We start from the raw sequence: 527,031 nt of genomic DNA, 5'->3' as shown, positions 1-527,031 counted from the left end.
CCTAACCCTAACCCTAACCCTAACCCTAACCCTAACCCTAACCCTAACCCTAACCCTAACCCTAACCCTAACCCTAACCCTAACCCTAACCCTAACCCTAACCCTAACCCTAACCCTAACCCTAACCCTAACCCTAACCCTAACCCTAACCCTAACCCTAACCCTAACCCTAACCCTAACCCTAACCCTAACCCTAACCCTAACCCTAACCCTAACCCTAACCCTAACCCTAACCCTAACCCTAACCCTAACCCTAACCCTAACCCTAACCCTAACCCTAACCCTAACCCTAACCCTAACCCTAACCCTAACCCTAACCCTAACCCTAACCCTAACCCTAACCCTAACCCTAACCCTAACCCTAACCCTAACCCTAACCCTAACCCTAACCCTAACCCTAACCCTAACCCTAACCCTAACCCTAACCCTAACCCTAACCCTAACCCTAACCCTAACCCTAACCCTAACCCTAACCCTAACCCTAACCCTAACCCTAACCCTAACCCTAACCCTAACCCTAACCCTAACCCTAACCCTAACCCTAACCCTAACCCTAACCCTAACCCTAACCCTAACCCTAACCCTAACCCTAACCCTAACCCTAACCCTAACCCTAACCCTAACCCTAACCCTAACCCTAACCCTAACCCTAACCCTAACCCTAACCCTAACCCTAACCCCTAACCCTAACCCTAACCCTAACCCTAACCCTAACCCTAACCCTAACCCTAACCCTAACCCTAACCCTAACCCTAACCCTAACCCTAACCCCAACCCTAACCCTAACCCTAACCCTAACCCTAACCCTAACCCTAACCCTAACCCCTAACCCTAACCCTAACCCTAACCCTAACCCTAACCCTAACCCCTAACCCTAACCCTAACCCTAACCCTAACCCTAACCCTAACCCTAACCCTAACCCTAACCCCTAACCCTAACCCTAACCCTAACCCTAACCCTAACCCTAACCCTAACCCTAACCCTAACCCCTAACCCTAACCCTAACCCTAACCCTAACCCTAACCCTAACCCTAACCCTAACCCTAACCCTAACCCTAACCCTAACCCCTAACCCCTAACCCTAACCCTAACCCTAACCCTAACCCTAACCCCTAACCCTAACCCTAACCCTAACCCTAACCCTAACCCTAACCCCAACCCTAACCCTAACCCCAACCCTAACCCTAACCCTAAACCCTAACCCTAACCCTAACCCTAACCACACATACCAACATGATTTATTATTATTATATGTATATTTTTAGTCTTTTTGTATTTCAACTGAAAAAATCCATATATAATTGTACATGAAGTCAAGAAATAAAATCAGTGCAAATACAAATCCCTAAACTGAAGCGACTTAGCAGCAGCAGCAGAGAAGGAAATGGCACCACCTCCAACCCTAACCTCAGAAATCCCAGGGACAGAGGAGCTTGGTGGGCTACAGTCCAACAGCAGGGCATTTCTGAAGGGAGGAAACAGTCCCAGGAAAGCTGAGGCGCTCACTAAAAGCCCCAGAGCTTTTGATAGCACAGCCAGAACTGTGGCTGAGGATTCCCAGCTGCCAGGCCTCTTGATCCTGGCCTCTTTCACTAGATACATGTGTGGAAAACTAAAATCTAAAATACGCCCTGGTGGCTCCGTAGTAAAGAATCCACCTACCAGTGCTGGAGATGCAGGTGGGATCCCTGCTATGGGAAGATCCCACATGCTACGGAGCCCGTGTGCCACAACTGCCCAGCCTGTGCTCTAGATCCTGGAAGCCACAATGCCGAGCTCACATACTGCAACCACTGAAGCCTGTGAGCCTGTGCCCCACAAGAGGAGCCACTGCAGTGAGAAGCCCGCACACCACTAGTTATGGCCCACGCTCACCAAAACTAGAGAAAAGCCCACACACGAAGATGCAACTCAGCCAACAATAAATAAAATCATTTTCCTTAAAAATGCATATCTGACAAAGAATCTGTACTCGAATTGTCCAAGAACGCTAGAGCAAACAATCCCATTCATAATTGGTAATGATTGAAATAGACACCTGGCCACTGAGGGTATACTGATAGTAAACTATCATACAAAACATACTCAAGATACTGGTGGGATGCATGCAGAGCCCCCTTTAGAAGACAGTCTGACAGTTTTTTTCAGTAACCACATGGGACAAGCATTGAATTCTATACATGACAAGTGGTGGAAGCCAGGTATCTTACCATTGGAATGGGAAGTTACAGATAAACAAAAGGAAAGGTTACAATATCCATGTCATGGTGGATCAGGTTGGAGACGTCATCACAAATTACCTTTACCTGAATATGTTCAAAGGTAAACTGGAATACATGTATGCCATGTATTGTCAGCTGAGCATATTTAGTTCCTACATGTATGTTTTAAATATCATTCTCTAATAAAAGGGAACAGGAAATGTCCCTGAGGGCCCGGTGGTAAATGTCATGCAAGTGTATGTTCCTCGGTTCTTTGTCTCGTCACAACAAAGATTTGGAGCGACGGACGTTAAAGCCCTCGGCACATCACAGCTCTCGGGTCTTGGACAAACCGTGTTATAGCTCTTAGGCAAGTCAGTGTTGCAGCTCTATTTTATTTAGAAGATAGCAGGAGAATCCATCCTCGAAGCGTGAGGGCATGCCAATCCAAAGACTCAAAGAGAAGAGAGTGGAGAAGCACGCAGGGGAGGGAGAAAGAGAGAAAGAGCGTACACACGCGGGAGAGAAAGAGAGTGAGAAAGCACTTTGGCTCCTCCTTTTATACGTCTTTTTCCTCCACCTGGGCCTGCCCTATGCAAATTGGGCTTAGCCAGGAGTGCTGTTTGTTCTACCTGAAGTCTTCACTCTGGTCCTCAGACCTTCCTTTGACCTTCCTTTGTTCTATTTGTGTGAGCTTTTCCCTTCCTTATCTTTTAGCCACCGCCATTTTGGACTCCTTTTCCCTATTCTACCTACCTAACATTCCCCCCTCAAGAGATAGGAGGCCCAATTCTTTGGGAATACGGTCTTTCTGGCTACTTCCTGCTGAACCAGGACAGCGAGGGGTATTGGGCCTCCCCCTCTTGCTAGTCTCAAGCTTCAGAGTCCTTATAGCAGTGTCCATCTAAAGGTGTGTGATATTTTCCCTGGTCAGCTGTAGTTTTCTGTCTTTGTTGAACTGGCACTGCATGTTGTAGCTTGTTGACCTGGTGGCAGAGGCTTAGCCTCTATGGTCTCAAAATTGAAGACTACTGCATCCCCGGCTCTTCTTTTTCCATCCAAGACAAAGCTGCTTCCATCAGTGTACCAGATTTCCTCAGGATTGGTCAGGGGATCTTCTGACAATCCGTCTCGGGGTTTTGTCCAGTGGTCCAAGGTTTCTAGACAAGAGTGTAAGAGGAGAGAGCCCTCGGGGCTAGGCAGAAGGGTGGCTGGGTTAAGAACCTCACAAGGGGATATAGTGAGGCCTGGATTTTCCATCAGCGTTACTTGATAACTGAGGCGGCTTTGACCAGACATCCATAAATGGCCTCTCCCATTTAGGAGTTGTTCTACTTGGTGGCTGGTAAAAATAGTTAGTTTGCCCGAAAGGAGAGTTTTAAAGCATCTTCTATCATGATTGCAATAACTCCAAGATTTCGAAGGCAGATGGGCCAGTCTCGGGGCAGTTGGATGGAGCCTCTTTGATAAGTAAGCTACAGGCTGGAGCTCAGATCCCAACCTTTGAGTTAACACTCCCAAGGTTATTGCCTCTCTTTCATGGACATAAATTTGGAATGCTTTTTATGGGTCTGGCAACCTCAAGGCAGGTGCCTGAGTTAAGGCCTGTTTTAATGTAGCCTCTGCCTTCTTTTGAGGAGTTCCCCACATCAGTGGATTGAATCATCTCATCCCTTTAAGCTTTCATATAAGGGCTGGGCAATTAAACCATAGTTGGGTATCCAGATTCTACAATACCCAGTTAGCCCCAGGAAAGCTCGCAATTGTTTTTAAGTCATGGAGAAGGGCACCTGGAGGGTTCCTTGTACCCGATCAGAGGACAGCCTCCTGGACCCGTGTGTAATCTGAACTCCCAGGTAAGTGACCTTTGTCTTGACCAACTGTGCCTTAGCACAGGAGACTTTATATCCCCTTTCTGCCAAAAAGTTTAGAACCTGAATTGCATGTTGTTGGGCACTTTTCTTATCTGGAGAGCAGATTAGTAGGTCATCTACATATTGTAATATTTTCCCATTAGGTCCCAGGTCCAGATCTAGGAGATCCCGGCTAAGGGCCTGTCCAAACAGGTGGGGGCTATCTCTGAACCCCAGAAGCAATACTGTCCAAGTCATCTGTTTGTGTTTTTCTCCTGGGCCCTCCCACTCAAAGGCAAAAATATATTGGGATTCTTTAGCCAGTGGTATGCAAAAAAATGCATATTTGAGATTTAAGACTATAAACCACTTGGGATTTCTCCCAAGATTACATAGGGATTGGACACTATGGAATGGAGGGGGACTACAGCTTGATTTATGATCCAGAGATCTTGGACCATTCACCAGGTTCCGTCTTTTTTCTTTACTGAGAGGATTGGGGTGTTACATGGTGAACTGGTGGGGACCAGTAGCCCACACGCAAGGAATTTATTTATTAAAGGCTGTAGTCCCTCCCGAGCCTCTCTTTTGAGAGGATATTGTTTCCAGTTAGGAAACCGAGTGGGATCTGAGGACAATGATGACCGGTTCAGCCTGGTGGGCTTGTCCAGGAATCCCCTGGTCCCATACCTGGGGGTTAATTTTGTCTTCCCATAGTTTTTGGTCCCTCTCTATTGAAGGTGTAATGGGTTCTTCAGTAGTAACCAGGAGCTGTAGAGCTCTAGGGGCTGAAAAACTTCCCATCACAAGGGTGGTCCCCAGTTTAGTGAGTATATATCTTCCCAATAAGGGAGTAGGACACTGAGGGACCACCAGAAACTGGTGGGAAAATATTTGTCCATCCCAGCAACAAAGAAGTGCTCGGGTGAATCTTTTAGTAGTTGCTTTTCCTGTAGCACCCAAAATGGTACAGGTTTGGGAGGAGAAGGCTCTGGAGTAGGAGATCAAGACAGAGTAGGTAGCCCCTGTGTCAACCAAGAAATTCTTGGACCTACCTGCCACATCCAGTTGCACCCTTGGCTCCAGCCCCGTGATGGTTATCTGTGACAGGCGGGCTGCCTGGAGCGGGCCGCTTCAGTCCTCTTGAACAATCGTGAGGGTAGGCTTGGCGCTTGACCTTGAGGCTCTTGGGTCCTAAGGGCACAGTGCCGCCCAGTGTCCCAGTTGATGGTATTTGTGGCAAGCCGTTCTAGGAGACTTGTCACGGTTTGGACACTTTTTGGCCCAATGCCCTGCCTGTCTACAGATCAGGCATTTGTCTCATGCCTCGTCCTTCAAAGACTCGGGGTTTGCCATACGGCTTCTCTGGAGGGCGGCCAGCATCTCGGCATGCCTTGTCTCTTTCTTTCTCTCCTTCTCCTGGGCCTTGGCCTCCTTCTCCTGTTCTCCGTTACAAAAGGTATTGGTGGCTGTCTGGACCATCTCATCTAAAGAGGCAGCAGGGTCCTGCTGTTGTAGCTGTTGTAACTTAATTCTGATATCTGATGCACATTGGGGCAGGAATTTGTCCTTTAAAATCACCTGTGCCTCGTAAGAGTCTAAGTCCAGATTGGTAAATTTTTGGAGTGCCTCTTTTAGCCTTTCCAGAAAGGCAATGGGGTTCTCATTGGGCTCCTGAGTTATTGCTGAGACTGAGCACAGTCCCACAAGTTATAGGCTTTTTTGTTTTCATGAGTGGACTTCCTTAGAGGTGAGTCTTTCTAAAGTTTATCCTACCCAGAACTGTTGCAACCTGAGAGCCAGGCGTCCCCGGGTCAGGGTGCAGATCCCCAGGCAGGCTGAGGCGTGACAGCTTCCTAGAGATCGAATCCCCAGGAAGGTCGGGGCGTGACGGCCTCCCGAGAATTGGGTCCCTGGGCAGGTCGAGGCGTGACGACCTCCTGGAACCCCTGGGACTAGCGGATCCCCGAGCAGGTTGAGGCGTGACAACCTTTTGAGAACCAGATCCCTAGGCAGGTCAAGGCGTGATGACCTCCTGGGACCCCCAGACTGGAGTTGGGCATCCCCAAGATCTCCAGTGTGACCAGTACTAGGTAGGATTAGGAGGTCGGGTATTTATAGAGTATTTCCCTCCCAAGGCCAGCTATTTTCTGGTTGTCTCTCCAGAAGATTGTAGAGGCAACCTTGTGGGTCTGGATGGGGCTCAGGAAAAGAGCATGAAACAGGAGGGAAGGGGGCAGAGCACAACCTTTGAAAGAATGACAAAACACAAGGGTATAATGTAAACCAATTAAAATCAGTTGGGTCCAAGATGACAAGTCAAATTCAAGTAAACCTTAATCCCCAATCTATAAGCCAACAGACACACCCAGAGGTGGCAGGACAGCTCCAAGGCACAGTCAATAGAGGGAGGAGAGGGTGGTTCCCCAAAGGCTGGGATGCCCTCTACAATGGTTCACATCCTGAAGAGTGGCTTCTCTCTGGATCCTAACAAATCCACCTCTTATCGCTTTGTCTCTCAATGAATTTTTGCAATGAGACATCAGAGCCTGAGTTTCATTAGTTTTGGCTGGGCTTGGAGTCCCGGGAGAGAGCTGAAGGACAGGAGGAAAAACCAGTGGGAAAAACGTGCCAAGGAATCCCCTTCATAGCCCGCCGGAAAATTTGCTAAATATCTGACCGGTGCTCACAGTTTCATTGGTCTGATCCTTGGCACAGAGAAGAGAAAGGACAGAAGAACCCCCACCGGCTTGTGTAACAGCTACTGGGGCTCAGCAGATAGCACATTTGGGACATGCTGAGGAGTAGCCTCTCCAGAGTCCCTAATTGTGCCCCGTCCGCCCGCCTGTTCGCAGGAGGTTCAAGGAAACAATAAACGAGAGATTGTAAACGTCCCTCCAGCTCTAGGAGCAAGGACCCCTTACCTTAACTGGAGGTCTTCTGGAATCTGAGACTGGGCCACATGAGCTTTCTGCTGAGTTCATTTTTCACTGTCCTGGTTTCCAGCACTATGGGCCTTCCCCTGTGCTGGGTTTCTTCGCCTTCCGCTCCTAGCGCGGGAGCTTCGCTGAGTTGGGCTCCTGCTATGCTTGGCCTCTTCCGCGCGGAGGTTGTTTCAGCCAGGTTAAACCCGAGTCACAGCACTATAGGTGTCACATGAGTGTATGTTCCTCGGTTATTTGTCTCGTCACAACAAAGATTTGGAGCAACGGACATTAAAGCCCTCGGCACGTCACAGCTCTCGGGTCTTGGACAAACCGTGTTATAGCTCTTAGGCAAATCAGTGTTACAGCTCTATTTTATTTAGAAGATAGCAGAAGAATCCATCCTCGAAGCATGAGGGCATGCCAACCCAAAGACTTGAAGAGAAGAGAGTAGGGGAGCGTGCAGTGGGGCCAGGGGAGCATGAGAGAGAGAGAAAGAGCACAGGCACGCGGGAGAGAAAGAGCGAGAAAGCACTTTGGCTCCTCCTTTTACACGTTTTTTCCTCCACCTGGGCCTGCCCTATGCAAATTGGGCTTAGCCAGGAGTGCTGTTTGTTCTACCTGAGGTCTTCACTCTGGTCCTCGGACCTTCCTTTGACCTTCTTTTGTTCTATTTTCGCGGGCTTTTCCTTCCTTGTCTTTTAGCCACCGCCATTTTGGACTCCTTTTCCCTATTCTACCTACCTAACAGTAAAGAATCTGCCTACCAATGCAGGGAACCCAGGTTCAAGTTTGCATGCTCCAGAGCCCAAGTTCTGCAACCAGAGAAAGCACTGCAATGAGAAGCCATGGCACGGCAACTAGAGGGTAGCCTCTGCTCACTACAACTAGACAAACTAGCAATAAAGACCCAGCATAGTCAAAAATAATTTAATTCTTAAAAAAAAAAAAAAAAGGACAGTTCTTTGAAGAAATGACTGAGACTAGGGGTGAGACTGTAAATATATGAGCCAGGGCAATCTTAAATTATGAGAAAGTAAAGACAACTATCAAGCTGTCCAAACTGATAAAAATGAATGATTACACAGTTTTATCTGAATATACTAGCAAATAACAATCTGAAAAGGAATTTAAAAAAACAATTCCCTTTCAATAATGTCAACATGAATAAAATACTTTGCCATGGATGTAAAGAGGATGACAAGACTGGCACACTGGAAATTATACACGATTGCTGAAAAATACCCTAAATACATGTACAGATATTCCATTATGATGGAAAGACTTAAGTTGGCAATACCATGGAATGCATCTTCAATCTGAAATGAAGATTCAATATGAATTACAAAAGGCTGAAAGGTTGTTGCTAAACTACAAAAGATGCCAGGATTCTTGGCCTCCAGAGGAGAAGAGTTCAATCCAGGGCAAGTGACGAAGCTTAATCGCTCAGAGGTTTTGTGTTATAAAGTTTTATTAAACTATAAAAGAGATAGAGAAAGCTGCTGACATAGACATCAGAAGGGGGAAGAAAGAGTACCCCCTGCTAGTCTTTAGCCAGATGTTAAACAGCCACTAGCAGTCTGCTAGTTAAAGAAAAACACCTCAAAGGAACGTGGCGGGGAGGTTGGGTGGAAGAAGGACACTGGAGAGACGCCACCCGGCGCGGGGCAAGGGTGGCGCCCGGCCGGGGATGGAGGTGCGGAGGGGCGGGCGGGAAGGCGGAGGAGAACAGCCTTTCCCACCCGACCCCTACTCTGCACGCCGCCCCCCACCTTCTCGTGCTGCCCCTCATCCCCTACCACCGAAAAGGCCACTGGGCCCGACTGCCCGCCCGGGGCGCGCCGGCTTCCATACGTTTTTCCCTCCCTACCTTCCCATCCCGCGCCTTACGGTTGGACGAGAGGCTCACGAGCCAGGCGGGGCGGGGCGGGGCGGGGCGGGGGCCGCGGGGGCGGGGCTACCGCACCGCTCTCGGTGCCGACCACGTTGATGATCCTTCCGCAGGTTGGCCTACGGAAGCCTTGTCAGCTGATCTGTCTATAATTCAGGGATAAAGCTATGACTACAGAAAAGACAGATAACCTGACCTAGGATGGACATGATATTCTATAGAACCAGAGAAAATTGGTTAAAATAAAAAAATTTTTTTCTTGGAAACTGTAAAGCTGGTTCTTTTGCATATGCAATTAAAAACAATTAGCTTGTTTAAAAGGCCTGCCTAGGGCAAAGCTTGAAGTTAACCCTTTCCTTGAAAAACACTGCCCACTTTGCCTGAGACCTTCAGTTCAGTTCAGTTCAGTCTCTCAGTCATGTCCGACTCTTTGCGACCCCATGAATTGCAGCACGCCAGGCCTCCCTATCCATCACCAACTCCAGGAGTTCACTCAGACTCACGTCCATCGAGTCAGTGATGCCATCCAGCCATCTCATCCTCTGTTGTCCCTTTCTCCTCCTGCCCCCAATCCCTCCCAGCATCAGAGTCTTTTCCAATGAGTCAACTCTTCGCATGAGGTGGGCAAAGTACTGGAGTTTCAGCTTTAGCATCATTCCTTCCAAAGAAATCCCAGGGCTGATGTCCTTCAGAATGGACTGGTTGGATCTTGCAGTCCAAGGGACTCTCAAGAGTCTTCTCCAACACCTGAGACCTTAGCCTTCGGCAAATGAGAACTTCAAGCCCCACCCCCACCCCAAAAAGGAGGTCAAAGAGATATTTTAAATCTTAGGCGGAAAACTAGAAGATCTCTGTCTGTCTGTCTGTGTGGATTTATGTATGTCTCAGCGTGAGTCTTCTGTTTTTTGATAATATTGCTGAAGTTTTGAGTTCTTATTTAAATAATCTAAAGAAAAGGAAGCCCTTACAAATCAAACAATTCTAAATACAATAAAAAATTGACCTAAATGAATTTTAGATTCATGTGAACTGGGAAATAATCAATATTAAATATATAGTATTTTTTTCCTAATATAGGCATGTCTGAGAGTCATTAACATTAAGCATAAAATTTTCATAGTGCCTAGGTTTATTATAAGTTCAATATTGCTATATTGTTATATCTGTCACAAACTTGTCAACAAAAAAAAAACCTCTAAAAACAAACAAACTCCTAAAAAATGTAAATGCGATATGAGCTTTTAGATAAACTATTAAGAATAATTATACTTTAAAATATGTCTATAATAGTCTCGATTGAAGGCAGAGGAGAAGGGGACAATAGAGGATAGGATGGTTGGATGGCATCACTGACTCGATGGACATGAGTTTGAGCAAGGCCCTGGAGTTGGTGATGGACAGGGAAGCCTGGCATCCTGTGGTCCACAGGGTCGCAAAGAGTCAGACACGACTGAGCAACTGAACTGAACTGAACTTACAATAGTTTCTCCAGATTTTGTTTACCTGAATTTCTATCCTTGTGCTAAACTAAGTGACGACAGTGTATTGAATGGCTAGGTCATTTCCAAATAAATTAAGGTTCTGAAACATTCACTACTTGACAGGACCTTCCTCTTACACAGAAACTAAAGAGATTTTTGACTATCCTGAATAGTGTCTGGTGCCATCCTAAGATGTTCACTATAAGAAAGCAATTTTTTTTTCGATAGCATCACTGATGTGTATGTTCACCAACCTATAGAATGCCAATGTAAAAATCAGTTCTTGGTTGCTTAAGGAAAATGTATGTCTTGTTATTAAATAAGGTATGAGAAATGAAATCACATTTTATGAAGGAAAAAGTAGTTGTTCTGACTTACAGGTGGCAGTTTCAGGATGAGAGAAGCAAAGGAATGGGTACAGAAAGGGATAAGGAGGTTTTATGGAAACTAGACCCCCAGAAAAGAGTTTTGTGTCTGGTACAAGCTTTCTTGAGATGTTGAACTGCCTTTGCTAATGGGTTTTAAGTTTCTTTACCTCTTAAGTGATCTGTTCTAGGTTTACCTTTGAAATCTTTTGTTAACTTCGGCTAAGTGGAGAAGTTTTGTTTCACAGTAACTTATGTGATCCTATCTGACTGTTATAAACCCTTTTGATATTTATGAACAAACCTTCCTAAATAATTGACTTCTAACTAACTTTGGGATGCTTCAGAGGGCCCCTGAAACCTCCCAAAGAGAGATATTCAACAACTTGAGTTCATTTGGCATGTTAAACTACATGGGAAGTGTTGTCAGAAAGAGAGATGAATCTTCTCAAGTTATATTGTATGGTTGATGATACTAATATAGATATCTTAGAAATTATGTGACATTCATGAAAATCTGATATGTTCTGGTAAAATGCTGTCAGTTATAATTCTAGTTATCATATTCAAGTGTTTCAAGTTACAGCAGTGACCAGATTACTTTGTCAATTTCAATTTAATCAGGTTTTAAACATGCCTTCTATGGTTTCACACTGATGCCTTTGCAAAAATACTGCTCCTTCAAGATATATGGAAGAGACTTTTCTAAGCTTACCCATAAACAATTTTTTTGTTTGTTTGTTATCTGGTAAGCTTGTCAGACTGGAATTTAGTCTATTCTCTAGGCTAAGAGAACACAGTTTTCTTAGAATGAAGCTTTCGATCACAGATTATGAATTTCTTTACCTTTCAGTGCTTTATATTTGTTTTTATAATTTTTTTTTTACTTCGGTAAAGTAAATAAGCATTATTTAAGATTATGGTGCATATAGGATGGACCAAGCTTTCCCCACTCCTGCAAATTCCCTTAACCCCTCAGATTCCTCTGATAGGACCAAGGTCTCACTTCCCTCCAGAGGGACAATCCAAGCTTTTTATCAGCTGATCTGCCCCTGATATCAGAGTCAATTTGAGCATTATTTGGTCTATAATTTAGGCATGAAACTATGACTACATAAAGGAAAGATGACTTTTTGATGCAGGATGGCCATGATATTCCTTGGATTTCAGAGAAAATTGGTTAAAATGAAACTTTTTTTTTTCCCCCCTTGGAAACTGCAAAGCTGGTTTTTTTAGCATTTGCAATTGAAAACCTCTAGGTTGCAAGGTCAGTTTTCATTCCAGTCCCAAAAAAAGGCAATGACAAAGAATGTTCAAACTGCTTCACAGTTGCACTCATCTCACACACTAGTAAAGTAATGCTCAAAATTCTCCAAGCCAGGCTTCAACAATACATGAACCGTGAACTTCCAGATGTTCAAGCTGGACTTAGAAAAGGCAGAGGAACCACAGAACAAATTGCCGACATCCACTGGATCAAGGAAAAAGCAAGAGAGTTGCAGAGAAGCATCTATTTCTGCTTTATTGACTATGCCAAAGCCTTTGACTGTGTGGATCACAATAAAGTGGGGAAAATTATTAAAGAGACGGGAATATCACACCACCTGACCTGCCTCTTGAGAAATCTGTATGCAGGTTAGGAAGAAACAGTTAGAACTGGACATGGAACAACAGACTGGTTCCAAATAGGAAAAGGAATATGTCAAGGCTGTATATTGTCACCCTGCTTATTTAACTTATATGCAGAGTACATCGTGACAAATGCTGGGTTGGATGAAGCACAAGCTGGGATCAAGATTGCCAGGAGAAATATCAATAACCTCAGATTATATATATCAATAACCTGGAGATTAATTCTTCATCAGCTGTTTTGTATGCTCTTATGTTCTCCCATTCTGAAGGCCGCTTATCACCTTGCTTATAGTTTTCTTCATTGCGCAATAGCGTTTGAGTTTAATCAGGTCCTATTTCTATTTTTTCTTGTATTTCTATTATTTGAGACCTGGGTCATAGAGGATCTTGCTGTGACATATGTCAGAGGGTGTTCTGACTATGTTTTCTGCTAAGAGTTTCATAATTTCTGGTCTTACATTTAGAACTTTAATCCATTTTGAATTTATGTTTGTGTATGGTTAGAAAGTGTCCTAGTTTCATTCTTTCACAGGTGGCTGACCAGTTTTCCCAGCACCACTTGTTAAAGAGATTGCTATTCTCCATTGGGGACTGGAATGCAAAAGTAGGAAGTCAAGAAACACCTGGAGTAACAAGCAAATTTGTCCCTGGAATACGGAATAAAGCAGGGCAAAGACTAATAGAGTTTTGCCAAGAAAATGCACTGGTCATAACAAACACCCTCTTCCAACAACACAAGAGAAGACTCTACACATGGACATCACCAGATGGTCAACACCAAAATCAGATTGATTATATTCTTTGCAGCCAAAGATGGAGAACCTCTATACAGTCAGCAAAAACAAGACCAGGAACTGACTGTGGCTCAGACCATGAACTCCTTATTGCCAAATTCAGACTTAACTTGAAGAAAGTAGGGAAAACCACTAGACCATTCAGGTATGACCTAAATCAAATCCCTTATGATTATACAGTGGAAGTGAGAAATAGATTTAAGGGCCTAGATCTGATAGATAGAGTGCCTGATGAACTATGGAATGAGGTTCGTGACACTGTACAGGAGACAGGGATCAAGATCATCCCCACGGAAAAGAAATGCAAAAAAAGCAAAACGGTTGTCTGGGGAGGCCTTACAAATAGCTGTGAAAAGAAAAGAAGTGAAAAGCAAAGGAGAAAAGGAAAGATATAAACATCTGCATGCAGAATTCCAAAGAATAGCAAGAAGAGATAAGAAAGCCTTCCTCAGCGATCAGTGCAAAGAAATAGAGAAAACAACAGAATGGGAAAGACTAGGGATCTCTTCAAGAAAATCAGAGATACCAAAGGAACATTTCATGCAAAGATGAGCTCGATAAAAGACAGAAATTGTATGGACCTAACAGAAGCAGAAGATATTAAGAAGAGGTGGCAAGAATACACAGAAGAACCGTACAAAAAAGATCTTCATGACCTAGATAATCACAATGGTGTGATCACTTACCTAGAGCCACACATCCTGAAATGTGAAGTCAAGTGGGCCTTAGAAAGCATCACTACAAACAAAGCTAGTGGAGGTGATGGAATTCCAGTTGAACTATTCCAAATTCTGAAAGATGATGCTGTAAAGTGCTGCACTCAATATGCCAACAAATTTGGAACACTCAGCAGTGGCCACAGGACTGGAAAAGTTCAGTTTTCATTCCAAGCCCAAAGAAAGGCAATTCCAAAGAATGCTCAAACTACCACACAATTGCACTCATCTCACACGCTAGTAAAGTAATGCTCAAAATTCTCTAAGCCAGGCTTCAGCAATATGTGAACCGTGAACTTCCTGATGTTCAAGCTGGTTTTAGAAAAGGCAGAGGAACCAGAGATCAAATTGCCAACATCCACTGGATCATAGGAAAAGCAAGAGAGTTCCAGAAAAACATCTATTTCTGCTTTATTGACTATGCCAAAGCCTTTGACTGTGTGGATCACAATAAACTGTGGAAAATTCTGAAAGAGATGGGAATACCAGACCACCTGATCTGCCTCTTGAGAAATTTGTATGCAGGTCAGGAAGCAACAGTTAGAACTGGACATGGAACAACAGACTGGGTCCAAACAGGAAAAGGAGTTCGTCAAGGCTGTATATTGTCACCCTGCTCATTTAACTTATATGCAGAGTAAATCATGAGAAAAGCTGGACTGGAAGAAACACAAACTGGAATCAAGATTGCCAGGAGAAATATCAATAACCTCAGATATGCAGATGACACCACCCTTATGGCAGAAAGTGAAGAGGAACTCAAAAGCCTCTTGATGAAAGTGAAAGTGGAGAGTGAAAAAGTTGGCTTAAAGCTCAACATTCAGAAAACGAAGATGATGGCATCCGCTCCCACCACTTCATGGGAAATAGATGGGGAAACAGTGGAAACAGTGTCAGACTTTATTTTTCTGGGCTCCAAAATCACTACAGATGGTGACTGCAGCCATGAAATTAAAAGACGCTTACTCCTTGGAAGGAAAGTTATGACCAACCTAGGCAGCATATTCAAAAACAGAGACATTACTTTGCCAACAAATGTTCATCTAGTCAAGGCTATGGTTTTTCCTGTAGTCATGCATGGATGTGAGAGTTGGACTGTGAAGAAGGCTGAGCGCCAAAGAATTGATGCTTTTGAACTGTGGTGTTGGAGAAGACTCTTGAGAGTCCCTTGGACTGCAAGGACATCCAACCAGTCCATTCTGGAGGAGATCAGCCCTGGGATTTCTTTGGAAGGAATGATGCTAAAGCTGAAACTCCAGTACTTTGGCCATCTCATGCGAAGAGTTGACTCATTGGAAAAGACTCTGATGCTGGGAGGGATTGGGGGCATGAGGAGAAGGGGACGACAGAGGATGAGATGGCTGGATGGCATCTCTGACTCGATGGATGTGAGTCTCAGTGAACTCCGGGAGTTGGTGATGGACAGGGAGGCCTGGCGTGCTGCGATTCATGGGGTCACAAAGAGTCGGACACGACTGAGTGACTGATCTGATCTGATTGTATATTTTGCCCCCTTGTCAAAGATAAGGTGTCCATAGGTATATGGGTTTATCTCTGGGCTTTTTATTTTGTTCCATTGATCTATATTTCTGTCTTTGTGCAGTTACCATACTCTCTTGATGACTGTAGCTTTGTGATATAGTCTGAAGTCAGGCAGGTTGATTCCTCCAGTTCCATTTTTATTTCTCAAGATTACTTGGCTATTAGAGGGTTTTTGGCGTGTTTCCATATGAACTGTGAAATTTTTGTTCTAGATCTGTGAAAAATACCATTGGTAGCTTGATTGTGATTGCATTAAATCTATAGGTTGCTTTGTGTATTATACCGATTTTCCCTATATTGACAATTCTGATCAATGAACATGGTATGTTTCTCCATCTATTTGTGTCAATTTTTATTTGTTTTATCAGTGCTTTATAGTTTTCTATAGGTCTTTTGTTTCTATAGGTAAATTTATTCCTAAGTATTTTAACTTATTCCTAAGTATTTTATTCTTTTTGTTGCAACGGTGAATGGGATTGTTTCATTAATTTCTCTTTGCTTTCTCATTGTTAGTGTTTAGGAATACAAAGGATTTCTGTGGGTTTACTTTATACCTTGCAACTTTACTACATTCATTGATTAGCTGTAGTAATTTTCTGGAAGTCTCTTGCGGGTTTTCTACACAAGGATGTCATCATCTCTAAACAGTGAGAGTTTTACTTCTTCTTTTCCAAACTGGATTCATTTTATTTCTTTTTCTACTCTGATTCCCATGGCTAGGACTTCCAAAACTGTTGAATAGTAGTGTTGAGAGTGGGCACCTTTGTCTTACTCCTGACTTTAGAGGAAATGCTTTAAGTTTTTTGCCATTGAGGATAATGTTTGCTGTGGGTTTGTCATAGATGGCTTTTATTATGTTGAAGTATGTTCCTTTCATGCCTGTTTGCATCTACTGAGATAATCATATTGTTTTTATCTTTCAATGTAATCTAGTGTATTAAGTTAATATGGTGTATCACATTGATTGATTGGGAAATATTGAAGAATCCTGTGTCCTTGGGATAAAACCCACTTGGTCATGATGTATGATCTTCTTAATATGTTGTTGGATACTGTTTCCTAGAATTTTGTTGAGGATACTTGCATCTATGTTTATCACTGATATTGGCCTGTAGTTTTCTTTCTTGTGGCATCTTCATCTGGTTTTGGCTAAAGTGATAGTAACCTCATAGAATTAGTTTGGGAGTTTACCTTCCTCTGCAATTTTCTTGAAGAGTTTGAGTAGGATAGGTGTTGGCTCTTCTCTAAATTTTTCACAGAATTCACCTATTGAACCATCTTGTCCTGGGCTTTTGTTTGTTGAAAGATTTTTTTATTACAGTTTTGATTTCCATGCTTGTTCTGTTAAGCTTTTCTATTTTTTCCTGGTTCAGTTTTGGAACATTATACTTTTCTAAGAATTTGTCCATTTTTTCCAAGTTGTCCATTTTATTGGTATATATTTGCTGATAGTAGTGTCTAATGATCCTTTGTATTTCTGTGTTGTTTGTTGTGATTACTCCATTTTCATTTCTAGTTTTATTGTTTTGATTCTTCTCCCTTTTTTGTTGATGGATCTGGCTAACAGTTCATCTATTTTATTTATCTTCACCAAGAACCAGCTTTTAGTTTTGTTGACTTTTGCTATAGTCTCTTTCCTTTCCCTTTCAGATATTTCTGCTCTGATTTTTATGATTTCTTCCTTCTATTAACTTTGAGGTTCTTCTTTTTCTAGTTGCTTTAGGTGTAATGTTAGGTTATTTATAAGATGTTTCTCTTGTTTCTTGAGGTAGGCTTGTATTGGTATAAACTTTCCTTTTAGCACTGCTTTTATTGAATCCCATAGGTTTTGGTTTGTCGTGTTTTCATTTTTATTTGTTTCTATGCATATTTTGATTTCCTTTTTTATTTCTTCCATGATCTGTTGGTTATTCAGAAATGTGTTATTTAGCCTCTATATGTTTGCATTTTTAATAGTTTCCCCCTGCCTGTGGTTGACATCTAATCTTACTGCATTGTGATCAGAAAAGATGCTTGATTTCAATAATTTTTTTATTTGGTAAGGCTTGATTTATGATCCAGGATGTGATCTATCCTGGAGAATGTTCTGTGTTCACTTGAGAAAAAGGTGAAATTCATTGATTTAGGGTGAAATGCCCTATAAATATCAATTAGGTCAAACTGGTCCATTGTATAATCTCAAGCTTGTGTTTCCTTGTTAGTTTTCTGTTTCATTGATCTATCCATAGGTGTGAGTGGGGCATTCAAGTCCCCCACTATTGCTGTATTACTGTTAATTTCCCCTTTCATATTTATTAGCATTCGCTGTACATATTGAGGTGCTCCTATGTTGGGTGCACATATATTTATAATTATAATATCTTCTTGGATTGATTCTTTGATCATTATGTAGTGTCCTTCTTTGTCTCATTTCAAAGTCTTTATTTCAAAGTCTATTTTATCAGATATGAGAATTGTTCCTTCTGCTTTCTTTTGTTCTCCATTTGCATGGAGTACCATTTTCCAGCCCTTCACTTTCAGGTCTGTCCTTTGGTTTGAGGTGGGTATCTTGTAGACAGCATATATAGGGGGTTTGGTTCTGAATATATTTGGCCAGTTTTGTCTTTTGGTTGGGGCATTTAACCCATTTACCTTTAAGGTAATTATTGATAGGTATGATCCCATTACCATCTACCTTGTTGTTTTGGGTTCAATTTTTATAAACTTTTTCTGTGTGTCCTGTCTATAGAAGATCCTTTAGTATTTATTGAAGACTTGGTTTGGTGGTGCTGAGTTTTCTAGCTTTTGCTTGTCTCTTTCTCCTTCATATCTGAAAGAGATCCTTGCTGGGTAGAGTAATCTTGGTTGTAGGTTTTTATCTTTCATCACTTTAAGTATGTCTTGCCATCCCTTTCTGTCCTAAAGAGTTTATATTGAAAAATCAGCTGTTATCCTTATATTAATTTCCTTGTGTGTTATTTGCTGTTTTTCCTTGCTTTTTTTAATATTTGTTCTTTGTGTTTGATCTTCATTAGTGTGATTAATATGTGACTTGGGGAGTTTCACTTTGGGTTTATCCTGTTTGGGACTCTCTGATTTTCTTCGACTTGAGTGGCTCTTTCCTTCCTCATTTTAGGGAATTTTTTTTTACTATTATCTCCTTAAATATTTTCTCAGGCCCCTTCCTTTGGTATTCTTCTTCTGGGACACTTACAATTTGAATGCTCGGGCATTGAACATTGTCCCAGAGGTCTCTGAGGTTGTCCTCATTTCTTTGGATTCTTTTTTTGTTTCTTCCTCTATGTTTCATTTATTTCCACCATTCTATCTTCCACCTCACTTATCCTCTATTCAGCCTCAGTTTTTCTACTGTTGGCTACCTCCAGAGTACTTTTGATCTCAGTTATTGCATTATTCATTATTGATTGATTCTTCTTTACAAGACCTTCTAGAACTAACACCCTAAAAAGATGTCCTTTTCATTATAGGGAACTGGAATGCAAAAGTAGAAAGTCAAGAAACACCTGTAGTAACAGGCAAATTTGGCCTTGGAGTACAGAATGAAGCAGGGCAAAGGCTGGTAGAGTTCTGCCAAGAGAATACACTGGTCATAGCAAACACCCTCTTCCAACAACACAAGAGAAGACTCTACACAGGGTATCACCAGATGGTCGACACCACAATCAGATTGATTATATTCTTTGCAGCCAAAGATGGAAAAGCTCTATACAATCAGCAAAAACAAGACTAGGAGCTGACTGTGGCTCGAGTCATGAACTCCTTATTGCCAAATTCAGACTGAAATAGAAGAAAGTGGAGAAAACCACTAGACTATTCAGGTATGACCTAAATCAAATCCCTTATGACTATACAGTGGAAGTGAGAAATAGATTTAAGGAACTAGATCTGATGGACAGAGTGCCTGATGAACTATGGACAGAGGTTCATGACATTGTACAGGGGATAGGAATCAAGACCATCCCTAAGAAAAAGAAATGCAAAAAAGCAAAATGGCTGTCTGAGGAGACCTTACAAATAGCTGTAAAAAAAAAAGAAGAGAAGCAAAAAGCAAAGGAGAAATGGAAAGATATAAACATCTGCATGCAGAATTCCAAAGAATAGCAAGAAGAGATAAGAAAGCCTTCTTCAGTGATCAGTGCAAAGAAATAGAGAAAACAACAGAATGGGAAAGACTAGAGATCTCTTCAAGAAAATTAGAGATACCAAGAGAACATTTCATGCAAAGATGGGCTCAATAAGGGACAGAAATGGTATGGACATAACAGAAGCAGAAGATATTAAGAAGAGGTGGCAAGAATACACAGAAGAACTATACAAAAAAGATGTTCATGACCAAGATAATCATGATGGTGTGATCACTTACCTAGAGCTAGACATCCTTGAGTCAAGTGGGCCTTAGGAAGCATCACTACGAAAGCTAGTGGAGATGATGGAATTCCAGTTGAGCTATTTCAAATTCTGAAAGATGATGCTGTAAAGTGCTGCACTCAATACACCAACAAATTTGGAAAACTCAGCAGTGGCCACAGGACTGGAAAAGTTCAGTTTTCATTCCAATCCCAAAGAAAGGCAATACCAAAGAATGTTCAAACTACCATACAATTGCACTCATCTCACACGCTAGTAAAGTAATGCTCAAAATTCTCTAAGCCAGGCTTCAGCAATACGTGAACCGTGAACTTCCTGATGTTCAAGCTGGTTTTAGAAAAGGCAGAGGAACCAGAGATCAAATTGCCAACATCCGCTGGATCATAGAAAAAGAAAGAGAGTTCCAGAAAAACATCTATTTCTGCTTTATTGACTATGCCAAAGCCTTTGACTGTGTGGATCACAATAAACTGTGGAAGATTCTGAAAGAGATGGGAATACCAGACCACCTGACCTGCCTCTTGAGAAACCTGTATGCAGGTCAGAAAGCAACAGGTAAAACTGGGCATGGAGCAACAGACTGGTTCCAAATAGGAAAAGGAGTACGTCAAGGCTGTATATTGTCACCCTGCTTATTTAACTTCTATGCAGAGTACATCCTGAGAAACGCTGGGCTGGAAGAAGCACAAGCTGGAATCAAGATTGCCGAGAGAGATATCAATAACCTCAGATATGCAGATGACACCACCCTTATGGCAGAAAGTGCAGAGGAACTAAAAAGCCTCTTGATGAAAGTGAAAGAGGAGAGTGAAAAAGTTGGCTTAAAGCTCAACATTCAGAAAACGAAGATCATGGCATCTGGTCCCATGACCTCATGGGAAATAGATGGGGAAACAGTGGAAACAGTGTCAGACTTTATTTTTCTGGGCTCCAAAATCACTGCAGATGGTGATTGCAGCCATGAAATTAAAAGACATTTACTCCTTGGAAGGAAAGTTATGACCAACCTAGATAGCATATTCAAAAACAGAGACAGTACTTTGCCAACAAAGGTCCATTTAATCAAGACTACGGTTTTTCCAGTGGTCATGTGTGGATGTGAGAATTGGACTGTGAAGAATGTTGAGAGCCAAAGAACTGATGCTTTTGAACTGTGGTGTTGGAGAAGACTCTTGAGAGTCCCTTGGACTGCAAGGAGATCCAACCAGTCCATCCTAAAGCAAATCAGTCCTGGGTGTTCATGGGAAGGACTGATGCTGAAGCTGAAACTCCAATACTTTGGCCACCTGATGTGAAGAGTTGACTCATTGGAAAAGACCCTGATGCTGACAGGGATTGGGGACAGGAGGAGAAGGGGACGACAGAGGATGAGATGGCTGGATGGCATCACCGACTCAATGGACATGAGTTTGGGTAAACTCCAGGAGTTTGTGATGGACAAGGAGGCTTGGCATGCTGTGATTCATGGTGTCGCAAAGAGTCATACATGACTGAGTGACTGAACTGAAAGTATAAACCTAACTTATTGATTCAGATTTTTTTTTCTAACTTTGTTTTACTGTAGGAAATTTATTCCTACAAATTTATCTCTGAGAGCTGATTTTACTTTATAAATTTTAGTATTCTTAACCAAAATTTCAGGAATGAGAAGCTCACTAAAATAAAGGGGTGCTAATTTTTAGAGTTTCTTAGTGCCACAACCTGAGAAACACAGATTCAAGAAGCCCTTGAATTTTATTTCAAAGACTACAGAATGTGGGAAGTTTGTAAATGTAAAATACACAAAGCTACATAAGTTATTTGTCAACAATTAGGATTGGAGGTGGCAAGAAATAAAGTTGCTTATTAGGTAAGGATGTTGGGGTTCAAAATAATTCTGTAATTGTGAAATGGAGAAGATTTTGAAACTGCAAAGGTTGTCGATAGCAGCCTCTAGTAGTTTGTTTTTTTAATATCTGGTGGTGCATTTGAGTTTGATAAAGCTGAGAAAGTTCAAGTCTGACTAATGCAGGAACATATCTGAAACCACATCAACGGTGGCCTGATGGCTCCATTTTGGATGCATAAACACAACTTCTCCATCTTGATTTTTTAAATTGTTTTAGATATGTCTTGGGTATGGTATGCTTTGTTTTTGTTTTGTTTTGTTTTTTTTCATCTGTAATTTTTCTTTTTAATTCATTGTTTTGAGTGTTTTTAATTTGACATGCTTGTGAAATTTTGAATTTTCTTTGCTGTTGACATGTAGCTTCATTTATTTAGAGCTGGACAGATATTTTAGGGAATTTCAAACTTTAAATTTATTGGCACTTATTCATTGCCTAATATATGAGCTATCCTAGAAAATATTCTGTGTGCAATTGAGAATAGTGTATATTTAACTGTTGTGTAATGAAGTGCTTAATATGTGTTTGGTAGATCTTTTTTTTAACAGTGTTGTTCATTTTTCCTACTTCTTTACTTATCTTTTGTCTAGATTAGATATTCTATCCATTACTGAAACTACTGTATTGAATTCTCCAGTTATTATTATATTACTGTGTACTTCTTTTTTCAATTCTGTTTTATTTGTTTCTATAACATCAGTGTCTTTATTGATATTCTCTGTTTGGTAAGAGTTTGTTCTCATGATTTATTTATTGGAAAACACCTAGTGGTCAAATTAACAAGATGGCACCAGTCAGGCTCTCTCACTCCGCGCTTTCACACCCCTTTCCCCGTGTTCTGTAAACAATAATTTTACATGGTTAAATGATAGCTGGTATCACTTATAGCACTAAGCATGTGTGTCAGAAGGTACTTGCTTGATAAAGGGTTATTTTGTGCAGTATGACTGTATGAGTTTCACCATGAAAACCCTGGCCGCTGCTGCACTGGGGCTACATTGGAGCCACATCATGGTTATGTTATGACTATGTTATGGTTATGCTATGGATGCTGAGTGTTATGCCAGGAGAGAGGATGTGTTATGGCTGCCATGCAAGCCAGGAAAGAATAAACCTGTCTGCAGTTCCTATGGCTCCTTGAGTCTCCTTCCGGTATCTTAGCTCTCACCTTGCTTACACTGGGTTCAGCATCCACAGGAAAAGAATAGACAGGATACCACCCAGCCTGTAGGGGAGCCAGAGGCTCAACTGCATAGAGGAAGCCAGTGGCCACCAGATAGCATGTGGTACCATGCGGCTGTGATCCTCTTGGCCTGGGCTCCAGTGGCAGACTGGAAAGTTGTGGATGGTTCACCTGATAGCACTGAAAAGGTAGTGCAGGCAGTGAGTTCCTATTTGCTGAAAAAAGTGGCACAGACTGCTCTTGGCACTGTGGTGTGGATTTTCCTGACTGCCTTGAAGGTGAATATGAATAGTACCCTACACGATGCCATGCTGGTGTGAAATATGCAGAGATGCTTGCAAGAATGACAGCAATGTATATTGGCATTAAAGCAAGAAGTCCATGGCCCTAAAGAACCCAGCATTGTGACAGCACAGAGGAAAGTGATGGTGATGATGAACGTCATGAGACTAAGGATAATGATGATATACTTTATGAGACTGTGGGTCCCCCTTGGCACCAAGGCCTACTGTACAACAGAAAGTGAAGCATGAGCAGCCTAGGGTAGAGAGCAGGCATCCTCAAGGGGCCCTGGATGTGACTGAGTTCACAACATTGACCATATACTCAGGTGGAGTTGGTCAACTTGGGAAAGCAGTTTCAGCAAACGCTTGGGGAACCCTTGGCAACATGGCTCTTGTGACTGGGACACAGGCGTGAATGGTATCACTTGTTTGGGGATGAGATAGAATGGTTGGCATCTGTAACCACTTGCCCCTCATTTAGGCAAATGTTGCAAAATGCTAGGTGAGTAATGCAAGGGTTGCCTAACCAAACACACCCCTGATGGAATGGATTAACGCCGCCATCCACATCATGTGGGCGAATGCAGAAGAGCTCCCAGATACTGTGAATAAATGGCATACCTATTATGAGTTGACACAACTGGTGAGACAACTGGGCACGAAGCAGTCGATATTTAACACAATGTTAAATGTCCAGAGGCACGGATGACGAGTGTTTTACTGGTCGTATCCGAGATGCCGTTTTGAACAACGCCCCATCCACCACTTTTGGATCCCTGACTGCTATTCTTGCACCCTCTGCGGGGTGCCTCCTCCGTAAGGTGACCTGGATAGTGGCTAGCTCGGGAGAAACAGAGGGATGGCAGCAGGCAAAAGGGCTTAGAAGTGTGAAGAGTCCAAAGGAGGCCAGAGCTGATAAAGGCCCCATTGGGTGATAAGAATGCAAATGAAGTCTGATTTCCTGGCAGCTGGCAGAAGACAGCCTACTGCTCTTCTCCTAGAGCAATGGAGGCAACTGAGACCAGAACATCAGTTTACCAAGTTTGTGAAGCACCCACAGCCAGATATATGGGCGATTCAGTTAGAAGATTACATGGTGCCCAAGGATGTTCCTCTAGACGATGCTCTTTTCTGCTGTGAATAGAGCTCAGACCAAGGCACCCACCTGAAGAGTCCAATCAGGGATCATAGGCCCCATGTAGAACTTGCAATTCACTGATCACCAGCTAATGCACAGAGAGTAATGGTCTTGGTTTATATTGGTGCTGATTGCAGACTTGTTTATTGCAAATCAGAGTTGTTTCCCACTCCTAGTGCATACATTGTTGGCTATGGTTTCCAACTGGTTACGAATTGGGCTGTGTTCTATGATGTAGATTTAGACAGTGTCCTACGATGTAGATTTAGAGCAGGGTGCTATAAAGGCTGTGTCCTACAGTGTAGATTTAGTAGAACACTGTAATCTAAGAGCTGCATTCTGTGATGCACTACTAGCCTCTGATTCTTTTGCAGATTTAGAATAATATGAAAGCATTTGGAATCTTGCAGGTAGGCTGTCAATGCTACAGAAATCCCCTCCTTGAAGGGATAGGCCTGATACCTGTAGGGTGTTTTTTGTGTCCTTAATAAAAATCCTACAGGGGTGGAGTTAGCCTTGTGAAGGCTTTTCTGCAATTTCAAAAGGACACATGGTGGCTTGGTCTTACCCATGGAAAATAAAGGCACTCCATGTGTGGTGAGTGTCTTTTCTAGCCCCGTGAGGGTAAGGACTGCAACTGGAGTTTCAGGTGATGCCTGGTGTTGTGTTTTACTACGTATTGGAGATGTAAATGTTTGTTGTCTTAGCGACTGCTGTTGGAAGATGTAAATTCAAGGGCCAGTTTTACTTGCCAAGGGACTATCATGGAAGATAGATTGCACATAGATTGTGAGGCAAGAGATGCTGAAGGGGTGGATTGTGGGAAAATTAAGAAGATGGTGCCAGTCTGGCCCTCTTGCCCCACACTCTCATGCTCTCTCATCCATTGTTCTGTAAATAATGACTTTGCATTGTTATGTAATAGCTGAGATCACTATAGCACTGTGCATGAGTGTCATGAGGTAATCACCTGGTCATGGGCTACTTTATGTGGTATGTCACCGTGAAATCCCTGGCTGCTGCTGCTTCATGACTACATTGGAGTGACTTCATGGTTATGTTATATGAAGTTATATCATGGCTTTATTACAGCTATGTTATGTCTACATTATGGCTGTGGCTATGGCTGCTGCATCAGCCAGGACAGATATTGTGTTATGGCTGCCATGCCAGCCAGGAGAGAATAAACATGTCTGCAGTTCCTATGGCTCCTTATGTCATCTTCCAGGCTCTTAGCTCAAGCTTTGCCTATCTTGGGTTCAGCAAACAGTGCAAACAATGTGAACAGGATCAGCAATACACATTTTAGACTTTTTGAAAATTGAAGTATTGGTAATTTACAATATTATATTAGTTTCAGGTACACATCATAGTGACTCAGTATCCATTAACTATAATGGCTACAGTTTCCTAAGCTATAAAGTATATCCCTTTTTCTGATCTTTTTATATATAGTAGTTTGTATCTCTTACTCTCATATCACTATTTGTTCATTTCCTTTCCCCCTTTCATTTTGGCAACCATCGGTCTGTTTTATATATCTGGGAGTCAGTTTCATTTTGCTTCATTCACTCATGTCTGGGTTGTTTTTATTACACATATAAGTGTCATCATATAGTATTTGCCTTGGATTTATTTGACTAAGCATAATATTCTCTAAGTTCATCTACATTGCTCTACAGGAAACTTCTATTTCTTTTAATGATTCCATAATATTCCATATGTGTATAATATATTGAGATATATGTATTATATTTTCTTTATCCATTCATCTATTAATGTGCATTTGGATTGCTTCCATATCTTGGCTATTGTAAATCACTTTGCTATGAATATTTGGGTATAAGTATCTTTCTCAAATTAGTAGTTTGAGATTTTACAGAGGTATACACAGGTATGGAACTGTTAATTCATATGAGAATTCTATTTTTAATTTTTGAGGAATCTCTATGATCTTTCCATAGTGATAGTACCAGTTTTTATATCCATCATGAGTGCAAAAGGGACTTCCTTTCTCAATTTTCTCTTCAACATTGTTTATCACTAGACTTTCTGACAGATGTAAGATAATATCTCCTTTTGATTTGCATTTCTTTAATACTTAGCAATGTTAAAAGTAAGCTTTTAAAAATATGCCCACAGGCACTCAACCCATTGGTATATTTTCTTTGAAAAAATGTCTTTTCAGATCTTTCCCCATTTTTAATTTAGTAGTCTTTGTTAACTTATTGAATTTTTTATATTGATATGGTTGAGCTATTTACTTAGAATATTAACTTCTTGTTAGTCATGTGTGCGTGCTCAGTCACTCAGTTGTGTCTGACATTTTGCGACCACCTGGACTGTGGTCTGCCAAGCTTTTCTGTCTGTGGGATTTTTCTAGGGAAGAATACTGGAGTGGATTATCATTTCCTCCTCCAGGGGATTTTCCCAGACCAAGGATCAAACATGCATCTCCTGCACTGAAAGATAGATTCTTTACCAATCCTGTCATTTGCAAATATTCTTTCTTATTCTATAGGATGTCTTTTTGTTTTATCTGTGGTTTCCTTTGTTATGAAAAGGTTTTGAATTTAATTGTCTCATTTGTTTACTCTTGGGTTTTGTTTTGTTTTGTTTTGTTTTTTTGCCTTAGTAAATAGATTTAACTAATAGATTAATACTATAACTAATGTTAAAGATTGTTCTGCCTACTTTTTCTTCTAGGAGTCTTATAATTTCAGATCTTACAGAAAGGATTTTACTAGTTAGAGTTTGTTTTGTGTGTGGTGTAAGAATGTTCTAATCTCACTGTTTTACAAGGGGCTATCCAGTTTTCCTAGAACCATCACTGAACAGACTGCTTTTTTCTCTTTTCTGTTACTCTTAACTTTTTTATAATAGATTACTTCACTGTCAAGTCAAGTGAAGTTCTGTCACTTAGTCGTATCTGATTATTTGCGACCCCATGGACTGCTGCATGCTGGGCCTGCCTGTCCATCACCAACTCCCAGAGTTTACTCAAACTCATGTCCATTGAGTCAGTGATGTCATCCAACCATCTCATCCTCTGTCATCCCCATCTCCTTCCTCCTTCAATCTTCCCCACCATCAGGGTCTTTCCATATGAGTCAATTCTTCACATCAGGTGGTCAAAGTATTAGAGTTTCAGCATTAGTCCTTCCTATGAATATTCAGGACTGATTTCTTTAGGGTTGACTGAACTGAACGGAAACATTTATCAATTATTTTATCTTTAAAAAATTTCTTGGTCTTATGGATCTCTTCTATTATATTTTTTTCTCAACTTTATTTATTCCCTTTCAGATTTATTATTTTCTTCCTTCTAGGTTCCCCCCACCATAGAGTTGTTTTGCTAAATATTTTAGGTAACAGCGTATGTTGTTTTTGAGAGGTTTTTGGCTTCTTCAGGTATCTTTCTTCTTTAAATTTCTTTTGCTGCAGTCATTACAAAGATTTTGGAATGATGTGCTTTCATTCTCATCTGCTTTAATATATTTTTTATTTCCTCTTTATTTCCTCATTGACACATTGCTTTCTTTAGTGACATCTTCATTATCCAGGTATTTATTTTTTTCCCTACTTTTCTTTCTGTATTTGATGTCTGGTTTCATACCATTGCAGCTGGAAAACAATCCTTGATATAATTTCTATCTTATTAAATTTGTTGAGGCTTGTTTTGTGAACTAGAATTACATCTTGGAGAATATTTCATGTGCAGTTGAAAAGAAAGGGCATTCTACGAATTTGGAGGTAATGTCCTGTAGTTACTGTTTAAGTTCAAATGATCTAATATATCAGTTAAGATCACCTTTGCCTTATTGATTTTATGCCTGGAGGATCCGTCCATTAATTTTAGATGGGTATTAAAATTCATCTTTATTATTCTATTATTATTAATTTCTTCCCTCATGATCACTAGTATTTGCCTTATATATTTCAGTGCTCCTTATTGGATGCATATATATTAATAAGGGTTATATCCTACTTTTTATTTATCTTTTTATCATTATATAATGGTTATTTTTGTCTTTTGAGGTAGGCATTTTTTTAAGTCTATTTTTTTCTATCCCTGTTTTTGCAGTTTTCCTTTGCATTTGCTTGTAGGCAGGTGGTAGAGGGAAGCACACAGAGTCCATGTCTCTCTACAACTGTGACATTTACCAGATGCTGGTGGAGGACCAAAACACTCAAGCAGATGGAAGTAACCCTGAGAAATTACATAGGATGTAGAGGGGAGCAAGGGAGGAGAAGTTGAGTTGTGACAGGTCAGCATACCTGAGGGGTGGTTAAGGGGGGTTCTTACCTCGAAAGGATCACTGGTGACAGGAGGAATCTTTGAGGCTTTGGAGGGTAAGAGAGGAATGTGGCTAGCATTTCCCCTGCCCACTCAGCCGCAGGGAGCTTGTTGGTGTTCCAGGTCTGACTCTCTGCCCTCCGAGGCCCCCTTCACCAATGTGCCTTGGGAGCATGAGGTGGATGAAGGGAGGAAGAGGGGAGTTGATCAAGGCGTCAGACAACTCAACCTCCAAAAGAGAAACAACCTCCGATGAGCGAAGTGGGTGGCGGGTCCATTAGTAGAGGCCGTGGAAGGCAGGCCCCAAGCGGCAAACACCGTTTCTTTTAGTTGTGGTCCATTTGCTTGTCTGCAGCGAGGGACAGAAGGAAGGTTTCCACCTTCCACAGAGAAAGCTATACCTAGCGTACCAAGAATGTTTGACCACACCCCACTGCCCCAGGTTACAGGCGTGACAGGTCAGACTGTAGAAATCTTCACGTCAAGGGTGTATTAAAACAGGCAGACTCATCTTAAAGCACCCTGTCCTGTGAAGGTGGAGGGAGGGGAGGGAGGGGCAGAGGGACAAGGAGGAAGGGAAGGAGAAAGAGAGGGACAGGAACACACACAGTGTGTGGGGGTTGGGGAGGGGAGGCAGTGAGTGGTGTGTCTGTGGCATGCACAGGCTGTGTTGTGTCAGCGGCATGGGTGTGTGTGTGGGGGTGCGCCTGTGGGTGTGGGGAGGGGCAGAGACAGAGGCAAAGAGACACAGACAGGCAAAGGACAACGCTGTGTGTGTGTGTGTGTGTATGTGTGTGTGTGAGTGTGTGTGGTGTGGGTGTGCGCGGTGGGTGGTATGTGTGTGTGGCTATGCATGTGGTGTGTGGGCAGAGACAGAGACAGAGAGTCACAGCCAGGCAAAGGACAACGCAGTGTGTGTATGTGTGTGTGTGTGTGTGTGGTGTGTGTGCGGGTATGTGTGTAGTGTGGGCAGGGTGTGTGGTGTGTGTGGGCGGAGTGCGTATGGGCGGGGTGTGTGGGGGGGTGGGGGTCAGGTCGGGATGTGTGTGTGTGCGCTGTGTGCGGGCGGGATGTGTGTGCAGGTATGCGTGTGGTGTATAGGGTGTGCCTGTGGGTAGTGCGGGCAGAGACAAGCAGAGAGACGCAGCCAGGCAAAGGACGACGCAGTGTGTGTGTGTGTGTGTGTGTGTGTGTATGGTGGGGGAATGAGTGTGCGGTGTGCGTGCGGGTATGTGTGTGGTGTGGGCGGGGTGTGTGGTGTGTGCGGGAGGGTCGCGTCTGGGCTGGATGTGTGGGGGGGTCGGGTCGGGATGTGTGTGTTTGCACTGTGTGCAGGTATGCGTGTGGTGTGTAGGGTGTGCCTGTGGGTGGTGCGGGCAGAGACAAGCAAAGAGACGCAGCCAGGCAAAGGACGACGCAGTGTGTGTGTGGTACGCGCGTGGTGTGTGGGGTGTGTGGGTGTGCGAGGGGGGCGGGCTGAGACAGAGAGACACAGTCAGGCAAAGGATAATGTGCGCTGTGTGCGGGCGGGGTGTGTGTGCGGGATGGATATCCCGCATAATTTGCTTGTGTTTTCTGAGCTCATTCATCACCTCCGTGATCAAGACCACTCCCATGAAATGTGAGTCTGCCCGCCCTGACCTCAGCCACCAGCCAGCACTTGTCTTTGGGCAGGCAGACAGGGGAGTATTCTGAGTTGGCGGCAGGGTTGGGGGGGCGGGCCACGGGGGAGGGGGCGAGGGGCGTGACTTACTGTCACCAAGCCAGCCTTGATCCTTGCCCCTGAACCTGACTGGAGCAAGTGGATCCGCGTGATCTGTCGTGGCTTTGTTTGAAATCCTTGGCGGGAGAAGGAAGATTCCCCCATGCCAAGAGACAAGGCCAAAAAGAAGGAAGTCAACTCCCTTGGGTTCAAATAGCTGTTCTCCAAATCAGTCAAGTTTCCAAAACAAGATTTCCAATCCAAACCAAAAAGCCCAAGTGGCTACCCATCCCGCCCCGTTGACCTCTGGCCCAAGATGCCCCTCCCACACAGCCTCCTTCCACAGCCCCAGGGCATTCAAGAGTTCGCCGGCCCAGCAGGCTCTAACCGTGGTCCGCACCGCCCCCCGCCCCCCACGCCGCACCCTCCCCACCCCCCCCACCCCACGCAGGACCATCTAAAAAGGCGACCGACAGGCAGGTGGTGCCCGACAACCAACCCGCTGTCCAGAGAGCCGGCCGCAGCGTAGAAGTTCCGAGGGAGACCGACAGGGACTCGTTGCCAGACGGGGCCCATCCTAGGGCCCAGGTTCTCCGCTCAGTCACCGACTCGGTCAGGAGAACAGGACACACCAACACTTCTCGAGAACGTCCCTGGGCGAGGTACGACGGAAGGACGGGAGGGGAAGGGAAGAATTCTTGACACCCCACCCACAGGGCAGCGGAATGCACTCCCATCCAAGGGGTACCGCAGGCCAACGTCAGGCGGCGCGATCCCCCGCCCCGAGAAATAACTCGCCATCTTCCCGGTCCCTGTCACCGCCCTTTGGGCGTGCCAGGAGAAACCCCTTTTGTGACCCACCCCCCCGCCCCGACGACGGACTGCTCTTTCAGCAAGAACAACGTTCAACAATGGGACAAATAAACAGACCTTCATGTTAGAAATACGCATTCATATTGCAGCGATGAAACAAAAAGCAAAAGCACACGCTCCTCACACACATAACCTCAACCAACAAGCTCGACGCAACTGAAAAGAAAATGCAAACGTCAGAGAGCAGTTCGACCCTGACACTGACCCTGACCCTAACCCTAAACACTAACCCTAACCCTGACCCTAAACCCTGACCCTGACCCTGACCCTGACCCTGACCCTAACCTACCAATCACCAACTCCTGGAACTTACTCAAACTCATGTCCTTTGAGTCAATGATGCCATCCAACCATCTCATCCTCTGTAGTCCCCTTCTCCTCCTGCCTTCAATCTTTCCCAGCATCAAGGTCTTTCCAAATGAGTCAGTTCTTGGCATCAGGTAGCCAAAGTATTGGAATTGAAGCTTCAGCATCAGTCCTTCCAATGAATATTCAGTACTGATTTCCTTTAGGATTGACTGGTTGGATCTCCTTGCAGTCCAAGGGACTCTCAAGAGTCTTCTCCAACACCACACTTCAAAAGCATCAATTCTTCAATGCTCAGCTTTCTTTATAGTCCAACTCTCACATCCATACATGACTACTGGAAAAACCGAAGCTTTGACTAGAAGGACTTTTGTTGGCAAAGTAACGTCTCTGCTTTTTAATATGCTGTCTAGGTTGATCATAGCTTTTATTCCAAGGATCAAGTGTCTTTTATTTTAATGGCTGCAGTCACCATCTGCAGTGATTTCGGAGCCCAATAAAATAAAGTCTGTCACTGTTTCCATTGTTTCCCCATCTAATTGCCATGAAGTAATGGGACTGGATGCCATGATCTTAGGTTTTTTAATACTGAGTTTTAAGCCAGCTTTTTCACTCTCCTCTTTTACTTTCATCAAGAGGCTGTTTAGTTCTTCTTTGCTTTCTGCCATGAGAGTGGTGTCATCTGCATATCTGAGGTTATTGATATTTCTCCCGGCAATTTTGATTCCAGCTTGTGCTTCATCCAGCCCAGCATTTTGCATGATGTATCTATATATAAGTTAAATAAGCAGAGTGACATTATATAGCCTTGATGTACTCCATTCCCAATTTGGAACCAGTCCATTGTTTCATGTCCGATTCTAACTGCTGCTTCTTGACCTGCATACAGATTTCTCAGGAGGTAGGTCAGGTGGTCTGGTATTCCCATCTCTCGAAGAATTGTCCACAGTTTGTGTGATCCACGCAGTCAAATGCTTTGGGGTAATCAATAAAGCAAAAGTAGATGTTTATCTGCCACTCTCTTTTTCGATGATCCAACTGATGCTGGCAAATTCGAAAGCATTTTATATTAGGCTAAACTAAGGTATTATTCTTTCCCTCTCTGGACTCAAAAGGAACCAAGTGATCATGTTGTATCACACGAAAAGTGGACAAGAGGGATTTCCCTGGTGGTTCAGTAGTTAAGACTCCAAGCTCTCAGTGCAGGGGGCCCAAGTTTTATCCCTGGCCAGGGAATTAGAGCCCACATGCCAGGCCTAGAGTTTGCATGTAGCAGCTAAGATCTGGTATAGTCAAATAAATAAAAATAAATATTTTAAAAAATAAAAAGAAAGTGGGCAAAATCCCCACAATGAATATAGAATATCAACTGAAAAAAAGATCTGCTCTAGCCCAACATCAACATTACATGCACAGAAAACATTACTTGAGTTTCCTTTAGAAGGGATAGGTTTACTTTAAAGAGTATATGTTGGAAGCTGGAGTCAGGAGCATGTATACTAAAACTGGAACAATATACAGAAGATTAGCAAAGCCTCTGAGCAAGGATGACAGGCACATATGTGAGATGTTCCACATTTGTACAATCTGCAAAAGAACATATATATATATTTGGCGGCTCAGTCCACTTCAGTTGCTCAGTTGTATCTGACTCTCTGCAACCCCATGGACTGCAGCACGCCAGGCTTCCCTGTCCATCACCAACTCCTGGAACTTACTCAAACTCATGTCCATTGAGTCGGGGATGCCATCCAACCATCTCTTCTCCTGTCGTCCCCTTCTCTTCCCACCTTCAATCCTTTCCCAGCATCAGGGTCTTTTCCAATGAGTCAGTTCTTGGCAACAGGTAGCCAAAGTATTGGAATTTCAGCTTCAGTATCAGTCCTTCCAATGAATATTCAGGACTAATTTCCTTCAGGGTTGGCTGGTTTGAACTCTTTGCAGTCCAAGGGATTCTCAAGAGTCTTCTCCAACACCACACTTCAAAAACATCAATTCTTCAATGCTCAGCTTTCTTTATAGTCCAACTCTCACATCCATACATGACTACTACAGAAAACCATAGCTTTGACTAGAAGGACCTTTGTTGGCAAAGTAATGTCTCTGCTTTTTAATATGCTGTCTAGGTTGGTCATAGCTTTTCTTCCAAGGAGCAAGCGTCTTTTAATTTAATGGCTGCAGTCACCATCTGCAGTGATTCTGGAGCCCAAGAAAATAAAGTCTGTCATTGTGTGGCTCAGCTGGTAAAGAATCCGCCTGCAGTGCAGGAGACCTGGGTTTGATCCCTGGGTTGGGAAGATTCCCCTGGAGGAGGGCATGTCAAATCCACTCCAGTATTCTTGCCTGGAGAATCCCCATGGACAGAGGTGCCTAGCAGGTTACAGTCCATGGGGTTACAAAGAGACGGTCACAACTGAGCCACTAAGCACAGAAGCACACACACACACACACACGCGCACACACACACGCACACACATGCACACATATATATATGAAGTAAAGTGTTAGTCGTTTAGTTCTGTTTGACCCTGCGACCTCATGGACCGTAGCCTGCCAGGCTCCTCTGTCCATGAAATTCTCCAGACAAGAATATTGGAGTGAGTTGCCATCCTTCTTCAGTGCTCCAGTAGGAGAAATCAGAATCAGACACCTCCAGTCTAAGTGAGCCCCTCCTCCCCCGCCCTGGGATGTTCATTATCAGAGTGTTCCTCTCCCTTGTAAAGCACTTCTGATGGCCAGATTGTTTGTGAGCCATTCAGGTGCCATTGCTCTTCTGATCTTACCTTATCTAATGTGCACCCCAATAGATCCTTCTTTCAGGATAGAGGAAATATTTCCTATTTCTGTAAGTTTTATAACAACAAAACACAAAATACGCAGACAAATTCTAACAGAAACAGCACAAACAGATTCCAGCATCGATGCATACAAGACGAACCGATTCTCCGATAGGGTAAAAAAAAACATTAAATAATTCCAACTAGGCTACCAACCCCTACAAGAGCTGGCTCCCAGACCTAAGTTTAGGTCTACCTGTATTCCAGGGAACAGAAACAGAACAAAACAAAACCCAGATCCTCATTTCATCATGCATTACCACATATCGCCATTAGATGGCAGCAGTGTAAAAACAACCGTGTAATCCAGGCTGCGTTTTGTTTGTTTTTAAGGCAGAGCAGGGCTGCAAAATCCCATGGACGGAGGGGCCTGGAGGGCTGCAGTCCATGGGGTCGCTAGGAGTCGGACACGACTGAGCGACTTCACTTTATTTTTTCACTTTCATGCATTGGAGAAGGAAATGGCAACCTACTCCAGTGTTCTTGCCTGGAGAATCCCAGGGACAGGGGAACCTGGTGGACTGCCGTCTATGGGGTCGCACAGAGTCGGACACGACTGAAGTGACTTAGCAGCAGCAGCAGCAAGTTGAGAAGGCAATGGCACCCCACTCCAGTACTCTTGCCTGGAAAATCCCATGGGCGGAGGAGCCTGGTAGGCTGTAGTCCATGGGGTCGCTAAGAGTTGGACACGACTAAGAGACTTCACTTTCCTGCATTGGAGAAGGACATGGCAACCCACTCCAGTGTTCTTGCCTGGAGAATCCCAGGGACGGGGGGAGCCTGGTGGGCTGCCGTCTATGGGGTCGCACAGAATCGGACACGACTGAAGCGACTTAGCAGCAGCAGCAGCAGCAGGGCTGCCCTTGGGAAAGGAAGGCGGTTTACACAGTGGAAGATGAGTAAGTACTGTGAAAGAGCGTTTCAATAGCTTAAAGGTTCATTTCCCTCAATGGTTCCCTATCTGATGGCCACTTGGAGAAACTGCCTCTGGGTGTTCAGCAAGTGGGAATGAAGAACAATAGAACAATATCCCCTGAAGAACAGGACACTGTCTGTGCTCCTCCTTGCTGTATCACAAACCTATTAAAGTGATGTTCTGAGTTTACTCAGTCACTCAGTCGTGTCCAGCTCTTTTCGAACCCCTGGACTGTAGCCTGCCCAGCTCTTTAGTGCATGGGATTCTCCAGGCAAGAGTACTGGAGTGGGTTGCCATTACCTCCTCCAAGGGATCTTCTCCACCCAGGGATGGAACCCACGTCTCCTGTCTCTCCTGTATCGGCAGCAGATTCTTTACCACTGCACCCCCTGGGAAGCCCATAATTTAAGTGATATCAGAGGTATAAAAACATATTGCAGCAACTATGGTCTTGCAGGTCATCGTGCCTCTGATTTAAGATGAGGCAAGTATTTTAGGCAAGTCAAGGGTACAAAGTTTCACCTGAGCGACACTGAGCAGGACTTACATGCGCTCCCTTTGTGTGGCGCCAAGGGCTATGGCCAAGAGAAGAGAGACATTTTCAAAAGTATAACACTGAAACTAATAAAACTCAGGTCCCTTTAAAGAACTAAAACAGCCAGTGTAAGAAAAGAAAAACTGATTTATCTAAAAGAGCAAAATTGGTAACTGCAACTTCACTGAGCCGAGTCTTAGTGTTCAGCTCTAATCACAATCCTGAGGGAGAAAGGAGCATGCAGACTGAGCCTCTGCAGAAGCAAGGACACATCCCTGGCTGCAGAGACCCACGGTGTCTGTGGCCTTGGGTTGAGCTCTCCGGGCATTGGCTGTGCTGGGTGCTTGAATTATCACCTCACCTGATTCTGCCAAGGACACCATCTTATCACCCTCCTTCCACAGTAGAGGAAACCAAGGCTCACAAACCCAGGGCCCCACAGCTACTAAGGGGGGAGGTGGAGAAATGCCAGGTCCGAGACCAAGACTCTCTCCCCCACCAGAGCAGGGTGTGGCCGAGCAGGAGAGACAGCGCCACCCGCTGAGGGCTCTGCGCTCAGCCCAGGCACCTGTCCCTCTCCGCCAGTGCAGGCCCGTGCAGTTCAGTGGCAGGGAGAATCAAAAGAGTGGGAGCTGAGAAGACGTGGATCCTACCCTCCGCCAAACCCCCAAGTCCGCCGCTGCACTCTGCCTCCATCCGCGGTCGTGAGCAGCTTACATATGCGTTTACCAGGGAGGCAGCCTTTTCTGTGCTACAGCCTTGTCACTTGCAAAAAACTGCCTGCTGTTTGTTTGGGGGGTGCGTAGTTGTTTGACAATGTTGTGTTAGTTTCTGCCGTACAGCAACGTGAGTCAGCTGTAGGTACACATAGCCTCTTTCGGCCCTCCCTCTCACCCACTCCGCATCTCACCCATCTAAGTCACCACGGAGCACCAAGCTGAATCAGGAGAAAAATATCATATATTAACGCATATATGTGGAATCTGCTATTTGTTTTGTTTTGAGCATCACATGCCTGCTGCTGCTGCGTCGCTTCAGTCGTGTCCGACTCTGTGCGACCCCATAGACGGCAGCTCACCAGGCTCCCCCGTCCCTGGGAATCTCCAGGTAAGAACACTGGAGTGGGTTGCCATGTCCTTCTCCAATGCATGAAAGTGAAAAGTGAAAGTGAAGTCGCTCAGTCGTGTCCGACTCTAGCCACCCCATGCTCTGCAGCCTACCAGGGTCCTCCCTCCATGGGATTTTCTAGGCAAAAGTACTGGAGTGGGGTGCCATTGCCTTCTCCATCACATGCCTACTTCCATCGTAAAATTCCTCAAAGGTCTTCAATTAATGGTTTTGTCAGATATTGATGACTGGAATGGAGTCACCAGAACAGAGAGAATTTTTTTTATCCAGCTTTGTTGAGATTTCATTGACATATAACGTTGTGTAAATTTAAGGTGCATGCCTGTTGACTTAACACATTTGTATGAACCCCCACCTCCTTGGCAACCACAAGCCTGTTCTCTGTGTCTGTGAGTCTGTATGTTTTGTAAAAACGTCTATTTGTGTAAGAGATCTTATACTTCTTTCTGTCCTTAGAATATATCTCCCTGGGGATGTACAGTCTAAACATGTGTTTCAAAGTCCTTTGCTATAGTTCTTGAGATTTATATGCCAGAGAATTGATATAAAGTTAGGTTCATTTTTTTCAGTTTATTTTAAAGTTTTCCGACTTGTGTTTTGGTGTGCTTTTCTCTTTGCTTTTACTTAGGTGAAATATTTACATGATTCCAAAGTCAAAGAACAAATTGTTCCATAAAGAAATCTATATCCCTTTCATATCCTCTACTTCCTTGTTCCCTCCATCCCACTTTTTAATTAATTTTTGGTTTATCCAGCTACAGAAATTATACATAAGTGTGTATTTACTATGTCTTCTCCTTTCTTATCTAAACTACAACATTGTGCAAATTCCATGATGCATTTTGTTTTTGTTACTTCAAAATATGCCCCAGCCCACTATACGCTGGGGTGTAGAGGGCTTCCTGGTTCCCTTTCACAGATGCAAAATATGGCATTGCATGGCTACTCCAAGCTTCATTTGCCTCCCTTTGATAGACATCCAGGTCATGTCTAGCCTTTTGCTAGTTAGTTCTCTCCGTTTATCTTATTTTGCCCTTCCAAGAATCCAGTTGCTTTGCCTTCTGTGAGTATGCTCAATCTGTCAGTTTGTGTCCAACTCTTTGCGACCCCATGAACTAAATCCCACCAGGTTCCTCTGTCCATGGGATTTCCTAGGCAAGAATCCTCCTCCAGGGGATCTTCCCAACCCAGGGATCAAATCTGTGTCTCTGGTGTCTCCTGCACTGGCAGGTGGATTCTTTACCACTGTGCCACCTGAGAAGCCCCGTGCTTTGGCTTAGTCTTATTTTATAGAAGAGCAAACGATTGCTTAAGCAGTTAAGGATTTGACCAAAGTCACAAGAGTTAAGTGCAGAAGAGCAGACCAAGGATTCTCCTGCTTCATAATTTCTGCTCTTTGCTCAAATATATATAATTCAAACTGTGGTGTAAATAGCTATTAACACCTTTATTTTAGAGTTGAGGAGGGTGGAGAGGAGAAAACACGTGCTTTGCGGTAGATTGTGGAGGAAAATTTAGCCTTAAGTTCAAGGCTGGAATGTCAGGTCTCAGCCAGCCTGTGGGAGGAGTATCTAAGCTAACAGCTGGCCTTTCTGGCATTGTCCCCAGTCAAAGGAATGCCAGACATTCACAAGCAGGTGGGTCTATTTTTGGCAGAAGGACCTTCTCAGTGTGCCTGCTGGAATCACATCATGTCCCCTTCTATCACAGTGCACTTTGCTCTCCGGGTAAATCCACTCAAGACGCCCTTTAAAGGATATAAAACAATCCCTTCTCAACTCTTCCCTCACCCAGGACTGCTCCCTGCCTTTGTCTTCTTTCTTACTCTGCAGACCAGCGCCGGGGGGAGGCAAGGGGGGAAGCTCCATGTTCTAAACCACACAGAGCAAGCACAGCTCTGATAAGTAAACATCATTTTCCAGTCTTCTTATGGGAGAGATTAAGCTGATATTTACATGAAGCCTTCAGACTTTGACCAGAATCCTTCACTAATTTTCCCTTTTTCCACCACTCTTTTTTTTAGGGGCGGTGTCAGTTCTAAAGTAACATGAGTCCCTATCACTGTGTGATTTTAAAATGAGCATCTCAAGGAAGCACCTCATCTCAGAGTATGTTTAGCCCAATCTCGTCCACACGCTCCCCTCCAAAGTAACCATGTTTAGCATAAAGTATGGACCCCACTGTAAGATTGGAGGCCTAGCAGCTTTTCAGCTTCAAGACACAAATCGTGTTCACCGCACAGTCCTGACCAGGGCACAGCAGCCACCGCATTTTACAGAGCTTTTAAAAGGGGTTAAACAAAGGCGCTGTTAGTTCTCCTGGGTGGTCAGAACACGCCGTCCCCACGTCGTCTTGTTGACAAAGGCTGCACTGTGCCACTGCTGCACTTCTGAAACCAAAGGCACTGGACGAGCCTCACCACTGCCAGGCAGTGACTCGGCAGCCAGGGCTGACCGTGCGGATCTGATCTCCCCCTGGGTCTCACCAGCCTTCCGAGCTAGTCTAGCTCAGGACTCTCCCAGCTCAACTGGGTGGGCCTACTCAAGTAAAAACAGTGCCCCAGAACTCTGACTTCTGTCTTGTCAAGACCCAGACTTTGAGACATGACTCAATGCCTGAAAGTTCACCCACGCAGTGTACGTGAAATTACTTCCTGCAGTGTGCCAGGGACAGAGAAGAGAGTTGTGAGCAAGACACACACACTCCCTGCTGTCTGAGAAAAACGGGGAGAAATAGGGATACAGGAGCACAAATCTATGCTAGTGTTACAGTGTGGCCTTGAGTATGTTTTCAAGCTCTTTGTGCCCGTGTGTGTGTGCAGGCCTAGTGTGTCAGTTGCTAGTCACGTCCGACTCTTTGAGACCACTGTGGACTGAAGCCTGCCAGGCTCCTCTGTCCATGGGATTCTCCAGGCAAGAATACTAGAGTGGGTTGCCATGCCCTCCTCCAGGGGATCTTCCTGACCCAGGATTGAACTCGTGTCTCCTGCGTCTCCTGAATTTGCAGGTGGATTCTTTACCACTGAACCACCTGGGAAGCCCTTGCCTGTGTGTATTTACTTGTAAAGGAGGATGATACAAATAGCTACATCACACATTGTTATGAAGAGTAAAGCACCCAGTGTCAGGCACATGGTGGTGCTCCATATATGTTAGAATTAATTATTACGAGAATTTAAAATTAAAGCTTTCGCTCGGTCTTCTCCCTAAACTTCCTAATGTATATCTTTCTCTTCCAGGGTTTCATTTAATGAACCCAACAAGCCTGTAACATAGATGCTACCTGCCTTTGGAGAAGCTGAGGCCACAGAGACAAAAGGGCTTCTCCAACTCTTACGCCTCACATGAGCAGAGGTGGAACCCAAACTAACCCACATCAGTTCAGCCCTCAAAATTCCTTATGTTTTAACCCATACATGGTGCTGCCTCCTCTATAAGAGCCAAAACCAGGATGGAATACACAGAGGAGAGAGAGACTAACCCATGAGGAGGGATCTGGAGAAACTTGAGAAGGAAAACAGAGCGCGCCCTGCCTTGCTGACCCTCCCACGGCTCCCACTGCCTTGTTCAAACCTCTTACCAAAGCCAGAAATCCTCTTTCCCCTTCAGATCCCATATCTAAGTCACCAACAAGTCCTGTATGTTAGAGTCACAAACTTTATGCCAAAACGTCCTTTTTCTCTGTCTGTCTACTGCTACCACCCTAACCCAAGGTACCACCATCTCACATCTGTTTAGGGTTCCCTACTGACCCCTGCACCCCTTCTAGACAACCTAAAACCCATTCTCTGCATAGCAGCAAGAGTAAGCTTAAAATCCAAAGCAGATGCTGGCACTCTCCCACTTTACAGTCTTTTGATAATTATCATTTGTATTTAGAATTGGGCTTCCCAGGTGGAGCTAGAGGTAAAGAACCCGCCTGCCAATGCAGGAGACATGAGACATGGGTTTGCTCCCTGGGTTGGGAAGATCCACTGGAGGAGAAAATGGCAACCTACTCCAGTGTTTGTGCCTGGAGAATCCCATGGACAGAGGAGCTGGTAGACTACAGTCCACAGGATTGCAAAGAATTGGATATGACTGAATTGACTTAGCATATGTATTTAGAATTAAATCTAAATTCCTTTCCCTGATGCTAAGCATAAATATCTGGTGCCTGCTTAGCTTTCCCACCTCTTCTAGTCAGTGTCTTCTCTCCAGTCATTAGGCAGAAGCCATAAATACCACCTTTATTTTATCCAACAGGAAACATTCTTTATCCTGTCTCATGGCTTTGCACTTACTGTTTTCTCTGCCCAGGCTGCCATGGTCTTTTCTTCGTACTTCTTTCCTCTTATTGTTCTGATCTCAAATATCATCTCCTTAGAGAGATCTTCCCTAAACCTTCCATCTAAAATATGACCTCATTTCTGCCCCTCCCACCCCCACCATCATTTTCTGTTACTGCACACTATCTAACTCCTTTAAGACATGAATTACATGCTATACTTTTTGATTGCATATTTATTTATTGACTGGATCCCCCATTGAAATGTAAAGCTCCAAGGGGATGGGGATTGGGTCCATATTGCTCCATATCCTGGGTTTCAAGAAGACATCCATGATGTATTTATTAAAAGGATGGAGGGGAGGGAATAAAGGAAGGAATATCCAACTGAATTTTTTTCGGAAGTGTAATACTTGAGCAGGTAAATGTAGAAGGAAAGTAGGGAGGCAATTCACAGCAGAAGGAATAGCTTGAACACAAATCTCAAGTCAGATGAGTTCAAGATCTGTTTAAAGAAGAACAAGTGTATTAATGTGCCCAGAAAGCAGCTGTATAAGGAAACTAGAATCATCGGCCAGTTTACAAATACTTGTCAAATGCCTGTAATATCACAGATAGCCTGTGCTGGATGTTCCCATTACATACTGCTGCATAGCAGATTATCCTAAAACCTAGTGGCTTAAGCAATCACAATCATTTGTCTTCTTCATAGAACTGCAATTTGAGCCAAGCTCAGCAGGGGTGGCTTGTCTCTGATCCAGGGGACGCTGGCTTGGGAAACTCAACTAGGGGCTGGGAGGTCGATCTCCAGGACGGTCCACTCACATGGCTAGTGAGCACTGGCTGTCGTCTGGGTGCTCAGCTCCAGCTGTGGGCTGGGGCCCTCGCTTCCTCTCCCTGAGCCATTTCTACAGATAGCTTGAGTTTCCCCACAGCACAGTGACTGGATTCCAAGAACAAGTGTCTGAAGGAAAGAAGCAAACGTGCATGGTATTTTGATGACCTACCTTTAGAAGTAACAGGGCATCCTTTCAGCTCTATTGTTCAAGAGAGTCACGAAGTTCCATCCAGGCCCAAAGGGACGAGACAGGGAATCCAGCTCTGGAAGTGGTAAGGTTCTGGAAGAGTGCTTGAAACAGGAGCTGTCATTGCAGCCATCTTTGTGAAACACAATCTACTGCTCAGGGATACAGCAGCGCGCTTGGAGTTACAAAGCCTGCTCTCAGGAAGCTCAAATTATAATGAGGAAGACAAACCCATGTGGTGTTGTGATGTGTAACTTCAGTGGTGGAGAAAAAACAAAGTGTTAGGCTGAGAACAAATAATCTGTTGCTGCACTCAGAATTTAACACTTCGGGAAGGAGAGGGTGGGATGAACTGAGAGAGTAGTGTTGACATGTGCGCGCTGTGTGTGTGTGTGTGTGTGTGTGCATGTGTGCACTAAGTCACTTCAGTCACGGCCCACTCTGTGACCCCATGGACGGTAGCCTGCCAGGCTCCTCTGTCCATGGGGGTTTCCAGGAGAGAATACTGGAGTGGGTTGCTATGCCCTCCTCCAGGGGCTCTTCCCAACCCAGGGGTCGAACCCACGTGTCTTACGTCTCCTGCATTGGCAAGAGGGTTCTTTACCACTAGTGCCACCTGAGAAGCCCATGTATACCCTGCCAAGTGTAAAATAAATAGCTATTGGGAAGCTGCTATGAAACACCGGGAATCCAGCCCATCCATGGTTCTGTGATGGCCCAGAAGGGTTAGAGGGTGTGGAGGGGGAGGGACAAGAGGAAGAGATGCATGCACACTCAGGGCTGGTCTGTGTTATTCTTGGCAGAGACCAACACAGCACTGCCAAGCAATATCCTCCAATTTAAACAACAACAACAAAAAAAGAATTTAACAAATTAAAATGATAATCATTTGCTTTCTCAGAGTTTCAACAGGTTAGGAACTCAGGAGTGACTCGGGTGGTTCTGGTTCAGAATCTCACTTGAGGTTTCAGTCACGACATCAGCCTGGGCTCTAGTCACTGAAACTCTCCACTGAAGCTGGAGAATCTGCTTCCAAGACTGTTGCTGGCAGGAGGCCTCAGCTTTTTGCTGCGTGGGCCCCACCTTAGTGCTGCATGAGTGGTCTCACAAGATGAGAGCTGGCTTCTCCTAGAGTGGGGCAGCCAAGACAGAGGGCAAGGAGGAAACCACAACTCCTTCTATGACCTAGAGGCCTCACACCATCACTTCTATTACATTCTCTTCTTTGAGCCCATACTCAAGGCTAGAGAATTAAGCTCCACCTCTTCAAGGAGGAAGAATTTGTGAACATGTTTCACACCATCACAGACCTTATCTATCATAGAATGGAAAGAAATTTAGGAAGAAGTGATGACTGGGTCAGACTTATTTAGATTGATCAGTCTGCTGGTGACATACTGGACAGATTGAGAAAGGTAAGACTGAAGGCAGGCAGATGAGAAGAACCCTGAAATAGCCCAGAGAGATTAAAAACAACTCTAGGTGAGAGTAATTGGCAGAAGCAATTGAGGAGGAGATGGGTTTTTAAAAGACTAAGGAAGCAAAATTCTGTTAAGTGAGAAATAAAAGCATTCAAAAACTAAATGTCATATTTTAATTAGTTAATATGAGTGTCCGATTGGAATGATGGTTACCAGTCAAGATGGAAAATCCACGAGACAAAGCATATTGAGGAACAAGAGTCAATTCAACACTATATTTCGAGTTTAAGCTTCCAGTTTTAGTGAATGAAGAGTTGTATTTTTTTTCTTTGCCCCTGCAGTATTTATTTGTGCCTTATTTTGATAACAGCCTCCTTTTGGCAAGGTGATCATACCCTTACCTCCTCTGCTTGGACTGAGCTATCCCTAGTGATGCTGGTAAACGAGCTCTCCAAAATAAACAAACACAGCCCTAATCTGTGCTGTGACTACTCCCATCTTTTCCAATTTTATGGTCACAACAGTTTAACAACCAACTCAGAAAACTACTAGATTGTTATAGTCAACTGGCTGTAGCGTACTGGGACTATGTTTCTGGCTTAGCAATGAATCACGTGACCCAGATCTAAGCCAGTTATCACACTGCAAAACGCCTTCTCATCAGGTGATTAGTTCAGAACTGGACACTGCAGCCAATTGGAGTCAATGAGATGCAATGAGATTTTTGCTATGCATCCTGAGAAAACACTTCTATTTCCCCCGATACCTGTAACTAAGAGATAATGCAACTGCACTACTGCACCATGCAAAGCTGCAGAATGGAGCCAACTCTGTGCAAAACAGAGCTAGGGATGGAAAGAAAGTAAATCCAGATGACATTATTCAAGTCATGAATCCAGCTATAGCTAAAACTAATTCTATTCATAGACTTTCCAAGTAAGTGAGCCAAGAAATTCTATTTTCTTTTCTTTTCTTTCTTTTTTTCTTCTATAAGCAAGTTTTGTTCTGCCTTTCCTTTACATTCAGAGTTTCTCAGCTGACGTACTGTTGACATCCAGACCTTTGGTTATACAAATCTGAATCTCAGTAGACAAGCTCAGGATCAACAGAATTTAGTGAGTTTAATCCATGAGAAGGGACAAATTTACCAAGGGCAAGAACCATCTAGGTAATCATAATTTTCTTCAAATTCTATAGAATAAGAGATATGGGAGTGACTTCAGAGATTATCCAGTCAAACTCCTTCACTTAACAACTACAAAAACTGTGTCCGTAAAATGTTCAATACTTTGTCCATGGTTACTTGGCTCTTTAGTCTGTAGAACCAAGGCTAAAACCCTGATTTCCTATCTCAGATGTAGCCCTTTTACAAATCTGGCAAATTCTGAATTAGTAAGATCTGACTTAGTTCAGCAAGTATATGTTGTGTTTATATTATGAATCATGAAATGCGTCATATACCACTTTTCATTTTAATGGATAGCACTTTACTATTTCAAAGCACTGAAATAATCTAACCTTCTTGCCAACACTGTAAAGTAGGTAGGACAATTATTTTAAAGATAAGAAAATCTCAGCCTGGACTACTGGAATGACTTTTCCAAGGTCAAATAGCCAGTGAATACTAAAGCCAGTGATAGTAATAGAATCCAGGACACTTGATTCCTTCCTCCAATGCACTTCCATGTGCCTCTCATTCAACTTAAGGACATTCCATTGCAACTGGTTAAGGTATAAATTAGATAACACAGCTTCCTTGGATTTGGGATGGCTTCTCATAATCTTCATAAAAATACATTTGCGATGTTCATCCCGCACTAACTCTATAATTCTCCAGGCTTCTAGGACTCAGTCTGCTCAGTGATCAAGGCATCAGCACAGATGGTTACAAAGGAAATGCATCCGTTTCCAGGGCCACTGTAACAAATATTACTTAACAAATATGCAACAAATAAGCAAACTTGGCTTGCAGAAATGGAAATTCATTCTGTCACAATGAGTCCACAGTTAGGATCGTACTCCCTACGAGGACACCAGGGGAGAGTCCAGTCCGTGCCTCTTCCAGCTCCAGTGACTGCTGGCATTCTTGGCTATGGCCACACCGCACCAGTCTCTCCCCCCATCATACAGACTTCTCTTCATTGTGTCTCTCCTCTGTATGTCTCTTATAAGGATTCTTGGCATTGGATTTAGGGTCCACTCAGACAATCCGGAATGATCTTCTCATCTCAGTATCTTTTACCTTAATTACATCTACAAAGACCCTTTTTCCAAATAAGGTAACATGCCCAGGTTCTGAGGATTAAGACATGGATGTATTTGGGGGTGGGGGGGGGGCTACTATTCAGCCCACTATGGTAGGCAAAGGAAAAGGATTTTTATTTATTTATTTTAGGAGAAGAGTTATTTATCCAAAGGCCAGACACTTTACAAGTGGAATGAATCAAATATTTGCTTGTACCACCAGTGATGACAAAACACTCTTTTCTAAAGTGGCCTTCAACTCATTTTGAAGTAGATCCAAGTAGCCCATAACACAGTCTCTGAAATGATGCTCTGCCAACAGCTTTGTCGGCTCACTGTGGGCCATGGGCTAGAGGGTACAGCTGTGTCCAACAAGTAGTGACTGGCCTACATGCTTGAGCATGTGGCCTGTTTATGTGATACTGTCTGCCAGAGTTAGCTTCATGCCAAGAGGCAAACTTGAAAAGCCACTGTTGAAACAAGAGCTCCTGTTTATATCTGACCAGGATAACAAGCTCTCTGTATCATTCACTCTCTTGGAGAATCAGCCGCTAGCCGTCTGTGCCCCTCCCATCGCCCTTTAGTAAAGACTGACATGTCTGTTTCCAACTGCAGCGCTGTATCTGTGAAGCGTCATAAACTACAGAACTCACATATAAGTCACAGTCTTTCAGAGACTAGTAATAGCTCTGTGTCCTTATTCTTCCATGGGAAAGATTCCTTCTTGTCTGCACTCTCAGAAAGAGGGAAAAAAGTGAAACAACACCTACGGAGCCTGGTGGGTATGTTCAGTTCACCCCCAGATCCTCGCTCCATCCTTCTCACCCTGTTCCCAGGATCACGTCCTGTGACCTTAATGGACTCTCTTAGCAGTGGCGTCATTGCCCAGTCACCCAGCGGTCGCCAAGAACTGGCCCATCTCTGTGAAGTTCTTGGCGCCCCTCCGGTAGCTCCCTTGACACAACATTCTGCCTCCAGGCCCCAGGAAACTTGCTTTTACCCAAACCTTCAGCCCTGAAGCTGGTGTCCCCAGAGTATTGCGCTCTGTTTTTGAAGCTTAATTGATTTATGATGTTGTATTAGTTTCAGGTGTGCAGCTATGTGATTCAATTGTATACACATGTATAAAACTGAATATACATATATATTTGTTTTTCAGATTCTTTCCCATTATAGATTACTATGAGATATTGAATATAGTCCCCCATGCTATATAGTAGTCCATGCTGTTTATCTGTTTTGTATATAGAAGTATGTATCTATTAATGCCAAACTCCTAATTTATATCCCACCTTTTCCCCTTTGACAACCAAAAGTTTGTAGTTTGTTTTCTAAATGTGTGTCTTTTTCTGTTTTGTAAATACGTTGGTTTGTATCATTTTTTAGATTCCACATAAGAATAATAGCATATGATATTTGTTTTTCTTAGTATGATAATCTCTAGGTTCATCCATGTTGCTGCAAATGGCATTATTATACTCTTTTTAAAGCTGAGTAATAGTCCTTTGTGTGTGTATACACACACACACACACACACACACACACACACACACCACGTCTTCCTTATCCATTCATCGGCTAATGGACGTCTAGTCTGCTTTCGGGTCTTGGCTATTGTAAACAGAGTATTGCACCATCCCTCGTGATTTTCCTACACCTTGCCTATACATTTTTACAACAGTCCTGCTGCTGCACTTTCCTCAAATTTTCCTACTTTGAATGGGCCATCTGTTTCCTACAGGAACTCAGGCTGAGGAAACCCAACCCTTTCAAGGTTTTCTTCTAAACATCCCTATATTTCAGTGATTACAACAGTCCTACGGGGTAGGTACTCTTAATCCCATGTTATTGATGAGGAAACTGAAGCTTGTTGAGACAACATAACTTGTCCTTGGAGACAAGCTAACAAGTAAGGATTCAAACCCAGATGTGTCTAACTGCAAAGCCCGATTTTTAGCTATTTCTCCTCAACACTGAAGAAATGTCCTTTTTATTATTGAATTATAATTGATACATGATATTATATTAGTTTCAGGTGTACAACGTACTGATTTGATATTTCTACACATTACAAAATGATCATCATGGTAACTCTAGTTGCCATCTGTCACCATACAGGGTTATGAGAATATTATTGAGTGTATTCTCTATACTGTACAATACATCCCATGACTTATTTATTTTATAGCTGGAAGAAATGTCTTAAAAGGGTGCCTGGAGAAACAAGGAGTTTTAAGGCACAAAAATGCCAGAATGGCTTCAATGCTTCATTCAAAATTAAACTTTATAAAGTCATTCTGAGGCCCCATTTCTTTTTAGTATTGTATAAAGAAGAAAAAAAAAAAACCTACTTAGCAGTCATAATAATTAGAATGTAATTTACATTTTACTGTATTATCCTAAAAGAAGGCCAGGAGTAAATTACATTTACAATATAGAGTCAAACTTCTTAAAAGTCTCTTTCCTGCATTATTCTATGTATTTCAGATATAGCTACTCACAAAATCTTTTTCCAACCCACCCCCAAGCCCCCAAGATCTCTCCCAACAGGCTCTCTGCCTCCATCCTGTCTGTATTCTTTTATCCTTTCTGTATTTTCCCCTTTCTGCCAATAGCTCTGCCTTTTCCAATAAAAATCCCTCTTGTCTCTTCCAGGCTTTTCCAGATTTCCCTTTGGCTGCTTGTCCAGTTAACACAACTAAAGGGCTAGATTGATTTACCAGAACAATACAAGCATCTTCTGGGGAGAGGGAGAGTTATGTAAATATTTCAATAATATTTTGTTTTCTCTACAATAATAATTCTTTCTCTACAAATTATAGATTTACTCAGTTTACAAGGCAAAAGGATTTTGGTATCACATATAAAATCTACACTAAGGATGAAGTATAAACTATAAGTACCTGGAGCAAGAGAAATGAGAGAGCGTAAAGGGAATATTTAATTCACATCTTATTCATCCCCTCAACTTCCCAGTGGGATGCACAAAGTCCAGATATTTGTCTCAATTCAATTGTATGAAACTCCAAACATATTTTATTTGAGAAACAGCACTCTGACTACATTTTTTTATCCATCATCAGTTGTGTTTGCACTTAAAATTTTAATGATATTTATTTTTTGATAATGATATTTATTTCCCTATCAGTCAGTTACCATCTGTTCGTCTAAGTCTCATCTCTAACCAGGTAACCACATAGTCATCCTAACAGCACCCCTAAAACAACCTCTGAGCCTCCTAGAGAGTGGTTATAAAATCCACTACTTTTCAGTTTTCCTGTCACCTCAATTGATGAAAATTCAGGAAAAGATAAAGTCAAGATGATCTTTTTGCAGTAGGCAGTTTATTGCTTGTTTTGTTTTTTAAATAGCATTAATGGGTTGAAAGGAGTTCATCTGGAAGTATTTTCTTTGGCAAGACAAAATGAAAAAAAAAGTTGATTAGCTCTGGGACATAAAAGACAGACCCTCACAGGAACATTGGACAATAAACCAATTCACCCTGAATCTACCCTCAGTTCATAGGATGACAAGGATCTTCATTTTTCTGGCCCCAAGAAAGGCATCTACCAAAGCTGAGAAGTAGACCATTTGTTCTTTTTCTAGGGTCCTGCAGTGCAGGGAGTAGAGAAGGCTAGAATATTATCACTTGCTAAGCCCCGAGCCTCTTAAATAAGTTAATAGCTTACCCTTTGTTGTTGTTGTTTAGTTGTTAAGTCCTGTCCAATCCTTTGCAACCCCACAGACTGTAGCCCACCAGGCTCCTCTGTCCATGGAATTCTCCAGGCAAAAATAATGGTGTGGGTTGCCATTTCCTTCCCCAGGGATCTTCCCCACCCAGGGATAGAACCCACGTATCCTGCATTGACAGGTGGATTCTTTACCACTGAGCTACCTGGAAAGCCCTATTAACTTGCCCTGTCCTGTGCTGAGTCGCTTCGGTCATGTCCAACTTGTTGACACGCCATGGACTGTAGCCCTCCAGACTCCTCTGTCCATGGGATTCTCCAGGCAAGAATACTGGAGCGGGTTGCTGTGCCCTCCTCCAAGGGACCTTCCCAACCCAGGGATTGAATCTGCATCTCTTACATCTCCTGCAGTTGGGAGGTGGGTTCTTTACCACTAGCGTCACCTGGGAAGCCCAATAACTTATGCTGCTGCTGCTGCTAAGTCGCTTCACTCGTGTCCAACTCTGTGCAACACCATAGACGGCAGCCCACCAGCCTCCCCCATCCCTGGGATTCTCCAGGCAAGAACACTGGAGTGGGTTGCCATTTCCTTCTCCAATGCATGAAAGTGAAAAGTGAAAGTGAAGTCGCTCAGTTGTGTCCGACTCTTAGTGACCCCATGAATTGCAGTATGCCAGGCCTCGATGTCTATCACCAGCTCCCGGAGTTCACTCAAACTCACGTCCATTGAGTCCGTGATGCCATCCAGCCATCTCATCCTCTGTCGTCCCCTTCTCCTCCTATCCCCAATGCCTCCCAGCATCAGAGTATTTTGCAGTGAGTCAAGTCTTCACATAAGGTGGCCAAAGTACTGGAGTTTCAGCTTTAGCATCATTCTTTCCAAAGAACAACCAGGACCGATCTCCTTCAGAATGGACTGGTTGGATCTCCTTGCAGTCCAAGGCACTCTCAAGAGTCTTCTCCAACACCACAGTTCAAAAGCATCAATTCTTCGGTGCTCAGCTTTCTTCACAGTCCAACTGTCACATCCATACATGACCACTGGAAAAACCATAGCCTTGACTAGACGGACCTTTGTTGGCAAAGTAATGTCTCTGCTTTTCAATATGCTATCTAGGTTGGTCATAACTTTCCTTCCAAGGAGTAAGCGTCTTTTAATTTCATGGCTGCAGTCACCATCTGCAGTGATTTTGGAGCCCAAAAAACAAAGTCTGACACTGTTTCCACTGTTTCCCCATCTATTTCCCATGAAGCGATGGGATTGGGTGCCATGATCTTAGTTTTCTGAATGTTGAGCTTTAAGCCAACTTTTTCACTCTCCTCTTTCACTTTCATCAAGAGGCTTTTTAGTTCCTCTTCACTTTCTGCCATAAGGGTGGTGTCATCTGCATATCTGAGGTTATTGATATTTCTCCTGGCAATCTTGATTCCAGCTTGTGCTTCTTCCAGCCCGGTGTTTCTTATGCTGTACTCTGCATAGAAGTTAAATAAGCAGGGGGACAATATACACTCTTGAGGTATTCCTTTTCCTATTTGGAACCAGTCTGTTGTTCCATGTCCAGTTCTAACTGTTGCTTCCTGACTTGCATATAGGTTTTTCAAGAGGCAGGTCTGGTGGTCTGGTATTCCCATCTCTTTCAGAATTTTCCACAGTTTATTGTGATCCACACAGTCAAAGGCTTTGGCATAGTCAATAAAGCAGAAATAGATATTTTTCCAGAACTCTCTTGCTTTTTTGATGATCCAGAGGATGTTGGCAATCTGATTTCTGGTTCCTCTGCCTTTTCTATAACCAGCTTGTACATCTGGAGGTTAACGGTTCACATATTGCTGAAGCCTGCTTGGAGAATTTTGAGCATTACTTTACTAGAGTGTGAGATGAGTGCAATGGTGTGGTAGTTTGAGCATTCTTTGGCATTGCCTTTCTTTGGGATTAAAATGAAAACTGACCTTTTCCAGTCCTGTGGCCACTGCTGAGTTTTCCAAATTTGCTGGCATGTTGAGTGCAGCACTTTCACAGCATCATCTTTCAGGATTTGAAATAGCTCAACTGGAATTCCATGACCTCCACTAGCTTTGTTCATGGTGATGCTTTCTAAGGCCCACTTGACCTCACATTCCAGGATGTCTGGCTCTAGGTGAGTGATCACACCATCGTGATTATCTTGGTCGTGAAGATCTTTTTGTACAGTTCTTCTGTGTATTCTTGCCACCTCTTCTTAATATCTTCTGCTTCTGTTAGGTCCATACCATTTCTGTCCTTTATTGAGCCCATCTTTGCATGAAATCTTCCCTTGGTATCTCTAATTTTCTTGAAGAGATCTCTAGTCTTTCCCATTCTGTTGTTTTCCTCTACTTACCCTGTGAAGTGAAAAGTGAAGTGAAGTCGCTCAGTCATGTCCGACTCTTTGTGATCCCATGGACTGTAGTCTACCAGGCTTCTCTGTCCATGAGTTTTTCCAGGCAAGAGTACTGGAGCGGGTTGCCAGGGGATCTTCCTGACCCAGAGATCAAACCCAGGTCTCCTGCATTGCAGGCAGACACTTTACCCTCTGAGCCACCAGGGTAATCATACCAAAAGAAAAGAAAACACAGAGACTGAGAGTTGAGGAACACTGGTGTGTGTATCATCCAGCCCCTCCACCTCCACTGCCCTAGTTGTCATGTCTGTGGAACAAGAAACTTGTCAGTCTGTTGCTGAATCCCCAAACCCTCAGAGTACTGGGCACTTAAAAAGGAGCTCAATGAAAATATGCTGGGTAAATCAACAAATAAATGAGTTCTTTTTGACTTCAAAGGCCAGGGTTAGTCTACTCCACCTTACTTGTGGCTAGACAAGCAAAACTCAAATGGAAGTTGCTCTTACATTCTGAGATGTCTCCTCTGTGGTGTCGTGATACCAGGATTGAGTTTCTTTCTTTACAAACCCAACGTCTCCGTCCATATAAATTATCATTGAAAACTGCACAGTGTCTTCAGATCAGAAGTGAAAACCACAATTCTTATCTGCAAACCCAAAATATCCTTAATGGTGAGGGCCCCCCTAACTTCCACCTCATAGTTAATGGTGAGGGCCCCCTAACTTCCACCCTCACAGTTCATGGTGAGGGCCCCCTAATTTCTACCTTCATAATTAATAATGTGGGGCCCCCTAACTTCCACTTCATAGTTAATACTGAGGGCCCCCAAACTTCCACCTCACAGTTAATGGTGGTGCTGCTGCTGCTGCTGCTAAGTCACTTCAGTCATGTCCAACTCTGTGCGACCCCATAGACTGCAGCCCACCAGGCTCCTCCATCCCTGGGATTCTCCAGGCAAGAACACTGGAGTGGGTTGCCATTTCCTTCTCCAATGCATCAAAGTGAAAAGTGAAAGTGAAGTCGCTCAGTCGTGTCCAACTGTTAGCGACCCCACGGATTGCAGCCTACCAGGCTCCTCCGTCCATGGGATTTTCCAGGCAAGAGTGCTGGAGTTAATGGTGAGGGCCCCCTAACTTCCACCCTCATAGTTAATTTGGGAACAAACTGGAAACCAGAAAGAAGGCTTAGCACAAACAATTTCATTATAATGAAAATTCCCATGAACTCCTAATGCTGCCTTAGGTTTGCTTGGCTGTATTTGCAGCCAAAACCCTGTCAATCAACCACCTGTTCATCGTACACTACACCAAGAGTGGTTTGTCTGATTTTTGGGTTTTTATGTGTCATTGAATTGATGAATTGCTTTGGCATCAGGTAGCTGGCTTTTATCTTGGGAAATAGTCATCTTCTACTGGGAGAGCTATTCAGCTGTGTGGTAGTACTTTATCACCAGCTGCGCTTAAGTGGTGCTGTTTGCAATTTGATAAACGTGCACAGAGGCTCAGAGGTCCCCAAACACAAGTCTGATATGTAAACATAATCAAATTGCACTATTAACCAGGGAACTGAGTTGTGATTGTTCATCCTTCTCTGTCTTTTTCAACTCTCAGTAAATATCCTCATACCTCATTCTGCACAGGCAAAGGGAGGGACCTTTCTCAGCCTTAGGTGGCACTAGAATAAGTGTTAAATATTTTCCACCTGTTCTAAGCTGAATTTGTGATCGGAGAAAAACCACATCAAAACAATTTCATAAGAAACTGGAGCCCTTCCAAAGGCTTTTAAGCTCATTTCAAAATACTGAGCAGTACCCGAGGAATGCGTAGAATAGCTTATTCTTTCAGCTTTTCTCTACCAAAGACTTTGGAATCATAGAACTTCAGATTAAGAGGAAACAGAAGTGCCACACACACACACACACTCTCTTACACACACACACTCACACACACTCATCCCCTTTATAGACAAAGAAGTTAATTATTTAAAGCCTTGCCAACAATTATGCCTTTTCTCATTTGAATTATTACGAAACTGAAGCAGAAAAATGAAGTAACTTGCTATATGTCCTATATGTGGTAAGTGCCAAAACTGGAACCCAGTCCCATCTCTAGGATCCAACTAGCACACTGCACCGCTTTGTCTCTGTGATATTGCTGCCAGCCTGTGCTCGACGTCCTTTTTTGGTCATGAGCTCAGTCCACCCAAACCTCAGACGTCGCTATTTGAGTTGCCTGCTCTGTGTCAAAAGTTGCCTTTCTATAACTCCTAATTACTGAACCCAGATGTGGCCTGGGGCCATACAGAATAAGTGTAATCTCTCTTCCAAGTGACAGGCTTTTGAATATTTGAAGCTGGCGATCGTGTCACCTGGAGCTCTCTTTCTTGTGGGTAAATATTCCCAGACCCTTCAGCCATCCTTCATATAACATGGTTCACTCTCTTAATTGCTTTCTATTTTAGACATGTTCCTCTTCAACTGTCACCAAGAAGAGCAGAAATCTCACCATCCTCAATTTATTAGTGCAGCAAAAATAAAATTAAGATTTCTCCATGCTGTACCAATCCTGTGTTTTGAAACCTCCACTTTATGGGCACACATCTTTGTCTTAAAGTCACCCAACCCTCACACAGAGTGCCAAATCTCTAAGAATGCTCTCCTAAAAATACAAAGAAAAACTGATATGAAGTTAATCAGAGTACCCAATGGGACTCTGTATTATGACTCTTCCATTCAGTTCAGTTCAGTCACTCAGTCATGTCCGACTCTTTGCAACCCCATGGACTGCAGCACGCCAGGCCTCCCTGTCCATCACCAACTCCCGGAGCTTGCTCAAACTCATATTCTTCGAGTCAGTGATGCCATCCAACCATCTCATCCTCTGCCATCCCCTTCTCCTGCCTTCAGTCTTGCCCAGCATCAGGGTCTTTTCCAATGAGTCAGTTCTTCCCATCAGGTGGCCAAAGTATTGGAGCTTCAGCATCAGTCCTTCCAATGAATATTCAGGACTGATTTCCTTTAGGATGGACTGGTTGGATCTCCTTGCAGGCCAAGGGACTCTCAAGAGTCTTTTCCAACACCACAGCTCAAAAGTATCAGTTCTTTGGCACTCAGCTTTCTTTATAGTCCAACTCTCACATCCATACATGACTACTGGAAAAACCATAGCTTTGGTTACATGGACCTTTGTCAGCAAAGTAATGTCTCTGCTTTTTAATATGCTGTCTAGGTTGGTCATAGCTTTTCTTCTAAGTAGCAAGCATCTTTTAATTTCATGGCTACAGTCACCATCTGCAGTGATTTTGGAGCCCAAGAAAATAAAGTCTGAAATACAGTCTGTCACTGTTTCCATTGTTTCCCATCTATTTGCCATGAAGTGATGGGATTGGGTGCCATGATCTTAGTTTTCTGAATGTTGAGTTTTAAGCCAACTTTTTCACTCTCCTCTTTCACTTTCATGAAGAGATTTTTTAGTTCTTCTTTGCTTTCTGCCATAAGTGTGGTGTCATCTGCATATCTGAGGTTATTGCTATTTCTCCTGGAAATCTTGATTTCAGCTTGTGCTTCATCCAGTCCAGCATTTCACATAATGTATTCTGCATATAAGTTAAATAAGCAGGGTGACAATATACGGCCTTGACATATTCCTTTCTCAACTTGACTCCTAGTCCACTTAAATGTCATATCTGTCTCCTCAAAGCCTCATAGCCCAAGGATACCCTGTCTCCAAGTAGTTCATAAATTCTTAAGTGTCTGCCACAAACCCAGTTACCCTTCCAGCAAACTGGTCCCAAGCAACCTTCCTTGCAAGGTTGTCATTAATGTTAATAAGATATGGTCACTTGTCACCCTTGCCATTGCTGATAAGACTGTCCAGGGAGGGATGCTTGAATCAAGGGGCTGTACAGGGTCTGGCTTCCCTTAGCAACTATCATGAACTATAAAGGAAAAGGTGAGATTATTATCAAACGGTGCCAGAATAGCCTCACTATATGCTCTCCTTAGAAAACATGTCAGAAATGTATTCTCCAAGCTGAAATGTATGAGAAATATGTCTTAATTTATGAACTTTATTTGTATTGCAAGTTTACTTACTTGCAATTACTAGAGTTACTCCAGATTATTAGAGGTTTAATCTTAAGAAACTGAGGAGTCTCCTTCAGAGGGGGCCACCTCTAATTTGAGAGGACTTTATGGGCCCTACTCCTCCTGCCTCATTGGCGTGAGGGCATCTTATTTGGGTTGTTATTTAACCTCACAGGTGTCAGCTGAGCTGACTCCCTTTTGAGGTCTTCTTCCCTGTCTTCAATCATTGATCCATTCATGTTTGGAATATGTCATCCCCATTCACTTTAATTTTTTTAATTGAGGGTTAGTTGCTTTACAGTGTTATGTTGTTTCTGCTGTAGAACGAGGTGAATCAACTCCAAGTATACATATGCTCGTAACTACTTCTGTGACAAGCAAAAGATGCAGTCAGGAAAACCATAATGAAAGACCATACTAAACTATTGTTATGAAGAAACAGAAAATGTATACTGCTACAAAAGCATGTTGTGAGGGGTGAAAAGAGAATGGGGGGAGGTGTAATATAATCTAATCTAATGGGGGTGGTCAAAGCTTAAGAATAGATCTCTGGAAAAGTTCCTTTTGTCTGAGATCTGTAAGGTTACATAAGAGCTAACTAGTCACCAGGAAGAAAGACTAGCTTGTGCAAAGGCCCTGAGGCAGTATAATCACAACTTTGTGCGGACCTGAAAGAAGGCCAGGAGGCCTGGAGCAGAAAGAGTATCAGGGACACGGGTGAGCGACACCAGAAAGGGCAGCAGAAGTCACTGCTTGCTGGGCCTTCTAAACTGCATGAATAAATTTTACCAGCAATGGCCATCCCATCAGAAGAACCTCAAGTCCTGCATTTACATTATCTCAAGCATTAATCATGAGCGAACTAACAAGACTTCAACTCACAAGGTATAAAGTCTGATTGTTTCAACTTGGCTGAAGTAGTCCCTACTTACCCAGTTGGTAGGAGTGGATGGTCGTGAAGACCACATGGTCATCAGAACCCATCATCGTGAGGAGGAATAAGTGTTCTGATACAAATAAATCTATGCAACAGCCCACAGAAAGCTGCACTGACCAGCATCTCTGGTTACAAGATCCCCAGACATACCCAGGTTTACCTTGGGCAGTCAGTTTTACTGTAAAGATAAAATGGGACATTAAGAAAAACCTGGTGTTCATTCAGAAAACACTCGTTAGCTCTAGCAATCCACCAAACACAGGGAAAGCACCAGTCATTCCATCACATGGTCAGACTCTCAGTAGCACGCCTCCAGCTTGAATGCTCTGCCATCAAGGTTCCTTGGCAAGTCTCGGGCTCTGCTGCTTCTTCTGTTGTTGTGATGTAACTCTGTCTTAGGCTCCAGTTCCACAAGAGAGAGGATCTGACTGAGCCGATCAGTCGCCTTTACTATTAGGCTTCCCCATTGAGGGGTAGGCTTCCCACAGGTCACTTCTGGGGGGAAGGCTGACGAGAACTTCCCTTGCCCCATGCCCATCCCTCTGCAGGAAGCCCCCGACGGCACGGGGGCACTGCAGGTGCAGCACGAACCCTTCGTGAGGCCACTGCCTGCAACAAGGAGGCTGGAGCGCGCCACAGACAGGTTTGGTTTGATTTGCACAATTTTGGCTCACACAGGATTGTTTTTCATTTAATGCTGAACCAACATTTTTTAAAGATTTATTTATTTATTTAGGGCTCACAGGCTTCGGTAGTCATGGCTCACGGGCTCCAGGGCACAGGTTCAGTAGTTACAGTTCAGGGGCTTCCCGGCCTGGAGATCAAACCTATGTCTCCTGCATTGGCAGGCAAATTCTTTAGCAGGCAAATTCACTGAGCCACTAGGGAAGCCCACCTTATCACCTTAAGAAGTTTCTTTTTATCTCTTTCAGGTTACCACTCCTCTCAGGGTTTGCCCTAGTTCAGATATTTAGCCCTGGTTTTGTAGAGAGAAAAGCCGCTCAGTCCCACAGGTGGCTGTATGCTTTCAATGCGACTGCAGCTGCCGCTGTTGCAGAGTAAAGCCATCTGGCCTCCTTGGCTAATTCACCACTGAAGCATCCCACTGTGCTGCCACACGGCCCCAGCCACTAACCCTACGAGGCCAAGAAGGAGCCGGGCTCACTGCAGCTGCTGTGGTCTGCAAGCACCCAGCATGGGAACAGAAAGAACCTCTGTGAACCAGGAGAGGCCTCTCTCCCTGGGGGTGTATGTTGCTATGGGGAGCTCTGCCTGCTGGTCCCACCTCTTGGGTCAGGTTTCATTTAACTGACGTTTGGATTACCTGGTTTAGGTTGTGCGTGCGTGCTTAGTCACTCAGTCGAGTCCAACTGTTTGCAACCCATGGACTGTAGCTCACCGGGCTCCTCTGCCCATGGGATTCTCCAGGCAAGAATACTGGCCTGGGTTGCTGTTCTCTTCTCTAGAGAATCTTCCTGATCCAGAGATTGAACCTGGGTCTCTTAGATCTTCTGCATTGGAGGCTGATTCTTTACCATTTGAGCCACCAGGGAAGCCCATGTTTAGGTTGTAACTAATGTTTTGTCTCTCTCATCCTTGCTTTAATCAAGAATTGATTCACTCAACACTGATTCTCCTTTGTTTTCCCCTAACATAGAGAAGAGAAAGCTAAGTATTCCATTTTCCTAGCTGCATGCTAGCTAGCGATGGGAATGAGACACAGTTCTGACCAGTGACAGGTAAGCTGAGTGACACACACTCTCAGCCATGTTCCCAAAGCAGATCTCCCATTAAGCAAGGCCAAGTTGGAAAGTGCTTCCAACTCCGCAGCGGTCTGTGACAGAACCATTCTCTCTGCTTCCTTAGTCCCCCAGATCCCCGGAGGTAGAGAAAAACCCTCTCTCTCTCCTCTCAAGCCTGTCTCCTTCTATTGAATGAGCTTGTTTCATCCATGGGAATACCACACAAGTGAGTAAAGGGGACCAGATGCAGGGTGAATGCTGCTCTTCATCTTTTGACACTATTTGAAATTTTAGCATGTATATATATTATTTTCCTGTTTTAAAAAATTACCATCAATGAGACTTCCCTGGTGGTCCAGTGGTGAAGATTCTGTGCTTCCAGTGCAAGGGATGCGGGTTCAATCCCTGGTTGGGAAACTAAGATCACACATGCTGCACAGCCTGGCAAAACAAACAAAAACAAACAAAGAAGATTCTATCATTAGTGTCTGAGGTTTTCTTTACTAAGTTATCAGACACAAGCAGCAGAGAGTGTAAAGGGACATGTATAGCTGCCCCGAGCACTTTGTGTCTGAAACAAGCACTACAGGGTTAGGGAAGCAGGCAGAAATCTAGATTCTGTGTTCAGTGAGCACAGCGCTTTACTGAGCCACAGACTTGAGGCTGTGAGCTGCCTGGGTTTAGCCCACTCTAATCCCACTTTGGACACACTGCCTGGTGTGTTTTGGGCCTTCAACCTGGGCAAAAGGCAATATCTGTGACCCATTTTTGAGTCACTACAGATTATTGGCTGATGCTGAAGAACATCTCTTCTGTTTTTAAAAAGTGGATTAACGTGGAATTTGCTGTCTCTGCTATGATCCCTTAAAAGGGCCACGATGACAGAGCCAAGCAAGGCCACCTGAGATGGAGGCTCATCTTGCTGTGTGTGCAGCTGGCAGTCCTCCCCACGTGGCTCCCCCATACCACCCCCGCTACGGCCGCAAGTGTGTCATCCTGGGGGTCCAGCCAAAGAACTTCGGGACATGCCTTTCATCTGTACAGCCAAGGCCAATGCCGCACAGAATTTATTTCAGCTGTCTCCCAGCTCAGTTCTCACTTCTACAGAGAGAAGATCCTGCTAATGGAGACCTTTGGTTTCAATGTCAGTATGAGATTGTGCTGAAATAGGAGACTTTTTAATGTATGAATAGAAAGAAACTTTAATTCATCAATCAGCAACTTTTATTTTCTTTAAACGTTTGCTGAGTATCTGGCATTGGGGCAATACACGAGTGTAGTGATGAATAACAGGTCCCAGAGTCAGAGAGATTTGGGTCTGAGTACTGTCAGATATTTAAGGTTGAACCGCACAATATTTCTACAAATTCTTTTTCACACATTTGCTTTACCTGCTTACATTTTCTGTCCATTTTACCCTGTCTATTGGCTATAGCTTTATTTACAGCTTATGTTTTTTTCTCCTTCCATTTCAGAATGTGGTTCTTCTCAAGCTTCTAATACAACTCTTTCAGTTTCTCACTCATGATCTGACTTCATTCAGTCTTTAAAGTCACTGCAAATGTCGGTGTATGTCTTGTGATACACGCTTTGACACCCTCCATCACTGATAGTCTGGATGCTCCAAGGCAGCGTTCTTGGTAAAGAGGCACTTAGCTTCTTGGTCTGAGTTGATCTGGGAGTTTTTGACTGGCTGAGGCATTGTGGAGCTTCCCTGCTGGAGTTCACTGCCTCTGTTTCAGGCTCTGGTTGTTATTTTTTGGGTTCCACACTTGACTACATTGTCCTTTCTTCGCTCTCAGTTCTTGAGTAACTTTTAGCCGCTCATTGCTGGTGGAGAATATGCTGGATTCTGCCTCTTCCTCCACGCAGTCCATCATTCCGAAATGTAACTCAGGGCAAGGAGTAGGCACATCCTCTCTCAGCATAGCAAAATCAAACAAAATGGGTCTATTTTATTCTAATAGGAAGAAAGGACTTCCCAGGGGGCTCAATGGTAAAGAATCCCGCCAATGCAGGAGACACGGGTTCAATCCCTGGGTTGTGAAGATACCCTGGAGAAGGAAATGGCAACCTACTCCAGTATTCTTGCCTGGAAAATTCCATGGACAGGGGAGCCTGGTGGGCTATAGTCCATGGGGTTGCGAAAGAGTTGGATGCAACTTACGACTAAAAGAACAACAATAAGAAGAAAACTAATCTCTCAAGAAGGATGATAAAAGCTGTTTTGGTGAATGAAGCTTTTCACTTGCCCAGTAATCTGAATATCCACTGTGTGATATTGTTGGGGACTAGGGTTTCCTACCCCCTGGCCCCACTGTCCTTGTGATATGACTCTAGTTCTCAGGATGGAGGGAGATCTGGCACCTTCAGCCGTCACGCCTGCTTCCCAGTCAGGAAGAAGGTAGGAGGGCCACTGGTCTTCTGCCTAATGGAAGCCCTTCCCATCGGATTAAGCTGGCATTTCATTGGTCAGAACTGTATTGCATCACAGTTCTAGTCGCTAGCTAAATTGCAGCTAGGAAAACTGAATGCTTAGCTTTTTTGTCTCTGTGTTAGAGCAAAGCAAAGGAGAATCAGTGTTGAGTGAACCAATTCTTGATTAAGGCAAGGATAGGAAACAGAAGACATGAGTTATTCAATGAGTTATTCATTTATATTATTTTTATTTCCACAATAGGATGAGAAACTAAGGTTCAGGGAAGTTGCAACAATTACGCCAAATATAGTGGTAAGGAGTCAAGCCCCAGTCATTCCAACCCCAGTGTTTTGTTCTTAAAGGACTCTCCTTGCTTTAGACAAAAATCTAGAGTTTCTTGTTAGGCACCTTAGGCCAGGGCGATGTCCTCCGTTACAATGTGAAGAAGTAGCAGTTACGTCGGCAGTTGGCAAGATGCCTCTTTCATGGCTCTAGGACACAATGGGATTGACCATTGACTATTATTGACCAATAATTAGCTGATTACTCAAGGTAGAGGCTTGCAAACTGTACTAGGCATCGAAGCTCCTAATCTCTTGGCATAATAGGCAGAAATATGTCTATTTTGTGGTCAAAGATTAGGTTGCCAACTTGATTTAAGTACCAGTGATTTTCTTCAATGGGCTTACCTGGTGGCTCAGTGGTGAAGTGTCTGCCTGCCAACACAGGAGACCTGGATTGAATCCCTGGGTCAGAAATCCAGCTCTTGTAATGGTTTAAATAGATGATCTAATATACCTTCTACAGTCATTATCTTTTAAGCTGTAAGCAGAAGGATGTTTAAACCATTTCCTCAAAAAGTGAAAAGCAAAAAGATATTGTTCTTGAGGCTTCTGCCAAAAGCTGATTGACAAGGCATATGAACTATGATTGCTAAGAGATTAGTGATAGGCAGGATTAGAAGGATTTGAGTGGGCTTCTTGATTCTGTAAACTGTGAATAAAGTGGGGCCCAAAGAGTATGTGGAACAGAATTTTAGATTAAAAGTAAACCACAAGCGAGACTTCTGCAGTGGTCCAGAGGTTCAGAATCTGCCTGCAACACAGGGACACAGGTTCAATCCCTGATCTGGGAAGTAAGACTCCACATGCCATCGGGCGACTAACCCCACATCTCACAGCTACTGAAGCCCACACCACAGAGCCTGTGCTTCACAGGAGAAAGCCCACATGCAGCAAATAAGACCCAGCACAGCCAAAATTTAAAAAAAAATAAAATAAATAAACCACAAGGGCAAGAGTTTTCATGTCATTCAGGGGACAGGGCCTTCTGCTTACTCCAAGGCCTGGTTATTTAAATGGAAGAATCATCTTCACTGTGTGTTGCCTAATGGTGAGGACTGGGCTTCTTAAAATATAGAGACATATCAAGATAACATTTACCTTCAGAAGGCTCTGCACCACCACACAAAGGTGAGCCATGAACGCAAGCATAGTACTCACATCCTGGAAAACAGAAACTAAACTATGGTCCACAGAAAGATGTGCCTCTGTAATGCTCATTACGTAAGTGACAGAATCAGAATCAGCTTTGGAAATTGGTCCATGGTAAATGACTCACTCAGGCATTCCACAAACCCTCACTGATCACCTACTGAGCTAATTGCTGTGGCCCTATCTGGAAAATCTGATCACAGGCAAAGCGAGACAGAGGCTGCTTTAGCCTGTGTTCAGTTAAACCAGGCACCATCTCACTATTAACAGCTACTTTGTAACCAAACCTGTTTCATCACCCTTTTCAAGAACAAGGGGGAAATGAGCCCACAATGACTAAGAGCATGAAAAACTAATTCTCACTAGGACTTTGGGAGGTTTTGAAGTCTTAACAGGCAAGAATTTTTTGTTAAATAATCAAACAATTAAGAGATTTCTGAGAACCACACAGGGCTTATCCCAAAGTAAGCAAAAAGCTATTAGTCACCTACTGGGTAAGTCAATTGTTTATTCAATATGGTCCTTAAAGTAACCAAACACATATAAATTGAACTTTTGGAGATATTCATGGTCCGGGGGCATGAGCTGATGACCAACTCCACTTAACACTTTCCTGAACTGAGCTGTTGAAATAGCACCAAATTCATGACTTCATGTACCCTAGCCCTCATCAAAATAGCAAATTCTGTATTATATTTAATCTCCTGCACTATAATGTTCTCTAAAGGCTGGGAATGTTCCTTATTCATTTCTGTACACTCAGCAGCTAACACAAATCTTGGCATATAGAGATTCTCAATTCATTATTTAATATATGAATATATAAGCTCATTTTTTCTCTCAAAGGTAAAATTCACAATTGGTTGGGAAATGACTTTTGTCAGAAGTATAAAAATAACTAGACTTAAATCATTTTAATTAAAATAAAAGAGGTGGATGAATAATTTTATTTGAGACTGTTTGTTACATTCTTCTTTGAGCAAAAACAGCAACAAAATCTCTCCATGTATTTACATGAAAAGGAGAAGCCATGTCTCATTCTCAGTTCATGCTGCCAAAACAGAGCACCATTACTACAGAACACCGTTACTACAGAGCACCATTACTACAGAGTACCGTTACTGAGCAGCTTATTCTCAATTCATGCTGCCAAAGCAGAGTACCAATACTGACCAGCTTAAATAGCAAATGTTTGCTTCTCACAGTTCAGGAAGCTGGAAAGACCAAGATCAAGGTACCAGCAGATGAGATGTCAGGTGAAGACATTCTTCTTGATTTGTAGACAGATATCTTCCTCTTTTATCCTCACATGGTAGAAAACTGAGAGTAGATGCAAGCTCTCTCATGTCTCTTCTTACAAGGGCGCTACTCCCACACATGAGGCTCCATCCTTATGATCTAATTACCTTCCAAAGTTCCCACTTCCTAATACCATCATTTTGGGGGTTAAGATTTCAACATGTGAATTTTGTGGACACAAACATTCAGTTCATAACAAAGTTTTCTAAGGTGATGTCTTAAGTGGTGTCTTTGTTCCCAAGAACCCTAGGCATAATTTGCAACTCACACAGCATGGGAACAAGTCCACACAACCTCGTTCCATCATTTCACTGCTTACTTCTTAGATTTTTCTGCAGGTTCACAGCAAGCCATGCAGGCAATCTCAGTAGCTAATAATTTGGTATTTCAGACAAATGTTCAATAGCTACTTATTTGGGTAGGAAGAAACAGATTTTTCTCTAAATAAAATTTATACTGAAATAGATTCAGTTACTAATTCAAATTCACTTACCAAAGCAGTGCAATAATTTGGCATAACCTTTTATTCCCTATGCAGTTCTTGTTTCTCTTGCATTTTCTTGTGATATTTCAGAAACAAGTCACCTTCTTGGGAGGCATATTAATGTGTGCAAAATTTAGATAATAAAACAAGTTCTGGGACACAGCACTGTATCGTGCATTGTTCATTTTTAGAATTTCAGCAGACTTTCAGCTATGCCTTGCCATGTGAGTCACAACACTCAACACAGACAGGTGGGTGATAACAAGGCGGACCTTTCTCTTTGGGACTTGAGGACGCTCTCCATTTTGGCAGGAGCTAAACTAATTAAGCCTCTCAAGTTATATGTGGTAAAAACTAGAGACGGCATAATTCTGATTCGTTTTAGGGACACTTTACCCTCCCTGACCCTCCGCCTCTGACTGCGCACTAGGGTGCTGCACTTGAGGCTGTGTAGTCAAGAGAGCTGAAAACGTTCAAGTAACTGGAAAGAGAAGGAAACTGTATCAACCTAATAAAGTGCATCTATGAGAAATCTTCATCAGCCATACTTCATGTTAAAACTTTATGCCTCAAATCAGTAACAAGATAAGTAATAAATATTTTACTGGAAGTTTGAGCCAGGACAATTGTTCAGGGATGGGGAGAAGAAGGAAGAAAGCAAGCAAGGAGAGAGGAAAGAAAGAAATAAAAGGATATACAAATAGAATAAGAAGTAGTAAAACTATCTCTAGAGGACGTGATATTATATAGAGAAAAACCTAAAGAATTCACAAATAAAATATTAGGACTAGTAAACTGGTTCAGGAAAGTTTCAGGGCACAATATCAACATACAAAAATCAGTTTTATTTCTACATAGTTGAAAGTGAAAAACTCAAAACTGAATTTAAGAAAACAACTATAGGGACTTTCCTGATGGTCTAGTAGTTAAGACTCTATCTGCTAATGCAGGGGGCATGGCTTCAATCTCTTGTCTGGGAAGATCCCTCATGCCATGGGGCAACGGAGCCCAAGCATCACAATTACTAAGCCCTCGTCCTCTAGGGCTATGTGCCACAGCTGCTGAGCCCACACGCTGCAGCTACTGGGCCCACACACGTAAGGCCTGTGCCCGCAACAAGAGAAGCCACTTCAGTGAGCAGCCCTTATTCTGCAACAAAGAGCAGCCCCTGCTCACTGCAGCTCGAGAAAGCCCCATACAGCAATGAAGACTCAGCATAGCTATAAATAAATAAATAAAAATTTTAAAAAGAACTCTTACAACTCAACAAGAAGACAAATAACCTAATTAAAACTTGGACAAAGAAACTGAATGGACATTTCTTCAAAGTAGTTCTGCAATTGGCCAAGAAGCGCATGAAAAGCAGCTCAATATCATTATCATTAGGGAAATACAAATAAAAACAGTAATAATATGCACTTCACACCCACTAGAATTTAAAAACAAAATAGGAAACAAAAAGTATTCGTGAGAAATTGTAACTCTCATACATTTTCAAAGGGTTGTAAAATATTGAAGTCACTGTGAAGAACAGTGTGGCAGTTCCTCAGAAAGTAAAACAGGATTACTATACAATACAGCAATGTCATTCCTAGGTATATACTCAAGAGAACTGAAAGCATACATTCAAACAAAAACTTGCATATGAATTTTCATGGCATCATCTTTCATAACAGCCAAAAAAGTGAATCAGCCCAAATGTTAATCAACTGATGTATAAGCAAAATGTGGTATATCCAATCAGTGGAATATTATTCATCCATATAAAGAATGACGTACTAATATATGCTACAACAAAGAACCTTGAAAATACTATGCCAAGAGAAGGAAACCAGAAATAAAATCTACCTACAAAATGATTCCATTTATTTGAAATGTCCAGAATAGTCAAATCTATGGAGACCGAAAGCAGGCTAGTGGTTACCAGGAGCTGAGGGTCAGAGGGAATGCAGAGTTATTGCTGAGTGGATACAGGGTTTCTGTGCGGTTGATGAAAAACGTTCTAAAATTGAAAGTGATGATGATTATACAACATTGTGAAAGTCCTAAAAGTCACTGGATGGTAAAAGTGGTAAATTTTATGTTATGTGAATTTAAACTCTATTATTTTTTTAAAAGCTGACAAATACCACACATGTGACAAAAATCTCAAAAATAACACACTATACCTCTATTATACTCTTTTCCTGTATTTTTGTCTGTATACTTTTTGTATCATTATCTCTTCACGTGATGATAATTTTATAGTATTATTTTGTATGGAGAGAAGCAATGCAAATAAAATTTAAATAAAATTACATTGCTTTGAGCTGCATAATTATTTAGTCAAATTATCTTTATCCTATGCATGAATACAATAATTTACAGACATATGTAGTGCCTATAACTAATGATACTGTATTGGGTGCTTAAAATAAGATGGTACAGAAAAACTCGAACAAATTTTTTGGCCAACCAATAAAAAGATGTTGAATAGCTCACAGACTTGATTGAACAGTAGATAACCAGGTTTGCATCTTGAAAGCAAAGAACAATGCCCAAATTTATGCCACAGAACTTTCCTAGAGAGGAAATCACTGTTGCTGCCAGTGAGCTCTGCCCAATGTCATGTGCAGACACCACTGACCTTGACATCAGAACACCCTGCAGTTCCGCTCCCTCTGCTGTTTGGGGTTAGTCTTACTTTTACCACTGCTGCCCCCAAAAATCTTCCTTGTGGTGCCCATTCCTTCCAGTAACTCCAAGTCTGCAGAGTACCCATATGATGAGAGAAGAGTGAATTGGTGCTCACCCCGTCATAGCTGCGTTAGAGGTCAGGGAAGCTATCATCCAGCACCTTTTTGAGTCTCCTGAATGAAAAATTCTTCACACATAAGATAGACTTCTCAAGTTGGGCAGACCAAAAGGATGACAATATCCATCAGACATATCAAGTCAACTGATCTGTGATAATACATGTGAAGGGCTTAGCAAGTAGCTGGCTATAATTATAAAACACCTGCTGTTTGCCTCTCAAAAAGCTAAGGACTGTGTTGGATCCAAGGAAGTCAGGGTTCCTGAGCTCCAAGAAATGACAATACACCCCTAAAGTGGTCCCAGATTTGGGGCCTTCCCACAGGGTCTTCCCACGAGGCAATCTGTTTAGCATTGTCCTGTGTCCAGGGAGAGCAAACTCTGCCTTTTGGTTTCAGAAGACCTCTTTACTGTTATTGGAAAGAACATTTTGGTCAGAGATAAATAATGTTTTCACTTTCCTTTTTTGGAAAGCTATTTAGAGAAGGGAGAAGAGAGGGAGCAAGGGTTTCTGGAGATGTGATGGATGACAAAAGGCATTGCTCCATGCCGCAATGGCCCAGAAAGGGCTGCAGTCACACACGTAAAGCTCGTCATTGCTGATGGAGTTGGGTCTGGCATCCAGAGAAGAACGTGCCCTTGGAGCTGTGCTTCCCTCTGTGGACAAATTGACATTGAGGGAACCTTTGTCATAAATAATGCCTGCCACTCAAGAGAACATTTAGCCCATTGCTGCAGAGGGAAGACAAAAGAGACATTGAAGTTTCACAAACTGGGAACTCTCCTTAGGAAGACAAACAAAGGCACATCAGGCCCCAGTACCACAGTGACAGATAAAAGATTAAAGAGGGAGCTCTGAGCTGCTGGGACTTAAGATGACTGTCCTAGGTACACACGTGTCAAATGTCCAGGTACAAAATGAAAAATTCAGTTCCTGTTCCCAAAAGCTACAGTCCACTGCTTTGTGTTATATATTTTTTAAATAGACAAAAAGTAAAATAAAAAATAAAACATGAATTCAGAGTCACAGTACATTCTACCAAGAATTCTATCCCTGGAAGACTGTCAAAAAGTACTTTGGTGAAGGGCTCATGTTATGTGAATTAACAAATAAGTGAATGAATGAAGGATTCTTGTTGTTCAGTTGCTAATTCATGTCTGACACTTTGCGACCCCACGGACCGCAGCATTCCAGGTTTCCCTGTCCTTCACTATCTCCTGGAGCTTGCTCAAACTCATGTCCATTGAGTCAGTGATGCCATCCAATCATCTCATGCTCTGTTGCCCCCTTCTCCTCTTGCTCTCAATCTTTCCAAATAGAGGATAAATAAATATTAATACAAGGCTTAACTACCAGCTTCCTTGAACCTCTTTGCCTGCCGCTCATCTCCAAGAATCTTTCAGAGAGTTCATTTTAAAATCTTCCAAAAGAAGTCGTCGACAACCAGTGGTCTAACACTCTTCAAACACAACTATTCAGTTTTGACAGTAAATCTCATGAGGCTGAAAAGTACTATAGAGTGTTCTTTCACAAAACCTTCTCTAAAAGGAGTCCAGCTTATTGAAAGCTTCAGTCAGATGATCTGCGCCAATCCTCTCAGCATCCCCGTTGCACACCTCCTCCCTTCCCGCGCTCCGTGTGCTCTGACCACATTGGCCTTCCTTCCATTCACTGAACCGAGTGAGCGCCTGCCTGTCTGCCTGGGCTGAGCTCTGGCCCCACACCTCTCAGCCCCTTACCAGTGAGAAGACCATCTGGCCCCATCCAAGTGTCAGCACCACAGGCAAAACCCCTATGACTACTCCATGGACAGCAGACCTGCCCCTCAGCTCAGCCCCTTGTCTTCAGAGCACTTCTGGTCACTCGTACTGAAGGGCTCAGGGCATGACACCCTAACACAGGCTGCTTCTGCACATAAAGTATTCTGAGGTGAAGGAGATCAGATCCAACAGATGCCAGAGAGCTCTTTATCTCCCCCTTAAGTGCCTAAAACAAAGCATAAATTTCCTCTTTTGTAAAGGAAATTTGCATTTATAAACAAATATTCTGTTGGTAAAGGCATCTGTATTAGGAGAAAAGCTACACCCAGAGACACCTTTTTTTGGTTTTACCCTAGAGACTCTTAACTGCAAAACAAGGCAGCCTTTAACTTACCAGATGTTTCCTTTGCTCCCCTAATTCACTCCCCCAACCAAGTGTCACAACCCTATTCCTTTCCATTATTCCAGATACTACACAAGTCTCAACTTGACCCCTCTTGACTCTCATATTTTTATGAAACTCTCCTGTGTATGTATGGAATTAAAATTAATTTTTTCTCCTGTTAATCTGTCTTATGCCAATTTAATTCTTAGACCAGGTACAGAACCTAGAAGCAGAGAAGGAAATTTTTTTCTCCTTTATGGCATCCTTATTTGTATATGTTCCTTCTGTTTCTTTTTTCTCACTATAATTCAAGCACCATGACAGCTGATGTCAGGTCTGCCTAACTCCTTATTTCTTTTCCTTAGGGCTAGCAGAGTAGTTATCATGTGGTTTGAGATAAGCAAATGTTGAATAAACAAATGAATGTATTCCCCATTCCTCTCATTACAAGTTTAGGAAAATGAGAAAACCAAAGAAAACAAGTTCTTATTGAGAGATACATTCAAAACAAAAATTTTCAGCATACGCCTTGTGGGCAGCAAATATTCAACCTAAGTATTACTTCTTTTACATTTATAACCAAATACTAAATGGAACTAGCTCGTTCAATAAAAAATATCTTGAAAGGCCATAAGGGAACTAGCATTTATCTCTCCCTATTATAGGATCTATGTCAATTCTTGCAGTTCTTCCAATAACTCAGGGATAGGCATAATTAGGAAAACAAATCATAGCACTTCTTCGCCTTTCCTCATGTGCAGATGTGAGACCTGAAAGTAACAATATGAAGTAGCACCTGCAGATCTCATACTTCAGGGAAACTGGGATTGACACAGATTGCAACAGTCAAAAGCAGCTTCAAAGAAGACGTGGGGCTCACATTGAGTCTTGAAGACTGGGGAATACTCAGAAGGTAGAGAAGAAACGGATGCTCAGTCCATGAAGACAGCAGAGCTGGAACAAAGTATAAGTAAATGGTACAGGAGTCAGCCCTGGATGAGGGCACAGCAACCCACTCCAGTGTTCTTGCCTGGAGACTCCCAGGGACAGAGGAGCCTGGTGGCCTGCAGTCCATAGGATCGCACAGAGGCAAACGGGACCGAAGCGACTTAGCATGCAGCACTCACAGGAGTCAGCACAAAGCACTGAGAAAAGACGAATCATGGAGAAATTGAAATGGCGGGTGGACCATGACAGGGAGAAGTTAGAAAGATGAATTTTGTCTGCATTCTAGAGTTTTTCAGTTCAGGGCTGAGGAGACCAGATTTTATGCTCCACACAAGAACAAACCACAAGAAGTCTGGTTATGATGAAAATTGCATTAAAAACATGTAATTTGTTTGTGAACAGGTGAACTGAAAACATAGCAAGTCTCCCCACCCAGCACGTCCCATGGTTAGCTACTTAAAAACCTTGACCTTCCCCATTTGACGGAAGCGTGCTTTCCTTTTCATCTCGGGTCCTAGTCCTCGCTGTTGTGAATGCAAATAAATCTGTTTGCATTATTTCAAAAAAGAGAAGCTGGGAAAACTTGGCAGACAAATAAGTACCAGGAATGCAATATACAGCGTGGTGATTATAGTTGCTGTGTGGTATATTTGAAAGTTGTTGAGAAAATAAACCCTTAAGTTTCTTATCACAAGGATAAGTTCTGTTTTGCTTTTTTTTGTAACTGTATGAGAGATGAACATTAACTAAACTTTATGTGAGGATCAGTTTGCAGTGTATGTATAAGTCATCATGAGGTACACCTTACACTTAGATCTGTATGCCAATTACATCTCAATAAAATGGATAGAAATACTAAGTCTTCCAACCCAGAAAAAAGAGAAGCTGGAAAAGGGGAGGCTTCTTTAAAACCTAAGTCATGTCCAACTTTTGCAACCCCAAGGACTGTAGCCCTCCAGGCTCCTCTATCCATGGGATTTCCCAGGTGTCTCCTGCACTGCAGGCAAATTCTTTACTGCTGAGCCAGTTCAGTTCAGTTCAGTCGCTCAGTCGTGTCCGACTCTCTGCGACCCCATGAATCGCAGCACACCAGGCCTCCCTGTCCATCACCAACTCCCGGAGCCCACCCAAACTCACATCCATTGAGTCAGTGATGCCATCCAGCCATCTCATCCTCTGTCGTCCCCTTCTCCTCCTGCCCCCAATCCTCCCAGGATCAGAGTCTTTTCCAATGAGTCAACTCTTCGCATGAGGTAGCCAGAGTACTGGAGTTTCAGCTTTAGCATCATTCCTTCCAAAGAAATCCCAGGGCTGATCTCCTTCAGAATGGACTGCTTGGATCTCCTTGCAGTCCAAGGGACTCTCAAGAGTCTTCTCCAACACCACAGTTCAAAAGCATCAATTCTTCGGCGCTCAGCCTTCTTCACAGTCCAACTCTCACATCCATACATGACCACAGGAAAAACCATAGCCTTGACTAGATGGACCTTTGTTGGCAAAGTAATGTCTCTGCTTTTGAATATGCTATCTAGGTTGGTCATAACTTTCCTTCCAAGGAGTAAGCGTATTAGAAATTAAGAAATTAAATGGCTGCAGTCACCATCTGCAGTGATTTTGGAGCCCAAAAAATAAAGTCAGAGGGAAGCCCAATAATGTTCATATCTATGTATTTGGCAGAAGTGAAACAAAAATGTTTAACTGTATCAGTCAGGGTCCATTCAGAAATACTACAAGTGTTTTAAATAGGAGGAATTTAATACAGAGAATTGGCTACATGGATGGTATGAGAACTGAGCTGTAAAAGAGGGGACAGTGAGACAAACCAGGAGTGCATACCATCAGGAAGCTGTTACCACCTCCAAGGCTGATGCAAAAATGCGAAGAAGGGTCTTACTGGAGTCAAGGTCTGGGGCCTCTTAGAAGCTGGAGACAAAGACAGCCTGCCAGGATGTAGAGGCTGTTTGTCAGAACCTGGAGTCATGCAGCAGCCCTAGCCTGTCCTGGAGATGCTGCCGATGGAGAGAGAACGCAGAGAATATCAGGGCCTCTCCTTCCTTCAGGCGCTCACTAGTGGTCTCTTTGGTGGAACCTAGACAGAAGGCAACTGGCAAGGTATTTTGAAAAATAGTTTCCTGAACATCAAAGTTGACAAGGATGTAGGGAATGCACCAGCTAGTTGGAACTGGGATTCTAGGACTAACAAGCTATTGATATAGAGGCATCCAGTCATATGCTTCAATCATTCTCTGAACAGAAAAGAGAAACTAGGAGAAAAGGTTTACAAAGAAGAGCATCATTTTGCAGATGATGGAGTTAAAGATCAGAAATGTGAAGTTATCTAGCTAATGTGATTCAGCTTTTTATTGAATTAATTCTAGGTTGAAATTGAAGATTTCTTCCAGGCAGTTTTGGGTTTCCCTAGTAGCTCAGCTGGCAAAGAATCCGCCTGCAATGCAGGAGACCCGGGTTCAATTCCTGGGTCAGGAAGATCCACTGGAGAAGGGATAGGCTACCCACTCCAGTATTCTTGCCTGGAGAATTCCATGGACTGTATAGTCCATGAGGTCACAAAGAGTCAAACACAACAGCAACTTTCACTTCAGGTAGTACAGTGTTTTTTCCATTACACACAATTGTTCAAATTTTGTACACATTCCTCACACTGTAAGATTAAAAAAAAAAATACGAAAAACAAAACAAAACTGTAGGAGCAAATAGACAATCTTCAACAGAAAAGAGAATTTATCAGACTTGTCGTTCATTCAGAAAAAGTTTTTAACTTTTTGTTTTATATTAGAGCAGGTTGATTAACAATACTGTGACAATTTCAAGCAGCAAAGTGATTATACATGTATCCACTCTTTTTCAAATTCTTTTCCCATTTAGGTTGCACAAAATACTGAACTGAGTTCCCTGTGTCATTGTGGGTTTTTATAATTTTTAAATTTATTTATTTTTAATTTGAGGAGAATTGCTTTACATTATTGTGATTTCTGCCACATATCAACATGAATCAGTCTTAGGTATACACATGTCCCCTTCCACATGTCCCACATCCCACCCCATCCCATCCCTCTAGGTTGTCACAGAGCACCAGATTCGGGCTCCCTGCGACATGCAGCAGATTTCTACGCCGTCTAACCGTACATGTGGCAGTGCACGTGTTTCAAGGCTGTGCTCTCAGTCCCTCCCTCCCACCCTTTCCCGCACTGTGTTCACGAGTCTCTTCTCCATGTCTGCATCTCCACTGCCGCCCTGCAGATAGGCTCATCAGAACCATCTTTCTATATTCCATTAACTGTGTTAATATACGGTGTCTGATTTTCTCTTTCTGACTTCACTCTGTATAATAGGCTCCAGGTTAATTCACCTTATTAGAACTGAGTCAAATTTTATGCAACAAGTCTTAATAGAAATTCTCCTTTATCCATATTTTTGAATGCATAATTCTGTCATGTGCAGAGAAAATGGTGGCTTCTATGAACACCAAGGTTCAAACTGTGCACTAAATGCTTGCAAAAATAATTACCACGTGAGTGAAATGCATCGTGACGGATGTCTTTCCAACTTGGCTTCAGATATTTCTTCAAAAAAAAGTCTATTTCCTGCTGTGTCTTTATGTAATTATATACAGCATGATTAGATGGAAAAAAAGATTCCCTAAATACCATGTACAACTAGAATGAAGTTCTAATCAATTCACTGATTTTAAATTGTTTCAAAATATTTCCTGAGTACTAAAATGGCCATGCTTAACTTTTCTTATTTTAGTAGAAATTAAATTCTATTTTTCTTGACCAATACATTTCTGCTCAAGATACAATACTAAGATGCTTAAAATCCTGATCAGAAAATACAAATTAAAGTGAGATATTACCTTTTGCCTATCAGGTTGGTAATGACTAAGAATGAAAGTATCTAGTTTAGCAAACGTGTGGGGAAGGCAGAAATCTTATATTTTTCCAGAGGACGTCTAATCACTACACTCTTTTTTTTTTTTTCAGTGTAGAATTTGTATTTCATATCTTTTTCACAGAAAGTTTACAACAGCTTTACAAACAGATGGAACTTGATTCTATCTTGAGTTTGCACAACAGTATCATTCATTTTTCTAAAAAATTAATTTATTTATTTTAATTGGAGTCTAATCACCTTATAATACTGTAGTGGTTTTTGCCATACATTGACATGAATCAGCCATGGGTGTACCTGAACCCCCCTCTCACCTCCCTCCCCATCCCATCCCTCAGGGTCATCCCAGTGCACCAGCTTTGAGTGCCTGATTTCATGCCTTGAACCTGGACTAGTGATTTATTTCACATATGGTAATATACATGTTTCAGTGCTATTCTGTCAAATCATTCCACCCCATGTCTTCTCCCACAGAGTCCAAAAGTCTGTTCCTTATATCTGTGTCTCTTTTACTGTCTTGCATATAGGGTCATCGTTACCATCATTCTAAATTCCATATATATGCATTAATATACTATATAAGTGTTTTTCTTTCTGACTTATTTCGCTCTGTATAATAGGCTCCAGTTTCATCCACCTCATTAGAACTGATTCAAATGCATTCTTTTTAACAGCTGAGTAACACTTTAGGGCAAGTGTAGGCACTATAATTGTTTTGCAGCTCAATTTGGCCATATGCATTTAAAGCCATGGGCTTCCCTTGTGGCTCAGCTGGTAAAGAATCTGCCTGTGATGTGGGAGACCTGAGTTCGATCCCTGGGTTGGGAAGATCCATTGGAGGGAAAGGCTACCCACTCCAGTATTCTGGCCTGGAAAATTCCATGGACTGTATAGTCCATGGGGTTGCAAAGAGTTGGGCATGACTGAGCAACTTTCACTTCACTATTTAGAGCCATTAAGAAATATTTATTCCCTGTGACTTCCCTGGTGGCCCAGTGGTTAAGACTTCACCTTCCAATTCAGGGGGTATAAGTACAATCCCTGGTCAGGAGGATGTCTGATTTTCTCTTTCTGACTTCACTCTGTAATAAACTCTAGGTTCATTCACCTTATTAGAATGAAACTTGGATTTTATATCCCACATTTTTATATAGATCCCACATGGCTTGTGGCCAAAAAACAGAACATAAAACAGAGGCAATACTGTAACAAATTCAATAAAGACTTTAAAAAATAGTTCACATAAAAAAAATCTTAAAGAATTTCTCCATCTTTTTTTTTTTTTTGATGTTCTTTCTCAAGCCTTTATCAAGCATAGTAGAAAAGTTTTTGTATACATATATAAATAATATTTGCCTTTTAGTTAGGCAAGCCTAACTAAAACATTTATGACATTTTGAAAAAAAATTATGAAGAAATATTTATGCCCTTTAATCCACTAATTCCAATTTTAGTAATTTGCCATAACAAAAATATCGAGCAAATGCAAGAATGTTCATCACAATATTATGTATGGTGGGGGCAAAAGGGGTACAACTAAATATCAAACAAAGAACAGTGTAGTTAAATAAATCAGTGATGGCATATATGATACAATATTTTCTGATCTCAATGACCAAAAATAAAACACTGGCAAATAAACTTAGGTGTATTGGTATGATAAAATACTTAGGGTGCCATTTTATGAAAGGTAGAAAGATACTACAGTAGTGTATTCTAATTCTCACAGCTTTGTACAATGTACGTAGCTGTGTACACACGTGCACACACAGTAATGGAGAACGCAAGAACTTTAGGGGTATAGGCGCCAGCGATATTTTGGGGGCCTGGCTCTTCCTGGAGATAATTCTACTTCAAAATGTTGCCATCAAGGTTCAATTACAAGTACTTGACCAGTTTCCCCGGTGGTTCAGATGGTAAGGAATCTGCCTGTCATGCAGGAGATGTGAGTTCGAACTCTGGGTTGGGAAGATCCCCTGGAGGAGGGAAAGGCTACCCACTGCAGTGTTCTTGCCAGAGGAGCCTGCAGGCTGTAGTCCATGGGGTGGCAAAGAGTCAGACATGACTGAGCAACTTTCACTTTTATATATATATATATATATAAAATACATATATATATTGACATATATAAAAAGTATATTTAATTTATTTTTATATTTTATTGTATATTATAGGGCTTCCCTGGTGGTTTAGTGGTAGAAAGTCTGCCTGCCAATGCAGGACACGAGGGTTCGATTCTTGGGTTGGGAAGATCCCGTGGAGAAGAAAATGGCAACCCACTCCAGTATTCTTGCCTAGGCAATCCCATGGACAGAGGAGCTGGCAGGCTACAGTCCACGGGATCTCAAAGAGTTGGAAAAAATGTTGCCCTCAAGATTGAATTATAAACATATATATATAATTGATATATGCAAAATAAAAGATATATTTTGTTTATTTTTATGTTTATTATATATTCATATATTGTATATAAACATAATACTATATAACTCTTGTACTACCTATATATATGCATATACATACATATGTAAAATATATACACACAATCTCCCTATCAGAGGGCCTGGGAAATAGTAGAATTCAAAGAATACCAGTTACCTTCTTGCCTTTATAATGTTTTCCATATGAAGCACCACCCCACACTATTCCATATCTAACGTGATTTGGCTCCAAGAATGCAATCAGAGATAGAAAAGTACCTTGGGAAGGGAAATAAATCAGGCAGAAAATGAATAAACTTCTAGAACTCTTTACAGGGTCTGCATATGTCCTATAAAGCCAAAGCTTGACGCTTATTCCAATTTTCAAATGATAGCAGGATGACAGGGCTTCATCACCCACTTAAGTTAAGGGCTAACTTACTGATGAACATAGACTGAGGATAGCTCTTCTTCAGAAAGGGGTCTCTTACTGCCTTTTAAAAGCATGAATCAGACCCTGGAAAGGCTCCGGTCCATTACTCTAAAATAACCACATAAAGGAACTTATAGCCACATGCCCAGGCCTAATGGATTCTGCCCCGTAAAGAGGCATAATTTTGAACGCTCCTTCTAAATGCCTGTTGAGTTTCCATGGGAACAAATGTCTGGAGGTCAACTCTATTCATCTTGAGGTTGGGGAGCTATATGAATGGGTAAGAGACAAAATCTGTCCCCTTTGGGAGCTGATTGGGTCTAATGATGGGCATATATTTAGCCATAACAGAGGAATGAAAGGGCTTGATGTGATATGGGATTTTTAAGGCCAGAGCCATGAACACTTCACAGAAGTGTGACATAATTTTTAGCTCCTCCAAAGGGCCCCCTGGCAAGCTGTTCCCTGACCACCTTTAGTCTGCTTTCCCTTTTGTTCAAAGAAAGATAGATGGTATCTCTTTAGGCTACTGAAAATAAAGAGAAAACATGCTCTCAGACCCCATCATTTAATCTGATTTAATGGAAATGAAAGCCAAATGGAACATCTGACATACATTATATTACAATAAGTATCTATGCAAATAAACATTTACAATGTATTATTAAACAAAAATAAAGCTTTTCTGCAGTGTGTGTATATAATATTCTAAAATAAATACATATTAACTAAAGTATAAGTTCTAATTCTTTTGCTTCCTGAGTAACTTAGATTAAATCACTTAATTTCTCTGTAGCTAAATATCGTCATCCTTAAAACAGTGGGGAAAATATAGTAACCACACAGGGCATTTTCATGAGAATGAAAGGTGAAAATTCACATAAAGCATTTAGCATAACCTTTAATATTCAGTAAATACCAGTACAGGTGAGCTTTGAAATATGCATATAACTGCTATATATTATTATCTTGCAAACATGGGCAAAAAATACATTAAGGAGGTAGATCAGATTTTAAAAAAGAATTATTTGGTGGATAAGAAAGTAAAGAGAAAAACGTAACCAAGAAGTCAAAAGCTACACCAGAAAAACAATAGGTACAATATGACATTTATGAATTGTAAAATTATGTCTATATATATTTTTAAAGCATACTTTCAATAAAAATGTCTTATTTTTAAGTTTATCTTCTTTATACATGCATATTTTAAAATATTTTCTACAATGAAAATGTTGCCTAAAATAAGAAAACATAATTTGAAACTATATATTTCACCTCCACAAATATAAAGAGCCCTGATGTATCCATTTTGTATTCAATGATTCTGAAATTTTATTCTCTTAAAACCTATTCTAACCATTGATTCCATCTTGTTGTTGTAGGTGATTTCCTTTGATCTGAGGGCACTAAAATGCTCCCATAATTTAGCCCTTATTTCTGCTTGAAACATTCAAGAGCTTAAATTCAAAAAGAACCTCAAATGCATCTATGTGTTCAACCATAGTGAAAGAGGTATGGTGGTGGTGGTTTAGTCTCTAAGTCATGTCCGACTCTTAAGACCCCATGGACTATAGCCCACCAGGCTCCTCTGCCCATGGGATTCTCCAGCAAGAATATAGGAGTGGGTTGCCATTTCCTTCTCCAGGGGCTCTTTCCAACCTAAGAATCGAACCCAAGTCTCCTACATTGCAGGCAGATTCTTTACCAACTGAGCTATTAGGGAAGACCTAAGAGGTATGATATTATTGAAAACAGTAGCCAAGAAAATTAACAAATGAAGAACAGCTTTGTATTTAAGCAGTGTAAACTCAGACTCAGTGGTAGATATCTCCCAAAGCTAATTTATGTACTTAAATAAGAGAAACCAATCTGTTATAATCTGCACAATTGCACTCATCTCACACACTAGCAATGTTCAAAACTCTCCAAGCCAGGCTTCAACAGCATGTGGACTGTGAACTTCCAGATGTTCAAGCTGGATTTAGAAAACACAGAGGAACCAGAGATCAAATTGTCAACATCCATTGGATCATTGAAAATGCAAGAGAGTTCCAGAAAACATCTACTTCTGCTTTATTGACTATGCCAAAGGCTTTGTGTGGATCACAACAAACTGTGGAAAATTCTTAAGGATATGGATATACCACACCACCTTACCTGCCTCCTGAGAAATCAGTTTGCATGTCAAGAAGCAACAGTTAGAACTGGACATGGAACAACAGACTGGTTCCAAACTGGGAAAGGAGTACATCAAGGCTGTATATTGTCACCCTGCTTATTTAACTTCTATGCAGAGTACATCATGCGAAATGCTGGGCTGGATGAAGCACAAATTGGAATCAAGATTGCCAGGAGAAATATCAATAACCTCAGAAATGCAGATGACACCACCCTTATGGCAGAAAGTGAAGAAGAACTAAAGAGCCTCTTGATGAAAGTGAAAGAGGAGAGTGAAAAAGTTGGCTTGAAACTCAATATTCAGAAAACTAAGATCATGGCATCCAGTCCCATCACTTCATGGCAAATAGATGGGGAAACAGTGGAAACAGTGACAGACTTAATTTCAGAATTTATTTTCTTGGGCTCCAAAATCACTGCAGATGGTGACTGCAGCCATGAAATTAAAAGATGCTTTGGCTATTTGAGGGTTTTTTTGTACTTCCATACAAATTGTGAAATTATTTGTTCTAGCTCTGTGAAAAATACTGTTGGTAGCTTGATAGGGATTGCATTGAGTCTATAGATTGTTTTGGGTACTGTATTCATTTTCACTATATTGATTCTTCCGATCCATGAACATGGTATATTTCTCCATCTATTAGTGTCCTCTTTGATTTCTTTCACCAGTGTTTTATAGTTTTCTATATATAGGTCTTTAGTTTCTTTAGGTAGATATATTCCTAAGTATTTTATTCTTTTTGTTGCAATGGTGAATGGAATTGTTTCCTTAATTTCTTTTTCTATTTTCTCATTATTAGTGTATAGGAATGCAAGGGATTTCTGTGTGTTGATTTTATATCCTGCAACTTTACTATATTCATTGATTAGCTCTAGTAATTTTCTGGTGGAGTCTTTAGGGTTTTCTATGTAGAGGATATGCCATCTGCAAACAGTGAGAGTTTTACTTCTTCCTTTCCAGTTTGGATTCCTTTTATTTCTTTTTCTGCTCTGATTTCTGTGGCCAAAACTTCCAAAACTATGTTGAATAGTAGTGGTGAAAGTGGGCACCCTTGTCTTGTTCCTGACTTTAGAGGAAATGCTTTCAATTTTTCACCATTGAGGATAATGTTTGCTGTGGGTTTGTCAAAAAACCTCAAATAACCAAAGCAATCTTGAGAAAGAAGAATGGAACTGGAGGAATCCAAATGCCTGACTTCAGGCTCTACTACAAAGCCACAGTCATCAAGACAGTATGGTACTGGCACAAAGACAGAAATATAGATCAATGGAACAAAATAGAAAGCCCAGAGATAAATCCACACACCTATGGATACCTTATCTTTGACAAAGGAGGCAAGAATATACAATGGAGAAAAGACAATCTCTTTAACAAGGGGTGCTGGGAAAACTGGTCAACCACTTGTAAAAGAATGAAACTAGAACACTTTCTAATACCATACACACACACACAAAAAAAATGCAAAATGGATTAAAGATCTAAATGTAAGACCAGAAACTATAAAACTCTTGGAGGAGAACATAGGCAAAACACTCTCTGACATAAATCACAGCAGGATCCTCTATGACCCAGAATATTGGAAATAAAAGCAAATATAAACAAATGGGACCTAATTAAAAGCTTCTGCACAGCAAAGGAAACTATAAGCAAGGTGAAAAGGCAGCCTTCACAATGGGAGAAAATAATAGCAAATGAAGCAACTGAAAAAGAACTAATCTCAAAAATATACAAGCAACTCCTGCAGCTCAATTCCAGAAAAATAAATGACCCAATCAAAAAATGGGCCAAAGAACTAAACAGACATTTCTGAACAGACATTTCTCCAAAGAAGACATACAGATGGCTAACAAACACATGAAAAGATGCTCAACATCACTCATCAGAGAACTGCAAATCAAAACCACAATGAGGTACCATTTCACGCCAGTCAGAATGGCTGCTATCCAAAAGTCTACAAGCAATAAATGCTGGAGAGGGTGTGGATGAAAGGGAACCCTCTTACACTGTTGGTGGGAATGCAAACTAGTACAGCCACTATGGAGAACAGTGTGAAGATTCCTTAAAAAACTGGAAATAGAACTGCCTTATGACCCAGCAATCCCACTGCTGGGCATACACACCAAGGAAACCAGAACTGAAAGAGACACTTGTACCCCAGTGTTCATCGCAGCACTGTTTATAATGGCCAGGACATGGAAGCAACCTAGATGTCCATCATCAGATGAATGGATAAGAAAGCTGTGGTACATATACACAATGGAGTATTATTCAGCCATTAAAAAGAATACATTTGAATCAGTTCTAATGAGGTGGATGACACTGGAGCCTATTATAGAGAGTGAAGTAAGCCAGAAAGAAAAACACCAATACAGTATGCTGCTGCTACTGCTGCTAAGTTGCTTCAGTCGTGTTCGACTCTGTGCGACCCCATAGATGGAAGCCCACCAGGCTCCACCATCCCTGGGATTCTCCAGGCAAGAACACTGGAGTGGGTTGCCATTTCCTTCTCCAATGCATGAAAGTGAAAAGTCAAAGTGAAGTTGCTCAGTCGTGGCCGACTCTTAGCGACCCCCATGGACTGCAGCCCACCAGGCTCCTCGGCCCATGGGATTTTCCAGGCAAGAGTACTGGAGTGGGGTGCCATTGCCTTCTCCACCAATACAGTATACTAATACATATATATGGAATTTAGAAAGATAGTAATGATAACCCTGTATGCGAGACAGCAAAAGAGACACAGATGTACAGAACAGTCTTTTGGACTCTGTGGGAGAGGGAGAGGGTGGGATGATTTGGGGGAATGTCATGGAAACATGTATAATATCATATAAGAAACAAATCACCAGTCCAGGTTCGATACAGGATGCTTGGGGCTGGTGCACTGGGATAACCCGGAGGGATGGTACGGGGAGGGAGGTGGGAAGGGGGTTCAGGATGGGGAACACGTGTATGCCTGTGGTAGATTCATGTTGATGTGTGGCAGAACCAATACAATATTGTAAAGTAAGTAGCCTCCAATTAAAATAAATTTAAATTAAAAAAAATAAAAGATGCTTGCTCCTGGGAAGAAAAGCTATGACCAACCCAGACAGCATATTAAAAAGCAGAGACATTACTTTGCCAACAAAGGTCTCACTAATCAAGGCTATGGTTTTTCCAGTACTCAATGTATGGATGTGAGAGTTGGACTACAAAGATGCTGAGCACCGAAGAAATGATGCTTTTGATCTGCGGTGTTGGAGAAGACTCTTGAGAGTCCCTTGGACTGCGAGGAGATCCAACCAGTCAATCCTAAAGGAAATCAGTCCTGAATATTCATTAGAAGGACTGATGCTGAATCTTCAATACTTTGGCCACCTGATGGGAAGAACTGACTCATTTGAAAAGACCCTGATGCTGGGAAAGATTGAAGGCAGGAGGAAAAGGGGACGACAGAGGATGAGATGGCTGGATGGCATCACCGACTCGATGGACATGAGTTTGAGTAAACGCCAGGAGTTGGTGATGGACAGGGAGGCCTGGCATGCTGTGATTCATGGGATCACAAAGAGTTGGACGCAGCTGAGCAACTGAACTGAACTGAATCTGTTATAATTACTCCCTTTTTAAAATAAAAAGTGCTCAAAAAATAATTACCAAAACACAGTGGAAGCTTGCTTTAATACTGCATTATGTAATGACAGGGACAAGTAGATGCTGCTGCTGCTGCTGCTAAGTCGCTTCAGTCGTGTCTGACTCTGTGTGATCCCGTAGACGGCAGCCCACCAGGCTCCCCGTCCCTGGGATTCTCCAGGCAAGAACACTGGAGTGGGTTGCCATTTCCTTCTCCAATGCATTAAAGTGAGATGTGAAAATGAAGTCGCTCAGTCATGCCTGACTCTTAGCGACCCCACGGACTGCAGCCTACCAGGCTCTTCCATCCATGGGATTTTCCAGGCAAGTGTACTGAGTGGGGTGCCATTGCCTTCTCTGAGGGACAAGTAGAGGGAAGAGAAAATTAGGAAACATGCAATATTGAACTCAAGTAATTACCCAAAGCAGAGAAGTCTTCGGTTCATGAAGGTATATCTAAAGATTGTGAATGCAGGCAAGCAATCTGAGTATAAAAACTATTTGGAAGGAAAAAAGTTGAGGTCATATCCTAAACTAACTGCAGGTCAAGATAAATGAGAACAAAATCAGGCTTTTGAACTAAAAAGAATTTTTTAAATAACAGCTATATTCTAGGTACTATACTAGGTATATTACAAATGTTATCTCACTCAGTTCTCACAAACATTTCATTATAGAGAAATTCAGAGACAAAAAGTTTAAATTAGTTCAACTTCTTGAACTTTCTCATTGTTCCCATGGTAGGCAAGTTGGAGAAGAGGAATAAATTTTCAGGTTTTGCCTGAGAAAAATCTATGCTTGGGTGTAAAGACAGAATTATAAAGCGGTATTTAGAAGTATCCAGCCATCCCTGAAGACCAGATGACTTTTGAATGATTTTTTTTTTAAAGGAAGAAGTTTAGATAATAATGTTAGCATGATAAAGCTTGAACCCTCATGGTATTTGAGCATATTGATTACATCAGTCAAAGAATGCACAACGTATGCAGAGAAAGCATTTGAAAAAATTCAGTGCTCATTAATAATTTAAAAAAATTAAAATAAATGCTCAGCTAAGAGTAAAGGCAAACTTTCCTCAACTAATAAAAACATGTCTATTGAAAAACCTACATAAAAAGCTTAGCCAAAAAGAAAAAGAAAGTTAAAAGAAAATCTTCAGTTCACTTCAGTTCACTCACTCAGTCGTGTTGGACTCTTTACGACCCCATGAATTGCAGCACGCCAGGCCTCCCTGTCCATCACCAACTCCCGGAGTTCACTCAGACTCACGTCCATCAAGTCGGTGATGCCATCCAGCCACCTCATCCTCTGTCGTCCCCTTCTCCTCCTGCCCCCAATCCCTCCCAGCATCAGAGTCTTTTCCAATGAGTCAACTCTTCACATGAGGAGGCCAAAGTACCAGAGTTTCAGCTTTAGCATCAGTCCTTCCAAAGAACACCCAGGACTGATCTCCTTCAGAATGGACTGGTTGGACCTCCTTGCAGTCCAAGGGACTCTCAACAGTCTTCTCCAACACCACAGTTCAAAAGCATCAATTCTTTGGCACTCAACATTCTTCACAGTCCAACTCTCGCATCCATAAATAACTGCTGGAAAAACCATAGCCTTGACTAGATGGACCTTTGTTGGCAAAGTAATGTCTCTGCTTTTCAATATGCTATCTAGGTTGGTCATAACTTTCCTTCCAAGGAGTAAGCGTCTTTTAATTTCATGGCTGCAATCACCATCTGCAGTGATTTTGGAGCCCAAAAAAACAAAGTCTGACACTGTTTCCACTGTTTCCCCATACATTTCCCATGAAGTGATGGGACCAGATGCCATGATCTTAGTTTTCTGAATGTTGAGCTTTAAGCCAACTTTTTCACTCTCCACTTTCACTTTCATCAAGAGGCTCTTTAGTTTTTCTTCACTCTCTGCCATAAGGGTGGTGTCATCTGCATATCTGAGGTTATTGATATTTCTCCTGGCAATCTTGATTCCAGCTTGTGCTTCTTCCAGCCCAGTGTTTCTCATGATGTACGCTGCATATAAGTTAAATAAGCAGGGGGACAATATACAGCCTTGAGGTACTCCTTTTCCTATTTGGAACCAGTCTGTTCCATGTCCAGTTCTAACTGTTGCTTCCTGACCTGCATATAGGTTTCTCAAGAGGCAGGTCTGGTGGTCTGGTATTCCCATCTCTTTCAGAATTTTCCACAGTTTATTGTGATCCACACAGTCAAAGGCTTTGGCATAGTCAATAAAGCAGAAATAGATATTTTTCTGGAACTCTCTTGCTTTTTCAATGACCCAGCAGATGTTGGCAATCTGATCTCTGGTTCCTCTGCCTTTTCTAAAACCAGCTTGAACATCTGGAAGTTCACAGTTCACGTATTGCTGAAGCCTGGCTTTGAGAATTTTGAGCATTACTTTACTAGCGTGTGAGATGAGTGCAATTGTGCAGTAGTTTGAGCATTCTTTGGCATTGCCTTTCTTTGGGATCGGAATGAAAACTGACCTTTTACAGTCCTGTGGCCACTGCTGAGTTTTCCAAATTTGCTGGCGTATTGAGTGCAGCACTTTCACAGCATCATCTTTCAGGATTTGAAATAGCTCAACTGGAATTCCATCACCTCCACTAGCTTTGTTCATGGTGATGCTTTCTAAGGCCCACTTGACCTCACATTCCAGGAGGTCTGGCTCTAGGTGAGTGATCACACCATTGTGATTATCTGGATCTTGAAGATCTTTTTTGTACAATTCTTCTGTATATTCTTGCTACCTCTTCTTAATATCTTCTGCTTCTGTTAGGTCCATACCATTTCTGTCCTTTATTGAGCCCATCTTTGCATGAAATGTTCCCTTGGTATCTCTAATTTTCTTGAAGAGATCTGTAGTCTTTCATATTCTGTTATTTTCCTCTATTTCTTTGCATTGATGGCTGAAGAAGGCTTTCTTATCTCTCATTGTTATTCTTTGGAACTCTGCATTCAGATACTTATATCTTTCCTTTTCTCCTTTGCTTTTCGCTTCTCTTCTTTCACAGCTATTTGTAGGCCTCCCCAGATAGCCATTTTGCTTTTTTGCATTTCTTGTCCATGGAGATGGTATTGATCCCTGTCTCCTGTACAATGTTACGAACCTCATTCCATAGTTCATCTGGCACTCTATCTATCAGATCTAGGCCCTTAAATCTATTTGTCACTTCCACTGCATAATCTTAAGGGATTTGATTTAGGTCATACCTGAATGGTCTAGTGGTTTTCCCTACTTTCTTCAAGTTAAGTCTGAATTTGGCAATAAGGAGTTCATGATCTGAGCCACAGTCAGCTCCTGGTCTTGTTTTTGCTGATTGTATAGAGGTTCTCCATCTTTGGCTGCAAAGAATATAATCAATCTGATTTCGGTGTTGACCATTTGGTGGTGTCCATGTGAAGAGTCTTCTCTTGTGTTGTTGGAAGAGGGTGTTTGCTATGACCAGTGCGGTCTCTTGGCAAAACTCTATTAGCCTTTGCCGTGCTTCATTCCGTATTCCAAGGCCAAATTTGCCTGTTACTCCAGGTGTTTCTTGACTTCCTACTTTTGCATTCCAGTCCCCTATAAAGGGGACATCTTTTTTGGGTGTTAGTTCTAAAAGGTCTTGTAGGTCTTCATAGAACCGTTCAACTTCAGCTTCTTCAGCATTACTGGTTGGGGCATAGACTTGGATTACTGTGATATTGAATGGTTTGCCTTGAAAAGGAACAGAGATCATTCTGTCGTTTTTGAGATTGCATCCAAGTACTGCATTTTGGACTCTTTTGTTGACCATCATAGCTACTCAATTTCTTCTAAGGGATTCCTGCCTGCAGTAGAACGTCTGAATTCAGCAAACATTAAATAGATGTAATAATATGACACCAAAAGTATGGAATATAAAAGAAAAATTATTCACAACAAGGACCTACCGTATAGTACAGAGAATGATATTCAGTGTCTTGTGAAAAAGAATCTGAAAAAAATTCAGTTATATGTTCATGACTGAATCACTTTGCTATACACCTAAATCATTTGAATCAACTATAATTCAATGCCAATAAACACTTCCAAAATAAATAAATATCACACATGCAAAAAAACTTGGCAAATTTCACTGCATTGAAATTTAAACTTTTGTTCTTCAAAACACTCTGGTAAGAATTTTTAAAGGCAATCACAGATTGGAACAGCATCCTTACAACACATGTATATCTGACAAAGTACTTTCATCCAGAATACGTAAAGAATTCTTATAACACAATAATTGGAAAATAACCTGATTAAAAAATATATATGTAAAAACTATACTTCATAAAACAAGGTATACAGATGCCAAATAAATTCATGAAAATATGCTTATCATTCATCATCATGCAATCTAAAATCACAATGAGATACCATTACATATCTATTAACCTAAAATTAAAAAGATTGACAATACCAACTATTGACAAGTATATGAAATATCCAGAGCTCTCTTACATCATTAGTGAAAATACACATGGGAAAACAGTGGGGATTTCTCTTAAAATTATACATCAGTTCAGTTCAGTCCCTCAGTTGTGTCCAACTCTTTGTGACCCCATGGACTATAGCATGCCAGGCTTCTCTGTCCATCACCAAACCATGGAGTTTGCTCAAACTCATGTTCATTGAGTTAGTGATGCCATCCAACCATCTCATCCTCTGTCTTCCCCCTCTCCTCCTGCTTTCAATCTTTCCCAGCATCAGAGTCTTTTCAAATGAGTCAATTCTTCGCATAAGTGGCCAAAGTATTGGAGCTTCAGCTTCAGCCTCAGTCCTTCCAAGAAGTATTCGGGACTGATTTCCTTTAGGATTGACTGGTTGGATCTCCTTGCAGTCCAAGGGACTCTCAAGAGTCTTCTCCAACACCACAGTTCAAAAAGCACCAATTCTTCAGTGCTCAGCTTTCTTTATAGTCCAACTCTCACATCTATACATGACTACTGGAAAAACCATAGCTTTGGCTAAATGCACCTTTGTTGGCAAAGTAATGTCTCTGCTTTTTAATATGCTGTCTAGGTTGGTCATAGCTTTTCTTCCAAGGAGTAAGCATCTTTTATTTCGTGGCTGCAGTCACCATCTACAGTGATTTTGGAGCCCAAGAAAACAAATTCTGAAATAAAGTCTGTCACTGTTTCCATTGTTTCCCCATCTATTTACCATGAAGTGATGGAACTGGATGCCATGATCTTAGTTTTCCTAATGTTGAGCTTCAAGCCAACTTTTTCACTCTCCTCTTTCACTTTCATCAAGAGGCTCTTTAGTTCTTCACTTTCTGCCATAAGGGTGGTGTCATCTGCATTTCTGAGGTTATTGATATTTCTCCTGGCAATCTTGATTCCAATTTGTGCTTCATCCAGCCCAGCATTTCGCATGATGTACTCTGCATAGAAGTTAAATAAGCAAAGTGACAATATACAGCCTTGATGTACTCCTTTCCCAGTTTGAAACCAGTCTGTTGTTCCATGTCCAGTTCTAACTGTTGCTTCTTAACATGCAAACTGATTTCTCAGGAGGCAGGTAAGGTGATGTGGTATTTTCTACTCTTTAAGAATTGTCCACAGTTTGTTGTGATCCACACAAAGCCTTTGGCATAATCAATAAAGCAGAAGTAGATGTTTTTCTGGAACTCTCTTGCTTTTTCAATGATCCAATGGATGTTGGCAATTTGATCTCTGGTTCCTCTGTGTTTTCTAAATCCAGCTTGAACATCTGGAAGTTCACAGTTTATGTACTTCTGAAGCCTGGCCTAGAGAATTTTGAGCATTACTTTGCTAGCCTGTGAGATGAGTGCAATCGTGCAGTAGTTTGAACATATCATGCAGCAGTTTGAAAATTATACATAATCTAACATATACACAGAAATTCCAAGAGCTATGGAAACATTATTCTACACTTATACTCAAAAGGGGATTTATTCACAATAGCCCCCAAATTGTAAAGAATTCAAATTTCCACTAACATCTAATTAACCCATATAGACTGTGGTATATATACAGGAACAATGAAATGTTAGTATCAGTATGATTCAGCAATACAAAGAAATGACCCACTGACAAAAGCAATAACATAGATAAATGTCAAGGACAGTTTTGCTAAGTAAAAACATTCAGATACAAAAGATTACACAGTTTATGATTTAATTCAAGTAGAATTCTAGAAAAGCCAAAACTATAGTAAAAGAAAGATGACCAATAGTTGCCAAGAACCAGGCATCAGGAAGAGAAAGTTGCCTTTAAAGGAACATAAAGGAGTTACATACAGCAGGATCCCTACCTGATCACACAGTGTCCAGGTCTTTTCTTTGAAACATCTTTTATTCAAGACATAAATAATAGTATTATGTGCATTAGGTGAACCTACCGTGTATTAGGTTCTGTTCTAACTGCAGGGCACACAGCAGTGAACCAGACTATGTCCCTTCTGTTAACAGCTCACATTTTAGAGACAGAACATAAGTATGAAGTATATTGTCTTCAGATGACAATAAATCCTGCTGACCCACGAACAATGCTGAAATTAGGGATGCTGGGCCTCTGTGCATTTCCAAATCTGAGTGTAACTTTATAGTCAGCCCTCTGTATCTAGCTCTGAATCCTAAGATCAACCAACTGCAGATCCTGCTGTATGGATTTGTTGAAAAAACTCACAAGTGGACTCAAGCAGTTTAAACCCTGTTGTTCAAGGGTCAGCTGTAAATGAGGAAACAAACCAGGCTGATGGGCCAGCGCTGGGCTACCCACTACAGTAACCGTTCACCACGTGTGGTAGCTGAGTACTTAACGTGGTTACTCCAAGGCAAAATGTGATGGACTTCAAACACTTAGTGCTAAAGAAAAGAGTGTCAAAGTCTCATCAACAATTTTATGTATTTAGTACATGTTGGTAAGGAAAAGTCTTTCAAGTATAAATCAACATATTTACCATGTCCAATGTTCCTTATTTTTTCAAGTTTTGAGTTTTCGTCTGGTATTTGCCCTCCATATTAAAAAAACAAACAAACAAACAAAAAACATAAAAACTTCTAAAAAATATTTTTTATAGTGCAGGTCTGCACTCAGGTCTGAATTCTTTTAGATTTTGGCCTTGGAAAAAGTTTTTCTTTCTTTTTTTTATTTTTAAAGCTAACTGCATTGAATAACAGATTCTAGGGTGATAGCTTTTGTTTTGTTTTAAGATTTATTCTTTCCCATAGATCTTCAAAAATGCTATTCAACATGACGTTTTCTTTCCTTATCCTTGTTGGGAGTCTGTTGAGTATCTTGAATATGTGTATCAGTAGTTTTCATTATGTTTGCAAAACATTTGCTAGTGTTTCTTCAAATAATTGTCTGGGGTGTTTTTCTCTACATTATATAAAATTCTGATTACACATATGTTGACATTTGAGAATGTCCCCTGGCCAGTAAGGTTCTGTTCATGTTGACTTTTTCCCTCTGTACTTCAGTTGCACAGTTTCCATTGTTACACTTCCAAATGCAGTGATTTTTTTCTTTCCTAGTGTCTAATAGTTACTGATCCATTTCAATGAATCTTTCCATTTCAGATATTGTTTCATTTCTAGAAATTCCACTTTTTAAAGTCCTTTATTCCTCTTCTAATTTGGCTTATATTTTGCCTTTAAATTCTTGAAGGTTATTAGCTATTTTAAGATTCTCATCTGCTAATTATATTACCTTCGCCATTTTTATTTTGTTTATAATAATTGTTGCTTCTTCTTGTAGTAGGTTGTACTTTTTCTGCTTCTTCACACATCTAGTATTTTCTTCTGTTAAATTCTGGACACTGTGCAGTTTATAATGTTGAATGCTGGATTTTCTTTTAATATACATTCCTTTAAAAGGCATTGGACTTCATTCACTTAAATTACTTGTTATTCAGTCTGAGATTTGCAAAGTTTTCTTAAAAGCTTTTTAGGGCAAGTTTGAGTGTCCTCTACTCTAGAGCCGGTTTACTCTGTCTCACTAGGCACGATCCTCCAGCGTCCTCAGGGCCCCAACACGAACTCTTCACTACAGCTGACCAGAACTCAGACATCTCCCAGCCCTGCGTGTGTTCTAGGAACCCTTCAGCTTACAGTTAGTTGGTAGTTTTTCTGCCCAGCCTCATGGAGGCTCGCCCTTCACATCTGTAGGTTACTCTTCAACACAATACTCAAGGGGACCTTTATGTATATTTTGGAGTTTTTTTCTCTGGGCAGCTTCCTCCTCCCTGATACTCTGACCCTTAAATTCCAGACACTTCACTCTTCCAAAATTCCACTCTCTCTCCTCCTGTGCTTCGCTTGAGTTTCTCCTCCCTTCTCTGCAATCTGGGAAGTGCCTCCAGACTCACAGCCCAGATGAACATCAGGTTCACATTGTTATTTCTTTTCTCATGAATCACAGTTCTGCACTGCCTGTTGTCTAATGTCAGAAACAGTTGTCTCATATACTTTATGCAGTTTTCTCACTGTTTACCGTGAAGGGGTGTGTCCTATCACAGTTACTCCATCACAGCCAGAAGCAGAAGTAAACCTGTATGAAATCTGGCCATATATAAAAATTTAGATGTCTTATTTTATCAAAGTAAATACATCCCAAGGGCATTTCATCATAAGAAGTGTTTAATCTGGTACACCGATACTCAAACTTGATTGCACTTTGGCATAACCTGGAATATCACTCCAAAAGTTTCTGATTTAAATATTCTGGGATGCCACTTGGGCACTAAAAATTTTAAAACCCTCTTGGTGATTCTACTACTCTGCAGCCAAGCTTGAGAACCACTGATGTGATGCACTGAAGTGTTTGGTTATTCTTCATTATATACACATAGTTATACTGACCTTACACCACAGAGGAATGGATGCAGCATGTTAGTGTGTGTTTAGATGTTGGTGTGCTCACACAACTGAGTATACATATATACATGGACTATACCTTACACCTAACTCTCTAGATCAGTGGTTATAAAACACTGTTGTGGGAAAAACATGGCTCTAGGTAAATGCCTAGCAAATGGTATTTTTCCAGCTCAGATTACCTAGCGAGCCCCAGGAGTGAGCCTGATGATGCTGCTCAGGAGGGTGAAGGCCTCGGGGGCAGCTGTTTGCAGCTGGGTGCAAGCCTGTGTCTCATGGATCAGCCCTTGGATCACCTGCTCATCAACATGAGTCAGAGGAACCACACAGCTGTGTCCTACCAGAGAAGGCACGTTTGGCTCGTCAGAGCTCAGAGAACACTCATGTCCCTCTCCTCAGCTTTCTAGTTGCTGCAGTTTTTCAGACTGTTACCAAACTCCAGTTCAGGTACCTGATGCACAGTGAGACCAAACAAGCAAACAAAAAATATATCAGAATTGGGAGCAGGGAAAGGTTTATTGTAGGGGTATTCAAGGAATAGGGTGGCTCATGTTGCCCCCAAAACCCGAACTCCCTGAAGGGTTTCAGCACAGCATTTTTAAAAGCCAAGTGAGGGAGCGAGGTTGCAGGCCATGTGATCAGCTTATGTCCAATTTTCTGATTGGTTGATGGTGAGGTAACAGGACTGTGTCACAGGGTTGAGTTAACATTCTCAATCTTTAGCTGCCAGTAGGTCCAGGGGCTACGTGCTCATGGTCATCAAGTAGTTAATTTCTTCCATCTGCTGAGGTTTTTAGCATCTGTAAAACAACTCAGGGAGTGTGCATCATCATATACTGTTATCTAGGTCCTCCAGAGAGGAGCTGCTGCAGAGGGCATGGGGGCAGGTCTGTCCTGGGAAGGCTCCAGAGGGTCCTGCTCAGTTACAAGACCACACCCACGCTTAGGGAGCTACTGATGGTGAGAGATGTAACTGAAAAAAATCATGGCCTAAACTGAATTTTATTCTCTGGATATACTCAAGAAGAATGAAAATAAGAAGAAAATATACATTTATTGAGAGCCAGGTATTTACATATGAGATCTCAATGATAACACCAACCATCTTAAGGGATAGGACAGTCTCATTTTAAAGAAGAAACCAAGGAAAGCTTTAGAGACTTCTCTCTCATAGTTTTATTTGGTGAGCACAGAGGAAAAAAAAAAATAATAAAGCTGATTAAAGTGTATCTGTCCTCAAGAAAGCAGATGAGAATGTCTAAGCCCAGCCCATATCTCTCTGCTCCTCATGGAGTCCCAGATGTTTCTGTGTGGAACTCCTGGGGCTCCAATGAACACAGCATGAAAACTCATTCCAGGTCTAATGTCCTACAGTCCTCCAGCTACAGTATCTTGTCCAGATTAGACAGTCAGTTAACATACATAGATCATAATTTTTTCTTTCTTCATCTCATAGTGGGATCCTTCCCAGCTAAGGATACTGGTCCCCTAGTTTCTCCCATAAATACTCATCCAGCCTGGCATAATGCAAAGGACATAGGCATTGGACAGACCTGGCTACAAATCCCAGAGCCAACTATTTCTAGATGTGCGAATGTGGGCACATTACATAAAAATCTCTAAAATTCACTCATACCATTTATAACAGAAGAATAAAAACACAGTGCCTGGGTCAGTCAAGGTAACAGCAGGATAACACCACCACCATAAAACTGGTAATTGATGAGAACTTGATACAAGGACTGTTGGAAAGACGTGGGCAGGGTCTAGAGGAGCCCGCAGCCTGGACCAGCTAAGGCAGCAGGCCTAAAGGGGCAGGGAGGTGCTGGGACCACAGTGTTGACGGATGCAGCCTTGCCGTGACCCAGAGAAATAAATACCCCGACCTTGTCTCTTTTCGCCTTCCATTCCATATCAAAGTCTCCTATGGACGAAACCCAATAGGAAGTTAAAAGATAAAGGAGAAGGCAGGGGAAGGGTAAAGAGTAAATCTTTTTCAGGGGAGGGGGGGGTCATATAAATGTAATAACATAATGTGCTCAGAGGATTAAATAGCCAGGCTGTATAGGATGCGTGGTATTCATGTGACAGCTCATTTCCTTTTCCCTTTTCGGCACTTACTCTCATTCCTCTTCAGCTTCATCTCTCGTCTATCTCCTCTTCTGTGTCTCCCTGACTCTCAGTCCAGTTCTTCCCAGAGAACTGGCTCCAGCCCTGTTTGCCCAACCTTTGCTAATCTCCATCTGTTCTTGACACACTTGACTTTCTTGAAGAACTGTTACTACAGTTCTTCACATTCACTTACCTGGAGGTCAGTGTGCCTCTCACTAAGCCCCCCTTTCCTGTTTTAGGGTGTTTTATGCTAAAAACACCCACAGTTGAAATAAATGAGAAAACAGAATAAATAGCATCCTTATTAAAACTTGCATTTTACTCACTGAACATGAGATCTTGGCTAGTTTTAACTTGTTCAATCATCTGATTTTTAGGCCAGAAAAACTAGCACCAGCAAACAGAAGAAACCAAGAAAAGGGAAAGAAACCAAAGAATGAACCAAAGGAAAAGAGAAAGAAAAGATGCATAAACATGGCAGAAGTGATGATCAAGATTCAGACTCAGAGGAAAGAGAGAGACACAAGAACCAAACCCAAAACCCCAAGGACATTCATGAGTGAAGAAAGAGAGTGTCCCAATCCTTGGTAAAAGGTAAAATCACATTCAGTGTTGTCTGGTTAAAAATGTAAAATAATATGTAGTCCTAGCATGATTCAGAGAAGGCAATGGCACCCCACTCCAGTGTTCTTACCTGGAGAATCCCAGGGACAGGGGAGCCTGGTGGGCTGCCGTCTATGGGGTCACACAGAGTCGGACACGACTGAAGTGACTTAGCAGCAGTAGCAGCAGCAGCATATGATTTCTCACTGTAAAAATGATGAAAATCAAAATTGTATTGAACCTTGTAGAAGCATTACCTCAATCACCTGGAAAATTCTCTCATGTGGCGTGCCTTATTCTGATGAGAGGAGATAATTAAAAAGTTAATGTACTTTCTTAATACACTGAGTCACTGTTAATATACTGGATCACTATTATTTCTTTTATTTGGTTCTGTCCCCTCTGCTCTTTGAGTATCGAATTTTAAAGATTTGCATTTATGGATCCTTTCTGAGGCTACTATAGAAGCAAATATATGGTAGGTGTTCACGGCAGAAGAAGAAACAAATATAGAATCAAGCAATCTTGAGTTCAAATCCCAGGACTAAATAATATCAATTAAATCAGAATATGATTGTCTGAAAGTGAAGTCACTCAGTCATGTCCGCCTCTTTGCGACCCCATGGACTGTAGCCTACCAGGCTCCTCTGTCCATGGGATTCTCCAGGCAAGAATACTGGAGTGGGTTGCCATTTCCTAAGACTGGTCCAAACTGAAGAGCAGGATGAGGAAGAAAAGAAGATAGGTCCCTTTGAGACTTTCCAGTGGTACGAAGTGAAGAACCCACCTGCTAATGCAGGGAGCAGCTGAAGTCCACAAGCCACAACTTCAGAGCCTGTGCTGCAGTGCCCATGAGCCTCGACTCCTGGAGCCTGCGTGCCTGGAGCCCGTGCCCCACCACAACTAGAGAAAGCCCGCATACAGCAGCGAAGACCCAGCACAGCCAAAAAGTTAATTGACTAAAAAAATAAAATAAAGCGTCCCTTTGCAACATGCATAAGTCACCCCAACCATACACTGATTCATTTGAAAACTGATTATTGAAAGTCCCTAGCATCTAGAAGGTTTTCTGGCACATACACTCACTTATTTAGAACTGGGGCACTGGAGGTTCAAAGACAAGAATGGTGGGTCACTGTTATCGAAAGTTCTTTGGAAAGCAATGAAAAGACTTTGAAATACTTCCATCCTTTTTCCCACCTGAGTCCTGAATATCTTCCCATCTCTGTAAGCCTTGGATGCAAGGCTAACTGCAGAGCCCTTTGTTCCACAATCCCTAGTCTTTAGAAGGCTTAGCTATTTATCAGCATCACCTAAGGGGTTATATCTGATTGTTGTTGACCTGATTTATCCTTCTAATATGTGGTGAGTGCTTTTTATCAGTCACTTCTAAATTGTACGATCACATTCAAAATTCATGAGATAGTATTATGCCCTGCTGCCACTGCTAAGTCTCTTCAGTCGTGTCTGACTCTGTGCGACCCCATAGACGGCAGCCCACCAGACTCCGCCATCCCTGGGATTCTCCAGGCAAGAATACTGAGTGGGTTGCCATTTCCTTTTCCAATGCATGAAAGTGAAAAGTGAAAGTGAAGTCGCTCAGTCGTGTCCAACTCTTTACCACCCCATGGACTGCAGCCCACCCGGCTCCTCAGTCCGTGGGACTTTTCCAGGCAAGAGTACTGGAGTGGGGTGCCATTGCCTTCTCCACTAGCAAAACCATGGCCCCAGCCCTTGCCCTCGGAATGGCCCACACCCTGGGCATGGCCCCAGCCCTTGCCCTCGGCAATGGCCCACACCCTGAAGAGTGTGCTTCTTTCTGAATCCTAACAAATCCACTTCTTACTTATTGCTTTGTCTATCACTGAATTTTTGCAATGAGACATCAGAGCCTGAGCTTCATTAGGTCCTGAAGCCAGGTATCCTGGGTTTTGGCTGGGCTCGAGTCCCAGGAGAGAGCTGAAGGACAGCTCTATTATGCCCTAGGAGATAATATTATTCCCATTTTACTGATCAGAAAGCTAAAGTTCAGATACATAACTGGAAATAAATTTACAAGTCACACAAGTAGAAAAAATGGAACAAAGATTCCAATCAAAACATCTGCCTTCCATATTTTCTGGCGTCATACCATGGGTACAACGGAACAAACCAACTTCTGGGACTGGGAGCCAGGCGTGGCCCTTGGTGTTTACACCAGACTTCTTAGATCTCTTCAGCTTATTCAAGTTCAGATGCCAAAAAAATGACTAAGACAATTGTGACCTAGGAAGAGCTTACAAAAGTATTTGCATCCAATCAGATCCCAAAGGTGGGAGCCTGATGCAATGGGAAGAACACTGTGGAGTTCAGACACCTGGTTCCTAGACCTGACTGTATCAGAACATGTTAATGGTGGTACAGCTACTACTTCTTTTTTTAAGTTTTTCTTTTGACATGGATCATTTTTAAAGTATTTCATTTGTTACAATATTGCTTCTGTTTTATATTTTGGCTTTTTGGCCACAAGGCATATGGGATCTTAGTTCCCCAACCAAGGGTCCAAGCCACCCTCCCTGCATGGGAAGGTGACGCCTTAGTCTTAGTCGCTGGACCTCTGGGGCAGCCCCACGGCTGTCGCTGCCTGTGCTTGTTAAGGAGCTCCCATGAGGTGGTGATGAGCCAGTCACCATAACCACATAATTAGCTACTTCATTTAGAAAAAGAATAAAAGAAAAGGTGCTCTTTAACATAAAAAAAAAGATTTGATGGAAGAGGAAGTTTAGACCTTTGATTACACTGAGTTTTCGCTATTTTCAGTTTTCATTTAACCTGGCCTTTTTTTTCTATTACTCACTAACAAGAATTGATAGAATCTAGTTCAACATTCTGCACCAACATGTGTGTTTGGTATGATCACCATATGTTAAAAACTAAATGATTCATTTTTTAAAAAAACTGGAAGGGAAACACACGCAAATGCTAACATTGACTATCACTAAGTGATAAGAATACAGATAACTTTTTTGTTTTCATAAGAGCGGTTTTTTCATAATGAGCACATATTATTTTCTTAGTGAAAAAATAATACCTGCTCATTTTAAATCCTTTTAGTACTCATTCAAACATGTGCCTTGAAGCAAACAGCAATGATGTAATTAAACAAGAAAATAGTATTTCAAAAAGCTCTTATCCTTAAATATATGATCATTTTTTTATGTACTTACAGATAAATCAAAAATGAGAGGGAAAATTATACTGAAAAATGCACCGTAATTTGTATAGCCCTGACTAAACTCCGAAAGTGATATACTGTGGGAGGGACACCGTCCTTAGTCGTGAAGGCAGAGACTTCTTCCTAGAATCCCTCAACATTGTGAAATACCACAAACTCTTACAGCCAGAACTGTGACCACAGAACAGAACGATAAGCACAAGCTATGACCACTCAGTGGACACATCTGAACACCTGCTTTAGCCCGGGCTTCCTGCTGCATTTGCTGAGCTGGGCAGCATCAAGTTGGAAGAGCTCATGTTTGAAAGCACCATGTATATTTTTCACTTTCTTGGAATATGGGAAGGTATTCACAATGCAATCACGGGGACCAAGTTCAAAGTGTACCCCCCCCACACACACACCATTGCTTTAATACTCAACATTAATTGATGCCCATCTTGTCAAAGTCTATCTGAAGTTCTTCATCTACTCACCACTCCTTCACCAACTTCAAATATTTGTTTAGTTTCCATCTTAAGTCACTTTTCTAGAGGGGAAAAAAAAAGAGTGTTTGGATTTAAACCCAATTTTCAAATGTTCTGGACACTTACAGTGGCCTAAATAAACTCAAAAGATAGGTAGTCACAAGTGGCTGTGAACATATTTCAGGGAGACTACTGTATTTGTAGACAATTTACCTTTCTGCAAATTAGTGATAATGCATTAGTAGTTTAGTGTTGATTCATCATTGCATCACGAGACATAAGGGGGCTTCATAAGTACTTGTCATTTTTTCTGTTTGACAATCAGTTTATTATTTTCCTTCTAACCCTTGTCTTCTTCCTGATTGAGGATATCTTCTCAACAGCTGTTTTTAACAAAGCACTGTCGTCCTCGTAATAAAGACACTGAGCACTGTCGCCCTCGCGATAAAGGTACTGAGCGCCGTCGTCCTCGCGATAAAGGCACTGAGCGCCGTCGTCCTCGCGATAAAGGTACTGAGCGCCGTCGTCCTCGCGATAAAGGCACTGAGCGCCGTCGCCCTCGCGATAAAGGCACTGAGCGCCGTCGCCCTCGCGATAAAGGCACTGAGCGCCGTCGTCCTCGCGATAAAGGCACTGAGCGCCGTCGTCCTCGCGATAAAGGCACTGAGGCTGACCCGTTGGCACTTCTGCCTTTGCTCCGGCTCCTAAGGGAGCGTGACGCGCGTGAGGCTCCTCTTCAGAAAGTCTGTTTCCCTTGTTACTGCTACTGTCCACTCCTGTCATTTCCTAACACTGACAATTCATTTAAAAGACTTCTAAAAGTGCATCTTAGAATTTTCTCATGTAATACCCATAGGATTACTACTAGCTATGTTTTATGATATAAAGATATTATGTTGCTGCTGCTGCTAAGTCGCATCAGTCGTGTCCGACTCTGTGCGACCCCATAGACAGCAGCCCAACAGGCTCCTCTGTCCCTGGGATTCTCCAGGCAAGAACTCTGAAGTGGGTTGCCATTTCCTTCTCCAGTGCATGAAAGTGAAAAGTCGAAGTGAAGTCGCTCAGTCGTATCTGACTCTTCTCGACCCCATGGACTGCAGCCTACCAGGCTCCTCCATCCACGGGATTCTCCAGGCAAGAGTACTGGAGTGGGTTGCCATTGCCTTCTCCGAAAGATATTATAGATGCCTATATTTTCTTTTCATTCTACAAATACGTGAAATGGTAATAAGTTAAAACCCTAGAGGGTGAGGCTTGATCAATGAAAGATGGGAAACAAGAAGGAACCTTGTCTAAATGAATTCCAATGGATACTCTGTATAAATATGCACAGTCTATGCATGTATATACTAGCACAACACTGTAAACCAACTAAACTCCATTAAAAATAATCTTTAAAGTAGAAAATAAATGTATTTCACAAATATGAAGTGAGCACCTAATATATTTCAGGCATCATACGAGCTTAATGATAATTACATGAACCTTTGATGTAGACCACACCATCTTGTTTCTTTTTATGGCAAAAGGAAATTTTTTCTTCTTTATTCTAAACGCTACTTAAAAGCTGACATTAGTGGGAATAAAAGAGTTTGCAGGCACAGTGCCTTTCAAAACAGCTGTTTCTCTTAATGATAGTGAGTCTTGGAAATCTTGCTGGAAGCTACATGTCTTGTTTAAAGTAAGCCAGATCTCATCTCCCCGTGATGATCATTTCAAGTGAGGACTAAATCTTAGAGATCAAGTGAATTACAAGGGCCAGAGACATTTCTAAAAACAATGAACCAGCAGAGAGATGCAAATTTCTAATTTTTTATTTCCAAGGACAACATTCAAAAGTAAACTCAAGGTACTATTACCATAATTTCGTATATAAAACTCATTTTAACACTGGTAAAAAGGAAATTATCTCAGAATTCTAAAATTCTGCTATAAACCTAATATTTTTTAAAAACTCATTAAATATTAGTTTTCTCAAAAGTAGGAAGAACTCAGGGTTCCTTCTGCCCTCCTTTAGTAGTTCATGTTTTAGTTTATTCTTCACCCATTTATTCAAAAAAACTATGCTGAGTGCCCAACATAGGTTTGTTCTAGACATTGATAGCGAAAGATGGAGATCTCTAAATACTGTCAGAGTGTGATTTTCAAAAGTTGAAAACATGACTTGCATGATCAATTTATGTTACCAATTTATATAGAAGGATCAGTTTATCTGACCAGTCTAAGAGGGAATCAGCAGAATCATAAAATAGTATCAAATAGCAACTGAGAATTTACAGGGATTAAAGAACACTGAAATAAATTGCTGGGTTAGGTAGAAAACAAACTGTCCTCTGCAGCTAAACTTTCTATTGGATAGAAATTTGCATTTCTACTAAACAAAAGTCTGCTAAAAGGTCCCATGACAGAGTTAGGCCTGATCCGTAGAAAACAGAACATCGAATACGGGCATCTTCTCTTAGATGCTAAGTAGTCTGGGAGGCCTATTGCTCCATGAGCCTGGACGACACTGAGAGGACACGCGGTCCTCTTTGCCGTGTTTCTAAGTATCAGATAACGTTGACTACTAAAAGCAGATTATATATCCTTTCCCAGCTTCTGGAAAGGAAAAAGATTAAAGAGATTACGTCTTCAGGATAAAGACACACCTAGAACTTACATATGCCACTTGAATTCTCACACAACTGAGCAAAGCTGTTATCATCAAGCAAATTTCAAAGAACAAGTGTATGGATACCCAGGGGGAAAGGTGGGGAGGGGGGGATGAACTGTGACACTGAGGTTGGCGTGTGCACACTATTGATACTGTGCATAAAATAGGTAAGTAATGAGGGTTACCTGTGCCCACAGAACTCTGCTCAGTGCTTCATGGTGACCTGAAGGGGAAGGGTCCAAAAAAGAGGAGAGATATGTGCACGTACAGCGGATTCACTTTGCTGTGCAGTGAAAACTAACACAGCATTGTAAAGCAAGTACACTTCAAAAAAAATTAAGTTAAAAAAATAAAACAGATAACCAACAAGGACCAACTATACAGCACAAGAAACTCTACTCAATATTCTGTAAAAATCTAGATAGGTAAGGAGTCTGAAAAAAGAATGAAAATATGTATGTGTTAATCACTCAGTCGTGTCTGACTCTTTTCAAGTCCACAGACTGTAGCCTTCCAAGCTCCTCTGTCCATGGAATTCTCCAGGCAAGAATACTGGAGTGGGTTGCTATTTCCTTCTCCAGGAATATGTGTATATGTTTAACTGAATCACTTTGCTGTACACCTAAGACTAATGTAACATTGAAATGAACTATAATCCAAAATTTTAAAGAAATCAAAAAAAAAAAAGAAGAAGAAGGAAAAATTGAGGCTGGAAGCATTGAGCTCACATAGAAGGAGCCATTATTCCAAACCCATCACGTCTGGTGGAACCTTCAAGCACTTTCCAGTAGGGCCACAAGGGCACTCAAGAAATTCACACAAGTGCTGAGCCATTTGCTCACTGGTTAATTCCTAGTCATTTATTGATGACCTCTTCCACACTCAGCATCTCAGGCGAAGGAGGGAACCAACAGGCTCTATCTTCATGTAATCTCTGCCTCATCAGTTCAGGGGCTTCCCAGGTGGCGCTAGAGGTCAAGAACCCGCTTGCAAACGCAAGAGACTTAAGAGACATGAGTATGACCCCTGGGTCAGGAAGACCCCTTAGAGGAGGGCATGGGAGCCCACTCCAGTATTCTTGCCTGGAAAATCCCAAGGACAGAGGAGCCTGGTGGGCTGCAGTCCATGGGGTCACAAAGAGTCAGACACGACTGAAGTGACTGAGCACACACACACTCGTCAGCTCACTTTCTAAGGGGCCCCAGGCCTTCATTTTAGCCAGCTGTCACTCAAGCATCCCCCCCCCCACACACACACACACACGCACGCACACACATATATAAATTAACTGGCAGTCGTCCCTTCTGGAAGCGTGCCCCTCTTTCTGCCACCCCAGCCCACAGACGCCGCCCCTTTCATCTGCAGCCTGCCCTTTCCTGCTCCAGCTTATCTTTCCCTTCCAAAAGCCATCTCTTTCCCTGAGGTCAGAGCTGCCAGCTTTCCTTGCAAGTCAGACACTTTACACATTCTATGCAAAGGTTTCAGACGCCTGAACGGCCAGCAGCTGCTCTTCTGAAACCTGAGCCCAGAGCCCTTTCCAGCAGCGGCTCCAGAAATGGCCCTCCCCTCTGGGCCAGGCCGGAGGGCACTTTCACGGAGCTGCCTGGCCAGTGGGAGCGTAATGCAGGCTTATCCACAACAGATTAGGTCACTGGTAAAAACAGAACCCAAAGTCCCCAGTGTTGAAGGGCTTCAACAAGCTTTAGCAAGAATGCAAACAGAAAGAGCATGTAGCTTTACAACTCATGGAGACTGTTCTTTACTTCCAGGGAAACTGTGGTGAAACTCACTTCCCACCTCTGAGCTACAGTGATGTGACTGTGCGGTGCTTAATAGCAGACTCGTCTGCGTCTCCACGTGCGTGCTTAGTCGTGTTTGACTCTTTGCGGCCCCATGGACCATAAGCCCGCCAGGCTTCTCTCTCCACAGGACTTCCCAGGCAAGAGTACTGGAGTGGGTTGCCATTTCCTTCTCCAGGGGATCTTCCCAATACAGGGATCGAACTGAGGTCTTACAGTACCTGCATTGGCACGCGGGTTCTTTACCACTTGAGCCTTTTGGAAAGCCAAAACAGCAAGCCACAAAATCCTAATCTTTTAGACCTGTAAAGACTGTACCAAAAGGAAGAAGAAACAAAACGGTAGCTGCTGAGGTGATGGATGTGTTAATTAGCTTGATTGTGTTGATCATTTCACCATGTGTACATATACAAAACATCAAGTTGTCCACCTTAAATATTTACAATTGTTGTCAGTTATAATTTAATAAAGCTGGAAATAATTCCATGATTCTGTGGCGTTCCATTGAAATGGCAAACATTAGTTATGCTAGTGAAGGGAATGATCTTTCTCAAAGGAAAGCAGGGTGTTTGCTTTGACATCCTTACTGCATCAGTAACAGAAGTATAGGAAAAGTGGCATGATTCACGGCGCTGGCAGCTTTCTGTGGCCACAGAGCAACCAGAGCTAGAAGGTCCACGGGAAGGATATTGCAACTTCCGAGGAAGCGGGAAGGCAACCGAGGCTTCAGGGGATGGCGCGAGGGCCACTGAGGTGTCAGGGGACAGCAGAAAAGAAGTAGGAGCTTCAGAGGACAGCGATCAGGAGGGAGCAACAAAGGTAACAGATTCCAAAACAAAGGCGAAAGCGGAGTTTTAATAAAGCATTTGGACAGTGGTTTGAAATAGATGATTTATTTGGCAAAAACAGAACTATGTTCAGCAACGTGGAACTGAACATTATTTTTCATACAAAGTTCAAAGCACATTGTATTTCCTTCCTGACCACTTGCCCAGTCCCCATCTCTTCGAGAGAGAAAAGCTTCATCTAAATTATTTCATCTGATTGATGACTGTCATTTATAACTTTATTGCTACTTCTGTCTTGGGTATTCCTTTGGAAAAGGTGTAAGGATTCATTACACCTTTATTCTAATCCAACATTCTAAAGTACTATCCATAGATTATAAGATAAAGTTAAGCATGTATCTGCTGATACTTTTTAAGTTGACCTGTCTTTATACTTAGAAATATCTCTTAATAGTAGGCTTCCCTGGTGGCTCAGTTGGTAAAGACTCTCTTGCAATGCAGGATCCCTGGGTCAGGAAGATTCCCTGGAGAAGGAAATAGCAACCCCCTCCAGTAATCTTGCCTGGAGAATTCCATGGACAGAGGAGCCTGGCAGGCTACGGTCCATGGGGTTGCAAAGAATCAGGCATGACGGAGCGACTATCACTTGCACTCACTCGTGTGGGTGTAATACATAAGACCTCCCAAAACAGAGTCTTAGGTCAAAGGCTCTTCTTGTCCAAATGTGGGTAAAAAGGAAAATCTTGGATTGGAAAAAGAGGTGGGGAGAAGAGAAAAGAAAGTAGGGCATATAGATTGGTTTCCCTACTTAGGATGCCCAAATGTGGAGAAACATGGTAGCTGGCATCATGGTAGTTAGCTAAATAAAGTTAGCACAACTTTCTTTCCACAAAAATGTTCTGAGGGAGGAGATTAGAGCTTTGCATAATCAACATTCAATAAATCATACTTGATTAAATGAATCAATAAAGTCCACGTCCATCTATGACACCCACTATGGCGATACAAGGAGGGGCTTTTAGCCACTCTTTGGGGTCCAATAATTTAACACATGAAGTTCTAGTCCTGAGAACATCTAGGCAAAATACACCACCTCCCTGGGATTCACTTTTATCTATAAATCAAGAAGTTTGCATATTGGAAGACAGACCTCATCTTCTTGATCTTCACAATGGCATCATGTTCACTGTCTGGACTTCTAATGGAATTGTTGGATCTGTTACACGAGGTGACATTAAGAAGTGGCACATTCAGATAGCCCTCACTATAGGAACACCATTTCAGGGATACCGTAATTGTTCACTAAGGCTGCATTAACACAGTACCACAACCTGAGTGGTTTTTGTCTCACGTCTCTGGAGACTGGAGTCCGAGAGCAAGCCGTTAGTAGGACCATGCCCCTCCGCAGGCACTAAGGCAGGATCAGGGGCAGCCTCGCGTAGCTTCTGCGGCTCCTTGGGTCGTGGCCGCATAACTGCAGTCTCCACATGGTGTTCTCTGTGCGTGAGTGTGTCTGTTCACATTTCCCCTTTTTATAAGGACACCAGTCGTATCAGCTCAGAGCCCATTCTACCCCAGACGACTGCACCCTAACTAAGTACAACGGCAACAGCTCTACTACGGAATAAAGTTCTGTTGTGAAGTTCTAGATGTTAGGACTTCAACACAAACGTGGGAGGCACATAAATTAACCCGCAGCACACGTATTCCAGATGTAGCTGTTTTCAAATGTATTGCTCTGTTGCATTCACGTAGTACTTTTTTCTGTTTTCTAAAACTTTACATATTTTCCAGGTAGATTATATATTACCTCCATTTTATAGGTATGCAGTGCAAGGAGCATAAAGAAGATAATTGACATTCCTAAATTTACACATTGTTGTCAATGCTCATTTCCTCCAAAGTGAGACTATATTTCCTCTTTTCCATACATGATTTATTTTTCTAACAACACTTTCATTTCTGTTGCTTTCATTCCTATCCAAACTAAATGCTTAAAAGCCATTTAATCTTGCCTGTTTTCTGTGCCTATAAAAATTCCAACTTGAGTCTTTGTTATTGTGTTTGATCTCAAGAACAAGATACATTATTCCCAGAGACTGACGCTGGGTTCTGAGTCTTCCTGAAGGCAAACGAAATGATTGGACCACAAGCTTTGGTTCCTTGGAGTAATAGGAGTATCCCTGAGCATCTAGCTGACGGATTCTCTATAATTCTCCAGGGGTAAACCATACAGACAGTAGAAAAAGCTAAAAAATTGGAAGTGAGACAAGATTTGTCTAAAGCCCCACCATGGCCACATAGTAGTTGTAAGTAACATCTCAGACTTCATAATACAATCTTAGTAGCATAATGGGATTTGTCAAAATACATATAAAAGATCCAATAAATTAGAAAGGGTTTCCCAGGGGCTCAGTGGTAAAAAATCCTCTTACCAATGCAGCAGACAGAGGAGACTCAGGTTTGAACCCTGAGTTGGGAAGATCTCCTAGAGGAGGAAATGGCAACCTACTCCGTATCCTTGCTGGGAAAATCCTATGGACAGACGAGGTTGCAAAGAGTGGGACATGACTGAGCACACACACAAGCATGTCTTGCTTTGTGCTGCAAGCGAGAGGCAGGCAGAGGCATAGTCTATTTCATGCGGGTACCCTTCAGGAATTTCACAAGCCAGTAGCACACAGAGCTGTGTTTGTTGTTCGGTCACCCAGGCATGTCCGACTCCATTTGACCCCACGGACTGCAGCATGCCAGGTCTCCCTGTCCCTCACCGTCTCCCGAAGTTTGCCCAAGTTCATGTCCATTGCATCGGGGATGCCATCCAGCCATCTCATCCATCCTCTGATGTCCTCTTTCTGCCCTCAATCTCTCCCAGCATCAGGGACTTTTCCAGTGAGTTGGCTGCCCGCATCAGATGACCAAAATATTGGAGCATCAGCTTCAGCATCAGTCCTTCCAATGAATATTCAGGGCTAATTTCCTTTCAGATGGACTGGTTGGATCTCCTTGCAGTCCAAGGGACTCGGGAGTCTTCTCCACACCACAGCTCAAAAGCATCCATTCTTCGGCACTGCTCCTTCCTTACGGTCCAGCTCTCACAACTGTACATGACCCATGGGAAGACAATAGCCTTGACTATATGGACCTTTGTTGGCGAGTAATGTCTCTGTTTTTTAATATGCTGTCTAGGTTTGTCAAAAGTTCCCCACTCCCTCCTGTAGTGGACCACATTTTCTCAGAACTCTGCACTACAACCCGTCCATCTTGGATGGCCCTGCAAGACATGGCTTACAGCTTCATTGAGTTACACAGCCCCTTTACCTCAACAAGGCTGTGATCCATGAAATGGTTATAAGAGATAGGCAGGAAGTTTCAGATACACAGAGTAGAAGGTAGTGTAAAGGTGAAGCAGAGAGAAACAGATCTGAAGATGCTACTCTGCTGGCATGACCCAGAGGTCTCCCAGAAACCAAAGACAAGGAAAACAATTCTCCCCCTGAGCTTCCAGACGGAGCACAGCTCTACCAACATGTTTGATTTTGGCTCAGTGATACTGACCCAGGACTTCTGGCCCCAGAGCTCTAAGAGAATATGTCTGCTGGTTTAAGCCGTCGTGTTCATAGTGATTTGTTACAGCAGCCATGGGAAACTAACATGTCTGAGTTCAAGTTCTCACATGCTGATTTGGGAGTGGAAGCAGGAAGATTCTTAGTTCTCAATTCTCGCTACACAATAGTATCAGCAGGAGAGCTTTAAAGCTATCCTGATGTGGATCTGGCTCCAGAGAGTATAGCTGTATAGTCTGAGGTGGGCTGTGAGTATCTGTACTTAGAAAAGCTCTCCAAAGAGTTACAGGATGCAAAGAAGCTTAGGAGTCACTAGACTAATGGTTCTTCCTGAATCTAACATGTTCCCATTCTATGTTTTTGTACTTTACCGCCATGAATTGCTTGAATGTGGGATAAGAAATCTCCAGAAAGGACAGGAGGAAAGAAAGCCTCCAGGAGAAACCAAGACAAAACAGCCATGTGACAGAGATCCATAAGGATATCACAGCGAATTTCAACATGTCCCTTTGGTGTTCAACAGCCTTCCCTTCCTGGGTAGGATGAAATCACCCCTAGCAGCAAAGAAACACTGAAGAAGTAGGTGACTTTCAGAAAAGCTACATCAAATGTCAAGTCAGTTTACTTCCATGCTCCAACAGAATGAAAATCAAAAGATCAACGGGAATTCAAAGGACTCCCTTTCTGAATGATACATTTATCCCTTTAGGAAATATTTATTACAGCACTTTCTCAAATGCCATCCAAGGTTCAAGCATTCAACACACACATACAGGGTGCGTGCTAGCGCTGTTCTAGGTATCATGTGTGCTTGCGTGCATGCTCAGTTTGGTCTGACTCTTTGCAAACCCATGGACTTTAGCCCTCCAGGCTCCTCTGTCCATGGAATTCTTCAGGCAAAAATACTGGATTGCCATTTCCTACTCCAGGAGATTTTTGCCCACCCAGGGATTGAACCTGTGTCTCTTGCATCTCCAACATTAGCAGGTGGATTCTTCACCACTGCACCACTACATATTGAGACCCAGAGAATAATCAGAAAGATGCTATCCTTGATGAGATGGTGGGGGAAAAAAATGCTATGATGAAAAATAAATCAGGAATGGGGAACAGGAAATGGGATCAGAAGCAGTGCATGTGTTTGGACAAGTAAAGGCTCACAGAAGATACATTTGAGCAAAGCTCTGAAGTAGGTGAGTAAGAGCCTTGGGTGTTCTCTTAAAGAGTTTTCCCAACAAAGGAAGTAGCAAGAACTCATGGCTCTTTGAATAAATCTAGAGAATCATCATTCCTCAGAACTTGAATACTTGATTCAAGAATCACATTTAGTCTCTTCTGCTTTCCCCTATTTCAAAATTATTTGGAAATGGAAAATACAGGGTCCTCCCTGGTGGTCCAGTGGTTAAGAATTCGCCTTCCAATGCAGAAGACCCAGGTTTGATTCCTGGTCAGGGAACTAAATCCAACATGCCATGGGGCAACGAAGCCCTAGGGCTGCAGTTAGAGAAAGCCCATGCACAGCGACAAGAAAGGAGCCCCAAGCGCTGCAACTTGGGGGAGCCGAGAGCCGTGATGAAGACCCAGTATGGCCAAAATGTAAAAAATAATAACTAAAAAATAAAAAATAGGGAAACTGTTTAAGCAAAGCTCAAGTACAAGGGACACTGCATTGAAGAACTGGTTCTATGAATAAAACCTTTTTATGTTATTCTTGTGCTTCCCACGTGGCCCTAGTGGTAAAGAACCCATCTGTCCACTCAGGAGATGTAAAGAGATGTGGGTTCGATCCCTGAGTTGGGAAGATCCCCTGGAGGAGAGCATAGAAACCCACTGCAGTATTCTTGTCTGGAGAATCCCCATGAACAGAGGAGCCTCCTGGCAGGCTACAGTCCATAGGATCACAAAGAATTGGATACGACTAAAGCAACTAGCATGCATGCATACCATTTTTAGCAATAAAGAGAGCAAAAGGAACTTTTTCAGGCAAATATCCCAACAGCAAAAGTTAAGCCACCATGGGGCTTCAGTCTCCAGAGGGCAAATTCCTTGACAAGAAGCTCAAGAGGTGAACAATGATCGAGGCGGCGGAAGCCCCCGAGCTCCATGCTCCTTTTCAGTGCTGGGACGCAATTTCCCTTTATCATTTTTGGGCCAGTCCCCTTTGCAATTAGGGACCACAGCTGCTAAGAATAAAGTGGTGTCTGTTCTACTGGCAGAAGGCACAATGGCCCACTCATGTCGTCAATGAAGTCGTTGTTCGGGAAATATTGCCATTGAGATATTTTTAAATGCTAATGAATTAATTTCTGTTTCAATGCTAATTGCCACTCAGTTCCTTTTGTTTTTAAAGACAGGAGGGCTTCTTTTTTTTAATTGTGTGGATCCAAAACATTTCTCATGAATATATAAATTTAGAATTTCAGGAACCTTTAACATTATTTATGTAACCAACTCACTTATAGAAAAGAATGCAGCCCAGGAAAGCTGAGTAGCTTGGTTACAGCCCTGCTGCTACTTAATGACAGACTTGAAATTAGGAACCAGTCTTCACTCTCCATCCAGCATACTTTTCATGGTAGCAGCCTCTGCCATCAGAAATATTTTTATTAGAGGGATCTGTAATTTACCATTAAATATTCTTGCCAAATAAGTATATTCTCCCAGCAACTTTTTTCTTAGTACTCAAATATGAAGTCCAGTCAAGTTTCTCAAAGCCTTCTCATCAAATCAGTGCTCTCCTTTTCACTCAAGGGAAAAAAGTTCTTGTACCCTGGACAGTCTCAGGGAATTGAAGGAATGTGTATTCTTTCAGATACAGGCGTGTTTCCCGAAGCAGCCTGTTCTGTGGCTTGTGTGGACATTAGTTACCAAGAGTCTCTCTCCTTCAGGTGACCTGGTTAATGGTTTGTTGCTGGTAAATCATTGGGTTACTCTTTCCAGAAGCTGAGGGTACTTCAACCATCTCAATTCAATGCCCTTAAGACTAGATACTCAATGAGACTCACTGGGAAAAAGGGGGATCTCGCGGGCATTCTGGAACATACAAATGTGACTCAGTTCACATTTTTATTAAACAAGCTGTACTTTATCTGTGTGCATGCCTGCCCAGTCATTAAGTCGTGCCTGACTCATTCTGACCCTGTGGACTGAGACCCACCAAGCTCCATGGGGTTTCCCAGGCGAGAATACTGGAATGGGTTGCCATTTCCTTCTCCAAGGCATCTTCCAAACTCAGAGATGAAACCCACGTCTCCTGCATTGGCCGGCAGGTTCTCTACCACTGAGTCACCAGGGAGGCTCATACTCTATCTGCATATGCATTCTTCTGCTGTCTTTAGGAGAAAACACGACCCTGGTTTAGATATGCCGCTTGAGCGCAATAAAAATAGTAGTGACCCTGGAGGTCAGAGAATTTTTGCTTCAAGCACTTCATTCATTTATTCAACAAAAATGTTGTTAAGACCTATGAAAAGCCAAGGCCTATTCTAGATGTTGTTAAAAAGAAAAAATTATTCATGACATTTGTTAAAGATGAAAGACAGATTTCATTCAATGTGAGACTATTGGGATTGGCTGGGGACCACTGTAATAGGGTCTTGTAGTGGAGAAGAGAGTGAGCTCAACTTGGAGCACAGCCTGGGCAAGTGGGAATTTATAGCCAAGGAGCGGGATGGGGGTCAGTAGGTAGAAAATTACTAAGAGAAAATATCTGGAGTAAGGGAAGATTCTTGCTTAGCCCGCCAAACGAGTCTTATTGAAGGTAGTCCAGTGTGATCAAATATCACTTGAGGGATGGTGGAAGGTGAGGAACCCAATTAGATACCAAGAGTGATCAGATATGGGAAATTCTAGCTAAACTGACATTGCTAAAACTGGAAAATGCAGAAACAAATATGGAAATCCAAGAGTTGAAGCCTAGTTGAGAAATAGTTCAAGAGAGCTTGGAATTTAATCAAGAAGAGAATCTTTGTTATAGATAATAAGGGATGATGCTGACCTAAGGCAGTTTTCTTGATTTGCCTTGATTTGCAATGTCGTGAACCTTGAGAAATCCATTTTATGTATCTTGGCCTTGGTTTTCTCGTCTTTAAAATGGGAAGTTTGGGGACTTCCCTGGCTGTCCAGTAGTTAAGACTCCACACTTCCAATGCATGGGGTGTGGGTCCAAAGCCTGGTTGGGGAACTAACATCCCACATGCTTCAGATTGTATAGTCAGAAGCCAAATAAATAAATAAATAAGAGTGGAAATATGAGAATTAAAAAATGGGAAGTTTTTATACTTGCCTTAATATTTTAGCACATAAACTATTCTCACAAATAATAAATATTTTATAAACTATGAATCAAATTTCAAATGCAAACAGATTTTAAATACTGTCCTTCCAGGGGATGCTAGTAATAACAATAATATGCCAAGATCATTTATCCATTCCAACATCCTGCCAGGCAGGCAGCATCATTTCCTACCATCAGCGTAACTGAGGCACAGGAGAGTGAAGTGTTCACCCACGTTCCCAAGGACAGGAGGTAGAGGATCTGGGACTGAAACTCTGTGACTCAGCTCTAAAGTGTGAAGGCCATGCATATGTGCCTCTGCACAACAGACCAAGAAAAAGCCATAGATGGCTGTAAACTCTTGGAGTAAACAGACCAGACTGGTTTATAAAGTTTCATGCACTTACAGTGACCTACCTCTCTTGCCCCCAGCAGTAGAAAATGTCTCCCAGAGCCGAATGTCTTATCTTTAGGTACGAAGTCCAGAACCATCAAAAGCAATAATTGAAACGCTATCTCTGGGTCAATCAGTCTACAGATTTGACAGTTTAATCAAGAGATATGTGGTCACCACTGTCAAAAAAAATTTTTTTTTTTATCTAGGCCCAGGCAATTTTAGTATGATAAACTCAGATAAAGTTTACCTGGAGCTCATACAAATTTCAGGAATTGACCTTTGCAGGCCTAGACATTTCTTTTCTTTTTTAACCACAAGTGGGGGGAAAAAAAAAAAAGCAAAACAGCAAAATCAAAACAAATATAACTGAAAAAATAAGCCTGAAATACTGACAACAAAAATTTCCAATTCAGTAACTGTTCTTTAGAAATTTAAACATCTAGGAAGAATTATCTAGAAACAAAATTTTCTGTGGGTTTGCTTTCATCTTAAGGTGGTATCACCATTGATTCTATCTACAAAAGCAGATTGTAACTGTTAGGTAGTGAGAGTAGAAAAAAGGGAGTCCAAAATGGTAGCTAAAAATTGGCAGCTAAAAGGCAAAGAAAGAAAGGAAAAAGCCTGAGAAAAAGAAAACAAAGGAAAAATCCAAGGACTGGAGTGGGAACCTCCAGTGGGAAAAAAAAACACCACCTTCCTGATGGGTAGCCTGTACAAGCCCCACTTTGCGTAGGGCAAAACCAATCAGACTCTGGGGGAAGGAGACAAAAAAGCATCAACAGGAGGAGCTAAGACAGGTTGAGGCCACTTCTTCAGGGTCCGCCTGCCCTCCCCTCTCAGGGGTGTATGTATGATCTGCTGTCTGCTTAATAAAAGCTTGAGCTGTAACCGAGCTATAACACCGGTCCATTGTTTCATATCTTTGCTGCAATGAGACAAACCAAGAGAAAGAAATGCACACACCTGAAAAAATCAGTTACATAAGCAGCCTTGACTTAAGTCAAGAAACAGTTCCATCACTGCCTGGCAAATTTGCAGCCATGTTCCTGTCCCACATAATAAACCAAACCTTAATCTTTGGCAAACTTGAAATGTTAGTTACATCTGTTTGAGGTGGACTGTGTTAGGTGAGGAAAACCAGCTCATCAGCCAAATGGCTTCCTCTGAGTGCCTGAAACCGACATTCTGGCACCTGGCTTCTGGGAGACGGAAACATCCATCGAGTTAAGTGGAGGGTGGAAGTGGAAGTCACTCAGTCACGTCCCAGTCTTTGGGACCCCATGGCCTGTTAGATGTCTCTGTCTATGGGATTCTCCAAGGAAGAACACTGAAATGGGTTGCCATTTCCTTCTCCAAGGAACACACCAAGTACAAAGAAAAGAAAAAAGCAAGCAAAGACTAAAGCTGAGGCCAAGGCCGCAGAGCAATAGTTAAATTCAATTCCAAATAACTGTCCAGAACCAATATTGATGTCGCTCTTTCTAAACTCTAAAAGTGGCTTTTAATTAATTCATTAAAACAATTAAATTACACCATTTAAAACTTCTTCTTCTTAAGTTTTTGTTTTTCTCTGTTTTGTGTAGTCCATCTGTCAACCACAGAGTGTTCACTGGAGCATAAATCTTCGCTTGGCCCACACGTATGTTGCACATGTGTCATATTTATGCCTGAAGTTGGCAATGAATGTGTTCATTATCATGCTATGACATGAATAAAGACATCCGTGCTGCTTTTCACACACAGCCAGCCCTTGCATGTCACTTCTCTCTTTCTGCTTAGCCTTAAAACCATCCTGCAAAGTAACTAAAAAAGGTATTACCACTCCCGTCTTATATTTTAAGAAAATGAAGCCTCCAAGAGGTTAGGCGAGTAGCCTTGTAAAGGCTAATAGGCTCAACACTGTGCTGACAGTACCTGGACCCTGGAGCAGAGCAGACCAATCACTCGTGCTTCCCACCTGCCTTCCTTCCCTTCTCCCTCCGTCTGTCCCTTTCTCCTTTATTCTAGAGGCCAGTAACTATTGGACTCTGAAGTCTGCCAGGCAGACACTTATTCAGTCACTGACTGGCAAATTCATGGCCATATTCCCATTCCAGTCATCTAAAAGTGATAACCCCAAATCCGACCCTAAACTTGAAATTGTAGCTCCATCATGTCTTCTAAAACCTGACCTTTCCTTCCGTCATACCTATCATAGATATTTTTGTTGGCTAATTTGGATAAATATGTATATTGTTTAACAGTCCTCATAATTTGCACAACTGTGTCCATTGTGATGAGCATTCTTTTGTCTCCAAGTATCCTTGGAAACAATGATTTAGGGCAACAAAGATTGCGGTAATGAGACACTGAGCAGACGTCCATATGTGAGAACAACTCGCTGGAAGCTTAAGGAAGAGAGAGAAGCTTCACCCCTCTGTCGCCAGCACGAGGACCTTTCTTTCAAACACCGTCACAATGCAGCTACTGTTTTTATTTCCAGCAATAATGCGGGGTCATTACTGCTGTCCTTAATCACGTGACCTCAGCTTCTGACCCCTCATCCTGCATTTATGAAGTGAAGAAACATACCAATTGCTTCATTGTAAAGTCATGAATGAGACGCCCTGAAGGCAATCAGCAATTTATGATTAAAATCGTTAGCAGAAGTCAGTGAGCTATGGAAATGGGAACTGAAGAGGGAGAGAAAAAAGAGAAAGGAGAAGCAGTGGTATGGGAAGCTGCAAAAGCTCCTTATAAGTCAATTACCGATTTCCACATTGAGTTCCTCCTTGAAGGGAGAAAAATTAGTCTTTCCCAGAGTATGTGTAAAGGTTTTCCCACACACAAAAGAGGAGGGGTAGGGTAGGACAGGTCTTACAGTCAGCAAGACTAAATAAAATTTGAAATTTTCTATATTAGTAGACTTTAATATGTGAATGGTAAGACACCATGAGTACAGAATATGTTGGTTTTACCAGATTTATGTGATTATGAAAACATTTTCTCACAGTCTATGTCACAGAATGTTCTATTCTGGGGAACACACTTTGCCCAGTTATGTCTGTTAAAAAACAGAAGAGAGATAAGAACCCCAGACATGATAGAGCTGAATTTCTCACACTCACAGAGTAACTTCCAGTTTGGCAAATACTCAACTGACATAATCTCAACACGGGATTCTTTTTATCTCACTGTGTGCCTGTTAGTCGCTCAGTCGTGTCCGACTCTGCGACCCCGTGGACTGTAGCCCACCAGGCTCCGCCGTCACTGGGATTCTCCAGGCAAGAACACTGGAGTGGGTAGCCATTCGCTTCTCCAGAGGATCTTCCTGACCCGGGGATCGAACCTGGGTCTCCCACATTGCAGATGGATTGTTCACCCTCTGAGCCACCAGACAAGCCTGCTGCCCCCTTGAATTTTAATTCCATGTACCCTCGATGAAAACAGCTTGCAGCCCTTGTAAACACAGGAGAATTCTTTCTCCACCTCCCTCCAGTTTCTCCTGTTCTTTTCATCCTGGGTTCTCTCCTCTTTCTCTAGAGACTGGATGCAAGGCTGAGAGAAAATCACTTCCTTCCCCTGGACCCTCAGTTCCACATGTTCCTGGAGCTTGGAAATACTAGAGAAAAACAGCAATCAGGACAATATATGTATAAAGGTAAATTACAATTAGATTAACATTCTAGCTTCACTGCTGCTTCTGAACAAGAGAAGACCAAAAAAAAAAAAAACCTTCTGTCACTTTATACTGTAGACATGGATGATGACTGCATAAAGTGTGTAAAAATAAGTATCTGGTAACGTGTGTCATTTTTGCTAACATGGTGTCTACAGGAGATAGTTGGAAGCTATTTTGAACATGGCTTCTCTCAACTCTCAGTCTACATGATGCGGAAAGAATGAATTTGATCCAGGGGCTGATACATGGCCAAACAACTCCCTCCGTTGGTCAAAGGAATCAACTGAAGGATGGGCACGTGACATCAGGGGTCAATCAGTGTTGACCCATGGGACTTTGGCTGAAACTCTCAGGAAAGAGGAATTCTTTGTTCTCTGTGATCATTAGCTGTGAGAATGATGTAAGCCTAGAAATTTTGGTGACCGCATTAGCTTCATGAGAGTCAATCCAAAACCGGGTAAGGCAGGGCCAAGACAGGGAACAAGGCAATTTCCTGGTTACATTATTTTAGCTACCGGATCCAGCCCTTCTGAAGCTACAAACACTTCTAAAGTTCTAGTTTTATGAGCAAATAAACCCTTTTTTGCCTAGAAAAGTTTGATTTGAGATTGTAACTAAATGGATTTTGATTAAAGCACTTTAGAATTTTTAAGTTCTATAAAGAAACTGAAAAATATATGCTTTTGCTCATTTTGCCAAAGATAATTAGAAAGATTTCAAAAACCAAATGCTTGCCTTCTTTAGAAACTTAATATATAGGACGTTTTAAAATTTTAATAAAATTTTTAACTTGGAAAAATAATGTGACTGTCATTTTTAGAATGGTCTGTTTTCTCTTATTTTAAAAATGTATTGGCATAAAAATAGTTGTTGTAATTTACTTTTTCAGATCTCTGCCATGTATACTTAGGTACCCCTCTTTGCCAGTCATGTATATTTCAGTATTCTCTGTTTTTTTAATCAATTGACTCACAGTTTTCCACATGTTATTATTACTTTTCACACTGAATCGATTTGGGGGTTTTTGATCCTCTCAAGTTTTGTTTTTTACTTTACTTACTTCTGCTTTTAAATTTATTATTCCTTTTTCCTCTATTTGTTTTATGTTTAAACTGCTGGGTTTTTTCCAAGGGATATAAATTTCTGCATAATACTGCTTTAGATTTTTGATGTGTAAAAAGCTCATGTATTGCAGTTCTAAGTATTTTCTGACTACATAATGACTACTATGTAATCAACGAGTAAGAAGGAAGGTTTTTTATTTATTTATTTTTTGCTCATTTTGCTTTCCAATCACATCTAGTAATTGTTATTTTATTTTTGTTGCAGTCTTCTAATTGCACTGTGGTTATAGAAGAGAGTCAACGTATTACTGCGGCGACTTTGCTTTTCACCGAGACATGCTTTAGAGGTAGATGCGTAATTGATTCTGGCAAGCGATCAATATGTATTCACAGTGTAACTAGCAAATGTATATTGCAAATCGTTAAGTCTGGAGTTCAATGTAAATCCATTAGATAAAGCTCCTTAGTTGAATTTTTAAATTTTTCTACGTTTCTCCTTGTTTTTATTTTGGCTTGATTCATACATTCACTCATCCACTTACTCAACAAAGGTTTGAGTGCCTACTGCCTGCCAGGCCACTTCTTCACACCCTTGAGGTACCATGAAAGCAACAATGGAAACAAGAGCTCCTGTCATCAGAAAGCTTCCTACGGGGGAGAATCTCAGTATTTCAGAGGGAGGGAAGGACGCGGGAAGGAAAGAAAGGAGAGGGATATAGTATCCGAAATTTCCATTCACCCAGCCACTGGCACGGAATCAGCAGACTCAGAGAGCCAACTCTGCTGCCATTTTTATAAGATTCTTGAGTGCTGGAACGCTTCCCTGTGGCTCAGACGGTAAAGATCCGTCTGCAGTGAAGGGTTCAAGGTCTGGGTCAGGAAGATCCCCGGAAAAGGCAAAGGCTACCCACGCCAGTGTTCTTACCTGGATGATTCAACGTACAGAGCAGCCTGGCGGGTACAGTCCATGGGGTCGCAAAGAGTCAGACACGAATGAGTGGCTTTCACTTTTTTCATTGTCTTTATAAGAAAGTAGTAAAACTAACACTTCCGCTTTCACTCTTCTTTGAGCATTGGCAGATTTTGGTGTTCCAGATGTCCCCAAACCAGTCCCTCTCAGATGATGAGGATGGCTGCAGAGAATTTTAGATGGTAGTAGGTACAACAGAAAAAATAAAGAAAAAAGATAAACAGTGCAAGGGTGGGAAAAGGAAGCAGGCTGGACTGTATGTAGGAGTCCCAAGAAAGAGCTCGCCGAAAAAGCCACACTTGACTAAAAACTCCAGAAAGTGAGGGTTGGAAAGTGAAAGTTTGTGACAGTGTTAGTCATCACTCAGCCGTGTCCAGCTCTTTCAATCCCATGGACTGTAGCCCACCAGGCTCCTCTGTCCAAGGGATTCCCCAGGCCAGAATACTGGAGTGGGTTGCCATTCCCCTCTCCAGGGGATCTTCCCGACCCAGGGATCGAACCCAGGTCTCCCACATTGCAGGCAGATTCTTTACCATCTGAGCCACCAGGGAAGCCATTTTCAGAAAAGCCCTACAATCGGAACATTCTTAATAGAATCAAAGAGCACAGGGACCCAGGAAGCAACCACAGAATAAGTAAGGGAGAGAGGAGGACATGATGAGCTCAGGAAGGAAGAACGCTGGGTTATAACGAGGAGGAAGATCACGTGAAGTCTTTTAGCTGTTAATATTTTCAGGGCTTTCACTTTATTTTTTAATTGGAATATAATTGCTTTACAATGTTGTGTTAGTTTCTGTCATAGAACAAAGTGAATTAGGTAATTCAGACTTAAATTGAAGAAAGTAGGGAAAACCACTAGACATTCAGGTACGACCTAAATCAAATCCCTTACAATTATACAGCGGAAGTGATAAATAGATTCAAGGGACTAGATCTGATAAGAGTGCCTGAAGAACTATGGACAGGAGGTTCATGACATTGTATAGGAGGCAGGGATCAAGACCATCCCCAAGAAAAAGAAATGCAAAAAAGGCAAAATGGTTGTCTCAGGAGGCCTTACAAATAGCTGAGAAAAGAAAAGAAGCTAAAGGCAAAGAAAACAAGGAAATATATGCCCATCTGAATGCAGAATTCCAAAGAAAGGCAAGGACAGATAAGAGAGCCTTCCTCAGTGATCAATGCAAAAAAATAGAGGAAAACAATAGAATAGGAAAGACTACAGATCTCTTCAAGAAAATTAGAGATACCAAGGGAACATTTCATGCAAAGATGGGCACAATAAAGGACAGAAACAGTATGAACCTAACAGAAGCAGAAGATATTAAGAAGAGGTGGCAAGAATATACAGAAGAACTATACAAAAAAAAAGATCTTCATGACCCAGATAACCACGATGGTGTAATCACTCACCTAGAACCAGACATCCTGGAGTCCGAAGTCAAGTGGGCCTTGGGAAGCATCACTACAAACAAAGCTAGTGGAGGTGATGAAATTCCACCTGAATTATTTCAAGTCCTAAAGGATGATGTTGTGAAAGTGCTGCACTCAATATGCCAGCAAATTTGGAAAACTCAGCAGGGGCCACAGAATGTATTTCATTTCACAGAATGTAATACATTTCACATGATGTATTCTGCATATAAGTTAAATAAGCAGGGTGACAATATACAGCCTTAATGCACTCCTTTCCCAATTTGGAAACAGTCCATTGTTACATGTCCAGTTCTAACTGTTGCTTCTTGACCTGCATACTGAACTGGAAAAGGTCAGTTTTCATTCCAATCCCAAAGAAAGGCAATGACAAAGAATGCTCAAACTACTGCACAATTGCATTCATCTCACACACTAGTAGAGTAATGCTCAAATTTCTCCAAGCCAGGCTTCAACAGTATGTGAACCATGAACTTCCAGATGTTTGAGTTGGATTTAGAAAAGGCAGAGGAACCAGAGATCAAATTGCCAACATCAGTTGGATCATACAAAAAGCAAGAGAGTTTCAGAAAACCATTGACTTCTGCTTTATTGACTATGCCAAAGCCTTTGACTGTGTGGATCACAACAAACTGTGGAAAATTCTGCAAGAAATGGGAATACCGGACCACTTTACCTGCCTCCTGAGAAATCTGTATGCAGGTCAAGAAGCAACAGTTAGAACTGGACATGTAACAATGGACTGTTTCCAAACTGGGAAAGGAGTGCATCAAGGCTGTACATTGTCACCCTCTTATTTAACTTATATGCAGAATACATCATGTGAAATGCCAGGCTGGACGAAGCACAAGCTAGAATCAAGATTGCCAGGAGAAATATCAATAACCTCAGATATGCAGATGATACCACACTTGTGGCAGAAAGTGAAGAACTAAAAAAGCCTCTTGATGAAAGTGAAAGAGGAGAGTGAAAAAGCTGGCTTAAAACTAAACATTCAGAAAATGAAGATCATGGCATCTGGTCCCATCACTTCATGGCAAATAGATGGAGAAACAATGGAAACAGTGAGAGACTTTATTTTCTTGGGCTCCAAAATCACTGCAGATGGTGACCACAGCCATGAAATTAAAAGACACTTGTTCTGTGGAAGGAAAGTTATGACCAACCTAGACAGCATATTAAAAAGCATTACTTTGTCAACAAAGGTCCATCTAGTTAAGGCTATGGTTTTTCCAGTAGTTATGTATGGATGTGAGATTTAGACTATAAAGAAAGCTGAGTGTCAAAGAATTGATGCTTTTGAACTGTGGTGTTGGAGAAGACTCTTGAGAGTCCTTTGGACTGCAAGGAGATCCAAACAATCCATCCTAAAGGAGATCAATCCTGAATATTCATTGGAAGGACTGGTGCTGAAGCTGAAACTCCAATACTTTGGCCACCTGATGCGAAGAGCTGACTCATCTGAAAAGACCGTGATGCTGGGGAAGACTGAAGGCAGGAGGAGAAGGGGATGACAGAGGATGAGATGGTTGGATGGCATCACCAACTCTGCAGACATGAGTTTGAGTAAGCTCTGGGAGTTGGTGATGGACAGGGGGGCCTGGCATGCTGCAGTCCATGGGGTTGCAAAGAGTCGGACACAACTGAGCGCCTGAACTGACAGGTGCCCATATCCCCTCCCTCTGGGCCTCCCTCCCACTGCCCCTCCGGGCCCACCCCCTGGGCCATCACAAAGGTGTGAGCCCCTGTGCTGCTCAGCGGCTCACTCGCTCTTTCACACGGTGGAGTGTGTCGGTCCTGCTCCCAGCTGTACCTGCTCTTCCCCCACAATGTCCGCGTGTCTCTCTGCATCTGTGTCTCTATTCTTGCCCTGCAGATAGGTTCATCTGTACATAAGTGAGATGGAAAGTGAGATGTGTGAAGTGATCAATAGGAATAGTATGATAAACAGTTTGTTCAGATATATTTTGGGGAAAGGGAGCAGGAGAGAGGGTGAACAACACTAGGAGACAGAGAGCAGAAACAGGGCGAACAGTTAAAAGGTAATTGAAATGAATGTGTAAAACACTATTGTAGCCCAGGCCAGGATGGTATCAGTGAAGGCAGTAAGATGAATGTATTCAAATACTACGGCTCAAAGATATAGCTGGCAAGATTTGCTAACAGATTAGTAAACTCGGAGTATGAAAAAGAGAAAACAGTAAAAAATGACTCCTAGAAAAGTTACTCTCTTCCTTCTTTCTGTAACACTAGAGAGATTTTGAAAACTTTTACTCTTATCATGCCTCTCCTTTTCATGTGCATTAGTTTTCCAGTATTTCACTTCCAGCTCGCTTTACACCCTCCAAATGAATCAGTTATCTTTATTGTTTTATATACAGCCATTGCCATTTAGATTTCCCCACAGTATTATCTGCTGTTTTTTTTTAAATACACCTACCTTCTTGGATCACACTCCTTTGTTCTGTAGTCAACTTCCTTTTATCTAAAGTTTATTATGTCCCCTATCAATTTATTACTTCTCATTTTGAAATTCACCCTTCAATATGTACTCTGCAATGGTGGGAGAAATTCCTTTCAACCTTTCTTCTTTACAGTGAGTTGAGGTTTCTGGGTAGAGGGCATGGATGGGGCATTGAGTAAGGAGGCACTCTCCTGCGATTCCTGGAAGCACTCTCAGAAGGGGTACAGGTGTTACAACATCCAACGGCGCTTGGCCTCAGCCACACACCCAGAACACAGGTGGTTCTTTGGTCTGGTCTGGTGATCACTTTTCATGGTCTCGACAGGGACTCCGCGAGTTCCGCCCACACTGCCCCGCTCCCTCCGCAGCCCTCCCTCCCCTGGAGTTTTGTCTCCGATGACCATGCGGCCGTGCACCAGGCTTCCCACGCGCTCAGCATCCTGACGCCACTGCTTGTCTCCGCTCTGAGAAGTTTGTCTCTTGCAGATGCTACAAGCCCACCAGACAGAAACAATACTCAGCAACCTCCCACCCACCCTGCAGACCTATTTGCCTGGCAAGCCTGTGGCTGGAGTCTCTGCACCCTGGAGACTTTAGAGGACACTTTCTATTTTCATTCCAGCTGCTTTTAAAATCACCTCCTGTCTGGGCTCTTCTGCAGGTTGAGAGTGATGTGTTTAGCCCCTCCCCACTTCTGTTGAACCAAGCAGGCCCCTGTGGGGCCTTCCTGGAGACAGACCCCTGTGTCTCCCCCTTCTTGTTTGTAGAAAAACCTGTTTGTAGCCTCTCTCCCTGAGTTCCAAAGAGCAAATTTAGGCAGAGAAGTGAGAAAATGCAGAAACAAAAGAAAACAGTCAAACAAAACAAGGTGACAATAGTTAGCCATCAAACAAATCAAGGACCTTTAGTTCCTCCTCAAGGACTATAGATAATATCCTGAGTCATATCCTTCAGTTGCAGATACTAAAACCCTCACCAGTGAAAGAAGTTGACTCCCTGCTGATCACCAGCACACAGACTACACACAGTAGTTAGTCAGTTCAGTCGCTCAGTCGTGTTCAACTCTCTGCGATCCCATGAATCGCAGCACGCCAGGTCTCCCTGTCCATCACCAACTCCCGGAGTTTACTCAAACTCATGTCCTTCTAGTCGGTGATGCCATCCAGCCATCTCATCCTCTGTCGTCCCTTTCTCCTCCTGCCCCCAAGCCCTCCCAGCATCAGAGTCTTTTCCAATGAGTCAACTCTTCGCATGAGGTGGCCAAAGCATTGGAGTTTCAGCTTTAGCATCAGTCCTTCCAAAGAACACCCAGGGCTGATCTCCTTCAGAATGGACTGGTTGGATCTCCTTGCAGTCCAAGGGACTCTCAACAGTCTTCCCCAACACCACAGTTCAAAAGCATTAATTCTTCAGCACTCAGCTTTCTTCATAGTCCAACTCTAACATCCATACATGACCACTGGAAAAACCATAGCTTGACTAGACGGACCTTTGTTGGCAAAGTAATGTGTCTGCTTCTTAATATGCTGTCTAGCTTGGTCATAACTTTCCTTCCAAGCAGTAAGCGTCTTTTAATTTCATGGCTGCAATCACCATCTGCAGTGATTTTGGAGCCCCAAAAATAAAGTCTGACACTGTTTCCCCATCTATTTCCCATGAAGTGATGGGACCAGATGCCATGATCTTTGTTTTCTGAATGTTGAGCTTTCAGCCAACTTTTTCCCTCTCCTCTTTCACTTTCATCAAGAGGCTCTTTAGCTCCTCTTCACTTTCTGCCATAAGGGTGGCTGCTAAGTCACTTCAGTCGTGTCTGACTCTGTGCAACCCCATAGACAGCAGCCCACCAGGCTCCTCTGTCCCTGGGATTCTCCAGGCAAGAATACTGGAGTGGGTTGCCATTTCCTTCTCCAATGCATAAAACTGAAAAGTGAAAGTGAAGTCACTCAGTTGTGTCCGACTCTTAGCGACCCGATGGACTGGAGCCTACCAGGCTCCTCCATCCATGGGATTTTCCAGGCAAGAGTACTGGAATGGGGTGCCATTGCCTTCTCTGTGTCATCTGCATATCTGAAGTTATTGATATTTCTCCCGGCAATCTTGATTTCAGCTTGTGCTTCTTCCAGCCCAGAATTTCTCATGATGTACTCTGCATAGAAGTTAAATAAGCAGGGTAACAATATACAGCCTTAACATACTCCTTTTCCTATTTGGAACCAGTCTGTTGTTCCATGTCCAGTTCTAACTGTTGCTTCCTGACCTGCATACAGATTTCTCAAGAGGCAGGTCAGGTGGTCTGGTATTCCCATCTCTTGAAGAATTTTCCACAGTTTACTGTGATCCACACAGTCAAAGGCTTTGGCATAGTCAATAAAGCAGAAAGAGATGCCTTTCTGGAACTCTCTTGCTTTTTTGGTGATCCAGCAGATGTTGGCAATTTGATCTCTGGTTCCCTTGCCTTTTCTAAAACCAGCTTGAACATCTGGAAGTTCATGGTTCACATACTGCTGAAGCCTGGCTTGGAGAATTTTGAGCATTACTTTACTAGAGTGTGAGATGAGTGCAATTGTGCGGTAGTTTGAGCATTCTTTGACATTGCCTTTCTTTGGGATTGAAATGAAAACTGACCTTTTCCAGTCCTGTGGCCACTACTGTTTTCCAAATTTGCTGGCATATTGAGTGCAGCACTTTCACAGCATCATCTTTCAGGATTTGAAATAGCTCAACTAGAATTCCTTCACCTCTACTAGCTTTGTTTATAGTGATGCTTTCTAAGGCATTCAGAAAGCTGATGGTTGAGATTCTTGAAACACCACTCTGTTACTCACCATCAACCAATCAGAGAACCAGGCATGAGCTGATCATCCACCCCGAGACCCTCTCCCTCACATTATCTAAAAAACACCTCTAGGGCTGATTAATATTGATGTATGGCAAAAATATAATTACTTTGAATTGTAAAGTAATTATCTCCCAATTAAAATAAATAAGTAAATTAAAAACAAAACACACTTTCCCTGAAAGCCATTAAGGAGTTTGCGTCTTTTGGACACAAGCTGGGCACTCTGCAATAAATGCTGTGTTTTCCTTTACCACAACCCAGTGTCAGTAGGTTAGCTTTGCTGCATTTGGGGCGAGAGGACCCAAGTTTGGTTCAGTAACACTGTTATGCTCTTCTTGCACTTCCAAGTATGAGCATCCAAGTCTTCCATCAATTCTGGAATATCCTTACCCGTTTTCTCTTCCAACATTGCTTCTTTTCTCATTCTCCCCATCTTTTCCTTCTGTGTTCCTCTTCAGCATACGTTAGGCCTGTTTCTTTCTAACTTGCATCTCTTTAGTCTCTATATTATCTGCTTATCCCTCTGTTCTGATAGTTTCTTCAACTGTACCTTCTACTTTTCCCCATTCTCTCTTCCAATGTATCTAATCTACAATCTAACTTATCTATTGAGTTTCTAATATAAATGACTCCATTTTACATTTATAGAAGTTCTATTTGATTAATTTTCAAATTGGTCTTTTTTTATAGCTTCTTATTCTTTGCTTTTCTGGAGTTCTTTTCGCAGTTCTTTAATCATCTCACATGCCCTTGTTTCATCATTTGAAGCCGTGCTATTTGTTGTGTGTGCTGATTCTAAAGGATAATTATTTTAACTGATTTATGATTTATCACTGTTGAGTTTTTCTTCAAAAAGAGAATTTCTCAGTAAAAATTCTATGTATCATAGTTGAGAGTACATCCTTCAGGAGAAAAATTTGACCTAAAAAATGCTAGAACCATTTTTGTGTTAATTAATCATCATGGAATTTCCAAAAATGCAGACAGTAAAAAGTATAATCTCTTATCCAAATGAGAACATGTCAGTGGTTACATTTATCAGAAGAAACTTTGTTTCCACTCAGAATCCAGGATAAGGTTCCTTGTCATCCTACTGTGATCATGGCTCACTTGTGTCTAATCGATCCTTTCACTAAAATGGTGCCCTTGAAGGGTCAGGCTTAATGCAGTGGTCTCAGTTATAAACTGTTGTCTCATATTGGCCTGTTTTGTCCTGCCTCAGTGTGTGCACCTAATACCATAGGTTATTAACACTGACAACTACCAACTTTAGTGCTTCCACTGTTCCAGGTCAACTCCTTTTACAGTTCCACTGGTACCTCCTGTCTACCTTACTCACTGATACCTCAAAGGATGAGCTCAAAAGGGTATTGTCTGTATTTTAACTGGCATTTTGAAATGTTTTTGTTAGCAAAGTTTCAGGCTGTCTATTCCACATGTTCCAAGGTATAAACATACAACAATTATTTTAAAATATGTTTCCCATAGTAAAATGTAGGTTGTCCTCAAAGGAGAAATGTAATTTTCCTATTGATCATTCTTTGCTTCCCAAAGTGCTTCTGCTGAACTAAAAATCTAAGAGTTCAGAATATATTTTTATTTGAGCCTTCTGAGTCATATTAATTAGGCAATGTTTTCAAAGTGCTTTTTGAGATGAAATCATTATTCATCAGCAAACCCAAGTGTTTGTTATCATAATGATGGCTTCTTTTAAAGATGCTAATTGGCCCACTGCCATGAAAGAATAACTTCACCTTTGCAGTAACGATTGGAAACATACGTAGGTATCCTATTTATGAACTCATAAATAAAGGCTTCATAGGCAAATATCTATCTATCTATCTATACACACACACACACACACACACACACATATACACATATATACTTTTACTGTTAAAATAGCAATGAAAAGTCACCGAAATGAAAGTTCATCTTTGGCAATGCTCCGCACCTCCTGAAAATAGAAAGTTGCTTGTGTGGGAACCACAGGAGAAAACCCATTATTCTCATTGTTTCCATGTCATTATTTCTATTTACATGAAAAGTATTTCCATATTTCTCAGCAGACTAGAGCTTATTGAAGTGGTCTGTTCCCAACCCCTGCCCTATGAATACTGTTTTATGCTAGTTCTATTCTATTTCTACAGAGAGGAAAGAATTGTTAAATGATTTTTTCAGCATGTAAATGAAAATAACAGTAATGAGTAACTAAGCAGTAACAAGAAGGTTTCTCTCAGGTTCTTTTCTAACTTGCAAAGAGAATATCATGCTCACTAAAATGGTATCCAAAAATTCCTTGGCATTTTTTTCAAAATTATACGTTTATCCACATTGCATTTCTTTGGATATCAAATGTTTGATACGGCATTTGAACTGAGTTAATTTTTTCCCAAGGGCTAAGATGATTTTTTTTTAAATAAATCTTCCCTACAGAATAAAAACTATTTGGAAGGCAACATTAATAGCCTTCTCTTCTGAGAAATGTGAGAGGGCTATAAAAATCTAGCATAGAGAGCCAAGTACACTACAGCTCCTATAAACCTTAAATCTAAAAATAAACCTTTTCATGACACTTGTTTGAAAAAAAAGAGTTGTTCTAAGAGAATATTCTAGAAATAAATTTAATCCAAATGTCTCTTTTCAAAACAGTTAGTTTTGAAGTCTTTGTTCTGTAATAAAATAGCCTAGTATGTGAGCAGTTTGCTAGTTGTAAAATAGGCAGTTGAGGGTGTTGGGTTAACTCTTTTGTGGATCCAGAGACCTGAGTACCCATTTATTAAATGGAGCCCCAGAGTCAGAAAAGCTAAGAAAGCAATCAAAAAATACCTAAACTGTCAGCAATCAGATTCTATCCCGGGATAATCCATCTGGCTCAAATTTAAAGTAAATCTAAATGAAATTTAAAAAAATCATGATATATAATATTAAGAATCTGGTTTCTAAACAGAAGTCTTAGCTGTTCATTCCAAAGGACTTCCCTGGTGGCCCAGTGTTTAAGAATCTCCCTGCTAATGCAGGGGACATGGGTTTGATTGCTGGTCTAGGAAGAGTCCACGTGCCGCCGAGTAATCAGGCCCGTGAGCCTCAACTCCTGAGCCCGAGTACCTGGAGACCTGCTCCGCAACTAGAGAAGCCACCACAGTGAGGAGATCGCAGGAAGAGGAGCCCCTGCTCATTGCAACTATCAGAAAGCTCGCCTGCAGCAACGGAGACCCAGAGCAGCCAACAATAAATAGAGACCAGGTTTTAAAAATTGATCAGGTTGGTTTTTGAGTTTTCATACTATAATACGCTCCATGGTACCTAAATAAGGAATTTTAAATAACTGGGCAAAGAAAATTTCTATCATCAAGGGAGTTATTTAAATGCACGTTAGGCGGCTGCAGATGGGTCTGTAATTTAAAATGTGGATGTTTATCTTTACATATTATACTAAGTGATAGGTGAATATAATACAATGGCCCCAGCTTCAGACAGGAGACAGACATGTAGAACTGCTGTTGTGACGGAGGGAAAAAAAGGAGTGATCGATTCTACTTGAGAAGCTCAGGGAAGATTTCTAAAGGAGGTGTTTGCAGGGAGATTGAAGGCTGAGTAGGACTAGTGTAGGTGGACAAGCGGAAGAAGGGACATCCCAGCAGAGCTACGGAATAGGATTGCAGATTCGGAGAGCTGTGTAAGTTCAGCATGATTGGAGCATTAAATAGACTCAGGGCAACAGTAGGAATTCGAGTTCCGGCAATACATACATACATATATTTACACTTTAATATTTCAACCTTTTGAAAAAGTGTCCAAGGATCAGATTATAGGAAGGAGGCTATGAACCTTGGTGGCTGAGAATAACACTCATTCACCATCGCACAGTTGACATGGGCCAGGAGCCTGGCCCAGGCTCGACTGGGGCCTCTGCCCGAGGTCTGACAAGCACTCGGTAAGACCCCCATTGCTGTGTGTGCACCCGGAGTCTCATCTGGGAAAGAATTTACTCCCAAAGCGCATTCAGGCTGCCGGCAGAACTGACTCTCCTGTGTTGCGTGAAGAAGGCTGGCAGCTGGCTGGCGTGGCCCACAACACGACTCGGTCAGAAGAGAGTCCGGCTCGCCAGTCTGCTGACAGCCTCATCAAAGGACGATACCCCAGCACCCTTAACACATTCCATTGACTGTCAGGAATCCACTTGTCCTTCCTGCACTCACGAGGAGGGAGTTATGTATGTGGCTCTCTGAGGGGTCACCATAGGGTGTGTCCACCTCAGAGGGCTTGATGGAATCTTCAGGCGGAATCAAGGAGAAATGGAAATATTTGAACTGCTTTGGTTATCAAAATTCCTAACTTTTTTATAACTCACATTTAAAAATTAGAGGTACATTCCTTTGGAAAATGATCGGCCCTAAGGTATAACAGCACGACACATAGAAACATAGCAAACATTCTTGAGATAAAATAATAGGAAACAAAGCCTTGATGAGCTAATAGTGCTCAAAATAGCTTAAAAAATTCAGACACTACAAATAATATGAATTACATGTTTGATGGAATATCAAACTAAATATCTAAAGGAAAGCAAAAATGGGCCCTTAGATTCAGTCTTCACAACCCCTCCTTCCATCGTCCACAGTGAAGTAACAGGTGCTGAGAGCCATCCAGAGCTCCATGGAAACTATTTGGCCTCTGGGAACAATTGTGACTGAGTGAGGTGTGAAATAAGACAAGGGAAGTGGCAATTCCAGATGTAGCAAGTGACTCCATGAAGTATCTTATTTATTAATACTAAAACCAGAAAGAAGAGAAACGTGAAAACTCCACTTATTTATTCAACAAGTATTGACACCTCCTACGTGCCAGGCATTGTAACAGGCCTTGCAGAGGTGATGGCAATCAAGGCAGACTCAGTTCACGTCCTCAAGGAGCTCTTGTGACCTTGTTATGTACAGGTATAAAGGGCTCCTGCAGTCTTGCCCTGCCTGGCAGGGTACCCACGGACCACATTGAATGCCTACAAGGATTGAGATTGTTATGATCCATACTGTGTATTACCATGGGCTGTCCTGGGTGGCTCAGTGGGTAAAGAATTCACCTGCAACGCAGAAGACACGGGTTCCACCTCCAGGTTGGGAAGATCCCCTGGAGGAGGGCTGGCAACCCACTCCAGTATTCTCGCCTGGGAAATCCTATGGACAGAGGAGCCTGGTGGGCTACAGTCCATGCGGTCGCAAACAGTCAGACACAGCTGAAGCAGCTGAGCACACAGGCACACATGTATAAGGGTAAGATAAGCAGTGGATTTCACAAATTTACTAAAAAAAATATATATATATATGTATGTATAAGCTCTCTTATTAGTAATTCAGTTCCAAGTTAAAATAACATTTTGTGCATTGAGTTACATATTTACATAAATAAAATACATCATTAAAGTTAGTTTCGTCTGTTCTTTTTCATGTGGCTCATATTTGTGGCTTGCATTGTATTTATATTTATTTATTTTTAATGAATCAATTTTATTTATTTTTGGATGTTCTTTGTTGGGTCTTTGTTGCTGTGAGGGAGCTTTTCCTCCAGCTGTGGTGCACCAGCTTCTCAGGGCCATCGGCTCCCTTGTTGCAGGGCGTTTAGGGCAGGGGCTCAGGAGCTGAGGCATGGGGGCTTAGTTGCCCTGCTGCCCCTGCAGTCTTGGTGCCCAGACCAGAGATCGAATCTATGACCCCTGCATCGGAAAGCAGATTCTAACCACTGGGCCACCAGGGAAGTCTCTGCTTGCATTTTAATTGGACAGAGCTCTCGACGAGGGACTTCTCGTTTCTGTGTCTTTTGAGCCTAACGTGGTGCCTGCCGCGCTCGTCAGGAAGCAATAAGGGCAGACAGAAGGGACCGCCTGGGACTGTGCGATGAAGTAAATGAGAGCGTTGTCAAGATTTCTCTTTAAACACTGATGTTCTTGGAACTAGACAGCAGTGATCCTCCACTAACGGACCCGCGGCCAGTGCAGGAGGCGCAGGAGGCACAATAGGCCAGGTCAGATCCCTGGGTCAGGAAGATCCCCTGGAGTAGGAAATGTCATCCCACTCCAGTACTCTTGCCTGGAAGAGTCCATGGACAGAGGAGCCCGGTGGGCGATAATCCATGGGCTCCTGAAGAGTCGGACGCGACTGAGCGACTGAGCATGCGCGTGCACACATTTGTCTCTTCTCAGTTTTCAGGTGAGGAAAGTCAAATAAAAGTATTTTCCTTAATTAGTATTTTTGTTCATGAATTATTTTGAAATCTTTGTTGCCAGTTGTTGCTTTTTGTGCTATAAAATAAATAAGAAGCTGAGTAACTGGTGGAAAAACTGAAAATTTGCCTCCATCCAGCAAATACTGAGAGCTTCCCAGGAAAATAGTTTTCCAGACTCCTGTGAAATTTATTTTCAAACCTCTTCCATTTCACGTCCTTTTTGCTTTTGTCTTCTGACCTTTAGTATCATGTCTTGTTTGGGATTCTCTTCTGCCCTTTGGACAGGAGTCAATATTTGTCTTTGCAAGCTTTGTTGTTTGATGCTACTAAAGTTATTGGTTCTGTTCTTTTCTGACCTTGAGCAGGAGGTATCATAGTTCAGTTTTAGCCTCTGAGCCTTGCCACCTAATTATAAATTGTACCCACAGAAACAAGCTGTTTGACTGAAGAGATGTTATTGTCTTGGGCATGATGAACCATTTCTAAGGAAAAGAGCATCAGCTCCCATAGTCCACTGGGTACCACAGATGACACGGCAAGTATGACAAATTTCTGGAGCACAGTGAGATAATACAGAGTTCCATTCCTGGGGAATCACTTATTTGGTTTTCATATGAGGAGCAGCCACAAGCTAAAGGGAAACATTTTCCTCCACTACTTCACGTTTCCAGAAAGGTAGTCCCACTCGAGTACACCCTTGGCCTTCTTCTCTACCCTTTTACTCACTCTTCTCAGCAAAGGAATGATTATTTAGGAGATTATTTGAGAAACTTGGGAGAAGAGACAGGACAACTCATCCCTTAAGAACTATCGAGTCAGGGACTTCCCTGGCATTACAGTGGTTAAGATTTCCTGCTTCTAATGCAGGGGACATGGGTTCAATCTTTGGTCAGGGAATGAAGATCCCACGTGCCACCTGGCTTGGCCAAAAAATAAAATAAAATAAATAAATTTCCTGCCCAAAATTTTGTTTAAAAAAAAAAAAAAAAACCACAATTGGGTCAGCCCTACTTCTGTGATGGGTGGGGAGCCTGTCTTGGCTCAAAGACCCTCCGGTTGAGTGAGTAGGCCTATCTAATCCTAGAGTTCAGTATTAGGAAGCAACATCCTCCAGCCTGGTGGTGGGAGCCCTTAAAACTCCAGCACTACTGTGTTCTATCACAGCGACAGCCATTGGGAAGACAGACACCAATAGGCCGTGGTCCCTTCACTCAAGAGACATGTGGCTCGTAGGAGAGACCAAGTGGACAAGTAGATAATTACAGCATAAAGTAGTAAGTTCAGTTCAGTGCAGTTGCTCAGTCATGTCCGACTCTTTGCGACCGCATGAACCGCAGCACGCCAGCCCTCCCTGTCCATCACCAACTCCCGGAGTCCACCCAAACCCATGTCCATTGAGTCGGTGGTGCCATCCAACCATCTTATCCTCTGTCGTCCCCTTCTCTTCCTGCCCTCAATCTTTCCCAGCATCAGGGTCTTTTCCAATGAGTCAGCTCTTCATATCAGATGGCCAAAGTATTGGAGTTTAAGCTTCAACATGGGTCCTTCCAATGAACACCCAGGACTGGTCTCCTTTAGGATGGACTGACTGGATCTCCTTGCAGCCCAAGGGACTCTCAAGACTCTTCTCTAACACCCCAGTTCAAAAGCATCAATTCTTTGGTGCTCAGCTTTCTTTATAGTCCAACTCTCACATCCAAACATGACCACTGGAAAAACCACAGCCTTGACTACACGGACCTTTGTTGGCAAGTGGTAAGTAGTGACAGAGAAAAGCACTAGGTTCTGAGTGGGCGGACACAGAAGAAAGACACCTGGTCCAACTTGAAGAATTCAAGGAAAGCTCAAGAGGCAAACTGAAGGACTTCACTCATGGGCCAGTGGCTAGAACTCCTCACTCTCAATGCAGGGGGCCTGAGTTCAATCCCTGGCCGGGGAACTAAACCCCACATGCCGCCACCAAGAATTTGCACGCCACAACCAAAAAGATGCCACGTGCTGTGACCGGGACACAGCACAGCGAATCAATAAACAAACATTCAAAAAACAAGAAGCAGTCTGAGCTTCAGTGAAAATTACAATTTAGCTGTCAAAGCAGTAAATAACAACAAACCCCCTGCCATTTATTGACAGTGTGCTATATTCCAGGCACAGGCTTTATGTGAATTATCTCATTTAATCCTTGTAACAATCTATGAAGCAGATTATTGTTCCCGTCTGAACAATGAGGGCACTGAGATCAAAAAGCAGCATTTTTTCAGCTCATACGACTTGTCAGTGATGAGGCATGCTTTTTGGGGAGGAGGGGTACTCTAAATAAGGATTCAGCAAACTTTTCTGTAAAGGAAACAGTAGGAAATACTTTGGACTTTGCAACTGCTCTTGACTCCACTGTTAGAGAGTGAAAACAGCCAGGGAGTCGGCACAAATCAGGGGGCACGGCTGTGCTTCAACTAAACTGTGTTTATGGACATGGAAATTTGAACTGTGTGCAGCTTTTCTGTGTCACTAAACATTCTTCTTCTTCTGAAGTTTTTCAAGTTTAAAATGTAAAACCCATTCTTAGCCATAGAAATACAGGCCACATTCAAACCAGTGTTGGGCCTAAATCAGCCTATGGACCGTTCACTGCTGTTCCCTCTTTAAATGATTTCTTACCCGAATTTCTCTCTGATTATTTCTTGCAGTTTTTCTTCTCCTTGGTGTTGGCAGGGACCTTTGTTGGTTTTAGTTTGTTGCTATTAAAGTGCGAGTTACTGGATTTTCTTTGATGTTTTCTAAAGTAGAAAATAACTTCTCACCTTCCCTGCGTGCCACTTAGCTGAAAGTAAGAATGCCGTGGCTGCTGCTGGCGCCAATTAGAGCCCATCGCAGTCTCTGCCCTGGTGTGACTCTGGAACACTTGGCAGAATCTTCCTTCTTGCTCTTCCAGCCCATTTTGTTTTTACCTCACTAGTCCCAGGCACATTCCTCTGCGTTAATGAGTTCATTCCTTTTTAAGTCCAGGTGGGGAGACTGATAATAAGTGAAGTGATGTCCTCATGGAGGTGTTGGGTGACCCCTAAATCATTCCTCCCCATTTTCCAAAGAAGAGAATTTAAAGGTACTAGCAGACACAGCAGTGTGGATGCCTTCTTATAGGAAAGGCCCAGATAAAGTAAAATTGCCAGAGTTCAAGATGCTTGTAATAATGACGAAGGGGTAGAACTTACTCTCTGAGCACTTCTGTTCTCTCTTAAAGTCTATCACACCTGTGCAGCACCCCTTGCCAACCTGCCCCTTTAGCCCAGTGTCCTCAAAACGCCCCTTGTTCAATGGCTCAAAGTCATAGGCAGAATGACTTTGGTATCTTGATACTATAATGATGAGACTCCATTCTTAACACTCAGAAATGGATTGTTTTGGGCAGTACTGCTAGCAACTTATTCTAAAATCCATTCTCTCCTTCTGCCTTACTAATAGAACCCAAAACTGTCCCCCAGGGAAACGACTGTCCAGAAAAAAAGATGAATTTTCCTAGCTTTCTTACAGCCAGCTGTGAATAAAAGACTACATTCTGGACAATCATATACAAGGAGAACTGTTATTTAGCAGATTTCAAGAAGCATACTCAGGTATCCAGTGTCCACCCCTCCTCTCCCTTCTTGTCGTCTCCTCCTCCTTGCAATAGAGATGCTATGGCTGGCACTCCAGTAGCCACCACAAACATGTCTATGAGGGGATGGTGGGTGGAGAGCTGGAAGGAGTGTCGGTCCCTAATTTCATTTGGCCAACAGATTTTCTCTGGACTGCCTCTGGATTTTTCACACATGGGAAAAGGGTAAATATTTATCTTACTTAAGCAACCACATTATTCTGTTACCATCATACACAGCCCCACTCCCCAAATCTAACTGATACTGTTGTCAAGTTAGCCAAACTCATATGGGCAGAAATATTGAATCTCTGACTTTTTGAGGCAATTCAACTCATGTACCACCAAGTACCCAGAGGCTGGTAACAGTGATCAGGGGCACCTCCGAGACTGTACAGTGCCTTCCTGGCTCCCTCTTGTCAAGCCCAGATCAGTTCTCAGCTCAGCCTTGAACTCTGTGGGCTTCCATCATACCTCGAGATACAGACTAGAATGGAGGTCAAAGCAGACACTCAGGACTCACCCGCTTCTGCTCAACCTGTTACTCACTGAGCGTCCTAGAGTGGGTTAACTTTTTTATGCTGCACTTCCTTCTCACTAAACTGGTGATCTAAATGGCAACTACTTCATTATTTTAGGGCTTAAATGAGTTAATCTGTGCTAAACAGTGTCTGGAACAAAGAAGAGCTACCTAAGTGCGTGCTGTTATTATTATTATTATAATATTATTATCATTAGCACTTTCCATGCTTTGGACTTTATGTTGATAGCACTTGATCTTCCTAGTATAGAGTTACTGTCTATTTTATCCTCTATACATTTGTTTAGAAATGTTGTTTAATTTTGAAAGAAATAAACATTCATTAAAAACATTCAAACCATATATAAGTCAGTAAATCAAAATTCAAAATGTTCCTTCACACGTTGGTCTCCCTGTCAATGGCAATCATTAACCATCACACATGCATCTTTTCAGGTATGTTCCATGCATGGAGAAACATACATAGATATATGTAAAGATATAGACAGACATATGGATACGTATATTCTGCTGCTGTTTCATACATAAAAGCTCATACTATACCTATTATTCTATTATTTGATTTTTTGATTTAATACTATTATTTTTATTGAGATAAGTTACATATAACATTGTATTCACTTAGGGTATGCAACATAATGATTTGATATGTGAAATGTGTATTATCACAAATTTAGTGAATTATCACTACATATAGTTACAGATTTATTTTCTTATGATAACCTTTAAGATCTACTCTCTTGGCAACTTTCAAACAAACAACACACTATACTGTATATCCCCAGGATTTATTTATCTTATAACTGGAAGTGTGTCTCTTTTGACTTAATATTATTTTGACAGCCTTAAAAATGTTTGCATGGTATTCCTTATTCATGGCTTTTTAAACTGTCTCCAGCTTTTTACTATTATAAAATATACAGTACCTTTGTACATTTGTGTGAGTATATCTGTCAAAAAAATCCCAAAAACAACAGAGCTAGGTCAAAGTCATAGAAAGTCCTGACAAGTTCTCCAAAAAGTTTGTTTCAAATTATAAACCATGGATAGAGAAAGTGAATTCTATCTTCCTACACCTTCTTTAAGATGGACTATTACCAAATGTCTTAAATCTTTGCCAACCTGAGAGGTAAAAAGACAATGATCCATTGTTTTGATTTTTATTGTGAGTGGAACTGAGAAGATTTGGGAAATTTATAATTTATCTGTTTTGTTTATTTTTTATGTGAAGTCTTTTGTTTATGTCCTTCCAGTATTTGAATCTTGCCAAAACCTCAAGGGGCTTCCCTGGTGGCTCAGTCGGTAAAGAATCTGCCTGCAATGCAGGAGAGCTGGGTTCAGTCCCTGGGTTGGGAAGATCCCCTGGAGAAGGAAATAGCAACCCACTCCAGTATTCCAGCCTGGAAAACCCATGAACAGAGGAGCCGCATGAGCCGCAGTCCATGGGGCTGCAAGAGTCGGACACGACTTAGCAACAAAACCACCTCTCCGTGCCCTGGGCCACCACACACAGGGACTTCTGTTGTAACACAATCTCCATCTGATTTCTGACACCAGCCATTCATTCAGTTGCATCTTATTCTGAGTGTTCTGGTTCCAAGTGCCCTTGTAAGTAGATGGGAAGGGGCTCTGGTGGAAGATTTGGACACACTCATTCTAAAGAGTTAAGTGACAGAATGAAACTATCGCCCTTCTTTCCCTAGTTCTGTCTCCTCTGTGAGTCAGAGGAATGGGCTGTATTATAATCCTGAGCCTCTCCAAGCTGGTATGACGCCTCAGGCAGAGTCCAGCATCTCCAGCACCACTTTGTTTCCTAGTGAGAAGCCATGACTCTTAAGGGCACACTTCGCAGAGAGCCCAGCAAGCTCTACCACCCTACAGTCATCCTATGTCAGAGGGGAATCCTTTGGGAACGGTTGAGGGGGACAGGGTCCTCCAGGCAAATAGGTCCCACAGCCTTGGGAACATCCATAGCTCACAAGGCTGACTCTGACTAATAATTTTCTGAATTATTAATAACTGAAGCTTCAGAATACAAAGAATAACAGAGAAATTGGAGTCTACCATATGAAGCTCTAGCTTTGCAAAGTACATCTGCGGGCTGTAATTTTGGTAGGTAAACCATTTGAAGAACCTGTTTGTAAGAACCTATGCAAACAAAGCCTTGTTTTGCACACATGCGAAGCATGCACAAGGCCTTCCAGAGGCCTCTTACACACTCCTTCACTGTGCCCTGAGCAACGGCATGGTTCAACCCACTCTTCACTCTTCTTTCACAGATATTGCAAAACCTGGCTTTTCATCCACTTCAGGGAGTACCTGAACTCAGGAAGCCAAAGCACTTGGCAAAAGCCACAAATTCTCCTTTAGAACAAAGAGGCACACTTGTAAATCCAGCTCTGAGAACAGGCCGTGCTAAGCCACAGCTCTCCAGCAGGGTAAGCCACCTGACCTCTGAGGGAGACGGTGTCACGGTTCTGACCGATCGCCCACCCGCTGCTCACGCTTTCCCAACCCACCTGTGCCCTCCTCACTGCCACTGGGTCTGCACCAACCTGCCCTCCACTTTCAAGTTCCAACTCAACACTCACTTCCCTGGCCTTGCCCTTCTCTTCTGGTTGCTCATCTTTTACATTTTCCTTGACAATGAAGTGTTCAGTCCTCATCAAGATGGGCTCCTGTGTGTTTGGGAAGTCAGAATGGCACAGGACTTTGAAATCTGGCAGGAATACAGCTAACACCAGCTCTGACATCTGCCAGCTGTGACCTTGGGCATGTTACGTAATAGCTTCCTCGGTTGTCGGGGGATAACCACAGTCACCTTGGAAAGTTGTCCCAATGGGTAAATCAGATAATACATGTAAAGTGCTTAGCTCTGGGCTCGATTCGTGCTATGAGATCTATTCTTAGCTTGGCCTCTCTTTTCGGGTAGTTTCACATAATCCTTTTCTTTCAAATTCAAACCACCCATCCCTTGAGATCGGAAATCAAGTGCTATCAAATTTTTTCAATTCCATAAAAGTGTCTAACACAAGTTATTTATGGATTAGTCAATAGTTGTTTCTGAAATTATTGGAATATTGACATAATATTATAGTGAAAGGTGAGAAAGTCATGTGAATCAGGTTTAAACATTGATGGCCTCAACAGATTGTTGACACAGTTTTGTATACAGTATGATTCTCCAGAGACTCAAGAAAAATGCTGAAATTTGACTCAGAAAACCTGAGTTATAATAACCTTGAAAGTGAAAGTGAAGTTGTGAAGATGAGTCTGACTCTTTTGCCACCCAGTGAACTGTAGCCCGCCAGGCTCCTCTGTCCATGGATTCTCCAGGCAAGAATACTGGAGTGGGTTGCCATTCCCTTCTCCAGGGGATCTTCCCAACCAAGGGATCAAACCCAGGTCTCCTGCATTGCAGGCAGATTCTTTACCTTCTGAGCCACCAGGAAAGCCCATAATAACCTTGGAAACCTTGATAAAGTCACACAACCTTGTGTTCTTGTCAATAAATAATGCTTAGCAATATCTGACCTGCCTGCCTTTCTGGGATATTTTGAGGATCAATCGCCACCATCTGTATGAAAACATTTTCAAACCATAATGCAGTCTAAAAATTAAAGATTTGAGAATGGCTGGGTCCATTAGACTTATGATGACCTAGGGATGGAATAAGGAGGCACACTGTTTCGCCGGGAAACCGCCCCGTGGCTGAACAGCGTCAGGATCCATAGCCTCGAAATGTGTACATAATGCGATCCTCTCCTGGATGACCGAGTGTCAGGCTGTACTTCCCAAGACTGCTCAGAACCATATCTGCTAGCTCCTTCCACTCTGCTCTTGTGCCCCAGCTAAGCCTGCAGTGGTTAGAGTGAATTTCTAAAATATTAGCAGCCTTTATGGGGATCAAAGTGCAGGCACTTACCCAGAAATGTTCTCTGAATTGCTTACATTACCAGAAAAAGTAAAGTGCAGAGAATCCTGGGATGGCCTATAGATTCAAATGAACCCCAAATTTATCTCTATTCCAGTTCCATTGTTAGCACTTTTTGGATCAAGTTGGAATTTTTTTTTTTTTTCATTTGTTTTTGCTGCAAGCTTGTGGAAGTGTTTGGCTTGACAATTAGGAGTTGGGAAAGAGGTGGAAAATTACAGTCTGAGAGCTGCTCTGTGCCTTTTTTGCAAGAACCTAACAGAAAAACATTGAGTCTGGTGTTGAAGCATTATAGTAGAAAACAGAAGTCGAAAACATCCTCCTTCCGCCGCGAGTTTGGACAGCGGTGCAGGCTGAAGGTGCACGGTGACGCAGGAGGCAGGCCGGCTGGCTCGCTGCCACGTTGTGGCGTTCCATACTTGTATGTAACTTGCTGCCATGACCCACTTGTGGCGCTACAGTCACTGTATGGACAGGGGTGGGAGCTTCTCGGGGCTCAGAGTTTTCATTCTGTGCTATAAGAGCATGAGATTGTATCAGATTATGTACTAAGACAGACCAACCATATGCAGACTTCCCAGAGACTGAGATAAAAATCCAGGCCTCCAATTCAGTTACTTAGAGCGGGAGATACAAAGTCATGACCCGAAGGCCAAACTCCACCTGTATGAGTCTTCATTTTGCTTGTCATTTATTTTATTTCTGGGGCTAAATCATATTTTATGCAAATTTGAGTCAAAAAATTTTTCCACTTTTATTGTGATACCACTGACATATAACATGAGGCAAGTTTAAGATGCACAACATGATGGCTGGATAAACATATTGTGAAATGTCTCCCCCAATTAGGTCAGTTAGCATATCCATCACTTCACAGTTAACTCTTTTGTAATCATAAGGACTTTAAAGACCTTCTCTCTTAGCAACTTTCAAGCATACAATGCATGCACGTGTGCTCAGTCTTGTTTGACTCTTTGTGACCCCAAGGACTATAGCCCACCAGGCTCCTCTGTCCATGGGCTTCTCTAGGCAAAAATATTGGAGTGGGTTGCCATGCCCTCCTCCAGGGGCTCTTCCCCACCCAGGAATCGAATCCAAGTCTCTTCTACCTCCTACACTGGCAGGCACACTTTCACCATGAGTACCACCTGGGGAGCCTATTTTCCATAGTGGCTGCACCAACTCCTATTTCCACCCACAGTGTGCAAGGGTTCCCTTTTATCCACATCCTCACCAGCCCTTGTTAGTTCTTGACTTTTTAATAATAGCCCTTTTAATAGGCTGAGCCACATTTTAAAATCATCTAGAAGTGTATCTCTTGATTGTCTTAAGTCAGAGGACTTGGTCCCTATGCTTTTCCCACGTGGCCACAGTCACTGCCTCCTGCTGAGCAGGGCTGGCCCTTTCAGCAAGCTCGTGCTCTCCATATGTGTGCACCTCTCACCTCTGATTATTACCCAACACTGGACTCATTTACTGTGCTCTTTGTGGAGAAATAGCTAATCTATACTTATGTCTCTATCAAAATTTGGAAAACTTAATAGAAAACTGGAGGGCAGAGCATTTTAAGAAAACTGAAAAAGGACATATTTCCTCTTGAGGGTGAAAAATAAACATTCTCATTTTATATGTACATATAAAATCATCAAAATGATAAGCTTCTTTGTTTCCCAAAGCAAAATCACAATAACTTTAGCCATGAAAAAATTTCAGAACACACTGATTATAATGGATGTTTTGTGACAGCATCTAAGTTCATTCTAAACAGATTTTATTGGGAAAAACAAAATTCTCTCTCAAAAAAAAAAAAAAAAAGAAGAAGAAGAAGAAAGAAAGAAGTCTTCAAACAGCCCCAAACAAAATTTGCACTTGCTTGACTTTCTGGAAAGAAAATAAATGGCAATAAAGTATCTTTGCATCCATGAGAAATGTAAGACTCCCTTGCTCTGATTATAACCTAAAGCTGCTTTTTGTTGGGGGCATTGGTGCTGGTGACACTGAGAGCCACAGGTTTTTTTCACTTTTCAGAAAGCCTGTGAGACAGAGTTTAAAACACAGCAGTGGTGGGGCCGCCAAAGACTCAGTCTTTGGAAGAGAGGTTGGTCCTCTTGTGGGTTTCCCTTTCAAAATGACTGTAGACGCCTTGGATGTAAAATCTGAGTTTCAATCACCTGAAGCCTAAACCATGGTGAAAGTGGCAGAGTGACTCAGCGTCAGGGATTTGGTGGAGTTTGTCAACCCAAGTCTGCATTTCAGCTCTTCCCCCAGATCTATGTAACCTTGAGTGGGCTTCTATCTTTGTATTCCACGTACTGTTCTGTGAAACTTAGATGATTTCTACTTCACAGAACGGATGTGACTATTGCATGAGAAAAGGTAAACTGGCCCATAGTAGGCACACTCAAGTGTTGATTCTGATTCCTCCCGGTTTGTTTCCTTTGTATACAATTACATTAGCTACCATGGACTCGAATGTTTACTATTTGCCAGGCCAATGCCCCTTCCCCCAATTCCAGGTTTCCCTGCTTTTAAAGTTGCTCTAGTCCTTTTCTTATATTTGAATACACTTAGCAGGGGTCATTCTTTTTTTTTTTAAGTCTTTATTGAACTTGTTACAGTTTTGCTCCTGTTTTATGCTTTGGTTTTTTAGGTGCGAGGCATGTGGGATCTCAGCTCCCTGATCAGGGATCAGCCCCGCATAGCGGGACTGGAGGCAGTGTCTGGACCACTGGTCAGCCGGGAGGCCCAAAGTGGCCCGGGGAGGGGGAAGGAGGGGGCGTCTTTTTTTCTGTAAAGGGCTGGGTTAGAATATTTTTATATTTCTGATCATCTCTACTGTCAAAGGGTTCAAAGGTCAGAGGGCTCTGTGATCTGTCAGATTATTCAACCCTGCCTGCCATTGCAGTATGAAAACAGTCACAGATAATTTATAAACAAATGTCTGTGTTCCAATAAAACTTTATTTACAAAAACAAAATCTGGACCAGGGACCATAGTTTGCTGCTTCAGAATCTCCTTGATAAAATGTATATTTCCAGACCCTACCCAAGATCAGAATCATCAGAATCTTTTGGAGTGGGGCTTTAAGTTTCTGCACTATTACTCCCAACACTATTTTTTTTTAAAGTATGAAGCCTACCAAGAATTTGAAACAATCATACAATGAATCCCCATTTATCTCTCGCTGGATTCACTTACCACAAATTTTGCCACATTTGCATCATAGATCTCCTTCTCTTTCTCTTCTCTGTCTGTCTCTATATTTGAAAGTTGGTTGATACTCTGCCACATTTTCTTGGTAATTCCTCTCTTACTCCATTTGAAACTCAGTTACAGACATCATTACAGTGAGAGACTTTTATTCTTTTGGGGGCTCCAAAATCACTGCAGATGGTGACTGCAGCCATGAAATTAAAAGATGCTTGCTCCTTGGAAGAAAAGCTATGACCAACCTAGACAGCATATTAAAAAGCAGAGACATCACTTTACCAACAAAGGTCCGTATAGTCAAAGCTATGGTTTTTCCAGTGGTTATGTATTGATGTTAGAATTGGACCATAAAGAAGGCTGAGCACCGAAGAACTGATGCTTTTGAACTGTGGTGTTGGAGAAGACTCTTGAGAGTCCCTTGGACTGCAAGGAGATCCAACCAGTCCATTCTAAAGATCAGTCCTTGGTGTTCATTGGGAGGACTGATGCTGAGGCTAAAACTCCAATACTTTGGCCACCTGATGCAAAGAACTGATTCACTGGAAAAGACCCTGATGCTGGGAAAGATCGAAGGCAGGAAGAGAAGGGGACGACAGAGGATGAGATGGCTGGATGGCATCACTGACTTGATGGACAGGGGTTTGAGTGAACTCTGGGAGTTGGTGAGGGACAGGGAGGCCTGGCGTGCTGCAATTCATGGGGTTGCAAAGAGTCAGACACGACTGAGTGACTGAACTAAACTGAACTACAGACACCGTTTCACCCATAAACAAAGTAGCACATACCTTCTAAGAAGAAAAGCTTTCTATGATTATTACCCCCAAGGAACTTAATTACCATGGATGCAATTATATGATCAAATATACAGTCTGTATTTAAATATCTTTAATTGCCACACACATAAAAAGTCCCTGCAGTTTTTCTTTGATGACTGAATCTAAGATCCTACAATTTATCTGGGTTTCATGCCCCTTTAGCTTCCTTTTAAAAAACCCCATCCGGTGTTTTGTCTTCCAAGACTTAGCACTGTTGAGACAGCCAGGCCGCTTGTGTTACAGAGTCCGGGCCGTCTAGGTCTGCCTATCAGCCCATGTTTATGAGTTTAGGTGGCGGGCTGGATCGAGCCTCTGTGTGGTGATGTGTGTGCCTTTCCTGATGCTCGTTCTAGGGATAAATGACCTGCAGAGATGCTCTGAACTTACTAAGTGGGTTTGTTATTGGTGCTGCTATCAAAATACTAATCGTGATTTCTGAACAATCTCTTTCTGTATTGTAGGACACACCAAAATGAATAACTCTATTGACATGTGTGAAAATCAGATTTCTCACATATCGGGAGAAACAAATATGGAGTAAGGAAAAGTAAGAAAGCAGCTTATGGCGTAGGATTTGAAATGAGAATATGAATATGAACTATCTGCCTGTTATCATAGTATAAATAAGTACACCTAGTCTCCATATCTTTGTTTGTAAATAATTTTCCCACTAAAAGGAACCAGGGCTCCTTAAGGAATGACTGATCCCAGGGCTAGGCATATAAAATACAAATTAATCCTGGAAGAGCTTGTTATGCCAGAAAGCAAAAAGCAGAAACTTGTAAAAAGTGCTTAAAGACAATGATGGCCCATCAAAAGAACACAAGAGTCAGCTTAAAGAGGCTCATACTGGCCAAATTTGATATATTTAAGCAGAAAACAGGATAATGACAGTAATGAATTAGAGCACAGTAGATAAGAATCTAGATCATAGTGAAATTAAGAATCAGCAACAAAAACAGCTGCATATGGGGATTCCCTGGAGGCCCAGAGGTCAGGCCTCAGGGCTTCCATTGCAGGGGCACAGGCTCGATCCCCGGTCGGGAAACTAAGATCCCACATGCTGTGAAGCATGCCAAACAAACGACCTAAAAACTGTGCATAGAAGAAAGCTCCTCCTTGCAGAGGTACGTCTGCTAGTAAGTGCGGGAGGAATTTCTGAATCCGATACCTGCCTTTCTAACATGGCCCCCAGGTGGTTCTATTTCCCTCCCACCACTGAGAACAATTGCCAGGTGTTTCCTTGAAACTGCAGTTTTATAATAGCCATGGTATCCCCAGTGCTGGAGAAACTAACATGGAACAGAAACATGGAAACAGAAATTCTAGTCAGTCTACAGCGATTTGTTTTCTCCTTTAAAATACTTCCGAAAGTATTTTTCCATGCTGTTTAGCCGAGCCGTCGTTCAGGCTGCTCCTGAGACCTGCCTTTCTATTCTCGGGTGGTCCTGAGAACTTCTCCACTTGCTTTCGCCACAATCCCCTCCCCTGCAGTGCAGTCTCATCACCCACGGAGATGGTAAACTCAGGCCGCTGCCTGGGACTGCCTCCAGGCTCAGCCTCTTGCTTGCTCTAGTTTTTTTTTCCCTTCACCAAGCAGAGCAGAGATTTCAAGCATCGACGGCCAACTTGGAGTTTAGTCCAGTGGCTACTTCAAGTAAATATAGTGTCTTATGATGCCTCAGATGGCTTGAATTTTCATTTCAGAAGTAGGGCAGTAGCCCTTTGCCTTTAAATATGTCTTCTGTCTCTGGGTTTCCAAGTTTTCTAGTTAATTGGGGCTATTTTTGTGTGGCTCTAGTTTAGTTATGAAGAGAAGCGATTCAAAAGTTAGCGTAATAATTATGAATTTCTCTCCCCATAAACACTTTCCCTTTGCTCCCATATTCAAATGCATTGCCAGACCAAATCAATTCTGCTTTCAACATTTTCCAAGTATCATCCTTTGACTTTTCACTTCCTTGCTATTTAAAGATGTGTATGAAATAAACCTTTGATTTCTTATTCTTCTTCGCCTGTTTACTGGGACATCTTCAATGCCTCCTCAGGCCAGCCTGCTAAGGCCCCTAGTATTTGGTGGGATGCATCTTGCCTACCAGAGTCTTAGAGTCATTTATCCAATGTCTTTAATGTGACATCTCACCTATCCTACAGTTTTCAAAAAGAATCAAAGTTAAGATCCTTTAGGAAAGTGACTTCAATTTAGACCACAGATATTAAAAGACTGGATATGGTTTGTCTCAGCAGAAGTAGTTATGGAAGAGAACCAGAGAGAATGGAACTCAATAAGAGGAGAGAGAGGATAAGCATCTAACTGCATTACAATTCTGCCCTGGGCTGGCTCTGCTCCCAAAAAGGTCACCACCACCACCACATTCTCAACACAATGAGCAACCAAACAATTCACCTGACCAACTGGCTGGCTGAGAGTCTGGGTGGTGGTCTCTCTGGTTCACCAAGGATCCACCCAGCTGAATACCAGTCTCTGCAACAGAGGGTGCTGGCCAACCTGTTTACAATGGATGATGTGCCTGCAGGCCTCCTGGGATGTGCCAGCACTCTTCACGTGTCTCATCCCTCAGTCCCAGTACTTCATCTTGAAAGTAAGAGTCACTCCTCACGTGCTTTGAGGAAGCTTTGAGAGCCAGTGTGGAGTCTTCGACGGGAATCTTCTTCTTACAGAAAGTAACTAGCTTTGCGGGTCCTCTTGGGCCAAGACCTGCACCAGAGCAACTTCTGGTTTCTTAAAGTGGTCTCTGTTACCAGTTAAGACTCCTCAGTAGGTCTCCATGAGGCTTCAGCAGCCTTGCAGCAGAGGGTCAGATCAGGGCTTGACTGGGCCCCCTGCCGTCACCTTCAGCCTTGTTCTGGCTCGGCCAGTGACGACGAACAGCTTTGCTTCCTTACAGTGCCAGCACATGAATCTTGTGAAAGATGCCCTGTTGTTACTTGTGAAAAACCTTGCCCCGAGTCACTCTAGACCCTCTTGCCCTGCTGCAGTTTCTTCCTGGCACTTACCTCTCCATGAAAGCATCTTACCTCTGCAGTCTTTCTCCACCTCCACCCTGTGGCCCGCTATGATGGACGCCTCCGAGGGCACGTCCTACCGTCTATCTGCTCCCCCATCACAGTGCAGCCCCTAGAACAGTGCCTGGGACAGGGCAGGGGACAAACCCCTTTGTGGAAAGGGAGCGGACACAGCCCCTTCCCCACGGGCTGCTCCTGCGCCTCAGTCATTCTCACCCGGCCGAGGACTTCTGCAGGCCAAGGTCCACCCCCTTTGCAGGAAAACGCACCTCCCACAGCAAAGACGCACCCACAGAAGATCCCACTTCGGGCTGGGTGGAGACGGAAGTCAAAAGCAGAGGACCGAAGGAGGAAACAGAACCAGAGCTGAGTAAAAGAAATCTGGTTAAAAAAAGGAGGAGGGGACTTGAGGTGTCACTTCTGGAATGCTCAAGGTGGATGGGCAGTCGCGCCAGCCCAGTCGTGGCTTGTCACAGACCGATCACGGGGCCTTAACGCCGTCACTGTTCTGCTCAGCTTCAAACGCCACACTCGTAAAGTGAGGATGCCGGGAGTCTTTTCAGACCTGTTCAGGGGCCATTCTTCACAAGGGGAGACCGAAGAGAACATAATCTGTCCTGATTGTATGTATTACAGGGCTACTGCGTGGTAGTCCTGCCTAGTACCAAGAAATTAGATCAAGCTTACCTTTGAGAGCCAGCAGCTTTCCTAATTGGGCCAGGTGTGCAGAGGTGTCTGAGGGATAAGACAGGGCTTCTAGGCCAGCAAGACCATAGCCATCATCAGCTCCAACCTATTAACACATCTGAAGAAAAGAATGTGCTAACTCTAGGGGAGTGGGTGTCCTCTGAGCCTGGGGAGCAGGAGAGGCCAGAGACAAAGCTGGCTGCACCTCGCTAGTTGTTGAGATGCCACGTCCGGTCTGACCCATTCTACTCTGTGGGCTATAGCCCGCCAGGCTCCTCTATCCATGAGGCGAGGATACTGGAGTGGGTTGCCACTTCCTTCTCCAGGGGGATCTTTCCCACCCAGGAATTGAACCCGTGTCTCCTATATTGGCAGGTGGACCCTTTACCACTGAGCCATCTGGGAAGTCTGCACCTTTCTAGGGGAAGGGGCCTAACCCTCAGGGCCTCCCTCCCAGTGGATACGCTGTCCTCCGTGCAAGCTGAACGTTGAGGCCGACGGGGTCTGAGCATTTTTTTAGGAGAGCGGAGGATAATGGTGAAGAGTCCAAACTCTTCACACCTGCGTTCATACCCTGACTCTGCCGTTTATCAGCTACAGGACCAGGGCTAGTTTTAAAATTCTGCATCTCCACTTTTCCACCTGTGACATAGGAGTGATGATAAAGGAAGTGTTATCATCCCAAGAACTCCCAGGAGGATTAAGTTGACAGGTGTAAAGTGTTTAGAATAGGGCTGTTACTCCAATTCCACTGGCAAAGCCCTCTCTGGCTGACAGGCTCGCCTTGGGCCTAATGATAATGAATATTTGCTCTGCTTCTGATGCCACTTTCAACAAAGAAACCTACTCCTTCCCACGTAGGTTTGCTTACCTGGAAAAAATGTGCTTATTGTGGGGATTCTGAGAAATTGCCATCCCAGAGCTCGCAATTTCTGATGACAAATCGATACATTACTTCTAGTTATGCCTGGGCCTCTGACATCGCTCGACCGCAGAGGGAGATCCAGGTGCAACGTGAATAGAGATGTCATTCCCAGGGCAGAGCTGGTTTGATTTCTAAATCATCACACTGGCCTTCTGGCGCCCACCTCCATCTCAGCGCACTTGGCAAACGCTCCTGACTTGCGTCTCTAAACAGAGGGCGGGACCCTCCGGCTTCCCACCCAGCAGGGCGCTGCCGGTGCTGTCTGGGCCTGAGGACCAGTAATGAGAGGATAAACAGCTTTTAGAGCACTGGTGGGTTAGCAGTACTGGAAATGAGGGTGCTGCAGGCAGAAGTATAAATCTAAGCCTTCCCCTTGACCTACCTGCAGTGACTTCAAAAAAAGAAAAAGAAAGAAATCCAGTGTTTCCATTTTATCCTGGGTCCCGGCCTGGAATACCAACCACCCAATCTTTGGGGATTGGTCTGGATTTTTAAACATTCTTATTTAAAACTGTGAGTCATGCTGGAAGGGTTAGAAGTTTCAGTGATGATACGCATCGGTGGGAATGTGTTCCTAAGACTTCTTTCCTCCTGATGTTTTGCTGGGTCGGGTTTACATTTAGGAATTCTGGGATTGGTGAATTTTTTGTTTGTTTTTGGAGAGAGGGCACAGAGAAGTGGGGAAGGGAGGTATTAATAACTGGGAAATGTGAAACGCTTCCAGAGCTCCGTGAGGCCTGCTGTCGGGTGGAGGAGAACTTGAGGAGTTTCAGGAACTAGGCTGGTTCTGAAAGATTCATCTAAGGGTTGCATTGGCATTTCCAGTGCTTACCTTACCACTGAGAAGGTAACCAGGGATTATAATGTCTCATCCCAGGAAAAACGCAGCTTAAGCTGCAAGTAAGTCACCCATAAAGAAACTTTGGAGACACAATCCATTGCAACTGCGTTCTTTAAGATGGACTTTCTCTATTGGATCTTCGGGATAAAGAAAGTCACAGGAAGCATTTGGGGTGGCGTGGCGGGTAGGGAGATAGGTCAGAAGCAGAGTGCATATATTCCGCTAGGACTGGAAGAGCATCTGTCCCTGGGGCCTGGGGCAGGCGGAGACACGTCTCCCAAGACCCGGCGCAAAGATGTCCTGCCTTTAAAGACGGTGTCCCGCACTCGAGTTGTGCTGACGTTTCACTCGGGATTCACGGGCCAGCCTTTCCCTCGTGACTCTCGGGGAACCCGGGGCCTCTGAGTCCACCTGGGCGTCCCGGCGGAGAGGAGAGACAGTTAAGACCTGGGCAAGAGGCGGAAGCGAGGAGGCTTCAATCTAGACTCGGCTGAGGTTCAGACTGAAGGGCGATCGGGCAGAGGGTGTGAGGGGGGCGGGGGCTTGGGAGCGCCCGTGGGAGAGGGAGGACGGGCGCCGCACACCCAGACCGCGCGAGGCGGCGCGCGCCCGCGGTAGGGGGGTCCCCGGGGCAGGGTGGGGGATCTCGGGGCGGGGTCCCGGAGAGGGCGTGGGGTCCCTGGAGCGGGGTGGGGTCCCCGGGGCAGGGCGGGGAGACGAGAGGGCCGGGGCTGCGTGGGGTCCCTGGAGCGGGGTGGGGTCCCCGGGGCGGGGCGGGGAGACGAGAGGGCCGGGGCTGCGTGGGGTCCCGGGGACGGCGTGGGGCCCCCCGGGGCGGCTCGCGCGCGCGGGGGGCGGTGGCGCCTGGACAGGTGAGCGGCCGCGGCCCCGCCCGTCCCCGCCCGTCCCCGCCCGGCGCGCAGCCGTCCCGCCCCCTCGGTCGGGCTTTTGCAGCTGGCTCTTTCCTCCCCTCCTGTTCCGTCTCTCCTTTTAGGTCGCTCCACCCCGCCCAGATCAGGCCGGGGGCCGGCCCGAGAGCGGCCGCCAGCTCGCGCGGGGCGGCTCGGCGAGTCCGGAGCGGAGCCGCGTCCTCCCCGCAGGCGCGCTCGTCGCTCCCCGCGCGGCCCTCGCGGCTTTCCCCCGGCGCGCTCGTCGCTCCCCGCGCGGCCCCCCGCACTTTGCCCCGCGGGCGCGCGTTGGAGAATGCCGGAAAGATGGCGGTAGCGGCGGGGCCGGCCGGCGGGGGCGGCCGCGCGCCGCGCAGCGGGCTGCTGGAAGTTCTGGTGCGGGACCGCTGGCACAAAGTTCTGGTGAACTTGGGCGAGGACGCCCTGCTGCTGAGCTGCGAGGACGGCGCGGCCAACGGCCTCGGGGCGGCCGCCGGAGCCTCGTCCCGCCGGGGCGCGGGCCCCGCGGAGGCGGCCGCCGGGGTCCGCACCGCCTTCACCGACCCGCCCGAGCGGGTGCCCGAGGCCGTGTGCAGCCAGAAGCGCGGCGTGAAGGTGCTGAAGCAGGAGCTGGGCGGGCTGGGCATCAGCATCAAGGGCGGCAAGGAGAACAAGATGCCCATCCTCATCAGCAAGATCTTCAAGGGGCTGGCGGCCGACCAGACCCAGGCGCTCTACGTGGGCGACGCCATCCTCTCGGTGAACGGCGCCGACCTGCGCGACGCCACCCACGATGAGGCGGTGCAGGCGCTGAAGCGCGCGGGCCGCGAGGTGCTGCTGGAAGGTGAGGGACCGGCGCGGGGCGGGCGGGGAGCTCCCCCAACACCCCACCCCCCCGCCCCGTCCGCACGCCCCCGGGGGCCATCGCGGCGCGGGCGGCTCTGGGTGCGCACCCCCTCCGCCCCTCCGCCCCACCCCTCTCCACCCACCCCCCAACCCCACCCCACCCCCCCGCCCGGTCCGCACGCGCCCCGGGGAGCGCGCCCCGCTCTACCTCCCCCCCGCCTCCCCGCGTCCGCACGCCCCTCGCCTGCAGCCGCTCTCCGGAGGCCGCAGCGCGCGGAGTTGTGACAACTTCTACCCTCCTGGGGGCAACTCGTCTCCACCCCAGGGTCGTCCTGGGCGTTGGCCTGGCAGGGCTGGAGGGAAGGGCCGGGCGAGCGAGCTTTCTTGAGCCCCTACCCATTGCCCGGCAGAGGACCGGGGGCGGCCTGCACTTTGCCTCGTTTTTATCCGCGCGAAATCCCGGTGTCGTGTAGGGGCTGCAGGTGAAGCTGGCGGTGAGGGGTTCACGGCCACGTTACGGAGCCGGCTCACCGAGTGACCGCGACTCTGCTCGGGCACGATTTTCTCTCAGAAGCCTGGGCAGCCGGGCGTAAAAAAGGCGGTGGGGGTTTGAGTCTCTCAGGGGCCCGAGAGAGGGGGCCACGTGTGAATGCCAACACTCCCACCACCCTTCCCGGCTTCCCTCCTTCCAAATTGGAAACGGGGCTTCTGGCGAGTCGTGCCGAGGCTGGGAGGTGTGCTGCAGCTTTACGCAGAAGTTTGCTTCTGGGGCCAGGTGCCTGGCCGGTCGGTCTGGATTCCAGGTCGCTCTGGGTGGAGGGCCGGTGGAGTGTTTTTTCCTGCCTGAGTTCTCCCCATGTTTCCCCTGCACCCCCTCGGAGTGGTGTGGAAACAACTTTACGTTTGTAAACAGTTTCCCCTGCTCGTGAAGTGTCTTAGCACCTCCTCTCTTGAGACCTGAAGGCCCCGTTCCCCCGGTTACAGAGTGTGAGTAGGGTGGTCTGCGGCGTGTGTCCTGGTGTGGCTGTGTGTCCGTCTGTGCGGAAGAGGGGCGGTGGGGGCGCTGAGGGGGTGGACGTCTTTCCTGCCACAACTGCGCTCCCGTCTCTCCCTCCGTGTCCCGTCTGCCGCTCAGCTGCGGAGTACGTACCTCTTTGTGTGACATGTACGTGTCTGTTTAGCCAGCTGCCCCCACACTGTAGACTGAGTTGTCTGGGGTCTTTTATTTGATTGTGGGTCCTCTCCCTTGAGCTCCATGTCATGCCTGCTGAGTAAATGAATAAATGAAACCATGGCCATTGAAACAGAATGTTTCAACTGAGACCTTGTAAACTGGTGGTTGATTTGAGTCCTAAATTAAGAACTTGAGTCGATTTCCTGCTCACCGATGAAGTTGCAGTGCGACCTGTGAAACCGAGAAAGTTTGAAGTTTGGAAACCAACTGCTCTTCCCGGTCACAGCTGATGCAACTCTGGCCCATGGTTCCTGGCCTAGAATACAGAAGGTCCCCATAACCCTTATTTGTGTAGAGTATTTGCGATGTCTTCATATTTAATTGCTACCCGGGATCCAGAAAGTGGAAGGCTGTTTGCTTTGGCTTGATTATTAACATAAGTAAACAGAAAAAAGTTTCTTGATTCAAGTGTGTGTTGGCTTGTGTGACAAGGGGCAGGTGGAATCTGGAGCAAGTATAGTTTGGACTATAAACGGCTGGACACCTGCTCAGCTTGCAATATTACAGCAGAATATCAGGGGGCACAAAGGCAGGTCATTTCTATTTCAGGCACTGCTCTTGATTATGTCTTTTGTTTTATTCTCCCTCCGTTTCAATTTAGTGAATAGTGACTTAGCAAAGAAATAAATTTAAAAATCTACCTCTCCCCTGAAGAAGAAGAAAATATGATTCTGAGAGTTAAAAATAAATTTAGTCAAGAAAATAATTCAAGCAGTTGTCTGACTTTTTTTGGTGCGGCAACTGAAAAGTGAGTTTTGTAACAACCTCTAAATGTAACAGTCTTACAACAGATTGTTATGTGTTACAGGCAGGAGCTTTAGGGGAAGACTTGTGGGCTTCCTGGACAAGACCCACCTGGACTTTGTTTGGGCAGCAGTCTTATTCTAAGCCTGAGTGTTCAGAAATCAACTGCTATTAAGATAAACCAGAAATCTCCTCCCCACCAAAACAGTATCTCTTCTTCTGAGAGTATTGATCCTAAATGAGGTGGGTCATGTATCATCAAATCAAATAGCACACAACTCTCTTGTAACTTGGCTAGTACTAGTACAGGGTTCTCAGCTGAAGGGACTTACCAGAACCACCAGAAAGGCTTTTAAAACTCACCTGTCCACTGCTCCTGCACGGAAATGCCATCTGGATTCCAGAATTTCTACATAGGAAAGACTGTGCTGATGTAATCTAGTTGGATGCGAGGGCTAAGGGAGCTGCATTAAATATATATTTATATGGCAAATACTTTTTTTTTTTTTACTTAGATTGCTTTTTCTGGTTTGTTTTTTGAGGGAGCAGATGGAGACTAGTTGAGTTCTTCAACGAATGCTGATACAACTGCTCATTTCATGACGTGTGCCCCCTAGTGGAAACTCACTGCCTGTACTAATGGTGTGTGTGTGTGCCTCGATCAGTCACATCAACTCTTTGCAACCCCGTGGACTATAGCCCCCCAGGCTCCTCTGTCCATCTACTAATGGCACAGAGGGCTGTACCACTAGTAACGTAATCAAGGGCTACATTTCTTCTGAAATGAAGCCCAGCAAATTTCAGTGCCTGCATTCTAGTCTTAGATTCTGTCGTAGAAGGATCTTAACCTCCCCGAGCCTCAGTGTCTTCTGAAAAATGAGAATAAATAAATGTTTATTTACTGGGCTGCTATAAGGAAGAGCACTCTGAGCATTTTCTTAAAGGAAGCAGGGGGCATATATCAAATGCTTGCTGTGCTTAATTATTTCTATAATTCAAATGAAGATGAACTTGTCCCTTCTAAGGAACAGACTTTCCCTATTCCTCTACTAGAGCTTATATTTTTAAATTTTTATTTTATTTTTTATTTTTCTTGTACTATAGAACTGTAATCTTAGGAGACCATTGCTCTGGGCAAAAGGAATCACAGCAACAGCTCACAGCTCTTGAGGACTTAATATATGCAACCTGCATTTGTTACCGTTGTTGCTGTTACACTTTGAGTAACTCTTTGAGGCTAGTGCTACTGTTGCTAATTTTACTGAATGGAAACTGAGGTTGATAGATAACAGGTTATTTGCTTCAACTAACAGAAAATACCCAGGTCTGTCAGACTTAAAAGCTCAAGGTGAGACTGATACTGACTTCTGCTTCAGCTGTCTGCTTGAGTCAGTGGAAGTGTCATCAGTTATTGGACTCAAGATGCTCTTCGCGCTCCTCGCGTGCTGACATCAGGTGGCGGCCACGGACCGGAAACGGTCATTGTGCGGCCACCCGGAGGGAGAGGCAGGAATGGACAGTGAGCCCCAACTTAATCACCAAGTGTCTGGCTGTCAAGAGGGATCTGCCTCGATATGGCCCAAGTTTGCAATGTGATGGAGCCTCCATTGTTGGGCACATGGTGAGCAAAGAGACTAAACTGCAATTCAGACTTTAAATAGTGAATAAACTATGCCAGTTAAGTCAGTGTCAAACCAAACGTGCATCAAAGTTAAGATCAGAAATCTCCACACTACAGACTCATTTCCCTTTTTAGGGAGTGGAGAACAGGGACCCTGCGTCCAGCCGTGCGATGTTGTGCCCCATGACTCCAGGAGCGCACGCTCTGGAGTAGGGCAGGGCACACCTGCACAAATGCCTTTGGAAGCTTTGGGTGGAGGGGTTGCCCTTATATTAATAGTAAAATCATAATTTGAACTATATCAACTTGTTTGTAGCTGAAGCAACAATAAAGTCAGTTTCTTCAGAATTTGTTGAGATCAAGGAGTGTAGAATGTTCTGAGAGTGGAGGTGAGGGGTGGGCAGAATTATCCTTGAGTGCAAAAGTCTCCCGTGGAACTGAACCCGAAAACTGGAGACTCAAGTGAGAACGTCAGAGACGGTTGTTGACATTCACCCTGTCGCTCAAAGCTGCTTCCTCAGTGCCACCCCAGGAGTGCTTGGTGTGGAGAGTTGCTGAAATGTCACTTTCGCCACCACTTTCTGCAGTGCTGGGGGCAGCGGACAGGGAGAAGGGGTGCAGGAGAAGGGTGGCTAGTTTGCTGGTGTATGGCCTCAGAACTGGATGAAAATGTGAACTTCAAAGGGCTTTATGGGCTGCGGTGGTTGCCCATGGGAAGGGAAGCTGAACCCCCCTTGGGCTAGCGGAAGGCCAGTGCCTCAGCCCAAAAAAGAGCTTGGTTGTCAGCTGTAGCTGAGTCTGAGTGGGAAGAAGGTACCCTTTAGACCTTGCTGAGGGGCAGGAGTGAGAAAAGATGAGAGGATCGAGCAGGGTCAAGGCTGGTAGGGCTTGTTAGAGTTGGATTTCATTCTGAGGGTGAAGTGTTTGAGGCAGGGAAATGTCACACTTGGTTTCATATTTCCATAAGCTTACTCCCTCAAGCATGCTTCTAGCATGAAGTTGGCGAGACTAGTGAGGTGAGTGGCCCCCTGCGCCCACCCAGCTGCCCTAGGATGTGGGCACCTGATCCTGAGCTATACTTGGGGGCACCTCCCTGAGCAGGACTTAGGTTTGTAGAGGGGCTTCACATGCATTATGATTTTGTCTCCAGGTCACCCCTTTGTGGATGAGTGGACAGCTGTTATAATTCCCCTTTTGTACAGGAGGAAATGGAAATGCCAGGGTTGGGTGACTGGCCCCAGGTTACTTTGTCAGTGATGGAGCTGGAAATCAGGTTATCTAACACTCCATCAGCTTTTCTGCTGCACACTGACACCAGCCCAAGATATCATGCAGGGACTAAGAGAAGCCTCAGAGGAATAAGACGTGGCTTCTTCTTGCAGTAAGCAGTGAGGTAGGGCATTAAAGGCTGATTGTGCAGTACTTGGAGGGCTTCCCAGCTGGTGCTAGTGGTAAAGAATCCCCCTGTCAATGCAGGAGACATGAGACTCAAGTTTGATCTCTGAGTCGGGAAGATCCCCTGGAGGAGGGCATGGCAACCCACTCCAGTATTCTTGCCTCGAGAAGCCCATGGACAGAGGAGCCTTGGGGGCTACCATCCATAGGGTTGCAGAGTCAGACACAACTGAAGCAACTTAACATACGTGCGTGTGAAGCAGTGGAGATTAGTAAGACAAATAGGGTGATTTTTACTCCAGGACATAAAGCAGTAGTACCTGGCATACACTGGGCTCCCCAGGGGGTGCAGTAGTATAGAATTCGCCTGCCAATGCAGAAGATGGAAGAGACTCAGGTTCAGTCTCTGGGCCAGGAAGATGCCCTGGAGGAGGAAACAGCAACCCACTCCAGTATTCTTGCCTGGAGAATCCCACAGACAGAGGAGCCTGGTGGGCTACAGTCCATGGGGTCGCAAAGAATTGTACACGACTGAGCGACTGAGCATCCATGCATGCACCTGGCATACGTTAAGCTGTTAGAATGTGTTAGGGAGGAAGAAATGGCAGGACAGGCAGAAGGAAGGAGGGAGAGAGAGAAGGAATTTGGGGACGTATCAATGACCCTTTTTTACAACTCCCATCCTCCAGCACTCATGCTGTCAGACCACGGCGATAAACATTTGGCATCTGATAAGGAAACCGAACCTTTCCCTGTAGAGAAGAGGGGTGAAGAAAGGACTTTATAAACCCAGGAAGCACTTACTTAACATAGACCAGCCTTGAAAGACAGTTAACAAAAGAGGGGCCAGACATGACTTCACAAGTGGTGGGAAAGGGCAGTTATCCTTTTCATGCTATATTTAGAACCACTGTGCCTTTGCCCCTCTGTGGCTCAGGGACCTCCATGTCCAAATAAGAACACGTTCTACTGGAGGAGGTGAAAACTGTCTGCTTAGATATTTTAATTGTCTCTTTTTTAAGCTTGTGTATCAGTCTGAGGATTCAGACCATATTCCTTAAGTGAAGCTGACCTTTTAGTTCCTTCTTTCTGCTGGGCGAGGGGTGCTCCTCTCGTTCAGTGGTGCATTTTAACACATACCCTGGAGTATGTGTTAAAAATAGCTCATTGCACAGGGTCTACATTTGTGAAACACATCTAACCAAGGCTACCGGTGGTCCATGTGGAGGGGAAGTTCCTCTCTGGCAGCCTGTGGGCTACTGAGAATTCTACTTCAGATGATGCATTTCAAAGCAGTTAATGTTAAAGAAAAGCCAGAATTTCCCCCCACGTTTATAACGTGTTTTATACACCAAACCTCATTACCCACTTCGCTGGCTTTGATCTGTAATAGCACTTGCCTTTGGCTCTGGCCTGCAGAGTGAGACTTATGAGAAAATATGTAACGTGCACCGGAAGTAAATGTCCAAACAGACCCACGCAAATGAGCCCCATCCCCAGCACTAAATAGGCCAGATGGAAAAGCTCATGATTAGTCGTGGCTATCACGGAAATTAAAAGGATGCCCCATACTCGAGCTCAGTACTTTTCGAGACTGCTGCTCCCCTCTGTGGACTGACGTGTCAGCATGTGCACAGATGCAGGCGGCTGTGACTGAAGTTCAGCAGTTGCTGAGGATGCTGCAACTGACATGTCCAGTTTGTTTGCATTGCTTTCAGACTGCCCTTGTTTCTTCCTGTTGCAATTTTTTTTTTTTTTTTTCCCTCAAAGAGGTAAAAAGCAGTGGTTTAGAGAGTAGGCTTTAGATGTATTCTGTCTGGGCTTAAATTTGCATGCAACCGCTTTCTAGCTTGTGATCTTGTACAAGGTATTTAACGACAAGCCTCAGTTTCTTAATTAGTAGGTTCATCGTGAGGAGTGGAGTGACTGCCTGTGTGAAGTGGTTAGCTCATTGCCTGGAACGTAGTCTGCACTAAATGATGACTGACCGTACAGTATGTCAGATCTCATGCTTAGCTAAGTCTTGTTTCTGGATAGAGGGTTCAATCATGGGTTCTGTAATGCAGGCACAGGGGACAGTTTGGGATTTACCCTGCTAAGAAACTGGCTGATGTAAGAGATGGCCTAGCGGAGTTCGTTTGCCATGTGGGGTGAGTTACGATCCCACAAGACTGTGTTTCACTGATGATTTTTAGTCACCTCAGATATTTTCCTTCAACCAAACCACAGCGTAGGCTGCTGTGGTTTTTAGTGGAAAAATGTGAACTGTGTCTTAAAATGCTGATATGCAGGAACATGAAGAAAAGTGTTTTGTGAAGGGATAGTAGGCAAATAAGGATTTAACCAAAAAAGCAAAATTCAAAACTCTGAAAATTTTTCTAGTAATTATAGGAATGCCAAAATCTTATTAGCCCAAAGAAACCCATGTTTTTATTTTAAAATGTAAAATATGTAACTGTTACTAAATAAAAATATACTTTAGTCTTTTTTTATTATTTTGTTATTTAGTACTGTATTTTGTGGAATCCAAGAGACCATCCAGTGGAAGATAAATTTATGTATCCTTAGGAAAGAAAAACTAAGATGGGGAGTCTTACAGGATACCTGCTTAAAATTGAGACACCAAAATGTTATCCCTTCAGTGCGGGGTTAAATGAAAATTAAGCCATCACACAGATAGGGACAACAAAGGAACTCATTTCAAACTTGGTAGTGGTGGAAAGAGGGAAAAACACATCCCCTGTGATTCTGATTGCAAGTTCTGTTGCTGTTTAGTCACTAAGTCATGTCCAATTCTTTGTGACTCCATGGACTATAGCCCACCATGCTCCTCTGTCCATGGAATTTCCCAGGCAAGAGTGCTGCAGTGGATCGCCGTGCCCTTCTCCAGGGGATCCTCCCGACTCAGGGATGGAACCTGCATCTCTGGCATTGGCAGGTGAATTGTTTACTGCTGAACCACGAGGGAAGCCCTGAATTGCAAGTTGGTTCTAATAAATATTTAGATCTAAATTTAGAATGTCAGTGTGAATGTTAACAAGTACTTAGGCAGATAGATAATCTAAAGTGTCCTCAGATTGGGAGGGCCCTTGATGAATGAGAGGAAAAATTATGAATACTCTATGTAAGAACTTGGTTTCCATCCAGGCCTTCAGAAACTTTAAGGCCATTCCCCAATTCAGAGATGATAAAATATGAAGAAGAAGGAAAAAAAGGGGAGGCAGTTTGAATTACGAGTCATGGTGTAAAATTGTTACACAACTAGTCGTTAAAATAATTTTTCGGCACTTTCCTGGTGGTCCAGTGGCTAAGAATCCACCTTCCGATGCAGGGGGTGTGGGTCTATTCGATCCCTGGTCGGGGAGCCAAGCCCCTCCGTGCAGCCAGTGCTGCAACTAAAGAGACCCTGTGGAGCCCCTGCGACCAGAGGAGCCCAGCGCTGCCGAGAGAGAGAGCTCGCACGCTGCGGCAGAGACCCAGTGCAACCAAAGCAGAAACAAAGGAAGAAAACCATTTGTCTTAGGATGGTTAGTAAGGTGGACCTTGTTGGTAGATTGAAGCAAAAATCTATAGAGGAATGAAATGAAATTCCTGCTCTTCTAAAATGGAACAGCCTGGAGGGGGAGACAGGTGTAGAGTAATAAACTGCATTTATATAAATTACAGGTAAGTTCTATAAGCATATAAATTGCAAAGGAGGAAATCTTGTAACAGAACTTACGGAATATCTGAAGGTACTAAGTCCATATGAAGTGGAAAGGAGTGCTTCCCAGAAGAGGTGACGTGCCCGGGAGGACCACACAGGAGAGGGGAACGGAAAACCCAGGAATTAAATGGTTCTTTGGGGCCCTGCGCCTCATGCACTTTTGTCTGCAACACCCTTTCGTCTGCGTAGAAGATCAAGTTAATGGCTTTTCTTTTTTGCTCTGTTCTCTACTTCATTTTTAGAATTTTTCTAAGTCAAAATAATTCATGTTTATAGCATTCCTTCACCTACCCTCCCTCATATCTTCTCTCCTGTTCCCCAGAATATTAGAATATATCGCAATATAGGCATATTATTTAGAATATTCTAATAGCAGTGTGGGCAGACTATTTAAAATACTGGAATACATATTTTTACATACTAGAATACGTATTCTAATGTTCTGAATAATATGCCTATACTGCTATTTCTTGATATATCAAATTTAGCCATTACTGACTATATTGGTTTATGTATATAAAATTAGAATGATGTCAGTATTGCTCCATTTTCCAGTTAAGTAGTATTCTATGATCAGGATTCTTGCAGTTATTAATACTAACAGTTTTTCTCTTTTTTTTCCATTTGCTTTGTTTTCTTATGCCTAGCTCAATTTTTTTTTCTGAATGCAGCACTAACGTGTCAGATTTCTAGCAATAATTTTTTGAAATGTTCACACATATCAAATAATCCACCCGTTCTGCTTGTTTTGCTCCTGGAGCCCTGCCGCTCTGGCGGCTCCATCTTGGCCTGGCTGTGGCCATCCTCCTCGGGCTGTCCTCAGCTTTCCCCTGCTCTCCTGGTCAAATATCACCTCCACTGTTCACTCCCCAGTTTTGCTGGAGCACAGTCTTCAGCAGCTTTCTGAGAAAGGGCGTTTGGGAAGCAAACACGTGGTAATGTCTTTGGTCTCTTTTCTCGCTGGTCTCATGCCATTCTCCTTCTCTTTTTCTCATGTGTGAACTATTTCTTATCTCTGGAAAGTCTTAATATTTCTTTTTTATCTCTGATAGTCTCAGTTGTGTAGAGTAACTTGACAAGGTGTGAGGCTTTTGGTAATCATTCTTCTAAGCACTTTAACAGACACCAACAGTCCATGGGGTCACTAAGAGTCAGGCACGACTGAGCGACTTCACTTTCACTTTTCACTTTGATGCATTGGAGAAGGAAATGGCAACCCACTCCAGTGTTCTTGCCTGGAGAATCCCAGGGACGGGGGAGCCTGGTGGGCTGCGGTCTATGGGGTCGCACAGAGTTGGACATGACTGAAGTGACTTAGCAGCAGCAACAGACCAGAGTGGTAGTTCCCAAACTGTACCAAGGTTCCATAGGGTGCACCAGTGAGTCACCAGGACACCGTGTGGAACATTTTAAAGTTTCAAGGAAGGCAGCAGCATCTGTTGTACGCCAGGCAGACCAGTAAAGGGAGTTTCAACGTTAAATTGCTACATTCCTTCAGTGATGTCAGTATCTTTGCAAAGATGGATTTTCTGCAATTGCTATGATAAGAAATTAAAATAAGTGCTAAGTGAAAAGTAGTGTGGAACAGAAAACAGAGGCAGCAGTATCCAATATGATTTCAAGGCTTGAGAAGTTGCATAGTGCCCAAAAAACGCTAATTTTTCAGGACATAAAGATGCACTGGGGGCTTCCCTGAAGGTTCAGATGGTAAAGAATCTACCTGCAGTGCAGGAGATCTGGGTTCAATCCCTGGGTCGGGAAGATCTCTTGGAGAAGGGAATGACTCCAGTATTCTTGCCTGGAGTATCCCATGGACAGAGGAGCCTGTCGGGCCTATGTCCATGGGGTCACAGACAGTCAGACATGACCGAGCGACTCACCCTTTCATTTTTTTCAAAGATGTACTATGTTGTTAGGACTTAGCTACTTAGTAAATCGGATTGTTGGGTATTTCTTTGTGCCTGGGAATGTCATGAAGAAAAAACAACTGAGACATTTAGGGGGCCGTTTGCTGAGTGGATTGGGGCCTGTGGTCTGAAGGCTCTGTTGCTCCGGTTCTGGAACTCGCTCTGGTGTTGTGTCCGGCAGTTCCTCTCCTCTGGTGTCAGTGCCTCAGGGTGCAGATCCTGGTGGCTGGATACAGGACCCTCTGTACTGACCCAGCAAGAAGCTAATCTTTGTCGTTACCTTTCCCTCTGATTGCTGTTCTGTGCCGTGTTTGTTCATTTTCACGGTCAGTTACTAGATTTGTATCTACAGCTCTTGTGTTGAATCTTTAGAAAGTTTATCTGCTCTGTTGCTAAGTTCCAGCACATTTTCTTGGTCTCATTGTTCGTTCTTTTTATATCTATAGCATCCTCTTGTTTTGTGGATGCAGTGACTTGGCTGTTCTCTATGAGTCTGTGAATAGTGGTTTTTTGAAGGTATATTTTTGCACCATTATTGACTCTGATCTCTCTGTGTACCTTTCTGTCCACTTCATTTTCCAGTGTCATTCGTATCTGATAGTGTCACGTGTTTCGAGATTTGTTTCATTTTTGTGTTCCCTAGAAGCAGAACCTCAGATGAACATCTCAGTATAAGAATTTTATTTGGGATAGAACCCCAGAAAACACTGGTTGTAGAGTGGGAATGTAAGATGATGATGGAAATGAACCCAGAAGGGCCCCACTGTGAGCATTAGCCACTCTGGAATGTACTGGGTCCCATGAGAGGTGAGGAAAGGAGTAAAACTTATTTTACCAACTCATCTTTTCATTAAGGTTGCCTGCTGGGGGTATTACCTCTCTGATACTCTTGCTGCTGTCTCTGTGAGGGTCAGCAGCGCGTGCGTGCTAAGCTGCTTCAGTTCCATCCGACTCCTTGCGACCCCATGGACTGCGGCCCGCCAGGCTCCTCTGTCCACAGGATTCTCCAGGCAAGAATGCTGGAGAGGATAGCCATTCCCTACTCCAGGGGGAGGGTCACCAGTACCTGCTGCCCAAAAGATGCCCTCCAGGGAGAGAACTGCAAGTATTCACTGAGGTGCCATTCACTGCTTTGGAGAAGGCATGGTATATCAACTTGGGCTTCATTGGAGTCTCATTTCCTGATTTGAAGTGTTCATAAGAAAGCATGATGAAGATTTCCATCCCAAATCTCTCAGAAGGGCCGGTTCAGACACAGTCAAGATTGAGCACACTGTGAGGCAGCCTGGGCCACCTTCACCTGGTCCTTCACTTCTGTGCGCAGAGGTTAGCGGAGAGACGTGAGGTTAGCGGAGAGATGTGAGGTTAGCGGAGAGACGTGAGGTTAGCGGAGAGATGTGCAGTTCTACTTAGTTGACTGCACAGCCCCTGCAAGTAGGTTGTACACAAGTTAGATCAACTGAACCAAAGTGGAGCGTTGCGTTTCTCACCCTCAGTGCCACTGACATTGTGGACTGGATCAGTCCTTTGTAACGTAGAACGTTTGCAGCATCTCTGGCCTCCACCCACTGGCTGCAAGTGGCATCCTCCGTCCCTGCTTGTAATGACAAACTGCCTCCATACATCACCCGGTGTCCCTTGGAGGGCAGAATCGCCACTGGTGTACAGCCTAACAGTCGTTCTCAAACTTGCCCATGTGTTACAGACATTTGCTTGCGGACTAAGTCAGTCATTCCAACTCTTTGTGCAGGGACTGTAACCCCCCCAGGCTCCTCTGTTCAAGGGATTTTTTTTTTCCAGGCAAGAATTCTGGAGTGGCGTGCCATTTCCCCCTCCAGGGGATCTTCCCAACCCAGGGATCGAACTCATGTCTCCTGCGTCTCTTGCATTGGCAGGTTTTTTTGTTTGTTTGTTTTTGTTTTTACTGTGGAGCCACATGGGAAGCCCAGTGTTAGAGAAACTTGCTGCTACTGCTAAGTCACCTCAGTTGTGTCCAACTCTGTGTGACCCCATAGACGGCAGCCTACCAGGCTCCTCCGTCCCTGGGATTCTCCAGGCAAGAACACTGGAGTGGGTTGCCATCACCTTCTCCTAAGTGTAGAGACACTTCAGTTCAGTTCAGTTGCTCAGTCGTGTCCGACTTTGCCACCCCATGAATCTCAGCAAGCCAGGCCTCCCCGTCCATCACCAACTCCTAGAGTTCACTCAAACTCACATCCATCAAGTCGGTGATGCCATCCAGCCATCTCATCCTCTGTCGTCCCCTTCTCCTCCTGCCCCCAATCCCTCCCAGCATCAGAGTCTTTTCTAATGAGTCAACTCTTCGCATGAAGTGGCCAAAGTACTGGAGTTTCAGCTTTAGCATCATTCCTTCCAAAGAACACCCAGGACTGATCTCCTTTAGAATGGACTGGTTGGATCTCCTTGCAGTCCAAGGGACTCTCAAGAGTCTTCTCCAACATCACAGTTCAAAAGCATCAATTCTTCAGCGCTCAGCTTTCTTCACAGTCCAACTCTCACATCCATACATGACCACTGGAAAAACCCTAGCCTCGACTAGACAGATCTTTGTTGGCAAAGTAATGTCTCTGCTTTTCAATATGCTGTCTAGGTTGGTCATAACTTTCCTTCCAAGGAGTAAGTGTCTTTTAATTTCATGGCTGCAATCACCATCTGCAGTGATTTTGGAGCCCCCAAAAATAAAGTCTGACACTGTTTCCACTGTTTCCCCATCTATTTGCCATGAAGTGATGGGACCAGATGCCATGGTCTTAGTTTTCTGAATGTTGAGCTTTAAGCCAACCTTTTCACTCTCCTCTTTCACTTTCATCAAGAGGCTTTTTAACTTTCTTCCATAAGGGTGGTGTCATCTGCATATCTGAGGTTATTGATATTTCTCCTGGCAATCTTGATTCCAGCTTGTGCTCTTCCAGCCCAGCGTTTCTCATGATGTACTCTGCATACTTTCCTATTTAAGGAAGCTTTAAAAATGCTCATGTCTGGATCCCTCCAGAAGGGATCCTGATTTTAATTAGTCAGAGATTTATCTTGGATATTAGTCAGTTTATAGGCTCCCCAGGTGATTTTAATGTACATTCAGGGCTGAGAACCACTGGCCCAAAATACCTGCTCATTAACTGTAGTCTTAAGACAGTCAGGAGTGGTGGAGCTCGTAGTGAACTGGGTTGATCTCGTTCGTCTTAAGGTGGGCAGCTTAAGCGCTTATTGTCGGATGGAAGACTTTTTTCTGTTTTGTCTCTGGATCTTGTGGGTTGATTTTCCTTTACACTTTAGAGTGCACAAATGACATGAACATCATACCCTCTTTTGACCTACCACTCCTGTTATGGTGACAAGGAACTACTGAATCTCAGAGTGACAGACCAAAGTAGATTCTCCACGAACAAAGTGGACAGACCAGGTGTGTGACCTTGGACAGCAGTCCCCCCTGTCTAGAGCCCAGTTTTCCCGTGGCTCACCTGGGGTGACAGGGGCACTTCATGGGGCTGACAGGAGAATTGAGAGAGTGAATATAGACCTGGGTACAGCATTCAGCACCCTGTGTTGTATCAGAGTACCGAAGGGTGTTGATTATTATTATGATATATTTGCTCTCCTGCACTAGACTAAATGATCGTAAGAGATCAGGCCTGATCCACCGTAAAAGATTCAGTGAACTGAACAGCACTGACTCATTGACAGTTGTCTTCTGGTCATTAGCCATGGCCCTAACACAGCAAGACTTGGGTAAAACTAAGAAACAAGCAGCTTTGGTTGGTGAGATTTATCAGTGGCTCAGTAAGGTACGCTGTCGGTGGTGGTGTTTAGTTGTTAAGTCGTGTCTGACTCTTTTGCAACCCTGTGGACTGTAGCCCACCAGGCTCCTCTGTCCATGGGATTTCCCAGGCAGGAATGCTAGAGTGGGTTGCCATTTCCTTCTCCAGGGGATCTTCCCGACCCAGGGATTGAACCTGTGTCTCCAGCATTGGCAGGTGGATTCTTTACCACTGAGCCATCAGAGAAGCCCAAATAATGTACACGTGTTGGATAAACAACTATTCAACAGTGTTTCCATGTCACAGGTCTTCATTGTATCAATCCCTGGCTGAAAGAGGTACTTAAATTAACAAACCCAGGTACTCTATCCTAATCCATCTAACACTTGGGAAACAAAATTTTGAAATGGATTTAGTGGTTTTCAGGTTTTTTGAACACTACAATTTTTATGTGAGTACATTTCATTTTCAATTATAGGTGTCCCTGAATCATTATTTCTCATTCTGCCGGAAAATGTACTCTCTACAAATTTATCTTTGCCTCAGTAATTATGAAATGACAGGAGACTGTGTCCCCAGTATGCTTATCAGTCTGCATTTGTCAGAGGAAACAATGAATATAACTTTTTAAGTGTTTCAAGTCCTGAATTAAGTCATATTTTCTTTGAAAATGTCCATAAGGCCTGGAAAGATGATCTGGAACAATTTTAAAGGATGAATCTCAGACACTGATTTATAAAATACATTCTCAGCTACCTAATGTTTTAAGATATATTCGTATTTGTATATGTGTGGGCATACTTTGGGAAAATGGAAGGTTTCGCTGGTATAGTTGTAGAGAAGGAACGTACCTAGCTTTGCTGAGTGAGTGCTACGGATAGTACGTGCTGCACGCGTGACGGGGAGGAGTCCTGAAAGCTGGGGATGGCACAGAATGCTCTTGCAGAGCCAAGGCCTGAGCTGGATACAGCAGAGTTCGTTCTCATCTGCCACTGCCTCCTTCCAGCCTCACGGAAGCCATGTGCCCACTGCAGGGCGGCTCTTCCGTCTCCGAGGCCCCCGAGGCCCAGGCGGGAATAGTGAGACCCTGGGGCTGGTCCCAGGCCCAGGGAGCCTCCTGCCCCCACTTCACAGGTTCCTTCTGTCTGGTTTCGTATCCACACTGGTCTCCTTGATTTTTGGCTCTCCTCTCCAGTCCTTTTTAACACATTTACAGATTCTACTCTTTGTTATGAGTTAAGTATGTCCGCTGCCAATTTGCGTGTTGAGGTCCTTTCCCCCCAGTGTTTTGGAAATAGGATCCTTGCCAGTGTAGTTAGTTAAGATGAGGTCATACTGGAGTAGGGTGGGCCCCTGGCTGTATCCTTATGCAGGGGGGAGTTTGGATACACACACACACACACACACACACACACAATGCCATGTGGCCAGTCCGTGACAAAACTGTGAGTCACTAGAGTAAACCAGTCAGGGGTGGATCATTTAAAGATGGCTTTGTAAAGATGCATGAGAACCAGAAAGCTGCACACAAGGTGTGACTGTGGCCATTCCCAGGCCTTTCTCAGGAGACGAGCGTACAGCTTGGGAGATGTGACTCCTTCCCTGAAACCTTTGCTCTTTATCCCCAGTGTCCCAGGGATGGGATTAAGAGCCTTCATTGAGATGTACAGGTGAGGGGCAAGCTCTTAAGAGCCCACAATCTAGAATCATCCCTGAATTACGAGTACAACCAGCACTACCAAATGTGAACAGAAGTAGTCATCATATGAAAACTGAAGAATTGGCATCTTGAGGCTATAGTTGTAAAATTAATAAGATTGTTATTAATAACACCCTCCTTTATATCTTTACCCTGATTTATTTCTACGGCGTCATAGTATTGGGTTAGCCAAAAAGTTTGTTTGGGTTTTTTGTAAGATATGGAAAAGGGTGAGCAAACTTTTTGGCCAATCCAATACTTACTTACTATATTCTTCAATACAGTCATTCCTTAGTATCCTTGGAAGATGGGTTCCAAAACCCCTGAGGACTCTGAAATTCACTGATGCTCATACCTGTTATGTACAGTGGGGTAGTGCAGTCAGCCCTTGGGAACTGCAGGTCCCGCCTCTGTAGATATGGAGGGCGAGTGTGTGCATGCATGTACGTGGGCTTCCCAGGTGGCGCTAGTAAAGAACTGCCTGCCACTGCAGGAGACGTAACAGATACATGTTCCATCCCTGGGTTGGGAAGAGCCCCTGGAGGAGGGCATGGCAACCCACTGCGGTATTCTTGCCTGGAGAACCCCATGGACAGAGGAGCCTGGCGGGCTGCAGTCCATGGGGTCAGACACGACCGAAGCAACTGAGCACCATGCCCCTGTGTGTGTGAGTGTGTGCAAATAGTGCATGTGCTGCTGTGTATTGCTTCTTGGTTTCTTATCTGATTCCCCCTGTTGGAAGCTATATTCCAATGCTTAGAGGATTACTGGGAATTCAGTGGGCACTCAGTAACTACAACTTGAGTGGATGAATAAGTGAATGAATGAATGAGCAAATTGCTCTCTTTAAGTAACCTTTAGGTTAGTCAACTTGAAAGAAAGGCCTGACCCTCTGAGCTTTTTATGCGAAGGTCTGAAAAATTTGTGCTGTTCCGAATTATCCTGGGCTGGTGGGGGCTGTGAGCAGAGGTAGGAGGGATTTAGAGGGGGAAGGATCCTTTTTTCCAAGACTTTGCAGCATTCCATTCCAAGTTACTGAGCTGTGTCAGGCTTCAAGACGTTGTATGGTCTAACGAACTTCTCAGAGCCTCTCCAGCTTCTTGCTAAACGGCAGTGAAGTTAATCTTCTTAATATTGGATTCACCAACCGTTTCCTGCTCCCTCCAGTTGGTTTCACGAGGGGACAGAGGCACACGGGAAGAGACGTCTCGTCGCCTGGGTCATACCCTGATATTGCCGTAACTCAACCAGTTGCAGAATATTTTCCCTTTCTGCGGCATTAAAAAAAAGCATGATTGAGCTTGACCTATATTAAACATAAGCTGAAGCATCTATTTATCTTTGAGAAAGACACTGTGAGGTAGTCACACTTAGGAAAGTTCTTTCATGTGCTTCAAATAAATATATAACGGTGGGAAAATAAGCCTAATAATTTTTTCATTCTTTGGCAGCAGCATTAAAATTCAGATTAAATGTTTGATTGCTAATGTGTTCTAGAATCTTGTAAATAGGATTTTTTTTAATCACCTTAGAAAATCTGTATTTGACTAGTTAAAACAATGTAGGGTTTGAAGTTAAATAGGCTGATTTGCAGTTGTGCAACTCCCTGGACCGTCACTGCCTACATCTTCATAATTTCAGTTATCAGAAGCCAAGGACTCCGGAAGAAAAAAAACAATTTTTTTTGAACCAGAGCTGGTCCCTTGAGTGGAACACACGCTGATAGATCACCCTCGGGAACAGCATTTCTCCCTGGGCAGCTGCTGTCCTCTTTCTTAGATCTCAACTTGCCTTATCTTTTCAGGGGCACGATTAGAAGCGGTTACTGCAATCGCTGTGGAAAAATCCAGCAGGAGGTTATCATATTTAATGTTTCAGAAAGCTTCCTTTTGAAGGCGATAACAGTGTTTCCTAATCACTGTGCCGTTGGGCAGGCACAGGTGTGTTGCAGACCGTTAAGTCACTCTCTCCTTAGGACAGAAGGTTTTTCTTTGAAAGTATTTGGCTCTCCTTCTGCTTTTTTTCCCACCCTGTCTTCATGCCAGAGAAGGCACCTTTCCCAGACTTACTCTCCACACCCAGTGAGGTGTTCTTTCAGAAATCCTGGGTGATTTTTTTTAACTCTTTCCATTCCAGTCGCATCTGCAAGCTCATAAGGCATGTTTCTTATTCAGTTCCGGTCCTCAGGTACTGCCTGAGCATCTCCTAAGTCCTGAGCATTATCACAGCTTCCAGAGGGGCTTACAGTCTCCGGGGGGAGAGACCTACAGAGCAGCCACGTTCTTCTCTTTTTTCCATTCGAGTTGATCTTGCACTGGGAGAACCATGATGTAAACAGATAGCTCAAGTCTACTAATAAAAAGAGTGTGTTGCAATTGTAAAAAATTCCAACACACAAGATTCGATCAATTTTGGTTGCATTAAAAGCATGAGTATTGGAAGCGAGTGAGGGGGAAGCAGAGGTTCTTTTTTATCAGAGTGGGTTGCTCACACTGCTGTGTTGGTGTCTGCTGTGCTGCAGGGTGAATCAGCCATGTGTATACAGACGTCCCCTCTGTTTTGGATCTCCTTCCCATGTAGTCACCTGTGCTGGCGGGAGCTCCCCTCCAGTTGTCTGTTTCGTGCACAGCAGTGTGCGTGTCAGTCCCAGTCTCTGGGTCCACCCCACTTCCCCCTTGGCATCCCCGAAGCAGAGGACTTCCTGATGTGAGCTCGCTTTTTGTAAAACAGGCTAGCTTTTCATTGTAACTGCAAGACGCAACCCTCACCCTTGCTCTGTCCTCAGAATCTGCTACAGTTTTAGCCTCATCCTAGTTCCATCTTCCCTCATGAACACGAGGCTTCAGCTCAGTCTTGTTTTCGCCTCCTGAAAACACGGTGTCGTATAAGCTCTGCCACAGGCCTTGACAGCAGCTGGCGATTCGTCAGTATTTGGAGCATGAAGAAAAAATCGACGCAAATGTAGATATTTTCCTCTTCCATTTCAATTTTAGACTTTTGAGAAAGAGGAAATCTGACTGGGATGGCTCGGGTCAGGGGTCTCCCCTTTGTCCAGGAAATCTGGCTACAAGGCCAGGTTCACAGTGTGCAGGAGTTTGGAGGGTCTGTTCTGGGAAAGGGGTCACGAGAATCACTTGCCACACGTCTGAGTGCCTTAAGGAGCAGAGTTCCTCAAGAGATTGTGGAAGATCAAGTGTCTGCATGTGCCCCAATGCTTACTGCAGCACTGTTTACAAGAGCCAGGGCATGGAGCAACCTAGATGTCCGTCGGCAGACGAATGCATAAGAAAGCTGTGGTACATATACACAGTGGAATATTAGTCAGCTATTAAAAAGAATGCATTTGAATCAGTTCTAATGAGGTGGATAAAACTGGTGCCTATTATACAGAGTGAAGTAAGTCAGAAAGAAAAACACCAGTACAGTATATTAACGCATATATGTGGAATTTAGAAAGATGGTAACGATGACCCTATATGCAAGACAGCAAAAGAGACACAGATATAAAAACAGACTTTTGGACTCTGCCGGAGAAGGCATGGTGTGTGATGATTTGAGAGAATACAATTGAAACATGTATATTACCATATGTGAAATAGATCACCAGTCCAGGTTCGATGCGTGAGACAGGGCACTCAAAGCCGGTGCACTGGGATGACCCTGAGGGATGGGATGGGGAGGGAGGTGGGAGGGGGTTCAGGATGGGGAACACATGTACACCCATGGCTGATTCGTGTCAATGTATGGCAAAAACTACCGCAATATTCTAAAGTAATTAGCCTGCAATTAAAATAAAAAAATTAAAAAAATAATTTATATCAAAAAATGCTACACTCAAAACAAAAGAAGATCAAGTGTCTAGCAGGGACAGTGGGGGACAAGGAGTCTGCTGACTTCTCTTTGCCCTTGAAATTGAAGGAGAGATCAGAATTGGACTTATAAAGAAAGTGGTATTTTCAGGGGAAAGCCTTCTGTCAGGGCAAGGAGGAGGAGGAGGGAGTGTTTAAGAAAAGATTAAAGATAAGGAGAAAAGTTCTCTTTTTCATCAGTAAACATAATTCATTTTAGTTTACTCTTTGTTATGGGTATTGACATACTTTTTTTCATTATCTCATTATGGTATTGATTTATGGAATACACAAGACCAAGTCTGCATGGGTAACATTGCCCGTATTTTAAACGATGCATTCCAATTCCAAACAATGGTGTTATAAATTGAAGGAAAGTAACCCACTTTGGGGTTGGGATTCACCTATAATTGTTGAATGAGTCTGTGAAAAGTGAGTGAAGAGTGAGTTAGTATAAAACAGATAAACTGAGAGTCAGAGTGGGGATATTTGGAAAACCATCAGCTTTATATAATTTACTTTTGTAAGAAATATTTGCTATGTTCGATCAGTTTGCTGCCAGAGCATGTTTTTAAGATCAACCCAGAATAGCTGTCCCACGTTAGACAGATTTGCAAAAGCTTTTTAGGCAAATGTGCAATTGCATGTTATGGGAAAACTATTGATCAGATAAACCAAGTAAAAGGGAAAATGTCCCCTTGTGAACTTCCTGCGAAGTGTCCTTGCTGTGAAGACCTGTCCAAGAAGAGGAGAGTAGAAATCAAAGGGAAATTTGTCATCCTTGCTTTTCTTTCTGAGTGGAAAGCAAAAGGTAAATACCATGGTTGAATGGAAAAGTAAATTGGATTTTAAATTTTTATATGTGTTTCCCCAGTCTGAGGTGCTCAGGCTTCATTCAGCTGTACAGTTAAAATTGACAAGACCCCTCAAAATGTGACACAGCCACTTGAGGGTTAACCTTTCAGTATAGCTATTGAGTGGATGTGTCTCCATGGTTAGATAGAATTTATTTACAATTTAAATTATTCTTACTTCCTTCAATCCTAAGTCATCCTAGAGACAGTATGTATCTAGAGGAAGTAATGCTATGGTTAGTATTTTCCATTGTGTTTGGTAGAGGATTTAACAATAAATGGCAACCCACTCCAATATTCTTGCCTGGACAATCCTATGGACAGAGGAGCCTGACAGGCTACAGTCCATGGCGTTGCAGTCGGACACGACTGAACGACTAACACTTTCAGACTTTCAAATGTAAAGTGAATTTCTTCTTTCAAATCTCTTTCCAATTAATTGTCATTTTTTTAAAAATTGTTAATTTATTTGTCCTCACTGGGTCTTAGTTGAGGCATGCGGGGTCTTTTATTTTCCTTGCAGCGTACCAGCTCTTCAGTGGCGGAATGCAGGATCTTCAGTGGTGGAATGCGGGATCTTCAGTTGTGGAATGGGGGATCTTCAGCTGTGACATGAGAATGCTTAGTTGTGGCAGGCAGGATCTAGTTCCCTGACCAGGGATCGAACCTGAGCTCCTGGGTTGGGAGCTCAGAGTCCTTAGCCACTGCACCACCAGGGAAGTCCCAGTTTTAGCTTTCAGTGGGACACATTCCTAGATGAAGAAAATCTTCAGTAAACTCTGTACATATTTGGAGGAAGGCTTCAAGGATCTGGTCATTTTCTGGTTTTATAGGTTAAACTGTGTTCCCCCGTTTTCATATGTTGAAGTCCCGGTCCCTAGTATCTCCGAAGGTGCCCTTGTTGGAAATTGAGTTGTTGCAGCTGTAATTGGGCTTGCCTGGTGGCTCAGTAGTAAAGAATCCGCCTGCCAAGCAGGAGACATAGGAGACCTGGGTTCGACCCCTGGGTTGGGAAGATCCCCTAGAGGAGGAAATGGCAACTCACTCCAGTATTCTTGTCAGGAAAAATCTCGGACAGAGGAGCTTGGCTGGCTGCAGTCCGTGGAGTTGCAGAAGAGTCTAACGTGACTTAGTGAGTAAACAGCAACAACAGACGGTGTAATGACTTAAGATGAGGTCACCCTGGAGGAGGGCAAGCCCATCCAGTGCCGCTGGTACCGTTGTAAAAAGGGAAATCGGGACACGCAGGCTTGCATAGAAGGAAGACCTTGGAGGAGACCCAGGAAAAGGGCAGTCGTCTCCAAGCCACGGTGAGAAACCCAGAACGGACCCTCCCTCTCAGCCCACAGAGAGAGCCAACCCTATCGACACCATGGTTTTGGACATTTTTGTTCTCTAGAACTGAGAGACCATGAGTTTTTGTTGCGTGAGCCACCCAGTCTGTGGTGCTTTGTGATGGCAGCTTTGACACACGAATCCACGTGGCCATGTGGTCAGCTGAGCAGGGGTGGCTGTGCAGGTGCCAGGGTCCCCCCTCCCTAAACACTGACTGCAGTTTGGAAATTCCAGTTCCATACCCCACCTCTTAGTATTTTCCTTTTTCTCTGTAATGTCAGACAGTTATAATGTCTGATGAGGCCGAGCTCTGATATAATAATTTTCCAGGGAAGTCTGTGGTGTAGTCTGACATGTCATAAAAGAGAATGAATCCATTCTCTGCTTCGTGAGATTCGTAAGCAGCAGCTTGAGAGCATGTGGATAAGGTACAGACCTTGTGGAAGGGCTGGATTCTTGCCTTGACTCTAGCTGTGTGACCTTGGACAGCTCGCTTAACTTATCTGAGTCTCAGCCTTTTTCTTTGCAAAATAGACGATCTTCTCTTTTTGTGACTCTGTGAATGTAAGTTCAAAAACCTGGACTACATAAGACAAAGTAATCGTTGTTTAGTCTCTAAGTCATGTGTAACTCTTTTGCAACCCCATAGACTATAGCCAAGCCAGGCTTTTCTGTCCATAGGATTTCCCAGGCAAGAATACTGGAGTGGGAAATCCTTCTCCAAGGGATTTTCCCAATCCAGGGATCAAACCCTCGTCTCCTGCCTCACAGGCAGATTCTTTACCACTGAGCCACCAGGGAAGCCCACAAAGTAAGCATACATGCAGTCATAACATGTAACCTCTCTTTTCCACTTTCATATTCTCTAAATAAAAATGCTCTTGGTTGCAGAAAATTGGAAAGTACAGAACATCTTATAATGAATATCACAGGCTCCTGCTTCAGCCTAGTTTTAACTCGTTTTAAAGTGAAGAATCCTCACCCTCCTTGACTGCTCACTGACTTCCCAGAGGAGACCACTTTGAACAGTTTCCGTATTTAGTTCTTTCAGTGGTCACCGCCCTCTCTTTAATGATATGCTTATGCTACATTTCCTTGATGATCAAGTCCAGACATTAGCTCTGGACTCCCCACCACTTACTAGTTTTAAAGTGAAGAACCACTGATTCAGCAGACATTCCTGATAGCCTGTGGGTCAGCAGGCCCCTTCAGGAGTCTCACTCTCTGTGGATCTAATTTGAGAACAGAATTGTAGCTTCTGTCAAAGGGAAACCAGGGATTAGCTGATTTCCACAGGGCATAACACAAGATGTCAGGAAGGAGTTTGGTTTAATTACCCAGCCTCAGACCAGGCCTGAATGCTTTTACTCCTTTCTGCTTTTCTGTTTGCACATGTTTACTTTACATGAAATAAAGTAAAACAAAATATTATGTGTTATTTTTATAAAAAGAAAAAATATCTACCCTGATAGCTCATCTTTCATAAAAAAATTTTGAGATGCCCGGCAGGTAAGGTGTTTGATTCTTGAATAGTGACAAAACTGCTCTGAAAGTCTCAGTTGATCTTCACTTGTAGTACTAGTTTGATTTGGTTTTGCAACTGTTCTTTTTCAGAAAATTGTAACTGGCTATCCAAAGAGTAAGATACAGAGTTGAAGAAACCATTACTATTTCTTGGAAACACAGCATTTCTGCAATACAGATTTTTCTGGAAATGCTGTTACATAAATGACATTGATTTATAATTTAGAAAACCTCTTTATCATCCATAATGTCAATAAAATATATTTTATAAAAGTTATGTTGACCACTTTCGGTTTCTTTCGTGAATCGTGAAGTCTCTCAGTCGTGTCCGACTCTTCATGACCCCGTGGACTGTAGCCCACCAGGCTCCTCCGTCCATGGAATTTTCTAGGCAAGAGTACTGGAGTGGGTTGCCATTTCCTTCTCCAGGGGATCTTCCCAACCCAGGGATTGAACCCAGGTCTCCCGCATTGCGGGCAGACGCTTTACTGTCCTGTTCAAATAATCTGATGCGTGTCTGCTGTTCACTTCTAGCTCTTGATCATGTCAGATGTCCCCACCAAGGGGCAAGAGACGCTGCCAGCAGTGGAGTTTTAGTCTAACTCTCATGCACACCATAGCTGCATATTAAGATTCATATTAACTGACAGCTTAATGGGAGATGTTAAAGGATGTGTCTACAAACGGGACAAACAGATGTGGTGGTGGAGTGAAAAGAGACGAGCACACACTGCTTTATTTAAAATGGGACCAACGAGGACCTACTGTGCAGCACGGGAACTCTGCTCAACATTATGTAACAACATAAATGGGAAAGAGTTTGAAAAAGAACAGATGCGTGTGTGTGTACACCTGAAACCAGCATAGAATTGTGAAGCACCCGATCTCCAGAACTCCGATATAAAAAGAAATGTAGAAGGGAGAGTTGGGTTTTCAGCACTTTTTGCTATTTTCCAGTCCCCTTTCTAGGACTTCGCTGCAGCTCAAATGGTAAAGAATCTGCCTGCAATGCATGAGACCCAGGCTCGATCCCTGAGTCAGGAAGATCCCCTGGAGGAGGGAATGGCAACCCGCTCCAGTATTCCTGCCTGGAGAATCCCATGGACGGAGGAGCCTGGGGGGCTACAGTCCGTGGGGTTGCAAAGAGTCAGACATGACTGAGTGACTAACACAAACACAGCCCTCTTCCTGGAAATTCTCTTTTTTCCCTAATGGGGGCTCTAAGCCCCACCTATGGCAGTGAAAGCTTGGAGTTCCCATCAGTGGGCTGCAGGGAAAGCAGCTCCGCCTCTTACCTTGTCGGCTTCGTAATAGCACCCTGTCCTCCTCTCCTGCTCTGCCATCTGTCTTTTTTCCAGTAGATCACAATCCCCCATATGTCCCTAATAGGCTTCGGCAAAGGTCTATATGTAAAATCTTCTTTTCTACTTCCATGGTTTCAGCTGTTATTTATTTGCACACAATTATCAGATCCCTTTCTCTAGCTGTTGCTCCTTTTCCTGAACGAATGGCATGCCAAATGGACATTCCTGCCTGAGTGAGCCAGAAATATCTCAGATGAGGCATGCCACAAACAAAATCATCATCTTTGACTCCATTGTTCAGACTTGCCTCCTCCCAGTGCCCCTCAGTGGGGTTGCAGTCTCATGCTTTGCCCATTCACCTGCCCCAGGAGACAGGCTAGCCCGCTGCACCCATTTGTCGCTAGGTGCAGTTCATCTGCTCACACTGTGTGACCCCCGGCCGCCTCTGCTCACACTGCGTGCACCCCGGTCCTCCCCTGCTCACACTGTGTGCACAGTGGTCTGCCCCTGCTCACGCTGTGTGCACCCCGGTCCTCCTCTGCTCACACTCTGTGCACCCCGGTCTTCCTCTGCTCACACTCTGTGCACCCTGGTCTTCCTATGCTCACACTCTGTGCACCCCGGTCCTCCTCTGCTCACACTCTGTGCACCCCGGTCTTCCTATGCTCACACTCTGTGCACCCCAGTCTTCCTATGCTCACATTCTGTGCACCCCGGTCCTCCTCTGCTCACACTCTGTGCACCCTGGTCCTCCTCTGCTCACACTGTGTGACCCCCAGTCCTCCTCTGTTCACACACGATCCTCTACTTACACACTGTGTATACCCCGGTCCTCCCCTGCTCACACACGGTATGAACCCCAGTCCTCCTCTGTTCACACACAGTGTGAACCGCAGTCCTCCCCTGCTCACACTGCATGAACCCTGGTCCTCCTCTGCTCACAAACTGTGTGAACCCCGGTTCTCCTCTGCTCACCATGTGTGAACCCCGGTCCTCCTCTGCTCACACATGGTGTGAACCCCGGTCCTCCTCTGCTCACACACAGTGTGAACCCTGGTCCTCCTTTGCTCACACAGTGTGAACCCTGGTCCTCCTCTGCTCACCCTTCCTGTCCCACCCAGGGCTTCTCATCCTGCTCCTCATCTGCAGTGGTGTCTTGAGAGCTGGGCTGTCAGCCATCAGCCCCCCATCACCCTCTACTGTGAACTTCCACTAGAACTGTTTCTCCATCCACTAGAACTGTTTCACTTCGTAGAAATTGTGATCATCATATTTGCCTGATCCTTAGCGACTGTCAGGATGCCACCAAAACGTCACAGCCTGACATCTGTTCGCACTGGGCCTGGCACTCAGCAGAGGCCTGAAGAACAAGTGAATAATGAGCATAAGAAAGACTGAATGAGTAAGTGGACAAACGATTCAACAGGTATTGAGCCTGCCAAAGATATTCTTATCTCATACTGCCAGGAAAGCTATTTTCCTCTTTCTAGAATGGGTGAAATCCCATCCGTAAATGTGTCATCTTTGTGAAGTCTTTCATGATGATCCAGATTCAGTTTTCTCTCAGTTTGTGGTTTGAAGACATGTTATTCTTACTACAGTCATAGCGGTTAATAAACGTCATGGTTATTTACATGTATGCTGGGTGTTTAGGGACACTTGGATGCTTTAAGGCAATGGAGACTCAAATCCTAATATGAAGCCTGGCACACATGGGAAATCAATCCATGTGTGAATGCCCACCAGCACTCATTTCTTTCAGACTCTCATTGTATCTCTCCCGAAGCTCTGTGATGCTGTCATAAGAGTTTACCCCATCTTCACTCTCCCGTCCTGAAACCTGCCACGGAATTCCCTAGTGGTCCGGGCTTTGAGAATCTGCTTTCCAATGCAAGGGCTAGGGTTCGATTCCACATGTTCTGCAACGAAAACCCAGCACAGCCAAAATAAGAAAGAAAGAAAAGGGAAGAAAAACCTCTACAGAAAGCCTTCTCTTCACAGCCCTGCTCACTTAATTGTTTTGTCCTGAAAATGAGAAGTTTGCAAAAATGCAAGAACACTGATGAAATCAGGGGTCAGGACTCTTGGTTTAGAGATTCTTGCCTTTTTGAAAGCATCTAAGTTTCCTTCTTTTGGAACTCTGATGGCTTTAGAGTAGTAGGTATCTGAGGTTACAAAATGAATGGAGTGTCATTTTGTGGGGCACAGGAGGTCTTTCAATGAACCTTGCTGCCTCACCATTTACAGTATTTGTAGTCTGAGATTAAATGTAGAGTTAGGAGGAAATGTTCCTGGGAACAAGAAGGAGACGTATCTCAGGCTAAAGTGAGCTTCATCACTCTGTACTTTCCCTCCTAAGAAGTCTTGGAAACCACCTAAGTTGTAGCAGATAAATACAGTTATTGCAGTTTGGGGCTTCCACCATGGCTCCGCGATAAAGAACCCACCTGCCAATGCAGGAGACATAAGAGATGTGGGTTCAATCCCTGAGTCAGGAAGATCCCCTGGAGGAGGAAATGACAACCCATTCCAGTGTTCTTGTCTGGAGAATGCCATGGACAGAGAAGCCTGGTGGGCTACCATCCACAGGGTCAAGGAATTAGACACGACTGAGCGGCTTCATGCAGACATTGTAGTTTGAGGCAGTTGTGCTCATGTGTGCAGTCTCCATGTGGCTGAAGCAAACAGCTGGATGTAGTTAACAGAGTGGAAGTTGGCAGAACAGCCAAATAAGTTGGAGACTTGAGAAAGGGAGAGTTCAGAGAACCATCCTCTCACCAAAGCACTTCTACTGCTACTGCAGATGCCACTGTTAACTGGAGTTGCTTATTACTTCAGTTGCTTTCGATGGTACTTCAGGGGATGTCATTGCCCTTGTATTATCTAAATTTGTCCCTGCCACCAGTGACTGGACGCCTAGGGCGTTTTCCCAGGCAGCCTGTTACTTGAGAGTCGGCATCTAGTTCCTTGTATTAGAAGTAGATATTTCTCCAGGGATTTAACCACCTGTGCAAAGTCTGAACCTCTTTGGTGGGAAGAATGTATTCCTAATCATGTTTGCCCATTACCTGTGGCTTGCAGCGTGCTTAATGCTTATTAACTCATTAATCCTCTCCATGAACCCTGTGAGGACGGTGGACCTCAAATCGTGCTTTCTTCCTTCCAAGGGTTGTGAATTGGAAACTCACATTTGCACAGGCTGGATAAGTACAGGCATGGCCAATCTTGGGCAATGACCATACCATTTTGAAGTGTGTGGAACTGACATATTTTAGCATCTGAGTCCTTTTTTTCCTGTAACACCTAGATGGCTCTTTACAGCCACCAAGCAGAAGTCCTCATTCAGTAAATCTATCAAGGAGAAAGGGCTTTCCAGGTGGCTCAGTGATAAAGAATCCACCCGCCCATGCAGGAGATGTGAGTTCGATCCCTGGGTCAGGAAGATCCCCTGGAGGAGGGCATGGCAGCCCACTCCAGTATTCTTGCCTGGAGAACCCCATGGACAGAGGGGCCTGGTGGGCTGCAGTCCACGGGGTTGCAAAGAGTCGGGCATGACTGAGCACATACACACGTAACCGAAACTGGGATATTAGTTATTTCTACTTCTAGGTAACAGTTTTATTTTTGTCCCTTAGATCTGAAAGTTGAAGGTGATTTCTGAGGATCTGCTTGGTCACAGGGCCTGATTTAAGTCAACATGCTTCTCAGATAACTATATTGCCTTCTTATCGTTTTCCTAATGAAGTGTGCAGAGCCCAAAGGCGTGCAGACCGTTGATGCATCCCTGTGTGCTTTGATTCATTTTGCATGTACTTCTTTATTACCCACCATGTGACAGCAACGTGCTAAGCTCCTGGGGGGCAGAAATGGCCAGGCTTAGGAGGAAGAGCGGGTGGGCTGTTTAGCTCCGGCCTCGTGTTCATAAAAGGCCTCACATTGAGTCTCCTGACATTGTCCCCAAATGAGGTTTTATTTTGGTAGTAAATAAGGGTAATTGTGAAGTATGTGTGTTTTAGACTATTTGAGAGTTTTGGTCATCCTGCTTTGCTATATCTTAATTCCATAGCATATTGAGAGTTTTGAAAGTGGAAGTGAGCAGGGCCAGGTACTACCTCAGGGAGATTTAAGGACTGGCTCAGACACCCTCCCTTTGTCTCATTGCCACACAGGATATCAGAGATCCTTTCCTCCAAGAAAGAAGGTGGTTTGCCGGGATGAAGCAGCATCTCCTGTCAGTAGCCATGGACTCTAAGTGTTAGACGGCTGGAAAGGGCTGGAGTCGGCCTCTGGGGAGTTGACCTAGAAGGTGCGCGACTGGTAAAGCCAGCTTGGTGGCTAATGGCAGAGTGAGACTGGGATGAAGACTCGCTCATCTGATTGCTCAGACCGTTCCTCCACAGAAAGGGACCCTGGGCAAGCGATACAGTGCTTTCCTTTGCTGAAGGTCCCCTAGCTGCTCCCCGGGGTCCTAGCTGACTTCGGTTTACTTCCCTTCTTCCTGCTCCCTTCATTCCTTTTCTCTCCTCCTCTCTTTCTGTCTCTCTCGCTTTCTCTCGTTCTTATTTGATGGAGTGCACCTTGCTTTATACTTATTGCCAAAATCCCCTGGCCACACTACTCCATTGTCCTTACCTCAATAGAGGCTGGGCCACATCAAACGCCGAAAGCTGGGTTTTGATCAGAGCAGCATTTGTGCTTTGCGCTTTGATCTCGGCTCTCGCGCCTGGGGCTGGAGGAGGGCTTCTCCACGACGACGCACTGGCTGGGGCCAGGGTGCTGCTAGCCTGAGCAGAACGGGTGCCTCTTGGATGAAAAGCCTGCAGCCAGATTTTCTCAGGGAGTCCCAACTGCTTGAGGAGGAGGGAGGGGGAAAAAATAAATAACACAAGCCACCCGCTAGTGCCCTCAAAACACACCTGAGAGCCGAGGCCGAGGTACGGAGTACGTACCTTCCTGTCCCACATTTATTATTTCTCTCTTTGGGTTTTAGACAAGTGCAGAACGACAAAAGTTTAACCCCGTGTCTTCGCTGGGGTTCGGGAATTATCTTTAAGCTGCCTGGTGGGTAGCGTCACCCAGTGTGCCAGAGGCTTTTCAGGCTCAGCGTGCAGACGGCCCGCAGCTGCTCCCCTTGGGGACCTGCTCGTGCTCTTCGGTTTCAGACTCTGCCACCAGGCTCCCGCTGGAATCCCTGGTCTCAGCCTCCAGTCCACGCTCAGCCTCTGCTGCTGTCTCAGCCTCCGCTCCGCGCTCGGCCTCCGCTCCCTGCTCACCGGCTGTCGGCTCTGCCCCTGAAAGTCTGGGAGTCGGTTTCTGCCGCCTCACTCAGCGCTCCCCGCGGCTGCAGGAGAGTCTGTCCAGGATGCAAAGCTGGACGGGCCAGGCTCCCTCGTAAGAAACCCCGAGCACCCGGACCGGGAGCGGCACCCCCGTGCCCTGCAGGTGGGGGCCACGGGGCCACGCAGGTGCGGGCTGTGCCTTCCCGAGGCAGGTCGGGCGCCTGGGTACTTTGCTTCAGTCCACCTCACCCCCGGGACATGCCTTCACCACGGTCACATCCCGCTCGTTCTCAGATTCAGCTCCACTCTCTCCACTCTTTATCACGTCTTCGGAGACTCTCTGTTAGTTGGCGGCTCCATCCTTTTACCAGGAGTGCGGCTTGTTAGAAAGAAATGGGCTTTGGAGTTAGACCAAACAGATCTGGAGAACGCGCTTCGTTCTGAATCCCGGTTATGTCACACATAGCATCCGTGGCCGCCTTTGTAGACTCCTTGATAGGATTAAACAAAATGGCGCTGTTTCCAAGAAAGAGCAATTTCCTTCTCCAAGCAAACTGTACAGAGATAGAGTACAGTGATTAAAGGAATACGATCCTGGACCTCCCTGGTGGTCCAGTGGTTAAGAGTCCACCTGCCAGTACCGGGGATGTGCGCTCGATCCCTGGTCCGGGAAGATCCCAAGTGCTGCAGGGCAACAAAGCCAGAGCACCACGGCTGCTGAGCCTGTGTGCTAGAGCCCCAGAGTTGCAGCTACTGAAATCTGCGTGCTCTAGAGCCGTGCTCTGCAATAAGAGAAGCTGCTGCAGTGGGAAGCCTGGAACTGGAGCTAGAGAGTAGCCCACGTGCAGCAACAAAAGCCAGTCACAGCCACAAATAAATGATTGATTAATTAACTAAAAAAAGAATATGGCCCTGTTCCAGACCATGTGGCTTTAAAGCCCAGCTCCCCGAGTTATCCTGTCGGTGACCTTGAGCAGTGCCATTCTCTTGAGCAAATTGCTCCCTTTCAGCGAGCGTCCTCATCTGTATGATCATAAAGCCTGTCAGTACTTTGTGGGTTACTTGGGAATATGAAATGAGATAGACGTGATGTTATCATGTTTGGCACTTGGTAATCATGCAGTGGATGTTGGCTGCACTCATTTTGTTCCTGCACCAACCATTTGTTTATGTTGTTCTTTCCCCGTCAACTAGAAAGTTCCTAAAGAGATCAGGCTATGCCATACACATGCAGGTATCCTAAGGGATAACCAGGAAGCACGGAATAAACATTCAGAAGTTGTTTCTTCAAATGGATAAAACCAGGAGCATTTCATCTGAAGTTTTCATTCTGTACTACAGTTAACAGGCTTCCCTGGTGGCTCAGCTGGTAAAGAATCTGCCTGCAATGTGGGAGACCTGGGTTCGATCCCTGGGTGGGGAAGATCCCCTGGAGAGGGGAAAAGATACCCACTCCAGTATTCTGGCCTGGAAAATTCCATGGACTTTATAGTCCCTGGGGTCACGAACAGTAGGACACAACTGAGCGACTTTCACTTTCTTTCACCTTCACTACAGTTAACAATACAAAGTGGGCTTCTGGGATGTTGCTGCGTTTTTCTGTCCACGCCATCCCCTCTTTATGATCCATTAAAAACTGGCTCCTCTAAGAAGCTTTCCTCATGTTTCCCCAAGTCCATTGAAGTCTCTCCTTTAGACGTCAGTTCCTGTTTTATTACTTTTGTTGTTGTTGTTCAGTTGCTAAGTCCTGTTTGACTCTTTGCGACCCCATGTACTGCAACACACCAGGCTTCCCTGTCCTTCGCCATCTCCTGGAGCTTGCTTGAACTCATGTCCATTCAGTTGGTGATCCATCAGTTGGCTATCCAACCATCTCATCCTCTATCGCCCCCTTCTCAGTCTTCCCCAGAATCAGGGTTTTTCCAGTGAGTCAGCTCTTCCCATTAGGTGGCTAAAGTATTGGAGCTTCAGTTTCAGCATCAGTCCTTCCAATGAATGTTCAGAGTTGATTTCCTTTAGGATTGATTGATACTTTTAAAAGAAATTATTATTTTGCAGGGGCATCCTCTGTAGAAGTGGAGCTTTGACAGCAACAGGGACTGTCTTCCTCTCCCGCCTGACTGACGTGACTTCTTCTTCTCCCGCCAGACTGACGTGACTTCTTCTCCTCTGGCCTGACTGACGTGACTTCTTCTCCTCTGGCCTGACTGACGTGACTTCTTCTCCTCTGGCCTGACTGACGTGACTTCTTCTCCTCTGGCCTGACTGATGTGACTTCTTCTTCTCCGTCTGTGGCTGAAGGGGCCACCAGCATCACTTGGTGCTGCTTTTAATGAAAGGCGTTACCTCTTAGGCTGCTTCGTGTGACTACATCTTTTCTTCCCTCTTTCCTTCTCTTCCTGTTCCCTCCAAGGGGGTTTTTAGCCTTGAATGAGTTTGTTGATCCCTGCTTTCGACTAAAGAGCTTCCATTCCCGCACTGGACCTAGGTTCTATCTATTCAAGGTCTTTCTCTCCTCTGCCCTGAGGCAGGCACACACAGTGTTGAGTTTTCCCCTCTTCTCATTTTAGTTTAGTTGACCCCAGAGGTACTGGATGCCAGGAAGCATTTATCTACCTCCTTTGTTATACTTCGTATTAAAAAAAAAAAAAGTATGTCCCTAACCTTTATATCTGAAAAGCAATCCCGATGATTCTGGACAGGACAGATAGAGAACAGAGATAAAATATGGGTTGTAACATCGTTCCCAGACAGAACTCCTCAGAACAGCTTATTTTGGAAAATTTCTGTTAGTAGGGCTCAATTCTGTTCTAGAAATGCTTGGAGAGCTTGATGTAAATTAAAGCTGTATGACTTGGGTTAAGTTTCAAAGAAAAGAGGCGTGATTTTGTTTTGTTTTAAGCATATTTTCCCCGTTGTTTTCAAATCAGACCCTCGAGTTGAAAATGATTCTTGACTGGGAAGAAGACAGAAGCTATCAAGGGCGTCTCCGGTTCAGAGCGGGTGACTGCTTCAGAGAAGTGCATTCGGTCCTTGCATTTGCAGCGTCTTAGCTGGATTCACCTTCTTAGCAAAGAAACCTAAATGCTTGTGACCTAATGAAACAGAAATTGCTTATGCATTTTCCCTGAATCTGTAGTTTTTTCTTTAGTTTTATACAGAAACAATGTTTTCAGGTGCGTTTTCCTGAAGAGTAATTGTTCCTCCACTCTGCACATAAGAGAAATAATAGAGACTAAAAGAAAACACCACTCAAAGTTTCTTTTAATTCATAAATTCTGACCTCCTTTGACCTCATTCTCTGGGTTCTGAGATTCTGAATTTTGACTGAGTCCCAGATCTTTCTCTTGCCTCAAAACCCTCTTCACCTCCCTCTGGGATGAGCAGTTTCCTTTTTGGGGGATGTTGGGCCGCAAACCCAATCCCACAGCAGCTGCCAGATCTTCCTGATCTGCCCCTGTGATGCTTCTCTCACCCTTCCACTGAGGCAGTAATCTGGAAATACATGGGCCAGAGGGACTCTTCCTGTTGAGAGAGGCCTGGGACCTGGGACCCTTCACCGCAGTGTGTACGCCTAGACACACGTCTCCTCAAGCAACAAAAGACAGAGAAATTCATAACTGCATGCATGAGCCGTTGGGGCAAATTCAGGACCCAAAATATACAACGAGACTGAAAAACCCAACTGCCACTTTTGAAGAGCTTGGAGCAAAAACAGGGCCCTGCACGTGCTCTGCTCTCAGCAGCACCTCAGGGGCAGGCAGAACACCTAAGCCCCACCCCCAGACACACACCCCCTCATATAAGGAGCAGCGTTGTTCCCACCTTGAGTGAGTGGACAAGGGAGCCTGTTTTTCTTTCTTGGTCCCCTGGCTGCAGCAGAGACCCCAGTAAAACCTTGCCTGAACTTCTTATCTGGGCTCTAGTCAACTTCTAGTGACTGGAGGAGGGCAAAAACCCTGGTCAGTAATACCGTTAGAATTCTGAGGCCATTGCTCCATACCTCTGCCTGTTTTCCCCATAACCTGGCTTAATTTACATGTAGGTAAAGATTGATACCAGAAATAAAGTACTGTAAAACGAGCAATGTCCACTTACATTAGAGGACTCCACAGTGAAGAGAAGTGCATTTTAAGAATGACATCCTGCACACAGGATTTACAGTCTCCCTTTTAACACTGAAGGGTAGATTGTTTTAAGGTCCATATTTTCAGTAAGCCCTTGAAATCAGGCAAAGGAATGGTGGATATTGGGCATGCTTCCTATCCATCCTTGATAGGAGAGGGGTGGTTATAAGAAATGAAGGGAAGCGGGAGAGTCCACACTGACTTTACTTTCTGCAAAGTTAATGGTGACTGTTTTTCTTACCCTTTTATGTCAGTGCCTTCCCTGGGATGAATGTCTGTTGGGAGGAAAAGCCACTTGGCAATGTAGGATTACTAGAGGACAGTATCACAAGACGATGACTGTAGTCAGATGCTGAAACAGTTACAGACATTGATTGTACATTTCATGATCACAGAACACAGTGGCTGATTTTAACCAACTGCCCGGTGAGTAGCAAGAACAACTGTGTGGAGTAGTAAGAGCCCAGGTCTGGGGTGGGCAGGGGGCATCTGCCTGTGTTCTAGTCCCTGCCCAACAGCAGATTTGTGAGTTTGGGTTCATCACATAATAATGTCATATGTATAGGAACATACTGAGCATTTTAAAAGCATTTTATGCATGCTGGTTATCTGTTGTGTAACAAACCATCCAAGGCTTGTGCTGTGCTAGGTCGTTCAATCATGTCTGACTCTTTGCAACCCCTTGGATTGTAGCCTGCCAGGCTCCTCTGTCCATAGGAATCTCCAGGCAAGGATACTGGAGTGGGTTGCCATGCCCTCCTCCAGGGGATCTTCCCGACCCAGGGATCAAACCCGCATCTCCTGCGTCTCCTGCATTGCAGGTAGATGCTTGACCACTAAGCCACTGGGGACGCTTAATAACTGTAAAAAAAAAAAAAAAAAAAAAATTGTCATTCTCTTTTACATTGTGCTCAACTGGGTAGTTCTTTTTTGGGTCCCTCCATGTAGTTGCAAGGGCTTCCTTGGTGGGCACTCAGCGTAAAGAATCTGCCTGCCAGTCCAGGAGATTTGGGTCGATCCCTGGGTCAAGAGGCTCCCTTGGAGAAGGAGAAGGCAACCCACTCCAGTATCCTTGCCTGGGAAATCCCTTGGGCAGAGGAGCCTGGCAGGCTGCAGTCCATGGGCTCACAAAGAGCCTGGCACAACTGAGCAACTAAGCAACAAGAACAGCTTGTGAAAATGGTTTGGTGACAAAACCACGATGGCAGTGTGATCGCGTGATGGGACATGATGCACATAGAGCTGCAGACAGATTGTAAAGCATGTGAAGGCTTCAGTCACGCGTCTGCACCCGGGCTGGGATGGCTGGGATCTGCTTCGGACTCTGAGCAGCTTTGTCTGTCCAGTTTCTCTTGTGCCCATTCTGGGCTTACTCACGGCATGGAGGATTCAGACAGTCAGACTCCACATGGCTGCTGGCATCCCACAAAGCAAGTGTTCCAAGAGGCAGGCAGTGGAAGCACCTCTTAGAACACTGGAGCCAGCCTTTGAATCAGGGGCCAGAAACTGTCCCAGCATCATTTCCGTCAGATAGTCCATAGATCAGAGCATTCCCAGAGCTCACCCAGGTTAAAGGGGAAGAGAGATTGACCCCACCTCTCAATAAAAAGAGTGTCAAAGACGGTATGGTCATCTTTACCTCAAGGCATTATTGAATACTCCTGTTGAAAGTTCCAACTAGGGTCCTCTTTCAGAAATCTGTTTGTAAAAAGATAGTTGTAAAGGATAATTTCCAAATGAGGATCAAAATAGCACCTTTATTGTCGCTAAAATTGTGTCAAAAGCCACAACCTACGCTAGCTGAAATAAGGGCTTTCTACCCCTTTCCCCGCTGAATTGAACGTGGGGGTGGGGAGCGGCTAGGGTCTAAGATGGGTGACCCTCCAAATCCCATGTCTTGCCCAGAACCAGGAAAGTAGACTCCTGGCTGGATCTGCCAGGTGAAGCAAACAAGTCAAGACCCAGAGATCCAGAGAGAGGAACTTCTGAGACGCTCACGGGCAGCTCTGAAGTGCTCAGCCTCTCCTCCTCGTGGTGGGGTGCCACCAGGTAGGCCAGAAGTGTCCTCTTGGTCCTGCTCTTTCTCGAGAAGTAGAGCAAAAAACTCCATCTCTTGTCAAGCTGTTGGGGGTCACAGGAGGTTTCAGGCATTCTTCCTTCCTGTAACATTTCACAAGTCCATGCAGGAGACTTTTGCAGAGTATTCAGTTCAGTTCAGTCACTCAGTCATGTCCGACTCTTTGTGACCCCATGGACTGCAGCACGCCAGGCCTCCCTGTCCATCACTGGCTCCCGGAGTTTACTCAAACTCATGTCCATTGAGTCGGTAATGCCATCCAGCCATCTCATCCTCTGTCGTCCCTTTCTCCTCCTGCCTTCAATCTTTCCCAGCATCAGGGTCTTTTCCAATGAGTCAGCTGTTCGAATCAGGTGGCCAAAGTATTGGAGTTTCAGCTTCAGCATCAGTCCTTCCAATGAATATTCAGAACTGATCTCCTTTAGGAGGGGCTGGTTGGATCTCCTTGCAGGCCAAGGGACTCTCAAGAGTCTTCTCCAACACCACAGTTCAAAAGCATCTTCTGTGCTCAGCTTTCTTTATAGTCCAACTCTCACATCCATACATGACCACTGGAAAAACCACAGCCTTGACGAGAGGGCCTTTGTTGGCGTAGTGATGGCAGAGTATTACTGGCCCTCTTTTCACTGGAGGAAAGCTGAGGCTCAGGATAGATTTGCTGTCTGGCCGGGGCCACTGGCTGACAAGGCGGAGAGCCTGGTGCGCTCTCTTTCAGCGTGTTAGATGGAGCACGCTGTGTCTGGCGGGCCTTGCCCCTCCCCCAACACACACCACTCCCTGAGGCCCTCACCAGCTTACTTCTCCCCATCACCCCCGGTACCATCCCACACAGTCTAGCGTGCTTGTCTGTGTGTGTGTTGTCTGCCCTCTCACTCGAATGTGATGAAAGGTAAAGGATGTGGTTGGGAGTGTAGCAGATGTGCAAGTACAAGCGCCTATTGTTTGCACAGAGGTGTTATTCCCTGTGGTTTTCAGTGAGTACCTTCTGCTTGTCAGGTGCCCCCCAACGAGCCCCTGAGGATGTGGGCTGCCAGCGTCCAGCAGTCCTGGCTTCAGGGTACCGGCGCCCAGCCATGGAGGTTCATGATGGGTGCTGGTCCCCTGGAGCGTGAGCAGCATGGGGCCAGTACGCCCCCCGGGACACTGGTGCAATCTTGTATGGCGGGTTAGGCTCCATTTCAGGTTAGTTGTTCCTGGCTCTGCTGCTGTTTCCTGTGATGAGTTTCATAGCCAGAAACAACTGCCTCTTTCTAGCCGAGTGCTCAGAATATCAAAACGATTGTCTGGCTCCTCCGCAGAGCGACAGACCAATTGAAAGTGGTTGAAATAATCCAGATCCCAGAAGGGTCCTGCAGTTTGATGAGGTTGTGACCATTTTCCCGAGGGACCCCTGCAAGTCTTCTGCAGGAAGTAAAGAAGTAGCTTTACTTCCAACCAGTCCATTCTGAAGGAGATCAGCCCTGGGATTTCTTTGGAAGGAATGATGCTAAAGCTGAAACTCCAGTACTTTGGCCACCTCATGCAAAGGGTTGACTCATTGGAAAAGACTCTGATGCTGGGAGGGATTGGGGGCAGGAGGAAAAGGGGACGACAGAGGATGAGATGGCTAGATGGCATCACCAACTCGATGGACATGAGTTTGAGTAGACTCCGGGAGTTGGTGATGGACAGGGAGGCCTGGTGTGCTGCGATTCATGGGGGCGCAGAGTCGGACACGACTGAGCGACTGAACTGAACTGAACTGAAAGAAGTAGCATCTCTTTTTTCATTAATCAGAGTCATTATTTACAGTTTATCAAGAAGGAGAGAGTTGAGTGTTGAAAAGTGCAGCATATAAACAGCAGTTACTAGTGTATTTATAATACTTCCACTGTGCTCCAGAGTCTGATGAAAGCCAAGTAATAGAAGAAACATTTTACTGAAACATTAGGGGCTCCGAAGAACCCTCTGAGAAATGAGTCCTTCCATTCAATGGTGAGCAGCCTAAGGTAGAGACGCTCAGAGATGGGCCTAGGGTCATAGTCAGAGCCCAGGTTTGAGCCAGGATAGTCTAGCTATAGAGCCTGAGTTCTAAAGAACTGTATCACCAGATCCTTTTCCTGTCTTTTCTTTCTTTTTTTGTCGATAGCATTTTCAAGGTCTAAAGAGTGTATGAGCAAGCCAATTAATGCATCTAGCAAGTGAGCTGTTTGTATTCTTGAACCATGTAAGCTTGGTGTGTGTGCGGACAGCGTGTAGACATTGCACTCAGTTACGCTGGAGTGGGAAGGGAGTTTAGAAGCAGGGTATTTCAGCTTCCCACCCAATTCAGGAATCCCCAGAGAATCATCCTTCAGCTTGGCTTGAACTTTAAGGTCAGGTGAGTAGAAATACTAACAACCAGCATGAGAACGGATGCTAATAATTGCTGTAACCATGGAAACAAACTGGAATACAAATGACAAAGGTTCTTAAAAGAGAATCAAACACACACACAGTAATGACTAGGTTTGGGAACTCAGATAAATTAATAAAGACTGGATAATGGAGGACAGTGGTGTTGAGAGATGTACAGGGACTGAATGTCTGCTGCTGCTGCTAAGTCGCTTCAGTCGTGTCTGACTCTGTGCGACCCCACAGATGGCAGCCCACCAGGCTCTGCTGTCCCTGGGATTCTCCAAACAAGAACACTGGAGTGGGTTGCCATTTCCTTCTCCAATGCATGAAAGTGAAAAGTGAAAATGAAGTTGCTCAGTCGTGTCCGACTCTTTGCGACCCCATGGACTGCAGCCTACCAGGCTCCTCTGTCCATGGGATTTTCCAGGCAAGAGTACTAGAGTGGGGTGCCATTGCCTTCTCCCGGATAGTCATTAGGTTTTGCTAATATTTTGCTATCATAAATAAGACTGTAATAAATATCTTAGAAATATGTCACTTTGCAAACGTGTAAAAGTACCCCGGACATTAACTTCCATGCTGAAACAAAAGGTATGTGCCTCGTGACTTAGGCTGTTGCAGATTGCCCTCCAGAGCCATTGGCAGTCCACACTCAACAGCCAAGCACCAAGAGTGCGTTTTCCTCATTCTCTTGCCCATTGCATTGTGTTATCAACTTTTGGACTTTGCTCATCTAATCAGTGGGGGGAGAAAAAGCACTGAAGCTTTGATTTGCATTCCACTTATTTTAAATGAGGTTAAGCCTCATCCTGGAGACTTGAGTCTTTTAATATTTTTTCCATTTATATTCTTCACCCATTTTTTGTTAGTGTTCTTTATAGTTTAAGGAAACTGACCTCTTGTAAGTTATAAATATGTTTCCCATTTGTGTTTTGACTTTGTTTTATGGTATATTTTTCATGCAGACATTTTTTAAATGCTTATATAGTCAAATTTATGAATGTTTAAAAAAGTTATTCAGGATATATATCCCAGGTAAAAGGACTTACCTTCCCTTAGATTATTTTAAATGGTCATTTTTTCTGCTAATATTTATTGGTTCCATTGTTTATGTCTTAATCCATCTGTAATTTATTTTGTTGAAGGTGTATTATTTTAAAATGACCTCTACATTTTATGTGCTAAAAAACCAGTTATGTTAATAATTCCATGCCTTTTGATGTCTAACACAAAGATATGGAGACCAGGCAACCAGTTCCAGATACCAGCCAGGTGGTTGTTGAAAAGAAGTATGTCCAGACAAAGATCTGTATAACTACCAGTTATGAGAAAACAGATTTCTGCTCTTCCAAGAAGAAAGAACATTATAACAATTAGGCTTGCAGTGGAATTGGCTTTATTGCAGGTTTCTTTGTGGCTGAGTGAGCTAACTATTTTTCAGAGTATTCCAGGAAGCCTCCATTCTTCTGCCTGCTTTTTAAGAAGAGCTTTGTGTTTTCCAATGGGCATCATTAGCAAGCAGTTCTTGGGAAATAAGCGCCTATAGTAATGGGATATGCAGGACTTTCACTGTCCAAGTAGCAAAATGAATTTCCTGGGAATCATGTACCTCGTGCTAGAGGTGGAAGTCCCTGGGATAATCCGCTGCACAGGCTGAGCTCCAGAGGGCCTGTCTCAGTCCCAGCTGTGTGCCTGGCTGCACAAAACCCTGAGCCTCAGTTTTGTTCTTTCTTGTAATGTTTATTTGCTGCATCAGGTCTTACTTGCAGCATGTGGGCTTCTCTCTAGCTGAGGTGTGTCGGCTCAGTAGTTGAGCTCAAAGGCTTAGTTGCTCCATGGCATGTGAGATCTTAGTTCCTCGACAAGGACTGAACCCTGCATTGGAAGGCGGATTCTTAACCACGGGACCACTGGGAAGTCCCTGAGCCTCAGTTCGTTCATCTATAAGATGGGGATGTAGTACTACCAACTGTGAGGGATTATTGTCAGGCAGTCTTGAAAGTTCAAATGCTCAATAAAATATTACTATTTTTATTATTATCCTGTTTTGGTAAAATTCCTTTGCTAGCATTTTTTTTTTCTTTCAGCAAGTATATTTAATGAGTGCCCACTGGGTACTAAACACTGTAGTGGATTCTGGGGCATAAAAAAGATTAAACCAAATACTTGTTATCAAAGACCAGAGTTCTAGGTTGTACAGAAGTATGTGAGCAAGATGCTAATAAAAATCCACTGTTAGATCAATAAAGGCAAAAGCACTGAACAAACTGGGGGAGGAAGGGCACGCAGAGTGAAGTAGCTTATGTTGGCAGTCAGCCTGTGAGTGAGCACCAGCTGGTAGGAAAATCAAGTGGGAGCTTCCTTCCCACCCTCCAAACCCACAGGCCTTCTTTCATGCAGGTAACGAGAGATGACAGTGCCGGATCAGGCCCTAATGCACAGACGTTCATGAACCCGGCTCCTCTTTTCATCCTGATTAGAGGATAAAGGAAATGGTTTCCTGGCTGGGCTCATCCTGGGAAACATTTTGCCTGCTTTGCAGAACCGCCACCCTAGTGAAGTGCAATTTGCTGGACCTGCAGTTGGAGAACAGCGGGGCCTTTGTCAGAGAACAGAGCTGTGGTGACCGGGAGGACATTCACGCGGCCGCTGCTGTGCCTCTTGCCTCATGCCAGCTGCTGCTACTAGTGCTCTTTCATGCAACTCTTGAAATTCACTGATCAATTCTGAGAGCAAAGCGAGGGCATAATGAGTAATCAAATTCAGTTCTCTGGAATCCAGAGTAGAGGTGGTTTTGAACGTGGGTGTTGTCTCATTGGAAGAGGAAAACCTCTGAGGAGCTGAGAAAAAGTGGTCGATATTTTTGTAAAGCATCATATGGGTTCCTTTCCAGTGGTTTTATTTTGAAAGAACCAGCAGTCCGTGAGCTGAAGCACATATGTCTTATTAGTCTCTGCCAGCTGCTGGAATACTATAGACTGGGCACCTTGTGAAAACAAATCTTTTTCTCACAGACCTGGGGGCTAGAAATTCAAAATCAAGGTGTCAGTGTGGAGGGGGAAGGGCCCTCTTCTGGGGTGCAGACTTCTCATTGTACCCTCACCTAAGGAAGGAGGCTTGAGGGATTTCTCTGGGGTCTTTTATAAGAGTGTTAAGAGCACTCATGAGGGCCCCACCTCACTTTGTAAGCACTTTCCAAAGACCCTGCCTGTTCATCACGCTGGGCATTAGGATGTCAGCGTGTGAGAGGGGCGGGGAGAAGCATTCAGACCGTGGTAACACAGGTAACTGGAGCCCACAAGTTTATGTGAAAACTGCAGAATGACCTGAGGTGCCATTTTGACAAAAAGAAACACTCATATGAAAAGTTTCCAGTGGCTTCACAGGGTGTCTCTGTCAAGCACAGTGCATGAACCATGACCCACAGGTTCACACCTTTTTAGTGGGTTGTTTACCTGCCAGGAATTAAGTTGTGTGTGTGGCTTCCTGGCGCTGTGGGTGTCAGAGGCTCAGGTCTTGTGATGTCTTTGCTTCTGTGTTCTCTGTTGTCTTGGGTTTCCCGGGAGACTCTAGAGCTAGGATCTGAGCCTTGGGTTGGCGATGTCACCTGTCACATGGCAGCTGAATCGATGCCGTGCAGAACGTGTGGGCGGGAATGCACTCTTTTTTTTTTTTACATTTTACACTCTTACTTTTATTTAATGATACATGCTTCAGTTTTTCACACTTGTACTTATTTCCTTTTTCCTCCAGCTTTATTGAGATATCATTGACATGAAACATACTTATTTCTTTATCATTTTATCACAAGCTTTCTGGGCTTCCCTTGTGGCTCAGAGAGTAAAGAATCTGCCTGCAGTGCAAGGGAACCAGGTTCAGTCCCTGGATTGGGAAGATCCTCTGGAGAAGGGAAAGGCTACCCACTCTGGTATTCCTGCCTGGAGAATCCATGGACAGAGGAGCCTGGCAGGCTACAGTCCATGGGGTCAAAGAGTCAGACACGATCAAGTGACTAACGCACACACACTCTTCTCCCAGTACACTTCCGTTTTATTTTTTTAAATCTCCTTTTTGTATTGGAGTATAACCAATTAGCACTGTAGTGACAGTTGCAGGTGGACTCTATTCACGTGTATATACATGTACCCATTCTCCCCCAAACTCCCCTCCCATCCAGGCTGCCATGTGACACTGAGCAGAGCTCCCTGTACAGCAGGTCCTTGTAGGTTCCCACTTTAAATGCAGCCCTGTGTGCGTGTGGACCCCAGACCTCCCTGACTGCCCTGGGGAGCGCTCTTACCCTTGGCGTGCCATGCTTTCTGACTCGGGGTCCATCACTGACAGCTGTGGATGCCCGTGACCACCTTAGTTCTGTACTGCCACTTTCACATGGGCACGGAGTGAAAGGTTAGGTTAAGTTGCTCAGTCGTGCTGGAGCACTCTTTGCAACCCCATGGCCTGTAGCCCACCAGGCTCCTCTGTCCATGGAATTCTTCAGGCAAGAATAAACGTGTTCAAAATGTGGTTTTCAATTCTTAAGTTACCAAGAAGTGCACTGCTTTTCGGAGGGACTGTGCTCATTTATCAAAAAAAGTATTTGAAGCAGACCACCAACATAATCTCAGGAAGTAATAACCAGAGAATGGGGAGAAGTTCCTGAATGTTTATGAACGGGTGAAAGTACGTGAACATTCCTGGTTGATCTTGGCTCTGGTGGTCGTGTTTGCTGCTCTCCCGGGCCTCTGAAGGCTGCTTTGCGTTTCATGCAGAGAAGCAGCTAAACCACTAGCTGTCGAGCTTATGTGTATCCTCTGATACAGAGCGAGTTTACTATGACCTCCATAGAGAACAGGGACTTCAGAACTCATGGCTATAACCTGTTTTTAACTCTTTCAGTCCTTATAGTTATGTGTGGTGTTGCTGTTCAGTCGCCCAGTCATGTCCGACTCTTTGTGACCCCATGGACTGCAGCACACCAGGCCTTCCTGGCCCTCACCCTCTCCCGAAGTTTGCCCAAGTTTATGTCCATCGCATCCGTGATGCCATCCAGCCATCTCATCCTCTGACCGCCTCTTCTCCTTCTGCCCTCAATCTTTCCCAGCATCAGGGACTTTTCCAATGAGTCAGCTGTTCACATCAGATGACAGAAATACTGGAGTCTCAGCATCAGTCCTTCCAACGAGTATTCAGGGTTGATTTCCCTTAAGATTGACTGGTTTGATTTCCTTGCTGTCCAAGCGACTCTCAGGAATTAGGGTTGTGTGTAACTAACATAACATGTAGCTATGTGTATTCCAGCTGTGAGATATCAGAAATACTTCTTGATCTTAAGTGGGATGATGCAGGGGAAGGTCGGTGATGGGCTCGTATAATAGGGTGGGTGTAGGCAGCAAGTAATATACAATCTGGATTTCCTTATTCATTGAAGATAACTTCTATGAGGTTCAGAGTCTTGAGGAAAGTGAGATGACCACAGTAGCCTCCCGGGTCCTCTTTGGAGGCCGTAGAGTTAAGGTCAGCCTAGTTCATGATTCAATAGCAGCTTTGAGTCTTCTGGCTGTGTCCCCAAATTGCAGCCTTGATTGCACAGTATGCTGTGGTTTGGCACGGAAACAAAGGTGTATTTCTTTGCCTTCTCTTAGATTCCTTATCAGAGTGATTGTGAAATCCCCCCAGGAGGTCTTGTAAGTGAGCCATCAACAGATGACATTGCATGTAAATGAAGCTGGAGAAATAGTGAAGCCGAGGACCCCTGCAGGAGTGACTGAGGCAGAAATGAAGAGCGTGTGCTTGAGTGTCTTGCAGCTCTCACAGAGTTTAGGCTTCATCAAGACTGCAACTCAGTGCAGAAGTCACCTGCATGGAACCCGGGTCTTGTGACCACCCTCGAGGCGCTTTTCCGACGTGTCCAGAGGTGGAGAGCTCAGCCCTCATCTCAGCCCATGTGCGGGAGGGCTCCCTCTGATTACGTTAGCCAGGGAGCTCATGGTTGTGAGTGACTCCACACCTAAACTCATTTTAGGAAAAAGCAACCTTTTTCAGCTCTCTTGACAAAACTTGGGAAGGGCAGGTTTCAAGGATGAGTAGCAACCAAGTTTGAAGCCTGGAAATCCATCCATTTTCCATCCTGCTCCCTGTCTCCCTCACCCCCTCCTTTCCTCTTTCCGTCTCTGATTCTTGCTCTTCTCCTCCTCCCTTCTGAGCAGGGGCTGGCTTTCCCGCTTAGTGGAAAGCTCAGCCGCCTGCAGCTTCCTCAGTTCCTGTGTCCATGCTTCGCAGTTGGGAAGGGTTTAGTGTTTTTTCTTTCGGGTTCTCATGCTTCCTGTTGAGGGGGCCAATCTCGTCAGCTAACCTCCCATCTGGTCTCTGTACTCATTCAGCCAAAGTAGCTGGGAAAGAAGGACACCCCCACTGGAATGCTGTGGTTGGAATAAAAAGAAGTCTTTCACAGAAAAAGGAGGAATGTCAGACTGATGAATCTCGGGGTGGACATTAGAGACATCTAGGTGCTTGAGAATGCTTTCCTAAATAAAAACCGAATGTTCGTGCTTCTAAGTTTTGTCTCCTCCTGAGACACAGAATGCGTTCGTCCTTCCTTGTTTGTGACCTTTCAGATCTGCGAGCACAGGTTTCTCGTCTGACTGACTGGACTGCTGCAGAGTCCCCTGGCCTCGGTCCCATCTCCGGGTGACCTTCCCCTTCCCTCCAACGCCTCAGGAGCTTCGTGGACATCGCCCCCCTCACCCTCGTCCCGTAGCATCCCCTTCACTGTGCCCAGCCGGCCTTGGCAGCTGTGGGCCTCTTACCCAGTGTCCTGTAGGAATGCAGTTCTTTCAGTAGAAAACAGGTTTGGGAACCTGATAGATCTGTTTTGATTCCATCTCTCCCACTGAGTAAGACTGTGACCTTGAGAAAGGGACTCAGCCTTTCGCAGTGTTCTCATGGGGACTTTGGACTAATACCTAATAGCCCCAGGTCTGGCATTTAAGTAGGCACCCAAATAAATGCCCACCAGCCTCCTCTGTCCACAGGATTTGCCAAGCAGCGATACTGGAGTGGGTTGCCATCCATTTCTCCAGGGGATCTTCCGACTAGGGATCGAATCCTAGTCTCCCGCATTGCAGACGGATTCTTTACCATCTGAGCCACCAGGGAAGCAATGCCCTCCCCCCAACCCAAATAAATGATAGCTGTTGTTATTGTCATCATGACTGTTACTTAATTTCTGACATTCCACAGGTAAGGGACACCCAATCGTCTATGGTTTGGCTATGGAGAAAGAGACAAGATTTTTTCTAACCTGGAAAAGGAAAAAAAAAATTGGCAGGCACAGGTTGGACCTTGGGGCTTCAATTTCTCTTTCCTGCAGGCTTCAGATTTCAATCTCTGTGCTTAGGCCTCTGGGAATGTACCAGGAGGTTTTCTCTTGTTCTACTTGAGGCCTTGGGCCAATTGTCTCGAGGGAAATAAAAGCTCTATTATCCCAAGCTAGAGAATTGGACGGAACTTGAATTCCATCCAGGTCAGCTATTAGAGACTCTGAAGGTAGAGATGATTCTTTTCTGGGGCTTTCCTGGGAGTGCCAGCCCAACTTGTTCAGCTCAACTGAAGGAAGATGGTTCTCGTATCACTACTCTGGGTTAATGTCTTGGCATTTGAATCTCTCCAGATTTTGGCTCTAGCTTAATTTTCCAGATTTAATTCCCTTTACTTTCTAATACTTCCGTTCTGCCATTCAGAAAAGGGCAATTTAGTGCCCCCAAAGTTTGCTCTGTAAATGAATACCTCTGAAATTTCACTACATCATTAACCAAGTGGATGTCCTGCACCAAACTAAATCCATCTCTACCACCTTATCCATCCATCCACATCCATCTGTTTATCTACTGAATAAAGTAATATCTGTTCTTTTCTGTTATTAGTGTTCAGTGCCAGGTACTGGATGTGGCCGACATCAAGTTCTTGGCCTTGTGGAGTTTACATCCTAGTGAAAGAAGCAGAAAGCAAACACATGAATAGATGCGTTAGTGTCCGGGGTGTTGGGTGTTGTGCTGAAAATGAAAACAAAGTGAGGAAATGGAAGTGATGCTGAGGCTGCAGAGGGCAGGGGCCAATTATTAGATGCGCTCGTTAGGACCCTAGACTCTTACTGACTTGGAGGACTGAGAAATGGAAGGTCAGCCAGTCCAGAATACCACCTAATCTCTGAAAGCAGCTAACCATGGAGACAGTGCATCGTGCTCTTCGGAGCGGGCCGTGGGGACTTCTTGGTGGTCCCGTGGGTAGGTCTTCGCCTTCCAGTGTAAGAGGTTTGAGTTCCATCCCTGGTCAGTGAGCTTAGACCCCATAGGCCTCGTGGCCAAAAAACCAAACCATGAAACAGAAGCAATGTTGTAACAAATTCAATAAAGACTTTAAAAATGGTCCACATTAAAAAAAAAAGTCTTAAAAAAAATAAAAGATCAAACGGTGGATTCACCTGGGTTTGAATTCCAGCTCACCACTTGTCCCTTACTTGCCACTGTCTCAGAGATGCGATTTTTAAAAATGATATATATTTAATATTAATTATATATTTTATTTATTTTACATTTGATAATGTGTGTGTGTGTGTTGCTAAACCCTATGTTTCTGGGAACTTTAACTTCTCCAAGTTCCCTGACCTGAGGTCAAATTGGATTTTTCATTACCATTTTGTCTACTGAAGAGAGTAAACCTGCTCTTCTGTTCGACTTGGCTCTCCTTGACTATCTCTTTAAATCGGATATCCTTTTCTCACTCTGTGTGTTGTTTCTAATGAGACATGTATATCACATAGTGTTTTGGGGAGGTTTACCACAGGCAAGAAAAATACAAGACCATCACTGACAATGGATCACAGGTTATAATGTCAGAATTCTCCAAAACGTCCCAAATGAGCCACGTGTTGGGCAGCACCACTTGTGTCTGACTGCTTTAAGCTAGCGCAAGGTGAAGGAAAGAGAATGGGTCAACAGTTACCTGATTGTGACAGCTGACATTCACTGGGCACCCACTGTGTGCAGACACTGGACTCAACTCATGCAGGATGTTTCTTTTTTAATCCTCATACTGTTATTATCCCCAGCTTCCAGAAAAAGAAATGGAAGCTTACAGAGTAAAAGTCAGTACCTTAAGAGGTTATAACAAATAAGTGATGGAGCTGCTGGTTTAAGAACTTATTTTTTAATCGAAAATAGTTCACTGGCCCACGAGGGAAGAGAGCTTTAATCACAAGCCAAATGCAGGAGGGAGAAGAGAAACCAGGACCAGATATCAAGGCAGGCATGGCCTCCAGGGCCAATAACAGTACTGTCACCACTGCAGGTAGAGACACGACTGACGAGGATACACTTCTTGCACGCGAGCGCTAACCTTTAACACAGAGAGCAACCTCGTGGCTGCCAGGGGGCAAGCGTGAGGGAAGTGGCATTTGGGGCGTTTGGGATGGACAGATGTGCACTGGCATATGTAACGTGGATGACCAACAGGACCCCTGGAAGCACAGGGAGCCCTGCTCAGGGTCACTGGCAGCCGGGTGGGAGGGGGGTTTGGGGGAGAGGGACACATGTCTGTGTATGGCTGAGGCCCTGTGCTGTCCGCCCAAAACTGTCTCAACATTGTTAATCAGCTATATTCCAATATAAAATTAAAAGTTTACAAAAGAATCTAGGCTTTGAGAATGAGTTTATATGGGTATCTGAAGGAACTGGGCGAAAAGAAGTGGAAATAGCACATGTGAAGAGTGGCTTTGTTGAACTCTTTTGCCCCAAATCCTCTCTTGTACCCAGCTGTCGTGTCTGAAATTCCCTCATTAGTGACTAATGTCCTGGCATGGCTTTTCTAGGTGTCATGGTAATGTGGGCCACACATTCATAGCCTGTCAGATTTCATCAAAATTCAGAGTTTGCTTTTTCACACCTACTGCCCCCAGTCTCCTGCCCTGAGATAACTTGGTGTCCTCTCTTGGTCTCGCGCCTCCACGTGAATCTCCCTCCATCAGCACTCCTGCATCCTGCGAATCTGCCCCCGCTCCTTTGTTCTCTGGAGCAGACAGTGCTTGATGAGGGGTGAATTATTAGCTGGGATCCCTCAGCTGTAGATAATATGGTTCCTCTCCTTAGCACACAGGATCGTCATGTTTAAGCAGCAGGCTAATTCTGTGAGTCTTCAGCGTCTGAATCACAGTAGCTTAGGTTGAGGGGATGTCTCGAGGAAGCAGACAGAGTTCTTTTAAATTCTCCAGGATCCTGTCCGCATTCTTAAGTCATGGTCCCCTTTGCTTGTGCATAAAAGCTGGTTCTGCTTGTAAAGTGGAAGCCAGCCCTTTGTTTTCCACCTGACACCTCATGACAGATGGAAACATTTCTTCCGCTTCTCCTTATCGCTCAGCATCCTCCTCTGAACAAATGAGCATCCGTGACCCTTAGTGAGTCAGTTCCATTTAAACAGAAGGCCAGATACACCCTGGTGTATTCAATTATTTTATAATCAATTCCCTTCCTGCAGCATCTTTCTTCCAAGGGTCAGAGAGCACTTTACAAACTGTATTGGCAGCATTATCACGAGTCGAAGCACAGTGACCAGCATCTGAGGACAGTGATTTAGGAGAGAGTGGATATAAAGAGGCGAATTCAATTTCGATCAACAAAGGATAAGCACTCGCCCTGTTACCTCCGTAAGGTGACACCTAGAGAAACCAGCTCAACAGATTCATCCCTGGTGAAGGAATTTCAAGCAAGCTTGTTGGTACTGGGGAAGTTCGGAACACAGCAAGTCATTTCACACTGTGGATACTTAGTAAATCTCTGTAGAATGATTAGCCATAGAAATGCATTAGTTCAAAATATTTGTTGAATTCCTAATATGTGACAGACACAAGCTCAGCCCTGGGGATTATAGAGGCCTGGGGATACCGCTGTGGGAGGCAGGAGTGAATGAACGCACCGTGGTGCTGGGCTTCAGGGAACACAGATGCAGATTCACCAGACACGTCCACATAACCAAGATGATCAGAAGACACTCTGAACAAACACAGTGAAGGTGAAGTGTGTAGAGCAGAGGTTACAAAACTGGCATGTTTATAACGACCTGCTCAGAGTATAACAAGTCGTTTTGTGAAAAATTGGGATATCATACACACCTGCCCACCCACCCAATTCTCTAGACACATGCACCCTCCACAGATTCTGAGCTTCTTGTGCGTTTCTCAGAGCTGGGAACATGAGCCCCTGATTCCACGTCAGACCTCTCGCTTAGAGACTGCTGGCTCCCGGAGCCACAGCTCCCCCAACCCTGTACACAGGGCACAGATGCAAGTGGCCCTCTTTTGCATGTATATGCCTGGCTGCCTCCCCAGTTTGAAAATGCTGCTGTAGGGTGCTGTGGGGAATGAAGAAGGAAGGTGTCAGCCCTATTTTGAGAAGTGTCAGAGAGGAAGTGACTCGAGTGTTGTTAAAAGCTGAAGTGTTAATTAGGTGGCAAGCGGTGGATGGGCATTCCATGAAGAGGGGACTAGAAAAGGGAAGTCAAGCAAATGCATGAACTGTCAGGGGAGCTGTGAGGTTTTCCTGAAGCAAGAAAATGTCGTTTTCTGGAGAGAAAGAGAAAGGCCAGATCATGGGGAACTTTGCTGGTCAGCTGAGAAATGTGGGTCTGTGACAGCCTCCTTCTCTCAGCACCGCCCTCTGCCTGAAGGTGACAGTTGTTGTCCAGTTGGTCAGTCGTGTCCAACTCTCTGTGACCCCGTGGACTGCAGCAGGGCAGGCTCCTCTCTCCTCTACTGTCTCCCAGAGTTTGCTTGAATTCATGTCCGCTGAGTAGGTGATGCTAACCATCTCATCCTCTGTTGTCCCCTTCTCCTCCTGCCCTCAATCTTTCCCAGCATCAGGGTCTTCTCAAATGAGTCAGCTCTTCAAATCATGTGGCCAAAGTATTGGAGTTTCAGCCTCAGCATCAGTCCTTCCAATGAACACCCAGGACTGGTCTCCTTTAGAATGGACTGGTTGGATCTCCTTGCAGTCCAAGGGACTCTCAAGAGTCTTTTCCAACACCACACTTCAAAAGCATCAATTCTTCGGCACTCAGCTTTCTTAATAGTCCAACTCTCACGTCCATACATGACCACTGGAAAAACCATAGCCTTGACTATATGGACCTTTGTCAGCAAAGTCATGCTTTTAATAGTCAATTCAGCCTCTAAAACAAATGAGTTAAATATAAAGCCACTCAGTTACTAAGGCCAGAATCCTGAGCCTATTCTTAATTCTTCTGTCTCTACCCTTCCATGCACTTATTATCGAGTCCTGCTAATGCCACCTCTAAACATTCCTTGATTTCCATCCCTTTCCATCGTCGTCTCCTGTTTACAGTATTCCTTCCAAGGCCTTGCACACTTCCCACATGCGGGTTTTTTTTTTTTTTTTTTTTTTGGTCACCTCAGGTCTTCCTACATGCCATCTCTCTGCCTAGGTCTTAATTTCCCTGTAACAAGCTCTCAGTCACCACCCTTCAAGTCCCAGCTTAACTAACTCAAGGTACCTAGCTCTGAACTGGCCCAGCCCCCTGTTTCTTTTTGTACAAGATATGGTTTCCCACTGCATGTTCTCAAACATCCTTATGCTTCTCCACCACAGAACATGTAAAGATTTTATAGCTTGTGTGGTTATCTGCGAGGTGGCCCTTACCGTCATTCAGCTGTGAAGTCCAAGAGAACGAGGGTAGGTTGCTATCTGTCTTTCCTACTCTCTCACCAGTCCCATCCCCAAGTTGGTGCCACCCTATTGTATGAGTCATATTATCTTTGTAGAGTAAAACTCATACAAATAATGGTAATAACTAATAAAAACAGTGCTTTGCATTACGAATGATTCTGTGGGGTATAGTCACTGCCATAGTATTGCTGAGGGGTAATGGCAGAGCAGCTGGCCCTGTGAGCAAAGGAGTCTGTCTGTGTTCCATCCATTCTAACTGAACACACTGGAGGCTCATGGTGGGTCTGGCATTGTTTTAGGTGCTAGATAGCACGCCGTCTCTGTGTGTGCCCCTCGATGAGTACATAAATGAGGGAGGCAGGAAAGGATGAACAGAAAAGAAAGAAGGAAGGTAGAATTATTAGCCTAAGTGATGAAAGTGAAAGTGGAGAGTGAAAAAGTTGGCTTAAAGCTCAACATTCAGAAAACGAAGATCATGGCATCCAGTCCCATCGCTTCATGGGAAATAGATGGGGAAACAGTGGAAACAGTGTCAGACTTTATTTTTCTGGGCTCCAAAATCACGGCAGATGGTGACTGCAGCCATGAAATTAAAAGACACTTACTCCTTGGAAGGAAAGTTATGACCAACCTAGATAGCATATTCAAAAGCAGAGACATTACTTTGCCAACAAAGGTTCGTCTAGTCAAGGCTATGGTTTTTCCAGTGGTCATGTATGGATGTGAGAGTTGGACTGTGATGAAGGCTGAGCGCCGAAGAATTGATGCTTTTGAACTGTGGTGTTGGAGAAGACTCTTGAGAGTGCCTTGGACTGGAAGGAGGTCCAACCAGTCCATTCTGAAGATCAGCCCTGGGATTTCTTTGGAAGGAATGATGCTAAAGCTGAAACTCCAGTACTTTGGCCACCTCATGCGAAGAGTTGACTTATTGGAAAAGACCCTGATGCTGGGAGGGATTGGGGGCAGGAGGAGAAGGGGACGACAGAGGATGAGATGGCTGGATGGCATCACTGACTCGATGGACGTGAGTCTCAGTGAACTCCGGGAGTTGGTGATGGACAGGGAGGCCTGGCGTGCTGCGATTCACGGAGTCGCAAAGAGTCAGACACAACTGAGCGACTGATCTGATCTGATGGAATAATTTGTCCCTAGTTGAGAGGCCTGGCCTTGAAAGATAACATAACACTTTTTTTTTTTTTTAAGATAGTTTATTCATTTGGCTGTGCTGGATCTTGATTGCAACACGAGGGGTCTTTGATCTTTGTTGCAGCATATGGGATCCTTATCTGCGGCAGGCGAACTCACTCGGTGCGTGTGGGGTCTAGTTCCCTGACCAGGGATGGAACCCAGGCCCCCTGCATTGGGAGCAGAGTTCTAGCCACTGGACCACCAGGGATAAGACTTTTAATACTGAAAATAATCACTGTTATGGTTATTCTATTGAAAAATTGAAAATGGAATCTCTAGCCACATCGCATGGTTGCTAGAAATTAACAAAGTGAAGTCTTTAAAGCTTGGGAAGAATCAGGTAACATCTTTAATGCAAAGATTTGAATGGTCTGTTCACCCAAAGAAGAAACAGAATGGACTCCTATGGAGTTAGGTTAGCTCACAGATGGGTGCTTTAGCAGACAGGGACTCCTAGACCAGCACAGACTTTTCCATACTAGTGTGTGTGTTGTGTGTTAGTCGCTCAGTTGTGTCCAACTCTGCGACCCCGTGAACTGTAGCCCACCAGGCTCCTCTGTCCATGAGACTCTCTAGGCAAGAATACTGCAGTGGGTTGCCATTCCCTTTTCCAGGGGGTCTACCCACCCTGGGACTGAACCCAGGTCTCCCACATTGCAGGCAGATTATTTACAATCTGAGCCCCCAGGGAAGTATTTCAAGCCAATCCGAGTGTTACAGGTGTTAGACGCCAGCGAGCTGGGCTTTCAGGGGAGAGGTAAAGATGAGAAGGACAGCGAGCTCCTAACCTCCAAGTCTGTTTCAGTTTTCTTCATTGCAAACCCTTATCAACATTTTTCACAAGACTTTCCTAGTAACCAAGAGACTCACAGGCAACCACAAGACAGGGGCCTCTTCATAACGTACACACCACCAACCACAAGATACTACCAGAGAAGCAGAATGAAGGAAGAATGGCAGGCACGACAAAGACAGACTGTAGTGGTTTATAAATAGTATACAGACTGTAGTAGTTTATAAATAGTATACATGGAATGCAGCTTTCCTGGTGGCTTAGATGGTAAGGAGTCTGCCTGCAATGTGGAAGACCTCAGTTCAGGCCCGGGGCCAGGAAGATCTCCTGGAGAAGCGCAGGGCTTCACTCTTGCCTGGAGCATTCTGCAGACAGAGCCCCCAGTGGGCTGTAGTCCACAGCATTGCCGAGAGTCAGACAAGAATAAGTGACAACTACCTTCACAAACTTTTGACTTTCACGTACGTGGTGTACATGTATTCAGTATACTGAATACAGTAAACAACTCCTATACATAGAAAAATCAATAAATTTAAATAGTCTTAAAAAAGAGAGAGAGTGCTTTGGCTTCTTGGTAAGCAGTCTGGTCAACTGTTAGCATATGATATACGGAATTATTCACAACAGCCTTGGTCATGTCAAGATTCTACAAACGTATAAAGAGGAAAGAGATGGCTTTTCCTTTTTCTTTTATTTTCATCTTTAGCCCTTGAACTGTTGGTAGGTTTGCCCTCACAGTTAATTTTTAAAGTTGAGAAAAGCAGGTTGGAAAAACTAGCTAGAAATAGGATCTGACCCAGACCTCCTAACGAACCCCCGAGAGGCTGTCTTCTAAAGTTTTTCCAGACTGTCCTCTGATTCAGAGCTTGAAAAAGCAGGCAAACTAGATTATTATGAATATGACCAGTGTTTGAAATAATATTTGTATTACTTACATTTCAACCGTTAGTGAAGTAGCCACCCTTTACCATTTCCTTTCTGGGTGCCAGGCACTGGACTGCCCTTTACACATATAATTACTAACAATGATGAAATTGCTGAAGGGTTGGTAGTATTATTTCTTTTATTTTTAGAAGAGGGAAATGAGGCCCAGAGGGATGCAAACGACTTACTCAAAGGCCCACAGCTGTGAAGTCACAGGGCTGAGGACTCCCAACGCTTGGGTCTGCCTGCCTCCAAAGCCTGGGCTATTTCCACTGCACTGGGCTTAATGAAACCAGAGCACTGCCTTCAGTGAACAAGCATATGGCATTAGTACCACACTGGCCTTTTGCTGGGCACTTAAGTATTAATGACATTACCCCAGAAGAAATTTTTGTATTTTACTTTCCTTTGGAATTCTCTGCCTTGACAAGCACTAAGCTGCCTCCCCTTCTCTGGGCAGCTCCAAAGTGGTCCTGTGGGCCCTGATGCAGGAATCTGACTTTCCCAGACACCGTATCACTTGACCATCCTTCCTGTCTCATCTTTACAATTCCTGTATGTGCCAGATGCTTCAGAAAACAGATCCTTTGTATTGAATTTCCAGACCACGGTTCCCAGACCGCGGAAGGATGAGGAACAAAATATTTTTTTTATTCCATCAGCTCTGTTTTTTGTGGATGGATATATTTTTAGAGCCAGTTGAAAAGGAGGGGGGAGAAAAACCCACTCCCAAACAAACAACTCCCTGATCTAAAACAGAAAATGCAGGAGTCTTCACGTCCACTAGAATGGACAGGATGTCAGCTGTTGCTACAGCAGAGCTTGTTTGAATAGAGTCAGAATGTAACGTATCTGAGGAAGGCCTGTGTGCAGAGCAGGAAGCGGGGTGAGAGGTTTGGGTTGATTAGAGAAGTCACAGGGTACTCTTTAGCAGGCATCAGACAGTTAAACTCTGGCGAAGAAGTCCGTTTAAGATCTCATCAAGGAGATGATCAGTGCCTAGTAATGTGTAAAATGTATTTTGGGGGAAAAAATAGAGAAAATAGAAAAAATAATCACTTTTTTCCTCTCCACTCGGAGACAGACATGTTGAAAAATTGGTATATTATTCTGCCATTTTTATTTGAAAATACAACATGGATCTCACTGGTTGAAAAACAATTTTCTTTCCTTTTTCCTTTGTTTTGCTGATGACTCGAGGCTTACGGGAACTCAGTTGCCCGACCAGGACTGAACCTGGGTCACAGCATCCTGAAACCCTAAGCACTAGGCCACTAGGGAACTCCTGAAAGCAAACGTTTTGCATGATTGTTTTTCATTGCTTCAGACAATTCCTTGAGTGCATACACTAGGCTTGTTGTCTCATGTTGACACTCTTGTAGGCCGAATCCTTATCCAATACTGATTTCCTTAGGATGAATTAATAAAAGTAAAGCATTTATTGGGCTAAAAGCTCTGCATATAATCAAGATTAAACTGTCCTCAGAAAGGTCTACAGTCTGAATATAAGAAATGCCATTTCTCTAATCTTCACTAACACTGAATATCCATGATACTGAGTAATAAAAAGAAAATCATCTTTTTAAAAGCTGGCTACTTATTTTGGTTGGCAACCCGACTGATGGCAAAATTAATCTTAAGACTGCAACCTTTATTTAGGAAAATATCTCCTGACCTTTTTAGGTGAGAAAGGCTAGACCCAGGGGGTGGAAACCTTTTTCTGTAAAGGGTCAGATAGTGAATATTTTAGGCTTTGTGGGCTGGAAAGTCTCTGTTGCAACTGCTGAAGGCCATAGTGAAGGCCTGTGGCCGCGTTCTAGCAAAACGTTCACAAACACGGGTTGATTTGACTCCTGGGGCCCTAGTTCGCCACCCCGTGGGCTCGACTCTCAGGAGGGCTGTTAAGGATAAGATGGACACAAAGAGCGGACAGGAGTGCCTTGCAGGAAGGAGGCGCTGGTTCCTGGGAAACGCCTGTAGGAGGGGCGGGAATGAGAGGGGTGAAGGACTGGGGAGGCGGGAGAGAACTCGGGCCAGAGAAGCCCAGTGCAGGGCAGTTACGAGGCTTCAGGAGCCTGCGGAGAGCAATTCTGTCTGGGGTGGGAGGCTGAGGAATTCCGTCCCTTCTAAATTCACTTTAACTTGTTTCCTGTTCTGCTCTCCGCAGGAGGCCGCCTCCATCTTTCTCAAGCCTCCCCTAAGGTTTCGCTCCATTCCTGCGTTCGGGCGGGTGCTTTGGAGAAACGGGGTGACCGGACGGCTCCCGGGGGGAGAGGAGACATTGGCGGGGCGCTGTGATGGGCGAGTGTGTGAGAGTGAAGCCCGAGAAGGGATCCAGGCAGATGGTGGCGGGAAAGTGTAACCCTGCTTCTCCCCGAGTCTCAGACGGTCCGGGAGGCTGCGCCTCCGTGTGTCCGTGGGCTGGGCTGTGCTGGGCAGCCCTGCGGGGCGCGGAGGACACGGAGGCGCTGGGAGGACGCAGAGGACACAGAAGCCTGGCCGGCTCCGGACAGCCGGGCTGAGGGGCCCGGGGCCGCAGGCGTGGGGCTCAGACCCCTCGTTGGGGGCGCTGGGGTGGAGACCCGGCGCCGGGGCCGCGAGGGCCGCACAGGGGCCTCGGAGCCTCGCCTGCAGCTGCTGCCGCCACGGTCGGGGCTGAGTGCAGCAGGAGGGCTGTTAAAGTGACCACTCAGACCTCTTCTTCCATCTTTGACCTCCTGCCTGTGCTCCCAGACTGAAGCAACACAGGTCGCGGGGCAAGGTCGCAGGGCAAGGGGATTCACAGGGTCAGTCTCCCAGGACACCGAGAGGCTCAGGGCGGACTTGGGGGCAGGGAGTTGTAATCGGAATACTACTGCATTTTATTTGGATAATTTTTAAAAAGGGTATATCAGAAAACTGAAGGCCTTGGCATAAAAGGGTTTAAAACAATGATATTTTAGTATTTTAATTCTTTGTTTTAAACATGACACTGATACTAGATGCTTTAGACAGAGAGAGAAAAAGGGGACAGCAGATGTATTTATGATTTCCACTGACTGCTTGCCCTTGTTTTGGTTTTAGAAGGCCAAAATATGCCCCCAATTAATCTACGTATGGCATCTATTCAAAGTTTCTTTTGTTCTGGAAAGACTCTACCAACACTAAAATCTAATAATAGAACATTAAAATAAAAGGAAAATGTTATGCCCAGTTACATAAGTTATAACTATAACAATGTTATATTTACTGGTAAAATGCTGCATCAAATATATTAAGAACTTGTGCTCCATCAAATATGTTAAGAGCCACTCAGAAGCTTAGTTTTGTATTCTGGTGTGGGGTCGGGGGTGGTGTGAAGGATCCGTTCCTCCAAGGCTGGCAGAGGGGCCCAGACAGACAACAGTTCCTGATCACCTTCTCACACAGCTCAGAGTCTGTATAAATAGGATCAACAGAACCCTTCTATTCCACAGAGTTGTGGTGTTAGTATTCATCTTGGCATATATGAATTTGTCAGCTTTTAGAAGGAAGTAGGGGGTACCAGTTAATTTTTAGTAGACTCACCTTCTTCCAAAGGTTAATCAAATTCTCTTCCTAATGAAATCAGAAATAAATGGGGGTGAAGACACGTTCCCCAGCGCATTAGTTTCTTAGGAGGGATTTCGGGACCAAAATGAAAAAGCACAGCATTTTCTTTTCTTGGCCCAGTGGCATAATGGCACCGTGCCCTGTGCTGACCTGAGACACGCAGTCAGGCAACAGGTCGAGGCTGCTTTGGCACCGATCCAGTAAGAATGACATCCACAACACCCCACCCTTCCCAGAGTCCCTCAGTTGCTAGACTACCTGCTGTTAATTGAATGTTTTATTCATGGGTTGCAAGAGGGTCTTACTTTATCAGGAGGTAGAGAATTAACACTTGGACCGTTGCTGCAAATCAAACTCCGTGAGATTTTCAGCTTCCTTCATGGACACAGACCTTTGTGGAGCCTTCCCTCGGCATTCTGTCAACATGGTCTGAGTACCCTGCTCGCATTGCAGACCTCAGTTAACTAGAGTGATACCAGCCAGGCATTAGGAACATCGATCAAGAAGCCAAGGAAATGGTGCCCAGCGCTTGTTTGTCATTATTCTGTGTTCCATGTAATTTCCGGACTCCAAGTGACAGTGAGACACAGACCCTCAGTGTCATTTTAAGATACGTGTCCTTTGAAGATTAAGCTTCATTGCACTGGTCCTCACATACTTTGTCCCTGATAATCAGAGGTTTCTTTGCGAGATGATTGAGCAGAAAGACCAACAAAGAAGAATCTCTGTTTCCATAGTACGGTCACTGACTTAGAACCCAAAGGTGCCAGAGCAAATTGCTAACTCCAAACTCTTTTTAATACTCATAAGAGAAAAACAAGGGTTATATTAATGGAATGGCCAGCAACCTAGCAAGTAAGAACATGTCCGACATTAGCTGTCTTCTAAGAGCAGCTGAAGTTCTGATAGTTATCCCCCAAAGAATGCTGGTTCTGTTGTCAGCATCTGGCTGTAGAACTTTTGACCTTTCCTTTGGGAGTTCTGTGGTTTTGAGGTTTTGACTGTGCACAGGAATTCCTTTAAAAGTTTGTATACATAATACCATGTTAGCTACCTTGAGAAATTGCTCATCAGTCATTTTGGCCCTTCATGGTCTTAGCCTTACATTTAAGAACCCAAAGCTTCCTCTACTCTCCACATAAGATGAGCTGTCACCCTCGTTCAGCAGAGTGAGTCTGTAACCTGGTTGTGCATATACTCAAGGGTCTTCAGCCTCTGATAAGTAACTTTTGATCGTTCTCTTAGTCTATTCAAAAGCATGTATACACGCTGCTATATTTAAAATGGATAGCCAACAAGGACCTACTGTAAGCACAGTGAACTCTGCTCAATATTATGTGGCATCCGGGATGGGAGTGGACTTTGGGGGATACATGTTTATGTATGGCTGAGTTCCCCTGATGTTTGCCTGAAACTGTCACAACAGTCGTTAATTGGCTATATCCCAATACAAAATAAAACATTTTTTTTAAAAAAGGAGGAAAGAAAAGATGATGAAAAGAAATAAAGGAATTGCTGTGTTTAAAAAAAAGCAAGAATAAAAACATATACTGCTATAACAACAACAACAACAAACCCATAGACCAAGTGGCTTATAAACCTCTCACAGTTCTAGAGGCCGGAAAGTCCGAGTTCAAAGTGCTGGTACTTTCTGTATCGGGTGAGCACCCACTTCCTGTTCACAGTTGGTTGTCTTCACAGCGTCCTCACATTGTCAAGGGAGCTTTCTTGGGCCTCTTTTATAAGAACACTAAAAGCCTCTTGATGAAAGTGAAAGAGGAGAGTGAAAAAGTTGGCTTAAAGCTCAACATTCAGAAAACAAAGATCATGGCATCTGGTCCCATCACTTCAGGGGAAATACATGGGGAAACAGTGGAAACAGTGTCAAACTTTATTTTTGGGGGCTCCAAAATCACTGCAGATGGTGATTGCAGCCATGAAATTAAAAGACACTTACTCCTTGGAAGGAAAGTTATGACCAAACTAGATAGCATATTGAAAAGCAGAGATATTACTTTGTCAACAAAGGTCTGTCTAGTCAAGGCTATGGTTTTTCCAGTGGTCATGTATGGATGTGAGAGTTGGACTGTGAAGAAAGCTGAGTGCTAAAGAATTGATGCTTTTGAGCTGTGGTGTTGGAGAAGACTCTTGAGAGTCCCTTGGACTGCAAGGAGATCCAACCAGTCCATTCTGAAGGAGATCAGTCCTGGGTGTTCATTGGAAGGACTGATGCTGAGGCTGAAACTGCAATACTTTGGCCACCTCATGGAAAGAGTTGACTCATTGGAAAAGACCCTTATGCTGGGAGGGATTGGGGGCAGGAGGAGAAGGGGATGACAGAGGATGAGATGGCTGGATGGCATCACCGACTCGATGGACATGGGTTTGAGTGAACTCCAGGAGTTGGTGATGGACAGGGAGGCCTGGCGTGCTGTGATTTATGGGGTCGAAAAGAGTAAGACATGACTGAGTAACTGAACTGAACTGAATGTCATTCTTGAAGGGTGGGGCACCTTCCAAAGGCCCCGTCTCCTAAATCCTCACCCTAGCAGTTAGCATCTCAACATGAATTTCAAGGTGGGGAGGGGATCCAAATACTCAGTCCACAGCAATAGTAAAAACAAATAGAAGAGGCTTTTTAGCCATTATTTTAAACCATTTTAGTGACAACATTTTTTTAAATTAATTTATTTCTATTTTTTATTTTTGGCTGTGCTGGGTCTTCCTTGCTGTGCATGGGCCTTCTCTTGCACAGCAGCCTGAGGAATCTTCCCAGACCAGGGATCAAACTGCTGTCCTCTGCTTTGTAGGGTGGATTTTTAACCACTGGACCAATGAACCACCAAACCACTAGGGAAGCCTGCCCAGCATTTTCTGATGATAACACATAATGGGTGTAATGTCCATGACTGGGGCAAGAAGAACAGAACAGATGATTTGCTGTGCTCAGTCTGGTGTGGAGGCTTTAGGATGCGCCCTCCTTGCTTCTTCCACGCTCTTCTGTGACCACAAAGACTGGTTTGGCATCCTTTCTGTGTGGTTGTCACCTTTTCCCCAAATGCATTGTTTTGCATTTGCCTTCAGGGAAGGCAATACCCATCCATCTGATCACTTCCAGAAAGAAAAAGGATTTTTTTTTTTTTTTTACTCTGAAAGGCAGATCCATGTTTCCAGTCTGTCTGGGGATCTTTTAAAGCTCCTGAAAGAGACAGCTGAATGAAATGCCACCTGTGTGGCCTGAATAGTTAACAGATGTTGGAAAGATGATGCAGGAGGAAGCTGGGCTGGAGTCACTCTGTCGAGCAGGGTGCTTGGGGCACCTGTCCATCAGTGCTTCTGCTCCCTAGGAATATAAACGGCCTCAGACAGATGCGATGCTTTCAGCTGGAAACATCCTCCAGAGCAGGCAAGCTGGTCGCCTCTCTCAGTAACGTATCCATTGCCTGGTAATCCTGAGTTGGTACCCTTTTCCTTATATCTCGTGAAAGTCCTTTTTACACCAACATAATGCAATGCCTAGGAGACAGAGGAAAGGGATTTTTAAAGGCACAGTTTTATACCTCAAAATGCTTTCCCTTAAGCCAACGGCCATAAATTGGCAGGCAGTGTTCTGCTTGGCTGGAAGAGGCTTGACTTTTTTTAATTAAATGTCTTTGATTTTGTTTCCTTGTTTCCATAGGCCCTGCCATTTCCTCCTGTTTTTCTTTTCTTTCTTTCTCTTTCTCTGTCTCTTTTTTGGCCAAACCACGTGGCATGTGGGATCTTAGTTCCCTGACCAGGGGTCGAACCTGCACCCCCTGCGTTGGAAATCCAGAGTCTAACTGCTGGGCTGCCGGGGATCCCGTTTCCTGCCGCTTTCCATGCCGCCCATTCACCTGTGTTCCACCTCGCCAGGCCCTGCGGATCCTTGGGTTTTGTGAATCTTACGTCCTCAATTGTATAAAAGAAAACATAACTATGGCCACCTCTGCGTCTCCTTTACAAACTAAACTTCAGTCCTGACCCCAGGATACTTTTAGAGAATGCAGAGTTACTTCATGTATTTTGTCCCATATGGTTTGGTAAAACCGACGGTGTTTGCCAGTGTAAACACCCTCACCGTGGCTGCGCCCATCCAGTGCTGACTCGGGAAAAGATGCTCATAGTCACTTTATGAAGCCAGCTCCAGAACCACTCAGGTTGCTGCCGTCAAGCCTGTGACCTCTTTTGATTTCTTTCCTCAGAATGAGCTAATCAGATGAAGAGGACTTAACTTTAATCGTGGACAAAGCAAAAAAAGAAAAATATAAAATATTTTTCTCTGATAAACTTTAGACATTATGTAACACACGGAGTCAGCAAAAGGTTTTTCCCTATAAATGGCCAAATAGTAAACACTGCAGGCTTTGTTGGCCGTATGCAGCGTTGATCACACATTCCTTCTTGGCGTGCCAGCCAGACAAACAGAGTCAGTTTGTCCTGTGAGCCATAGCTTGTAGACCCCTGATACAAAAGGGTAGAAATGAGAAGATGCTTAGTTTATTTTTTAAAATTTGAGGTGGTAAAATACCACACTTCCAATATTTATCTGAATATCAATGCACAGAACATGAAGCAAGGTTCCCTAGAGATTTTTAATACGGGAATAAAATTTATGAGTAGCTGCCATGAAGACTAGGTAGGCTTGGGCATACGTCTGGCGTATATTCTCTTTAGTATGATGCTTCATCCGAAAGGAAAAGAGCTATAAGAAGTGGATATGGATGCACTGAACACCAAGAACCTACATCCTTGGGCCTAGAGAATATCATACTAAGTGAAGTAAGTCAGAGAAATACATATACCTGTGATATCACTTATACATGGATCTAAACAGTGATGCACATAAGGGGCTTCTCTGGTGGCCTAGTGGCTGAGACTCTGCGTTCCCACCGCAGGGGCCCTGGGTTCCGTCCCTGGTCAGGAAACTGGGTCCCACGTGCAGATCCTACACTGCCACAAAGACCTGGCACAGCCTAATAAATACGTATTTTTAAAAATGATGCAAATGAATTATTTACAGAACAGAAACAGAGCTTCAGACATAGAAACAAGCCTGTGATTACCAAAGGGGACGTGGAGTGGGTGGGGGGGTGGTTTAAGAGTTTGGAATTAGCACGTGTACACTGCTGCTGCTGCTGCTGCTGCTTAGGCACCAAGCTGTGTCCCAATCTGTGACCCTTTGGACTGTAGCTGCCAGGGTCCTCTGTCCATGGGATTTCCCAGGCAAGAATCCTGGAGTGGGCCGCCATGTCCTTCCCCGGGCGATCTTCCCAGCCCAGGGATCGAACTCAAGTTTCCTGCCTGGCAGGCAGGTTCTTTACCACTGAAACACCTGGGAACCCATGTACATACATATATAAAATAGATTTAGAAACAAGGTCCTACTATATATCACAGGGAGCCATACTTAATATCTTGTAATAACCTGTGCTAGAAAAGAATCTGGGAAAGAATATATGTATACATAACAGAAGCACTTTGCTGTACACTAGAAACTAACAAAACATTATAGATCAACCATATTTCAACTTTTAAAGGAAGAAGATGATGCATCCTTGTGTGCAAACTCACTACCCAGTGTTTGGTGGGGACAGAAGACTGATGTGCCTAGCACTTAAGAACATGAGCTGTGGGTTCAGATCTGTGCTCTGCTACTGATGAGCTGTGATATATCAGTCTTAAACCCTCTGGGCCTCAGTTTCCACATCTGTAAAATGGCAGTAATAATTGTAACCACTCCCTAGTCCTGCTGGGAAATGGAGTCAATAGATTGAAACTGTGTAAAATGTTTTTGGCACACGGGAAATGCTGTATTAATATGTTATTATTATTGTAAATATTATTATTGTTTGCCTGCAAAATCCAATAAAGGGAATAGATGATGCCTCCTTAAGACATCATTCTATAGAAGAAAAATGTGGAAGTGATGGGGGAACCTGAACTTGAGTGCTTTTTTCTGTCTAAAATATGAAATAGAGCCTGTGCCAAGCTCTTGACCATGATAGCATCCTGACTCAGAAGACAGTGAAAGTGATTAGGCGCTAGCCTCCGTCTTGATCTTGTCTTCAGCCCTGTTTATAAGTGGTCTATCCCTTCCCTTTCCCTCCAGCTTTCTTCATGTCACTAAAATTAAAGAATCTGTTATATTATCCTGTCCGTGGCAAACAAAGATCATAAATCTTTTTATGGAACGGACACATGTGGAACGGACACAGACAACTGCTTTCCTGTTAAACTTCCTTTAGGACAGTTGACTGATTCCTCCTTGGTCTGGATCAGTTACTCCAGGAACATGGGTTCACGCGTGATAGTGTTACTTTCACTCAGGCCAACCCCCAACTTTTCCATTAATTTGCAATTTTGAATAAGTCACTCAGCATTTATGATCCTCCACTTCCTCACCAATAAAATGGGAGTAATAGCAACACTTACCTGTCTGAGCAGAAGGCAGAAATGTGAGGAAGAATTAGAATATATTTTATAAGCCCAAGTGCTTTGTAAATATTCCGTACTTAGTTGAGGTAAATGTCGGGGGAGTATAGAAGCCGACATTCATCTTTTTGTCATGACACCTCTCTAGATGTGCCTAATTTCCCAATCCAAACACTGAGGACCCTGAGATTTGCTGACCCTTTCTCCTTTTCTTATTTTTCTTCTTCTGTTGGGTTGGCCCAAAAAGTTCGTTTAGGGTTCCTGAAAGAACTTTTGGGCCAACCCACTTTAATCCCTTTACAAAGAGTCGCTTTGGCTCATTAGGAAGCCCAGAGTCCCGCTGTCTGTGCTGAGTTCCTTGATGCTGGCACAGGAACACTTAGGCCTCACGGGGAAATTCCCTGTTTTGACAGGAGCGTTTCCTTGTGTTGGGCTGGACTGCATGTCATTACTGTGCAGCGGCCCTGCTGGGGGTCCTTGCTCTCATTAGGATCGCTTGTGTCCGCAGACAGGCTTCCCTCCAGCCACCGCCCCGCGGGGTCCTTGTCACTGCTGAGGCCCCATGTCCGCCTTGGCAGCACGGTTTCCTGACTGAGGCTGGAGCCGTGTGGTGAGTGGAGGCGGCAGAGGCTGAGGGTCCGATCCCTGGTGGGGGGCTTTACCCTTACATGCCAGCTGGCGCAGCCACAAATAAATAATAGTTGTTTAAAATTAAAAAGCATTTAATAACGCATAGAGATTTTCCCAGATTAGCTCTGCCGTTTCTCTTGAAATGACGAGAGCTTTTCCACAAACACTTGTCTGGACACTTTGTCACAGGGGAGGTTTGCTGACTCAGAGGAGAGCTCCGGCTCCTCCTGGTCAGTGGCTAAGCCTGGGCCACCCCCACCTCAGCTGCCTGATGGAACAGTTCCTGTGAACAGTGATTTGCTTTGCAGTTTTAGTTTATTTCTAAACTGCAGGAATGGTGGATGTGTGAAGTCTTCTGTAGCTTTTATTGGAACACAGAGTGTAGATTTGGGAGTTCTTGAGGCTGATGTTTAGTGAAACAAATAAAAAAAATAAAACCTTGTGCTTTCTTTTTTTCTGAATGGTGATGCATACAGTTATCTGAGGATAGATATATTGTGCTTTGCAATTTGCTTAGGACATTTCTGTACATGATCTCAGCTCTAAAGTACTATTATTGAAATCTTTGATGGATGATGTTCAGTGACTGCTTTAGAAAACAGAGTTATGATAAATGATTTCGGGGTGCTGAGGGGGGTATTTCTTTTTCATGCAAGAAGGAAGGGAAAAAGGACACAGGGAGGCAGGGAATGAGAGAAGAAATCACTTACCTCATCAAGACTTGTGTTCCTTACGTGAAAAATGAAGATAATAGTAATCTTTACCCTATTTGTCTTGGATTCCCTATAGTTAGTCTCTATTTGAAAGCCCTACTCCATCCAGAAAGTGCTTTAGAAGTCCTAACAGACGTTGTTGCTTGTATGATGATGACGTGTGGAAAGCTGGCTTCCCAGGCTGCACTCGTGGTGAGAACTCACCTGCCAGTGCAGGAGACTCAAGAGATGCAGGTTCGACTCCGGGGTCGGGAAGATCCCCTGGAGAAGGAAATGGAAACCCACTCCACTATTCTTGCCTGGAGAATTCCATGGGCAGAGGAGTCTGGTGAGCCGCAGTTCATGGGGTCTCAAGAGTTGGACGTGACTTAGTGACTAAACCACCACCACCATCTTCAACCTTGTTGTTGTTATTTAGTTGCTAAGTTGTGCCTGACACTTTTGTGACCCCATGGACTGTAGCTCACCAGGCTCCTCTATCCGTAGAATTTTCCAACCTTTAAAGTCAACAGTTGATCTGACTCCCTAAGCAACTTCAGAATGCTCGTGTCCCCCCAGTCTCTGGATATTCCTTGTGGTTAGGTCTTTCTCAGCTTGTTTTGGTTTTCATTTCTTCTATCAAAACTCATTGGTTTATAGGAGATAATGTCAGCTTTAGACCCAAATTGCCTTTCTTTCTCCCACTTAGAAAGCATCATTAGAAGTATTATATGCTATATGTCTTGAGATTTGTTTAGGCAAATTCATAGCTAACATTTTTTTGATGCTTCATAGTTGACAAAGTATTTTTCAAATATTATGTAATTTATTTAGAGCATTGACTCTGTGGGGGTAAGAATCTTAAGTTTGGGGGGAGAAATGAAGGTAATAATACATACCTGTCTCCCAGGATTGATAGGATTAAATAAGATGATGTTTATTAAGAGCTCTGCCTAGCCCCCTAGCATACAGAAAACACATATTTCTAATACCTCTCATTTATGGATGAAGAAACAAATCCTCAGAGAGGTTATATGATATGTTTAAGGTTACAGGACAAGTCAAAGGTGGATCCATCAGTCAGACTGCCCCTTCACCATGCTAACATGTCATGAGGAATGGTCAAAATATTTGAAAGTGTAAGTTTGGATTGAGAAAGAGAGAGACAAAAGGAAGAAAAGGAAGAGAGATAAGGGGAAGAAAGAGGGAGGGAATGCAAGCACGTGCTGTGGTGTGAGTGTGTCCCTGCCAAATTCATGTGTGTGTGTGTGTGAGTGCTCAGTCGTGTCCGACTCTTTGCGACCCCATGGACTGTGGCCCACCAGGCTCCTGTCCATGGGAGTCTCCAAGCCAGAATACCGGAGTGGGTTGCCGTTTCCTCCTCCGGGGGATCTTCCTGACCCAGGGATCAAACCCACGTCTCCTGAGTCTCCTACATTGCAGGCAGATTCTTTACCACGGAGCCACCAGGGAAGCCCAGATTCATATATTGAAATCCTAATGCTCAGCGCGATGATTTTAGGAGGCAGGCCCTTTGGGAAGTGCTTGGGTGATGAGGGTGGGCCTCCTCTGAAGGGGATTAGCCCACGTATAAAACAGACGCCCCCCGAGTTCTGTGGCCCCTCCATCACGAGGACACGGTGAGAAGTCTGCCGCCTGGAAGAGGTCTTCACCCTGCCCGCTGACACGCTGGTCTCAGACTTCCAGACTCCAGGACTGTGAGACATGAATTTCTGTTGTCATCACATACCCAGTCTATGGTATTTTGTTATAACAGCCCAATAGAACTCAGAGAGGTTTTAAAATGTTGACTCGCTAAGACATAGGTGAGAGATAATAAACACCCGCCGGGCACAGGTGCTAAGTCATTTCAGTCGTGTCCGACTCTGTCTGACCCCATAGACGGCAGCCCACCAGGCTCCCCCGTCCCTGGGATTCTCCAGGCAAGAGCACTGGAGTGGGGCGCCATTGCCTTCTCCAATGCATGAAGGTGAAAAGGGAAAGGGAAGTCGCTCAGTGGTGTCCGACCCTCAGCGACCCCATGGACTGCAGCCTTCCAGGTTCCTCCATCCATGGGGTTTTCCAGGCAAGAGCACTGGAGTGGGGCGCCATTGCCTTCTCCGCCGGGCACAGGTAGGTGTCCTGTAAACAGTGTGGGGGAGGGGGTCTTCGGACGGTGACGTAACCGAAGAGCTGGCGGGAGTGAAGTGGCTGCGTTTCCCTCCGCTTCCGGCTTCCGGCTGCTCAGGCGCCATGTTCCAGCCCTACCACTTCAGCGTTCTGTATTAAGAGCTGGTTCCGTGGCAGTCCCCAGGGGGCCCAGGGGAGGCAGAGGCCCTCTGATAAAATCCAAACTGGTTCAGCTGAAAGTGTCTGTTAATCCTTCTTATATCTACTTTGTTTCTTGACCTCTCAACAAACATCGTGGAAATGCTATTCACAACCGCAGAAGTTTTGGTCTCTTGACAGAATTCTGAGGGAAGCAGACTCACGTTCACCGGCTCCCAGCACTTCTTCGGACCCTTCCGACCCTACATTCAGCATCTCTGACTTCTGCAAAGTCTCAGGCTCACCTAAGGTCTCTTTGGGTTTCCCAGGTGGTGCAGTGGTAAAGAATCTGCCTGCCAGTGCAGGAAATGCAGGAGACCCAGGTTTGATTCCTGGGTCGGGAAGATCCCCTAGAGGAGGACGCAGCAACCCACTCCAGTGTTCTTACCTGGAGAATCCCCATGGACAGAGGAGCCTGGCAGGCTACAGTCCAAGGTGTTGCAAAGACTTGGACACGACTGAAGTGACTTAGCACACCCACCCTAGAATGGCACCTCATCTAAGGAGTATTACCAATGTTTTCCAAAGGTCTCAAGCTTCTTCACAGTGATAATTAGAGTATGTATTTCTTTGCGTTGCTGTCAGTCATTAGATACGGGAGCATAAAGTCTGGCACACAGTTCAGTTCAGTTCAGTCGCTCAGTCGTGTCCGACTCTTTGCGACCCCATGAATCGCAGCACACCAGGCCTCTCTGTCCATCACCAACTCCCGCAGTTCACTCAGACTCACGTCCATTGAGTCAGTGATGCCATCCAGCCATCTCATCCTCTGTCGTCCCCTTCTCCTCCTGCCCCCAATCCCTCCCAGCATCAGAGTCTTTTCCAATGAGTCAACTCTTCGCACGAGGTGGCCAAAGTTCTGGAGTTTCAGCTTTAGCATCATTCTGTGAACTCCGGGAGTTGGTGATGGACAGGGAGGCCTGGCGTGCTGTGATTCATGGGGTCGCAAAGAGTCGGACACGACTGAGTGACTGATCTGATCTGATCTGATTCCAAAGAAATCCCAGGGCTGATCTCCTTCAGAATGGACTGGTTGGATCTCCTTGCAGTCCAAGGGACTCTCAACAGTCTTCTCCAACACCACAGTTCAAAAGCATCTTAGGTGCCCAGCCTTCTTTGCAGTCCAATTCTCACATCCATACATGACCACAGGAAAAACCATAGCCTTGACTAGATGGACCTTTGTTGGCAAAATAATGTCTCTGCTTTTGAATATGCTATCTAGGTTGGTCATAACTTTCCTTCCAAGGAGTAAGCGTCTTTTACTTTCATGGCTGCAGTCACCATCTGCAGTGATTTTGGAGCCCAAAAATAAAGTCTGACACTGTTTCCATTGTTTCCCCATACATTTCCCATGAAGTGATGGGACCAGATGCCATGATCTTCGTTTTCTGAATGTTGAGCTTTAAGCCAACTTCTTCACTCTCCACTTTCACTTTCATCAAGAGGCTTTTGAGTTCCTCTTCACTTTCTGCCATAAGGGTGGTGTCATCTGCATATCTGAGGTTATTGATATTTCTCCCGGCAATCTTGATTCCATCTTGTGCTTCTTCCAGTCCAGCTTTCTCATGATGTACTCTGCATATAAGTTACATAAGCAAGGTGACAATATGCAGCCTTGACGTACTCCTTTTCCTATTTGGAACCAGTCTGTTGTTCCATGTCCAGTTCCAACTGTTGCTTCCTGACCTGCATACAGATTTCTCAAGAGGCAGGTCAGGTGGTCTGGTATTCCCATCTCTTTCAGAATTGTCCACAGTTTATTGTGATCCACACAGTCAAAGGCTTTGGCATAGTCAATAAAGCAGAAATAGATGTTTTTCTGGAACTCTCTTGCTTTTTCCATGATCCAGAGGATGTTGGCAATTTGATCTCTGGTTCCTCTGCCTTTTATAAAACTGGCTTGAACATCAGGAAGTTCACGGTTCATGTATTGCTGAGATCATTCTGTCGTTTTTGAGATTGCATCCAAGTACTGCATTGTGGACTCTTTTGTTGACCATGATGGCTACTCCATTTCTTCTGAGGGATTCCTGTCTGCAGTAGTAGATATAATGGTCATCTGAGTTAAATTCACCCATTCCAGTCCATTTTAGTTCGCTGATTCCTAGAATATCGACATTCACTCTAGTAAGCACTCAATAAATATCAGCTTTCATGGCTGCTATGCAAATAAAATGTGGTGACAGTCTTGACCTTCTTATTTTAGAAGCTTCTTTCTTTCTCTTTGTGCTCCTCTATTAACTTTTATTCAACAAAATATTTGCTAAATAATTGGTATGTTCTAAGCATTGTGCTAAGATCTTTGCATTCACTGATCTTACTTGATTCCTCACAGTAAGCCTTGAGCTGGATATTATTACAAAAATAACCTCGCCATCCTGGGGATATAGCCTTGAACAAGGCAGATGTTATACCCACCTCCTGGAGCTGTAGTATAGTGGGGAAGTCAGATGTTCAGCTAGTAATTACAGTACAGTCATCACACCAGCCTGCTCTTCTGGAGTCATTGGCTACTTCTTCACAATGGTTACTGGATCCTGGATTTTAAATACAATTGGCCTTCCTATTGCTAAATGTTCCACACTGTGAGATTATATCCCCAGTCTCTTAGGGCTCTTATCAATGAAGATCCTGAAAGCTTAGAGATGGAAGAGAATGGAGAACATGTGGCTATTTGTATTTTTTTAGATTAGATCTTATTATTTGTTATTACCTGGTAAATAAGACACACAGACCCAGGCTTCTTTCTTTCATTCAAGAGGGATCAAAGAGCCTGGAATTCCCAGCCAACGTTCTCACAGAAGGCAATTACTTGGTTGGTGGAAGAGGAGTTTAGAACAGACCTACTGCTTGGAGATCCGACTCACTGGGTCTGCTTGGACCATGCAGCTCAACAGAGCAGTATACCAAACACAGAAGTAACGCCTTAGAGAGAAGAATGATACAGACGTCTACACATACACCATCATTGCCAGCCACACTCCCTTTCCTGGCCCTCAGTGAAAACCACAGCCAGATCGTCAACATGGGTGGGCTTTCTTGTCCGTACACAGTGATCCCTCAGGTACGAAGACTCACTCCAGGAGGAGGAAAGAGCGGGCCACAAATGACTCTGAAATAAACTAGCATACTTTTAAAAAAACACTTTGGGAGTACTTCTCAGAGATCATATTTATCTACTTTATACTTGCATACATATAATTGTGTTCCCTGGTAGGGTCTCTCGAATGAAATTAGTTTCCTTGTTACCTCCTTGACGTTTGTCACATGAATTAGCTACAGTTCAGATCGTCCCTTGCAAGCAATGTGTTTTACACCAAAATATAAATTCCTGAAGGCATAGGCAAACGAGAGTTGGTGTTTTCCTCATTGCATAAACTTCCATGCCCTTTTTACTTGTCAGCCTGCTAGAGTCTCAGAGACACAGTGTACATGCTCCGTATCCATCAAATACTCCTTTGCTTGAAATAGAAATGATCAGCTCTTCACTGAAGGAAATGACATAGTGATGTGAAAGCAAAAGGAAAACTTTTCATGCTCAGGAACCCAGAACCCACATCCCCCCAGCGAGGCTTCCGCTTTTCTGGTTAATTGTGAGGAATAACCAGAAAACTCTACTTTAAAGTATAAATTCTGCTAGAGATAACAAACATCATTTTGAATGTCCTTGCCTTTTATAAAAAATCATAAATTATAATTCTGTTTTCCTCTCAGTGGCCCAAGGTTGCAGATATGAGAGTTAAAGTATTTGATAACCAAAAGTTATAGGAAGCTATTTAATAACCAAGGGAGACTTGAAGAAAAAAGTAGTTATATCCGTGCTTTGAAGAAAAGAACACGGCCATTGTATCCTGTGAAAAGTGTCGGTAATAAACTCTTTACAAAGGTGTTGAGCTTTCCAACTTTTCATTTTCATGCCCTCATGGAAAGATAAGCATCTTAAGAAGAGCCAAATTGCTTCATTCAGCTATCTAAAGAAGCTCCAGTTTTGAGACACTGCTCACTGCTTATACAGTCCTCCCATTCCCATGAAATAAAATGTTCATATTAGTTGCCTTTGCAGAAATTATATAGCACTTGGGAGTGCTGAGTGTTTTCCATTGGGGTTCATTTTAGGGGAAGTTAAAAATTGAACAAGTCATAACCATTACCCAGAATTATACCCATGGTCTCCAGGAACAGCTGGGCTGCTGAAGGATGGGCAGGCCTGCTGTGGACATCTGCAGGCTTGGCTCCTGGTTCTGAGTTTGGTCCTCGCTCACTGAGCAGCTCAAGACAAGTCTCCCCTCAGTGGACCCCCTCAGTGGACCCCAGCTTCCTCCCTTGCGACATGACATGGTTTTGCATAGTCCTTTCCTCCACGGATGTTCTGTGACTCTTGGCAAGACCAGGGAGCTAAACTTCTCTAATGAAGTATTAAGCAATCAGGATTTTAAGTCTCAGAAGTCATCTCTTCCAAACCCTGTCCATCCAGGATTTCATAACTGGCCCAGAAAGATAATATTGTCCTCCTGATCCATTTCTAATGCTCTGTCATGGACTCCCCATCTCACTCTCTGGGTCTGAAACTAAGAAGCTACTGCTGCCTGATTTTATAGAACATGTATGGTTTCTTAATGCTGTTGTTGTGTAGTTTTTTTAAAGAAAAAAAAGGAGAGCTAAGCAGTCTTTTTCTTTTCTTGAGCAAACTAAAATAATGGTATGATTTGACCTGGATTTATAAAACTGCGATTTATTTATTGAACTGGAAACAACTGCACTTTTTCTTCTTAGCTGTTGTTTATTAAGCCACCCCATGGCAGGCATTGGGCTAAGCTTTCTTCTAGACATACTATTTAAACTCTAAATAAATCACCATGAAAGATAGGTGTCATTATGCCCACGTTATAGAAGATGAAGTGCAAAGATATTAAGTAAGTTGCCTAGAGTCACTCAATTTGTGGTGGAACTGAGATTCCAATTCATCCCAGTAATCCTAACCACAATATACTATATGTATCATATACATATATATATCTATCATATATGATATATATCATATACATATATATCAATATGTATAAAACATATTGAAAGATATGTGTAGGGGTAATGTTTCCACTTCCATTTCTAAAACAATTTGTTGCAAAATGGAACATTTTAAGTTCACCACTTAATGATTTAGAATTCATTTACAGCATCTCCTAACACAGAGTGGGTTCTCACTTTGGTTGAACAGATGTGTGTGTTTGCTCAGACTCTTTGAGACACATGGACTGTAGCCTACCAATCTCCTCTGTTCATGAGATTTCATGAGATTTCCCAGGCAAGAATACTTGAGTGGGTTGACATTTCCTCCTTCAGGGAATCTTCCCCACCCAGGGATCAAACCCACATCTCCTGCATTGGCAGACAGATTCTTAGCACTGCACCATCTGGGTAGCCTTGTTTGAACAGATTCTTGGATTTATAAACATGGGACTTATGAATGGAACATCACTGTGGGGTCAGTGATACACTCGGCAGTGTGTTTGTTGAGTTGAGATGATGGCTTTTGTAGCCTCCATGTTTGCACTTTGACCTGATGCCATAGTCATTGGCCATGGTGGCCGTCAGGACTCCAGGACATGAACCCGCACTCTCTGTTTAAAATATGTTGGTAGAAAAATTAGGTCTAACGAACAGCTTTCTTTTTATTTTATTTTATTTTTAAACTTTACAATATTGTATTGGTTTTGCCAAATATCGAAATGAATCCGCCACAGGTATATATGTGTTCCCCATCCTGAATCCTCCTCCCTCCTCCCTCCCCATACCATCCCTCTGGGTTGTCCCAGTGCACCAGCCCCAAGCATCCAGTATCGTGCATCGAACCTGGACTGGCGACTCGTTCCATATATGATATCATACGTATTTCAATGCCATTCTCCCAAATCATCCCACCCTCTCCCTCTCCCACAGAGTCCAAAAGACTGTTCTATACATCAGTGTCTCTTTTGCTGACAGGGTTATTGTTACCATCTTTCTAAATTCCATATATATGCGTTAGTATACTGTATTGGTGTTTTTCTTTCTGGCTTACTTCACTCTGTATAATAGGCTCCAGTTCCATCCACCTCATTAGAACTGATTCAAATGTATTCTTTTTAATGGCTGAGTAATACTCCATTGTGTATATGTACCATAGCTTTCTTATCCATTCATCTGTTGATGGACATCTAGGTTGCTTCCATTTCCTGGCTATTATAAACAGTGCTGCGATGAACACTGGGGTACACGTGTCTCTTTCAATTCTGGTTTCCTCAGTGTGTATGCCCAGCAGTGGGATCGCTGGTAACGAACAGCTTTCAACTCAGACACGTTTAGCAGTAGCTCTGCTCTTGCAGGAGGTTGATGATGTTAGGTGTGGCTCTTGCCCTGTCCCTTCAGCCTGTTCCAAAAGGGACACAACTTTCCCTTTGGGGACGTTTGGTAAGCCTAGAACATGTGGGCAAAGTGTGGTGCTTTTAGCTATAGTTGATAATGATTCTAATTGTAGCTACATAAGAAAATCTTATTTTTCAAAATAATTTTCAAGAATTCATGCATGCATGGGATACATAATCCAACAGCTACTGAAGTCCTGCCTCCAGCCTTCCCTCTCATTCACCCAGTTCCCTTCCCAGAAGCAACTTGTGTGTTCCAGAATATTCCAGAGATACTCTAGACATCAGTTCAGTTCAGTTACTCAGTCGTGTGCAACTCTTTGTGACCATATGGACTGCAGCATGCCAGGCCTCCCTGTCCATCACCAACTCCAGGAGTTTACTCAAACTCATGTCCATCACATTGGTGATGCCATCCAACCATCTCATCCTCTGCTGTCCCCTTCTCTAGACATGTATAAGCACTTAAGTATTTGTGTATTTTTTTCCCACAAAGAGTAATGCATTTTACACAATTTTATACCTTGCTTGGAAAACAGAACTTTAACACAGTGTCCTTCATGTAAGGGTCAGTTAATACATATTTTATTTAATAAATTAATCCACAAAGGCAATGAGCAAGAGGCAGGGAGAATATTTTCCTGGGAGGTAATAATACCATTCTGCAGTAAAGCTCAGAAAGATTTGCCTAGGAGGTTGGCTTCTAATCTCTATTTGTTCCTCTCTTCTATAGTAGGAGTCTAAAAAAGACTGAGGGCATGGAATCAAACTCACACAGACTTTTTTAGCCATTGATTTTCCCAGTGATCAGCAGACAGAATTCTCACAAGCAGCTCCCCAGCCCAGTGCTAGGGACATGGTGGGTTTGATACAGGAACGGCAGAAACTTCTGCTTTGTCATGAATCTCCTCTAGTGTGTTGGCTCTACCCAGGGCTCTTTGCCATATACTGTGAAAACACCTGGCAGTAGTGTTTCTGGTCTCTGAAAGCAGTGGGCAGCATTTACTGAGTATTACTCTGTGCCAGGCGTTGTACAAAGCACTTTTCATGCATGATCACATTTAAGGCTTTTAGCAACCCTATAAGATCATTACTAGTACCTTTCAGACCAGAAACTGAACAGAAAAATAATTTTCGCACAGTCACCCCTTGGATGAGTGACGCCTCAGGACTTGAACTCTGGGTTCAAGTCCTGAAACTGACATGCCAATTCCTCCCTCACCCGGCTGCTTCTTGTCTGGGTCTGATGGCTTCACACCTGTGGACACGGCCTGTGGACATCACAGGGGAGAATGAACTTGTTATATCTCAACCCAGTTCTCCGCTCACATCCCTCCCGTTTTATGTAGCTTTACATCCCTCGTTAAGTTGTTTCAAAAAGCAGTAACAAGATGAGGCACACCTTAAGCCCACAAGTCAGAAGTGCTGTGTTCTTCTTTACCTCCTTGGTCAGCAGGTAAGGGCTTGTACAGAGGCGCCTTTTCTGATCTCTGCTGCTCTCATCTTCCAGCCCTTCATTCGGGAGAACCTTCACGCCCTTCATCTCTTGATCACGGCAGGCGCCATGCAGTTCCTGCAGCGTAATGCAAAAAGAAACGGAGAGAAGTATTGCCTGAGAATTCTGGAAAACATTACTTAAGCTGAAGAGAAGTGCTGCAGATTGACTATTAGACTCTTAGTGCTAGGAATGCCTGGACGCTGTTTCGTCAGCCTTCCAGCTTCAGGTTTTTATGACTGTTTAATTACCGCCACTGTTCCACATTGCCAGGATTCCTCTTCCAGACACTGTGGAAGTTCATTGTCGATTACAACCAGCTACATGCAAGCTGTACATTGTGGGTCTTTAATAGCTTTCTTTACTTCACAGCACTTTCACAAATAATCCAGATAATGGCTCTAATTTTCCCTCTTAGAACACATATTTTTTTCCCTTATGTACCATGAAAAAAAAGATCAGATGAAACTATTATCTTTCTGCTTAAGAGTGATTTTCCCTGTAATGACTGTTTAAATACGAGTCTGTTTCAAAATGTCCACCCTCATCTTACATGGTATCAGAAATCTATTCAGAAATGTATTTAGCCATTTGAATAATTGTGGGAATTACATGTTGATATCAATGTTGAAAGAGGAGTTTAATCCACAAAGGGTGATTTAATGAAGAAAATAGCTTTGCTGTTAGAATATATGGTTCTTTACAGAGCAACAAATAGATCCTTAGCCCATAAAATTTACAGTTAGTGGTCAACGGTATCTTCAAGGACATCTAAGAAACTAGAGAAGAGAGCATCTGAGGGCTAAAATAATATTCAGCTTATTTAGTGATAGCTGATGATTTTTAAAGAAATGTAAGTTTTGAGCATAATAACCTAAATGGGAAAAGAATTTGAAAAAAAAAGAAAGTGCATATATATGTGTAACTGAGTCACTGCTGTTCACCTGAAACCGACAACATTGTTAATCAAGTATGCTCCAATATAAAGTAAGAATTAAAAAGAAGAATGTAAGTGCTAAAAAATAGATTTTCAAAACTAAATGAACACAGAACATAGAAGTAAGGATGAGCCTAACAGCTCTGGTGAAGCTGCACCAGTGAGCAGGGAAGACTTTGGTTCAAGTTCAATATGCGGTGGACACAAGCCTTCTTGCGGTGGGAAGGGAGAGGGTCGTAGTGCAGTTTCAGTGGAATGAGATGCTGACCACCCCTAGCAGGTTGGTCAGGTTGATTGCATTGGTTTGTAACAAGTCAACAGTCACACCTTTTTTTTTAAAGCTTTTGGTTCTAGTGGTCTAATTCATTATCAGTGTTGATAATAATGATTAACTTAATAGATTTGGTTAATGATATTGCAGGACTTCACATAGCAACTCCTAAGAAAGTCTCACCTGCCTGAGATTGATGAGGCACCTGTCTTGAGGTAAAAAGGCAGACTAGATCACCTCTTTAGTTTCCTTTCAGCCTGTTTACTGTGACTAGTATCGTGTATTGTCGACCACTTTACGGGCATGACAGCGGTTCTGTCTCTGCTGCAGCTGCCACCACCAACTTCCCTCCTTCAGCCCTCTGTCTGTTTGGGGGCCCCCAAAGGCAGAGTCTGAGACAAGGACTTCGGTGCAGGGAGTTGCTTGGGAGGTGATCTCAAGAAGCTGGGCTGAGGGCAGAGAGGTTAATACAGGAAAGAATAGAAGTCCATGAAGAGCACAGATTGAAATACTGAGCTCGTTACCGCTTTGGACAACTGGGGGCCCGTGCAGGAACTGTTCCGAATGCACCCAGGATAACCCCCCGCAGAGGTCTGCAGGCTGCAGCCTGGCCCGCCAGTTCCTCCCGCCCCTCACCTTCCCTCTTGCTTCCCCGCCTCATTCACTCTTCCACGCTGGGCTGCATGAATGCCTTCTGCATCTTTGGAGAAAGTTCTGAGGCAGAGGAGTTGAAAAGCTTTCAGATGAAAGGCTCTCGGTGTCTAAAGAACTGTCCACCTCAGAGAGTGAAGTCAGAGAGGCCACGGGGAGGGGCGTGGAGCCCCCGTCAGCAGCTGACACGGAGTCAGACCCCTCACTCACCAGCCCCCCATCTCCGCCCCCGGCCGCTTCACGACTGTTCACTTGCTCCCTGCCAGGCACTCCTCATCCCGCTGTGTTCAGTGGCCCCTGGTCTCATCCCGCTGTGTTCAGTGGCCCCTGGCCCCCTGGCTTTTCTCCTCTCCCCAGGTCTGTCTGCCCACTGTCTTCCTCACTCAGCTGTGCGGCTCTCCCATCCCTGCCTTCTCCCTCTCTAGCTGATACCATCTTGTTTGGGGGCCTTACCTTTTTTAATCTGCTTTCCATTTCCTCAAAACAGAAAAAGACCAAGAAGAATGGTTTCCAAAGTTCAAACCTTGTATCAGGTTGGAGATCATTAAAGATACTGTGAACTAATTTACAGCCATAGCTTTAAAATCTAGTGCTTTATTTCCATCAAATGACTCTTTTCCCTATTCCAAGTTCCCTAGAAGGGAATCGCTCCTGAAAATAAGGCTCAGTGTTTGGAAGCTGGAGTGTGGTATATGTTGAGAGTTCAGCTTGGTGGGGAGAGCTTTAATCTGAGAGTTGCAGGGCACTCACACTGGACTGAGCAGGGGACTCCATGTCTCCTAGTGGCAGGGCAGGAATGTAACCATGTGTGCCAATTAGAACTCATCAAAGTAAGCAGGCCCAGGTCCACTGGACGGAGCAGGGGACTCCACGTTTCCTAGCAGCAGTGCAGGAATGTAACGATGTATGCCAACCAGACCTCATCGAAATAGGCAGGCCCGGGTCCATGGCTGTCACTCTCAGCCTACCCTGTGTCCAAGAGCTCTGACTGGCCATGTGCCCTGCCACAGGGGGGCTTTGCAAGGGACCCAGGCTGAAGCTGCAGTAGACAGGCTGATGAATGTCCAAAGCCTTTTTTTCTCTCTGCTGTTCTCTGTTGGTTTCCTTTCCAGCTTCAGGGGCCCAAAAGATCTTGGCAGAGCCTGAACGAGTCTCCTTCCTGCATGGTGAGTGAGCACAAGTTTGAGACTCCCCGACTCACGCTCCATCCCACGTGCTGCCCCTGAGTTCCGGAGACGCACTCGTCATGCCTCTCGGCAGTGATGATGGGGCGTGGCATCGTTTGTTGTTGTTGAGTCGCTAAGTCGTGTGGAACTCTTTGCAGTCCCATGAACTGTAGCCCGCCAGGCCCCTCTGCCCGCGGGATTTCCCAGGCAAGAATACTGGAGTGGGTTGCTGTTTGCTCTCTAGGGGATCTTCCCAACCCAGGGATCAAACCCATGTTTCCCGCATTAGCAGACGAATTCTTTACCACCGAGCCACATTGTATCATTATCTGTTTTCGTGTCTGCTGTCTTTCTACGAGACTGGAAGCACCTTGTGGCAGGAAACATATCTTTGGAAGAATAGTAGCTGCCATGTATTGGACGTTCAGTATGAACTAGACGTGGTTCTACAGCTGTAAGCCTATTTCATTTCCTTTATGGTAGTCCTGCTGGGAAGTTATTATCTTTATTGTGTTGATGGGAAGTTTTGAAGTTGAGAGAGGTCAAAAATATACGGAGGGAGGCCAGAGAGGAAGCTATACAGAGAGGCCAAAGATATACAGCTTTTGAGGGGGCAGAACTGGAACTTGGACCCAGTGGCCTCTGTGTCTAAGCTTGAGCATATGACATGAGCTGTGTGGTGCCTCTTTCCTAATCAACAAACTAGGAGTGAATGAAGGGATTCACAGAGCAGGCTTAGCAAGTTCCAGACTCGTCTCACATGTTTATTTACTCTCTGCATTTGGAAGTAATGCCAATCACATCCATCCTTCTAACACTGAGGAAATGCCTTTGCTTTGCTTTCTAAAAATAATTTCAGTTGGTCTTCTATATAGTTTTGTAATATTGGCATATACAATTTAAGTCTTCTATAAGCATGTATAACATGTAATGTGTATGTGTGTGTGTGTGTGTGTGTGTATATATATAAATATTGTGCTCTATAGAGCTCATTTGAACCATCTTGTTTAACAACATAACGATACGAATATTCTTCCATACAAAATATTTCTTTGATATAGATGGAACAAGTGTGTTATAAAAGAATCATATTGGAAGGGACTTTTTGAAGTCACTCCCACATTTATCTAAAGCAGTGTTTTCAAGCTTTTTTAAAATTAAAAAAAAATTTTTCTGGCTTACTTCCCTTACCAGGGATCAAATCTGCACCCCCACATTGGAACTGCAGAGTCTTAACCACTGCACCACCAGGGAAGTCCCTCAAAGTTTTTTTTAACCATGCTATTATTTTTTCTCAATAAATCTATATAGAGTATCAACACAGCTTCCCTAGTGACTCAGATGGAAAAGAATCCACCTGCAATGTGGGAGACCTGGGTGTGATCCCCAGGTCAGGAAGATCCCCTGGAGAAGGAAATGGCAACCCACTCCAGTATTCTTGCCTGGAGAATACCATGGACAGAGGAGCCTTGAGGGCTGCAGTCCCTGGGGTCACAGAGAGTCTGACACGACTGAGCGACTGAGCACGCAGAATGTCAGCAGGTGACAGCAGGGCTATGTTTGTCTACATTTACTTTTTAAGTGCAGCTTCGCATATTTACCTATTAAGAAGGCAACCAATTAAAGTAATAAGGCTGTTTTGCTAGCCAACCCTTTTTAATTGGAAGTTACAAGTGGCACGTGCAGTTACATACACCTCAGCATCTCATTTTGACTGTGTGATGATGGGCAGAGCGTGGCCCACACAGATAAGTATCTGTGACCCATCATCAGTGTTTGACACATGCCGCTGCAATTAGCTGAGTACATGCTGCAGGAGAAGCTTGATTTCAAGGTCCTTAGAAACATGAATTAACCTCGCAGCAGAGTCCAAACCTTGGTGTCACCCATCTGTCAAAGTTTCATATAAGACACACTGAAATCCACGAGTACCCCTTTTTATTACTGTTTAAACAATAATCAAAGGTAAGTTTTCACTGAAAAATGAAATCTTAACCAAATATTTGTGTAGCCCTTTAAAGCACACTTTATAGAAGTCTGAGATTCCATGACACTCTAGAGTTTTCTGGAACTTAGCTAGGAAACTACTGATATATTAATAGCATCCCCTGAAAAGCCTAATCAGTTTATAAAAACTGAAAAACAGGGAAGCTACCCAAAACTACCTCAGGAATATACCCGATTTTAATCCACTCATAATGTCAGAAAATTTTCCTCATGTCTGAATCAAGTCCCTGAAGTTGTGGCCTGAATTTAGTGCAGTAAATAGAGGTTCTTGGAAGATCCTTGATGACTGATAGCTTGAGGCTTCTGTGGGGTAGAAGGAAGCTGGTCACTCTCCTTCTCACTAAATAAATATGATATATTCTCTCACCCAGTCCTGATGTAGCGTCATGGGTACCTGTGGCTGCCTGCTCGTGCACTCACTCACATTGGATTCTTTGTGACCCCATGGACTGTAGCCCACCAGGCTCCTCTGTCCATAGGATTTTCCCAGCAAGAACACTGGAGTGGGGTGCCATTTCCTCCTCCAGGGCATTGTACCCACCCAGGGCTGGGACCCGCGTCTCCTGCATGGGCAGGTGCTTTACAGTTGAGTCCCCTGGGAACCCTCCCAGGACTAGGCAGCATCACTCTCTGATTACCCCCAGTTCAGTTCAGTTCAGTCGCTCAGTTGTGTCCGACTCTTTGCGACCCCATGAATTGCAGCATGCCAGGCCTCCCTGTCCATCACCAACTCCCGGAGTTCACTCAAACTCATGTCCATCGAGTTGGTGATGCCATCCAGCCATCTCATCCTCTGTCATCCCCTTCTCCTGCCCCCAATCCCTCCCAGCATAAGGGTCTTTTCCATTGAGTCCACTCTTTGCATCAGGTGGCCAAAGTATTGGAGTTTCAGCTTTAGCATCATTCCTTCCAAAGAACACCCAGGACTGATCTCCTTTAGAATGGACTGGTTGGATCTCCTTGCAGTCCAAAGAACTCTCAAGAGTCTTCTCCAGTACCACAGTTCAAAAGCATCAATTCGCTCAGCTTTCTTCACAGTCCAACTCTTAAACCCATACATGACCACAGGAAAAACCATAGCCTTGACTAGACGAACCTTTGTTGGCAAAGTCATGTCTCTGCTTTTGAATATGCTATCTAGGTTGGTCATGACTTTCCTTCCAAGGAGTAAACGTCTTTTAATTTCATGGCTGCAATCACCATCTGCAGTGATTTTGGAGCCCTAAAAAATAAAGTCTGATACTGTTTCCACTGTTTCCCCATCTGTTTCCCATGAAGTGATGGGACCAGATGCCATGATCTTAGTTTTCTGAATGTTGAGCTTTAAGCCGACTTTTTCACTCTCCTCTTTCACTTTCATCAAGAGGCTTTTTAGTTCCTCTTTACTTTTACCCCCAATGTCCTGCCAAAGCGGTAGGGACTTCTTTATGTCGCCTTGGCAGAGAAGACATTCACGTTGGTGTATTTTCAGAGTTTGGGTTTGGAAAAGCTCCTGGTGATGCCCTTCAAAGCACTTGCGTGTATCTCTCACCCTTGTTGTCCTAACCCCATTCAGAATGGCTGGGGATGACAGTGGGCAGGCAGGCAGGAAAGCTTGTCGAGTGACCTGACCCGAGGAGTCTCCGTGAAGTTGGATTCACTTGCAGAAGATAGGAGCAGGACACGCACGCAGATCCGAGGTGTAAGGAAAAGAAAGTTGTCAGAATGAGGTCACAGGGTCAGGGAGTCCAGAGGGTTTGATGCTGATTGGCTGTGTCTTATGCTGAGAAAGACTCGGTTTATCCTTATTGGCCGTGTCTTATGCTGAGAAAGACTCGGTCTGTTCTGATTGGCTGTGTCTTATGCTGAGAAAGACTCGGTCTATCCTGATTGGCTGTGTCTTATGCTGAGAAAGACTCGGTCTATCCTGATTGGCTGTGTCTTATGCTGAGAAAGACTCGGTCTATCCTGATTGGCTGTGTCTTATGCTGAGAAAGACTCGGTCTATCCTGATTGGCTGTGTCTTATGCTGAGAAAGACTCGGTCTGTCCTGATTGGCCGTGTCTTATGCTGAGAAACACTCGGTCTACCCTGTCCGGCTTATGTCAGGCTGGTATCAGAACCAGGACGCTGGGCCCTTGAACAGGGGCCAAATAGGGAGCTGGGAAGAAAGGAAAGCTTCGTGTTTTCTTGAGGTACTTTGCAGGAAAACTTCAAAGTTTTCTCTTTCTTTGGGTGCTAGGCAAGGTCTAATACGCTTAGCACTGGGCACCCCAAAGGGCACACGGGATTTGTCCACAGCCTTATGACACGTCTGGGGCTCTTCTGGGCATGGCACACTAGGGGGAACTGAAATTCCTCAGCAGGTGTGGCCTTAATTCCCAGTTGGCTCAGATGGTGACGTGTCTGTCTGCAACGAGGGAGGCCCGGGTTACCCTGAGCGACTCCACCGTCACTTAGCGGGCGCGGCCTGGTGTGCTGCCTGCCCCTCCGCCCCTGTCCGTGTATCTACCACGTCCACCCTCTCCAGACGGTGTGGTTGCCCAGACTTCTCAGAGAATTTCCGGCTGCATTCTTTTCTCTCATTTTTCTTTGAGAATAATTGCTCTGCGGTGTTGTGTTGGTTTCTGCTGTACGCATGCATCAGCCATAGATACACATGTGCCCCCTCCCTCTCGACCTCGCCCCCACCCCCGGGTCCTCACCGAGCGCCCAGGGAACTCCCTGCGTTGCACGGCTGCGTCCCACTTGCCGTCGGTATTACACACGCAGTGTGTGTGTGTCAATGCCACTCTCTCAACTTGTCCCACCCCCTCCTTCCCCTGTATGACTATGTTCTGATCCTGACAGTGAGCATACAATTTTTATTGAAATGGATAGTTTGAAGTTGTTTCACAAACAGGAGAATGAGAACTTTTGGTTTTCTGAATCTTTTTAAAGTCTTTTTTGAATTTGTTATGATATTGCTTCTGTTTCACATTTTGGTTCTTTTGGCTGGGAGGCAGATCCTCCCCTACCTGGGCTGGGACCCACCCCGGCGCTGGAAAGCGAAGTCTTAGGTGGACGCCAGGAGCATCTGGACAAGACTTTCTTACACCTGGGCATTTGCTCTGAGATGGAGTGGGGGTCAGGGCTCGAAGCGGATGCTGATGGACGCCTCTGCTGCCCTTTCCTGCTCCTGGTTTCAAAGGACTTTGGAATCACAGAGGCAGAGGCCGGAGCAAGGACTCTGTTCCTCCTTTCTGGTAAAGACTGACACTTTTGCCGAAGTGCGTGTAGTATTTGGAGCTTCTGAGGGGGGAATGTGCCCTATTGTGATTTCTTGCTGGTGGTTTTCATTTCCCTCAGCTTCTCCCTCTGTTTTAGTAGCTCCTGGTACCTCATACTCAGCCTCCCAGAAGCCTCACTGCCCACCTCCCAAATCATGCTTAGTTTTTCTTACCTTTTCCCTCCCAAGAAGCAGTTAGTGAGTGAGGGATATGTCAGAAGCAGGCCTGCTCCTAATAGTAAGATTTTCAGAGCCCTGGGCATGAATACAAGTGGAGATCCACATGCTACAGGTCTAAATATTTTAACATTTTCAAACAGATTTTTAAAATCAAATAAAATCAACGTGTCCATCTCCTTTGCTGGATCATATTTAAAATTCTCAGGGACTGCCCTGGTGGTCCAGTGGTGAAGAGTCCCCCTTCTAATGCAGGGGATGCGGATTCAGTCCCTGGGGAACTAGGATCCACGTGCCACGGGGCCGGTAAGCTCGAATGCTGCAGTGAGAAGCCCGTGGGCTACAACCAAGGAAAAGCCTGCTCTCTGAAATGGAAAACCTGCATGTCTCAATGAAGACCTGGAACAGCCAATATAAAAAAATTATAAATAAAATTCCCAGATTCCTTGGAGTTCCACGCAGAAAGTGGTAAGGGAAACCAGTGGGAGAGCAGGCGGCGAAGTGCCCTGAGGACCCCGTGCCCTCTCCCGCCCCACCCTGGGCCGTACAGATGCGGTCACATGCTTTATGCTCGTGTGAGCAGGCACTTCAGCCCACACAAGCTCTGTCCAAGCCCTGCCTCAATGAACATGCTTTGCTTTAGCTTCTCTTGAGCCTGAGGTTGATGTGTTCTGGCTCAATGATCCTCAGGAGGAAAGACAAGGAAGAAAAATGACTGCATACTCTGGAACCAGGCTTGGGGCCAATTAGACAAGAAATTCCAGGGAATCGAAAGGGAGGCAGTGACAGGCTCCAGTTGGGCTCATTTTCTTGGTCTGAAGGTCTCCTCACTCCACAGGAGGGATGTGGCCAGGGATGAACAGGAGCTGAGTCCTTTAAGAGGAGCTCAGGGGTAGCCTCTCTCGTCTGGTTCAGACAGGACTCAGCTGATCTGTGGCACATCTGACACCTGGCTTCTTCCACCTTCAGCCTGTCCCCAGGAACCATGGACGTCCTCCCTTGTTTGAGCCTCTTGAGGAAAGAGGGCTCCGTTTTTCATTTCACTTTTGTTTTCTCTAAAAGTATCCTGAAGCTCCTCTCTCTAAGAGTGTGGGGATAAATAAGCAGCTTCTAACTCTGCCCCTGTCTCTGCCTCTGAAGCACCCAACAGAGAGTCCATCTCGACCCTGCCTGGCTCCCCTCCGCCCTGCACACCACTCTCGGCCACTTACCATCAGTACCGTGGGAAGGACTCACGATGCCTGCTCACTGGCTAGATCCCTGCCCAGCCTCTGCAGCAAGGCTGGGAGCTTCCCCCAGTGGAGAAGGCAGACCTCAGTGTTCTAGAGGCTCCACGGTATTTGCTAGCTGAGAATCGCCATCAGTGAAAATGAAATCAGAGAGAGAGAGAGTGCTGTGGCGAAATTGGAACAAAGAAACAGCTGATGAGCAGCGTTTTTCAGTCGTATTCCCTGGGCCCCTGGAGCCACCCAAGCACCCCTTTGGCTGGGGCCGCCATCCTGTGAGGGCTCAGGGTCTTCACCCTGACCTCACAGTGAGGGAGGAGCCTTCATATGGAGCAGGCTGTTTGAGTGGGGTTGGGTGGGCCGCGTCCGGGGCTCTTTGACAGCAGCCGATGTTTCCTGTCGTCCAGACAGGACTGAAAGGAGCATTGAGCTGCATGTGCGTATCCTCGAGGTCCCAGTGGCCTGAGGGTCAGAGTCAGAGTGTTCTCGACAGTCTGCCGGGTGTCCTCCTGGGTGGTCTCTCACCGGCCTGCGGTTAGTTGACCCCGGTAGGCTGAGCCACCTTTCATGGGGGGAAAGGTCATCCAGGAGAAAGCCTGAAGCCTGTTGAGCCCGGGAAGGCTAGTGACAAGTTGAAGGACCTTGGGTTACTAACGCGAGGGCCAGTTCTGGGGAACCTAAGGGTTTCCGCAGAGAGCTATGGCTCTCTTGGCTAGAATATTAAAACCTGTGAAAACTCCTGTGAGGGGATCAGTAAGAAAATTGCTGTTCAGAGAAGCCCAGGCTCTGGACCTCTCTTTTGCCCTTGCGTGAATTACTTAGCAGTCCCCAAACTACTTCACTGGAGAAGGAAATGGCAAACCACTCCAGTATTCTTGCCTGGAGAATCTCAGGGACAGAGGAGCCTGCTGGGCTGCCGTCTGTGGGGTCGCACAGAGTCGGACACGACTGCTGCGACTTAGCAGTAGCAAACTACTTCACAGGGCTAGCAACAACTTCTGTTTCCAGTGGGAAATCATGAAGTTTTAGAATTTCAGGTGCAGGAGAAGGTAAGCACATCTGAGCTGTCATGCTGGGACATCCCTGGCGGTTCAGTGGGGGAAGACTCTGCGTTCAACGCAGGGACGAGAATTTGACCCCTGGTTAGGGAAGTAAGATCCCACATGCAGCGTGGTGCCGCCAAAAAAAACAAACAAACACACAAAACTATGATGCTCAGTTTCTCTCCAAGGTGCTGCCCAGTAGATGGCCTGCCTCCAGAGCAGCTGCCCATGACAGGGAGCCCGCAGCTCGCAGCTGTGGGCACTTCTGATTCTTAAAAGTTCTTATTCCCCAAAGTCAGGATCACCAGCTGTCCCAAGACAGAGACCTTTAACCTCTAGTATCCTCCCCGAGGGAGCAAGGACATATATTTGCAAAGTCAGCTGCTGAAAAAGATGATTAACTACAAGCACTGACCTTCATAAAATAGAGCATAGAATGTTGGCTAAGGAGCCAGTTCCGTTCTGCGTGGCTGTGAAGAAAATAACAGAATATGACGTGAATAGCTTAAATAGGGGTTAGCAGAATTTAAGGTTATTGCTGTGTGACAACACTTTGGAGTGTATTTTGAGGGAATTGTCAATAATAGTAATAATAATAATGGAATACTGCAGAGAGTATCTACTTACTTTATCCTCAAGCAGTTAGCCTGTAGCAGATGTGTTTAAGGTAGGAAAATGTATTTTTTATTCGACCGTTTATTTAATTTTCTGTTTATGTTTTTATTGAAGTATATAGTTGATTTACAATGTTGTGCTACTTTCTGGTGCACAGCAAAGAGGTTTAGTAATATAAGTGTTAATATATATTCAGATATTCACCAAACATTTATTAGGTACGACTGCTGCTGCTGCTAAGTCACTTCAGTCGTGTCCGACTCTGTGCGACCCCATAGACGGCAGCCCACCAGGCTCCCCCATCCCTGGGATTCTCCAGGCAAGAACACTGGAGTGGGTTGCCATTTCCTTCTCCAATGCATGAAAGTGAAAAGTGAAAGAGAAGTCACTCAGTCGTGTCTGACTCCTAGCGACCCCATGGACTGCAGCCTACCAGGCTCCTACATCCATGGGATTTTCCAGGCAAGAGTACTGGAGTGGGGTGCCATTGCCTTCTCCCTATTAGGTACGAACTCAGCCCTAAAATACCAGGGAAGAAAGACTTGAGTTTTTCCTTCTGTGAAGGATTCCAGGGTCTGGTTGAAGAGAAGATGATTTAAATCATCCATTGTGACTCATTGAGACCAAGATTCCTGGGGTTCCACCAGGAACTGAAGAAACGTGCCTGGATTAGATCAGAAGGAATTTGCCAAGGTGAACGGGGCCGTCACAGACGGAGTCAGCGAGCTGTCTTCATTGCATTCTCTGGAAACCCTAGTCCCTTGATGAGTTAGAGATCTGGCTTTTTGATTAGTCCAGACTCTTGATCAAATATTTCCCCCACTGCCTTGCGAGCCAGACAGTATCGTGAGTACAGAGAGTGCTTAATAAATATGGAAGAGGAGGAGGAGAAAAAAGAAAGGAGACTGCCACCACTCTTGCTCATCCCTTCAGCCCCTGCAGACAGGACCCTCTGCTCTGCAAGTAGCTAATCTCAGTACTTGACTTCGCTTGAGGTCCTGCCCAGACGTTCATTCGCGTCCTTTCCGCCTTCTTTGCTCATAGTGTTTCCAGGCATCTTCTTATGTTTACCACCCCTTTAAAGGAGACATTTTAAATAATAAAAACCAACCTCTCTTTTTCTCTTTTTAACTGCTTTTCTTTCCCAGATGCCCAGCTCGTGTGAAGCAAGCTTGTTTACTGTTGTTTTCTGGTTTCTGCTGAGTAACTGCCAGCCTCGCATTTCGATGAGAACCAAGCAGCTTGAGCACTGGATAAAAATAAACTGTAGATCTCACTTAAATGCAAGCAATGCATCCTTCATTAACAGCTGGGTAATAAACCAAATTCTCTGTTCCTCTCCTAAGGATATTGTGAGCTTAATGAGACCAAACACATGCTTTGACTTTCATGCATTTAAACTTGTTTTGGAGAAGTGACTGGCTCAAGTCCAGACCGGATGACCTTGAATGCACTTTACTTATTTAAAGAAATGGAGCTACATATGTTGAGGAAGAATGAGAAGAAAATTACAAGATAAAGGTTGGATCTATTTTTACAAACTTCTAGAGTTGTGTATTGAAAAAGAATTCCACTATGATTGGGGATTTATGTCTTTCGGGTACATGATATTTCTCCAGTTTGTGCTATTATGTAGCTCATCTTTTCACAGAAATCCGAGTGCCAACAGATCAAGAGGTTTAACATCTCAGATCCTTTCAGCATTCAGCAAATGCAATAAATATCAGAGGTGGCTTGGGTTGAATGTAAGAGCAGATGTTGTTTCTACAGGAAGCAGGAGAGAAACTTACACTCACAGACTGGCAGTAACGTTGAGGAAATGTACTTCTATCCCTCTCTCCAAATGTGACTTGATATTTTAATAAACTTTGTATACCTTTGCTTCTCTGGAGGACATTATTCCTGCCCAAGTTGCCACCTGAACCAGGGGTCGTTTCCAAAGCTCTTCTGTTAGTTCGGTTAACAGAGACTCCTGAAATTTTTGCTTGAGGGTTTGGAATTTACTAATATATTGACACCTCATCCTCTAAGACTAATTCTTGAGAAAACTCTTTGGCAATAGTATCTGCTTCCCATTTAGATTTGAAGACAATGATTTTAGTGAAGAAAATCTCTGCCAGAAAGGACTTAAAATGTCCATCTCGATGATTCTGTCTCTTTCCTAGTGTGGGTTTATTTACTGTGGCAAATCACCTTCTGTGAAATGCAGCATTCGTGTCATACTTGTGTGGGCCAGGCTCCAGTTCCCTTGAAAAAATTGAATTACACAGCTGGCCAGAACTGCCAGCACAAGCTCTGGCCTCGCTGAAGGTGAGGGTGACGGATGATGTTTTGCACGTTGATCTTTCAAATGCCATCTTCTGGTGGAGGTAGGCCTCCATCTCTGTGATGGGCAAAAAGGAATGTTTCAGAAATACACTGGGAAGGTACTCTTGGCATATCCACTTACCCTGGTTGAAGGCTAAATTCAATCCAGTTCCACCCCAAGCTCCAGATATGTGTGCTTCTGACGTGGGGTGTCCTTAAACATAGAAAGAATGGGATATGAGAGACGCTAATAATAGACTCCTTTCTTCAAATATATTCCAACCTCTGATAGGTTTAGGTATTGTCCTCTTGGCTCTAACATTCTAGTGGTCCTGGGCTTCCTCTTTTGAACGATAATAACTATTTTGGTTTAGCCTTTAATAGGTAATAATGTACATTATTTATTTTAATGCTTATATCAAATTATTATTGGGCATTAAATATTATTACACACTGTAACATGGGTTGGAGAAGAAAATGGCAACCCAGTCCAATATTCTTGCCTGGAAAAATCCCATGGACAGAGAAACCTGGCAGGCTACATGCAGGGGCCACAAAGAGTCAGACAGAACTTAGTGACGAACACATAACATGGGCAAATCTCAAGGGCACTACCCTGAGGCAAAGGAGCCAGAAACACACATGTGCGTATTGCATGGTTCCATTTATAGACAATTCTATAGTAGAATCAGCAAAATCAGGTTGCTTGGTGGGAGGGGTTGGTGGGGAGGGTTGATTGAAAAGGAGCATGAGGGAAATTTCTAGATGGATGGAAACGTTCTATCTTCGTATGCATTCATCTTCGATCCCTGAGTGATGTAATACTTGAGATCTGAGCCCTTCACTCTATGTGAATTACACCCAAGTTTTAAAAGTTGTGGTTTCTGTTGGTATATACAGATGAGGAGGCTGAGCTTTGGGAAGATTAAGTGAGCTCTCTGCTGTTGCGCAGCTGAAGGGGAGTGGTGCCTCCTCCATATGGTCCTAACTCCTATGTCCAGGTTTCTCTAAAACAGCTTCCAAGAGCGGTAATATCCACATTACTCCGCCTTGAGGCCAAGGAGTTTTCAGATGCGTGTCTTTCTGGGAATTAAGTCCAGGTTTCTCTAAAACAGCTTCCAAGAGCGATAATATCCACATTACTCCGCTTTGAGGCCAAGGAGTTTTCAGATGCATGTCTTTCTGGGAGTGTGTTGGGTTTCTGAGAGCGCGTCAGTGAGTACGAGAAAGAGCAAAGAGAGGGGCTTGTGTCACCGATCCGCTCGTGTGTGATGGTTGAGGGCTGGAGAATCGGCACTGGGCTCCAACTCTCACTCTGCAGCTGACTCTGCGTGTGACATGGGGCAAGGAGACCTGTCTGAGCTTCGTCTTCACGGGTAAAGTGGGTTGTTGTGGGGCATCAGTGTAATCATTCAGAGATAGTGCGTAGGTGTCTATGAATTATCAATAAATGTCTGCTATTGTTAGTCACCATTTTGGTTAAAGGACGAATAAATGCCCTTGTGTTATCCACAGGTTTACTGTGTCATTATATTTATTATAGTGTGAAATTTTTGTTTCTACTGTGCCTGTCCAAGTAGATACATAATTAACTTACCATCATGCTAAAGAAATGCATATGTAAAGCTAAGATTCAGTGGATCCAGTGCTTCCCTCCTTGACAGCCTTGTTTTGGCAACAGGTGTTGTCAAACAATTTATTACTGTACATATTTCATTCTCCATGTGGATAATGTCATGTATTTTTCTAAATTCTGGGAGAAAACTCATTCCAACTATAATTCACTTACAAATCTATGATTCCATAAACTCTGGGACTGATTCACTGAACTATGTATTAATGTTTGTAAATGACTGTAGAACTTGAAGGAACCATTTCTTGGAAGTAATTAGTATATTATATAGTTTAATGTACGTGGGTTTTCTTAAAGCACAATATTCCTTTTAAAAAATGTTTGAGTGTTATTCACGGATTTTAAAAAAAAGGAGTCTTTTTTTTTGAGACATGATAAATAGGCTGTACAGGTTGGGTGGCAACATTTGCTTTTCCAGTTCTGATTCTATTATTATAGATAGCATATTAAACTGTAAATGTTTGATTGTTATAAATCAGAGCCCTCTTGAGCAGGCTCAGGTCACAAATCCTGCTTGACTTGTAGGCTTATATTTTAGATAAGCCTTATCTGTTGAACAAAAAAGAAAAAGGGGTAAAAATTTGGAGCCTGACAGTAAATAAAGCAGAAATCCTTTAAACTTTCTGGTTCAAGATGTCTGATAATATGCGCAGCTCCCGTTTCTCTGGCCTGTATGCATGGAGGGAAGCCTGGACACCTCGGACAATAGACAGAAGTAGTGGTCAGTCTGTAATTCACTGCCAGGATTTCCCACTTTGCAGTCCTTAAACTAGCGTGGGGAAGCGGTAGGACCTTGCCTCAGAGGGACTTGAGGCAATTTTGCCTCCCTGGTGGCTTAGACAATGAGGAATCTGCCTGCAATGCAGGAGACCCGGGTTCACTCCCTGGGTGAGGAAGATCCCCTGGAGGAGGAAGTGGCAACCCGCCCCAGTGTTCTTGCCTGAGAATCCTGCGGACAGAGAAGCCTGGCAGGCCACAGTCCACGGGGTTGCAAAGAGTCGGACACAGCTGACTGACTAAGCACAAGCCACAAGGGTTTTTACTTTGGATTCTTCTCTCAGTACAGGAGACACGACTTCCAGGGCAACCAGCTGTCTCTTTAGGGTGGCTCTGCACATGTGCTCAACATGATCTAACTGAATATTTATAGTAAATATGTGCGTTAGCCTCATTTAAGAGGTGTAGATACTGAGGTTTAGGGAAGTCAGGAAATGTTCTGCGTAGCCATTTGTGGAGGAGTCAGGAGCATAAGCCAGACTGGCCTGACTCGAGGTCTGTCGTCTTTTAGCTAAACTATATTGGGTCTTGAATAACCCAGTCATCCTCCTGTTGCTGAGTTTGAGCTTTCCCTTCATAAAACTCAGTCTCCTTTCTCTTCTTTCCTGCTCCCAGATTAGACCATGGAACGTAGATTGTGTAAAACAGGAAATGGTTTAAGTCATCTGTTCAGTTTGCCAGTTACTTCCCTTAAGTTTTGGCCATTACCTTTTGCCCTTTGCTTGGCCCTGAGCTGTCTGCAAAGATGTGGATGACTTGGAGCAGAAGATATCACTGAGGTTGTCATCCCTGAAATGACCCTAGGGTGTGAGATGCCTGCCAGCTCCCTCCGCCCCGGCGTTCTAGTTCTCTGCCTCTGTTTCTGGGAGTTTGCCTTGGTTGGAAAGAATAATGGGCGGTACCATTTATGGGGTACCTTTTTAGTACCAGACTTTGTGCATATAGCATCTGGTTTAATACAACAGGCCCATGTGACTAGAGTTACTTCATTTTTAAGAGAGGAAATCTCAGGCTTAGAGAGTCTTAGCAATTTGCTCAAGCTCTCAGAGAGAACGAGAGAAGATTCTACATCAGATCTGGTTCCAAAAGGCAGCTTAGCACAGCACAGTGGGGAAGAAGGGCTTTGCAGTTGGATCCAGGCTTGAGGGGATCAGAGTCATGAAACACCGTGACTATGAGGCTGTAAAGTCTTATAGTAACTTTTTCGACGTCTGTGTCCTCATCAGTAGACTGTGAAGAGCAGGAGTACCTATTTTACAGGGTTGTTGTGAGAATTAAAAGACATAAGCTATGTAAAATCCTGGACCTGTAGTTAGCGTTCAGCAAGTGTTTAGCTCCTTCTTGAGGTAAAGCTCTCACCACTTCCCAAAGCTTCAGACTCAGAATTCGATTGCCGTTTAGCCTGTTTATGGATGGTCTATCTACATCTCAAGCCTTACATCTTCAAAACTTAGATAGTTTACCCTCATGTCTCAAATATGCACGTCTTAACATATATTCTGTTCTTTTTAACGGCATCATTGTCTACCTAATTAACCAAGATATTTGATAGCTCCAATTTTATAGATAAGGGACCTTACAAACATTAGAAGTTACATGATTTTTAACGACCACACAGAAAATTAGGACTCCAACCAGAATGGAAGTCCAGGTGCCATGAACTCGAAGTACCTTGCATTGTATCTTTTCTTTTCTTCTTCTCCTTCACTTTCTCGCTTACTCCCTTTTTTAAACCTTTCAACCCTATACTTTTCATTGCTTCTTGTCTTTTAACATTGCCTGGGGCCTCTAGTTATAATACTGAATAGTGTATTCATAGTGGGTGTCAGTTTTTTGGTCCTAATTTTCAGGGAGATGCTTTCAGCATTTCCTCATTTATGATGTTTGATGTCGAGCGGTTTTTTTTTTCCCCCTTTTGTTCTGTTTTGTGTATGTGTGTATTTTGTTTTTTGTTTTAGTAGATACTTTCGTCAATTAAGGAGGTTACCTTCTATTTTTGGTTTAAAAAAGGCTTTTTTATTTCATTGTAACTGCTTGCTAGTGTATACATTCTCATTGACGTCATCTTATGTTTTTCTCCTTTTTTTTTCTGCTAACATACTGAATGACATTTACACATTTTCTAATATGTAACTGATCTTGCATTAGTCAAATAACCCAAACTTGGCCATGCTGTACTGTCTTCTGATATATTATTTGGCTTAATTTGCTGATATTTTGTTTATAATTTTTGCTATTAATTTATGAATGAAATGGGTTGGCAGTTTTCCTTTCTGAAATTTTTCTTCTCTGATTTTGTTTTTTAAATCTTCATAAAATGAACTGGGGAGTCTCTTTCTCTGTTTTCTGAAATAATTTGTATGGTCTATTCTTTGAAAAGTTGATAGACTCCACTAATAAGCTCTGTTTTCTTTGTGGGAAGAATATTGACCAGAGCTTCCATTCCCTTAGGAGTTATAGGAATAGCCATGCTTCCTATTTGTACTTGGGTGAATTTTAGTAAGGTTCCCCCCACCAGAAATTTGTGCATTTCATCTAAGACTTCAAATTCATTATCATAAATCTGTCCAAAATTCTATTTTTTTTATATTTTTAATCTCTTTTGTGACTAGTTGTTTTCCCTTCTAGTTGTAATACTGACTTTCTGTTACCTCTTTTTATTTAATCAAACATGTCAGGAGGCTCTTTATTTTTTTAGTCTTTCCTATGCCAGACATCCTGGAATGTGAAGTCAACTGGGCCTTAGAAAGCATTACTACGAACAAAGCTAGTGGAGGTGATGGAATTCCAGTTGAGCTATTTCAAATCCTGGAAGATGATGCTGTGAAAGTGCTGCACTCAATATGCCAGCAAATCTGGAAAACTCAGCAGTGGCCACAGGACTGGAAAAGGTCAGTTTTCATTCCAATCCCAAAGAAAGGCAATGACAAAGAATGCTCAAACTACCGCACAATTGTACTCATCTCACACGCTAGTAAAGTAATGCTCAAAATTCTCCAAGCCAGGCTTCAGCAATACATGAACCATGAACTTCCTGATGTTCAAGCCAGTTTTATAAAAGGCAGAGGAACCAGAGATCAAATTGCCAACATCCGCTGGATCATGGAAAAAGCAAGAGAGTTCCAGAAAAACATCTATTTATGCTTTATTGACTATGCTAAAGCCTTTGACTGTGTGGATCACAATAAACTGTGGACAATTCTGAAAGAGATGGGAATACCAGACCACCTGAACTGCCTCTTGAGAAACCTGTATGCAGGTCAGGAAGCAACAGTTAGAACTGGACATGGAACAACAGACTGGTTCCAAATAGGAAAAGGAGTACGTCAAGGCTGTATACTGTCACCCTGCTTATTTAACTTATATGCAGAGTACATCATGAGAAATGCTGGGCTGGAAGAAGCACAAGCTGGAATCAAGATTGCCGGGAGAGATGTCAATAACCTTAGATATGCAGATGACACCACCCTTATGGCAGAAAGTGAAGAGGAACTAAAAAGCCTGTTGATGAAAGTGAAAGAGGAGAGTAAAAAAGTTGGCCTGAAGCTCAACATTCAGAAAACTAAGATCATGGTATCCGGTCCCATCACTTCATGGGAAATAGATGGGGAAACAGTGGAAACAGTGTCAGACTTTGTTTTTTTGGGCTCCAAAATCACTGCAGATGGTGACTGCAGCCATGAAATTTAAAGATGTTTACTCCTTGGAAGGAAAGTTATGACCAACCTAGATAGCATATTCAAAAGCAGAGACATTACTTTGCCAACAGAGGTCTGTCTAGTCAAGGCTATGGTTTTTCCTGTGGTCATGTATGGACGTGAGAGTTGGACTGTGAAGAAAGCTGAGCACTGAAGAATTGATGCTTTGGACTGTGGTGTTGGAGAAGACTCTTGAGAGTCCCTTGGACTGCAAGGAGATCCAACCAGTCCAAATCTAAAGGAAATCAACCCTGAATATTCATTGGAAGGAGTGATGCTGAAGCTGAAACTCCAGTACTTTGGCTACCTCATGCGAAGAGTTGACTCATTAGAAAAGACTCTGATGCTGGGAGGGCTTGGCGGCAGGAGGAGAAGGGGACGACAGAGGATGAGATGGCTGGATGGCATCACTGACTCAATGGATGTGAGTCTGAGTGAACTCTGGGAGTTGGTGATGGACAGGGAGGCCTGGCGTGCTGCGATTCATGGGGTCGCAAAGAGTCGGACACGACTGAGCAACTGAACTGAACTGAACTGATACCACCTTTAGATTCTCCCTTATCATGTAGAATCTTTTGATACTTTGAATTCTGATATAATAATGCAGAATATGTTTATTAATTTAGTTCCTCCCAATACCCGTACATTTTTCCAGCACCAGTTGTAACTCATTAAGTCACAGTCATCTAGCCAATGCCTCCATGTCACTTGGACTATTTGTATTACTGAAGCTGAGGTTATTAGATTTATTAGATTAGATATTAGATTTAGAACATGAGAGAACAGATTCCAGGTCTGCTTCTTTCTTGAGGTGATATATTTAAGCCTTCTGAACCCCAAATTGCCCACCTTTTTGTTGCTAAAATTTCCCGTGAGTCTGTTTATTATAAAAAGTTGTATCTATTTGTGGATGCTCACCATCACTCCTTCCTGAAAAGTGAAAGTCACTCAGTTGTGTCCAACTCTTTGTGACCCCACAGACTATACAGTCCATGGAATTCTCCAGGCCAGAATACTGGAGTGGGTAGCCTTTCCCTTCTGCAGGGGATCTTCCCAACCCAGGGATCAAACCCAGGTCTCCCACACTGCAGGCAGATTCTTTACCAGCTGAGCCACAAAAGAAGCCCAAGAATACTGGAGTGGGTAGCCTATCCCTTCTCCAGGGGATCTTCCCAACCTAGGAATTGAACCAGGGTCTCCTGCATTGCAGGTGGATTCTTTACCAACTGAGCTATAAGGGAAGCCCATTTTAAACATATCAAGCAACAAAGCAAGCCCTTCTATCTTGACTGCTCAGAATCAAGGGGAGCTTCTAGAGGCTTGGAGGAGAGCTTGTGAGGGCTGAGCCTCCTGGATCTGGCAATCAGATACAAGAAGCTTGCTTATGCCTCTCCTCTGGCATGCTGATCAGTTCCTGTAGTTCTTGGCGATTCCTCTCCCAAAAGACCTGTAAGCAGAGTCAAGCTAAGTTTAGCTTGCAGGGAAAAAAAACCAGTGCATCAAGTGTGGCCAATAGGCATTAATTCTGTTGAATAAAATGTGTTGAACAAAATAAAATTCTGTTGAATAAAATGCATGTATACTTGGGAGGCTTCCCAGGTGGCTCACTCGTGGAGAAGTCCCCTCCCAATGCAGGAGACACAGGAGACGCGGGTTCGATCCCTGGGTTGGGAAGATCCCCTGGAGAAGGAAATGGCAACCCACTCTGGTATTCTTGCCTGGAGAATCCTGTGGATAGAGGAGCCTGGTGGGCTATAGTCCATAGCGTCACTAAGATCAGACACAGCTGAGCAGACAGGCATATACATGTGTGCTTGGGAGTGGGTGGAGTTTGGTGGAGAAAGTTAAGCTCTTACCCCCTGGGCTATGGACATCCCAGGCAAATAAATGCACAGCCAGCTTCTTACAGGACTTAGAGTTCATGCGTCGTTCAGCGGAGTTGACGAAACGTGTAGTGAGATTATGCACAGAGTGTTGTAAACGGTGAGCACTTTGAAAATGGCAGGATTTTGTGACGTTGTCCAGCCTGATGGACACTGATGCCCCACACCCATCTCCTTTGCTCCAGATGCTTCTGTAGTTGCTTTAGGTCTGCTGCATATCCAGGCGAGGGTGAAAAAGAAATTCAGACCTGGCCTGAGTCTGCCCTTGGTCATGATATTTTGTTTACTTAACCTGTTTCCTTTGGAAAATCTTGATGACTCTGGGCTTCTGCCACTGAAAAGTAACTGCAAGGTTACTGAGCCCCAAGTCTGACTTGCAGGATGTTGTTACCAAGCTACACCTGGAATAATAGGAGTTTGTTTTCCAGAGATACCTGTCAGGAGGAAGTGAGCACAGCCCTTCCTGCCTGTTGACGCAAAGTCCTGTTCACACACGGTCTTCTGTCTGGAAAAGACTGAAAACAATATTAGGGCTTGAGCTTTCACACATCCTTGCTGCCCATTACTCACTTCCTGTCTTCAGATGTTAGGGTAGAGCTGCTAAAACAGTTACCATACTTTCCCAAGGAAGAAAAACTATGATTATTGGTGATGGTGAGGAGCCAACTAGTGAACTGTTGGAGGATCGAGTCTGTAGACATCATTAGTCCATATTCTCTCAAGTATTTATTAATAGCTAATGAATGCACTTTAGTCCAATTGTGAGTATGTATTGAATTATGTTGTAGCAATCCCCTGATTTAATTGATGTACAGTAAATGAATGAATGAAATGATACTTTATGTACTAAGTACTGATGATTTTGATGGTTCCTAGAGTTAAAAAGTCAGAGAAGGCAATGGCACCCCACTCCAGTACTCTTGCCTGGAAAATCCCATGGATGGAGAAGCCTGGTGGGCTGTAGTCCATGGGTTGCTGGAGTTGGACTCGACTGAGCAACTTCACTTTCACTTTTCACTTTGATGCATTGGAGAAGGAAATGGCAACCCACTCCAGTGTTCTTGCCTGGAGAATCCCAGGGACAGGGGAGCCTGGTGGGCTGCTGTCTATGGGGTTGCACAGAGTTGGACCCGACTGAAGTGACTTAGCAGCAGCAGCAGCAGAGCTAAAAAGTAGATAGGTGTTCTTGCAATACATGTTCTCATTTAAATTTCGTAACAATAATAGCAACAACATAGCAGTAAGAGTTATATGTGAGTACCAAGTATGTGCCAGACACTGTTCCAATGGCTTTGGATACATTTTAAAAAATTATTTAATCCTCATGACAATTCTATGAGATAGGTCTTCTTATAATCAGGTGAGGAGGTGACGTTCAGAGAGGTTACATACCTGTTCGAAGAAGCCCAGCTTGTAAAATAGAAAGAAAAGAAAAGTTAGATTTAAGATTTGAACTGAGATCCTCTGACTCTGGGGCTTCCCTAGTAGCTCAGTTGGTAAAGAATCTGCCTGCATTGCAAGAGACCCAGGTTCAATCCCTGGGTCTGGAAGATTGAGGAGGGACTGGCAACCCATTCCAGTATTCTTGCCTGGAGAATCCCATCGACAGAGGACCTGCTGGGCTCCAGCCCATGGGATTGCAAACAGTCAGACACGACTGCAACTAACTTTCCTTTCCTCTGACTCTGAAGCCCTTATTAAACTGGTGCATTTCATTGCCTCTCTGAAGAAGGCACGTGTTCCTCATTTTATAAAGGAGGCTTCTAAGAGTTAGAGAGCTCATGTCACCCAATATGTAGCTACTATGTAGCTAACAAGCATATAGTCATAAGGAAGTGGGCAGCATGATTTTGCGTGGTGTACAACCGTGACCCGCCCTCACTGTATCGGGGTCATTAGATTCTGCGTCTTCATGAACTGCATTCCAGAAGGAACACAGAACCTGACGGTTTGAAGGGATTTTAGAAGCAGCTGTTCCTCCACAGAGTAAAAGAATCTTTGCTGCCACGTGGGAGATAGCTCATCCAGTTTCCGCTCGAACGTCACTCACGATAGGGAACTCGCTACTTCACAGCGTTTTCTCACGTTGAACCCAAAGGTAATCTCATAATTTGTGTTCACTGATTGTGACTCCACCCTGCAGAGATACACATAGTGAGTTTGGTACAATCTCGGTTATGTAGGCGCCGTAAATCTTCACTTTTTGGTTACCTTCTTTTTAAATTTTTTTATTTATATACTTGGCAGCTCTGGGTCTTTGCGGCATGTGGGATCTCATTCTCTGACCAGGGCTGGAACCCAGGCCCCCTGCGTTGGGAGCACGGAGTCTTAGCCCCCGGACGCCAGGGAAGTCCCTCGGTTGATTTCTAAAGGTGGTGACTGACCATTGTGGTGTTTCCTATGCCAAGCTCCGTAGCAGTCTTTACTTATACTAACTCATTTAGTCCTCACGACAATCCCATGAAATAGGTGAAAAATAACACATGAGGAAACTGTCATTTGCTCAAGAGCTGCTGCTGCTGCTGCTGCTGCTGCTGCTAAGTAGTGGATAGAAAAGACAGGAATTGGATTCCTCAGACTCCAGGCTTTTTGTCTTCACCACTGTGTTCTAATGTCTCTCATTTAACCTAAGTTTTCTCTGTGTCTTGAACCTTTAGCACCCCGGTTCCCCTGTTTGCATGTGTGCGTGCCTAGTCGCTCAGTCGTGTCCGACTCTTTGCAACCCCGTGGACTGTAGCCCGCCAGGCCCCTCTGTCCATGGGATTATTCCAGGCATGAATACTGGAGTGGGTTGCCATTTCCTCCTCCCGGGGATCTTCCCAACCCAAGGGTCAAACTCTCATCTCCTACGTCTCCTGCATTGGCAGGCAGATTCTTTATCCGCCGAGCCATTGGGGAAGCCCCTCAGCTGCCCATAGGATTTTGTAAAAAGTCAGAAGGCGCATCTGCCTAAGGCCAAAGGATTTGGCGCACATTTTCACGGGGCTGTTTGTCAGTGATGACTCAAAGAGCAGGATAAGAAATATCCTTTTAAAAACCAAACAAGAATGTCAGAAGAGGCAGTTTCCCAAGGAATCATGGGGTATTTGAAGGACAGGAACTGTATTTCCCGGTCCTCGCAGGTGAGGAGAAGGAGACCCGGGAGGTGAAATGACTTGCCCGGGGCTGGAGAGCTGGTGAGCACAGGCTCAGAACTGCAACCAGGTCCCGACTCCCAGGACCAGTTCTCTTTCCAGCTCACCACTTGGCTTCCTGAGAGGTTAGCTGTAGTTCCTGAGAAGTCTGATTTACTCCTTTCATCATTTTTTGGTCCTTTTGGAAATATTGATGAGCTCCCGCTGCATCTTCCCTAAGATGACCCAGGAAATGGCTTTAAGAGAAGCCTCGTGTGTGTTGCGTTTTTGTCAGCAAACCCCACTGTCACCAGCTTGTCCCCCATTTGCAAGTTGCACTGAAGGTCTGAAAACTGAGGTTTCTTGCCTCCAGCTGATCCCTTTCCCCCTTAATCACATTGGAAAATGTACATTTCGTGTTCCCATCCCTTAGAGTCATGAAATATTTCTTTTCCTTCCTATAATCTGGAAATCCCTTTTTTGTTGTTTTGTTGTTATTTTTAAGAGGAAAACTTGCTCCTAACAGAGGGACTTGCTGATTCTTCAGAAACCAGCCTGGTAGGGGAGTTGATTGGATCTGCCTGAAGCATTTCCTCGTTAGTAGCCTATGTCTGTTTTTCCTTTCAAATGTCAGCTGGCCTCCTCAACAAAGATTTAATTGTGGCAACTCAGGGCCTTTGCAAACAAGGGCTTTACCGACTGTTTTTTTGAAATCTTCACATCTGTCCACCTTGCACATGAAAAACTGGAAACATACTGAAAGCGACTTGGTGCATTATTGGTTTGGGGACCACTTCTTACTTCTCTTCTCCCGCTCTTTTGCGAGAGAAGACTGAAATTTTAATTGCTTAACCACGTTTTTTACTTCATGATGCCCAGGAAGGCATGGTTTATTAATTAGTCCTGATTAGGAGGTGCCAGAGCCCGGGCCTGGCTGCTGCTTGATCAGTTTCAACAGTTCTCTGCCCGAAATTACTGTCTGTGAGCACAGGGAGGTATAATTATGCAGACACTAGCTGCACAGTTCTGCCAGGTTAAACCCTCTATTATAAATACACATTACAGTGTCTTAAAGGCACTTACTGAAATGCTATAGTTTAATAGTTCAGGCTTACAAAAGCAAGCTCTCTTACGTTACCAGCAACAGCCTCTTAATTGGATGTTTTCTCCCAGTATAGAAAAATGTTGGCTTAAATACACAGACATACACACACACACACACACACTCTCTCTCACACTCACCCAATTAAATTTTTTTAAAGTGTGAGAAACAGTATGACTTCGTGGTTAAAAGGAAGAACTCTGGAGCCAGGCTGCCTGGATTTGACTCATGTATCTGCCACCTCCCTGCCTTCTAACTTGGGCGTATGATTTACTCTGTCTCTCTCTACTGCAGAGTCCTTGGTTAAATGGGGATGCTTGCAATGTCTGTATGCCAGGATTGCTGTGAGGTTCAAGTGAGCACACAGCAGACACTTAGCAGGGTTCAAGGAACCTGGTCGTTCTTTCTTTCACTGATTGCTCCAGTACATTTACTGTGTTTATGCCTTATAAAGAGACATGACTTACAGCTTCCCAGGGGGCACTAGTGGTACAGAGCCGGCCTGCCCGTGCAGGAGACCCAAGAGATGCAGGTTCAATGCCTGGCTCAGGAAGATCCCCTGGAGGAGGAAACGGCACTCCAGTGTTCTTGCCTGGAGAATCCCACGGACAGAGGAGCCTGGCGGGCTGCAGTCCACGGGGTCGCAGGGAGTCAGACACGACTGAAGCAACTTGGCGCAGGTCTTGTAAAGTCTAGTTGTGTTAAGCTGGCGTGATCAGGGCTGTCTCCCTATGGCAAAAGCTAAGTATTGTCCCCTTGTTTTGTTTCACAGTAGTAGCCTCCCTTCTCACTAACTTTTAGCTGGGTTGGCATAGAACTGTGCAGAGTTAAGAGTAAATTTCTATCTAGAAGTGACCATGTGACTAAATTCTGGCTGTTGGGTTATAAGCAGATAATGTGTCAGCTGCTTAAAACTGACCCTGAAGGAAGAAGGGTAGTGTGTCTTTTACTTTTTCCTTCTTCCTACTAAAGGGAATTTGGTCCTGATGGCTGGAACCCAAGCAGCGCTGTTGGGTCATTAGATGGCATGTTGATGATGTACAGCAGGAAGCCCGAGGACCTGAAAACTTCAGGGAGCTGAGAGTTCCCCTGGCAACGCTTTTGTTTCACCATAGACTTTTGGTAAAAGAAAAGCAAATCTCTGCATTATCTAATACACTTACTACTATCAAATCTAGTCTTAGTACATGTACTCCAATGTTCACTGCAGCTCTGTTTACAGTAGCTAGGACACGGAAGCAACCTAGATGTCCATTGACAGACGAATGGATAAGAAAACTGTGGTACATATACACAATGGAATATTACTCAGCTATAAAAAAGGAATGCATCTGAGTCAGTCCTGATGAGGTGGATGGACCTAGAGCCTATTATACTGAAGGAAGTAAGTCAGAAAGAGAAAAACAAATATCTATACTAATGTGTATTGTGGAACCTGGAAAGATAGTACTGATGAACCTTTGTGCAGCAGTGGAGACACGGACATTGGGAACAGACTCTCGGACACGGCTTGGGGGAGGAAGGAGAGGGCGGGACGTGTGGAGAGAGTAATGTGGAAACTTACGTCACCACAGGTAAAATAGACCGCCAACGGGAATTTGCTGTATGACTCGGGAACTCACACGGGCTCGGTAACAACCTCAAGGGGTGGGAGGGAGGTTCAAGTGGGAGGGGACACGGGTAAACCCATGGCTGATTCATGCTGATGTTTGATAGAAACCAATGCAATACTATAAAGCAATTATGCTTTTCATTAAAAATAAATAATTTTTTTAAAAATCTAGTCTTAGGTAACCCTTTACCCTCCTTGAATTAGACCACACTGCTTGACAAATCTTTGCTTCTAGGCTAAGATTTGCTATACTTCCCCAGCCTCTACTCATGATGGACAAACCCACACACTTCTGTAATGACTCGCACCTTATATGCATGTTCTGAGTGTTCACGGTGTCTCTGGAAGTAAGCCCAGATGGTCGTGTCACTGGTAGGCCAGCATCTAGCATCTTCTCCGTCTGCTATAAGCAGTCTCTCTTTCCTGGTGCATCCTTGCTTGCTGAGTCGCTTCAGTCGTGTCCGACTCTGCAACCCTATGGACTGTAGCCTGCCAGGCTCTTCTGCCCATGGGATTCTCTGGGCAAGAATACTGCAGTGGGTTGCCGTGCCCTCCTCCAGGGGATCTTCCTGACCCAGGGATCGAACCTGTGTCTCTTAGGTCTCCTGCGTTGGCAGATGGGCTCTTCACCAGCAGCGCCACCCAGAAGCCCCTCTTTTCTGGCGTTCTCTCTGAGTCTGACCCTCAGCTCTGCCATTCTCTTGCCCCTAGGCCACCAGGGCTGTAGCTACTGCCACCGAATAAGGAATAACTACCCTCGGTAGACCCTCGTTTTGAATACTTCATCTTGGTGGGCTAGCCAGATTTCATGAAAGAATATGATCTCTGGGAAATCAAACCGCAGCTTCACCAGTCATTAACCCCTTAAGTTAAATTTCTGAGCACTGGTGTGCTAATGTGTAAAATAACACATTTGTCTTGCAAGGAATAACCTGTGTAAAGCTCCTAGTGGCCCCCGGAATTAGAATAGCCGTATGTTTCTTTCCAGCAGGGTCTGAAAGTGTTAGCAACATAGTACATTCTTCTTTTAAAATGTATTCTTTTACTGTTTCTGGACACAGAGATACTTGGTGGCTCAGATGGTAAAGAATCTGCCTGCAATGCTAAGAGACCTGGGTTCGATCCCTGGGTCGGGAAAGTCCCCTGGAGAAAAGCATGGCAACCCACTCCATTGTTCTTACCTGGAGAATCCCATGGACAGAGGAGCCTGGTGGGCTACAGTCCATGGGGTCACAAAGAGTTGGACATGACTGAGCATGCACGCATGCATATGGACACTTGATAAATGAAAGATCCCTTCTCCATTTCTTCTCCAGACCTGGTTTTTTTGTATATAAAGTGAGGCTTTAAGTGGTCATTTTAAAGCTTACATGCAGGAAGGATGGAGGGCCTCTGATCCCAGACTTGGCACTAAGTGTATAGTGGCTGCTCCTTCTTTATCCCCCTCCAGACTGAGGTCTGATTTTCCTTTCCTATGGTATTGTGATAAAAACTGTAAATCAGAGTACGTTATGTAGAAGGGTTTCCCTGGTGGCTCAGTGACTCAGGAGACTCAGGTTCAGTCCCTGGGTTGTGAAGACCCCCTGGAGGAGGATATGGCACCCCACTCCAGTATTCTTGTCTGGAGAATCCCATGGACAGAGGAGCCTGGCAGGCTACAGTCCATGGGGTCGCAGAGTTGGATACAACTGAAGTCTCTGAGCATGCGTGCATGCACATTATATAAAACGACTTTTATTCTTACCTCTACTTAGCTACCCTTTAAAGTCAAGTTCAAATGCCACCTACTCCAATGAGCATCCCTGGGTTGTCGCTTCTGCAACACTCACCCCCTCCTACAGCCAGAAGGATAATAATGCAATCAATGGAGAATTGTCAAACGACCTTGGGTGTGATACTTGAGTTTCCCACTATCAATAAGTATAAGTCAACAATATACAAACCTAAGCAGAGTTATAGCTTCTACAAAAACATACTCGGAGATAAAAAAAATTCAGTAACATCAGAAGAGGTCTATTTATTCCAGTTTTTAGACAGCTTAAACCTGTCCCACTGAATTTTCTGCCTTTGTTCATAGGTATGTCTGTGCTCCTTTTTAAATGGTATTCCTTAAAATACACTGTTCATGAATAATCTTTCTAATTCTGTCTGCAACCTGTGCTAACAAGTTTGCAGCAACCAGGGAGCTGTTTTCTCCCAATTGCATTTATATTCAGTGAAAAATCTTTTCAAATATGTATTGGTGCCAAATGACATCTCCTCTGTCTTAAATGAATAATGGCTGGTTTTAATATCTACGACTGGATCTCCCAGTATATGCCCTTACTGCATGCATCTGGGTATGTTTGGTCTGCTTATTAAATTGTTGTGAACTAACCTGTTACTCAAACTCCTAGATGCACTTTTCTGATGAGTTCTTCCAGGGTCCTTTCTTCTTGTTGCAGCTCATTCTGCTTTATGCCATCGCTTATATGCTTGTTTTATGCCGCAGTGTTAAGTGGGGTTCCGGAGAAGCAGATCCTCTGTCTGGAGGATGGAGCAGTGGGCCGGTAGTCTCTTGGGCTTGATGACTTCTGATGTCCAAGAACAGTGTTCCAGAGCAGGAGAGCATCTCAGAGTGTTTCTCAGCAACACACAGCAGCTAGGATACAGGTCCTGCAAAAAAGGGTCTGCTGGCACACGACAGCATCAACTATAGTGGCCTGTGACTTGGTTGCTCTTAAGCATGGAAACCACGTCCTGTTGGTTCCTGAGTCTCCAGGAACCTGACCCCGTGTCTCCTACGGGGAAGCCACTGGTTTGTGCAACTGAGTCGCCCAAGATCTGGAGGAACTGCCCCTTGGGTTTACCACCCATTTTAATCCATTGCCATTTGTAATAGCAGATGCCGTTAAGGGACTTAGCCAGACCCCTCCCACAGCCCCAAGCAGCAGAGAACCAGGCTATGTGAATGGCAGGAAAAGGACATGGAAGCTCACATTCTGCATTTCAAGAACCCAGGTGCCTTGTCAACGCGAATGCTCTCTAAGGACCAAGTGTTTAAATTCAGAATCAGCAAATAACACCTTAATGTGTGCTTAGTCCTCAGTCGTGTCTGACTCTTTGCGACCCTTTGGATTGTAGCCCGCCAGGCTCCTCGGTCCATGAAATTTTCCAGGCAAGAAAACTGGAGTGGGTTGCCATTTCCTTCTTCAGGGGATCTTCCTGGTCCAGGGATGGAACCCAGGTCTCCTGCATTGCAGGCAGATTCTTTATCATCTGAGCCACCAGGGAAGCCCCAAGTAACACCTTAAGATCAAGTAAATTTATCAGAGAGCAGAATTTCGGTCTGCTCCACTCAGCTCTTAAACGATTTTGTTTCTTTAAATTTTAAAACACAATATATAACACAATGGCTAAACATGAGAAATTATATAAAAGAGTAATAAATGAATAATAAAGGTCTATTTCTCCATCATCTTGAGTTTCATATCTACTCCCAGAGCTAACTAGCATTAACATTTTCTTGGATTTCTATCCATAAATTGTAGTAGCTACACAGACATATATATCTATGATTGTATACACAAATGATTACAGTAAATACACTGTTCTCTATTGCTTTTTTTAAAATGGATAGTAGATCTTACAGGCTTTTCTACATCAAGACATCGGTATCTATCCATTTTTAAATGAACGTAAAGGTGTCTTCAAATTTCTTTAATCTGTTCTCTTTTATTGAACCTTTCAGTTCAGTTCAATTCAGTCGCTCAGTCGTGTCCGACTCTTTGCGACCGCATGAGTCGCAGCACGCCAGGCCTCCCTGTCCATCACCAACTCCCGGAGTTCACTCAGACTCACGTCCATTGAGTCAGTGATGCCATCCAGCCATCTCATCCTCTGTCATCCCCTTCTGCTCCTGCCGCCAATCCCTCCCAGCATCAGAGTCTTTTCCAATAAGTCAACTCTTTGCATGAGGTGGCCAAAGTACTGGAGTTTCAGCTTCAGCATCCCAGGGCTGATCTCCTTCAGAATGGACTGGTTGGATCTCCTTGCAGTCCAAGGGACTCTCAACAGTCTTCTCTAACACCACAGTTCAAAAGCATCAATTCTTCGGCGCTCATCCTTCTTCACAGTCCAACTCTCACATCCATACATGACCACAGGAAAAACCATAGCCTTGACTAGACAGACCTCTGTTGGCAAAGTAATGTCTCTGCTTTTCAATATGCTATCTAGGTTGGTCATAACTTTCCTTCCAAGGAGTAAGCGTCTTTTAATTTCATGGCTGCAATCACCATCTGCAGTGATTTTGGAGCCCAAAAAACAAAGTCTGACACTGTTTCCCCATCTATTTCCCATGAAGTGATGGGACCGGATACCATGATCTTAGTTTTCTGAATGTTGAGCTTTAAGCCAACTTTTTCACTCTCCACTTTCACTTTCATCAAGAGGCTTTTTAGTTCCTCTTCACTTTCTGCCATAAGGGTGGTGTCATCTGCATATCTGAGGTGATTGATACACCTCCCGGCAATCTTGATTCCAGCTTGTGTTTCTTCCAGCCCAGCGTTTCTCATGATGTACTCTGCATGTAAGTTAAATAAGCAGGGTGACAATATACAGCCTTGACGTACTCCTTTTCCTATTTGGAACCAGTCTGCTGTTCCATGTCCAGTTCCAACTGTTGCTTCCTGACCTGCATACAGATTTCTCAAGAGGCAGGTCAGGTGGTCTGGTATTCCCATCTCTTGAAGAACTGTCCACAGTTTATTGTGATCCACACAGTCAAAGGCTTTAGCATAGTCAATAAAGCAGAAATAGATGTTTTTCTGGAACTCTCTTGCTTTTTCCATGATCCAGCAGATGTTGGCAATTTGATTTCTGGTTCCTCTGCCTTTTCTAAAACCAGCTTGAACATCAGGAAGTTCATGGTTCATGTACTGCTGAAGCCTGGCTTGGAGAATTTTGAGCATTACTTTACTAGCATGTGAGACGAGTGCAATCGTGCGGTAGTTTGAGCATTCTTTGGCATTGCCTTTCTTTGGGATTGGAATGAAAACTGACCTTTTCCAGTGCTGTGGCCACTGCTGAGTTTTCCAAATTTGCTGGCATATTGAGTGCAGCACTTTCACAGCATCATCTTTCAGGATTTGAAATAGCTCAGCTGTAATGCCATCGCCTCCACTAGCTTTGTTCCTAGTGATGCTTTCTAAGGCCCAGTTGACTTCACATTCTAGGATGTCTGGCTCTAGATGAGTGATCACACCATCGTGATTATCTGGGTCGTGAAGATCTTTTTTGTACAGTTCTTCTGTTCTATTTTTCAGCTCTTACAAGTAATATTTTTGCCATCATAGATTTCTACCATTACGGAGTAAGTGTTTTTCTGTGTATTTCTTTACATACATGTTCTCAGCACTGTTTTTTGAAAAGATTGTCCTTGCTTCCCAACAGAATAATGGTAATGTGGATGGTCAAGGTGGGTACCAGATACCCTACATCTATACTGAATAATTGTGTTTCTTTTAACTAAGATATGCTTTCTCAGTCTCTGTTCATTAGTTTTCCAGCCTCTTTCCCAGAATGCACCTTATAATCAGAAAAGATAGACGTTGTCATAATCGAAAAAACCTGAGAGTCATTCTCAAGTTCAGGTCATCTTAATGGCAGATTGTAAAAACCACGTTGGCACCTAATTTATGGGACAAACAACTATTATCTGGGTTAGGGTCCTGTGCGGAGCTGGGCTAGTGCGCTCTCCGAAAGCCGCAGCCCGCCGGGCCCCTCAGCGCTGACCGAGGCTCACTGTCCCCTCTCTGCTTGCAGTGAAGTACATGCGCGAGGCCACCCCCTACGTGACCAAGGGCTCGCCGGTGTCCGAGATCGGCTGGGAGACCCCGCCGCCCGAGTCCCCGCGGCTCGGGGCCGGTGCCCCGGACCCGCTGGCGTCGCAGCCGCCGTCCTTCCACCGAGACCGGAGGAGCATCCCGCTCAGGATGTGCTTCGTCACCCGCAGCCTGGCACTGGCCGACCCCGAGAGCAGGTACGAGTGGGCAGGCCCCTCCAGCTGGCCCGAGGACCACGAGCTGTGTGTGTCACGTGCGCCCGCCTCCTCTCTTCCTCCCTCCTCCTTTTTCCTTCTTCCTTTATCCTCGCGAGGAATCTGTGTGTTAAGCTCTCGTTCCGGAAATTGTTGAATCGATGGCCTCAGGATCTTTTGTCTCTTCGCTGGGTCTGCCTCTGCCGGACGCTGGGCCAGTTTCTCAAGCTCTGAGCCTCAGTTTTGGCTTCTGTAAAATGGAAATAATTGAAATCCATACTTCCCTGAGTTATGAAGAGTAAATGAGGAAATCCACGTGAAGTACTTAGCCCAGAGGAGCCTTCCATGAATATAGGCTGTAATACTATGTATTATTGATGTCGGGTGGTAATAAGCGTGGGCTTCCCTAGTGGCTCAGTGGTAAAGAGTCCGCCTACCATGCAGGAGCTGCAGGACTGTTCAGTCCCTGGATGAGGAAGATCCCCTGAAGGAGGGAATGGCAACCCACTCCAGTATTCTTGCCTGGAGAACTCCATGGACATGTAGTTTGGTGGGCTACAGGCCACGAGGTCGCAGAGAGTCAGACACGACTGAAGGGAGTGAGCACGCATGCACAGTAATAAGCATGTCGCCTCCCTGGGGCCCTCATCTGTGCCCTCGGAACGTTCAGGGAGAGGATCTTCAGTGCTGTTTTCTGCTCTGAACCTCTCTTTATTCTCAAGAGAGGAAACAGAGTGGTTTGGATCCAAGTCTAGGATGCCGTTTCCCAACGTCTGTACGTGACTTCTTTGTCACAGGCTAGATACATAAACCAATCCATGGCAATCAGAAGGAGTCCTGGCAAGATGAGCGAATATTTGGGGTCTCTCTTCCCCCCCAAAGTCTTCGTCTCCTCTGCACAGAAAATGTACATCTGGAATGAAAAGAAAAGACGTGTAGAAAGGAAAGAGGGAAATGGAGCCAGCGAAGGGGGAATCTTGGTGACCTTTGCATCCACATTTAGATGCTAAAAATAGACAGCTCTCCTGGCCCTTATTTATAACATATGTGGGACAGCTGTGACCCTCCCGAGGAGGAAGTACTTGGCTAGGTTCAGGGCTGCTGGTGGGGAAAACCCAAAGGAAATAGAAACAAGGAGAAAGTTGCCTCCTTGGCTCCCAGCTCGGTGCTTTCTGGTTCTCTTCCCTGTGAACTTAGGCTGAGGAAGCTGCCGGCCCTTCTGACCCCAGCCAGCTGCCGTCTCCTCGGTCAGGGGTCAGAGATGGGCCTTTGTATGAGACAGCCCGGTCCCCGCAGAAGAGAGGAGGCGGGGAGGGCCGTTCCGAGGGGGCCCCGCCTGCCCGGTCCGCACGCCTGCTCCCTTCCTGCTGCCTCCCGGGCCGCAGCGGGCGTCCTTCGCACTGACTTTCCTCCTCCCTGACTTTTTTACCCACCCAGTCAGAACAAGTCCCTTCTCCCAGGAGTCTGAGGTCTGAGATTTCAGGTCTGATGAATTCATAACTTACCCGCTGCCGGTCTTGTGCCGGGCAGCATGCTAATCACTTTAGCCCGGACACTGCAAAGTGCCCGCCTTCGGGTGTGCCCAGCACACAGTTTTGCGTTGTTTTTAATGGCCTATCTAGGGTTGCAGAGAGATCTGTGAATTAGTTGCCACATTGACTAGTTGGGAAATTTCACGTTAAAAAGCCAGATTTCTGCTTTTCTAGTAAAATTAGAAGATCTAATGGTATCCTTAGGCCTACATTGCTGCAGGCAGGGCTCTAATCTGTAGCAGCCCAGGAAAGACTTCTCCTTCCAAAAGAGAAGGAGCTCTTCTCATCAGTCCTAATGCCTTACACTTAAGGGATTCAGTGCATCACCTGACCTGCCGGGGTGTTCAGTTTCCACCTAGTCCTTGAATTTGTAACCATGCTTAGACCTCTGCATCTCAGTCATCATCCCCATTCCACAGATAAAGATAACTGAGGCTCAGGGCTCATATAAGTCCCTGTCTTCATAACTAGTATGTGATACAACTGGGCTTTCATCTTGTTCCCATAGAATGGGTGACAGTGTTAGCTTACCATTACCAAAAAAATACAGAGACTAGAAAACCTGGGCTATCGTAGAAGTGGTTAATGCACTGGGGAGAGGGTTTGAGACAATGTCTAGGGTTCCTTTCAACTGTGGACTTACATGCTATCACATTTCTCCCAAGTGTTTAATTACCTTTTAAAGACTCTTTGGAGAGACATCAGGCTTTAGTTCAAAAAGTTTATTAAGGCAATGGCACCCCACTCCAGTCCTCTCGCCTGTAGCATCCCACGGGCGGAGGAGCCTGGTGGGCTGCAGTCCATGGCGTCACGAAGATTCGGACACGACTGAGCGACTTCACTTTCACTTCTCACTTGCATGCATTGGAGGAGGAAATGGCAACCCACTCCAGTGTTCTTGCCTGGAGAACCCCAGGGACGGGGGAGCCTGGTGGGCTGCCGTCTATGGGGTCGCACAGAGTCGGACACGACTGAGCAACTGAACTGAACTGAACTGATAGTTTATTTACAATGTTGTGTTAATTTCTACTATATAGTAAAGTTATTCAGTTATATTATACATATATACATTCTCTTTAGTATTCGTTTCCATTCTAGCTTATCCCAAGATATTGAATATAGTTCCCATTTTTTAAACTTTTATGTTGGTGCTCTTCAACTTGATCTCTGGTAAGTATATGTAGGGCCTCCTACAAGGTGAGGGAACGTCTGTCCTCTGGAGTGTGAGAACCAGCAGGGCGTGACTGCAGACGAGAATCCAGCTAAGCCAGAGGGTCCAGGAGGGGATTTTGGTCCAAAGAGATCCAAAACTGCTGACAGTAAATTAACCTTTCACAGTAAATCCATATATCATGTCACCATGATGTAAACTTTACATGTCTTATAATTTTTTCAATTATACCTCGGTAAAACTAAAAAAAAAAAAACTAGGTGACCCTGGTTAAATAAGAGAAGAAAAGAAGAAAGCAATAAATACTTTGTGAAACTCCAGTCACATGCTAGGCAGAGTATATTATACCATTCAAAAATACGGACTTTGCAAGACTTTCTTGGTGATTCAGTGGTTAAGGCTTTGAGCTTCCAATGCATGAAATGCAGGTTCAATCCCTGGTCTGGGAACTAAGATCACACATGCTGTGTGGCACAGTCAAAAAAAATTTTTTAAAGAAATATGGTATAGGGCTGGGCAGATTATACACGGCAAATGAAAACTAACGATGAAAACAAAAAGATCATCAGTCTCTCTTGATATATGACACGGTAAAGTGCAGACTGCAAAAGCGCAAAACAGGACACAGAAGGACTGATTTATGCTTAAGGTCAGAGTTCACAAGGAACAGATTTTTCAGCAGTTATGAACGCACATCAAGTAATAGAGCAGCAACCTCTACAGCAAAATCTGCATAAAATGCAAGAGGAAACAGAAGACACTAATGTTAAGTTCAACATACTGCTCTCAACCCAAGACAGGGCAGTTGGGCAGAAGATAAACAGACGTACAAAAGCCCCCACGTGCAGAATTAAGGAAGGTCTGGGTACATCACAGTCTTTGTACCCTGATAATAAAGAGTACAGTTTTCTTTTCAAAGCCACATAGAACATTCCCCAAATTAACCACAGATTAAGTCACCAAAAATTCTGTAAATTCCATAGAGCAGAAATAATGCAGACAACATCCCCTAATGATTGTAGAATGAAACTAGAAAGTGAGTAACAAAACCAAAGCCCAGAAAGCCTTTCTTCATGGATTTTTAAAAAGCTCTCTCTGAGATAAACAGCTCTTGGGTTGACAGGGAAATAGAAACTGGAAGTGTAGCTGTTTAAAAAGTAATGAAAATAATGCGTATATTAAATATAAAAGGGAAAGAAGGGAAAAGAGAGGGTGTTGACTTGTATCAGCTAACTCTATGGTGGAATCTTAGCTCCATCACTTATGTGTGAATTTAAGTATCTCATTTGATCCAAATTCCCTTAGGTCGCAGGTGCTCTAATCTCTGTTTTAGATGCCTGTGCGCACTCAGTCGTGTCCGACTCTCTGCGACCCCATGGACTGTAGCCTGCCAGGCTCCATGGGATTCTCCAGGCAAGAATCCTGGAGTGGGTTGCCATTTTCTTCTCCAGGGGACCTTCCCGACCCAGGGGTCAAACCCTCGGCTCCTGCATTGGCAGGCAGGTTCTTTACCACTGAGTCCCCTGGGAGGCCAACCTCTATTTCATAGACAGTGAAATTTAGTTCAGAAGCAAGAACTGAAGCCAACAGGAAATCTGGGATTCAGACCCAGGCCCGGCTGACACCAAGCTCAATTTCTTAATCAAGGTACCCCGTTGCTTCCAGCTTTCAGCACCTGCCGGGGCAGCCCACCTGACCTGTAAGCACCACGACCAGAAATTAACGGTCTTCTGGCTGCCGAAACCTCGCTTCTCGGGGCTAATCCCCTCGGCTGGTGCCACACAGCTACTTAGCGTTTGCATTAAAAGCTCTAATGTTCAATTTCTCAAATCAAAGCAGCCTCGAACGGCAGGTAGCATTGCTGCTCTCTCCGTGGAGAAGGTCGCCCAGCAGGCACTGAATCCACAAGAATGTGTCGCTGCCAGCGCTGCTTGTCAAGGACTGCAGTAGTTTTTCTCTTTGAATTCCACCTCTTAAATGTCTCTTGTGTTTCATGGTCCCCTCTTTGCCTTCATGGCCACTGCCCTCGTCCAGGCCCAGACTGTCCCGCATCCTGGAGACCACGATCTCCAGCCTCTGGGCTGAGGGTCTGAGGATCCATGGCAGCGTCAGGTTGGAAACAATGGGCAGAGCAAATGTAACGCGCTTACTCGTCCTGGAACCATCCTGCCGCCACCCCTAGCCCGTGGAGAATTGTCTCCCATGAAACCCGTCCCTGGTGCCAAGAGTGGGCTCCACTAGTCTGCGCTATTTGGGCAGATTTTTACTGGATGCTTCCCTGGGGGCTCGGATGGTAAGGAATCTGCCTGCAGGGCAAGAGACCCGGTTTCAATCCCTGGGTCGGGAAGGCCTCTGGAGGAGGGGATGATTACCCTCTCCAGTATTCCTGCCTGGAGAAGCCCATGGACAGAGGAGCCTGGCGGGCTACAGTCCACGGGGTCACGAAAGAGTTGGACACACTCGCAACTAACACTTTGACTACTTTCCGAGTTTCTAGTTTGCCCTCTGACATCCCCGACATCTGCCCTACTCACAGCCAGCCAAGGGAGTGTGAAGCATGCAGAATCTGTCCGTTTGGTCAAAACGGCTTCCTGTCGCCTTCACTAGAATTGAAGCTCCTCGGCACTGTGATTCTGCGCCTCTCCTAACTGTCCGGCTCTGCTGCTCCCGTCGTTTGCGGCCAGGAGCCCTTAAACACCCGTGCCTGGCCTGCGCTCGCCTCCCTGACGGCTTCCGAGCACCCTTCGGCCTCAGCACGCGTGCCTTGTGTGGAGATCCGTTCATGACAGCGTCCTTTATAATGACTTAGGATTGTTGTTTCTAACATGATAACCCAGTTCCTAAAGCCAGAAGACCCTTGAGGTCTGGGATGCCCCGTGCTTTTAATATCCCAACTTTCTAAAAATTGTTATGAAGAGAGATAAGCAGCAAGTGATAGAGGACATGGAGGGAAATATTAAGAGAAGGTGCACCTGAGTACTCATCTATTCTTGGCACCATTGCTCATTTTCCATGTTTTCTGTAAATTTGAAATTATTTCTTAAAAAAAAGCTAAAGACCTGCACACTGCCAAAAAATCTCAGCTTTCTAGAACATTGCTTGATCCAAGAAGGCATTCAAAAATATATGATATGTTAATAACTGATAAATGGCATATTTATCTGCCCATTTGGAGTATTCTTAACTTTTCAGAAAGTTCTTTTTAAAAAATCTTTCTCTAAATAGTCTTGGGAATAAGAGGAAAAACACCATTCTATCCTGCCAGGCTCAGCAAACTTAAATCAAGAGAGTTAATTACCCAAGCCCATTTCTGGGTTAAAAGCAGACGAACCAATAGGGAGGGTGGGGTACAGAACTTTGCTGTGACTCTGTATAGTGCTAACAGTAACAGACCCTACAGTAGATCTTCACGGTTAATTTGTGGAGCAGGGCACCAGTGTTTCTGTTTAAAGATTTCTTTGTGTGTCTGTGATGGCTCTTCCTGGCTGCATGCGGGGTTTCTCTAGTTGCGGTGGGTGGGGGCTCTTCTTTCCTGTGGGCGTGGGCTCCTCACTGCAGTGTCTCTCTCGTGGGGCGTGGGCTCTTGGTGTACGGCCTTCAGTAACTGCTCATGGGCTTAGTTGTATGTGGGAGATCTTCCTGGACCAGGGATCAAGCCGCATTGCAAGGTCGATTCTGAACCGCTGGACTGCCAGGGAAGCCCACAGCACACACCAGGGATCGAGCCGCATTGCAAGGTCGATTCTGAACCGCTGGACTGCCAGGGAAGCCCACAGCACACACCAGGGATCGAGCCGCATTGCAAGGTCAATTCTGAACTGCTGGACTGCCAGGGAAGCCCACAGCACACGCTTTTTGTGAAAATCAGTGTACATCTCTGTTTACTGCATACAAGTGAAAAATTCACAGAAACGTTACTGTGGCCCAAATGGAAGACCTCCACTCAGCACGCCATGGTTCAGAGGGTATGGTCTGATAAATCCTATAGTGTGCACGGATTCGTTCCTTCAAAGTTCTCTCAATGATGTCACCGCAATTCAGCACCCAGACTTCAGTTCAGTCGCTCAGTCGTGTCTGACTCTTTGCGACCCCATGAACCGCAGCACGCCAGGCCTCCCTGTCCATCACCAACTCCCGGAGTCCACCCAAACCCATGTCCATTGTGTCGGTGATGCCATCCAGCCATCTGATCCTCTGTCATCCCCTTCTCCTCCCGCCTTCAATCTTTCCCAGCATCAGGGTCTTTTCAAATGAGTCAGCTCTTTGCATCAGGTGGCCAAAGTATTGGAGTTCAGCTTCAACATCCTAGACTTCAGCCAGAGAGAATCAGAAACCTCATTAGAGACACAGTACATCCATCTCCAATGTCAAGGGGTGGGTACATGTTAACCAAACAAGTCAGGATTCACTTGTAAGGCAGTATGATTGTCAAGCAGATGGAAACACTCGTATAGGAGGATCGTTACGTCCCCATTAGGGGCAGGCCGTATTGGAAGACCAGTGTAAATAATAAGCCGAACACCAGAACTCCAAGTGACAAAAACACTGCAGAGTTTCGAGGCAACCTAAGCAACGCATTCTTTCTGCATAGGCCAGCTCTGTGAGAAATTCAACTGTCACCAAGGTTATCAAGACAAGATATGCCAATCGACCTTAAGAAATGTATTTCAGGTGAGGAAGCTGGAAGCCGTGCCTTCCCAGATCCAGAGGTCTTTGCCAAGTGTCAGTTGCTCTCTCTGTGCCCCCATGGACTGTAGCCCACCAGGCTTCTCGTCCATGGATTCTCCAGGCAAGAGCACTGGAGTGGGCTGCCCTTTCCTCCTCCAGGGTGGCTGTTATACCAGTCTCTGCTCCACTGGGACTGCCGTCTTCTGGGTCTGTGTGTAGACGGGCCGGGTTCCCCAGGCGGCTCACCCTTGCTGTCTTAGATTCACCTGGGCTTATTTCTGATGGGATCAGAACAGCGGACTGAGTTTTTCTGATGTAATTAAATCATTTTCCAGTCCTGGCGCCCTGAAGCTGCTCCCCTATCTCCTTGTTCAGAGTTTTAGATGATTCCAAATACTTCAATTACACATTTATAAACAGATGGTCTTTCAGCCGCTCCCCTGCAACGGAAGAGTCATCATTTTTACTGGTTTAGCCTTATTTTCTCCTTTTTCCACATTGTTTCTTTGTCCCTCTCCATCCTCAGAGCTTAGGTAAGATTCTCAACTGTATTCTTTAAACTTAGAAGACGATTGGGACTTGCCTGGTGGTCCAGTGACCGAGACTCTCAACTCCCAATGCACGGGGCCCAGGTCTAATCCCTGGCTGGGGACGCAGATTCCCACATGTCACAGCTAAGGTGGGTTTACACGCCACACCAAGGTGAAAGGTCCCACGTGCCACAGCTGAGACTCTTCACAGCCGATAAATACATTGATTAAAGTAAATACTTTCTTCAGAAAAGAATACTATTGAAAAGTTCCCTGCCAGAGTACACAGTAGTACATCCAGAGTATCGATTCGTGAGGTAGTATAGCCATCTTCACTCCACAGTGAGTCCTTGTTTGTGAACAATGTTTCTCCTGGAAGGAGGCTCACGAAGCATGTATTTTCTTGCTTCTGTTTTCCTCACTCTTGGTTGGACACATCCTGGTGGCCTCATAACTGAAAATATCACCAGCAGATCATGATTGATGTTAACATTTTGGAAACAAAGAGAAAATGTAAAATCAATTTATAAGGGTGCTGTCGTAAGTGGACACAGTTTAAGCATCTGAAACAGAGGCCCAGATTAAAACCATTATCAATGAATAAAACTGTGGTGTCGAAGTTAGAAAATATGGGTTTGAATCCCAATTCTGTCGCTTATTCCCTTCAACTTTAGGCAAAGTATCTAATCTCTCTGGTTCCCAGGTTCCTTATCTATAAGATGTGCTTTATTTTAAAATACTAACCACATAAGATTGCTGTGATGATTAGATGACTTAATGTAGATATCCGGGCAGCGTAACCATGGCATAAACGTAGCTTTCAACCAAAATATCCTCATTCCTGGGTGCGAGAGGGGTGGGTGGGAGTGTGGGGGTTCTTTCCAGCAGAGAGGAGTTTCTGGGTCATCTCACCAAGCTGCTGAGCAGAAGTTATTTGTAAGACATCCTTTCACAGAGGGTTTTAGCCTGTTGAAACGAATGGCTCTCTGCAGAAAGGTCAGTTCCAGTTTCCTATCTCCTGGGCTCACCAAATCTTAGCTGTCATCTGTGTATCTAGAAAGACTTCTGCCCACCCAGCATTCCCGGCCACCACCCCACCCACAGCCTGGTTCCAGGGGTGCGCATGGTCAGCTTGAATGCTCATCCCTTAGTTTTCAAGGCTCTCCTACCCTTTCTTTTAATACCTAGGAGTTGCCTTGTCTTTCTTGCCAGCTTAGCATTACATTAGAACCTAAGCAAGCCAGCTTGTCCCATCACCCTGTACCCCACGTGTCCAGGTGTTCACTGCAGAGGGTCTCCGCGTTGGCACTGACCAGCTTTGTGCTGGAACTGGACGCCTCCTCGCAGGACTACGGAAGTGTGTGGTCGGTCGTGTGTGTCATGAACAGAAGCCAGTGTTCTAGTTTTCATCCTGTCTAAAAAAATAAGTTAAGCTTTACTGTCATGTGGAAAACTGAAGCCCGACAAACGAGTGCCAGCCTCTGGACGGCCCACCGCTTTCACCTGCCCGGGCTCCCCCACCACCTAGAGTGCCAGCTGGGCCACGCTTATTGTCTCTGTGTCAGTCCGTTGATCTCCCTTCTGTCTGCTCTTGTTTCCTGCTCCCTTTTGGCTGCACTGGGTCTTCCTTGAGTGTGCAGGCTTCTCGGGCTACGTAGCGTGTGGTCTGCAGTGACGGGCCCCGTGTCTGAGGCAGGAGGGCTGAGGCGCCCTGCAGCGCGTGGGGTCTTAGTTCCCGACCAGGGGTTGAACCCACATCCCCTGCATTGGGAGGCGGATTCTTAACCACCTGGACCACCAGGGAAGCCTCTGGTCTTGTTTCTTATTTAGACAAGTCCAGTGAAATATTTTGTTACTGTAGGAAAAATGTGCATAAAACAAGAGATGGCCTTGGTGTTTGTTTGACTGTGCTCACATCCTGCATTTGGGAAATATAGAGAATTGAATATAAACTCTGTTTCAGCAAAAGATGGTTGGGAAGGGGGCATTCAGGGAGGTTGGGCTGAATTAGTCAGAAATCTGACATAGGAAGTCCTAATCAGTTACATATGCGTGCGCTTAGTCGCTCAGCCATGTCCGACTCTTTGCGACTCATGGACTATAGCACACCAGGCTCTTCTGTCCACGGGATTCTCCAGGCCAGAATACCAGAGCGGGTTACCATACCCTCCTCCAGAGGGTATTCCCAACCCAGGAATCGAACCCAGGTCTCCGCATTGCAGGGGATTATTTACTGTCTGAGCTTCCAGGGAGTTTTTTATGTAATTTTATTTGTCTGTTATTGGCTGGGTCTTCGCTGCTGCGAGGTCTGCTCTTTAGGTGCAGTGCATGGGCTTCTCGTCGCGGTGGCATCTCTCACTGCAGCCTTGTGTGGACTCCAGGGTGCGTGGTTTCAGTAGATCCATCCCTGTACACAGGCTCAATAGCTGTGGCACTCGGGCTTAGTCACTCTGCAGCCTGTGGGATCTTCCCAGATCGGGGATTGAACCCATGTCTCCTGCATTGGCAGGTGGATTCTTTGCCACTGAGCCCCCAGGGAGGCCCAGTTACGTGGTTTTTAAGGGTACGCAGTGAGACGAAGTCAGGCGGTATGCCTCTTAGCATTCATGACAGGCCTAAGAAAATTTGTAAGACACTCCCTTTTTAAAGTAATTTTAAATGAAACTTTAAATATTAACAAAATAATAAAGGCAGATAGTTTAAAAATCAAGTAAATCTAAAGGATTTATTTTATTAAAAAAAGCAATATGTTTTATCATTAATCTGCAGCCCGTTTGTAAACTAATCCAGAGACTCATGTCTGGGATCTGGGAAATTTTCTTTTATTATTTACTGGATAAAATTCTCCTGTTTCCTTTGCTCTCTCTCTGCTTCTGCTGTTGGAAGAGTATTGGGCCTCCTGGATTGATTTTCTAAGTCTATTTCTTTCTCTTTATTGTGTTTTTTACTTTATTTTTTGACCTTTCTCACGAACGTGTCCTGTTTACATTTCAGCTATTGTATTTTAGCTCTTTTTGTTCTTTGAATGTTCCTTTTATTAAGAGAATTTTGTTCTTGTTTTGTGGGTGCCAAATTTTCTCTTCTTGTAGAGTATCAGTTCATTTAGTTTCTTTGCATCTTTGCTTCTCCAGTTACCTTGTTCTGTCTGTTCCGATTTCATCTTTCTTGCTGGAGGTTCTCCTCAAATGTCTGGTGATCGTCGCTCTCAGCTCTTTTTACACAGAGAGACTAAGAAGCCTGTTGAAACCTATGTGCATCTGGGGTGGGGCTTAATCATTGGTGAGAATTCAGGTACAGTTGTTGCTTGGTGAGTCCGCGGTTCTGAGACCCCTTCCGATCCTGCACATGTTGGCGTTTGGAAGTGTGAGTTACTTTAAGGGAGAACCGTCCGGTCTCTCCGCGAGTCCTCTGAGCGTCCCACCACTCAGCTTGCAGAACTCGTGCAGAGCACTTGTTCTAGCCCTGCGCCAACCCCAGCCCTCTCCCTGGAGGTTCCGAGCCCTGCATGTTTGCAGAGTCGGGGCTCACATGTCACTGAAATCCTGTCTTCAGCCCTCTAAGTTGTATCATTAAATTCCTTGCCTCTTTCTCTACTCCATATCAGTTACCTGGCTCCACTGCTGTCTGTATTTCAAACACATATTGAACTCTTGCCTGTCTTATTTTCTTGTGGGTTTTGTATGTATTTTGTGATCTTTTTACTGAGATCTTTTAAGGGAGAAGATATGATCATGGGTGGCCAAGCTGCTGTTTTTTCCCCTAATAAGAACACTTGCATAACTTGCATCTTTGCATACAACAGACACTAAAGGCTCACTTTAATGAGCTTAAACAACATTTTCATAGTCTTGTTATTTTTAAGAAAATCAGTTTCCTTCATAGATACACTTCAGTACTGTATTCATCCTAATTATCATACATTGTTAATCAGTGGGAGATGAATTAGTAAGGCTTCCCTGGTAACGGTAAGCAAGTTACAGAAGGGAATTTAACTATCTTTAGTTAGCCTTGAGAAAAAGAGTTGAGGAGGGGCTCTCTGGGTGTGATTCTGTGATTTCATCAATACACAGTAAAGTGAGTTCATCTGAATCCATTCCTGTTCCTCTAAACACTGTTCCGGGAAAATCTCAGTTTCCCCTTTCCTAAGAGCACTTTGAGACATTGAACTTGACCATCTGGGTACTGAGAGATTTCTGCTGATGTTGACTCTCAATATTTAGGTCTTGATCCTTTGTTCTTGATATATTAATTGAACTCTATTTGGTTTGCAAAAAGCTGCCCCAGGATTTTCCAGCTGAGATAATGAAGCCTCTGAAAATAACCCCAATGGTCTCATGCAGGCATTCTCGGTTCAAGCAGGCATCTCCTACCAGGGTGTGGGGACAGGGAGAGAGGAGAAGGTTCAGGAGCAGTCCCTGCCTTCCTCCCTTCAACGCACACCTGGAATTGTACTTTCCTTAGTAGAGGATGGGCTTGGGGCACAGAGGGCTGCAGGCACATTCAGAAAAACACCCACGTGGGCATACGGGGCCTGTCTGTCGGCAGACACCCCTCTGTTTCTAAACAAGGCTCGAATGGGATTTGACATTGCCAGTCCTTTAGTACCTGGCTGAGGTTTCTTTCCATTTTTATTTTTTAAAAATTTATTTATTTATTTGACTGTGCCAGGTCTTAGCTGTGGCCCACAGGATCTTCAGTCTTCATGGGAGCATGTGAGATTGGTTTTTGTTTTTGTTTATTTTTAAGTTGTGGAGTGCAAACTCTTCACTGTAGCATTTGAATCTAGTTCTCTCACCAGGGGTTGAACCCAGGCCCCCTGCACTGCACGGTGTCTTAGCCACTGGGCCACCAGGGAAGTCTCTGTTTCCTTTTCTTAATTTCAACTTTTAAACGAGTAGGTTTTGGTTCTTCTTTGCTAGATACTGAAGCTACAGCAGTAATAGATAGAGTTCTTCCCCAACACAGCTCACCATCAGCCGGGGAACAGGGACAAGGACACTGGACCCCTGAGCAATTCCATGGAAAGACACTGGGGAGACGAAGAGGGCTGTGGGAGCTGCCTCTCAGGACAGCTGCCTAATCCAGAGTCCAGGTTTTGGACGGGGTAGGCGGGAGCAACGGGGAATGACTGTCAGAGAGGGTGATGTCTGTGCGGAGACACGACTTATGAATCAGAAGTTAGTTAGGCCAATGGTTGGGGTAGAGAGGCAGAGAAGGGATTCTTGGCAAAGGAAATAGTACGAGTCTAGGCACCAAGGCAAGAAAAGAGTTAGTTCTGTGGCAGAACTGGGACAAGTCAGTCCTTTCTGGAGCTGTTGATGGGAAAACCATGTCAAGAGTCTGGAAAGGCCAGCACAATCGGGGTAAGCCAATTTATGGTTGGACTTTATCCTGGAGGGTCTGGAGCTATGGAACAACGTAACAGAGACAGGCCTCACAGTGAAGTGTGGATGGAGCAGGGCCAGGGCTGGAGGCCAGGGAGCCAGGAGGGGCTCTTGCGGAAATGGAAACAAGAAATAATCCAGGCAGCTACTAGAGTAGGACAGAGGCACTGAAGAGAAGCTAGATGAAGTTGAGAGATTTTAAGAGAGAGAATCTGCAGGAGGTCACGATCAAGCGGGCCCGGAGGCATGAGGTGGAAGAAGGCGTCCAGAGCTCACTATGGACATGGACGCGGTGACACATGCTGGTTCCCCGATTCCTGCCACGGCATTGCGGACAGGTGTGTTTTGGTGCAGGGTTGGGGGAAGGCAGAGGCAAAGAACAAGTGTAGGTCTTTGGAGATACTGCCTTGTTTGAGAGTCCAAGTATGAGAGTCCAAGAAAGGACCATTTCTTGAAGAGTGGACTGGGTTCAAGGAACCCATGATGGATGAAAAAGGACCCAGGGCTTAGGAACAGTGGGAAGTTGGTCCCATCTCCTGGGACTGAGGAGCAGAGGGAACTGCTGAGGATCAACGTCCTGGAGAAACGCGGTGGCCCAGGGAGGGGTGGGTAGGGCAGCATCCCCAACCTTTCTCTTCTCCTGCCCTCGAATCATCAGACGATGCTTCTGGTAGGCTGCATGCAATTAGAAGCCAAGGCTAGGGAGCCTGAGTGATAGTTAGAGTTTGACATCTTGAAACACAGAGCAGGACAAAGAAGGGAGAGAATGAATCTGGAGGCAAATACAGAAACAAAAAATCACAGAAGTGTGCTTACACTCTGCCTTTTGAACATCGGTCTGATGTGGATGTGACGAGTAATAACTAGTCATGGGAACAGTGTGCTTGACGTCAGTACTGCTTCCTGACCTTGTTGGATAGAATCATCTTGGATAGGCCCTAACTGATATTCGTCCATTCCTCCTCATCAGTGGAGTTATGCCCTGTCTCAGGGCCTTCCTTGGTGGCTCAGACAGCAAAGACTGCCTGCAAGTCAGGAGACCTGGAGAAGGGAATGGCTACCCGCTCTGGTATTCTTGCCTGGAATTCTAAGGACAGAGGAGCCTGGCGGGCGGCAGTCCATGGGGTTGCCAAGAGTCGGACACAACTGGGTGACTAGCACAATTCAGAGGTTTGGTTGAGATTTCTTTTCACCACGGTGATGTGACCTGGATAAAGAGATGACAATTGAGAGGTTTAGAGGAAAAGATAGTTGATTTTATTGGAAGCTGCCGGAAGGGCAGAGACACAGGGAGCAGACAGGGCAGCGAACTTGGGAAGCGGCCTTGATGATGACTGTCGTCTCCTCAGAGAGTCCGGGCGTCCGCAGGGCTGGCCTCTTCCGCTTGACAGAGCTGGGGCTGGAGGGGCAGGTGAGCCCTGCTGTCCCTCTGCCAGGCTGCTCTTGAGGGTGGAATCTCCCCTGAAAAGGCGGCAGATAGAGCAGGGAGCAGGCAGTGCATTTGAGCAGCAGCCTTTGGTCAGTGGGAATCTTTATAATGTTCATTTGCTCTCATCAAAAAGGCCTCATCATTTACCCTTTATGGACACTCTTTGACTTGGAATTCAGCGTGCTTTTTTTCCTAGAATAAAACCGTCTCCTCCGCTTCTGTTATGAAACACACAGCGAAGGCCAAGTAGTGCAATTTGTTTTCGTTTCCTGTGTTATTAAATCTTCAGGCAAGTGGAAAATATTCCCTCATGTTACCTGGAAACGAAACACTAGGCCCAGAGCTTAGGATTCTTGGAGCTGTTTTTCTCAAGCTCTCTGGTAATATATATATATATATATTTTTTTTTTTTTTGGTGGATGCATTGTGTTGTCTTGAAAAGACAATTGACTTTGGCCAAGCCAACCTGAGTTTCACTGCTAGCATTTCTGCTTCCTCTCTGCGTGATTTTGGTCAATTTACTAGCTTCTTTAATTTTTTTTCAACATATAAAATGAGGGTGACAGTGTCCCCATGTTTGTGCTGTTTTATGAATGAAGCAACTTTAAAGTTCAAGTGTTAGTCGCTCAGTTGTGTCCAACTCCTCGTGACCCTGTGAACTGCAGCCCACTGGGCTCCTCTGTCCATGGAGCTCTCCAGGCAAGAGCGCTGGAGCACATTGCCATCTGTGTGCCTAACTGCCTGGCACAGAGTAGTTACTCAACCTCTTCCCATTTCCTTTTTTCTTATCCAAAGATAACCACCCCTAAAAAGATTATCAAGAGATTCTTTCAGCGTCATGAAGATATGTTAAGAATTTGTTAGGTAGTTTTATTAAGTGCTAGGAAATCCCTGGGTGAAATATTTATTATCTTGGAAAGTGTAAAATAGCTGTTTAGCAGATGAAAACCCTCCTGATTTTATACACTCCTGTCTAATACCACATCCATAGTAGCCGACAGTTTGAAGAAGTAGGTCAAATTGCAAATAGTATCTTTAGATTAATTTCTCCAAGAAGGAATCAGGACTTGAATCACTAAGAAGGGGTAGACTCCTACCAAGGCCACTTGCATTTTTATAAACATTTTACAATAAGTCTTGATGGAAGAATCCTCTAGCTCGCTGTCAGATATGTAGAGAAGGAGAGTGATAAATAGAGCACATGTGTGTGCCAGAGTAGGCATTCAAGCCGAAATGTTGCTGTGGATCCAGCGGTAATCTCAGGGTCCTGTTGGCTTCAGTTTGCATCAGGTTTCCATGCTTCACAAATCTGTCATCATGTCCGTGCCCAGAATCATAACAGTGCTGCTCATGGGGACCAGCAGTAGAGAACGTGCATCTCAGTCATTTTTTTCTGGATCTGCAGGTGTTTTTCTTATGTTCCGTCTATCTTTTCTTTTTGAATTCTTTATAAGACAGGAAATGCACCGTTTTGAGGCAGATTCTTAGAGCTCTTGACGTCTGTGGAGGAGGGAAGCACTGACCAGTGTACACCAGTGTTGAGCTGAATGAACTGACCAAACCTCCATCACAAACCAGTGCTCAGAGCAGCTAGGAACCAGTGAGCCGCTGCTTCCTGGAAGTCTCTGTGTTTCAGTGGAAAGAGCCTGTGCCTTTGACAACAGAAGCACTGGGTTTACACTCTGGCTCTTAGATCTTGGACACCTTATGTTACCTCTCTAAGCCCCAGTTATCCACCTATAAAATGGGCATAATGAAACCTACTTTTCAGAATCGTTATACAGATTAAATGCCTCTCAAAATGAGATATGCATAGCCTCTTAGACAAAGTAGGTTTCAGCAGGGAATATTTAAGACAAGTGAATGAAAGTGTGTACCTTCTAGGAACATGAATCGTACTCTTAATTTTGGGAGAGTAGAATTTATTATAGAGTTCATTCACTTGAATTGCAAAGCTAAAATGTGAGACTTCAAACAAATTTATGCTTGGAGTTATTTTAGCTAAAACATAAATTTCCTGAAAGTACATGTTTACTCATTTCAGCAATGAAGAGTTCTTAGAAAGTTGTTAGAAGAGCTTGTGTATGTAACAGTATTTAGCAAATGTTGTCAGTCACATCACAGTGAAGAAACAGAAGCCAGTCTGTGTGCTGTGTGCTAAGTTGCTTTGTTGTGTCCATCTCTTTGTGACCCCATGGACAGTAGCCCTCCAGGCTCCTCTGTCCATGGGACTCTCCAGGCAAGAATCCTGGAGTGGGTTGCCATTTCCTTCAGTCAAGGTAACTTAAACAGAGAAGGATTTAATATAAGGAATTCATTGTTTACAAAAAAAATGGGAAGACATTCGATTGGGTCTCCCTTACTGACCCTCGGAACTCCATAGAACTGGTATAATCAGGAAAGTGGGGGACCAGGAGGTTGCCCCTGAAACTGTTGAAGTTATGTAGCACCAGAGTCGTGATCAGGAATCAGGAAACTGAGGTCGGGGTGCGGAACTTTGCACCTGCCTCCCAACACACAGAAAACTGGCGATCAGACCCTGCCGCTGCAAGCCAGTTGCCTTTGCCTCTTCCTTTCTGTGTTGCCAGCCTGGCTTGCCAGCAGTGGCAGTTAGAACATCAGAAGTATGTCCTTCTCTTCCAAATCTTATGGGAATAGATAAATGCTATATCTGAGATAACCTTGTGTCTCTGGAACCCTAGCTGCAAGGGAATCTGGAAAGATGGATGCGTTTTTTAAGCAGTCTACTTTATAAAGAGAGTCCAGTGAGTCTGAATAAGCCAGGTCGTAGCCTCCATCCCGTGAAGCGTTGGTACATGGTAGGAGCTCAGACAGTGCCGATTCTGCTCTCTTCTTCTGTAGAAGGCTCAAAAAAAAAAAAAAAAAGAGGCGGGGGAGAGAGCTTAAAGGAAGTTCTGAGCCTTTATATGGCTTGTGGAATTATTGCAGAGGTAGTCCCTTCTCTCTGGAGCAGTTTTGTTTTCTTTTATTTTTAATGTTTACATATTCATTTGTTTGGCTGCCGTGGATCTTAGTCGCAGCACACGAGACGGGATCTGTGGTCTCCACTGTGCTGTGTGGGATCTTCAGTTGCAGAATGCAGACTCTTAGTTGTGGCAGGTGGGATCTAGTTCCCTGACCAGGGATTGAACCCAGGCCCCCTGCATTGGGAGCAGGGAGTCTTAGCCACTGGACCACCAGGGAGGTTCTTTGGGATCAGTTTTGTAGAGTTCTGGAAACAGGTTATAGTGGCAGAGAGACTAGTGCTCACCCAAGAGTCCATTTGTTCCTCTGAATTTCCAGGGCGTCTTATAGTTTGAGACTAATTCTGGCTAACGAAATGTGAGCAGAAATGATGGGCGTATGTGTTCTTGGAGGTGCAGCTATGAAATGGGGAGGCTTCCTGAGCAGATCCCCACCCCATCCACCTCAGACCCTTGTTGAATGTAGGGCACGTTATTTTAGTGAAGTCTGGTTATGTTGGATAACTGAAATTTCAGGATAACTTAATACTGCCTTAAACCTTTCTCATCATTACTAATGTGATCATCATTAGTAATTCGGTCCATTCGGTCCAGCTGATTGATACTTACTGGGTGAAAGTGTTAGTCGCTCAGTAATGTCTGACTCTTTGCTACCCCACGGACTATAGCCCTCCAGGCTCCTCTGTCCATGGGGATTCTTCACGCAAGAATACTAGAGTGGTTGCCATGCCCTCCTCCAAGGGATCTTCCCCACCCAGGGATGAAACTCAGGTGTCCCACATGGCAGGAAGGTTCTTTACCTTCTGAGCCACCACGGAAGCCCATTTACTGGGAGACATCCATCCCATCACTTCATGACAAATAGATGGGGAAACGTTGGAAACAGTGGCAGACTTTATTTTCTTGGACTCCAAAATCACTGCAGATGGTGACTGCAGCCACAAAATTGAGACGCTTGCTCCTTGGAAGAAAAGGTGGGACAAATCTAGACAGTGTATTAAAAAGCAGAGACATTACTTTGCAACAAAGGTCCATCTAGTCAAAGCTAGGGATTTTGCAGTAGTCATGTATGGATGTGAGAAATGGACTATAAAGAAAGCTGAGTGCTGAAGAATTGATGCTTTTGAAGTGTGATGTTGGAGAAGACTCTTGAGAGTCCCATGGACTGCAAGGAGATCCAACCAGTCCATCCTAAAGGAAATCAGTCCTGAATATTCATTGGAAGGACTGATGCTAAAAGTGAAGCTCAGTACTTTGGCCACCTGATGCAAAGAAACAGCTCATTAGAAAAGAGCCTAATGCTGGGAAAGATTGAGGGCAGGAGGAGAAGGGGATGACAGAGGACGAGATGGTTGGATGGCATCACCGACTCTACAGATGTGAGTTTGAGCAAGCTCCGTGAGATGGTGAAGGACAGGGAAGCCCAGTGTGCTGCAGTCCGTGAGGTCACAAAGAGTCAGCCACAACTGAGTGACTGAACAAACCAGTAAATATTCTTTTTTCAACTAAATGCCTTTAACTAAAAATACCTTCAACAAAAAAAGGGAAAAAAGGAAATGGAATTTTCTCTTTCGTACTTTATATAGTTTTCAATTTAGAGCCTAAAAAAATTGCTTTTTTGTTTTCCCTATTTTTAGTCAAAAGCATCCAAGTGAATGAGCATGACTTAGGCACCAGAGGCAGGACTGTGGGGCCTTTTCACACTTAGAACATGTGAAAAGCCCCTTTCATTAAAGCGATTAGAGCTGTTGCTTTTGGGAACTGCTATTCCTGGTGGCCACCGCACTTTCCCTCTGGGCCTAGAGGTCACCTTGTTCCAGAGGAAGCGCTGTCTCTGCCTGCCTCAGCGCAGCCAGCTGTACCTGCGGCACCACCACATTCCGCCGCAGCTCAGATGTCGGACGTGTGCATGTCTGTGGCACTTCTGCCTTTTTAGATTATAATTGCACACTTGCACTTGAAGACAAGACCAACAATTTCTGTTTTCAGTCGTGACTTGAGGCTTGTGGGGTTGTAGTTCCCACCAGGATTGAGCCTGAGCTACCACCGTGGAAGCAGTGGGCCCAGGGAATTCCCATGACCACCGAAGTTTCTTTTAATGTTTTTTGGTCTGTTGATTTTTTTTTCAAACTTTAACTTTTTACTTTGTATTGGAATATAGCTAATTAGCAGTTTTCTGGTAGTTTCAGGTGAACAGCTGAGGGCCTCAGCCGTGCACATCCGTGTATCCCTCTCCCCCAGCCCCTCCCATTCAGGCTGCCACGTGACACTGAGCAGAGCTCCCTGTGCTTACAGCAGGTCCTGTCGTGTGTCCATTTTGAGTACAACAGTGGGAACATGACCTTCCCAGGCTCCCTAACTGTCCCTTCCCCTCAGCAACCACAGGTTCGTTTTCTAAGTCTGTGAGTCTCTTTCTGTTTTGTAAGTTCACTGGTATCATTTCTTTTTAGATTCCACACATAAGGGATGTCATACGACATTTCTCCTTTTCTGCCTGACTTACTGCACTCAGTATGACACGCTCTAGAGACCACCAGCTTTTGAAGAACAAACTTGAAGACCCTCTCCTCTCTAATGTACCTAACCCATTCTCTCAGGTTTTCATCTATATCAGGTTCCTCTACAGTAATTCTCAGGCTTCTTTTTTTTTAATCTTGTCATTGCAGAATTGATGTGAAAAAGAAAGTGAAATAATGTGTTAAACTGGTTCACAATGTATGAAGCTATAAGAATGTAAGAGAACGGATCTTCCTGGTGGCCCAGTGGTTAAGAATCCACCAGCCAATGCAGAGGACCCAGGTTCAATCCCTGGTCAGGGAACTAAGATCCCACATACGTCAGGCAGCTAAGCCTGTGAGCTGCAATTACTGAGCCTCTGTGCTCTAGAGAAAAAAAAGAAGAAGAATGTAAGAGAAAAACGTACCTTGTTGAAGATGTCTACACCTCTTCACCCCTTTGTTGGGGCCCAAAGAAACTCAAAGCTTCCCCAATCTGAGTCTCCATGTATCACTCTTCTGTAGCTCTTAGCATGTGGTGGTTTTATGTTTATTTGTGTCTTTATCTGACTCTCCCGCCAGCTGCCTGAGTTCAGTGGCCACGTTTGCTTTTGCTCATCAGCGACTGGCTCAGGGCAGGTTGTGAATGAATGGTCGCTGGAGGTAAGTATTGCAATGATAGCTGTTGCTTTGGGGGACTGCTATCATTTGTGGGCAAATGGATGAGGGGAAAAGAAAACAAGAAAGACTCATGAGGTAGGAAAGCATTTCTCAAACCTCCCTTACCCAGCGTTCTGATGGTCTGCAGGTGACCTCTGGTGGGCCAAACATGCTTTTAGAATTTCTTCCACTCTGGCCTGTGTGCTGCCTTGGAAGTTCCTCAGTGTACTCCTGGTCCCCAGATGGAGAATTCTTTACACTGATTGTCTCAGTCAGTGTATTAGATTGCAAAAGCCCTGAGGCACCACTTATGAGAGGAAAAATGCCCTCTAACCATGACCAAGGGGAGCATACTCATTTTTTTCAAGGGAATCTCTGTTGGCTTCTCTAAGAGTGCAATAGCTTACACACACACACACACAGACACACACACACACAGACACACACACACACACACACACAGCATGTGGGATCTGGTTCCCTGACCAGGCCTCCAGCCCGGGCCCCCCGTGCTGGGATCACGGAGTTTCAGCCGCCAGGCTACCAAGGAAGCCCTGAAACAGCTTCAATACTGTGAGCAGCCTCACTATTTCCACGTGGCCGTTGTTCTAATTGCATGTCCTAGTCCTGCGGCTTAGAATCCCTCGTCCCTGAAGAGCCATGAGCTTGAGCCCAGAGGGCCTGGCTGGGCGGCAGATTGCCCAGGGATCGGCCTGGGGAAGCAGCGTCCCCCTCCAGGAGGTCCTGGAGCTCGGGGCACCCCGGCTCCCGGCACTTGGAGTCGGATGGAGTTCGTTGTGCTCCGGGGTGTGCAGCTGTCGCTTGACAGCCCTACATAATCCAAGCAAGGAGGACGACTTCCACAAAGGAAATAAAAATCCAGCTTGCGAATGGATTTCATGCAAGGTCCAACCAGGAAAACAGACTCCTCTGGGCATTGTAAACAGGGGATTAAAGGCAGATTATCCTGGTGAAGGAAGAGCTGAGATGCCACCAGAGGTGATGAGACCTCCCAGAGGGGAGCAAGCTCTCTTAGGCTCAAGGGACAAAGAAGGGAAGTGGTGTTACCAGCATCCAGGGTTCAGGGCCACTCATAAGGGGAGGAGAGAGTCAGTGATTAAACATACAGATTCCTGACCACACCCCAGAACCCCAGAACTGGAATTTCCAGATAAAGAACCTAGGAACCTGCAGTTTTAACACATTTTCTTGGCATGTCTAATCATTGGTTAAGTGTGGAAAATCCCCTTTTGAAATAACCAAGCAAAAGCAAAAATTCCAAAATACTAAACTTCATCCAGTAGACTGGAGCTCAAACACTGGCTATGCCGGGATTCACTAGTTAATAACCTCAAGTGTTTTATCCAGTCCCTTTGGGCCTCAGTCTCCCTGTCTGTCATGACTTAGCGACAAAATAGCAACGAGAGCAAAGCAACTCCCTGTGTGTGGAGTAGTAGCAGTGATGATATGCTGCGGGACAGGGTTGCTAAACCTGGAAAGGACCTATGCGTGTGAACTCCAAATGTGGCAGACCTGCTCGCAGCACATCTGGAACTGAGAACTTTCTAGTCTGTGCTCACCATGAACTTTCCATCGAAACCTGCCTTTTGGTTGATTCATAGAGCAGTAGTTCATAGGAACTCCTGAAACAGCCAGGTTTCCCCCCAAAGAATTAGAAATTTGATTCTATTCTCAAAGCTATACTACCTGCATACTTACCAAGAAAGTATTCAGGAACAGAGGAGTGTGTTTCTTGACACCTTGGTGATGTCTTCCACCCAGAACCATTCATTCACCTCCTTACCCACTGACCCTTAATAGATCTACCTCATAAACTCCTGGTCATTCCTTAATCATCACAGCAGAGGAGGTACCACCTACTCTGGGAAGTCTCTTCTATCTCCCTGTCTCCAGACAGAAGAACCATCACTACAGCCTTCATTTTACAGCACTTACCATATAAAGACTAAGGCCGAGAAAAACAAGCATCATATATTAATGCCTATCTATGGAATCCAGGAAAATGGTGCAGAGGAACCAGTTTGCAGGACAGGAATAGAGACACAGGCACAGAGAAGGGGAGGGAGGTGGGATGGATTGGGGGGTTAGCACTGACATACACACGACTATGTGTCAGATAGCTATTTGGTAGGAAGCTGCTGAATAGCGCAGGGAGATGGGCTTGGCGGGATTCACGGTGGTTGGGGGGAGGCTCAGGAGACAGCGGGGACCCGTGTGCACACAGCTAATCCGCTGTGTGCACAGCAGAAACCAGCACAGCAGTGTAAAGCAATTATACTCCAATAAAAAATGGCCAAGGCAGTAAGGGACAGACCTGGGTTTGAGCCCCTCCCCTTGACTGCTCAGATGGCACGGAACCATTACCTCACACACTCTCTCTCTCTCCAACCTGCTTCCAAAGTTGCCCTAACCATTCTGCGTGGGGCAAAGGGGGAAGCCTGTGTCTGCCATTGAGCTGTGACTCCTGTAGGCATCCATTCCAGAGCAAACCTCATGCTCTGTTCATTTCTGTGTCCTAAAATCTAGCACACGACACGACTCATAACAGAACAGGTCAAGGTATGGTCCCAGATCAGCACCATCAGCATCACGCAGAGACATGCAGATTCCTGGAAGTCAGAGGGTGGGATCAAGCAGTCTCTGTTTAACAAGCCCCACAGGTGAATTAGACGCACATCACGTCTGAGACCCAAGACGGGATGGCGCCCCCGTCCTGCCTGGCGTCCAAATGCAGCTCGATCCTCAGCCCTCGTGGACTCCTGGCGCCCGCTGGCTTGAGCGGCTGTGCAGTGTGTGTGGCATCGTGTCACCATTGCCCAGCTCTCTCTCTGAATTGAGTTCTTGGGGCCAGAGTTCGACCTAGTGTGTACTTAGCTGGTCACCATCTTATTCAGTGCCCGGCCCGTGGTGGGCGCTCAGCACGTCTGCCAATAGTGTGGACAGACTCGCGGGCACAGCGAAGCTAGACCTGCACTCGCAAGAACACGAGGCATTTTTTTAATTTATTTTTATTTTACTTGGCTGCACCGAGGCTTAGTTGTGGCGCACGGGATTTTCGGTCTGCACTGAGGCATGTGAGGCATTTCAGTCGTGGCCTGCAGACCCTTCTTTGCAGCGTGTGGGATCTAGTTCCCCGATCAGGCACCAAACCCTAGGCCCCCTGCTTTAGGAGCTCGGAATCTTAGCCACTTGAATACCACGAAAGTCCTGAACAAGATACATTTTTAAGAGCTAGAAGGAACGTTAGAGAAAATTTTGTATCGATGCTAACTGAAGTCCAGATGAGAAGGGCTCCCAGGATAGGACAGTGCTTTAGCGGTGAGATGAGCCCTGAACGGTGTCTTAGGATGCGGTCTTGATGTCTCAGTACAGTGGAGAGATGCCATCAGCAGCGCACCCCTGGGGGTCTGTGAGAGGCTGAATCTTAGCCCCCTCCCCGCACCTGTTACACCCGAATCTGCATGTTAATAGATTCATCTCATTACAGGTTGAGAGGCTGTTTCATTTTGACTCTGTCACTGGGCTTTCATCTAAACTAATCTCTCACCCTCTAGCTGACGGTCCTTTTTTGTTGTTGCTTTGTTTTCTAAAGATGACATTCAATTTCCTACTGAATCCACACGTGTGAGGAATTTATTAAGGAGGGGAAGGTAGCGGTGAAATTAATTAAACTCACTCAGTGCCTTGGAAACAAAGCTTTAACAAATGATCAGAAAAAGTTCCTTCAGTGCACTTGGGAAAACTGATTTCTCGTTTTGAATAGCACCCAGCCTGGCTCAGATTCAGGCAAATGTCAGCTGCTCCAGCTCATAAAAGGTCAACACATTATTTCAAACACCTTTACGCTCATCTCAAAATGGAAGCATCACGAAGACGTAAGCTCACACCGCAGTGTCCTCGACCTTGGACTCAGTCCGGCCAGCTTTGTGCCCTCGGGTCTAAGGCGGGACCGTTTGAGGCCTTGTTCTCACCCATCTGAAGCAGAGCCAGCTTTCTGTCTTGGTTGTGGGAGTAGAGAAATAGCATGAAACGGGGACGTCGGCAGGTCATCAGCATGAAACAGTTCCTCTAGAGTTCCCCTTCTGCCCCTAAGTCGAAGCCTAAGGGCTGCCTACAGTCAGTAAAATTCTGTGACTTGGGTCTCTTATTTCAAAGAAATAAACTATCCTTGATGCAAACTAGTGATTGCATTTGGCAGATACAAGAAAAAAAGGAGGGAATATTAAAAGCATGGGTTATATGCAAATCCTATAATTGGTTTCTTCCAAAGGTATTTGCTGTATCTGTAAACTGATAATAGGAAGGCAGAGGCTCTTTGGGTTTGGTTCAGGAAAATCCCCTGGAGAAGGAAATGGCAACTCGCCCCAGTATTCTTGCCTGGAGAATACCACAGACAGAGGAGCCTGGTGGGCTACAGTCCATGAGTTGCAAAGAGTCGAATGAGTGAGTGACTATCACTTTTACATCTTTATAAACTCAATGCCAAGCGCACAGAAACTGCCCATTAAATGCCTTTGAACTGATCTGAATGGAGTACAGTCTAATCTGTCACTTACATACATCAAAGATAGCAAACGCTATAATGCCTTCAGAATAAGCACTACCATATTGGAAACAGTTTATCTTAAAGACTTACCTTGAAAGGCAAGGCACAAGGTTTTCATTCTGACTGAGACAGAATTACAGGAGCTGGATTTAAGTTCCCAGCTGAAAAACTCAAAGAGCAGGAAAAATACAGCTGAGGACCTTGGGTATCAGGCAGTGATTCCTGAGAGCTGGAAAACAAAGCAGGCACTCCCTAAGGCTGTCCACACTCTCTGTCTTGAGAGAGTTTTCAGCTGTGGCAGGAAAGAAGACAGGACAGGGAGAAGGAATCTCAGTGGAGCCTGGAAGTTTCCCTGAGTTGGGAAGACAGAGCCAAGAGTCCAGGGAAACCAAAACAGCTTAGTATCCACAGGGCAGAGAGCAGGAAGAAAGAGAAGCGCAGAAAGAATTCTGGAGATCTGAAGAGTCCTTAGCTGAACAGGGATCAGCACATGTGTGTGAGGAAACCACAAAAGCCCAAGGAGAACACTACCCCCGAGGATTAGAAGTCACGTCGCTGAGCACTCACGCGAGGCCAGGAATTATACTCATTCTACCAGTGGGACTGGAAAATGTCATGATTGAAGGACCTGGGTGGACTATACAGGAGGCCTCCCTTTAGCAGGACAGAATTCACCCTAGATGGAACAGCCCCCAGTCCTTAAATACACACCTGGAAAGATCAAATGGTTTCCAAATAACTGTGTCCCAGAAAAAAATGCTGAACAATATTTTTAGCAATGTAAAAATACATGGAACTCAACAAGGTAAAATTCACAATGTCTGGCATCTACTAAAAAACTACCAGGCGTGTAAAGAAGTAGGAGAAAGGATAGTCTTTTTAGTGACTACCCAAACGTGAAAAAGAAATGTCCTTGAATTCATATCTTATGCTGTATATAAAAATTAGTTCAAATGTATCATCAACTTAAGTGTAAAACTTAAAAAGATAAGAGGAAACTTTTGTGAACTTGGGTTAGGCAGAGGTTTCTATATATGGCTACCAAGAACACAATCCGTAAAGAAAAAAATGATAAACTGAATTCCATTAAAATTAAAAACCTATCCTTCAGAGAATGAAGACACAAGAAAATATCTGCAGACTCCATATCTGATAAAGGACTTGTATCCAGAATAATATATTAAAACCTCCCTAAATTTAATAATAAAAAAGGAATAATGTAATTTTTAAGAGCAAAAATTTATAGACACTTCACCATAAAGATGGATGGATAGGAAGTAAGCACATAAAAAGATGTTCTGCATCATTAGTCATTACAGACATGCAAATTAAAACCACAATGAGATAACACTACACACATTAATCTGGCTAAAATTTAAAAGACTGATCATATCAAGTGTTGACAAGGGTTTGAAAGAATCGTAACCTCCATACAATGCTGATTAGAAATGAAAAATTGTTACAACCATTTTGGTACGCAGTTTGTCGATGCCTTAAAATGTTAAACACACATCTATCATATGAATCAGCAATACACTCCCAGCTGTTTCCCCAAGAGAAATGAAAGCATGTGTCCATAAAAAAAAGGTGCAGTTGTTCATAGCAGTATTATTTGCAATAACCCCAAACTACAAACAACTCATGCATCTATCAGAAGGGTAGATGAACAGCAGTGTATCCACACAATGGTTGCTGCTTGGCGATAAAGGGGTGCAGTCCTGACACATCTGCGACATGTGCGAGCCTCGGAGTAACTGTGCTCTGTAGAGGGAGCCAGACAAAAGGGATAAATACTGTATGAGTCCATTGATCAAAATGCTCAAGAACGCAGACTAGGCTGTAGTAAGAGACATGAAGGGAGGAAGGGTCCTTGGGGAGAGGGGTATACATATGCCTAAGTCTTATGCACTTAAAATTATGTACAGTTCATTGTATGTCAATTATAACTCAGTAACACTATTTAAAAATGAGCACAGTTCTGGAAAGACTTTCGAGTGAGCTGGGCTGTCTCAGTGTGTGCACGTCCTCAGCGTCCATGCCTCTGCGTCCCTGGGCATGGTCCCCCCACCCCCAGACCGGAATGCCCTTCCTCTGCTTGCCAAAGTCCTCTTGCTCCCTTAGCCCCATCTCAAATGCCCTTGTCTTCCAGAAGTATTTCCTGATCCTTGCAATCTAGCAGCCTTCCTTGGATAATCTGCACTTCTTTAATGGCACACCTGTTCTGCCATGCGTTATAATTATTTTGGTTCTGTCCCCCTCACTAGACTGTAAATGGTTTGGACGACATCCAGCTGCTCTTTGTATCCCACCCCACATCATGCCTAGAAGGCTCCTGTATCCATGTATGAGTATTTAACTATTTCTTTTTTAAGAAATTATTTTATTATTCTTATTGTTATTTTACTTATTTTTAATTTTTGGCCTTGCTGTAGGGCATGAAGGATGCTAATTACCCAACCAGGGATCGAACCCACACCCCTGCATTGGAAGTGTCGAGTCTTAACCCCTGGAGCCAAGCAAGTCTCATATATGGCTATTGTGGAATTCAACATCTGGAGGACCCACTTCTCCAAAGACACACACATTAATCCATAAAGCCAGTGGTCATGGTAGAATGCACTTTCCTCTGCTGAAGTGTGACCTTAGTTCTAAGGTTCTCTCCTTGCATTTCCATCGCACGCACCTCTGTACCCACAGACATGTCCTAGCTGGCCTCTCTCCCTCCCGCCCCCTCCCGCCCCACTCTCATGCCAGGAGCAGAAAGCTGTAATTCCTTTATTTGCAACAATTTCCCAGTTCCACTATTTTAACATGTATTTTCTCTAAAAGAAAAAACTAATGAAGTCAAAACAAAGCCAAACAGATCTAACCCACAGCTTTGCTGCTGCTCAGAGAGACTGAGTCTCCTCGCACCTCGCTCTGCACCTTGGCATTCCCTGTGAGAAGGCGGAAGGCTGACTCTCATGTAGAGTGGCCTTTGGAAGTGAGGGCTGGCCATCTGCATGATTCTGATTTTCACCCTCGCTTGCAACCAGCGCGGAATTGCACGACAATTTGAAACTTGTCTGGATAGTTCAGATATACGTTTTTGTTACATAGCAATGTTGTGGGTAGCTGGTTTATTTGTTTCTGCTGGTTTAAATCCTTCACGTAATGAAAATGATTATTGCTATCTACACAAGAGGTGAAAGTGTCTTTGAGCAGAGGCTTCGTGGAGAAAATAATTATGAAGCTGTCATTTTCATAAATACTTTGACAGTGAAGTATCTGCAGATACTCTGTGGGCTTCCCTGGTGTCTAGTAGTGAAGAGTCTGCCCCCAATTCAGGGGCCACAGATTCGGTCCTTGGTCCGGGGAGACCCAACACGCCCCAGAGCAGCTCAGCCCACGTGCCTCGATCCTGAGCCGGCACTGGAAGCCCCAGTCGTGACTGCTGACCCGGATACAGAAACCAACACGCTGAGAAGCCCACTCGCCGCAATAGAGACAGCGTGCACGTAGCAACGAGTACCCAGCGCAGCCAATAAATAAATACTCACATAAATTTATTTTTTTTAACTACGAGGTTGTTATTATTATTATTAAAAACACTGTAATGAATGTTTCAAATACAGAAAAAGCTACTGGCCTCAAATTCAGGACAAATCCTTGGGGAAATGGTAAAGGAAGTTACATTTGCCTCTAGCACACCACCTTTCTCCGTTCTTTCCCTGCTCTCTGAGTGTGGATAAATGCGGTGCTGCGAGCTTGCTTCTAGGCTCAGTAGCACTGCTACCTGTGTGACCTTGGCTGAGCCCCTTCTCTTTTTCCAGGAGTTAGGGTTTTGGTTTTTTTATGTTTAAAGTGAGTGGTTGCATTAAATGATGTCTAACAGGTCAGGAAGCAAGAGTTAGAACTGGACATGGAACAACAGGCTGGTTCCAAATAGGAAAAGGAGTTCGTCAAGGCTGTATATCATCACCCTGCTTATTTAACTTATATGCAGAGAACATCATGAGAAACGCTGGGCTGGAAGAAGCACAAGCTGGAATCAAGATTGCCGGGAGAAATATCAATAACCTCAGATATGCAGATGACACCACCCTTATGGCAGAAAGTGAAGAGGAACTAAAAAACCTCTTGATGAAAGTGAAAGTGAGAGTGAAAAAGTTGGCTTAAAGCTCAACATTCAGAAAACGAAGATCATGGCATCCGGTCCCATCACTTCATGGGAAATAGATGGGGAAACGGTGGAAACAGTGTCAGACTTTATTTTTTGGGGCTCCAAAATCACTGCAGATGGTGACTGTAGCCATGAAATTAAAAGACGCTTACTCCTTGGAAGGAAAGTTATGGCCAACCTAGATAGCATATTCAAAAGCAGAGACATTACTTTGCCAACAAAGGTCCGTCTAGTCAAGGCTATGGTTTTTCCAGTGGTCATGTATGGATGTGAGAGTTGGACTGTGAAGAAGGCTGAGTGCGGAAGAATTGATGCTTTTGAACTGTGGTGTTGGAGAAGACTCTTGAGAGTCCCTTGGACTGCAAGGAGATCCAACCAGTCCACTCTAAAGGAGATCAGCCCTGGGATGTCTTTGGAAGGAATGATGCTAAAGCTGAAACTCCAGTACTTTGGCCACCTCATGCAAAGAGTTGACTCATTGGAAAAGACTCTGATGCTGGGAGGGATTGGGGGCAGGAGGAGAAGGGGACGACAGAGGATGACATTGCTGGATGGCATCACTGACTCAATGGACGTGAGTCTGAGTGAACTTCAGGAGTTGGTCATGGACAGGGAGGCCTGGTGTGCTGCGATTCATGGGGTCACAAAGAGTTGGACATGACTGAGTGACTGAACTGAACTGAACTAAACTGAACTTCCTTCTAGATTGCTAATTCTTTGACCACTCATTCTTTCTCTGTTCTCTGTTGGCCGGTGACTGTTAATGACCTTTGTGGAAGGCTTCCTGGGTATTAGTGGCTTAGATGCCATCCTCCACAGCTGCACACCTTCATTTATGGGGGCCATAGACATACAGTGGGTAACCCACTCCAGTATTCTCGCCTGGAGGATTCCATGGACTGAGAAAGCTGGTGGTCTGCAGTCCACGGGGCAGCAAGAGCGTCCTCGGACACGACCGAGCCACCGACACACAGAGACATGCACTGCTTTTGCCCTTTTCTTCCCTTCCCTCTTTGAAAAGAAAGACTTAGTTGAAATTAAAACTGAATGGCTAAGCGACATTTTGGTGCTGTTTCTGTCTGTAAGCAGCTGCCAACTTCACATGGTTAATTACTGCTTAAATAATTTATTGAGAATTTAGCAAAAGATTCTCTGCTCCTCAAATGAATACAGATTCTTCTCTTGTGTTAGGAAATTTCTCATGTTTTTTGAAAGCGTAAGAAAGCGTGTGTTGTTGTCCAAGATTGCTAGGCTGTAATCTCGGTGATTATAGGACCCCAAACCGTGTCAAGTTGCCCCTCCCCTCCTGTACCTAACACCGTGTTTAGTAGATACCAGACACTCAGTAAATAATTGATAAGTTAACGAATGAGAAAGGCGTCTCACAACTTTGTAAATATATCAGGTCAATGAATCTTGCTGTTTTTCGTAAGGCTCTGACATAAATGAGTTAGATAGCATCCACTGCTGTCCTTGCCCCTCAGAGATAAGCACTTGGAATTAATATTCCTGGCTGCTTCAGTTCTGTGCCATCGTTTTACCCTGCTCTATGCATTTGCAAGGCTGCCTTTTACATCTAATCCAGGTAAAAAGGCTCACAAGATTACACAGTGATTATTTTAGCCCAAGAAAATTATGTATGGCAAGTTGTGTGATAAACATTATAATATGAAATAGAATGCAATAAATATTTCTGAGCTGATTGCTATTGCACAATACCCATGCAAACCAGCCTTCTCATGGGACCTTAAAACATGTTTGACTTATTTAGTATACTAAGCTTATGACTTAGAACTGAAGACACTTTGTGCCATAGGATTACATTCCATTCTTCAAGACTAAAAGGGCTGGGGACTTCCCTTGCAGTCTGGTGTTAGGGTTCTGCCCTTCCAATGCTGGGGGCGTGGGTTCTATCCCTGGTCGGGGAATTAAGACCCCACATGCTGCACAGCCTGCCCAAATAAATACGCATTAAAAATAGAAAATAAATGTAATCCGTTCCCCCTACCCCCGAGAAAAAGACTAGAAAGGTTAATTTCTAGTAAGGGAAAACACAAAACAAGAAACAGCCAGTGGAGGCAGTTGCAGAGCTTTGACTAGAAGGGAAATTACCACAGAGATGAGACAACCTTTCATAGTAGACAGAGCCATCCATTCAGTTAGCCAACACGTACAGAGTGTTCCCTGCACCATAGGCCAGCACGTATGGATATACCTGCCTGCATGCGTCAGGCAGTGCGGATGAACTGAAGATAGTTCTGGTCTAGGCCACGCCCTCAGAATTTATCATCTGGTGCGGGAGATAAACTGTAAAAGGATGAATCTTGAAAGAAACTGTCAGCTGACCAAAAGTGGACAGTAGGGTAGGGCGATAAAGAAGTACGTGTCAGAGCTGCGTGTCAAGTGCTCTCTGGACATTTCTAGAAATGTGAGCATGAGTACCGCTGACGCTACCGCCATGCCTGTGGCAGAGAGCGGCGTGCAACTCTGCCACCGTACTTCCAGGAGCAAAGTGCTTCCCACTCAAGTACCTTACTTCCACGTGACTTTACTTCCTTGTCAAATCTGGACCTTCTTCATTTTTTATTGTCTTGGTAATCAGCACTGCCCTTCGTTCAGTTGTACAAGCCAGACAACCAGGAAGCCTCCTCTTCCCCGTGTCCAACCCATCATGAAGCCCCATCAGTTTATTTTCTATTCATTTCTAATCCATGTGTGTCATGCTATTTCCCCCACTGGATACTGCACACGACATACACTAAAAATTACTCATTGTTTACCTGGAATTCAGATTTAACCAGGCATCTTGTATTGTTATATGTGAAACCTGCCAACCCTAGCCCAATTAACCTCATTCAAAAGAGCAAAAACTGGTCCTCAGGCGGCCAAAGTACTGGAGTTTCAGCTTTAGCATCATTCCTTCCAAAGAAATCCCAGGGCTGATCCCCTTCAGAATGGACTGGCTGGATCTCCTTGCAGTCCAAGGGACTCTCAAGAGTCTTCTCCAACACCACAGTTCAAAAGCATCAATTCTTCGGCACTCAGCCTTCTTCACAGTCCTCACATCCATGCATGACCACAGGAAAAACCATAGCCTTGACTAGACGGACCTTTGTTGGCAAAGGAATGTCTCTGCTTTGAATGTGCTATCTAGGTTGGTCATAACTTTCCTTCCAAGGAGTAAGCATCTTTTACTTTCATGGCTACAATCACCATGCAGTGATTTTGGAGCCCCCAAAAATAAAGTCTGACACTGTTTCCACCGTTTCCCCATCTATTTCCCATGAAGTGATGGGACCAGATGCCATGATCTTCGTTTTCGGAATGTTGATCTTTAAGCCAACTTCTTCACTCTCCACTTTCACTTTCATCAAGAGGCTCTTTAGTTCCTCTTCATTTTCTGCCATAAGGGTGGTGTCATCTGCATATCTGAGGTTATTGATATTTCTCCTGGCAATCTTGATTCCAGCTTGTGCTTCTTCCAGCCCAGCATTTCTCATGATGTACTCTGCATGTAAGTTAAATAAGCAGGGTGACAATATACAGCCTTGACGTACTCCTTTTCCTATTTGGAACCAGCCTGTTGTTCCATGTCCAGTTCTAACTGTTGCTTCCTGACCTGCGTACAGATTTCTCAAGAGGCAGGTCAGGTGGTCTGGTATTCCCATCTCTTTCAGAATTTTCCACAGTTTATTGTGATCCACACAGTCAAAGGCTTTGACATAGTTAATAAAGCAGAAATAAGTGTTTTTCTAGAACTCTCTTGCTTTTTCCATGATCCAGTGGATGTTGGCAATTTGATCTCTGGTTTCTGACTTTTCTAAAACCAGCTTGAACATCAGGAAGTTCACTGTTCCTGTATTGCTGAAGCCTGGCTTGGAGAATTTTGAACATTACTTTACTAGCATGTGAGATGAGTGCAATTGTGCAGTAGTTTGAGCATTCTTTGGCATTGCCTTTCTTTGGGATTGGAATGAAAACTGACCTTTTCCAGTCCTGTGGCCACTGCTGAGTGTTCCAAATTTGCTGGCATTTTGAGTGCAGCACTTTCACAGCATCATCTTTCAGGATTTGAAATAGTTCAACTGGAATTCCATCACCTGCACTAGCTTTGTTTGTAGTGATGCTTTCTAAGGCCCACTTGACTTCACATCCCAGGATGTCTGGCTCTAGGTCAGTGATCACACCATTGTGATTATCTGGGTCATGAAAATCTTTTTTGTACAGTTCTTCTGTGTATTCTTGCCACCTCTTCTTAATATCTTCTGCTTCTGTACTTTGGCCACCTCATGCAAAGAGTTGACTCATTGGAAAAGACTCTGATGCTGGGAGGGATTGGCAGCAGGAGGAGAAGGGGATGACAGAGGATGAGATGGCTGGATGGCATCACTGACTCGATGGACGTGAGTCTGAGTGAACTCTGGGAGTTGGTGATGGACAGGGAGGCCTGGCGTGCTGTGATTCATGGGGTCGCAGAGAGTCAGACACGACTGAGCAACTGAACTGAACTGAGACTTAAAATGCTGTGCTCTAGATTGAACCATGGAGTGGATTGTTTGTTTTGTCAGTATATGGTACTAATATTCTAGAGACAAATGTATATTTATTTAACCTGCAGAACACCTGTGTATTTAGACAGCTTTAAAAAAAAAAAAAAAAAAAAACGGAAAACTCCAGTTGAGTAAGGTCAGACCACAGAATGTTTTGTGAGGTACAGATGAAGTGTGGAGCAGAAAAGCAAAATGTTTTCTCTAGTTTGACATTAGCTAACTCCTCTTCTAAAACTTTGATAACGATATTGTTTCCCTAAGAGAGGCCAAAGTGCTGAAATTCTTCACATATTTTGTAAATTTATGTATTACTGAAGCACTGAAACCTAGCCAATGCAAGAGATACTGTCAGGTTCCCTCAGAGCTGAGCAGAATACTGTATCATGCATGACCTGTTTTTGAAATGGGATTTTGCGAAAAAACAGCAGAACACCTTCTTCAGGCTTCTTTTCCATTAACTGCTCACACTTGACACGTCCCATGGATGATCTCATGGGCTCCCTCATGGCAGCCAGATTCCTCCATCTGTGTTCTTCACTGGGCAGTGTCATTTTAAGCAGTAGAATTTATTCTGGCTAGAGGGTGTTCACATATCTCAAAGCTATGGTTTTTCCATTAGTCATGTATGGATGTGAGAGCTGGACCATAAAGAAAGCTGAGCGCCAAAGAGTTGATGCTTTTGAACTGTGGTGTTGGAGAAGACTCTTGAGAGTCTGTTGGACTGCAAGGAGATCAAGCCAGTCAATCCTAAAAGAAATCAACCCTGAATATTCACTGGAAGAACTGATGCTGAAGCTGAAACTCCAATATTTTGGCCACCTGATGTGAAGAGCTGACTCATTGGAAAAGACACTGATGCTGGGAAAGATTGAGGACAGGAGAAGGGAGTGACAGAGGATGCGGTGGTTGGATGGCATCACCAACTCAGTGGACATGCATTTGAGTAAACTCCAGGAGACAGTGAAGGACAGGGAGGCCTGGCGTGCTGCAGCCCATGGGGTTGCAGAGACACCACTTAGCGACTGAACAACAGCAGAGTTCTCATAGAGTTCACGTAGCCAGACTAAGAAGTTCAACACCAACCACGTGATGAAAGCTATTCTAGAAGAAGCGCCTTTGTTGCCCCTGCTGACCAGCCTCCCCCAGCCCACATGGCTGCCTCGGCTTGCACCTGTGACACCCCGGCACTGGCCAGGCTCTCCCACTGCTGCCAGTAAGAGCTGGGCAACCCTGCCACCGTGTGTCCAAAGGATGGGTCCCAAAGGCAGCTGCCTTCATGACCTGCTTCAGAACTGCCGTTTTGAGTGAGTATCTCGGTGCCCTAGCAGCAACGAAGGCTGAGAACTGGAGTTCTGGCTTCTACCTTGGGGAAGCTCAACTTAAGGTGGGAAAACTTTCCGAATAGGTAGGAAGGGAGTTCAAAAGATACTGAGCGACCACCGGTGTGAAAAACGTTCACTTCTCTTTTACGCAACCGACCAGGCTTTACAAACATGATGATTAAGGTGCAAGCTTTGCATTTAGATGGACTTTGGTTTCAGTTCTAGCTTCGCCTTCTGGGAGACCAAACAAACTAGCCCCCCCGAGGTGCCATCTCTTTTCCATGATGTAAGCACATTACTACCGTTCCTCTCGTAGGAGGGTGGTTAGGGTAAAATGAGAAAAATACACTTGTTTGGGGTGGAGTTTACCTCCCCATAGGACAAATACTCATCCCCATTTTGAATATTGTTTCTAGCATATTTTATCTCTTTCTTTTAAAATCTTTTAGCTACAACCACTTTGGGGATTTTATTAATGAATCTGTTTTTTCTATAGTGTTGTCTTTTTCACATTACAACACTAATGTGATTTAGTGATTTAAAACAGACTTCTTTTCTTCAGTGTTGTCTTTTTCTCATGGGCTTCCCTGGTGGCTCATATGGTAAAGAATCCGCCTGCAATTTGGGAGACCTGGGTTCAACCCCTGGGTTGGGAAGATCCTGTAGAGAAGGGCACGGCTCTTCTGGCCTGGAGAATTCCATGGACTGTACAGTCCATGGGGTTGCAAAGAGTCGGACATGACTGAGCAACTTTCACTTTCTTTGTTTTTCACTTAAGACTGATTTTCCTAATGAATCATTTTGCTAACAACATTATGGCCAAAGGCAGGCAAGCCCTCATTTTCTTAAACTTTTTTTCTAGTATTTTCTCTGATTACATTGCAAAAAATTTCTCATAAATTGCATAAAAACAGAAAAGTAGAAATAAAAATACATTAGAATTCCACCATCTAGCAGTAGCCACTATTAAAGGTGTGCTACGGATTTGTCTCTTGGGAAGTTTTTTATCAACCACTGGCTTCACAGATTTGTGAAACAGGAAACAAACGCGGTCTGAGCGCCCCTTGACTCCCAGTGATCGCTGCAAGTCCACAGGACACGTTTTCCTGACCCCCTTGGTCTGTTTTCTCCAACTTCCCATTGGATGGGAGAGGGCACCTGAAACCTTCCTTGCCAGGTAGCAAGTTACATTTCATTTACGAGCATTGCGTTAGGAGCCTTCCAGCTTTGTGTGTCCATCCACGTTTCCAAACAGGGGAAGCAGAGGATGCTGGGAAACATTGTTTGGCTTTGTGAGAGCCTTTGAGAGACTGAGAGGGGAAGAAAATTACTCTTTTATTATGAGGTTTGCCAAGTGATCTCTGAGAAGCTGTGATATCACTCACAGGCCCGCCAAGCTGCGTGGAAATGGTGCGTCTTGGCAGACGTCTCCACAGCGCCTGATTGCTCGGGGCTGGTGTGGGCCTCTATCAGAAATGGTTCCATAGGCAGTATTTACATAACCGTGGTGGAGTGTGAGAATAAACACAGCTGTGGCACTGCCCTAAATATTTCTATTCAGCAGGGAATTAAAGGAGAACTTTATCGCTGAACTACAGATAAACACAATTCATCAAGCGGTGGGCAGTTCAGCTGGGAACAAGACCGCCGTTAGGAAGGCCCGGCCTGCTGAAAATAGCCCCGTCCGCGGCCTGGCTGGCTGCTCCTTCCCCCGCCCCGTCCCCCCAGCTCCAGAAATGTCGGGCTCGTCCACTCTCAAAGAAGTTGTCTGGATTGTTTTTCCTCACTAAGCGCTCAGTCCACTTACTGAGTGTAGACCTACTGTGAGCCAGCGTGCCACTGGATGCCTCTCCCTTCAGCAGGGTTCTCCTTTTCTTTCTGGGGTATAGAATTGCATGTGGGCAGGAGTAAGATTATGTTGCCAAGGAGATTTTTTATTCCCAGCGTGCCCTGAAATGGAAGCAGGGTTGACTCAGTCCTGAGTGATCTGCAGCCTACGAGTCCCTTTAGGACCCGTGTACGTGTGTGTCGGCCACTCAGGCATGTCTGACTCTTGTCATTCACAGGCAGGAATACTGGAGTGGGTAGTCGTGCCCTTCTCCAGGGGATCTTCCTGGCCCAGGGATCAGACCTGGGTCTCCCCCACTGCATGCAGATTTCATATATACATGTAAATACTTCCCAGTGGTAAGGAATCCACCTGCCAGTCCTGGACACAGATGAGAGTTGGATCCCTGGGTCGGAAAGATCCCCTGGAGGAGGAAATGGCAACCCCCTCCAGTGTTCTTGCCTGGAAAATCCCATGGGGTTTTTCTGAGGGGCCTGGCGGGCTACAGTCCATGGGGTCACAAAGAGCCGGGCACAACTGAATGGCTGAGTGCACACACACACACACACACACATATAACTATAAACATATATAACTCCTCTCTCTAGAGGGGGCCACTGATACAGGTGGCCATGGATTTGTCTGTTGGGAAGATTTTTATCAACCACCAGTACCACGGATTTGTGAAACAGCTACTATGTGGTTTGAATTCCACTTGATTCCCAGTGGTTGCTACAAGTCCACAGGCCACATCTTCCTAAACACCTTCATCTGTGTTTTCTCCAGCCTCACATTGGAGGGGAAAGGTCACTTGAAACCTTAGTTGCCAGGTTACAAGTTATGTTTTATTTATTATATTATATTATTATATTTATATCATATATTTAATATATTTATTTATTATATTTTATTTTATTTATTATATATTCAAGTTTTGTATGTCAGCCTTGCATTTCATGTATATAATTAAGAGAGAGAGAGAGAGACTTATAGACACATTTATCATCAGATCAGAGTAGTGGTTATATTTGTGTGGAGGGTGGAAATGGTGACTCAGAGGCTGCATGAGTGAGCTAGGATGCTGGCAGTGTTGTTTCTTGTTCTTGTTAAATGGGTGTTTGCTTTGTAACGAAGCACTGAGTTATACAAAAATAAAACCAGGATAAAATACCATGTTTAAACTAAGCAGAGGATAGAAACTGATTTTTTTCCAAGTTTCTCTATAATAATTTCATTTTCAGTTAGTAAAATTGCAAACTATTATTTGTTTCCAAGAAGATGTGCATGTATTTTGCTGGCCAGAAAGTTCTTTAGGACTTTTCAGCAGATCTTGTAGAAAAACCTGAATGAGCCTTTTGGCCAACCCATATGTAAATATGAGTAATAAGTAGCAAGTAAATAGCATAAACATAAATAGTAAGTGAAAGCCAGGAAGAATTAACTTTAAAAGTATTATGAAGACCATCTTGAAGATAAGAAGGAGAAGCTGCGGACTCTTTCTGTTGAAAGTGACAGATATTCCACTCAAACTACTTGGATGACAAAAGGGACATCTTCTGTCCTTTAACCAGGAAGTTCAAAGGGGCAGCTCCAGCTACAGGCCTGGTGGATGTAGTGATTCAAATGATGTCATCATGAGATATCTGTCTTGACTCTAAGCATCCATATATTTTAAACATTAATGCAGCCCCCATGCAACTCTGCACGGGAAGATAGCTCCATGGTGTATCAGTTTTCTAGGACAGCCGTAACAAAATGGGCACAGACCGGAAAGCTTAAAACAAAAGCTTCAGTTCTGGAAGCCTAAGTGTGAAGTCACAGAATGGACAGGGTTGGTCCCTTCTGAGGCTGTGAGGGAGAAGCCCTCCCAGGTAAGCCTTGGACTCGATGCATCTCCCGTGTATTCCCGCGTCGTCCCCAGGCCTTCTCTGTGTCTCTCGGCATCTGTGACATTCTTATTGGATTCAAGACCCATCCTCACCCAGTGGGTAGATTAATAAGATAAGGATCTCACCATCATCCTTACTTTCATTACTTCTGCACAGATTCTTTCGAATCAGTCACATTCTGAGTTTCTGGGTAGACATGGGTTGGGGGAGATGTTATTCAGCCTTCTGCATGTGGTGAACTTCTTAGGGGCAGGGGCCCGTGCATTCTACTTGCCTCTTCAGCGCCCGACACACCTGTGTGTGTCTGGAAAACTCACAGATACTCACAGCATATTTGTGCATCTGTAAAGAAATCACTGCATGCTCCCGACTCTGTTGTGCAACCCAAGAGATTTACTGGGACTGTCTGCTTTAATAGGCATGACTGTCTGTTTACTCATAGTGTAGTGTAGAGTTAACTTGTTTATAGGTGCCCATGTGTCCAGATGTATAAAAACATTGTATCCACTCACAGAGTTTCTTTTCCCAGTAACTGAGCCAACAGTAGCCTTAAAATGCCAAAAGCTTAAATGACAACTAGCAACGTCGGGATTTACAAGTCACAGAGCATGTGCACAGTTACCACATTTGATGCATGCGTGCTCAGTCATGTTTGACTCTTTGCGATATCATGGACTGTAGCCCACCAGGCTCTCCTGTCCATGGGATTTCCCAGGCAAGAATACTGGAGCGGGTTGCCATTTCCTTTTTGTGGGGATCTTCCCCACCCAGGAATTGAACTCGAATCTCCTGCATCTCTTGGACTGGCAGGAGGATTCTTTATCAGGGCACCACCTGGGAAGTCCAGTTATCTCACTTGGTTCGTTAGTAATCCCATGACGGTTATTGCTGTCACCTTCATTATAATCATTATCACTTGCATCATCATTGTCATCATCCCTGTTTTATAGGGATAAGGAAACCTGAAGCGTCAGGACCTTTAGTTGTATTTGAAAATTACCCAACTCAAATTGGCTTCTGCAAAAGGGGAACATGGAAGAAAATACAGGGATCTACTGAGGGTCAGGTGCAGCTGGACCAGGCGTCTCATCTCTCGGCTCTGCTTTCCTCTGCGTTGGCTTCATCTGTCGGCAGCCCGCCCCTCTCGATGGCCAGATGGCCGTCTGCAGACCTATGATTGCAACTGTTGTCTCTGTACACATGCTGGGAGAAAAGCATCACCCCAAAAGTGACTCCTGAAGAAACCCCGGGCCTGGATCTCCTTGGACAAATGGCGTCACACCTACAACCTTTAGCCCACTGATGCCCCAGATCACACAGACTGAGGATGGAGGTGAAGCCTGTCATCAGAGGCGGGAGTGGAAGGTGGGCCTGTAGAACCACAGGTGTCCGTGAGGAAGCGTAGGTCATAAGTGCCAGAGCCTGCGCTTTGGAACAAGGCTGCTTCAGCCAACAGGCCAGTCCTGTTGCTCTTTCTCCCCCCTTTCTCCTTAGCTTCTCCTGTTCAGATACAGTGAAAACACAGTGCATACACATGGAACACAATTGGAACATACAGCGTTACCCGTGAAGGTTCTCTTCTTAAGTGCGTAGGTTTGCTGATTCATTTTGGTTCTAATAGTCTGCAAAGATTGATCATGTTCTCAGGTTGCTTGTTGGCATTTGTATTCAGGCAGAATAAGACAATTTTTGTAACGTGGCTGTGTTTTTATGTGGCCTGCAAACGTATTTTGGTACGATCCATATAGTAAAGATATGGCTTCAACTACAGAAATTGACTTTGGGGGACTGTTGTAGCTCTCCTAATCCTGCATGTCGCTATGTTTACGTGTTTCTCCATATATAAAATCCAGCATAGAACTATTTTTTGAAATAAAACATTTTATATTTTGAAAATTATAAAAAAAAATTCCCTTCTTACCTTGTTCGGTCACTCAGTTTCCCTCCCAGTTGAACTTACCTGTATGCCTCTCCAGCCATAGGCTCCACACTTACGAGCATTTGTGTTAGTAGCTAAGTCATGTCCGACACTTTTGCAACCCCATGGACTGTGGCCCACCAGGCTGCTCTGTCTGTGGGATTCTCCAGGAAGGAATACTGGAGAGGGTTGCCATTCCTTCTCCAGGCTTACAAGCATTTATATGGATCATTTTTACATCAGTGATACGATACTGCTCTCACTGTCTGCCCCGTGCAATTTTCACTTCCACTGTGGCAGCTGTTTTTGGTTCTCGGACTCTGATGACCTCAGCCGCCCAACCTTGGGGCCATCTTCACACACCCCTTGGTTATTTTTCCACCTTAGGTCTTCATGTTCCTTTTCTTTCTCGTGCCCCTCCCCCTCCCCTCTTTCTACTTTATTTCCTCATCTTTATCTCCTTCTATCTTTATCTCTCTTTTACAAATAAGTGAAGAATTATTGGAGTTGACAGTGCTCTTTTTAAAAATGAGTTACATGATCCTACAGAATGGTTCTTTGCGGGTATGTTGTCAGAAAAATACTTTAGGAAGATGAAACCATTCCCAATCTCTTTTCACCCCCAGAGGCACAGGTTAGCCCAGGCAGTTCAGAAAGCAAAGGGACTTCAACAGACACTTGTAGCTCATATGAACCTGTGCCCCTGAGCGTGAACCTCACAAAATCCTTTTAGGTGGAACAAATAAGTAGATGGAAGGGAGAACGCAGAGTCAGGTTTGCCCCGGGTCTTCCAGGGTCTCTCAGGAAACCCATGCCTCTCTCCCAGAGTTGTCTTTTCCATTCCAAGATGCTGGAAATAGTGCTCGCTTAACTGTCTAGCTTCTTCTTGAGGCTTGCCTTTTTCAAGCGCAGGTGCTCTGAAAAGGCACTGAACCACAGCCCACCCTGGAGGATTCTCCTTCTTGCCTCACTGGACCCATTTGCTTGTACCCAAATCGAGAAGAGTCTTCATTGTAAACCAGAATGTAAGCTAGAGCTGACCAAGATTAGCTTTTCACTGTGACATCTCATGCACACATTATCTCACTTTTCTCTTTTCAATAATTTTAAGAGGCAAGATTGAGCCATTTTACAGATAAGAACATTGAAGTTTAGGGAGATTATGGAACATGGCTCACAGCCAGCAAGTTTTAAAGTCAGCCTTGAACCCCCACATCCACATGCTTAACAACTACCCCCTGATACTTGTGCTTTTAAATTGTTTCTTTTTAAAAAGCTGCTGAAAAAACCTCTGCATGGCCAGCCCAGGAATGGAATTTCTTTCTCTGTCTCTGCTTTTACTCCAAGACATGCATTGCACAGAGTACATTTACATTTTGACAAAATGAGTTTAAGTGAAAAATTAAGTCAAAGGAATGTATGTTTGAGACTTGTACTCGGTAATGTAATAAGAAATAAATATATATACTGGGTTGGCCAGAAAGTTATTGAAGTTTTTCCATAAGATGTTTAGGAAAAACCCAAATGCACTTTTTGGCCAACTCAGCACATGACCTTCCATGACCTTGACCAGAATCTTGTGTTGTCCCTCGGAGCTCCTAGGGACTTTCATGCCACCAGATGCTTGCATTTGCTTTAGTGTGTAGAGTTTATAGGGATTAAAATTAAATGTTTGTGCTCTTCTTCCTTTTTCCCCTTTGAGTTTGTTGAGCTGATGGAGAGGTGAATGCAGATCACTGTGTTCTGTGTTCGTTACACAAACAACTGACGCCTGTTCTGCGTCAGACAAGCCAGCCGGCCTTCGTCCACCACCGTTCTGGCGGCTCTGCACAGCCATCGGCGAAAGGCTCCTTCTCCCTCTGGTGATGCTGACCCTTCTCGATCCACAGCCCGCCTCTTTTTAGAGCTGAAAGCTGCAGCTTTGTCAGAAACAAGTCTTCCTCCTCGCTCACATGTGTAAGCGTTTTCTTTCTAGTCTGCTGGCTCACAGTCCCAAACCCTCGCCCTTTGCCCTCAGGATCGACTCTTCCAGAACTTTGCTTCATGCAGAGCCGCTCGGTGGTGGTTTAAGTTGTGTCCCCAAAGTCTTTGCTTCTATTCCCTTCAAGAAGTGAAGCTTAACTCTTCCTCATGAGCATCTGTTGGTCTTAGTGACTCACTTGCAGCACAAAGAATAAACCAGAAGTGATGCTGTGTGACTTTGGAGACCAGGTCATAAAAGGAATTGTAGTTTCTTCTTGCTCTCGGGGGGAATCCAGCTTCCATGTCATAGACACTCAAGCAGCTTTTGTGAGGTAACAAGACTTTGGCATCTCAAACTGCCTGATTCTGGGGGAGTGTTATCTCAGCAATGGGGCTGATACACCCCCAGGACCTCTGATGTGTTGTCCTGGTGACGATCCCCTCCAGGCCAGCTCCTTGGGAGATGTGAGCTTGGGCTCGGAGAGGCCCACCATGATCCTTAATCCATATAATCTGTGGACCATGTAAAGTGTTTACCCAGGCCTCAACCTCTAGAAATTCTTAATAGCTCTGCAGTGGGGTCCAAACATCTGTGTTTATTTAATTAGATGATTAAAAATTGTAATAAACTACTTCCAGGTTCCTCAAGAATACTTTCAATGGAGAACTGCTGCTGCTGCTGCGTTTGACTGTAAAAAGTCACAGGCCCCTCTATTCTATGTCCTCTCTGCTTCTCCTTTGACACTGATTGCGGGGAGGTCAGTTCACCTTTCAGCATGTTCGCCTCAGCTGCTGGGAACCCTGGCAAACAACCAAGATCAGGGCTTTCTTCATGAGGGTCTATAGAGCACCCTTCCCAAACTTAAATTGCATCAGATTTGTCTGGAGGTGGTGGCTCGTTTGGTAAAGAATGTGCCTGCAATGCAGGAGACCTGTGTTGGATCCCTGGGTCAGGAAGATCCCTTAGAGGAGGAAATAACAACCCACTCCTGTGTTCTTGCCTGGAGAATCCCATGGACGGAGGAGCCTGGCGGGCTACAGTCCATGGGGTCTCAGAGAGTCGGACCCAACTGGCAACTGACACTACATGCAAGAGTCTTGCTGGCTTTGCTCCCAGAGTCCCTAATTCAGAGGGTCCGGGGATGCGCTGAGAGGCCACACCTCTAACACGCTCCCAGAATCCCTAATTCAGAGGGTCCGGGGATGCGCTGAGAGGCCACACCTCTAACACGCTCCCAGAGTCCCTAATTCAGAGGGTCCGGGGATGCGCTGAGAGGCCACACCTCTAACACGCTCCCAGAGTCCCTAATTCAGAGAGTCCGGGGATGCACTGAGAGGCCACACCTCTAACACGCTCCCAGAGTCCCTAATTACACGCTCCCAGAGTCCCTAATTCAGAGGGTCCGGGGATGCACTGAGAGGCCACACCTCTAACATGCTCCCAGAAGATTCTGTTCTGCCAGTCAGTGGTCACACTTTGGGAACCACCACGAGCAGGCCCAGGACTTGGTGTTTAACCATGGCCTCTCCAAGATCCTCCAACAGTGCAGGCAAGAATAACAAATGAAAACAAGTAGAACCTCATCGATTTTGCCTGAGAGGAAGTTATCTGTGGTGACAGAAATCCTCATTGGGGTTATTTGAAGGGAAGTAACGGGAAGAGGAGGGTGTCTGGGACACTTGTAATGTTCTGTTTCTTGGTCTGACTGGTGGTTGACTCGAATGTGTTCCCTTTGTGAAAATACATTTAAGCTATACACTATAATCTGTGCACTTTTCTGTCTATATGCTGTACTTTAAAAGCTGACTTAAAAGTTAACAGTAAAGATAAATGCTGTCAAAATCTGGGGAAAACGGGCCCCCTCCTCACTAGCCTGTACCTCTGTTTTTATAAACCAATTTTCCTCTGGGTATGCTGGAAACTCAACAAAGAAATATTCTCTTTTTTGCTGGCATCATTTTTTGCACGTGCGTGTGATTCCTGACAAATGACTGCTTCCCAAGCTGTCATTAAATAAAACAAAAAATCCAGGTCTTCAAAGGGAAATTTTGTGTGTTTTAAATTCCTAGAATAGTGGATATTGATAGAATACTTTGAAAAGCCAGTTGAGCACTCATTAATGCATCAGAGAACCCTAGTTTGTGCTTGGCTAGCCAACTTCACTGAAGAGTGAGACCCTTGGTGGTGGCTGTGGTTTAGTCACTCGGTCATGTCCGACTCTGGCAACCCCAGGGACTGTAGCCCGCCAGGCTCCTCTCTCCATGGGATTTCCTAGGCAAGAATACTGGAGTGGGTTGCCATTTCCTTCTCCAAAAACTTTGGGAAGGAATGAAAACTCACCATAGATTGACCAACCATTTCTCTGAAAAATGCCTGAGAGACTTGAGAGTATTTTTCTTCTTGGTAAGGACAAATGTAATTTAAAAAAATACCCTGTTTCATCACAGGAAACCTTTGGATTTTTAGTGAGGAGACTTGTTTTGAAGATTTCTTACTGAAAAAAAATGCTAGTTTTTGCTAAAACTCCCCTAGAGATATTTTGCTTTTTAAATCCTCCTTTTTCTGTAATTAAAGTTTATGAGTAAAAAGGTTTACTCACTCTAAAAGGCTGGTTTCAAATGTAAATGAGGCCAGGTTACATTGGGACTTCTGATTTCCAGGTGACCTGCAGAATTGTTGCTTTAAACTCAGGAGTTAAGGAGGACACTGTTGGGCATGTTTATTGGTGACGACCCCCTGGCGGAGTAAATGGCAACCCACTCTAGCATTCGTGCCTGAAAAATCTCAAGGACGAGGAGCCTGGTGGACTACAGTCCTTGGGGTCGCAGAGGGTCGGACACAGTTGCGAAGCTGAGCACACATGCATGTTGGTGATGATGCCTTGGGTCAGCTGTGGACACAACAGATGCACCTTTACTGAACACCATCCCGTCTAAAGGAGAGACATCGTAATACAGTATTTAAATGCATGGCCTTTTGAGCCTGATTAACATGGCTTCAATCCCGACATCACCAACTATCTGGCCTTGCATCAGTTCTCTGTCCCTCCCAGCTTTGTTGTGGTTCTTCAGTCGCTCTGTCGTGTCCAGCTCTTTGGAACCCTATGGACTGTAGCCCGCCAGGCTCCTCTGTCCATGGGTTTCTCCAGGCAAGACCACTGGAGCGGCTTGCTATTTCCTCTTCCAGGGGATCTTCCTGATTCAGGGATCGAACTCATATCTCTTGCATCCCCTGCATCAGTAGGCATTCTTTATTCCTGGGCCACCTAGGAAGCCCCTTTAATTCTATTATATGAGATGTGAGAGTGAAAGTCGTTCAGTTGTGTCTGAATCTTTGCAACCCCATGGACTACAGAGTCCATGGGATTCTCTAGGCCAGAATACTGGAATGGGTAGCCTTTCCCTTCTCCAGGGGATCTTCCCAACCCAGGGATGGAACCCAGGTCTCTCGCATTGTAGGCAGATTCTTTACCAGCTGAGCCACAAGGGAAGCCCAAGAATACTGGAGTAGGCAGCCTTTCCCTTCTCCAGTGGATCTTCCTGACCCAGGAACTGAACTGGGGTCTTCTCCACTGCAGGGGGATTCTTTACTGACTGAGCCACCAGGGAAGCCCATTATATGAGATTAATAATATCAATCATAGGACTGTTAGAAAAATTACAAAAAAATAATATAAAAGGATTTAAATTTTTGCCCAATGCATAATAAAAACTCAGTGAATATTACCATTATGACTGAGGAATGAAAGGAAATTGATACATGGATCATTTCATTCACTTCTGAAATTCCCAATCCCCCTAACCCTAACCCTAATTAATCAGTGGGATTTATTTGCCTGTATAAATATATGAATGGGTAAATAAAACGTATATTTTTCTCTCTGCAATAAAATTACAGATGTGGGGAGTGCTTGTCAGGGATTTGGGGTGGTGGGGGGTGCAGAACTTTGACCCCTAGGGGCAGCTGGAGGGAAAGCGGCCGCACTTGTGACCCCTAGGGGCGGCTGGGGGGAAAGTGGCCGCATTTGTGACCCCTAGGGGCGGCTGGGGGGAAAGTGGCCGCATTTGTGACCCCTAGGGGTGGCTGGGGGAAAGCTATGGGGATGGTGTGGTTCTGTTCTGTCCCTTGCTTGCAGTGGCGTTTCCATGAACCTGCACGTGGTAAATGGGGTCCAGCTATACACTTACATTGTGCCAGGGCCCCAGTTTTGATATCGTATTGCTGTTGTTTAGTCACTAAGTTGGGTCTGACTCTTTTTTGACCCCATGGACTGTAGCCGGCCAGGCTGCTCCATGGGATTTCCCGGGCAAGAATACTAGAGTGGATTGCCATTTCCTCCTCCAGAGGAACTCTCCCACACAAGGATCAAACCCACATCTCTTGTTGGCAGGTGGATTCTTTACCACTGAGCCACCTAGGAAGCCCTGACATTATAATATATTACAGCTGTATAAAATAGAACTATCAGAGTAAAGTGAGTGAACGGAATGAGTGAGTGAGTGAGTGGAACCATCAGAGTAAACAGAGTGGGTCGTGTCCTGGGCTTCTTTGTCCTGATTTTGCAATACTGTGTAAATTTATAAGTGCTTCACAATAAAAAATTTAAAAACCAAGAGTATCTGTCAAGAACTTCTGCCTTTTACCATAGAATTACAGTATGCAAATCTCACGCTGAATCTCAAGTGATCCCATTGGAGTTCTTGCATAAACTTTGAAATTTGACTTTAAATATAACTCTTTGGGAATTCCTGGTGGTCCAGTGGTTAGGAGTCCAAGCTTTCACCACAGGGGGCTCAGGTTCGATCACTGGTCCAGGAACTAATATCCCCAAAGCCTCCCAGTGCAGGTTTAAAAAACAAACAAAACAAAACAACAACCAAAAAACCCCACATTTTCGTGCCTCTCTTTCCCCACTGTTACCTTGTCCTAGGCCAGTTCACTCCAGCGCATGCAGGCTCAGTTGCTCAGTTGCGTCCGACTCTTTGCGACCCCATGGACTGTAGAGCCCACCAGGCTCCTCTGTTCATGGGATTCTCCAGGCAAGGATACTGGAGGGGGTGGCCATGCCCTCCTCCAGGGGCTCTTCCTGACCCAGGGATCGAACCTGCATGCCCTCTTAGCAGGCGGATTCTTTACCACTGAGCCAGCTGGGAAGCCTTGCATTACACGTGCACAAAGATGAAGAGGTAGGGAAATGTGCCACAGACAGGATTCCTGAAGAATGCAAAACTTTGGTCGTCTCTGATGCTAAAATAGTCACAATTAATAATGAACAGTAGAATTATGCAGGTGGATAGATATTTCAGTCTACATCCCACTAGCATCTCCTAGGATGTGAGCATATTGTTAAAGTCCTCTAGGGATGGAGAAGTAAGGCAGATTAATATCAGTTCACAGCTTGGAAGTCTTAATACGATGCTGCTAATAAGACACAGCTGAATAACAGGAAGGCCAGGCGTCCTTAATTCATGTGACTAGAGAGCTATGCCCTCAGTAGCTCAACCAGTGCCTCAGCACAGCCAGTGTGTGTGGATGGACGGGTGAGTGGATGGATGGACGGATGGACGGATGATGGGGCCATTAAGACCTCAGCACAGCCAGTGTGTGTGGATGAACGAGTGAGTGGACGGATGGACGGATGATGGGGCCATTAAGACCTCAGCACAGCCAGTGTGTGTGGATGGATGAGTGAGTGGATGGATGGACGGATGGACGGATGATGGGGCCATTAAGATAAGCCATGCAAAAGAAGCTTAAAGTAAGAATGAAGAATTAGTTCACTTTAGTGGGGAGAGGCAGTGTAGGGATAGGAGGGAGGGCAAGGGTTATCATAGGATGATATGAACTCATCTATGTGAAACTTTTGAAAATTGTAAAGCATTCTATAGTTTAAAGACTCTTTTATTCAATTAAAAAGTAAATTTAAAAATCTCAGGGACTTCCCTGCAGTCCAGTGGTTAAGACTCTGTGCTTCCACTGCAGGGAGCCCCAGTTCGATCCCTGGTCAGGGAACTAAGATTCTGCATGCTTCATGGAGTGGCCAAAAGGAAAAACAAAAACAAAAACAAAACCCACTCCAAAAAAACCTTAATTAAAAAGCTAAAAAAATTAAAAGTAAAATGTATGATAGAAAAAAGAAATTAATTCACCTTTGTAGCTCAGGGCTTGAGGAGGCACAATCTGCCAGGGAACCCCCTAACCCTTCTCTCTCTGCTCCTCTAGGCAGCTTGAAATCCACTCTCCAGATGCTAAGCACACCGTGGTCCTGAGGGGCAAGGACTCCGCCACGGCCCAGGCCTGGTTCAGCGCCATCCACGCGACCGTCAGTGACCTGCTGACCCGCGTGATCACAGAGGTCCGGGAGCAGCTGGGCTCGACAGGCCTTGCTGGGGGCCGGGAGATCAGGCACCTCGGCTGGCTTGCAGAAAAGGTAAGGAAACATCCCCATCCAAGCGTCTTCCCCAGGCCTTCCCAGCACACACTGCAGCCCCTGAAATTGGGTGCCTCGTTCCACAGGCTGAGTCACTCACTGGGATTTCTTGTCTCCAGCGGGTCTGCATTATGCAGGAGCTCTGTGTCTTCAGCAACTTTGATTCCCCACAGACAGTCCAGTATGTGGCAAAATGCAAGTGGTCACTCACTGTCTATTGTCTGGATGAATGAGTGAGCAAGCGGCCGGACAGTTTGGTTCTCATATGTACATGGGAAGGGGAAGGGCAGGGGAAATAACTCAGACGCACAATAGAACTGTCTCTTTGGCAGGTAAAGAAGTAGGAATTGTTGCTTTAAAAAGGGATTTGTGTGGGTTTTGAGGGACCTAACTGTTAACACAGATACTTTGCAAATAAAGCAATTGTAATCTTGCCAGTAAGATCCTATGGACAGAGGAGCTGGCTGGGCTACAGTCCATAGGGTTGCAGAGTCAGACACGACTGAGCGGTTTACCTCACATACACATACAGTGATGATAACAGCGAAGATTTCTTAAGCAACTACTCTGTGTGCATTCTTCTCAGATATCATCTTTTATTTGTACTCTTCAGCCAGCAGGCTCTGAACATCATCATTTCTGAGCACCTATTTTGTGCAAGGCACAGTGCTAGGCAGGAGGGGACAGGTGTGTAAACATGAGTACAGGGAGGGCAGCCACCCTGGAAAAGACCTGGGGTCATGGGAGCACTGTCGCTCTGATTTCTTTTCCCAAGTGATGTGATGTGTTGAAGATAGTAAAACTCACTTTGCAGCAGTCTCCTGGGGGTTAACCGTCCTCTTGGTTTCAAAGCGTTGAGCCTTCGCCATTGTCCTTACACCTGATTGCTGTTCCTTGAACTTGACTGTGAGTGCTCAGGAACAGTGGACTTTGGGGACAGTCTGACCTCCCAGTGACTCACTTTCTAATAGGCGGTAAGTTGGAATAATGATTGTTGCAATAACAGCTTTCTTGCCAATGAGCTGTCATCTGAGAAGGGCTAGTTCAGTGGCACTTGAACAGGGCATTTGGCTGTTTTCCACCATTGTTCTTTGTTTGTATCAGTTCGTGCGTGGGTCCCAGCCACCGACTTCACACAGAGTGCGTTGTTTGCTGTGGTTTTGCCCCGTCTCTTGCAGATTGCAAAGGACTAAAGGACAGTGCAGGTGGTGGTGACACCGAGATCATAATAAACAGAAGCCACAGGTGGTGTCTCGTGACCTGATGTGTGAGGCTTCTTGGTGAAAACAGCCTGCACATCTGGACGGCAGTGTGTTAGAAGTCACAGCCTCTCACCCTCTCCACTTTTACTCTCTCCAATTGCACGTGTTTGTTTCAGGAGCAGTCCTGTTAGTCTGGGATCTTTCAATTGCAAGTGACAGACAGCTCAGCTCAGCTTGAGCACATAAAAGGGGGCCTAGCACTTCTGGTAACGACAGTGTGCAGGGTGAGCTTCAGGCCCGGCGGGATCCAGGGCTCACAGAAGGCCAGGGGCCTGCCTCTGCATGGTTTGCACCCTCTCCACTTTGCTGGTTTATACCCTAGCAAGCGCCCTTTTCTTCGGCCCAGGAGTTCCAGGTTTGTCTGGGTGGTTTTTTTGTTTTGTTTTTATAGCTGGCTACCTCAGTGAACAGAAGGCTCTTTGCTCCCATATTTCCAACAAAAGTCCTAAGGTCAGCCTTATCCAAACTGTGCCCTGATGGATGAGGAGAGGTAGTTCTGAAATGGGAAAGTAGGCTACAGTGCAAGAAGAAGGCTGAATGGATTCTGGGGAAGCAAGAACAACAGACATTTGCTGTAGAAGGGAATGGGGAGGAGTTGATCAGGATGAAAAATGTCTTTACTGGGTTAGGGTCCAGAGTGGATGCAGGGATGTGCTGTGTAGGTTAGGGTCCGGCAGGAGATGGATGGCAAACTCAGAAGGGGTGACTGGACGGGATTTAACACAGCGACAGTTTGTGAGTGTGGCCGAGACAGAGGAAACCAGGAGCTGAATGATGAGAGGCCACTGCCATCCTTTACCTGGAAGTGGCCAGGAAGAGGAGCCGCGACCTTAAGCTAGCAAGACTCGCAGCTCTGGAAAAGCGCCACTCGCTGAGAGCTGTGGCCTCTTAGCACAGAGACAATCCCCGCGAATCCCTGCCTGCTGATCTCCTACTGGTGTCTGCCCTAGGTTGAGGCTGCCTGGAAGCCAGAGGCAGGGGCCACGGGTGCTCAGTTAAGGTCAGCCTCCCTGGGCTCCGAGCAGGGCAGCAGGTGGTGGGGCCTGGCTGTGGAGGCAAAGGGAGGCTGTCCAGCACACACATCCCTCCACCTCGCAAGTAACCAGATGCTGTCAACCCTAGAAGGTACCGTTCTCTCATCTCTTTTAGCACCAACTGCAATTAAAACCATTACCATTCGGATAGTTGGAAAATGGTTATTACATCATTAGTAGTGATATTAGCATTTTTTCCAAAGGTTCCATTTTCTCACTTATAAACTGTCTGCTTATGCCTTTTGTTTCTCCCAATTATCCGTAGACACATTAAGCATTCCAATGGAGCAGTCATAAAGGTACATAAAATGCTTTCTGTTTTTAGAATATGATTGTTCTTTTGATGTACTTTCAGATCTTCAGATGTTTCTTTAAATTGTATCATGCATTATGCCCGTAAGAGCAATCAGTAATGACTTATTATGGATAATTATCAGAAGGGAGAAGGTCTTTTATTGCCTTCATCTTCAAAACTTCTGAAAAGATTACCATAGATCAAGTCCAAGGGAGCAAATCCAAACTGGAATCTTTTTGAATAAATATTTGATACTGAATCCTGATGTGGAGACATTAGAATGGTTTTTAGCAAAATGTTACAACAAATGGCAAATCCTTAATACTGTGGCTTTCTTGTATTACCACAAATATCAGAAAATTCACTTGGCATTTGTAAAGATATAAAGGATGATCCTATATATATTCAGCTGTAATTTATCTGAAATTGATATCCTTTGTCTTTTCCTACACTGTTAATCTTTGATTTATTTTTTTTTTGACCTAGTAACAGTGGCTCCAGGACAAAGTTTGTACATATTATACTCAATTTCAAGTTTTTAGAACTGGCATTTACATGAACTAAAACAATAGGAAGCAACAACAGTTTCCCTTCTAAAATTCTTTTCAGTGCAAATCCTCAAGCTTCCTCTTCACTACACAGAAAGAGAACTTTATATTAACATTACTTTTTACAGTGAGATGATCCAGGGACTAGAAGAATGGCTCTCACGAAATGATCTTGAGTCAGTGGGGAGAACTCAGTCACTCCCCGAGGAGAACCAGCCTGAGAGAAAGGGAGGTGATGGCACTAGGGGTAAAGGACCCGCCTGCCAGTGCAGGAGATGGAAGAGACACGGGTTCCGTCCCTGGGTCAGGAAGATCCCCTGGAGGAGGGCACGGCAACCCACTCCAGTATTTTGCCTGGAGAATCCCATGGACAGAGTAGCCTGGCGGGCTATGGTCCATAGGGTTGCAAAGAATCGGACACGATTAAAGCAACTTTAATGCAGTGGCTTACAGTTTTCAGGGAGGGCAGAGCAGAGACTGGCTTAAAGGGGAGTGGGGTTATCCTGAGGAAGGTGATGAGAAAATCTGGTACCTTGGGTGGCTCCTAATTATGGAAGATCCTGAAAGCGGGACAGATGGTTTGAATTTGATTTGTTGGCCATCGGAAATCTTCATGTATGCAGTCAGAGAGAAGGGAACTTAGAGGTGACATCTCTGAACTGAATGTTTGTCTCCCCCAAGAATCTGTAGACTGAAGCCCCAATCCCTAATGTGATGGATTTGGAGGTGGGGGCGTTGGGAGGTCATGAGATTTAGATGAAGTCATGGAGATGGATGGAGCTCCATAATAGGGTTGGTGTCCTTCTAAGGGGTGAGGACCCAGAGCAATGTCTCGCCCCCTCACAAAGATGCATCAAGCAGGGAGACTTCTCCAAGCCAGGGAGAGGACCCTCACCAGAACCCCGTGTTGGCGCCCTGGTCTTGAAGTTGCAGCCTCCACAAGTGTGAGAAATGAGGGTTTGTTCTTTAAGCCATCCAGCGTGTGATGATGTATTCTAGCAGCCTGAACCAAGAGAGTGATCAAACATACCTCTTCTTTCTAAAGATGAGGAATCTGGGACCTGGAAAATGGAACGTCTCTTATTTACGGTCACACTCTAAATCAGGATACAGGATTAATGAGTGAATGGGACAATGCCGTGGTGTCATTATCTCCTTTATTTAATTTGTAAAGAGTGTAGTGCAGCTCTCTCATCGCGGCCACTTTGCCTCTCCCCGTGGACTCTGGCGGCCGTTCTCTGAGCCTGCTGCAGCCAAGGTCAGCCACGCCGCCCCTCCGAACGGGGCCGTCACCACGTGCCCTTGACGTCCGTGGGCCGCGGTGGCGGGGCCGCTGCTTTCCCCGTGGGTGCTCTCGTCTGTAGGTGGGCAGGGTGCACCAACAGAAAAGCCTTTCCGCCACCAAGTTAATCTCAAACCGTTTTAAGCCCTTGCAAGCCCTGCTTGCCCGCTAAGTGCTCATCTCTACCCTTGACTATGAAACGCATTATGCCCCAAACAAATTTTTTGAATCATCATTCTTTAGGTAGTCTTTTTACAGTTATTATTGAGGTGTCTTTAATGGTCCTATTTCGGACAAAAGAAAAATAAAAGAGAAAATAAAACAAAGATTAATAAATAAAGGAAAAATAAACAGAAAAAAATAAAGTTCTGACTCACTACTTAAAAGAACAGTAATAAGCGAACGCGCGGCAGTTGTTGAGCTCTGTTTTGTGCTCCATTTATCGGGTGTTGTCTTTACTCTCACCTGTTATCTCAGTTTGCAAACTATTTCTTGTCAGGTTAAAAACACAACATGGTTTTAAAAAAAAAAAAAAAAACCAGTTGGGAGCTCTGAGATGCAGTTCAGTTCTCAACTTCCCCTCATTTCCACAAAAGTTCCTTTCAAATGGGAATGTTTAGAGGGCTGTGCCTCCCCAGGGTGGTATTGGAGGAGAGGCAGTAAGTTGGTAATTAGTATTTATTATGTGCTTAAGTCTTTCTCAGCCAGAGTGCTTTAAATAATCCCTAATCTGCCTGCAATGCAAGAGACAGGGATTCAATCCCTGGGTAGGGAAGATCCCCTGGAGGAGGAAATGGCAACCCCTGCCAGTATTCTTGCCTGGAGAATCCCTTGGACAGAGGAGCCAGCAAGTTACAGGCCATGGGGTCACAAGAGTTGGACACGACTTAGCCTAGGAGGCATCGGAGAAGACAATGGCACCCCACTCCAGCACTCTTGCCTGGAAAATCCCATGGACGGAGAAGCCTGGTGGGCTGCAGTCCATGGGGTCGTGAAGAGTCGGACACGACTGAGCGACTTCCCTTTCCCTTAGCCTAGGAGGCAAGCTTGGAGAAGTTAAGGAGCTTTTCTAAGATGACTCCTCTAGTAAGAGGTGGGGCCAGAGTTTGAACCCCTCTTTCTGCGGGGAGCGAGCTCCGCCCCTGGCAAAGGTCATGAGGAAGGAGGCTTGGCATACGCAAAGGCGAGATCAAGCCTCAGGAGTCTCCCTGGAAATTCTCGAGCAATCTACCCCCAAAACCAGAGTCTGCCTACTTTCTGCTTTGTGCTTTCACCTACACCTCTGACTTTACGAGGGGCTGTTCCCCACTACCTCTCTGAAAAAAGAGTTAGCTTACAGCTCCAGTTAATAATTCCTGGGTGTGACAGTGTTTCAACCTACATACTCCTTTGGAAATCCTCTAGCCTGCCTGAATAGGTTTTTCTGGCCACATGTGATTGTTCAGAGCCTCCCAACTGTGAGAGGCAGGAGATGTTCTAAACTGTCTTAACACAGATTCTTTTGAGCAGTTAAAAGATTGATTAGAAATTGTATTGGTGAAGGGATTTTCACTTGTTGGGCCAATGTTTGCTGCTAAGTTTCCATATCCCTTACCTGCTGTGTCCCTGGCAGTATATTGATTAATATAATTGGTGTAAGTAGTAGCTTTAATGTTTGTAACCTGGGACCCTTGAGTTAATTCTTTTTCTTGTTATAGCCCACCACACCTTTGCTCTGTAGGAATGCAACATTATCTAATGCTTTTGGGAGGCTGGTGCCTGACTTTAGAATAATCACCTTTAGAGAAAAAGGCCTCCGGGCCAGAAGATGATGCAAATCACCTAAACTTTTGCATATGGTAAGTTTGCAGGAAGAAAGCCTGGCTTACTGCATGACTCTACCCCTTCCCCCATTATCCTCTATGCATAACTTAAGGTAAAAAAACTACTTTGGAAAATAAAGTGCAGGCCTTGTTCACCGAAACTTGGTCTCACCATGTCGTTCTTTCTCTTACCTTCTGGCTGAATTATTCAGCCTCTTTTCTCCACTGAATTTCCTCACTGAGCTATCCTCATTCTATTACTCTTTATATCCTTAATTAACGTTTAATTAAGCAATTGTTTCCTGATCTTCGCCTACGCCGTCTCTCCTTCGAATACCCTGGATCAGCCGGGACTGGTCCCCGGCAGGTGGCGTCTTTCTAACTCTATGGCAACCCATTCCAGTACTCTTGCCTGGAAAATTCCATGGATGGAGGAGCCTGGTAGGCTACAGTCCATGGGGTCGCAAAGAGTCCAACATGACTGAGCGACTTCACTTTCTAACTCTATAGGCCAGAACTTTCCACTAAGCTGAGCTAAAGGGACCCAGGGAGCAAGTGTTCACATGAGTGAGCCCCCGAGAACCCATACCAAAAGCAAAGTTTCAGAACTAAGAGCCATGTCAAAATACTCAGACCCTTCATTCACCTTTATGGAAATAAAGGGTGGCTGTCGGTTCAGGCTGCTGCCACAGAATGCCCTTGACTGTCTGGTTTATAAACAAGGGAAACTTATGTCTCATGGTTCTGGAGGCTGGAAGTCTAAGATCAGGGTCCCAGCATGGAGCCTGTTACAAACAGCCCTCTTCTGTGTCCTCACGTGGCAGAGAGAGAGGACTAGCCGCTCTTCTCTTATAAGGACGCTAACTCTGTCATGGAAGCTCCAGTCTCCTGACCTAACCACCTCACAAAGGCCCCACCTCCTAAAACCAGCATATCAGGGCTTCAACATGTAGATTTGAGGGGGAGGGAAACATTCAGTTCACAGCAGAGGGAGTGGACATGCCATCACAGAGCAGTGCTTCCTAAAATCTTTTCCCTCCTGCCCTACAAAGACTGAAATTATCTTTGGTAGGAGAGGTTAAGAGGAACACTAGAATACACACACACACACACACACACGCTCACACACACACACGACACGAATATGACTTGTGTTTACACACACACACTCCAATACTTTGGCCACCTGATGTGAACACCAGACTCATTTGAAAAGACCCTGATGCTGGGAAAGATCGAAGGCAGGAGAAGGGGACGACAGGATGAGATGGTTGGATGGCATCACCGACTCAATGGCCGTGGGTTTGGGTGGACTCTGGGAGTTGGTGATGGACAGGGAGGCCTGACATGCTGCAGTCCATGGGGTTGCAAAGAATCAGACACAACTGAGTGGCTGAGCAACAGCAGCAGATACACACACAGAGAGCACTGGCCTTGTTTTTCATGTTTCCCAGTATCTGTGAATTTCCGGTATCATGGTTTAATTAAATAATCCCAGTCAACAACATGGTGCAGATTTCAGTTACTGTAGGTAATTTTGTATTATTAACTGTAAGTGATTTTAGCCGTGTTGTAACTGCATATTCACAGTAAGTGATCTTGTAAAGCGCACATCTCGCTGCTAGTTTTTACCCACAGGTCGCTGCGTGCCCGTGGCTGCTGAGCATCGTGGTGACAACCGGTCATGGCGCTCACTTCAGTCTGCTGTGATTGGTCACGGCGCACTTGCTCCTTCACACACGACAGCGAGGGGGGTAGGTGTGCTTCCGGCTTTTCTCCCAGGGATCAGTCAATATGACATTTGCAGGAATGGATATTAGAAAGAGAGAGCAAAGCTAAGTTTATGAGAGTGGCTGTGAAGAAAGGATGAAGGTGACCCGGGAGAGTGACGCCAGTGGAAGCCTTCACATTCGTGGAGCTCTCAGAGAAGCTCCACATCCCTGGAGGATCCAAGTGCAGTGTAAGAGGCTGCTAGCTGATCCAGGCCTGGAAAGGAGGAGGGTGACTTGTCAAGGCACAGACAGGGTGCTCACGTCTCATACGCGACGTGACGAGAAGGCGGCGAGCGCTGCTCAAGCTGCTCCCAGCAAGGTTTCAACAAAGGAACAAAGGCACTGAATCCCCAATCTTTCCAATGTTTTAAATATTAGGTTATTTAGTAAATATTAATTTTATTTTTATAGACAGTAAGACAATTTTAATGTCTTAATAACAGTTTTGAAAATCCACAGAACATTACCAGTTTTCCCAACTGACTGTTGAGACCACTTGGTGTGATGTCAGCTTGCACAGCCGTTTCTGTGTGTTCACCACTGCTGTGCAGAGGCAGGTCTCTGTCTCTCTTTCTCTCCCTCCATTTATCCATCTCTCCCTCTGTTTATCCATTCATTCATCTACCTACCTTATCTCTGTCTCTCTACCCTTATTCATCTCTGTGCATCCTTATCTATTTTTGCCTCCCTATCCACTTATCCAGCTATTTCACTGTTGCTGTCTCTGTCCGTCCATCGGTTTATCACATTTTTATATTATTACTTACTTCACTAGGCCACCTTTAATCTTCAGTTCCAACAATAGCAATCTGTTCATTCCCCCAAAATTCCAGGTGAAATACAACCAAGTAATTTTATTCTCTAGCTACATTGCCCAGCTATATTAGAAGAATCTCAAATGTAAATGTAACAGCCCTGGCCTGAGTCAAACAGGCTGCTGGTAATCAAGATCTTGACAGTGTAATTAATGGAATGGTATTTCTGGAGCCTCTAAATATATCAACTCCACCATCTGCCCTAAAAATCACCTAAGCAAGAACTTCCTACCCCTTCTTACAGGGAGAAAGTGGTCTCTGACCTGAGGGGACTCCCGTCTGGTAAATGGAAATAGAGCTACTGCCCAGGCCATCCCTGACTGCATCATCCGTAAATCAAGACTGTCTGCTGTGCTGGGAAACACAGTTAATGCAGTTAAGTGGTAACAGGCCTGACGTGTTGCTGTAAAATGCAGTCAGCAAGTTCCTGCCTGAATCACCTCTGAGATGGAGCAGGACACGAAAACTTGGTTATCTTCCTGTTGGTCTCTGTCTGTAAGCGTTTAAAGCAAATGTGCCAGAATGAATCACCGACTTGACGGACGTGAGTTTGAGTAAACTCCAGGAGTTGGTGATGGACAGGGAGGCCTGGAGCGCTGCAGTCCATGGGGTCTCAAAGAGTCAGACACGACTGAGCAACTGAACTGAACTGAACTGATGAGTGGAGTTCAAACTGCCCCCATCTCACATTCACTCTAATAAAAATCAAAGACTTAAAATTAGGATGGATGTTGGCATGGAGACAGAGGCAACCATAATGAAAGCGTGAAAATCTGCCCACTTTTATACATGACTTCACAGTGCAGTTTAGCCCTGAGTCATTCTCCCTGGAGCGGAAACCTCAGAGCTGCCCTCCTAAGAGAGATGGGGGCGTGTGTGTCTAGTTCCCATAGGCTGATTTGCACAAATTCACCTGATTCCATCTCTTTGGAAATGATCATGAGACTCAAGATAGAAAGCTTCCTGTGCCTGGTTGTGTGGTAGCAAACTAAACTTTGTTTTATCTCATTAGGCTTTGAAGATTGTTCTTCCTTTATGAAATAGATCATACATTGATGACAGTCTTAGAATTCTTTGGGAGCTGAGACTGAAATGGAGATTCTCTAGGAGCGATTGCTAAGGGAGGACTCTGTTATACGATAAACTGAGGCATGTCGGACATTTTCAGAGTTTAAGCAAAAATCAGTTCAAATTGGAAGTGGTTAGGAGCTCAGGGAAAGGCATATAGAAAAAGTGTGGAAGCAAAGGAAAGAAATGTTCAATCATTTATAGCTTAAAGCCCTCATTGGATGTGATTGATTATCCTTAAGTTTGATTTCATAGCCTCAAGGCATTTCAGGGCTTGGATTTTGGTTTGCTCACACAGACCTCCTAAGCATTAGATCCATCTCAGTCTAATGGCCTCCTTGTTTACTTAATTTAACAGCTCTTAGGAGAAACCTGTAAGGAAATGAATGAAGCAGTGTAGACAGGGGAGGAAGCAAAGCATGGATGATGTGGTGATGCTGCAGGAAAAAAGTGCACTGTAAGAGGATGGTCACATCCTGTGTCTCAGGCGAGTTCCTGGGACCAACCACCAAGTGAGGGCCACCAAGTGAGGGCCGCCAAGTGAGGGTCTTTGGCTTTGCACATGAAGAAATTCAAGAGCAAGCCAAAGTACAGTGAAAGCAGATTTATTCAGATCCACAGTCCAAAAGCAGAGTGTGGGTCATCTCAGAAGGCAAGAGGGTATGGGTTTTTATGGGCTGGGTAATTTCATAGGCTGGACTTGTCTGGTAGCACAGTGTTAAAGAATCCGCCTGCCAATGCAGGAGATGTGGGTTTGATCCGTGGGTCAAGAAGATCCTCTGGAGAAGGAAGAGGCAGCCCACTCCAGTATTCTTACCTGGGAAATCCTGTGGACAGAGGAGCCTGGCGGGCTACAGTCCATGGGGTCTCAGAGTTGGAAGTGACTTAGCAGCTAAACAACACAACAATTCAGCAATTTCATAGGCTGATGAGTGGGAAGATTATTTCAGCTATTTGGGGGAAAGGGCGGGAGGTTCCAGGCATTGGGTTACCACCTACTTCTTGGCCTTTTATGGTCGGCCTTGGAACTGGCAGGCACCCACGGGTGTGTCATTTAGCATATGCCGATGTATTACAATGAGTGTATCCTGAGGCTTGTGGTCTGCTGGAACTCACGTTGCCTGCCATCTTGGACTTAGTTGCTTCTAACCAGTTTATGTCATGTCCATTTGCAGTGGCCATGTCATTCTTTTCAAGGTTGTGCCCCGCCCCTTCCCATTTCAGAATCAGCCCACCCCTCGGGGAGGCTGCAGTATGAATGGCAGCACAGAGCTTTCCCACGCAGAGCCACAAGCTGGGGTTGATCGCCGGCATGAGTCAGCCGTGGCTGTGGGCTCCGCTGGAGGTCGCAGGAGCCCGCCTGTCGGCCACAGGCAGTTCTCTAAAGAAGGCAAAGGGTCCACTGAGCAGTTAGTGTTCACATCAGGGAATTTTGTCTTCAGGCCAACAGTACCTGCTATAATCACTGGTGTGTCCACACAGGGGGAAAAAATTCCAACAGATGTACATGGCACCCTTGAGTAGCAGAGAAAGATACTTTTAATGCTTTGAAATTCCCAAATGTTATTTCAGAGTCCCTTTGCATCCTTACATTTTTGGCTTGGGCTTTTTATTGCTTCTAATATGAGTAGACCGTGACTTTACAAATTCGGTGTAAATTAACACATTTCATTTTTCATCCTGAAACTCCTTCAAGTTGGTATATTCAGGTTTTTTCAGCTGAATCAGTTCCTGGGTTTATCAACTGCATAAACTAGAAGTTCTTCATATTGATTTTATTTAGGATTAGGGCTCGAAATGTAGGTGTATCTAGAGTTCTAGAACCTGATTTAAGAACATCCCTATTTACATATTTCATTTCCCTATTTACATATGGCTTCCCAGGTGACTCATGTGGTAAAGAATCTGCCTTCTCAGGGCTGAGTGAGATGCACGTGTGATGGTGTCTGAATGCCTGCTCAGTCGTGTCCGACTCTTTGTGACCCCAGGGACTGCAGTCCACCAGGCTCCTCTGTCCATGGGATTCTCTAGGTGAGAATACTGGAGTGGGTTGCAAATTCCTTCCCCTTCTCAGAGTGGCCACACTTTGTGAATTTATCATCTTTCTTAATGAAAAGAACACTAGATCGGAACTCAGAATTGGAGAACTCTAAACTGAGGTTGCTGATTGCTCTGGGGGGAAATGTCAAGTTTTTATTGAGATTTAGAGCTAGGAGGTACAAACAATAATAGAATAAGAATTGGCAGTTTTATGTTATTTTGTCATAATCATGCAGCTAGTTAGCATTAGGTGTGAATCTAAAACTCACTCTGATTTTCAGTCTAAGGCATTCCCCCTGGTACAGCTCACTGTCATGTAAAGCGTTGTAAGAACTCTTCAGAATCATGCAAATGTATGACCCTCTAAGCTGTTTCTCCTTTGGTGCGGATGGGGCTGCTGGCCGAGGACTGTGCTGAGATCAAAGGCAGGGATGCACGAGAGATGGGGGTACCTTCTAGAGCACAAGAGGTCCAAGGGAGTGAAAGTGAAACCTGGGGGAGGGTCGGCGGAGAAAGACGGTGGGTGAGAGGATTTCTGGTCACGGTGACGCGGTGGCCACAGCCTCTCTTGCCTTAAGTAGCCCTGACACTCTCCTGTTGTCCTGAAAGTCTTTTTAAAATAGTGCTGGCAATGTGTATGGGGCTTCCCTGGTGGCTTGGATGGTAAAGAATTGATAGCTTACAGTGAACGGTGTCGGATTTGTGATCTCCAAAGAAGAAGATGTAGCTTTGGGACGAGGGACCAGGCTTGATCACTCCAGAGCTTTTGTGTGGCAGAGTTTATTAAAGTGAAAGAGGGCAGAGAAAGCCTCTGACAGAGACCTCAGAAGGGGGCAGAGAGTGTCCCCTGCTAGTCTAAGCAAGGCAGCTGTATACCTTCTTAACTGGTTCTTACAGTAAATCAAAAGAACATCTCAAGCTTGTAAAGATCTTACTAGACCCACTCCCATAATTTACATTTTAAGATGACAGGATTAGAACTAACAATAGAAAGATCTTACCAGATCTTACCATTCCCATAATATACATTCTAAGATATCAGTTGTGGATGTGACTGGTGGTAGAAGCAAGGTCCGATGCTGTAAAGAGCAATATTGCATAGGAAGCTGAAGTGTTAGGTCCATGAATCAGGGCAAATTGGAGGTGGTCAAACAGCAGATGGCAAGAGTGAACATCAACATTCTAGCAATCAGCGAACTAAAATGGACTGGAATGGGTGAATTTAACTCAGATGACCATTATATCTACTACTGTGGGCAGGAATCCTTTGGAAGAAATGGAGTAGCCATCATGGTCAACAAAAGAGTCCGAAATGCAGTACTTGGATGCAATCTCAAAAACAACAGAATGATCTCTGTTCATTTCCAAGACAAACCATTCAATATCACAGTAATCCAAGTCTATGCCCCAAGCAGTAATGCTGAAGAAGCTGAAGTTGAACGGTTCTATGAAGACTTACAAGACCTTTTAGAACTAACACCCAAAAAAGATGTCCTTTTCATTATAGGGGACTGGAATGCAAAAGTAGGAAGTCAAGAAACACCTGGAGTAACAGGCAGATTTGGCCTTGGAATATGGAAGAAGCACGGCAAAGGCTAATAAGAGTTTTGCCAAGAAAATGCACTGGTCATAACAAACACCCTCTTCCAACAACACAAGAGAAGACTCTACACATGGACATCACCAGATGGTCAACACTGAAATCAGATTGATTATATTCTTTGCAGCCAAAGATGGAGAAGCTCTGTACAGTCAGCAAAAACAAGACCAGGAGCTGACTGTGGCTCAGATCATGAACTCCTTATTGCCAAATTCAGACTTAAATTGAAGAAAGTAGGGAAAACCAGTAGACCATTCAGGTATGACCTAAATCAAATCCCTTATGATTATACAGTAGAAGTGAGAAATAGATTTAAGGGACTAGATCTGATAGATAGAGTGCCTGATGAACTATGGAATGAGGTTCATGACATTGTACAGGAGACAGGGATCAAGACCACCCCCATGGAAAAGAAATGCAAAAAAGCAAAATGGCTGTCTGGGGAGGCCTTACAAATAGCTGTGAAAAGAAGAGAAGCAAAAAGCAAAGGAAAAAAGGAAAGATATAAGCATCTGAATGCAGAGTTCCAAAGAATAGCAAGAAGAGATAAGAAAGCCTTCCTCAGCGATCAGTGCAAAGAAATAGAGGAAAACAATAGAATGGGAAAGACTAGAGATCTCTTCAAGAAAATTAGAGATATCAAGGGAACATTTCATGCAAAGATGGGCTCGATAAAGGATAGAAATGGTATGCACCTAACAGAAGCAGAAGATATTAAGAAGAGGTGGCAAGAATACACAGAAGAACTATACAAAAAAGATCTTCACAACCCAGATAATCACGATGGTGTGATCACTCACCTAGAGCCAGACATCCTGGGATGTGAAGTCAAGTGGGCCTTAGAAAGCATCACTACGAACAAAGCTAGTGGAGGTGATGGAATTCCAGTTGAGCTATTTCAAATCCTGAAAGGTGATGCTGTGAAAGTGCTGCACTCAGTATGCCAGCAAATTTGGAAAACTCAGCAGTGGCCACAGGACTGGAAAAGGTCAGTTTTCATTCCAATCCCGAAGAAAGGCAATGCCAAAGACTGCTCAAACTACTGCACAATGCACTCATCTCTGCTGCTGCTGCTGCTAAGTCGCTTCAGTCATGTCCGACTCTGTGTGACCCCATAGACGGCAGCCCACCAGGCTCCCCCGTCCCTGGGATTCTCCAGGCAAGAACACTGGAGTGGGTTGCCATCTCCTTCTCCAATGCATGAAAGTGAAAAGTGAAAGTCAAGTCACTCAGTCGTGTCCGACTCTTAGCGACCCCACGGACTGGAGCCTACCAGGCTCCTCCGCCCATGGGATTTTCCAGGCAAGAGTACAGGAGTGGGTTGCCATTGCACTCATCTCACACGCTAGTAAAGTAATGCTCAAAATTCTCCAAGCCAGGCTTCAGCAATATGTGAACCATGAACTTCCAGATGTTCAAGCTGGTTTTAGAAAAGGCAGAGGAACCAGAGATCAAATTGCCAACATCCGCTGGATCATCGAAAAAGCAAGAGAATTCCAGAAAAACATCTATTTCTGCTTTATTGACTATGCCAAAGCCTTTGACTGTGTGGATTACAATAAACTGTGGTAAATTCTGAAAGAGATGGGAATACCAGACCACCTGACCTGCCTCTTGAGAAACCTATATGCAGGTCAGGAAGCAACAGTTAGAACTGGACATGGAACAACAGACTGGTTCCAAATAGGCAAAGCAGTACGTCAAGACTATATATTGTCACCCTGCTTATTTAACTTCTATGCAGAGTACATCATGAGAAACGCTGGGCTAGAAGAAGTACATGCTGAAATCAAGATTGCTGGGAGAAATATCAATAACCTAAGACATGCAGATGACACCACCCTTATGGCAGAAAGTGAAGAGGAACTAAAAAGCCTCTTGATGAAAGTGAAAGTGGAGAGTGAAAAAGTTGGCTTAAAGCTCAACATTCCGAAAATGAAGATCATGGCATCTGGTCCCATCACTTCATGGGAAATAGATGGGAAAACAGTGGAAACAGTGTCAGACTTTATTTTTTGGGGCTCCAAAATCACTGCAGATGGTGACTGCAGCCATGAAATTAAAAGACGCTTACTCCTTGGAAGGAAAGTTATGACCAACCTAGATAGCATATTGAAAAGCAGAGACGTTACTTTGCCAATAAAGGTCCGTCTAGTCAAGGCTATGGTTTTTCCTGTGGTCATGTATGGATGTGAGAGTTGGACTGTGAAGAAAGCTGAGCGCCAAAGAATTGATGCTTTTGAACTGTGGTACTGGAGAAGACTCTTGAGAGTCCCTTGGACTGCAAGGAGATCCATCCAGTCCATTCTAAAGGAGATCAGCCGTGGGTGTTCTTTGGAAGGAGTGATGCTAAAGCTGAAACTCCAGTACTTTGGCCACCTCATGCCAAGAGTTGACTTATTGGAAAACACTCTGATGCTGGGAGGGATTGGGGACAGGAGGAGAAGGGGACGACAGAGGATGAGATGGCTGGGTGGCATCACCGACTCAATGGACGTGAGTCTGAGTGAACTCCGGGAGTTGGTGATGGACAGGGAGGCCTGGCATGGTGTGATTCTTGGGGTGGCAAAGAGTCAGACACAACTGAGTGACTGAACTGAACTGAAGATATCAGAATTAGTCAGAAGGTTTTCAGGAAGGAGAAACTGTCCTCAAGCAGGATACACTGTTGTTGTATAATCCTTAGTGCAGAGTTTAAACTGAGTTGTTTGTTGTGTATCATCAGTTCCGGGCTTAAAGAAAAAAACATTTTATGTGACTAAGACTAAGGAATGTAGAGAAAAAAGGGTGTTTGTCCTTTCCTCCTCCTTGAGAATTCCAGATCCCTATCTCCTCCCCAGCGGGGACCCTGGACTTCTTGTCAACCTGCCTAGGAATTGACTCTCTCAGAATCTGCCTGCAATTCAAGAGACTTAGGTTCAATCCCTGGGTGAGGAAGATCTGCTGGAGAGGGGAATGGCAACTCACTCCGGTATTCTTGCCTGGAGAATTCCATGGGTAGAGGAGCCTGGCGGGCTACAGCCCATGGGTTTGCAAAGAGTTGGACATGACTGAGTGACTCTCACACACGTAATCCTTATTATTGCCAGTGGTTTGCCCGGCAACTTTGTTTTGTCTCAGAGAACATCTGGCTACATGGTTCACCTGCCTCCTCATTCCAGACTCACTGTTCTTTGCACTCTGCTCTGCGTGCACATAGACTGAGTCTTGTGCGAACTATGTCTGCCTGCTTCTTCTCAGTCGCAGGTGTCCTGGGCTCTGCACTACACACCCTTTTCTCTAGTTTCTTTGTTTACCTGTAGGGCTGCTTTCTGCTCATTAGCACCTCCAGTGATGGGTGTGAAAGAGGGCGAGATGCAGTTTTCCTGAACTGGATTCTTTCCAGAAGCCTTGGGGGGGAGATGTGTTGGTGGAGGAGGGAGGGGAGGGACTCCACCAGTGAAGATGGAGCTTGTGAGCAGGGCTGTTTCACAAAAGCTTCAGATGAACATTTATCTTATGACCCAGGTCCCCCAACCCGGACACACTAAGATAACCTGAAGTCAATGCTGTCAGTGCAAAATCATGCCTTGTGTGTGTGTGTGTGTGTGAGTGTGCAATGCACAGCTTAATTGCACACATCTTATGTGATTAAAATGCTTCAGCGTAGCATTTTAGCTAAGGTGAATTTGGGAAACCTAGAAATGAGATTGGAGTCAATAAATCCAATAAGAATCAACTGAACGAATATGCCGGAAGCAGGGAAGCGGGTGGGGGTTGGGATACAAGATAAAGTAGAGGCCCGAGCATAGACGCTGGACCAGACCTGCCCCCAGCCCCCTCCAGTGCTCTTGCCTGGAAAATCCCGGGGACAGAGGAGGCTGGCGGCCTGCGTCCATGGGGTCGAAAAGAGTCGGACAAGACTGAACGACTGTCGCTCATTGCCTGTTGGCTGGGCGACTTTAGGCAAGTTTCTTAAAGTCTTTGAACCTCAGTTTTTGTGTCTCTAGAAAAAGAGACATTAATACCTACCTCAGAATGTGTATGGTTTAAATGAAAAGTTTTACAGACAGTGTCTGGCACAGGGTCTGGCACGTCGCATCTGCTACGTCTAATGCAACGTGTGAAGGCAGCTCTCTCACCGCACATCTTACTGCACTCTCATCTAAAGAGTTTTTTTTAAGTGGGCTTTGTGTAAGGCTTTTATAACTCCCAAGTTTGTGAATGCTACTAACACACAGAGAAGAAACGGCAACCCACTCCAGTAGTCCTGCCTGGAGAATCCCAGGGACGGAGGAGTCTGGTAGGCTACAGTCCATGGGGTCGCAAAGAGTCGGACACGACGGAGCGACTTCACTTCACTTCACTAGCACACAGGGCATACTTCCTTCTACCAAGTGCAGTGAGGAGGGCTCGCACTGGTGCTGTGACCGACTCTTGATCCATCAGTGGCTCAGAAGGGCCAGCTGAACGTTCTTTTCTTTCGCTCCCCCAGCTTGTTTTCTGCGGAGAACCGCCACTTTCATAGAGCTCCGTCCCTGATACCGAGTCTGGCTTTTTAGGCCATTTTCCAAGGAGCAGCTGAGCAGGGTGGGCATGTGTGGGTGTGTGTCTCCACCGGCGTCTCTTGAGGGGAGAGCTGCTCTGTCTGCGGAGGGCGGTGGGCTGGCTTCCCCTGGGGCTGTGGCAGCCCAGACTTTCAGATCTGACCTTAGCAAAACGACAAGTGACGACAAGTCATCAGCATTTACGGTCATGCTCAGTAACAACTCTGTCAAATCCATAAGAGCCAAAGATCTACTGTTTGTTGTAGATGACAAGCTGAATCCAAATGTGTAGCCCCCAAGAATGCCACCAGATTTAGGGAGGAGGAAGGAACAGGGTGACTGGGATTTCTAGGGAAAGCTTGAAGGGAAAAATCAGACTTGAGGAGCATCTATGTGACGCCTGGAAAAGAGGTCATAAAGTCAAAGTTATGTAATCTCAATTTCCATCTAAAAAGAATGTGAAATTCATTTGTATGGACAGTCATTCCCTTCTCCAGGGGATCTTCCCAGCCCAGGGATTGAACCTGGGTCTCCTGCACTGCAGGTGGATTTTTTACAGTCTGAGCCACCAGGGAAGCTCAGATTTTATATATATAATTGTAACCAAAACTGTATTATTAAGCTTTAGAAGTAATTTTATGTTTAATCAACTATTAATTATAAAAACATTCTTCTAAAGTTTGTATAAACTTGATTAAATAAAGAAATGGTATCTGCCTGTGATGCAGAAGATGCAGGTTTGATTCCTGGGTGGGAAAGATCCCCTGGAGGAGGGCCTGGCAACCCACTCCAGTGTTCTTGCCTGAAAAACCCCATGGACAGAGGAACCTGGTGGCCATGGTCCATGGGGTCACAGAGAGTTGTACTGAAGCAACTGAGCACACACACATTCAGTACCTATAACCCTCATTCAATAAACAACCACTGAGCACACAGACTCTGCCAGGCAGGCTGGAGTCCTGGGAATATGACAGCGAACAGCAGACAAGGTCCTTGCCGTGTGAGCTTACACGCCAGCAGGGGAGATGGATAGTACACAAGAAAGCAAGCAGTTCAGACAGCCGTAAGTGCTATAAAGGGAACGAGCATTTTGCATGTGGGAAGTGATCTTAGGTAACTGTTCATGATGGGCAAGGCAGTGGGTTGGAAATTCAAAGAGGTTCTCGAGAAACTCACCAACAAATGGGGAAGACAGACATGCAATCTTAGAATCTCAAATACAGAACTGTGTGTGTGTTAACTTGGTATTAAATCCTGTGAGAGTTCATAGGAAGCAATCATCTGACTTGGCCTAAGAAGGTAGGAAAGTTGTGAAGGGGAATCTTAAGAACCAGGTAGAGGAAGACTTTTTCGGTTGCAAGAATAGCATGTGCAGAGATTTAATGGAGCAAAATGCATGGCCGTTCTTTTAAAAAGAGCTGTTAACCTTGGGTGGCTGGAGCACTGAATATACACCTTCAGGTCATTCTGTCTTTCTTAGCAACGCTCTTAGGCAGTTGTACCCTCACTCATATGCTGCTGTATTGCGTTTTTAGAATTCTTCTTTGGAACTGCCTTCAAAGACAGTTTCTTAGCAACGTGTGAATACCTGCTTTAGAGGCACATAGACATCCTCTCCTGGTCCAAATATGTCATTACTGTATCTCTTTCACCTTCACCCTGTTTGGCTCAGTCCCAGCACCCTTTACCCCTTTAGACAATAACTCGAGCCCCGCGGAGCTAGGGACCTGGAGCTGCCTTTTGCCTTTTGCTGTCATGGATCGAAGCCAGGGCGAAGAGGCTTGCATAACTCACTGAAGCTATGAGCCAAGCTCTGCAGGGCCACCCAGGACAGACAGGCCATAGTGCAGGCTTCGGACAAAACGTGGTCCCTTGGAGGAGGGAATGGCAGCCCACTCCAGTATTCTTGCCTGGACAGCCCCGTGGACAGCATGAAAAGGCAAAAAGGTGTGACACCGGTAGGTGAGCCCCCAGATCAGAAGGTGTCCAAATATGCCACTGGAGAAGTATGTGAGTCGCTCAGTCGTGTCTAACTCTTTGGGACCCCATGGGCTGTAGCCCACCAGGCTCCTCTGTCCGTGGAATTCTCCAGGCAAGAATACCTTCTCCAGGGGATCTCCTCAACTCAGGGATGGAATCCCGGTCTCCTTCATTACAGGCAAATTATTTACCGTCTGAGCCACCAGGGAACCCCACTGAGGAAGAGCATAGGGCAATTACGAATAGCTCCAGGAAGAAGCGAAAATGGTGCTCAGTTGTAGGGGTGTCTGGTGGTAAGAGTAAAGCCCGATGCTGTAAAGAGCAGTATTGCATAGGAACCCGGTAGGTCCATGAATCAGGTACTCAATGGCCATAAATCTGAGCAAACGCCAAGAGACAGTGAAGGACAGAGGGGCCTGGCGTGCTGCAGTCCGTGAGGACACGGCTTAGCGAGGGACAGCGCTGCTGTGCAGGTAAGCCTGACCGCCAGGGCACCGCGTCCAAAGTGCCCGAGGGAGCTGGATGCTGTAAATTCCTGCGGAAGATAGCTCAGCAGCGCTTCTAGGGAGCCTGCCGGCCTCGCTGGGCCAGGGCTCTGTCCCACTTTCCCACCAGGCTTAGTGAGTTTTCCACGTCGGGTCCATTTTCACCCAGTGTATATAAATCTGTAAGCTCGGGACTACCGTTTTTTTAAGTTTGAGAACAGTGACATACTGCTTTTAGTCTGGGGCCTTATGCATTGCACCAGAATAGATTTAGAAGGGAACACTCCAGTGTGTCTCTCACAGAAAAGTCCTTCTTCAGTTTCCCGACTCCGAGAACCACTGAGTTATGTGTGATCAACAGTTGTCTTGATTTCTTTGGGCTGCTGTAACAACATGCCACAGCCTGGGTTTCCTGGGTGGCGCAGTGGGAAGGAGTGTGCCCGCCAGTGTGGGAGCTGCGGGTCTGATATGCGGGTTGGGAAGGGCCCCTGGAGTAGAAAATGGCTGCTGCTCCAGTATCCTTACCTGGAAAATCCCGTGACAGAGGCGCCCGGCGGGCTGCAGTCCACGGGGCTGCCGAGAGTTGGACAGGACTGAAGACACATACATAGGCTGGGTAGCTTGTGCACAACAGAAATGTCCTTCTCACAGGTCTGGAGGCTGGACGTTCAGATCCAGGTGCCGGCACGGGCAGGCCAGGACCGCTTTCTGGACTGCAGTCTTCTTGTCTTCAGACGGGGGAGGGCCAAGAAGGCAGGGTCCCTCTGGAAGATCTTTTGTTGGGCACTGACCCCACTCATGTGGGTTCCATGCGCTCACGACCTAATCACTTCCCAGAAGCCCCACCTTGTAATACATCGCCTTGTCCATTAGTTTTCAACATACGGACTTTGGGGAGATGCGAACTTTCAGGCCATAACTGCATTGCTTCCTAGTGATTCCATCTTCGTTTGCTGTGACCCTCCCAGGAACTGGCTGGTTCTGGTCCGTCTAACACCAGAGCAGAGCTGAGGGCCGTCCTCCTAACGAGTGAGCACGGGGCCGCGCACCCAGCCAGAGGCCGCCTCCGTGGTCTGCAGGAATCGCGTCCGTTTTCAGGAAGCACACAGGGGCACGGGAGATGCTGTGTGCCTCGTGGCTGTCGTGGTGCAAAGTGCTCACTGGGGTGCCGCCCAGAACAGGTGCGATCGTTGAAAGCAAGGGCCACGTTTTGAATCGTGCTGACAAGAAAGCTGGGTCTTGGGGCTGGAATGATTAGTTTGACCTTTCATTTTTAAGTGGTTTTATGAAAATGTGAACACTGCATGCTCTGTAATTTTAAACAGGAAGTGTTGGATTTGTTTCCTTTTTTTTCTTTTTTCAAACCAGACCTACAAAAATCAAGCTAACTTGAAGTACCCATGTAGGGTCAGGTAATCATCTCTAAAATACCAGCTGCTGGGAGCCTGTAGTCCTTGTTCCACTCTTAAAGAAAGGAAAACTGTTGGTGAGAGCAAGACAGTCCTACCCAGAATGTCCTAGTCGGTAATTACTGCGGGGCATGACGGATTTGGAGGCCTGAGGAAGCCTTTCTTCTCGGAAGTAATTTTTCTGCCCTGCTGGGGTTTGTCGTCCTCCGGGAGAAGATGAGAGGAGGTGTGTGAGCAGTGTTTTCTGCCAAATGGTGTATTGTGAGGGATGACTTGAGAGGCCCCGACCTGGGAAGGACAGCTTTTAAAGGGCTCTTTATTACTGTGCCTGTTTAAGGAAGAAGTTGGTGGGAAGGAAGGAAGGAGTGAGGAAGCGGGGAAAAGAGATGGAAAGGAGGGGAAGAGAGAGAAACGCTGCTTCAATCATTTTACCTCCACTGGATTTAAACCAGCAAATGTTACAAAAATAGCATTTACATTTAAAGAGACATGCTTCACACTTTCACTTGGACCCCTAACGCTTGATATCTGACTCCTGGAAATACGAGAACAGCCCTTGACTGTTCAGGGCTCTTATTTTGGAGATAAATCCCGCAGACGTTTCATGTGAGTGGAGGGCAGATCAGTAACCGTGAAGCCTCGTGGGTCCTGCAAAGCGAAGTTCCTCCTCCCATCAGTTTTTAACTAGGCCCATGTTTGCCATCCTCCCCGAGGGCCAAGTGGAGCGCGACATGCTGGGTGTGGGCCGTGGGGTCAACACCGAGCTGCTGACCTCGGCGTCGAGGAGCCCTCGGCCGAGACACTGACCCAGGCTCCAGCACGTTGCTGGATCCATAATGAGTTGTGTGGGGTGCATATTAACCCAGGCTCTGGCTGTGCTAACGCCAGACTCCCCGTGGGATGGAGCTGGGAGGTGGGCAGCAAGATGCCCAGGGCACTGACATCGTACTAGACGTGAGCAATTAGCAAAGCTGTGTTGCAGAAGCACTGCTTCTTAGCTTCTGGGAAGTAAGAAGCCATCAAGAAGTGGGAAAGTGTGCTATCTTACATCTCCTTTTGAATAAAAAATCCTTCCACATCAGAGCGGTGCTTTATGAACTGTGAAATAGGGAGGAAAGTTGAAATGTTTAAAGAGTCGGGTAATAGCTTTTATTACCACAGGGAAGCTGACTTCCAGCCCTGCTGTTGAGTAAGAGCAGATTTAGGACCTTTGGGCGTGGTCACGAGGCTCTGGCCACCAGGGCAGTGCTGTGCTACCTGGTTTTTGTTTGTTTTTTCAGGAGACGACAGGTCAGAGGTACCAAAGGGCATGGTGCTCTGGCCTTAGAGGACAGCTGCACACAAACATTTCTACCAGTACATTCTGGGAGACGGAATATGCCGGAGAAGGAATCACGCCTAAGTTTTTCTTGCAGCCGGAGTGCCCACCTCTGTTACTGGCTCCTGGTTCACGGCACACGGGTTGAACTGGTTAAGGAGCTGAGAAAATCAATTACAATTCCAGCCATGCTGCGGAAGATGGTGTTTGACTTTGGCCACGGCACCTCTCTTAAGTTTGTTCCAACTGCCTCATTTTACAGATGAGGAAACTGAGGCAAAGAACGGTGAATGACCTTTCACTTAATGCCCTGCTTCCCCTAAGCATTAAGTTTCTGTAGGAGAGGAGACTGCCTGCTATGACGGCACAGGTCGACAGTGGACACCGAGCCCCGAGCCCCCTTCTGCCCTTCACCCTGCTCCGTCCACGCACCCTGCTCCGTCCACGCACCCTGCTCCGTCCAGTTCTTGCTTCCTGGGGAAACCTCTGATGGCTTCTCTCAACTCTTGCATGCAGCCCTGCAAAAGGTGATGGTGTGCCTGTGAGTGTGCTTTGTAAACTGTAGAGCTCCATACAAGTGCCAGCTATTATTATGAAATTATTTTTCATGACATTGCTTTCCAAACTGTTAATACAGTTTAAAAGAGGTAATGTAAAAGATAAAGAAGAAGTAATGGGATCCATGACCAAATAACTTTGAAAACAAGGCTGTGTGTGTGTGTGTGTGTGTTAAGTCGCTTCAGTCCAACTCTTTGAGATCCCGTGGACCGTAGCCCACCAGGACCCTCTGTCCATGGGACTCTCCAGGCAAGAACACTGGAGTGGGTTACCACGCCTTCCTCCAGGGGATCTTCCCGACCCAGGGTTCAAACCTGTGTCTCTTGCGTCTCCTGCGTTGGCAGGCGGGTTCTTTACCACCAGTGCCACCAGGACGCCCCAAAAGGCTCTATTTTACCTGTGTTGACAGCTCTGAGAGGTCTCGATATAAAGAAACCCTGTGACTGTGTTGACATGGCGGTCCCTAAGTCTGTCTCACCGTTGTAGCTCTCCACCTTTACCTTTACAGAACCAGATACAAAGAATGTCACGTATCTTGTGTAAGTGTCGATAGATGTTATGTTCACTTACTGACCGTCACTGAGTGTCTGGTGTGTCAGCAGCAGTGTTGTAGTGCTTCTCGAAAGTTTTGTAAGAAAATTCATCTGGTGGACTCTGGGGTAGGACTTCCCGGTGTGATGATCTTCCAGCTGCGTGACCTGGACAAGCCCACTCCATGTTTCTAAGGCCCAGTCTTCTTATCTGTGAAAGGGGTATAATGACGACTTTGCAAAGGTTTGGGAATATTAAGTGATATCATGTAAGCACAACGCTTGTCACAGCATCTGTCCTAGTCCATCCAAGCAGCTATAACCAAATACCACCCACAGGCTGCCTGTGAACAACAGAGACATTTTCTCACGTCTGGAGGCTGTAAGTCCAAGATGAGGGTGCCAGACTGCGGCCCTCTCTCAGATCCAAACTTCTTGTATTTTCACTCGACAGAAGTGGGGAGGGATCTCCGAGGAGTCGCTTTCATAGGAGGTAAAAGCCCCTTTAGGAGGCCTCTGCCCGGCTCGTGGAATCACCTGCCAAAGCCTCGGACATCCTAATTCCATCACCCTAGGGCTTCCCAGGGGCAAAGTGGTGAAGAACCCACCTGCCAGTGCAGGAGAAACAGGGTCAGTCCCTGGGTCGGGAAGGTCCTCTGGAGAAGGGAATGGCTACCAGTTCCAGTATTCTTGCCTGGAGAATCCCATGGACCTGGAATTCCATGGCGGGCTGTAATCTACAGTGTCACAAAGAGTCAGACACGGCTGGCGAATAACACTTTAACACACTACTACTATCATTATTATTATTATTTTTACTTTGTGACCGCTATACAAGATGGAAACATGAAATAGCTGTAGAGTGATCACTTTCCTTCAGTGCATTCTGCCCAGTGCTAGAGTTAAATTTTATCAGTTAACTGCAGACACCATGATATGGAAATTTGGTGATTCACAGTTTGGAAGGACACCCGGAAGGCTCTACAAAGATGATATGTGAGCTAATCTTAAAGTAGATATCTTCCAAGTAAGAACAAAACAACCCCACTAATAAACAGAAAAACAAACAAACAAAAAAAAACACACAGAAATTCAAGGACGTTTACTGCCTGTCCGGCAGTGCCTTCGTGGTAGCTTTGCGATTTGGCGTCCTATCGCCTTATGTCCAGAGCTGACTCGTCTTTCTCTGATTTAATTTTCTGCAGAGACTGTCACGTGTGCATGCTTAGTCGTGTCCAACTCTTTCCGACCCTGCGTATGCAGCCACCAGGCTCCTCTGACCGTGGGATTTCCCAGGCAGGGATACTGGACTGGGTTGCCATTTCCTCCTCCAGGGGGTCTTCCTGACCCAGGGATGCATCTCCTGCTTCTCCTGCATTGCAGGCAGATTCTTAACCCACTGAGTCATCAGGGAAGGTCCAGAGACTGTAACAGGAAGTGTTAAAAAAAAAAAAAGACTCTACAAATATTCAAAAGTAATTTAAAAGAATAGTTTCAGTTTCTTTTTCGACTTTCCCCCCTACAGCTTCTAGTTGCTATTTGATAACTTTTGACTTTTATGCTTCTCTCTTGTGTCCCCTCTTTGGTAACTGGTCAACAAGTGGCTCAGAGTGACCATGAACCAAGGTTTAATTACTCCCAAGCTTAGTGACGGATAAAACTAATAACGTCCAGCATTAATTTCTTCAGTGCTCTGGTTAGCATTATCAAGAAAATTCAGCAAACTTAGGTTAATTGCCTATGGGAGGTTCAGCCCCGTTCAAGGGCACACGTGGGCTACAGATGCAAAAACCAGTCCTTGTCCTCAAGTAGTTTATACGCTAATCAAGGAAGGAAGTAGCAAAGTGAGAAGTTTCAAAAGCAAATAATGATCCACAGAGAAAACCGCAGTCTGACTGGGCCAAATAAAGTCCTCCTGTGATTAATTAGATACACATGTGATCAGGTGGGCTGAGACCATTGCTCCAGCCTCATCAGTTCAGTTCAGTTCAGTCGCTCAGTCGTGTCCGACTCTTTGCGACCCAATAAATCGCAGCACGCCAGGCCTCCCTGTCCATCACCAACTCCCGGAGTTCACTCAAACTCACGTCCATCGATTTGGTGATGCCATCCAGCCATCTCATCCTCTGTCGTCCCCTTCTCCTCCTGCCCCCAATCCCTCCCAGCATCAGAGTCTTTTCCAATGAGTCAACTCTTCGCATGAGGTGGCCAAAGTACTGGAGTTTCAGCTTTAGCATCATTTCTTCCAAAGAACACCCAGGGCTGATCTCCTTTAGAATGGACTGGATGGATCTCCTTGCAGTCCAAGGGACTTGCAAGAGTCTTCTCCAACAGTTCAAAAGCATCAATTCTTCAGTGCTCAGCCTTCTTCACAGTCCAACTCTCACATCCATACATGACCACTGGAAAAACCATACCTTGACTAGACAGACCTTTGTTGGCAAAGTAATGTCTTTGCTTTTGAATATGCTATCTAGGTTGGTCATACCTTTCCTTCCAAGGAGCAAGCGTCTTTTAATTTCATGGCTGCAGTCACCATCTGCAGTGATTTTGGAGCCCGAAAAAATGAAGTCTGACACTGTTTCCACTGTTTCCCCATCTATTTCCCATGAAGTGATGGGACCAGATGCCATGATCTTCGTTTTCAGAATGTTGAGCTTTAAGCCAACTTCTTCACTCTCCTCTTTCACTTTCATCAAGAGGCTTTTTAGTTTCTCTTCACTTTCTGCCATAAGGGTGGTGTCATCTGCATATCTGAGGTTATTGATATTTCTCCCGGCAATCTTGATTCCAGCTTGTGCTTCTTCCGGCCCAGCGTTTCTCATGATGTACTCTGCATAGAAGTTAAATAAGCAGGGTGACAGTATACAGCCTTGACGTACTCCTTTTCCTATTTGGAACCAGTCTGTTGTTCCATGTCCAGTTCTAACTGTTGCTTCCTGACCTGCATAGAGGTTTCTCAAGAGGTAGGTCAGGTGGTCTGGTATTCCCATCTCTTTCAGAATTTGGAGAGCCCCAAAGCAAAGACTTAGGTGAAAATATGAATTTAGTTAAGTCTCATCTCCGGTACCCTTAGGAATAGCATATATCAAGCCAATTTTTCAAGTATTTCCTACAAGCGTGGAAAACAGAGTATCTCTGCATAGAGACATGAAATATTAGATAAAGTGATACACGTTTCTCTTCTCTCCCTCCCAAGCAGAAAAGGAGGGTAACCTGATTGGTTTTCACTCAGTTTGGACTTTTTTAAAACACAGTTTCCTTTTTGAAAGTCAGCGTGTGCTTATTGTAAGAACTGTTGTCCATCCCTTTATTTTTTTGACCATGCAGCATGGCATGCAGAATCTTAGTTCCCAATCCAAGGATCAAACCCATTCCCACTGCGAGGAGAGCTTGGAGTCGTAACTTCCAGGTAGGTCCCTACCTCTTGTTGAACGTGGTCATGAATTTCGCAAGAATAGCTCTGCAGGTTCCCAGCTCTCCCGAGAGAGACCCTTGGCAACGGGAGGCAGGCTGGGCTGGAACTTCGAACCTTAGCAGCCAGAGTCTTTTCTGATGACTCAGGATGGCCTGATGCCTGGTCACCGGGCTGTTGCTGTTGGGAGATCGTTGGGTCGCCCACAGGGATCACTGGTGAGAGAAACGCTCCAGCCTGGAGCTGTTTGGGGTCGACACCGTTACTTCCCTCCACTGAAGCGCGGGGCCATGAGCTACCCCGGGATCTGCCAGTCAGAGTCTTTGCTTTTTCTGTTTCCTGTTTCTGTTTTTTCTTGCCTGCTACTGGATTTAATGCTTTTATTCTTTAGTTTCCCTCTATACTTATTTTGGAAATTATATGGTCTGTTCTTTTAGTCATTTCCCTTGAATTTTAATATACGTATGTGACTTTACAAAGTCTAAACAAAGTGAAGCTCTCTACCCAAAGTGAAGCTAAGTCACTCAGTCGTGTCGGACTCTTTGCGGCCCCGTGGACTGTAGCCCCCCAGACTCCTCTGTCCATGGGATTCTCCAGGCAAGAACGCTGGGGTGGGTTGCCCTGCCCTCCCCCAGGGGATCTTCCCAACCCAGGGGTGGGACCCGTATCTCTTCTGTCTCCTGTGTCGGCAGGTGGGCTCTTTGCCACTGGTGCCACCTGGGAAGCCCGTCTCTGACCCGTTTCACCCCCACCCTCTAGCCCTGGGAAGTCTCTAACCCATTTCACCCCAAACACAAGGATTCAGGAAGCGTTTGCTCCGCTCCTGGCTTACCTGTTATTTTGTTCAGTGCCGTATTGGCCATCTTGCTTTATATTCCCCAAGCTAGCTGTCACTTTTTTAATCCAACAACAGATGCTTGCTTAGGTTTAAACACAAGACGCCTGCTTCCTTTGCTCGTCATTGCTTTCTACACCCCACTCTTTCCTTTGGGATTCAGCTTCCTTCTTCATGAAATACTTCTTTAATGTTTTCATAGGCTTTTTAGCTTTTTTTTTTCAGCAGGAGTCCTTTTCTTATTTTCAGTGTCTTATTCCGTGTTTGCGGTTTCCAGTATTTTTAACAGATTTCTATGTTCATGTCTGTCCGCTTGTTATCGGCAGCTCCATTAGTTTACTGGCTACCGTAACAGAGTGCAGCAGACTAAGTGGCTTAAACAGCAGGAGGTTGGTTTTCTCGCTCTTCCAGAGGTTAGAAGTTGGGATCGCGGCATTGAGAGTGTTTCTCCTGAAGCCCCTCTCCTTGGTGCGTAGACGGCCGTCCTCTCCTTGCGTTTTCACACGCGCTTCCCTCTGTTTATGTGTCCCCCAGTCTCTTCCTGTCGTAGGAACAACCGTCGTATTGAATTACCAGCCCCCTGCCTTATGTGTCTCTAAATACAACCACCTTCTTAGGTTCTGGGGTTAGGACGTCAACTACGCGCCTGGGGACAAAGGGAGACGCAATCAGCCTAAGCGTAAGTTCTCAGTGCTGTAATAACCCGACTCGATATGTCTGTTAGCTCGGTCTCGTGAAGGGTCTTTATCACATGTGTTCTGAAATTGTGCACTGTGGGCTCATTCCACCAAGGGCCTAATTGTGGGAAGACTGTGTGCCTGAGTCAGAGTTGCGTCCCTACAGAGCAGCTTTAGCCTGAAGGATCTGCCAGGAACCGCCAGAGTTTCGGTGGCTGAGGTCAACTTCTGCGATAATTGCCCAGCTTGGGGTTTCCTGGATTGTGTACACAGTATAGACGCTGACCCCAGAGCCATAGCGTGTGGTTCCACACAAACAAAAGAGACCTTGTATCTCACTCAGATCGCCAGGTGCTGTCAAGATTGTTTTCTGTCTCCTTTTTCACTCACTGTAAATTCCTTAAAGGGTTCAGATTTATGCATGGACGTCAGTTACAGCTTCTCCTCTTGCAGGCCTGGCCGTCTGTGGTGCTGGCTGGCACCCAGTTTCTCCCAAGCCGGAGCCAGGCGTTGGTTTGGAGACCAACAAACTCTCCTTCATTCTGCCCCAGCCTTTCTACCCCAGCCTGGCCACAGCACTAATCCATTGCTTTGTGGTTCCCTCTTTTTTTCTTGCACCTGAGACTTTAAGGTATTCATTTAGAAGGACAGAAGTTGGATTTTATCCAGCATTTTTAAGTGTTTTAAGCATTTTCAAGATACCTAGTCTCCCACTGCCAGAATGCAAATGCAAATGCTGGGTTCATTGAGACTGCTTTAAGCTTTGGGGTAACACAGGGAGGTGTGAGATCTTAATAATGATGAACAGTTCCGTCTAAGAACTGGGTATTTGTTTAGATTTTCTTTGAGTCTCTCCGTTTGATTCTTTTTAATTTTCTTTAGATGGATTTGTACTTCTTATTTTCTAATTTACTTCTAACTGTTATACATAGGAGCTGTTCAGTTCTCACTTTCACTGACTATATATGAAGCCTGTGATTTCTGTGTGTGTATATATATATATAAAATGCTGTTCCTAGCCAACTTGTTGAATTCTCCTGTCATTTATAAGTTTTCCCATTGCTTCTCCTGGGTTTTCCATCATACAATCATCTCAGTCCCTGACTATGGTAAACTTACCTCTGTCTTCCAGTTACTTATGACCCTATTTTATTTCGTTTTGCTGGGTTGATAGTACTTTCCTAGCAGTGTTTTGTAATAACGAGGATAGGAAGCATTCTGATATTTTCTTTTCCCTGGCTTAAACAGGAATGGTTCTCATGGTTTCTTCTTAAGTTTGACACTGGCCAGCTCACAGATTAAAGTGACTGACATTTCTGTAGGCGTTTAGAATTTACAAGCACTTTTCTGCACATTATCGTGCTGAATTCTTGCCACCGCCTGGTTTTGTGAGATACAGGAAATGCGTAGTTTGCTCAAGTTTTCTTTTAAAGACAACTCACCGAAACTTGGACCCGAGTGGGCAGTGACCTTCACGGAACGTTCCAGCAGATGTTTCATCCACTTTGGGTTAGCAGATGAAGTAGTAAGACTTGCCTGTTCAGATTTTCTATTGTCGATTTCTTATTGAAAATCTAAATCGGGTTTTCTTCTCTTTAAAAAGCAAGTGAGAAAAAAAAAAAAAGCAGTGTAATGTTTGGTACTGAAATATGTATGTCTCCATGTAAACTTTTAAAGGAGTAGCTGTTGTTTTGAGATGTGTATGGCACCCCACTCCAGTACTCTTGCCTGGGAAATCCCACGGATGGAGGAGCCTAGTAGGCTGAAGTCCATGGGGTCGCTAAGAGTCGGACACGACTGAGCGACTTCACTTTCACTTTTCACTTTCATGCACTGGAGGAGGAAATGGCAACCCACTCCAGTGTTCTTGCCTGGAGAATCCCAGGGACGGTGGGGCCTGGTGGGCTGCCGTCTAAGGGGTCGCACAGAGTCGGACAGGAGTGAAGCGACTTAGCAGCAGCAGCAAGCTGCTAAACCCTGGTCTGGTCTGTGTGCATTTGTAGGTTGATGGTATTCTCTACGGCTGCTATGTCAGTGACACACTTCGGGCGTTCACAGAGGTGCCCAGCAGTGAGGAATAATGGGGGCAAAACCCAGATGACATTCCACTTGCCAGGCTCCGGCACTGGTGGCGGAGGAGGAGGAGCTTGACCCGGAAGAAAGGGCCCGGCCCTGGGTGCCGCCCAACCGGGCACCTGCAGGGCCGCTTCCTTCCAGGAGAGGGCGCCTTTCCCCAAGTGCCTCAAGGGTCCACAGGCTGGTGGGTTAACCGCACCCGTCTGAAGCATATTTCCATACACATCTCATCAGACTCGCAGTGAAATTCACGCTGGTGTTTGACAGGGGCTTTGCCTAATCTGGGCCTTAACAAGTCAAGGTAATTTTTGCAGAAGTTTCCCACTTATGGCTCTCCATTTTGAAACACGATACCACCTTCATCACTGTCGACAACAAACGTCTCCTGAGCGTTTACTAAGCAGGGGTCAGGAATAAGGTCGAGAAAGAGTTGAACTCAGCGTGGCTACTCATCAAGCACTGGCCAGAGTTACGTGTCGTGAATTGTCTTGTGGGTGTACATTACTTTTGTTTAAAGCGAAATTTCTAGAGGCACAAGCAGAAACCACCTTAGTCTTGCAGCTGTCTCCTGGGAGGCTGGCAGTCTTTGTGGGAGAGGGAGCAGGCACAGGCTTTCTCCTGAGTGAGTTATGAAGAGCGGGAGGGGCACACAAGCCGCCTGCGAGCAGACAGAGGTCTGTGCGCGTCCACAGCGGAGCACTCAGCTGGCCGTGGCTGCTCCTCCAAGCCTCAGAGAGAGGGGACCGCTGTGTCAGCACTGATGACGCGCGTGAACGCAGTTGTGTGCTCAGCCATGTCCAGCCCTTGGCAGTCTCATACTCTGTAGCCTGCCGGGCTCCTCTGTCCATGGCATTCTCCAGGCAAGAACACTGGAATGAGTTGCCATTTCCTCCTCAGGAGGATCTTCCCAAGAGGATCGAACCCCGTCTCCTGCACTGGCAGGTGGACTCTTGACCTCTGAGCCATCAGAGAAGCCTGATTGAATTGTTGATCACATCTAAAAACATACTTTCATGGCAGCACCTAGACTGTTTAATCACTGCACTCCATAGCCTAGCCCAGAATATAGAACTGACATAAAAAAGTTTAAATGTCACACACAGTAAAAGTATCACTTTGTGAAACTGTCGCTTGCACTTGCACACACACGTGCTTGCACACGGGTGAACTGGCCTGTGATTTACGACGTCTTCATAAGTGCTATCCGCAGATTTAAACGTGTGAAGGCCTCGGCTTTAGAAAACTTGTTCATAAAATCAACATAACAGACCAAAGCCTGCTTTCACACTTTTGGAGAAAGCACATTAACGGGAATGCAAGGAAATCTTCCCAGTTGGCTCCAGTGGTAAAGAATCCACCTGCCAAGCAGGAGATGTGAGTTCAATCCCTGGGTCAGGAAGATCCCCTGGAAAAGGAAATGGCAACCCACTCCAGTGTTCTTGCCTGGGAAATTCCCATGCACAGAGGAGCCTGGCGGGCTGCAGTCCCAAAAGAGTCCAACACAGCTTAGCGGCTCAACAGCAAGGAAAACCTCACTCACTTCCAGTGCAGAGGCCGCGTGGCGGGAACGCAGCCTCCGGCCACCAGGAGCCTCTCGCTGCCGCTTTATCACTTAGACAGCCAGAGGCTTGTGATCGTCTGAGCGCTTGCAATGCCGAGCCTGGGATGATTGAACCCAGTGGAAAACTCCAGTAGGCTGGCAGGCGCGTCTCGCAGGCCGATCCAGGTGGTTAAGCAGAGGCTCCCGTGTCGTTAACATGCAGCCAGAGCAGTTCTTGTGGAGGAGGCTGTTTTGATGAGGCAGCTTCAAAACATGAAAGCACTGTGACTTTGTTTAGGTCACCACAGAACACTGAGCAGAGTTCCCTGTGCTCCCTGGTGGCTCAGGCAGTGAAGAATCCGCCTGCAACGCAGGAGACCTGGGTTCGATCCCTGAGTCAGGAAGATGCCCCAGAGAAGGGCATGGCAACCCCCTCCAGTATCTTTGTCTGGAGAATCCCATGGACAGAGGAGCCTGGCAGGCTACAGTCAATCGGGGTTGCAAAGAGTCAGACACAACAGAGCAAGTAACACTTTCACCCACCAGGGAAGTACCTGCCGTAGGCTCTTGCTGGTTACAGAGACTTACACGAGCGGGACGTCCCTGGAGTTCCAGAGGGTAAGACTGCGCCTCCCTGTGCGGGGGGTGTGGGTTTGATCCCCAGTCAGGGAGCTAAGATCGCACCTGCCTCATGACCAAAAAACCAAAACATAAGTCAGAAGCAGTGTTGTAACAAAGTCAATAAAGGCTTTAAAAAATGGTCCCACATCAAAAAAAAAATTTGTTTTCTTATGAGAAATGAATCTTAAAAAAAGTATGTACATGTATAAACTGAATCATTTTTCTGTACACCTGAAATGAGCATGACGTAGGAAATCAACTATACGCGGATACGGTTTAAAAGTCATGCAGGTAAACCTGAGATTTCTTAACCAGGTGGAGCTTGGCCAGGCCGCTGGGCGCCCCCTGCTCCCCAGCCGGGTTCACAGCGTGAGACCTGGGGAGGGAGACGCAGGGAGTGGGTGAAGTTGTCTGGTACACACGTGACTGCCTTGTTGGTTTTTATATAAGGGGCTTTAAAATGAAGGGTCATGTTTTAAGTGTGAAGGAAATGGGGTTGGAGCTGGGATCCGGCCCAGCGCAAGCTAAGGCTTGCCTGTGACTTGTTTCTGATAACACATTTACAGTTTAAGGGTTCTATCCTTAAGGTCATTTCACACTGTGTCATCCAGGTGAGTGGTTTCAGAATCTCGGGTGTTTTCATCCTCACGAGACCGGTGAAACCTGCCCTGACACTGAGATCGCATCCTCAGCTGTGGACAGCTGCCTCGCCCGGCCGCGGCCCCAGGGACAGTCTGGTGGTGCGGCGGACAGGCCCACCTTTGCCGAGACTGGGGGTCTTCTCCGAGCGCCCCAGCAGCGCCCCCGCAGCGCTGGGAGACGCCCTGACGTGGCCCTGTGGGAGGAGCCGGGCACCAGGCTCTCAGCCCCTCGCGGGCGCCCGCAGGCCTGCCGCCCGCTCTGCGCCCTCGCGCACCCCGCCAGCTTCCGTCTGACCGGTCGTCAGGCTGGCAGGATGCGTCCGGCGCTCCTTCTGGCCTCCGGTGGACCAGCCCTCACGGTCCTGCTCTGCCTTCTCCCTCTGCAGCCTCGCAGCAGCGGCCCATCCATTTCCCAGTGACCAAGCCCAGTTTGCCCAGTTCCACCCCATCTCATGGTCAGACGGATTCCAACACCATGCCATCTGTCTGGGGAGACACTGCTATTGCCAACCAAGACACTTTGTAGGTAAATTAAGTAATAAATGGATAGACACAATAGTAGACAATCTCAGCTATCTATTGTTCAGTAATAGCTATGCCAATTAAATGGCTTTTGAATTGAGGTATGGCTTCCCAGATGGCGCTTATGGTAAAGAATCTGCCTGCCAGTGCAGGACACATAAGAGATGTGAGTTCAATCCTCGGATTTAGGAGACCCTGGAGACAGGCATGACAACACACTCCAGTATTGTTGCCTGGAGAATTTCGTGGACAGAGGAGCTTGGTGGGCTCAGTCCGTGGGGTCGCGAAGAGTTGGACACGACTGAAGCAATGCAGTGGCTTCAAAACAATACTAATTGTATCGTCTCGAAACCCTGTGGGCTGACTGGATGGGTCTGGAAAGCGCTTCTGCTCCATGTGCTCTTGGCTGCAGCTGCGGTCATGTGCAGGCTTGACCTGGTGCCCTGTCCAAAGTGGCACACATGTATGTTGTCCATTGGCAAAGGGGATTGTCAGCTGGAGCACCTCGGTCCTGTGGGTGCCTTCTTTGTATGCCCTGGACTTCCTGAAGCCTGGCAGCTGGACCCCAGGAGTTCAAACCATACAAAGGCAGAAACTGCACATCTTTTAAAATCTGCTCTCAGGAGCTACAGCTGCGACATTTGTGCTGCACCCCATTAGTCAGCACTAGTTGCAGGGCCAGCACAGACAGGGAGAGATCCCACTTCTTGACAGATGTCTATCCCTCTGTAATCTACCACATCGAGACGGAACAACAGATGAATGCGGAAGAGCTGGACTGGCGCGTCCCATTAGCATTTTGAGGAGGTAATGGTGGGTTTTATGTACTTCTTGTAGCGTCACTGTATTCTCTGGTTTTATTCTTGCAATACTAAATTGCTTTTTTTTAACTTTAAGTACAATACATTCTTATCTTGATGACAGATAAGAAAGCCTTTTTAAGTGAACAGTGCAAAGAAATAGAGGAAAACAATAGAATGGGAAAGACTAGAGATCTCTTCAAGAAAACTAGAGATACCAAGGGAACATTTCATGCAAAGATGGGCTCAATAAAGGACAGAATTGGTATGGACCTAACAGAAGCAGGAGATATTAAGAAGAGGTGGCAAGAATATACAGAAGAACTGCACAAAAAAAGATCTTCATGACCCAGATAATCACGATGGTGTGATCACTTACCTAGAGCCAGAATGTGAAGTCAAGTGGGCCTTAGGAAGCATCACTATGAACAAAGCTAGTGGAGGTGATGGAATTCCAGTTTAGCTGTTTCAAATCCTAAAAGATGATGCTGCACTCAATATGTCAACAAATTTGGAAAACTCAGCAGTGGCCACAGGTCTGAAAAAGGTCAGTTTTCATTCCAATCCCAAAGAAAGGCAACGCCAAAGAATGTTCTAACTACTGCACAATTGCACTCATTTCACGTGCTAGCAAGGTCATGCTCAAAATCCTTCAAGCCAGGCTTCAACAGTATGTGAACCGAGAACTTCCAGATGTACAAGCTAGATTTAGAAAAGGCAGAGGAACCAGAGACCAAATTGCCAACATCCTTTGGATCATAGAAAAAGCAAGAGTTCCAGAAAAACATCTGCTTTGTTAATTACGTCAGAGCCTTTGATTGTGTAGATCAGAACTAACTGTGGAAAATTCTTCAAGGGATGGTAAGAGGGTAGCAGGCAGGAAAGCCAGGGGTCTCCAAATGGAGGAAATAGGCTGCAAGCGTCAGAAAGAAACAATCTTTCACTGGGAATACCAGACCACCTGACCTGCCTCCTGGGAAACCTGTATGCAGGTCAGGAAGCAGCAGTTAGAACTGGACATGGAACAACAGACTGGTTCCAAATAGGAAAAGCAGTACGTCAAGGCTGTATACTGTCACCCTGCTTATTTAACTTATATGCAGAGTACATCATGAGAAACGCTGGGCTGGAAGAAGCACAAGCTGGAATCAAGATTGCTGGGAGAAATATCAATAACCTCAGATATGCAGATGACACCACCCTTATGGCAGAAAGCGAAGAGGAACTAAAGAGCCTCTTGATGAAGGTGAAAGAGGAGAGTGAAAAAGCTGGCTTAAACTCAACATTCAAAAAACAAAGATCATGGCATCCGGTCCCATCACTTCATGGGAAATAGATGGGGAAGCAGTGGAAACAGTGTCAGACTTTATTTTTTGGGGCTCCAAAATCACTGCAGATGGTGACTGCAGCCATGAAATTAAAAAAACACTTGCTCCTTGGAAGAAAAGCTATGACCAACCTAGACAGCGTATTAAAAAGCAGAAACATTACTTTGCTGACAAAGGTCCATCTTGTCAAAGCTATGGTTTTTCCAGCAGTTATGTACGGATGTGAGAGCTAAACAATAAAAAAGACCAAGCGCTGAAGAATTGATGCCTTCAAACTGTGATGCTGGAGAAAACTCTTGAGAGTCGCTTGGACAGCAAGGAGATCCAACCAGTCCATCCTAAAAGAAATCAGTCCTGAATATTCACTGGAAGACTGATGCTCAAGCTGAAGCTCCAATACTTTGGCCACCTGATGCGAAGAGCTGAATCATTGGAAAAAAAACCCTGATGCTGGGAAAGATTGAGAAGGGGACGACAGAGGATGAGATGGTCGATGGCATCACTGACTCAATGGACATGAGTTTGAGTAAACTCCAAGAATTAGAGAAGGACAGGGAAGCCTGGCATGTTTCAGTCCATGGGGTCCAAGAGTCGGACACGACTGAGCAACTGAACAACACCAACAGAAACATCCATATACATGCATATGTGATCAGTAGTACTTGATGAATTTTAACCAACTGAACATACCATGCAATTCAGTGGCTATTAGTTTTTGCTAAGACAAAAACAAATTGAATTTTTAAAAAGAAAGATCTATTATAAAATACAACGACGATTCTTACTAACCTTCTATCCTTTACAAGTAATACATATCTTTGACATTTGCAAAATAACCACTAAGCCTTCATCATTCTTTATAGGTTTCAGGGCCCAACTGACTCGTACCTATCCATTTGTAATGAATGGAAGTAGGTTTTTCTGGCAGTACAGTGACCAGTCTGTATGTTTGGTGAATTGACCAATGGCCTGTATTTTTTAGCAAAGTTTTTTATCATTGTCGGAATGGCATTTAATTCTCCAAACCTGTTTTGAAATTAGGCATAAATAGATAGAAAATGAGAGTTTTTAGCAAAAGCATTATCCAGCAGTCAGTTTCAGAAATTTACTAAAAAACCTGTGTGCACAGTGTCAAGTTGCCCATCTTACTGGTTTTGAGGCAACAGCTAGAGTCTCAGGAGCTAGAGTCTCACGGTTATACAGCCCACTGTTACTACAAATTACTTACATAGAATTTTGTTACCTTTGATTTAAATTTTTTTAAATGTATTTATCTGGGGCTGTGCTGGGCCTTCTCTGCTGCCCAGAGTTTCCCTGCTTGCGGCGTTTGGGGACTGCCGTCTGCTGCGGTGTGCTGGCCTCCCTTGTCTGGATCACGGGCCCTGGAGCGTGAGCTCGGTGGAGCTTAGCTGCCCCGTGGCACGTGGGATCAAACCCACGTCCCCTGCACGGGTGGGCGGATTCCTAACCACTGAACCATCCAGGAAGTCTGAAAAAAGTTTATCTTTGAAGAATTAATGAAGAGTTTTGCAACTGGAAAATCTACCGAGAGACTCTTAATTTCAGCAGACAATGTGTATTCTGTTTTAATATTAAATCTTGGTTTCATCTTGAATTATATGTATAAGTAAACCCACAACCTTTTAAGGACATTAAGTGTGTGCAGGACTTAAGTTATTGAAGCCGCAAGATGGCTGGAGCACAGGTTCGTCTCTGGCCGAGGCCGTGTCCTGGGGCGGCCCCGTGTGGCTCAGAACCGCCGATCGTTCCCAGTCTGCAGAGATAGGCTGGCGCTGCCTTGTCCGATCCCGGTGCTCCCGAGCTCTTGCTTTGTATTAACGATGACCTACGTCCTCATTAAGAACTTACAGTCAAGATGGTGATCAATTGGCAAGCTCACTAATTGGGATCCTTCCTTGTGGTTCTGTTGTGAAGGATACTCATTTCTCCACTGGTCCTTCTAAAAAACTGCCATCCTGTAAAAATGCCAGTTTAGCAAGAACCCTGGCTGTGAAACAGGCGTGTGCAAATCACGCAGGCTGATAAAAACCCACCACGCCCCCGGTGGGAGGGAGGTTAGTGCCCCGGGCCCCCCACACCAGGTGTTGTGTTACCTTCTATAGCTGCCACAAACAGAGGACCACAAACTTCAAAGTCTGTAATGATCCAGAAATATCAGAATCATCGGAGGTTTATACATGAAGGCATGAGCTCTTTAGAAGAGACAACCCTCCCACTTTGTAACCGACCAAGGTAATGAAGGCTCATAAAAAGCTCAAACATGAGAGAACTGGATAAAATAAACAAAGTCCTTCCTCTCTTTCTGCTTGATCTCATCCTTGAACAGTTCAGTATTTCCCTTCTTCAAGACAAGGACTTTTTTGTATTTGTGAATTTGAGCCAGCTTTAAAAATAGACTCCCCAGATGCTTTCTAGATGAGGTGATTTATGGGATTAGGAAAAAGCCCCATCCAACACGCCATCCCCCCAAATAGCCACTTTGTGGCTGAAATTCTGTTATTAGCAATTTGTTTGTTGGGCTTCGTGCTTTGTCCCTTCTTAAGAGGCAGGGACCTTGGACAAGACTAACCTTTAAGCACTAGTGTGTGTGTGCCAGGCGCTCAGTCGTGTCCGACACTCTGTGACCCGTGGACTGTAGCCCACCAGGCTCCTCTGTCCATAGGGATTCTCCAGGCAAGAACACTGGAGTGGGTTGCCATGCCCTCCTCCAGGGGATCTTCCCAACCCAGGGATCAAACCTGGATCTCTGGCATTGCAGGTGGATTCTTTACCGTCTGAGCCCCAAGGGAAGCCCCTTTAAGCCCTAAGGATCCTTATAAGAATGAGTTCATTTAACTTACGTCTTTCCCTCGCCCTGCTCCCTTTTCTCATCACCTGCTTTGTTCATGTTTACAGTTTGGAATCATTTCGTGTTTCCTTGCTTTTTTGTCTGTCACCACCGTAGATTCCTAAGTTTCATGAAGGCAGGGACTACTTATGTCTTCATCACTATTTAGTTCCTGGGATACAATGACAACGGATGTACTCAGTAAAGATGTGATTGGATGGGAGACCTTGAAGTAATGGGACCAGACATGAGACTGAAAGGTGCTGGCACGTTGAGGAAGGCAGGAGACACCTGGTGTGGGAGGGTGGGGCCGCCTCCCAGGCCTGCGCTCCGTCGCTGCCCCTGGGCCTTGCTTCCTCTTGGCTCCCACTCCCACTGGTGGGGCTGTGCTGGCTGGTTAATCGCTTGACTATCACACCTGGTGCCATAATTAAACTTCACTGTGACCTCACAGTTCTCTTAATGATCTGCCCTGTGAATCAAAACTCCCTGGAATGGAGTTTTTTAAAGTCTGAGAAAATGGAAAATCAAAGCAAGAGAAGAGTATCTGTTTTGGTTGGCTTTTTTTTTTTTTTCAGTCCCAAAAATTGTTTTTCCTGGTTTTTCTTTTTAACAGCTGTATAAACATTTGCAAAAAAAAAAAAAAAAACAAAAACAAAAAGGCCTGCAAACATGGTGTGGGTGAAGGATCATTTGCAAAGGAATCTGCTGTTTGCAGAAATACTTACAGGAAGCCAGCAACCTCCATGCACCTGTTATTCCAGGTGTGCGTTCCGAATTCGCTGACCCACGTTAGCACTTGCCTTGAATGGCATTTAATGCGAAGGGAATTTCAAAGTTAAGATGAGCAAAGCTCCCTGAGCAAGAGCAAGTGGACTTGACTCAGTAGAACTCTGACGTAAGCCTCAGGGTGAGTGGCAGCACCACCAGCGTTTAGAATTGATATTTATTGTTCGGTTGGTGACTCCTGTGCCATCTGTCTCCTCTTGCAGCCTATAAGCTGCATCTGGGAAGTCCCGTGTGGTTCTGCTTGTCATAACATGCACACTCAACTCCTGGCATGCTGTTGGCATACAGCATGTGCTCAAAAATATTTGTCCCATGAATGCCTATTACCTCATTTAGTTAGGAGGGCCTGTTCTTTTTTTTTTATTTTTTTTTATTTTTTTTTTAGGAGGGCCTGTTCTGATGGTGTGAATGGGCTTTTATCGATTGTTCAGATCCTTGGTTTTATGTAAGACTGTTCATTTATCATTTTTGTCTGAAAAGCTTTCTAGCAAAGCTTTCCAACTTTTTTCACACTTTAAAAAACTGATGCTCATCGATGACTTAACTTCTCTCATGAATGGGGTCAACTGTAGGTCGTTAGTGACTTACAATAGAAACAGTGGGAAGAGACTCATCTCAGTTTGGTTCAGACGGTAAAGAATCCGCCTGCAATTCAGGAGACCTGGGCTTGATCCCGGGGTTGCGAAGATCCCCTGGAAAAGGGAACGGCCACCCACTCCAGTATTCTGTCTGGTCTGGAGATTTCCATGGACAGAGGAGCCTGGCGGGCTACAGTCCATGGGGTCGCAAAGAGTCAGACACGCCGGAATGACTAACACTTCACTTTTTTCATTCTCTTTATATAAGAAAGTGGTAAAATTAAACTCAAGTGCTCTGTTTTTTTTACTTGTTTTCATCATCATCATCTTTCCTGTTTTTCAACTGCAGGATCCCTTTTTCAATTTAATTTCATGAGAATGGCTGTTTGCAGCCACTGAGACCAAATGCGATATTGGAAGTCGCTTCCTTTAACCTACCCACATTCCTTTGCGCACAATGAAAATGGAAGAACGCTTTTTACGGGTGTGGGAGAGAAAAGCGTGCAGACTGGACTGGTGGTCTTCACCCTTGGGGAACGAGGCTGAAAGGGACCTCAAAATCTGTTGGAGATGAGGTTAGTATGAGGCAAGAGACCAGAATGAGCGCCTTTACAGACTCACAAAACAGGGCCATTGTTGACCCCACCTGTAGGCCGTCTGTAACCGAGCAGGTTGTCGTGGGTGATATGTTTCTGTCCCAGACCTTACACTCCCCACATGGTGAGTTTAAAGACAGAGTTCTTCTCAGACAGTCCTTCCTGGCAGAGAGTGAAGAGGTCCCAGAGTTATGTGTCTGTGGCAAATCTTATCTAGAATAGCATGTAAGCCTTTGATCCTCAGGTCTTAAGATGGATGGAGGGAAAACAGTGGCTCTAATGAAAAAGGTCACCAATTCTCTAAGGGTCAAAAGGCGGAGAAGAAGTTGACTAAATCTAACAGTGTTTGCTGCATGAAAAGCACATAAGGTGCTGCTGTAGGGAGAGGTTAAGTGTTGGCAACAGAAGGGGGAAGGCAAGGGGCTCCCCTGGCGGTCCAGTGCCTAGGGCTCTGTGCTGCCACTGCTGGGGTGCAAACCCTGCTCAGGGAACTAAGATCCTGCATGTCTTGTGATGTAGCCAAAAAAGAAAGAGGGAAATACAGGAAGTATGTTCTTGTGCAGTTCAGTTCAGTCGCTCAGTCGTGTCCAACTCCCCGCGACCCCAGGGACTGCAGCATGCCAGGCCTTCCTGTCCATCACCAACTCCTGGAGTTTACTCAAACTCATGTCCATCAAGTCTGTGATGCCATCCAACCATCTCATCCTCTGTTGTCCCCTTCTCCCTCCTTCAATCTTTCCCAGCATCAGGGTCTTTTCAAATGAATCAGCTCTTTGCATCAGGTGGCCAAAGTACTGGAGTTTCAGCTTTAGCATCATTCCTTCCAAAGAAATCCCAGGGCTGATCTCCTTCAGAATGGACTGGTTGGATCTCCTTGCAGTCCAAGGGACTCTCAAGAGTCTTCTCCAACACCACACTTCAAAAGCATCAATTCTTCAGCACTCAGCTTTCTTTATAGTCCAGCTCTCACATCCATACATGACCACTGGAAAAACCATAGCCTTGACTAGACGGACCTTTGTTGGCAAAGTAATGTCTCTGCTTTTGAATATTCTGTCTAGGTTGATCATAACTTTTCTTCCAAGGAGCAAGTGTCTTTTAATTTCATGGCTGCAGTCACCATCTGCAGTGATTTCGTGGAGTTGCTCGAGGACAGCGCATTCCGGAGAATCAAAAGTGCCGTTGTTTGTGTTCAGTGGAGACCTTATGATTGCACAGGGGTGGCCAGGATCAGGCCTGTTAAGGATGTGTCGATGTAACAGTGGGCGTCACTCCGTAAGTGATGAGCCCTGCAGACTGCGGCAGTTCCAGGAAGCGTTACCATTGACTGTGCACTTTAAGCGTGTACTCCTATTGGTGTTTATATAACGCTTCCAGTACTTCCACTTTTCCTGTGTTACTTCATTTGGCTCTCAGTTACCCTGTGAAGTAGATACTGTTGTGTTCTTAAATTAGATCAATGGGAGGTGCTGGAGAGACCAGAAGTGAGGAGCAAGAGAAGCCAGGTTGCACTCAGGGCATCGGCTAAATAACATGGAGGCCAAAATTCAGATTTAAAAATATTTTTCACAGAGTTAGAACATGGCACTGTCACTGGGAAGTGATGAAAACTATTTGCAAGTGGAAGTTTCAGCCGTATTTGGTGTCTAAGTCATTCGACATGAGTTTAATTAAGTTCAGCCTGTTTTGTCCCCTTATAACACTGGCCAAGGTAACGTTTTTATATTGGTCGCTGATTTACTCTGTTTTCTACCTTGTCCACCTTCCACCCCCGTTAAGTGACCGGGACACTGAGCAGGAGACCTAGCATACAATTCGTGCCAAATAAACACTCTGTGAGTGAATGAGTGAAGAGCTCTGAAGGCAGGACAGAGAAAAACGAAAAGAAAGGCTTTTTTTACAGAAAGCGACATCCTCTTTAGGTTCTCAGTCGTTAGTGTGCTACATTATTGCTTTTGTACATTGAAGTTAGATCTCAGATTTAATTAGTATGAGGGTAATTTTATATGAAATCTGTCACTAAAAGCCCTCCTGAGAGGTTCAGGAACATCCACAAAATGTCCACCTTTGGAAAGATTTCAGCCCTGACGCTCTACTGCATTTGAAACATGCCTTCCTATGTCTCATTTAATTCTGCATAGGGTAGAGAGAGAAAGAAAAGCACAGGTCACCCTACGTTTTTGTAGTTATTTTCCTGTCTGGAAATAACATTTATATCGGTCCCTGTTTGATAACTACAGAGTGCGCTGCAGACATGAAGAGGACTTCTTTTCAGAGAAGGAGGTGCCTGGATGTGTGACTAAAGGAATGTATATGAACTCGGATGTTTAAGCAATCCTAATAGAATAGAGGTGGAGGTCACCCCTGCGTTGGAATTGTCAGAGGAGGGTGAATATGAAGGCCTATGAAAGCTGGAGCTAGGAGTAAGAATGTTTTAACCCTGCATATAGTCACTCCTAATAATTTTGGTTAATTCTAATTCCTTTAATAAAAAAAGACAGAATAGATTTTCGGTGGGCAGCTAGCAGTTGTTCTCATAATAAGTAAATACAAAGAAGATCTTGAAAATGGCAAGTTAATGACTAGAGTCTGGAAAAGCTACCGTGCAGGAATCAAATGTCCGTGGAGACTGTATCAGGACAAGTGGAGGGTGAGCTCCCCGTGGACACTGTATCAGGAGGGGTGGAGGGCGAGCTCCCCGTGGACGTTGTATCACGGGGTGGAGGGCGAGCTCCCCGTGGACACTGTGGAGGGAGAGCTCCCCGTGGACTCTGTATCGGGAAGGGTGGAGGGCGAGCTCTCCATGGACACTGTATTGGGAGGGGTGAAGGGTGAGCTCCCTGTGGACACTGTATCAGGAGGGGTGAAGGGCGAGCTCCCCAAGCAGAGCAGGTCACAGATGAGAGGCTTGCTCCGGCCAGCACACCGTTATTCTGGTCAGCTCATTTCAGCAACAAACGTTTATCATGGCATCATAGACACTGACTAAATGGTTAAAAAAGAAAGGGCCATGACCCAGTGTCAGAATGAGTTATGTGGGCCAGGGAATCTCAAGGCAGGTTGAGCATCAGAATCTCCAGAAGATCAGAAAGGAGAGATGTGTGGTGGCAGCCCTAGGTACACTGTTAGGGTTCACTGGATTTGGGAGTTAAGAATCTATACGCTTAAGGAGTCCCCTCGTGATACCAAGGCAGAGAGTGCAGGGGAAAGGTCTTTGGAAACTGCGGATGGAAAGTAAGTGCTCTGCTCATGATGATTGTGGTCATGGTAATTGACACTGGTGATGTTCTCAAAGAATCGTGGGCAGGCAACTTCCCAGGCCCCTTGGTATAAATGCATGTTCCCAGTGCCACCCCCAGCATTTTTGAAGAACTGGATCTTAGAACGGGCAGACGTCTGCGTTTGTAACTAGCAGCCCAGCTGGTTTGAAAGCAGGTGGTCTGCACACCAAACGTGGAGAAACAGTGACTTTTGAGGACTTGGTGCTCACCCGGCAGCGCGCTGTAAACCACGAACACACGTGACCTGATTCCGTCCGTCAAGCAGCCTCTTAGGAGAGGGGCTTTAATCCCCCATTTTACAGGTGTGGAGACTGAAGCGGGGGCAAAACTGGGCCAAGATCACACTGTAAATAGCTGAGCCGACTCAAAGCCTGGAACTGTCTGACAATGAGATTTATGATCTTCATACAGATTGCCTCCTTGCTTCCAGGAGGTCACAGAGAAAAAAAAGAATCTTTCCAGTTGGGACAGGCCTTATGAAGGCATTGAAACAAAAGTAGGATGAGGGGACTTTGGAATTTGTCGTTCGTCCTTGGACACACACAGTTTGCGATGTCTGTAAAGTGAATCCTTTTTATTTTTCTGTTGAGTTATAAAACTTTGAAATATGCAACTCAAAGCAAACATGTTATTTTTTCACACAGTAAATAGTGGAATAGTGTCTGGCATTATTGAATACCTGTTGGACTAGGCCATGACTTTAGAAAATGCTGATATGCCCTCAATCTCTGGTGTCATTAAGAAGCTGAAAACTTCAGGGACTTCCCTGGTGATCCAGAGGCTAAGGCCCACACCTCCAGTGCAGGGCAGTTCAGCTTCTAGCCGGGAAATAAGACCTCACATGCCTTGGGGCAGGGTCAAAAAGTGGGAAAAATGCAGGGCAGTTCAGTTCCTAGCCGGGGAAATAAGACCTCACATGCCTTGGGGCAGGGTCAAAAAGTGGAAAAAAAAAAAAGTTGAAAACTTCAGAGGGCTTATTGGCAGCTGTGATGCATAATACAGAACATTTTGTGAAAAAAACATGCTGATGTGTTTTTGAGGCCAACACTCCCTACATTCTTTGGCCTTCAATAGTCTTTTTAATTGAAATATAGTTGATGTACAGTATTATTTTAATTTCAGATGTATGGTATAATAATTTCACATTTGTATGCAGTATAAAATGATCACAATGTTAAATCCAGTAACCATCTGTCATCACACATGGTTATTACAACATTATTGACCGTCTTCTTTATGCTGTGTGTTACATCCTTGTGATTTATTCCTTCAAAGAACTTTCGGTTTTCTCCTTTGAAGAATTAATAAAATGAGGAAATAGATAAGGAAGCCCAAAGATACAGTGAAAACGAAACAGAGGGTGCTGAAGCACAGACTAGGTTTTAAAATTATTTGCTCTTTTGGATTTAGTGATGTCAACTGTCTTTCAAAAGATAACTTTTTAAAAAATTACAAATTTCTGCTGCCTATTAGGATCCCTTTAAAGGGCAAATTTCCTGTGCATTAGAGAAGGAAAGGCTGTAAGTAAAAGATAACTTGTTTACCAAACAGGGACTAGAATTGAAATAGCCCTTTGGAGTTAATGAAAGTATAAAATAGCTTTTCCCCAGTAGACTGAGAGAAGCCTAATTTAATTATCTGTGAGCGTTACAGATTAGAAGCAGCCTTTCCTTCATCTCTGGAAGCTGAGAGTGGACAGCTCACACCTAGTGAAAAAGTGAGTCGCTCAGTCGGGTCTGACTCTTTGCAACCCCATGGACTGTAGCCCACCAGGCTCCTCTGTCCATGGGAATCTCTAGGCAAGAACACTGGAGTGGGTTGCCATGCCCTCCTCCAGGGGCTCCTCCTGACCCAGGGATCAAAGCTGGGTCTCCTGCACTGCAGGCGGGTTCTTCACAGCCTGAGCCCCTGGGGAGGTGGCGGGCATGGGGCACTGGAGCCAGGGGATGTGAGGAACACCCGTGGAGAGCACAGTGGCCACAGGGCCCTGGGCCCCAGCTGCAGCCATGGTGTAGATCCCGCGTTCTGTCTCCCACACTTACTGGGCTTCCCTGGGGGCTCAGAGGGTAAAGAATCCACCTGCAATGCGGGAGACCTGGGTTGGGATTCCCTGGGGGAGGGCATGGCAACCCACTCCAGTATTCTCATTGGAGAATCCCATGGACAGAGGAGCCTGGTGGGCTACAGTCCACAGTCGCACAGAGTCAGACATGACTGAAGCAACTTAGCATGCATATTTTATAGAGTATTTATTTATTCTTTTTTTGGCCACACGATGCAGGATGTGGGGTCTTAGTTCCCCAACCAGGGATCAAACCTGTGCCCCCTGCAGAGGGAACACAGAGTCTTCCCCACTGGACCGCCAGGGAAGTCCTGAAAATGTGTGTTTTGAACTGTTACCTTAAGCCATGAACTGGAAGTGTCAGAATCCGCTTAACTTCCTAGCGGTTCTAACATCTAGAGAAGTTTGGTAGATTACAGATGTTCAAACACTATTTCACAGCCCACTGTACTTATCTGTTACTTATCCCTTAATGTATGATATCTGGTTGATTTAAAACTACACAGCAAATTAAATTGGACTTCGCTTTCTTAGATTTTGCTAACATTTGTAGTGGGGCAAGCCGCACCCACAAGGAAACGGGTTTACTAAAATTACAAAAACATGCAAATTAAATTTATAGTATAATGGAATGTTTCATCCCCTTTAGGAAACAAACTGTTTCATTTACCAGCCCCTCGGTTGTGTGATGAAGATTAGACATGAGACACTAATTTTGTCCCAGCTACTTGCTGAAAATAGAAATATCCCTTTATGGAACAGCGTCTTACGGGTTATGCGTCATTTACGTCTTAGTCTTGAATTACTTTAATCAGATGTGAGACTTGGGGAGTCAGAAGCTTTGATGATTAGGAAAGCATTCGGAACTCGGATTAAACCAGTGTCCGGCCACCTGAAGGAGGTGGGAAGGGAGCACAGGAGGAGCCTGCGGGGGGAGCCTGCTGCCCGGCAGAGCGCCTTGCCCTCGGCAGGGGAGGCGGAGCCGCGGGGTCCCTGCCGGCCCCTCCTGCCTTTCCCCCTTTGCCCACATCCTGCCCTTTCCTCCCGGGGCTGGGGGGGCAGCTTTGCGATCATCACAGCGCTGAAGACTGGAGCTAATGTGACCTTGGCTTGTCCACGACCTCTCTGAACCACATTTCTTCTTCTATAAGATAGGGATATAATAAATGCCAGAAAAAGTTGAAAGGGTTCAAAAACGTGAAACAGCACGGTGCTTGTCTTATTTCCTGGAGCTGCTATAGCAACAACCACAAACTGGGTGGATTAAACAACAGAACGTACTGCCTCCGCTCCTCAGACAGACGGACGCAACTGAGCACACACGTTCTCTCCAGACCGCTCTCGACTGCCTCTTCTAACTTGCCACTGTTTTTGAGAGACTTGATGATAAGCAAACCCCAAACAACACTGACGTTACTCAGTTATAGCATTCTATAATTCAGGCAGCTGAAATTTACTTCTGGACTTGTCTCAGAAAGGATTGACCTGAGCACATAAGTAAACAGGATGAAAAGGGAATGTTTACAGGTTTAAAAGAACCAGTGATTCTGAAGCACTCTACAGAATGCAGTTTCGTGCAAACTGCAGGTCTCCATTGCAAACAGCCGGGGTTCTGAGTGGTCCGCAGGGAGCGGCCCTGTCCTGGGGGAGAGCCCAGTGTGTTCCCAGTCGAGCCAAGGCGCTGAGGGGAGCTGCGAATAAATCTTTGACTCTAAACGCAGCGGGTCTCCCCTCTGCTTCCCCGTTGTGTCCACAAGTCCTTTCTCTGCGTCTGCAGATAGGTGCGTCAGTACTGCTTTTCTAGATTCCAGGTACATATATACACCGATATATGGGCGAACAGTAGGGGAGCACTGACGTGTGCGCCACGGGCATGAAGTACGCAGCTAGCAGGGAGCCGGTACAGGGCTCTGTATGGACCTAGGGGTGGGATGGTGGGGGGAGGGGGGCTCAAGAAGAAGAGATTTGTGTCCACTTCCAGCGGCCGTGTTATAGAGCGGAAACATAACACAAATTGTGAAGCAATTACCCTCCAATCACAAAGGCAAGAACCCCGAGTAATCCAACCTAAACAGAAACAAAGGCTAAACGGGGAAACTCCCTGGAGGTCCAGTGGCTAAGACTCTCCTCCCAAAGCAGGGGACCTGGGTGTGATCCGTGGTCGGGAAGCTAGATCCCACACGCCACAACTCAGAGCCTGCATGCAGCAACTGAAGATTCCGTGCTGCGACGAAGCTTGAAGATCCTGTGCTCTTTAAAAAAATCAAAGAATAAGTGGAATGGAGCTCTAATGGCAGAAGGAAGTGCGAGTTTTCAGATTCTAGCACATCATCAGCTTTATTTCACCTTACTAATAATATCTAGGCTGCAGAGTAATAATACTGTTTTAAAAAATAAGATAACCTTATGCGTTTGTGTGTTTGGAGTAACACAAGTCAAGGACAACTACTGGCAACATTTTAGCGCTCATTCTTCTTCTGGAAGGGCTTCCCTAGTGGCTAAGTTGGTAAAGAATCCATCTGCAACGCAGGAGACCTGGGTTTGATTCCTGGGTCGGGAAGATCCTCTGGAGAAGGGCACAGCAACCCACTCCAGTGTTCCTGCCTGGAGAATCCAAACGACAGAGGAGCCAGTGGGCTACAGCCCATGGGCTCACAAAGAATCATACACGACTGAAGCGACTTAGCATGCATGCAGTGGCAGTTCCTAGGTCTGGACAATTAGAGATGAACAGTTAGTTCCTAGATCTGGACACCTTTCTCCTTGGAGGAAGAGTTAATTAGATTGATGTAGAGGAAAGGGAGGAAAGAAGAAGGGATGGCGGGATTTGTTTTCGTGTAGTAGAGGCTCCAGCAGGGCTGACTTCTTGTTCAAAAGGCAGAGGCAGGCGTACAGCAGAAAGAGAACGTCGCTCTGTCATGTCCGACTCTTTTCGACTCCACGGGCTGTAGCCCTCCAGGCTCCTCTGTCCCTGAGGATTCTCCAGGCAAGAACACTGGGGTGGGTGGCCATTTCCTTCTCCAGGGGATCTTCCCAACCTGGGGATCAAACACCAGTCTCCTGCATTGCAGGCAGACTCTTTACCATCTGAGCCACCGGCTAAGCCTGTTGGGTGGAAAATCATCCCAAACTTAGTGAGGCACAGGGGCAGGGTGGACGGATCTGGTTCTTTCAAGTCTTTAGTCCACATTGACTATGCGCTCACTGTAAAGAGAAAGAGCTCCAGGTGGAATCCAGCAATCTTTCAAGGCAACAAGAGACCTTGGAATCCCTTCCTGGGGCGTCTCTTAGACTGTCATCACTCTGAAGAGCCATCTCAGTAGTAGTGAGCCAGTGAGGCACTGCGGTTGAAAGCCCCAGGTGGCGTGATGGGGATGCTCCGGGCGTGATGGGGACTGGACCTTCTCATGCCTCCCGCCTCCTCTTTGCGTCATGCTCTGTGATGAGAGGACATTTAAATTCCGGCTCTGCGCCGATCTCCCTGGATATGTGTCATCTGCCCTAAGACTGGCTTCATTATGAGATCCCAGGGACCAAGGCGTTACTTTTAATAGAGTCATCAAGGCCTCTGTTAGAGTCCATTAGCATCTGACCTTCTGCATACTCAGTAAATAAGATAACTTTCAACAAATGTACTCCACGTCTACAAGTGTTCACAGTGGAAAAAAATAAAACTGAAAACTGAAGATGTAGTAGATTCAGACCATTTTCTTATGATGAATTTCTTGTCTTAAGCCTGCCCCCTAAATTTAGAAGGTGACCTGGTTTGGAAATAGGGTCTTTGCAGATGAGATGAGTTGAGTTCATACTGAAATATACGTGTGCATGCTCAGTCACTTCAGTCATGTCTGACTCTTTTCCACCCCGTGGACTGCAGCCCGCCAGGCTCCTCTGCACATGGGATTCTCCAGGCAAGAACACTGGAGTTGCTTTCCATTTCCTCCTCCAGGGGATCTTCCCGACCCAAGGATCGAACCCATGTCTTCTGCATTGCAGGCGGGTTCTTTACTGCTGAGCCGCCTGGGAATGTTCCAAGTGTGCAATAGTCAGACCGTATTTTTTGTCCCGTAGTTTTCACTTAGCTTTCTCTTCCTTGTCTTGACACCCATTAAACAAAGGGGTCATCCAGCCTGCTCCTCACTGTAAGCCACTCTTGAATTCCTCTTGTTATCCGGGTGCCAAACAAACGGATCTGTGTGAGAGGTGAGGAGCTGGTCCTGTGAGCCTGAGGCTTCCCCAGAACCCTGTCCTGAGCCTTCCTTCCAGCCTTCTTTCCCTTTCTCCTCTCCCCTCCTCTCCATCTCCTCTGCACCCAGGTGTGGAGGTCCCATCGGGCTCCCGCCTTCTGGCTCTGGAGGCGCTTCAGGACCAGCTGGAGGAGAGCTGCAGGCGAGGGACTTGCTAAGCGGCTCCCCGTCCTCTTCTTCTAGTAGCGCAGAGATGATCTTTATCCGGCTCTCTGAGACTTGGCGCAGGGATTAATTATCTAATGTTTGTAAAGCATCTGGAAGTTGATAACTGCTAATTATTTTACCCTGGTATCTTGTCCTTCGTTCTAAATACTTACCAATCTGAAGTGGAAAGACGTTAAAGTTGAGGGCTTCCCTGGTGGTCCAGTGGTTAAGACTTTGCCTTCCAGTGGTGGGGGGGAGGTTCATCCCTGGTCAGGAAGCTAGGATCCCACGGGCCTTGAGGCCAAAGAAACCCCAAACAAACATAAAACAACAGAAGCAGTACTGCAACAAATTCAATAAAGACTTTGGAAATGGTCCACATCAGGAAAAAAAATTATAAAAAAGGTTGTCAAGATAACCACAATCTCTGAAACGAGGTTGTGATGGACCCTCTTCCCTTAGGCACCTTTTCACTCTCCTGTGAGCCGCTGTCTGTTCTAGATCATCCTTCCCGAGAAGCGTGGCTGGAGGAGGAGTGCTTGAGGTGTGAAATGGGCGTAGTCAAGCTGCTGGAACCGACCCTGTAAGAGTGAAGGTGAAAGTCGCTCGGTCACATGTGGCCAAAGTGCTGGAGTTTCAGCTTTAGCATGAGTCTTTCCAGTGAATATTCAGGTCTCAGACTCAAGCTGCTGGAACCGACCCTGTAAGACTGAAGGTGAAAGTCGCTCGGTCCTGTCTGACTCTTTGGGACCCCGTGGACTACAGCCCGCCCGGCTCCTCTGTCCATGGAATTCTTCCAACCCAGGGATCGAATCTGGATCTCCTGCCTTGCAGGCAGATCCGTTACTGTCTGAGCCACCAGGAAGCCCACCTACCTTATGGGAAGTGCTTTATATACATTATCGCTTTTAATCCTCACATAATATGCACAGGATGCCATTGGTGGCCATTGGTGATAAGGAATCTGCTTGCAATGCAGCAGATGCAGGTTCAATCCCTGGGTCAGGAAGATCCCCTGGAGGAGAGAATGGCAACCCCCTCCAGCATTCTTGCCTGGAGAGTCCCATGGACAGAGGAGCCTGGCGGGCTACAGTCCATGGGGTCACAAAGAGGCGGACACGACTGAGCGACTAAACCACCGCCGCGGCCACATCGTGAGCAAGTGCTCAGAGCAGTTCCAGCTGAGAACTGGTAAAGCTCGATTTTGAAGATGTTGTTATCTGGTTCTAAAGACTCTGAGCTCTTCCTGCCTCCTCCCCCCTTCACCCCGGGCTCAAGCAGAAGGCAGAAAATCAGCAGCTTGGGCAGAGTGAGCTGGTGTGAGGAGGGAAGGAGAGACCCACACTTGTCTTTTTCCCAGTGAACAAAGTCTGCTGAACACAGAAGCGGTTTAAAGCAAGAGTCTAGAAGCTAAAGCAGCCCCAGCCTATAAGCAGGGAACTTTATACTGGAAAAAAAAAAAAAGATCTGATTTTGAGTTTGGAGAGGCTGTTAGTGATAATTTAGACTTACCCCACCCTTTGGCAGATGAGGACATTAGAGCTACAAAGGCAAATAAATCTCACCCAAGGTCACTCAGATCTTTAATTTGATATTCTTAGTAGGAAGGGCTAATATTTTTTTAATTCCTTGGGCCTCTTTACTCACTGTTTGTTAATTTTTATTTATATTAAATTTTATTTATTTATTTTCTTCCAGTTTTACTGGATATGATTGGCATACAGCTCTGTATAAGTTTAAGGTATACAACATAATGATTCTACCTACCATACCTCATGGACTGATTACCACAATAAGCTTAGTGAATGTCTACCATCTCATAAAAAAACAAAAGAAAAGAAAAAGAAAAAAAATTTTTTCCTTGTGATGAGAGCTCTTAGTATTTGCTCTCTTAAAAGCTTTCGTATATAGCACACAGCAATGTTAATTACATTAATCATATCACTAACACTTATTTACCTTATAACTGGAAGTTGTACCTTTTGACCGTCTTCCTCCAATTCCTCTTCCTTTCCTCCCACCTCTGAATCACAAATCTGATCTTTCTATGAGTTTGTCTGTTTCTCTGAAGTATAACTGACCTACAGCACGTTATGGTTCCAAGCACACAACATAGTGAGTCAGTTATTCTAGACGTTGCAAAACGTTCACAAGAAAAGCTAACACGTTTAAGGCTTGCCTGCTTACTGTGTCAGAGAAGGCAGTGGCACCCACTCCAGTACTCTTGCCTGGAAAATCCCATGGATGGAGGGGCCTGGTGGGCTCTAGTCCATGGGGTCGCTGAGGGTCGGACACGACTGAGCGACTTCACTTTCACTTTTCCTTTCATGCATTGGAGAAGGAAATGGCAACCCAGTCCAGTGTTCCTGCCTGGAGAATCCCAGGGACGGGGGAGCCTGGTGGCTGCCGTCTATGGGGCCGCACAGAGTCGGACACGACGGAAGCGACTCAGCAGCAGCAGCAGCAGCTTACTGTATGCAGGACGCTTTTCTGAGCCCTCTGTGTGTATGAGCTCGTTCCGTCTGTGTGGCTCTAAGAGGCAACAGCACCCTCTTCTCTTTGAAACACCTACAGAAAGGGCACGGAGAGGCTTTGGTGAAGCGTCTCTTTGAACGTGAGCTTCAGATTTCAAGTAGAGGAAATGAGGTCAGCAGTTTCCAGGCTGTATTTCAGTGTTTGTTAGGAACCCTGCTCAGAAGTGTGAGTTGTCAGAAGATAAAGGCGTAAAATCTGGGATTCCCAACCAGGCTGCAACCCTGTACACACTCTCTTTCGATTGTTCCACATTTTGTTTTATGGCTAGATGACTTATGAGTCCTGTCTCAAGTTGAGGAGTCAATGACTACCGCCTTCAATATCTCTTTTAAAATTGAGACGTAATTGACGCAGAACATTGTGTAAAGTTTCAGGTGTGCAGCATGCTTACTTCATACTTTTATATCTGTGTGTTCCCTCATTTTCTTAGTTTTCTATAATGTTTATTTGGCTGCATCGGGTCTTAGTCTCTGCACCCAGGATCCTCTGCAACGCATGGACTCCTTAGCTGTGCTGCGCAGGTGCAGTGTGTGTGGCTCGCAGGCCCTCAAGTGCTCAGACCCAGTGGTCAGCATGGCGGCTCTGCAGGCTGGTTGCATGGGCTCTAGTTGCACCACGGCTCGTGGGGTCTTAGTACCCCCGCTGGGGATCGAACCCACGTCCCCTGCATTGCAAAGCAGATTCTTAACCACAGGACCACCAGGGAAGCCCCTGTTCCCTCAAAGCTTAGCAATGACTTCTTTCTGCTCTTAGACCCTTCTTGCCATTTTGTAAACCTTGTCTCTCCTGCTCTGCAGAGGTGACTGTGGGATGACTCTTTATGGGGTTTAGCTCACTTGTGTGTCAGAATAATTTCCAAATTGCAGGTCTGTTTCCCTGTTTCTTTCCTTTCACCATCTTCATTAGAAACACGATCAGTTCTTGAGACTCTGCTCGATGCAGATCTAGTGGCGGGAAGCCGGGGTCGCAGTGGAAGTTGCCACATCTGTTCCAGGAGTCGGCTGCTAAGTCACTTCAGTCGTGTTCGACTCTGTGCGACCCCATAGACGGCAGCCCACTAGGCTCCTCTGTCCCTGGGATTCTCCAGGCAAGAATACTGCAGTGGGTTGCCATTTCCTTCTCCAATGCATGAAAGTGAAAAGTGAAAGTGAAGTCCCTCAGTCGTCCCCAACTCTTATCGACACCAAGGACTGCAGCCTACCAGGCTCCTCCGTCCATGGGATTTTCCAGGCAAGAGTACTGGAGTGGGGTGCCATTGCCTTCTCCGGTTCCAGGAGTTGCATTTCAGTAAAATGCAGACACAACCCCGGAACTGTTGCATTAACATCGGAGAATCTTTGGATGCCAGGAAATTTGGATTTGTAATAGAAGTTAGCACCAAACAACAGCCTAAATATTCAAACCTGAATAAAGGTGTCTTTGAAAGACTTTACAGTATGAGCTCATGTGACCCAAAATATGGTTTTAAAAATCTGCTCGTCAACATGAATTTTCTCTCCTTGTAAAGCCAATGGTCCTCATGGGCAGCCTTCTGTTGCCTTTGAGCAGCCACGTAGTATCAATCTGAACCTTCTGCACACAGAGTTAGTGGGGTCGCCCTCTCTGAGTCTTCTAGTAGCGGAGTTAACCTATCAGCAGAGGTTTTTAGTAAGCCACAGACTGTGGCTAGGGTTTTGGAATTGTTCATACCTGTATACACCACTTGACACATGGGCTGTTTATGATCCACCATTAGAAGGACCTGCATGTTGCTGAGGGTATTTACTGTTGAGGGTTATTTTGCAAACTTCATATTGTTTTTGAATAAGGATGCTTAGTTGTGTTCGCATTGAGACTGGTTCCAGACAAAGCCAATGGATCAGATCTGACTAGGTAAGACAGGCACTTTGGGAAGATTGTCTATAGCTTCTCCAGTCCTGTGTAATGAGCTGGAAAAGCAATTTACTAAGTTTAATGTTGTTGTTCAGTCGCTCAGTTGTGTCTGACTCTTTGCGACCCCGTGGACTGCAGCATGCCAGGCTTCCCTGTCCTTCACTGTCTCCCAGAGTTTGCTCAAACTCATGTCCATTGAGTCAGTGATGCCATCCAAATATTTCATCCTCTGTCACCCCCTTCTCCTCCTGCCTTCAGTCTTTCCCAACATCAGGGTCTTTTCCAACGAGTCGGCTCTTGGCATCAGGTGGCCAAAGTATTGGAGCTTCGGTTTCAACATCAGTCCTTCCAATGAATATTCAGGACTGATTGCCTTTAGGACTGACTGGTCGGATCTCCTTGCAGTCTAAGGGACTCTCAAGAGTCTTCTTCAACACCACAGTTCAAAAGCGTCAATTCTGCAGTGCTCAGCTTTCTTTATAGTCCAACTCTCACATCTGTACATGGCTAGTGGAAAAACCATGGCTTTGACTATACGAACCTCTATGGGCAAGTGATGTCTCTGCTTCTTAATGTGCCATTTGGCTTGTCATAGCTTTTCTTCCAAGGAGCAAGTATGTTTTAATTTCATGGTTAATGTAGAGGCTGGAAAAAACTTATTCCAACCCCTGAACACTTTATGCCCTGAGACCATAGCTTATTCACCTTGTACAGTCTGGTACTTTCCTTTTTCTATCAACTCACTTTGATCCCTTGAAGATGCTGTTGTTCTTCTGGAAAAAGCAATAAGCTAGAGCTCAATTTTTTGTATGCATAAAGTGCATAAAGGAGAAAATAAGCCAGGCAGTCATTCATATTCTAGTATTAATAACTTTACAGGGCATTTCTTCATTCTAAAAAGGAAACTCTTACTTGGAATTGTTGGAAGAAGGGCATTAAACAAGCAAAGTGATCATTGTGCAATGAATTCTTCCTGGAGGAGGAGGAATTGAAATTGTCAGCACGGAAGGTGTTCTTGGCTTGCCTTAGCATTTTCCCAAGGAAAGTCAGTCGTTTGTCACATTGTTGCCGTTTCCAAAGAATACCTTTTTCTGAGAAGTTTAAACATCAGTGAGTCTTCCACAGTTTTCTCACCCTGAGTTTCACCATCTGCCAGGTACCGTGTGCGGGACGTAACGTGCACTGTCCCATTTGATCTGCACGCAGTCTCATGAGGCCCATGCTACTGAACAGGCTCTTCCTGTTGTTGTCGTTCGGTCGCTCAGGCATGTCCGACTCTTTGCGACCCCATGGACTGCAGCACGCCAGGCCTCCCTGTCCATCACCAACCCCCGAAGTTTACTCAAACTCATGTTCATTGAGTCGGTGATGCCATCCAGCCATCTCATCCTCTGTCATCCCCTTCTCCTCCTGCCCTCAATCTTTCCCAGCATCAGGGTCTTTTCCAATGAGTCAGTTCTTCGTATCATGTGGCCAAAGTGCTGGAGTTTCAGCTTTAGCATGAGTCTTTCCAATGAATATTCAGGACTGATTTCCTTCAGGATGGACTGGTTTGATCTCATATCCATAAACAAGCTCTAAATGGTGTTTATTCTACATTTTAGACATTTTAACCCCATCTTCACACCAACCCTCTATGGGTCCTATTATTTCCCCATTTCACAGATACAGAAACGGAGATACAAAGAGATTAGCTGACTTGCTCAATATCACATGATCTCGTGGGATCTCGCAGCACAGGGTGGAGCTGATTTATGTCCAGGGCTTCTAGTTCCAGAATATACTGTTGTATATTGATGTTATCATTATCAGGGAGGAAACAGAAGCACCGAGAATAACAACTTGCCCCAAGTCACACAGGCAATGAATAAGGGAGCAGGGTCTCAGATTCAGGCAGCCTGCAAGCTACAGCCATTGTATCATGCTGCCATCGTCTTTTTTGATCAGTCATTTCTAAAGCCGCACACACTTGCTTCCACTCAACACAGATCTCACTGAGGCACTTAAGAAAAGGTAATGATAAGAACAGGGCAGGAGAAATTAGCTTTATCATTTATTTAGCTTCCTGATTAGTTTGTTTACTTAGTTCACTGTTTCCTTTCATTCTGAGTCGATGTGGGAGAGTGGTTCATTATGAGAGAGTTGGATCCTCACTGGATTAGTTGCCAGAGTCAAAGACAACCTTAACCTCATGTAGAGCAGTGTTTCTTATCTTTAATGAGCATATGAACCCCTGAAGACCTGGTGAAAATGCAGAGGCTGATTCAATAGGTCTTGGATGGGCCGAGATTCTGAATTCCTCGCAAGTGTCCAGGTGATGCCGACGCTGCTAGAACATGATCCGTGCTTTGAGTAGCAAGGCTGGAGTATCGAGCTTTTCCAAACTGATCAGAGAGATTTACTCCCAGAGTTCCAATGGGAAGGAAGGCATTTTCATAGATGGAAGAACACTTAGGGAGTTTGGTCAAATCAACACCGGGCAGAGGAGGGATGACCCATGAAATAAGAGCTGAGCTCCACAGGCTCAGCATTAGGATTGGAAGGAGCCTTAAAGGTCATCTGGTCCAAACATCCAGCCAATGTTTGAATCGTCTTGGATCCCTGCCAGGTCATCTCAGCCCTTGAGTTACAGAAGTATTTGCCATGAATGGAAATAAACATTGAACAGAATAAGAGAATTTCAAGATGGTGCCTGAATCACAGAATCAAACAGCGAATGGCTTTTGGAAGAGCTGTGATGCCTCACGCCGGCGCAGACAGACGTTTGCTGCATTTTAAGAGTCTCTGGATATTGATTCAGAAGTTTTCAGACCTACCGTTTCATAATAAAAGCAGTAAACTCTATCAGAGGGCCACTTGGGAGTGCTTCTTCCCCCACACATGTCGCCCTGCCATGAGTAGAGGTGTCTGTGCTGACTGGCAGGTGAGAGTCAGCGGCAGGCATTGGCTGCCGGCTACTTCTTGGCAGCCCTGACTGTAAACCAGGGCCCTTGAGAAACCATATTTTCAAGGACCCAGCATCCTGCAACCGTGAATGGTCTACCCTCACTTTGATTTTCCATGTGTGCATCGTGTCCAGCTGTTTGCAATCCCATGGACTGGGGCCGCCAGGCTCCTCTGTCCCTGCGATTCTCCTGGCGAGAATACTGGAGCAGGTTGCCATTTCCTCCTCCAGGGGATCTTCCGACCCAGGGATGGACCGGCATCTCCTGTGCGTCCTGCACTGGCGGCGGATTCACTGAGCCACCTGGGGACTCAGCCTGAACCAAAAGATACTTGTTCTGTGGGGCCTTCTTACGGGGAGCTGCCAGCTTCTCCTTTTCTCTCGTCTCAGGCTGTTGCTTGATGGTTCTCTGCCTTCTGTTTCAGGTGCCCGGGGACAGCGAGAAGCGGTGGAGGCCAGCCCTGGTTGTACTGACGGAGAAGGACCTTCTTATTTACGACAGCATGCCACGGAGAAAGGAAGCCTGGTTCAGCCCAGTTCACACGTACCCACTTCTTGCCACCAGGTAGCCATGGTCTTGTGTCTGGGTGTGAGGAGTTTGCTGTTTGAATCTTTTAATCAATGATAATTATTTCAACATGTGATATTACTGCTTCCTCTTGCAGCAGGAGCTGAGAGTTCCTCCAGAATGTAGGCACACATTTTTAGCCACTTAGATTAATTATCATTTCTGACCATACACAGGGCAGCACGAAGCCCTTTCCTCCTAATGGAGAGGCAGTGACGTGTGCCCGGCCTAGTGGCCTTCCTGGGCCTCCATCCCGTCCACCTGGAGATGAGCTGCACACGTGTGCCTACTCTTGAGTTCAGGTGGAATCAAGTAAGGGTCTTCCCTTGGTGGCACAAAGAATGTCACGTGGGGATGTCCCACTGTGCTTTTTGAAGCTCGGTCAGCAGGAGACCCCGCAGCAAGTCCTCCTGCAGTTGCGGGGCGCTTCCCCTGGAGGTGGGGCTGCGGGGGTCTGTCTGCTGCTCAGCACCTTCAGTGTTGAGACTTTTGATCCTAACGCAGCATGTGCTTCAGTGCCTTCTCTAAAGTCCCGTATCCTGAGCACCGGAGCACCTCAGAACAGACCCCTGCTTTCAGACCTGGCTCCTGCCGCCGGCTCTCTGTGTATGCTTTCTGATAATGGTTTAGTTTTCATCACTCCCGCTGTGTCTCTTTCCCTACCTAGAAGCTTTGTGTCCATGATGTTTGTGGCCCCTGCTGGCATAGCTGCTGGCAACTTGGGGCCCTTAAACGTCCCTAGAATGAATTACTGAACAATGTGGGGCAGGCTCTGAAAGGAGTTTGTCCAACCGACAGCGCAGTGAACTGAGGTTTGGGGGCGTCTGTTCTGGGTGAGAGAGACAGTCGAGATGGCTTCTCCTATCTGAATGGATTGAGATGCCAAACGGGTTATAGTCAAAGCTCAGGTGCAAGAAGAGAACGAGCCCCAGTAGCAGAGCAGAAGTGCCACAAAAATCAAAGCGACCATAGTGAGCCGAGCTGAAGCTCCCCGAACACTCTCCTACTTTCCTCGTGGTTGGTGACGGGGAACAGCGAGGGAACCCTGAGAGTACCTGTGAGCAGGGCTGAAGCTCCCTGAGCTCCCTCCTACTTACCTCACGGTTGGCGATGTGGAACAGGAAGGGTATCCTGAAAGTACCCACTGTTGGCCGCAGAGGTAAGTAGAGGAAGCCTTCAGGGGCTGGGAACCAGGCCTAGATCACTTAGACATTCATCAAGTAAATAAAATGAAGTAAAACAGTAGTTTAATTTTTTAGTCTCTTAAGCCTCAAAAATCTTGGCAGGGTAACTATTAAAATACTGTTTGTGTTTCAATAAAACCTCAATAATCAGAATACAAATATCCTACGATGCTCCTGCAAAGATTCGGGCTGTTCCTTGGGCTTCGTTCAAATTCAGCCCAATCCCTGTCACTTTCCACAGTTAATATCCATGTTCTTCATCCATGGGCACTGGTGTTCAGGTTCTGAGACATCCCTGTGATGAAATCAAAGAAAGATTAGACCACAGTCACTGTCTTCCAGTTACTAAGATATATTGGACTCTTGGACCTCTTGAAACGGTTTTCAGGAACAAAAGTTTAAAGAACGTAAAGTTTCTAGGTACTTTTCAGGCAACTTGAAAATAAAACTTACCTTAACACATAGCTTTTGTCTCTCAGTTTCTGAGTATTCTGACTAGTGGAGGCTGCTGTTTCATTCCTGTGTGCGTGTACTTATTGATTCAGGATTTTAAATATTCAGTTCCTGGATCGCACTGGCCACATTTCGAGGATTCAGCAGTTGGGGCCGGTGTCTGCCGTTTTGCACAGCGTGGATCTAGAGCAGCTCCACCGTCACAGCACGTTCTGTTGGACAGCAGTGCCCTAGAGCATACATGACTCCCTCGGAATTTGTCCCAAGCAGCCTGCCAACAGCTCAAGCCACTGGGGGGGTTCATCCTCCAGGCTCTGCAGGCTGTCAGCACAAGCTGGGCTCCTGGGGCTCTTTGTGACCCCATGGACTGCAGCACACCAGGCCTCCCTGTCCATCACCAACACCCAGAGCTTGCTCAAACTCACGTCCATTGCATCAGTGATGCTGTCCAACCATCTCACCCTCTGTCGTCCCCTTCTCCTCCTGCCCTCAGTCTTTCCCAGCATCAGGGTCTTTTCCCATGAGTCAGGTCTTCGCATCAGGTGGCCAAAGTATTGGAGTTTCAGCCTCAGCATATGAACTCATACAAAAGCAAAGCCCCCTGAAGGGGGCGGGCGCACAGACACAGCGGTTGGTAGCTGGGTAGCTGTCGGTGGCACCGGAAGCACCTGTCGTAGACTCGCCAGCCGTGCCGTGTCAGGTCTCATTATGAGCAAATCACACCAATCGCCTCAAACCACGAGCTGCGCCCAATGTGGAGACAAAAGATGGGATTCCCACTCAGTGCAAACTGCGCTCACTTAGAACAGACGATGCAACATTTGAAAAGACCGGCATCCAGGGGCTTCCCTGGGGGCCCAGTGGTTAAGACCTCGCCTTCCGCTGCTGATGGTAGGGGGTGCGGATTGGATCCTGGTTGGGAAGCTAAGCCCCACCTGCCTCGCGGCCAAAAAACCAAAGCATAAAATGGGAGCAATGTTGTAAAAAGTTCAATAAAGGCTTTAAAAAGAAGGAAAAAAATCAGGGTCTGCCATCTAAATATAAAGGAGACGTGCTGGGGATGCTTGACTTCCCATCTTGCCACCCTCTCCCAGATTACTGACCGCTGAACTGCAGAAGAGCTCATCTTGATGTGTCTGAATCAGCCCCATGAGCCCGTAATTGTGCCCTGACCTCCGCTGGAAGCCCAGGAGGCAGCTAAGATGTGGAGGCTGCACTGGGAGCCTCTCCTTCCTTCAGCGCCGCCTGCAATCCTGGAAACGGAGGAGCTGGACTTCCATCCTCGCTTTCTCTCCCAGGACAGGGCTTAGCCCGGGGTCACTGCACCTCCCTCCTTCCCAGTCCCATCTGTTCACGCACTTGGTCGAAAGCTGCCCTCTGCCCAGCCCAGCGGGGGGATGCCCTTTAGGGAAAGGGCTTTTAACTGACCTTTCACTTGCTCATCAGCTCGCATGCTTTGCCTGCGTCGGTCCTGGCTAACTTCCCCCCTGGACCTTGTGCGTGTGTCTAGAAAAAGACTTTTGGGAAACAGTGAGGAAAACGACCCCGGCATCTCCCCGTGTGATCACAGCAGAGACGCAGCCCCAGGCTGGGAGCAGCATCCCGCCCTGAAGGTTGACAGTCTCCCTGCGCGGCAGGCCGGTTCTCCTGTTACTGGAGGGTGTGTGATGGGTCCGGGTGCTTGTGCTCAAAACCCAATAAACAGGCCAGGTTGGTCGAAAGTTTGCTTTATGTCAGATGCCAGTGGTGGGGGCGGGAGTGGACGTCTGTGCAAAGGCCCAGTCCTCCCCTGACAAGCGGTGAGCGCTCTCACAGACGGACTGGGCGGGGGGCCTGCAGAAACAGTGCCTGCAGCTCTGGCCACTCTTCAGATTGGCCCTCAGTGGTCTGACGGGCCTCGTCTTGGTGGTTTCAGGGACAGTTCATCTTCAGTTCTGGGGCCATTTGTTCTCATTTCTCTGAGGCCAGTTCTCAGACCTGTGGCAGCTCGTGTCCTGGGTAACGTCTGGTCATCGTGTAGCTAACTTCTCCCACCTGGTGGTCTAGAATCGATAAGACTGCTCACAGGATATATCTCAGAATATTATCTGCAGCCCTCGAGAAAGAACTGAAGGCCCTGGACCATGCCTCATGACTGCGTTGTTAGTATTTAGTTTCATGGACTGTTTTCCGTTATTTCCTCATTTCGCACTTCTCTGATTAAACCTCTCCTTTGACTGGAGTTTTCCACGCACAAGAGGCAGGCAGGGGACGTGGGTTGGGGCAAGGACCACAGGGCCCCGCTCCGTTTCATCTGAGATGGGAGGCCAGGCGTGGCAGACACCCAGGGAAACCCCGATCCTCCCACCACAGAAGGCACCCCAGCACTTCCTCTGGGAAGGAGGGCTGCTCCCCAACCTCATGTTGAAATTCATCGAGTGACTCTTTCACTTACTTCTCCTGTGTTCCATGCACGCACCTGTGGCTCTGTGCGCTTGGTATATAAGCATTCAGGCACATAGCCTGTCTAGTAGCATTATTTTTCCGAAGAAGGGGAGTCGTGTCTTTTTAAAATTTCTTTTGAAGACCTTCTGTTAAGGTATTATGTATAAACAGTGCTATACACGAATCTTAAATGTGTAGTTCACTCAACTTTTATTTGTAGATGCAGAGCCACATCATCTAAAGTTTTATTATAGGTTAGGGTGTCTGCTAATTAATCATCCTGGGTAACTTTATCAGGAAGTCCATTATATACCATCCGCAAATAGCTAGACGCAGCTGCTAATAAACCCATGGCTGACCTTTGTGGAAGGAGCATAGACAAAGCCAACAGCTTTACATGGATTCTACCTGACTTTGCAAAACTTGCTCAACTTAATCACCTGGCTGTCCATTAACGATTCTGGCCCCAAGCACCCTGCCCTGGAGATCCTGGCTCAGCAGGCCCAGGTTAGGAGTCAGGAGTCTGTGCTTAACAAGCTTCAGATGTAGTGCGCAGGTACCACGTTTAACCCTCGCAGCCCCACGAGCTTGAGGTTTTCTTCCTGTGTCACAGAGAAGTAAAGTGAGGAACTAGGATGTTATGTGACTTGCCCACAGCTGTACAGCTGGTGAGAGACAGGCCCGGAATTCCGATTCTGAATCCACTTTCTGTTTTTTAAAGATTTATGTAGTTTCAGCTGCTCTAGGTCTCCGTTGCTACGTGCAGTACACGGGAGCTACTCTCCCATCGCAGTGTGAAGGCTTCTCTCGTGGACACAGGCTCTAGGCGCTCAGGCCTCAGTAGTTGGGCACACGGCTTAGTTGCCCTGTGACATGTGGAATCTTCCCAGACCAGGAATCGAACCCATACGCCCTGCATTGGCAGGCAAACTCTTCACCACTAGACCACCAGGGAAGCCCTGAATGCACCTCCTGAACCACCATTCAGTAAAGCCAGAATGGTGGCTCAGATGGTTAAGAATATGCCTGCAATGCAGGAGACTAGAGATCCAACCAGTCAATCCTAAAGGAAATCAGTCCTGCGTGTTCATTGGAAGGACTGATATGGAAGGTGAAACTCCAATACTTTGGCCATATGATTCGAAGAGCTGACTCACTGGAAAAGACCCTGATGCTGGGCAAGATTGAAGGTGGGAGGAGAAGGGGCGACAGAGGATGAGATGGCTGGATGGCATCACCGACTCGATGGACATGAGTTTGAGTGATCTCCAGGAGATAGTGAAGGACAGGGAGGCCTGGTGTGCTGCAGTCCATGGGGTCGCAAAGAGTCAGACATGATGGAGTGACTGAATAACAACTGCACCATTCTCTGCAGCCTCCCAGGAGCATATTTCCTATTCCCTGAAGATCAGATGGCTCTTCGAATTTGCTGAGTGGATCATATAAATCTTTCCTTAGTGCTCCTGACAACTTAGTCATGAATAGAGAGCTGTTCAGATCCTACAGCAGAGTGAGCACAGAGCTGGGGACTCTCTAAGACCTGGAGTTTACGCCCAGGACTTGGACCAGGGGCTCTCAAAGTGTCATTGCCAACCGGAATGTGAGCACCGCCGGGGAACTTGGGGCACATTGCAAATGCTCCATCCCACTTCAGAGGAATTAAATCAGGAACTCCGGGACTGGGGCCCAGCCCACCTGTGAGGGCACAAGCCCTCCAGGTGCTTCTGATGTGGGCAGATGAGAGCCCCTGGTTCAGAAGACTCTATTGGCTCCCAGGGTTCCTGGTGGGAAGGAAACGCCATAACCAGGACGAGGCCTTTGTCCTCTGTGTTCTTCAGAAGCACCATTTTGCTTCAGGCAGTGGTGACCACTGATGAGTTAGTTCGAAGGCTGTCCTGGATCCAGGTGCCCACAGAGTCATCAGCAGGTCCCGGAATGTGCATATGGCTTCCGGGCTCTTCCGTCTTATGGCACTTTCCACTGGTCCTTCGCCCTCTCCCTCAGCTTCCTCCGAATGACTGCACGGTGCCCAGCAACGGATCGCTGCTACACAGCACTGACTCAGGTACAGACTTGGTCAGCATAGTGCCTGACCATGGCCGCAACGAAATACCATAGATCGGTAATCAGTTCTCACAGTTCTGGCAGCTGGGGGTCTAAGATCAGGCTAGCAGCATGGTTTGTTTCTGGTGAGAAATGCTGTATTTTGTGTGTATATGTGTGTTGCATCAGGATCTTAGTTTCCTGGCTAGGGATCAGAGCGCAGAGGCCTAATCACTAGGCCCCCAGGCAAGTCCCGAGAGCTCTCTGGGTTTGCAGACGCCGTCATCTTGCTGTGCATGGCCACACGACTTCCTTGTGTCCCTAAGGAGAGAAAACTTGAGCTCTATGGGGTCTCTTCTTACAAGGACACTAATCCCATCAGAGCAGGGCCCCACCCTTGTGACCTCACTTAACCTTAATGCCCTTGGTTCTGTCTCTAAATACAATCACACTGTAGACTGGAGCCTGCCCGTATGAACTGACGGCTGGGGCAGAACTCAGCCCATTGCACTGACTCCAGCACGGCCGAATTCAATGTGCTGCACGCAGCAAGGCTGGCAAGGAGGGTCCTCGAGCCTTCATCTTGGCAGTCCTGGAAAGCGTCAGTCAGAACGCCAGAGGGTCTTTTCTCTTGCAGAAGAACTGTCTGGGACTGTAGCCAGTAGGAAACAGATTTCTTCTAAAATCGTTCCTCAGCTCACACATTTCATAGTTGACTTGCTGATTTGTTTGTGGTTCTTTTTTTTGGGGTGGGGGGGTGCGGGTTCCAGGCATATCAAATTTATATTTTTCTGGAAGATGAAAGTATGACTGTGTTTCAAGGCAGAGGCACCACAAATGCTCCAGTGGTCTTGGTGTCAGCTGCCACAGAGAAGTTTCCAGGCAGTCAGTTCTTCCACTGACAGCATTCCGTGGTGTCTCTGTGCCCTGACGGTGCTGCTCATGGCAGCTACTCTCATCCCCTGGCTTTTTATGAGGCTTGGGAAAGCTTTTTTTTTTTTTTTTGCTTAGCCAAAGCCTATTTGATGTTGCCGAACATTAAAAAAAGGAAGGTATCCTTGCGCATACAGAGTGACGCGCAAGGTCTTTTGCCACTGTCGTCATCGTTGGCAAGTGAGATCGGTCTACAGAGAACCAGGATTCAGGTCGCAATATTTCTGGAATTCTAGAAGTATAACCCCAAAATTCTGCCCACCCCGTCCCAGGTGTTGGGGAAAAGTTCAGAGGCACAGAGCTTGTAAAAAGAATGCCGCTACTCCCAGCCCAGTTTCCCAACCTGTCCCTTTAGAGGAGCAGAAGGAAACCAACCAGCGAACTCGCTCTGCTCCCCTCGGACGTCACTCGGGAGCCGGAGACGTGCAGCGCTGGTACTCAACGTGTCCGGGAATCTCGTGCCTTAGGAGCTAACTGTTTCTAAGTGCTAAAAGTAGCTGCCACCTCAGGCGGGCGCAGACGTTTTAGGAATGCTTTCCACTGGGAAAGGCTGGCCAATTGCATCTGTCAAACTTTAAATTGTAATCAGCCTGTGGTTTTCACTCGAAGCCTGGGAGGCCCCTTCCTCTTGGAGGGCGAGGGCATGTTCCACGGGCTTCCTCTCGGGCCGCACAGAAGGAGCCGCGTGCCCGCGAACCCATGTTGTGTCAGACTGAGAAGTGTGGGGTTGGCCCTCACTCCGTCCGCCGCGTGTGTCTCCGCGTGTCTGGTGCCACCCCTGCCCTCACTCGAGCCCGTGCGGGAGCCCTTCAGATGTGTCGGGGGATTAGCTGAGCGAGGAGATTCATGGACTTTGGGATCAAACCAGGAGTCAGATTCTGAGACTTCTGCTTGTAATGGGGCAAAGTATTAATATCAGTTTCTCCGGATCCAAGTCTCCTCATCTACAGGAAGCAGTAATAGTAACTTCTGCTCTTCCAGTTATTGATAAGATGGACTTCTCAATCGCTCTTAAGTGAGTGTAAGCATTCAGCATGTAACAGATGTAATAAGTGATGGATAAACGCCAGCAGTTGTTACTATTGGAGAAAGTAATTGGCATTAATGCATGAATGGCTGAAAAGGAATTGGGTCTGTTTGACCCTACACGTGATACTGCGTTTACCAAGGACTTGTAGTGTCTTAAACCAAAGTCGCTGAGCTGTGAGGGCGGGGCTAAGGAAGAGTTGTGGGTTTGTTTGTAGGGACGAGGAAGTGTGGGATGGAAATAGGGACCCAGAGCCCTTACTTCACAGCACAAAGCTGGTCCTGAGTGCTGCCGCGGGGAATGCGTGGCAGACGCTCCCGTGGCTCTGAAAGTGGACCTGGATGAGCCTCGGTCGGAACTGGGCTCCAGTCTGCTTCGGGCTCACTCCCCTTTGTTTAACGGGCCTTGGCTTACACTCAGTATCCCTAATGATGTCCCTTTCTGAGAGCTGGGACCTGGCCTGATTCATTTACCACCATATTCAGATGGAAGAAGTTTAGAAGGTGCAGTGAGACAGGAGTTCAGTGACTCCTGGCCAAGGGACAGCAGGCTCATTCTTGGGCAGCCCTTCCTGTCTGATGGTTCGGGGCTTGTTTGGGATTCTGCCCCTTCCTGTCTTCCCTGGAGACTGTTGACTGTTGGGCCCCAAGTAAGGGTGGCCAGCTGTTATAACAAAGAATTCAAGAGGAGCCCCAGAACCACTGAAGGGGTCTGACCAGTTGCTCTTCCTTCCTCCTCCTTTTTTTTCCCTTTTCTTTATTGTTCTGTGGCTTGCGCTGTGGCATATGCATGGAGATACTAATTACAGCAATTAAGGAAAATGAGGGTGTAATATTGCTTAGCAACCCAGTTACCTAATCTGTAATTTTACTAATTTGGCTGAATCTGTGTGCTGCAACTGTTTTGGTTTTAATTAAGCATATTAATAATAATGTTTTTAATGAATCATTTTATGCTACATTCTCTAACGCCTTATCCAGAATTAAACTAGTGCATAAGCATCCCTTGTGAGGTAGGGTTTTCTGTGTTTTTCTTGAAACTAGTCAGACAAAAGGGGCCCATCTGAGGATCAAGAAACGATATGCAGCCTCACATCACACCTCAGTTGTTAGAGACGCCTGTGGCTGGCCCCCACAGGGACGGCTACTTCTACTGCCAAGCTCCCAAAATCTCAGGCAGAGAATTTGACTCGAAAGGGGGCTTATCACACAACCTCTGTGAGCCTCCTGGTATCAGCGCTTTGGGCATAGGACGTGATTTTAAACCATTGCATCCTTCCTTTTTGTCTTATAAGGAGACAGCCGGGTTGGACCCCCTTTCCTTTGATGGTAGTGCGTGCGTGCTCAGGCGTGTCCGACTCTGCAACCCCGTGGGTTGTAGCCCACCAGACTCCTCTGTCCGTGCGATTTTCCAAGCAAGAATACTGGAGTGGGTTGCCATTTCCTCCCCCAGGGGATCTTCCCAACCCGGGGATTGAACCTACATCTCCTGTGTCACCAGGTAGATTCTTTATCCGTGAGCCACCAGTGAAAGCACTAGTTGCTAAAGATGGATTTGGAAGCAAAAACAGGAAGTGGATGTTAGGCGAATCGCATACAACATTCGATCCCAGGTACCTTTCAAGATCATTTTTTTTCAGGATGAATTAATCTGTAAATTAGCATTTAGTGGATGCAAATCCAAGTTCTTTGGATTGAGCCATAACTATTCTTTGGTATGGTTGAGGGACAGAGAGTGGGAGACAAGTCATAATATCTCAGTTCAGTTCAGTCACTCAGTCATGTCTGACTCTTTGTGACCCTGTGGACTGTAGCACGCCAGGCCTCCCTGTCCATCACCAACTCCCAGAGTTTACCCAAACTCATGTCCATTGAGTTGGTGACGCCATCCAACCATCTCATCCTCTGTCGTCCCCTTCTCCTCCTGCCCTCAATCTTTCCCAGCATCAGGGTCTTTTCCAAGAGACAGCTCTTTGCATGAGGTGGCCAAAGTATTGGAGATTCAGCTTCAGCATCAGTCCTTCCAATGAACACCCAGGACTGATCTCCTTCAGAATGGACTGGTTGGATCTCCTTGCAGTCCAAGGGACTCTCAAGAGTCTTCTCCAACACCACAGTTCAAAAACATCAATTCTTCGGCACTCAGCCTTCTTCATAGTCCAACCCTCACATCCATACATGACCACTGGAAAAACCATAGCCTTGACTAGACGGACCTTTGTTGGCAAAGTAATGTCTCTGCTTTTTAATATGCTGTCTAGGTTGGTCATAACTTTTCTTCCAAGGAGTAAGGGCCTTTCAATTTCATGGCTGCAATCACCATCTGCAGTGATTATGGAGCCCAAAAAAATAAAGTCTGCCACTGTTTCCATTGTTTTCCCATCTATTTCCCATGAAGTGATGGGACCGGATGCCATGATCTTAGTTTTCTGAATGTTGAACTTTAAGCCAACTTTTTCACTCTCCACTTTCACTTTCATCAAGAGGCTCTTTACTTCTTCAATTTCTGCCATAAGGGTGGTGTCATCTGCACATCTGAGGTAACTGATATTTCTCCTGGCAAACTTGATTCCAGCTTGTGCTTCTTCCAGCCCAGCATTTCTCATGATGTACTCTGCATATAAGTTAAATAAGCAGGGTGACAATATACAGCCTTGACGTACTCCTTTTCCTATTTGGAACCAGTCTGTTGTTCCATGTCCAGTTCTAACTGTTGCTTCCTGACCTGCATACAGGTTTCTCAAGAGGCAGGTCAGATGCTCTGGTATTCCCATCTCTTTCACAATTTTCCACAGTTTATTGTGATCCACACAGTCAAAGGCTTTGGCATAGTCAATAAAGCATAAATAGATGTTTTTCTAGAACTCTCTTGCTTTTTTGATGATCCAGCGAGTGTTAGCAATTTGATCTCTGGTTCCTCTAGCAGTAATTAGTCAAATCTCTTAGAAAAGAGTCCTCTTTGTGTTCCAGTTGTTCATTCAGCCATTCATTTAACAAATACTTACTGAGTGTCTGCCATGTGCCTGGAATTATTCTAGGTGCTAAGTGTGCAACAGGATAATCAAATAAAAAGTCCTACCCAGCTCAAATTAATTATAATAATGACTCTTACAGTATATTCTGTGCCAGATACTGTTTCATACAGTATTCCTGAAACTCAGTTCATCCTAACATACTGCTGATCCATCCCAGATTGCATTCGAAGATCCCAAGGCATGCAGAGTTTAAAAAACTTGTCAAGGGACCTTTTTGGTGGTCCAGTGGTCAAGAATCCACCTTGCAATGCAGGGGACATGGATGGATTCGATCCCTGGTCCAGGAACTAACATCCTACATGCTGGGGGGAAGCTGAGCCCGTGAGCTGCAGGAAAAAATTTTACATGCCACAGCTAAGACCAGAGGCAGCCAAATAATTTTTTTTAAGGACATTTGTCAAGGTCATACAGTTGGCTGAGAGCCAAGACTGAGTGTCTGCTGCTCTGCTCTGTGCTCTTATACCGATGCCTTTATTCTCTTGCTCCGCTGTTTCATATTATATGGTCCTATTCATTTCTTCACTTACCTGCACTTTTACACTCGCTTATAGGGAGCGTAACGCTTGCTGGAGTTGCTGGCTTTGCTTCCAACCATGGGAATGTGTGTCTGAATTTTGTCACCGGGAACAAAACTGTCCTTGGGCTTCTCAAGCTGCTTCAGAGAACACTTAGAAATTGAGTGTAAACTGCAGCTTGGAAACTTGTCCCAGGGTACCAGTATTTTTTTCACTGGGTAAGAAAGTTATCTTCTCTGGGGAGACGGCATTTTCTGGGTTGCTATAGTTTAGTCCCAGCTGCAGATAAGAAACACATGGTCATATTTTTAAGGATACAAATAATTGAAAGATAAATAATAGCTATTTCAGAGTCTTCCCCCGGGACTACAGATCAGGAAAGATGTTTGGAAAGAATCTCGGGAGGAATATAAAAAGCCCATTCCTGGCAGGATGGGGAAAGTCAGGCCAACAGATTCTGTCCTTAGCCCTACCTTTTCCAATGTCCAAGCGATGGCTTTTAAAATCTTAATGTCCAGCTGACATTTACTTGGTACATAGTATCCCGAATCTGGTTACTGTAATGTGTTCCCAAATGCAGTTGGCAAGTGAAGAGCCCATTAAAAACTTTTCAGTGGCCCCACGTTTCAAAGGATTTCAAAATAGGTCAAGTGTGTGTGTGTCCATGCGTAGTTTTCATTGTCCACTTGAATTCACATTTCAGAAACATCTGAAAACCTTGCATTCATGCAGTTACTCAGCCAGTATATGTGGAACTCTGACCATAAGTCAGGTGGGATACTAGACAGTAGGGAAACCATGAGAGATGGGACAAGCCTCCTACCTTCAGGGACATCAGAGATGAGGTGGTGATCTTGAAGCCGTAGGGTGGGGGGCAGTCCAGTGGTTAAGGTTCTGCACCTTCAATGCAGGGAGCTCAGGTTCAATCCCTGGTCTGAGGACTAAGATCCCACCTGCCATGCAGCCAAAAAAAAAAAAAATTCCCTGCTCTGAAGCAGTGGATGGTGATATGTGTGAAGTCCAGAGGACGGGCACCCACCTTCAGGACATCCGTGCTGCGCTTGCTCTGGAGCACCAGCAGATTGCTGAGCTGTCAGTAGTAAGCTGCTTCCCCCAACACCTTCCTTTACCCCTGACCTGTCAGCTTGAACACCTGAGCAGTGAACCTCACACACAGAGAAGCCCAGGAGCTCCCAAGGGCTCCAGCCCCGGCAGGTTCAGCTCACCTTCGATCCCAGGAAGCAAGTCACCTGCTCCAAGCGTGGCTCTCACACAACGGGCAGAGGTCCGCGGAGGTCCGAGACTCAAGGCGAGAGCGCTTCCATCCCCTTGACCTTGGCCTCCCGAGCAAGAGCGCGTCCATCCCCGTGAGAGCGCGCCCATCCCCGTGAGAGCACGTCCATCCCGGCGGGCCGCTGGCCGGTGCCCAGACGCTGCAGATGCGTGTGCCTGCCTCCTCCCTCCTTCCCATTCCTCAGTCTCTTCTCCAGACTGTGTTCTCAGTGGTTTCTGACGCTCAGTTGGAAGGAGAGGGAAAGGGCTCCTTGAAGGCCCCTCAGGGCACCCCGGGATCCAGAAGGCCCCTGAACCTCCGCCCGCAGGTCTCCGCTCTCTCCTGTCTCATTTGCTGGCGGCCAGTAGGTGCACGTAAGGCGTTACTGAGGTCACGAGTGTAGGTTTCACCCCACCTGGATCGATTAGCTTCATCCTGAGTAAGGCCATTTCTCGGCCTGCGGATGTCAGGTAACAGGAGCCAGACATGGACAACTTAGGCTAGCAAGACAGGAACCACGCAAGACGACGCGGCTGACTTCATCTAGTATTCCGAGGCAGGATTGCCACCAACATTAAAGAAACAAAACATGTATTCTGCGCTGAGTAAGAAGGTACATATTTTTCAATGTCGTGGAAGTCCTGATTCTAAACATTAAAGTGAAAGATTTGGGTTCGTTTTAGTCCCACAGCCTTGTCAAACTAATCTTTACATTGTGTGCTATATATTGCTTAGAGAAATTTTTAAGAACTTAAAAAAAATAAGTAGAAATAAAACCACCCACAAAATTGCTTGACATTTTAATGGATTTGTTTGCAAGCTTCTGTTTTATATCATTGAATTGCATAGTAAGTTAAAATCGCTCAGTCCTGTCTGACTCTTTGTGACCCCATGGATTGTACAGTCCATGGAATTCTCCAGGTCAGAATATTGGAGTGGGTTGCCATTTCCTCCTCCAGGGGATCTTCCCCACCCAGGTATCAAATCTGAGTCTCCTGTGTTTCCTGCATTGGCAGGTGGGTTCTTTACCACTGAGTCACCCAGGAAGCCCTGCTTATCAGGAGTCGCTCAGTGAATATAGGTGCATTTCCCCACATTCACACATATTTACAAATAATTTGTTAGGTCTATGCTGTTCCCCATCCTCAGGATGTGTTCCCATGCGCCTTGTGGAGATATCTGACGCAGCTCATTTGATTTGCATCTGTAAAGAGTGTCCTTTTGTTACCAGTACACACACTAGCAGGAATTACACTTTTTAAATAAGGAGACTGAGGACAGGGGCATCACCGACTCAATGGACGTGAGTCTGAGTGAACTTCAGGAGTTGGTGATGGACAGGGAGGCCAGGCATGCTGCGATTCATGGGGTTGCAAAGAGTCGGACACGACTGAGCGACTGAACTGAACTGAGGGCGGGGGCAAGGGATGGAAATATTTATCAAGTACAAACTGGATCTAGGTTGTGTACTAGGTGCCATACACAGATCCTTCCTTCGACCTTTACAGCCCTGCTTGATGAAGTGGTGACTCTGAACGTTTAACCTAATGGTAGGGAGGATCCTGATGCCGCTGGTTATTCCTCCCAAACGTGTCCCTTTTCAGCTCACCAGGAGCCTGCCAGCCACGTCCAGCTGACGCAGCTTTAAGATTTTAAAAAGGAAGCACTAGACACATTTCACATTTTTATTTCATTCGTTTTACTTCCATCTTTAGGTGTTTTTTTTTTAACTTTTATTTATTTTTTGACCTCACTGCACAGCAGGTGGGATCTTGGTTCTCTGACCGGGAGCCCGCGCCCCTCGCTTTAGAAGCGCAGAGCCTTTCTTCACCATTGGATGGCCAGGGAGGTCCCGGATAGATTCTTGAAATGACTGAAATGTAAACACCTTCGAGTAGAAAACCACTGCGGAGCAGCTAAGAAACAGTGTGAATTTGTGTTTTCTCTACATGCTTCTTCTTGAGTTTTTACCGGACCCTCAGTCCCTTTAAATTCTCTATCAGACTTTGAGGAATGCTCTTGTTTTATTTACTCTCCCCCAGACGATGAAGCCTCAGGCAGCTTCTCAGTCACTCTCATCACACAGCGCTGTCCTTCCTCCCATCAGCTGGACCCTGTCTCTACACGCGAAATCCCTGGGGCGGGCGGGGAGGAGCGTGTCAGCAGAGTCCCGGACTCCTCTCAGCGAGCTGCAGGGAGATTCTGTCTCTTATGGTCACTTCTTGTTGAGGCAAAACTGGCAAATAAATGTATACCGGATGATTTCCTGTCCGTATCATTATGAAATGATTACCGCAATCCAGTTAATACATCCATCACATCATTAGCTTTTTTGCAAATTTTATTTTTTTAGCAAATTTCAAGTCTACAATATTATCCCCATGCTATTCACTAGATCCTCAGAACAAATTCATCTCACAACTAAAAATCTGCAGCCTTTGACCAGCGTGACCCCATTTCTCCCAGCCTCAGCAGCCGTCGTTCAAAGGCGGGCGGGGAGCCCTTCGCTGCGGAGCGGCAGTGGGTGCTTCTGGACAAACTTCTCGAGTGACAAAATGCAAAGAAACCGTGGGACTGAAAATAGCTGTGTGCACGCACAGTTGGGGCAAATTCTGGACCCCAAATATACAAAGAGGTCAAAAAACCCAAGTGCCACCTTTGCGAGCCTGGCTGAAAACCAGGACGCTGAGCGCGCTGCATGCTCACGCGGCGCCACTGAGGCGGGCGGGGCCGAAGCCGCGGCCCTCCCCTCACCCCGCCAGGATTTCCCCGCGTGGGGGAGCAAGTGAGCAAGGGGACCTCTGCTCTCACTCCCCGCTGCTGCAGCAGGGACCCCAGGAAAGCCGTGCCTGGATTCTTGTCAACTGAATTTCTATTGGCTGGGGAAGGCTAAGAACCCTCGTCAGTAACAATTCTTCTCTCTGCTTCTGTAAGCTTGACTTGTTTTTTAAGATTTGTTTTTGAAATCTTGTTTTTCAAGATTTCACATAAGTGATGTCATACAGCATCTCTTTCTCTGTCTGGCTTATTTCAGTTGGCATAATGCTTTCAGATTCACCCATAAGGTTGCAAAGGGCAGAATTTCCTTTTTTGTTTAAGGCAGAATAATAGTACATTATGAATATATGCATCTCGTCTTCTTTAACGATTCGTCCACAGATGGGCACTCAGGTTGCTCCCATGGCTTGGCGATTATAAATAGTGCTGTGGTGAATTTGGGGGTGCAGATATTCTTTCAGATATTGATTCTGCTTCCTTCAGATATATTCTCAGACGGGGCATGGCTGGACCTTTGGTCGTGCTAATTTTACTATTTTGAAGGACCTCCAAGCTCTTTCCGTAGTGGCTGCACCAATTTACATAACCACCAACAGAGTGCGAGCATTCCCCTCTCTCCACTTTCTTGCCAACACTTGTTATCCTCTGTACCTTCTCTATCTTCAAAGAACTGTACAGTCAAAAGCCTTTTTCAATTAACCTTTTTCTTTCAGTCAGCATTGCAAACCACCCCTCCCACCAGATTTCAACTCTGTAAGTAAAAGAGAGCTCCTCAGAGTTATAGGAGCTTGTCACTAGGAATTCAGTGGGCTACCGTAGGTTTTATGTCACTGATAATTTTGGTCTACAGTATCTAAACTTGCAAGAGAAAATAAGCTTTTGGATTTCCTCTGTACAACTTTTAATCTAGAGGTAACAAGTCCTTTGCCTAAGAAAGTAACTCTCCCATCCACCAAGTGAATAACACCTGGAATTCCACTAGCAACCAATGAACTGTTTCTTTCTGTATTGAAAGAAAAGTCTGAAAATGCAAATATCCTGGAGACAAGGAACATTTCCTACATTGTATTCGTGCTCTCCTGCAAATTAATGACAAGAGAGTCTCTCCCAAAAGGAGGCTGGACATGGAGGAGAAGGAGCAAGCATGAGAGATCCGAGTGCTTAAACGGGGTGAGTGACGAGGGGCCATCCCTGCTCGGAAGGCGGCACCAGAGCTTCCTTGTTTCCCCTGGCCTGTTAGAAAGCATGGACGCGGGAGTCACGGTTAATGCTGGATGTATGTTCTAAAGTCAGTGTGTCCAGTGAAAATCACTCTTGAAAATCACTTAATCTCCCATTAAGTGCAGTTCTCTTCCCTCTTTGAAGAAGTTCAGCATCACTGTGCTTCTTCAAGCTTTTCAAAAATTTTTATTTAATGATTCATTTTTATTTGGGCTGTGCTGGGGCTCCGTTGCTGCTCTGGGGCGCCCTCTAGTGCAGCGAGTGGGACCTGCTCTCTCGTTGCCGCGCACGCTTCTGGTGTGGGGCTTCTCTCGTCGTGGAGGCCAGGCTCCAGACCTCCGTGGCTGTGGTCCACGGCTTAGTTCCCCGAGGCGTATGGGATCTTCCTGGACTACGGATCGAATTGGTGTCCCCTGCATTGCAAGGTGGATTCTCAACCACCGGACCACCAGGGAAGCCCTCTTTTTCAAGCTTTACGCAGACAGATTGCGGCTTCTTAGCAGAGTGAGTCCCATGGTTGTCTGCTTGCGTTTGGAGGCTGAGTGCATGAGAAATGCACACCCAGAAGTACATTCCCTGCAGCCAGATGCTCCAGAGTATGAGAAAAATGGTATGTGTGGCGGGGAGGGGGGGTGGTGCTCAATCCAACTCAGAAAACAACAGATTTCCTTCCTCGTCTCAGGCTCGCCCTGGGTCATATGTATGTAATGGCGGAAGGTAACTGTTCTCAGTCCTTTCCGTATCTCCCTTTCTAAGTGTCTGCATAGTCAACCGGATGCCCAGTTCATGGCCACTGTATTCATCTCCCTCTACCACTGGTGAGGAACTGAGTGAGAAGGGGGCAGAAAACCATTGTGAACATTGGGGTGTCTTGGATCCTTGGGTTCCAGATCAGAAAAGTGATAGCAATTCGAGCAAATCACCAGCTGGAGCTTTTTCTCAAGTGACGTATCGGGTGGATACAGTAGCTTCCATTTTGATCATTTCTCTCTTCTTCTCAACAGGCTGGTCCATTCCGGTCCAGGAAAGGGATCACCCCAGGCTGGTATGGATCTGTCTTTTGCAACGCGAACTGGCACCCAGCAGGGGATTGAAACGCATCTCTTCAGGGCCGAGGTCAGCAGGGACCTCTCACACTGGACACGGAGCATAGTACACGGGTGCCACGACTCGGCGGAGCTCGCTGTGGAGATCAGCACAGGTGGGCGCTCGGGCTGGGAATGCCACAGCCTTCTGGGGAGGGGGCGCCCTCCTCTGCATCGTGGCCTCAACATAGGTTCCATTACTGGCCCATTTTGGGGTACTTACTTAAATTCCAGAGGAGATAAATTTCAAAGTCTTCTAAATTAAGGCACTCATAATGCCCTACTAAAATGGGACCTAGAGAGTAGTCCCTCTCGCCACAACTAGAGAAAGCCCAAGAGTAGCAATGAAGACCCAGCTCAGCCAAAAATAATAATAATAATAATTAATTAAACACTTTTTTAAAAGCTTAAAAAAGAACAGTGATGCCAGACTCCTTGAGACATGGAAGAGAACTACACTTTATGGGAGGTTAAAGGGATCTTCACGAGTGATTTTTACTGGACATTATTAGTACATTTAGTAATGCTTTACTAAAAATGCAGGGATTCCCCGGTGGCTCAAACGGTAAAGCATCTGCCCACAACGCGGGAGACCCGGATTCGATCCCTGGGTCGGGAAGATCCCCTGGAGAAGGAAATGGCAACCTACTCCAGTACTCTTGCCTAGAAAATTCCATGGATGGAGGAGCCTGGTGGGCTACAGTCCCTGGGGTCGCAAAGAGTCGGACACAGCTGAGCAACTTCACTTCACTAAAATGCAACCTAAGGGTTTGACTACGAAAACTCTTACTTCATCTTCCTGCAGAAAAAGTGGGTAACTCGGCTAGTCAGGCGTCATTTCTACCATGCTGGACAGTGCATGTCCAGAACATTTCCATCACAGGAGAAAGCCCTATGGTGTAACTGCTCTATATGACTAGGGTTTTCCCACAAGACCTCTTACGTACAGTGCTTCCAGACTTCAATCACACTGAAACGACAGCAGAGTTTATAGTTTTACCCTCAGAAGACTCAGATGCTCATCCCTGGAGATTCTGGCTCAGAGTTCTGGGCTGGGGCCTGAGAATTTGCATCTAGTGAGATCACAGGCAGTCCCGATGCTGCCGGTCCGTGGACCACTCTGTGAGCAGTACTGCAGTAGGGTGCAACTTCCTCCGCACCCGAGACTGTTCTAGAAGGTGGGCCATATGTTGGACTTTCCTGGTGGTACAGGGGAAAGAATCCACCTGCCAATGCAGGAGACACGGGTTTGAACTCTGTGCTGGGAAGATCCCACATGCTGTCAGGCAGCTAAGCCGGAGTGCCACAGCTACTGAACCCACACGCTCCATGACCTGTGAGCTGCAGCTTCGGAAGCCTGCGAGCCCTGGAGCCTGCGCCCCACGAGAGAAGCCCTGCAGGGGATGCCTGTGCACCCAAGCTGGAGAGTAGCCCCCGCTCTTGCAACTAGAGAAGGCCCGCCTGCGGCAAAGAAGGTCCAGTGCAGCCAAAGATACACAACTGAATAAATAAGACTTTCAGTTCAGTTCAGTTCAGTTCAGTCGCTCAACTCTGCGACCCCATGGACTGCAGCATGCCAGGCCACCCTGTCCATCACCTACTCCTGGAGTTTACTCAAACTCATGTCCATTGAGTCAGTGATGCCATCCAACCATCTCATCCTCTGTCGTCCCCTTCTCCTCCTGCCCTCAATCCTTCCCAGCATCAGGGTCTTTTCCAATGAGTCAGTTCTTCACATCAGGTGGCCAAAGTATTGGTGTTTCAGCTTCAACATCAGTCCTTCCGATGAACACCCAGGACTGATCTCCTTTAGAATGGACTGGTTGGATCTCCTTGCAGTCCAAGGGACTCTCAAGAGTCTTCTCCAGCACCACAGTTCAAAAGTGTTAATTCTTTGGTGCTCAGCTTTCTTTATAGTCCAATTCTTACATCCATACATGACTACTGGAAAAACCGTGGCCTTGACTAGATGGACCTTTGTTGGCAAAGTAATGTCTCTGCTTTTTAATATGCTGTCTAGGTTGGTCATAACTTTCCTTCCAAGGAGTAAGCGTCTTTTAATTTCATGGCTGCAGTCACCATCTGCAATGATTTTGGAGCCCCCAAAAATAAAGTATGTCACTGTTTCCTCTGTTTCCCCATCAATTTGCCATGAAGTTATGGGACCGGATGCCGTGATCTTAGTTTTCTGAATGTTGAGCTTTAAGCCAACTTTTTCACTCTCCACTTTCACTTTCATCAAGAGGCTCTTTACTTCTTCTTCAATTTCTGCCATAAGGGTGGTGTCATCTGCATGTCTGAGGTTATTGATATTTCTCCTGGCAATCTTGAATCCAGCTTGTGCTTCCTCCAGCCCAGCATTTCTCATGATGTACTCTGCATATAAGTTAAATAAGCAGGGTGATGATATACAGCCTTGACGTACTTCTTTCCCAATTTGGAACCAGTCTACTGTTCTATGTCCAGTTCTAACTGTTGCTTCCTGACCTGCATACAGGTTTCTCAAGAGGCAGGTCAGGTGGTCTGGTATTCCCATCTCTTTCATAATTTTCACAGTTTATTGTGATCTACACAGTCAAAGGCTTTGGCATAGTCAATAAAGCAGAAATAGATGTTTTTCTGGAACTCTCTTGCCTTTTTGATGATCCAGGGGATGTTGGCAATTTGATCTCTGGTTCTTCTGCCTTTTCTAACACCAGCTTGAACATCTGGAAGTTCACAGTTCACATATTGTTAAAGCCTGGCTTGGAGAATTTTGAGCATGACTTTACTAGCGTGTGAGATGAACTTAAAGGAAATGAAGGGTGGGACACACATCAACATGTAGCAGGGTTTCTCCACATTTCCTTCATTTGTGCAAGCATGAAAAATCAGATATTTTGTAGAATTTCTACTGCAGCATCTCTGAGATGATTAACGTCTTTTAAAAACTATCCTGGGGCCTCCCTGGTGGCTCAGTGGTAAAGAATCTACCTGCCAATACAGGAGACACGGGTTCGATCCCTGGTCCAGGAAGATTCCATATGCCAAGGAGCAACTGGGCCCATGCACTGCAACTCCTCAGCCCAAGCTCTGGAGTCCGGGGGCCAGTCCTGAGCCCCAGGCTGCACCTACTGAGGCCCAGGTGCCCACAGGCCTGTGCTCAGCAACAAGAGATGCCCCTGGATGAGAAGCCCACATGCAGCCAGGAGGAGAAGCCCCACTCACTGCAACTGGAGAAGAGCCTGCACGGCAGCAAAGACTCAGCACAGCCAGAAATAAATAAATACAGTTATTTTTAAAAGTTATCCTGAAGATGGCTAGTACTCCCAATATTTTCCAGCATTTTTGAAAATGTTTCTTGACGTGTCACTGAAGTTTTCATTTTTGACACATATTCTGTATGGCGAGCAAAACGAAGAGTTTTGAACCTGAGAGTTGGTAAAGGCTCAAGTCACCTGAAAACGAAATTTCCTGAAGTTGTATGTATGATAGCAGAGAAGTGCAGACTCCTGGCAACAATCAGGAGTGTTCTAGGAAAGAATAAAGTGGCCAAAGGGGGTTGGTTTAGTTTACAGTCCATACATTTCATAAAATTCTTCTCTCTATAAGCTGAAATCTACTTTGACAGAAAAACAATGAGGCTGTTGATCGACCAGCCCAAGGAAAACAGCAGAGAATTGTGCGGAGTGAGCTCGCTGGCCAAGTGGTGGGAGAGAAGAGTTACAGAAATGACTGAAGCCCAGTTTCAGATGCAAAGACGCCTGCAGGGAGCTGGGAGGCGGGCTGGCGTTTTCATCAGAGCGTCAGTTAGCTTGATAATGCGTTCAATTTATCCTGTGTGGATTAAGAGCGCCTTCAGACAACCGATTCCATTACCTAAAGGCCACAAATACCACTTCAGGTCAATTTGAATGAAAAGGAATCACGATCAGTTAATTAGACCATTCAGTGGACTAGCTTTAAAGTTCAAAGATAGAGGAAAAGGGAAAAACACGTTTAGAGCCCAGTTGCCCACATTCTGCAACATTAAACAGTGTCAGAAATGAAGATTCAAAGTGTATAGAAGAACCTGTGCGCAGGGCAGGGACAGACACTCACGTGGAGAACGTCCGTGTGGACACAGCCCGGGGAGCGGGGCGGGAACAGGAACCAGCAGAGCGGCTCTGCCAGACGCACGACTGTGTGCACAACGGAGCCGCTGAGAGCCTGCTGTCCGGGGCAGGGAGCTCAGCTCGGTGCCCCGCAGTGACCTAGGGGGGTGGGATGGGGGTTGGGGGTCTAAGAGGGAGGGGTATGTGTATATGTATAACTGATTCACATCATCGTACGGCAGAAATAATACAATGTAAAGCAGTTATACTCCATTAAAACAACCATGAAAAGCTGGGAAGCCATCACTTCAGCTGTGCTGTCTCCATGTTGCGGGTTGATCATCCGTGAACCAGACGGGCGGTGGAGGCCCAGGGCCACCGAGAGGATAATGTGGGAGTTGCCCAGGGCCTCTGCCCAGGACGTCTTCGGAAAATGTCAGCCCTTAGTTACAAGTTGAAGGATAGCTGCGGCCCTTGGAAGGAAGGAGTATATGCTTTAACTAGTTAAAAGCCTCTTCATTCTGAGAGCAGAGAGACAGCCTGTGTGTCCCCCGAACTCTGAGGCCCCACCCCGCTATGACCCGGAGCGTCTCTCTGCAGGGATCCCTGTCCCGCCCCTCTGCATCGTGCGCTGAGCGGAGCGGGAGACCGCCGGGAGGAAAGGGCTGGATCCTGCATCGGAACCACCGGGTTGGGACGTGCCCACCTCTCTGAGCTCTGCTCTTCTCACTTCTGTACTAAGCTTCCCAAGTGCGGTAGGGTGAAACTCACTTCGGCTTATAAAGCTGAGTTAGTGATGGTGTAGAGTAATCAATACCGCCTTCATCTTTACGCCTCCCTCAAAAAGAAGGTGTCTTGGTCTCCCTAAAGAGCTTTCAGATGTATATGAAGGCCAGAGCCAGTTGAGTTACCAGGGTCTGTTAAATGTGGCGTTTTGTAAGGCAGAAAAAAAATAAATAAATAAATCCAATCCGCTCCTTTGATCACCTTTCCCAGAACTCTCTGCTTTACTTTTGGGGGTTGTGCATTTTGAGGGATCTTAGTTCCCCAACCAAGAATCGAACCCTGAGCCTGACGGGAGTCCTAACCATCACACTGCCAGGGAATTCCTTCCAGAACTCATTGGTGAAGGGTTTTTAACACTCACAGGTCTTCTGAACAGAAACTTGGAATGGGAGGCAGGCCTGCTGCTCATAATCGGAAAGGGCTGGTCTCTTTTCCTAAACGCAGCGTGGACCACGGAGAAGTGCTGGCGCCTAACCTGATGGAAAGGTTTTCCTTTTGTCCTCTGGAATCGGGGGCACCTGCAGACAGCCGCCGAGGCTGACTGCACCCTGGCGGCGGGGCGCGTGGCTCCTTCGTAGAAGCTGCAGCAGCCGCTTCTCCAGGACCCGCGATGATCAGATCATCAGGAAATTCAAAAAGCTCCACTTTATAAAAGGAGCTTTGACTTTTTTTTTTTTTTTTAAGTAAAACTCAGGTTGTTTTTTAACAGCTCGCTCCTGGCTTCTTACATGTGTTTTTGTTAACTTGGGTAACGTCACTGGGGGAGTGATTACTTTTTTCATCAGGTGATAGGCGCTTCATTAATTGATGATTGATTCATTTATAGATTGTGTGTGTGTGTATGATGAAAACAATGATCAGAGGTAGCTTGCTCTAAATCGAAATGTCAGGGACTTCTCTGGTGGTTCAGTGCCTAAGAATCTGCCTTCCAGCGCAGGAGACCCGGGTTCCACCCCTGGTTGGGGAACTAAGACCCCACATCCCTGGGGGCAACTGAGTCCACATGCCAGAGCAGAGAGAAGTCCTCCGACTACAGAGAAGGTCCCTTGTGCCGCAACTAAGACCCAGTGCAGCCAAATAAATGGTTTTTTTAGTGTCAGATTTTTTTTCCAGCTTGAGACAAGGTCATTGGAACACCTGTCTCCCTATATATCAGATGGTTACATTAGGGCTAGAGCCCAGATAAAATGTAGTAAATCTTTCTGTTTATTTCCCTTCATTTCACAGGACAAGTTAAGTGACAATGTCATAATCTAAGGAGAACACTTTCATGCACATTATTAATTTTTACCTTTAGAAAGCAGCTTTGTGGCTGGGCCTGGGGTGGGGAGACAGGTTAGAGCCGGGAGAAGGGACAGACTTCCGCTGCTCATCACTCACCCCTCCTTCTCTGTCTGCCTCTCGCAGCTTGCACCTACAAAAACCAGGAGTGCCGACTGACCATACATTATGAGAATGGATTTTCAGTTACCACTGAGCCACAGGAGGGTGCCTTCCCCAAGACAGTCATACAGGCTCCTTATGAAAAGCTGAAAACGTCTTCAGACGATGGAATCAGGATGTTGTATTTAGATTTTGGAGGCAAAGATGGAGAGCTTGTAAGTACACTTTTCTTTAGACAGTGTGATTTTGTGTACGCAACTCACCCATACTGGCTTGCACACATAATACTGCCTTATATTTAGTTAGTATTTGATTAACAAAATACTTATAGGTTCATGCCTAATGGATCCTTGAAAAACAGTGATGGCATCCAATTTTTTAAGTCGTTTCCTTTGGTCTCATTTGAATGTAACAGAAATATTTGAATCAAAGGAAAGGATCCTTTATATAGTCAGCATTAATTCTTCTCAAAGAGGGCCCCACCACCATCAAAATGTACCATTCATTGTTTAAAAGCATCTGATCTAAACTGGGCATTGTGCGAGGTGTCAGGGATACATGGATGTAAAATACCGGTCCTGCCCATGGTCTCTTGGGTCTCAGCAGTGGAGAACATGAAGAGCCCAGAGGGGAAAGGGCGGCCAGGAAGCCCAGCAACGCTGGTCGGCTCCCCCTCGTGGACAGAGGGCCGGACGAGGACCAGGCGCTGTGAGCTCCTGTCAGCGGCATCCGGCAAAACCAGCAGACTTGTCGTCAGGGCGACATTCATACTTCTATCACTGCAGATCGCCCATGTGTTTAAAATCATGATTTCCTGCGATCGTTACCGACTACCATATTGAAACAATGCATTACTCTAGTTCCTCTGAAGGGTGAAAGTCACACATTGCTCCACTTTCTAGCTCGGGTGTTCTCAGGAAGACATAGCATCTCATTTAAGCTGTGGAATGCAGACCTGCAAAAAAGGACTTTGATTTGGAAAAGCGGGTCTCTGTCTAGATCCTTCCTAGTCACTGGCTTAGTCAACAAATATTTATTGACTCATTCTTGATAACCTGGATGGGGGTGGAATATATAAAATGCAGAGATAAATCTCTAAAAATAAGATCCAGTCACTGTAACTCAGCTATTAGGCTTGCATAACCCTCCCCTCTCCCAGGCCTTCCCTGTTGGCTCAGGGGTAAAGAATCTGCCTGAAGTGCAAGGGCTGCAGGAGACTCCTGCTTTTTGTCCATGGCTGGAAAACTCAAGGCTTTTTGCCAGTGAGGAAAAATAACGTATGTCTAAATTTTGGCCTTTCTGCCTATAATTGCAACCTGACTTGAAAAGACTTAGGAAGGACTGGTTTTTCCGCTGTCAATATGTTAGTCTGAGAAGCAGTTTCAGACACACCTTTCCCAGGATCTAGGTCAGCAACCCCCAGAGGCAGGTGCTAGGGAAGGGTCAGAGACAAGTGGTAGAAAACGCAATAAACTTAGGGTCAAGAGACCCCTGCTGTCTTTCTGAGTCTGGAACTAACTCATTACGTGTCCTGGGCAAGTCGTCTTATTTCTTTGGCTCTGAGTCTCCCCACCTATAAAACACAGGGACTGAAGGAGGTCATCTTTAAGGTTAGTTTGAAGAGTTACGCTCTGTGTTAGTAAAAGTGAATATGCTGGTGAAATGGATTTCCCTGGCAGCCCAGTGGTTACGAATCTGACTGCCAATGCAGAGGACACGGGTTCGATCCCTGGTCTGGAAATTAAGATCCCACATGCACTTGCTCCAGGGCCCGTGTTCTGAAATAAGAGGAGCCCCGCTCACGGCAAACTAGAGGAGAGCTGAGCACACAGACGCAGCCCCGCAGGACACGCCCGGTGTCACCAAAGAAACAAGGCGAGGGTGGGGTCAGGCCCAGAGTCTGGCATCAGACAGGCCTGCATCTGAGTTCATGCTTTCTCTCCACTGTAAGCTGTATGGTCTTAGAAGGTTTTATAGCTTCACCAAATCTTAGTTTTCCACTTGAGACACAGAGAGGGCAACAGTAGATATCCCAGAGGGATTCTGTGAGAATTAACTAAGATAACGTACAGAAAGTATTCACACAGTGCCTGGTTCACGCCAAGTACAACTTAACTCTGCCGGATGTTACTGTGGTCAGGTTGTTATTCTCCAGCACCAGAATAGAGCTGGGGATAAGGGGGACGAACTGAGAGTGTAGCCCTGGCGTATGCACTGCCATGGGCAAACAGACAGCTCGTGGCAGAGCGCTGGAAGGCGCGGGGGCCCAGCCAGCTGCGGTGGTGCCATAGAGGGGTGGGAGGGGTGTCTGTGTGCTTACGGCTGATTCACACTGAGGCACAGCAGAAGCTCACACAGCACTGCACGTGTGCTTACGGCTGATTCACACTGAGGCACAGCAGAAACTCACACAGCACTGTAAAACAGTTATTCCCCAGTTACAAAAACATCCTATTATAAACCATCTTAGAAAAGAATATTAATAAAAGAATGTGCGTATGTGTATAGCTGAATCACTTTGCTGTACAACAGGAATTAACAACAGTGTAATCAACTATACTTCAATAAAAAGAAAAATAAAAAACGAGATAAAAAAAAAAAGAATCAGGAGCAACACAGTGCTCTTGAACTAGGTCAGGTGATGAAAATCCAGCCTGTTTAGCTCTGAGCTTGTGCCGGCTCTGTAGGGACATGAGGAAAACCATCCTTCAGAAGGAGCCTCTGCAGATGGTGCTCTAGGCGCGTTCGATGCCACGAGCTGTGAGGATGCGGCTGCTTGTAATATAGCTTCTGTATTTTCTGGTTTGTGAGGGATTTTCACCTGCAGTATCTCATTTTAATACTCTACCCTGTAAGTTAGGTTGGACTGAGAATAATTTTTAATGAATTGTCCAAGATGATGTACACACCTGAAAAGTGTTAGAACCAGGACTCAAATCTATGATGGGAGACTTAGCACGGCCTCATGCTGTACCTAATCCAACCTAAATACCAAAAAGAAAAGGTTTAGACAGTCAAGAAGGGCAGCACTGATATGTGTGCTATTGGTATGTATAAATTTCACAGAACTTATTTTTGGAAATAAGATAGATGATATGTAAGGAGTAAGTTCAAAGAGTTATTTTTTTTTTTAATCTCATCGGGGGGGCAAGGATTTAAAAACACAGTTGCTCCAGTTAACACTTAAAAGCAGGAAGTGCTTGGATCTCTTTGATGTGTAAATCACTATTTTGTGTCAAGCATTCATTTAAAATTTTTCATGTGCTCTTCTTTTTAAATTCCAGCAACTGGACCTGCACTCCTGCCCCAAGCCAATTGTTTTCATCATTCATTCCTTCCTGTCAGCTAAGATTACAAGACTGGGGTTGGTGGCCTGAGCAGGGGGGTGAATTACCTCTGAGCAAAGGAGGCTTCGCTGCCCCCAAAACAGCGTCGTGTCGGACAGCATTCGCAGTGACCACCAGATGCGGCATGTCGGCTTCAGACCCCGAGTCCCGCGAGCAGTGCCCGGCTTCTGTCAGTTTCCGCAGCGATAAAGGGTACCCTCAAAACACCGCAAGGACTGTCAGAATGAAACTGTTTTTTTAGCACAGTAAAAGGGTAGAGCGGTGAGGCTGATTGGAAATACACAGCACAGCTCTTAGATAACGACAACCAAGGACATGCTACTGAAACAGCATGTGCAGCTCTTAAGCATAGTTTCTAGGCAACTGGTTCACCTGCTCAGCCAGGGCTGAACAGATGAGAAAAGCACGTTTTCCGCCACCACCCCCAACCCCAGGAGTAAGGACCCCGCGTTTTACTGTGCCCCATTTCCTACTTCTGAGCTGACTTCCACTGGTAAGGAAAGGACTCAATGGAAACCCACCTTTGATTTAAGTATGAAACAGCTGTTACTTTTTCTTAATGAATTACCTTTCAGTGATGTAGAAGGATGTGTTCTCATGAGCATATGATGAGTGGGAATTCACACATCAGATACTTCTCTGAGCTGTAAGCCAGTAGATTCTGAGCCAGAGTAGGCTGCTTAAATTGCAAAGCTTTGCTGAAGAGTGGTTTGCATGAAAGAATTAATTCTGGGACTACACTTATACCAAGGCCTGCTATTTTAGAGCCATGACTTAGAGCTTTATTTATAGAAAGCAAATTATGGATTTTTTAAAAAAGATTGTCATTTGAGATATATATATAATAATTCACGGGGGGTTAACTTATACCCATTTTGTGGTTTTCAGTGGAAGTGCTGAGCAATGTATTGGCCCTTATTTCTGCCTGTGCTGTATGCATGCATTTTCAAGCAAGTAATAGAGCCTTATATGATTCTGTTTAATACTGGGTTTTACATAGAGAGCCAGTATTATAACCAAACCCATGAGTACCACTCACAGCTCTTTTGGAATTCCAGGGAAATAATATAATGACCTGATATTTTTCTACAAGAATATTTTCAGACAGCATAGTGAAGTCACTCAATTGTGTCCGACTCTTTGCGACCCCACGGACTGTAGCCTACCAGGCTCCTCCGTCCATGGGATTTTTCCAGACAAGAGTACTGGAGTGGGGTGCCATCTCCTTCTCTAGAGGAGCTTCCCGACTGTAGGCAGACGCTTTACTGTCTGAGCCACCAGGGAGGTGCCAGACAGCACAGTCTTATTGATTTAACACTTTTGCTTTTATCTTTCAGAACACAGTCACTGAAAACAACCTGTTATTTGATTTTAAAGTCACTTGCCTCAAATCTTGAAAATTAGCTCTAGAATTTCTGTATTTGCAACACTTCTCTCCTCTGTAGTTTACACAGACAAATGTTCCAGGTTAGATTTGTGTGTCTTTTCAGAGAGCTATGCAGAAAGATTTAACAAGTGATTTTGTTGACTCAGACACATGTGTTTATGGAGTTTTACTTTAGATCAGCATTTTATTTTAGATAGGTGTTTCCCCAGAGTAATACAAGTAACATTAATTCAAGTTCCAAAGGGTATTGATTGAATGGTATTTTGTGTAGAGGGAAATAAAAGGGTTAGTAATCAAAAACTGTTATATACTGCATTAAAAAATGTTAAACAGAGTTCATGGTTGCAGCCCTCTTCAGAGACTTTACTGCATATCGCAGTTCTGCAGGGGAAATGATCCGAACACACAGGGATGATCCTATGTCATTCCTAACACGTCTACAGAACTACTTTCTAAGACATCTTATGAAACTAGTGTCTAAACACACACACACACAACAAAACAATCACTTTGGAAAACATAGCTTTAACACTGATTTTGTTTCCTATTTTAAAATGCTGAAGAGTGAAGTCCCAGCCTCAATGTTGTAGGAAAGCTTTGATGCATCTGTAAATTGTAATGCACTCTTTCATGATATATTTTCAAAATCACTGGAAAGTTGTTATACAAGAGAACTATACTTATGTATTGTAAATAACATGAAAATACAGATATTAATGCCAATAGTTCAACAATATGTAATCTAAGGTGCTCCATACTATATGAAGTGTGAGTTAATTACTCATAATTAAGTTGCAAAGGTCCTATTATATATTTATAGACACATTAAAATGATCATAATTACAAATACTATTTCTTCATCACTTGAGTTTTAGACTGATTAATATCTGGGTGGGGTTCAAAAGAAACTACATTCTCTGCATTTATAAAAGTTTAATTTAAATATTTATATTTTAGAAAAATATATTTGAATAAAATCAATGCATTTTCTGAATTAAAATGTTATTAGCAAGAAATAGAAAATTTTACTAAGAAATGTGTATATAAATCATTTTTCTTCTTCAAAATTAAATTGTATCATATCAGAGTGGCTATGATGAATCAATTCAAATATTCTTTTCTCCTTCAATTTGAATTCAACAAGTTACTACTTCACGCTGTAGATTTTAATCTTGTCTTGATGTGCATTATGAATGATGTGAATAACACAAACTCATACATCTGGATCATACCTGGGTACAGACAGCGAATCAACTGAGTCATTTTGGGGGATTTGTTTTTGTCCAGTTCCCTCTGTGATCAACTGTCTCGTATTTGAATTGATGAATTATTAAATTCACAATGTCTGTTCTTTTAGGTGCAAACCAACTCCAGTGAATGTCTTAAACTACACTTGGAGGGAGGGAAGCTGCCCAATTGTTAATTAGGTGAGCCCCATCCATGGGAATTTAAAGAAACCCAACAGGAATACAGATATCAAGTTTCTTTTTCTGCCTTGACTAAGTAGAAGAAACAAAACTATTCATCTATTTTAAAAACCATTCAGCCAGAGGCATTTAATTGTATCAACTGATGCACTGAAATGCTGAAAAAAATGCACGCTGCTTTGTCCAAAAGCTTGTTGACCTTGCTTGGTTGAAGTCAGAAGGAACGGTCTTAATGGGCAGGAGTCCTCTACAATTAATGAGTGGGGCCTTTCTGGCCCTTGTTTTACAGATATTAGATATTCTATCTTGAGGGGACTGGAGTGGACTGGGGTGAGGACGTGCTTTATGAGTTTATAAAATGTGCCTGTTTATAGCGCTGTGGCCACCCTGTAAACTTCATATGTGTTAAATAGGTGCTCACTCTGCGTGTGGTGGGCTGGCCGGCGCTTTCCTCAGTAGCCAGAGGGATACGGGCACATACAGACACCCCGTGCCCGTCTCGTCCTCAGAGACGGGCCTGGAAAGGGGCCACGGGGGGAGGGGGTGGGGCGCCACCTGCTGCTTCTGTGTGTACAGTTTCATACTGGGTCGTCACCTGGGCTCAGGGCTTTCAACCCTCATTTTAACTACATTTTCACGGGATTTTATCTATACACCAAGCTCCAAATACTCAAGTTCTCTTTAGTACCAGAACTTGGTTTGCGTTCAAGTTACTTGTAATAAAAACAGCAGGCTGGGGTTGAGAAGTCTTTTACTATTTGAAAACCGGAGGAAATATGTGCAAATCATAGATAAGGGACTAGGATCCAGAAACTATAAAGAACTCTTAGAATTCAACAATAAAAAGAGAAATAAGCCCACTGAAAAGTCCTTAAGAAAGCATTTGGTGGACATTTCCCTGAAAGAAAATATCCAGCTGGCCAATAAGTGCATGAAAAGATGCTCAACATTACTTATCAGAGAAATGCAAGTCAAAGCCACTATGAGATCTTACCTCACATTTCCTATCATCTGTCAAAAGATAAATGCTAACAAGAATCAGCAAGGAGGTGGAGAAATTGGAGCTGCTGTGGAAAACAGTCTGCCATCTTCTCAAAAATTACAGTCACTATATAGTCCTAGGCATATGCCCAGGATAATGGAAAACATATGTCTGTGCCAAAACTTGTACACAATGTCTACAGTAGCATTATCACAACAGCCAAAATGGGGACTCAGTCCAGTGTCCATCGACTGATGAATGGAAAAACAACGGTGACAGGTCCATACAATGACATGCTGACTCAGGCTACAACACAGGTGAGCCCCGAACACCTCATGCGGAGAATGTGCCTGCCAGTGTCGAGATGTGGGTTCCATCCCTGGGTCAGGAAGATCCCTTGGAGGAGGGAATGGCAACCCACTCGAGTATCCTTGCCTGGAAAATGCCATGGACAGAGGAGCCTGGCGGGCTGCAGTCCAGAGTCTGAGCCTAAACAAGTAGGAGAAACTGGAGACAGAAGACCACACTGTACTAGTCCCTGTCCGTCCAATGTCCAGAACAGGCAAATCCAGAGAACAGAGAGGAGACGGGTGCCTGCCAGGGGTGAACAGAAATGACTGCTCGTAGATACGGAATTTCTACTGGGGTGATGGAAAGCTGAGGGAGTTAGACAGTGGTGATGATTACACAACTTTGTGGATATACTAAAACCTACTAGATTATACACCATACGGGGCGAATTTCATAATACGTGAATTACATGCCAATAAAGGTAAGACTTGTGGGCTTTCTGTGTATCCAAAGTCACAGTCTAGTCTGTCAGATGAAAACCACACCCACCAGACAGGGCCTCTTTGGCTGTCAGAGTGCTGTGGGGCAACACCCTTAAGATTCACAGAAGTCCTTTTGTCTTGCTGAAAGGGTTTAAGTATTTCTAAGGTTTTAATGAAGCATTTATCACTGAACCTTTGGTTTGATCTTGAGGCTATTACTTACTTGGAGAACCTTTTGCCACTGGAAATGAAGTGGGAAAACATTTTATTTTCCAATCCAGAATGTTCCAAGTCTTCTGTATCACCTCAAAATTCTGCTAGAAAACTGAACATTCCCTCCTCTAGTTCATGTATCTTGTCCTGTGCCTTTATTGTTTTCAGCCAAATAAGCAAACAAATGGCTCACTGACACTTTCAGCATTCTGTTTGGAACCAACCTTAACTAGATCCATGAGTTCATTTGGTACCACTTCTCTTTTCCAGGTGGTATGTGTGTGCTTCAGCAAAGCGCAGCCGCTGCTCCTTACCTTGGACGAGGGGTATCTCCTTGCTGGAGCAGCCGTGAAGAGATAACCCACGTCCAAGGTAAGAGAAGCCCAAGTAAGACAGTCGGTGTTGCGAGAGGCATCAGAGGGCAGACACACAAACCATAATCAAAGAAAACTAGTCAATCTAATCACACGGACCACAGCCTGGTCTCTCAATGAAACTAAGCCATGCCCTGTGGGACCACCCACGATGGGCGGGTCATGGTGGAGAGATCTAACAGAATGTGGTCCACTGGAGAAGGGAACAGCAAACCACTTCAGTATTCTTGCCTTGAGAACCCCATGAACAGTATGAAAAGGCAAAATGATAGGATACTGAAAGAGGAACTCCCCAGGTCGGTAGGTGCCCAAATTGCTACTGGAGACCAGTGGAGAAATAACTCCATAAAGAATGAAGGGATGGAGCCAAAGCAAAATCCAGTTGTGGATGTGACTGGTGATAGAAGCAAGGTCTGTAAAGAGCAATATTGCATAGGAACCTGGAATGTCAGGTCCACGAATCAAGGCAAATTGGAAGTGGTCAAACAGGAGATGGCAAGAGTGAACGTCGACATTCTAGCAATCAGCGAACTGAAATGGACTGGAACGGGTGAATTTAACTCAGATGACCATTATATCTACTACTGCGGGCAGGAATCCCTCAGAAGAAATGGAGTAGCCATCGTGGTCAACAAAAGAGCCCAAAATGCAGTACTTGCACGCAATCTCAAAAACGACAGAATGATCTCTGTTCGTTTCCAAAGCAAACCATACAATATCACAGTAATTCAAGTCTATGCCCCAACCAGTAACGCTGAAGAAGCTGATGTTGAACAGTTCTATGAAGACCTACAAGACCTTTTATAACTAACACTCAAAAAAGATGTCTTTTTCATTATAGGGGACTGGAATGCAAAAGTAGGAAGTCAAGAAACACCTGGAGTAACAGGCAAATTTGGCCTTGGAATATGGAATGAAGCAGGGCAAAGGCTAATAGAGTTTTGCCAAGAGAACACACTGGTCATAGCAAACACCCTCTTCCAACAACACAAGAGAAGACTCTACACATGGATATCACCAAATGGTCAACACCGAAATCAGACTGATTATATATTCTTTGCAGCCAAAGATGGAGAAGCTCTATACAGTCAGCAAAAACAAGACTGGGAGCTGACTGTGGCTCAGATCATGAACTCCTTATTACCAAATTCAGACTGAAATTGAAAAAAGTAGGGAAAACCACTAACCATTCAGGTACGACCTAAATCAAATTCCTTATGATTATACAGTGGAAGTGAGAAATAGATTTAAGGGACTAGATCTGATAGAGTGCCTGATGAACTATGGACAGAGGTTTGTGACATTGTACAGGAGACAGGAATCAAGACCATCCCCATGGAAAAGAAATGCAAAAAAGCAAAATGGCTGTCTGGGGAGGCCTTACAAATAGCTATGAAAAGAAGAGACGTGAAAAGCAAAGGAGAAAAGGAAAGATATAAGCATCTGAATGCAGAGCTCCAAAGAAGGGAGCTCTTCTTTGGAGAGATAAGAGATAAGAAAGGCTTCAACAATCAATGCAAAGAAATAGAGGAAAACAACAGAACGGGAAAGACTAGAGATCTCTTCAAGAAAATTAGAGATACCAAGGGAACGTTTAATGCAAAGATGGGCTCGATAAAGGACAGAAATGGTATGGACCTAACAGAAGCAGAAGATATTAAGAGGTGGCAAGAATACACAGAAGAACTGTACAAAAAAGATCTTCACGACCAAGATAATCATGATGGTGTGATCACTCACCTGGAGCCAGACATCCTGGAATGTGAAGTCAAGTGGGCCTTAGAAAGCATCACTACGAACAAAGCTAGTGGAGGTGATGGAATTCCAGTTGAACTATTTCAAATCCTGAAAGATGATGCTGTGAAAGTGCTGCACTCAATACGCCAGCAAATTTGGAAAACTCAGCAGTGGCCATAGGACTGGAAAAGGTCAGTTTTCATTCCAATCCCAAAGAAAGCTCAATTGCACTCATCTCACACGCTAGTAAAGTAATGCTCAAAATTCTCCAAGCCAGGCTTCAGCAATACGTGAACCGTTAACTTCCAGATGTTCAAGCTGGTTTTCGAAAAGGCAGAGGAACCAGAGATCAAACTGCCAACATCCGCTGGATCATCGAAAAAGCAAGAGAGTTCCAGAAAAACATCTATTTCTACTATCTTTGACTGTGTGGATCACAATAAACTGTGGACAATTCTGAAAGAGATGGGAGTACCAGACCACCTGACCTGCCTCTTGAGAAACCTATATGCAGGTCAGGAAGAAACAGAACTGGACATGGAACAACGGACTGGTTCCAAATAGGAAACAGAGTATGTCAAGGCTGTATATTGTCACCCTGCTTATTTAACTTACATGCAGAGTACATCATGAGAAACGCTGGGCTGGATGAAGCACAAGCTGGAATCAAGATTGCCGGCAGAAATATCAATAACCTCAGATATGCAGATGACACCACCCTTATGGCAGAAATTGAAGAAGAACTAAAGAGCCTCTTGATGAAAGTGAAAGAGGAGAATGAAAAAGTTGGCCTAAAGCTCAACATTCAGAAAACTAAGATTATGGCATCTGGTCCCATCACTTCATGGCAAATAGATGGGGAAACAGTGGAAACAGTGTCAGACTTTATTTTTGGGGGCTCCAAAATCACTGCAGATGGTGACTGCAGCCATGAAATTAAAAGACGCTTATTCCTTGGAAGGAAAAGTTATGACCAACCTAGATAGCATATTGAAAAGCAGAGACATTACTTTGCCAACAAAGGTCCATCTAGTCAAGGCTATGGTTTTTCCAGTGGTCATGTATGGATGTGAGAGTTGGACTGTGAAGAAAGCTGAGTGCCGAAGAATTGATGCTTCTGAACTGTGGTGTTGGAGAAGACTCTTGAGAGTCCCTTGGACTGCAAGGAGATCCAACTAGTCCATTCTAAAGGAGATCAGTCCTGGGTGTTCATTGGAAGTACTGATGCTAAAGCTGAAACTCCAATACTTTGGCCACCTCATGTGAAGAGTTGACTCATTAGAAAAGACTCTGATGCTGGGAGGGATTGGTGACAGGAGGAGAAGGGGACGACAGAGGATGAGATGGCTGGATGGCATCACCAACTCAATGGACCTAAGTTTGAGTGAACTCCTGGAGTTGGTGATGGACAGGGAGGCCTGGGGTGCTGCAATTCATGGGGTCGCAAAGAGTTGGACACGACTGAGCGACTGAACTGAACTGATGTGTGTGCTTAGTCAGTCAGTCGTGTCTGACTCTTTTCAACCCCGTGGCTGTAGCCCACCAGGCTTCTCTGTCCATGGACTCTCCAGGCAGCAACGCTGGAGCGGGTTGCCATGCCCTTTTCTAGGGAATCTTGAGCACGCAGGAATTGAACCCGGGTCTCCTGCACTGCAAGCAGATTCTTTACCATCTGAGCCACAAGGGAGCCAACTTCTCTTTTCCAGGTGATGTACACAACAATTTTCCCAAACGTACCATCACTGTGGAACAGGCTGAGCCAGTCTGGCCCTGTGGCTGGCTCCCTTTTTCTCTAAGGTCCTCTCAGGGAATGCAAGTTTTACGGGAATTAACATCCGAAGAGCCGAGGCCTGCGCTCTGCTCTATTCTCCCTCGGGTCTGCCTTTTGAGGTCCCGCGCGTGGGTGTCCTACAGATGGACAGGCCCGGCCGGCAGGGTCCTCTCCTGGACACAGGCACGCGGCTCACGCAGCTGGACTTCCACCCGGCCTGCAGCTCCTCCCGTGAGTTCAGTCCGTGCCAGAAACAGACCTGAAGTCTCTAGGCCTTTTAGATCGCTCCTGTTACCTGCTTGCACATTTATCTCGAGTATCTTGAGTACTTTTTACTTTGAAGTATTTTTATGGTGGCGGTGGTGGTTCAGTCGCTAACTCGTGTCCAACTCTTGCGACCCTGTGGACTGTAGCCCACCAGGCTCCTCTGTCCCTGGGATTCTCCAGGCAAAAACACTGGAGTGGGTTGCCATTTCCAGTATTTTTATGGGACATTCACAAAAGTTATTAAGTGTGAGCACAGCACTGAAGTTAAGTTAAAGCAGTACATTCAGACACCTGCAGACTCCACCCTGAAAAAGCTGTACTAAGGAATAATCAGTGATGTACCAGAAATATTCATTTAAGTTCCATTTACAATAAGCAAATATTAAACTCATATGTCCAACAATGCAGGATTGGTTAAATAAACTGATTCATTTGAATTATGCAGTTATTAATGATATGATATAAAAATCATTTTAATCATATTGTTATATCACATTGTTAAGTGAAAAGCAGGCTATAAATTAATATACATACATATCACACATATGACCGCAATTTTAAAAATAAATATAATGTTTATGTAGACAGAACAGTATTGGAATTTTTTCCATTCTCCTTAGTGTTTTCCACGTTTTCCAAATTTACTGTCATGGGAAAACATTTTTTTTTTCTGGGAGTAGGTACTTAAGTCATTTTCACTATGTCTTATTTTCACAATTTTTGCTCTTTTTTTCATCCCAAATAAACATCAATAGCTCCAACAGTGCTGGCTCCAGGGCAGGGGTAAGGGAGCATGACTAATGTTACACGAATTTTTTGCCAATATTTTCTAAACCAAGGGTCATCCAATAAGTCAAGCTGTAGTAACACCTGAGAAAAGCCACTGGCAATGTCTTACTTAAGACTCAGCAGTTTAAATATACCTAACAACAAAGACATTTACCAAGAAGTAAAGACATATCTTTTTCTATTTATTGAAATAATTAAATAACCAAGAGTAAAATTTTTAAACATACACAAAAATATTAACTTTAAAAATTAAAATATAGTAAAACTGTAAGTATACAAACTAAAATTACATTAACTGAGCAACTTCAAAACTGTATAAGCACAGGGTATTTATGAAATTCCTTAGAAATGGAACATTAATTCTTTGAATAAAGTTTGAAATGTGTAATTTTCAAACTAAGGAAGGAAGTGGTATATAATAGATCCATCCAATTTATAATCATCCAAAGGGAATGATTCTGTGTTATTTCTTGCTTGCTTTTTCTAACACCCATTCAATTACCTACGGGGAGAAAAAATATGATTATGGTACATTCTTTTGAAAACAAAAGCGATAGAAAAATAAAAGAGCATGGTAGAAAATTTAAGACAAAAAATAACACATCAGACTCTTAAAAAATACATTTTATCTTAAAAGTACCCTTTACTGGTGGGGAGGGGGAAGAGGGAGAGGCAGTCCAGGAGGAGGAGAGGAAAGCACAAGCTGTTCTGTAGCAAACGAGCTACAAGGACACTGTGCGGCACAGGGAGTGCAGCCAGGATTTCACAAGGACTGAGAGTGCAAAACCTTCCAACGCTGTGAGCCGCTACACCGTACACCTGTAACCCACACAATACTACACACCAACTACAGTTTAAAAAATTAAAGGATTATCAAACACAAAAAAATCCATATAGCATTTACCTCCAGAGGTGACAGAGCAGGATGCGGTGGGGAGGAGACTCTTTGGGGCTTCCAGGGCTCTTACATGTTTTATTTCTCAGCCTGAATCTTTTAAAATTCTTTTTTTTTTTAGTTGTATGTGTTTCTTTGCATATGTATTTACATATTATATCATGAATTTTTAAACAGAAAAAAAAATCACACATTTTATTTTCTTGCTAAAGAACACTTTTTGGTGAACTTTTTTATGTTGCAGAATACAATGGTGGTGTGCTCACTGGACAAAATGAAGATACTGCTCTATTTTCTCACCTGTATTTGAAAATTTGTTTTTAAAGGATCACTAAAAATAGAATTAAACCAAGCTTTGAAAACAGCTAATCAAAATGGATTAATTTTTCCAGCTCTTTGGATTATTCTTTTTCTTTCTGAACATTAATTTAGAAACTCTTCTGTTAACAGAGAAATCTCTTAAATACTACTAAAGACCCTACTTACGTAAGTCCATTAAGCTATTTAACGAGTGGTCACAGGGACATAGCTGAACAGACCACTCACTAATTCTCACTGCGTGTACTACGCCTCCTGGCCGCCCGCAAACAAGACGACAGCCTAACTGGATGCACTCACGGCACGCTTACCTGCACAACATTGTTGTTTGTTGTTTTCTTCATTTCTTCAAATAGACCCCTTGAAGTTTTAAGATCCTAAACATAAGAAAACAGAGCATTTCAAATCTGTACATTAAATTACAAAGAACAAGTCATTATTAAATAAACCTGCTGCTAAGTCGCTTCAGTCATGTCCGACTCTGTACGACCCCATAGATGGCAGCCCACCAGGCTCCCCTGTCCCTGGGATTCTCCAGGCAAGAATGCTGGAATGGGTTGCCGTTTCCTTCTCCAATGCATGAAAGTGAAAAGTGAAAGAGAAGTCACTCAGTCGTGTCTGACTCCTAGCGACCCCATGGACTGCAGCCTACCAGGCTCCTACATCCATGGGATTTTCCAGGCAAGAGTGCCGGAGTGGGGTGCCATTGCCTTCTCCGTGTGCGTGCTCAGTTGTGTCCAACTCTTTGTAACTCCTTGGACTGTAGCCCACCAGGCTCCTCCATCCATGGGATTTTCCAGGCAAGAGTACTGGAATGGGGTGCCATCGCCTTCTCCTAAATAAACCTGACATGATCCTAAATCATTCTATAATCATCAATGTGAAGAGGGAGAAATCACAGCAAGAGATTATCATTTAGTTCCACCCTGGAAGGCCAAAGTTCTCTAACCAAAATACACCTGTCTGTACATAAGTCCATGCTGCTCTGAGCTCATAAACCCAACAGCACCGGCCAGACCCACACCCATCCTCAGCTGTGCACATGTGCTCAGGCGCTCAGTCATGTCTGACTCTGCAACCCCATGGACTGCAGCCCAGCAGACTCCACTGTCCATGGGGTTCTCCTGCCTACTACGCTGGACTGGGCTGCTGTTTCCTTCTCCATCGTCGGCTATGTGTACTCACTAATGCTTCATTACTCAGGAGACGGACATACAATTAATGTTTATTTTTCAGATAAAACACCTTTTACCTCTCTCTTCTTACTGGCTATTTCACTCCAGACACAGAGGGGATGACACTGGACATAAAACTGAAATCTCTGACTTTTAAAAAGTTAATAACCTATAACAAGTTAAACCATAAAATTTAAAAAATTCACTTGTTTTACAAAAAAAGCTGTCCTCTGCTGTGCTTCCAAGTCATGCTCCGTCGAAGCAGTCACTTTCAGTGCTCTCTTCTGTTTCTCTTGTTCTACCTCCGTGTTTCTGGATAATACGCTTATTACTGCTACTGTGTGACTTCACACTTTCAGACAGTGACTGCTGTTACCCTGGATTCAGGCCTCTGAATCCTCCCACCTCCCTTCGTTTCCTCTCAGTAACAGCTGCACCACAATTTTTTTTTTAATTAGTAAACAGTCAATGTTTGCATTTTATGCTTAAGCAAATAAAGTTTACTCCCAAGCTAAGTAACATATTATGGTTATAATTTCTCTTTCATCTAATGTTTCATTTATCCTGTGGTTGAACTATATTGGCTTAGCTTTCCAGGTACATAATTCTGCCCCTAGCCCCACAACTCTGATTAAACAGACTGATTAAATGTACATCAAAGTTCTTCAAACACTCTCGGATACTGGGTAATCGCCCCTTCAGCTTTTCGTTTCTGCGCTGGTTTTCTTAACTGCATTCTTTAAACCCTGGAGCCCCTTCTCCCTCGGCCTGCTGCAGTTTAGTCCAGCTGCTTCCTGGACCAGGTCCCACTGGAACATATCTTTCCCAGTCTAGGTAGTTTTTTTTTTATTTCTTGAGTAAGTCCCTTGTTCTACTGAATTTCATCTTCTCACAAATTCATTAAAGGTTACACAGGTGACAAAATTTTTGAGACCTTTCGTGCCTGAAGCGTCTCCACTGAATCTTCACACCTCACTGGCTTCCGTGTGTCGGTCGCTCAGCCGTGTCCTCTACTGAATCTTCACACTTGACTGGCTTCTGTGTGTGTCAGTCGCTCAGCCGTGTCCGACCCTTTGCGACCCCGCGGACTGTAGCCCACCAGGCTCCTTGGTCCATGGGATTCTCCAGGCAAGAACACTGGACTGTAGCCATTCCCTTCTCCAGGGGATGTTCCCAACCCAGGGACTGAAACTGGGTCTCTTGCATTGCAGGTGGATTCCTCACTGAGCCACCGGGGAAGCCCTGTGACTGACTTCTGGGCCAGATAAAAAATACCAGGTAAATCACTTTCCTTCAGAATGTGAAGATGATATTCTACCATCTGGCATGCGAGGCTACTAATGCCAACCTTATTCTTGAATCTTTATGTCAACTGCTTCTCTCCCAGAAAACTTCTCTGGAACTACTCTCCCCCTCCAGGAGATGTGACCTTCCACAGTGACGGGCTTGCAGAACTGCCACCCTCCAGGCAGGACGAGCTATGTGCCCTTTCCAGCAGGAGGTTTGCATCCTTCGGTTCTGGAATGCCTTGTGTATTTCTGAAGGTTTTCTCTCCTCTCGTCTCTATTATGAGCATAATGGATCTTTCAGATTAATTCCCCCATTTTCTTATCTCACGTTTAATGTTTTTCTCCTCAATTTTGTCAGTAATACTAACTTCTGGCAAATTTCTTACTCTCACTGTTGACTATTAGTGATTTTACTGTATTTTTAATTTTAAGGAAATTTCACGTTCTATAGTTTTCGCAAACAGCATCACATTCCGGTTTTGTACATGCGACTGTCTCCTTCCTGACATCCAGTTTTCATGGTGTTCTCTTCAGGCTTCTGCTCCTCCCGCGCCCTCTCTGCTCCTTTATGTTCTGACACCTGCTGAGTTAGACGCTTTCCTCAGAACTCTGCCGAGTCTCAGCTGTCTGGTCACACAGACATTTTAAAATTGTTTCCGCTGTAGCACACAGCACATGGGATCATAGTTCCCAGTCCAGGGATCAAACCCATGCTCCCTGGAGCAGAAGCACAGTCTTAGCCACTGGGCTTCCAGGGACATCCCTTCCAGTCATATTTTAAAATGAGACAATAAAAATCTTACTGGAACTTCTGTGTGTGCAGAGCTTATTCACTGGCACCTTTGTAAGGTAGGGGAATAAGAGGTCATTGGCCTTTTCACTGCGGCCTCCCACGCGTTTCTCCTCCAGGCACTGTTTCCCACACTGCCGCAGGGTGGGAGAGAGCAAAGCCACGGGTAATATAGCCATCCTCAGCGAACGCTGTGGGGAAAGGTGTGCAGAGCAAGCTGAAGGCTCCCCGTTCACTCTGCGGACCTCTCTCTAACTCCTGCTCTTCATGGCACTCTGCCCCGCCTTCCACAACACCTGGTTTCCCCAGGCTCCAAGCAGGCCCGAGACTGTGCTGGGTCTGGACTCTCAGCCCCAGGCGGGCGTCGAGGCTGTCACTGCTGCTCAGCCACAACACGCAACCACGTGCTTCCTGCGCCAACGTGTGACAGCACCGCCACGGTCTTCCGTTCTTCTTTTCTTGGCTTTTGTACCTTCAGTACTGTCTTTCTCGAGAGATTCTACAAGGGAACTCAAAGTGTTCCACCTGTGGTCCATCTGCAGTTTTAATCAAAAACCCACATAAAAATCTAACACCACTTAAGTTTCACAAAACGGTTATCTGAACGGTCGGTTTGACTGTACTACAACGAGCTATTAGTGGATCCAGAACTAGAAACTGTATGTTTTGACACTCTGTCAGGTACCTTCACGATATACTAAGATTACCTGAGTACATAAAATAAGCTGAGCTTATGATCAACTAAAGTCAATGACCTGTTAGGCAAACACTGGGGGTGTCAGTTAAGGTACCATTCTCTATATATGAGAACTAAAATCAACCATAAAGTATTCTGACTCCAGTTTTTCTACCTCCATTAAAAAATGTGGCAATAAGTGTCAGAGTAAAAAATATTCAATTCATATCACCTTGAGTCAAATAGGAACATTAGAACATGACCTCGATTTTGCCGTCAGTAGAGAAGACACTGTACCTTTAGGTAGAACTTGGAGATCTCAAAGAGACGCTGGCTGCAAGCAGAGAAGCACCCGTGAGCCTCCGTGATCCCGTGCTTCTTCAGGGTTTCAGCAACTACTTCTTTCAGTATCTTGAATACAACATAACATGTGACTAGTGTTTCTTACCCTGAGAGCTGAGCTCTGTAAATCACACAACCGTGTAGCTATGCTAAAGACAGATAAGCTCACTAAGACCAAACCATTGCGAAGAAGAGACCTGAAACAGTGACACACTCACATGTCACAGGGTAGCTGTCGGGCAGAGAGGACTGAAGCGTCCCAAGAGAGGGTCTCATGTGCTGAGCTCTGAGTCAACATCAGAATGGGAATGGTACACACAGCAGGGATAGGTATACACAGGTGTGTCCTTGTTTTTTATTATGGAAAATTTCAAACACTATAAAGAGAATATATTTTGTAACAAAATCTCTCTCTCTATATATATATATATACATGTATCAGGACTACATGTAAGAGCTGGTTTTATATATATATATATATAAAAATCATTATATATTTATATATATAAACAAATATAATTATGTGATTGTAATTATATATTTTATATAAATATATTTATACATAATCTATATATAAATTATAAATATATATATGAACTATATATAAGAGCTGGCTCTATACATATATAAATATATATACATCAGTTCAGTTCAGTCGCTCAGTCGTGTCCAGCGCTTTGCGACCCATGAATTTCAGCACGCCAGGCCTCCCTGTCCATCACCAACTCCCGGAGTTCACTCAAACTCACATCCATAGAGTCGGTGATGCCATCCAGCCATCTCATCCTCTGTCGTCCCGTTCTCCTCCTGCCCCCAATCCCTCCCAGCATCAGAGTCTTTTCCAATGAGTCAACTCTTCGCATGAGGTGGCCAAAGTATTGGAGTTTCAGCTTTAGCATCATTCCTTCCAAAGAAATCCCAGGGCTGATCTCCTTTAGAATGGACTGGTTGGATCTCCTTGCAGTCCAAGGGACTCTCAAGAGTCTTCTCCAACACCACAGTTCAAAAGCATCAATTTTTAGGCGCTCAGCTTTCTTCACAGTCCAACTCTCACATCCATACATGAGCACTGGAAAAACCACAGCCTTGACTAGACGGACCTTTATTGGCAAAGTAATGTCTCTGCTTTTCAATATGCTATCTAGGTTGGTCATAACTTTCCTTCCAAGGAGTAAGCGTCTTTTAATTTCATGGCTGCAGTCACCATCTGCAGTGATTTTGGAGCCCCAAAAAATAAAGTATGTCACTGTTTCCACTGTTTTCCCATCTATTTCCCATGAAGTGATGGGATCAGATGCCATGATCTTCGTTTTCTGAATGTGAGCTTTAAGCCAACTTTTTCACTCTCCACTTTCACTTTCATCAAGAGGCTTTTTAGTTCCTCTTCACTTTCTGCCATAAGGGTGGTGTCATCTGCATATCTGAGGTGATTGGTATTTCTCGCGGCAATCTTGATTCCAGCTTGTGCTTCTTCCAGCTCAGCGTTTCTCATGATGTACTCTGTATAGAAGTTAAATAAGCAGAGTGACAATATACAGCCTTGACATACTCCTTTCCCAATTTGGAACCAGTCTGTTGTTCCATGTCCAGTTCTAACTGTTGCTTCCTGACCTGCATATAGGTTTCTCAAGAGGCAGGTCAGGTGGTCTGGTATTCCCATCTCTTTCAGAATTGTCCACAATTTATTGTGATCCACACAGTCAAACGCTTTGGCATACTCAATAAAGCAGAAATAGATGTTTTTCTGGAACTCTCTTGCTTTTTCAATGATCCAGCGGATGTTGGCACTTTGATCTCTGGTTCCTCTGCCTTTTCTAAAACCAGCTTGAACATCTGGAAGTTCACGTATTGCTGAAGCGTGGCTTGGAGAATTTTGAGCATTACTTTACTAGCGTGTGAGATGAGTGCAATTGTGAGGTAGTTTGAGCATTCTTTGGCATTGCCTTTCTTTGGGATTGGAATGAAAACTGACCTTTTCCAGTCCTGTGGTCACTGCTGAGTGTTCCAAATTTGCTGGCATATTGAGTGCAGCACTTTCACAGCATCATCTTTCAGGATTTGAAATAGCTCAACTGGAATTCCATCACCTCCACTAGCTTTGTTCGTAGTGATGCTTTCTAAGGCCCACTTGACTTCACATTCCAGGATGTCTGGCTCTAGGTGAGTGATCACACCATCGTGATTATCTGGGTTGTGAAGACCTTTTTTGTACAGTTCTTCTGTGTACTCTTGCTGCCTCTTCTTAATATCTACTGCTTCTGTTAGGTCCATACCATTTCTGCCCTTTATCGAGCCCATCTTTGCATGAAATGTTCCCTTGATATCTCTAATTTTCTTGAAGAGATCTCTAGTCTTTCCCATTCTGTTGTTTTCCTCTATTTCTTTGCATTGATCGCTGAGGAAGGCTTTCTTATCTCTTCTTGCTATTCTTTGGAACTCTGCATTCAGATGCTTATATCTTTCCTTTTCTCCTCTGCTTTTTGCTTCTCTTCTTTTCACAGCTATTTGTAAGGCCTCCCCAGATAGCTATTTTGGTTTTTTGCATTTCTTTTCCATGGGGATGGTCTTGATCCCTGTCTCCTGTGAGGACTATATATAAGACCTGGCTATATATATATATATATATATATATATATATATATATATGTATATATATACACACACACACGAGGACTATATATAAGAGCTGGTTTTATATATATATAGACTATATATAAGACCTGGCTATATATATAATTATATATATATGAAGACTATATATAAGAGCTGGTTATATATATATAAATATATATAAGGAGGATCCATCTGGGGCTCCTTCTGCTCCTTCACACCCCGACTTGCACTTTCCCATTACCCTTCTTTCACTGAACTATTATTATGTGGCTGCACCACGGGGCAGGATCTCAGCTCCCAATCAGGGACTGAATCTGGGCCACAGCAGTGAAAGCCTGGAATCCTCACCAAGAGGCCACCAGGGAACTCCTTGGTATTATTTTAAAGTAAATTACAGACCACTTCATTTCATTGATAAACTTTTTTGACAAACATCTGAAATGAATCAAATAAGAACGTTTCTTCCCGTGTAGACTGAGAGAGTCAGGAAGCGGATCTTTACCCGCGTGTGCTTCTGTGATCGGGATTCCTTCGCGGGCCTTGATGTTTCTGATTCACGCACAGCTTTTGGACCTGAGCCGGCCTTGGCAGTGGCTCCGGGAGTTTCACTGCTCAGCGCAGAGGGACACGTCACAGGTAACGGCCGCTCTGCCCGCAGCTTTCTGGAAGGGACCGCATGGTGATGGTGACCACTGCCACTTGTCTGAGAAAGAAGAGAATCTGAACTTCCAGATCTCACAAGTCTGTTGCGGGGGCAAGACCAGAACACAGATTAAGGGAGTCACCAATCACGTTCATTTTCTTTCCTCAACACTACAGCTATAATCATCAACATATAAACCCCGGGAGAGCAAACACAATTTCTTGTTACTACTGCCTTAAATAAGCAATCAACATCGCATTACACAGTTGCTCCTTTAGTTCTTCAAATGAGAAACGAGAACACAGAAAGCAATGAATAATAATCTAGGATTTTAGCTCAGAGGAAAAGCAACAAGCGATACTACTGTCTCCCTTCCTGTCAATTTACAATTTCTCACATAAACCAGAGATGGCACTCCAGGCAGTACTGTTTATAGACAAGTTAATTTTGATAAAGAAACCCTAATAATCATGCTTGTTATAGCCATTCAACTACTTGTAGAAGATAAGCTGTTAAAACAAACAGAAATAAAACTAGAAAAGTGATTTTAGTTTCGATTTTTCTAAGATGTTTAAATTTCTTTTTCCAAGAAAGGGTCTCAGACTCTTCAATTCTGCTAACCTATAGGACACAGTGTTACTCTCTTTTCCAGAACACATCGACATCAATCACAGTCAGAAATAAAAAAAATTACTAAAAAACATAGTATCCTAAATATTAATGGATTTGCTTTTTAGCTTTATGAGGTGAAAAAAGTATCATGAATTTGAAAAGTCCTTATAACAATAATTTAGTTATTTCATATCAGGGAAACAGTATTCTAATATATATATATATATATTGCTACACTGCATGACATGCACGCTAAGATTAGTGCAGAATTAAACCTGCGCTCCCTGCACAGGAAGCATGGAATCTTAACCACTGGACCACCAGGAAAGTCCTTAATACTTATTACTGTTTAAGACAGTTTCACTTTAAGATATTTGATACTTTTTGAAAGGCTTACATATGATAAGAATTTAAGGTTTGTTTTAGGTGCCAAAGACCTAAATTTGACAAAAGTTCCAAAGATATATAAATTCAATAGAAATTAGGCTGTTTATTTCATGAGCTTCTAATTTTTGTTCAAGTATTTGGACATTTTATCTAGCTAGCAAATAAAGTAGCTAGAATAATCTCATTTTTATGGTGTATTATGTAGGCTTTAAAGCTATATTTTGTATGAAACAAGTTATTTTAAAATGGTGCCAGTGGTTAGGACTCCGTGCTTTCACTGCCAAGGCGCGGATTCAGTCGTAAGCTGCAGTCCTGAAGCCCCTTGTTCAAGGGGCCAGTGCAGGCAGCAGACAGCAGGAGGAGGCAGAAAAACTGCATCTCTCAATATCCTCTTCAACAGAGCATCTCCTCTGCTTTATCTATGGAGAAGACCGCCAGTGTTCCATGGTTTAAAAACCTGACAATCCCTTGTGCCAATGGACTGTATATTAGTATTATAAAGCCAGAAAGAATGTGATTTTCCCCAAGTCATTTCTCTTTATAACTTATAAGCATAATCATCAACTGCTCACAAAAGAAACAAACTCCTGGTATGAAAGCGTCACCAATCTACGCTATGAAAGCGTATAAAGTCCACACAGAAAGCAACTTAAAAAATATGAACGATTAATATGAAAAAAAATTACCCTAAGACTAAAACACTTTCCATCAAGATACTATTTTTGTGCACTTCATTTATCACCTTTTGGGGGGATAAAGGCAGTTCACATCTTTTGATCTCCTTTTCACTCGGGAGACGTCAGTCCGGAGCTCCCTTTGCAGAGCTTCTCCGTCAGGGACACTCAGGGGCTCTGACAAAACCGCAGGAGATGGAAGCGGGCTGAGCACGGTGGGTCCCGGAGAACTCCCCCTGGCGCAGGTGCTCTGGGTCTCATAACGAATAAGACGGGATTGCAGCTCTGAAAATCCCCCATCTCTCTCTAACGCCTTCCGGTCATCCAAGCAGTACCTGAGCAAGAGAAAGATCTTTAACATCAAAAACTCTGCTGCAGCAATGGGCTATTTCCTGCCACCTGCAAAGAGCAAAACATTTACTTAAAAAGTTCTTACAAAACTTCCTAATAATTGTTGGGAGGGTGAGTGAATAACCAATTTCCCTCACAAGATCAGTTTTTTCCAGCCTGCTACATGACACAGCAAAAGATTAAAAAAAAAAAAAAAAAAACAGTGAGGTACAATCTGATTCCTCTTTGACTGTTTCTGGGCAACAGATTAAGTTAATCCTCTGGTTTATTTTCAAAATAATACAGTTGCTGTTTTGATACCTTCTAAGTCTCTACCAACCTCTGATTCCTCAGCACGGCTGATATGTAATGATGTGAAATGCTGACTTCCGTTAGAAAGGGCAAGTTTGTTTTCAACACAAAGATTAGGAGGGTATAAAGGCATTCTAAACTGGCTCAACAAACACAGCTCAGAACACTCTGACATTCCCCTTTGAAACTCACTTCCACCTTAGGCTGACGACAAATTCTTCTTCAAAGTCTGGCTAACTATGGATCTGGTTTCTAGCCAAATCTGATCTAAGATGTCAGGCAGCTGTCTATTCAGTGAATGCTTCTGGACAAGAGTCCCCACATTGTTAAGGACAACAAATAAGTTTATCAGGGAAGTCACCTATGAGACACATGATGTTGGAAAACCCTTCACTTTCTCCCTCTGTGCAATGTATCGAGGAAACTCAAACAGTGTCCCATATACAATGACAGGACTGCAGACATCAGACTTTTTCTGTTAACTGTCCTCTTGTAGATTCTAAGAAGTTCCTTAAATCAGAACTTTGGGGCTATAAGCTTTTAGTCCAATGTTTAAGGAGTGTATCATGACCCCAGTGTCTGATTGCCTGGGGGAGGCTTTAAGGGCTTTCTCTTTCCCTTGTGACATGTATTCTGATTTCTAAGAGTAGAGAACCAGACTCCCTGGACTTCAATCTGCCTCTACCGTCATGTAAACATGGCCAAACTACTTAATTTTATCTACACTCTTGCTGCCTCCTCTGCAAGATGAGATTTACAGCAGTTACCTCAAAGAGCTATGGTGAAGATTCCTTGAATGGACAGACACAAGCGCTCAGAATCAGTGCCTGGAACCCGCCAGCAGAGCAGTCAAGAGATACACGCTGCTGCCATCATCACCATCACAGTGGTTTTACACTCCACCACGGCAAATCTCACAGTGCGCTAACGATGCGAGCAAAGCCAGGACTCAGACCCCAGGTGGTGACCCCAGAGTCTGACCTGAACTGATTTAGTATGTAAGCTTTCATGTAAGGGATAAGGATCACCTTACTCAGGGGTCAACTCACAGATGCACACTGGAATCACCTGACAAGTTTTCACGAGCTGCTAGTGCCCAGAGTTTCTGACTCAGCTGGTCTGGGGTTGGCGTTTAGGACTGTTTTTTTTAAAGCTACCTAGGTGATTCTATGGAGAAGGAAATGGCCACCCACTCCAGTACTCTTGCCTGGAGAATCCCATGGAGGGAGGAGCCTGGTAGGCTAAAGTCCATGGGGTCGCAAAGAGTTGGACACGACTGAGTGACTTCACTTTCACTTTTCACTTTCACACATTGGAGAAGGACATGACAACCCACTCCAGTGTTCTTGCCTGGAGAATCCCAGGGACGGGGGAGCCTGGTGGGCTGCCGTCTATGGGGTCGCACAGAGTCGGACACGACTGAAGCGACTTAGCAGCAGCAGCAGCTGGTGATTCTAAATTGTAGCTAGGACTGAAACAGCTCTGATATAACCCAACAATTTAACAGGGGAAAAAACTAAGATTGTTAACTCGTGGCAGAAAAGTGACTAGAACCTAGATCTCTCAACTCTCTAACATTCTTTCTCCAGTCCGTTGTTTAATAAAACATATTTCATTAAAAACCAGCAGCAACCCTAAGGATTACTGATGAGTCCTATTTCTATCCTGGGCAACTGACAGAATCTAGAATACAACTAAGAACCATGAATGCTAAGGACAAGCTGTAGGCAAGAGGAAATGTAATCCCTGATTAGCCTACAGGAAATTTTTGAGAGGAAAAAAATGTATAGTTTGACTCCAATACAATTTTTTCTACTCTAAGATTTCGATTCTAAGACGCAGATTTTTCCTTCCAGTTCTACCATCTCTCGATCACAGCTGCTCACAGCGTCATGCCTTTAACTGAATGACGGGCACCGCCGTGTTGACTCTAATTGCCATCTGAAATGTCTTCACCATGATGTTCCTATCGTTTGGCACTGAAACAAGACATGACTTTGTCAGTCAGAAAGGGCCAGAGACAGAGCAGCAGGCGCAGGGTGACCCTGGATAGCAGGGGAGCCAATACCCACTCCTGGATGAAGGAGTGCACGCCCGTATTTTCTCACAAAACAACAGCCAAGTGCTTTCTGTATCCAGAGAAAGAAAAATACCTAACAGAAGATGAAGCTGCCGCTGTACTAACCTATCAATACAAGACAGATAAGACACTGCCGAGCACACACCAAGCAATGCCAGTGAACGCTGGAAAAACTCCCAAACACACTGGAACAGATGAAAGAAAGTTCAACGCAACAAGAGACCAGTGCGGCCACCTGACGGTCACAGTTTGACAGTGGAATTTCAGTTTGTTCAAGAAGACGCTGCATCTTACAATCAACGGGCTCTTACACTCCAGGGTAAGAGAAACAAGTGAAAAACGAGCCAACAGTAGACAGATTTCATTTTGCCTTTGGAAAACACTGATTTGCACTTAAACAGTTTATATATTTCTTCCAAATATACCTTAAGCCTGAGTAGAGCAAGAGCTCAAGGACTCCCAAGGGTCACAGCAACGTAAGAGGAGGAGAGCACTCTCTGCAGTTTCTTATTTACTTTAAGGCTTCACTTGAGCGCTGTTTAGAGGAGTCGGCCTACACAGTTTACACCAGAACTTGGAAAAGCGAGTTTCCGGATTCACTGTGCTTACCCGCACATTCACTGCTTTGATCTCAAAGGCTCAGGCTTAAGGAAACGGAGTCACGTCTAGCTATGTTCTTTTGCTTAAGGGGGTTTCATTTTATAAACTCCTCAAATTCGTATTTCAACTGTTCTTTTCGTTCCCACAGACAAAAGCTCGATGTTGTTCCATGTACATGTGTTGCTCCTGGTTACTGTTTAGTAGTACTGCGTTACATACACATATCAGTTTATTTATTGATCTATTCTATTGATGAAATAAGGCTATTTCCAGTTTGGATTATTATGAATACAACTGCTCTGTGGGTTCTTTTACAAGTGTTTCTGTGGTGTTACATTTTCATTTCTCTTAGGAAAATGACTATTAGAAATGCTGAGCCATGGGGTTTAAGCTATGTTCAGTTTCATAAGAATCTGCCAGATCCTTTTCTGAACTAAATATGCCATTTTATACTTCCACTAATAATATTGGAGAGTTCTGATTGTTCTATACACTTGTCAATACTGATCAGTTTTAATTTTAGCTATTCTGGTGACTACATGGGAATTTTATTTATGGATGCACTATAATTTATTGAACCAAGCTCCTACAGTTAGACCTTATTTCCAATGTTTATTTGAAATAACACTATGAAAAGTACCCTTGCAAAATTACTTTCAGTGTATACACTAATTTTATCATTGAGCAAAGGTTATCAATCTGATACTACACAAAATTGCATGGCTTTTGGTAAATTACTGATCACTCTCTCTAAGTAAATAATATTTATTTCACTTATATGCAGAGTACATCATGAGAAACGCTGGGCTGGAGGAAGCACAAGCTGGAATCAAGATTGCCGGGAGAAATATCAACAACCTCAGATATCTAGATGACACCACCTGCCAAGAGTTTCCAGGGGGACTCCTGATGCTCGATCCCGCCTTTGCGTATGCCGAGCCTCCTTCCTCATGACCTTTGCCACAGGTGGAGCTCCTCACACCGGCTCCCGGCAACTACCCTTATGGCAGAAAGTGAAGAAGAACTAAAGAGCCTCTTGGTGAAAGTGGAGAGTGAAAAAGTTGGCTTAAAGCTCAACATTCAGAAAACGAAGATCATGGCATCTGGTCCCATCACTTCATGGCAAATAGATGGGGAATCAGTGGAAACAGTGGCTGACTTTACTTTTCAGGGCTCCAAAATCACTGCAGATGTTGATTGCAGCCATGAAATTAAAAGACGCTTACTCCTTGGAAGGAAAGTTATGACCAACCTATAGAGCATATTAAAATGCAGAGGCATTATTTTGCCAACAAAGGTCAGTCTACTCAAGCCATTGGTTTTTCCAGTGGTCACGTATGGATGTGAGAGGTGGACTATAAAGAAAGCTGAGTGCAGAAGAATTGATGCTTTTGAACTGTGGTGTTGGAGAAGACTCTTGAGAGTCCCTTGGACTGCAAGGAGACCCAACCGGTCAATCCTAAAGGAGATCAGTCTTGGGTGTTCATTGGAAAGACTGATGTTGAAGCTGAAGCTCCAATACTTTGGCCACCTGATGCGAAGAGCTGACTCATTTGAAAAGACCCTGATGCTGGGAAAGATTGAAGGCAGGAGGAGAAGGGGACGACAGAGGATGAGATGGTTGGATGGCATCACCGACTCAATGGACATGGGTCTGGGTGGACTCCAGGAGTTGGTGATGGACAGGGAGGCCTGGCGTGCTGCGGTTCATGGGGCTGCAAAGAATAGGACACGACTGAGCGACTGAACTGAACTGATCACTCTCCCATACAGGTAGCAACAATTTAGACTCCGAGCTGGTGGCTCATGCCCTGTACTATCAGTGTGGTCTTACGGGTGGAGAGGACTCTCGCTGCTGTTTCAGTTTACGTTCGTAACGTAACTTTAAACGGCTGACTGGTAAAGAAAACACCTTCCACTGTGTACTGGTCCTATGCGTCTCCTGTCTCGTGCACGAATGGCCTTAAGATGCTGCCAGCTCCCACATTCTCCTTATTCACACGGTGTTGACAGTATTTCAGTCCTTTCACATGTCTTCCTTGAAATACTTCACCTCAGTTTATCAACAGACAATGAGATTTCTTTCACTGGCACAAACCAAGCATATGATTTCATGCTTTAAAAATAAAGGTTTCCTCTACTGCCACAGTAATAAGGAACAATCTCCCTCTCACGTCAACAATGATCTTCATGATTTGGTCTCAATATAGTACAGTATACGTCTTTAGTCTTATTCAGAAACAAAAATGTTATTTCCTCTTTCTAGAATCTGTACCACTGCACTTCATTCCTCGCATTAGTTCAGTTGCTCAGTCGTGTCCGACTCTTTGCGACCCCATGGACTGCAGCACGCCAGGCCTCCCTGTCCATCACCAACTCCCAGAGCTTACTCAAACTCATGTCCATTGAGTTGGTGATGCCATCCAACCATCTCATCCTCTGTCGTCCCCTTCTCTTCCTGCTCTCAATCTTACCCAGCATCAGCGTCTTTTCAAATGAGTCAGTTCTGCACATCAGGTGGCCAAAGCAATGGAGTTTTAGCTTCAGCATCAGTCCTTCCAATGAATATTTAGGACTGATCTCCTTTAGGATGGACTGGTTGGATCTCCTGGTAGTCCAAGGGACACTCAGGAGTCTTCTCCAACACCACAGTTCAAAAGCATCAATTTTTCAGCTCTCAGCTTTCTTTATGGTCCAACTCTCACATCCATACATGACTACTGGAAAAACCATAGCTTTGAATAGACAGACCTTTTTTGGCAACTCAATGTCTCTGCTTTTTAATATGCTGTCTAGGTTGGTCATAGCTTTTCTTCCAAAGAGCAAGTGTCTTTTAATTTCATGGCTGCAGTCACCATCTGCAGTGATTTTGGAGCACAAAAAATTAAAGTTTGTCACTGTTTCCATTGTTTCCCCATCTATTTGCCACAAAGTGATGGGACCAGATGCCATGATCTTAGTTTTTTGAATGTGGATTTTTAAGCCAACTTTTTCACTCTCCTCTTTCACTTTCATCAAGAGGCTCTTCAGTTCTTTTTCACTTTCTGCCATAAGGGTGGTGTCATCGGCATATCTGAGGTTATTATTTCTCCTGCAATCTTGATTCCAGCTTGTGCTTCTTCCAGCCCAGCATTTCTCATGATGTACTCTGCATATAAGTTAAATAAGCAGGGTGACAATATACAGCCTTGACATACTCCTTTTCCTATTTGGAACCAGTCTGTTGTTCCATGTCCAGTTCTAACTGTTGCTTCCTGACCTGCATACAGATTTCTCAGGAGGCAGGTCAGGTGGTCTGATATTCCCATCTCTTCAAGAATTTTCCAGTTTGTTGTGATCCACACAGTCAAAGGCTTTAGCATACTCAATAAAGCAGAAATAGATGTTTTTTTTGGAACTCTCTTGCTTTGGCAATTTGATCTCTGGTTCCTCTGCCTATGGGTTGGAGAATTTTGAGCATTACTTTGCTAGCGTGTTAGATGAGTGCAATTGTGTGGTAGTTTGAGCATTCTTTGGCATTGCCTTTCTTTGGGATTGGAATGAAAACTGACCTTTTGTACTCCTGTGGCCATTGCTGAGGTTTCAAAATTTGCTGATATATTGAGTGCACCACTTTCACAGCATCACCTTTCAGGATTTGAAATAATTGGATTTCATCACCTCCACTAGCTTTGTTCATAGTGAGGGTTCCTAAGGCTCACTTGTCTTCTCATTCCAGGATGTCTGACTCCAGGTGAGTGATCACACCATCGTGGTTATCTGAGTCATGAAATCTATTTTGTATAGTTCTTCTGGGTATTGTTGCCACCTCTTCTTAATATCTTCTGCTTCTGTTAGGTCCACACCATTTCCATCCTTTATGTGCCCATTGTTTGCATGATATGTTCCCTTGGTATCTCTAATTTTCTTGAAAAGATCTCTAGTCTTTCCCATTCTGTTGTTTTCCTCTATTTCTTTGAGGAAGGCTTTCTTATCTCTCCTTGCTATTTTTTGGAACTCTGCATTCAAATGGGTATATCTTTCCTTTTGTCCTTTGCCTTTCTCTTCTTTTCTCAGCTATTTGTAAGGCCTCCTCTACAATGTCACAAACCTCTGTCCCTAGTTGTTCAGGCACTCTATCAGATCAAACCCTTGAATCTATTTGTCACTCCCCCTGTATAATCCTAAGGGATTTGATTGAGGTCATACCTGAATGGTCTGTGTTTTTCCCTACTTTCTTCAATTTAAATCTGAATTTTGCAATAAGGAGTTCATGATCTGAGCCATAGTCAGCTCCTGGTCTTTTTTTTGCTGACTGTATAGAGCTTCTCCATCTTTGGCTGCAAAGAATATAATCAATCTGATTTCGGTGTTGACCATCTGGTGATGTCCATGTGTAGAGTCTTCTCTTGTGTTGTTGGAAGAGGGTGTTTGCTATGACCAGTGCATTTTCTTGGCAAATCTCTATTAGCCTTTGCCCTTCTTCATTCTGTACTTCAAGGCCAAATTTGCCTGTTACTCCAGGTGTTTCTTGACTTCCTACTTTTGCATTCCAGTCCCCTATAATGAAAAGGACATCTTTTTGGGGTGTTAGATCCAGATGGTCTGGTAGGTCTTCGTAGAACCGTTCAACTTCAGATTCTTCAGCATTACTGGTTGGGGCAAAGACTTGGATTACTGTGATACTGAATGGTTTGCCTTGGAAACGAACAGAGATCTTCTGTCATTTTTGAGATTGTACCCAAGTACTGCATTTCAGACTCTCTTGTTGACTATGAGGGCTACTCCATTTCTTCTAAGGGATTCTTGGCCACAGTAGTAGATATAATGGTCATCTGAATTAAATTCACTCATTCCAGTCCATTTTAGTTCACTGATTCCTAAAATGTCAATGTTTAGTCTTGCCATCTCCTGTTTGACCACTTCCAATTTGCCTTGAATCATGGACCAAACAATCCAGGTTCCTATGCAATACTGTTCTTTACAGCATTGGACCTTGCTTCTATCACCAGGCACATCCACAACTGCATGTTGTTTCTGCTTTGGCTCAGCCTCTTCATGCTCTGGAGTTATTTCTCCACCGATCTCCAGTAGCACCTCCAACAGGCCACCCACTGACCTGGGGAGTTCATCTTTCAGTGTCATTATCTTTTTGTTTTTTTCATACTATTTATGGGGTTCTCAAGGCAAGAATACTGAAATGGTTTGCCATTCCCTTCTCCAGTGGACCACATTCTGTCAGACCTCTCCACCATGACCCGTCCTTCTTAGGTAGCCCCACATGGGATGGTTCATAGTTTCACTGAGTTAGACAAGGCTGTGGTCAATGTGATCAGTTTGGTTAGTTTCCTGTGATTGTGGTTTTCATTCCTCCCATAGACACTGCCTTTTCGGTCAGATAAATTCCTCTTCATTCCTTCAAACTTAGTTTAGATGTCCTCACTGGAATTCTCAATTTGTGGTGTTTACTTGTTTCACACACTGGGAAGTGTTATATACTGGTATTTTTAACACCGTTTACATTCTGAAACTCCAGTACTTTGGCCACCTCACGTGAAGAGTTGACTCACTGGAAAAGACTCTGATGTTGGGCGGGACTGGAGGCAAGAGGAGAAGGGGACAGAGGATGAGATGGCTGGATGGCATCACCGACTCGATGGACATGATTTTGGGTGAACTCCGGGAGTTGGTGATGGACAGGGAGGCCTGGCGTGCTGCGATTCATGGGGTCACAGAGTCGGACACGACTGAGCGCCTTACTGAGCGCCTGAACTGAACTGAATTGAACTGACATCCTACTAAAGTCATGTCTTTCTTTCTCCCCTACTAGAGTACATGTTTCTTAAGGGCCACAATACTTGTCTTACAGTCTTTTGTATCTTTAGCCCCTGAGTGAATCACTATCAGTAAAGAAGGTTTAAAGTTATGTCACATAAAGATTAAGTTTACAAGACAACCAAAGTAGTATATCTCTTTTGCTCACTGATAAAGGTGCTTCTCGGAGAAGGCAAGAGATCAAGGTAAAATCAAGTCCTTTTCTATTTTCATTTATGGAAAATCAATATAAAATAATGCTTTGCTTTAAGAATGTGAAATAGTTTGCAAAATGAATCACTAGGGTCTTGCAAATTTAACCTAAAATATATTATTTCCATCATTTCCTTTCTTATCCTGGTGAATGGTAGATGCACACACGGCCTCAGGAACTGCTGATGCTTCTAATTCTAAGTAAGAGAACCCTTTGAAATTTTATTCAAACAGGTCAATTAAAATTTCGTAAAAATGTACACACAATTAACATATTGCAAATGAGAATACATTTCATCTAACAGTTTCTGGGCAGTTACAATGACCAGAGATTATCAATGTGCCCAGTAGTGTAAATATACATTTACATACAATATACAAAGTAGGGGCCAAAATAATTCTGACTAAAATACCCAATAACTAATAATAGGACATTTAAATGTAAAACTGATTAATCAACAGATATCTTTCTTTTACCAACAGAAGACGAATTATTTGAGTATGTAATACTTGTTTTTTGAGGGTTTTTTGACATACTTTCTCTTTGGTTCTCTATCTCAACTTCTATCAGTTTGTTACAGTCATTCTTCACAGTCACAGAAGATAAGCCACATTAAGAACACACAGAAGAATAAAATGAAAATTAAAAACTCACTCAATTCCATGATAATGACATACTGAAGCTTTTTCAAAAGGTAAACCGCGAAGTTTCTGAGGACTAAGTTCTGGTGTCAGGACAAAAGTCTTCTCCCTGAAACAAAAAGCTTTCCATTTGCATATATTTGGTGAGAAAGTTCAAGAAACTGTCTAAAGAAGGAAGTCTGACTTCCTTCTCTATAACTAGATATTATATGGGATTAAAACTTAATTATATCAGGAAGCCAAAGAAGAAAATGAAGTAAGGTTAAGCCTAGGGGTTTCGTCATTTACATTTTCTCTGTCCCAAGCTTCTAAATATGATAATATTACTTATTTGACAAAACTATTCTGAGAAATGGTTAAATGAAGAATAGAACATGATCTGTAGGGGAAATTCAAGAAGCAGCATTATTCCTGAAGCATATGTTATTCTTGGTGTAGTAAACTGCTTATGCATTTATTAACAGTTAAATTCTTTTCTTGCAGTGGAATAATTAAAGTCAAACTCAAATCTTCAGTAACAAAAGAGGTATTTAGTTCCTACTATACCACATGGGGAATCCAGATTTTTCTATGCCTGGGAACATAGTCATTTTGACACCTACTTTAAGAATCAGTGACCTTTTAAACATCAGTGGATATAAAGACTAACTGCTGATCTCAGCTCTTCTTCTAACGCTGGTTCCAATCAGCAGGTGTGTCAGAACCCTCCCGTGGTGAACTTAAATAAACACTCACGCTCAGCCCCTCCATGTCGGCACCTACAGTCAGGTTAAGCTTTCTGAGTTATTCTAAGAAGAGCCCTCCTTCTCTGCCTGGGTTGGGAGGCACTGTTCTGATGAACTGCATCATGATTCCTGGAGCTCAGAACAGGTTAGAGGTAGGAATGGGATAATTATGCAAGTTTCTTTACACTGGTAATAGGCAGAAGGAGACACCAGGGGCTTGACTTCAGAAGACTTACAAATGGTAAACAGAAAAACAAGTAGGTAGTGGAGTATCAAGAATAATTCACTATCACACTCCCCCCCTTGGCTTTAGTAATGAAATCTGCCCATATGACACTGAATATTATCTATAGAGTTTAAGATAAGCATTTGAAATTATTACATTAAAATGTAAGACATATGCAAGTTAATGAATCCTGAAAACCAGGATTTATATTCTAATGCATTCATTTAAAGTGCTTCACATAAAGTAACACTAATAAATGGCAATGATCCCAGTATTTTATGACTAGCTATTCAAGGGAATAATTCTGTAATATAAAACTATTTAGGTGCCTAGCATTTCACTTCCTTCTTTTACCACATTGTCTTCCATTTATTTTAATCTCTCCCAGCAACTTTATCTATTTGTGTTTAATTTTACTCACACCTTGTTCTTTCTGAAGGAAATGCTTTATAAGTATGGATTTTGTCAATGTTTAATACTTCGTTTATATGTACAGGTGTCGTTCCTGTACTTTGCTTAATATTGCTTTTCAGGTGGTTCCTCAGTAGACAGTTAATAAAAGCCCACAGGTCCTTGAGTCATTACCATGAAAGCTCATCCTTCAACTTTAACACAAGATATAGTTGATAATGACACAGTTCTTTACTAACATCAAGGAATTATATAAAACTTCCCTAGATAAATCACTGGTAAGCTACAGGGAGAATTAATAGTATCCCTCCTTGACACTGCAGCTACAAAGACATTCTGGTCAAAAAGAGTACAACCTACATAATTCAGTTTTGGCAAACCCATCTGACTCTGCCAGTTCACGCTTAATAATTTGGAAGGACAGGAATCCAATAACTAAATAGATGAAAACGTATATATAATTCTTCCCTTTCTTGATTCCCACAGAAAGGATTATCAATCTCTCAAAGCTATAAGAAAATTACTCTAAAATTATACTGTTTTTGTCATTAAAATCATTAAGTCATTAAAACTCAGAACTATTAAGACCATCATATCTCCTAAGTTGCTCCCCATCTCTCTCTCTCTTTAGGGACCACGCACATGATAAATTCTTTCCAAAATCAACCCTTAAATTCGGGCTTCCCTGGTGGCTCAGACGGTAAAGCGTCTTCCTGTAATGTGGGAGACCCGGGTTTGATTCCTGGGTCAGGAAGACCCCCTGGAGAAGGAAATGGCAATCCACTCCAGCACTCTTGCCTGGAAAATCCCATGGATGGAGGAGCCTGATAGGCTACAGTCCATGGGGTCGCAAAGAGTCCTACTTGCCAAAACAAGCTTTGTAAAAGTAATCAAAATGTTCTATAATTTTTAAAGTCCTTTGGAAGATTCTCAGAAAAATGGATTAACAAGAAGAAACCGGGGCAGTGAACAAGGTATTCAAATCTCACAAGTATTTCATGTCACGATTTTGCAATACCCAGTTATGACCAACCTAGATAGTATATTCAAAAGCAGAGACATTATTTTGCCAACAAAGGTCCATCTAGTCAAGGCTATGGTTTTTCCAGTAGTCATGTATGGATGTGAGAGTTGGACTGTGAAGAAAGCTGAGCGCCGAAGAATTGATGGTTTTGAACTGTGGTGTTGGAGAAGACTCTTGAGAGTCCCTTGGACTGCAAGGAGATCCAACCAGTCCATTCTAAAGGAGATCAGTCCTGGGTGTTCTTTGGAAGGAATGATGCTAAAGCTGAAACTCCAGTACTTTGGCCACTTCATGCGAAGAGTTGACTCACTGGAAAAGACCCTGATACTGGGAGGGATTGGGGGCATGAGGAGAAGGGGACGACAGAGGATGAGATGGCTGGATGGCATCACCGACTCGATGGACGTGAGTTTGAGTGAACTCCAGGAGTTGGTGATGGACCGGGAAGCCTGGCGTGCGGCAATTCATGGGGTTGCAAAGAGTTGGACATGACTGAGTGACTGAACTGAACTGATTTTATTAATTAGCAACTTAGTGGAAGCTGTCTTGGAAGTCAAATTAGTTGTAAATTATTCAAGTTGACAGTGAGTTTTACTTGGTATAGTTTCAAAATCATTTTTATTATACTTTCCCATTCTTCTCAGTTGAAAGGCTATCCTTTTTGCTACTATTAGGCATAACTGACAATGTTATGATTAAGTAGTAGTAAAGTCAAAACTAGAAAGTGATAGAAAAGAGAATTAAAAAAATTTTTTGCAAGTCAAATTATAATTTTTCTGAAAAAGTATTGCCATCTGTCTACGAAATAGAAGCTCACTTCTATAAGAAATATGTTAAGGTGGTTTTTATTATTCCTGTTTCCTTTATACTCAACACTACAAAGAGTAGAACATTAGGCTGATGTGAGAATTAAGGCCAACTGATAAACACTGGGCTCAAACTTGTAGATTTTGTCCAAGTGGCACAGAACATCTAAGTGGATGTTAGATCTAAACACATAACTGAAGAAATAAGAGGCAATGTGCTTTTAAAATGATTCCTTAAAAAATTAATTGGAAGTTGTAAGTTTATAACTTACCCTTTTTGAATCTGTAAAGGCTGAAGATCTCCAATTGGTAATCCATCTGAGGTAAAGAATTTAAGCAATTCTTTAGCATCCAATAATGTGACTGAATCCCGTGGACCCTCTTTGTGGCCCAGCAATTGTTCAGATGAACGAGGTAATGAACCAGTTCTGAGAAGAAAAAAAAATTATGTAGATTTATTAAAAGCAGATTAGAATTCTCCATGGTCAGGAAAAGCTGCTATGAACAGAAACCAGAAAAATACACACACACACACAAAACTGAAGATCTACACATTTAAGAAAGGAAAAAAGTAAAATCTTTGTAAATCATTTAGAATCAAAGCATATTTTAAAAAATCGGTATGTAGGCTACAGGAAAACTTGCAGTTATCATGTCAAAACAATGTTACTACTTAACTAAAATAAAATAATTATATTCTTTGTATTTGGCATGATTGATTACATTCGTGCTATCATTATCATACTACCACACTATCATTATTAGTGTGAAGTCATCAAATCTATAAAATTTAAATCTAAACTCTCTTGTATGTTCCAAAGCCCCATAATATTGTAAATTCTGAAGGCAGAAACCGAATGCTCCAATGTTCTATAAACGTCAAAGATTACGTAAAGCACAACCATGAAATGAGATGGTAATCAGATATTTCTCAAAGATCTCTTCTAGCCATGATTATGACATTATGAATAAATACTAAATTGTTATTATACCTGAAATATATGCAGGACTTCATACTTTTCAAACTGCATACAATATATTCTCTTTTTTTTTAAATTTTTATTTATTTGGCTGCATCAGGTCTAGCTGCTTCGCACAGGATCTTCTGTTGCTGTGCACAGGCTCTCCTTGTGGCCCATGGGCTTTGGAGTGAGAGGGCTCAGTTGTTGCTTCCTCTGCAGCATGTGGGATCTTAGTTCCCCATCCAGGGCTCGAATCTGTGTCCCCTGCATTGCAAGGTGGACTCCCAACCACTGGACCACCAGGGAAGTCCCTACAATATATTCTTAATCCTCACAAATTCCCTTGAAAAAGACAGGACAGGTCTTATCTCAAAATGAAATTAACACCTGAAAATAAGAACTCTGTAAAGTTCGTATCATACCAAGCCTAAAAAACGATTACTATTCTTACCACACAATAGTGCCTTACAGACCCATGGTGCCAAGATTTTTTAAATGACAGAATCAGAACTAGCCTGACTCTGAATTAGGTACCAATTCTACTCTATCACTCTATGAACCCAAAAAGCTCAGTTTTTAAAAACTGGAAAGAAGAAAACAGTAGCAGAGAATGCTACAGGTTTTCTCAAGCATTGAGTTACAAATCATACTATTACTCTGTCACAAAAGCAAAAATAAAATCTTTCAATACCTGCACAGAACATTAATTTCCTGAGTTTGTATTAATTCAACTGTTTCCTGATTAATCACTCAAGCATTTTTATTGATAATTATACGATTAAAATGCTGACATTATGGCCTTAAGACATATTTCTATACAACAGTGTCTCTTTCTTCTACTCATTCCCTTTATTTTTAAATTGAAAATATATATCTCATAAAAACAGTCAAACAAGAAAACACTCAAAACGCTATATCCCAGGAGGGTAAGAACTACATGATGAGGTCAATTTAATTTCTATATAGCCATTCTCTAACAGTGACTAACAAAATCTTAATCAATATTATTCTCAATCATTTGATAGTCCAGTTGTGATGGGGAAATGCATACTTTGCATTTACATAGAACCCAGGACACAAAAATATCAGAAAAATTTAAAAGCCCCGTTTGTGATAAAGTATACCAACAAGATACATCTTGAGTAAAAAACAAAACAAGACACACTGACAACACTTTTTAGTGTTTCCAAACTTACAAAGTATTTTTTCATACATTATCTCATTAAATTTTCAGAACTTTGAAGTAGAACTGGGCTTGTTATCTCCATCTTACAGATGAGTCAACAAAGTCACATAACAGGTGACTGAGTTTGTCTAAAACCAAACTCCTGGTACTTCCCTGTGGTCCAGTCATTGAGAATCTGCCTTCCAGTACAGGTACAGAAGTTCGATTCCTGGTCAGGGAAGTAAGATCCCACATGCCACGGAGCAGCAAGCCTCACCTGCGTGACAAAGCTCAAGAAGCCCAAGCACCCAACAAGGAGCTGGCGCCCCACCACGAAGAGGAGCCGGCGCCCCGCCACAAAGACCTAACACGGCCAACAAGGGCTGCCCTGCTGCTCAGTGGGGAAGAACCCGCCTGCAGTTCGGGACACCTGGGTTTCACCCCTGGGTTGGGAAGATCCCCTGGAGAAGGGAAAGGCTACCCACTCCAGAATTCTTGCCTGGAGAAGTCCAGGGAAGGTAGAGTCCATGGGGTCACAAAGAGTTGGACACAACCGAGTGACTTTCACTCACAGCCAAATAAATAAACAAAACCAAATCCTTATGATTTCTGAATGTCACTCTGTAATGGTCTTTTATTCTTCAGCTGAATCTGTTTTAACATAAAACAAATTATGAAACTATATAACTTTGGTTTCCAGCCAAGAATCAGATGGTATCCTCCCATATTTTGAAGTGTCCACAAATACATATTGAGTATTTACTCTGTAATTATCACCGTGAGGTACTAAAAAAAAGTTCACTGATAATAATTTATAGACCCCTAATCATTGTTCATGACTGTGTACAGGTATGACTTAAAGTAGGAGAAAGGAGGGAAGGAGAGCGAAAGGAGATAAATACATCAGTGTAGAATGAGGCAGGAAAGGCACAATAAAACAAGTCTCATGAAGAAGTAATAGCACAGTCTTTTAACTGCAGCATTTATACAAGCCTTAAGAGAAAGGTGGTATTTGAGCTACACCTAAACTACAAACAAGCTTCTTCTGGTTCAAGATGATGCATCAAACATACACATTAACCTCTCCATTCAAAAGAAGAAAAATCACAATGCTGAAGTACCAGGCACTAAGTTTATAACAGGGCTCAAAAAGGAAGAAGGAAGAGGAGTGGACCAAAGGGTTCAATGAATTCCAGGAATGACTAGAATACTCCTCAGCAGGGATTAAAAGGAACCTATAGAGAAGGCAGACTACGTCTTCGTCTCCCAGGAAACCACAGGCAGGCTCTAATCCGGAGCTCAGAGTGGCAACGGGCAGCCATCACCTGATACATTTTCAGAACTCTACCTGAACACCCTCCCACTCCACATCTTAGATTCATGCTTTTACCTCTAAGAGAAAAACTGCACTCTGAAGATCCAGAACTAAGTGCCTGTCCTACCGTCAGCGGCGAAACCCCCAGAATACAGCCCTTGAAGAAACACAAGCTGGAATCAAGATTGCCACGAGAAATATCAATAACCTCAGATATGCAGATGACACCACCCTTATGGCAGAAAGTGAGGAGGAACTAAAAAGCCTCTTGATGAAAGTGAAAGTGGAGAGTGAAAAAGTTGGCTTAAAGCTCAACATTCAGAAAACGAAGATCATGGCATCTGGTCCCATCACTTCATGGCAAATAGATGGGGAAACAGTGGAAACAGTGACATACTTTATTTTTTGGGGCTCCAAAATCACTGCAGATGGTGACTGCAGCCATGAAATTAAAAGACGCTTACTCCTTGGAAGGAAAGTTATGACCAACCTAGATAGCATATTCAAAAGCAGAGACATTACTTTGCCAACAAAGGTTCTCTAGTCAAGGCTATGGTTTTTCCTGTGGTCATGTATGGATGTGAGAGTTGGACTGTGAAGAAGGCTGAGCGCCTAAGAATTGATGCTTTTGAACTGTGGTGTTGGAGAAGACTCTTGAGAGTCCCTTGGACTGCAAGGAGATCCATCCAGTCCATTCTGAAGGAGATCAGCCCTGGGATTTCTTTGGAAGGAATGATGCTAAAGCTGAAACTCCAGTACGTTGGCCACCTCATGCAAAGAGTTGACTCATTGGAAAAGACTGATGCTGGGAGGGATTGGGGGCAGGAGGAGAAGGAGACGACAGAGGATGAGATGGCTGGATGGCATCACTGACTCGATGGACATGAGTCTGAGTGAACTCTGGGAGTTGGTGATGAACAGGGAGGCCTGGCGTGCTGTGATTCATGGGGTCGCAAAGAGTCGGACATGACTGAGTGACTGAACTGAACTGAAAGCACCCAAGCTACCTCCCCCCAGCTGCCCTTCATCTCCCTTCTCCCAGGATAAATTCTGGTGACAGCAGGCAGGTAACAGAACCACACATATAGAGAGAAATGTAGGCAACTACCAACATAAAACAGTCTAAGACTAAATTCTCAGCTGTGAACAATCAAGGGCCACCAGATACTAAAAAGCTGCACAGAAGAGAAAAACAGCAGAGGAACAAATGATACAGATCTAAAGGATAATGGGATCATTTAAAGAACAGATAAGACAAGTTAAAAGAAAATTCCAATTAATAAATTAATATCCTTAGAGTATCGTCTCAATTCTTATTATTAATAAGAATAGGTTGCTATGAAAAAAGATTAGATAACAAAAAAGAATTATGAGGAATTTTTTTAATAGCTGCCAAAAACTTATTGGAAAAGATGAAAGTAAAGGTCGAGGAAATATACCAGAATGCAGAGCAGAAAAGATGAAAAGATGGACTATTATGATTTTTTTTATGGAATCATTCTTCAAACTTTTTTTATTTTTCTCACTGTGCTGGGTCCTTGCTGCTGCATGGACTTTTTCTATAGTTGCAGAGAACGGAGGCTATTTCCTAGCTCCAAGGTGCCAGCTTCTCGCAGCGGTGTCTTTTATTGTGTGGAGCACAGACTCCAGGGCTCCCAGGCCTCAGCAGTAGTGGCATGCGGGCTCAACAGTTGCCGTTCACAGGCTTTAAAGCACAGGCTCAGCAGCTGTGGCACAAAGTGCCCTGTAGCACACGGGACCGACCCAGACCAGGCACTGAATTGGTGCCTCCTGCGTTGGCTGGCTGACTCTCTACCACCGAGCTGCCCAGAAAGTCCAAAGACATGGATTATTGAAAGAAGAATCAAATATAATTGAAAAATCAATCTGAGGCATCTAAAATTAGGTAAAACAGATCATTACAAATAAGGAAGAAAGAAAACAGAAGGACAAATACTATCAAAGAAATAATAGAAGAATATTCCCAAGAGCTAAAGGAGATCAGTCCCGGGTGTTCATTGGAAGGACTGATGCTGAAGCTCAAACTCCATTACTTTGGCCACATGATGCAAAGAGTTGACTCATTTGAAAAGACCCTGATGCTGGGAAAGACTGAGGGCAGGAGGAGAAGGGGATGACAGAGGATAAGATGGCTGGATGGCATTACCGACTCAATGGACACGGGTTTGGGTGAACTCCGGGAGTTGGTGATGGACAGGGAGGCCTGGCGTGCTGCGGTTCATGGGGTCGCAAAGAGTCGGACACGACTGAGCGACTGAACTGATTTCCAAGAGCTAATAAAAAGGCAAAAGCCTCAAGACCAAAACATTGCACACCATGAGGGCCTCATGTAATTTCAGAACATTAAGGAAAACAGAAAATTCTAAAAGTTTCAGAGACAGAATAAAATACCTATTAAGGAACAAAAATCCATGTCACATCAGACTTCTTATTAAGATATGAGATCCAAGAAAATACAGGTCTAATCTAATCTAGAAATGTAACCAAAAGAAATACCAGGACAACAGCTGTGCAGGTAGACAGGGTCAGTCCAAATGAGAGTATCAAGTCAGAAAAATGGGAGAAAAATAACTTTAAGGAAAAAAAAGATTATCTATTGCAAAATAACATAAGGTGCAGAGGAAGAAAGAGGATAAAAGGTAAAGAGAAGCAGGGATGTCCATCCTCGTCCTTCACAACGGGAAGTGGAAACACACAATCTGAAATCGACGAGCAGGAAATCCAAGGTCTCATGGGCAACCTGTCCTTTCCTCCATCTTCTTTCTAGACTGGCGTTTTCCTCCTGAGCTGTGAATGTTACAGAGCCCCAGGGAACGGCCTTACGCCCTCCTCTTTTTCTATACAGCCTCACCATGTCATCTCATCCACTAGCATATATTAAAGAAACCCTTTTGGTGATAACTCCAAACAAACTCCCAGATTTCTCCACCTAATATGCCCACATGCATAATCCATAGGTCAAATAAAGCATCCCTAAAGCAGAATTCTTGATCTTTCTCCCCAAACCCACCCTTGTTTCAACTTACCCATCTTCCTCAAACCACGAGGACACCACCCACCTGCTGTTCAAGCCAGAAATCTAAACTGTCTCAGATGCCTCTCTCTCTCTTCTCAGAGAAAACGGGCAGGAAAAAAACAGGAAGTTTCTTTTTTTCCCTAGCTTAGCACCAAAATATTCTCCAAACTTGTCTCCACTACTGCTCTAGTTAGAACTCAAAGTTACCTCTCAGCCTACAGAAAAAGCCACCTAAGTGATCTGTCTGTTCCTACTATCTTCCTCCCACAATCCATTCACCACAAAAAAGTACGTTATTTTGCAAAATCAGATCACATCACTCTGACAGAAAATCCATGAAAAGCTTACCAAGGCACTTATGATTCAAAGACCGCATGAACACCTGTAAGGGTCTAGTGCCTTCACATGCTTTGCTCATTTACCCATGAGATCTCAGCTCCAGCGTAATTCCTCAGGGTGCCCGCCCCGGCCATCCCTCCCATGCCAACAAATAAAACCACTCTCCTTCAGTCCCGCAGCCTCATTCGTTACACACAGATAGGTTTCCAAGCCTTGTGTTTACTTGTCTGCTTATTGAGTTCTGTTGACTGTCTCTCCTTCTTAAAAGGCAAGCTCTAACAGGAGAGCCTAACACACAGTTGGTACTCAGTAAATATTTGTTGATATCTATGAACAAAATGTTACCAGTTTAGTTCAGTCACTCAGTTGTGTCCGACTCTTTGCGACCCCATGGACTGCACCATGCCAGGCCTCCCTGTCCTTCACCAACTCCCGGAGTTTACTCAAACTCATGTCCATTGAGTTTGTGATGCCATCCAACCATCTCATCCTCTGTCATCCCATTCTCTTCCCATCTTCAATCTTTCCCAGCATCAGGGTCTTTTCAAATGAGTCAACTCTTTGCTCAGGTGGCCAAAGTGTTGGAGTTTCAGCTTCAGCAGCAGTCTTTCCAATGACTATTCAGGACTGATTTCCTTTAGGATAGACTGGTTGTATCTCCTTGCAGTCCAAGGGACTCTCAAGAGTCTTCTCCAACACCACAGTTCAAAAGCATTAATTCTTTGGCGCTCAGCTTTCTTTATAGTCCAACTCTCACATGCATACATGACTACTGGAAAAATCATACCTTTGACTAGACAGATCTGAAGTGATAAATGTTCTCAGCAGAGGAGCTAAAAATATGAACGTGATTTGCAATATTTGGGAGGGCAATGCAACAGCGTCAAATTCCTTTTCTTTATTCCATTCTTCCACCACTCAACAATGATGTACTGAGTGCCTGCTATATACTAAACCAAAAACAAAGCAAAAACAAACTCTGCCTCTTAGAGACAGTTAATATATACAAACATAAAAATGTAAAACAGGAACATTTTAAAATGGCCTCAAGGAAAAGAGTACTTTTACTTTATTTTACACATTCCTGTGGAGAAGGAAATGGCAACCCACTCCAGTATTCTTGCCTGGAGAATCCCATGGACAGAGGAGCCTGGTGGGCCCCAGTCCATGGGGTCACAAAGAGTTGGACACGACTGAGTGACCACACATACATACACACACACACACACACACACACACACTCCTATATTTTTAAAATTTCTCTTTCATATTCATATGTTTTTGTACTTCTGTGGAAGACATTCTGGAAGTCATACACTAACCTATTACCTGTGATTATGTACACCCAGAAAGGACAAGTAGAATATGGAAGGGGAAGAGCATTTCCTGGACACCTTACTCTGCAACAGTCTATCTCCATCTACCCATCTATCTATCTACAGTAAGCACACATATCCTTTACAATAAAACCATAAATTACTATTTCCTAAACACAATTTAAGGATTAAGAAAAAATAAAGATCATAAAAAATAATAAGCTATTTAAACGTTACCTCATTTTTTGTTTAGCTTTTTCACAAGTTTCCAAATTTTGAAGGACATGCCTTTCTGGCCACTCCAGAGGATTAGTCTCCACTAGGCGGGAAGAAGTAAGCTCCAGTGAACTGTTATCTGAAGAGAAAGAAACACATGTGAGTACTGAACGGCACTGACACACTGGATTTCGCCATATAAAGATGTGCACGTGTAGATGCACACGTAAGAACCAGCTGGATTAACTGTGCAATGCCTGCCTCAGGCATTTATTAAGGGCATCTCTGATGACCTGAACTATGCAAAATGGCATAGAAAAGTTTTTTGGAAATGATTAAAAAAAATTAGTATTGAGCTTTATTTTACATTCTCCTCATAATAAAAGTTATGGGCTAGAATTCAGAAGAGGAATTAGCACTGCAAGGACTCATAGAGAATGAAAGCATAACTTTGTTATTTTTGTGAAATTAGTTCTAAATGAAAAAGAGACAACTCTGTGGAGAATATATGGGATATAATATGTGATCTCCATATTAGAAAGAGGAATTAGCACCAATATCCTGAAAAATTTATATTTTTAAAAGATTACTTCATTCTCAAAAGTACAATAATACCATAAATAACTTAAGACGTTTGAGGGTAAAGATTACTTTAGAAATAATTCTCACATATATTAATGTAAGATGCTTTAACATATCCATTTTCAAGTAAATCACTAACATTAAATGCTATTTTACTACTAATAAAGTATTATATGTAAGAGTGTCTTATCTTTTTGGTCAGTATGGTACAGTGAATTAACATTGAGATTGTTGGATAATCTACAATTCTCATTAAAGACAGAGGGCCATCTTCCATTCTCAATATTAATTATGAGGACATCTCAATGTTTCAAGACTGACAAAATCACTAACTGTATTAATGGATTCCAAAATAAATTGACTGAAAATTACTGGACATTAGCTGTTTGACTAACTGTCAACCCTGACAAAAAATACCCATTTTATACTTTAAGGTCTTACAAAGTGATAATGATTTGGGAAGAAATTTTTGAACTAAAAAGAAAAAATTAATCACAGATGAAAACAGAAGCCAACTGCATACCATTTTCCCTTTACTTTTAAACTATTTAGTCTTCAATAGTTAAAAATATTTTTAATGTCTATACTGGATTGCCCCAACCAAACACCATCCAAGTATAGTAGTTCCTGCTTCTTAATAAGGGTGGTGAAATATGGACTATTTCATGGAAGAATAAGCTTCATGATGAAATAATCTGCTTTACAATGCTGGCATGGCTTTTCAAAAAATGGATAAAGAAAAAAATCATTAGTAGTTCTGAACAATTACAGGCTATGTTCACAGAAGAATACAAGCCATGTTAAATAAAAGTAAATATTAATTATCCCCCTAAATATTACAATATAAATTATTAAATTTGAGTATGCAACCTATATAAATGTAAATGCCATAGGCTAAATATTAAGGGGCAGACAAGCACTCCTGTGAGTCACAGGAGTGACCTGGTGACTAAGGTGCACTGATAGTAACAGCAGCTACAATGGCAGCATGAGTGACCGGTCACAGCTTTTGGAGATGATTACACTCTAAGTGTTTCACAGGAATCACCTCAGTTAATCCTCATACTAAGCCATAATATTACCCATAATAACTGGGTAATATTATTATCCCCATCTGAAACATGAGGAACCAGGCATGGAGAGGTTGAAGAACCTGCCCAAAGGCACTCAGCTGAGGCCTGAGCCCTGGCCGTCTCGCCCCAAAGGCCTGGCCTTCACACATGGCACGAGACGCTGTGCTGATATTCTTTTCCAACTAGACCATAAGCCTGTTGAAAGTCAAGGACCCACCCAAACTTTTAATTCTTTGTGTGCCTTCCTGGCATCAAATAGAGAAAAGGCACACAACAAACATTATTATTAATTTGATTCTATGGCCATTTTCTTATTAATGTATGGGATAAAAATGATTTTCACAGAATAACAACAAAAAATTATCCTATACATTTACAATGCCAGGCAACTGTTAAACGCGTCCTTTTTAAATCCTGAAGAGCTTCACTCCATGCAAATTCATCACTAGAACAGAAAGCAGGAAAATAGAAAGAAATGCCAAGTTAATATAGAAATGATTTCCTGCTCCTTCAGTAAGTTTGGTGACTTCCTACTATAACAAATGGCAAGTGTGGAGCATCTTATTATATGTAGTTTTAACTACATTAAGTTTAGTAAGTTCTACTTTTCTCACCTTATGAAAATATAGCTTAATAGAAACGCATCCATTCCAGCAGCTTAGTAACAGTTTTAAGAGGAATTACCTTAAAGTGCTTCTCCTTCGCTCAAAAACAATTATACTGAACGTGCTTAACAAAAAAGGTCATCAGAAAATTTCTAATGTCTAAATGATGAAAAATACAACATATTGATATTTACACACATACTTGTACACACAAATATATTACTGCTACAATTTGATAGATTTTGATTTGATCAATACATTTTATAAGTTTTAATAATAACTCTCATAAATGCTACACACCAAAAAAGGACTACTATTTAAAGTAACAAAAACTTACCATGTAACATACTGGACGTTTTGTCTGTCTTTATTAGACTTGTTTTAGGAAGAACAGCATCAAAATGACCTAAAAAGCGTTCCCTTGTGCATGTTAGCAGACTTTTGAGTTCATCCACAGAAATCACCTCACGCTGCTTTGCCAACTTTCTCCTTTCTATAAGACAACAAATCAATATGATTAACAATATAACTGTTATTTAAAACCCTGTGAGCTACTGTATTTTAGGGGAAATACTTTCAAAAGTAAAAGAAATGAATTTCTCAAGCAAATCAGCATTCTTGTGTAGGCCTATTTTCCTTTCAGTCTCATTTGAAGGTAATAGAAGAATTTCCAGTTATGTGAAACAGAGTAATTTGTTAACACTAAAAGGTGAGCAACAGTCAAAACAAGTTTACAGAAGTTTTCAGAAACACACCGCAGAGGATGAAGAACGGCCTTATGTGGGTGCTCACGTGAAAATAAAACCTGTAGCACTCTCGGTTAAGCGTGGTGGTCTGGTCATGTCCGTCTATTCCCTCTCCTACTCAAAACTCAGAATCACAACCGAGGAATTAAAAAAGGACAACAAAAGAATAAACACTAAATGACGGCAGTTTTCAACGAATTTTGGAGGATAAGATGATGGTGGAGTGGTAACTGAGTCAGCAGAGCAGAGAAAGGGTTAACCGAAACAGGAAGGTCCCGCAAGACAGATAATGGATGCGCCCTCAAGCCAGATGACTCTGCTCTCATTTTGGGGTAGAAACAGAGGAGGAGGAACCTCAGATCACAGCCTATCAGGAACGGGAGATGGTGCAGGACAAGGAAGCCTGCCATGCTGCAGTTCATGGGGGTGCAGAGCCAGGCACAACTTAGCGACCGAACAACAACAAAAAAGCTGGTGTTGATGCTGGAGGGTTAGACTACAAGATTAAGCAGAGGCTAATACTGAAAGGTCAGACTTTCAACCCGGTGGCCAGAAAGACAGCAACTACAGATGCCCCACTGCAAAGATGAAAGGATTCTCCCTTTGAAAAACTGAATGCCCCAGGAGAAAAGAGCTAGATACTGACACTACGGTAGAATTAAGGAGAGGACCTCACAAACAAAATGTTGAATAGTTACTCCACCACTCTTGAAGCTTGCCAAATATTACATTAGAGTGACACATAAAATTTCCCAGTTAAAACAGGACAGGGGGGAAAAAAATCACCAGACATTTAATGAAAGGGGTAGAGGGGACAGGGAACTCTGCATTTCATGGTCTCATGTTCAGACATGTAAAGAGTTCAATTCAGCAATTCTTCCAGCTTCCTGCTCCCTCCCATCACCCACTGAGCTGGTCTGGAAAAGAAACGAGGCATGTTCTGATCAGAACTCCCCTTTCCAACTTCCACCTGAGTGAGCAAATCCTCAGGATGCCTCTGTATGGTGGTGAGAGCCCCGCCACAGCAGGCCTGATCTGTGATTGCCCAGCTCTGGCTATCATTCAGGGAGTAAATTCAATTCTGGGTATATGCAGCAGAAAACCCGTTATAGCTCTAAAAAGTCATATCCTTCAATCTAGGAATTTATCTCCATCAGTGTGTTTCTTAAGTTTATTTCTCAGTTGGTTCCAAATTTGGGAAACAAGTATTATTTACTAGGCCCCCCCAGACTAAAAGCCAAGTCTGGGATGAAACAGAAAGACTAAAGCAAGCAAAAATAAAAAGGAGCCCAGCAGAAGCAAAAGCATTCCAGGTAACAAAGAAAGTTTGCTGGGATTAATACTCTCACAAGGGCTTCTCTGGGGGCTCAGACGGCCTGCAGTGCAGGAGACCCAAATTCAATCCCTGGGTCGGGAAGATCCTCTGGAGAAGGAAATGGCCACACATTCCAGTATTCTTGCCTGAAAACTTCTATGGACGCAGAAGCCTGGCGGGCTATAGTCCATGGGGTCACAAGAATCAGACATGACTTCACGACTAAATCACCAAACCAGCAATTAATATTCTCACAGAAATAAGAAAAGATACTATACTCATGAAACAAGTACAGGATGATCTGATAAAGGAACAGTCAATGACCATGAAAATATTTTTTAAAATTAAGCACGGAGAGATCAAAATTAAAAAATACTGCAAGACATCCCCCAGAAACTAGAACAAAAATAATATGGAAACAGGAAAAAAGAGCAGCCATTCTATCCAAAAAAAGGTTGCTATATAACCAATAAGAGTTCTAGGAAGAAGAAAGAAAATGGGTGAAAGAAAATTATATTAAAGAAAAAATTATAAGAAAATTATATTAAAGAAAATTATAAGAAAAATTATAATTTATTATAAGAAAAATTATATTGTAAGAAAATTATATTAAAGAAAATTATATTATAAGAAAAATTTTCAGACTTAGGAAATGTGAATCTTGTACTGATGTGGCTCATCAAGTACACGGTTTAATACACTAGACAGTGGAAAGCGGGGGGTACACACATTAAGATTCAGAATAAAGCTTCCAGAGACAAAGCTTCTGGAGGTAAAAGTTCTAGAAGGGGGCAAAAGCAAACTAAAAAAAGCCCACTTTAAAGGATAAGAACTAGTATGAGATTTGTCAACAGGAACACAGCAACAGGAAACTACGGGACAGGGACTTCCCTGGTGGTCCAGTGGTTAAGACTGTGCTTCCAGGCCAGGGAGTGTGGGTTCAATCCCCGGATGGGGATCCCACATATCATATCAAGTGGCCAAAAAAAATAGACGGGGGACAATGTCTTCAAAATTCTGAGGGCAAACAATTTTTAACCTGGAAGTCTAGACAAATTATCAATCTAGTAAAGATATTTTCAGACATGCAAGAGCTTGAAAACTGTATGCCCCAAGAACAAACTTTTACTCAGGAAGCTAATGCAAGATATGCTCCAACCAAACAAGGGAGTAATCCAAAAAAAAAAAAAAAGGAGGTCAAGGGGTCTAGAAAATAGGAGATTCCAAACGAAAAGAGGAAAGAGAAGTCTCTAAGATGTCAGTAGGTCTAAGACACATTTTGTTCAAAATACACTAAAATATGAAATACTCCAGAAAAAAACCTATGAGAAATAAAAAGGAACTGTTGTGTTTGAATATACAATAAATTTAACAACAGGCGTGTGGCAGAAATGTTGGAGGCTTTGGAGAAACATAAAAGTATTTTTGCCTCTACAGAAGAAAGGGCAAATTAAAAATAAGGTGATTATCAACCACAAGGAAAACAAAGATTATACAAGAAAGGAAAATTGACCATCATATACTACATGACTCAGTAGTAAATTTATAGATAGGTAGGTAGGTAAGTGGGCTTCCCTGGTGGCTTAGATGGTTAAGAATCCGCCTGTGAAGCAGGAGACCTCAGTTTGATCCTGGGTTGGGAAGATCCCCTGGAGAAGGGCAGGGCAACCCACTCTAGTGGGTTTTCACCTTAGGTGAAAAATAATCCCTACACAGATGAGTCTGTAACACAAGTGACAGATAAAGATCTGGGAGAAAAATATTTGACTAAAGTCTTAAAATGAATTCACAAAAGAATGCTATTCCTAAAATAAGCTAGTAATAACTCAGGACTTAGTAAAGGAAAATAGAGTGTAAAACATCTAAAAATATCAGCAGAATGAACAACAATCAGGTTTGCACCGGGCTCTATAAATTTAAAAACAACGTGGGGAACTCAGAATTGTGACCACAGTCCTGGAGCGATATGACAATGCTGCTATTTTGGAATCTGTTCTGCATCACACTGAGCAGTTTTTATTTAAAAATCATTCAGTGTTCTTAAACCTTTTGTCTTTTTTATTTTCTTAATATTTTATTTGGCTAAACCGGGTCTAAGTCGTGGCACGTGGGATCTAGCTCGCTGACCAGGGGTCAGACCTGGCCCCTACACCGGTAGTCCACCTCAGCCACTGGACACCAGGGAAGCCCCAAGCCTTTTCTTTACAAATCAGAGAAACAGGATATTTAATACTTCTAATTATAAAAGTTTATAAATTACAAAACATCAGTTAGACATAAATTATAAAATTTATGTATCATTTCAAATGTCTATATCTAAATATCTATGTATAGTTAAAAATTAAGATAATTTTTAAAAATAAAATTTTCATGCAAACTTTACCAGTTGCTCATTCTAACTCAGTAGTCAGAGAAATATTGGGGGAGATAGTAAGTTTAACCCATGTCTGATTAATAATTTTGAAAAGAATTTTGAACAACTTGTTTTCCAGCAGAAACTACAATCTATACTGATACTGAAACATTAACTTTTACCCAAAGAAAGCTTTCCTATTCATTTTCATCAGGTATAAATTAACTACATCAATTTAAATACTTTTATATTTATATTCACTTCTCTGAAGATCACTGAAAGAGACACTAAGATTCTCTTACACTGGAAACGTCATTTGTTGTCATCCTCCTCTACCTTCAGAGATGCATGAAATCTGAACCTTTGTCCCCAGATTTTCAACTCAGTACTCACTCTCTGGGTAAAGGAGAGATTGGCTCAGCAAATAATTCCACCATAATAGATTAAGTGGGTCACTCATCTTAATCAAGATTTAACGCTTCAGATTGCACTTGGCCAGTGCATGGATATCCCCAGAGCTGACGTCTCAGCTCTGAGGCTTCCTTCAACCTCCAGACCCCTACCGGTCCTTGCCCAGTGCTGAGGCCATCCTTCCAGCTCCTGCCTGGGTTATAACTCAGCTGCTGGTGCTTCCACATTTTCAGCATTTATTTAGCACTTCCTCTTTCCCCCTCCCCGAGGCAGAGCTTCTAGTCACACCTACAGGCAACAACTTGATTATATTCCCTTCCCAACCAAGCAGGAGGGATGGCCTTACCCAGAAGAGAGACGGACCAGCTTCAGGGAGCTGCATGCTCTTCCGCTCTCAGTTTTTCTGGTTGGAAGGGTCAGGAAGAGAGGTGAAGATGAGAGAGGGAAGACGCTAAAGGAACTTAAGTTTTAAGGAGCTGCCAGAGGCTTATGGCAAAGATTCAAAGCCTACAGCCAGGTTTAGCAGGGCTAGAACAAAGTCAGAAGTAAATAACACCAAGCAAGTAAATGTTTGAAATATAGGGGTTTTATCCACAAAAACACTAGGATTTCACTGGTATTTCAGCTTTTTCTTCCTTTTAAACTGAAGTATAGTTGATTTACACAGTATGTTACTTTTAGGTGTGTAGCAAAATGATTCAGAGACACACATATATTCTTTTTCTGATTCTTTTCTGTTATTACAAGGTACTGAATATAGTTCCCTGTGCTATATATATCAGGACCTTGTTGTTTATCTATATATATATAGCAGTCTGTATTTGCTAATTCCAAATTCCTCATTTATCCACCCTTCTCCCTGCTCTGCGTTCTCCTGTTCTTCTTTGGTACCATAAGTTTGTTTTCTATGTCTGTGAGTCTACTTCTGTTTTATAAATAAGTTTATTTGTATCATCCATTTAGATTTCACACGTAAGTGATATATGATATTCATCTTCTGTCTGACTTCACTTAGTAGGAGGATCTCTAGGTTTATCCATGTTGCTGCAAACGGTATTCTTTCTTTCTTTTTTATTGTTGTAATATTCCACACCCTCTTTATCCATTCATCTGTTGATGGACATTTAGGTTGCTTCCATGTCTCGGCTATTATAAACACTGTTGCTATGAACACTGGGGTATACATATCCTTTTGAACGACAGTTTCCATCTTTTACAGATATATGCTCAGGAGTCAGAGATGCTGGATCACGTGTAATGCTATTTTTAGGTTTTTTCCTTATTTTTCCTTGGGTTAATACATACTACCTTTTATTGAAACTAATTTGCCTTTCCCAATTATATCCTATTATTTTCATAGTCAAAAAAAAGTGGTTTGAGGAGTTCAAGACTACACAATTACTCTGGCTTTGTACAAATAAAAAAGTAGTAATTCTTATACAAATTATTAAGACCAGGTATTCTAAAATTATTTTCCATTGAATAAAATGAACTACCGAATCCAAAATATTTTTAAATGCTTTTAAAGAGTGGTATTTTTCATTTTATAGTGTGTGTACGTAATAATCATTTTTTCTATATGCAACTAATGAAGCCTCACAAGCTGAATCAAGGTTTTAGAAATTCTATATTAATTAGCTTAAGTCCCTATCAGGTATTAATGAATGATTATTTATGAAAACAATGTTAAGATTGATAACCAAGTTAACATTTAGAAAGAGGGAAAAAATTTTAAATAACAACCCTTAAAAAAGTGTCAATTTCTTGAGTAAAGAAAAACCCATGATCCAACTTCACTCAATATGTGCAATGTGCTTAGTTATGGTTAAAGTCTAAGAAGCAATGCTCAAGTTAACATATTAATTTCTCTAGATTTATATTTTATTCTGTTTGCAATCTCTACTTTCCTTTCCTCTGGCTAAATGATATAAAGAGAAATTTTGTAAAGATGACTACATTAACCAGGAAGTATTCTTTAATGGTATACAATTAAAAATAATGAGAAACTAAATTTTCCTGGACAATTATAATAAATGGTAACCGCAATATACAAGTAAATAGGAATATTCTGAATCTGGTGGGAAAAAATTTACAGACCGTTTCTACCCTACATTACCTCTATTAAGAATGTAGTTAGTGCCACTGAACTGCACAGTTAAACAGGATTAAAATATAGTATGTTTTATATTATGTGACTTTGACTACAATAAAAAAAATTTAATTAAAAAAAAAAGGAGACCAACTACCTAAGACCTTGCACACACAGTAATTTTGTCAGCAACGCCACCCTCGAACCATTGCCATAAAACTCCTCAACAGACTCCCCTGGGTTGGGACACAGTTTTCAAGGGCAGGAGACCACTGTGGCTCCTTTGCCTGGCAAAGCAATGAAGCTATTCTTTTCTGCTTCACTTCCCACAAAAAAAAAGATAGTTCTACAAGTGAGTATCATATCTAAAAGAAAGTGTGTAAGAAAAAAGTGTTAAAATAAATTAGGTCTGAACAAGTCAACATTCTTACAACAGAATGAAAGGCACACATGATGACTTACTCAGACATTCCTTCACAGCCAAAGCCTGAACACCGGCTAGCTGTTTCTCTCTCTGTATAAGCTGCTCCCTGGAGAAACTTGGGAGTGACGAGAGGTCAAGAGGAAAGCCTAAGAAACAGAAAAAATCAGTACTAAAGATGGCTTATAACAACAATTAAGTTCTCAAGAAATGTGTTAAAATGTAATTAAAAGTCAATTATTTATCTTTCATCTTGCATATTTCAAAGTAAACAGTAATAAATGAACAGCAGAAAATAAACATTCTAAATTATTTTGCATTTTAAACTTTGACCTGCTTCTTAAATTCAGAGAATTTAGGTAGAAGAGTAGAATTCCCTCCACTACATCTTATTCTGAGGGACTACAGGGGCTGGTCTTCAAAGACGGCCTCCCCGTGAATCCGATTCTGCTTCTCACCTGCTGTGTAGACCTTCCACAGTGAACCTAGGTGACCCCAGGAAACCAACAGGCATGGTGAAACTGCCAATGAAAGACGTAGGTCACAGAAAGTCTCACAGCTTCTCAGAACACTCGCTCTAAGAGAAGGCGGCAACCGTACAGGAATCAGGCTTCCTGCAGGCGACACTGTTGCGAGGAAGCCCAGGCTGGAGGACGGGCGTGTGAAGAGGAAAGCAGCTCTACCTGCTCCAGCCACCCCAGCCCAGGCACCAAACACGCGGGGGAAGAGCCAGCCTACACACCCAGCCCCGTTAAGTCTTCAGATGAACAGAAGCCCCAGCCGTGTGTGAGGGCAATCACGCGTGGGCCTTCAAAACAGAAACGTCCAGTCACAGCACTATGAGACGTTATAATAAACAGTCGTTGTTAAGCTAAATTTGGGGCGGTTTGTCACACCGTGATGGATAACCCAAGCATGGAGCTTGAACAGTAACAAAAGATGAGCAATAAAGATGCTTGGGAGAAAGTAAATAACAATGAGAAGTGCCGGGAGCCGGCATACTGCATATTGAGTGCATATTGCATACTGAGTGCATACTGCATATTGAGTGCAGCACTTTCCACAGCATCATCTTTCAGGATCTGGAATAGCTCAACTGGAATTCTATCACTGCCGGGAGCCAGCGTGAGGAGCTCCACCCATGACAAAGGTCATGAGGGAGGAGGCTCGGCATACGCAAAGGCGGATCGAGCCTCAGGAGTCCCCCTGGAAATTCTCGAGCATTTACACCCAAAACCAGAGTCTGCCTACTTTCTGCTTTGTGCTTTCACCTACACCTCTGACTTTATGGGGGGCTGTCCCCCACTACCTCTCTGAAACAAGAGTTAGCTTACAGCTCCAGTTAATAATTCCTGGGTGCGACAGTGTTTCAACCTACAAACTCCTTTGGAAATCCTCTAGCCTGCCTGAATAGGTTTTTCCGGCCACATGTGATTGCTCAGAGCCTCCCAACTGTGAGAGGCAGGAGATGTTCTAAACTGTCTAAATACAGATTCCTTTCAGCAGTTAAAAGATTGATTAGAAATTGTATTGGTGAAGGGTTTTTCATTTGTTGGGCCAATGTTTGCTGCTAAGTCTCCATATCCCTTACCTGCTGTGTCCCTGGCAGTGTACTGATTAATATAATTGGTGTAAATAGTAGCTTCAATGTTTGTAACCTGGGACCCTTGAGTTAATTCTTTTTCTTGTGATAGCCCACCACACCTTTGCTCTGTAGGAATGCAACTTTATCTAATGCTTTTGGAGGGTGGCGCCTGACTTATCACCTTTAGAGAAAAATAAGTTTTCTGAAGAAAGGGTCTTAAAATGTTAACAGGCCTCCGGGCCAGAAGATGATGCAAATCACCTAAGCTTTTGCATATGATAAGTTTGCAGGAAGAAAGCCTGGCTTGCTGCAAGACTCTACCCCTTCCCCCATTATCCTCTATGCATAACTTAAGGTATAAAAACTACTTTGGAAAATAAAGTAAGGGCCTTGTTCGCCGAAACTTGGTCTCCCCATGTCGTTCTTTCTCTCACCTTCTGGCTGAATTATTCAGCCTCTTTTCTCCACTAAATTTCCTCACTGAGCTATCCTTATTTCAGCCTCTTTTCTCCACTCAATTTCCTCACTGAGCTATCCTTATTCTATTACTCTTTATATCCTTAATTAAAGTTTAATTAAGCAGTTGTTTCCTGATCCTTGCCGACGCCGTCTCTCCTTCGAATACCCTGGATCAGCCGGGGCTGGACCCCGGCAGAGAAGTAAATTCTAGAAAGATAAATTGTTTAAAGTGGAAAATACTAAAAATTTTCCTGTTTGGAACTGAAGGGGTGACCTGTTACATTTTAAGAAGTATGATGCGTAAGGGATTAATAATTGTTCAAATGTGTTATAAAATATTTAAAGCAAAAGCAAATTTACTGAAAGTGAAATGCAGTTTGAAAACAATAGGTTCACTAAAAACCACGTAAGTTAACTACTTACACAAACAAACGTAAAAATGTTTTGTTTTCCCTCTAAAGTTAACACTCACTCAATTTGGTTTCTTCTGTCGTTGCTTTCATCTTTCCATGAATTAAACTGAGTGCAAACGAGCCATTGATCTGGTTGGCTGAGTGAATCAATGTGGCTTTACACTTTCCACTGCCATTACCTTGTAACAAGAGATAATAGCTAGAACTCTCTCCTTTCACTTCAACATCTGGAACTAAACAAAAACAATTATCTTGTTAAGCATGTGAAAATTCAGCAGACAACATAGCAGAATCATACGTTTGACCCATAGGATATAATTACATTTCTATGTTATTTTAAAACAAGGTGTCACTCAATATATTTGGGACAGCAGTTGTTCATTTAACTGAAAGTCACTCAGTCGTGTCTGACTCTTTGCAACCCCATGTAGTCCATGGAATTCTCCAGGCCAGAATACTGGAGCGGGTAGCCTTTCCCTTCTCCAGGGGATCTTCCCAACCCAGGGATCAAACCCAGGTTTCCCACACTGTAGGCAGATTCTTTACAGCTGAGCCACAAGGGAAGTCCTATTTATCTTTTTTTAATTTAATTTATTCATTTAACTGAGGAAGCTGTTAAAGCAGAGACTCATATAACAAAAATGATACTCACAAAGCATATATGTCTTACTTTAAATTAAAACTATGTATACTCATTAATCGGAGAAGGCAATGGCACCCCACTCCAGTACTCTTGCCTGGAGAATCCCATGGATGGAGGAGCCTGGTGGGCTGCAGTCCATGGGGTCTCGAAGAGGCGGACACTTACTGAGCGACTTCACTTTCACTTCTCACTTTCAAGCATTGGAGAAGGAAATGGCAACCCACTCCAGTGTTCTTGCCTAGAGAATCCCAGGGACGGAGGAGCCTGGTGGGCTGCTGTCTATGGGGTCGCACAGAGTTGAACACGACTGAAGCGACTTAGCAGCAGCAGCAGCATACCCACTGATTAACTTTGATGTGGCTCTTTAGAGTTCTAGTACATCTTTTCTATACATTCACACCCATAATGTATCAACTACTATTTCCAGCTTTCATTTCTTTAAAAGTGGAGTACACTGAGCCCTGCACGCACACACGCAGCTCCACTGGTGGGAAAGGAGTGCACATGTGCTCAGAGAGAGCTTCTTGCTCCCGCACAGTGCATCCATAATGAACTTTACAGTGGGGTGGACAGCACTCATTAATCTGGCCGCCAGTAACGCGAAGGTCAGTTAAGACAGCTAAAAACAAACCAAGTAAGGGCTATAGTGAAGGTCAAGGAGAAACTGTGAAGCCTTTGAGATTAAAAATAGAAATAGAAGCCTTTTTGTAGAAGATGGTGAATTGGACATAAGCATTTATTTTCACTGTCTCCTGAAATTCCATGAAATGAGAATAAATTTAAAAATAGCAGAGAACTATAGGAATCAATATCTGAGAGAAGAGACAGGAGCAACTGAAGTTTCAAAGCAGGAAAGAAGATGAACAATTGGAAACAGACTTCAGACTCCCAGTTGCTAAGCTGAGAAAAACCATAAAGTTTGGAAGCAACAAAATTTATACTACAACTCCTGACACAGGACTCTGGGATGGCACTGGAAACAAAGTGACGGTGAAACAGTAAAACAGGCTGAAAGTCTGTCTTAAAGCTGTTTGGTGTCCAGATCCCTCCACATTCTGTGCAGGCAAACAACCGTCCTTTCCCCAACCCAGGGGACTAGCGGTTATTCTCTGGAGAAAGTAAAACAAAACATCTCTGGCCTGGGAGATATAAGACAGAGCTTAGGGCTGAAATTGATTATTCATGTATTAAGTGAATGCCGGTATACTAAATACTGAGGCCCTTCACCCTTCTTCACTCACATAATTTCCAGAATTTTGGAAGCCAGAGCAGAACTGAGCTTCCTTTTGGAAATATGGTCAGTACTGGTGTGCTGTGTGTTTAGTCGCTCAGCTGTGTCTGACTCTTTGCCACCTCATGGACTGTAGCCCACCAGGCTCCTCTGTCCATGGGATTCTCCAGGCAAGAACACTGGCGTGGGTTGCCCTGCCCGCCTCCACGGGATCTTCCAGACCCAGGGATCAAACCTGCATCTCTCATGTCTCCTGCGTTGGAAGGTGGGCTCTTTACCATTAGCACCACCGTAAGTCTCTAAGTCACTTATTAATTGGGTTGTCTTCATACTATTGAGTTGTAAGAATTTTTTTAAAAAATATCTGTCCATTTTAAGATAATATGATTGAAACTATTTCCTCTTGCTGCTGCTGCTGCTGCTGAGTTGCTTCAGTCGTGTCTGACTCTGTGTGACCCCACAGACGGCAGCCCACCAGGCTCCCCCGTCCCTGGGATTCTCCAGGCAAGAACACTGGAGTGGGTTGCCATTTCCTTCTCCGACGCATGAAAGTGAAGAGTGAAAGTGAAGTCGCTCAGTCATATCTGACTCTTTGCGACCCCATGGACTGCAGCCTACCAGGCTCCTCTGGCCATGGGATTCTCCAGGCAAGAGTACTGGAGTGGGGTGCCATTGCCTTCTCCATTTTCTCTTAGTAGATTTTAAAATTTTTCCTTAGCAGAGTTTTTCAAAAAGGAGACAGGTGAATTTATTCAAAAAATTTAAATTTTGGTGAATTTATAGGTTTCTTTTAACAGATCCTCCTTTTGGTATATGTTTTCTTACAGAGGTTTTATACTTTTAGTGCTTGCATTTAGGCATATGTAACTTTACATATATAATTGCATATATGTGTGTAATTTTTGAGTCTCTATATATGAACATTCAATTATCCTGGTATGTGTTAAAAAGACCATCCTTTTCTCACTGGCATCCCTGTCTATTCTGCTCCACTGACACATGTGAGCTCTGTCTTGATTCTTACAGCTTTACAGCGAGTTGCAAATCAGGCGGTATAAATTCTCATAAGTTGCTCTTCCTCTTCAAAATTGTTTTAGCCATTCTAGATCTTTGTAATTTCCTGTAAATCTAGTATCATTTTGACAAATTCTATGAAAAGGCCTTCTGTAATTTCATTAGAGATTAGATTGAATCTATTCCCTATAACTCAGATGGTAAAGAATCCGCCTGCAATGCAGGAGTCCTAGGTTTGATCCCTGGGTCGGGAAGATCCCCTGGAGAAGGGAAGTGCTACCCACTCCTGTATTCTGGCCTGGAGAATTCCATGGACAGAGGAGTCTGGCAGGCTACAGTCCATGGGGTCGCACAGAGTCGGACACGACTGAGGGACTAACACTACTACACCACTGCTACCATCCATGTGGAGAGAAGGACCACTGTGATAAAACTGCGTTTCCTCAACTATGAACACGCTGTATCTCTCCATTCACTGTTCTCTTCTTTAAATGCCCTCAGTGATGTTTTGTAGTTTGCAATGTACAGGTCTTGGACTTTGTTAGATAGAGTCCCCTGGGTTTTATTCATTGATTTCTGGTCTAATTTCCTTCCTTCTCCTTAACTTGGATTTAGTATTCTAGCTTCCTGAGGTTAATGTCGACTTTAGATCTTCCTTCCATTCTAAGATACGCATTTAGAATCCTCTTAGAACTGCAATGAGGGGCTTTTCATATGTTTGTTTCTATTTTCATTCAGTTAAAATTATTTTTTTAATTTGACCTAGGGGCTATTTAGAAGTGTGCTTAAATTTTAGTTTCCAAATATTTAAAGTATTTCTCAGATTTCTTTCTGCTGTTGCTTTCTAATTTAATTCCATTGTAACTGGAGAAAACATTGTGTATTATTTTTATCCTTTTAAATTTACTGAGCCTTGTTTAATGGCCTAACAAATATATAGTCTACCCTGAAAGTCCCATCTGTGCTTGAAGAGAACAAGTATGCTGTTCCATGGTATGCTCAATAAAAGTTAATACAGTAAAGTTGGTTGACCGTTTTTACTACTGAATTTCTAGCACCTAGAATAATGCCCTGAACACAACGAGCACACAGTAAATGTAAGTTCTGCTGACTGGAAGAGTACTTTGTCTTTGCCACTGAAATCTCTTTAAAAATCTTTATCCAAGTCCTTCACCTCTTCTCAAGGGCAAAAGTATTTATAAAATAAATTACACTGAGTCACCTTAACCTTGTCAGTTTCAGCTCACTATTTTGAAACACTTTTACCCCACTGATTGGAGTATGAAGAAGGCACAAGCTTCCTCAATGCAAAGTACTTTATTAGTCCTAATAATTTTTTTGGGGGGGGCCGAGTATCTTCAAAATGTTTCCTTTCAAAAGAATTCCAATTTTTAAAAAATGTGGCAAAAATAGAACTCAGGATGGTGAAATGATCACAGATGACCAGCAGAAAGATTTAGGTGGAAATTCTGACTTCACCCTGTGCCTTAGGCAAGTTTCCTGATTTCTCTGTACCTTAGCTTTTTCATTCTTTATATAAAATTAGGCAATGATCAACATCCAATTTTTTGACCATTTCATAAAAAATCTCTGTGAACATGTGGTGTACCAGGTTCTTTTCATTATACAACTGACTTTTTAATGCAAGTTTAAACATAGAGCCCTTTCTTCAGAAAGGTAGTAGGGTTTAGTTCCTTGCATTTGTTTCCATAGTTCTTTTACATTTTTCCCAGTACCATAATACTCGAATATTTCAGCAAAAATCACTTTTAAAAATCATTCTTTTGCCATTCAATTTAAGCATATTTCAAATTGGGCACTGTCCTATTTGAGGTCAAATTGTATGAGTTGCTGATATTTAACAATTTTTGACATACCACAGTTCAAACTAATACATATATGTATTATATACATCCCTTGATTTCTTACATTAAACCTGAAGAACTGATAAAACCCGGAGCACAAATTTTGGTTCACACTGCAGTTCATTCAAAGTCTTTCTTCACTTTTCCAGACAGCAGTTACTACTAATTGGAAATACAATCTATATTTCACTTAATATTTAACAATTATTTTTGAGTACCTATTAAGTGTCAGGACTTCCCCTGGTAGCTCACAGGGTAAAAAAATCTGTCTGCAGTGCAAGAGACCTGGGTTTCAACCCCTGGGTCAGGAAGCTCCCCTAGAGAAGAGAGCAGCTGCCCTCCAGCATCCCTGCTGGAGAATCCCACGGACAGAGGAGCCTGGTGGCCACAGTGCATGGGGCCCATCAAGGGTCAGGCACTGTTCCAGGCTCTGAGAATAAAGCAACAAATAAAAGTAAAGAGTTCACCTTGTCTCTTCTCCATTCCAGTGAGAGAAATGAACACACATTAGGTATACTAGATGGCGGGAAGCACTAAGTAGGAAAACAGAGCTGGGACGATGAGAGGACATCAGGAGTGCAGTCCAGCTGCAGCTTTAGACAGGAGAGTGAAAATTAGGTCCTGAGCGAGAAAATGACTGTGGAGTAACGGTTTCCCCAAACTGAGAGACCTAGCCACTCTGGGTAAGAACTGAACCTGTGACCCCATCACCGTGTGAGCTCCCCAAGGGCGAGGTCTTTGTTCAATTTACTGCTGGTCCAGCATGTGAAACACACCTAGCACAATTGAGCTGCTCAGAAAAGTCTGCTGAAAACATAAGTATTTCATACATGTGCAAATACAGATACTTACATTCACACACCTGAACAGGTATTTGTACTACAAATTGTAGCAATAACAACCTTTGCACATGTTTTATTTATGTAATAGCTACTCGGGATTATTTCTAGTTGGTTACTACTAAATACAATGCTTTGTACATAGTATTTGTATAACTAAGTATTTTGTATAAGTATTTGTATAAATAGCACTTTGTATTTGTATAGGTAAGACTTATAGCTCTTTCTCCATATCTATTATCCAAGTTATAGTGTAAATTCTAGAAGAGGAGAAGCCATGTCTGCCTTGCTCACCACCAATCCCCAGATTGTAGTACCATCCCTAATTCATAGTACCTACAAAGCACGAACAGAAAGGTATGATTGAATGAATAATTAACAAGATCGTAAAAGTACAAAGTCAGGGAAGAACTTCAGCAAAGAGTACAAAGTGTAGCTTGGAGGAAAGGGAACATGGAAGGCACCATCAGAGAACAGCTGGGCAGGATTCAATAGGCTGTGGGGAGACAGAGTTTTGATTCAGAAGACTGATCTGACAGTTGATATCTTATCTGACAGTGAGAGAGGCTACTGGAAGGGGCACCACACAAAAGGGCTATGATGCTTCCCCATGGAAGAGGCATCAAGCGTATACTAGCTAAAATTCAGCTACTCTTTACAATGGAAGTTTTGTCTGTGGGATGACTTCCCCTCCAGGAAGTAAAATAGAACTTAATAATCAACTGTTCTTTTTGATTGTTTCTACTTCTAACATTAAAAAAAAAAAAAAAATACTGTGAAGTGTCAGCTTAATCAGCCCTCAAGGATACAGCCTAATCAGTAATCAACAATCTGGCTTCAAAGATGGTCATGTGATAGATTTCTAATTATTTTTCAGAAATTACCAATATGAATCCCCAAATTTAAAGAGGGGATAAAGAAAAATCAAATCAAGCCAACTGATAAGGTATTTTCTTAGAGCTGCAATAAAAACTATGAAAAAGAACAAAACAACTGAGAGTAAATTCTAAATCAAGAAATTATCTTAGAAACAATTACAAGAGGAAAAATAAATAAAGGGCTGTCCAGAATACACTCAAGCTTAGTTACGAGACGTTAGTGTTCAATCCATGTTAACAGCCTTCAGTTCAGTTCAGTCGTTCAGTCGAGTCCGACTCTTTGCGACCCCATGGACTGCAGCACACCAGGCCTCCCTGTCCATCACCAACTCCCGGACTTCACCCAAATTCATGTGCATCAAGTCACTGATGCCATCCAGCCATCTCATCCTCTGTTGTCCCCTTCTCCTCCTGCCCCCAATCCCTCCCAGCATCAGGGTCTTTTCCAATGAGTCAACTCTTCTCATCAGGCGGCCAAAGTATTGGAGTTTCAGTCTCAGCATCAGTCCTTCCAATGAACACCCAGGACTGGTCTCCTTTAGGATGGACTGGTTGGATTTCCTTGCAGTCCAAGGGACTCTCAAGAGTCTTCTCCAGCACAACAGTTCAAAAGCATCAATTCTTTGGCGCTCAGCTTTCCTCACAGTCCAACTCTCACATCCATACATGACCACTGGAAAAACCATACCCTTGACTATGTTTTTTTTTTATGATTTAGGTATGACCTAAATTTTGACTTTTTATCATTTAGGTATGATCTAAATCAAATCCCTTATGATTATACAGTAGAAGTGAGAAAGAGATTTAAGGGACAAGATCTGATAGAGTGCCTGATGAACTATGGATGGAGGTTCATGACACTGTATAGGAGACAGGGATCAAGACCATCCCCACGGAAAAGAAATATAAAAAAGCAAAATGGCTGTCTGAGGAGGCCTTACAAATAGCTATGAAAAGAAGAGCAGGGAAAAGCAAACGAGAAAAGGAAAGATATTCCCATTTGAATGCAGAGTCCAAAGAATAGCAAGGAGAGATAAGAAAGCCTTCCTCAGCGATCAATGCAAAGAAACAGAGGAAAACAATAGAATGGGAAAGACTAGAGATCTCTTCAAGAAAATTAGAGATACCAAGGGAAGATTTCATGCAAAGATGGGCTCGATAAAGGACTGAAATGGTATGGACCTAACTGAAGCAGAAGATATTAAGAAGAGGTGGCCAGGATACACAGAAGAACTGTACAAAAAAGATTTTCACGACCCAGATATTCACGATGCTGTGATCATTCACCTAGAGCCAGACATCCTGGAATGTGAGGTCAAGTGGGCCTTAGAAAGCATCACTACGAACAAAGCTAGTAGAGGTGATGGAATTCTAGTTGAGCTATTTCAAATCCTGAAAGATGATGCTGTGAGTGCTGCACTCAATATGCCAGCAAATTTGGAACACTCAGCAGTGGCCACAGGACTGGAAAAGGTCAGTTTTCATTCCAATCCCGAAGAAAGGCAATGCCAAAGAATGCTCAAACTGCCGCACAACTGCACTCATCTCACACGCTAGTAAAGTAATGCTCAAAATTCTTCAAGCCAGGCTTCAGCAATATGTGAACCGTGAACTTCCAGATGTTCAAGCTGGTTTTAGAAAAGGCAGAGGAACCAGAGATCAAACTGCCAACATCCGCTGGTTCATCGAAAAAGCAAGAGAGTTCCAGAAAAACATCTATTTCTGCTTTATTGAGTATGCCAAAGCGTTTGACTGTGTGGATCACAATAAACTGTGGAAAATTCTTCAAGAGATGGAATACCAGACCACCTGACCTGCCTCTTGAGAAACCTGTATGCAGGTCAGGAAGCAAAAGTTAGAACCGGACATGGAACAACAGACTGGTTCCAAATAGGAAAAGGAGTACGTCAAGGCTGTAGGCACCCTGCTTATTTAACTTATATGCAGAGTACATCATGAGAAACGCTGGGCTGGAAGAAGCACGAGCTGGAATCAAGATTGCCCGGAGAAATATCAGTTAACCTCAGACATGCAGATGACACCACCCTTACGGCAGAAAGTGAAGAAGAACTAAAGAGCTTCTCGATGAAAGTAAAAGAGGAGAGTGAAAAAGTTGGCTTAAAGCTCAACATTCAGAAAACGAAGATCATGGCATCTGGTCCCATCACTTCATGGCAAATAGATAGGGAAACAGTGTCAGACTTTATTTTGGGGGGCTCCAAAATCACTGCAGATGGTGATTGCAGCCATGAAATTAAAAGATACTTACTCCTTGGAAGGAAAGTTATGACCAACCTAGAGAGCATATTAAAAAAGTTATGACCAACCTAGAGAGCATATTAAAAAGCAGAGATATTACTTTGCCAACAAAGGTCCGTCTGGTCAAGGCTATGGTTAATAGCCTTAAATATAGATAATAGTGAGAAACCGATAAATACCATACCACCCCACCATTTCATGTAGTATGTGAAACTGACTCCTCTGCCATTCAGTAAGTCTATTTCTGACTTTGTCTTAGCATCCGCCAAAATCACCAGGTATACACGTGTTCCCTGTGAGCTGAGAAGGGTTAAAGTTGAATTTATTCATGAGCTAGTTCAATGCAATAAGCTACATTAACAATGTCTGTTCCTCAAAGAAGCCCTCTTGTAAGGCTCTGTGAGGTCGTACACACTGTAAGTATCCTCCACTTCACTTTTACCCTGCCAGCTAAAGGGATTTAAAATAATTTTTCAAAGTGCCTGCCTCATTTGGCTATAAATTTCACAAAGAAGAGGACCATGCCTCTGTTTCCTCAAGTGTAAGAACCTCGCTGGACTCCCCATTATTTCTCACACCTTGCACCATATTCTATATCATGTCATAAATTGTATTTCAATATTGATGTTAATGCCTATAATTTTTTCCAGTTTTCCAACAACCGTTTCCTCCACTATGCCTTAAATTCAGGTATTTCTAAAGGTTCTTGTTCTCATCACGCTGTGTTTCTTTCCAACCACGCCTACAGTTTCCACTGCTACCTTCACTCATCTGTGGAGGGCTGTGACATCAGTGGCGTCCCAGAATTCAGACCCTGATAGCCACCTCCCTCTTGAATCTGGCCCATGTTGAGAGTAGCTTTAAATAATAGAACACAGCGGAAGTAACACTTGGCCAGTTCCGGGAAGAAGCCTTAAAAAGTCCCAGCAGCCTCAATTTTTGTATATCTTGGAATCTTGAGTTGTCATGTAAAAATCTTAGCTATCTGCTATGGAGATCACAGGAAAAAAGCACGTGGCAAGGAAAAGGCACTGACAGCACATGGAGAGGTGCCCCTCCTCCTGTGCCCATCTGAGGCCAACCCGCAAACAAGCCACCAGCTCAGTGACGCCACAGCTCAATCCGTGAGCGCTGGTGAGACGGGCAGGAGAGCTGCCCAGGTGAACCCTGCTCCAACTATGAGCAAGTCAACTGTCTGCTCTTTGCAGCAAGTCACTTAGGGTGATGTTCTGTTTGAGTCTGGGAATTCTCCAGGCCAGAATACTGGAGTGGGTTGCCTTTCTCCAGGGGACAATTTTCAACCCAGGGATCAAACCCAGGTCTCCTGCAGGAGACCTGGGGAAGGTCTCTTGAAAACAGAAGGAAAGTCAAGAGATACCTGGAGTAACAGGCAAATTTGGAGTGTCTCCAATGCAAGTTTGGCACTGGAGTACAAAATGAAGCAAGGCAAAGGCTAACAGAGTTTGCCCAAGAGAACATACTGGTCAGAGCAAACACACTCTTCCAATAACACAAGAGAAGACTCTATACATGGACATCACCAGATGGTCAGTATCAAAATCAGATTAATTATATTCTTTGGAGCCAAAGATGGAGAAGCTCTATACATTCAGCAAAAACAAGGGAGCTGACTGTGGCTCAGATCATGAACTCCTTATTGCCAAATTCAGACTTAAATTGAAGAAAGTAGGGAAAGCCACTGGACCATTCACATATGACCTAAATCAAATCCCTTACGATTGTACAGTGGAAGTGACAAATAGATTCAAGGGGTTAGATCTAATAGACAGAGAGCCTGAAGACCTATGGACGGAGGTTTGTGACACTGTACACAAGACAGGGATCAAGACCATCCCCAGGAAAAAGAAATGGAAAAAGGCAAAATGGTAGTCTGAGGAAGCCTTACAAATAGCTGAGAAAGGAAGAGAAGTTAAAGGCAAAGGACAAAAGGAAAGATATACTCATTTGAATGCAGAATTCCAAAAAATAGCAAGGAGAGATAAGAAAGCCTTCCTCAGTGATCAATGCAAAGAAATAGAGGAAAACAATAAAATGGGGAAGACTAGAGATTTCAAGAAAATTCAACATACCAAGGGAACATTTCATGCAAAGATGGGCTCAATAAAGGATGGAAATGGTATGGACCTAACAGAAGCAGAAGATATTAAGAAGAGGTGGCAACAATACACAGAAGAACTATACAAAAAAGATTTTCATGACTCAGGTAACTACGATGGTGTGATCACTCACCTAGAGCCAGACATCCTAGAGTCTCAAGTAAAGTGGGCTTTAGGAAGCATCACTACAAACAAAGCTAGTGGAGGTGATGGAATTCCAGTTGAGCTATTTCAAGTCCTAAAAGACGAAGTTGTGAAAGTGCTGCACTCAATATGCCAGCAAATTTGGAAAACTCAGCAGTGGCCACAGGACTGGGAAAGGTCAGTTTTCATTCCAATCCCCAAGAAAGGAAACTCCAAAGAATGCTCAACTACGCACAATTGCACTCATCTCACACGCTAATAAAGTAATGCTAAAATTCTCCAAGCCAGGCTTCAACAGTACATGAACTTCCAGGTATTCAAGCTGGATTTAGAAAAAGCAGAGGAACCAGAGATCAAACTGCCAACATTCGTTGGATCATGGAAAAAGCAAGAGAGTTCCAGAAAAACATCTACTTCTGCTTTATTGACTACACCAAAACCTTTGACTGTGTGGATCACAACAAACTGTGGAAAATTCTTGAACAGATGAGAATACCACACCACCTTACCTGCTTCTTGAAAAACCTGTATGCAGGTCAGGAAGCAACAGTTTAGAACTGGACATGGAACAACAACAGACTGGTTCCAAATCGGGAAAGGAGTATGTCAAGGCTATATACTGTCACCCCGCTTATTTAACTTATATGCAGAGTACATCATGAGAAACGCTGGGCTGGATGAAGCACAAGCTGGAATCAAGATTGCCGGGAGAAATATCAATAACCTCAGATATGCAGATGACACCACCCTTATGGTAGAAAGTGAAGAGGAACTAAAGAGCCTCTTGATGAAAGAGGAGAGTGAAAAAGTTGGCTTAAAGCTCAACATTCAGAAAATGAAGATCATGGCATATGGTCCCATCACTTCATGGCAAATAGATGGGGAAACAGTGCAAACAGTGGCTGACTTTATTTTTCTGGGCTCCAAAATCACGGCAGATGGTGACGGCAGCCATGAAATTAGAAGATGCTTACTCCTTAGAAGGAAAGTTATGACCAACCTAGACAGCATACTAAAAAGCAGAGACATTACTCTTCCAACAAAGGTCCGTCTATTCAAAGCTATGGTTTTTCCAGTAGTCGTGTATGGATGTAAGAGTTGGATTATAAAGAAAGCTGAGCACCAAAGAATTGATGCTTTTGAACTGTGGTGTTGGAGAAGACTCTTGAGAGTTCCTTGGACTGCAAGGATATCCAACCAGTCCATCCTAAAGGAGATCAGTCCTGAATATTCATTGGAAGGACTGAGTGATGCTGAAGCTGAAACTCTAATACTTTGGCCACCTGATGGGAAGAACTGACTCACTGAGAAAGACCCTGATGCTGGGAAAGACCGAGGGCAGGAGGAGAGGGGGATGACAGAGGATGAGATGGTTGGATGGCATCACCGACTCAAGGGACATGAGTTTGAGCAAGTTCCAGGTGTTGGTGATGGACAGGGAAGCCTGGCACGCTACAGTCCATGGGGTCACAAAGAGTCGGACATGACTGAGCGACTGAACTCAACTGAAGTAGGGTGACTTTTAAGATAGGTAAACAAAACAGCTGGTAAGCTAAACTCTAAATCTCCTGCTCTGATGACTCACTGAGATATACATCTAAAACTTTAAACTCTAGCTTTAACTTTCTACATAAATACTAGGTGCATTTCAAATTCAACATTTGCTAACATGTATTTCAATATCTCACCTATAAAGTACTGGGGAAGCCACTGATTGTAAAACTGTATTCCTTGGCATTCTAGGGCTCTACAGTATCTCTGCAGCTTTCCCGGTCAATAATCTGCCTGCAATACGGGAGAGGTAGAAGACGCAGGCTCAATCCCTGGGTCGGGGAGATCCCCCTGGAGAAGGAAAAGGCAAGCCATCCAGTATTCTTGCCTGGAGAATTCCAAGGACAGAGGAGCCTGGCGGGCTACCGTCCATGGGGGCACAAAGAGCTGGACACAGCTGAGCACGAGCACTTGACTTGAGAGCATGTCCAGAGATTACAGCAGGGCAGACACGCGTCTGCAGTCCTACCACAGCATGGGGCACAACAGCTAACCATAAGCGCAGAATTAAATTAAACGAAAGAAAGAAGTGAAAGTCGCTCAGTCGTGTCCAAGTCTTGGCAACCCCATGGACTGTACAGTCCATGGAAATCTCCAGGCCAGAATACTGGAGTGGGCAGCCTTTCCCTCCTCCAGGGGATCTTCCCTACCCAGGGACTGAACCCAGGGCTCCCACATTGCAGGCGGATTCTTTACCAGCTGAACCACAAGGCACAGTCCACAAGCACTGTCCAATTGGAATAGACACTGGCGAAGAGTACAGAGGAACACACTTTGGTGATGTGACTTTGGACAAGTCACTTTAACATCTGACCCACCATTACTTCATGAAATATTAGTTTGGATTTAAATAATCTGAATTTATAATAGAAACTAATGACATCTTGAATGTAACAGATTATTAGAGGCCTGGGTTCAAATCCTTGGAGAAGTTAACAGAGCTATTAACTGGAAGAGACAGGACTTGAAACAAGATTCTGCCAATTAATAGCTCTGTAATTTCTCCAAGCCCCAATTTTCCGTATCTGTTAAATGGGTATAAATGCAATTTCATAAGGTTATTATAAAATTTAAATGAATCAAGATTTCTAAAGTACTTAGAATAGTGCACAGCATATAAAAAGTTGTTGAATAGATTCTATTAATTTCGTCAGAAAATTGTAACCCCAAGTTTATTTCCTGAAATGGCTCTAAGAAACCCATGTTCAATATAATTAGCTATCTAATTAACCAAGATTTCTGTCTTTTGAACACTGATATTTTACGAATGAATTAAGGTTGTTGTATGTATGTTGCAGTAGGTTGTTAGATAAAAAAAAAATCTTAATATGATACAGCTCTTTCTTAATTAGTAGTAATAACATTTTCACATGAAGAAGTGTTATCTCTATTTCAGATTTGATATGTACATTATTTATGTTACACCATGAAAACTGGACTGCTTACCAGTGATTGTCCTAGGCTTTCTAGCCATATATTCCTTCCATCTTCTTGAACTGAGCTGGCTGGGAGGAGGAGTAAGTATGCTACCAATGGTACACGGCAATACAAAAAGAGCACCAGCCTGGATAAAACAGAACATACTTTTAGTGACTGCACACAGAAAGCAACTTTAAAACAGTATCACCTGACAACTCTCTACTCACATTTCATCGACATAACACACCTTTAATAACACTCTCTCCCCAAAATTTCACTATAAAATCTAAAAAAACAAAAACCCAAAACACAGCCTCACCTCTACCAAAAAAGTAAAAGCCAAAAAACATAGAAAGGTATTCAGCTATAGGTATTCCTTTTCCTTCCACTGAGTCATATATCTGAAAACCATATTTACAATATTTGATTTAAGTTCAGGTTGTGGGTATAATTTGTCTATCTGCAAATCAATGCTGCTAAGTCACTTCAATTGTGTCCAACTCTGTGCAACCCCATAGACGACAGCCCACCAGGCTCCCCCGTCCCTGGGATTCTCCAGGCAAGAACACCGGAGTGGGTTGCCATTTCCTTCTCCAATGCATGAAAGTGAAAAGTGAAAGTGAAGTCGCTCAGTCGTGTCTGACTTTTAGCAACCCCATGGACTGCAGCCCACCAGGCTCCATGGGATTTTCCAGGCAAGAGTACTGGAGTGGGGTGCCATTGCCTTCTCCGGCAAATCAATGAGAGGCCACAAATTCTATCTGTCCTCAAAAGATTCTGGTCACACTAAGCCATAATTTTATAACTTTGAGTCTAAATGGATTATTGTTCTGGCTTCAAAATTAGAATCAAAAGGCAATTTCATAACTTCTGTTCCTAGATATCAGAGACTTAATGCTAACAGATATAAAATTCAGAGAAACCATGAATCTATGCCAGAAAACATACAGCAGTGTCCAACTGATTTATGAGCAAGCTCAACTTAGTCATCCTCATATTCCCATGGCTGGGTTCACAGATGTTCATTAAATATTTGTTCCCCCAAACCCAACATAACATATTTAGGTAAATTCTCAATTTGATTAAGCACTGAACAATACAAATTGCAACCCTGAAAGCTGTACTTTGCCTGTTATTTTAGAAATGTAAGCTACAAAATCAGCACATCTCGATATATACATTTTTTTTTTTTAATTTGGGGGAAATTTAGGCACGAGGCATCTCAAATCTAAAGCAAAGTCACTTTTAATTGTCTTTTGTAGACAGATGGGTTACACGAGATATGTGATACAAAGTTAATTAACACTTCTTGCTGCTATTTGTTATTTTTCCTTACGTATTCTTAACAGTTGTAAAATAAGTCTACCGGGGCAAAGTAAGGAAGGTAAAATTAAATATTCTTACTTTATTATTATAGCCATAATCTTTTTAAGTCAAGTATATTCCACATACTCAAGATTAGACATTAAAATAAAAATATTTAGGAAAATAATCATTAATTCTAAAAGATATATGTTTAATTTTCTAAACATTAAGTCCTAGTTCTTCCTCCTTGCATTAAGAAGACTTCTTAGCCCAAAATGCATGACAAGACCATCTGGCCCAAAGGGCAGACAAAGCTGTAATGTTAGTATGCCAGATCAGAGTCCAGTTACAGTTTAACAATTATATGACCGTTAAAATTATAGTTACAGCTTAATAATGTAGAGATGCTAAACACAGTTCAAAGCATAACTTATACCCTGGTATAAATATCCTGATCCACCATCCAGATAAATAACCACATTTCTGAAACAGCCTATTTTTGATTATACATTTACTACAAAAATGAAAATAAACATCTCTAAATCACATACGCTATAATTTCCTACAAAATAAATGTATGTCAATAGTTTACACTATACTGACAACAAACTTGGATCCTGATAAGCCGTGCTCACTCCTACACTAATCCTTAGATAGACTCTGAGAGACCTGAGAATGATGCTTTTAGTTTCACCTTCTATTTCAAAATTTAAGACAACGTTTCAAACCCCTTTCAAGGGGCAAACACCAAACAAGCAGGCACTAATATGACAATCATCATTTTAGCCTTATAAATTCTCCTCTTTAACAAAAATGTTCCTGCCCATATGATTAATAGATATTATGATTCCCTAACAATTTTATCTTGCCTTTTTCTAATCTAATAAGTATTCCTCTAAAAGGGTTTTATTTTTATTCTGGGGATAATCAAACATCCTTTTTAAGCTCAGAAGTCGACTTAGGATCACATAAATCACTAGAATTTCAGCACTATGATAGCTTCCCAAGGAGGGACCTTGTCCACTTTATTCTCTCCAGCACCTGCAACAAGCAAATGGCAGGCAGTCCAAAAAAAAAGAATAAATAAATGAAAACCATGGTATAAAGCACTAGGATTATTTCGAGCAATGAGCATCCAGTTTAAAATTTTCTTTCAAAAAATGTAGAAGACTAATTTTAGCCCAATGTAAAAGGACAATGAACTGTTTCACATTTACAGATCTATCAGCCAAATTACATAATCTATGTTTCCAAAAATTATCCCTTTTGCTGCTTTAAAGTAGGAACATATATTTAAAGATCCAATATTTGTCCTTGACTGATAAAGTACAGTCCACTATTCTATAGTCATTGCCCAAGAAACAATAAAAATGACAATCTAATACAACAAATTTAAAATAAAACAACTGAAAATATGACATGAATAGATACCAACAGTTTAGCTGTCTTCTAGGATTGGTCTTGCCTATCTTCAATAGATGGATTAATAATTACTTTATACCTGTGCCAAATTACAGGTATATGCTTGATTTTGACTTGAAACATTATCTATAAAACTAAGGACTAAAGATTTCATTGTAACTTCAAAAAGAGGGTATCTAGAGCTTTATACGTTTCGGGAAAATGTTTCACTTAAGTGTGTCTATCATCTGGGCCATGTAAGTATCTTGCCACAGAACTGAAATCACATGTGAAAGGAGTAGGTTAACAAAAATCTAACATAGCCTAAAACTTTAAAGCAATTACCAATCATGAAGCTTATTTTTGAAAATCTCTTCTAAAAAAACAAAAATTACTTCCTATCTGCAGTGGACTCAAGTTATAAAGTCCAAAATATTTTAATATGAATTAGGACCAAAACAATGTGTTATGTGAAAGAAACCAAATCATCACACAAAGACAGATTAAAAAAGCATATATTCCCTTTTCTCACACATCTGTAAATACTGAGTTTAAAACAAAACAAACAAAACCCCACTTTCTATACCTCGCCACACAGGGAAGAAATCTGCTCCAACAGCAACCTGGAGGTCTGCTTGGTACTGTTTTTTGTCAATCCCCTGTACTAAGGAGTTAAAGAAATGACGGAATGGTTAGCTATCAAATAATTTAACTTCCTAAAATAAGTTTGATCCTCCAACTCACAGGATGTTTAAATTCATTTATCAAAAATTTTAAACTGCAGGAACTCAGAATTACTCCTCTCCTTAAGGACAATTATTTTTCTGATTCTGAATATACACCAAGAAGTAGGGATACTGCAAACTATTAGAACCAGAAATTTTAAAAACTGGAGCTTCTGAATAAAAATTCAAGAACACTGTATGTACTAGTATTTCATTTCCAATCAACAACAAATTCTTTTTATACAAAATATTGTTATTAGGTATATTCTTAAAACGTCTTAAGATATATTTTCTTTAAAAAGATTCTAAAAACTCTGAATATTTGCAGACAAATGTGATGGCATTCATATTTACTTAGGTATTTAAAACAATACAGTAGAACAGCACTTTTATCTATCCTGTCAATGTCAAGAGAAACATCTGAACCTTCTAATAGTATATAAATTATTTTGTTTTTCTTCATAGATTCCTAACATTTTTCCCTCTTCCCTACCCCACAAATGAGTGATAATTTCAGGAAGTCTTCTGCCTATCCTAAAGGCGTAAATATACTACCTGAAGGAAGATTCTTTTCTGCAAGTTGTAGAACTTCTCTTAAAACAATGGCAATGAAAGGTATACTGATATTATAAAAAAAAGAAACACAAAAGTAGGGCCAAATATTTAAATGTGGTAGTACCAGGAAAAAACTCTACTTGACACAGAAAATGTGACCTATGATGAACATGTAAATGAAAAGGATACAACTCAAATTCAATGTCCGACATATAGCAGGAGGGTAGATCTGATAATTTTATCATCTGCACAAATTCTAAAGCAGGGCCATAATAATGAAAAACCTAAAAAAGAAAATAAAATTATGTAAGTTTTTAAATACCAGAAATAAAATGAAAGTGAACAAATTAGTGATCAGGTTTTAAACCTTTAAAATTGGTCTTAAAAAGACAGTATTTATACATTATGCAAGCCAAACACTTCATTCTCTATAACAGACAAGAATTTCTTCCATCCCAATTCTAGCTTTCAGAGTGGAGAGATAAACATGGAGATTTCCTAGAAAGGAAAGTTTCTAGAAAGAGTTTACAGGAAGAAGTCTAAAAAGAGGTAAGCAACAGAGGACAAGAGTTCTCAACTTATCCTGTTTATCTCTAGCTAGACAGACAGATACGCCAGGAGGCTAGGTTACTGAAGTGGGTCTGAAAAACTGAGAAAGAAAAAGAAAAGACACACCAGAATGGACTCTGACTGGTATGCTGAGATTAAAAAAAAAAAAAATCCTTGGAGAAAATACCAAAGTAATTAAAGAAAGAACTAGTGAAACCAAGATGCTAATTAACAAAGCAAGCTCCACTCGAAGAAGATTAAGGATTTCTTTGGATAGAGTCTAAAACTAAACTAAGAGTGAGCTAGTGAAGAGGGTATCTCCAAGGCTGGGGTTAGCGTACTTAATAGGAAGCGCAAAGAAAAGCAAAAACATCTTCAAACAATACAAAATTTTAAACTTGCAGAAATCTGAGTAATTTTACCATATGTGATTATGTATATGTATGTGTGTGTATACACAAAAATACACAACACATATATAAAGATCTGTATACTCAAGGGTATGGTTTTTTCAGTAGTCATATGTAGATATGAGAGGTGGGTCATAAAGAAAGCTGAGCCCCGAAGTATTGATGCTTTTGAACTGTGGTGTTGGAGGAGACTCTTGAGAGTCCCTTGGACAGCAAAAAGATCAAACCAGTCAATCCTAAAGGAAATCAATTCGAAATATTCATCAGAAGGACTGATGCTGAAGCTTCAATACTTTGGCCACCTGATGCAAAGAGCTGACTCATTAGAAAAGGCCCCGATGCTGGGAAAGACTGAAGGCAGAAGGGGGCGACAGAGGGTGAGATGGTTGGAGGCAACACCAACTCAACTGACACGAGTTTGAGCAAGTTCTGGGACTGGTGACAGACAGGGAAGCCTGGTGTGCTGCAGTCCATGGGGTCACAGAGCTGGACATGACTGAGTGCCTGAACTGATGCATGCGTTTATGTGTGTGAACACAAAGAGAGAGAGATCAAAGCCTGTTCTCTTTCCACTGTGTCATGCTCCCTTCAAACTGAATCCTAGAGAGCTCACATGGTAAAGTTCAAACCTGAAGTGGTTTCAGGCCTATACTGACCTAACATTAGGATCATTTCATTTTGAAAAGAATCTAAAACAGTGATAGTTTTGCCATCATTCAATGCTGATAACACAGTATAATTTAAGAACAATTATAATAAAAGTTGTGTGAGTGAGCACACTTAAGCACATATATTAGCTAAGTTAACTGAAGATTCAAATGTATCTTATAACAATATTTATGAATGGAAGATTGCAAAAACAAACACAGATTACCTTTGGCAAAATATCTTTATCCTTCGATGGTATTATCTTTTTGTCAAGAAAGCAAGTTTTTAAATTAGATGTACTAAAATTCTTAGGTGTGACTCCCTTTAAACAAAATTCAGGAAAACTAATTTCACTTCCAAACTGAAAAGAAACGAAGAGAGCACAGTTACAGGCATCATGAATTAAGTTACGAAGATTAATGCATCTTATTGCAACACAAAAGTTGAGAGAAAAACCATATGTAAATTCATTTTTGATTCCTCGGCTCAAAATTCAATTCTTCCATTTATGTATACATCATTCGTATTTCAACTTACACATGAATTTTTCATGAAACACTCTCCTTGGCCTTTCACTAGCCCACAAGAGTATATTAAGCCCATTCTCTGGAACCACAGGGGCGTCCTTGATGGTTCAAATGGTTAAGAATCTGCCTGCAGTGCAGGAGACTGGGGTTCGATCCCTGGGTTATTAGGAAGATCCCCTGGAGAAAGGAATGGCAACCCACTCCAGTATTCTCGCCTAGAGAATCCCATGGACAGAGGTGCCTGGCGGGCTACAGTCCATGGAGTCCCAGAGAACTGGATACAACTGAGCAACTAAGCATAATAGACTGAAATACATCAAATACCAGAAATACTTATTTCAACGTGGATACAACTTACATGCAATGAAATAAAGCAGCTTGGACAAACATGAACTCAACTAATGTTAAAAGCTATGTTTTAAAATAATGTTACATTCTAGAATTGCAGTGCCCAAAACAATCGTAGAGACTATTTAAATTTAAATAAAGTGAAAAATTCAGTTCTGTGTTTGAAGTAATCACATAGAAAGTTCTAGTAGCAACATGAAGCCAGGGGGCTATTGTACAAGTATAAATTCAGAACGTTTCTATTAATGAAGAAGTTCTATTGAGATAAGTGTTTTTCCAGGACATCTTCAAATGGTATGTTTTCACTAGGATTCATTAATATTATCTGTGTTGTAAATACAGTTGAAAGGCCTGCTTTGTAAACTGTGATAACAGAAATCCACTTACCTTCCTCTCCCATATCTGAATCTTTCCCCTCCATAGCTCCTTTGAATCAATAGCATTTCTGAGATCTTCAAAAGATACAATATTAGCAGAAAGGTATTCTGCAATTTTCTGATAATTTCTATAAATAAAAAGTTCATGATAATTCAATACAGGCTTTTAAATTTGACTTAGATTTAATGGTTATAGTTAACTACAAGCTAAATAAGCAAAATGTAAAGGTTATATTTCTGCTTTTATCTACTAATATAGAACATTCATTAAATCAGTCTCTGGAGAAGTTTCCAGCATATGTTCATTTAATCTCAACATCACCATGAATTATGAATAATCATCCTTAATGCCATAGATGAATAGATTTTCCTATTGTTATTTACTGGCTTTAACATGTCAGATACACACATATGTACACACATATACAGACAGAAAGAATTAAATTCTTATCTTCAAAAGAACTGCTTTCCTAAACTGTTCCCACAGCAGTTCTGTATGAAATTCCTTAATAGCACTGACAGATTGTCCTGACTATATGCATTCCAGTTCCTCCCTGTATTTCAATGAAAAAGACCAAATCTCACTTTTGTAATTCCCCAGTATACACTGCTGTGCTTAGCATAGTGACAGTGGTCAATAGACAGCTGCTGAATGAAGAAAATCATGAAGTGAGCAAATCCAACACCTATTTAAGGATCAAAACTGTAATACACAGTTGATCCTTACTCAGGTGTCTAAGACACAACAGTATATATTTATTTCTACATTGCACATAAAACAAAAAAAAACCATGACATTATAAATCCAGTGTATCCATACACCCATGGCATTTATCACGGTGCTCACTGGACAATACAAACCCATTTAAAAATACACAATGTGTTTGGAGAATAATGCTCAATAACGGTTCAAAAACAGTATCCATAATATTTACTAAAAACCTAAAACTTCTGAGAAATATAAAGAATGAAATAAGGAAAATCTAAGTTCTTCTCAATGAAAAAAATTTCTAATTGCAGTGGTACATATTGGGTTGGTCAAAAAGTTTTAGTTTTCCCATAAGATGTTGCTTTCTTGGCCACCCCCATAAAACTCACATTTTTAAAAATCTTCAAATGCTGGGTCTATTAAAAGCAGGGTACCAAGTTAACTGTAAAAATAAAAAGCACAGATAGCTTACATTTCACAATGATCTCCTGCTATAGTAATTTTTGCTGAATACCATTCCTTCAAATGTTTTAATGCTCCTACAGTAGGCAAACAGTCTCTCAGTTTCGGAGGATCTTTGTCAGAAGGCAACAGTATTATATCTATCATTGCTCTACCTACAAAGAAAAAAAGGCATTTTTATAATTTTTTTACATTTTTATTTTGGAGCACAGTTGATTAAGTCTAACTTTTTAAAGACGTGAGACCTGAAATGCCTCAAAACAGTAACCTGGACAACTGAATTTTATGTTTATTTAGAAGATGAAGAAGGATTTTAACTTTAATTTCTGAAGTTCTTCAAAACAACACACATCTTTAGGAGTTTGAAATTTTTAAATGTTCATCACTTGATTTAAAGCCATGTTATCTTGAAATAGCTAGCATATGCCAGAAAAACAATGAACTATATCATAATCACTTGCCAATTATGTGCCAGTGGTTAATAATATATTGCTTGTGAGATCATCAACGCTATTGTTGTTCTGAACAGAGGGGAAAAAAAACGTGCAATTCATTATGCTCTTCTATACTTAATTTTGTTACACAAAAGGGAATGAATTAGTGTAAAACTGTAATGCTCAAATAAATTATTTCTCTTTTTAAAGAATAAAACACTCAGAAGATTCAATTATACTGACAATATCACTGGTTCCTGAGAAAGAAGGTTAACTTCATGAAACTTTAAATTTTATAAAATGATAAATTTTACTGAAGGATAAGAAAAATCAAAATCAAACAGAAACCAAAGTATAACAATGAAACTATTTCAATTTGCCAAAATAGCAACTCTACATTTCATATTTTGAACTTCATAGAAAAAATTGATGCTTACTTGTCGATGTATTCAGCTATTTTCCATATAAGATCTTTTATGCTAAAATATAATCCTGAATATAAGGATTAGATTGTGAGCTAAAGCCCTTTATGATAATCACATATATTTTACTTATCACTGCATACTCAGCTCCCAGTACAATGCCTGATACATGACAGACACAACAAACACCTGCTTAATATCCGACTCCAATAACGAAAATATTCAGAAAACTCTTTAAAAGTATTTGTGGATGCCAAAGTATATCAAATTTTTGATGAATCAACTAATTGATTCATCTTAAGAAAGATTTAAGATAAAATACAGTTTTAAGAATAAACAATACAGTATTTCATAAAATACGCTTCCCATTACAGGAAAAGAAAGTGAACTACAGAAAAAAACTGAGTCACGGGCTTCTCCCACTATATGACTTTCTATACAACAGCACAGACACAGCTGACTGTGCACCATCGAAGACTGTCACCCAAATGACCTATGCTAAAGAATTTCTTTCTCCAGGAGTTGCCATGGGACAAGTGTTCTAAAGAACATTGTGGAAAACAATGGTAGACAGTAGAAAGATTCTTCTTCAGTAATAACTGAAGAAGGAGACAGATGAGTATTTAATTTTATAAGTTCTAATTTTTGTCTAAGTAAATGAAAACAAGAAAGCTAATATCTCAACAATGTATTTTATTAAAGTAGTGGAGCATGTTTTTTTTCACAACTTCAAATAAAAATCATTTTTCATTTTGAATTTAAAAATAAGAAGTGAGAACACAAGCATAAAGACTGAGACTGAATTTATCGCTCATTCACACACAATGTAAGACCAGATACAAATACTGAAAGTAGCCATAAGGTATTACCAGGAGCAGGAAGCTTGTCTGATAACTGATGCAAACCTTCTGCAGATTCTTCATAAAGGCTAAAACAAAAGAGAAAGTAGAAAAAAAAAGTTATATACAATCATAATTAGGTCATATTAATCAAATGGATCTCTGTGCCAGACACAATATTAAGTATGTTAGCATTATCTCATGATCTTCATGACAATTCCATGAGGCAATACTCTTAATACTATTTTTATCCTCACTTTAAATAATTCAATTAAAGTTCACATCAGTAGTAGGTATGAAAGCTAGGATCCAAACCCTGAATCAAGTTCTAAGCTACACTCCCCAAACAAACAACAGTAACAAGGGGGGGGAAACCCTACCTAAATTATATCTAGTACATTAAATATAAGTCATAACTTGTAGACCAAACATTCTTCTGAACCCTACAAAGTAAGATATTCCTAAGTGTCTAATAAAGAAGGCTACTGCTTTTCTCTGAATGACATAAAACAGATGACAGGAAAACATGACACTCTCCTTCAATTCTTTAAAATCTATTAAAAATCTATTAGTTTTATCCATATAATGAATTTTTCTCAAAATAGCTTATTATATAGCATAAAAGTACTTGAATCTTTTATTATAAACTCACCATTGTTTAAAAAACTTAAGACATCTTATGGTAAAGTGCAGTTTTCAAGCTCCCTCTTGTGGAAAGAGTTATTAAGTCACTTGCTAGAAACAACTATTTTAGCACTCACCACCGTCGACAGTGGTGAGAAAACATGGAATGGTAAGAGCCCTAAGGCTGGAAGGCAGCTTAGAAATCATCTAAAAGGATCTCAGCACTTTACAGATGAAACAGTAAACACCAGAGAAGTTCAGTGACTGGCCCAAGGTCAAGACCACTTCTACCAGCCTCCATTTCAATGCCCTTTCTAAACTTCTACGTCTCCCCTCATTAATCAGTATAAACAAATATGATTTGAAAACAGGAAAACTCGAAGTCTGCAATAATTTATAGAAATATAATACATGAATATTAAAATAAGCAAAAGTAGTTTTTTGTAATGAAGTATTACACAAGACCAAAATGACTAGTGGGCTTCCCTTGTAGCTCAGTTGGGAAAGAATCTGCCTGCAAAGCAGGAGACCTGGGTTCAATTCCTGGGTTGGGAAGATCCCCTGGAGAAGGAAATGGCAACCCACTCCAGTATTCTTGCCTGGAGAATCCCATGGACAGAGGAGCCTGGCCGGCTACAGTCCATGGGATCGCAAGAGTCGGACACTACTTAGCAACTAAACCACCACCAGAGACAGTGTACTTCATGAAGAAAAAAATAATGACCACAACTCACATTACCTAAATCACATACTTGTCAAACTATAATTCAAAACATCTAAACATGAATCCAGTCACCCATATAACCCTCAGCAGCTCTGGATTTTAAGGGTGCCTGAGACGCTGAAGACACACACAAACTGAAGAGATGTATTTCAGTTTCAAAAGCAAAATGAAAGTGACACTGCGGTGTGAATGCCAGCTACTAACCTTAAATAAAGTTTCTATTCAAGCTCCTGAAATATTACATCAAGCAAGTGACACATTATCACTTTTTATGACTCCTACAAATAAGTAAGCTTAAGAAGCTAAACATTTTCAGATACAAATTTGTGCATTTTAAAGAATTTTATTCAAATTAAAGGCCCAAACTGCCCATCTTCCAAAATCAGAGTTGAAAATTTTAATTATGTAAAATTCCCTCACTGTAACTGCTAACATATCAAATCCTCACCCTCATGGCTAAAATACAATCTAACGTCAAATACTATAAAGACATTATAGGACGCATGTAAGCATACTCAGCCAAGGATAATGATTCCCTGCTATTGCTATCTTCTTCCTCAAAACACTCAACAGCACTCAAACATTCTTCCATATTTGTTTGAAGAACATCTTCGATGTCATCTTTCTCTGCACCAAAATGTATCTCTTCCCAGTGTGAACTACAAAACTAACATATCAAAAGACTGCATTAAGTAATGGATTCGTGGAATTATTTGTATTAACAAAGACATTCACCAGTTACCATTTTCTTATTTATATTACCTGATAAAATCCACATATTGCCTGAACTGCAAAGAACCACTTCCTGGAACCAGGTATACCACCCACTGAACAGGCTTGAAAGCAAAATCATACTGATTAGAAGAGAAGAATGCCACAAATAAGCAGATGTTACAGCATGTATACTTAGAGAATTATGCAACTTTGATATATATATAAAATACAGAAATTCAAACAGGAAAATCTGCCTAAAGAGCAAAATTGTTCATTCTCTATGAAGACTCTGCTTTAGTTCATCGCAGTTCAAAATCTACATCATTATTATTAATCTTCATTTCAAACTCTAAAATGTAAAGATGCTGAAAAATACACCCACTCAATTACTGTTGAATAATACCAAAAAGTGCAAAGCATTTTAGGGAAAATGGTTCCCTCCTCAAAGATCATGAAGGTTTGGTTCAGCCTTACTTAAGAGAGAGGAAATAAAGAGTAACTATAGCTTTAAAATGGAGATGATCTTCTTGGAGACTGGAATATTATATGAAGATATGAAATTAAGGGTCACCCCAGGTACGAGTCAGAAGATCAATGAAAAATTTAGAGCAACGTACAGAAATCGGATTCAAAGGAGGGGGAAGGAGATATATGGTAACTGTGGCTTACCTCATAGAAGTTAGCAAAGAAAGATGCTAAATGCATTTTATTATCAATTTTTTACCAAACTGGTATCTTATTACCAATTTCTGCCAAAATTCCACAAGACTTTACCCCCTAATTCCTTAATAAAATAGAAGCCATTAGGTAATAAACAGACCACCCTTCCTGCATTTCCATTAGGCCTTTCCTCATTCTTCCCTGTTGACATGTAAGAGGCACCACCCTTCCTACCAAGGCTACTCCCTGGACTTCCACTGGGACACCAGGCCGCTGACTTCCGCATCTTTGATCTCTCCTTCTCTACCATTTCCTTCCCGTTAACATCTAAATATGCACAAGTCTTTCTCAAATTACTTTTTTAAATCACCTTTAAATTCATCTCCCCTTTTCAGTTAACCACTATCTCTCTCTACTTTCCAGGAAGCTAAGCGTCCTGAAAGCACTGTCTACACTTGACCGTCTCTGTTTCCTATGTACCTTTTCTATTCCCTCCCAAATCCAATGTCATCTGTTCTTTTGTCTCCAACATGCCACTGAAGCTACACCCACCAAAGTCACCAACGACTAACATGTTTCTAAATCTAAGTTTTTAGTCCTATTGGTACTTGACTTCTCAACATTAAGACTAAGATGCCAAAGGACCACACAAGGGCAGAAAAGAGGTGGCATCCCAGTTCCAGGAAGAATGCCGCCTTTTCCCACAAAACCATTACAAATGCCTTCCCCTCATTACTCGTACCTTTAAATCTTGCCTTAATTCCCCCACCCCTGCTCAACGTTAAATTGATTTGTAAACTAAGTTCCTAGTTCTCCATTCTCTGATCACTGAATAGATTTGTGTTGTTTCTAAAAAAAAAAAAAAAGACTAAGAAAGGAATAAAAAATGACACATTTGACTACTTTCTCCTGAAAACACTTGCTTTCTGTGCAAAACTTATCTTTCTTTAAAAACTGGTGCTCAGATCCTTTCAAAAATGAATTCCTTGGAATTCATTTCAAGATTTTCTGCTCTTCTCACTCTCCAAAACAATCCCATCTTTCTTCATGGCTCAAATTGACATCTATATATTGATGATGCCATAATCTTTCTCCAGCTCCATTCTCCTTTGGAGTTCCAGACACATGTATCCAACTTTTTTTTTAAGTCTTTATTGAACTTAAAATTACAACATTGCATCTGTTTTATGTCTTGGTTTTTTTATGTTAGCTTCCTGACCAGGGACTGAACCCACACCCCTTGCATTGGAAGGCAAAGTCTAAACCACTGGACCACCAGGGAAGTCCCATGTATCCACCTTTTACAAAATATTTTTACTTTGCAATCGTTCAGGCAACTAATCACATGTCTTTCACTGACCATGCATTTTCCATCAAAATCCTGTTGTAATAATAGTAGTACTGACTTAAACTATACCAACTTGCAAAATTAATGAGTACTACCAGGTGTTCAAGCTGGTTTTAGAAAAGGCAGAGGAACCAGAGATCAAATTGCCAACAACCGCTGGATCATGGAAAAAGCAAGAGTTCCAGAAAAACATCTATTTCTTGCTGGGAGCCAGCGTGAGGAACTCCGCCCGTGGCAAAGGTCATGAGGAAGGAGGCTCGGCATACGCAAAGGCGGGATCGAGCCTCAGGAGTCCCCCTGGAAATTCTCGAGCATCTACCCCCAAAACCAGAGTCTGCCTACTTTACTGCTTTGTGCTCTCACCTACACCTCTGACTTTACGGGCGGCTGTCCCCTACAACCTCTCTCTGAAAAAGAGTTAACTTACAGCTCCAGTTAATAATAATTCCTGGGCATGACAGGAGTGTTCCAACTCCTCTGAAGGCTCTCTAGCCTGCCTGACAGGCTTGTCCGGCCACATGTGATTGTTCACAGCCTCCCAACTGTGAGAGGCACGAGATGCTTTAAACCTTCTATAAACAGGTTCTTTAGAAAAGTTAGAAAACCATCAGTATAAGTATAATGGGCTGATTAGAAATTGTATTGGAGAAGGGTTTTTCATTTGTTGAGCCAATGTTTGTTGCTAAGTCTCCACATCCCCTGCCCTTACACACAGTAATGAATATATAGAAGAAATAAGTATTAACCTTTGATATTAATCACCTTAGACCTTAGGCTAAGTAAATTCTTTCCTTAATTAAAACCCACTACACCCTCACCCTATAGGAATGTAACTTTATCTGGTGCCTTCGGAAGGTGGCATCTGTTTTAAGAATAATCACCTCTGGAAAAATAAGTGTTCTGGTTGACTGACCGCTGTCACAAGGAGAGGGCCATAAATTGTCAGCAGGCCCCCTGGCTAGAAGATGATGTAACACCCCTAAGACCTCTGTATACATTTGTATGAAGCACCTGACTTTAATAAAAGTCAGGACTGCTGACCCCACGTGACTTTTGTATAACATCTCAGTGTATAAAAACAGACCCTGGAAAAATAAAAAATGGGATCAGTTCCTCGAAAGACTGGTCTCTCCAGGTCGTTCTTTCTCTCACCTTCTGGCTGAATGCCCATCTGGAACGTGGAGGCTCGTCAAGCCTACTAATTATGCCTGCGCTTCTAAGATCTGACCGGAGAGGCCTTAGTGTCTCCTCTCTTTCAGGAGAACGGGAGGACGCCTGCAGCCTACATAGGTGACAAAAATTCCTTGCCCTGGAATTTTATTAGCTTTCCAAGTAAACCAAGTTATTCAGCCTCTTTTCTCCGCTGAATTTTCCTGCTGAGCTATCCTTATTCTATTACTCTTTATATCTCTAATTAATATTTAATTAAAGCTATTGTATCCAGTTTGCCGAAGCCGTCTCCCCTTCGAAATTTCCCAGGATCCACCAGGGCTGGACCCCGGCAATTTCTGCTTTATTGACTATGCCAAAGCCTTTGACTGTGTGGATTACAATAAACTCTGGAAAATTCTTCAAGATATGGGAATACCAGACCACCTGATCTGCCTCGTGAGAAATTTGTACGCAGGTCAGGAAACAACAGTTAGAACTGGACATGGAACAACAGACTGGTTCCAAATAGGAAAAGCAGTACGTCAAGGCTGTATATTGTCACCATGCTTATTTAACTTCTATGCAGAGTACATCATGAGAAACGCTGGACTGGAAGAAACACAAGCTGGAATCAAGTTTGCTGGGAGAAATATCAATAACCTCAGATATGCAGATGACACCACCCTTATGGCAGAAAGTGAGGAGGAACTAAAAAGCCTCTTGATGAAAGTGAAAGTGGAGAGTGAAAAAGTTGGCTTAAAGTTCAACATTCAGAAAACTAAGATCATGGCATCCGGTCCCATCACTTCACGGGAAACAGATGGGGAAACAGTGGCTGACTTTTATTTTTTGGGGCTCCAAAATCACTGCAGATGGTGACTGCAGCCATGAAATTAAAAGACGCTTACTCCTTGGAAGGAAAGTTATGACCAACCTAGATAGCATATTCAAAAGCAGAGACATTACTTTGCCAACAAAGGTCCATCTAGTCAAGGCTATGGTTTTTCCTGTGGTCATGTATGGATGTGAGAGTTGGACTGTGAAGAAGGCTGAGTGCCGAAGAATGGATGCTTTTGAACTGGGGTGTTGGAGAAGACTCTTGAGAGTCCCTTGGACTGCAAGGAGATCCAACCAGTCCATCCTAAAGGAAATCGGTCCTGGGTGTTTTTTGGAAGGAATGATGCTAAAGCTGAAACTCCAGTACTTTGGCCACCTCATGCGAAGAGTTGACTCATTGGAAAAAACTCTGATGCTGGGAGGGATTGGGGGCAAGAGAAGAGGATGACAGAGGATGAGATGGCTGGATGGCATCACTGACTCGATGGACGTGAGTCTGAGTGAACTCCGGGAGTTGGTGATGGACAGGGAGGCCTGGCGTGCTGTGATTCATGGGGTCGCAAACAGTCGGACACGACTGAGCGACTGAACTGAACTGAACTGAACCAGGATTTGACAAACAGGATAGGGAAGCACATAGATATTAGAAATAATTCCCCAAAGATGACAGTTGAAACTCAAGAGACAGGTTCTCTGATGAATGAAGACAGAAAGGAACAGAGCGTTCCGTCATGAGAACAGGTGCACTCTCCTTGAGGCCTCCAGAAACTCCCTTCAGCTTTCAGACATGTTCTGGCATCTCTACTCTCAGACTGAGGCCAAGCAAGGGAAGGGAAAAAAAAAGAGGGTAACGACCAAAGAAGTAATAAATGGATTATATAATGCCAATAGAAACCAAAGGACAAAAAATATTTCCAAAGTAAAGGATGATCAAAAAAGTCAAAAGATTTTTAAGAAGTTCAAGCAGATAAGAATGGAGAAAAGATGACAATTATGAAGTGCTTTTAAGAGAATTAGTAAGAGGTAAGAATGAAAAAAACAAAAAAACCAGTTAAGGAAATGACTATAAGAACATTAATAATGTATTTGTACTCAGAACACAATCATACATCGTCCTTATAAAGCCTCGTTACTCTATTTTACACGAAGCTAAAGATGGCAAGCAAATCTCATAAAGGGAACAAAGCTCAAGATGAGAATATAAAATAATTTTCATAACAACTTTTATGATATCCAAGCATCAGTAAATGAAGGAAAGCAATTTTCCCCTTTTGCTTTTCCTGTATTTCTTTTGCTAGCTCCCTATCCCAAGGACTTGCACCCAGTCAACAAGTGCTTCTTGTTGAGTTTAAAGACAGAGAATATAATATAGTAATGGACAAATAATGTATATTCATATATTTTTTTAAATCTTGTAACAATAAGTAAAGGACTGTGCCATAAGAGACTGGAGTTTTAAATTAGTCTAATATTTATATTATTTCTGTGTTATATGAAATTTTTATATAACACAGAAATCCTGTTACATAAAAATTGTTATAGAAATATTTATATATTCTGTGTTAATTGGTAATGCATTATAGCTTTGCACTAATATTTTCCTGTAAATACGTTTAGCTAAAATATTAAATGACATTATTAATATCCCCCCAAAAGCAAACAAAGAAAAAAACCAAATGTTTTTGGGACTCTTATGTGACCAAATTAATTCAAGTTATTTCAATACAAATGCTATGCCAGTGAAGAGAAGGGCGTGTGTCGTACTCACCAGGGAGAGTACTATCTTCTGGACTAAGTGAAGCAGTAATGCCTCTTTTCAGGAGATGATAAACATTTGCTGCTCTTAGGTCTGAGAAAGAAAACTCAAACTCAGCTGGGCTCAAGAATTACACAACGTAGACCAATTCCAATTTCACCATCAGCCTCTCCAGAACATACGATACATAAAAGATCTACTCTGTTCAAAGTTTAACATAATAAATCTTAAGCAAGCAGAGAGAATAGCTAAGTTCCCGGTTTGCACATGCTTGCCAGTTAACGCAAATCCAAAATCTCCCTCCCCCAAACCATTTTTAAATCAATGGGATGGGAAATCCTGTTACAGTACTCCGTACACAGCCACATATACTTCCTCCTCAAAAGACCTCTCCATCAAAACAAACTAAATAAAATGCAACAGATTCCAGATAGGAGCATCAACAAGAGTGCAAAAACGGTCAGATTCGTCTTACATCTGTCGCTTGTTTTTTTAACTTATTCCACGTGCGGAACGCCTCCTCCTGTTAGGATGAATACTCCAGGAGAGTAAGAGCCCTTTCCATCTTGTTGCTTTCCGTCTGACTCGCACTTGGAACACAGGAGGCAGAACTACCTATTGAATGCATATACGTCTCAAGAGCAGAAATTCCATTTCCAAGGCCCCGAGAAGTTTTTAACTGTGTCTGCAAGTTCTGAGCGCGGGCGTGTGGCACCCAGAACCTTGGCCCTGTTCTGCGTGCGGGCAGCATCTTCCTCAGCCCTTACAGGCGAGCCGGAGGAGTCACGGCTCCCCGCGGCCCCTCCGCCCAGCCCTCCCCAGAAAAACCGAGTCCCAAAAGTCCTCTCCGCCCCTTGAGCCGCTCCCGCGCTTTCTCGGCTCGGCGCTTACCCGGCGGCCTCCCGGGGCCCTCGACGCGCGAGGCCTCGGGCCCACGCCCCGGGCCCGCCGCCGCCGCCGCCGCCGCCGCCGCGGCCTTTCCCTCGCCCCAGACGGCGAGGAGCAAGTACCGATCCATCCCTCAGCGCGCGCGGCCGCCTCAGGCGACGGCGTCCGTCCAAACCGCCCGCGCTGCTGCAGCACTTCCGGCGCCCTCTCTTCAGCTCGGCGGGAAACGGCCCGTCCCCCGTCGGTTTACGCACCCTTTCCAGCAGAAGAGTGACTTTCGGGGGCTATTCTCTCAATAACCGCATCGTGTGCTCTCTTCCTGACGGAATGGTTGTGTTGGGAAGACTGGAAAAGACGTGGGAAACGCGGAGAAGCAGACGAAGCCTTGCTGGCCTAGGAACCATCACCCGCAGCTCCGCGCGTTTCCCTCCGGGCCGTGATGCGAAGCGGCCCCGGGTCCTGGCGGAAGAGCGGAGCCGCCCCTCGGGAACATGGCGAGTTTGTCTAGGGCGCCGCAGGTGAGGCTGCACTCCCGGCGTGGCGGGCTTCCTCACTGGCGGGAGGCGGTCAGACTTGGCGGTGCCGAGGCGGATGGGGAGCCAGACCCCTAGGCCCGGAGATGCCGCGATAAAGCACAGACGAGGTCGCAGCTGACCACCACTTCGTGTAGTGCTGTCGGTGCCCCTACTTCGGCGTTTTCAGGCAGCCCTTTTCTGGTCTCCCCTCACCCCGGATTGGTGTTAGGGCGACAGTCAGGGAGCTAATAAGATGGATCTCATAGGGCACTGTAGACTACTGGAAGAGTGAGCAAAATAAGGGCCGCCTTGGGGGGTGGGGGGAGTTGAGGTTTGGGCTTCCCTGGTGGCTCAGCTGCTGAAGAACCAGGCTGCCAGTGCAAGGAGACACAGGAGACGTAGGTTCGATCCCTGGGTTAGGAAGATCCCCTGGAGGAGGAAATGGCAACCCACTCCAGTGTTCTTACCTGGAGAATCCCATGGACAGAGGAGCCTGGTGGGCTACAGTTCATAGGGTCGCAAAGAAGACAGACACAACTGAGCGATTGAGCTCAGGTATGCAGTTCAATGGGCTTCTTTGGTGGCTCAGATGGTAAAGAATCTGCCTGCAATGCGGGAGACCTGGGTTTGATCCCTAGGTTGGGAAGATCCCCTGGTAAGTATTCCGGCCCGGAGAATCCCATGGACCGTATAGTCCATGGGGTCGCAGAGAGTCAGACACCACTGAGCGACTTTCACTTTGGAGGGTTTTGAACCAAGTAGTAATCTGATCTGGCTTAAGTGTTACAAGGAGTACCCGACTGCTGAGTTAAGACCGAATTGTTTAGAAATGGGAATTGGTGGACGACAGAAGCAAATAATCTATTTGGAGGCTGCCGCAATAATCCAGGTTAGACATGCCGGGGGCGCGAACCAGGCCCGGTTGCTGTGTAGTGGTGAAAAGTGGTCACGTTCCGTGTGAAGGTGGGACCGGTAAGATTTCCGGAAGAGCTAAGTGTGGCGGACAGCAACAGAAAAAACCAAGGACTAATCCAAGGTTTTTTTGTTTCAACAACCGGAGGGAGCTTCCATCAACTGAGATAGGGAAGGCGGGGACTGAAGCAGGTTTCAGAGGAAGAGCAGGGTTCGGTTTTGGATATGTTGCTGTAAGATGCCTCTTAGCCTAGTCCTGCCCCAGGTGAGATTCAGTCCTTGAACTCTTTGTTACCTGCCCCTGATGAAGGAGATACAGGAATTAAAGTTAACCATTAAAAAGAACTGTAGCAGTTTGACATTGTGGCAGCATTTTAATTGCCTTATCAAAGTTTTGTTGGGTTTTTTTTTTCCTATCAGAGTATTGGTCTGTAATGGATTGGGGAAAAACTGGTCTTCTGCTACATATAATTTTAAAAACACTGTAGTGTATATGCCAGGTGGGCAGTTGAATACAAGTGTATAGTTCAGGGGGCTTCCCAGGTGGCTCAGTGGTAAAGGAATCAGCCTGCCGGTGCAGGAGATGCAGGGATCGTGGGTTTGATCCCTGGGTGGGGAAGATCCCCTGGAAATGGCAATCCACTCCAGTATACTTGCCTGGAGAATCCCATGGCCAGAGGAGCCTGGCAGGATGCAGTCCCTAGGGTCTCAAAGAGTTCAGGAGTTAGGAAAAGAGGTCCAAGCTGGAGATGTAAATTAGGTAATCATAAGCATACTGTGAAGAAGGCTGAGTGCCGAAGAATTGATGCTTTTGAACTGTGGTGTTGGAGAAGACTCTTGAGAGTCCCTTGGACTGCAAGGAGATCCAACCAGTCCATTCTGAAGGAGATCAGCCCTGGGATTTCTTTGGAAGGAATGATGCTAAAGCTGAAACTCCAGTACTTTGGCCACCTCATGCGAAGAGTTGACTCATTGGAAAAGACTCTAATGCTGGGAGGGATTGGGGGCAAGAGGAGAAGGGGACGACAGAAGATGAAATGGCTGGATGGCATCACTGACTCGATGGACATGAGTCTGAGTGAACTCCGGAAGTTGGTGAGGGACAGGGAGGCCTGGCATGCTGCGATTCATGGGGTCGCAAAGAGTCGGATACGACTGAGCGACTGATCTGATCTGAAGCATACAAATGGCCTGGATGAAGTCTTTGAGGAAGTAAGAGGAGAGGAGGACCAAGAACAGTTGTGGAACATACCAGCCTTTCAGAGGCAAGAGAAAGAATCAGCATGATGGGTGAATGGGGATAGACAGTGGTGTTCCAGAAATTAAGTGAAGAAAGAACACCCAGGAGAGGGGAATGATCAACCATATCAAAGACTTAGAACTGACCGAGGGATTTCATAATGTGACGGCCGTGGTACCTTTGGCAGTAGTGTGCTGCTGGCGGGTATGGGAAGACAGAAGCCCGGGGGGAGCAGGTTGAAGAAAGCGTTGTTTCGGTGGTTGTTTAGTCCCTAAGTTGTGCCACCTCCTTTGCCACCCCACAGACTGCATCCTGCCAGGCTCCTCTGGCCCTGCAATTCTCCAGGCAAGAATACTGGAGTGAATTGCCGTTTCCTTCACCAGGGAATCTTCCCGACCCAGGGATCGAACCCCTATCTCCTGCATTGGCAGGCGGATTCTTTACTGCTGAGCCACCAGGGAAGCCCTGAAGAAAGAATGAGGAGAGATAAATTTGAAGTAAAGACAACTCTTAGCAAGAGTTTACAGCAAAGAAAAGGAAAGAAATGAGGCAGTCATTGGTAAGGAATGGAGGTCAGGAGTAGCTTTTTTTGTTTTTTTAACTTTATTATGGATAATCTCAATCAGATATTAGATTATCACCCAGTTTCGGAAGGCTCATAGTATCATTTAATCTGTACCTCATTTACTTCTTATTTCATCAGTAAATGTTTCAATACATTCTTTATAAGATAAAGATTTTTTTTTAATGCCATTACTATTTATCAAAGCAAATGAAAATTTCATAGCAATTCCTTAATATCAATTATTCAATATATGTTCACATTTCCAATTTTCTCATGTATATATTATATAAATATTAATACAGAATATTTTTATGGTTTTTTTCTTTGGAATGGGATCAAAGTACAGTAAGTTTCTGATGTGGTTTTTTTTTTTTTTAAGTCTCTTAATAATGGGTTCCTATCCTATCTTTTTTCTTTGCAATTTATTGAAGAAACAAGATTGTCCTGCAGACAATTGAATTTTTTTTTTTTTTTAGTTCATATGCTGAGAGAGGTGGAAAGTATGTGGGCTAGAAGCTCTCCTTATTTGCAAAGAAAAGGATCATCTGTGTAAAAAAGGGAATTTACAAAAAGTTACTAGAACTGATAAATGACTTTAGCAAGGTTGCTGTATATAAGACCAAAATATAAAAATGAAGTGTATTTCTGTATACTAGCAACAATCAGAAATTTAAATTAAAAATGCAGTACCCTTTACAGGGGCATCAAAACATATGAAATCGAGGTAAACCTGACAACAGGTAAACAAGGGGAATGGGATGGAGACTAGAGAAATGAGAACAGGAAAACAGATGGGTAAGCAGTTTTACTGATTTTAGGTTTGTGATGGTTAAATTTAAGAGAAAACCAGCCGGCCTAGTTGTATCAATACTTTCTCCAACATTGTTTGGCAGCTTGTGTATGTCCATAGAGAAAGGATCTGATCAGGATCTTCTGGCCTGTAACTGTCTTAGCGTTTGAAGGCAGTGTTAGACAGTGCAAAAACCTGCGGCAGCCTTAGATGTCAGTCTAAGGCGGTTTTTTGAAATTTAAGTTTATTCAGTATCATCCATCTGTACTTCTCCAGCTTCATTTCTGCTAGTTCCCTGGTGGCTCAAATGATAAAGAATGGGCCTGCAATTCAGGAGACCTGGCTTCAACCCCTGGGTTGGAAACAGGCTCTGGAGAAGGGAATGGCTACTCACTCCAGCATTCCTGCCTGGAGAATCCCATGGACAGAGGAGCCTGGTGGGCTGCAGCGCATGGGGTTCAAAGAGCAGACACGACTGAGCAACTAACACTTTTTCACACTTTCTTTCACTAGAGTTAAACTCCTAAATAGTCATCAGTTTCTAACTGGCCACTCTTCTTTAAGTATAACTCATCTTCTGATCTCAAGGTATTTTTGAAGACCTTCAGAAACAACTGCTTTCTCATTAACCCTCCAGTCTATTGTACATGGTATGAAAAATACAAAATGTAAAAGGAAATAATATCTTTGGAATGTTTTTAATAAAGCATGATCCATATTGCTAATAGAAAAGCAGGCAGGAAGAATGACTGCATTAATCTCTGCAGAAGAATGAGGAAAGGTTCCCTTTTTCCAGAAATAGAAATGAAAAAAGTTACCTAACGATGGGATCTTTTTCGTTATAATTATTGACATTAATTGTAGATTATGTGCAATGGTATATAATAACAAACTCCGGTGTTCGCATTTAATGAGAATTTCCCTCGTTTCCTCTTCTGTCTCTTAAGCAATGGGCCACTTTTGCCCGAGTTTGGTATCTCCTAGATGGGAAGATGCAGCCCCCTGGCAAGCTTGCTGCCCTGGCATCAGTTAGACTTCAAGGATTGCATAAGCCTGTGTACCATCAACTGAGTGAGTATCATTTTAGACCTGTCGGTAAACGCAGTTTTCATGTGAGGATAGAATTTTGAAGATGTTTGACTGTACTGCTGCAAGGATCTGTTTTTTTTTTTTTTCCTTGAAGATCCCTTATTCCATCTTCGCTGAAATCCTGTTAGGGCACTAAAATGAATTTTGCTTCTTCATAGGAAAACCACATAGACCATTTCACCTGAAACAGTCCCATTTTATGCCATTGTCCCAGCAAAATTATCAGTAGCTCTTCCTTTCACTCTCAGAAATGTCCTGACTTGGACTTTAAACGCTCACTCTTCAGCACGTCTCTTCACGTGGCGACGTGCGTTTCAATAGAGAGCTTTGGAAAATACGCAGATAAGCTTGCCCTCTCTTCTAAAGACTCTTTCCTTCAGAGATATATATAGAGCTAGTTAGCTATGGAAAGTTATTTTTCACTATTTTGAGTTAACAAATTTGCTTTCCATATCCTTTTTCCAAAACAAAAAACAGTTGCTTTCGTACTGAAAGCCTTCCGCTTAGCCCAGGTAGTTTTGATTGACTTCACTTTCCTAGGCACTCCCTGTCCACCCTGCAAGGCCCGAGTGTCAATTCTTACTCTTCATCTTGCTTGGCCTGTCAACAACGCTTTTTGCACTGAGTTTTAACTTTGTTTTGAAATATGAAATATACAAAGATGTGTATAGATGGATAGGGATGTATTCATCTATCTGCATATAAATATAGATAATATTTTTAAGAAAAGTAATAATAGTAATGATGAAATAAATATCCATTCACTGAGCATTTGGGTGGTTTACCTCCTTTTTTGTTTCTTATGCACAACATTGCTATCAGTGTTCCTGTACCATTTTTCCAGGACACAGGTGGAAGGTCTATCTGTAGGATAGGAATTACTGGGCTCAGAGATACACAGGAACCTAGTCAGTCTTCATATGCAGATGTTTTCATTATTCCTCATCTGAGTAACATTCTGCTTTGGTAGCTGGGAAGTGCTCTGTGGTTTTAATTTGCATTTTCCTAATTGCACATGGAGTTCAGTATCTTTTCATTTATATATTGGCCTTTTTGTCATTTCCCATTCTGTGAAATGTCTGCATTTCTTCTTCCCTTTTTTCCACTGGTTTGTTAAGTCTTTTACTTTTTCTCTAACTTGTCTTATAAAAATTTTCACAATTTCAGAAAAGGTCGAAATAGTACAGTGAATTTCTCTATATCCACCTAGATTACACAGTATTTTACCATGTTATTTTTACTCAGTCATTTGAAAATAAATGATAATCAGTGTGAAAGTGAAATTGCTCAGTCGTGTCCGACTCTTTGCGACCCCGTGGACTGTATGTAGCCCACCAGGCTCCTCCATCCATGGGATTCTCCACTCAAGAATACTGGAGTGGGTTGCCATTTCCTTCTCCAGGGGAATCTTCCCAACCCAGGGATCGAACCCTGGTCTCCCGCATTGCGGGCAGACGCTTTAACCTCTGAGCCACCGGGAAAGCTGGCGATAATCAGTATATTACCCCCTAAATACTTCAGCATATGTCTCCTAAGAATATTCTCCAGTGTAACCTAAATGTCATTATCACACCTAAATACTAACCTTTATAGCTCTTCCTATATATGTGGCCATCATTTGTAATATTGTTTTTCTGAGAAACTGTATGTCAGTTTTCAAGTAAACATGTCTATGATGTTTATAAGCACATAAAACATACATAATAAATGCTGATTAAACCAATAAATGTTAGAAAAACACCTAAAACAACATATTTGTAAATTGAAAACTGCTTGCAGTTTAAGTTTTTGGGTGTTTTTTGCAGTTTAAGTTCTGATTTTGGTGACATCTTAGGGACATGAAAAGTCCAATCTTCTGCTGATAAAAGTCGAATATTAAGTACAGTGAAACAAAAATACAATTTAGTCTTTAAAAAGTAAATTTCTGATTTCCTAGAAAAGCTATCCTCCATTCCTAGGAAAGAATGGCCTGACAGAAAGGCTTGTCTGTATTCTGGCAGAGTGTTTACTCTGCAGTGCATAAGGAGCGCTTTTGCAGTGATGACTTACTTGTAAGGAAGCAGAACTTTAATTCAGTGGATGGATAAGTGCTATACTTGAAAAAGAATTATGTGGCTACTGCTGATTCCATCTTCTCCCCAATTTTGTGAAAGGAGCACGTTCTTTTAATTCCCTGGCATTTCCATCTTGACCCAAACCACAGTTCCATAAGAAAAACACAGCCGTGGAAAGGGAAGGCTGGTTTGCCACAGCATCTCAACAAGCCGCGCAGGCCTCTGGGTGTGTGCGAATATGTGAGTACACAATCTTTGAACCACTTTACACACACTGCCTTCTGATTGGAGCTGCCCTCCTGAGCTGGAGACGCAGGCGCTTTCTGAACATATTTATTTCTCGCTGATGAATGAAAAGTCAGGGCCCTTGGTGATTTCTGCATTGTGACTTACTCTTCGTCAGAATGCTGTTCTTTTCATTGTCCACAAGTTAATCAGTTGAGGAAGACTATATGAGCATTTAAAAGAAGCAGAGGGAAACCTTTCTTTAGCATTATCTGAAGTTATCAGATCATCCTAAAGTATTTCTGGTGCACATGGAATGAAATCAAATAAAATTTTCACACAATTCTTAAAGGTTATATTGTGAATATTAGCAATTCAAACAATTCAACTAATCTAATCTCTAGTATTCTGTTTTGCATTATTTATTTAAATCTTTTAAGAATTTGGTAGGGGGAAAAAGTTTAAAATGCTCTTCTTAAAGTCACCCAGCTAAAGTATTTTTCTTTCTTACTATTCAGTTGAGTCAGTCTATTTCAAGTGTTAACAATGTCATTTAAATTTCACAGTGTTAATCGCACATTTGTTCTTCATCTCACTCCTAGAACATCATCATACAAAACACTGAAGGTTTTTGCTCCCAGTTACATATAGACTACTTACCTCTTTTCAGTTCAGTTCAGTTCAGTCGCTCAGTCGTGTCCGACTCTTTGCGACCCTATGATTTGCAGCACGCCAGGCCTCCCTGTCCATCACCAACTCCCGGAGTTCACCCAAACTCATGTCCGTCGAGTCAATGATACCATCCAGCCATCTCATCCTCTGTCATCCCCTTCTCCTCCTGCCCCCAGTCTCTCCCAGCATCAGAGTCTTTTCCAATGAGTCAACTCTTCACATGAGGTGGCCAAAGTATTGGAGTTTCAGCTTTAGCATCATTCTATCCAAAGAATACCCAGGACTGATCTCCTTTAGAATGGACTGGTTGGATCTTCTTGCAGTCCAAGGGACTCTCAAGAGTCTTCTCCTACACCACAGTTCAAAACCATCAATTCTTCAGTGCTCAGCCTTCTTCACAGTCCAACTCTCACATCTATACATGACCACAGGAAAAACCACAGCCTTGACTAGACGGACCTTTATTGGCAAAGTAATGTCTCTGCTTTTCAATATGCTACCTAGGTTGGTCATAACTTTCCTTCCAAGGAGTAAGCGTCTTTTAATTTCATGGCTGCAGTCACCATCTGTAGTGATTTTGGAGCCCAGAAAAATAAAGTCAGCCACTGTTTCCACTGTTTCCCCATCTATTTCCCATGAAGTGATGGGACCAGATGCCATGATCTTAGTTTTCTGAATGTTGAGCTTTAAGCCAACTTTTTCACTCTCCACTTTCACTTTCATCAAGAGGCTTTTTAGTTCCTCCTCACTTTCTGCCATAAGGGTGGTATCATCTGCATATCTGAGGTTATTGATATTTCTCCCGGCAATCTTGATTCCAGCTTGTGCTTCTTCCAGCCCAGTGTTTCTCATAATGTACTCTGCGTATAAGTTAAATACGCAGGGTGACAATATACAGCCTTGATGTACTCCTGTCCCTATTTGGAATCAGTCTGTTGTTCCATGTCCAGTTCTAACTGTTGCTTCCTGACCTGCATATAGGTTTCTCAAGAGGCAGGTCAGGTGATCTGGTATTCCCATCTCTTACCTCTTTTAGAAGTGAATATTTACGTACCAGCAATAAATTGGAACAACACCCTTTGTTCCTATCACAATGTCTTTATACTCAGTGGATTTTGTGGTAACTTCCATGATCATCTGTCACATTAGCCATGCAGAAGTTCAGGGATACTAAAAGAAGAAAAAAAAAGTTGAAGTAGGCATTTGGATATTTGTTCATCAAGGCTGGAAACAAGCATAAAAGCCAAAGCCAAACTTCTGTTATTTATCACTAAATTGGAACAGCTTTTTTTCAGACATTTCTCAAACCAGATCCTATAAGATCAGTATATAAAAGCAATGCTATATGTCATGAAGGAGGAAGAAGACTGTGGATCCACGATGAGACCTTAGATATCCTCACATAAATCTTTGAGTTTTCCCCTTGATTTAATTAGTTTGAATTTTACTTGGCCATTTAACTTAGCCCAATATTATAAAAAGAAATCAAATAAGGTTAGAAATCTAAGGTGATAAATTTTTGTAAATAAACTCAATTCCTGTTTCTGAAAACTGTTTACCAAACCTTAATTTTTTTTTTCCAGTTTGAAAGATATTTAACTAGTTAAATGTGATTGGAAAAAGCCTTGGGTTAGTAGTTAAGCATGAGAGCATAATACTCTCTTCTCTGAATTTGAACTAATAACAATTGAGATGTTTTACATTTGTTTCCAATTTACCTACTGGTAAAATATACCTTTTTTCATCTATATGCATATTGTTTTCATTTTCTCTTATTTTTAAGGGGAAATTTGTATTAGATAGTTAAAAGTGGTGAAGTGTAATTATTATTAAAGTGTAATTATTACATTTTAATGAAGTGTAATCATTAATGGTCAAAGATAATAAGAGGAACAGTAATTTGCCTTTCAAAGACCTATGTTGTTATTGGCTTCCTTCCCAAATTCTCTTTTACCTTCCAGTGTTGAGATTTTCCAAATGTCTAGCCAACTCCTCTACACTTAGATGTTATATAAAAGAAAAACATCAGTCTGTTCAAGGATTTTGATGTTGCACTGACATGCTTTATATTCACTGATGTGTTCTTTGGACTTTGGAAAGCTTTGTAAATAACCAAGCGCACTTTTTCTTAAAGGCAAAATTTTTCGACCAAAATCCTTTTTTTCTCTCTTTGTTCTTTTAAATCCAGGTGACTGTGGAGATCATGTTGTCATCATGAACACAAGGCACATTGCCTTTTCTGGGAACAAGTGGGAGCAAAAAGTGTACTCCTCACATACTGGGTAAGATAGTGCTTTTGTCGGGGAAGATAGGCAGTGGAAATGTATTACTTTAGTATTATTATATTTAAAAGAAATTTAAGGAACTTCCTGGTGGTCGAGTGGTTAAGATCTGCACTTCCACTGCAGGGGGCACAGGTTCAGTACCCGGTTGGGGAACTAAGATCTCGCGTGGCACAGCCAAAAAATAAAAATAAATAAAATAATAAAATAATTTTGAAAGAAAAAGAGATTTAAGAAAACACTGATTTTGTTCGTGATGCGTGTGTGATTTACTCAATCAGAAAACAACAAAACTAAAAAAAAAAAAAAAGAAAACGACAAAACTGTACCAGATCCTTGTAATTGCCCGAGGCTATTGGTTTTTCCTGAGAGTATCTGTCAGTTAACCTCTCTGATCTAGGTTTCTCTCTTTCTTTATCAGTCTTCTCGTTTCTTTCTGCTTCCTCTGATTTGTCTTACTGCTGTTTCCAGAAGCATCTTGAACTTCTAAAAGTGCATGAGAGGTTGAAAGAATGGTGAGGAGAATCCCAAGTTGGAAGGACACCATTACACCTTCCCACAGCATCCCTGTCAGGTTATAGGTCTGCCTGTCTTTGAACAGTAGCAGTCTCCTAGCTCCTGAGGCAGCCCATTCATTCTGCCTTTGACGTGGTCTGAATTTTGGAAAGATCTCAGTGCTGTTAAGTCATCACCTGTCTTTCTTCAGCTTTCATAATGGCCTTTTGTTGCTGTTGTTCAGTCGCTCAGTCGTGTCTGACTCTTTACGACCCCATGGACTGCAGCACGCCAGGCCTCCCTGTCCATCACCATCTCCTGGAGCTTGCTCAAACTCATGTCCATCAAGTTGGTGATGCCACCCGGCCATCTCGCCCTCTGTCCTCCTTTTTTGGACGGTGTAAAACTATATCTTCCACATGACCTCCTTCAGGTAATTGAGAGTGATCAGCACGCACTCACTGATCGTCTCTTCTCTAAACACCTGTAGTTCACGCAAAGTCCTTTATGTGACTGCCCTTTGAAGATCTCCGTCATATCTTGCTCACTGTTCTCTGGGTGCAGTCATTACTTGTCAATATCTTAACTAAATAACACTCGCCTGGCTGTGTCCTGCTGGGTTTCTGGTGCAGTGTGACCCCCCATCTCTCAGTTACTCTGCCTTCTGTTGCTCTAGGAGGGCTCCTCACGGCTGCGTCACTGCTACACTGCGTTTACTACCAGCTGAAACTCCTGAGGGCTTTTCAGCCTTGTGTCCTCCTTCCTGTGTGTTTCAGTTGCATTCTAATCTAGCTGTAGTACCCTGAGTTTACTCTATGTTAAATTTTATCTCCGGCCTTTGAAGATCTTTTGAGACCTGAATTATTTCAGGTAATGTATTAGTTAAACCCCTCAGTTTCAGGTCATGTACAAATTTTATTAAGCATAATTTCTTCAGTATCATGCAAGATATAGTTAGACATATTGGCCTTTCATTCTTGATCAAAATTATTTTATTTCCAAGCGCACCTGCATCTTAGACAAGCCGGCTTTGAGGCTCCCTTCTGTTTCTTTTTGTCTTTTGCCCAGGTAGGTCTTTAATGCTTGGAAAAACACTTTTGCTTGTTAGCCAACCTTTGCCCATCCTGTACTTAAACACTTTAATGAAATCTTTAACAAAAATTAATTCACATTCACTTTTAGTCATTCTTACTTTTGGCAAAGTAAAATATATGTAAAACAAGTTTTAAAAGTTTAGAGGCAATTGGGAAAGAAATATGAAAATGCAAGATAACCACGTGATAAGGATGGGGAACACATGTATGTACTCCCATGGCTGTTCATGTCAACGTAGCCAAAACCACTACAATACTGTAAAGTAAGTAGCCTCCAATTAAAATAAATAGAAGAAAAAAAATAAACGTTGTTTCCTTCGTACGCACACTCACAAAATAACCATGTGATAAAAGCATAAAGTATTTTCTTCCCAGAGAGAAAGAATAGAGGACAATTATTTCTTGTTCTGAGGGTAAAACTCCATGAAACAAGTGAAAGAGTATCATTTTGAAACTTAGACATTTTTCTCAGCATACTTCTAAATTTGCTTTCTTAAATTTTATTCCTAAAACGTGGTTCTCTAAATCCTCTTCAAAATGTTTTTAAGTGTTGAAAGAAACCTATAACAGGAATCATATTTAGATAATTGTAAATTTCCCTTACAGAGTCCACTGTCTTTATGTTTTCTTTTTCCCTTCCTTGAAAATCATCTAGGCTCTTATTCATCCATTCAGTGTAATAAAGTCTTACATCTGTGTGCTCTTTTTGTTTTAAATTTCTTAAGTACTGTCACAAACACTTTCCTACTCGACTGTCATAAAATCTTGAGAGGTAGATGGGGCAAATACTAGCATTTTTCTTATCTGAGCAAACCCATAAAGAAAGAGATGAAATGAGTTGCCTCATATTACACTGGTTGCTGCTGGCCAAACCTTGATTTCAGACCTGGGTCTGGGGTATTCAGGTTAGTAAGATCTCCAATACCTATCCCAAATATTTTCTTTAATCTCTATTTATGATTTTGATCTGAACACAATGAAATATTTTGTTACTCAGAAGCAGCATATGACTTCCTGGTAATAGGAAATAGGAGCACGACCTGTTTAGAGTATTAACTTGCCTTCAGAACCAAGTCGTCTACCGGCTTTCCCCAGACCTGACCCCTAGCTTGTTCACTTTGAAACACATTTTGGCACTGTTTTGTTTTCCCTGCATTCAAGCAGAAATAAGTAACTGTGAATGAATGAATGAATGATGAATGAACTTAAATTCCAGTAGAAATACAGTTAGCCAGGGACTTCCATGGTGATGCAGTGGATAAGAATCCGCCTGCCAGTGCAAGGGACACAGGCTTCACCGCTGATCCAGGAAGATTCCACACGCCTGGGAGCAGCTGCTGAGCCGGCACCGCAGAGCCTGCTGCAACACTGAAGCCTGCACACCTGGAGTCCTGCTCCACAGCGAGAGAAGCCAGTGCCATGAGGAGCCCATGTGCCAGAGCAGCACGTAGCCCGTTTGCCGCAGCCGGAGAACGCCTGCCTGGAGCAGTGAGGACAGCGGGCAGCCTTCCCCTCCAGGGCACCTTCCCAACCCAGCGTCCAGCCTGGTCTCCTGTGTTACGGGCAGATTCCACCAGCCAGGCCACCAGGGGAGCCCAGTGAAGACCCAACACAGCCAATAGAGTAATTAATTTTAAAAATGGTTAGCCAAGAAATTTCTAAGATGTGGAATTTTTTATGAAATTCAGTTCAGTCGCTGAGTCGTGTCCAATTCTTTGCGACCCCATGGACCACAGCACGCCAGGCCTCCCTGTCCATCATCAACTCCCAGAGTATACTCACACTCGTGTCCATTGAGTCAGTGATGCCATCCAACCATCTCATCCTCTGTCGTCCCCTTCTCCTCCTACCTTCAGTCTTTCCCAGCATCAGGGTCTTTTGCAAGGAGTCATTTCTTCGCATCAGGTGGCCAAAGTATAGGAGTTTCAGCTTCGCATCAATCCTTCCAATGAATATTCAGGACTGATTGCCTTTATGATTGGTTTTATAAAACAACAATTGCTAAATTTGACCACTTAATAGCATTTCATGTAGCATAGTTACTGCTTAATTTTTAAGACATGATGAGTAGCATAGTTCCCAGAAGCAAGTGTGTGTATTGGTTGCTCAGTCGACCCCATGGACTGCAGCCCACCAGGCTCCTCTGTCCATGGGATCCTCCAGGCAAGAACACTGGAGTGGGTTGCCATTTCCTCCTCCAGGAGAAACAAATGTAATTTCATAATAAAAATAGTTTCATATTATGAGAATGTTCATTTCAAGGATACTATCCCATCGCCTACTCCCAATTTTATTGTCTTTGTTTCTTTTAATAGCTACCCAGGTGGATTTAAACAAGTAACAGCTGCTCAGCTTCACCGGAAGGATCCAGTAGCAGTAAGTGTATTGTATTTTTTTATCATTATTAATCATTTGTGGAGAAACTGGTTCAGAAACTGGGTTTTCAGTCTTCCTTCTCTTCTAACGTAGCTAGCGTTCAGGGCTGTGAGTTCTTCACTATATCATACAAGTTTTGATAAGTACCAATAATATTTCATCATCATCCAGTTCTGTATCTTTTCTAATTACTATTTAATATACTTTGCATTTAGTCATAGAATTTTGATGCTTTTCTTTTTAATTTCTTGACATCTGCATGATCACCTAGAATATATGATTGCTGAAAATGTTTTGGGGAGACAGATGTATGTATATATATCTGTTTATATTTTAAGTATATCAAACATGCTAAATATGTTCCAATCTTGCACTCTATTTTTGTTATTCACTTTATTGAAGAGTTATGTTAAAATCTCAATTATGGATTTATTGATTTTTCCTTATAGTTCTGTCAGTTTTTTCCATTGTATGTTTTGACGATTTAGGGTTAGATAAATTTAAGTTTGGAATTGTAATCTTCCTGAAGAATTGATTGAGGTATGTCCTGACTTTATCTCCAATAGTGCTTCTTAACTTGTAGTCTATTCTTTTTATATATTGATATAGCTAAATCAACCTTTTTTTATTTTGATGCCTCATAGTTTATCTTTTATAGTTTATCTTTAAACTTTACTGAGCTAGATTTTATTTTTTTAATTGGAGTGTTAATTGCTTTACAATACTGTGTTGGTTTCTGCCACACGTCACTGTGAGTCAGTCATAACTGTCTGTATTCCCTCCTTGAGCCCCCCTCACCCCCACCCTGCCCCCTCGGTCATCACCGAGCCCTGAGCTGGCCCCCTGTGTTACAGCAGGTTCCCACCCACTGTCCGGCTCACACACGCCTGCCAGTGCAGGAGACGCAGGTTTGGCCCCCGTGTGGGGAAGATCCCTGGAGAAGGAAATGGCAGCCCACTCCAGTATTCTTGCCTGAGAAATCCCATGGACAGGGGAGCCCGGCGGGCTGCAGTTCACGGGGTCACAGAGAGTCGAACTTGACTCAGCGACTGAACAGCGGGGTGTATATGTCGGTGCTGCTTTCTCAGTCTGTCCCTCTCTGCTTCCCCCGCTGTGTCCACAAGTTGAGCTAGGTATCATTTTCCTTCTCCTCCCCTCCTTGCTTGCTCTTGGATTGATTGAGTTCATTTATTAGAAAGTGAAAGTGAAGTCGCTCAGTCGCGTCTGACTCTTTGTGACCCCATGGACTGTAGCCCACCAGGCTCCTCTGTCCATGGAATTCTCCAGGCAAGAATACTGGAGTGGGCTGCCATTTCCTTCTCCAGGGCATCTTCCCAACCCAAGGATAGAACCCGGGTCTCCTGCATTGCAGACAGACTCTTTACCGTCTGAGCCACCAGGGAAGCCCCTCATTTATTAGAAGTATAAGATTAATCAATATTTTTACTTTCCTCACAGTCAAGTCAAGGCCTCTAGAAGATTTTTAATACCCGTTCTCCCTCTGTCTGTATGTTTTCTCTGTTCAAGATGGTTTAAAAACCCTTCTGGTTGGACTTTCTTGTTCTCAGTTTTTTATACTGTTACTAATTTTTTTACGATCTTCTTTGCTTGCAGCCTTTTAACTCCGATCAGTGTCCTCCTTGAAGTACTCCTCATTGACATTCCCATCGTAACAGTCTCTGAATAGTGGACGCCCCTTTTCTGTTTGTAACTTTATTTTTACCTTCATTCTTAAAAAATAGTTTTGTGTATCTGCACAATTCTAGGATAACTTTGTTTTTTTCTCTTAGCTTTTTGAAGCTATCTTTCAAATAGATTTTAGTTTCCGTTATTGCTGTTGATGTCAGATTCAGATGTCACTTTATTTGTGTGTAGCCTGTCTTGTCTTTCAGAATACTTCTAAGATCTTTTCTTTGGCTTTGGTTTTTATTTTTGAGTTTTCTTACCGATTTTGCTTGAGGACCGGTTTCTCCTCTGAAAATCTGTCAGCTCTTACACCTCTCCACATTGGTCCCCTTGACTCCCTGCCCGCCCTCTCCCTCTGGGAGCTGCCTGTGTACACAGCAGACTGCCTCCACTGCACACAGTTCAGTTCCTCCTTTTACATTTTGTGTCTTCCTCATATTTTATGTCTCCCTGGCTCTGTGCTGGATTGTCAGGAATTTCCTTAGATCTGTGTTCTTGTCCTCTCATTTTCTTTTCCCCAAGGTCTAATCTTTTACTGAGTTTCTAATGTCAGCTGTTGCATTTTTTTCCTTTTCTGGAAGCTTTTACTGTTTGTTTCTTTTTCAGTTTGCTAGTCAGTTTTGACCATCTTCTGTTCCTTTGTCATACCTTGGTTCTCTCTTATATTTCTTTAAGCACTTTAAACATAATTCTTAGCATTTATATCTGACTGATACTTGTGGGTCTTTGTGGGTCTGCAATTTACTGTTTCTGCTCAGGGTGCTAGGAAAGTACTTGTACCTTGGAACTTCATCCCTGAGAGTTTTTGAGACCTATGTTAAAAATGAATTTCTTCAGAAGAGATGTACTTAGCTTTTGGCTGGTGCCTGGGGATATACGTGTATACACACACCCCCCAACCTAAGACCCCTTTAAGCTATACTTCCAGCTTCTGGAATTTGATCCCCATAAAACAGGTGAACTTGGGGCCTGAAAACCTTACAAGATCAGGTTCATAGTTAGCAACTCCCTATCGAGAAAGACTTACTTTTTCGTTTCCCCGCTCAGCACCCTGAAAGGATGCTGCCTTTCTGCTGGCCCCGGGGATCCAGGCAGGTGGGGGCGTCTTGATCCTGCTGCAGACCTCACGTTTGCGGTCCTCTGAACCCAAGCCCTGTGCTGAGCGGACACCCCAGAGCAGATGGCAGCCCAGGACTTTCTTTTTCTTGTTCTTCCTATTTTTGTCCTCCAGTCAGTTCCATCCTTTAGAAATATTTAAAAAAACAATATTACTAGCTTCATTAATGTTTATTTATTATGTATCATAGAGTTCTGTCCTAACAGGTGTTCTAAATCCAAATGCTAGTTCTCAGTATTGATTATAAAAGCAGAGTCTTCTGTTGCCCTTTACAGTTTTATTTTTTTCTTCCTTAACTCTTGATAACCCAGTCTTTGAATTGTTCTCTTAGATTTGGGAGTGTTTTCCCCATTCACAGCTGTTTTAGCTTTTTATTTAAATGAGCAAACTGTTAAGTTTGGAAGATACTCCTTTTTATTTTCCTAAAATGATGAATAAAAATAAATATATGTATGTATGTATGTATAAAGAATGCAACCATTTGTTTGGTGTTCAGTTCAGTTGCTCAGTCGTGTCTGACTCTGCGACCCCGTGGACTGCAGCATGCCAGGCCTCTCTGTCCATCACCAACTCCTGGAGCTTACTCAAACTCATGTCCATTGAGTCAGTGATGCCATCCAACTATCTCATCCTCTGTCATCCCTTTCTCCTCCTGCCTTAAATCTTTCCCAGCATCAGGGTCTTTTCCAATGAGTCAGTTCTTTGCATCAGGTGGCCAAAGTATTGGAGTTTCAGCTTCAGCATCAGTCAGTCCTTCCAATGAATATTCAGGACTGATTTCCTTTAGGATTGACCGGTTTGATTTCCTTGTGGTCCAAGTACTGTCTAAAATTTTCTTGGTTAAAGGTGGGGGAAGAGCTGTGTTTATTACTGACATAATGTTTAGAAATTCTGTACTTTACTGAGTATTTTTACTTCATCATTTGAATCTGTTTTATAAAAACATACTCAAGAGTTGTTTCTTAGAAAATATTTAATGTTCTACTTTTATAATACTAGTAAAAAGTTGTTGTTAGGGCCGCTGCTAATATGTACCATAACTTTTACAACAAATTATAGTTTTAATACTTAACGAATATTTTCCAATGTCTTTAAAACTAGTTTCTAGTTTGTTCAGTATGCTGAATGTACACCAGGAGGCAGTGTAAGCCAACTTCCAATGTGAAGAACTTGGCTTTGGGTAGCATCTGTAGGAATCGTTTCAAACTTTTTTATGAACAGAGATTGAAATGCATTATGAAATATTTGATGATGGCTTTAAGTCTTAATTTTGACTGTTTTTAAGGAAGAGGTCAGTTACTTTACCACCAATCCAAACCCTCAGTGTTTTTCGGGAACAATAAAGTACATTGAGTAATAGCAGGACGTGAGTTTGAGTGAGCTCCAGGAGTTGGTGGATGGACAACCAGGACAACCAGATGGGCAGAGAGGCCTGGCATGCTGCGGTCCGTGGGGTCGCAGAGTCAGACACGACTTTTAATTAAGTACGTTGATTTAAATAGTAGGCTTTAAAATATTTTTCCATATCTTTTTGTAATTACATAGCAGATCTTTAACTCTAAACTCAAATATGTGTATTGATCCAGCCCTTTATTTATGTCCTTTCTTCATCTGTCATGCAGTTTAGTTTCCTTAAGAGCTTCTGTGTTCTTGCCTTTTTTTCTAATACGGTTCCTTTCTCATATCCATTCCCTCTCCTATAGCTTACAAAGATGTGTTTTGTGAAACAGGCGTCACATGCCCTGGGTTCAGATTCAGTTAGGAGGGTCTTGAATGTTCATAACCCTGCCTCGTTCTGTCTGTCTCACTTTCTGAACTCCTCGGAGTTCGTGCTTCTGTCCGTGGGGCTAGAATTGCTCGACGCCTGTTCACGTTGCGTCACGCTTATGTTTTGGGCAGGTGTGTGTGTGTGTGTCTGTCATCTTTTTCCCTCACCTGGCAGCTTGTAACCTTTTCATACTTTACAGCTTTCTCTAATTTGATTGTTATGTTTGCATTTTTTAACTAAGGTGCATTTTAAAAATACCAATTTGTTTATTCAAGTAAATAAAACTAATTATTTTAAGAACATGAAAACCAAATACCAAGAAACCCTGCTGATGTAATAAACTGGCTGTTAGGATGATGTTCAGAAGATAGAATGACTTGCTAATCCAGACAGGATGCTAAGTAGTCTTAACATCGTCGCTTTCTACTAGAGACTTTTAAGACACTAAAAATTTTAAAGACTGACATCAGTGCTACCCAGTAGAAGTTTCTGCTCTGATGAAGATGTTCTTTGTCAAATACAGTAACCACTAGTCGCAGGTCGACCACTTGAAATGCGGCTTATGTAATTCAGGACTGAATTTTTAATTGCTTTTAGTTTTAACAACATAAAGTCCCTAGAATATAAAGCCTTAACAGCACTAACAAGAAAATAGATGGAAAATATGCGTGGGGTGGCGTTAGTATTTGTACATATTGAGGTTTTGTGGTCTGATTTGATGAGAAGATAAAAGGATAAGGAAATCCTCCACAGTGCAGTCCCATTGTAACATGTGCTGCCTCCGAGGGTTAGTGTACTACATGCCACATTATAGCCTTGAAATATGAGTGCGGATGAAGACAATCAGCTTGCCTCTCCAGGTGTACGTCAGTCGTTCCACGCGGCTCACGCAGTGTGTCTGTGCACACTACATGCCAGGAGGCCCACGGGAGAGCATAGAGCGCAGGCTGACGCTGCGTGACTTTCTTTTGACACACACGCAGAGCCACATTCAGGACAGCGCTGAGGACGCCTCGGACTCCCCTGCTGGGCTCGTGTTTCCGAGTCCGCCTGCCAGCGCGGGGGCCTTGGGTTCCACCGCTGGGCGGGGAGACCCCACGTGCCGTGGGGCAGCTCAGCCCGTACGCCACGGCTGCGGAGCCCGCAGGCCCAAGAGCCCGCGCTCTGCACCAGGAGGAGCCAGCACCGCAGGCAGAGCAGCCCCTGCTCGTCTCAGCTGCAGCGAGCGCGAGTGCAGCGACAGAGACCCGGCACAGCCTGAAAGAGGGCTTAAATAGCAGATAAACTGTGGGGCTGACCTTAACAGGCAGAAAAGCAAATCCTAGGAAGCTTAGTTTGCCCTCTTGGCAACGGGTGTGACAGGGTGAAGGGTCTTCCTGATAAGTGACAGGAACGCATTGTTAGGTGTCTTTGCATGTGGTATGTGTGTGTCCTGGGAGTAGGCCTACCTGGTTTGAATTCCAGTACCATTTATTAGATACAGGAAATTAGGGTGGGTTCTGTAACCTCACTGAATTTGTTTCCTCGTCTATGAAATGGAACTTAGTAACATAAACAAGATAACAAATCTAATGCAGTGACCCCTGTACACGTGGTGAGTTTTCAGTGAATGCTCACCACTACCTTCATTCTAGATTTGTGACTTACAGAGTCAGCCTCATGATGGTATGGTCAGGCTTACTTCACTCACTGGCAGTCTCCTGATCACCCACCTCGAAAACGGGATTAAACCTCACTAGGATCTGCTGTAACCTGTATGTAATAGATTATTTGGGCCACAGGTTCTTGTATAAGCTCAGAGAATTTCTTCTTATTCCATCTAAAATCAACACATACACAGGTTTTCTTAATGTCTTCCTTTTTTTTTCCTTTTTCTAAATACAGATAAACAGATTTAAAAGATGGTAATGTACAAAATAATAAAAGTTCTTTTTTATTGCTGCCACATATCTGCTTACGTCTCAGTTTTGTTCCTTTCATATTCATATCGAGTCTTAGCCCACTGCTTTTCATCACTATCTCTTACTGTGTTTATATTCCCATCACATGTTTCTTACTGAGTGCTCCATGTATCTGTTTTTCAGATTGTAAAACTAGCTATTTATGGCATGCTGCCAAAAAACCTTCACAGAAGAACTCTGATGCAGAGGTTGCACCTTTTCCCAGATGAAGTAAGTCCTCGAAGATCCTTTATTAAATTTTTAATTAAATATTTTCTCATTTTAAAATAATTGTTGTATTTGTTTTCAGTAATTTTATGTCAACTTTTGAAATATTTTTTTGCATTTTATAGTGAATACACTACAAAAACAATTGCTTCTGATTTAAATCATAAAGTGAACCATCATTGAACTAAAAATCAGAAGTCTGTAAGATCCATATTTTCATTTTAATAGCTACTTTTTTTAGAACAAGGAACTATAATTAGAGCCCCTGTTTATTTGAGGGTACTCATAGGTAATTTCATGAACTACAAAAAAGTATGAATTCACTTTACTTTTTTGTGACCTGTATAGCTTCTATGAATCATAGATTAATAGCTTGGCTTTGATTGCTAATCATCTCCCATGATATAACTTCAGAATACTTATTCCTACTCAGAACTTGTTCAGCTAAAAAGAACTTGAAAATGAAAAGACAGTTTTATTCATAACTATTATACTGGTATGAATACTTAGCTTTTCTCTCTAGTATAATATAAACACTAGAAGTTCTATATAAAGTAGTTGCGTCCAGGCTCTAGAATCAGACTGCCTGGGTTTGAATACATGTCCCACCATTTACTGACTTTGTGGCCATTATTATCTGTCTTCTCATCTGTGAAATGGGTGTAGTAATTGTACCTGCATCCGAAGATTGCTGTAAGAATTAGATGAAACAACATTTTTTAGGTACTTAGACCAGGCCCTGGAACATAGTAAGTACTACTAGTTGGTATCAATATTACGGGTTATAATTGTCCTTATAGTTCCAAGTAAAAGAATAATATAGAATTCATTCCAGAATATCAAGTTCTATCAGCTATTCAAGGCACTTGTATGTTCTATTGTTAGCTTAAATAATGCATAAGTAAATTATTCAGACTTTTACCAAAGTGGCTAATTATTAGCTTTGCTTTCCATGAATGAGTAGAATAATTTCCCCCTGTTCACTTTACCTCTGAGGTAACAAGCATGGGAGTAGTATCGTCATGTAAGGATAAATGACCCTGGGCATGAAATTAAAAGAATTTTAAAACTGTTTCTGATTGTACTTTCACATATTTTTAGCAACCATGATTTCTACAAGGGACAAAGAAAACAGTAATGTCATTTTTCCCAGTTATCAAGTTAGATAGGTTTTGGGGTAAATTACTTAAATGATTTCAGTCTATAAAATAAATGAGCCCATTTCCCCAAAAAGGGATTGCTAAATTTTCAAAAACTTGACAACACATTTTACTGTCATGGCCACGAGGAAACGGGCACTCACACGCTGCGGGTAGCAGTACAAAGTGGTGCAACCCACGAGGAATCCAGGGAATGAGGTGACAGTTAACACAAAGACATACGTAAGGAGGTTCGTGCTTGGTCTAGCAGCCTTGTTTACAGCAGGCTACCCTGAAGATGCACATACACAAGATTACTGTTTCCATATTACCCGTAATAGTAATGGAAATAAACAAATGCTTATGCATAGGAAATTGGCTAAATTATGCTATATCTATTCAGTTGAGTACTGTGCAATTATACAAAAAGGAATGACAGATACCATTGTGACTTGATAAGTAATGCTTTCCAAGATACATTATTAAGTGAAAAAAAGCAAGATGGAAAAGAATGTAGGCGGCACACTGCCTTTTACATGCATTCATACATGTGTGTGCTCACACACACACACATATCTTTTTGCATAAAGACACAGGAAGAACAAACAAGGACATGCAGTTGGTCACTCACTAGATCAACACAGGGAAGGATGGGGAGGAAAGAGAAGGAGCTTCTGCAGAAAAGCCTTCTAGATTATTACAGCTGTTTAGATTTTTTTTAATCATGTTAAGATTTTATATATTAAAAAAATAAAATGCCAGTACCAATAGAAGTAAGCAGAACTAGTTGTCAGACTGTGTTTTCTAAGTGCTATTCCATATTAAAAGGAATGTGATTCTTAGAGAAGTGGTTGATTCTAGGTCTGGAACAAAAAAGTTTATTTTGGAGTACACACATGCACAAGATTATTATTTTTGCATTGTTTATAATAGCAAAATAATAAGTAACAAAGTAAGACAGTGTTCAAAGACCGATGAGAAATATCAGCACACGGGAGGCAACTTGAAGTGGTGCCTGCTGAACATACACGGGGCTCTGTGAGCCTCGAAATGAAGGAGCAGAATGATGGAGTACTTGGAGTAGAAAACAGAAATCTATGAGCCCACAGTGATAGTCCAAAAATTATTTTTAACTTATTATAATTTCCCTTCTCCTTTTTCAAGAAGGAAGAGCTCTTCTTTAGAGAAGAATGTCATCTAAACCATGTAGAAAATAATACTGAATTAGAAAAGCCACCATCATCAGTGTATCGTATACCCATTGAGTTAAACGTTGTAGAACAGGATATTCAGAGTTTCAAAACATGCCACAGAGAACTATTTAAAAAGGGAAAAGATTCTTCTATGGTAAAGCCATCTGGTCAACCACCACCTGTAACCAAGACATTAAATTTATCATCAATATGGGATAAACTGATGTTGTACGCCTCCTGCTTCGAATGAGGCACTGAAGACCCAACATAAGCTATGTAGTGTCCTGCCAGAAATGTTCATCCTGAATCTGATCATGAGGACACAGTTCTACAGATCCAAAGGAAAGAGGGCATTCTGCAGCACAGTTGGACTGGCCGCTTCAAAATCAATTTCCTAAGGAGGCCTTCCAATCAAAGGGAGCTAAAGGGCGCATTATGTACATTAAACAACATAATAACATAATAGCTGTAGCATGTGACACTTGACCTTTGAGTAGAAAAAGAAAGCTACATAAGACTTTATTAGACCACTTTGGTAAATTTGAACATACACTGTGTGTGTGTGTGTGTGTGTGTGTGTATACACACACTGTATATCAGGTTACAAGATGTTTCATCAATGTTAGTTTTCCTGAACATGAATTTGTAATGTGGTTACGTCAGAAACAATTCTTATATTTAGAAGATATATATGCTGAAATATTTAGGGATGAAATATTGGCAGACAACTCTCAAATGGTACAGTCAAAGAGTGTTTGGTGTATATGTGCTTATGAATAGATAGAAAGCAATCGTGTTACATTTTATCAATTAGTGAATTTATGTGAAGGCTTCATGAGTTCACTCGTTTTCACAACTTTTCTGTAGATTAGAAATTCTCTTAAAAATTGCATAAACTGGGACTCCCCTGGCAGCCCGGAGGTTAGGACTCTGCTTCCACTGCCCAGAGCCTGGGTTCGAGAGCTCAGCTCCAGAGCCCAGAGACCCAGATCGATCCCCGGCTGGCTGGAGGCATGGCCAGGAAACAGACAAAAGCATGAAGAGGGAAACCTGTGAAAGAGGGAATGACCACCTCCCCCCGCCCCGTGCTTCTGTTTTCTACTTTTATTCTTTTCCTTATTTCCCTCTTCGGCTAACCACCCACTCTGCAGAAGGCATCGTCACAGAAAGAGAAACTCTGATAAACACCCTCAGTTAGCCTGTGAGGGCTCCCTTCCCTGCGTGCGTTAAAGGAGCACTTGCCCGCCTTTCTGGTTCCACTTCGCTCAGCATCTCCATCCCTAACTGTGCACTGATTTTTGTCCATTCTTTCAGTGGATTCCTTAATAGTGGTGAAATTTGGTAAGCTCATTTCAGTCAAAATTCTATTCAGTCCAGCAAACACTTACCAGAAACCCACTAGGTTCTAAATTCTCGATGCTGAGTGAGCAGTTGTCAGTGTTAAAATTGTCTTTGCAAATGTGATCTAAGGATTTTTTTAAATAGTTTTCCAAAGAAGTGTGAAATATTCAATACATTTTCATGAATACCAAACTGGCAGATAGATTTCCTTAGTAAGTAAAGATAAAGGAGTAATTAACAATATTTAATGTGCCTGGGCATCCTCTGCTCATTCTGGTTCTGGGTGCTTACACTTGTGTATTTGAATATGCTGGGGAAGGAAAGTTCAATGTTTTTCAAATGCTTTTGAGTGAAGAAACAATTGTGAGTAATGTTTATTGTGGCTTTATATATGTTGATAGTGACCCAGCCTATCCAAACCATAATTTTAAAGTCATTTTAAGTTTAAAAAAAAAAAATCTTTAAATTTTTGGCGTGTTGGGTTTTAGAATCAGCTTATAGTGTAAGAGCTCTGTGATTCTTTGAAACTATTTTTAAATTGTATTTTGATTCTTAAGGCAAACGAGTAACTTGTTTGATGCCATGTGCTTGCCTAGACATTTGATTCCCAATTACACTATTGCTCTCTGCAGACAATGTGTAATCATCCTGTGTTTTGAGAATGGTTCAGATCAGATCAGTCACTCAGTCGTGTCCGACTCTTTGCAGCCCCATGAATCGCAGCACGCCAGGCCTCCCTGTCCATCACCCACTCCCAGAGTTCACTGACACTCATGTCCGAGTCAGTGATGCCATCCAGCCATCTCATCCTCTGTCCTCCCCTTCTCCTCCTGCCCCCAATCCCTCCCAGCATCAGAGTCTTTTCCAATGAGTCAACTCTTTGCATGAGGTGGCCAAAGTCCTGGAGTTTCAGCTTTAGCATCATTCCTTCCAAAGAAATCCCAGGGCTGATCTCCTTCGGAATGGACTGGTTGGATCTCCTTGCAGTCCAAGGGACTCTCCAACACCACAGTTCAAAAGCATCAATTCTTCGGCGCTCAGCCTTCTTCACAGTCCAACTCTCACATCCATACATGACCACTGGAAAAACCATAGCCTTGACTAGACGAACCTTTGTTGGCAAAGTAATGTCTCTGCTTTTGAATATGCTATCTAGGATGGTCATAACTTTCCTTCCAAGGAGTAAGCGTCTTTTAATTTCATGGCTGCAGTCACCATCTGCAGTGATTTTGGAGCCCAGAAAAATAAAGTCTGACACTGTTTCTCCATCTATTTCCCATGAAGTGATGGGACCGGATGCCATGATCTTAGTTTTCTGAATGTTGAGCTTTAAGCCAACTTTTTCACTCTCCACTTTCACCTTCATCAAGAGGCTTTTTAGTTCCTCTTCACTTTCTGCCATAAGGGTGGTGTCATCTGCATATCTGAGGTTATTGATGTTTCTCCCGGCAATCTTGATTCCAGCTTGTGCTTCTTCCAGCCCAGTGTTTCTCATGATGTACTCTGCATATAAGTTAAATAAACAGGGTGACAATATACAGCCTTGACGTACTCCTTTTCCTATTTGGAACCAGTCTGTTGTTCCATGTCCAGTTCTAACTGTTGCTTCTTGACCTGCATACAGATTCCTCAAGAGTTAGGAACACACTAAAACTTTTGAAAAGAGGTAATTATATCTGCAGTCCCTGTGGAAATGCCCACAGGACACTAAGTATTGATATCTTATTGTTCCTTCAGTAGACTCTCCTGAATTAACCTATCATGCAGATCCACAGTATGATTCCTTTGCCTCACTTCTGTTCCAGGAGTGCAATATAAATGTCAGTTCTTTCGGTTATCCATGCTCTTCATTTTATCATTCCCCTTATTTAGTGCAGTTCTCTCAAGATGCCTCTCAAATATGTGCTTTACTCTTTAGTCTGCTTTTCGTTTACTCAGGTTCAGACTTTTTCACATCTTACCTTTCCTTTCATTTTTCTGAAGCCTCGGCAGTATGCCCAGCGGGAATCAGCTCTGGAAGGCGCCCTGAGTAAAGGCACGGGGGTTTCAGTGTGGACCAGTGCTGGGAGGGCTTACTCGGGAGCGCTGGCCCTTGTGGACAAGGAACCTTGGAGGGGCTGGGAGTGAGCACACTGGTGTGGTCCGGTAGTTAGAGCTGTGTCCGGAGAGATTCTTAACCAAGGAGTAACTTCTTAAAAATCGGAAGCCTTTAGAACCATGATCTTTAGATTTTTCTTTCTATATCATCCCCTAGCACAATTTCTGGTTCATAGAAGGAGTTCAGTAAATGCTTGCTGGCTAAATGACTCAAGGATCCAGCAGATTTTCATTTTTGAAAGGTTTTTTTGGCAAAAACATGAAGCATAAATTGAAAAAGGTTGTGGCACTGGAAGCAACAGACCTTGTACAAACAGTCATCAGATGAAACGTTATGAGAAGGATCCAGGGCAGTGCTTTTTTTGCTGTTGAAAGGAGGAGGAAAAAATTAAACAATATTCAGAAAAAGTAGAATTTAGTGACCAGATACTTGTCAAAATTGAAGATGTCTGATTCATCATTAGAAATGTTTGTCAAGATTAAAATATAAAATGTGTTATTGTAAACATTCTTCTATTTATTATTTCTTAATACTTAATAAGAATTACTAAGGGCTTCCCTGGTGGCTCAGAGGATAAAGCATCTGCCTGCAATACAGGGGATTCAGGTTTGATCCCTGGGTCAGGAAGATCCCCTTGAGAAGAGAACGTCTACCCACTCCAGTATTCTTGCCTGGAGAATGCCATGGACAGAGGAGCCTGGCGGCTACAGTCCATGGGATTGCAAAGAGGCAGACACAACTAAGGGACTAACACACTTACACACGAGAATTGCTAATTACTAAGAATGGATTTGAAGAAAGTAAGCCTAAATTTTTGTTTGATCTAGGATATACCAGAAGATATTCTTAAGAATTTAACAGAAGAGCTTCCTCAACCACGAAAAGTGCCCAGACGTCTAGATGAGTACACACAGGAAGAAATAGAGGCTTTCCCAAGAGTTTGGTCTCCGTAAGTCTTCTTTTCCTTCCCGTCTTTGTTTTTATTGTCTTTTTAACCTGAGTTCAGTGTTTCCTATTTGCCTATCCAAATGATAAGGTCCTTGAAGGTGGGAAGTACGAACTTTTTTCACTCCCTTGGATACTTTTTGCGGCTTTTCCCTACAAATAAACTCTAGCTGTAGGTGGTAGAACCAGAAGTCTCAAAGTCCTAAGACTTTGCTAGGTAAGTGCAAGGATGTTCATAGGGGCCTATAAATTATCAGATATTTTGTTTGAAATAACATAACTTGGATTGATTATAGTCTCTCGGAATGATAAATGAATTGTCTTTACCTAAAACCGAGTAATTCTGCATTTTCGGGATTGCTTCACTAAGCCAAGAATGAGATCCAATGAGAGTCATCCGTTCTGGACGCTTTCACAGTCTGTCCAAGTAGAGGAGTAAAAGAAGAAACACAGCTCCCCTCCCCTGTGCAGTATCTTCCGCCTGTGGCCAGAAGCCTGCTTAGGTCACACACGACTCCCATCTCGCTGTTTCTAGGCGGCTTTGCCTGGCCTGCCAGGCTCTTCGTCACCTCCTCAGCTTACGTTCTTCTCCCTTCACAGTGCTGGGCTCTCAGTAACAGACTGTACAGAACTGGCACCCCTTTTATGCCATTTAGCTCTTCCATGACTTTCTGCTATCAGTTCAGTTCAGTTGCTCAGTCGTGTCCGACTCTTTGCAACCCCATGAAGCGCAGCACGCCAGGCCTCCCTGTCCATCACCAACTCCTGGAGTTCACTCAGACTCACATCCATCGAGTCAGTGATGCCATCCTGCCATCTCATCCTCTGTCGTCCCCTTCTCCTCCTGCCCCCAATCCCTCCCAGCATCAGAGTCTTTTCCAATGAGTCAACTCTTCACATGAGGTGGCCAAAGTACTGGAGTTTCAGCTTTAGCATCATTCCTTCCAGAGAAATCCCAGGGCTGATCTCCTTCAGAATGGACTGGTTGCATCTCCTTGCAGTCCAAGGGACTCTCAAGAGTCTTCTCCAACACCACAGTTCAAAAGCATCAATTCTTCGGCAAGTCTTTAGAGTATTTAGAGTACAAGTCTTTAGAGTATTCTATTTTAAATGTTTTTGACTTTGCTGACTTATTTCAAGGTTCACCTTTATTAAGTCTGCAAATAATGAGCAAAATAGTATTATTAGTGATCAGTTATATAGTGCTTTCAAATCGCCCAGCACTCTGCTAGATGGTTTACATACGCCGTATGTAATTCTCTCGCCAGTAAGAGAAATGTGTCCTTCCTGTTTTTAAGACTGAGTCAGAGGTTTGGCTGATTGTAGTACAGCCTGAATTTGAAACTAATTCCAGTCCTGTGTTCTTTCCACAAAAACAAACTTTCATTGTCTTTTGCAACAAATAGTATGAGCACTCTCTGCTGTGCGAGAGGCTGCAGTAAGCAGGACACGCATTGGAGGGGCTGCCACTAGGGTACTCACGTCACTCAGTCTACGGACTGCTGTTGAGTTATGCCATGCGCTGTAAGTGTGATAGGTGCCAAAGGGATACACACGATGAAGCCTGGTAAATGCACCTTCTTCCCTGTAATCCTTGAGCTGGGTTAGGCCACCTACATAGGGTCTTGTTATAAAAGAATAAATTATTTTACTGTATTTAATCTCATGCAGTTAAACATATGTTGTCTGGTTAGCACTGATCACAGTGACTCATCAGGTAGGCACTCAGCAAATACTTAATGAATGAATAAATGAAGAAATAGAGTATCTTTTTTATCAGGTTTTATAAATGAGGTAAAAATAATCTTTATAAGATATGAAGCTATTGATACTTTCATGAAATTTACATTTTAGGACAAATCATTTTAAGTTGTTCTTAGAGATTTGCACGGTCATTTACTGAAGACGTATCCAACCTACCTTTTCCTAGTTAGACTACGTAGAAGTTACATTTATCGTTAAACTCAGCCCACGTAAACACAGAACGTTCTTCTAGGAAGATGTTAACATTTTTAAAAGTTCTTTAAAGGAGATGTGGAATTTAAATTAATCCTTAACTTCTAGAAATCATTTATTAGCTTAAATTTACCAGTCTGAAACCTTTTGTTTACTAAAAATTCACAATAAAAGACTGCATGTAACATAGACAACATTTACTTCAAACGTAATAACTCTGGAAAAAGCAGACTCAGGCACTCAGTTGAAAAAATGTTTTAATTTGGGGGTTTTACTAAATGTTCATTGCAGAAAATAAAAATAAGATATAAATGTAGGTAAACAATGTCGCCACACTTAACATTTTGGTGTGCTCGCTTCCTGTTTCTGTGTTAGTTTTTGTGCTGTGTGTGTGTGTTTGTATGTTTTACAAACTCGGGGAATCATGATTTTGCGCGAAATACGGTATCGCTGTACCTTTTCCCGATTACACGATTTTTTTCCCCCACAAGCATGATCTTCAGTGGCTTTAAGATATGATACCAGTTTTATTCTGTAAATCTAAATATCTCATACCTGATTTTCTTACAGAAACCCTGTCATAATTCTTGCCGAGATGGGAAACAGGTCTTTTTTTAGAGCCTGGAGACGCCAAAGGTGGTCTTTAGTTGCGTGACGACACACACGTTATGCTTGTGGCCATGCGTGTCGTTCATGTTCTAAAGTATGTGCTAAGTGAGTTACACCAGCATAATGGTGTAATAACTATCCACAACAAATTATAGTCAATGTTGAAAGAGCACTGATCAAACTGCCTGTTTTATTGCTAAATGTTCCTGGCTCATTTAAAACAAACTAGAAGCTGACTGAGTGCCTTCTTTATATTAAGGGAAGTAGAAAGGGCTTTTCTAGAATTATTTTAAGGAGACTTTTAGTGAAACTTGGAGCTGCCTGATCCATGTTTGAGGTATTATTCTGGGAATGGATTTTCCTGCCCCTTCTTTCCATTCAGGTTTCCCTGTGGCAGGAATACACATCAGACACCAGGCTTTCCTGTGAGCTTTAATAAAGTTGATCTTTCCTCACCACTACCACACAGTATCTGTTAACTTATATGAGTATACACTTACTGCAATTACAGGTATACTAGCCATTAAATTGTTCAACATTTTATTCTTCTGAGTATTAGAGCTGACACCAAGTCTAATTTTTTTTTTTTTAAGTCACGGAATGCATATGACCAGGAAAAATGTATATATACATCTTTGTATCAACCAAAAACGTATTGCCTAAGAAACAGATGCTCCTTTAGGTCAGGGCCGTCTGACAGACTTTTCACGTTGATGCATAGCTGAGCTAGTACAGTAGCTGCTGGCTTCTGTGACTCTTGAATGCTTACACTGTGGCTAGTGTATCTCAGAATTGAATTTTCAAGTTTACGTATGTAATTTGACTTAAGTTTTAGTAGCTTCATGTGGCTTGTTGTTCAGTCGCTAAGTCGTGTCTCTTTTGTGACCCCGTGGACTGTAGCCCACCAGGCTCCTCTGTCCATGGGATTTCCCAGGCGAGAACACTGGAGGGGGTTGCCACCTCCTTCTCCAGGGGACCTTCCCCATCCAGGGACTGAGCCCATGTCTCCTGCATTGCAGGCGGGTTCTTGACCACTAGCCACCAGGGAAGCCCCTCATGTGGCTAGTGACTACTTTAATGGACTGTGCTGTTTTAGTTGTTTACTGCTTAATAAAGTTCAAGTATAAAATAGGATATATATTAGGATCACAATTAAAATATTTGACACACCATGCCGTCCTTAAAATGGCATTCCCCATTACTAATAGATTGGCTTTTATGAGAAAAAAATTTTTTTCTCCTTTTAGAGAAGGAACCAACTTAAAATATTCTTTTGTTCCACCCCAAATAGCTAAGGCAAGAGTATAATCTTCCTTTGGAATGTAGTAATTGGAAATTATTCAAGATAGATATGACAGGTAACCTGTAGAGACTTGACTGAGACGAATGTCCCTAGATTGCACCATAAATAAATAGACATGAAAATAGCTTGCTCTGGTTTCTGTTTCCCTAGCAATAAAACCAAACACATTTATAGTATAAAAAGGTACATTTCATAATTGAAGCTATCATTAGCTTTTGGTTCAGTGTAAGCTCTTTAGCTTTTCTGTTAGAGATGAAAATCTTTTGAGCAGCAATAACAGTTGTCAGACTAAGTTTTGAATGACCTTGAAACCAAGTCACCCAGTAGGTGACTAACAAAATTGTATTAATCTTAATTGAATAGCTAATCATTTTAAATCACTTAAAAAGTTACATTCCCTCAGGGCTAACTTCAGCATACTCTAGATTTTCTTATGCTGGTTGTTTATTTTTTTTAAAAAATGGTATACAAGACAGAAAGAAACTGATGTTTATGAGGAAACTCTAAATATGTTGTATGACTAAAGCCATTTTCTCAGATGAGAAGTATCATCCATGCGCCTCAGTTAAATTAGTGTGTATCCTTGGTGTATTAGTATTTTTTACATCTCATGGATATAAAAACTGTGTCAGAGAAAGTTAGGTCAGAGTGTGTTATAAAGTTTTATTTGGCATTTCCTTACGCATTCGCCATATGAACATGGTGATCATAGGGTATGCACTTAGACCTTGTTTCTCAGAGAGAAAATAGCACTCTCTCTTCTCACAGTTCAGTTGCCTGAGTTCGTAGCTTTCAAACGGTCAGCTTATTTTAATTCTGTCAATAATTATTTCCAGGATCATTGAGGTTTTGCCAACGTTACAAAACCACAACAATCATGGAAATTATAATGCTGTCACTGTAATGGAAATTTTTCATTATGTAGGGTAAAAATAAAACTTGTTTCATTTGAAACTTTTTTAATTTTCAGTTTTTCAAAATTCTGTAGGAGAGCTTTTCTTTGGAAAAAACTAGGTGTAAGGAAAATTTCAACTTGAATTGCTTCACAGTATCCACAGAATGATGAAACAAAACCAAAAAAGAAATGTGTTTTTTTACTCCTCACCCGTTAAATCCGTAATGCTTTATTTTAAGCATAGCCCCCACCTTTGCAGAGAAGCTAAGTGTGGAAAGTCTCAGCCTTCGTGAATGCTTGAAGACAGCCTGTGGGATGAGAACCCAGCCCCTGGTCTGACACTGCCCACAGAGCGCCCTTAGAAGTGGGCCTGGGCCGGGGGAGGCTGCGAGGGTGCCGGGCCCTGCAGTCGTCCTTGCTGGAAGCAGGGTTAGACTTAGGCAGTGTCACGGTTCACCTGTACAGCTCTGTAGAAAGGAAGACAGAGCCAGGAGTGGAAGCACAGCAGAGGGGCCTGGTGAGCATCCCGTCCAGGCAGTACGCAGCCTGGAGGAGGCCGGGGCATGAGCTTTCTGCTCGCCCTTCTGTGTGGAAGCTGTTCATCCCCCAAATCTGCCCCTTAAAAAATAGCAGTAATTTCACCTATGGCTTTCTAAAAATGTGCTTCAGGTCAGAGACTTAATTCAAGACAGTGGAGAGGAGTTTTACCTTTTCAAAACCCATAAAGAACTGGGATCTGGGCATCTTCAAGATTTTCCATAATTGTATGCTAGTCTAGTCATGTGGCATTTTCCTGCAAGATTTAACTTAATTTTGCTGCACTTCACAGTCAGAAGTTATTGGCTGGACTCGGGGAGCAAGTTTACGTTCCAGCTTTTCCATCATTTCAACCAGCTCAGCACTGGCCTAAACCATAGACCTCAGCATTTCCAGTCCTGAACTTTGCTCAAATCAAGCCTTCTAAACTATACTGTTCTTTTGGATAGGAACACATTAGGACTGGTTGCTAAAATAAAAAGCAGTCTCTGTGTAAGAAACCAAAACCAAATCATTTATATTCCCTAGCCAATAGAGCTATGACTTAAAAGTGACAGTTGAGTGCAACAATAATTCCTATTCATTTTTATTGAAAACAATTTGCGTTTTAAAGAAGTCAGACAGTCTTTTTTTTATATTGGAGCATGCTTCATTTACGTGCTGTGTTAGTTTCAGATGTACAGCACAGTGATCCAGTTACACACACACGCCTATTCTTGTTCAGATTCTTTCCCCACATAGGTTATTACAGAGCATTGAGTCGAGTTCCCTGTGCTGTACAGTAGGTCCTTGTTGATTATCTGTTTTATATATAACTGTGTGTATGGGCTTCCCTGTGGCTCAGCTGGTAAAGAATCTGCCTGCAATGCGGGAGACCAGGGTTCAGTCCCTGGGTCGGGAAGATCTCCTGGAGGAGGGCATGGCCACCCACTCCAGTGTTCTTGCCTGGAGAACCCCATGGACAAGGAGCCTGGCAGGCTGCAGTCCACGGGTCGCGAAGAGTGGACACGACTGACCAGGCACACAGCAGTGTGTGTGTGAACCCTGACCTAATTTACCCCTCCCCGCTTTTCCCGTTTGGTAACCATAAGTTTGTTTTCTGGTCTGTGAGTCTCTTTCCATTTTGCAAATAAGTTCATCTGTATCATTTTTTGGATTCCACACACAAGTGATATCATGTGCTGTTTGTCTCTGCTTAGTATGATGAGTCGGACACGACTGAAGTGACTTGGCGGCGGCGGCAGCGTGACCACGTCGCTATAGGTGGCAGTGCGCCGTCCTTCTTACGGCTGAGCCGTGCCCACTGTGCCTGAGAGTGCGCTTGGTTTTAAAGGAGTCCCCACTGAGCACTTCCTGGTCGGCTGCTGGCAGTGTCTGGGTGAACGAGCCTGGCAGTGCCCACTGTGCCTGAGAGTGCGCTTGGTTTTAAAGGAGTCCCCACTGAGCACTTCCTGGTCGGCTGCTGGCAGTGTCTGGGTGAACGAGCCTGGCAGTGCCCACTGTGCCTGAGAGTGCGCTTGGTTTTAAAGGAGCACTTCCTGGTCGGGCTGCTGGCAGTGTCTGGGTGAACGAGCCTGGCAGTGCCCACTGTGCCTGAGAGTGCGCTTGGTTTTAAAGGAGTCCCCACTGAGCACTTCCTGGTCGGCTGCTGGCAGTGTCTGGGTGAACGAGCCTGGCAGCACACTTGCTCTGCCTATTACCTGTACAGCTGCCATCTTCAGTTCAAGGATTATGAACTCGGATCCCAGATTTCCTGGGATGATTTATTCTAAATAATTGCATTCTTCCAGTGAAAGTGACTTAAAACTCTGTCAACCTGACCGTTTATATCTCTTAAGATTATTCCACTATCCAGATTTTATCCTAGTCTTTTAACTGTTTTCCTGGAGTAAGCATTTTACTTATTATTTAAAAGTGAAAAGATATAAAGCCTAAAGGAGAGTAAAATATTTTTGAAATTTATTACACTTAAGTTATACTCTGTGAAGAATTGATGCTTTTGAACTGTGGTGTTGGAGAAGACTCTTGAGAGTCCCTTGGACTGCAAGGAGGTCCAACCAGTCTATCCTAAAGGAGATCAGCCCTGGGATTTCTTTGGAAGGAATGATGCTAAAGCTGAAACTCCAGTACTTTGGCCACCTGATGAGAAGAGTTGACTCATTGGAAAATACTCTGATGCTGGGAGGGATTAGGGGCGGGAGGAGAAGGGGACGACAGAGGATGAGATGGCTGGATGGCATCACTGACTCGATGGACGTGAGTCTGAGTGAACTCCAGGAGTTGGTGATGGACAGGGAGGCCTGGCGTGCTGCGACTCATGGGGTCGCAAAGAGTCGGACACGACTGAGCGACTGAACTGAACTGAGCTGAACTAAGTTATACTCAGTTTCATGAATTTACAACAGAAATTTGAATGCTCTTTTTCCTTTGGAAAATAAATTCATCGTAATGGGATGAACACTGTTGTCTGTCTATTTGAACTACAGTATAAACCATGTGTTTTATAGCTTTATGTTTCATTTTATTCAAAAACCAAATGCATTTTTTTCTGCCATTTTACAATGAAAGCTAAAATTTCCAAAAAGATTTTTCCTGAACTCAGAAGATTCTTCATAGAAATGTCCCCAGTTTCAAGATAATACAGATGTGTTGGTTTCTTAGCATTTTTGTGTTCTGAACTTGAGTGTCTTCATTTTTGAGATGTGTCTGCTTCATTTTAGCGAGTGACAGTGTTGTGCTTGTGTAACTTGGTGAGTGGCAGCTAGTGTTTTGCATGAGGATTCGTGTGGTAAAGGATTTGCTATAGAAAATGGGGAACCATGTGAGCTGTGGTATGATTTCAGATCCCCAAGCAATCACAAGCACATAGGATACTTTCTACAGCTCCCAGAGGCCTTTGTGTCTTCATTCGAAAAAAGTGATATTATTGTGCAAAGCTACATTGCTTTTAAAGGCAGTTTTCTGCTGGTGACAAGTATTAAGCTCTAAGTGAGTTGTTGCTGTAAAGCATTGAATACCTATGAAGTTTAGCACACTTTAGAAAATGAATTAAGAAAGTCTTACGTAGGCAAACTCTTTGAAGATTCGTTAATCTCCAAGTAAACCCTAAATGCGTGTATGAGAACGTCAGACTTTGAGCTTTCTCTTCAGAGGTCGGTGTGTGTGTGTCTCCCTCTGTTAAAAGCGCTCTCAAGACAGGCTGCGTCTCGCTCTGCCGATTCCCGCGCCCAAGGTGGACCTGGTGCTCAGGAATCTTGGTTGAAGGAGACTTGAATGAGTGGACTCGTACCTCCGTTAAAGAGGAATTGACTTTTAATTCATTGTGTGATGAATTCATATCTTGGTCTTTGTTGCTTATTTAAATATTGCTTAATGCCTCTAGCTAAACTAGAATTTTCTCTCAACAGTCTGCTTTGGTGCAACTCTGGTGTACCCAATTTTGGATACTTTGTATTACATATATAAAGAAAAGACCGTGCTAATTTCATTAATTTAAGTTTTATTTCTATCAATAACTTTCTATTAAGAATTAATAGGTCTTAGCTTTTTATAACAGCATATGAAATGTCTCCAAAGTTTTCCTGAGGTTCTAAACTATTGTAAAATGAAAGCGGTTATTATTTACAGATTGTTGTTGTTCAGTCGCTAAGTCCTGTCTGACTCTCTGCAACTCCATGGACTGAAATCCAGCGGGCTTCTCTGTCCTTGGGGTTCTTCAGGCAAGAATACTGGAATGAGTTGCCATTTCCCCCTCCAGGGGATCTTTCTGGACCAGAGATCCATCCCACGTCTCCTGCATTGGCAGCCGGATTCTGTAGCACTGAGCCACCTGGGAAGCCCTTATTTCCAAATGTGTTACCAGTGTAAATATCTGCTGGTTCAAAACTTCATACATTGTATTTGCAATGAAACAAAGAACTATGGCTAATACAGACTAAATTACCTGTCGTCTATCTGGCAAAAGATCAAGCCATTTCATTAAAAGTTCATTAAAGTTTCAAACAGCATTTAAGTATCTGTAGGCTGAAAAGGAATATACTAGTTGCCAGATTTCTTGCTTTTAAAAATTACTTAATCTAGAAAGGAGAGTACGTAGATCTAAACATAAAATAGGATAAACGTGTAGCAACATCTGAGAATTCAGTTCTGATTAAGGTAATGTTGCTGTACATACATTAGCTTTTAAACTAATACAGTTTTAAAAATTTAAAGAACCTTAATACAGTGACATTCACTCAGTTAAAGCTACAGTTAATCTTTCTTTGATGACAGATGTCAAAGGAATTTTAGTATCCAGCCTCTGTAGATGTTATCATAATTTATAGTTAGCTGTTGTTGTGTCAGAAAAGCATAAAACTGCCTATTAATAGAGTCCTCTGGTGGGTAAAGAGCCAGAAGGGTGCTATATATCAACTGGGAAAATCTCTTGCTAATAAGGAATTGTGTTGTTTTCTATTAGGTGCGGCATAGCTTTAGAAATTTCTACCGAAAGTGCTTCTTCAGCATCTTCAGTCACCTCCTCTGTCTTAGGAATAGCTCTGTGGGAGGTCTGAGGTCCATGGACCAGACTTGCACCACAGGGGAGCTTGTTAGAAATGCAGAGTCATGACCTTTTACAGACTTAACTGAATCAAAATCTGCAAGTGATTCGCATGCCCGCTGCTGTTGGAGATGCACTCAGGCACATGGCCCTCCCTTCCGGTTCTCCTGCCAGGTGGGCCTGCTGTTGGTGGAAGGGAGTGAGCGGGCCCAGCACGTAGTGTGTGTCCCCGCTTCCATTGGTGTGGGTGGAGAGAAAGGCAGAACCACATTTAATGCAAACACCTCCTTCTTCCCACGGGGGTACCTCCTGAAGCCATGTAGTATTTTTAATTGCCTCCTACATAAGTTGATTTTTCTAGCTCTGCTAACATCTAAAATATCTAGTCCCTTGGCCATGATACTGTTCTTGACACCAGCCCCACCTCGGAAGCCAGTTAACCACCTGCAAAAGATTCCGAAAGAGGAAAGGGTGACTTTGTGAGCGCGGTGACGTTTGCAAGGCGGTCACTACAATGACGAGTGTCTTAACGCCTCCACAGCGTGCAGGGTGCTGTCCTAATTGCTGGACGCATGAGACGGATCATGTCGGGACTGTGCCTTCCGTGACGGGACACATGAACAGAACGGGGCTTGCGAGCAGGGGTCAGAGGTCTGCAGTGGGGCGCTGCCCTTCCCTGCCGGCTGCACGTCCTTCGGTCCCTCAGCTCCTCTGAGGGTCCGCCTGGTCAGCTGTGTGGGGTTGACGACAGTGTCTTTCTCACTGTGTGGCTAGGAGGGTAACATGAGACCGTGCCTGTGGGGTAGTTAATGTACTTCACGGCATCTAAGCACCCGGCACTGTTAATCTACATAAACACCAAATATTGTTTACATTCAGAGCAGTATTGACTCATTTACGTAGGGCAAGCGCAGTTTGAGAAACTGTAATAGAAGCAAGCATGGAGTTCCTGGCAGTCTCAGGGAAAAGAGCCCTGCCTCAGAAAGGAAGAGTTGTGTAGGGTTTCCCAGAACATGTGATTTTGTGGGTGGGTTTTGCAGGATTAGTCAAGTCTACAGACGGTAAAGTGTCTGCCTGCAATGCGGGAAACCTGGGTTCGATTCCTGGGTCTGGAAGATCCCCTGGAGAAGGAAACAGCAATCCACTCCAGCACTCTTGCCTGGAAAATCCCATGGATGGAGGAGCCTGATAGGCTACAGTCCATGGGGTCGCAAAGAGTCAGACACGACTGAGCGACTTCACTCACCAGGCAGGGAAATGTAAGAGATATTTCAAATGCAGAAAATACCAAGCGCCCAAGTCCAGTGGTGTGAAAGTTCTTATCTGGACAGCAGCAGGGAGTGTCGTGGGGCCAGAAGAGACAGGGTGTGGAAGAATGACTCAGAGCAGTTACCCGGGGCCATTACGGAGGCTGGTTTGTGTGGACTTCTGAGACGTTTGAATCTGACAGAGTGGAGAGCTGATGAAAATGCTTCCACTGGGGAGGTGGGATAGCAGTCTGTGTTAGAGCCTCTCTAGAGATCAGGCCTTCAGGCGCTGTGGCCATAGACTGTTAGAGCCTCTCAGATGTCTTTCTCTTTCCCCGTTTCTCCTAAACTCCAAATCCTGCTTACTGGCTGCCTGCCATGTCCAGATAGCATGTACAAAACCAGGCTCCTTCCCTTCAAACTCTGTTCTTCTGCTTGTATTCCCCCTCCTGAAAAACAGATAGCATTGCCGTTTCCCGTGTTCTTCAAGCTGAAGATTAATAGTGGCCCTTGAAGTGTCCTTTTGCAGCAGCTCCTTCCTCTGCGGTCCCTCCGCTCTCTCCCTTCCCTTTCTTAAGTCCTCACCTCCGTTCCTCTCTCACCTGCCTGAGTCCTGACGGGCCTCATCTCCATCCTCCGCACTGCCTCCACAGGGTCACAGAATTGAGCTTCATTAGCCCCCTTTCCTTCAGGTCACAGTCAGCATGTTTACCTGACAGATCACAGCCTTCACACATGCTTCCTAGTTCACTCCTAAGTCCCAACAAAAGGTACTTTCGTCATCTCATTGTGAATAAATTGACTTTTGGTGTGGAAACAACCAGACTGTGGCTAAGCACGTTTGAGTGGAATTGTAGAAACTCCTTGTCAGGACGCCTTGTTAGAATCTTAGCTTTCCTTCCAGTGGCATCACCACCTCCCTTTTTTAATTATGTGAACCAGCTGGATGGGAGAAGAAATTGTTTCTTAAAAGGCACTGGTGTCTCTTGACTGGGAGCTTGGACTGTATGGAGTCACGCCCGTAAGACTAAAAGGGCAAGTTTTGGAGCCCCTTCCAGCTATTGTGTATCAAGTTGTCAATTCCCAGACTTTGGATTCAGTATGAAAAGACATTTGAAAAGAGATTTCAAAAACAGCAACAAAATGCTGCAGTTTCTCTTCTTGTTACAGAATGATGATGGTGAAGCATGTTTGGATAGTTTTTAAGTGTTAGGTCGTTCACTTACTTAGATACCAGAAGCTGCTCCTCCTGTCTGGGCTGTCTGGTCTTTTTTTTTTTAATATGCTATAAACGTAGAAGGGATGAGATAAGTTGTTTCAGGGCAAACAGACTTCACCTTTTAAAGGAACTCAAACTATCGAATATTTTTACAGTTGTTTCAGAAATATCTATTTAGTTTACGTATTACTAAATTCCTTCTGAAAATTCCGCAGGCGTCCAATACCCACAAATACACTACACTGTGTAAAAGATAATGAGACACAAACACTTCTTACATTTTGTAAGATCCTTTCCCTCATTTTCTCCATTTTTGAAATTAATATTTCTCTGAAAATGTTGTTTTATTTTACTACTAGAAGGAACTGTCAGGTAAGATTAATCCTATAAATATATAAATGAAGAAAAGACCTTACGTATGTATATAGTAAGAGACCGTATATGTACATATACATACATGTATGTAATAAACGTACGTGTGATTAAAGTACCAAAGGACTAGTGTCCACACAGTTGTTTTGTTTGCTATTATATTGAAAATTAAAGTTAGTGTATGATATAATATAAATAGAGAAATTATTTGCTCATTCAGAATATGCTGCTGCTGCTGCTAAGTCGCATCCGTCGTGTCCGACTCTGTGCGACCCCATAGACGGCAGCCCACCAGGCTTCCCCGTCCCTGGGATTCTCCAGGCAAGAACGCTGGAGTGGGTTGCCATTTCCTTCTCCAATGCATGAAAGTGAAAAGGGAAAGTGAAGTCACTCAGTCGTGTCCAACTCTTAGCGACCCCACGGACTGCAGCCTACCAGGCTCCTCCGTCCATATCTTTGTGTATAATTCTTTCTATTAAAAGGGCTTTGGGGAAATTGAATTCAGGCTTATTCGTACATACATTCATGTATGGGCACATGGGAGCCTATATTTATACTCTCAAAAGAACTTGGAAATTGCCACATAACTATTCTACTTTGCAGTAATTTGGCCTTAATGTTTTTCACCAAAAATTTAGACATAATATTTGGAGATATTTCTTGGTGAACAGTTACTTTCATTTTAGATTAGAAAAATAATCTTCCTGCATCAGGCAGGAGAAAGTGAAATAATAAGTCGTTAAAAAAATAAACACTGTTTTTTGTCTTTCAGACCTGAGGATTATCGGCTGTAGGAGGAAGAAAATTTCAGAAAATAACGGTGTGGTGCTTGAAACTCCTTCCTCAGGGCAGGATGAAGCAATAGCTGCCTTCTGGAAGGAAGCCTGCTCTGGGGGCTGAAAGTTTGTGGGGAAAGGTCGGGAAGGGGTATCCCTTCATTAGGAAATTGCAGTAAGATGTCATTTTATAGAATTGTTTTATTGTATAGTGCTATTTGAATGTTGGAAATGATAAGAATAAAACTGCCCCTTACTTCGTTCAGTGTCCCATTTAATGAGAAAAGCAGACCCAGGTGGTGTGGCAGCTGTGGTCGCCAAGTGCCCGTCAGTGCCGTCTTCTCAGCTCAGCTCCGGTTCTGGACGCCTGGGGACAAGGCCCTCCGCACGTCTCCTTTCAGGGACTGTTGTATGTAACCCACCAGCTCAGCAAGGCCGGGCTTGCCTGAGCTCCTTTCACACTGCTTCACCTTCTTCTGTGTCCCATGGAGCTTGCTGGTTTCCGTGTCTGCGCCCCGAAACCTGCGACGCTGTGTGTCCACGAAGCTCCTGTTGGCCCCTCTTCTCCTCTGTCCTGGGCGCTGCGACTGCCCCGCTGGAATCAATGTGTCCAGCAAAGTCTCCTCCGGAAATTCAGCAGCTAAGACCCTGCGTTTGGGGTTTTTATGGTGGTGTGCCCTAGCCAGTCAAGGAGCGGCTTTCAGACCACTCCTCCCACTCATGCAGCAAATACACACTGAGCCTGATACAGGCGTTGGGGAGCAGAAGTCTCCTGTCTTCCCTACACCTTCACACGCACCAAAGAGCCTGCCGTCTGTCGCGGGTGGAAAGGAGCTGGGGCTCGACCCGCACGCGCATGCCTGCGCCTGGCGGTTGCAGGTGCTGGAGTGACTGTGTGAGCTATGGCTGAAGTCCACTGGGGGAAAAGGTAACATTAAACATAAAGCATCGCTGTTAAGCACCTTTAACGGACCAAACACAGCTGCTTTATATAAATTAAAATTAATTCCTACATCAACCAATATTGTACACAAGATTACCTCCCCGTTTAAAGATGGGCCCGAGGCGGCGGCAGTAAACCTGACCACGTCACAGACCTGCTGAGTGGTGCCGTCGGGACTTGAAGCCAGGCAGCCCGGCTCAGGCGGCCATGGACTTAGCCACCACTAGAGGAGAAAAAGTCAGTACGTATGTATCACAAATTCAAGAATAAAGTAACCGTGACCTGCCACCAGGAAGTGGCAGTTACGTTTCAGACTTTTGGGCCAGAAAGAAGCCCCACCTCTTGCTTTAGACGTGTGATGTTGGGTGTGAGCGGGTGTGAAAGAAGCCCCCAGCTCCTGCTAGAGCAGCTTTCACAGGGAGGGCTTCTGTATCCCCAAAACAGGTGTGCCTCAAGCACCTAGAACCATGCCCGGCACATACCTCAGGAGACGGAGGAGACGCAGGTCCGATCCCTGGTTGGGAAGATCCCCTGGAAGTGAAAATGGCAACCGGCTCCAATATTCTTGTTTAGAAATCCCCGTGGACAGAGGAGCCTGGTGGGCTCCAGTCCACTGGGTCCCAAAGATTCGGACACGACTGACCACAAACACAGGCCTGTCATAGCGTCAGCCCTGCACTTCCATGGATGCAGAACCAGCGGGTGCAGAGGGCTTCTGATGCCACAGTGTGAAGGACTCGGGTTTTCAGATTTTGGCATCCACAGGGAGTCCTCAGAACCATTCGCCCACAGATACCCAGGGACCACTGTTAAATATTCAGTAAGAACACTGAGACTCTCACTTGCTGAGTGAGAGCCCATTTGGCCGCGTAGGGGCTGTCCAATCCTCCAGACACGTGTAGACCTAAAAGGGATATGTTGTTGGACTGAATTCCTCCTGCTCTCGGGGGCTCACTCCATTTTGCATTCAGAGTAAAGAGGCTTTTATACCAAATGGCTTTCAGAAGCAGGAGCTATCAGACTTCCCGGTCCTGCCCACTTGCCGTTCCTTGAGAGTTTAACAGCCAGATCTCTGTTTCTTCAGAGAACATAAACGCAGGGAGCCAAATAAAACTCACAGCTCATGCAGGGGACCGGGAACTCGAGGGGGCAAGACAAGCTGAACTGTTAGACTCGTCGTTCATATCAAAATAGGTTGAATAGAAGAAACAAGAACTGGAAAAAAAAAATACAAACTCTTACATGAAGGAAATTCTACTCCAAGTATCACATGGGGAGGAAAAGAAAGCTGATATACATACTCTGTTGCAACATGTGTCTGTAACACGCAAATTAGAACAGATAAGGAGTCAAGTCACTAAAATCAAAATTCTGTTTGCTCATGCGTGGTTTTTCACCAGGTGCTACGTGTTATGCTATTGGGTAACACCAGCTAAATGTGGAAAACCCCATCCAGTTGAACATAACGACGGTGGAAGAACAACCCACAACAGCTGTCTCTCGCTTTACCCATGTGACTGCCTGCTGTTTCTCTTCAGTAAAGCATGAGTTAGTATCCTGATTATAAGTAGCAAAGGAAAAGGAAAAACCTGAAGTATTGTGGAGTTTTGAAAGGAGAGAAAATGTATTTTGCAATAGCCAGAGGGCAAAAGTAATCACATTAGAGAACACAGAGACTACACATTAAAAAAGAGCTTAATCAAGTTTCCGATAACCGCCTGCTTTCTGGGGAACTGAAAACCAAAAAGCACTCATTGGAATGGGTTAAGGATAACTGTGGTTTCCCAGGCTCAAGTGTAAAGAATCCATCAACCAATGCAAGACTCAAAAGACGTGGGGTCGATCCCTGGGTTGGGAAGATCCCGTGGAGAGGGCATGGAAAAATCCCCATGGACAGAGGAGCCTGGCGGGCTGCAGTCCATGGAGTCACAACGAGTGGGACATGACTGAGCACACAAGACACAGGCTAACTAACCTCCTCCAGCAGGAGAGCACGTGTGTCCCCCGATCTCAGCCGGGGTCCTGCAGACGGTATACGAGAAAGGGCGAGTCGCAAAGCCAGGAGAGCTGGGCTTCTGTTTTAAGCCAGTTCAGGGGAATGAGAAATAGATCAATAAGCCACAGATACCAACCTCTGCTTTCCCGTTTTACTTGGAAAACTACAGTGTTCCTCCCAGTTCTCCTCCATGGTTCACAAGCCACAACTATTTGCTATCAACACCTCCACCAAGCAAGCTTCATGTCTTATCAAAATAGCATTCTATATTTACTGTAATTTTTTTTAAAATTAGGAACTTCTGACGTTTAAAATTCTGAGAGTTTTCTTGTATCACAAGATGGTGTAAGGTTTGAGATTTCTGCCTCACATCTGTTTTCCCATAAGCCCATAACACATCAGGCAGGGATTCGTTTATAGGACTGCATATGCCACTTCATAGTACAGACAGCAGTTGCTGCTGTTGCTGCTAAGTCGCTTCAGTCGTGTCCGACTCTGTGCGACCCCAGAGACGGCAGCCCACCAGGCTCCCCGTCCCTGGGATTCTCCAGGCAACAACACTGGAGTGGGTTGCCATTTCCTTCTCCAATGCATGAAAGGGAAAAGTGAAAGTGAAGTCGCTCAGTCGTGTCCTACTCTTAGCGACCCCATGGACTGCAGCCCACCAGGCTCCTCCGTCCATGGGACTTTCCAGGCAAGAGTACTGGAGTGGGGTGCCATTGCCTTCTCCACAGACAGCAGTACTCACATATAAATCCTGGTTTAGCACATCCTTTCATCAAGCAGACTCTTCTTCCAGGGTGGGTCCTAAGAGGTCACACTTGCCCGACCCCAGAAAACGGGGCTAAAGGGGAGATACTGTACTCAAGTCTGGCGTCACCCCTCGTCATGCCTGGTCCGCGTAGGGTGCAGCTCGCTGCAAGGCCTCCTGAATGGGCGTAGTGATGCCCTTGACACAGCCAGCCCTCCTATCCAGGCCTGGGGGATCCCGGGGTTCCATCAGGACCTAGCCAGGGGGCCGAGACAGAGCTAAGGACTAAAGCAGGTCATTAAAGCCGTTCTCTACCCAGAATGCAAGGCTCCCCTTTCTCCGCCTACTTCCTCTAAATTTACAAAGCGAATACAAGAGCTGTGCTCAGTGAGGTCTCCCTTTTAGACAAACTAGGCCACAAGCTGGCCCAGGGGCTAGGGTTGGAGTGATGAAGCAATGCTGCTGTCTTTAAAAACAATTGAAGAGCAGCATTTGGTTTTATTGCCAGATTTACCCCAAATGCACGAGGTTTTGAAGAAATACATGCAGTTATCAGATTCTCTACTATTCCTTCCTTCCCCTCCTTTCTTGGTAATTTCCTCCCTGATGGATCCAGACAGGGTCACAAAACCTGTGCCCCATTTTTTTTTTTTTTTTTTCCGAGTCTGTATGATTTGCTTTCCTACCTTCTGGACAGGGAGCTTAGTACCACAGTCAGTCAAGAACAACATTACATGTCCAGGTCTCTCCAGGCTGAAAATTCTCCCA

General features: G+C 43.9%; 3 protein-coding genes, 1 long non-coding RNA gene and 1 other non-coding gene across 7 annotated transcripts; 3 read left to right on the top strand and 2 right to left on the bottom strand.

Annotated features, from left to right (window-relative positions):
- The first annotated feature begins 32,912 nt into the window (after positions 1–32,912).
- Positions 32,913–33,019, top strand: LOC133260860 (U6 spliceosomal RNA). The gene has a single exon (XR_009740999.1). It is a non-coding gene; the product is annotated as a U6 spliceosomal RNA (small nuclear RNA).
- Positions 33,020–148,783: 115,764 nt separating this feature from the next.
- Positions 148,784–398,021, top strand: SNTB1 (syntrophin beta 1). The gene is made up of 7 exons (XM_061439537.1): positions 148,784–149,493; positions 258,783–258,999; positions 308,271–308,478; positions 367,582–367,721; positions 385,614–385,810; positions 391,961–392,151; positions 395,221–398,021. Exons 1-7 carry the CDS (start codon positions 148,977–148,979, stop codon positions 395,311–395,313), a joined length of 1,563 nt encoding a protein of 520 aa, XP_061295521.1. The 5' UTR covers positions 148,784–148,976; the 3' UTR covers positions 395,314–398,021.
- Positions 331,882–333,489, bottom strand: LOC133260801 (uncharacterized). Its single transcript, XR_009740972.1, has 3 exons — positions 333,411–333,489; positions 332,847–333,013; positions 331,882–332,232 (listed from the first exon to the last, which is right to left on the bottom strand). It is a non-coding gene; the product is annotated as an uncharacterized LOC133260801 (long non-coding RNA).
- Positions 398,022–405,164: 7,143 nt separating the features above from the next.
- MTBP (MDM2 binding protein) lies at positions 405,165–481,695 on the bottom strand. 3 transcript variants are annotated; one of them, XM_061439533.1, is made up of 22 exons: positions 481,359–481,552; positions 480,480–480,560; positions 474,763–474,836; positions 474,516–474,667; positions 472,683–472,741; positions 470,968–471,112; positions 469,797–469,914; positions 468,761–468,895; positions 467,117–467,211; positions 466,234–466,306; positions 462,969–463,086; positions 449,041–449,214; positions 446,566–446,673; positions 439,527–439,682; positions 436,951–437,068; positions 428,852–429,007; positions 425,401–425,496; positions 415,486–415,752; positions 413,604–413,844; positions 410,444–410,557; positions 406,528–406,593; positions 405,165–405,505 (listed from the first exon to the last, which is right to left on the bottom strand). In XM_061439533.1, the coding sequence occupies exons 1-22, from the start codon at positions 481,483–481,485 to the stop codon at positions 405,467–405,469; spliced, it is 2,712 nt and encodes a 903-aa protein (XP_061295517.1). In that variant the 5' UTR covers positions 481,486–481,552; the 3' UTR covers positions 405,165–405,466. The 3 variants fall into 3 exon arrangements, with proteins under 3 accessions (XP_061295517.1, XP_061295518.1, XP_061295519.1); XM_061439534.1 differs by lacking the exons at positions 474,763–474,836; positions 481,359–481,552 and adding an exon at positions 481,610–481,695; XM_061439535.1 differs by lacking the exons at positions 474,516–474,667; positions 474,763–474,836; positions 481,359–481,552 and adding an exon at positions 481,610–481,695.
- A 68-nt stretch (positions 481,696–481,763) lies between these two features.
- On the top strand, positions 481,764–522,834 carry MRPL13 (mitochondrial ribosomal protein L13). The gene is made up of 7 exons (XM_061439536.1): positions 481,764–481,873; positions 486,325–486,448; positions 491,606–491,699; positions 495,604–495,664; positions 502,320–502,406; positions 509,002–509,123; positions 522,570–522,834. The coding sequence occupies exons 1-7, from the start codon at positions 481,847–481,849 to the stop codon at positions 522,589–522,591; spliced, it is 537 nt and encodes a 178-aa protein (XP_061295520.1). The 5' UTR covers positions 481,764–481,846; the 3' UTR covers positions 522,592–522,834.
- Positions 522,835–527,031: the final 4,197 nt, after the last annotated feature.

This window comes from Bos javanicus, chromosome 14 (assembly GCF_032452875.1).
Source record: "Bos javanicus breed banteng chromosome 14, ARS-OSU_banteng_1.0, whole genome shotgun sequence".
Classification (NCBI taxonomy): Eukaryota; Metazoa; Chordata; class Mammalia; order Artiodactyla; family Bovidae; genus Bos; species Bos javanicus.
Note: the sequence above shows the minus strand (reverse complement) of the source record. Positions and strands in the feature narration are given on the sequence as shown.

Coding starts and splice junctions, on each gene's coding strand:
- SNTB1 (XM_061439537.1), top strand. CDS start 148,977: ATGGCGGTAGCGGCGGGGCCGGCCGGCGGGGGCGGCCGCGCGCCGCGC. Junction 308,479..367,581: donor TCGGCTGGCTTGCAGAAAAG/GTAAGGAAACAT, acceptor CTTCTGTTTCAG/GTGCCCGGGGACAGCGAGAA. Junction 367,722..385,613: donor TACCCACTTCTTGCCACCAG/GTAGCCATGGTC, acceptor TCTTCTCAACAG/GCTGGTCCATTCCGGTCCAG.
- MTBP (XM_061439533.1), bottom strand. CDS start 481,485: ATGGATCGGTACTTGCTCCTCGCCGTCTGGGGCGAGGGAAAGGCCGCG. Junction 446,674..449,040: donor GACAGAAGAAACCAAATTGA/GTGAGTGTTAAC, acceptor TCTGTTTCTTAG/GCTTTCCTCTTGACCTCTCG. Junction 437,069..439,526: donor AACGTCCAGTATGTTACATG/GTAAGTTTTTGT, acceptor CTTTCTCTTCAG/ATAACAGTTCACTGGAGCTT.
- MRPL13 (XM_061439536.1), top strand. CDS start 481,847: ATGGCGAGTTTGTCTAGGGCGCCGCAG. Junction 495,665..502,319: donor ACCGGAAGGATCCAGTAGCA/GTAAGTGTATTG, acceptor TCTGTTTTTCAG/ATTGTAAAACTAGCTATTTA. Junction 509,124..522,569: donor TTCCCAAGAGTTTGGTCTCC/GTAAGTCTTCTT, acceptor TTTGTCTTTCAG/ACCTGAGGATTATCGGCTGT.